Source organism: Schistocerca serialis, chromosome 8 (assembly GCF_023864345.2).
Source record: "Schistocerca serialis cubense isolate TAMUIC-IGC-003099 chromosome 8, iqSchSeri2.2, whole genome shotgun sequence".
NCBI classification, from domain to species: Eukaryota; Metazoa; Arthropoda; class Insecta; order Orthoptera; family Acrididae; genus Schistocerca; species Schistocerca serialis.
Genome location: NC_064645.1, coordinates 472,025,783 through 472,602,498, shown reverse-complemented (window position 1 = coordinate 472,602,498; position 576,716 = coordinate 472,025,783). Strand labels below are relative to the sequence as shown.

Genomic DNA, 576,716 nt, shown 5'->3' with positions numbered 1-576,716 from the left:
GAAGCGACTCTCATCGCTGAAGACGACACGTCTCCATTCGTCCCTCCATTCACGCCTGTCGCGACACCACTGGAGGCGGGCTGCACGATGTTGGGGCGTGAGCGGAAGACGGCCTAACGGTGTGCGGGACCGTAGCCCAACTTCATGGAGACGGTTGCGAATGGTCCTCGCCGATACCCCAGGAGCAACAGTGTCCCTAATTTGCTGGGAAGTGGCGGTGCGGTCCCCTACGGCACTGCGTAGGATCCTACGGTCTTGGCGTGCATCCGTGCGTCGCTGCGGTCCGGTCCCAGGTCGACGGGCACGTGCACCTTCCGCCGACCACTGGCGACAACATCGATGTACTGTGGAGACCTCACGCCCCACGTGTTGAGCAATTCGGCGGTACGTCCACCCGGCCTCCCGCATGCCCACTATACGCCCTCGCTCAAAGTCCGTCAACTGCACATACGGTTCACGTCCACGCTGTCGCGGCATGCTACCAGTGTTAGAGACTGCGATGGAGCTCCGTATGCCACGGCAAACTGGCTGACACTGACGGCGGCGGTGCACAAATGCTGAGCAGCTAGCGCCATTCGACGGCCAACACCGCGGTTCCTGGTGTGTCCGCTGTGCCGTGCGTGTGATCATTGCTTGTACAGCCCTCTCGCAGTGTCCGGAGCAAGTATGGTGGGTCTGACACACCGGTGTCAATGTGTTCTTTTTTCCATTTCCAGGAGTGTATTTGAAAATAAACGTTCCAGTTACATTGTTACCATCGTCTACGTTCGACGTCAGCGTGCAATAACCAGCCACAGATGGCATGTGGCAGTACTAGCAATGGAAGATGTATAAAGTATGTCGGGAGGACGCAGTCTTTGTCGTATTCCAGAAATGGAACGATTTATCTGACGTCCAAAAAGACATAATCATTGGATTTCGGGCCAAGGGTGGAATCATTTCCGAAATGGCTAAGTTTGTAAACAGTTCGCGTGCTGCAGTAGTTAAAGTATACCGTGTATGACAAAATGGCGCTATCCAAACCTCCAAACCGACGCCAACACAACTCAGGTGCACTAAGGGCCATTGTTGACAGGGTGGAGATGTTCAAAATGGTTCAAATGACTCTGAGCACTATGGGACTTAACTTCTGAGGTCATCAGTCCCCTAGCACTTAGAACTACTTAAACGTAACTAACCTTAGGATATCACACACATCCATGTCCGAGGCAGGATTCGAACCTGCGACTGTAGCTGTCGCGCGGTTCCAGACTGTAGTGCCTAGAACCGCTCTGCCACCCCGGCCGGCGGGTAGAGTTGTATACGGGGCAGCAGATGTGCGACTGTTGAGCAACTGACCATCCAGATGAACCAAGATGCTGCCAACAGTGGCTCCGTTTAGCCACCGTTGCTACTTATGGGCCTCTGCAGCAGGTGTCTGGTTCATGCAACCATGCTAACTGCTGTTCATCGTCGACGATGGCTGCTATTTGGACGCCAATATCGCAACTGGACGTCTACTGATTGGCGACTGGTGGCCTTTTCCGATGAATCACGTTTTATGCTCTATCGGACAGACGGCCGTTGGTACGTACTGCGTGAAACGTCTGAAAGCAAAGGGGTCCAGGCCGGAGGAGGGAGCGTCGTGGTCAGGCGAATATTTTCGTGGCGTTCTCTAGGTGAGCTCTTCATTCTGGAAGGCACAGTGGCTCATCACAAATATGCATCTATCGTCGGGGACCATGTCCACGCCCATATACAGTCTGCTTGTCCTCGGCACGATGGCATCTACCAGCAGGACATTGCAAGCTGTCACAAAGCTCGCAATGTAAGTGTGTGGTTTTAAGAGCATCAGGATGCGTTTGCTGTACTCGGTTGGTCAACAAACTCTTCGGATTTAAACCCAGTCGAGAATCTATATTACCATTTCGATCGGACTGTTCCCGACGTGGATCCTTAAACGAGAAACCTAGGACAACTGGCCACGGCGCTGGAGTTGGAGTGGCTGCACATCGTCTCGCACCGTCTCGCATCGGTCCGTACTGCGAAAGGTGGTTGTGAGGTTTTTGACGGGTGATCATAGTTATGTGATTGGACAGTGAAATTACTTAAGAGAAAATTGTAGTTACGATTATTACAACTAGCAGACATGCTTAACTGTCTCAGCGGTTACACGACGTGTGTGACTTCAGTCCAGTGATACTAATCAGACAGTAGCTCATAACAACTGGGATCCACTTAGCCTTTTAACTGCTTGTGAAACGTACATACAACACTAACTACGCGCTCTTGAGCTAACGTCGTATATGCGCGACACAAATTAGTAGCGTGAGTAGCACGTGTGGCGGGTATATATGTATCGATTTTTTTTCGCAACAGGAATGTACGCCGTAGAGAGCCTTCCAGGCTCTATAGCACGGAGTGAACTGTAGCTCTTCAAGCGCTTGTTAGTTGTTTTAATAATTTTATTCATATCGATCGCATATGGCAGAAGTAGTTTTATTATTTTGCCATTCGCTCCTCTTGGAGGGATTACAATGCAGGAGCGAGTTATAAAGCAGTCCAAAGATGTGGCTGCGCGGTTCGCGAAACGCAGAAGTAGAAATGTTGCTTGCAAGTAGTTATAGAGAGGATGAATTTAACCCTCTTTCATCTTCGGGTGAGGATACTGTAGCTACATTCGATCCTGGCCCTTTAGCATCTCGGGGCCGACAAAAATTGTTCACGTTTCCCTAGCTCATTTTTCGGGAGTGAAAATGTTCAATATAAGGTCTGCTGACGGTTTTTTATTTGCTCCCACTCCATTTCAAAACGTATGTACAGGCGAAAGCCTTCTCTTGGTCAAATTGTGCCTAGCTTTCAAGCCGTATGTTATTTAGAAAATAAGTTATTTTGGAATAAAAATGTTGTTCTCTGTGAGTCTGAAACAGTATTTGTTCGCGATATTTAAGATTACACCGGTGCAACGACCGACATAGTAACCACTGAAGGTTACTTAAAAAAATAGACAATATAGCAACAACATTTCTGGGATCTTACGTAGGAAGAGGACACACTCTGTACGTTGACAACTGGTACACGAGTCCAGATATGCTAAAGTGCTTGTGTAATTGAGAAATTAATGCAGTAGGGACACATTCCGTCAGTAAAGAATCTCAAACGCAAGTTGCAAAATGGCTCTGAGCACTATGGGACTCAACTGCTGAGGTCATTAGTCCCCTAGAACTTAGAACTAGTTAAACCTAACTAACCTAAGGACATCACAAACATCCATGCCCGAGGCAGGATTCGAACCTGCGACCGTAGCGGTCTTGCGGTTCCAGACTGCAGCGCCTTTAACCGCACGGCCACTTCGGCCGGCTCGCAAGTTGCAGGTGAGAGATCTGGAAACTGGCCAAACGAGGAAGGTATTGGTATTGAAGTGGCGCGACTGGAGGGACGTATATATAGTTTTCATATGTCGTGCTGGTGAAACGGTAGCAACAGGAGTAAATAAATTTTGAAAAACTGAAACCGAAATGGGTGTTGGACTGCCAGTCAATGGGAGCCGTAGACAGATGTGACAAGACACTAGGCGTAAGTGAGTGTATTGCAAAAAACATGAAATGATATAAAAATTCCTTTTTAGCTCATGCTGTAATTAGTGACTCAGGTAGACAGACTCTTTACTGGCTCCCACAATCGGCGGTGCCACATACAGGAGATATGCAAAATCATGTGAACAGCGGTAGTAACGGGATGGTTGTGTTTGACGGTCAACAACGCAGGTAAGGCACGTGTCGCGCTGGACTGTGCGTGATCAGTATGGACTAGGCATCAGTGCAGGTTGTTTACGATTAGCGCACACTTCGTATTTGCAAAAAAAATGGTTCAAACGGCTCTGGGAACTATGGGAATTAACATCCGAGGTCATCAGTCCCCTGGAACTTAGAACTACTTAAACCTAACTAACCTTAAGACATCACACACATCCATGCCCGAGGCAGGATTCGAACCTGCGACCGTAGCGGTCACGCGGTTCCAGACTGAAGCGCCTAGAACAGCTCGCCCACCACGGCCAGCTTCGTATTTGAATTCAGAGGCCGAAGTCGACGCGCAATGAAAGATCTAAGAGAGTTCCAAACGGGGCAGATTGTGGGGGCCCGATTAGCTTCTTCTTCTTCCGTATCCGGATGCACCAATTATATCTTCCCTTCCCAGTAATTAGCAACGTAGTTTGCTTTGTCATTGACTTTCAAAATATCATCTTTAGTGCATGTTATAGACATATCTGGGCGAATCAGTAGGTGGCTCAAGTCCTGTATTGCTCCACATTCACACCTATCGCTATCACTGTAACCCCATTTAAATAGGTTTGATTTGCACCCGGTTACTCCAGTGCGCAGCCGGTTTAGTGACCTCCAAGTTGTAAAAGGTAGTTGAAATCCTGCAGATCCCTCCTCAAGTAGTTCCATTGTGGAGTGTGGCACCATTTCTTCCCAAAGAGATAGCCGCCTTGCACCGGGCTTGGTGGCGAGCTCTTCAGTAGTTTCAGTGAAACTCCCGCGGGATTTCAGCCGGACACGTGGTTTTCGATGCATATGCATCGGGTGTCGAGGATCATTCTTTTGTTTTGATCTTTCGATCTCGGCGGCTACTTGTCTGCGGATAGTGGGTGGTGCTATGCCTATGATGGGATAAATGATGTCTGTGGGAGTTGGTTTGAGCCATCCTGTGGCAATACGTACAGTTTCATTTACGGCGACGTCAACTTGCTTAGTGTGAGCAGAGTTCCTCCAAACTGGCGTCGCATATTCCGCTGCTGAGATACTCAGCACCAGACTCGTGGTGCGCAAAACATGTGGTTGAGCTCCCCACGATGAACCTGTTAGCTTCCACAGTATGTTGTTCTTGGCACAGACCTTTTTTTTAGTGTTGCGACAGTGCTGCTTAAAAGTAAGTGCTCTGTCCAATGTTACTCACAGGTATTTTGGGCTGTTTGTATGTTTCAGCTCTTCCCCTTGCCACATGACTCGGAGTTTCCGTTTGGCTTGTTTGTTCCTAAGATGGAAGGCGGATACTTGAGATTTACTAGGGTTTGGTTTGAGATTATTGCCGTCGTAACAGGTAGCAAGTTCTGTTAAGGCTCCTGTGAGATTCTCCTCCACTTGTTCAAAGGTTTTATCCCGTGTGGCCACTGCTGCATCATAAGCATATATGAACACTCGTGTCTGGTGGCTGATGAGAAGATCATTGGTATAGATGTTAAATAATATTGGAGCCAAGACACTACCCTGTGCAAGACCATTTTTCTGTGTCCTCCATCGGCTGTTTTTAGATTGTAAGGTTACATAGTAGCGTCTGTTCTGTAGCATGCATTGCACGAACATAGAAAGGGTGTAGTCCTTAGTGACATTATACAATTTCTGGGTAAGCAACTTATGGTTAACTGTGTCATATGCAGCACTGAGATCCAGGAATGCGACCCCAGTTACTTCTCCTCTCTGATAGCCGTCTTCGATGTACTGTGTGAGATTAAGGATTTGGCCACAGCATGATTTTCCTGGTCGAAATCCAGCTTGTTCGTTAATGAGGGCTTTGTCCACATAATCAGCTATGCGTTTGAGGATCATTCGTCCAGCACTTTAAATAAATGACAAAGCAGTGAGACAGGCCGGAAATTTTTAGCTTCAGCTGGGTCTTTCTCTGGTTTTAGTAACGCAATAACCCGAGCTTTCCTCCACAGTTTAGGAATTTGCATTGTTGTAATACAGTTATTCATTAGCTCTAGGATCCATGCTTGTACTCCCGGTCCAAAATGTTTAATTTGCTCAGATCTCAGATCGTCGAGGCCAGCGGCCTTATTGTTTTTCAAATCGTTGATGGCATCTTGTAGCTCCTGAATGAAGAACGGGCGAGCTAGGAAGCTAATCTGCTCATTCAATTTTCTTTTAACTTTGCCATTTATGATCTTCCTTTTAGTTTTTCCGTTCATGAGTAGTTGGTGGGCTATCTGATCAGGTGTAACTTCGCTGTAATTTGGTTGTGGTTCTGTTGGGTCGTTGTTGAGACTTTTGACCAGTTTCCATGCCTTCCTACTGCTGTGCTTCATGTCCGTCTCTTGTAGGAGGTTACACCACTTTTCCTTTCTCGCTTCGGAGATACCAGACATCAGTACCTCACCTGCCTGGATCGTTTCCTCTGAGAAGGAGTCCTTATTGTACAGTTCTTCATACTTTTTCAGAGCTTCCTTGCTGCTACCATTGAGTCCAGTGATATACTGTGTGCGGCACCCTCTAGGTATGCGCCGTCGAGAGATTTTCTTGACAAGGTCTATAAAAGTTTCATATGATTGTGTCTCTGGTTTAATTTCCAAGATCTCCTTATCAAGGTCCTCTGTGAAAAGTTCCCAATGAGCTTTTTTGAAATTGAAGCGTCTCTTGAAGGGCATTACATCTGAGTTGATTACTGCAGTAATGCAGCAAGTTATTGTTCTGTGTTGCGATCTTGGAATTGGGTCCTCGATTTGCTTTACAGTTTGCAGGGATACCTTTTCGGAGACAAAGATGTTATCTGGATTATATCCTCGTTTCCATCTTCCGCTGTTAAATGATGCAGGCAACTTTGGGTCATGTATCAATTTCAGTTTAGCCTGCCCAGATCTCCAGCATTTCGCCATCGTCATTTGTCTCTTTATAACCCCATGCGAGACCGTGACAGTTAAAATCTCCTAGTACAGCTTTAATGTTTTTTGAATGGAAATTTCCAGGCTCCGTAAATGTGAACCTCGCACTGGGTGGTTTGTACACGGATGTTACAGTACATGAATGTAGCTCAATAGTTAGAATTTCTGTATTTTCTTCGCAGGTCAGAGCACAGGAGCATACGTCTAAGTTCGGTTTCACAAATATAGCACTTCCGTACCTTTCGCGTGGTCTCTCAAGAACTAATTTCATGCCCTGTATTTTTGGTCTATGGCTAGTTGGTGCTCTGTGTGTATCTTGTATCGCTAAAACATCACAGTTGTTTCGTTTGCACATGTCAGATAATAAAATTTCTTTATTTACAGATAAGCTTTCAATATTGCAGGAAGTTGTCACTAGTGATGGTCTTGATAAAGGCCTTTTTTGAGTCTCTTCGGAGAGTTGTTTTGTCATCTTTGGTTTTGGTGCTCCGGAGTTTGCAGGATTGGCCGACTAAGTCGTTTTCAGGGGACGCCCGATTGCTTGTTGTTCGAGTGGTGAACGCAATCTTCGTGGAGGCTCCTGCAGTATCCCCCCCCCCCCCCCCCCCCCCCCCCCCCCGATTACCTAGAGCACCAGTAACCAAGACAGTCACCTTATCGACTGTTTCAAGAGCAACTATTTCAACAGTCATGGCAGCATACACAAAACACTGAAAGACGTCATCGTGGCCGGCCGAAGTGGCCGTGCGGATAAAGGCGCTGCAGTCTGGAACCGCAAGACCGCTACGGTCGCAGGTTCGAATCCTGCCTCGGGCATGGATGTTTGTGATGTCCTTAGGTTAGTTAGGTTTAACTAGTTCTAAGTTCTAGGGGACTAATGACCTCAGCAGTTGAGTCCCATAGTGCTCAGAGCCATTTTTGAACGTCATCGTGTAAACGAAATAGTGGTCGAAAATCAAAACTAAATGACAGAGATTGTCGTACGCTAACAAGAATTGTGTGAAAACAACACAAAAGTACGACGGCTAAGTGAGTGCAGAGCTCAATAGCATCTTCGAGACCCCGTATCTATCCGCCGAGAACTCCATAGATGGAATAATCGTGGACGAGCTGCTATACCGAAACCATTAGTGACGATAACCAAAGCAAATAAGCGCAAAACATGGTGTCTGGAGCATAAATGCTGGACGGCTGATCAGTGGAAACACGTCATATGGTCCGACGAGTCAACGTTTTCGTTATTTCCAACATCGGGCCGGGTTTACGTCTGGAGAACGCCAAGACAAGCCTACAATGGATGGTTGCTTGATTCCAACGGTTAAGCATGGAGGTGGAAGTGTGATGGTGTGGGCAGCCATAGCATGGTATTCTGCTGGTCCCATCATTATACTCAAAGGCCGTGTTACAGCCAACCATTATGTGAACATTTTAGGTGGTCAGGTGCATCCCATGATTCAAACGTTGTTCCCCAACAGTGATGCCACATTTAAGGACGATAATGCACCCATTCACACAGGCAGGACAGTACAATGGCGGTATGAGGAGCATACAAATGAACTGCAGCATCTTCCCTGGCCAGCAAAGTCCCCGAACTTGAACATTATCGAACGCTGTCGGCGAAATTGGAGCGCAGACCCCGGAGGAGATTTCCGCCTCCCTCGTCACTACAGGAGTTAGAAGAGGTTCTGATCGAAGAGTGGCATAACATTCCGTGGAGACTTCACAGTCATTATATGCCAGTATTCTAAGAAGAATCGCAGCTGTATTACGGGCAAATGGGGAGCCAACCCCTTATTAATAAACCATTCTCAAGTAAGTAAAGATGTTCACATTATTTTGCCTATCACTGTACGTGCAGGAGGCAGTGAGCACACAGCAACAGGCCAGAGACACTCCCTCCTCCGGCGTGTCACGTGATTTCGCGTGATCTCGTGGTGTCTGGAGCACCAAAAAGCTGCCCTGCAGTGACAAGAAATCAGTGTCGTATTCAGACAACATTCTTAGAACTTCGAAGCAGTTTGTTGATAACCTGTGCTGCGAGCTTGTGCTGTGTTTCATGTTTGAATAGGTTTCTCATAGCAGTACGACGAATTTTAGCAGCACGGCGAATTTGGGCTTTATCCACAGACTTGCAGCATTTCACAGACTTAATTATTTGTGTAATAGAAGCCAAGCAGAAATCTGTGTTGTGAGCCGAACTCTTAACCTGTACTGACCATCTTTATGTTATTTAACTAGTCCTTACGAGAAAAAACCTGTCAGTGACTGAGTTATATACAATTATTATTCATGAAATTCTAGAGAAACAGCACAGAAAAGAACAAATTTAAGAAGTCGGCCTTCGAGAGAGGAAGACGTCTTCCAAATGTGAGAACTTGCCTAGTGTTGTTGAATCATCTCGATCAGAAAGGCACTCTTTGAGAAGATGCGTCGTTTGCAACAAGAACAAATAGCGGAACCAAAGTGGAAACTGTTATAAACAATGTGATGTGGAAAACGTTTTGTTCCATGTTTATAATTTAAGAAATGCAGTACTGTCCTTCATTATAAAGGTTTGTGAATGTCAATATGGAAAGAAATACAGCAGCGACGATAATCTCTAGTATGACAGAAATGGTCACCTTAGGGGGTCTGACAAGGGGTGGGCAATGTTCAGCACAGTAAATCTAATGCTGGTGTACACTTTGCAGCGAAAGGCTCAATACACAACGATAATCTACAATGTTTCTGTTTTCCAACAATATGGACTGGGTAGTAGATCTCACCTTCTCCGGGGACACGGTGCCCGCGATGCTGGTGGTGATGTAGTTGAGCTCGTGGGGCGCGATGCGCGGGTGTCTGGAGGGAGAGTCGTACACCGTCGCGAACCACAGGATGCTCCAAGCGCCCGCGATGCCGCCGAGGATGTAGAAGCTCGCCTTCCACCCCAGGGCCTCGATAATGGCCGAGCAGATGGGCCACGTCACCACCGTGCCGAAGGTCCCTCCTGAGAACCGTTGGAGCGTCTAGCACACAATTAGTCAGATCTGGTGTTGAACGTGTACTTGCATCGTTTACTAAAGAATTAACGGGCCTGTTGTGGTATAAGTGCTGACAACAGTAGCATTAAGTTATTGTACAGGGTATCATAATTAACAGTTTAAACTGACACAGGTGACAGTATACAATAATAGAAGGAAAACTGTTTTATTGAATATACTTCCGTGTACGTGCCGTTTGTTAGATAACCGAAAATGTATGGTTACGAGCTGCCATTAGTACGAGACATTATCTTAGTACATATATATATCTGAATTGTAAACTCTCCATTCTAATTTAACCAGGCTTAAATTTCACCCACAGACTCGCTTAGCAAGAAACACGGTAATACTTCAGTACATTACATGTTAGAATTACTGTACACTTGTTTTAAGGTTACCTATTTACTGTTTTCGTCTGTTGGGTGGCTTTGAAAGTATAGTAAATCATATCTTTACGATGTACTGTGAAAGCAGAACTCTGGCGATCAATGAAGTTCAAAGCTATTAGATCTGAGTTCGCTTGACCAATGCGGAGGAGAAGTCATCCACTTCTTTTTGATAAATATAATTTTTAGGTATTGGGCCATGTCATTGAAAACTAATAAAATGATTACATTGCCGATGTTTCAGTTGAATTTCTGAGGTCCTCTTCGGGGCGGTTCGCTGTTGTTTACTCTCAATATTTTACCCAAATGAACCGGCCACGGAAGACAACAAGCTTACATCATTCACTACTTCTTCGCCAGACTTCCTCGCTGCTTTCTATGGTCGATGTCTGACTACTCCACACGTAAACTTTGCAACAAAAGAGATCCTATCCCAGAAGTCCAACATAACCTCCAATCCCTGTTTAAAGTTTTTAGCTCTTGCCAGCACCTCTCCCTTTCATTCATTTCCAGCCTCACCCCTATGACACACTGCACACCCACCTTCTACATTCTCCCTAAACTCCACAAACCCAACAATCCTGGCAACCCATTATAGCTAGTTATTGTGCTCCCACTGAAAGAATTTCAGCTCTCACTGACCAACACCTCCAACCGATTGCCCAAAATATAGTCTCACACGTCAAAGATACCATCCACTTCCTTCACCAAATCCCCACCATCCCCACCCATTTATCTCCTGGATCTCTATTTGTCACTGTTGATGCCACTTCCTTAATGCCCATGGTCTTGTCCCTGTTGATACTACTTCTCCCAGTGACCTTCAGACTCCAGATACGTTACCTCATTACTCATACACCTTACTGACATTATCGTATCACACAACCACTCCGTCTTTAGAGGAAAGGTATACAAAGAAACTGGCGGCACAGCACAGCACCTGTGTGGCACCATCCTATGCCAACCCACTTATGGGCCATCTAGAACAAACCCTCCTAGCCTCGCAAAACCCCTAACCCCTGGTCCAGTTTAGGTTCATTGATGATATCCTCATGATTTGGACTTGGGACCAAGACTCCCTATCCTCATTCCTTCGCAGTTTCAACACTTCCTACCATCCACTTCACCTTGTCCTCCTCAACCCAGTGTGCCGCCTCCCTGATTATTGATCTTCTCCTCTCTGATGGCGCCATCCACACTTCTGATCACATTAAACCATCATATGTGATGTGCTATGCCAGTGAAAGGAACCTGTGACCACTGAAGACAGTGCCACAAGTTCCTGCAAAAAATAGTAACACAACACACAAACACATGTCATACTAACAAATGTAAATCCACCTGATGATGGAGGTTTAAACTTTTGAAACGCGTCTTGGAGATAAATAAACAGTGACTGGTAACACTTTTAGCTATTTATGTACACCTGGAAACTGTGTACTGTACATGAGACATGTCTTGAGACATGTCTTGTAGAGCGACTTTTTGTGGGGATGACGTACATAAATTTTATTATGTGTGTGAAAAATTTCCCTGCTCTCTTGATGTTGAATTTAATAATGTAGGAACCCTTTTGGAATCAAACTCTCACAATTACCATTGTGCAGCCACAACAAAGATCGGGGCGTTCTATAACTGAGCCAGGATTCCAATTGCAAAATGTGGTAATACGTATTATAAGATGTTGTATTCACCTCACTGTTTGGCAAAATTACCATCTTTGTTACATGAAATAGCTAAATCCCATTATTTAAGCAGTTTTGTGGTAGCTCTTGTTCAATATTTGTTATAAAATTCTTGTCATTTTTTGAGAATGCCTCACAGTTACATGTATAGTATTCTGTAAACTTAACGGAACATAAAATTAGCGTTAACTCACCAAGCAGACTCCAGACGAACTTGGCCTTCTCCTCTGGCGGCCCCCACTGCGCCACCAGAGCATGCAGGGAGGGGTACAACGGACCCTGTCAACAGTACAGGACTGTCTAAAGAGCCAGTCAGTGCAAACACACCTAGAACTACATCTCGGGGTTATACAATGTTAGCATACACGATTTACTGCAAAAACATTGTTCTATATGAATTGGATGTTGCTTATTTGCACTGAAATGTGCCCTTTTTGAAGTATGTCTGCCATTTGGCACTATTGCAGAGTCTACCTTTCAGACGACCTGCTATGAAGTTGTGGCAAATGCTAGCAGGAATGAAGATAGATAGATGAGTACACCCAACATTTTTGTTGCCACATTAAAATGGTTAGGATAGTAAAAAGTAAAGTCGTATGCCACTGTTGTCTGGGAGACCTCAAGGAGTAGTTTAGCTGCAGAGCTGGAAAGGGGTTTCTTTTACCACACACAGTGCCTCTCGCCTCGCAGATATGTGGCAATTATGTCTTTTGTGTATTTGTAGAGTGTAGGTGAGCGTAATGAATGCATGTATAGTCTGGCGTTATGTTTATGTTGAGTGATGATGATGCTGATGAAACTGTGTGGGTTCTGTGAATGTTGATACAGTAGTGGTTCTCGGGTACATAATGATTGGCTGTTTCGTTTTAGTGGCTGGTAAAATATTGGTCTGTGATTGTCAGAGAAGGTAGAGGAGGGGGAGGGTAGAGCATGAATTAGGAGAGGAGATGGGCAGAGGGACAGGGGGGGGGTGAAGGAAGGGGAAGGGGAGAGTAGAGAGTGGATGAGATTTAGGAAAGAGGTGGGACATGATGGATTCATGCATTTCCTCCAGTCCTGTATCTAGACAACCCAAAGCTCAAAGATGAACTGGCATCTCCCTTGCCATGTATGTAGACAACTTAAAATTCAAAGGGCAGTTTGTACTTATAGCTCGAAACCCCATTGCTTTCCTGCCTCCCATTGTTCCCTGTCACCACAGACATGCAGCACCCCTTCCACATCTCCTCCCTCCTTCCTTGGCACGTGTGTGTGATCTCAGGGGGACTATGCTGAGATGCGTGTGTTTGCTCAGTCAGAAAGCTCTCAGATGAGTCAAGACTTCTTCTAAATTTAGGAGTTGTAACTGGAAGTTGCATTATTGTTATTTAATGGGTACTGTGATACGATGTGTACATATGCTTAGTCAGCATGGACCCTGACAAATGGAGAGTTACTGATGCATTCAGACTTGCTTGTGTCATATTTTGCATTATAGAGACAAGGGCTGCGCGTGTATCAGGTTGCTGCAGAGGGGAGGAGCTGTGTGCTGGTGTACTGCTAAGAACAATTGGAGAAGGTACAGCCTGCAGTGTTAAAGCACGAAATGTGTGACGTATTTAACAGTAACCTACTTGGTAAGTTCTTCAGCGTGAGCTGTTTGAGATATTTCAGCAACTTTGTGTAGATGACAGTTATCTTATGGATGGTGATTAACGCTGGGATTTTTTTATCAAAACTGAGGTGTGTGATTACGTAATATGAAACCGTGACTTCTGTGTACAAGAAAACAATCAAGAAAACATATTGTGATTGTAAAAAAAGATAAGAATATTGGCATAGACATTTTAAGCGGAAGAGCTCCAATTATAGAATGAAGGCATGTAACAAATTCATATGACAGATCACAAGCAAAGGAATGAGTAATGATATCGGTAACAATATTATCAGTTTTATAAAGTCTCTCTGATGTAAATCTTCCTTGGCTAATGAACCGCCTACAGGAAAACTAAAGAGTTCTTTGAAGACAAGAGGAGCAGCTGTATCAGCACTTCAGATGGAAAACCAAAAGCAATGAAGGAAAATGTTGAAAGGAACACGTGGAAGGGACATACAACGGCATTGAGCTTGAAGGCAATATTATAGAAGGGAACAGGAAGTGGATGAGGAGGAGGTGGGACACATGATAATGAGAAAATAATTTGATAAACACTGGAAGACCTATGGTGAAACAGTGCCCCTAGAGTAGACGACTTTGCCTCAGAACTACTGATGTCTTTGGGACAGACGGTCATGGCTCAAGTAATCCAACGGGCCTGCGAGGTACATGAGACAGGGGAAACACCCTCAGGTTTCAACAATAATGTAATAATTCCAATTCCAAAGAAAGCAAGTGAATATTACCGCACTATCAGTTTAATAAGACATGGCTGCAAAATAATGACACCCATTATTTACAGAATGGAGAAACTGCTAGAGGCCGACTTCAGTGATGATCAGTTCGAGTTCCAGAGAGATGCAGGAATGAGCAAGGGAATACTGAATACTGATGATACGACTTTCTTAGAAGGTAGGTTAAGGCAAAATAACTCGGCGCTTATAGAATTTGTAGAGTGTAAGCTTTTGACAATGTTGACTGGCATACATTCTTTAAATTCGGGAGGTGGCAGGAATAAAATACAGGGAGCGAAAGGTCGTTTACGACTTTTACAGAAACCAGATGACAGTTATAAGAATCAAAGTCCATGAAGGGAAGCAGTGGGTGAGAAGTAAGTGAGATAGGGTTGTGGCCTACCCCAACTGTTATTCAATCTTTACCCGGAGAAATCTGTGAAGGAAAGCAAGAAGAAATTTATAAGGGGAATTAAAGTTCATGAAGAAGAAACAACTTTTCGGTCTGGACAAATAGGGAGTATCATGACGATTACAGGGATTAGCGACCACAAGGAAGCTTCTGTTAAGCTGAAAGCCCACTACCAAGAAAAAGAAACGCAAAGTACATATATTTAAAAAAATCTGATAAAAATGCTCTAAACGCCTTTTTCACAGACAGTCTCCACTCCTTCTGATCCTATGACGTAAGCGTAGAAAAGATGTGGAATTATCCCAGAGAGATAGTATTGACGGCAATTGAGAGATATATAGCAAATACACTCCTGGAAATGGAAAAAAGAACACATTGACACCGGTGTGTCAGACCCACCATACTTGCTCCGGACACTGCGAGAGGGCTGTACAAGCAATGATCACACGCACGGCACAGCGGACACACCAGGAACCGCGGTGTTGGCCGTCGAATGGCGCTAGCTGCGCAGCATTTGTGCACCGCCGCCGTCAGTGTCAGCCAGTTTGCCGTGGCATACGGAGCTCCATCGCAGTCTTTAACACTGGTAGCATGCCGCGACAGCGTGGACGTGAACCGTATGTGCAGTTGACGGACTTTGAGCGAGGGCGTATAGTGGGCATGCGGGAGGCCGGGTGGACGTACCGCCGAATAGCTCAACACGTGGGGCGTGAGGTCTCCACAGTACATCGATGTTGTCGCCAGTGGTCGGCGGAAGGTGCACGTGCCCGTCGACCTGGGACCGGACCGCAGCGACGCACGGATGCACGCCAAGACCGTAGGATCCTACGCAGTGCCGTAGGGGACCGCACCGCCACTTCCCAGCAAATTAGGGACACTGTTGCTCCTGGGGTATCGGCGAGGACCATTCGCAACCGTCTCCATGAAGCTGGGCTACGGTCCCGCACACCGTTAGGCCGTCTTCCGCTCACGCCTCAACATCGTGCAGCCCGCCTCCAGCGGTGTCGCGACAGGCGTGAATGGAAGGACGAATGGAGACGTGTCGTCTTCAGCGATGAGAGTCGCATCTGCCTTGGTGCCAATGATGGTCGTATGCGTGTTTGGCGCCGTGCAGGTAAGCGCCACAATCAGGACTGCATACGACCGAGGCACACAGGGCCAACACCCGGCATCATGGTGTGGGGAGCGATCTCCTACACTGGCCGTACACCACTGGTGATCGTCGAGGGGACACTGAAGAGTGCACGGTACATCCAAACCGTCATCGAACCCATCGTTCTACCATTCCTAGACCGGCAAGGGAACTTGCTGTTCCAACAGGACAATGCACGTCCGCATGTATCCCGTGCCACCCAACGTGCTCTAGAAGGTGTAAGTCAACTACCCTGGCCAGCAAGATCTCCGGATCTGTCCCCCATTGAGCATGTTTGGGACTGGATGAAGCGTCGTCTCACGCGGTCTGCACGTCCAGCACGAACGCTGGTCCAACTGAGGCGCCAGGTGGAAATGGCATGGCAAGCAGTTCCACAGGACTACATCCAGCATCTCTACGATCGTCTCCATGGGAGAATAGCAGCCTGCATTGCTGCGAAAGGTGGATATACACTGTACTAGTGCCGACATTGTGCATGCTCTGTTGCCTGTGTCTATGTGCCTGTGGTTCTGTCAGTGTGATCATGTGATGTATCTGATCCCAGGAATGTGTCAATAAAGTTTCCCCTTCCTGGGACAATGAATTCACGGTGTTCTTATTTCAATTTCCAAGAGTGTAAATTAATAAGTGATGGTACTGATCCCCCATGGTACACAAAACGGGTCAGATCGCTATTGCAGAAGCAACAAAAAAAGCATGCCAAATTTAGAAGACCACAAATTCCCCAAGATTGACAAAGTTTTGCAGAAGTTCGAAATACAGCATGTACTTCAATGAAAGATGCTTTTAATAATTTCCACAACGAAAATCTGTCTCGGAATCTGGCAGAGAACCCAAAGAGATTCTGGTCATACGTAAAGTACACCAGTGGCAAGACGCAATCTATACCTTCACTGCGCGATAAAAACGGTGAAGTCACTGATGACAGTGCCACTAAAGCAGGGTTATTAAACACCGTTTTTCGAAACTCCTTCGCCAAAGAAGACGAAGTAAATATTCCTGGATTCCAATCAAGAACAACTGCCAAGATGAGAAACACAAAAGTAGATATCCTCGGTGTAGCAAAGTAGCTTAAATCACTTGATAAAGGCAGGGCCTCCGGTCCAGATTGCATACCAGTCAGGTTCCTTTCAGAGTATGGTGATCCAATAGTTCCATATTCGGCAGATATATACAACCGCTCGCTCACAGAAAGATCCGTACCTAAAGATTGGAAAATTGCTCGAGTTACACCAATACCTAAAAAGGGAAATAGGAGTGATCGGCTGAATTACAGGCCCATATTACTAACGTCGATTTGCAGTAGGGTTTTGGAACATATACTGTGTTCGAACATTATGAATTACCTCGAAGAAAACGATTTATTGACACGTAGTCAACACGGATTCAGAAAACATCGTTCTTGTGAAACACTGCTAGCTCTTTATACTGATGAAGTAATGAGTGCTATCAACAGGGGATGTCAAATTGATTGCATATCTTTTAGATTTCGAGAAGGCTTTCGACACCGTTCCTCACAAGCGTCTTCTAACCAAACTGCGTGCCTATGGAGTATCGCCTCAGTTGTGCGATTGCATTCGTGATCTCCTGTCTGAAAGGTCACAGTTCGTAGTAATAGACGGAAAGTCATCGAGTAAAACAGAAGTAATATCCGGCGTTTCCCAAGGACGTGTTATAGGCCCTCTATTGCTCCTGATCTATATAAGGACATAGGAGACAATCTGAGTAGCCATCTTAGGTTGGTTGCAGATGATGCTGTCATTAACCGCCTTGTAAAGTCGTCAGATGACCAAAACGAATTTCAGAAAGATTTAGATAAGATATCTGTATGGTGCGAAAAGTGGCAGTTGATCCTGAATAAAGAAAAGTATGTGAAGTTATTCATATGGGTACTGAAAGAAATCCGCTAAATTTTGATTAAGCGATAAGTCAGAGAAACCTGAAGGCTGTTAATTCAACTAATTACTTATGGATTACAATTACAAATAACCTAAATTGGAACTATCACATAGATAATGTTGTGGGTAGAGCAAACAAAAGACTGCGATTCATTGGCAAAACACTTAGAAGGCGCAACAGGTCTACTAAAGAGAGTGCTTACACTACGCTTGTCCGCCTTGTTCTGGAGTATTGCTGATTGGTGTGGGATCCGCATGAGGTGAGACTGACGGATGACATTGGAATAGTTCAGAGAAGGGCGGCTCGTTTTGTATGATCGCGAAATAGGGGAGATAGTGCCACAGACATGATACATGGATTGGAGTGGCAGTCATTAAAACGAAGGCGTTTTTCTTTGCGACGGGATCTTCTCATGAAATTTCAGTTTTTCGTTGCGACGGGATCTTCTCATGAAATTCAATCATCAGTTTTCTCCCCCGATTGCGAAAACATTCTGTTGGCACCTACCTACATAGGGAGAAATGATCATCACGATAAAATAAGAGAAATCAGGGTGCGCACAGAAAAATTTAAATGTTCATTTTCCCGCGCGTCATTTGAGAGTGGAATGGTAGAGAGACAGATTGAAGGTGGTTCATTGAACCCTCTGCCAGGCACTTTATTGTGAATAGCAAAGAAATCACGTAGATGTAGATGAATTCTGTCAGAGATAGGAAAGGATCTGGAAGTACAGTTGAATGGATGGACAGTGTCTTTAAAGGAGGATGTAAGGTGAACATAAACAAAAGCAAAACTAGGATAATTGAATGAAGTCGAGTTAAATCAGATGATGCTATGGGAATTTGGTTATGCAATGAGACACTAAAAGTAGTAGACGAGTTTTGCTATTTGGCCAGTAATGTAACTGACGATTGCCGAGGTATAGAGGATATAAAATTAGAATGGCATGACAAGCAAAGCGTTTCTGTAAAAGAGAAATTTGTTAATATAGAATATATATTTAAATGTTTGCAAGTCTTCTAAGAAAGCATTTGTCTGTACTGTAACTTGTATGGAAGTGATTCATAGACCATAAGCAATTAAGAGAGAATAACAACTTTCGAAATGTGGTGCTACAGAAGAATGCTGAACATTAGATGTGTAGATTGCTTAACTCATGAGAAAGTACTGAATCTGAATGGGGAAAATAGGAATTGTGGCACAACCTGACTAAAAGAAGTGGTCGGCTAATGCGAGAAATCCTGAGTTGACGAGGAATTGTCAGCGCTGAACTTCGGTGATCTGACGGAAACGGGTGTTCCCACTGCGGCAAGACCGTTGGCGCTTTTTCACCAAGTGTGGGTGCAATGGTCGGACTATAATCGTCGACAAGTTTATCTTAATTTGAAAGTTACTCATTAACGGCACTCTTGCAGCGGATGACAACCACTGTCAGTCTATGGCGCACGCACTCTCTCTCTCTCTTCTCTCTCTCTCTCTCTCTCTCTCTCACACACACAGACACACACACACACACACACACACACTCACGCACACACACACACACACACACACACACACACACACACACACACACACACACACATGCTGTCAGCTTATGGTGTTAGAATGCTATTGAAATTCTGAATACATATTTACTTTGAATTGTCAACTATCACTGGCTAGTTTGCTTACCATTTCAATTAAATTAAACACGCATTTTGTACCCTCACAGAAAGATAATAGTAACAATTTAGATACGGTAATTACATTGTGACACTTAATTTGAGGGTCCGTTGTGCCTTGAACTAAGTAGGGTAAAGATGGCAACACTGGGGTACACGCTGATGGCTGTTTCGTTATAATGGTCAGTAAAATATTGAGCCGCAATTGGTTGTTTCCTTTTAATGGACAGTGAAATAATGGATCATGCTGATTAGTTCTAAATGTGTGTGTGTGTTCTATTGACTAAGCTACTTGCTGTGAAGTCAGCAAGGTCTCACAGAAGTCGAAACTTGACGACACTAGGTGTGATTGTTGGTGGTTAAAATTAGTTAGTAGTATTCAGAAAATGTAGATTTATCAATATTTGTTTCATGGCAGACTACATCTTAGCTAATGTTTCAGACAGGGAGATCGAGATTAGATGAATCAGTTGCATCATAAATTTATGGTCGAAATGAAGTCCCACTGCGGAGGAATTTCTTGTAACTCATGGCGTATATACTATTTGAACGAAAGTACCTGGGCAACGATTACTGGATATTAAAATGGGGCGTGTGTCACACTTCGCCCTTATGACGGTTTGAACGCTGCTGGGGACACTTTCAATGAGGTGTCTGAATGTGTGTGTGGGAATGACAGCCAATTCTTCCTCAAGAACCCAAAGAAGAGAAGGGAGTGATATGAGACACTAGGTTCTCTAGCGAAGATCACTTTCTAAATAATCCCAGAGGCGTTCCACTGGGTTTAGGTTAGGACTTTTGGCAGGCCAGTCCATTTCAGGAATGTCCTTGACCACTAATCATTGCATCACCTAAGTCGCTTCATGCAAATTCCGGATGTCCTCTGAAAGGGCATGGCCGACTTCCCTCTCCATCGTACCCTAATCCGATGGGACCGATAACCTCACTGTTTGGTCGCGTCCTGCAAAACAAGCAATTAGCCGATCAAGCACTGCCTCACAGATGCCGCTTCATGATTGTTTGTTGTTGTTATCCTCAGTCCTGAGACTGGTTTGATGCAGCTCTCCATGCTACTCTATCCTGTGCAAGCTTCTTCATCTCCCAGTACTTAGTGCAACATACATCCTTCTGAATCTGCTTAGTGTATTGATCTCTTGGTCTCCCTCTACGATTTTTACCCTCCACGCTGCCCTCCAGTACCAAATTTGAGATCCCTTGATGCCTCAGAACATGTCCTACCAACCGGGCCCTTCTTCTAGTCAAGTTGTGCCACAAACTCCTCTTCTCCCCAATTCTATTCAATACCTCCTCATTAGTTATGTGATCTACCCATCTAATCTTCAGCATTCTTCTGTAGCACCACATTTCGAAAGCTTCTATTCTCTTCTTGTTCAAACTATTTATCGTCCATGTTTCACTTGCATACATGGCTACACTCCATACAAATACTTTCAGAAACGACTTCCTGACACTTAAATCTATACTCGATGTTAACAAATTTATCTTCTTCAGAATCGCTTTCCTTGCTATCGCCAGTCTACATTTTATATGCTCTCTACTTGAACCATCATCAGTTATTTTGCTCCCAAAATAGCAAAACTCCTTTACTACTTTAAGTGCCTCATTTCCTAATCTAATTCCCTCAGCATCACCCGACTTAATTCGACTACATTCCATTATCCTCGTTTTGCTTTTGTTGATGTTCATTTTATATCCTCCTTTTAAGACACTGTCCATTCCGTTCAACTGCTCTTCCAAGTCCTTTGCTGTCTCTGACAGAATTACAATGTCATCGGCGAACCTCAAAGTTTTTATTTCTTCTCCATGGACTTTAATACCTACTCCGAATTTTTCTTTTGTTTCCTTTACTGCTTGCTCAATATGCAGATTGAATAACATCGGGGACAGGCTACAACCCTGTCTCACTCCCTTCCCAACCGCTGCTTCCCTTTCATGTCCCTCGACTCTTCTAACTGCCATCTGGTTTCTGTACAAATTGTAAATAGCCTTTCGCTCCCTGTAGTTTACCCCTGCCACCTTTAAAATTTGAAAGAGAGTAGTCCAGTCAACATTGTCAAAAGCTTTCTCTAAGTCCACAAATGCTAGAAACGTAGGTTTGCCTTTCCTTAATCTATTTTCTAAGATAAGTCGTAGGGTCAGTATTGCCTCACGTGTTCCAACATTTCTGCGGAATCCAAACTGATCTTCGCCGAGGTTAGGGTGCGTTATGATGCTTTCATCGTATCCCAACTGTGCCTCTGCTGCACGCAGTACCCGGTGCTGTTGTTACGATGAGGCAGACACTCACCCCGCAGATGCCGATGAGCACGCGGGCGGCAATGAGCCATCCGACGCCGGCGTCGGCCGCGAGCGGGCAGAGGAGGGTCAGCACAGCGCCGACCAGCGTCGTGACGCCGACCACGAGCCGCGCGCCCACCACCTCGGCCAGCATCCCTCCAGGGATGTGCGACGCCACCGAGCCGTAGAAGTAGGCCGACAGCAGGTGGCCCTGCACCGACTGCGACCAGTTGTAGCGCGGCCCGTACTGCAACACGGGGCGGCCGAGGGTACAGGACTTACATCTGCTAATGATATTTTCGTGGATATTAATAAATAGTTTAAAGCCAACTCACTTACATCAAACTTCGAAAAGACTCACTATATGCAATTCAGAACCTGTAAGAGGTTTCCACCCAGCATATGCATAATATATGAAGAACAGCAGATAGAAGAGGTTGACAGTCTTAAATTCCTGGGATTACAACTTGAGAATAAATGCAGTTGGGATGAGAACACCACAGAACTTCAGAAAAGCTCTAACAAATCTGTATTTGCAATTCGAGTGCTAGCAGACATAGGCGACATAAAAATGAAAAAGCTTGCTTACTTTGCCTACTTTCATTCCATAATGTAATATGGTATAATATTTTGGGATAACTCTTGAAGTCAAACAAAAGTTTTCAGAGTCCAAAAACGTGTAATACGTATTATTTGTGGAGTAAATTCACGGACGTCCTGTAGAAACCTCTTCAAAGAACTGGGTATACTAAATACTGCCTCTCAGTATATTTACTCCTTAATGAAATTTGTCCTAAATAATATATCTCTTTTTCCAACAAACAGCTCAGTTCATACATAACAATACCAGGTACAAAAATGATCTGCACAAGGACTTAAAAGCACTTACTTTAGTTCAAAAAGGGGTCCACTACTCAAGAACACTCATCTTCAATAATTTACCAGCAAACACAAAAATTTAGTTACAAATAAAGATCAGTTTAAAAGGAGCCTGAAAGACTTACTAGTGGCCAACTCATTCTACTCCATTGACGAATTTTTTAATAGAAACAAATGATGTGTTGTATATAGTCATACTATTAGTATTGTTATTTCAGCTTAAAAAAATTGACATGTTCCACATCCACGAGGATCTCCTCAGCACGGATCTATGGAACGAAAAACTAATCTAATGTAATCTAAGCGTCTGTTGTCGACAGGCACTCTAGCAGCAGTACGAGACACTGCTCGTCAGAACATCAATGGCAAGGAACAGTTAAAAGAACGGATGCTTTCCAAACGGCAAAGTCACTGAAACATGGGAAATGTAGTTCAGCAAGTGTATGGGTTTTTCCCTGTCAGCCATGAAAGATTTCAAATAAACTAAGCGTCTGAATTAAAAACAGTCTTACTTGCAACCACCCCAGCATTTGGCTTGGCCAATTTAGGAAGCCCACGGAAAACCTAAATCTCGATTGGCGGAAGAGGGTATGAACTGTGGTCCATGACACTGAATTTAGACTGGCAGTGTATGCAAGATGTGACAGTGTACATGGCATAGCCACCAAGAAGGAAAAGTGGCAGCTCCTTGATACCCCGGCGAAAAATATATCCGTAGCCAAACTAGTTAAATGAAGACACAAGGCGACACCAGCAAAAAAGTGAAGTCAGCATCTGTCAAGGCAGTTTATTAAGAATTAGACTATCAGGTTTCAATGACCTCTGCAGCTGTAGTGATGTCCCAAGGAGTTAGGTCAAAATCAAGATCAAGAAGTGGTCCCTCCAGCGATTTGTGTATCACCCCTTTAGAGGTACATCTGTAATTTATCGTTAAATTTCCTCCACTCAGTCAGGTCTTCTGGTACAGCACCCGTATGTAGAATATTTAAATTAAAATCAGTTTGGGCTGCAATTCATTGTTTTATTAACAACGTGTTTCTTCGTTGTGCATCTTCAGACTTTCTTAAAATTTTCGTTTTACAACATTTTAAAAACAACGAAACTGCTTTTTGCTAGATCGAAGCAGACGTCGAGTCATATAAACCTTCAGAGACCTTAATAAAGTGGTACCAGCGGGGCAGAATGGTAGGATGATGGGACCACACTCACCAACAAGTTTACACTTTTAAACATAACACCCACTGCTGGCGCCGTAACTTCACGGCAGGAGCGCCGAGAGGGAACACACAGACGAGCAATGGAATGAGGCTCGCAAACAATGTCTGCAGACGACGCACACAGTGCCGCTTTAAGTAGTTATGTGACGATCAGCTTATTTAATGCTTACAAAAATATCTAAATGGTTGATTCACTATGATGAAATGAAGCGGTTAAAATTAATCAGTACACAGTCGCCCGTAAAGGAACCCTTAAATTACTCCTCTACAGGCATTGTATGCAAGTCTCATTCCACTGCTCGAGCGTGTGTCAGCTTGGCTCTCCTGCCGTGAAGGTAAACGGCGCCAGCACTGTGTGTTACGTTTAAAAGTTTACAATTGTTCGTGAGCGTGGAGCTATCAGTGCACCGTTCTGTCCTCCTGGTATCACTTTATTAAGGTCTCTGCATGCTCATCTGATCCGATGCTTGCTGTAGTCTAGCACGGAACCGTTTCATCGTCTTTAAAACATTGTAAACTGAAAATTATAAGATAATCTGAAGATGCCCGACGAAAGCGAAACGCGTTGTTAATAAAAGAATAAATTGCAACCAAGATTGTTTTTAATTCAAGTATTCTAGATACGGTTGCTGTACCAGAAGGCCTAATTGACTGGAGGAAATTTTACGATAAACTAAATATGTTCCGCAGTGAACACATGGTGTGTCGTTGGGCGATCACTCTGTTTTTAAAGTAATTGAAAAGCCACGATGGCTTCAATATAATTTACTAGATGGCCGGTTTCAGCACTCTGAAGGTGCCATCATCGTATCTGAAACGTGGATTAACATTTATCATGGCTTTTCAATTATTTTATTAATATGTTCCTGTAAAGCGGTGATACGCAAATCGTTGGAGGGACCAGTTCTTGATCGTGGTCTTGTCGTAACTCTTTGTGATATTTGTCCAGCTGCAGCGGTCACTGAAATCTGATGGCCTCTGATTTCTAATAAACTGTCTTGTTAGATGCTGACTTCACTATCTTGCTGGAGTCACCTCGTATCGTCATATTCAACTACAGTAGTGTCCAAAATTAAAGAAACAAACCATTATTTCCCCCTCCTGCGTCTAATTCACGATATAATCCCACAAACTGTCAACCAGATGTCCGCACGGTCTTGTTCTGCGCGGAAGATGGCATTCCGGTCAACCGATAACCATGACAACGACGAGGTCAGGGCTCCTATGAAATGAGATAGTATTTGTCTAGTAGACTCACATCCACAGTCGCTGAGTCGCTGTGCACACAGCCACAGACGGTGCAGTATGTCACAGAGAAAATGCCTGCCAGACTCTCCGCAGTGGAGGGCCGTAAGAAGATTGGAAGCAGGACAGTCGCAAACTGATGTGGCCCGATGGCTTAGTGTGAATCGTTCTGTTGTTTCTCGGATGTGGCGAAGGCTTATAGAGAGCGAAATTGTATCCTGAAGACCAGGGCGGGACATACCACGTATGAATTCAGAAGAGAAGACCGTCATTTGGCAGTGAGGGCACGACGGTACCCTCTTAGTACTGCATGGTAACTGGTATGTGAGCTCGGAGCATCCACTCGACGTGTTCTGTCGAACAAAACGGTGTACAGAAGGCTTCGGCAGAGTGGCCTTTATTGTCGGAGACATGCTGTATGTCTACCTCTGACGCGTCTTCACAGAAAGGAAACGTCTAGAGTGGAGCCATCAACATGCCACCTGGGCAGTCGACCAGTGAGCCAATGTTCTTTTCACAGATGAGTCCCGATTTAGTCTGGAGAATGAATGATTCTCGATGAATTCGCATTTGAATCGAACATGGAACACGATTTCGGGACCCGAACATTGTGGGGAGAGACCAATATCGATGAGGAACCCTGATGGGCAGGGATTGTCTTTACCACTGGAATCCCTGTTCATGGAATTGTATGACCTCGTTTCCGCGATGCGATGTGCTGTGGGCCCAGACTTCGTATTGACGGACGATAATGCTCGACCTTATAGAGCACAGGTGGTTGATGTTTTCTTGGAAATGGAGGATATAGCATGCACGGCGTGGCCTGCCCGCTCTCCCTATTCGAACCCCTTAGAGCATGTCTGAGAGGCACTAGGGAGAAGGTTTGCATCATGTCAGCATCCACCAACCATTCTCCAAGATTGCGAGCAGCTGTCAGGAAGACTGGGTGTTAATGCCTCATCATGAGACTGATGACATCATTGACAGCACACCTGAACGTTGACAGGCCTATATTGCTGCCAGAGAAGGTCACACCACATACTGAAAACATTAACCAGTTGTCGGAATGTGTGTGCAAATCCGTTAACTTGCAAAAAACCCGAAGACCATTTTTGTCTACCGTTACGCATGTTGCAGTTGTTTACGTTCTGAATTCTTCACAGTGTTTCTATTTTACTGTTGTTTTGAGGTCTTCCGTCAAGAGAATGGTTTGATGCAACTCTCCATGCTACTCTATCCTGTGCAAGCTTCTTCACCTCCAAGTAACTACTGTGCCTTACATCCTTCTTAATCTGCTTAGTGTATTCATCTTTTGGTCTCCCTCTACGATTCTTACCCTTCACGCTGCCCTCCAGTAATAAATTGGTGATCCCTTGATGCCTCAGAACATGTCCTAGCAACCGATTCCTTCTTCTAGTCAAGTTGTGCCACAAATTCATCTTCTCCCCAATCCTATTCAATACCTCCTCATTAGTTACATGATCTACCCATCTAATCTTCAGCATTCTTCTCTAGCACCACATTTCGGAAGCTTCTATTCTCTTCTTGTCTAAACTATTTATCGTCCATGATTCACTTCCATACATGGCTACAGTCCATACAAATAATTTTAGAAAAGACTTCCTGACACTTAAATCTATACTCGATGTTAACAAATTTCTCTTCTTCAGAAACGCTTTTCTTGTCATTGAAAGTCTACATTTTATATCCTCTCTCCTTCGACCACCATCATTTATTTTGCTCCTCAAATAGCAAAACTCATCTACTACTTGACTGGAATACTCTTTTTCAAATTCTGAAGGTGGCAGGGGTAAAATACAGGGAGCGAAAGGCTATTTACAATTTGTCCAGAAACCCGATGGCAGTTATAAGAGTCGAGGGACACGAAAGGGAAGCAGTGGTTGGGAAGGGAGTGAGACAGGGTTGCAGCCTCTTCCTGATGTTATTCAATCTGTATACTGAGGAAGCAGTGAAGGAAACAAAAGAAAAATTCGGAGTAGGTATTAAAATTCATGGAGAAGAAATAAAAACTTTGAGGTTCGCCGATGACATTGTAATTCTGTCAGAGACAGCAAAGGACTTGGAAGAGCAGTTGAACGGAATGGACAGTGTCTTGAAAGGAGGGTGTAAGATGAACATCAACAAAAGCAAAACGAGGATAATGGAATGTAGTCGAATTAAGTCGGGTGATGTTGAGGGAATTAGACTAGGAAATGAGACACTTAAAGTAGTAAAGGAGTTTTGCTATTTGGGGAGCAAAATAACTGATGATGGTCGAAGTAGAGAGGATATAAAATGTAGACTGGCAATAGCAAGGAAAGCGTTTCTGAAGAAGAGAAATTTGTTAACATCGAGTATAGATTTAAGTGTCAGGAAGTTATTTCTGAAAGTATTCGTATGGAGTGTAGCCATGTATGGAAGTGAAACATGGTCGATAAATAGTTTGGACAAGAAGAGAATAGAAGCTTTCAAAATGTGGTGCTACAGAAGAATGCTGAAGATTAGATGGGTAGATCATATAACTAATGAGGAGGTATTGAACAGAAATGGGGAGAAGAGGAGTTTGTGGCACAACTTGACTAGAAGAAGGGATCGGTTGGTAGGACATATTCTGAGGCATCAAGGGATCACCAATTTGGTACTGGAGGGCAGCATGGAGGATAAAAATCGTACAGGGAGACCAAGAGATGAATACACTAAGCAGATTCAGAAGGATGTAGGCTGCAGTATGTACTGGGAGATGAAGAATATTGCACAGGATAGAGTAGCATGGAGAGCTGCATCAAACCAGTCTCAGGACTGAAGACCACAACAACAACAACATCTACTACTTTAAGTGTCTCATTTCCTAATCTAATTCCATCAGCATCACTTGATTTAATTAGACTACATTCCAATATCCTCGTTTCGCTTTTGTCTCCTTTTAAGACACTGTCCATTCCGTTCAACTGCTGTTCCAGATCCTTTGCTGTCACTGACAGAAGTACGATATCATCGGCAAACTTCACAGTTTTTATTTCTTCTCCATGGATTTTAATTCGTACTCCAAATTTTTTCTTTTGTTTCCTTAACTGTTTGCGCAATATACAGATTGAATACAATCGTGGATATTCTACAAACTTGTCTCACTCCCTCCCCAATCAGTGCTTCTCTTTCATGCCCCTTGACTCTTATAACTACCGACTGGTTTCTGTACAAATTGTAAACAGCGTTTTGCCCCCTGTATTTGACCCCTGCCACCTTCAGAATTTAGAAGAGGGTGTTCCAGTCAACATTGTCAAAACGCTTTCTCTACGTTTATACATGCCAGTAACGTAGGTTTGCCTTTCGTTAATTTATCTTCTAAGATAAGTCGTTTGGTCAGTATTGCCTAACCTGTTCTAGCATTTCTACGGAATCCAAACTGATCCTCCCAGAGGTCGTCTTCTACCAGCTTTTCCATTCGTCTGTAAAGAATTCGTGTCAGTATTTGGCAGCCGTGACGTATTAAACTGATAGTTCTGCAATTTTCACAACTGTCAACACCTGCTTTCTTTGGGATTGAAATTATTATATTCTTCTTGAAGTCTGAGGATATTTCGCCTGTCTCATACAACTTGCTCACCAGATGGTAGGGTTTTGTCAGAGCTGACTCTCCCAAGGCTATCAGTAGTTCTAATAGAATGTTGTCTACTCCCGGGGCCTTGCTTCGATTTAGGTCTTTCAGTACACTGTCAAATTCTTCACGCAGTATCAAGTCTCCCATTTCATCTTCACCTACGTCCTCTTCCATTTCCATAATATTGTCCTCGAGCACATCGCCCTTGTACAGACCCTCTATGTACTCCTTCTTCCTGCTTTCCCTTTTTTGCTTAGAACTGGGTTTCCATTTGAACTCTTGATATTCACACAAGTGTTTTTTTTCTCCAAAGGTCTCTCTAATTTTCCTGTAGGCTGTGTTTATCTTACCCTTAAAGATATATGCCTCAACATCCTTACATTTACCCTCTAGCCATCTCTTCTTAGCCATTTTGCACTTCCTGTCGATCTCATTTTTGACAATTTTGTATTTTTTTTTGCCTGCTTCTTTTACTGCATTTTTGCATTTTCTCCTTTCAATTAAATTCAATATCTCTTCCGTTACCCAAGGATTTGTACTAGTCCTCGTCTTTTTACCTACTCGATCCTCTGCTGCATTCACTATTTCATCTCTCAAAGACACCCATACTTCTTCTACTGTATTTCTTTCCCCTGTTCTTGTCAATCTTTCCCTAATGCTCGTTGTGAAACTCACTACGATCTCTGGTTCTTTCAGTTTATCTAGGTCCCATCTCCTTAAACTCCCAGCTTTTTACAGTTTCTTCAGTTTTATTCTACAGTTCATAACCAATAGATTTTGGTCAGAGTCCACATCTACCCCTGGAAATGACCTACAATTTAAAACCTGGTTCCTAAATCTCTGTCTTACCATTATATAATCTATCTGAAACCTTCCAGTGTCGCCAGGCTTCTTCCACGTATTCAAACGTCTTCATGATTCTTAAAGTAAGTGTTAGCTATGATTAAGTTATGCTCTGTGCAAAATTATACCAGGTGACTTCCTCTTTCATTCGTTACCCTCATTCCATATTCACCTACTACCTTCCCTTCTCTTCCTTTTCTTACTATCGAATTCCAGTCCCTCATGACTATTAAATTTTCATCTCCTTTCACTATCTGAAAAATTTCTTTTATCTCATCATGCATTTCTTCAATCTCTTCGCCATCTGCGGAGCTAGTTGGCATATACACTTCTACTACTGTGGTAGGCGTGGGCTTCGTGTCTATCTTGGCTACAATAATGCGTTCACTATGCTGTTCGTAATAGTTTATCCGCGATCCTATTCTTTTATTCATTATTAAACCTACTCCTGCATTATCCCTATTTGATTTAGTATTTATAACCCTGTATTCACCCGACCAGAAGTCTTGTTCCTCCTGCCACCGAGCTTCAATAATTTACATTATATCTAATTTTAGCCTATCCATTTCCCTTTTTAAATTTTCTAACCTACCTGCCCGATTAAGGTATCTGACATTACACGCTCCGATCCGTAGAACGCCAGTTTTGTTTCTTCTGATAACAAGTACTTCACCTAAGACAATATATAGAAGACGGCTATGAAAACAACAAAGTCACTGGTGTAGCTTGTATTGACTTAACATCAGCCTACGATACTGTTAACCACCGTATATTGCTAAATAAAGTGCTTAACATAACCGAGGATTACAAACTCACCCAAATGATTGAGTGCTTTCTTCAGAACAGAAGGTTTTTTCGTTGAATTTCAAGGTCAGCGGAGCAGATGGAGGAATGTAAAGAACGGCCTTCCACAAGGGAGTGTGCTAGCTGCTATACTTTTTAACATCTACAAAAATGATCAGCCCTGCCCGCAAGGGACAAAGAGATTTATTTATGCTGATGATGTCGCTCTAGCAGTTCAAGGAACATGTTTTGAACATGTTGAAGAGAAGCTCTCCCATGCTGTAGAAATTCTAAGTGGCTATTGCCAAGACAACCAGCTGAAGCTAAATCCAGCAAAAACACAGATTTGTGCGTTCCATCTTAGAAACAGACATGCAGCAAGGAAATTGCAAGTGTTCTGGGGAGGTAAGCAATTAGAACAGCGATTCACCCCCAAATATCTTGGAGTACCTCTTGATCGATTACCTACCTAGAGAATACATTGCTTGAACACCAAATGGAAGGTATCTGCAAGGAACAACATCCTCCGGAAATTACCGGATACAGCCTGGGGTACACATCCTCGCATCTTAAGAACTTCTGCTGTAGCTCTTTGTTATTCAGCTGCAGAATATGCTTGCCCTGCCTGTTGCAGATCTAGTCCTGCTTAACAAGTGGATATCGCCTTGAATGAAACCTGCAGACTCATTACTGGATGTTTGAGATCTACACCACTTGATAAAGTTTGTCTAACGGGCATCCCACCTCCAGATATCCGTCTTGAATGTGCATCCTGACTGGAAAAGTCTAAGGCATTGAATCTGAAGATCCACGCACTACACGGGTATCAGCCAGCAGTACCAAGGATAAAGTCAAGGAAATGCTTACTCCATTCAACTGAAAGCCTCGCTGAAACATCTTCGAATTTCAGAGTCAACTCATGGCGTTCCAGATCCAGCCACCTTGCACGGTGGATGATCCCGACCGAAAGCCTCCCATCAGGTCACAAAGAAAGCTGGTCAGTATAGAAGACCCTCAACAGGCTGCGTTCTGGAGTTGGAAGAAGGAAGACCAACTTGAAAAGTGGGGATTTGTGTGCGACTCCACAGCATGTGAATGATGTGAAGAACAGACAATGAGTCATCTTCTTGTCTGCAGCCTATGCCCAACGTCATGCACGTTACAGAATGTCATCGATGCCACCAAGGAAGCATGCGAAGTTGGTCACGCAGCATTTAATTGTAATTTTAATGCTTATAGTACCATGTTTTGGAACATTTTGTATAACTTGTAAGCTATAGTGTGTGTTTCTGACACGATTAAATAAACAAACGACGTCCTCCTGAATAGTCCCCGCCCAGAGATGCGAATGGGGGAATATTTTACCTTCGGAATATTTTCCCAAGAGGACGCCATCATCATTTAACCATACAGTAAAGCTGCATGCCTTTGGGAAAAATTACGGCTGTAGTTCCCCCTTGCTTTCAGTCGTTCGCAGTACCAGCACAGCAACGGCGTTTTGATTAATGTTTCAAGGCCAGATCAGTCAGTCATCGAGACTGTTGCCCCTGCAGCTACTGAAAAGGCTGCTACCCCTCTTTAGGAACCACACGTTTGTCTGGCCTCTCAACAGATGCCCCTCAATTGTGGTTGCACCTACAGCACGGCTATCTGTATCGCTGAGGCACGCAAACCTCCCCACCAACGGCAAGGTCCATGGTTCATCACCTGTTTATATCGTTTTATAGTGAAATAAAAGCGACATTACTAAATTTCCGTTTGTTGATTTAATTTTGGACGCCAGTGTAGTTTGGATTTGGATACATCTTTCACCGAGGTATCAAGCAGCTGCGACTATTCCTTCTCGGTGACTACTCCATGTACACTGTCATATCTTACGTACTCTACAGTACCATGGATGACAACTCATATCCCCTTCTGGCAATCCAAATTTAGGTTCCCCACTGGTTTCCTAAATTGATCAAGACAAATGTTGGGATGGTTCCTCTAAAAAGGACATGTTAAACTTCCTTCGCTACCCTTCTCCCAATCTGTGCTTGTGCTCCGCCTATAATGACGTCGTCGTCGATGGGACACGAAGACCTAATCGGCCTTCTCAGGTGCCGAACATAACACACTGACGTGTAAAACTGAAGAACGGAAGTAATTTTCACATGATGTGGCACTCGACGAAACTTGGACTGTACATAAGATATTTCAAGACCCTTCGAGCAATGGTCACTATGAAGTAAACAAATAATTTCTTCAGGACCTGGTTTGAACCAGCAACCAACAGCACACCAAGCATCGACGCTAACCACCATACAACACTGATGGCACAACAACTAGGGGCACAATAAACTTGTTCTGTTGGATCCCAAACAACGAATTAAGTTAACTGATTCTTCAGCGCCGGCCGGTGTGGCCGGGCGGTTCTAGGCGCTTCAGTCTGGAACTGCGTGACCGCTACGGTCGCAGGTTCGAATCCTGCCTCGGGCATGGATGTGTGTGATGTCCTTAGGTTAGTTAGGTTTAAGTAGTTCTAAGTTCTAGGGGACTGATGACCACAGATGTTAAGTCCCATAGTGCCCAGAGCCATTGGAAACATCTTTTTTATTCTTCCGTTGGTTCTTAGTAGAACAACATTACAGTAAATTAACAGCACTGAACTGCTTATGTTCTGCAGGAATATAAGCAATGTAGTGCTTTTCATTTATTCAACCAATGAATGTTCCTAACTATGCCTTCCACATCCATACTTCTGCATTGTACACCGACGTAGCCGGGCAAGAGGACGTAGCGCACGTAATGCGAAGTCCAAAGCGCACACACGTGAATTTTAAGCACTTAAACCATACCAAAAATATCTCAAATCATTATTTTTTTGAAAACTTGCAGTTCAATTTGACAGCTAAATTGTTGTCGATGCAGTTGTTCGACCAGTGACTAACAGAGGAAAGAAAGTCAAGCCAGTGGTTCAAATGGCTCTGAGCACTATGGGACTTAACTTATTTGGTCATCAGTCCCCTAGGACTTAGAACTACTTAAACCTAACTAACCTAAGGACATCACACACATCCATGCCCAAGGCAAGATTCGAACCTGCGACCGTAGCGGTCGCGCGGTTCCAAACTGTAGCGCCTAGAACCGCTCGGCCACTCCGGCCGGCGTCAAGCCAGTGTTTGATGTTACATTACAGACTTCTTCCATCAGTCGGGAGTCTTCATTTCTTGACATCAAATATATAACATTTTCTGTAGCACTGTTCTTGTGATAACTTTTGAATAATGTATGTTTTCCTAACAATGAAACAGTTCCGCGTTATTTCCCTGTAGTCATCACAAAACTGCGAAGGGGCTACTGCCTGACGAAAACAAATATTTCACTTACACCAGAAACACCCGAGAAAATAAAAATTGATGCTTTCAGGCGCTACACAATAATTACTAGTTTTATTTAGACAGAACTTGAGTGGACTAAGAAATGGTTGTGGTCGTTGCCCTGTATATTGTGTTGTGTACCAGGCATAGTTGCTCAAATTCGTAAACCGAAGTGATGCAAACAGACAATGCACAGATGACTGAAGTTTAACAATACTGTTTCGCTGATAAACCTGAAATGACCGAATTCCTGCGCTGACAAAATCAGGGAATCCGGTCTGCAGTCTTTCGCAAACGATTTCACGGAAACTTTTGGGTAAAAAATGATTTTTTTTTCATTATTTATAGCTTTGTATGTAAGCTACAAAGTGAAGCGCCCATAATTTTGTTAACAGTCACAGTTATTGTGATATTTCGCATTACACATTACATTAAATTAGAAAAGTTTGCATGCAAATAGGGGTCCCTATAATTCTGCACGTGGTGCATATTGGATTATGCAGTACTGCATGTGAGATTTGGCAAACATATTGAATTTTCCTTTAAACTTGAGAAGAGATTTGTATGTACCTCCAGTATTGAGAAAATTGATTTCACGTAGTGGGTACACTTGCGCTCGCACGTGATAACGATGGAGCGGGAATGAAATGTTCATAACATGCACTGTATCTCCTAGAATGGTTCGATATATCGAAACGAGTGAAAACAGCATTTGGTAGTATGAAAATGAACACGAAGTTTCTTTATTTATGTTATTGCAAACCAACACCATGAGGCTTTCCAGAAGCTTTTCACCTCTCCGGTCGCCAGTTGCTTGTTTAATAAATGTTTCACGATTTTGTTGCGGTAGCTGCTGTGTGGGTTTGAGCGAACTACACTGCGTTCGGCAGAAGAAGGAAAATTAAACTTTCCAACTCATAACTAATGATGCTTCTTCAGAGGAGAAAGTGTTAACAATTCATATAAACATAAATCAGCAGTTCTGTTGCTGTTTTGACAGAATCCCGTAACCCACTGTATTTTTAATAGTGAACGACTGGAAAGGAAATACAGGGTGCGACAGAGCCGACTAAGCAGTTTTAAGGAGCAATAAAAAGTAAATCTGGATGTACAGAGAAAAAAATGTTTTTAATTTTTTACATTAATAGAATATACCATTTTACATTCATTTAGTTTTGAAAATAATGTCCTACACATAGCGGCCGTTAGCATCAATACATTGCTGTAGACGATCTCTGAAGTTTCGAGCAGCTCTTGCACACATGTCTCGGGGTATGGCATTCACTTCTTCAATAATCTGCACTTTTAACTCTGGTAGGGTGTGAGGGCGGCTTTTGAAAACCTTTTTCTTCAGATATCCCCAAAGAAAGTAGTCACAAATGCTGAAATCTGGTGACTGCGCAGGCCTCCACACATCAACCGGAAACATTTCTCTCAAAACATCCAGTGAAATTCGAGCTGTGTGAGCAGTAGCTTCATCCTGTTGGAACCACAACTCCACCGGTCCATGTTCTTCAACAGTCTCGTCCATTCTGCGTTGCAGAAAATTTTGCAACATTGAAACATATGGTGTGGAATTCACTGTCAAGGTCACTCCTTCCTCCTCAAAAGAGTAAGGGCCTACCACGCCAAGTTGTGATATGGCACACCACACTGTCACTTTAGGAGAAAGTTGCGGTCTTTCATGAACAATTCGGGGATTATTTTCAGCCCAGTAGCGAAAGTTTTGCTTACACACGCACCCACTAAGACGAAAATGTGCCTCGTTACTACTGAAGAAAGCTGCATTTGGAGGGATCTGAGTAAGCATTTGCTCACACAGTTTTTGACAGTTGGCGTAGTCTGCTGGGCGTAATTCTTGTGCAGTCATTATTTTGAAAGGATGGAACTTCAAAACACATTGCAGAATCCTTCTCAAGCTGCGGTCTGCAATCCCCAACGCAACGGCATGTTGTCGAGCAGAACGTTGCGGCGATTGTTGAACTGCTGTTCTCACCCGCTGCACATGTTCTGGCGTTCTGATGGATCTGCGTCGGCCATGTGTATCAATTGTTATTGTGCTACCAGTTTCCTCCAACTGCGGAACCCAGGACCGAATTTTGTTTGCATTAGGAACGGCACTCTAGCGTGGAATGTTGAACTGTCACCGAAAAGCTCGTTGTGTAGCGATCACAGATCTGTTGTTTTCATAATAAGCGCAAACGGCAAAACCACGACGGGCATCGGTCCAGACCATGTTGGCTACTGAAATTGGGTCAACGACTGAACAAAGGCAGACCACATGCAACTGCCTACCCCCACCACAGCCCCTGCGGTAATCGATAGAAACTGCTTAGTCGGTTCTGCCGCACCCTTTATAAAAAAGGTTTTTCTTCTCACACTTCAGCGATCTGACAAATATGAAAATAATTCACAGCAAATAGCGTACCATCTTTTTCTATCCACGTTCAGAGTGAAGTCGTGAATTTAATCACCTTAAATACCTTTTGATCTATGAAAGATTCACTGAGGAGCTAAAACGTATGACCACCTGCAACGTTTACGCAAATGTCACCTCAATAACATACTACTGCAGTTGCAATTGCGACAGAATCCTGAAACAGTGGTTTTCTACTTTAAGAAAATGAGGATAAATGAGGCTATTTGCTAATGAAGAAGTACATTCTCGGTATAAAAATAAAGGTGTAATTTCTTCATCGGTGCTGCAAAGCCACATTAATGATCATTTAACAAAATATCGCTGACCTTTAAAAGATTACGTTATTCCATTGATAGTGTCTGTAGTTACCTTATGCCGTGGAAAACAGAAAAATTCCACGTGTTACAATGTGGAAAAGTATTGTCGTCTTTGCGTGCTATCATTTACCAAAAACTTATTTCGATATCTCAAGCGTTGGTTAGCACGCTGAACTCGCATTCTGGAGGACTAGGGTTCAAACCCGCGTCCGGCCAGCCAGATTTAGGTTTTCCGTGATTTTCCTGAATCACCTAAGGCTGATGCCAGGATTGTTCCTTCGTAAGGGTACGCCCGCTTTCCTTCTTCAACCTTCCCGAATGCGAGCTTGTGATCCCTCTCTAATGACCTTGTTGTCGACGGGGACGTTAAAAACACTAATCTCCTCTTCCTTCTCGATATTTCCAACTATTTACAGGATACAATGGATTTTATGAATATTTCATTCCCGCTGTATCATCAGCACAGCCAAGCACAAGTGAACCCACTATATAAAATTCATTTTATCAGAATTAGAGGTAAATATACACTACTGGCCATTAAAATTGCTACACCATGAAGAAGACGTGCTACAGACGCGAAATTTAACCGACAGGAAGAAGATGCTCTGATATGCAAATGATTCGTTTTTCAGAGCATTAACACAAGATTGGCGCCGGTGGCGACACCTACAACGTGCTGACATGAGGACCGTTTCCAACAGATTTTTCAAAATGGTTCAAATGGCTCTGAACACTATGGGACTCAACTTCTGAGGTCATCAGTCCCCTAGAACTTAGAACTACTTAAACCTAACTAACCTAGGGACATCACATACATCCATGCCCGAGACAGGATTCGAACCTGCGACCGTAGCGGTCTCGTGGCTCCAGACTGTAGCGCCTAGAACCGCACGGCCACTCCGGCCGGCTCCGATTTCTCATACACAAACAGCAGTTGATCAGCGTTGCCCGGTGAAACGTTGTTGTGATGCCTCGCGTAAGGAGGAGAATGCGTACCATCACGTTTCCAACTTTGACAAAGGTCGGATTGTAGGCTATCGCGATTGCGGTTTATCCGCGACATTGCTGCTCGCGTTGGTCGAGATCCAATGACTGTTAGCAGACTGTGGAATCGGTGGGTTCAGGAGAGTAATACGGTTTATCAGCGAAACAGCCACGTCTCGATCCCTGAGTCAACAGATGGGGACGTTTGCAAGACAACAACCATCTGCACGAACAGTTCGACGACGTTTGCAGCAGCATGGACTATCGGCTCGGAGACCATGGCTGCGGTTACCCTTGACGCTGCATCACAGACACGAGCGCCTGCGATGGTGTACTCAGTGACGAACTTGGGTGCACGAATGGCAAAACGTCATTTTTTCAGATGAATCCAGGTTCTGTTTACAGCATCGTGATGGTCGCATCCGTGTTTGGCGACATCGCGGTGAACGCACATTGGAAGCGTGTATTCGTGATCGCCATACTGGCGTATCACTCGGCGTGATGGTATGGGGTGCTATTAGTTACACGTCTCGGTCACCTCTTGTTCGCATTGACGACACTTTGAACAGTGGACGTTACATTTCAGATGTGTTACGACCCGTGGCTCTACCCTTCATTCGATCCCTTCGAAACCCTACATTTCAGCAGGATAATGCACGACCGCATGTTGCAGGTCCTGTACGGGCCTTTCTGGATACAGAAAATGTTCGACTGTTGCCCTGGTCAGCACATTCTCTAGATCTCTCACCAATTGAAAATGTCTGGGAATGGTGGCCGAGCAACTGGCTTGTCACAATACGCCAGTCACTACTCTTGATGAACTGTGGTATCGTGTTGAAGCTGCATGGGCAGCAGTATCTGTACACACCATCCAAGCTCTGTTTGACTCAGTGCTCAGGCATATCAAGGCCGTTATTACGGCCAGACGTGATTGTTCTGCGTACTGACTTCTCAGGGTCTATGCACCCAAATGCGTGAAAATGTAATCACATGTCAGTTCTAGTATAATATATTTGTCCAATGAATACCCGTTTATAATCTGCATTTCTTCTTGGTGTAGCAGTTTTAATGGCCAGTAGTGTAGATAGCCTCCCAAGGTTAAAACAATTCAATACAGCAGCTAAATTTAATGTGCAGCAATGTATAATATAATATGCTCCAAACACAAAATCGTAGCATCCACTATTTATCATTGCAGACTATTGGAATTTCGTGCAGTGTGTTACGTAAATGCGAAATATCTCAATAGATATGACCATTAATGTGACGATAAACTCTTCACTATGAAGTTGACGTATAAAGCTACAAGTTGCGAATTTTTTTTTACGGAATACTTTGCTTAAAATTGTGTGAGAAAGACTGCACCGGTAACAATGAGTGCGATGTTCTTCTCGTAGTGGCACTGCTGCATACTGACTAGGTATAAATGCTGTAGGTACATATACAATGAGGTGACGGCAGTCATGGGGTAGCAATATGCACATATACACATAAAAGGGCTGTGTATTTGCGGAACTATCATTTGTACTCAGCTAATTCATGTAAGAAGGTTTCCGACGTGATTATGGCCGTACGACGGGAATTAACAGATTTTGAACCCGGAATTGTAGCTGGAGGTAGACAGAGATTCCAAACCTGCGGGTAATAATTCCTTTAGGTGTAAAATGTAATTTTCTGAGGGGTAATGATAAAGGGTTTCAGCTGTGTTTCTGTTTAAGAGCTCGTTACTATTAGTGGCATTTCTTGACACTGTGATACTGATTATATAAGTTTCCAATAATTACATCTTTTTTTTTTCAAATACTAGCAGTAACACGTGACACTGTCGTAGAGGTTACAGCTTGTGAAGCGACACGTATAAACAGCATCTTCCTTATCTGTCCTCCAAATTCAGCCGTACTTTGTACTATGACAGTAAAGTTGCGACGTATACATCACATATGAAAATGCCTTCTCAGAGCTGTAGTTAGTTCCGGCAATAGACCAGAAACTGCTTCACTAATGCTTCTACACAGCCGTAGGTACTACATTGTACTATTATTATTATCTTACGTTTTATTAGTGCCAGTAGTCAGACACGAAACACTGGCAGCTTGAAGACTTTGAATTTCCGCCCTTTTCAGAAGTGGGGAGCCCAGCAATTAAGTATTTTATAGACACTAGGCCTACGATTAGAGCAAACATTTTAGTTTGGTTTAGGGTGTGGGTGAAGGAAGTGTCGATACTGAGAGGAATGGTCCAGAGGAATCATGTTTTGTAACAACCATCTATCCTCGCTGATTAATGTCAGCTTTCTTTTCGGAGGAGGAGATGTAGGTAGCACTCGCGACGCACTGAGAATTACCTAATTGTTTTTAGAGATAAGCGTTACCAACTGTGGCACTGACCACACAAAATAAATACTGTATCATTTATGTTTTGTCATGTTAAAAATGAGTGTTCAGAGAAAGTTTAGTCGGGTGCTTATGTAGATGGTGGTGGTGGTGGTGGTAGTGGTGTGTGCATGTTTGTGTGTGTGTGAGGGGGGGGGAGGGGAAGGGTTGGGGGGCTGACTATGTAATACATGATTGCACTCAAGGGTAATGGTCTTAGAAAGCACTGAACTAGACGCATGGGACATAGCATTTTGACAATCGTTCGGGAATTCAATATTCCTTTATCCACAGTATCAAGTGTGGGCCGAGAATAGCATTACCTCTCACCACGGACAACACAGTGGCCGACAGCCTTCACTTAAAGATCGAGAGTACCGGCGTTTGCGTAGAGTTGTCAGTGCTAACAAACAACCACAAAAATCTATGTGGGATGTACGACGAAAGAATCAGTTAGGGCAGTGCGGCGACATTTTGCGCTGCTGGGCTGTGGCAGCAGACGACTGACGCGAGTGCCTTTGCTAACAGCGCCTCTCCTGCGATTGTGACCATATCAGTTGGACCCTGACGACTGGAAAACAGTGGTCCAATTTCATTTGGTAAGAGCTGATGGAAGGATAGGAGTGCGGCGCAGACTCCATAAAGCCATGGACCCAAGTTGTCAACAAGGTTCTACGTGGTGTCTGTTCTTTCAGACATGTATGACAGAACAGACACCATTTTTGAACCAGCAGACATTATGAATTAACGCAGAAAGGAATTACATTCCTTGGCTTCTAGTGAGCATTGAGTGAAGTCAATGGAGAAAGCAGAAAATTTTTGCCGAACTGAGATTCGAACCCATGTCTCCTGCTTACTAGGTATATATACACTCCTGGAAATGGAAAAAAGAACACATTGACACCGGTGTGTCAGACCCACCATACTTACTCCGGACACTGCGAGAGGGCTGTACAAGCAATGATCACACGCACGGCACAGCGGACACACCAGGAACCGCGGTGTTGGCCGTCGAATGGCGCTAGCTGCGCAGCATTTGTGCACCGCCGCCGTCAGTGTCAGCCAGTTTGCCGTGGCATACGGAGCTCCATCGCAGTCTTTAACACTGGTAGCATGCCGCGACAGCGTGGACGTGAACCGTATGTGCAGTTGACGGACTTTGAGCGAGGGCGTATAGTGGGCATGCGGGAGGCCGGGTGGACGTACCGCCGAATTGCTCAACACGTGGGGCGTGAGGTCTCCACAGTACATCGATGTTGTCGCCAGTGGTCGGCGGAAGGTGCACGTGCCCGTCGACCTGGGACCGGACCGCAGCGACGCACGGATGCACGCCAAGACCGTAGGATCCTACGCAGTTCCGTAGGGGACCGCACCGCCACTTCCCAGCAAATTAGGGACACTGTTGCTCCTGGGGTATCGGCGAGGACCATTCGCAACCGTCTCCATGAAGCTGGGCTACGGTCCCGCACACCGTTAGGCCGTCTTCCGCTCACGCCCCAACATCGTGCAGCCCGCCTCCAGTGGTGTCGCGACAGGCGTGAATGGAGGGACGAATGGAGACGTGTCGTCTTCAGCGATGAGAGTCGCTTCTGCCTTGGTGCCAATGATGGTCGTATGCGTGTTTGGCGCCGTGCAGGTGAGCGCCACAATCAGGACTGCATACGACCGAGGCACACAGGGCCAACACCCGGCATCATGGTGTGGGGAGCGATCTCCTACACTGGCCGTACACCACTGGTGATCGTCGAGGGGACACTGAATAGTGCACGGTACATCCAAACCGTCATCGAACCCATCGTTCTACCATTCCTAGACCGGCAAGGGAACTTGCTGTTCCAACAGGACAATGCACGTCCGCATGTATCCCGTGCCACCCAACGTGCTCTAGAAGGTGTAAGTCAACTACCCTGGCCAGCAAGATCTCCGGATCTGTCCCCCATTGAGCATGTTTGGGACTGGATGAAGCGTCGTCTCACGCGGTCTGCACGTCCAGCACGAACGCTGGTCCAACTGAGGCGCCAGGTGGAAATGGCATGGCAAGCCGTTCCACAGGACTACATCCAGCATCTCTACGATCGTCTCCATGGGAGAATAGCAGCCTGCATTGCTGCGAAAGGTGGATATACACTGTACTAGTGCCGACATTGTGCATGCTCTGTTGCCTGTGTCTATGTGCCTGTGGTTCTGTCAGTGTGATCATGTGATGTATCTGACCCCAGGAATGTGTCAATAAAGTTTCCCCTTCCTGGGACAATGAATTCACGGTGTTCTTATTTCAATTTCCAGGAGCGTATATTGCAACATTGACAACTATTTATTTACAGCTAGTACAAAATAGATACGTGCTTCAAAGTTTTACTGATCTTCAAAGTAGTCACCAGCATTGTGTAAGCCGGCCGTTGTGGCCGAGCGCTTCTAGCGCTTCAGTCTGGAACCGCGCTGCTGCTACGTTCGCAGGTTCGAATCCTGCCTCAGGCATGGATGTGTGTGATGTCCTCAGGTTATTTAGGTTTAAGTAGTTCTACGTCTAGGGGACTGATGACCTCACATGTTAAATCCCATAGTGCCTAGAGCCATTTCAACCATTTTTAAAGAATTGTGTATAACTCGTTGCCAGCGATGTGGAAGTCGTAGGATACACTTAGCAGTGCCAATTCTGTTGACAGTTCGTGCGGCGCGGTCTATTGCCCGACGAATTTGTAGCAGTTCTGAAGCGAATGCCGTGAAGTGTTTCCTTCAGTTTAGAAATCGAGTTGAACTTACGAGGGCTTCAGTCAGGGGAGTGCAGTAGGTGGTATAGCGCTTAGCAGCCCCGTCAGTCAAACAAATCAGTAACAGCTTGCACTGTACTTTCTTGAGCATTGTCCTGCAAAATGATGGTCATGCCGTGCAGAAAGTGTAATCACTTCTGTCTCTATGCTAATCATTTTTGGAACACAAACTTCGAGCAGCTTAGAGACATAAGTGATGACACTTTCTGCAGGACCTGACCATCATTTTGCAGGACAGTGCTCAAGCACGTACAGTGGAAGCTGTTGGGTTGCTTGGTTGTTTGGGGGAAGAGACGAAACAGTGAGGTCATCCGTCTCATCAGAATAGGGAAGCCAGCCGGTGTGGCCGAGCGGTTCTAGGCTCTTCAGTCTGGAACCGCGCGACCGCTACGGTCGCAGGTTCGAATCCTGCCTCGGGCATGGATGTGTGTGATGTCCTTAGGTTAGTTAGGTTTAAGTAGTTCTAAGTTCTAGGGGACTCATGACCACAGCAGTTAGGTCCCATAGTGCTCAGAGCCATTTGATTTAGATTAGGGAAGGATAAGGATGCGGAAGGAAGTCGGCCGTGCCCTTTCAAAGGAACCATCCCGGAATTTGCCTGGAGGGATTTAGGGAAATCACGGAAAACCTAACTCAGGATGGCCAGACGCGGGATTGAACCGTTGTCTTCCTCAATGCGAGTCCAGTGTGCTAAGTGCAAGCTGTTACTGATTTGTTTGACTAATGGGGCTGCTAAGCGCTATACCACCTACTGCACTCCCCTGACTTAAGCCCTCGTAAGTTCAACGCGATTTCTAAACTGAAGGAAATACTACACGGTGTTCGCTTCAGAACTGCTAAAAATTCGTCGGGCCATAGACCGCACCGCTCGAACTGTCAACATAACTGCCACGGCTAAGAGTATCCTACGACTTCCACATCGCTGGCAACGGGTTACACACAATACTGGTGCCTACTTTGAAGGTCAGTAAAACTTTGAAACACGTATCTGTTTTGTACGAGCTGTAAATAAATGTTGCCACTATTAAACGGTCAATGATCTCTTTAGTACAGATGCATCAAACTCTAACGGGACTAGGCGAAACGTCGCGAGTAATGAGGAGAATGGGCAAGGGGCACCTCATTTGTAGTGTGTGGACAAGCTGAGAATTTGAGTCTCACGGGAGGTGTGCTAGGGTAGTCAATGCAGTTGCAACGACCAGTTTGTCCAGATGGCTCAGGGATCAGAGCATCTACCGAGTAAGCAGGAGACGCAGGTTCGAATCGTGGTCTGGTACAAATTTTTCACTTTCTCTATTGATTTCAATCAGTACCCACTTGCAGCTAAGGTCAGTAATTCCTTTGTGTATTGTCAACAAGGATCTGTGCAAGCTGGCGGTGGCTCCATGATGGTGTGAGCTGTGTTTACATGGAACGGACTGGATCCTCTGGTCCAACTGAACTGATCGTTGACTGGAAATGGTTATGTTCGGCTACCTGGAGACTATTCGTGGAGTTCATGTTCCCAAACAACGAAGGAAATTTTATGGATGACAATGCGTCGTGTCACTGGGCCACAATTTTTCGTGATTGGTTGGAAGAATATTCTGAACAGTTCAAGCGAATGATCTGGCGACTCATCGAACATTTATTGGACATAATCGGGAGGTTACTTCATGAACAAAATCCTGCACTGGCAACACTTTCGCAATTATGGACGGTTATAGAACTAGAATGGCTCAAAATGTTTGCAGGGGTCTTCCAACTACTTGTTGAGTCCATGCCAAGTCGTGTTACTGCACTAAATCGGAAAAGGAGGTCCGACGCGGTATTAGGAGCTTTCCCATAGCTTTTGTCACCCTAGTGTTGTACGGTACGACTATTGGGCACGCAGAATACCAGTTTTCTTTGTGTTCCCACACTTACGCATCGAAACAATACCTGAGCAATTGTACAGTGCTTTCGACACCAGAAATAAGATGCATAGTGTAACGAAAGTTCCAGACTGTCAGACTCACCAGCTAGCGCATGCTAAGCAAAGAGAAGACAACTGTCTGTAAGCGTAGTACAGACAATAGTCTTACACTGTGTTTAAGTCGCAGTGTATTGAGACTGTAGTGCAAGCTGGAGGGAGTTCTCTGATGTTTAATGGGTGTTTTTCGTACCATGACATTGGACCACACATTCAGGTTACTACAAACCTGAAGCACTACGATTATTTCAGCGTTCTTGGTGAACACTTGTTGCCGATTGTTTTGCATTTTCATGATGAATATCTCACTCCCATCTTAACAAACTACAATAGCCATATTCACTGGGGTGCTTAGGTACATTGTTGCTTTGATGAACACCTGAAAACGTGTCGGAGGGGGCCACTAACGTTAAAAGAAATATGTGTAATAGGCACAGAAGTAGCTTGGGGAGTGAAGCTGAGTGTATGTGGACATGTGTCACAGGTCTGAGTGGGTGAGCAACTGCCTACTTGAGGCTGTTGGCACAGTCTTTGCTGAACAGGGGCATACTAATTGCTAAACGCAACAACCAGGAGTATGAGCTATGCAAAGAAAAACTCTTCACCTCCTATTTTTACCTATCAACTATCAACTGGTTTGTCAAAATTACACAGCACCATGGATGAAGACTGTACTTCACCCCACTGGCCTACTTACGTCTGGCAGAGGGGGTTCCAGGTAAGATGTGGTCACATTGTCTTCAGAGAGAGGCGCTAAGACCTCCTCGGCCTCCTCGGTTCTGGAGGGATAGACCATGGCGAGCAGCACCAGGCTGAGGTTGATGCGCAGCATGTAGCTGCACCAGCTCGCCGCGAAGCACTGGATGGCGACGATCAGCCGCGACGGCACCGCGTCTGCACACACACAGAATACAACTGGACAACATGGAATGAAACGTACAACAATTTCCAGCCACACAACTGAAGTGATTAGGTGTTAAAGAGTGTACTTCATGCCAGAAACAATCCAAAGATTACCACAGCAGCACTACGTGAGAAATTGTTAGCTACCCAGGAATATATAATCGAAGATCATCGCACTGATGGCCGAGGGCACCCTCAACAGTTTCTTGCAAAAATGTTAAATGGCTTGTTTTTGCAAGTTTTCAGCGATTGTTACGACACTGAAACCCAGGTGTGGATCCAAGGGGTTTGGGGTACAGGGGAAGGGCTGTCGAGCAGATCGTGAACTGCCCTACAAACATTTTAGTAAGAGCGTTTATACGCTGCCGAAAAAAAAAAAAAAAATTAGTCAACATGGAAAGACGACGTCGATTTTAATCCAATAACGGTATATGCCACCTGGTGGTTAGTAGATGTACTGATAATGGTTTCAACAGCGTCTGCCAACAGATAGCGTTGTGGCACAGCTATCAGAGAGCCAGTGATGGTGCTGATGGTGGTGTATGTACAGCTCGCTCAACAGCGAGGTCATCAGCGCCTGCACTCAACTAAAAGAGAATCGTGCAAAAATGGAATACACAGCCTTCCTGGGACTCTCCAACTCACACTGTCACAAAAACAGCAAAAGACGGATGCCTCAGGGCAGTGTGTGCGTAAAAGACATTAACTATAACCACGCAACATCTAAAATAGTGGAACAAGAAACTGTGCCTACATGCTCAGTTCAAAAATAAACGATGAAACGACCACTCTAAGACACATTAAAACCTTCTGCCTAAGACACTACTGAGAAGTCGGACGTCAAACAGAATTTTAAAACACGAACCACATTCGATTCACCATCACCTAAAGTAAAGGGCCGGTCAACTGGTATGTGGGTTGCGGCCCTCATGGTTTCGTATAAAACACATTCAGTTAAACAGTGGCCTACAGAAACCTGTGCACCACAAGCACTGCAAACCGCTGGGTCTTTCTGCAGAAGGAGAACTCCATGTGTCAGACGACAATGCCATGTCTGGAGGTGCGTTAAGAGCACTTGCTCCTACAACAGTGGCAGGAAGAAGGAACGGCAATGTCGTGTTGTGGCTTCCATGGGCCTCAGTTTGTTGTTCTTCAATCGTGACTACTCCTCCTACCGCAGATGCATGACTTTTTGTCTCATTAGCGAGATAACTGCATGGACAGAGATAGCACATACAGAAACTGCAAGTCCTAAACAGGCATCTTTAGCTGCTGCATCAGATTACTCTGAAGGCCCACGTGCCCTGTTACCAAGCTGAATGATGCATCTTTTCGCTGCCTCAGTAAGTGGGAAATGGTGTCATGAATCAGCTGAAGATACTTTCGTGTTGTATGCTTGTGATCGATAGCCTAAAGGGCATTGCAGATGAGGAATTTGATGGCAGGAAGGCACAGCATCTTACAAAGTGCCCTCAGGATCGCATAGAATTGCATCCAGGTCAAGGTACTGTAACATGTTGTATATGATTTGATCCTTTCCTGGGGCAGTCTCCTTGACCAGTGATAGGGCACACTCAAGTTCCCACATGTAAAACAAGCATTTCTATTTCTTGGTGTTGGTACAGTTAAAATTCCGACCACCCCTCCCCATCAATGTCCGAAGGTGGCGCAAAGCAGGATCTTGGTTTGCAGTGGCAGGGATCGAACCAAAGTAATCCTCCACGGCATTCACCATGACCACAGGTGTAGACTGTAGACACCCTTTCCGCAGTACAGCAGTGTCAGGCCATCTGGCACATTTAACAGGTATCCTCCGTGTGGCTTTCCATGCCTTCGAAGAGCTAGTGGAACGATTGATCGAGTCCAGAAACACCACTTGCCAAGACCTCTTCTTGTTCTCCCTGACTGTCCGTCGTGCCTTTGCCCTTGCGATTCGGAAGTCTGCGAGGTTCATAACCGAAGGTTGACATTTAAACCGTCGCAAGGCCTTGCATCTCTTCCTGATGGCGGGGCGACGCTCATCGTTGGGGACATGTTACCTCCAAGGTTTGTCTGAAGACTTGGGTATAGACGCATCAGCGACATGGTGGATCACATTAGTAAAATGGTCCACCCAGTCCTCTGAACTATCTCGATGTTAAAAAACAGCTAATTGAATGTCCTGTGTCTAGCTTGTTCTGCTATGTCTCCAATGTAGCGGTTTCCTTTCAGGGACAGCTCTATCTGAAAGCTGGATCCCGATAGGGAAGTGGTCACTGGAATGTAAGTCAGTTACCACTTCCTAGAGTGCAGCATCGACAAGAGCAGGAGAACAGAAAGAAAGGTCAATGGCTGAGAATGACGCAGTGCTACAATGTGTGCTACCACCAGCGTTAAGAAGGCATAACCTCTCTGCAAAATAAGGATTCCGACAACCTGAAACCTGGGGTACCTTGATGGAGATCCGCAAAGTACATTTTGTGCATTAAAATCTCCTACAAGAAGCAAGGGTGGAAGGAGTTGTGAAATCAGGTCAGAAAGATTCGCTCTATCAAACTTTCGTTGAGCGGCAGACACACACTACAGATGGTAGAAGCAAATGGAATGTGCTCCATGACAGCAACTCTCTAAAGAGCTGCTCTGAGAGAGACAAAACCGGAGTGGCAGATGTCATTCATAAAGATAGCCACTCCACCCTTAGCCCTGTCTCCACTGAGGTCACCTTTCCAATGAGGACTGCGTCTTGTGATCATAGGGGCATCACTACGCGCTTCCTGTAGACACAGACATAGAGGTCGCTCCTGTGCCTACAGTTTTAGCTCCTCCATATGTGTTCTGTACCCATTCATGTTCTGTTGAAGCACAGGAGCCATTTATCTGGGAGGTTTATGTTTTCCACTTGCCCCTCTGCTTGTAGGAGATCCCACTGCAGAAGGAGGAGAAATAAGTGCATTCAATCGAAACAGAGTTCTGAGTGCATGGCCGATTCATCATCCTCTGGCTGTTCCTGGACCTGTCAAGCCACCTGCCTCGATTTCGCCTTCTTGACAGTACACTTTATCTTCTCCTTCAGGTTCCATGATATCGTGTTAGGCTGTGCCAACTCAGTGTACAGCGTTTGCATCAGTAGGAGCAGGAGCAATGGTCACCATTGGAGTTTGCATGGAGACAGCAGTAGTTCCATCTGAACTGTCGCTGCCACCGTGAACTGCCAAGAGTATTTGTTGGTGACGTCTGGGTGGAAACACTCAGTCGCGAGTACTGCAGTAAACGAAGTGGAGAACGTTGAGGTTGAAGGGATTTGTACATCTTTGGTTGAGCATAAGATACACACTTCGCCATCTATAACTCCAGGATTTTCTTTTCTTCCTTATACGCCATACACTCTCCTTTCCAAGCTTGATGTGGACCTGAACAGTTGACACAAAGGTCAGGAAAGGTACATGTAGTTCCATAAGTACCACACTTACACCCAAGAGTGAGATGGGCCTGAATTTGTGGCACTTGAAACACCTCATAGGATTGGGGAAGTATGGTCTGACTTTGTCTTAAAAATCCAGCTTTAATATAATGTGGCAAAGCTGGTGAATCAAACGTCAGTGCAAGAGTCTGATTTTTTCAGTTAAAAAAGTAGTTCAAATGGCTCTAAGCACTATGGGACTTATCATCTAAGGTCATCAGTCCCCTAGACTTAGAACTACTTAAACCTAACTAACCTAAGGACATCACACACATCCATGCCCGAGGCAGGATTCGAACCTGCGACCGTAGCAGCAGCGCGGTTCCGGGCTGAAGCCTAGAACCGCTCGGCCACTGCGGCCGGCTTTTCAGTTTTCCCTCTAGATGACACACTACTTGTTTCACCTCAATCACCCCTTCGTCAGCCCATTCCTCCTGTAGCTCTGATGTGTCCATATGCATGACATCACTACATGTGACCACTCCTTGACTGTAGTTAAGGGTACAGAGCTGTTCAACTGCAATACGATAGTCACTCAAAAATTTTGACTTCAAAAGGTTGTTAACTTGCTGTGATATCGCTGTTTCGACCAGCAGTGTGACATTATGCAACTGTTTAGCATATTTGTAGGTTCCAGCCACAACATCAAAGCCTTCCTGGACACAGGAGGGCGTTACCTTCTCAAACGTACTACCTTCTAACCACAAGAAACTCATTTTGAGACACTAGGCGCGTTCTGTTGTGATACAGTGCCTAAAATTTAGAGGAACATTGTTCAGGAGGGCTATCCTTTCACGCTCGCTTTGAAGGATGGATGGAGTACTACCAAACGGACCACCTAAACCGTCGGGAGTAACTGCATGAGAAATCGTGGATGCCATAGCGGTCCCACGAGCAGCTAGGGAAAAAAACCAGTCTGCCCTGAGCGTCGCTTGCCTGCGTAAGCCTTACACAACTAAGGCGCAACAGGTTCCCCAGAAGTTGCCTGCTAATGACTGTTCCACTTGAACAGCCATGCATCTCATCGGCGCGCAGTACACCTTAGGATTGAGATTTTTTTTAAATAGAGGTTCTTACCATCCTCACGATCCGAGCAGTCAAGCCAAGGTCCACATTCCCTGTGATACACAACTTTTAACCGCCGCACCATACTGTGGTCGCTGAAGCATGCCCAGAGTTTATGATGGCAGTGGGCTGGCGGTGTTTACCAGTCCCCAGCTCAGGAATCCCAGAGAGCCATTTGTGCCTACCCTACAATAGGGCATGCTCATAGCCAGAGGGCTCAGTGTGGTGCAAAAGTATGAAGCAAGCAGGCAACCATGGTACAAAGACGCACTCATGCTTCGTACAGCTAACTGAGCGAGTTTGAGAGGTGTCAAATTGTGGCCTTTCGAGTGGGGGGATGGTCCTTTCAAAGAATTTGCACGCACGTTGGACGTGCTCCGTCAGCTGTGCAACGATGCTGGCGTAAGTGGTCACGTGAACATTCTCACACATATAGATGAGGCTCTAGACGTATACACAATACAGACGCCACCAGGATCGTCGTATAGTAAGGGCAGCAGTGACAGATCGTACAGCTACCACAGCACGGATAAGAGGGCTTATGAGCCCAGACGTGTCATCATGAACTGTTGCAAACTTGTTATTAGCAGTGGGACTACAGGCACATACACCTCTGGCCTGTCTCCGTCTTACGCCACAGCATCGGCGTGCGTGGCTCAACTGGTGCCGTCAGAGGATCACTTGGAAGATGGAACGGCGCGCCTTGGTCTTCAGCTATGAAAGCAGGTTCTGCCTGCAAGCAAGTGATGACTGTTTGCTTAGACGACGTACACCTAGTGAGCGCTGTCTCGTATTCGTCTGGGGCACACTGGCCCACCCTATGGCTTATGGTCTAGGGTACGATAAGTACAACCCTCGTTCACCTTTGGTAATCTTGATGGGCTCGGTACGTACAGAATATTATTAGACCCGTTCGTTTGCCGTCCTTGTGACAGGAAGGTGATGTGCTGTTCCAACACGACAATGCTCGCCTGTACACTGCGAGTGATACTCAATGTGCTCTGCAAGACGTCAGAAACTTCTCTGGCCAGCACAATCTCCAGACTTGTATCGCAGGGATACAATGGGACGAGAAGCGACTCGTCCTCCAACAAATCTCACACACCTACGTGAAAAGGTCTATCAGGCGTATTCACCATGTGTACGACGGCTGGATGCCAGAGTCGGCGTCGTCATTGCCGCGCATTGAGGGGATACCACATACTAATAAGGGTGTTTCAGCATGGGTCGATACCTGGTACCTCAGAACCGCCTTTGCTGTTGATCTTTAAATGTAATCGTTTCATGTACTCCATAAGCACTGTTACAACAATAAATCTTCAGTGAATTGCTAACCTCTAATAGGGTGTATATTTTTTTCCCGGTAGTGTGTTTTTGCATATGTAGACTTCTAAATTTCTCAGGTGAGGATGAATTAGCATGAAGCCGAGGGTCTCGAAAACGGCAAAGAATTATGGAAAATTACCGGTTTTCTAATTTCCACTTGGAATAGATTCGCATCTGATCGTCTGCGAAAACATTTCGTGTATGTAAAGGCATCTCTTCATTTTTCCTCGGACAACAAATCCGACACGGTTCGAGGGTCCACACGAAGAACTCGTAAATAACAGGTAGTTGAAGTCAAAAGAGAAAGGGAAAGTACCGCTTCCAAATAAAAAAGGGGAAGGCCTCAGACACGGCAGATGATTCGGTTAGCAATAGGCGGGTCTCTTATGTACCTACAACCTATAATGAAAGATTCTTAAGACATTTTGACTCAATACTTCCCCCCCCCCTCCCCCCTTTCCCCGTTTTAGTGAGAACCACTTTTGAAGTTGGTGCCATGCAATCGACATTTTCCTAGGAATCAAGAGAAGAAACTTTTGGGGCTGCTGCTAATATACTCATAAGGTAAACGCTGTTCAAAGAAAGCACTGACCACTTGGATGGGGAGCAGAGAACGCATGTTGGATTCTCAAATGTTTTCTGTGAATTTTTTTTTTTCATTTTAATTTTCTTCGGTGTTGAGATTGGTAGAAATAGGAGAAACTTATTTCCCTACATTGCTATTATCCCTATTAATTTAAGTACCGTATGAACCCTCCTATTCCTATATATTTCGATACGAAAAATAATACAAATGAAAAAAAGTCCTGCAGAATCCATTTGTTAATTGAACGTAAGTTCTCTGCTCCCCAGCCAGATGCCTTGCTCGCTATGCCAGATGCGTTTTCATTGAACTACGTTGTTTATGGGTACATATGAGACTACCGTAAATGTTTCTTCCCTCGATTTCTGGTAAAATATGTGTTTACGTACTCCATATATGATTATGAAAAATGCTCAGTAGCTCAGTTATCTATCGATTCCGTTAATTTTGAGTGGTTTTCGCGTCATGAACTTCATGGATGGTTCTCTCAAACATGGAGGCGGGCGATGGTATTGAGCCAAAATCTCTTAGTCTTTCATTTTAGGTTGTACACAAGTGATTTGCCAAATAGGAGCTGAATCGGATGGCCGTGTCTGAGGTATTCCCCTTGTATGAAATAAATTACACAAAGAGCGGCGTCTGGAACGTAGGCGGAAATGGCGAAGAAATAACATTCCCCTTGTCAACACGCTCGCATAGTCGTGTTCCTAATCGGAGCTATAAGTTGAGTATTGATAATGACGTACGCACACTTTAATTTTATATTGTGAAAATTTTTATGTTGTGGAAACTGAGAGAATTTGTTGTTACTAATGTTCTAATATCAATTTAAATCAACTGCGTGACTCACGTCCTTCTCAAAGTTTTGTGAAGAATGGTTTTCTAATGGTGTAATTCTCCGAAATGGAATTTCTTGGAAGTTAACCTAAAACGTTGTACTCACTGAAGTAAACAAATTACTGTCTTATCACAATATTTTATTACAGTATGACATGAATTCCGGAACATTCTCGTTATTCAGATATTCGTGTTGGGAACAATCCGAAATGGTGTTGTACGGCCAAGTAGACGGAAACGGTCGATAGGCAGCAGGGCTATACCAAAACAAGTATCCTCACAGGCACCAACCACATCACACAATATTTTAAGCACTTTTTGGGCGTTTGTGTGATCATGGGTCCCTTCAGAGAGACGAAATGAAAGAGGTGAAGGACTGTGCGTAAACCAGATTGGAGAACCGGGTTCAGCCTCTCAACCGTTTCCATCTGCTTGGCCGTTCACAAACACCATCTCGGCTTGTTCCAGACATGAATACCGGACCGTTCTGCTACTTACAGTATGTGTTCATAGGACCTTTTTTCCTCGATTTCCAGTTGGAATCCTTCCGTGCAGTTTATTGGTTTCGTTTATGTTCGCCCTGTATATAAGTTTAATTAAAATACAAACTTTTCAGTCTTGTGCAAAAATTAGCTTTCCGATAACGGTATACTAATACGAATTTTATTATCAAATCGTCATAAAACGGTTTTTAAACGACAAAATTACGCCTTATGCTAACGTGAATCTTTTGGACCAATCATTATTGTTTCAAGCCGTTTTTAGTTAAATGGTTCAAATGGGTCTGAGCACTATGGGACTCAACTTCTGAGGTCATTAGTCCCCTAGAACTTAGAACTAGTTAAACCTAACTAACCTAAGGACATCACATACATCCATGCCCGAGGCAGGATTCGAACCTGCGACCGTAGCGGTCTCACGGTTTCAGACTGCAGCGCCTAGAACCGCACGGCCACTTCGGCCGGCGTTTTTAGTTAATTACATACAATTGTTATGCTACCGGATTGTAAGGAGGGGTCGAATTAAGGATGTACCTGAATAATGAATCTTAACGTTGAAGGTAATTACAGTGTGTATGAGCGGGTGTATTATGTTGTGTAATCGGGTGTTGAATCAGTTATACTGTGCGGAAGGCCTTTTGTAAAACAGTTGCAATTTGTGTCGAGGAAGTAATATACTTACATGAGTTCTTCAGGGTCATAAATACACTGATGGAAACACCAAAAATAGTTAATATTAGTTGTTTTTTAAGTAAGGGCCGTTCGCGCGTATAGCCCCATGTTCGCGCGGATGCAGCAACAGGCCACGGCGCCCCTTGCCGGCATCCTTCCCGTTTGCACTGATGGAAGTTGCAGCTCTGCAGCTGACGTGTCTGCATCGCTGTGCTACTTTATAATGTTTACGATTATTGAATCGCCCGCCGCGTGTGAGATACGGTCAGTGATACGTTTTTTGACCGCGAGAAGCCTATCAGCCGCAGAAATTCATCGCCAGTTACCAGAAGTTTATGGCTTGAATGCAATGAGTGAAGGTAAAGTGCGTCAATGGGTTAGAGAGTTTAAAAATGGCCGTCAAAACGTCCATGACGAAGAACGCTCAGGCCGGCCCTCTGTAATCACTGATGATTTGGTGGTTGCAGTCGAAACAAAGATTCGTGAGGACAGAAGATTCACAATTTCCACTCTTTCTTTGGAATTTCCACAAGTTTCAAGATCGGTTTTGTACAAAATTGTGTCTGAAAACCTAAACTTTATGAAACTGTGTTCTCGGTGGGTACCCAGATTCCTCACAGAGGACCACAAAGGGAAGAGATTTGCCACTTCATTGGACTTTTTGATTCGTTACGAGGAAGAAGGGGATGACATGTTGAGTCAAATTGTCACTGTAGATGAAACATGGGTATCCCATATCACTCCCGAAAGCAAGCGACAATCGATGGAATGGCGACACACAACCTCACCGGTCAAGGTCAAAGCCAAACAGACGCTGTCAAAGATTATGGCAACTGTGTTCTGGGACCGTCGCGGTGTTGTGCTAGTGGACTTTATGCCACGAGGAACGACAATCAACCCAGATGCCTACTGTGCAACTCTAAAGAAGCTCCGCAGAGCAATTCAAAACAAAAAGCGCGGCATGCTGACAAAAGGAGTTTTGCTCCTGCACGATAACGCTAGGCCTCACACCTCTCAAAAGACTCGGGATTTGATTGATTCTTTTGGCTGGGAAGTTTTGGACCATGCACCGTACAGCCCCGACCTTGCTCCTAGCGATTTTCACCTTTTCCGGTACCTGAAACACCATCTTGGTGGGCAGCGCTTCAATGACGACGATGAAGTGAAAGCGGCCGTGAACTCTTGGCTGTCGGAGCAGGCGGCCGAATTCTTTGAAGAGGGAATTAAAAACTTAAATGTACGGTATGACAAGTGCTTAAATGAACAAGGCAACTATGTAGAAAAATAGGTAAAAGTGTGTAGAATCAGAAAATAAAAGTTTTTTTACAAAATTAATTGTATCTTTTTTAAAAAATAAAAACGGCCCTTACTTAAAAAACAACCCTCGTAGAGTAGTGAAATTTCGGGAACGAATTTGTCTACGTAACATATTTCAGCGATTAACGTTGCAAGATCACAAAGTAATATAAATATAGGTAGGACATTGCAAATGTGAAATGGTGGTACATTAACAGACGTCCAACCGCCAGAATGTTGAATGCAGACATACAAACGTGCATGCACTGTGTTGTACAGGTGCTGGATGTCAGTTTGTGAGATGAAGTTCCATGGCTTTGCTCTTGTTTCGTCAATACAGTGACAGTTAGTGCTTTTTGTGGGCGACGCTGGAGTTGTCGTCCAATGATGTCCCATATGTGCTCGACTGGAGACAGATCTGGCGATCGAGCAGGCCAAGGCAACATGTCGACTCTCTGTAGAGCATATATGAAGATGGTTCAAATGGCTCTGAGCACTATGGGACTTAACTGCTGAGGTCATTAGTCCCCTAGAACTTAGAACTACTTAAACCTAACTAACCTAAGGACAATACACACATCCATGCCAGAGGCAGGATTCGAACCTGCGACTGCAGCGGTCGCGCGGTTCCAGACTGCAGCGCCTAGAACCGCTCGGCCACCTCGGCCGGCATATATGAAGATGGTATCTGTTCTTTCGGCCATGTCCGAAAGAACAGATATCATCTTCATATAGATAAGGCTTACCGGCCAATGATCTTCTTCAGTACGGATGCACTCACATTGCTCAAACTCTTGCAGTAATCGGTAGATTGACTGCCGTAAGTAATGAGTATAGTGGGCAGGGCACTACAAATGTAGTGTGTGGACAGTAAGTTGGAAATGTTGGTCACACGGGGAGCGTGCCAGAGATAAGTCCATGCAGTCGCACTGTCCTCTGTGTTCTCGATGGCTCAGTCGGATAGAGCGTGTGCCATGTATGCAGAAGATCCCGGGTTCAAGTCCCGGTCGAGACGCGCATTCTCAACTGTCCCCGTTGATATTTATCAACGCCTGTAAGCAGCTAATGGTCTAAATTTCACTCTGTAGAGCATGTTGGGTTACAACAGCGGTATACGGACGAGCGTTATCCTATAGTAAAATGCCCTCTGGAATGCCATTAATGAATGGCAGCATAACAACTCGAATCGCAAGATTGACGAACAAATTTGAAGTCAGGGTGCGTGTGATGATAACCACGAGAATGTTCCTTCTGTAATAAGAAATAGCGCCCGAGACCATAACTGCATGTGTAGTTCCGGTGTACCTAGTACATAGACAGGTTGGTTGCAGATCCTCAACTGGCCACCTTCTAGCCAACACACTGCCATCACTGGCATCGAGGCAGAACACGCCTTCATCAGAAAACAACAGACCTCCACCCTGCCTCCAATGAGCTCTCACTTGACACCTCTGAAGTCGCAAACGGCGGTGGTTGGTGGTCAGTGGAATGCACGTTACAGGGCGTCTGGCTCGGAGCTATCCTTGATGTAACCGATTTGTAAAGTTCGTTGCTTCACTGTGGTGTCAACTACTACTCAGACTACTGCTGCAGATGCAGTGCGATGCGCGAGAGCCATACGCCAAACACGATGGCCTTCCCTTTCGGTACTCCAACGTGGCCATCCGGAGCCCGGTCTTCTTGCGAATGTACATTCTCGTGAGCAGTCATGTGCAATGGCTACATCCCTGCCAAGTCTTTTTGCAGTATCGCAGAAGGCACATTAGGCTTCTCGTAGCCTTACTACACGACCTCGTTCAAAATCAGTGAGGTGTTGATAATGGTGTTCGTCGCTGTAAAGGCATTCTTGGCTATCATCAACCCACTATGTCCAATCTCAAAGACAACTAACGATCACCATCTGATTACGTAGGCTTTCCCGGCGTAATAAGTCTTGAAAGTCTCTTCGGGTTTGCTGCCGGGTCCTAAAATCAACTTGACTCGATATTTCGGCGATCCAACTGTTCGCCATCTTCAGGAAATGCTTTGTCGTCATGTGCTGACCTCCACGTATTTTTTATTTAACGGTAACAATTTTGAACAGAATGACGGAGTGGCTATGGGTAGTCCTTTGTCACCCATAGTCGCCAATTTATTTATGGAGGACTTCGAGGCCATGGCACTGAAGACTTCAGCTTTGCAACCAACGTGCTTCTGGAGATACGTGGACGATACCTTCTTTGTCTGGCCGCATGGACGTGATGCTCTTAATAGATTTTTGGACCACTTCAACTGTCTTCATCCCCGTATCAAATTTACTATGGAGGTTGAAAATGATGAAATGCTTCCATTTTTAGATGTAATGGTTTATAAAAAACCAGATGGAACTTTGGGACACAGTGTTCACCGAAAGCCGATACACACAGATTGGTATCTGCACCCTAAGAGTTGTCATCCACCACACCAACGTAAGGCGTCCTTAGGACTTTGGTACGGAGAGCATATGCCATTTCCGACGCAGACAGCTTAGCCCAGGAACTTGAGCATTTGATGACTTTTTTTAAGGAAAATGAATACACCGAGAAACAGATTCGTCGGGCTATGGAGTTTGGACCATCTCCGGAGGTGTACGAAGAGGAACATAGATCTGTGGCCTTTCTTCCTTATGCTGGAGGCTTATCGTTTAAGATTGGACGAATTTTAACATTAAGAGTGTGTTCCGTCCACCTTCGAAGATTAGGGCTCTGCTCGTCTCTGTGAAGGATGAATTGGGACTTAGGAAACCCGGGGTGTACGAATTCCCGTGTCAATGTGGGAAAGCTTACGTTGGCCATTCTATTCGTACAGTACATGACAGGTGTGTGGAACATCGCCGTCACACGAGGCTACAACAGTCGGAAAAATCGGCGGTAGTAGAACACTGCCTAAATGAGGCACACAAAATGAAATTTGAGGAAACTGTTGGGGTTGCCAACATTTCCGGTTTTTGGAACAGTGTCTATAAAAAGGCGATTGAAATTAGGTTGGCTGATAATTTAATCAACAGAGACAATGGGTTTCCTCTTAGCAAAACGTGGAATCCTGTATTATCTCGCATCAAAACTGAACGTTCTTCGGTGCGGCCTTGATTGCGATATATCGTTGCCAGCAGTGTTTCACTAAGGGCGGCGCCACCTCCCTGTTTTGGAAGGCAGAGACCGTGATGGGCGGCGCATGCGCCGTGTACTGAACGGTGGCCTATATAGGACGTCGATTTGCAACCTGGCGTCAGTTCTCAGCGGGACTCATCAGCAGAAGCAGCATTTCCTGAAGATGGCGAACAGTTGGATCGCCAAAATATCGAGTCAAGTTGATTTTAGGATCCGGCAGCAAACCCGAAGAGACTTTCAAAACGAATACGATCGTTACAGCATGTGTTTAATGCAAAGCTGATTTTCATTCTGATAGTGTCGCTACTAGTACCGCCCTTATGCGACTGGCGCAACATGTGAATAGATATCTGCATCTACATCACACTCCGCAAGCTATCTAATGGTGTGTGGCGGAGAGTACTTTCGGTACCGCTATCTGATCCCTCCAACCCTGTTCCACTCGCGAATAGTGCGTGGGAAGAATATTGTCGGTAAGCCTCTGTATTGGCTCTAATTTCTCGAATTTTCTCCTCATGGTCAGTACGCGAGATGTATGTGGGGGGAAGTAATATGTTTTTTGACTCCTCCTGAAAAGTGCTGTCCCGAAATTTCAATAGTAAATCTCTCCGTGATGCACAACGTCTTTCTTGTAACGTCTGTCAGTAGAGTGTATGTAGCACCTCCGTAATGCTCTCTCTCGAGGTAAACGATCCCGTGACGAAATGCGTCGCTCTTCGTTGGGTCTTCTGTATCTCCTCTGTCAGTCCTACCTGGTAGGGATCGCAGATAGATGAACAAGACTCAAGAATCGGGCGAACAAGCGCCTTATAAGCCACTTCTTTCGTGGATGAGTTACATTTCCTTAAGATTCTTCGGATGAATCTGAGTCTTGTGTCTGCTTTTCCCACTATCTGTTTTATATGGTCATTCCACTTAAGATCGCTCTGGATAGTTACGCCTAGATACTTTACGCCAGACACTGTCTCCAGCTGTTTGTCATCAATAGTGTAGCTGCACGGTAGTGGATTTCTTTTCCTATGTATGCGCAATATGCTACATTTATTTTCGTCCAGGGTCAACTGCCAGAGTCTGCACCATTAATCAGTTCTCTGCAGGTCGTTCTGCAAATTCTTACTATCTTCTGGCGTTGCTACTTTGGTATAAACAACTGCATCATCTGCGAATGGCCTTAAAGAGCATCCGACGCTTTCAACTAGATCATTTATATGTATTGTAAATAGCAACGGTCCTATCACATTCCCTGTGGTACTTCGGGTATTACCTTTCCCTCTGTCGATTTAGTTCTGTTAAGAGCGACGTGTTGAGTTCTATCTGCAAGGAAGTCTTGAATCCAATCGCAGATATGCTCCGATACTCTGTAAGCTCGTATTTTTTTCATTAAACGGCAATGCAGGACGCTGTCAAATGCGTTACTGAAGTCAAGGAACACGGCTTCATCGTTCAGATGTAGAAACACGCCTACGAACCTTCAACTCCTTCTTCATGTTGTGAATTTTTTCCGTCAAGGTATATGAGTACTTAAATTTTGTCTGGCTTTCTCCGTTTCCTCAGTTGGCAGACTGTTAAAATTAATTAAAACTGATCATTAGTTAGTAATAGGGAAAGTATCGAATTATATGAGGTCGGCAACACTGCTCTTGACCGAAGTTTGTCTTAGTTTATCAGAAAAGTGCGCGGTTCCTCATTCTAGAGACGGTGTATCTTGAATGATGATTATTATTGATTGACAACTGATTTCGTTGCTCTGTATTGCACCAGAAAATCATCGACCCCCTAAAATACACAGTAAAAATTAGCTGTATGCGACAATGTATTTGCAGCAGTAAAAATACTCAAAAATAATTCTAAGGAATAATGTTATCAAATGACAGGTTACCTAAAGACTCAATATAGGTTCGATATTGAAACATATCAAGTATTCTGATATTATAAGGACGTACTTACCATATAATCTACTTAAACAAGATCGCGGTTTGTTGGCTGGAGGTTCCGTTTTCTGCAAAGAAAGAAAGAAATGTAGGCAGTGTAGCGATAACAACTACATAATCTTATTTTAATATTATTACGGATCAAAAGATAATATTTCCAAAACTCAGATGTTAAGACTGTTCATATCGTAATCAATTGTGTGTATGTGACACACGTTTTCAGTATAAAGAGATATTCCAAACAAAATCCAGTCAATCTTAATAGTTACCAGCCGAATGATGCAAAGAACAAATGCAACGTATTTCAAGTGTTTCCAGTTCAGATCCTTAGTCACATTTATAAAGCCTCAAACATAACATCTCTACTTCTTTATGAAAATGTTTAAATTGACATCCGTTTTACAGCTTCCATCTTATCTATAACTGGAGCACCATTCTATAAGCTTATATACATTTTATATCAGTTACGAACTGCATTAAATCATCATTTCTTTTGTGCCACCTATATAAGTACATATTACTTTTCCACAAAAGGAAATTACCTGGAGCAATTTTTCCAGTCACAGCATTCTGTTTCATTGCAAACAGTATACTGAGGTACTAAACGGTGACTCCAGTGTTTCAGCGGCGATAAACACATTAAACTCGGTGTCCTCTTTCGAGATAGTAGGTCGTAGTGAACTGCGTGGCTGTCGCCCCGCCGTGTTCCAGTGGAAGTGTAACTGCGGTGTTCAGACAGCCTACGACCCCACATTTAACATTTTTCTCGCCTGTTTTGCAAAAAATATGACTGAAAACTTTAACAAGTTTTATCTGACTACGTGTGACCATAGTGGTCTAGTGGGCAGAGCACTAGACTCCAGCTCTGGAGGTACCAGTTCCAAGACCTCATAGGAGTGAGGGCTTTTTCTAATTCCAGTCCCTCCAGGACGGCCACAGGTCCACTTAGACTGCTATCAAATGAATACTGGACATCTTTCCCGGGGTTAAAAGGTGACAGGGGCTGTTGGTCCACCATTCTCCCACTACTAGTGCCGCAGTGAAGAAAGGCGGCACTCTACGCGCATCCGGCTGACAGCACTGATGCGGGCGCGTGCCAGAGACTTCAACATTATATGGCTGTGCAGCCACATATCTGAAAGGACAGGATATTTCTTACGCTGACATAATTATTAATCTTAATCTATCAAACACTTTGACAGCTAGGAAACACTACATACAGATTATTGACATTTTTTAAGCTTAGTAGCACCGTCCAAGAAAATAGCGAGATTTCTATCTTGCTTTGGTAATTTCAATAGTGAGTGGATAGCGTATGTGGCCCCATAAGACATATTTGGGAAACAGAATTTTCTCTCTCTGGAACAAAAATGACCATGATGTAAAAGAAAAATTAATATTTGTTATGAGGTAACCTAATGTAAGTTTCAACGTGATCTTGCAGCATAAGCAGGTCTGAACTTTCTAACTGAGCATTTTCCTTTATCTGACAAGTCTTGTCTTGCTGACCTCCAATACTTGTAACTCTCGGCTTGGCATAACAAGTTACATATCCTGGATCCTTTGGCCATGCATCGACAAGCCAGAACTCACTGACTATACGTTTTGCATGTTGTATCAACCAACAGCTTCTTGTGGTTTATCAAGTCAGCAAAATATAACATGCAGGAAATAATGTCAACGAACATTCATGTCATTAACTGATAGATATACGGGTGAAATATATGTACAAATATATGTGAAATAGTTCAAATATATGTGAGACGTATTTGACATGATCATAGGTGGGCAAAAGCACAGGTAAACAGCTCATCCTAAACCCCTGGATAATTTAAGCTAAACATGGTTGACGCATTATGTAGTTACGATCTGGAAAGAAATATTGTGGGGTAAGAACAACCAGCCCCTGTTGGGGTCGGGGTGATAAGGCAGGGATGGAAGGAGGTAGGAAGAAATGGACACACAGAGAGAGGGAAGGAGGAAATAAACACAGACAGGGGTGAGGAGGATGTGGACAGAGAGAGGAGAGGGAGAAAGTGACAGAGAGAGGGCAGATGAGGAGATGGACAGAGAAACGAAAGAGGAGGATAAGGACAGAGAGAGAGAGTGCAGAAAGAGATCGCCAGTCAGAGGAGAGGAGGAAATGGACAGAGAAAGGCATGAGAAGGAATAGAGGGAATGGAGGAGGACAGAGAAAGGGAAGAGGAGAAGATGGACAGGCAAAGAAGGCAGGAGGAGATGAACAGCAAGACGGGGAACGAGATTCACAGGGAGAAGAGGAGGAAATGCACAGAGAGAGAGAGAGAGAGAGGATGGAATTAGAATAACAAGGTGGAGATGGACAGAGGGGCAAGGAGGAATCAGAAGGGGAAGGAGCAAATGGACAGACGTGGGAGGAGCAGATGGGTAGACAGCGGGGATGAGGAAATGGAAAGAGATAGGAAAGAGGAGGAATGGACGGAGAGAGGTGACAGGAGTAGATGGATAGTGAAAGGAAAGAGGGTGAGATGGACAGAGAAGGGAGGGGGATCTGAACAGCTAGATGGCAGAGGAGATGGACATGGAGATGGGGGATGAAGAGATGGACAAAGAGTGTGGTGAGGAGGAGATGGACAAGGGAGGGGAGGGAGATGGAACTAGAGGGGTAAGTAGGAGAAGGATAGAGGGGAAGGAGGAGACAGACACAGCAGGTAAGAGTAGATGGACAGATGGGGCAGGAACAGAGGGATAGAGTGAGAGGTGGGAGGAAACTGACACAGAAAGGGGAAAGGAGGAGAGGGAGAGAGAGAGGGTAAATGATGAAATGGAATAATAGGGGATTGGAATAAATACATACCTTAACAACAGTGGGTCTCAACTCTGCATTTCTGGCAAATGATAGCAGGCAGGTGGGAAACCAATAGTGCAGCGCCGTGGGCAGCCCCTTGTCCCCCCTTGAGGCTAACTTTTTTGTGAAGGATGTTGAGGAAAGAGTACTTCCGTCAGCGGCTCTTAAACCAACTGTTCTTTGGAGGTATGTGAATGACACTTTCATAGTTGGCCCCACGGAGAATGGGGTTTTTACATCATTTTAACTCCATTTATGAGAACATTCCATTTACTTTGGAACTAGAGAAAGATGGTTGTTTCTCATTCCTGGATGTTTTGGTTAGACAGAAGAATGATTGCTCTCTGGGACATTCTATTTATTGTAAGCCTGCTCACACTGATTCATGCCTACACTCTTAAGTTGCCATCACCCATCCAAGACCATGAGTGTGCTTATGACCCTTATACATGAGCCCGTACAGTGCCAGTTGCAAGTAGTTTGCCTAAAGAGCTTGTACATTTGAAGACAGTGTTCAGAGAAGATGGATAGTCAACCCAACAAATTAAGAGGGCATTCTCAGCTAAGACCAAGAACAGGGAAGTAGATAAAGAGGAGAAGACGCCAGCAAAGTCCCTAGCTTTTCTTCCCATCGTTGGGAATATTTTCTTCGAAATAGCAATAATGCTTAGTAATTCTCAGGCGAAAGTGATTTTACGCCCAAAATGTAAGATTTCGGACCTGCTGCGACCAGTGACGCACAATTTCTTATTGCAGAATACAAAATACCTTGCCAGTCTAGTATGGCCTATATAGGACAAACAACACATGCAGTGAAAGACTGCTACACAGAACATAACAAAACATTAATTTTGGCCACAGAAACATCTTTTTCAGTTACAAAATAATCCATTGAAATACGAATCCATTAAAATACGCATCATGGAAAATCTAATGAACTGAGACAGTGGCTACCAGCTGCATAATGTGTGGAATCCCGTCACCTCCGAGATTTTCTCCAGACAAAGTCACAAGAATACTTCGATGACTTGCGGCGACCGGCACTGCCGAAGACAGCTGATCTTCGCAGTTCCACCAGCGAGGGCACTGCCACTGGGCGGTGTGGCCCTTCTGTCACTGTGACTGTGACGCATGCACAGCAATACTGTCAGCACACTATAAAGGGCGGAGCAGAGAACATCTTTGTTAGGAGGTCTTCTTCGTCCCTGTTGATCCCTACTTTGATTATTCTCTTTTCCTCACCATCATGGAATGCGCCGATACCTTACCTCAGTCGCTCCACTTGCTCCTAGTCTCCAGTTTTTGGGCAGTTGCCCCCCCCCCCCCCCCTCCTCCGACATCAGCATCAATCACAGCACAAGACATTAAACTTATCCTCTGGTCAAAACGCAACACAGCCTCCGGTCACGACTGTGTCACCTACCACCACCTTAGAGAAATCCCCTTCTGCTTCCTGACTGTCCTTGCTAATCTCTACAACATCATCCTCTCTACTGGCATCTACCCCGACCTGCGGAAGACTTCCTGTGTCCTCTTATTCCTCAAACCTGACAAACCCCCTTCTGCTGCCTCTTCCTATCGTCCCATCTGCCTCACCTCCATCTTCAGTAAGGTCTTCTAGTCCACCCTCTCCCATCATATCCATCAGCACCTTAATCAACACCACCTCCTCCCCCGTACCCAGTGTGGCTTCCAACCCTCCTTCTCTGCTGAAGACCAACTCCTTAACTTCATCCACCTTGTCTCCCTCCAGCTTAACTCCTGTCGCTCTGCCATTTTTGTTTCCCTCGACTTCCAAAATGCCTAAGACCATGTATGACATCCCAGTCTCCTCTTTAAACTCCAAACCTACGCCCTGCCAATCAATTTAGTCCGTCTGGTCGCTTCCTTCCTCTCACACAGTCCTTCCTATGTCACCCTCCACAACACCAACTCCTGTATCTTTTATCCCACTGCTGGCGTCCCCCAGGGCTCCATCCTCTCCCCTCTCCTCTATCTTCTGTACACCGCCCATATGCCCAAGCCACCCCTCCTGTCCACCTCCTGCAATATGCTGATGACACTGCCTTCCTGGATATCTATCCTACCCTTCAACGGTCCCAACACACCTTCCAAACCCACTTTGACTGGTTCACCACTTGGTGTAACCAGTGGTTCCTTCATATCAACCCCTCCAAAACCCAGGCAGTCATCTTAGGTCGCACCACCCGCTCCTTCCGTTTGCACGATTTCTACCTCACCATTTATGGTCATCCCATCCAGCTCATCCCCACTGTGAGATACCTTGGCCTCATCCTCGATCGCCACCTCACCCAGATGCCTCATCTCCGGACCATCCAGCAGAAAGCCCATTCCTGATTCCACCTCCTGAAAATCCTGTCTGGCCAGACATGGGGATTGCATCTTTCCATCATCCTCCACACCTACAAATCCCTCATCCGTCCTATCCTTTGTTATGCCAGTGTTGCCTGGATCTCCCCCCCCCCCCCCGCGCTTTTACAAGGCCCTCCATGACCTCATCCCCTTCCCCCACCTCCTCCTTTTCCTCCAACATCTCCACATCCTTTACACTGTCTGTGGGCTTGTTTCCCTCCAGCCCCTGGTTTATACCTTCCTCTCCACCCCCACCTGTTGCCGCATCTCTATCGCTGTATCCCTCTCTCTCTCTCCACCTCCACACCCTCCATCTCCTTCATCAGGGCTATTTCCAGCAACTCCCCCTCCTGGATATTGAACTTCGTTGTGACATCTATCCATTGTTCCAACTGTAACCTGGCCTTCTTCCCCCCTTTAGTCCGATCCGATATTCTGAACGTCCTAAATTTCACTGACCCACGACTATTTACGAGTTAAGACATTCAGTCGTTCACTAGACTTCTTGTAAAGAAGTGCTCGCCATAATCTCGCGTAATCTGCACGAAACACGCCATGTGGAGTTTATGTACAACATGAAATATTCACATGCAAATGTCTCCTAAAATAAACTACCCACAAAGCTCAAACTTTCACAAAATACTCAATACTGTAGTCGCGTTTGTCAACGACACGACAGCCGATCAAACTCGCGAATTTCTTCGTTTTGGTACAAATTTGATCAGCGCGGTTTAACGTAGGTATTTACCAGAAGACGGCTCTCAAGCGACTATCTCGACTCATAGAAAATGATTCAAATGGCTCTAAGCGCTATGGGACTTAACATCTGAGGTCATCAGTCCCCTAGACTTAGAACTACTTAAACCTAAGTAACCTAAAGACATTACACACGCGTGAGGCAGGATTCTAACCTGCGACCGTAGCAGCAGCGCGGTTCCGGACTGATGCTCCTAGAACCGCTCGGCCACAGCGGCCTGCTGCGACTCATAGATCTGAGGCATAAAGCTCTAGTCAAACTTGTGGAAAATACTGAATTCCTATTGGCTCGTATGTTAAGCAGCCAATCAGATCGTCTCGAGCACTTCTATATTCGCGGTATTTCTAATGTCAGCCAGTCAGATTACCACGGGTAATGTAGACCAGAAATCTCGTAATCCCGAAACTAAAGAAAATTTAATAAAACCAAAATACGACTCCTATCCACAAAATTAATCTCTAATAAATTTAACACTCAACTCCCCTTCCGGCTGCCTTTTACAAAATCAAGCTCACTCAGACATACATCATAAATTCCCCTGTTGTACAACTTTTTCACGGAAACATTTACATAGTTTTAATAAAATATCACATTCTCACTTTACTTATGTCCTCCATTCACTCTCTCAGTTTCTTCAAAACGGCTTACAGAACCGAAACATGACGAAATAATAATTTTCCAAAGTACATTTAATTACGTCAGAAATCTGTGGTAATGAAACTAAAGAAAATTCCAGAAAATTGGATTACATGAACCTATCCTCTTGGCTGTAGTTTCAGTTGACACTACAGACGAAAACATTACAGTCTTTGACTCAGTTTCATATTGCCAGCACGGTTATTATGTGTTCAGGTAAAAATTTATGTCTCCGAAAGTATGGAAGTTATTGATTTGAAAAATTATCACACTGGTTGTGTTATTCATAAAATTCGTTGTAGTAAGTATGAAATAGATATATTGATTTTTAATAGTATTTCATCAGATTCATAGAGAGTATGTGTAACATACTGCACGCAGCGTGCGGCAATCACACGGCTCGCTCGGCCAAGTAGCCAGCGTCAGCTGTAGCAGCGTGAGAACAAAAATCTCCTCTCATCTCGTCTCCACGGCAAGCTTGGCTTTCAATGCAAGATGACAACTCGTAATAATTTGCTACGTTAGGAACTATGGACCACAAACAGAGCCCTGCAGCTTTTGGTGATGTCTTTCACAATTTTCTTTCCAGGAAATTCTTATGCACCTGCCTGTCTGAGCAATAATCGTAGACTGTTATGGAGATATAGAGACACCCTGGACAATCCATCTGTTTCAGTCTTAACAGGGCAACCCACCACAAAATATCAAACACTCCAGTAATATCGATCATTACGCCTGTAACATACTAGTCGTCTGAGATGTTCACAATATTAATTGTGTGATTTGTCGCATTCTCGGTGGATTTCCTTTTCCTGAAGTCGTACTGCAGGAAGCTCCTGCCTACTGGCGGTCTGTGGTCCCTCAGGCGGCGGCACAGAAGCTTTTCCTGTAGTTTGGCTAGAGAATTTACGATGCAAATCGGCCTGTAAAATTCTGGGTTCTCTTGGATCTTTGTCTTCCCTTTTTTTTAGTATAATTGTATTCGAGATTTTCCAGATTCTGAGCATCCTACCCTGCAAAAGACATTCGTTTAACAAGACTGTTATATACGGCAGTTGATCATATTCAGATCAGTGTCAACAACTTGCCTACAAATACGAAGGAATTGCAGACTCTACTTGAAGTCGTCTTTAAGAGAAGATAGTAACCATTTGATATTGAGCATCTGCACAGACGATCAGTGATGACACAGGGCCGAATTGTATATGATGACAGGTTACACTGACTCCATAGCTATGACGCTGACTAGGTTCCCGTAGCATTCACTTACAATAAAACCACACCCCAACGCCAATGGAACAGAGAAAAGTGATTAAAATCGGCCAGATAAATGAGATGTGCAGTGCCATGGTGATGCAAGAACTTGGGAAAGCGTTAGAGGAGTTGGAGCTACAAACACTATGTGTACAGGTCCACATCCAATGGACGCGATTGTGGTGCCAGAGAAATAATGACAGCCTTAGGAAAATTTTACATAACTAATCAATGTTTTCAATACAGTCAGGACATTCAACCAGACATATAAAACTTAAAAACAACAGCAATACTGGGTCAACACGACAAGACACATTTTCGTTATGGATGCAAACGCGAAATCAACATTGTGGCATAGCAGAGTAACGGACAACTTGACCTTCATGTCATGAATAGGCCACTCAACGCACCTACTTTCCAAAAGCGCGCAGCTGCACACTAACATCCAACCTGGGTGACTACAGAATCTACGCAGAGCGAATTGGGAACTTTTAAAGGCATAATTCAAGATACAAGGAAGCAGATTTGATGTTGATGCCTAAGCAGACTAATTTCTGCAAGCGCTGCAGGTGTTGCAAGTCAAGGCGATCTCAATATTTGTTAGGAAGTCAAAATAGTTTAAAATTGTCTTCCTACAGTCGTTAAGACTTAGAGTAAAGCAGGCGAGGAGATACTACCAAAGATCTTTAGGAAACAGAACGACAAATAAGGATGATTTTCTATTGAACACTCAAACGACAATATAAAGAACTACCACACCAAACAAGGGTAGAAAAATGGGAGGCTTACATTAAGGACCAAATGGTAATATGTTTGTGGTTTTCCATAAAAACTTGCCACAAGGAGGTTCGATCACCCAGTGTGTATTATCAACCCAGAGAAGATCCAACTGCACGATGGCGACAGTCTGGGAAACACCAGTGCAGTACCTACTCGGAACTTTGTTGCCGAGCGATATAACGATGGAAGACACAGAGTTGCGTCAGTGCCTTCGCTCTGAATTACTAGAGCAGCATGTGAGTAACAGTGTTGTGATTCCATTCGCCCAGGAGGAAGTGAGACCGCCTATAATGAAGTTAAAGAAGAAGAAAGCACCAGGATCTGATAGAATACTGGCAGAAATGTAGCATTAGCTGTTGGACCAATTTGTGCCGTATGTTCCGAGTCTTGACAACAGTAACTAGATTACAACAGGTTTACGTTGCAGCAGTTATTAAAAAAATGAAATGAAATGATCGTATGGCATTGTTGGCCGGGAGGCCCCATGCGGGGAAGTTCGGCCGCCGTATTGCAAGTCCTTTATAGTTGACGACGCTTCGGCGACTTGCGAGTCAATGATGATGAAAAACAAACAACACCCAGTCATCACGAGCCAGAGAAAAATCCCTGACCCCGCCGGGAATTGAACCCGGGACACCGTGCGCGGGAAGCGAGAACGCTACCGCAAAACCACGAGCTGCGGACGGTTCACCAAAAATGAAGTGGCTTGCGTAGAATACACTAGCGCGGAGAGCCTTACCAAACCACAATAACAATATGGGCGGCCACCGACCGTATTTGTAGAGAAATCGAAGAGAAACTTGATTAAAAGAAGGAACAGGTTGATGGGACACATCTTGAAGCGTCAAGGTACAGTTAATTTAGTGATGAAGAAAAGTGTATGTGGAGGGATGGGGGTGTGGGAGGAGGAAATAAGTCTCATTTACCAATTACTCTCCACTGTTAAACAACAAGAACAGTCTCGGATAGGGGTAATGAGAATAAGATAAGAGGTATCAGTGAATGTACAGAGGCAGTATTTTTTCCTCGCTCAGTACACCAGTAGCATAGCACAGAAAATGGAAGAAAGATGATGGCTGCTCATGTACTGGGATGTCGCATGAAATAACCCAACATCTATTGCGAAGTAAGCAGTGATAAAAATTACAGCTCTGTATTTAGTTTCCAGGATCATCAGAAAATTTTGAAATTTTTAATCCATGTTAGTTTGAAAGCTGACTGTTGAGTAGCCACTTTCCTTATTTCACTTTATTATTTTCACGAGGGTGTGCTGAAAAATAAAGCCTCCTAATATTTTACAGGAAAACTCTTAATGCTTTTTACATAAACCAAACTTCCGTAACAGTCTACATCTTTATTCTTCATGTCTATATATTTATTTCTCAACACAGTCACCCTGGCGAATTTCTCCCAACGGGAGGCCAGTTTGTTGATATCCATGACTGTAGAATGTTTGACTTTGTTGGCGGAGCCACAATCTCACCTCTGCTTACACTGCTTCATTACTATCAAAGGAAAGTCCCCGAAGTTTTGGAAACAGATGGAAACTAGATTGCGCCAAGTCGGGTCTGTGTGGAGGATGATCGATGGCAGTGAACACAAGGCAGTGGATGTTGCAGCGCTCGTGTGTGATCTGGTGTTGTCATACTGAAAGAGAGACTGCACCATGTGTAGAAGAACTCTTCGAATTCGTGCTTTCAGTTTTTTGAATGTTTCACAGTACCTTACTGATTTCACAGTGGAACCTTTGGGCACGAATTCCAAATCACCACACGTCGAACATCTCAGGAGACTGTGAGGGTGACTTTGCTGCTGATAACATGATCTTGAACTTTTTTGGCGTTGGTGATCCTTTGTGGCGGAGCTCCATTGATGCTTTCTTGTTTTCGGGACTCAGCATGCTGAAACCACCTTCCATCACCTGTGACAACGTTGTTAGTGAGCCAATAACCCTCACGCTCAACGTAAAAAAAAAGCTGAGAACTGTCCAATCTCCTGTGTTTTGTGTCAGGAGTGAGGATTCAAGGCTCAACCGTGCACACCATTCTCTGTACCGCAGCTGTGCAGCGATGGCCTGTGAACACTATCATGATACCCCAGAGTTACCTGAGAACTGTGTCTGTGTCGACTGATGATGTCTCTGATGGATCATCATCCCGATTCCGAAGAGTCTCGTCAGTTGTCGTACACGGCCGTGTGCTCACAACTCTGTCGCACGCATTCAGGTTAGCACAACGGTTTCCTTCATTACGAACATGGCTAACGCAACGTCGCACATTACTCATGTCGATACAATCACCACTGTACACAGCTTTGATTGTTCTTTGGATTTCAGTAGGAGGCACATTTTTTGCGGTTAGATTGAAAGGGTACAGTACCGCCCGACATTGAAAATGGGTACAACATTCTTCGTTATTCTTGTCAGAACAACATATTTTTTGTAATAATAACTCAATTTCACTTAATACACCGAAGCCGGATACCAGTGTAGGAAAGAATGACAATTTATTTATTTAATTGATCACATGTGCACTCCCACAAAATAAATCCCTACATTCAATTTGGTGAGATCTGCGAAATGAATGAATGTATGGTCGTCTGCTAACCGCAGATAGTGAATGTGCAATATATGATCATCTTTGAGACGGTCGAGATGAAATTTACCTGAGCTTTGAGCGCCTGAAATGTGGCTGACCAATACGGTAGGAAGGTGCTCCCCCACTTCGCAAAGGTGCGAGCTGACCTGAAGAACGGCCATGTTTCAGCACCCTGGTGTTGGATCTTGTGTTGGTAAGACCTGTCTTAGGTGTGCTCTATAAAGACAAAAGAGTGGAGAGAATGATATGCATGTGGAATACTTAAGAGTAGTTTGTAATAATAATTTCTCTATTTCAGGAACTATTGTGGGGAGAATTAAATGTCAGGCAGGTAATATTAAGGGGATCGTAGTAATCTTCGGAAGTGATCAACGGTCACAATGAAACCACGTGTAGCAATAAGTTGAAATACTTCCGAGTGCTAAAGTTAAGCTGAACTACTGGCGTGTGTACTATAAGTTGGAAATATTTAAGAAATGGCGTGTGCAGGACTTAAAATTAGAGACGAGTACTTCCACGTGGTGAGTACTGTGTGAGTCTCAATCTGTGTATGAGACAAAGGATAAAGAGAAGTACTCGTCCATGGTATCAGTTGAGGACTCGCGTGTGTGATGAATATGTTCTTAATATTACTTTGCGTGTTATGTTTCCGTGTGACGCTTGATTCAAACTATAATACTCTGAGAGTGAAGCAAGGTGAGTCAGCCGTCTATCCAGCAACGCCACTTGGCTTGCATTGCACAGGAAGACGTGCATATATCCTCCAGAATTCATAGTAGGAAACAAAAGTTACGAAGTGGGGCAGTGTCGTGTGAAACTGGGATGTTGCCAGTGTGGTGTATTTCATGTAATTTAAGTATGTGTGGTTTGCACGGGAGAGTAGTAAGATAAGTTCAGAGGCAGTGGGTTATGCAAGTTCCTTTTTGTGCTGCTCGGTCTGGAGGAAATTTTCGTGATGATGGGTGTGAGAGTCGAAGTGTGAGATGTAGCAAAAGATCCACCATCCTATCCAGAAAGTGCACTGTAGTGTTAGATAAATACGAGACCATAAGATAGAGAATCACCAATGTAAATCCATGCCCACTGGGCGGAGTTTCTCATGTGCAGTTGTTGCAGAAATGTAATGGTGTGTTTAGGTTATAGAATTTATCGGAATAAAAAAGATAGTGAAAAGAAAAAGATTGGTGGCCTTTTCCTTCGAATAGTATGTTGTCATGATATCCGGAATGTGTGCGCCATTCATATTCAGTGCGGTGGCCACATGTTGATCAAAGCCGTTGGGTAAGAAAGAAAATGTGGTATTGCCAGTGCGTAGTGAACAGTCAGAGTTGTGTAAATTACTAATAGTCAGATGTGCGTTATCCGTTGCCGTTGCTTGATATTCAAACAGGAGAATAATTTGTAACTTAATTGTTGGTACTAGAGCTCATGTTACTCGATAAATAAGAATCAATCCACTCGCTTGGCAGACCACTCATCTTGCAGGCCTGACTGCTTGATGCCACAGTATGAGCAAGGCATGTGGGTGCCTCTCAAGATACTCGATTACTGCATTCTGTATCTCACGAAGCGACATAATTACGTTACACACCGCCATGTTAAACGCTTCCATTCGGAGCCGTCTAGCGGCAGAGGGTTGCAACTTGCGTCAGAGAAGCGGGAAAGTCGATCGAATAACATGCGTGACATGTAGTGCCTCAACCGATAATGAAAATAGAATGAAAAATTCGAAGGTATTACTTTTCATCATCTCCTCGTATATTCATTTACTGACGAAATAGTTACCACGTCATTACTGTAAAGACAATTTTGTAACCTGCATCGGCTACAAACACGAATATCTTTGGAGGTTTACTCTGCGAGAGTTGTAGGAAGCAAGCTTTGGGGCGCTTCCGCTGGTACGGACCAGTCAAAAGGCTGACTACTCTGAGAGCACTCGGTGTATTGTTTTCAAGTACATTCTGCATTCTGTCCTGTCCGGTGGTGGGCTGGTTGCGTCTGGTGAGGACGGCAGCGGGGCTGTGATGATTGGTGCCCAGGGCGACATGTCACAGTGGCAGAGTTGCTGTCTGCTGAGGTAGTGTAAGCTCTTGACGTTATGCTAAGCACTGCCTCTCTGCAAAGTTATTTCGTTAATAATTCGTTAGGTGCTTGCATTCCAAGATTAAACTGTCACTGATACGCGTTACGAAATTTCTATGAACACTGCGAGTGGAATTTCATTACAAGTACTGTCGCTAATCCACTGTGTATTTTTGACGTCGGAAATCTGGAGTGTATTACTATCAGTTGAATCACTCTTCCCTTCAGTTTAGTTTATTACAGGCTTTCAATCGTGTATGAAATGTTTGTTCATACAATGAGTATGCACTTACGTTTACATAACACATATTGTTTGTGGACTCGGAGGGCGTGTATTAGACACTTCATTTGGTTTAACAGTTCAGTTATAAGCAGTCACACATAGACATTCTCTCTTTACTTTGCTTTGGCTCGTCATTTAGTTATTACTTAACTACATTAACGAGACTGATACTTTGCAGCCATCATACGATCGTACAATGCAATATACGAGGGTAATCCCAAAAGTGAGGTCTCCTATTTTTTTATAAGTACATAGACCTGATTATTTCTACAATGGTTTACATCAGTTTACAGCTTGAACATTTAGCTGTTTTTCGACATAATCACCATTTCTGTAAATGATTTTTTGTAGACGCTGTGGCAGTTTTTGTATGCCCATGCTCACCACCATGCTGTTCAGAAAGCTATGAACCTCTTCTTTCACCTCGTCGTCGAAGCTGAATCGCTTTCCGGCCAAATGTTCTTTTAACCTAGGGTACAGGTGATAGTCACTGGGTGCCAAGTCACGACTATAGGGTAGGTGGGTTTTGTGGTGTCACCACCAGACACCACACTTGCTAGGTGGTAGCCTTTAAATAGGCCGCGGTCCGCTAGTATACGTCGGACCCGCGTGTCGCCACTGTCAGTGATTGCAGACCGAGCGCCACCACATGGCAGGTCTAGAGAGACGTCCTAGCACTCGCCTCAGTTGTACAGCAGACTTTGCTAGCGATGTTACACTGACAAAAACGCTCTCATTTGCCGAGACGATAGTTAGCATAGCCTTCAGCTACGTCATTTGCTACGACCTAGCAAGGTGCCATTACCAGTTATATTGAGCTTATATTAATGTATCAACAAGAGCGATGTTCTACAATTATGGATTAAAGTTAAGTGTTACAGCAACTGCGTCCGTTTTTCTAAGTTCTCATTTCCTTGTAATGTTCCAGACCTCACGCCAGTCCGCGTGAGCTAAAAGCGTGCATTTCGGCCTCCTCTAGCAACACGGTGTTGGCTCTTCTGCCAACACTTCAGGTTTCAATGAAACTGTTGCAGGAGAGCAACGGTTTGCCGAGCGACGTGTGGGCGAGCGTTGTCATGGAGAATGTGTACGCCCTTGCTCAACATTCCTCTTCTCCTGTTCTGAATTGCCCGTTTGAGTTTTTTCAGAGGCTCACAGTATCTGTCAGCGTTAATTTTGGTCCCAGCAATTTAGCTCCGACGACGAAGTGAAAGAAGAGGTTCATAACTTTCTGAACAGCATGGTGGCGAGCTGGTATCATATGGGCATACAAAAACTGCCAAAGCGTCTACAAAAATGCATCGACAGAAATGGTGATTATTTCGAAAAATAGCTGAATGTTCAAGCTGTAAACTGATGTGAGACATTGTAGAAATAAACAGGTCTAAGTACTTATAAAAATATAGGAGACTTTACTTTTGGGATGCCCTCGTATAATAACCTTTGGGTAGACTGAGTGACTCAGTTTACGACTGTCGCGTAGTACTTTCACATCATAGACAGCATCCACTACGTTGAACATTAGGAATCCCATTCCTTGTATGCTTTTACAAAAAAAATGAGCGTGGCGATGGTACAACCTGCAAAATGCCAAACGTGCTACTACAGAAGTGTATGTATTCAGTGTTTAATATTTGGCTGTCATAATCAAAAATTGTGGTTGCGTTCCCATTGCATTGCATTGCATTGTGGCGCAAGTCGAGCTGCTAAACAACTTTCATTACTGCAGCAATATTACTTTTTCGTGATGACTTGTGTGTAACTCTAACATTCTGCGTGGTGTCTGTTTGTTCTATATCGTGTTTCCCTACCACTTTCGCGATACGACGCTCTGAGCGTGTTTTTTAGGGAATTGACTAGTTTGAACCTGGGACCTGTTGCTGGTAAGGAGACGCCAGACCACAAATGACATGTAGAGTTCAGAAGAGTTGAGTGAGACTAGCGATGATATAACCAAATACTTAATGATTTCAGCGTCAGTTCCACTGCACTCCCTGTAAAAGAATCTTAATACTAACTAAATTTAGTGGAAGGGGTTCAAGGCTTTCCTATTTTTAGTTAGCTGGTAAAATAACGTCGAAAAAGCAGTTACGTTTACCATTGGAAATTTTATTCTACTCACAAAACATTGTTTATAAATTGCACTATTGATAAAAGGAAGTGTTTTAATACAGGATGGTAAAAACCAACTGCATTCAACAAAAATGTGAACGAATATTCCCTGAATGGGTTTCCAAGTACTACAATGGATCGAAGGATGACCTATGCCATATCACATCTATAATCTAGGTTTAAATTAAGTTTCACAAAAGAGAAAACTATCAAAATGGTCTACAGTGACCCTCAATTATCTTTAATTACTTATCTAACTTGTCGCAAATTACAGTGGCTGATGTGGCTTCTCAATAACTATATAACAGAAAAATCATCGCGTTTCAGATTTTTACTTCAAGGGGCAAATGTGAACACCACGAGCTTTAATTGACGATCGACACTAGTATTACGCAAAAAGGGGGTGTAACAGATGAGACTTCTGCAGTTCTGAGTGAAGCTTTATGCGCTGTTATGCAGCATCGCATGCGTTCATTACCTTGTCAGTGTTCGTCAGGGGGCGGCGGGCAGCACAGCTCCGCTCACCTCGCTGTCTCGGAAGCAACTTTCTCCTAACTTCTTACTACAATTTACCGAAGTCGGTTAAAAAAAAAAAACTATCTGGCTGTGTTTTCATCTGACCAATCAGGGTCTCAACGTTAACCTTAAGCTCCGCCTACAAAAATTCTGTCTATCCAATGAGAAACGTTATACTTTTCATGGTGGGTCAATGTTTTTAAAGTTTGCAACGTAACAGAAACGCGAAAAAGTCTCACGCTAAAACTTGCAGCTGGTGTGATCCTTTTAGTGTCATCGTAAGATCTATACTGTTCTTCTGGAGGGCTCTATCTTTTAACATGGGCTGGTGGGTGGTCCTGACGTAACAGAGACACGAGAAAGTCTCACGCTAAAACTTGCGGCTGGGGTAGCCCTTTTTGTGTTATGGTAAGATCTATACTGTTTTTCTGGAGGGCTCTAGTTTTTAACATGGGCTGGGTGGTGGTCCTAGCGGTTAGCTGGAGACGTGGGTGTCCGTCCCTTATCGTAGGGCCTTCTAGCTTAACACGGTTCTGCTCTCGGCTTCTGTTCTCGTTTCTCCCCTCGGAACTGCGTCTGTCTCACGGTGGGAAGGTATGACATGCATTTAGGCAGTCTTGTGTTAGTCTGTGGTATTCCATTTGCTCACTCGTTGCTCGTATTACTTTGGTTAATTTAATGTCACGATTTATTCGGAGATATGTGACATACTACTGGATTTGCTTATCGTGTCAGGGTTTTCATGGAAGGTGTTGGATTTGCCTGACACCTTACATAACTTAGTGCTACTATGCATGCCAATAAACGTTGCGCTGTTGATGTAAGTGTGAAGCGCTCAGATTACTTTCATTTTTCATGCTCTATTCAGACTGCGTTCGTTAATTAATTGTATGTCTCATAATTTTATCTATGACAGTGCACAGATTTCAGAAACTAGGGAACGTTAGGAGTTGTTCGCAAATGTAATAAACGTAAGCAGAGGCGTCAGCTTACTACCTACATACTAACCTTTTCTGATGTTTCATCTTCATTCGTAACACGGGAGGATTTCGAAGTTGGCTCCTCATACTTGCTGATTTCGTCCTCGACCGTCCACACATCAGCATCCTTGTCGTCTGGCATCTTTGGCTGTGTTATAAGCCACCACAGCCTACCCTTCCCTGGCCGAGAGATCGCAGATGGGGCTCCCTCCGCCGGCTACCAGGTAGTCGGAACTGCAGCTGCCGCTTAAGCGGCAGTGGTAACCCACTATCTCGTTTATCTGAGTCTCATAACGCAGCGCCCGCAACCTTGGTGACGTTCTGCGTTTGGCACCGTAAATCATGTCGCTGCAGAGTATAATAGGATTCTTCTTAATCCGGGGTGTTGTTGAGAGCTTCTGGCTGAACACGGATTACAGTTCATAATATCTACGTTGTTTTCGACACCCACTTTGAAATGGAATGCTAGCTCGGAAACAAACTAAACCACAAGATGACTTTCAATACCAAGTGTGTTAGTTGTCCTCTGGGAGGTTTGAACGTTCACAACAGATGCCAGTTGCAATGACAGACCGAATGGCTTGACTATCGGCGCTTTCAAAACTGCTCCTTTCTGCTTTTATCGACTTCGCTGTTGTCAGCGAAATTTCTGTCCTTCATCTGTCGGTTGGATCCTTCAACTCCCGGTGGAACATTGGCCCTTCAGAAAGAGTCGATTCCTTCTGTTCGCTGTTCTTTATGCCTTACCATTAGTTTTTCACCTTTGCCATTTTAATGGTTTACAGATCTTCTTCATGCAATTAGATGCTTGGCTTCCGTTCTGTAGCTTTACCTGTTCCAATCACGAGTATTTATCCATTATTTTGGTAGTAGTGCAGTGTACAGACTCCTTTTCACAGCAGCAAGCCCCTTGAAAAACGGACTATGTTTCGTCTTCTAAGGAAAAGTTACAATTTGTTGTATGTGATTTTAAGGGGAAGAGAAAAAGTTGAGTTGATTGTTTTATGTTTGGAAAGCGTGGTCTGCTGCTGATAATTTTCTGTGACACATGTGATTGTTACTATCATATGAACTCCGTTTATTACATTTCTTCTTCTTTGTGATAGGGCATCGACTTAACAGCTCATGCCAGATGTATCAATTTTTCTATAATAAAGAGGCTGATATGACCATTTTTGATAAACTAGAGAAAATTCTAAGTTGTTCACGTAGCCCTGTTGACAGTCTACATGTCGCACTAGTATGAAATTACGCTGATTTCAACAATAATTCCATTAATAAAAGAAAGCAATACGATTATCTTCGAACGAATTTTATCGTAGGTCGCAGAAGCATCCTAGAGTGTCAGGCGATTGCAAAAAGCCGCAGCTCGTTCCCAGTGTCAACGAGGGTCACAGGAAAGATGGCCAGAAACTACAGACCTATATCACCGACTTCTATGTGCTGTACAGTGACGTAGATGGAAAGTGTTACGTCATGAACACCTGGATGCCTGTGGGATATGTCGATTTCTGTAGATGATTAATACGTGGTGGCTGTTAGGTGTGTCTGACTTTACTAGAAGCTTTCAGGAGGAGATCGTTACATAGCTTGCTCAGAGCACTTGCACACAGCAGCATATCAGCATCTGTCAGCTTTGGGAGAGGTCGAGTCATTGGCATGAAGGATACACACAGGAGCGCCATACCTACAGATCGCACCGTCAGATGGGAGCGCTGAGATGACAGAACGAATGCTGACGAGACGAACTCGGGGCAACAGTGTACGTAGTGAAGAAAGCGACCACGGGTCCTTGTAGGAGGTCCACTCTAGGAGGACATCGGAAGATTTTTCGGCTGGCTTTCATGAATAGACGGATGACGATAGCTGAAACAGCCTACCGGAAGGTGGATCGACGTGTCGAGTTGCCGTGCGTAGTTTACCGCTGGCCACTGACCTGTACCACAAACAAAAGAGACTGTCATGGTGGACACCAAGTGTCATCTAGGACATTGAGTGACACATACGTAATCTACAAATTGCTGAATAGGTCGCTGAGAGAAAAATCACTGACTGAATGCAAAGTAACTTTATTAATCCAGCATTAGCGTTTCGGCACTTGCTATCATCAGATATCTATTAAAATAAATCACTTAACTGGGCATGAAATTATAATGGGTCACAACATAAACAAACAGTGAAACCATGGCAATCGTAAGAAGATACGAACCCTGGAACTGTAACTAACCAGTAGACGTAGTAGTTGCATGCACCAGTGGACATAATCGTTACTTGTTGTAACGATAACAGACATTAGCAGAATGATACAACATTACTGGTCATAATAACAGGATATAACGCATGTAGCTATTATAACGTTGAAATATGCAGTTTCTAATTCAGCACGGACAGAGAATTGAACTGTTTCATGTGCTAATATGTCGGTTCTAAATGTGTAGTTCTATATAACCATCTAAACCACACAGTGCATGTAGGTGTTTTAGCTGTTATATTCTTGTACTTTTCATTTTGAACACCCACGGAAGTAAAGTGTTCAGGTTACTTGTTTTGCGCTTGGCACCTACAACCCAGCATATTTTTATTGCGACCGTTATCGGTCTTCTAGTTACTTTTCTTGTTGTCGTTTCTTTAGTCCAGCGACTGTTTTGATGCAGCTCTCCACGTTACTCTATCCTATGCAAGCTTCTTCATCTCCCAGTACCTACTGGAACCTACATCCCTCTGAATCCGCTTAGTGTATTCATCTCGTGGTCTCTCTCTACGGTTTTTACCCTCCACACTGCCCTCCAATACTAAATTGGTGATCCCTTGATGCCTCAGAACATGTCCTACCAACCGATCCTTTCTTATAGTCTAGTTGTTCAAATTTATCTTCTCCCAACTTCTATTCAATATCTCCTCTCCTCATTAGTTATGTGATCTACCCATCTAATCTTCAGCATTCTTCTAAAGCGCCACATTTCGCAAGCTTCTATTCTCTTCTTGGTTGGTTGGTTGTTTGGGGAAGGAGACCAGACAGCGTGGTCATCGGTATCATCGAATTAGGGAAGGATGGGGAAGGAAGTCGGCCGTGCCCTTTCAGAGGAACCATCCCGGCATTTGCCTGGAGTGATTTAGGGAAATCACGGAAAACCTAAATCAGGATGGCCGGACGCGGGATTGAACCGTCGTCCTCCCGAATGCGAGTCCAGTGTCTAACCACTGCGCCACCTCGCTCGGTTCTCTTCTTGTCTAAACTATTTATCGTGCACGTTTCACTTCCCTACATGACTACACTCCATACAAATACTTTCAGAAACGACTTCCTGACACTTAAATCTTTACCCGATGTTAACAAATTTATGCCCGCATCTCGTGGTCGTACGGTAGCGTTCTCGCTTCCCACGCCCGGGTTCCCGGGTTCGATTCCCGGCGGGGTCAGGGATTTTCTCTGCCTCGTGATGGCTGGGTGTTGTGTGCTGTCCTTAGGTTAGTTAGGTTTAAGTAGTTCTAAGTTCTAGGGGACTGATGACCATAGATGTTAAGTCCCATAGTGCTCACAGCCATTTTTTGAACAAATTTATCTTCCCCAGAAACACTTTCCTTGCCATTGCCAGTCTACATTTTATATCCTCTCTACTTCGACCATCATCAGTTATTTTGCTCCCCAAATAGTAAAACTCATTTACTACTTTAAGTGTCACATTTCCTAATCTAATTCCCTCAGCATCACCCTATTTAATTCGACTACATTCCATTATCCCCGTTTTGCTTTTGTTGATGTTCATCTTATATCCTCCTTTGAAGACACTGTCCATTCCGGTCAACTGCTCTTCCAGGTCCTTTGCTGTCACTGACAGAATTACAATGTCATCGGCGAACCTCAAAGTTTTTATTTCTTCTCCACAGATTTTAATTCCTACTCCGAATTTTTCATTTTTTTTCCTTTACTGCTTGCTCAGTATACAGATTGAATAACATTATGGCACTTAATTTGGTGTCTTGTACAAAGAGGGATGAAAACATTGAATCACAGCCTTGCCAAATGTATCTTAAACTGTAAATTAGGCCAGTAGTGTCAAAACATGAGCCACATTGTTTCTTTATTGTTATTGGACAATAGTTAGATGGAAAAATAACATTGTGGAGCGTAAACTGAAGATCCATTTTGCCTTGCACCAAAGTGGGTGCAAAGTCAAAGTACAGTGGAGTTCAGGCACCAAGTTGGCGGGGGGGGGGGGGGGGGGGTACAGAAAGAAGATGGTAGACTCGAGGGGGTACATATTTTAATAATTTTAATAGCCTGTAAAATGCTAGGCTGTGTGTGTGTGTGTGTGTGTGTGTGTGTGTGTGTGCACATGCAAGCTATCTCCCTCTTCCATGCATTTCCCCTCGCCTCTCAACCTGCCGCGGCATGTAGGCAACTGGGGCATGTGACCTCACAAATACGTACGGCATGGGCCAGAAGCCGCATTAATATGCCACTCAAGCTTATGTCTACAGGACGTTTTCTCCTTCAGATAGTTATACTATCACCTCCATGTATAGCATCACTTCACAACAGGACATCCTCCAGATGTCACCTTATTTTCCATGTGCATGGCGACGCCACCTGTACACATCCCATATCATGTGGCCTCTCTGTATGTTCGAGGACTGCCATACTGACAGCGTCGAGGTGATTATAATTTCTGCGTGATCATTAGATATCACATAGTGGCTGGTTGTCTTTTGATACGCTGCCAGGAAGCGCTTCTCAATTCTTACCTTACTGTCCAACTGAATAATAATGGGTTCCATAGTCAATAATTGGTAAAATAAATTGCGTTACGTCAGTAATACAAACATGCGTGTACTGTGAAAATTTTATTTATAAAAAAAACGTCTGTGTACTTGGACTGCATCCAACAGAAGGAGTGCAGTGTTTGGTGCCCGTATCAAGAAGCTGTCTGTGCCTCCTTCACGTTCCAAGGCTGCATCTTAGCGGAGCCAAAGATGATAAACACGAGGCCGCTCACGAAGTACAGCCCAAACCCAATGAAGAAGATGATTCGCCACTGCTTTACGGTATTCTGCAACAAAATAAGACATACATGTGACTACATAAAATACCGAGCGAGACAGCATCAGTTTATAGACTCGCTATACAGAATTTGATTCAACAAAAGTGGGATGCAGTTTGATATCTTCAGAGTTATGTTTCCTTAGAATGGATACAGTTACTGGTTGATTCAGTCGTGACGGACAAAGATGATTTCCCAGTCACACTTTCACATCTACATTCATACTTCGCAAGCCACAAGTACGTGGCGGAAGGTACTTCCGGTACCATTGTATCATCCCTCATTCCTGTTCCATGGAAAGAATGATAATGAATGTCAATATACCTCCTACTGAGCTCTAGTTCGTCTGATATTGTTATCGAGATAGCGTTGCGATATGTATGAGGGAGGAAGTGTCACGATTCCCGGCTCTTCCTGAAAGTGCCGGCCGTTGTGGCCGAGCGGTTCTAGACGTTTCAGTCCAGAACCGCGCTGCTGCTACGGTCGCAGGTTCGAATCCTGCCTCGTGTATGGATGTGTGCGGTGTCTTTACGTTATTTAAGTTTAAGTAGTTCTAAGTCTAGGGGACAGATGACTTCAGGTGTTACGTCCCATAGTGCTCAGAGCTATTAGAACCATTTTTTTCTTGTTTCTGAAACTTGCGCTGTTGGTATTTCAACAGTAAACTTCTCTTTGATGTACAATGCCTCTCCTGTAGCGTCTGCGACTAGAACTTGCTGAGTACCTCAGTAACGCTCTCGCTCCGACTGAACGATTCCAAGTGCGCTGCTCTTCGTTGGGTGTTCTGTACTTCTTCCCTAACCTAACCCAATGAAGGTCGCAGGCTCACAAGAATAACCAAGAACCGGTCGAACAAGTGTTTTGTAAGCAGTTCCTTCGCTTGTAAATTGCATTTCCTTAAGATTCTTCCAATGAACTTCAGCTTTTCATTTGCGTTTCCTGCAGTTTATGTCAATTCTGGACGACTGTGGGGTATGAGCTGTGCTGTTTGGCACATCACTAGATGCCGTATCCTGATCTCTTGCGACCCTCAGGAAAGGGAAGCACCCCATACGACCATGCAAATTAATGTGAAGGAAATAATAATGTCACGCAAACGGAAACGCCTTACTGAAACCATAATTAACTGGGGTGGTCGAATCAAGCACAAAAATATGGGAACCACACCATGCATGTAGATGTACTGAAGCGGGGAGGGAGCATCTACCTGTAACAGAAACCAGAGCTCGCTATAACTGTTACTGCCTAAAGTCAAGCACCGGTATGCCAGTCGGTAACGAGAGAGCAGCGAGGGCTGTCGTCAGCCAATAGCATGCTGACCGACCCCTCTCCAGGACGACAATGCGACCGCAGCGATCTTTATGCGAAGAGAACGTAAGCGCCACTCCTGACTGGCTGTGGCCCCAGTTCTACAGCAGCTTGAAGACTAGCACCTGGATAGATGCGTCAAAGCTTATTACTCTCCTTGTACATTCTATGTAGCTCAAACTTGGAATTGTTATTCTTATTTTGTCTGTCGCCTTTTCTTGCGATACATCTCTGTAAATACAAAGTTAAGTATTGTAATCATTTACTTTTGTAATAAAATTCATTAATGCGATTTGTCTGAATGTTGTCTAGCGAGCTGACAAAGCAGGTTTCCTAGACACCTCATATTTTGATGACTAGGCAGGATTCACCATTTGACGACTAGACAGGGGTCAACATTTGGCGACGAGTATTAAGAAGAACCCAGTGCTTGGATACCACAGATTTTCTTTAGTGTTTTGCTGGCGCCTTGATTCTATTTTGTGTCTTTCTTTGCTGGGGTGTGTTTACTTGCTTTCACAGTATCTCTTACAGTGTTTTTTCTATTCAGGGTTTTCAGGTGGGCGCTGCACAAATTTTCTTTGCTTCTGTTGAAACATCCCCTTAGAAAAATTTGTAAATGACAGTGCTGGAAAACCTCTACGTTATTTGGTTTTCAAACGGCTGAGCAAAACTGAACGTACTCAAACATTTCTCTCTTTACTTGTTCTGATCAACACCAAACTGACACACAATATTTTTTTTAGCGCAACGCAATCTGACTTTCAATAATCCCTACAAAAGAATGGCCCCGACTAACAATAACCTATACCTTTCATGAACCACTTACCTCACAGAAATCTTCGTTACTCAAACTACTGCAATACAGCGAGCGCCAATACTGCCAGATAAATAAAAGATTCTAACTACTGAAGGCACTAACTACTGACAGGCATAGTTAGCAAATGAAAGAATTTGATGGAGAGCAAGCAATGTATTTACCTTAATAGTGTTCAACCAATCTTACAAATTTCCTTTTTCTGACGGACACACGTCCAGATCGTCCGCTCTCAAAACTCTGCCATCTGTCTCCGCACATCCACCACCGCTGGCGGCTCACCTCCAACTGCACAGCGCTACGCGCTTTTCACATCCAACTGCTCAACACTACACAAGCGAATATTCCAACAGTGAGTCCAACCAGCCACAGACTGCGCACAGCACAGTCAGTGATTTTCATACAGAGCGCTACGTGGCGTTACCAACATAAAAACCTGAACAGCCTACTTACTGTGCTTATTTTTATAGTTTGCCTTGTCTGTTCTGCTCAGGCGCCTCAGCTGCAAGCTATAGATGCAGTGCAGCTAACACAGATGTTTCAGTTTCGGACACAGCAAATTACCTCACTGATAAACACGGTACAGTAGCTACTGACAACTCAAGCTACCACTTGAACAACACGCAACACCTGTAGCTCCAAGTCCTATACTGTCTTTTCGCCAGTTTCATGAACAAGAATGGGAATGGCTCGAATGGTTACAACAGTTTGAAGCGCACGTAATTGCTCACCATATACCAGGTACTGTGAAACTTCATTAGTTTTAGTCAACGGCAGGAAGTGCTGTGTTTCCCCCCATTCAGAAATTGTTCCCTAAAGCCACTCCGAGTGAGCTTCCCTATGATCAGGTTGTAGATTTGCTAACTATTGTCGTGAGTGGGTAACAGATTTGCAGTGTATGATGATGAAGAAATGCAAATTAAAATGTGTTTGTGGTGTTTTATATTCAGATGTTATGTTGCATGATGTGATCATGTACAATGTACCTGATGTCAAACTTGTTGTTTTTGTTGTGGTCTTCAGTCCTGAGACTCGTTTGATGCCGGCCGCGGTGGCCGTGCGGTTCTGGCGCTGCAGTCCGGAACCGCGGGACTGCTACGGTCGCAGGTTCGAATCCTGCCTCGGGCATGGGTGTATGTGAAGTCCTTAGGTTCGTTAGGTTTAAGTAGCTCTAAGTTCTAGGGGACTTATGACCTCAGATGTTGAGTCCCATAGTGCTCAGAGCCATTTGAACTCGTTTGATGCAGCTCTCCATGCTACTCTATCCTGTGCAAGCTTCTTCATCTCCCAGTACTTACTACAACCTACATCCTTCTGAATCTGCTTAGTGTATTCATCTCTTGGTCTCCCTCTACGACCGAGCGAGGTGGCGCAGTGGTTAGCACACTGGACTCGCATTCGGGAGGACGACGGTTCAATCCCGTCTCCGGCCATTCTGATTTAGGTTTTCCGTGATTTCCCTAAATCGTTTCAGGCAAATGCCGGGATGGTTCCTTTGAAAGGGCACGGCCGATTTCCTTCCCAATCCTTCCCTAACCCGAGCTTGCGCTCCGTCTCTAATGACCTCGTTGTCGACGGGACTTTAAACAGTAACCACCACCACCACTCTCCCTCTACGATTTTTACCTTCCACGCTGCCCTCCAATGTTAAATTTGTGATCCCTTGATGCCTCAGAACATGTCCTACCAACCGGTCCCTTCTTCTTGTCAAGTTGTGCCACAAACTCCTCTTCTCCCCAGTTCTGTTCAATACCTCCTCATTAGTTATGTGATCTAGCTATCTAATCTTCAGCATTCTTCTGTAGCACCAAGTAGAGAAACCTCCACCATTTTGATATCTCGCAATTCTCCTGTGACATGGGTTCATGTTGCTGCTCGTAGTGTCGCCGAGGCGAAGAGCAGCGAGTGGAGTGCTTGGGGAAGGAGGATCTGATTAGCTTTCCTCGACTTCTTATTACTGTTTACTGCGTTCAACTTGGATGTCAAACTTAAAGACCAAATTTTGAAACAGTCAGATCCATCATTTCAGCACATAGTTCAAACACTAAATCAGTATGATTCAGGTGCCATGACGGCTGATAAATTTGAGCAGCTGATTTGTCAGATCGAGTAATCCCTTGGTTACAACCAGCCCAGTAGGGAGCGACAAGCCGGCCGGTGTGGCCGTGCGGTTAAAGGCGCTTCAGTCTGGAACCGCGTGACCGCTACGGTCGCAGGTTCGAATCCTGCCTCGGGCATGGATGTGTGTGATGTCCTTAGGTTAGTTAGGTTTAATTAGTTCTAAGTTCTAGGCGACTGATGACCTCAGAAGTTAAGTCGCATAGTGCTCAGAGCCATTTTTGAGGGAGCGACAGCATGCGCGCGCCATGCTGCATAAACAGTTCTCCACGCCGCATAAACAGCTCTCGACACAGGCGAATGGAATTAATTCATGCCCTCGGTGCTATTCACAGCACAAATGCCAAGACTGCCCTTCAAGACAAGCACAGTGTTAACGCTTGTGATTGGAAAGGACATTTACAACCTATATGTTTGCAACGGAGCAAACATAAGGATTCTGCCCACTCATCTAAATCTAGTCACAAGGCCCAAGTAATCCATGCAGTGAATTCAAAGCGTGCTGCAGGCATTAGCAAAACTAGCAAACAGTTTCTTCAGTACTATGTCAGTCCAACAAACGTTTTGTTCATTTGCATATTAGTGACAAACGTGTGATATTTCAGTTGCACACGTGTGCCTCTGTTACATTGTTGAATCGTAACACATATGACCTGTTAGACTCCCCTTGCCCGTCTAAAACTAGCACTCACCTGACGGCTTATAATGGACAAGACATTCCATTTCTCGGAAAATGTACTTTGCCTGCCATGTATCGCTTTGCTACAATGATGCGATTGCTAAAGAATTCCCTGAACTCTTTTCTGAACGTTTACGGAAGGCTAACAGTTCTGTTGCACATATTACTATGACAGCCAATGCTCAGCCGAAATTTTGCCGTGTCACAACTGTTCCCATTGCCTTACGGCACAAAGTGGTGGCTGAAGTTAAAGAATTGCAAGATAGCAGAGCTATTGCGCCCATGTAAGCTAGACAGTGGGCAAGTCCACTGGTTTTGCTCCCCAAACCTTCAGGTCACATTCGCCTCTGTGTTGACATTAAGCCTACAGTCAACCAACAAACTGTGATTGAGACTTATCCACTGCCACGCCCAGAGGATCTCATGGACAGATTAGGCGCTGGTCGCTACTTTTCAGAAATTGATTTGCGCCACGCAGATCTTCTAATACCACTAGATGAAGAACCTCAAAAAATATGTGTTGTGAACACTCATTTGGGTTTGTTTAAATATTTGCGTTTGCCTTTTTGGCAGTGCTTCCACACCCGCCCTTTTACAACGGTATTTTGAACAGCTGACTGCCCAAGTACCGAACTGTTCAAATTATTTGGACGATATTGTCGTAGCAGGTCGTACATAATGAAAAACACATTGCAAATTTGCGTGCTTTGTTTTGTGTGTTATATGATGCAGGACTAAAGTGTAGACTGGAGAAGTGTGATTTTTTTAAAAACTTGAGTTGTAGTATCTTGGTAATGTCACACACAGTCAAGGTGTACATCCTCTTCAGTCACATCTGTTAGCCATCCGTGGCCTGCCTGTTCCTCGCAATGTCAGTTTTAGGGACAATGAATTATTGTATTCGGTTCAAACCGAATGCTGCACAAATAGCAGCTCCACTGTATCGTTTGAGTCGCAAGAACGTCCCCTTTGTTTGGACAGATGAGTGTCAAGAAGCTCTTCAAAAACTTAAATATGCATTGCTCAGTCATGGATGCTTGGTTCACTTTGATCCTACCAAACCGGTTGTGTTGCAGGTTGACGCTTCCTCTTACGGAATCGGTGCAGTGCTTTCATACAGATTTGGTTATAAAGACAGACCTACTGCTTTCGCATCAAAAGTGTTGTCCAAAGCTGAGTGTAACTATTCACAAGTAGAGAAAGACCATTGGCTATTGTGCATGGTGTCACCAAATTCCACCATTATTTCTATGGCAGAAAATTCTCCTTCCTAACTGATTACATCACAAGCCATTGCAATCCCTGTTTCAAAAATGGTTCAAATGGCTCTGAGCACTATGGGACTCAACTGCTGAGGTCATTAGTCTCCTAGAACTTAGAACTAGTTAAACCTAACTAACCTAAGGACATCACAAACATCCATGCCCGAGGCAGGATTCGAACCTGCGACCGTAGCGGTCTTGCGGTTCCAGACTGCAGCGCCTTTAACCGCACGGCCACTTCGGCCGGCAATCCTTGTTTCATCCGACGAAGCCGGTTCCTTTACAAACTGCCCAAAAATTGCAATGATGGGCTTTGTTGTTGTCTTAATACCAGTACGAGATTGTGTTTCGCCCGACAGCTCAACATGGTAATGCGGACACACTTTCATGTCTTCCGATTGGCCCTGATACAGACTTTTACGCTTCTGCTGCATCTTGTCACATCGATATTCATGATTCTGAATTGCTTCAATCCTTTCCTCTGAACTACAGGAAAATTTCACACACCACGGAAGCTGATTAAGATTTGAACAGTTTGCTAAAATACATTCGCCCATTTTGGCCTCGCTCAGTGCATAGCATAAAGAACTCTTTAGTGCGCCGATACTTCGCACGTCCGCATAGCCTCGCAATACAGCAAGGTGTGATTCTTGTTCAAAATGACAGTGCACAGTCACGTGTGTTGATAACCAAAGGTTTACAAAATGAAGTGTTGCAGTTACTTCACCAAGGACACTGGGGGATTGTTCATACGAAACATCTAGCATGTCGACACTGTACTTGGCGGGGTATGGACAACCAAATACAACAGATGACGTCACAGTGTCACGCACGTGCCGAAAATCACTCTGCTCTGCCACAAAAAGTCTCTGCTTGGCATAAATCGCAATCAAAAATGGTTCAAATGGCTCTGAGCACTATGGGACTCAACTGCTGAGGTCATAAGTCCCCTAGAACTTAGAACTACTTAAACCTAACTAACCTAAGGACATCACACACATCCATGCCCGAGGCAGGATTCGAACCTGCGACCGTAGCGGTCGCGCGGTTCCAGACTGTAGCGCCTAGAACCGCTCGGCCACTCCGGCCGGCAAATCGCAATCACCATGGCAACGTGTGGACATAAACTTTGCGGGATCTTTTTGGAACACTCGTTGGTTGGCTGTGGTAGACGCTTATAGCAAGTTTCCTTTTGCTGTGCCAATGAACTCGAGAACGTCATGTAGCACAGTTCAGGTGCTGTCCTCTATTTTTTGCCTCGGAGGTTTGCCTGAAGTCATAGTGTCGGATAATGGCCCTCAATTCACGTCAAATGAATTTGAAACATTCTGTGAATGCAATGGCATACAGCATCTAACTAGAGCATCGTTCCATCCAGAGTCAAACGGCGAAGCGGAATGTTTTGTCCGAGCCTTCAAGCAGCAGATGGCCAAACTTCGCACTGCACGCATCAGGGATCAAGCATTGGATCTGTTTCTCGCCTCTTGTCGATCGCATGCGCGAGATGGACCATCGCTGGCGGAATTGCTTCACGACCACCCTGTAGGGTCGCAAGTTGTTGCGAGAAAACGTTTGTTTTTGGATAGCTTGCTGCATGTAACTTCAGGGGCTGACATCTAGCGGCCTACCCGGGAGACACACGTGCACCTGGCAGTGCCTGCCGTGGGAAAGCTATTCAATCTCTCTTACTGAACGCTTACATTCACTACCTATAAGAACCTAAATAAATGATATTAAATATTATTCAATCATTTTCCAAATCGGTACACTACCTTTTGTTATTCAGGAGAAAATGGTATAAAAATTTCAGCATTGTAACTATCATAGTTCCGGAGACACTTAGAAAATTAAATTTAGTTAGGACCTATAGTAGTTTATCTTTTGGTATCATTTAAAAAACATAAACAGAACTCTCAGTGTGCATAATTAATTAATTGAGATTTTAATATTAAAATTTTGATTATTTATCGTTTTCATAATATAAAAATCAGACAAAATTATTATTTGTGTCTAATATTGTTGTGGAAGTAAATGTGAGTAAATAAGATTGTGTACGTGGGAAAAATGAGATTGTGTACGTGGGACATTCGTCAAATTTTAATGTTGCATTATATACCTTCTTAAGTAACTTGCAAGAGTTACACAATCCTGTCGCGGGAAAATGATCCTAGGGGATTTACCCACTTTGCTGATGACGTAAGTCTAGGTGTGATTGCTATTGTAACAGAGCAGCCAGAAAGCCAGTTGGAGGAAAATTTGTACCTAAAGAATATTTCCATAATTATTGTCTTTTCGTTTTCGTTTATTAAACATTACTTTAATATTTGTATGTCAGATTGACGCAAATGCATCTGTGTGTAAGGATTGGTGCAGGCCAGTTTTGGTGCGAATATGATCATGAGCGAGCATTCTGAATGGCAGCGAGTATGGTCAGCCAATCAGAATTGAGACATTTCCTGTTCGTTACCTGATAGCTATACTGGGAGTGAGGCTGGAAGAAGGGAGTCGCTCGCTAGCTTTGAATGTGGACGGCCATGTTACTACTGCCAGTGTGTAAGATGAAGAATTAGTTGGTGTTTGAGTTATTGGTGAGCTAAGTCGATAGCAGTTGTTGTTCAGGACTGCTCGGCAAAATTTAAGAGAATTTGACTAAATCTGTTGGACGGATATTTGCGTGTGAAATGTTGGCCTTCATAGTATCCGTGTGGCATGTTTCAGTATTCAACTACTGAGCATTTTTTGGCGAGCAGTTTCTTTTTTACAAATCCACAAGAAGGACCAAATTTAATAATTCATATTAGTGATGATATTAATGCCTGTGAAAACGTTGTTTAATTGGGATTGGCTTTGGACAGATTTCTGGCTGCTGTGCGTGTGAAATGTGTGTATGAGTTGTGAACTGGAAAGAAATAGCCAATAGTTTAAATGTGGACTGAATAATTCGTTTTCTTTGGCTGTCAAGGACAAAATAAACATTTTTGTGTGGAAATTTCAGACATTATTTTACAGAAGTGAATCCATTATCTTACTGCCCGATAAAATTTTTAATACTGTATTTCTACAGAAATTTCTTTCATAACTAGAGTTGCACAGCCTCAGTAATTGTAGATATTAGGTGGTGTTTTTCATCAATGCTGCTTTCACATCATCTCGTAAGTATCTACATTGTCGAGGGAAGGGACATTGAGCAGACGCCGTTCTGAGGTACGTGAATTTTAATTTGCAAAAAATGGTTCAAATGGCTCTGAGCACTATGGGACTCAACTGCTGAGGTCATTAGTCCCCTAGAACTTAGAACTAGTTAAACCTAACTCACCTAAGGACATCACAAACATCCATGCCCGAGGCAGGATTCGAACCTGCGACCGTAGCTGTCTTGCGGTTCCAGACTGCAGCGCCTTTAACCGCACGGCCACTTCGGCCGGCTTTAATTTGCAGCTTGCTTCACTCAGTGCTAGCGAACTTTTTAAAACCCCGCCAAGCCGCAACCCCATTGGACACTGCTCCACCTGCTCCACCCTCCTCAGCATCCGGCGCTGAAGGAAGGTCGCAAATATCGCTTCGCGCCGCATGATATTGTGTTTCACACGGTGGTCGCCAGGCGAGATCCTTCGTCGGCTTGGAGCATGCAGGTATCTCATTTCAGGCCCAGACAGATTGCAGCGCCGACATCACAATCAAATTCGCCACTGTCATGTACACGGTGATTTTTCTGTATCTCTTCCCCCAAATTCACGGATCACGAGGACAGCGCGGCCACAGCTGCCTCCAGAGGGTGTCATCACGACACCGCGGGACGACCCCATGGAGACGGAGCCTTCACCTCCTCCACCTCCTCTCGTCCTATCAATGGAGCTGGACCCGCCCACGCTGCAGAAGCCAACGTGTTCTACATCTGGTTATGGGCCTCAGGAGGTGGACGCGTACCCTTCTGGTCGTTTTCAGGCGGGACGTTTCCGCCAGAGCGAAGGCTGGTTGGTGGGGTACGAGTGGAGGTCTGCCGTCCCTTGCAGCCCCAGCTTCGAGTCCGTCGCAGCATCCACGCTCCTGCCCCCACTGCTGTTTTTGTGTTGCCTTTACGACGACGGTCCGTCGCTTTTTTTGGAGGGGGGGGGGAGGGAGGGGGGGTAATATTACGCCAATTGCACGCTGATCGACCGCTTTCCAGATCGACAACGTGACAGCAGCGGCCTCTATGTAAAAAGAAGATAAGCGCTGTGCCCGACTGGCTGCGGCCCCAGTTCTACAGCAGCTTGAACAATAGCAACTAGATAGAAGCGTCAAAGCTCATTACTTTCCTTGTACATCCTACGTAGCTCAAACTTGGATTTGTTACACTGAAGAGATTCCTTATTTTGTCTGTCGCTCTTTTCTTTCGACACATCTGTGTAAATACAAAGTTAAGTATTGTAATCATTTACTTTTGTAATAAAATTCTTTAATACGATTTGTCTGAATGTTGTCTAGCGATCTGAGAAAGCAGGTTTCCTAAACACCCCATATTTTGACGACTAGGCAGGATTCACCAATAACAGTCACAAAAACTAGTGGTCACTGTAACAGTCAGGTGTCAGTGGATGAATTACATGCTGATAAAACTGAATGAACATTTAATAGCTGGACAATGACTGTAAGTGTAAAATGTAACCTTGCCATCGGTGGGTGGGCACGTTAAAAGCATAGTTTTGAGAATATTTCGCAGTTACGACCAATGACTGGAAGAACAGTTAGTTGCTTACAGAAAGAACAGGGAAAAGTAATTACTAGCAACAGAAAGGTCACCAGACTACAGAATGAGACCAACTAGCTGGCTGCCTTAAAACAGTACAGCTGGCTCCTGAAAGGGGTGAACTAACGTCTGCCGATATTTTTGCTTTATATTATATTTTTTTCGCAAGTTCTGGTAAATATTAGGATTTGTTCATTTCAAATTGTAGTAGAACGTACTTTTACTTTTACTGTGTGAAGGAGTCTTACTACTTTTTGAGCTCGCATCACGTCCACCCATTCTCTTTGACTGTGTCAAGGAAGTATATGTGGCACAAACGAGAAGTCTGATTTCACTGGGGAGTGGCGGTGTGAATGGAATAACAAGATTCCCGATGTGAAGAAACAGCACACCAGTTGTGTTAAAAAACAATTTTTAATGCAACTAGTGTGCTATTTCTACAAATCGGTATTCTTTAAAAAGAGTTCCTGAACATAATGAACAAACATCTATGTGAGAAGACTGGTCCTTGCGGCCGGCAGAGTTGTGTGAGTGGAAATGCTGACGTAGTCGGCGAACAGCGCTACCAACGCAAACTGCAACGTTTAACTTCACCACGCAATCTTGACACTATAAAAGCTACGTAGGTGGCGTTTGGAGAAGTGAAAAAACAGACAAGTCGACATGAAGCATTCCGAACAAATCCGATGTGTGACGAAACAGACCGTCGGACGCATCACACACATTTTATTGCGCCACTTACATGCAGGTACCATTGTCAGCAAAGTGGTTATCACCAAGCACGAACGTGAATCGTTTCCCTTTCAGTTGTTGCTCTTAGGGAGATAAGCAGGCTGCTAGCTTGTTGTCGTACAGAATATCAAATAATAAATCAGTACTTAAATATACAGCTCTAAATCCGGCCGCATATTTACACTGTGCAGCCAATATTTTTATTGGCTGTTACGTCGATTTTTTTTCCGTCAATATATAGATACAAGGTTATTACAAATGATTGAAGCGATTTCACAGCTCTACAATAACTTTATTATTTGAGATATTTTCACAATGCTTTGCACACACATACAAAAACTCAAAAAGTTTTTTTAGGCATTCACAAATGTTCGATATATGCCCCTTTAGTGATGTCCCCATCAATGAGTTCGAAAGCATCGTTGATGCGAGCTCGCAGTTCTGGCACGTTTCTTGGTAGAGGAGGTTTAAACACTGAATCTTTCACATAACCCCACAGAAAGAAATCGCATGGCGTTAAGTCGGGAGAGCGTGGAGACCATGACATGAATTGTTGATCATGATCTCCACCACGACCGATCCATCGGTTTTCCAATCTCCTGTTTAAGAAATGCTTCTGCTTTAGCCTTTTCCGTAAGATTTTCCAAACCGTCGGCTGTGGTACGTTTAGCTCCCTGCTTGCTTTATTCGTCGACTTCCGCGGCTACGCGTGAAACTTGCCCGCACGCGTTCAACCGTTTCTTCGCTCACTGCAGGCCGACCCGTTGATTTCCCCTTACAGAGGCGTCCACAAGCTTTAAACTGCGCATACCATCGCCGAATGGAGTTAGCAGTTGGTGGATCTTTGTTGAACTTCGTCCTGAAGTGTCGTTGCACTGTTATGACTGACTGATGTGAGTGCATTTCAAGCACGACATACGCTTTCTCGGCTCCTGTCGCCATTTTGTCTCACTGCGCTCTCGAGCGCTCTGGCGGCAGAAACCTGAAGTGCGGCTTCAGCCGAACAAAACTTTATGAGTTTTTCTACGTATCTGTAGTGTGTCGTGACCATATGTCAATGAATGGAGCTACAGTGAATTTATGAAATCGCTTCAATCATTTGTAATAGCCCTGTACATTGATATATCGAGGACCGGTAAATGATATTCGTTTAAATATCGATGTATTCGACTACCGATATTTTGTAAAATATCAACAGTCCTAGTTGCTTCCGTGTCAGTCTTTGCAACGTTGGGCCAGCTTATCAAACTCACGTGACGTGAGTGCAGGAGGCAGCGGTGGCTCTGGCTGGCCACTCAGCCATCTGTACTCACAACGGAAACTCCCCATCGCACTCGCCTTAGATTAAGTGGTAAAATGGCCAAGCGAATAGCCTGTCAGAAACTGAACGCAGATGAAGCAGGAAAACAAGAAGAAGCTGTACTGAACTGTGAAAAAACAAGCAAAATAGAAACAGTGAAAGGTCCAAGCTGAAGATGTTCAACATTGAGCGAATTGCAAGAACCATGCCGTCGTGGGTATGTGGTCACGGTATTGGACGGCAAAGCGGAGATCCGTGTCCAAATCTCTGTTGTGCCTTTTTTTCACAAATTTATGCACTGTCCCTTCCGGTCACTGACGTGTCTGTTCTCCTTCTGTAGTCTTGGCAATTCTCATAATACACAGTGGTTACAGAATATGAGTCATATGGCAAGAATATATTTGAGACCTGGTAGTCAGGGAAGGCAGGATTCGGTTACGATTGTGGACGGGGCCGTAAGCGGTTACTATTGGTTGCATTTTACAGCTACCCACAATTTATTTTAAACCAGTAATTCCAGACTTAACAATAAATTAAAAATACCACACGTTATTAATGAAGGAATAAACAACTGTGTAAATAACAGTAATTTCAGTGAGTTACAATTTAGCAAATCACCATTAAATACAGATACAGCAGGTAATGTTTTAAAAGCAAGTCACTGTAATCTGGCCAGAAGGCCTTGCACGCCAGGAACTGCAATAGATTAAGAATTGCTCAAAACTCGCTGTAACTTACAAATTACAGGTGTTGAAATATTAAAGGCAAGTGGGCACGAACACAGCAGAAGGCGTGAGACGCCAGGAATAGCAGTAAATAAGGTTTTAAGACTTACTGCTAAAATACAAATACCAAATTAGAATTTTAAGGAAAATGACCACAATCTCGGCTGAAGGCCTTACACGCCAGGAACGGCAATAACACAAAAAATTTAGAAACCTGCTGTAAAACAGCAAATACAATAGCAAAGGTTAATTAAAAAACAAGCAAGTGGTCACCAAACGGGTGAAATAAGACCTCCTTTTTAGCATACACACGTCTTACAAGAACCAAGGGTCCGGCAACAAACACTTTCGCGAGGGATGAGATAGGCAGCCAAGCGTTGTATTCACTTCACAAGGTGGTAACTCAGACTAGTGGCAGTCAAACGAATGACTAATGATTATCATGCTGAAGCTACTTGACATCCGATAAACCAAATGCAACGATGCAAGAATACGCCAAAGCCGGAACCGGCGGTCTGCACACCGTCCCCAGAATACGGTGTTTAGAGCGCCCGGAACGAGAAGGGAACCACTACCACCGGAGTAGAAGAACCACCAACCGGCCTTCAATCAAGAAAACTGTCAAAACTACACGTCTTACCGGACAGCAAGACGAGGGAACGTACACTGCCATTACATACACTAACCCCCAGGGCAGGTAAATGCGGCGTTGGCGGCCACCAAGCAAGAAAAATTACCGCTGGTTGAACTTAACAAATTGTAACAAGTTGAACGCAGTAAATAGTAATAGGAAGTCAAGGAAAGCTAATGAGATCCGCCTTCCCCAAGCACTCCACTCGCTACTCTTCGCCTTGGCAACACTTCGAGCAGCAACACGAACCCAAGTCACTGGAGAATCGCGAGATATCACAATTTTGGAAGTTTCTCTTCTTGCATTGAAATGCACTCATTTTAAAGCTTGCTGGTTCCGGTTTACGACGAGGTCGTGCACCCTCATGACCACAGGCCTTCCATCCGGCAGTCCATGCGTGCCGCCAGCGGCCCTGGCGTGTTCTGGCACTGTGCGGACCTGGCTCCTCATGAGTCCCCAACCGAACTGGCCCACTCACACCGCCCGGAGAAACGACGACGTCGCCCCAATGATAGGGCAACTGTTGCTACATATCGATAACCGGCGCTGCTGCCACTAGCGGACAGGCAACGCTTGAGAAACCGAATGGCGCCAGTCAACACCAGAAGAAGACAAAAAACCGCAACCATGCCAACTAAACGATACCGTCTGGCCTCCAACAGAGAGCGGAAACCGACGAACAGCACCAACGCGAGCCGCAGCACGGCTCAATATTACCGTTGCAAGTAAATGTCATGAACAGTGAGAGCAGGCGAAATGTCTCATAGACCTCTCACAGAAACGAAAACAACAAACAAACTGGTGCGAAGTATATTACAGAGAAGGAGTTCAAGAGTCAAAACTTCCAAAACGGAGCGCAAGAGGCATGACATGTGGCACTTGTGCAGAACAAATGCGAGGTACGTACGTCTGGAGGTCCCTTCGCTACGCGCCATTGTTGCTAACGAATGTTACACCACGATACAGACACAGACCTGAATACAGCGAACAGACGCGTTAATGATCGGACGGACAGTTCATAATGTTGTGGAAAAAAAGTGGTGCATGAGGAAGATTGGAACCCACATCTCTGCCTCCGCAGTCCAACAATGTGACCACATGACCAGGGCGCCACGGTTTTTCTACGCCGCTCGATATTGCACATATTGATCTTGGGCTGTTCACTATTTCTATTTTGCTTCTTTTTCCCAAAGTTCAGTATAGCTTCTTCCTGTTTTCATGCTTGATCTGTATTCAGTTTTTGATGGGCTATCCACTGTGCCATCTTACCACTAAACCTAAGAGGAGGCGATAGGGAATTTCGCTTGTCAGTAGTCAAATGAAGACATCATTCTGTATGACAGCAAAGCTCGACTGATCAGTCGCCCTATTACAAGTCCTTTCTCCATGACCTCCCGGTGTAAGAATTCACTCCTCCATGTCCTATGCAAATGTACTCTATCTTAATCCTCTGAGAATTGGCTGTTTCTGTCAAAGCAGCAATGTAACCAGACACCGGAAGCAGATATTGCGAGTTCTGTCAAGTAACATTTTGGTAATATAGTTAAATAAATTTCTACTCCTCCAGATTTAGGTATTATTAACCAACGGCGTTGTTGCGTGAGGAAGAATCCAGGAGGCTTCTGCTACTCTACAATACGACTCTGAAGCTGACAAATAAGGGAGCTCCCTCGTAGGCACGCATGCAGAGGCGCGACCCCTATGGAAAATAATGCAATGAACCAATCGAAACGCATGTTTTAGAAATTTAAACAGAATGTTATTCCGTAGCTTGGCCGCTGAAGCAACGAAACTTCTCACACTGCCCTGTAAAGAGCGAAGCCTGACTAGCTTTTGTATCATTCTAACGGGATTCTTCGAACAACGCTGTATTTTTCTCTGGCAGATACAGTAGCTGTTCCCAAGAGGCACCTTGAGTGCGTAGGATGGAGGGACACGAGTGCTGTGTCGGCTACCTGAGGCTGAAACTCAGCTCTGAACTAACGAGTTTACGTCCCTCTTAAGAAAACTCTTATCTTTTGACAGCCAGCTCGTAGACTCCCAATTATGAAGTCCCGTAAGTATTAAAAGAGGAGTGAAATGAAGGCAATAAACAGGACAGTCACTGTGGGTACTGTATATGGTCTGCAATTAGGAAGCAGCGCAAAAGAATGACTACATTGATCGTGGAGCTGAGCATATAATATTCTAAAATACGTGCTGCGTGACAGTTTAAGACAGAACCTGTCACGTAACGTGATCCATATTACGGATCCAAGGCATTTTACGGCAGTTACCCTGTGCAGTGATTTGTCACCAGTAGCATGATCGAACAATCCTATTTATGCGTAATAGGTTACACATGTTTACGTTCAGTAAAATTACCGCCCCCTGCACCAGCTGTCGATCCCTTACGGGTCTTCCCGCATTTCGCTACAATATTCTTGCGCTGCAACCTGTCTAAAAACAACTGTATCGTCCACGAATAGCTTACAACGTTATCCTCTAGGTAATTAGTACGTATTGTAAAGGGAAACGATCCTTTCAAGCGTTTTGTGGGTGCTCTTTCAGTCGCTTTTGCATCTGTCGATTTTGACTCCTTAAGAGCGACATGTTGGGTTCTGTCTGCAAGGAAGCCGTGAATTCAATCACAAGTCTCGTCCCATACCTACTACGGTCGTAGTTTGTTCGCCAAACCACGCTGCGAAACTGTACCGAATGTCTGTATCGAATGATTTGCGGAAGTCAGTGAACGAGGCATCAACATGGACGCTCTGGATGTCATGGACGAACAGGTCGAGCTGAATTTCGCAAGATCTCGGTTTGAAGAATTCGTATTTTTCTTTACAGAGAGGATTTTATACCTGACACCTGTGTCAATGGAATTCAGGACTAACAGACACGGCATAGCACCCTGCAAGATTTCATCAGTATCACTACTGAGCGGCCATTAATTCAGAGAACAATATTTTGATCAGGCGTCGACACGGTTCATGATAGAACAGAACACACCTCTGTAGCCCAAACTAATGACAACACTGCTGCGGTGCAGCTCGACTCCAAGGAATTAGTTAGGCTGAAGGCACAGTGGTAAGTCACTGGATTCGCATTGGACAGGGCACCCACTGAAATTCCCGTCCGACCATCCAGATATAAGGTTACTGTGGTTCTCTAAATCGCTAAAGGCAAATAAAGAGATGAGTTCTTTGGAAAGATCACATCTGATTTCCTTCTCAAACCCGATTTTGTGCTCCTTCTTTAATGACGTATACCATTCGTTCAATGTTTCTTATTTTATCTAAATATTTATAAAAGTGGTCGTATATATAGGCAGAACCTAAATCACTGGGTCGCTTTGAACCAAACTTGATATATAATTACTATCTGTAATAACCGCTCTAAGGGCAACAAACACCTACCACCCATGGAAGTGTGGTGGGGATGAAAAGGGATAGAGAAACATGTCTCAGAAACGCCTGGAGGAATCTCAACCAAATTTCCTATGTACATTACTCGTTACTTGTATAAAAATACTGAGGTTGTAATGTATCCCTACCTACAATATGCCAGTGCCATGTAAAAATATTCGATAACGACTGAAATTAATACTGTAGCCGTAGTTTTCCCCATACACGGTGCAAATGTTTCTGGTTGCCTCTGCTGCTGCCACCCTTCTATTGAACTCAAACAGAAGAATATGTCCGAAATGTTCCGATTTTTCCGCTTGTCACTTTATTTTCTAGCGTCCACAGCTCCACTAGCTACCTTCAAATGACGCAACGACAGTACGTGAACTGAAATAGCAATACCGAACTACAAATAAAAATGGCAATCGATAAAGAAACTCATAGCAAGAAGAATACCAACAAGCAAAATAAAAACACTATGAACTTATGCAAGAATCTAATATATTGTGAATAGTAGTGGTACTCTGCACTCCATTACGGGACTGCCATAGATACCTTTTTGTCGGAAGATTTCCCGCGGTTGAGAGAGACATGCTGTTTGCTGGAAGCTCTCCAAAATCTAATCACGCTATTATTTTGTTCATCAGGTGGCAGTGTGGATCTGCGTCAAACGCCTAGCAGAAGTCAGGGAATGTGGCAGCCACCTGGGGCTCCAGTGTGTACTGCCTTCTGGGTCTCGTAGACGATCGCAGCAAGTTTTGTTTCACATGATGACAAAGTGTGCAATACGTGGTGATTCCTGCAGATGACATACACTCTCTCTCCAAAATGGTCGCAATACGAGAGTATAAAACGTGTTCCAGAATTCTACAACAGAATGACGCAAGCGATAGAAGCCTGTAGCTGTGCCCATCTGTTGGACGCCGCTTCTTGCGAACGGGATCGGCCTGCGTTGTTGTTTCGTAGACAGCTGCTGTGCTAAGGGCCCTGTACACCGTTCGAGCAGACAGTGTTTGTAACGGCCGCCTCCACATCTGGGGCCCTATTCCCTATCGTTCACACCGATCGGTGTAGTAGGTTTGTCTCGGTAGTGACGTTCTTTATCGAAATATCCTATTCAGTAAGCTTCTGAGACTTGTTACCGAACGGTCCTCCCACCGATTTTACGACAATTGTACCGAGAGGGTTTGGATTTCGGTGTGGCCCTGTCGATCGGTGAGCTGTGGTTTATGTACACCTATAATTTGTTATTTTAAACATTGAAAGGTGGCTACACTGAGTCACAGCGCCAGAGATTGCGCCAAAGAGTATTATTCAGCCGCCTCCACTGGCTGTGCTTGTCGAGAAGTCGTCGTGGAGAGTGCTTATTGAGAAGTGGGCAGTAGGAGTTCTGAAGTAGCCGTGACGAGTTGTGAGCACGTTGTATGCAGTTGTTCTGATGGGCTAGACAGCCGATGCTGTTCGATTGCGGATGTTGTAATGATCAGAGTGTATTTTTCGTCAATATATATGATTTGGGTACTCTACGGCGTCGTAAAATTAAACCAATTTTCATTTCACTTTTTCACCCTCTATCTAACGCTTCAGAGAGATGGATGAAGGAAATCAATTAGCCGTGTCGTCTTTATTGTCATCAGAATCATAGAACGTGGGATCAGTATCTTCATATTTTTCAAAACATTCTGAATGAACTCCCAAATGAATCAACTTCTTTACCGCCTGTACTGATATTAAAAAATAGAGCACCGACAAATCGCATTTCTGAAATAGTTCCTGTTCCGCCTACACGGAAACTGCGGCATTCTGAAGTTGTCAACCTGGCTCTACAAAATATTGCATCTGCGGCTGCTAGAAGAGAGAAATCAGCTAAACGTCCTGGTCGTTTAAAAACTTTGTCAGTTGGTCAAAAGGTGTTAATTAAGTCTCACCGTTTGTCTCACAAAGGAAAAGGCTTGTGTCGCAAATTTTTTCTGCTTTATAACGGTCCATATAGAGTTCGCAAAATTATTCATGATAACGCTGTTGAAGTAGAAACTCTTAAATCTCGACGCTCTAAGGGAATACATCATACACTCCTGGAAATTGAAATAAGAACACCGTGAATTCATTGTCCCAGGAAGGGGAAACTTTATTGACACATTCCTGGGGTCAGATACATCACATGATCACACTGACAGAACCACAGGCACATAGACACAGGCAACAGAGCATGCACAATGTCGGCACTAGTACAGTGTATATCCACCTTTCGCAGCAATGCAGGCTGCTATTCTCCCATGGAGACGATCGTAGAGATGCTGGATGTAGTCCTGTGGAACGGCTTGCCATGCCATTTCCACCTGGCGCCTCAGCTGGACCAGCGTTCGTGCTGGACGTGCAGACCGCGTGAGACGACGCTTCATCCAGTCCCAAACATGCTCAATGGGGGACAGATCCGGAGATCTTGCTGGCCAGGGTAGTTGACTTACACCTTCTAGAGCACATTGGGTGGTACGGGATACATGCGGACGTGCATTGTCCTGTTGGAACAGCAAGTTCCCTTGCCGGTCTAGGAATGGTAGAACGATGGGTTCGATGACGGTTGGGATGTACCGTGCGCTATTCAGTGTCCCCTCGACGATCACCAGTGGTGTACGGCCAGTGTAGGAGATCGCTCCCCACACCATGATGCCGGGTGTTGGCCCTGTGTGCCTCGGTCGTATGCAGTCCTGATTGTGGCGCTCACCTGCACGGCCCCAAACACGCATATGACCATCATTGGCACCAAGGCAGAAGCGACTCTCATCGCTGAAGACGACACGTCTCCATTCGTCCCTCCATTCACGCCTGTCGCGACACCACTGGAGGCGGGCTGCACGATGTTGGGGCGTGAGCGGAAGACGGCCTAACAGTGTGCGGGACCGTAGCCCAGCTTCATGGAGACGGTTGCGAATGGTCCTCGCCGATACCCCAGGAGCAACAGTGTCCTTAATTTGCTGGGAAGTGGCGGTGCGGTCCCCTACGGCACTGCGTAGGATCCTACGGTCTTGGCGTGCATCCGTGCGTCGCTGCGGTCCGGTCCCAGGTCGACGGGCACGTGCACCTTCCGCCGACCACTGGCGACAACATCGATGTACTGTGGAGACCTCACGCCCCACGTGTTGAGCAATTCGGCGGTACGTCCACCCGGCCTCCCGCATGCCCACTATACGCCCTCGCTCAAAGTCCGTCAACTGCACATACAGTTCACGTCCACGCTGTCGCGGCATGCTACCAGTGTTAAAGACTGCGATGGAGCTCCGTATGCCACGGCAAACTGGCTGACACTGACGGCGGCGGTGCACAAATGCTGCGCAGCTAGCGCCGTTCGACGGCCAACACCGCGGTTCCTGGTGTGTCCGCTGTGCCGTGCGTGTGATCATTGCTTGTACAGCCCTCTCGCAGTGTCCGGAGCAAGTATGGTGGGTCTGACACACCGGTGTCAATGTGTTCTTTTTTCCATTTCCAGGAGTGTATATCGAACGTTAAAATTTTTGTGGAATGACATACTTTCGAGAAACCAACAGTTATACTTAAACATGCAGAGAATACAAGGATACCGCGCCGTGTTCCAGTGGCGGCACATACTTAAAGCAACAGTCAAGTCTGCGCGGCGCACAAGTCGTTGACCGCAAACAATTGCTTCCTACGTCACGCGCCTACAGCTGATCGAGCGCTCAGTGCGAATGCACTGACAGCCGTAAACAAATACACAGTGTAATTTCTCCGAATAAATTCAGTATAAAGCTGTAGTGACTTGATAAATTATGTTATTAACGTCCAGTATTTTTCAGGATACGGTTGAATAAAATATTTAAGAACTTCAGGTAAATTCAGTGTGTGTCCGACGTTAAGAGGACTTGCTATCGAGAAAATTTCAGGAAGAATGTAATTTCGAAGAAGAAAGTAATAAACTAAAAAGGTAACTATTAATTGAGTTTATTTTTCAGGTAACATATTTCCACTTGGTACGTACTTTAGACGTAATTTGCTGCTCGCGATTACGTGATTCATACTTCGTGTTAACTGATATTGACAATGACTGATTAATGAACATGGTTGTTACTTGTGTATATTATGCATCGCTTGGCTGCACTGCTTTTTCACTGATTTCATACTTTTTTTATTATGTGCCTGCTGTGCTTATTTATTTAAATTATAATTGTCACCTGATTAGTTGTGCTGATATGGTTATGTATGTAAGTTACACTTTGTGATTTATCTGCTTGCGCCTTCATGTTTACTTATTAAGATTACATATGAACATTTATTTGCTTATGCTGAAATGATGCTAATGACCTGTTTGTTATGTAAGATACATATTTGCTGCTTTTCGTTGGATTGCATATTTATACATTTCTGTTTGTTGTCATAACTACTCTTTAATTTGGTATATAGAAATGCTGATATACGGTGTACGAACATGGAGTTTAGGTCACACTATGGTATTAATTATAAATTGTTCGCTTGGCAGAGCCTCGTTGTAGGGATTGTGCTGCATCGTTTTGTTGACATTGTGTTCTCTACTGGTATATTTACTCGCTATTGCATGTTTTGCTTACGCTCAGTGCCTTATATTTTTAAGATAAGAAAATGAACTGCTATAATTCGACGAACGACATTAGTACAAGAAACTTCATAGAAGTCACATGAGCTGGAGGTTTTGTGGAAGCTGTACAAATTTATGCTAATAGAAAGGAAGCTAACGACATGAAATACCAACACTAGATTTAGACCATTGACAGCTATTACACTGCATTCTTCGTGAGCAATTGAAATAGTAAGTGACACTTGACACAAGAAATACTCCACATGTTTGCTTCTGTTTTGCCATGATTCTTGAAGTGGTGTACACACTGTGAAATATTACGATGTATTCACTCAAAGTCTTATGTTATCTTTCATACTACGTACTCGTACTTATTTACTGAAAGTTATTCGAACTAAAGGCTGTTAGAGGTCATGTATGCATTTCTTTTATTTTGTGATGGACAAGGTAACCAAAATGTATTTTATAATTCATAATGAGTAGAAGATTTGGCTCAGGTGGACTACACAGAGATTGTGTGTGGACATTGTGTCTTCGGATTGTATGGGATGATGAATTGAAGTGTGCACTAGGATTTTATCTGTACTTGTTCGAGGAGACTGACTAGAGGAAAGAGTTGTTATGGAAGTGAAATGATATTGGTGATAAGGTTTATATGTATCGACGTATTGAAGAGGTATTATTGAGGTATTGAGATTGTGTAAAGTTGTTGATTACTGGAGTTTTGGTGGACAAGAGGTAAGGTAAATGATATTGATGATAAGGTTTATATGTATCAACGTAAGAGGTATTATTGAAGTATTAAGATTATGTGATGATGATGATTATTGGAGTTTTGGTGGATAAGAGGTAAAGTAAGTGAGGAGCATTTTTTTTAAATTTTTTTTTGTTGGTCTATATGGAACAAGGAGGATGAAGATAGCAGACTAGAACACTCAAGTGGAAGGAAGATTGTCTACACACACACTTTGTTAAATCACTAAGCAGTATATACTTTTTTTTGGAGAGAGAAGCATTTGCATATCTTGGCACACTGACAGTTGTTCAGCAACCGTACATTTTGATTTGGCTTGGCAAACATTGGTCTTGACATGATGACTACGACGTTGACTAACTATTATTGACTGTTATACATTGCTGCCACTACTACTTGATACACAAGTTGAACATAAAATTTTGGACAGAATTGCATTTACACAGTTAACACTATTCAATTACACAGTAGTACTTAATGTGGATGAAAGATGAGTGAGTGTGTTTTGTGTGTTTTCCTTTCCTAATCCCAAATAATTGGTACCAACTTATCTCCTAAATATTATTTTACTTGTTTGTTGTGGCTTGCACTGACACCCATAAATATTATAGGTTTACTGATATTTGTGTATTTGTAATATTTAATATGACAATTATCTGATATCATTTGTGTGTTTATTATTATTTTTGTTTAGTGTAAGAGCATTGATGATAATTTTGTAAAAGCAATTGTGTGTGCATTCAAACTGTTGTTTGTGCTTGCATCTGTTCAACATTGATGGGTGCCACTTACAAAGTTTAATTAATGCTAATGAACTCTGATGAACTGTCTAATTAGTGATAGTGAATATTATGGACTGTTACCTGCACTTGTTCAACATGATGGGTGTCACTTGGAAATGTTTAATTTGTGCTAATGAACTCTGATGAACTGTCTGATTGGTGATAGTGAATATTATGGACTGTTACCTGCACCTGTCAACGTTACTGGGTGCCACTGATGGAACTGCTTCTACTGAAATGATGTCACTTGTTGCTGTCTGCACCTGTTCAACATTGCTGGGTGCCACTGATGGAACTGCTTCTACTGAGATAATGTCACTTATTGCTGTCTGCACCTGATCAACATTACTGGGTGCCACTGATGGAACTGCTTCTACTGACATAATGTCACTTGTTGGTGTCTGCACCTGCTCAACATTACTGGGTACCACTGATGGACTGCTTCTACTGAAATGATGTCACTTGTTGATGTCTGCACCTGTTCAACATTACTGGGTGCCACTGATGGAACTGCTTCTACTGACATAATGTCACTTGTTGGTGTCTGCACCTGCTCAACATTACTGGGTGCCACTAATGGACTGCTTCTACTGAGATAATGTCACTTGTTGGTGTCTGCGCCTGCTCGCCATTTTGGGTGCCACTGTTGAAGCTGTTTAAATACTGTTGATGAAATGTTATGAGACTGCTATTTGCAGCTGTTGACCATTGCTGGGTACTACTGTTGGAACTGTCAACTACTCTGAGGAGTTCTACTTGTTTATTGAACTATTGAAAGGATTTTATGTGAATATTTGTATAAACTTATTTTTTGTGTGTTTACTGTTTATGAGATGTTACGAGACTCGTGCCTGCACCTATTCGTCATTGCTGGCGATATTGATTGAATTGTTTAACCACATGATACTTGTGTAAACTATTATGTAAAATCATATGTATGCAAGCATTTGTATTCCTTACTGTATTTTATATATTAGGTTATTGAAGGGTCAGTGCAAAGCCAAAATTTATTTAGTTATGTGATATTTACTTATTAATATTACTTTTTAATTTTTGTCTGTATTTTTTGGACGAATTTGGTGGTATTTTCACCACCAATGCTGGCAAAAATACCATCAAATTCTAGCCCGTGGAGGAGGGGCATATGAAAGGTGGCTACACTGAGTCACAGCGCCAGAGATTGCGCCAAAGAGTATTATTCAGCCGCCTCCACTGGCAGTGCTTATCGAGAAGTCGTCGTGGAGAGTGCTTATTGAGAAGTGGGCAGTAGGAGTTCTGATGTAGCCGTGACGAGTTGTGAGCACGTTGTATGCAGTTGTTCTGATGGGCTAGACAGCCGATGCTGTTCGATTGCGGATGTTGTAATGATCAGAGTGTATTTTTCGTCAATATATATGAAGGTAAAGAAAATCTTTTATTTTTTATTTCAAATGTGCTAAATAACAATGCCTCTTGGTCACAGGTTCAGTCAACAAAGCATCTGGCTTGTGTTCATGTATTAGACTGTAATTCGGGTTTCTATGTGCAAGTGTAGTATTTCAGTTTTATTTAATTAATTCAGTGTAAATGGTATTTAAAATACCTTGTCTTATTGAGGAAGAACCGTGCCAGATGTGTTCGTTGAATCACACTTCCACACACAGAACAGTTACATTTGTGTTTTGTTGTTTCGTAGGTTTTATAGTTGCTGGGGACTTAATTAATTAATTGTGTTAACGGAAGTTTTCTTTCATTTCTTGTTGTTATTCTATGCAGTCAGATTGCGTACTAATACCAGTCAGGACCAACCGGTTACGAGACTACGTAAACGGACAGACAGCGACGAAAAATTAAAATTATTTGCATTATATATAATTAAGCCCCCATGCACGTTTTTTTTTTTTTTTTTTTTTTTTTTTTTTTTTTTTTTTTTTTTTTTTACCTTCATATATATTGACGAAAAATACACTCTGATCATTACAACATCCGCAATCGAACAGCATCGGCTGTCTAGCCCATCAGAACAACTGCATACAACGTGCTCACAACTCGTCACGGCTACATCAGAACTGCTACTGCCCACTTCTCAATAAGCACTCTCCACGACGACTTCTCGACAAGCACTGCCAGTGGAGGCGGCTGAATAATACTCTTTGGCACAATCTCTGGCGCTGTGACTCAGGGTAGCCACCTTTCAACATATTTAGCGGTTTTAGCTTGGGATTTAGTGATTGTGTTACTAACAAATCACCAGACGACGCATCGGGTTAGAAAGTGAGTTGATATTTTCCTTTGTTAGAAATATGGTTAGTTTAGGTTGTTACTGTGAATGATTACATAAAAAAAAGTTTTCGGTCAATATTCTCCCAAAATACGTGTTATTTTTATGCAAAAAAGAGATCATTAAATATCAAGACATCGGCTGTGCTTACGTATATTTCATGTGGGTGAACTGACGTTACTAGTGACTTTGTTTACTTTTTCCTACAAATGGTTTAGTTAGTAATTATCGAAACATGTTTACAACTTTCAAGTAACAATGGAAAGCAATCAAGTGAAGCCTGATATTGGAAACCTTCCAAACTATCATGACTTACGCAACGCCGTTTGGCAACGAAGGCAGCCTACATTTCTCTCGACTCTAGTATAAGAATTGAGCATTACTTTCACGTTGTTTGGAGTGGCGAAGTGGAATGCCGCGCGGGATTAGCCGAGCGGTGTAAGGCGCTGCAGTCATGGACTGTGCGGCTCGTTCCGGCGGAGGTTCGAGTCCTCCCTCGGGCATGGGTGTGTGTGTTTGTCCTTAGGATGATTTAGGTTAAGTAGTGTGTAAGCTTAGCCGGCACGGTAGCTCAGCGTGTTCGGTCAGAAGGCTGCGCGCTCTCTGTAATAAAAAAACTGAGTCAAGGAACCAACGATCAATTTGAACGGATGCCTTGTGACGTCCGGCCCCACCAAGCACAACGAACTATATCGAACAAAATGAGTAAAATAAAAGAACTGGTTAGCGCGCGGGAATGTGAAATGAAAGGACACAGGCTCGTGCACGGGTGGGAGTAAAATTTTTCTTTTCTCTTCATATATGCAACACGTTCTGAGACATTGTTATTCGTGTAAGTTAAGATTTTTCTGCGATATTCGTTATTACTTATATGTAAGGGCGCACCTCCTCAGTAACGATTTCGTGATTTCTGTGTGTTTAAAAAACGAAATATGAAATTGCTGGAGGTGAAATTGCTGCGAGTGAAACAACCGACAGTGACCTTTACATTTTTTTTAGTCAGAAATAATTCACCACTTTTTCCGAATACGTAGTGATTTCCGAGTATGCGGTTAGACAGGAATCTAAGAGCACAACTTAAATTACTGGGAATGTAACTAGCAGCAGTCATCTTCACAATCTTACTGGTCACAAGTATTTGTCTGCGATCGAATCCTCAACAACAGTAGACAGAGATGAAAGATCTCCGCCGTAATATTTTTAGACTGTAGCACCATATACGAAACATTTTCATTCATGAGATGCATGTTATAAGCTTCGACGAATTGCACGAGCTCTCGAAAATGCGTTTTTTCAATTTTGTGTATAAGACCCAAATCGTTGATGTATCATATAGGGAAGTGGGCTACCTAATCATTTGGATCTCTAGGAGCGAGTTATAACCACATTCTGTTTATCTTATTCTTTGAAACTCTTAGAATAAATTTTTTGGGTGTTTTTATAGATGTATTAGTACAAATACAGTAGAAGAAGAATGGGTAGCTCTGAGGGATGAAGTACTGAAGGCAGCAGAGGATCAAGTAGGTAAAAAGACGAGGGCTAATAGAACTCCTTGGGTAACAGAAGAAATATTGAATTTAATTGATGAAAGGAGAAAATATAAAAATGCAGTAAATGAAGCAGGCAAAAAGGAATACAAACGTCTCAAAAATGAGATCGACAGGAAGTGCAAAATGGCTAAGCAGGGATGGCTAGAGGACAAATGTAAGGATGTAGAGGCTTGTCTCACTAGGGGTAAGATAGATACTGCCTACAGGAAAATTAAAGAGACCTTTGGAGAGAAGAGAATCACTTGTATGAACATCAAGAGCTCAGATGGCAACCCAGTTCTAAGCAAAGAAGGGAAGGCAGAAAGGTGGAAGGAGTATATAGAGGGTTTATACAAGGGCGATATACTTGAGGACAATATTATGGAAATGGAAGAGGATGTAGATGAAGATGAAATGGGAGATAAGATACTGAGTGAAGAGTTTGACAGAGCACTGAAAGACCTGAGTCGAAATAAGGCCCTGGGAGTAGACAACATTCCATTAGAACTACTGATGGCCTTGGGAGAGCCAGTCATGACGAAACTCTATCATCTGGTGAGCAAAATGTATGAGACAGGCGAAATACCCACAGACTTCAAGAAGAATATAATAATTCCAATCCCAAAGAAAGCAGGTGTTGACAGATGTGAAAATTACCGAACTATCAGTTTAATAAGTCACAGCTGCAAAATACTAACGCGAATTCTTTACAGATGAATGGAAAAACTGGTAGAAGCGGACCTCGGGGAAGATCAGTTTGGATTCCGTAGAAATGTTGGAACACGTGAGGCAATACTAACCTTACGACTTATCTTAGAAGAAAGATTAAGAAAAGGCAAACCTACGTTTCTAGCATTTGTAGACTTAGAGAAAGCTTTTGACAACGTTAACTGGAATACACTCTTTCAAATTCTGAAGGTGGCAGGGGTAAAATACAGGGAGCGAAAGGCTATTTACAATTTGCACAGAAACCAGATGGCAGTTATAAGAGTCGAGGGGCATGAAAGGGAAGCAGTGGTTGGGAAAGGTGTGAGACAGGGTTGTAGCCTCTCCCCGATGTTATTCAATCTGTATATTGAGCAAGCAGTAAAGGAAACAAAAGAAAAATTCGGAGTAGGTATTAAAATCCGTGGAGAAGAAATAAAAACTTGGAGGTTCGCCGATGACATTGTAATTCTGTCAGAGAGAGCAAAGGACTTGGAAGAGCAGTTGAACGGAATGGACAGTGTCTTGAAAGGAGGATATAAAATGAACATCAACAAAAGCAAAACGAGGATAATGGAATGTAGTCAAATTAAATCGGGTGATGCTGAGGGGATTAGATTAGGAAATGAGACACTTAAAGTAGTAAAGGAGTTTTGCTATTTTGGGAGCAAAATAACTGATGATGGTTCAAGTAGAGAGGATATAAAATGTAGACTGGCAATGGCAAGGAAATCGTTTCTGAAGAAGAGAAATTTGTTAACATCGAGTATAGATTTAAGTGTCAGGAAGTCGTTTCTGAAAGTATTTGTATGGAGTGTAGCCATGTATGGGGGTGAAACATGGACGATAAATAGTTTGAACAAGAAGAGAATAGAAGCTTTCGAAATGTGGTGCTACAGAAGAATGCTGAAGATAAGGTGGGTAGATCACGTAACTAATGAGGAGGTATTGAATAGGATTGGGGAGAAGAGAAGTTTGTGGCACAACTTGACTAGAAGAAGGGATCGGTTGGTAGGACATGTTTTGAGGCATCAAGGGATCACAAATTTAGCATTGGAGGGCAGCGTGGAGGGTAAAAATCGTAGAGGGAGACCAAGAGATGAATACACTAAGCAGATTCAGAAGGATGTAGGTTGCAGTAGGTACTGGGAGATGAAGAAGCTTGCACAGGATATAGTAGCATGGAGAGCTGCATCAAACCAGTCTCAGGACTGAAGACCACAACAACAACAACAGTACAATGCGGTACTACGCACTATTCCTAATTCATTTTCCGAAACGTAAAATCCAAAACACGATATCAGTGTGAATGAAAATAAGATAACATAAAGAGGCATTTACGACAATCTGCAGAATTCAGTAAAATACACTACCGTTTTTATGCATGCATGGAAACATGCCGTCAGGGAAACTGTAAAAATTTCTATGCATTTCAGGTGAGAATCATGGAAATGGATAGACTGCGCCTGATACTGTTAAGGAGGAGGCAAGAGCGATGAAGGCGGGCACTTCAGCTCGATGGAATTCGGCGTCATGCGTTGTGGCAACGTAAACGCAATTTTAGGTACTTGGAGGGATAGCGCGCCTGTGTCGTCTGTTAGCCGCTTTGCTTTCGTGGCGCTGTGCGCGCTGCAGTGCGCATGCGCGGATATGCGGCCACTTGCATTTGATTGGCTTGCTCAACGCGAACCGACAACAGCGCTTCGGTTCCCTGGACCCGAACGGTATCGCTCCCGAAATGCGTACTGAACAACGCAGGGCCTCTAATTCGAGTACTAGACCGTTCTGTGCGCTTGAGTACCGAAACGATCGGTACAGTGGCGGAAAGATACAGAATAGGCACCCTGGTCTGTAGTACTCAGTTTGTGTTTACACATTCCGACTACCGTGCAGCTTCCGCACAGTCCTGAACCGGGAGTTCGAGAGTGGAGAGTATTTCCTGGCCTTGGCCAAACTAAGTAAATTTGCTTATGAGACAATTGTTCTGTATAGTGCGATTACATTTCAAAGTTGTAGAAAGAAAAGGATCAGTATGCACAAGATGGACAAAACCATGGCTTCTAAAATGTGTAACGCTTTCGCATGCTAATCTTTAAAAGGAGCTAAAATGTAAAAAAAAAAAGTTTTAACTACCTAAGAATGAGCGAAGAGACATTCTTCGTGTTGTTAGAATAATGTACGCTGTATATAAGGACAAATAATACTGTAGTGAGCATATCGATAAGTGATTGTGAAAGACTTACAGTAACACTGAGGTACATTGCAACTGACAGAAGATACGCTGATCTGAAATCTTCTGCTGTGATATCACCTTCATTGTCAAGCCACGTCATTCCGGATAGATGTCGTTCCATGTACGTACCACTAAATTACTTCCTCTGGTCACCACATCCTGTCTGCAATAATTCAATGCCACCAGATTTGGCGCAGGCCGAACACAGAAAGTAGCACAGACAACGTTTTCAGTTCGCGATTTATTCACGTACAATGATTTGTCTGTGCAAACACTATCTGTACGGACAAGTAGGTGCAAATATCTGAGCGTGTAAAAACCCATTAGAGACAGAGCGTTCCTATCGCGAAAGCGAATGGGGCATCTCGTAGTGTCCTGGCCACTGGCTTGACAGTCAATAGCGTGGCCAGACGCACGACGTAAGAGCAATCGACTGTGGCCAGATCGGAGTACTCGGTGCGAAGCCTTTGCTACTGTCTGTGAGGTGGTACATGTACTGAGAGTCACAACTGCTGTGGTCGACAGTACATTGATAGCAGTTGGACGGGCCGCAGTGAACCAAACGTTCTGTAACCAAAAGATTAAGATAGAACCCGAAACGTGGAAGAGCTAGCCTAAGCGTACTGCTGTACCAGAGTAGACTGATCTTTGAACACTTACAGTCTGTGACCACTTAGTGACTTGCAACAAACTTTACATATACGAGGGTAATCCCAAAAGTAAGGTCTCCTATTTTTTTATAAGTATGTAGACCTGTTTGTTTTTACAATGCTTTACATCAGTTTACAACATGAACATTTAGCTACTTTTCGACACAATCACCACTTCTGTCGATGTATTTTTGTAGATGCTGTGGCAGTTTTTGTATGCCCACGTAACACCAGCTCGCCGCCATGCCGTTCAGAAAGTTATGAATCTCTTCTTTCACCTCGTCGTCGGAGCTGAATCGCTTTCCGGCCAAATGTTCTTTTAACCTAGGGAACAGGTGATAGTCACTGGGCGCCAAGTCAGGACTATAGGGTGGGTGGGTGATTATGTTCCACTGAAACTGTTGCAGGAGAGCAACGGTTTGCCGAGGGATGTGTGGGCGACGGTTGTCATGCAGAATCTGTACGTCCTTGCTCAACATTCCTCTTCTCCGGTTCTGAATTGCCCGTTTGAGTTTTTTCATAGTGTCACAGTACCTGTCAGCGTTAATTGTGGTCCCAGTGGGCATAAAGTCGCCGATAATACCCCTTTCCGATCCCAAAAAACGGTTGTCATGACTTTACCGGCAGACTGTGTTTGTTTGAATTTTCGCGGCTTTGGCGAAGAAGGATGCCGGCACTGGCGTGATTGTTGATTGGTCACAGGTATAAAGTGGTATGCCCAGGTTTCGTCACCCGTGACAATTGAGTCCAGAAAGTTGTCCTGTTCGGCTGCAAGGCGGTGAAGAAATGCGCGGGAAGCATCAACTCGTTGCCGCACGTGGCCCTCAGTCAGCATGCGTGGCACCCATCTTGCGCACACCTTCCGGTAGTTCAATGTTTCCGATAAATTGTGTTAGCTGTGTTCGGGAAACCTCAGGAACCGACGTGCAGAGATCATCCAGGTTCATCCGCCGATCTTCACGCATGCTTAGCTCAACCTTCAACACTGTCTCTGCAGAAATTGACGGTCTACCGCTCCTCTGTTGGTCGTGAATTTCGGTCCGACCAGCTGCAAACTCTCTACACCACTTACGAACATTTTTGACACCCATTAACGACTCACCATACACTTCCGTCAATTGGCGATGGATTTCAATCGGCGCAGTGCCCTTTGCGTTCAAAAACCAAATAACTTCGCGCAATGCGCACTTGGCGTTAACATCCAACGGGAGCTCCCTTCTCAACGGCTTCCAGCGCGGCGTGCCCAATGTTTACCCACAGCGCGGGAAACACTCTTCATAACAGTGTGACCAACTGCCACACAAACAGAGTTCTGTACTTATAAAAAAAATAGAAGACCTTACTTTTGGGATTACCCTCGTAATTTCAAAATTTACGAACTTTTTCTCGATCACACTCCCACAAAAAGATGAAAGGAAAAAAGTTTAACGCTTACTATACTTTCTCTGTTCATGCAGTTACTTCTTTACCAATAATACTATTCCCAACACACTTTGCAGACATTGTTAACCTGTACCACTCAACGTACCTGCAGAAATACGGGGTGAATCACCTAAAACTTGCACCGTAAATGCTGCGGAAACGGAAAGCGTTATCGATGTCCGGTTTTCACAGAATGGATTGGTAGTCCGGGGCTCGTATTGTCAGCCAATCAACAATTGTAATAACAGTTAGAAAGTGTACGTTTTGTGCAAACATACACTTTTTTAAACGGAACAATGCCTCTTGACATTAAAAAACTAATAGTGGGATAATTTAAAATGTCATTGATGTGATACTAGTGCGAGTCGTTTACGGGATATCGTGTTCTGAGAAGTTCACCCACCGACACTCGTACAGTACCTTCGGTAGCACACAATGAAGAACGACGCAAGTGCATACACTAGTTATGTGAATTCTGACTAACAACGAGAAAACTGGTCATCGTAGGTTGTGTTCAAAATGTCCATTGTCAGCGGCAATACACGCTACCAGTCTGGTATGGAACGACTGCTGTACACGTGCTAGCCTTTCAGCGGAGATGTATAAGCAGACTGCAGTAATACGTCGTTGCATATCAGCGAGTCTAGTCGGTACGTTCTTGAAGACAGCGTCCTTCAGTTTTCCCCACAGAAAAAAGTCTACAGACGTCAGAACCGGGGAACGGGCCGACCAAGATACGGGTCCCCTGTGTCCAGTCCAACGAACTTGGAACAATTCATGAAGACATGCTGCAGTACTTCGTTCACTATGGGATGCACGGCTGCCATGTAGGTGGTGGTGGTGGTGGTTAGTGTTTAACGTCCCGTCGACAACGAGGTCATTAGAGACGAAGCGCAAGCTCGGGTTCGGGAAGGATTGGGAAGGAAATCGGCCGTGCCTTGTCTTGTGACAGCCAGAGCGAGAGCACCAGCAGCAGCGAGTACTGTTTGTATAAAGCGTTTATTTTGCATTTTGTTTACGACCTTCCACTAAGGAAGGGATTCTATTTGTGTTTATCTGCTCTGCATAGTAACTAACAGTTCTTGATAAAACTTTACGTAGTTTTCGTGTTAGATTTCTTAGTGTTTTCTTGATCGTTTAGAACAGAAAGCGCCCTAAAACCGTCTTTTGTTTGTTTCGCGGCCGTTAGCCACTAGTCACTTGAATCAGCAGTTGTCTTGTGACAGCCAGAGCGAGAGCACCAGCAGCAGCGAGTACTGTTTGTATAAAGCGTTTATTTTGCATTTTGTTTACGACCTTCCACTAAGGAAGGGATTCTATTTGTGTTTATCTGCTCTGCATAGTAACTAACAGTTCTTGATAAAACTTTACGTAGTTTTCGTGTTAGATTTCTTAGTGTTTTCTTGATCGTTTAGAACAGAAAGCGCCCTAAAACCGTCTTTTGTTTGTTTCGCGGCCGTTAGCCACTAGTCACTTGAATCAGCAGTTGTCTTGTGACAGCCAGAGCGAGAGCACCAGCAGCAGCGAGTACTGTTTGTATAAAGCGTTTTTGTACTTATTTGCTGCGCTTAGCTTTTAAATAGTTTTTCTGGGAAAACCTAGCGTAGTTTTCGCGTCTCGTATTTCAGTGAGTGTTTCTTGATTATCAGAGTAGCTCATCAGAAGATTATCTTGGGAATTTGTCACCGTATAGAGTAGGGTAAACATAGTCATGTGTAGGGACTGTGGTTGTTGTGAGCGGACGCAAGGAGAATTGGCCACTCTTCGGGGGCAGGTGGAGGCTTTGTCTGTTAGGCTCATCGAGCTCGAGGCGCAGGCGTCGGCTCGTAGTGGCGTTGGGGCAACTGTGGTGAGACCTATGCCTACTTCGGTGGCCTTGGAATCACATGGAACCCCTGATGTCGCTGCGTCTTCCGGCAGTGAGCATCTTACCGGTCAGCCATCACTCCAGGGTGAATGGCGGACAGTGGTGGGCTCGCGCGTGCCTGGCCGAAAGGCGAAGGTGGGATCTGGCCGCGTGGCAGCTGCCTTACCCCTTTCCAACAGGTACGGGGTGCTTCCTAGTGGTGATGACGTCGTTTCCGAGCCACCACAGGATGCCTCGCCTGTTGGGCCAGTGGCCGATTCTCCGGCAAGGTCCCGACAGTCACAGAGGGCGGGCCTATTAGTTATAGGGAGCTCCAACGTTAGGCGGGTTATGGAGCCCCTCAGGAAAATAGCGGGTAGGTCGGGGAAGAATGCCAGTGTGCACTCGGTGTGCTTGCCGGGGGGTCTCGTCCGTAATGTGGAGGAGGCCCTTCCGGCAGCTATTGAACGCACTGGGTGTGACCGGCTGCAGATAGTAGCACATGTCGGAACGAATGACGCCTGCCGCTTGGGTTCTGAGGCCATCCTTGGTTCCTTCCGGCGGCTGGCTGATTTGGTGAAGACAACCAGCATCGCACGCGGAGTGCAAGCTGAGCTTAATATCTGCAGCATAGTGCCCAGAGTCGATCGCGGTCCTCTGGTTTGAAGCCGTGTGGAGGGTCTAAACCAGAGGCTCAGACGACTCTGCGACTATAATGGTTGCAAATTCATCGACCTCCGTTATTGGGTGGAGAACTGTAGGGCCCCCCTAGACAGGTCAGGCGTGCACTACACACCGGAAGCAGCTACTTGGGTAGCAGAGTACGTGTGGCGTGCACACGGGGGTTTTTTAGGTTAGAGGGACCCCCCCCCCCTTGGGCGAAACGATAAAATACCTGACGGCTTACCAGAGAGGACATTATCATCGTTGATAAAGAACGTCCGTCCTCAGAGACCAAAAACAGGAAAAGTTAACGTAATATTGGTAAACTGCAGGAGTATCCAGGGCAAGGTTCCTGAATTAGTATCTCTTATTGAAGGAAATAGTGCGCATATAGTATTAGGAACGGAAGGTTGGTTAAAACCGGAAGTGAACAGTAACGAAATCCTAGACACAGAATGGAATATATACCGCAAGGATAGGATAAACGCCAATGGTGGAGGAGTATTTATAGCAGTAAAGAATTCAATAATATCCAGTGAAGTTATTAGCGAATGCGAATGTGAAATAATCTGGGTTAAGTTAAGTATCAAAGGTGGGTCAGATATGATAGTCGGATGCTTCTATAGACCACCTGCATCAGCAACCGTAGTAGTTGAGCGCCTCAGAGAGAACCTGCAGAACGTCGTGAAGAAGTTTCGTGATCATACTATTGTAATAGGGGGAGACTTCAATCTACCAGGTATATAATGGGATAGTCACACAATCAGAACTGGAGCCAGGGACAGAGACTCTTGTGACATTATCCTGACTGCCTTGTCCGAGAATTACTTCGAGCAGATAGTTACAGAACCAACTCGTGAAGCTAACGTTTTAGACCTCATAGCAACAAATAGACCGGAACTTTTCGACTCCGTGAATGTAGAAGAGGGTATCAGTGATCATAAGTCAGTGGTTGCATCAATGACTACAAGTGTAATAAGAAATGCCAAGAAAGGAAGGAAAATATATTTGCTTAACAAGAGTGATAGGGCACAAATCGCAGAATATCTGAGTGACCACCATCAAACGTTCATTTCTGAGGAAGAGGATGTGGAACAAAAATGGAAAAAATTCAGAAACATCGTCCAGTACGCCTTAGATAAGTTCGTACCGACTAAGGTCCAAAGCGAGGGGAAAGGTCCACCGTGGTATAACAATCATGTACGAAAGGTACTACGGAAACAAAGAAAGCTTCATCATAGGTTTAAGAGTAGTCGAATCATAGCTGATAAGGAAAAGCTGAACGAAGCGAAAAAGAGCGTAAAGAGAGCAATGAGAGAAGCATTCAACGAATTCGAACATAAAACATTGGCAAACAATCTAAACAAGAACCCTAAAAAGTTTTGGTCATATGTAAAATCGGTAAGCGGATCTAAATCCCCTATTCAGTCACTCGTTGACCACGATGGCACCGAAACAGAGGACGACCGAAGAAAGGCAGAAATACTGAATTCAGTGTTCCGAAACTGTTTCACTGCGGAAAATCGTAACACGGTCCCTGACTTCAGCCGTCGCACGGACGCCAAAATGGAAAATATTGAAATAAACGAAATCGGAATTGAAAAACAACTGCTATCACTTAGTAGCGGAAAATCATCCGGACCAGACGAGATACCCTTAAGATTCTACAGTGATTATGCTAAAGAACTTGCCCCCTGTCTATCAGCAATTTATCGTAGATCGCTGGAAGAACGTAAAGTACCTAGCGACTGGAAGAAAGCGCAGGTCGTTCCCATTTTCAAGAAGGGTCATAAATCAGATGCGAATAATTATAGGCCTATTTCGCTTACGTCAATCTGTTGTAGAATAATGGAACATGTTTTGTGTTCTCGTATTATGACGTTCTTAGATAATACAAATCTCCTTCATCATAACCAACATGGATTCCGCAAACAGAGATCATGTGAAACTCAGCTCGCCCTATTTGCCCAAGAAATTCACAGTGCCGTAGACACTGGCGAGCAGATTGATGCCGTATTCCTGGACTTCAGGAAGGCATTTGATACGGTTCCGCACTTACGTTTAGTGAAAAAAATACGAGCTTACGGAATATCGGACCAGGTTTGTGATTGGATTCAGGATTTCCTAGAAGAAAGAACACAACATGTCATTCTTAACGGTTCAAAATCTGCAGATGTAGAGGTAATTTCGGGAGTACCGCAGGGAAGCGTGATAGGACCTTTATTGTTTACAATATACATAAATGACTTAGTTGACAACATCGGTAGCTCCGTGAGGCTATTTGCAGATGACACGGTTGTCTACAAGAAAGTAGCAACATCAGAAGACTCGTACGTACTCCAGGAGGACCTGCAGAGGATTAATGCATGGTGCGACAGCTGGCAGCTTTCCCTAAACGTAGATAAATGTAATATAATGCGCATACATAGGGGCAGAAATCCATTCCAGTACGATTATGCCATAGGTGGTAAACCATTGGAAGCGGTAACGACCGTAAAATACTTAGGAGTTACTATCCGGAGCGATCTGAAGTGGAATGATCACATAAAACAAATAGTGGGAAAAGCAGGCGCCAGGTTGAGATTCATAGGAAGAATTCTAAGAAAATGTGACTCATCGACGAAAGAAGTAGCTTACAAAACGCTTGTTCGTCCGATTCTTGAGTATTGCTCATCAGTATGGGACCCTTACCAGGTTGGATTAATAGAAGAGATAGACATGATCCACCGAAAAGCAGCGCGATTCGTCATGGGGACATTTAGTCAGCGCGAGAGCGTTACGGAGATGCTGAACAAGCTCCAGTGGCGGACACTTCGAGAAAGGCGTTACGCAATACGGAGAGGTTTATTATCGAAATTACGAGAGAGCGCATTCCGGGAAGAGATGGGCAACATATTACTACCGCCCACATATATCTCGCGTAATGATCACAACGAAAAGATCCGAGAAATTAGAGCAAATACGGAGACTTACAAGCAGTCGTTCTTCCCACGCACAATTCGTGAATGGAACAGGGAAGGGGGGATCAGATAGTGGTACAATAAGTACCCTCCGCCACACACCGTAAGGTGGCTCGCGGAGTATAGATGTAGATGTAGATGTAGAAGGAACCATCCCGCCATTTGCCTGAAACGATTTAGGGAAATCACGGAAAACCTAAATCAGGATGGCCGGAGACGGGATTGAACCGTCGTCCTCCCGAATGCGAGTCCAGTGTGCTAACCACTGCGCCACCTCGCTCGGTGCCATGTAGGTACCACAGGTTCCTTCTACTCTGCAGCAAAACGTCTTCTAGCACCCGTGAAAGATGGTCTGTTAGGAGTCTGCGATACTTTTGTGCTTTCCGTGTTCCGTCTATGAAAAGCGGGCCTATGAGCTCATGGTTGACTATCCCAAACCACACATTTACACTCCACGGACGCTGACTTTCCATCTGACGAAGCCAACGGGTATTCTAAACAGACCAATAGTGCATGTTTCGGCGGTTTACCTTGTAATGGTTTGTAAATATGGCTTCATCACTAAACAAGATATGTGATAGATGTGCAATATCTTATCTAAATGCCCACGTGCAGAACTTAACACGATTCTCATAACCGTTTCCATGCAACTCTTAGTGGAGAAAGATGTGGTGCGGATGGAATCTGTGTCGATGGACAACGCGTAGGACACCTGGCTGACTCTTGCCACCTCCTCGTGCAACTGCGCGGAGCTAACGTGTGGATCACTAGCAGCGAGGACATTAATTTTCCCCTCTTCTCTCGTCATTTGTTTCCTTCTGTTGCGTTGTCTAGGTGTTGCACTACCACTTTCACGTAACTGGCTGAAGAGGTTGATAAGTAACTGCCGAGATGTTTGACGTCTATAGGGATATCTTGCCGCGTACACCGTACAAGAACGAACTGCATTCTTCTCACACTCTTCATACACCATCAGCATGCCGGCTTTATGTGCAATTGTAACTCCCATCGTCCACTCACGACATACTGCTTGGACTGCCACATACTAACTGACTATCAATTCGCAGTGCTCTCAGGAACGCACAAGCACATTGTAAGCAAAGGTGACAACAGCGTACCTAGCAACTACGAAGGTTGAATGAGACAAACAAGTATCGGTCTAAAAACTTTGCATAATACAATACCTCGCAAACGACTTGCACTAGAATTCTCGAACAAACACCACTGAAATTCTAGTTCATCCTACTTTTAGTTTTTTAATGTCAATAGGCATTGTTACAGTTAAAAAAAGTGCATGTTTGCACAAAAAATACACTTTATAAGTATTATTACAATCTGTTTACTGGCTAACAATACGAACCCCTAACTACAAGTCCATCATGTGAAAACCGCTCATCAATAGCACTTTGCATTTCTGCTATATTTGCGGTGCAAGTTTTAGGTGATATACCCAGTATATCATTGCGTGGCACACAGTTCAGAAGATATGATGTCATAAGCACGCAGCTGTGAGAAAAGGAAACTGCAGGCGACATTAGCTAGAGATACAAATATGTGTTGTGAAATATGTTAAACATACCGTTCAAAAGAATTAAGGGAACACATGTATTAACATTCGGCACGTTAAATCTATTTTGATACGGGGGGGGGGGGGGGGCTGGTCTTATTGCACGGCTTGAGATCTTCGCTTTCAATGCAGGCAACAATCTTTCACCGTCTATTGGCCGTGTTATGCATTACAGAGTCAAATGACCCCTCAGAAGGAGGTGGGCCTCGGAGTCCCAGTGTTCTCTAGTGAGGTGTACAGATGACTGGGTCTTTGTGCCCATATTTGTCGTTTTAGGAAACATGCCATCCCAAAAGTAATCACACACAAAATTCTCTGTGCATTTCTGGAGGACAATTTCGTGGGCAGTGGTTATGTACGTTACTGTACTTACATTTTCTGTCCTGTTGCATATCTTTGGTGGATATCTCTTTCTACTGCTACTGAGTACACCGTCTCCACACTGTTACACAAAAAATTCGCTTACAAATTTACTACACACGTATTTTTCACAAAACATGATTTGGCAGACACTTCTGTTTTCATACTTATTGAGAGGTACTATTCAGTAGTCTTTGCTCACTTGTTCATCGTTTGCCCTATGTTTAATGCGGCGATAATTTCGAAGGTTTCGTGAGCACTAATGTGGTGTGTCTGCAAGTGGGGGGGGGGGGGGGGTAAGAATCTACGTGATTGTGCGTCTGTGTGTATGTGTGTTTTTGTGTGTGTGAAATCAGAGAGAGAGAGAGAGAGGGAGAAAGAGAGAGAGAGAGAGAGAGAGGGAGAGAGAGATAACGAGCTGGAAAGAAGGGGAGGGGACTGAGGAAACAGGTTTGAGAATATTTATATTTGATTATTATATTTCGTGTGGGGAGGTTGCTTTGTATAGTTCACTGAGTGTTCCAAACAGTGTGTATTTTCATTCAAGACTTTCTACCCTTGTATAACTGCTTTTTGTATGTGGCAGTTCTCCTCTATTGTGAGTTTCTGGCTGAGACTATAGCTTTCTCTCAGGATTTTAAGAACAGTCTCATTGTTGGTTCGGTGGTGGTGTCCTTGTGCGAGATGATCTGCATGGACATGTTTAGCGAATGGAGGAGAAGAGGACAACCAGAAAACTACACGAAATCAAAGGGAAAGGAAGAAGTCTAAGAGCCAGACCAAGAGATAGGTGGCTGGGAGCAGTGAAGGACTGCGTGTGAAAGAGACGAGAAGGCTGGATCAAGGTGAAGACAGAGAACTGGTGGGAAGACAGAAGGCGATAGAAGGGCCTGTGTTCCAGACAGACCAGATCGGTGACTGGAAACCTTTCAAAATGAAGAAGAAGATCCATAGCAAGGAGATCCTCAAAGATGTAGAACGTGTCAGAAAACAAATATACATAAATGTATTCACAAACTAAATAAATAAATGAGTTGCTACTCTCTCTTCCACAGATACCTAGTGAAATGTCCTTCATGGATGTGAAATAAGTAAAAAAAATTTTAAAAATGTGTTTATTTAAGAAGCAGTAACAACCCAGTCACAAAGTATGTAAATGAAAAACTCACAGAGTTACTTATAATGATCCTTAGGCTACTGTGATCAAGCATCACCAAACAGAAAATCAGTTTAGAACATTTATTTATAGTGATCACCCTATTGGACTGAAGGTAAGCGGAAGTCAGATTTTCCGTATCACCCACGTTATTTGATATTATTAATAATATATACGTCAGGCGGTTACACTACGAAATTCGACAACGTACTAGAAGGAATTGGTCACCAATGAACTGATTAGGCTCCTCTTCAACTGAAATTTTAATACACAAACTTATTACGGCTGTCGGAAAGCTATTGCAACTTGCCGACCCAAAATAGTGGAGACCTTCCTCAGCCAAAGCATGTGACTTTACATCTTGATGAACATTGTTCTTATTTGTAGCACAGATTCCATGAAAATCCAGATTGGTTTGAAAACGAGTGATTAATGACAAATGCCATGAAGGAATAACTGCACTGGGCAGCAATAGTTAGTTTCCCCAGTTCCACGAACAGGTTTCTGCAGGGCATTCTTGAGTTCACAATACAAATAAATCGCATTAAATGTTTGATGAATCAAAGAAACGCACTTTTCTCACACTTTCCTCGTGAGAACCGTGGACGTATATTTGAAGTAGTAACGATTCCCTAAATAAATATATTTTCCTGTGGTGCTGTCGGGTTTGTTTGTGTGATTAATGGTCCTCGTGTTGGTACTAACGCTGTAAGCAGACTTAGGCGTTTTATTAATACTCACACTTTGTTCTAAGATGTACCCAACCACGGCTGGGAAGACGAAGCCAGTGCAGCTACCGATTGTGTTCATTATACCGTACAGAGATCCTGGAAGAAAACATACAAGTTGCTGTTAATTTCGGGAGTCTTGCGCTCAGTCTGAAATAAAATAGTTGTAAATGCGAAGGGCGTTCAGTAAGTAATGCAACACATACAAAAGCAGGTTGGTTTTATTCAGGATTCCAATACACCGTATTCTTCCCCACTATTTCGGCTACACAACCCTATTTTTCAACTTAATCTCTGTTCAATGCAACGGCCTTATGCCACCTTACTGGGAGCGCCAGTATGCTCGTGTGGTCGACGTTGAAGCCAACATCTTGTGCGTCAATAACCTCCCCTTCGTCGACGTACTGCTTGTCGCGGAGTGCACCCTCATTGGTGCAAACAGATGGTCCTTCGTTGCTCTTTATCGCCTTCTGTTAGGTGGCGAAGAACCCGTCGGACAGACAGTTTTGAGTACCCCAACTGATGGACGAGTGTGTCAGCACTACTCCCAACAGTGACGTCGAGTTGTGCAACGAGGTGTTTGAGTGTGATCCATCGATCACTTCGAATGAGAGTGTCCACACGTTCCAACTTTGCTTGTGTCAGCTTTGTGCGGCCGGAAACACGCGGGAGACCAGAGAGGTTTGTGTGACCTTGTTGCGATGATGACAGACGCCACGCCCAACGACTGACAGTACTTTTATTCAATACCAGGTCTCTGTAGATAGTCCGACCAGTGTGGCCGAGCGCTTCTAGGAGCTTCAGTCTGGAACCGCGCGACCGCCACGGTCGCATGTTCGAATCCAGCCTCGGGCATGGATGTGTGTAATGTCCTTAGGTTAGTTAAGTTTAAGTAGTTCTAAGTTCTAGGGGACTGATGACCTGAGATGTTAAGTCCCATAGTGCTCAGAGCCATTTTAACCATCTATGTAGATATTCTGCAAGTGCCTAGAAATATCTGCGATGCTCTGGTTTTCCCCAAAAGAAACTCAATAACAGCTCTCTTTTTCGAATATACCTCCGTTACAGACGCCATTTCGGAGGCTACGTAAAGCTCTGTCACCTATCGGAGCTACATGAAACTACACTCCTGGAAATGGAAAATAGAACACATTGACACCGGTGTGTCAGACCCACCATACTTGCTCCGGACACTGCGAGAGGGCTGTACAAGCAATGATCACACGCACGGCACAGCGGACACACCAGGAACCGCGGTGTTGGCCGTCGAATGGCGCTAGCTGCGCAGCATTTGTGCACCGCCGCCGTCAGTGTCAGCCAGTTTGCCGTGGCATACGGAGCTCCATCGCAGTCTTTAACACTGGTAGCATGCCGCGACAGCGTGGACGTGAACCGTATGTGCAGTTGACGGACTTTGAGCGAGGGCGTATAGTGGGCATGCGGGAAGCCGGGTGGACGTACCGCCGAATTGCTCAACACGTGGGGCGTGAGGTCTCCACACAGTACATCGATGTTGTCGCCAGTGGTCGGCGGAAGGTGCACGTGCCCGTCGACCTGGGACCGGACCGCAGCGACGCACGGATGCACGCCAAGACCGTAGGATCCTACGCAGTGCCTAGGGGACCGCACTGCCACTTCCCAGCAAATTAGGGACACTGTTGCTCCTGGGGTATCGGCGAGGACCATTCGCAACCGTCTCCATAAAGCTGGGCTACGGTCCCGCACACCGTTAGGCCGTCTTCCGCTCACGCCCCAACATCGTGCAGCCCGCCTCCAGTGGTGTCGCGACAGGCGTGAATGGAGGGACGAATGGAGACGTGTCGTCTTCAGCGATGAGAGTCACTTCGACCTTGGTGCCAATGATGGTCGTATGCGTGTTTGGCGCCGTGCAGGTGAACGCCACAATCAGGACTGCATACGACTGAGGCACACAGGGCCAACACCCGGCATCATGGTGTGGGGAGCGATCTCCTACACTGGCCGTACACCACTGGTGCTCGTCGAGGGGACACTGAATAGTGCACGGTACATCCAAACCGTCATCGAACCCATCGTTCTACCATTCCTAGACCGGCAAGGGAACTTGCTGTTCCAACAGGACAATGCACGTCCGCATGTATCCCGTGCCACCCAACGTGCTCTAGAAGGTGTAAGTCAACTACCCTGACCAGCAAGATCTCCGGATCTGTCCCCCATTGAGCATGTTTGGGACTGGATGAAGCGTCGTCTCACGCGGTCTGCACGTCCAGCACGAACGCTGGTACAACTGAGGCGCCAGGTGGAAATGGCATGGCAAGCCGTTCCACAGGACTACATCCAGCATCTCTACGATCGTCTCCATGGGAGAATAGCAGCCTGCATTGCTGCGAAAGGTGGATATACACTGTACTAGTGCCGACATTGTGCATGCTCTGTTGCCTGTGTCTATGTGCCTGTGGTTCTGTAGTGTGATCATGTGATGTATCTGACCCCAGGAATGTGTCAATAAAGTTTCCCCTTCCTGGGACAATGAATTCACGGTGTTCTTATTTCAATTTCCAGGAGTGTATAAAAGCTGAAGCTGGAATATTCCACGATATCCCACAAAAATTACGCATTTTTTCAACCGAAACTGGCCGAGGAAAAGGTGTTGCATTACTTCCTGAACACCCCTCGTACAAAGGAAGTGTTGAGATACACTACACTGTTTCATACACTGTCATAAACACATGCAGTTGCGCTGTAAATACAAAGGGAATGTTTGGTTACACCACAGTATTTCATTCACCATCATGAACCACATGTTGCGGGAGCCAAGACAAGGAGTGAGATATGCGCCCATGTTTATAGAAAAGAGGAGTGATAAAGGTTGAGAAAAATTTCGAAAGAAATCCGAAGAAGAAAGACATTTAGGGAAACCAAGATCAAGACTGAGAAACAAGGTGGCCACGGATATTCAGATACAAGGAGCAAGAGAAGAAGATGCAAAGGACAGAACGCTTTGGAGCAGACTACTTGACGAAGCCAGGAGAGTAAGAGCAAGTAAGTATCCTAGACCTCTATATAGTTAAAATGATACAAGAACAGTTAGTCAAAAATAGTCTCAGGTTGGAATCCGTTTTTCAGGGAAACTGTGCTGTCAGAGAGATATGCTCTTTATTTTTCACAGTAGCCATGGGTGATGTGAAGATATTGCTGACCGCGAATGGTAATTTTCTCCTTCTTTCTTTCTTGTTCCTAGACTTTGATGGTGTATAATCTATTTTATTTTGTTCTACAGTATGACGTATAATTGTGCTTTACCATATCTATATTTCTACAATAATCTCTTACTAATTGAGTATGAAATATTATCAACTTCTTTTTGATCTTCTTTGTAATGCTTTCCTTAAGTATGCCATGTAAAACTAAATGCCATATGTGGAATTGTTAGATGAAATTTGATGCGAGAGCGATATCGACAGCTGCGGTCCGACAGGGTGTCAGTAAGACTGCAGTGGTGTATATACGCGCTGGTATTCAAGCAACGTGCTACTATAATGCATTGGACAGAAACACACTGGAACTTGTGGTCGAGTTGTTACATTTTGGACACAGTTTGGTCTAGGTATTAACGTGAACATTATGAAACAAAAGGTTAGGTTCTTTGAATACTGCCAGTTCAGTGGAGGGTTATAAACAGCAATGTGAATACACACGTTAGTGGACAGTGATTGTCGTTAATAGAGCCAAATTGTTTGCATGTAACAGAGTTGCAAATCTAATGTACTTTAAGATTCTTATTTTATTTGCAATTTAAGGAACCGCCGCGTGCGTAAAATATTAGCCGTCATTGTGGAAACGTTTAAATTGTTTAATGTATTACAAACTTGCTCGCCAAATTGTAAATTTGTGAAACTGGTAAGCAGGCTGAAAACGAACGGACTGTAGTTTCGTGATAGCCGAGTTAATGTGAATTTTATATTGTCATAAAACTATGTATTTGGTATTAATAACAGCAGCGAGTGTGTATGGGCAGCGCAAATGCAGAGTGACAATTATTGAACAACATGAAAAAAAACGTAAATTAGTTTCAAACTACGGCGTGCACACACTTTATTCAACATGTAAACGTCACTACAGGTACTCGGTTTTAGGTTATAACATATTCGATGTGCCTGCCATCATTGACGATGACGAATAGCCAAATTTTGCTTGACCCGCTGAAGCGTCGGACATCGGTGCTGTCGATGACCTCCTGAATGGCTGTTTTCAGCTCAGCGATGGGCTTTGGGGTTATTTCTGTACACCTTGTCTTTAATATAGCCCTACAAAAAGGAGTCGCATGTGTTCAGATCCTGAGAATATGGGGGCCAATCGAGGCCCATGCCAGTGGCCTCTGGGTACCCCAGAGCCAGAATGCGGTCCCTAAAGCGCTCCTCCAGGGCATCAGACACTCTCCTGTCTCGACAGGGTCGAGCTCCGTCGTGCATGAACCACATATTGTTGAAACCAAGGCCACTTTGGATAATGGGTATGAAATCGTGTTCTAAAACCTTAACGTACCGTCCGGTAGTCAGTGTGCCACCGCACCGATTATTCCGTGACTGGACATTGCACACCACACCGTCACCCATTGAGGGTGAAGAGACTTCTCGATCGCGAAATGCGGATTGTCAGTCCCCAAAATGTGCCAGTTTTAGTTGTTGACAAACCCATTCAAATGAAAGTGGACTTCATCGCTAAACCAAACAACAATGCACATACAAATTGAATCAGTTATATTGAAAAGGGCACGAGTCACATTTTTTTACCATATTGAGTTATGCTTGGATTCGGTATCTATAGAGATAGATACATCGTTTTGTATGAAAACGGCATCAGTCCAATGCATAACATAGGCAGGGGAAGGCAATGAGTATGTTGAATGGTTTGAAAAGGGCAACAGATACATCGTTTTGTATGAAAACGGCATCAGTCCAATGTATAACATAGGCAGGGGAAGGCAATGAGTTTGTTGAATGTTTTGAAAAGGGCAATAGTCCTGGACCCATGCACCTTTCAAAACAACTACGCTGCTGCTATATGGTGACCATTTTAGTAATCACTTCAAGCAGTTGGATGAGTGTAGTTTTATAGTTGATTTGCGTGCAAACACGGACGCTGATACTAATGAATCACCTCGAGAATGCAAAAATGGCCAACGAAACCCAAAAGAATATAAACAGAATAAGACTAAAAGATATAAAGTAAAGGGAAATGAACAAGTCAGCTATTCTCGGAAAGTCATTGGAACCAGATCTACAGGACCCGATTGCAGATATGTTTCTAAACTAACTTTTATGTAGGTTACATCTTATTAAAATTATATTCTAATACAAAAAAAGCTTTCAACATATTGGTCAGCAGAACAATAAAAGTCACATTTGCAAGGGGCAAACATTCACTTCACCTTCAGTAAGTAAAACTTATAAAATAAATATACAAAATTTTAATGTAGGCTAATTCTGTTTACTGGGATCAATCAATGAATTTTATTGCAATTATTAATCTTCAACCACATAGTATAAATACAGTCTCACCTGTATTTAAGCTCAAATAAACTGAAAATCTACAGTATTAAATTTATATTTCCACGGATTTTTTCAGATAACAGAGTTTGCCTAAATACCCATTACAAAACACTAAAGCCAAAACTAGTAGCTTTGTTTGATTTCAGATGCAGTATGAAGTGTTTTACAGTATTCAGTGACCTAGACAAGATAACAATGTTGAAAAATTTCCATGAATTTGAAACCAAAAACGGAGCAAGATATTTTCCTACAAGGCCCACTGACTTTATCTGATGTTCATCCCCGTAGACCACGGAAGGATACTCCAAAAACCAGACTCCACAATGTTTTGTACAGCATTTCTCTTGTAGGTAACAGACATTTCATTTTCAAAAAAGCGTTCATCAGTTTGCATGGAGAATCCGAAAAGAGAGTGAGAAGACTTGTTGACTTGCTGGCTGCAGGGGAATCTCCAAAAGAAAATCGAGAAAAATCAGAAAACTCTAGCAAAAAATATGTAGCAGGAGCAGTTTGTGAAAAAATAAATGAACATATCTCCTCTTTCCCAGTAAAGGAAACACATTTTGCAAATCGAAATATCAAGTATTTGAATGTCGAGCTAACAGTAAAGATCATGCATGCACTCTTTTGCAAAAAGTATCCTGACATTAAAGTTACTTACTCATTTTATTTGAAACAAGGAGACCTTCAGCTACGCAGTTAGAAGGCCACAAAAAATGTGTGCGCTACTTGTGAGGAGCTCAGTTAAAAACTTAAAAGTAATTTTCTAGATGATAACGCTAAGCCTGTTGCAGCCGCAGAGCTGTTGATACATAAGGGTAGATCACGAAAGTTCTACAAGAAAAGGAAGGAAGTAACAGCAAATTGTGTTGAACGAGATGACATCGCATGTATTTGTTTTGATTACATGCAGAATTCGCTCTTGCCCCACATTCCAGTGCAAGAGGTATTTTACATGAGACAACTAAGGGTGTACTTGTTTTGCATCCATGATATGAAAAAGGAAACCTCAGTACATCATTTCTATCATGAAGGCTTGCGCAGAAAAGGATCCAATGATGTGTGCACACTTCTTAATCATTACATATGTAATAACGTATCTGACAGCACCGAGGAGCTTCACTAATTTTCATATTCCTGTGGTCGTCAAAACTGAAACCACACAGTCACATGCTTTATCATGAGTCTGGTTGCAACAGGAAGATTCGACAAAATTTTACAGTATTATCCTACACGGGGGCATTCTTTCCTCCCCTCTGACCGTGACTTTGGGGTAATTAAAAGATATATAAAGTGGAGTGATCGTGTGTACTCGCCTATAGAGTACGCAATAAAAGTAGCTGAATAAAGTTCAGCATATAAATTTACTAGTGTACTGCTTGAAAAATCGTTCAGTATTGATTATAAAGGTTGGCGGGCAAAATTTTACAAAAAGACAACCAAGTCGACTGGCTCTTTGCGAAATAGGGTGTCAAATAAGGACAAAATTGCTTTTAATATATCAAAGTATTTCATGTTGCAGTATGAAAAATATAATCCTGATGTGTTAAAAGCTTACGAACATATTGATGGGTTAAAAGTACACCACTTTACTCTGACTAAGGCAAGAAACATTTCCCTACCAACATAGGAGGTTTACCATAACAATTGGCCAATCAACCATAAGAAATTTGAAGATATTAAAAAGTTGGTGAAGTACATTCCACAGGAGCATCTCCCCTTTAATGAAGAAATATGTGAATGGCCGACACAAGACGAAGAACTCAATGATGACTGAATATAAAATGTAACCTTAAAATGCACATATTTTGTTTATTTTTTATTGATAATCCAAATAAGTAACGATTTTTTGATACAATGTTAACATATGAAAATTCAACATTAAATAAAAACACATTTTCTTAGAAAGTGCTATTATTCAAATTTCCTTTTTTTTGAAAAGGGCATAAGGCCACTTAGTTTAAACTTTTTTTGCGAAAACAAAAAAAAAGATAATCACTTGCAATTTAGGTACATGAGAGATGTTAAATATATACATTAATGAAAATTTTTTTTAAAACATATAAATCAAAATTAAAAAAAAAACAGTTTTCATCGATTTCCCGAAGATTGCTTCTAGTGGACTCGTGCCCTTTTCAGAACCACTGATTCAGTTGCCATCATGCGCCGCGGCCAACCGTGCAGTTTGAACGTCCAAACGCAAACCGTTGAGAAGTTATGACGATTTGATTTCTCATAGTTCAATAATTGTCACCCTGCAGATGTTTACAGCAACAATTACTTTCGGCAATTTTAACGAATGCCACGAAGGATAATATTACCTCCTGCCGAATCGTATACCAAGCCATAGGGTATATCCATTGCAATTTCAAGACTGATGGAGCAACTTTGATTTCGCCGCCACCACTGATGAACCGCCACTGACGTCACAACGCACCGATTAGAACAGACAAGCTGCAGCGCTAAGCGCTCGCTCTCTCTAGCTCAGATCAAGACCTTGAATGTAGGTTAACAGTTTCCATTGTAAATTTCTTATCTTTGTAGTGAGCTTTTGACCACCATTGCTGTTTCTATAAATACATGTAGTTTCAGGATAGAGCGTTCGCAGTCAGTGTTGAGATTGTTCATCCCACCATTAAGAGTGCCCATTGCTATTTATCACCTCCGTCTTTCTCTTTCATTTTACTGTAGTTCTCATTGCGTGTGTTTTTACATATCTTTTGGAGGTATGTGTTTCTATATGTCTGTGTAGTGTTTTCGTCAGTCACGTTTACATGTTTTTCTATGCTACGCAGTAGACTGCGAGATCTGTGGTGTCCACTATTAGTTTCCGACTGGCGATTCCGAACGGCTACTGATGATACCATCGCTGTTCACTAGATAATAGTCCGAGGCACGATCGGTAGAAACTTCAAATTTGAGAGTACCCTCTAATTGTGAGAGCTGTGTTTAAATGCTATAGATCATCCGAAAGCGTGTTTTCTTCTTTTATAAAGGAACAGTTGAACGGTATAACAGCCTGTTCCGCTAATGTTTACAAAGTACTACATCATATGCCTTTGAGTTTGCTAAACAAATTCGGATACAGTTCATTTCAGTAGCTTCGGTAGGGAAACGGTTTCTTTTGAACTAAGGCAAGATTTATATGGTCCGCCGCGCGGGATTAGCCGAGCGGTCTCAGGCGCTGCACTCATGGACTGTGCGGATGGTCCTGCCGGAGGTTCGAGTCCTCCCTCGGGCATTGGTGTGTATGTTTGTCCTTAGGATAATTTAGGTTAAGTAGTGTGTAAGCTTAGGGGCTGATGACCTTAGCAGCTAAGTCCCATAAGATTTCACACACATTTGAACATTTATATGGTCCAGTCACATTAATGTGGCCATTGCAGATGGCAGCACTAGCAATGTAGGATATATACAGCGTGACGGGGCGACGCAAATGACAGTGCAGTCGACGTCGTAATATGGAAACGAAGCGATTTATGTGACATCTGGAAGGGCATGAGCATTGGCTTTGGGGCCAGGGGTGGAAGCATTTCCGTTGAAAGTTTTCCCGTCTAACCTCCTCGCCTAGGGACGCCAGATGAATGTTGATGTCGTCAAGCCCTGAATGAAAATTGCGCAACGGATAACTGGGGAGGGGAGCTTGAGAGCGCTACCTAGAGAGCGTGCCCTTTCTGTACGATACTAGACAAGGGGCTGGAGGGCTCACACGCTGATGTGTGGGTCCATGCGTTCTATAGCTTTTATTTTAAATAAATTCCTTTAACTTGACTTCTTTGTGATTTTTAAGGTATGTTAAAGATTGATGACAGTTGATTACCTATTTATTTTAAACATTATCACTCGACTTTACAGCGATTGCAGCAATTGTTTCAGTTTATAGATATTTCAATTTTAAACTTATATCTCGGGTATATTATGTACTAATCTGCACGCACATTTCTACGGGTAAGACGGAATTGCGTTGGCCGAATGTATACCACCAAAGTCTCCCAATATTTTACATAGGACATTCACTATGTGGGGAGGATAACGGGCAAACTGGGGACCAGATACTTTAACACAGGGGGTCAAATTTCCGGAATTAAACGAGCACATTCATTTCCTTACACAATCCGAAGCTGGAACTAAAAGAATTAGTACTAATATACAAATACCTCTCTTCCATGCGTGAACATTGAGACAGACGCACTGAGGGCACGTCTGCTCACTTACCCGTCTTCTGTAATACTTCTCTGAATATGGCGGGCACCCGGAGGTCTTCCTGGGCCCCGGTGGAAGGGGTGGTCGAACCACTTGGCCGTGACCAACCTCCTCACCCCAAATCTTGTGACACTGGAAAGTCTTTGACTTTTACGAGCCTGTGCTGTCTCTCTGATCCCCTACCCAGGAGTAAGGTTGACACTACTATACTACAGAACTACTTCCCAACAAAGATTTGGCCACGCTTACGGAATGGTGTGAGGAGGATTAGGAAAGTTCATGTGCAGATTCACATTCACGTACAAGAAATCCATAATACACGACACGTATAAATACGTATTATGAAGCCTGACACATTTCTTTCCACGCGTCCACATGGGTTCTGTTGCACCCGCGGCCGGCCGCGTCGTGTAATAAAATTGGCTGCGGAGCCGCCTCTGTTTCTATTTCCCGGTGCGAGCGAGCAGCGAAACCTGCTGCTTATAGAGCGGAAACTACTGTACCGTTTCACCGTGGCTATGTTTCAAAACGGTTTGCGTCACGCCCTGGTTAAAATATACACTGCATGGCAAAACGGAAGGCAGAGGTAACAGTGGTGCACCACAGGCCAAAGACGACGACTGCCGAGATGTGTACGGGCGAACAGACGTGCAACTGCCCAGATGAAGCAAGCGTTTCCTCAACAACCGTACAGCTAATGTTGCTGCGTATGGGCCTCTGCAACAGGCACCTGATTCATGCACTCACGATGACTGCTGTTCATCGCCGACAGAGGCAGGGATTCGCACGCCAATAACCCAGCTGGACGTCCACTGAGTGGTGTCAGGTGAGTTTGGCGTGTACGGCGTGAAACGTCTAAAGCAGACACACTGCAACCAGTAGGGAGTATTGTGGCCTGGGGAATATTTTCGTGGCATTCCCTGGGTGATCTCGAAGGCAAAATGGGTCAACACTTGTTTGCATCTATCGTTGGGGACTACGTGAACCCCTATCCGCAGTTAGTTTTTCCTCGGCACGATGGCATCTACCAGCAGGACACTGTAACGTGTCACGCAGCTCACAGTGCATGTGCGTCGTTCGAAGAGCACCAGGATGAGTTCTTCGAGCTCCCCTGGCGACCAAACACCCTGGATTTAAAAAGAATCGAGAATCGTGGAATCATCTCGATCGGGCTATCGGCGACATGCATCCTCAACCGAGAAACCTAGGCAGCTGGCGACGGCACTGGAGTCAGACTGGCTCCACATCCATGTCGGTACGTTCCAGAACCTCGCTGACTCTCTACCTGCTCGTCTCGCAGCGGTCCTCGCTGCGAAAGGTGATTATTAAGGCTTGTGATGGGTGGTCATATTAATGTGAATGGATTGGTTGGTTGGTTTGGGGGAGGGGACCAGACAGTGAGGTCGTAAGTCCCGTCGGATTAGGGAGGGATGGGAAAGGAATTCGGCCATGTCCTTTCAAAGGCACCATCCCGGCATTTGCCTGAAGCGGTTTAGGGAAATCACGGAAAACCAAAATCAGGATGGCCGGAGGCTGGTATGAGCCGTCGTCCTCCCGAATGCGAGTCCAGGGTGCTAACCACAGCACCTCTCGCTCGGTGTGATTGGAACAGTGTACTTCATTACGTTTTTTCCAAGTTAAATTTTGGTATAAATTGACTGTCAAGACAGAGATCTCTTAAACCGGTTTCTTCACAAAGAGTATGGTTCTTTAAGCTACACTATTAACCATTAAAATTGCTACACCACGAACATGAAATGCTACAGACGCGAAATGTAACCAACACGAAGAAGATGCTGTGATATGCAAATGATTAGCTTTTCAGAGCATTCACACAAGGTTGGCGCCGGTGGCGACACCTACAACGTGCTGACATGAGGGAAGTTTTCAACCGATTTCTCATACACAAACACCAGTTAACCAGCGTGGAACGCTGTTGTGATGCCTCGTGCAGCAAGGAGAAATGCGTACCATCACGTTTCCAACTTTGATAAAGGTCGGATTGTTGCCTATCGCGATTGCGGTTTGTCGTATCGCGACATTGCTGCTCGCGTTGGTCGAGATCCAATGACTGTTAGGAGAATATGGAATCGGTGGGTTTCGGAGGGTAATACGGAACGTGGTGCTGGATCCCAACGGCCTCGTATCACTAGCAGTCGAGATGACAGGCATCTTATCCGCATGGCTGTAACATATCGTGCAGCTACGTCTCGATCCCTGAGTCAACAGATGGGGACGTTTGCAAGACAACAACCATCTGCACGAACAGTTCGATGACGTTTGCAGCAGCATGGAATATCAGCTCGGAGACCATGGCTGCTGTTACCCTTGACCCTGCATCACAGACAGGAGCGCCTGCGATGGTGTACTCAACGACGAACCTGGATGCACGAATGGCAAAACGTCATTTTTTCGGATGAATCCAGGTTCTGTTTACAGTATCATGATGGTCGCATCCGTATTTGGAGACATCGCGGTGAACACATATTGGAAGCGTGTATTCGTCATCGCCATACTGGCGTATCACCCGGCGTGATGGTATGGGGTGCCTTTAGTTACACGTCTCGGTCACCTCTTGTTCCCATTGACGGCACTTTGAACAGTGAACGTTACATTTTAGATGTGTTACGACCCATGGCTCTACCCTTAATTCGATCCCTGCGAAACCCTACATTTCAGCAGGATAATGAACGACCGCATGTTGCAGGTCCTGTACTGGCTTTCTGGATACAGAAAATGTTCTACTGCTGCCCTGGCCAGTACATTCTCCAGATCTCTCACCAATTGTAAACGTCTGGTCAATGGTGGCCAAGTAACTGGCTGGTCACAATTCTTGATGAACTGTGGTATCGTGTTAATGCTGCATGGGCGGCTGGACCTGACACGCCATCCAAGCTCTGTTTGACTCAATGACCAGGCGTGTCAAGGCCGTTATTACGGCCAGGGATGGTTGTTCTGGGTACTGGTTTCTCAGGATCTGTGCACCCAAACTGCGTGAAAATGTAATCACATATCAGTTCTCGTATAATATATTTGTTCAATGAATATCCATTTATCATCTGCATTTGTTCTTGGAGTATCAATTTTAATGGCCAGTAGTGTAGTTATTCACAAATATTGTTCAGTGGCGACTACGGCTCATTCATGAGGCATGCGTATTGCAAGAACAATGAACACTCACCGGAAAAAATTAATTAGCCTTTCAAAAATTGCACACTGTGAGCGCTGTTGGTGGTGTAGAACTGGTAAGCCACGGGAGCCTTGTGGTGTGTGCATGCGTGTGTGTGTGTGTGTGTGTGTGTGTGTGTGTGTGTGTGTGTGCCAGTCGAGTGTACGGAATTAACGCAGTAAGATGACTTGATGAAGACACGTGACAGAATCACAGTAAGGATTTATAGTGTTTGGACGTGCCTCTGCCACACTGTGAATCAAGCTGCCCAGTAGGTTGGTGTATCAACGCGGACTATCCAACGTGTCTACAAGGAATGGTCTGCTATTTGCAGCACGAGAAAAGTGGTCGTTGGAGATTCCCCAACCGAAAGGCACTAGAGACATGTGTCACACCTTGTCAGTAACTGTCGGCTTCAAAACCGATGGCTATTTCTGCTAACAACGAACGCAGGTCCATTACAGTTTCCGAGAGAACACTGCAAAGGGAATTGCGCTCCATGGACATTTGGTTGTGATTTTACTTCTTTTCAGATGAAGCAAGGCGTTGATGGTGCCAACGGCCCAATAACGTTTAACCTACAGCGTGCGGAGCGTTTAGTTCAGACCTGTACTGGTGAAGACGAACCAAGATGTTTATTTCAGCATCCTTAGCGACCAAGTATTATCTCCCCTTACGTCCTTACTTAGACGAACACTCTGGTACACTATCACATCTCGACTGACCCGCTAAATTATCCGATCTTAGTCCTATGTGTCATACCCCCATCTGGTTGCTGTAAGGGATGTAACAATCAGTGAGTGGCTTCAGTGGAGTAGAAACACCTAAAAAACGAAAGTGGACTCTGTCTCTTGTCCAGATTAAGCTATTATCAGGTTTAAATGTGGTATCACCATTACGTAGTCCGCTGTGCTTAATTTAAAACTAACTTCGAGATTGCGATATCGACTCTTTGAGTAGTGTAGTGTAGGTAGTCTCTGAAGTATGTAGATCTGTCGCATCTTCTAAGTGTTCTGCCAACAAAACGCAGTATTTCGTTCGCCTTCCCCACAAGGTTTCCTAAGCGGTCTTTCCAAACCAGTTGTTCGTAATTGTAATTTCTAGGTATTTGGTTGAATTTACGGCCTTAAAATTTGATTGATTTATGTGTAGCCGAAGTATAAAGGATTCTATTTAGCAGTCTTGTGGATGACTTCATATTTTTCATTATTTAGGGTCAATTGCCAATTTTCGCACCATACACATATATTTTCTAAGTTGTTTTGCAATTTGTTTTGATTTTCTGACAACTTTACTAGACAATAAACGACAGCATCATATGCAAACAATCTAAGACGGCTGCTCAGATTGTTTTATAAATCGTCTATATAGATAAGGATCAGCAGAGGGCCTATAACACTACCTTGGAGAACGCCAGAAATCACTACTGTGTTAGTCGATGACTTTCCGTCAGTTACTACGAATTGTGACCTCTCTGGCAAGAAATCACGAATCCAGTCGTATAACTGAGACGATACTCCATAAGCGCGCAATTTCTCTAGAAGCTGTTTGTGTGGTACAGTGTCAAATGCCTTCCGGAAATCCAGAAACACGGAATCAATCTGAAATCCCTTGTTAATAGCACTCAACACTACATTCGAGTAAAGAGCTAGTTGTGTTTGAGAATAACGATGTTTTCTAAATCCGTGTTGACTGTGTACCAATAGACCGGAGGACTTGCTTTTATTAAGTGATTTAACTTGCTTCACTACTCCGCAGATATCTACTTCTAAGTTACTCATGTTTGCAGCTGTTCTTGATTCGAATACTGGAATATTTATTTCGTGTTCTTTGGTCAAGGAATTTCGGAAGGCTGTGTTTAGTAACTCTGCTTTAGCAGCACTCTCATCGATAGTATTTACATTTCTAACGCATTGAGAAGGCATTGATCATGTCTTACCGTTAGCTTACTTCAGATACGACCTGAATCTCTTTGGATTTTCTGCCAGGTTTCCATACAAAGTTTCTTTGTGGAAACTATTATACGCATTTCGTAATGAAGTCTGTGCAAAATTTCTGTAAAAGATCAACAATCTTGGAAATTTGTGTTCGTTTGAATTTGGCATGCTATTTTTCGTTTTTTGGCGCGATTGCCCGTCAGTATCTGCTTGGAGCAGTTCCCAAATCACCAGTTAATTTGAACTTCCGAGTCCTGTTCTTGAACACAAGTGCGGACGGAGAACCTCTCTGTATTGTTTTAACCATGGAGGTAAGAATAGAGGGAGACGCCGTGACGTCACAGCTGCGAAGCTATGTGAGGCCGAGGGTAGCCATCTCAATCCGACCAAAACATTGCTGCTGTAAGCTTGTGTGCATAGGCTTGTCGCTCGCTTTTGGAAGGATTTTGCACTATTATGGTGACTTGTGTGGTGTTCGGATGTACGAATCGTTCTGATTGTGATGCGAAATCGAAGGGAATAACATTTCATATGTAAGTTGTCTCGTTAAGTGTGATTTTACAACTTCATTGTGAACGAACGTGTGCTACATCTGTACTTGTACTATAGCGTATTTTTCTCCTGTATGATTTTAGATTTCCTAAAAATTAAAGTCGGAAAGCTCTGTGGGAGAATGCCGTGAGGAGGAAGAATTGTCGTGCGTCTAAAGGGAGCACTATATGTTCTCAGCATTTCCGAGAAGAGGACATAGACCGAACTTCCCTTTCAACAGTAAAGCTCCGAGAAAATGCTGTACCATCAGTTTTCCCTACACACCCAAAACATTTGCAAAATGTATGTTAATTCAAAGAATTAAATGCTTAGTTTTCAAGTTCACGTTTCAGTATAATACGTACGTATCGTCGATAATCGAAGTGTTGAGTAACTCACTTTGTCTTCATCATGTACCAAATCAAAAGCTAACACTACATTAACTGGCGTAAAGTATAGGCCTAAACAGGACACTGTGTAGATTTGCCATTCTGTGTACCGTATTTCAGTAAATATTGGTGGTAATGAACAGTGTTTCCCAGTAGTGTAACGTAACTGAAATGTCCCAGTACGTATTACAAACAAGATGTATTTATGGGGCTTTGGAGGGAGGGTATAGCTAACTTAGTTTTCAGTTTCTATTATTTAGTTTGTGATACACGTTTATTACTGAATTAACAAAATTGTATCGTTTACATTGAAGACTAGCTATTCGTAATGTTACATTAAAAACTATTTTTAATCAGAAGAAACGCGGAATTTCCCCTTTAAGAGATTTTATTTTAAACAAAAACTTTGAAACAACCAATCTGATGACGTTACATGCGTATATGGTGCAATTAGGGACTGTAATACACGCAGCGCTATAGCACACTGGCAATGCTTTGGTCAGAGTGTCATGGCAGCGAGCCACGCCCCCATGGCTTCAAAACGTAGTACGGCTGGGATACGTAGCGCCATCTCCCCTTATTCTTACCTCCATGGTTTTAACGCATCGATATTCTCGAAGAGCAGCAGCAATATTGCTATTGTTTTGACAAAACAGCTTTACGAGTAAAGCCGTGCTAATCTTGTCCAGGCACGTGTAAGCTGTCTGCAAATGTTTAACGCACATTGATGCTTGTGTTTCAACCTCACGTCGCCGTACCAGTACCGGCGCCTAACGGCAGTTTATGGCATCAACACTACTAACAACGCAAATCCTGCTGCGCACAGTCTGAATATCATTCTTATAATGATGGGAGACCGGTAAATATTTTTCCGTTTACGCTGAATGAAGCAGCGGAATAAAGCAGGAGGGGAGGGGGTAGGGGGAGGGGGAGTTCTGTTGGTGTCGATTCGAGTTCTGTGTGGCGCAAGTTTATACAATTGTCAGTTCACAAATAGTTCGGTAACGATGCCCTTCCAGATGAGGAAAGCAACATTCACGCGTGGATACTTTCAACTTCAGGAATTATTTGAAATGTGATGAACTCCTAAACAGTTGGTAGTTGGTAACCGTGGCGCTCGGACGTGGAGTATTTTCTGAATACAGTTCTGAATACAGTGCAATGTTCTCCATTATTTCCAGATTGTGTATTTCAAATACCATTGCTACAAATATCGTATTTTTTATAGTTTTCAATCGTTTCATGTTTTCAGTGATTTAAAACAAACCTTAAGCGAAAATTATTGGTTTGTTCAGAAGTTAGTGTTAACTTCTACTTGCTGTATAATCGTTACATGCTGTCTTGGATCCATTACAGTGCTTTAAGAGGACGTTGTATGTGAAATTCGTTGAAATTTGACATTTTCTGGTTTCTACTCCATAACGAACTTTTGGACTTTCCTGAACATTTCGGTGTATAATACATTAAAATCAGACAATTGTGAGACCTTCAAATAATATTTTGACTGTTAGGGTGTGACTGTCAAATTTCGCAGCTACGCATATACTGCCAAATCTGAGCAGTCATATCTTGGGAACTACACAGTCTAGAATGCTGTGAATTGCTTTGTTTTGTGCCTACTGCTACATGTCTGAAGTTAGCATTACGAATAAACAAATCAGTCCTTTGTTTCTGATACTAGTTTTCGTTGAAAGTAGAGTGATTGTCGGCTATTTTTGTAGTAAGTTAACTTCTATTGCTTTTTATACACAAATAAAATGACCAAGCGTAACAGTAACTTCAAGAAACGCAAATTTGCGAGTAACAGATATGTGAGACCTGCATTTTTCTTCTGAAGTGCTCGAAAATATCTGTGCTAGCAGTGAAGGAAACCACGATAATGTTTCTGAAGTGACCAACTTTAGAAATGGGTGGCAGTCGTAAAAGTAGTGATATTATGGAAGCGTCATTACTGATCTGCAGATCCTTGCACAAGTTCTTCTGAAATTGCCTCTTGCTGTCTTTGTGGTGGTGAAGCTGTTTATGAGGATATTGGAACTAGAATAGGTGTTGTGTCTAAATTAATTATTAAACGTCAGAAGTGCAAAAACGAAAAAGCATTTCATACTTCATCAAAGTGTTCAGGTAATGAATTGTATGAAACTAATGTGAGACTGTTCTATGGCCTTAGATGCATTGGTAGAGATGCAAGGGCTGATAATGTTCTCTCCACTGTGTTGAATTTGCCAAAACCACCTTCTAGGTATACGAAATATGTAACAGCAATTGGGGGCCTCTGTAAATGCTGTCACTAAAGATTCAATGGTTTTTGCTATATCAGAAGCTGTTGAACAAAATGAGGGTGACACAGACATCAGCATTGCTGTGGATGGATCCTGGCAAAAGCGTGGCTTTAGTTCTAATAATGGTTTTACATCTGCAATAAGTATTGACACTGGGAAAGTTTTGGATTTTGAAGTTCTCAGTAAGTACTACCAAGGTTGTACAGTGAACCAGAAGAACAGACGAAAGTAAATCTAATCTAATTTAATATAAGATTACTTCATAAGCAACAGTGTATAAAAAATTATGATGGCGCAAGTTGAGGACTGGAGATAAAAGGAGCAGTTAGCATTTTCCAGCGTTTGCAGAAGGAGAGAGATGTCAGATATGTGAATTACTTAGGTGATGGAGACAGCAAGGCTTTCACTGCAGTACAAAACAGTAAACCATATGATGTTCCTACACAAAAACTTGAGTGTGTGGGACATGTCAAGAAAAGGATGGGAACTGTAATCTAAAAACCAAGCTGGGCAACACAAAACTGTCTGATGGGAAGACAATAAAATGTGCTGGAAGACTAACAGATGAAGTAATTGATGAATTACAGGAATATTATGTTAAGGCCATTAGAGATAACTGTGAAAATTTAGAGATGGTGAAAAGAGCTGTGTGGAGCACTTTCTTTCATCGAATATCAACCGATGAAAAGCCATGTCATGCTTTGTGTCCCCTCCACCAAACACTTGGTGTAAATATAGGCAAGCTGAATTTTCTGGCACCCTGCATGACTTTACACATAAACATTGTCTTCCTTTGACAGTAATGGGGGCAATCAAACCTATTTACAGAGATTTGGCAAATCCTGAGCTACTAAAGAAGTGTCTGATGCTGTAATAACTTTTAATGGTGGGAACTATGAAAGACTTAAGGTTCTGTGGAAGTAAGGGTATAAGAGATTTGGACAGAACACAGCTAAAGAACTGCAGGCATTGGATGAGTTTCATGTACATGAAGCAGAGTTAGCTGCTCAGCAAATGACAAAAGAAGCAAGAAAGAAAAGGAGGAGGCAAGCACTGGGCTGTTGTGACTCTGAAGAAGACACAGACTATGGGCCAGGGCAATTCTAGTGCATAAAAGACGCGGAAATGTAAGTCTGTATATGAATTTGTAATAAAAAAGTTTTAAACTTCAATATCTCTGAACTACATTTTTTGCAATAAATGACCCGTTTTCTAAAAACGTACTGATGGTAGAGATACGAAATTTTCACATCATGCCAAGTGTGAAACTCAACGCATATGGAAGTAGAATAATTAAAATATCCAGAGTAGTTTTGTTTCTATGTTCATTTATCTACAACACCGAGTGTTTGAAGAAAAAGATAACATGCCCCACAATACAATATTAGTAACAATTCTAGTTCAGTGTATCTAGAAACGTGCATTCAATAGTTATGGAAAATTGTAAGTTGGTGTGTTAAAAATTTTCCAAGATAATGGGTCACAAAATTCGATAATTTAACATTAGCAGCATAGGACATACAATGTCCGCTTAAATGATTTTCTGATAGCGTCTGTTTACGACTGTTGTTAGAAAATATAGTGTCTTTATAGTTTTTATTCATTTCACATCTGGTACTACTTATGTTCAAGGAACTACGATTGTGTTATTCTACATCTGCCTGACGCCTGTAAGTTAGCTGCACAATTTACCTAAAGGTAAGTTTTACTGATTATCACTTTATTGCTGTTTAAGTGTGCTGTATTGCTTTCTAGTTTACTGTAAGATTACCGCCATGTGTGACAAACGTGAATGTTGCTGTAGGTTACTTGCTATGGAAGAAACATGTCAGGACTGTGGGTTGGTGTTTCAGTGAGGAGAGTGAAACGGGGAAATCAGGAAGTTGGAGTTGTAAATTGTGCAGTCGAGACAAGAAAATCGTGGAACAGGGGAGAAAGACTTATGCCCTCCAGCCAGCATTAGAAATCAGTACAACGAAAAACCAGTCACAAGTTGAAAATTTAATTTTTTTTTATTCGCTCGATGATTAGTTTCGGGCCGGAACCCATTTCCAAATCATCGTAACGTAGTAAAAAATGTTATTCCCAAAAATGCAAAAACTGTCAAAAATTTGCAAACAAATGCTGGACGTTCGCACAATTATAAATTGCATATTCTGAATTACATTTGTAGAAGGGGGATAGAGACAATGCGATCTGGAAGAAGATGACAAACAATAGGCAAAAGGAAAAAACCTCAGAAATGACATTTCATATTCCGGCTATCAATCAGCTTGACTTGTTACCCGAATTAGGGAAAGAGCGTCAACCAGCTTTTGGCCTTAACTGCGAGCAGAGATTCATAGCAACAATTTTAAGGCTAGGTCGGTAGAAAAGTCACATAGAAAGAAAAGATCTTGCTACTAGGCACCAGTCATCGTAAAGATGTAGTCCAGTTGCCGCAGGAAAAGCTAGGCATAGAATACCAGGTCACATGCATCGTGAAACCTAGCGCCGAAGTTTAGCCAAGTGACAGAGAAAATAGCGGCCTTGTGTAGAGAATTCGATGGCGAGGATAAGGTACTTAGAGTAACAGCGTTAAAAGTGACCTGGAGGAAACAGGAGCAGCAACAGCACACACTTGTGTGAGGTATGTCGAGGTTTTGCAGCGACATGGCCAGCCGTAAGTTAGCGCAGCTGTCAACCATGTGAAAAATGAGCTGAGCGAATTGCTTTTGACTGGAAGAAAGTTACTGCGATTGGGAGATGGGGTTACACTAATCGCGGCCTGCACCTGAACAGGAGTGGGGAGGAAAGATTAGCTGAGCTGCTTGCAGAAAGTGTGAGGGAACCCACAAGCAGACAGCACAAAATTCCTCCGGTAACTGGAATGAAAGCGGTACATTTTTAGGTTAGAGTCACTTTACAGACAAGACTACTGAATGAAATAAGAGCAGTACAAGACCATCACACTTGCAACAGTACCCAGAAAAATAACATTAATTTGTTTCATCAGAACATTATAGGATTGAAAAACAAGATAGATCAGCTTCTTGTGTGCCTAGAAGGTATGGACAATTCGGAAGTTAACAGATGTTCTGTACCTCTCTGACCAATATGTAACCAGATTGAAGGAGAAGTTAAATATCAGGGATTATAGACTTGCATCATTTTCGTGTAGAGTTAACATAGAAAAGTTACATCATACGTAAAAGTTGGACACAAAGCAAAAAATATTAAAACAAATAGTTTTCTTGTTGAATAGAACCTAGAAGTGCGTTGGTGTATAACAGTTGGTGAATGACACGACCAGCCACAAACACTTTTTAAATGTTATATTTTAGTGCCATAACTGGTTTCGGGCTACCATGCTGATCTTCACTTGGCTAATATTTTTCGTTAAGTAGATGTTTTGATCAACAGCACGTCGTTGCTCCACACCGGAAAAGAATATTTGAGTATTTAGTGGCATTTTATCAGTTGTTTCATTAATAAAAATACGCTAAAGTGTTTGTATTTTTGTGTTCACTTACATATGTTCCAGAGGATGCCGATCTGTTTTGTTGTGGTCCAACATGGATGAAATAAAACTATAAGTACATGCTTGTAGGTTGCTACTGCAGAATACTTCTCTGATAATTGTAAGAGACTACAGATCCCCTGTAGGAAACTTTCAGCTATTTATGAGAAATGTAGATGCGTTATTGAGGTGCCTGTTACAAAGAAAAAACAGTTAGGAACTTGTGGAGATTTCAGTGTAGATTTCTTTAGGAGATATGGGCAGGAAACATGAACTACATTTATTCTTTTGGCGTTTCAATCTAATCTCAATAATCGATTTCCCAACTAGCGTGCAGTAAAATACTAGGAGACTGATGGATGACATTTTTATAGACAATGCTCAGGCTGAAACAATTAATGTGTACCGAATTGCTAACGGACTACTGATTATGATCTAAAGATAATGGAAATCAACACTACGACACCTTACCGTTCTGAGACCGGTTCATACAAAGTAGTGAGACTTGTTAATGAGAACAGGATACATTGTTTTAAGACTAAGATAAAGGGGTGATATGGGATGAGGTATATGTAGAAAGAGCTGCGGAGTAAATCAAACTCTGATGTTACTTGCATACTACAACTAGAGGGAGAAATGACCTTGATTACCCATTGCTAAAGCTGTCAGTGGCTCAGAAAAGAATTCAATCTGCAGCAACAAAAATTTGTATTCATTTGCCCAACAACATAAAATGTCTGAAGGTAGCAAAGCAAGTTTTAAATCTAATTTAAAATCATATCTCCTGGACAATTCCTTCCATTCCACTACCAAATTTGTACTTAAAAACTGGTAGCCAGTAGGACTAAAAATAATGTGTTGATTAATGTAACAATAATCATGTACTCATATCCTGTAAACTGACTCGTTCTACATCATTTCGATAAGAGAATCATTCAAACGATCTATGAAACATGTAGCTAACTAACCTGTCGGACAGTAGAAAGAAACAAAGTTTTTATGGTTTTCCCGCTACAGCAGGCAAAGGCCGTAATACATGGAGAAATGAGGGGAGGTCTTATTGAACAATGGAAGACGAATAGTTGATGGTGATGTTGATTATGAGCTTCATGATCGGCATTTATATTCATACAACGATTACGATAACGATCGGACCAATGACCAACTATGTACTCTGTTAATACATTGCAAACATAACCTAAAGCTGTGTTGATTTCTATTGCTTATATCACACCTCAAGTTTCTGTCCTTCTGTACGATCGCTGGTCCTCACAAACATAAAACTAGGGGTACTGTCCGTGCTACATTATAAGCTTACGTTATTTAGATCACGATATGAACGAAGAAGTTTCTTTCTCCATTTTCTTGCGTTCAGCGAAACTCATGTACAGGTCACTGATGCTGAGCCATCCAGTGGCCAGTGTTGCTAACCTGCGCTTTACGACTATTTATGAACTGACCCTCGTGTAATAGAAATATGGGGATGAAGGACTCACCTGCAAAGTTGGGAGCGAGGTCGTGGTGGTTGGCGAGATTGGTGACGGCGGCAGCTCCGTTGAAACCCAGCGAGAGACTCAGGAGCGCCACGGCGAAAGCCTCGTTTGTGCCCACGTAGCCTAGCGCAGCCATTAGCACAGCCGGTATGAGGTGTGCTGCGGTGAAAAGAGGCGACGTTTGACAAACCTTACTTCTACTATCGAGACCGTATACGCGGGTCTCTGGCTAGCAACCATTGCCGTACTTCTACACTGAAGTGCCAAATAAACTGGTACAGGCATCGTATTCAAATACAGAGATATGGAAACAGGCAAAATGCGGCGCTGCGGTCGCCAACGCCTTTAAAAGACAGCAGGCGATGGCGCAGTTAGATCGGTTACGTTTGCTACAGTGGCAGGTTATCAAGATTTAAGTGAGTTTGACCGTAGCGTTATAACCGGTACACGAGCGATGGAACACAGCATCTCTGTGTTAGCGATTTTTCCGTACGACCATTTCACGGGTGTACCATGAATATCAAGAATCCGGTAAAACACCAAATCCCCGACATCGCTGCAGCCGGAAAAAGATGCTCCACGAACGGGACCAATGAAGAGAATCGTTCAGAGTGACAGAAGTGCAACCCTTTCGCAAATTGCTGCAAATTTCAATGCTGGGCCATCAACAAGTGTCAGCGTGCGAAGCATTCAACGAAACATCATCGGTATGGGCTTTCGGTGCCGAAAGCCAACTCATGTACCCTTGCTGACTGCACGATACAAAGCTTTACGCCTCGCCTGGGCCCGTCAACACCGACATTGGAGTGTTGATGACTGGAAACATGTTGCCTGGTCGAACGAGTCTCGTTTCAAATTGCATCGAGTGGGTGGACGTTTACGAGTATGGAGACAGCCTCATGAATCCGTGGACCCTGCATGTCAGCAGGGGACTGCTCAAGCTAGTGGAGGCTCTGTAATAGTGTGGAACGTGTGCAGTTGGAATGACATGGGACTCCTGATACGTCTAGATACGATTGTGACAGGTGACACATACGTAAGCACCCTGTCTGATGACCTGCATCCATTCCATGTGCATTGTGCATTCCGACGGACATGGGCAATTCCAGGTGGACAATGCGACATCCTACACGTCCAGAACTGCTACAGAGTGGCTCCAGGAACACTCTTCTTAGTTTAAACACTTCCGCTGGTCACCAAACTCCCCGGATATAAACATTATTGAGCATATCTGAGATGCCTTGCAACGTGCTGCTCCGATGAGATCTCAACCCCTCGCCCTCTTACGGGTTTATGGACAGCCCTGCAGGATTCATGGCGTCAGTTCCCTCCAGCACTACTTCAGACATTAGTCGAGTCCATGCCACTAGTGTTGCGATACTTCTGCGTGCTCGCGGGGGCCCTACACGATATTAGGCAGGCGTACCAGTTTCTTCGGCTCTTCAGTGTATATCTACACCGGTGCAATATGTGTCGCTATAAATTGTCTGGCGGAGGATACTTTCTCTTCTTCTTTCTTTCCACCCGACTTTGAAATACGTAATTCTTGTTACTTGCTGCAGATATTACACACTGGAGATATTACTCACTCTCTCTGTCTCTCTCTCTCTGTCTCTCTCTCTCTCTCTCTCCATCCCCCCCCCCCCTCTCTCTCTCTCTCTCTCTCTCTCTCTCTCTCTCTCTCTCTCTCTCTCTCTCTCACACACACACACACACACTGCAGTGCATCAGTCTCCCTAAAGAAAGATCAGGAATTTACATATAGATCTGATTACTATCATGTTTTTTATTAAGTAACTACTTGAAAGCATATCAAGGGCCCACGTTTTGTTGACTAGATCAGCATTTGGAACTCATTTTGCGGTACACAAACAGTTACTAATTTTTAAGGGTACAGTACAAACAACCACATTCTGGCCCACTAATATTTGTTTATTATTGACCGGTTTTTGCCACGATTGGGCATAACCAGTATGAATCGTTACCTGACGACAGGTCTAATAAACTAAAAAATCGGTAGGTACTAATTAAATTTTAGTGGATTACAACTCATTTGCTCGATTAACACCTTACCTGAACTAATCGAGAATGAACAGAAAGAGTTATTCAACGTATCCTTCCTGAAAAACTTACAAAAGGTTTTCTCATCATTCAAATGAACATATTGTTGTCGTAGTCCCATGTCTGTAGCTGCATTATTAAATATGTATCTACTCTTTTCATAATCATACAACAGACCTAGGAATTTTTCTGACACATAGATTTTTTTTCTCACTTCAGGTAGTGACTTGTTAATGTGAAAACTGTCAAGTTGTGCCAAGATCTGGATTTCGTGTTGATCTGTGCGTCCCCATATAACTAGTTGCGTAAGTAAGTTAAAAAGTCAAAGGAAGAAAACGGCTTACCACCCACTAAAGTCATACCTAGTAAAGATCTGAGGAATTCAGATCAACTTTTGGGGTGACGATGTGTTAAGGCTTTTTATTTGTTTCAGAATGAGAATCAGTCCTCAGTTGCACAATTAGGAAATTCATTTCGCTTTACCATTTTCAACAGATTAAATGGTCGTCTTCAGAATCCTAAAAAATTAAGGATGTTCTAAACAATTAGAACCTGGCCATACATGTATGTAAATTGAAAATGGTGCATTACAGAAGCTTACTTACTATTGGTTTACAAGATGTGAGTATCTTCTTCACAGAAGCATAATGCCACGATGTGTCCATAAATGTACATATTATATGTGATAATTATACACACAGACTGATAATTTACAGTAAACTAATCACATTGATGTACATAGTCAAGTTGTTATTACCAACAAGGAACATATGAAGTGTTAGTGGTATAGGTACATCTATTGTGATAAATGGTACCTTAACATGTACCCACTTCAGTGTGTTAGTGGTTTTGTTCTGCATCTAATACTTTTCCCACAAACATATCATATTAATTATGACCTGATGTTTTCTGCACGGTTGTAACTATGCTGTGACACGGAGTACGCTTGTCAGTATAGACTATCCATTTAGGATCCACGCACCAACCCCACTTCAATACCTTTCCTGCTGCCCAGGGGAAAATAAACTTTAATGCCTGTGCCACTCGTACATGAAGGTACTAACCAACCAAAAAACACATTACTCATAACAGGTACAATTATTAGTCTGAAAATGAGGTAAATACTGATGTAATCTCATTCAGTACATCGTCCTCAGTCATCTGTAGAAATATCTGCACTTGCACCCCTAACACCTTGTATCACATAAAAGCATGTGAGTAATATAAATAAGGTATATAAGGGAAAATATATATAATAAGTATGAAACACATCGCACGTAAGCTACTGCTGACACTAATCTGTAAGAAACATTTTATAAGAGATGCACTGCAATCGAAATAGTGTCCCAGTTTCAATGTAATCGCATCATTCAACAAATCTTAGTACTCCACCTAGGCATGTTTCTATGTTCGAACTCTTCTAAGAGGTTTATTTCGTAGTCCTTGTAAATTATATGCAAAATTCGAGATACTAAGCAAAGATGGAGGAGGAAGAATGTGTTTCTCGACTTTGAGATTTATTTCTAATGACAGTACGTTGATGATGCTATCGTTGTACTGGAAAGCGTGAGTGATGTCATATTATTTAGTGAGTTCCTGATTTGGTTCCATTCTAAAATTAAATTTATATATGAAATACAAAATCAACCTACCAAACTTAGCTTCCTGGACCTGACAATGCGTTTAACGTATAATAAAACTAACTTTGACATTTACAGGAAACCTACAACCACAACAGATAACATTATTCATGCTTCTTCTTCCCGCACCTTAACGCACAAATCGGCATGCTGTGAGTTCCTCCTACCTCTTCTGTAATTGCTAGTGAACTTAGTAACTTAAACCATATAGCGCTCAAAAACGGTCACTACGCAAACGTGTACAGAGATGGTACAAAAATAAAATCAATAAGAATATAAATCCCTCTGCACTCAATAAAAATGACGTTACTGTTAAGAAGCACAGTATTACTCTATTTCTAGGTGACATTGCACATTGTATAGCTAATTTCTTAAAAATGGTGGTTGTAATTGTGTTCTTTACTGCCAAGTTGCTCTTTATACACAATGAGAAGCCTATAAAATATAATACATTTCTCAGATCTGGGATACATACAATTCAGTGAAATATAGCCCCATCCAAGTTTTTATGTGGGACAGGCAGGGAGTGCATTTGAGGTCTGCTTTCATGAGCTCTTGCTCAACAAAGATGGTGAAAATCATACAATTCAACTTTCATAGAACATCTCAAAATCAAGTAACACACTCTTCCTCCTCCATCTCGCATATATTTGACAATGGCTACAAAATGTACCTCTTAGAAGCGTTTAAAATATATAAAAGTTCTTACCTAAATTTCAAAGTCTTGCTGAACGATTAACTTGCATTAAAAAATATATACTATTTCGATTGTATTGTATCTCTCATAAAGTGTTAAAGTTTGCCTATTTTTAAGATTTTAATGTCAGTAACAGCTTATGTGGAAATATGTGCCACGTTTTTTTTATGTATCATATATAACTTCTTTTATTTACCTTAATTGTACTTTTTATACAGTTTCGTGTATGTTCTTTGCTGCTAGCACAACAATTTGACTATGTACATAATATGATTAAATTAGTATAAATTATGAATCTATTTTATAATTATCAAATGCAATATGTATATTATAGGACATGTCATGGTATATGCTTATGTGAAGAAGATATTGACATCTGCTAATCAATATTATGTAAGTTTTTGTAATACTCTTCTTATACTTTACATAACTGTATGGCCAAGCTGTTCTTGTAACTTAAAATATCCGAAATATTGTAGGTTTCTGATGATGACAGATTACTCTGTTGAACAGTAAAGTGAAATAAATTTAATAATTGTGCAGATGAAGACTGAATTTTATTCTGAAATATATACCACAGTTGTTGAGAAAAAACCTCTGTCCGAATAGGTCTCGGAAGACCCTAACGGTACTGACCGACCCCCATGTCATCCTGTGCCTATAGGGGTCGCTGGATGCTGATATGGAGGGGCATGTGGTCAGCACACCGCTCTCCCAGCCGTTGTCAGTTTTTGTGACCAGAGCCGCTACTTCTCAGTCAAGTAGCTCCTCAGTTTCCCTCACAAGGCCTCAGTGCACCTCACTTGCCAACAGCACTTGTGATCGGAAGGTCATTGATCCAAGTGCTAGCCAGGCACGACATCACTTAACTTTGGTGATCTGGCCATTGGCGTTGAGAAAATAACAGCTATGAATAAAATCATTTTTCTTTGTACTGTAACTTGGTTCATCTTTACACTGGACATTTAAACCATTCCCCAGACGAATACGTGCGGAAATTTCACATTTCACATATAACATAGTTATTATTTCCTAGTAGTAAGCGACGTTTTAAATTTTCTTATTTCATGTTGAAAATCGCTTGTTAGACCGTGAACTTTCAAAATTACTCTTTCTCCCACCAATTCTGAAAAACAAACATATTGCAAAGATATTATATAGCAAGCGCTCAATTTTCTGAAGATATAAGAGTCTTTGACCAACTGAGTAGAGGAATGTCTGCCAAGAGGTACTTTGGAGGGTAGAGGTGATCCAGTGGCGGGCCTTAGCAGCCGCGTTGTGTCTGCGTGACCCCCTGCTTCTGTCCGTGTTTCTGGCAGGGTTCCACACTTTTTTTATGGACGACTGGTGTAGTAACTCGCTGCCAAGTTGATTTCTGGTGACTGGTGTCATCCAGCGAGTTACAAACGTATGGTGAAGATGCAGCATGCATTTTGGGGCTTACCTAAATATGTTCTTGCAGCATTTTCAGATCCTTAATTGCACGTGTTCAAACTTAACGTCCATTGTTGAGTGAGGTAGCTGACTTTCAATACACGAGCTACAGCATTATGTTTTCATTAAGCCATCTGGACAGTATGCGAGCTGAGTACATCGTATTCTCGTTCATCTAAATGTTTCCACGACTTTCGAATTCTTTTTTCTTCATTGCTTTCTCATGTGGTGTTCATGTATATTGTGCGATCTGTGCATTGTCAGTTGCACTGTTTCTTGTAGTAATAATTGTGGATTGAGTCGTAATAAACATACATTTAACTGAAGCTTCTACGAATTATTTCCATTCCCACATCAGTGATGAATTTATGTTTAAAGTCGCGACTACTTATGTGGTATACATTTTGCTGTCGGCACTTAATTTCAAGTACGATCTCTGTTCTGGTGTAAAGTGAAGCCCCAGCACGCCTGTCGAGAACGTTAGAGCAGAGAGGGCTGTGAAGAAGACGTCAGCCAATTACACGCAGACTGTCCCCTCTCTAGGACGACAATGCGACGGCAGTGCCCTCTATGTGAAGAAAACGTAAGCGCTGCACCAGACTGGCCACAGCCCAGTTCTGCCAGTTCTACAGCAGCCACACTCTGCCTTCAGCTGACTGTTAGTAAGTGCAAAGGAAAGATACAGTCAGTATAAGTCTGTTTCAGAACTGCCGTCAGCAGAAATCTTTTTCTATTCTTTGCATGACTGACAGCTTGGAATATAAGTGACAGTAGTTGTTGCTTATCATACTTCACGTCGAGGCTGTGCATCTTCATATCACAGGTACGGTGTGAAAAGGTTTTAGGTTATCAGATGGAGCCACGCATGCTCACTGCACTTGATGTACCTACACGGTACACTTTAATGAAATTTCTGGGAGTAATTGCAATCTTTATATTCATTCAGGTATTAATTTACACCCTTCCCATTGTGCAAAGTGAAACCTACAAAGACTTAATATGTTTTTGAGATATTCTCAGATAGCGTGTAAGTTACATCTTGAATCAAAACTTCATACAGAAAGGGCTGCTTGTTCAGGGCATTTTTCTGAAGATATACTTTCATGCAGTCAGAACCTTACAAGAGAGTGTGAGTGGCTGCTTGCAACCTGCATCTCATATGTACTTATCGAGGCATCTCTTGGTATATGGGGGAGTGTACTTCTGGTACTACTGCAATTTATGCCTTGTCATGTTCCAGTCTCGTGTGGTTTGGAGAGGAACAGTTGTCAGTAAGGCCCGTTATGAGCTTCTGTGTGCCTTTTGTGTATTGTTTTTCCATCATTGTCAATTGGTGAGATGCACTTAGGAGGAAGTAATACTTTGCCTTATTCTTATTAGTAGCACACTTTAAAAATTTTGGCAGTAAACTTCTCTGTGACGCACCATCCCTCTCTTGTAGTGTCTGGTACTGGACTTTTATGAGCATTCTCATTACGTTGTTCCACTTTCTAGACAAAACAGTAATGAAACGAGTCAGTGTATTTTATTTCTACCCTATTCTTTTAATCGCAACTGGTCCGAGTGCTAGACTGAAAAGTAACACCCAGAAACTGGTCGAACAAGAGTTTCAAAGACTGCCCCATTCATAAGTGAATTACATTCCTATACAGTTCTTCCAATGATTCTCACGTCTGCTTTTATTAAGACCTGATTTACATACTCGCTCCATTTGAGATCGCTCTGGACCATTACATGCACCTCTTTTATGGTTAGTTAGTGTTTTCAGTGGTTTGACGCCAATAACTTAATTAAACAGTTATTTATTTATTACCGCCCATTTAGCCTCACCAGAATAGGGCTGCTTGCGTCGTTGCACTTCGGCAAACTGTTGATAATCAAAGTGTAATGACATGGTGTTGATGTGTGAGAACTAATCTGTCACGAGGTTTTCTGCATTTTCCAGATGGTGGGCGCATATGGTAAACTGTGAAACGTAATCTAAGTGCTGAAACTGTCGGGAGCAAGGGTCCATTGGTGAATTTTGGATCGAGTCGTACGATGGTCACTGTATATAATGAGAGGGCGTCCTTTGATGTCTCACTGGAAGTATCCTATTGCTCCACAAACTGCCAGCAACTCTCTGTCGTCTGCTGCCCTGCACTGCGAAGGCGAGATCTGGCGCCTCAAAGAAACGGAGTGGCTATTGGATACTTCACATCTCTTGTAGCACGAAAGCACCAACAGCAGAGTCCCTCCCATTTGCGATTATGGTTGGCTGGTCGATTTGAAGGAGGGGCAAAACAGCAAGGTCATCGGTCCCATCAGATGAGGGAAGGATGAGGAAGGAAATCGGCCGTGCCCTTCCAAAGGAACCATCCTGTTATTTGTCTTAAGTGATTTAGGGAAATCACGGAAAATGGCCGGAGGCGGGTTTGAAGTGTCGTCCTCCCGAATGCGATTCCTGTGTGCTAACTTCTGCGCCACCTCGCTTTGTGTCTGCTATTATGATGAGCTGGGAATCGGAGAGTGGGTGCACCAAAGTAATGTCTCGGAAATGGCAGTCCTTAATGCTTTCGAAAGTGGACTACAGTTCTTACGTCCACGTGGATTTACATTTGCCGGTAGTGTGCTTGCCAGTGAGGGCTTGAGTGAGTGGTATCTGAAGGCAATAGAAGCTACCTGTAATAGGTGCCCCCGATAAAAATTTACCATACCTAAAAGTTAACATAGTTCCTGTCAGTCTTGCGTTGGCGGTAGTTGTTGAATGGTCTCTAATCCATGGTGCAGGGTGACTGCCTGTGACGTTTACTGCATGGCTGAGGAAAACAACTTCCTTCTGAAAGAGTTGGCATTTCTCCTCGTTGATCACAACTCTGCTGTCAGAGAGTGCTTCGAAAACTTGTTAGGGCTGCATATTATTAAAGTCTTCGTTTAGTGAGAAAATTAGAACATTGTCGGGGTAGCCATAACAGAAAAGGAACTTGAATAATATGGCTCAATAAAGTGCTGCCATGCCTGAGCAGCGTTCCTAAGTCCGTTAGACATAAACATAAATGCTTACAGACCAAAAGGCGTGATAATAGCCTCTTTGCGATTATCGTCTGGGCACGTAGGTAGGATCTGCAGGTGTGCTACCTTGCAGTCAGTGACACTAAACACAGAGGCATTGGTCAAATAATGAGTGAAGTCATGGATGTTTGGAATTGGGTAGCTGTCCATTATAGTATGAGTATCGAGAATTCTGCAGTCACGACGCAACGTGACAGATACGTGTTTTTAAGGAAGCAATTTGGTGGGTGAAACCCAGGAACTGTTGGAGGGACGTATGATGCCACCTCGCAACAGTTTGTTTACTTCTGCCTTAGAGACCCGAAATAAATCCAGTGGTATTCTACGCTGTCTGTGTCGCACTGGGGGGCTGGGCATTGTGATAATTTTGTGAAATGCTCCATTTTTTATGACTCAATGTACAAACCGGTCTTGTGGGTAAGAGAAGAGAGACCCATTAGAGTTGTAGGTTCTTCAAATGGCCCACACATATGAATAAATACTTTTAATGATCTTTATTCGCGCCGTCCCTGTAGAGCAAAAATATCGCAAGGAGGTATGATACAGATCTGAGTAAGCTGACAGAAAATTGAAAGCTATAGTATCAATTTTTTGATGTAACTCAATTTTTTTTTCATGGATCTCGGTGTTTGTCGGTCTTTTGAGCTGGTGTGATAAAGAAATATGTACTTGCACTCTCCCTGTACGTGTTAATTAACAGTTATGATACGCGAAAGTCACATGTTTTCATTCTCCTACTAAGCTACGTCCTAATCTCCAAATATCGATGCGTTGAGGGCTTACATTTTTAAACTGACCTCGTCAGAGGAGAAGTCAGCACAAAGAGGAAATAGCCAATGCAGCCACGCCGGCCTTGTTGTACTTCATTGGGGAGAAGAGATAAATATCAAGCCACACACTAAAACTTATTAACCTTCCAGCAATGTTCCAGAACTGCCACAGCGTTTCTTAACACGAAAGCATCCATACCTGCGTGCGCTTATGAACTTACAATTTCTGGTGCGGCTAAACATGCAGTAGTAAAAATACGTCAGCTGTGAACAATTCACATCATCTCACTCTCTAACCACTAAAAGTGGCGATGTGAGTGGAAAGCACAGCACTGCCCTCTGTGTCATAAGATGAGGACAGAGCTGTGCCAAAAGAGCCTGGCGGTCCTTATTGGTGAAGACAGCCTGATGGGACGTCGGAATCTGGTGGAGGCAGACGATGTAGCTGGTCAAACTGCAGCAGTGGCATGTGAAGTTCTTGCTCGACGGTATCAATTCTGCACTGAATAGCATCATTGCCATGTTGTAGGTGGATGTTTGTCATGTACATGTCAAAATAATGCTGCTGTACTCGCTGTATATGGTATGAATATGAAATATCATCGGACGACAACTCCAGCGTCATCCACAAACAGCATTAACCATCCCTGTGTTGATCGACCAAGTGCAACAGGCATGGAACTCCATCCCACAAACTGACACCCGGCTCCTGTACAACATAATGCATGCACTTTTGCATGCTAGCTTTCAACATTCTGGTGGTTACATTAGATATTAATCTACCAGAATTTCACATTTGCAATGGCTCATCTCGCACTTAGATTAATCCCTGTGCTCTTGCAATGTTAATCGCTAAAATACGTTACCTAGACAAAAGTATTCCTGAAATTTCGTTATTCTACATGAATCAAGTTTTGGTATTGCGATGTTTTTCCCATCAGTGTATTTTAACTGATAAATATTGATAAAGGAAATGAAAATAAATGAAATTCGGAAATTGCATAATGGCTATTTAGCACCAGTACTTATAGTGAACATATATTGATAGCTTTGAAGGCTTGAGTTTTCATTATTTTCCGTTTACCATGCAGGAGTATCATGGGAAACGTGTCCTAGTGTTATAAACACATCCACGAAATCATAGTAAACGGAGGTTACCATTAGCATACATTTCACATGTTTTACGTGTACTGATAGCTCACGAAGATGCTGTGAAGCAAAGACATACATTGATGTATTGTATACATTATCCATCAGACATAAGTTGAGAGATATAACTTTAATATCGATCCATTTTCGACAATAACAGATAAATCGATATGTAGCAGAAAATAACGAAACATAATTATTCTTTATGTGAGTAACAATTACAACCACCAGTTTGTCAAATTCAGGAAATCAACTACCATTGATGTATCAACAGGAATTCTCATCATTCAGATTAACATATAACAGCACATTTCACAGCAATGCTGAATCAGACGCATAAAGATCCCACTTGACAAACCAGGGAAACAAAAAGATTATATTATTAAAACAATTATCAAAAATAATTGTTAGAATCCTTCCGCTGATGACATAATTTCAGATAAAATAAAAGCTAAATATAAACATCTATCTCCTCATTCTTGCCAATACAAGCTTCTAAAACCACCACCAAATATGCTGTCATGCCCTTTCTAGGAAACCTGCCCTATAAGACAGCTAATCTTTCCAAAAATACAAATGTCGGAATGAGTTTCTTCCCAAACAACAAGTCACAACATCAAGCTACTTACAATATAGGTACTTCCACCACACCCTTAGGAAATCTGGTATATGCAAACTACATGTACATCTACATCTACATCCATTCTCCGCAAGCCACCCGACGGTGCGTGGCAGAGGGTACTTTGAGTACCTCTATCGGTTCTCCCTTCTATTCCAGTCTCGTAATGTTCGTGGAAAGAAAGATTGTCGGTATGCCTCCGTGTGGGCTCTAATCTCTCTGATTGTATTCTCATGGTCTCTTCGCAAGATTTACGTAGGAGGGAGCAATATACTGCTTGACTCCTCGGTGAAGGTATGTTCTCGAAACTTCAACAAAAGCCCGTACCGAGCGTCTCTCCTGCAAAGTCTTCAATTGGAGTTTATCTATCATCTGCGTAACGCTTTCGCGATTACTAAATGATCCTGTAACGAAGCGCGCTGCTCTCCATTGGATCTTTTCTATCTCTTCTATCAACCCTATCTGGTACGGATCCCACACTGCTGAGCAATATTCAAGATCACTCCATTTTAAATCACTCCTAATGCCTTCTCCCAGATAATTTATGGAATGAACTGCTTCCAGTTGCTGACCTGCTATATTGTAGCTAAATGATAAAGGATCTTTCTTTCTATGTATTCGCAGCGCATTACACTTGTCTACATTGAGATTCAATTGCCATTCCGTGCACCATGCGTCATTCGTTCCGGATCCCCCTGCATTTCAGTACAATTTTCCATTGTTACAACCTCTCGATGTACTAAGCATCATCCGCAAAAAGCTTCAGCGAACTTCCGATGTTATCCACAAGGTCATTTATGTATATTGTGAATAGCAACGGTCCTATGAAACTCCCCTGCGGCACACCCGCAATCACTCTTACTTCGGAAAACTTCTCTCCATTGAGAATGACATGCTGCATTCTTTTATCTAGGAACTCTTCAATCCAATCACACAATTGGTCTGATAGTCCATATGTGTCTAAATCCTGGCCATAAGACAACATTGGCTAGACAGATAAGCTTCGATACAAAATTCAAGGAGTACCTGATTGCAATACGCTAAACACCTTAACCACCGTTGCTTCTCACGTTGTTATATTATGTAAAAGGCATTGAAAGCAACCTACAGATCCTTCTCTACACAAGCAAGGGCAATATTACGAAAATCCTTGAAGAAACAGAAATATTTACGTATACAGTGATGTCACCACACAACGTCCTCAACGAACAAACAGAACTAACTTCCAAAAGCTGCTCTCACGTAGGACACAAATATAAATTCCGCCAGCGCCTAACACCAGTATAATTATGCCTCACTGTTTCTAATAAGTAACGTGTGTATTATATGTGAAGTATAAGAGGTATTTTTATTAACAACATTATTTCATATGATTTTTAAAAATAACTATATTTAATTACTTTCTGGCACCTACCGATTATTTATCTGTTATTGCAGAAAAAGCATCGTTGTTTAAGTTTTATCTTTTTCGTCAACTCTGGCATATAATATAAACAATATATATTCTTGCTTCATAGCGTCTTTGTAATCTACAATTGTTTGTAAAACACGTGACGTGTATGTGAAACCAGATTGTCAGAATATAAAAGTGTTCATGGTAAGCACCGTCCACTCTGTGATTTCGTAAATGTGGTTAGAGCACAGGGACATGTTTCCCATGATACTACTGCATGGTACACGGTAACAGAAACTCAGGTCTTGAAAGCTATTAATACACGTTTCTGTAAGTACGAGTACACAGTCATTATGCAATTTCCAATTTTCGTATATTTTGCTTTAAAAATCGAAACAAACAGTATCGACTGCAAACATATTTATTTTGATGGTAACCGATTTCTGTCAGGTTTTGACTATCCTCAGACCCTCATACTATGATGGTAGGCGGAGGCGGTGAGTGGAGCAAGTGTTGTAACATGACGAACGTGAGCTGCTCAAAGCAGTTACAACACCTGCTTCATTCGCCGCCACCACTACCACCATGGCATGAGGGTAAGAGGATGGTCAAATCTGTTACCATCAAAACAAATGTTTTTGCGGTTGAGACCGTTTGTGTCGATTTTTAAAGCACTTTTCGCCAGACCGCTGTTCTCCACGAGTAATGTTCTCAAATTACTCTTTACTACTAATTTCCTTTATCAATATTTTAGCGGCAAGACACCACGATAAGCAAACGACCAACTACTGATAAACAGTTCATCCTGTAATTCTGCCATCTGATGATGAACAAGAGTTCGAAATCAGTAATGGCATGGAACAATAAAATGTGTTGAACAAAAACGTCTTTGAATTAGCGGTTGATAGCTGTTTTTATAAAACGTCTTATAATACAATCACAGAACTCTCACAAAAAAAAATCAATGACTGACAAATTATCTTTACACCATCTTTCCCGCCAAGCTGTTTACAATTAACGTGTCATTGTTTTTTGAGTAAACGAATGACACTCGCATTTTTATTACACGTGACTTTCGTAAGTGAAAAGTAAAAGTATCAAAAGTCTTGTTCAGTATTTGCATGGCGGATTATGAGATTATGTAAACTTAACTCAATGCTTTTTGTTTACAGGAAATTTTCAGCCGGTTTTACAAACCGAAAAGCAAAGGATTTTTATAATGGGATAGTTCAGCAGCTCACTAACGGGCATGGGTAATTCTATTACGACTGAAACTCATATACTTGACGGAAGCGAGGACAATCATGTGTGTCTAACTGAGGAACTAAGCGTGAACATTAGATCAGTCATTCTTCCCCATACTCAGACGCAAGAAGAAAATCTTTACGTATTATTGCATTACGGCCAAAGAATCGTGCTAGCCTAATGTGCTTGTTCCCTAAACGGCGATTTTTCTCGAATAGTGACCGTGTTGGAGTGGGACGTGGTTAGCTATTACTTAAATTATGAAATTCATGTTCCACAGTTCATAAACTTGATTCTTATCAAAATGATGTTGAACCGGTCGGTTTACCGATTACGTACCGTTATATGTGATATGTTTGTGGGCACGGCTTCGTGCTGGCCATTTACAGAATAATCAGCAGAATTGTGATTTAAATTTAATGAAAATGAACTTGTTAGTCTTCATCATTAGCCGTGTTCCAAATGAAACAAAGATTTACTACAAATTAAACATACTTTTTTCTACACTACCTATCTCACCACTTTTTAATTAAATAATCGCCAGCAGAGTACAGAAGAAATGATTTCAGTTTTTATTTAATATTGATAATACAGGATACTGGATATTTAGCAAGACTTCAAATATCTACACAAAAATGGAATGTTTTAAGGATAAATGCCATTTGTTGCTATTAGAATAGAATTACAATGGCCACATCTCCGTATTAAAATCATTTTTCTTATTAAAATAATTTTTCTTCGGTTTTAAACGTTAGTTCTGGGGAATGTCCCTTGTTATTAGTGTCAAGATTACAACTCTTCCGACGGGCGTTTACCACTGATTACCAGTGTTGGTTGAGGGTGCTGGTGCTTGTTAACAAAAAATGGGAATGATTTTCTGAGGCGACCGGGGGGGGGGGGGGGGGAAGTTTGAAAACATTGTTGTTGACGGCTGTAGTTACGTTTGCTTTATAACTCCGAGCAAAAGAAATATTACTTACCAACTTACCAAAAATCCTTTTGACTGACCACTGTACTTGTATGAAAGTTTACACTGTGCAGTAAGCAGAAATATGGAAATTAGTAATAATTCCTACCAATGCCAGCTACATCTGTTATCCATGGTACATGCCAACATCCGCTCCTGACACATTCACACTTCATGCAGTTAATTAGTAATTAACAATAGCTAAAGATATTTCCTCTTACGAACAGTGCTTACCTTCGTGTTGAGAAATCTAGCGCCCACGTTCTCCTAGATTCGCTTACCATACGCAAGAGTTGAGAAGAAGACAATGGATACATCGGTTAGATGGCTAAACATGGAATTTGAATACTTTCGTAAACAGGAGTAACAAATGCACGCTAAGGTTCACTTACATGGAATGACGAACAACTTCCGGACCAGGGTCTTGTTTCTGAGTGGATCGGCAAGAATCCAGTCGCCCACAGTGCTGAAGACTATTCCAAACAGCAGCCTCATCAGGTGCGGCAGACTTGCAAAACCTCCCGACTGCAACAGAAGAGCACCGATAACAACCAAGCCCACTAGCACACGTACGCTGTTGGACAATAAAATTACAACACCCCGGAGGCGACACTCAACAAACGTCAAATCTGCGTGAAGTGTAGCACATGTTTGGATACGCAAATGATAAACACTTCAGCGCAATCGCACAATTCCAGAGTAAGCAGACACAATAGCGCCTTTCTTAGCAATCATATACAACCGCTCACTTGACGAATGGTCTGTTCCTAAAGACTGGAAAGTAGCACAGGTCACACCAATATTCAAGAAAGGAGTAACCCATTGAATTACAGATCCATATCACTGACCTCAACTTGCAGTAGGATTTTGGAGCATGTACTGTACTCGAACCGGGCGCGGTGGCCGTCGGTTCTAGGCGCTACAGTCTGGAACCGCACGACCGCTACGGTCGCAGGTTCGAATCCTGCCTCGGGTATGGATGTGTGTGATGTCCTTAGGTTAGTTAGGTTTAAGTAGTTCTAAGTTCTAGGGGACTGATGACCTCAGATGTTAAGTCCTATAGTGCTCAGAGCCATTTGAACCATTACTGTACTCGAACATTATGAATCACCTTGGAAAAAATGAGTTATTGATACATAACCAACATGGATTCAGAAAATATCGTTCTTGTGCAACACAGCTAGCTCTTCCCATGGAGTAATGAGTGCTGTCGACAAGGGATCTCAGATCGATTCCATATTCCTAGATTTCCAGAAGGCTTTTGATACCGTCCCTCACAAGCGACTATTAATCAAATTGCGTGCATATGGAGTATCGTCTCAGTTGTGTGACTGGATTCGTGATTTCCTCTCAGAGAGGTCATAGTTAGTAGTGATAGACGGTAAATCATCGATCAGAACAGAAGTGTTATCAGTCGTTCCACAAGGTAGTGTCATAGGCCCTCTGCTGTTCCTGATTTATATACATGATCTAGGTGACAATCTGAGCAGCCCCCTTAGATTGTTTGCAGATGACGCTGTAAAGTAAAATCATCAGACGATCAATTCGAATTACCAAATGATCTAGAGAGAATTTCTGTATGTAGCGAAAAGTGCAGTTGGCACTAGACAAAGAAAAGTGCGAGCTCATCCACATGGGTACTAAAAGAAATCCAATAAATTTTGGGTATACGATAAATCGCAACAAATCTAAGGGCTGTCAATTCGACTAAATACCTAGGAATTACAATTACGAGCGACTTACATTGGAAAGACCACTTAGATAATATTGTGGGGAAGGCGAAACAAAGACTGCACTTTGTTGGCAGAACACTTAGAAGATGCGACAAACCCACTAAAGAGACAGCCTACATTACACTTGTCCATCCTCTGCTGGAATATTGTTGCGCGGTATGGGATCCTTACCAGGTAGGATTGACGGAGGACATCGAAAAAGTGCAAAGAAGGGCAGCTCGTTTCGTGTTATCGCGCAATAGGGGTGAGAGTGTCAATGATATGATATGCGAGTTGGGGTGGCAGTCACTGAAACAAAGGCGGTTTTCTTTGCGGCGAGATCTATTCACGCAATTTCAATCACCAACTTTCTCATCCGAATGCGAAAATATTTTGTTGACACCCACCTACGTAGGGAGAAATGATAATCATAATAAAATAAGAGAAATCAGAGCTAGAACGGAAAGATTTAGGTGTTCCTTTTTCCCACGCACCATTCGAGAGTGCAATGGTAGAGAAGTAATATGAAAATGGTTCGATGAACCCTCTGCCAGGCACTTAAGTGTGAATTGCAGAGTAATATGTAGATGTAGATGTAGGCAGCAGTGTTGCCACAACATACTGTCCGTAAGGAGAGATTAGCCAGCGAGTTTCTGATCCAGAACGCATTTCAGTATTGGTTGTTTGTGATGTGACCATGAAACAAGCACGGACAGCTGACGGTTTCTTTCGTGAATACGTTCATTGAATAAGCAAACTTTTTGGCAGTTATGTGAGCTCTGCAGCTTCTTGTCATCGTCAGCTTTTCAAAGATTAGCCTATTACGCAGATGACCTATTGACAGACGCGAAGGTCTGTGGGATATAACGGCATATCAAGCCGTTAAACACGGAAAGCTTTAGCGAAAGCCGCCAAGTAAATAAAGGATCATAGACCTTCCATTATAACGATTAGCATAGAATTACAGCCATCCAACTGCACTGATGTAGTCATATTGTCTCTCGCTTGAATAGACCACAAAGCTGTACGAAGCCAAGGAACAATAAAGTAGAAAATACGATTCCTGATATCACAAAGATAATTGCATATTTTTGCCTGGTCAGGGTTTCAGTCACTTGCCACAAAGATTTCCACGTAATTTTATTTTTTGAATCAGTTGTTTCGTCATATAACTGCGCCGACGATACGAAGACTCAAACCTATACGGTGGAATAGATGACCCCATCAAATACTGCAGTAATTCACACAATGATAATTTTCTGTTATTCACTACTTCATGACTTTTCCAGCTAGCAAGCATAATCAGCAAAATACAAACAGCAAAACCAAATTCTACACGTATTGCTTCACAGCCTCCGCAACAACTCTCCGGTATTACATCTACGTCCACACGACTACTCTGCAATTAGCAATTAAATGCCAGGCAGATGGTTTATGCAACCACTTTCACACTATTCCTCTATCATTCCACTGCCGAAAAGCGCATGGCAAAGACGAACTCTTTAAATCTTTCTTTGTGAACTCTCAGTTGTCTTATTTTATTACAGTGATAATTTCGCCTATATAGGTGGGCGTTAACAACATACTATCGCATTATGAGGAGAAAAATTATTACTGAGATTTCGTGAAAAGATCTCTCCGCAACGACAAACACTTTTGTTTTTCTGACTGCCATCCCCAATTCATGTATCATATCCGTTACGCTCTCTCCCCTAATTTGTGGTGATATAAAATAGCTGCCCTTCTTTGAACTTTTTTCTATGTTCTCAGTCAATCCTAGCTGGTAAGGATCACACAATGTTCAGCAGTACTCAAGCAGAAGACGAAAAAGCACGTATTGCTTCATAGCCTCCACAACCAAATCTCAGATGTTTCGTTTACATCTACAGCCTCTGTCGTGAATTTGTTACATCTTCCAAGTCTCCAGGCAATAAAACACACGGTTTGATTCGCCTTCCCCTCAACAGTATCTATCTGATCATTCCAATTTAAGATGTTCAGAATTGTTTCCCCAGGTATGTAGTTGAATTGACAGCCTCATGTTGTTCTATTCTGGCTAACATGGGATGAGATGGAGTCACACGATTTGGAAAGTACCTGTGGTACAGATTTTGACTTCTCTTCATTACAGCTTCACTGTAAATTAACAGCATATTGGTGTACTCTGTAGACGTGTACTCAGGCATCCTGTTACTACAGTGCTATTCACCATAATATCAACTGACGCGTCACCAGGAAGCATGAAAAGAGGACAGAGGACATCACGTGACATTGCGGCATCATACCTTTTGTATGAATATCAAGAGCTCAGATGGAAACCCAGTTCTAAGCAAACAAGGGAAAGCAGAAAGGTGGAAGGAGTATATAGAGGGTCTATACAAGGGCGATGTACTTGAGGACAGCATTATAGAAATGCAAGAGGATGTAGATAAAGATGAAATGGGAGATACGATACTGCCTGAAGAGTTTGACAGAACACTGAAAGACCTGAGTCGAAACAAGGCCCCGGGAGTACACAACATTCCATTAGAACTACTGACGGCCTTGGGAGAGACAGTCATGACAAAACTCTACCATCTGGTGAGCAAGATGTATGAGACAGGCGAAATACCTTCAGACTTCAAGAAGAATATAATAATTCCAATCCCAAAGAAAGCAGGTGTTGACAGATGTGCAAATTACCGAACTATCAGTTTAATAAGTCACCGCTGCAAAATACTAACGCGAATTATTTACAGACGAATGCAAAAACTGGTAGAAGCGGACCTCGGGGAAGATCAGCTTGGATTCCGTAGAAATGTTGGAACACGTGAGGCAATACTGACCTTACGCCTTATCTTAGAAGAAAGATTCAGGAAAGACAAACCTACTTTTCTAGCATTTGTAGACTTAGGAAAGCTTTTGACAATGTTGACTGGAATACTCTCTTTCAAATTGTAAAGGTGGCAGGGATAAAACACAAAGCGAAAGGCTATTTACAATTTTTACAGGAACCAGATGGCAGTTATAAGAGTCGAGGGGCATGAAAGGGAAGCAGTGGTTTGGAAGGAAGTGAGACAGGGTTGTAGCCTCTCCCCGATGCTATTCAATCTGTATATTGAGCAAGCAGTAAAGGAAACGAAAGAAAAGTTCGGAGTAGGAATTAAAATTCATGGAGAAGAAGTAAAAACTTTGAGGTTCGCCGATGACATTGTAATTCTGTCAGAGACAGCAAAGGACTTGGAAGAGCAGTTGAACGGAATGGACAGTGTCTTGAAGGGAGGATATAAGATGAACATCAACAAAAGCAAAACGAGGATCATGGAAGGTAGTCGAATTAAGTCGGGTGATGCTGAGGGTATTCTATTAGGAAATGAGACGCTTAAAGTAGTAAATGAGTTTTGCTATTTGGGGAGCAAAATAACTGATGTTGGTCGAAGTAGAGAGGATATAAAATGTAGACTGGCAATGGCAAGGAAAGCGTTTCTGATGAAGAGGAATTTGTTAACATCAAGTATAGATTTAAGTGTCAGGAAGTCGTTTCTGAAAGTATTTTTATGGAGTGTAGCGATGTATGGAAGTGAAACATGGACGATAAATAGTTTGGACAGGAAAAGAATAGACGCTTTTGAAATGTGGTGCTACAGAAGAATGCTGAAGATTAAATGGGTAGATCACGTAACTAATGAGGAGGTATTGAATATAATAGGGGAGGAGTTTGTGGCACAACTTGACAAGAAGAAGGGACCGGCTGGTAGGGCATGTTCTGAGGCATCAAGGGATCACAAATTTAGCATTGGAGGGCAGCAGGGAGGGTAAAAATTGTAGAGGGAGACCAAGAGATGAATACATTAAGCAAATTCAGAAGAATATAGGTTGCAGTAAGTACTGGGAGATGAAGAAGCTTGCACAGGATAGAGTAGCATGGAGAGCTGCGTCAAACCAGTCTCAGGACTGAAGACCAGAACAACAACAACCATTCATGAATGTGGCTAGCATAGCATAACAGGCGAACTGCATAAGAAACATCTAGCTTGCGACTGAGTAGCTCTAGTTTGCCTTGTGACGTGGAAATGAACAGTTTGCGGGCATGGATTCCTGCAAGTTCTAGAAGTGTGTAACATGAACTGTGAAACATACCCACATTCAGACATACATATACACTGCCTGGACGGATTCCTGGCCGGAAATGGAGGAAAAAGACCATATGAACATGTGTCTGGAAATGCATGACTGTCACATTAGGTGGCGCTGACAAATGGAAGTGCCTCTGACCACGTGCCATGTGCTCCTTGTGTGTTGCAGGCTGTGTGATTGACGCAGCGTGCTGTAACCTGCAGAATGGTCCGATATTCGTGTCGGGAACAAGCCGAGATGGTGTTTGTGTACTGCCAAGCAGATGGAAACGGTCGAGAGGCAGCACGGCTCTACCAAAACAAGTACCCCCACAGAGACCAGCCGAATCACACAACATTTAAAGCCTTTTTTGGGCATCTGTGTGATCACGGGTCCTTTCAGACAGAAAAACATGCAGAGTAGCGGCGGACTGGGCGTCCACCACAATTGGAGGTCCGGGTTCGACAAGTTATTGAGACGAACCCTAGTACAAGCAGCTCCAGGCAAGTGGCCTGTCAACATAGTACGAACCAGTGTACGATAATGTGTAACCTGCATGACTACAACTACTATCCCTATCACCTGCTTCGAGGGCAAGGATGATCAGCAGCGGATTTCCTTCTTTGGGATGGATTTTATCGATGGTTTTTGCATCAGATCATGATAACATCCTTACCGATGAATCAACTTTTACGAGGACTAGCATTATCAGCCTGCATCTGGGGGCACCTGAGGAGCGTTGTGTATGCTGAACCAGTTCGTTATGTATAGACCCTTCAACAGTGTGTTCACGATGCCTGTGATGGTATTCAGAGAGACGCCGGAACGTGCGAAAGAGTGTGGCAGTCCATGATGCGACGTGTGAACACATGCATTACATCCTGTTGAGGCCACTTTGAACATCTGTCGTGATGTGGAGGCAATGCTGCTCTGTACTGTGTTCCTCGACGATATATTCTTTTTACAACAACACCATCCATTTCTGGACACATGTTCACAGGATCTCTTTCCTTCATTTCCAGTCAGGAAACTTTCCCTTTAGTTTGTCAATTTTTTTTCATGTTCACCCTGTATGCACATATATCTACATACACACATAAAAACATATTATATTTACATATACATTCACACCTCTATAAATGTATGCACAAAAACGACAGTATTACCAGCAGATGGGTCTGAGTGAGATTGACATTAGATTTGTGTATCACTTCCTGCAGACGAGTGTGTGTGACCTGTGCTTTTTTCGAATCACATATCATAGTTTTTAGTTCAAGGAATCTATTGTCTATTATGGTTAAAATGGATACTGCCTCAGCTGAATCTGACAACGTTCTAATCTGACCCTAGAGCCTTGTTTAGTTTTAGCGATTTAAGCCGTTACTCAACGACACTGACACCACCACCTATATCGATCATTTCTGAGGTGGTGCAAAAGTAAATTGCGATGAGAAAGTAATATGTTTCTTTACAGACCCTGCAATGGAGGGCACTGTGATGTAGACAGTATAGCCCTCAGTGCCTTTATTGTACTGCGTCGAAATTATGCTTTACTGAACATTTCTGAGATGCTGTCGTGCTGACAAAACTAAACTATGACGAATAGTTGAGCTGAGGTTTCAAATGGCTCTGAGAACTATGGGACTTAACATCTATGGTCATCAGTCCCCTAGAACTTAGAACTACTTAAACCTAACTAACCTAAGGACAGCACACAACACCCAGTCATCACGAGGCAGAGAAAATCCCTGACCCCGCCGGGAATCGAACCTGGGAACCCTGGCGCGGGAAGCGAGAACGCTACCGCACGACCACGAGCTGCGGACTGAGCTGAGGTTTTGTGAGCGTCCTCCTATTAGAGTAAAATACTCATACTTAGGATCCTTCCAATAATCATCAGTCAGGTACTTGTCTTCCTGTCGGACAGATTTAAGTGTTTGTTCTACAACAAACCGTTCCAGCTATACAGAGTGAGTCACTAACTATTGCCGCCAAGAATAACTCTGGAAGTATGATAGGAGTTGAAAATTTAGTGGGACAAAACTTGCATGGGACAACGGGGGCCCTAATACACTCCTGGAAATGGAAAAAAGAACACATTGACATCGGTGTGTCAGACCCACCATACTTGCTCCGGACACTGCGAGAGGGCTGTACAAGCAATGATCACACGCACGGCACAGCAGACACACCAGGAACCTCGGTGTTGGCCGTCGAATGGCGCTAGCTGCGCAACATTTGTGCACCGCCGCCGTCAGTGTCAGCCAGTTTGCCGTGGCATACGGAGCTCCATCGCAATCTTTAACACTGGTAGCATGCCGCGACAGCGTGGACGTGAACCGTATGTGCAGTTGACGGACTTTGAGCGAGGGCGTATAGTGGGCATGCGGGAGGCCGGGTGGACGTACCGCCGAATTGCTCAACACGTGGGGCGTGAGGTCTCCACAGTACATCGATGTTGTCGCCAGCGGTCGGCGGAAGGTGCACGTGCCCGTCGACCTGGGACCGGACCGCAGCGACGCACGGATGCACGCCAAGACCGTAGGATCCTACGCAGTGCCGTAGGGGACCGCACCGCCACTTCCCAGCAAATTAGGGACACTGTTGCTCCTGGGGTATCGGCGAGGACCATTCGCAACCGTCTCCATGAAGCTGGGCTACGGTCCCGCACAGCGTTAGGCCGTCTTCCGCTCACGCCCCAACATCGTGCAGCCCGCCTCCAGTGGTGTCGCGACAGGCGTGAATGGAGGGACGAATGGAGACGTGTCGTCTTCAGCGATGAGAGTCGCTTCTGCCTTGGTGCCAATGATGGTCGTATGCGTGTTTGGCGCCGTGCAGGTGAGCGCCACAATCAGGACTGCATACGACCGAGGCACACAGGGCCAACACCCGGCATCATGGTGTGGGGAGCGATCTCTCACACTGGCCGTACACCACTGGTGATCGTCGAGGGGACACTGAATAGTGCACGGTACATCCAAACCGTCATCGAACCCATCGTTCTACCATTCCTAGACCGGCAAGGGAACTTGCTGTTCCAACAGGACAATGCACGTCCGCATGTATCCCGTGCCACCCAACGTGCTCTAGAAGGTGTAAGTCAACTACCCTGGCCAGCAAGATCTCCGGATCTGTCCCCCATTGAGCATGTTTGGGACTGGATGAAGCGTCGTCTCACGCGGTCTGCACGTCCAGCACGAACGCTGGTCCAGCTGAGGCGCCAGGTGGAAATGGCATGGCAAGCCGTTCCACAGGACTACATCCAGCATCTCTACGATCGTCTCCATGGGAGAATAGCAGCCTGCATTGCTGCGAAAGGTGGATATACACTGTACTAGTGCCGACATTGTGCATGCTCTGTTGCCTGTGTCTATGTGCCTGTGGTTCTGTCAGTGTGATCATGTGATGTATCTGACCCCAGGAATGTGTCAATAAAGTTTCCCCTTCCTGGGACAATGAATTCACGGCGTTCTTATTTCAATTTCCAGGAGTGTATGACGTTGGTTTGGTACTTATTTTCTGATAGCGTCTATCGGAACGAATCCAATGATATGTAACAGTAAGCTCTTTGAAGGTCAACGAATGTCACAAAGGTGGCATGAATGGCCATTTACAGAAGGTGTTCGAAGCGATGACCGTTGGTATCATCGCAGAGCTGCAATCTTCTTATCATGGGTTGAATGGTATTGCTTATCACATCTGCACTTATTGATGCACATGCTCTGACCTTTCTCTCTCGCATATCTTCAGTTGTAGTTGTTACGTCTTTTAAAACAATGTCTTTTACGAATCCCCACAAGAAAAAATTCAGAAGCGTCAAGTCTGGTGAACGAGCCGGCCACGACACGTCTCCTCCGCGTCCAGTCCAACGATTTGGGAATTGTCTCTGCAAGTCATTTCCAGCTATCACAGAAAAATGTATCGGACATCCATCGTGTTGATACCACATTCTGTTCCTTGTTCCTAAAGGTATTTCTTCCAGTAACAGACCTTATGTTTCTTGCAGGAATGTCGTGTACTTCCTACATTAAGATTTTCTTCAATGAAATATGGGCCTATAATTCTGTCCTCCAGAATCCCATACCATACATTCACCGACCACGGGTTTTGGTGTGCAACTTGCCGCAGCCAACATGGATTTACAGTTGCCCAATACTACAAGTTATGCAGATTAACATTTCCTTGGTTCGTGAACGTAGCCTCGTCAGTAAACAAGAACAAATTAATAAATGTGGCATCCCTCTGAATCTGAAGTTGAGCCCATCGGCAGAATTCAATGCAACGCATACAATCCGTACCAGTTAATTCTTGGTGGAGGCTGATATGGCAAGGATGATGTTTATGGCGGTGCAGAACACGAACAACACTACTCAGGCTCATGCCAGATTCCCTTGCGATTTGACGCGAACTTCAAATGGCTCTAAGCTCTATGGGACTTATCATCTGAGGTCATCAGTCCCCTAGACTTAGAACTACTTAAACCTAACTAACCTAAGGACATCACACAAATCCAAGTCCGAGGCAGGATTCGAACCTGCGACCGCAGCAGCAGGGCGGTTCCGGACGAAGCTCCTAGAACCGCTTGGTCACAGCGGCCGGCTCTGACGCGAACTAACTCAAGGATCTCGACCCACAGTGACAAAGAGTTCCAATTTCTGTTTCCTCGTTAGTAACTTTCCTTTGCCAGATATGTTTCCGATACGTTAAAGATGCGGTTGTTCTGAATTTACCACACACGTATTTAAATGTACGACGTGTGGGATGTGTACGTTGAGGATATCTTTCAGCGTATTCTCAAGCCCTCACTGAATTTCGTTGGCATTCCCCGTGAATGAAAAACATTATCGACTTGTTCTTCGAAGGAATACATCATTCACATTCGCCAATACTAGTCTTACCGTTGCTATTAGTGTTGTATTGCGAAACCGTCGAATGGTGTTTACATGTCAATGGCACGTTAGATGGATACGCCGTATTCGGCTAAAATTTCCATATTGTACGATATACGAGAGAGAATTGTCAAAGCGTGTGCTTCGATAAGTGCCGATGTGATAAGGAATACCACTCAATCCATGATAAGAAGATAGCAGCACCGCATTGGAACCAATGATCATTACTTCGAACACCTTCTGTAAATGGACGATCATGTCACCTTTGTGACCTTCGTTGACCTTCAAAGACCTTACTGTTACACGTTATTGGATTCGTCTCGATAGCCGCTATCAGAAAATAAGTATCAAACTATAGCACCCCATTAAAAAGAAAAAAACGAAGTTGACCTTCATATCTCTGAAGCGACCGCACCTAGCAACAAAAAATCAACGTCATATTATGGCCCCCGTTGTCCCATGCAACATTTGTCCCACAAACTTTTCAGCTGCTGCGTACTTTCGGAGTTATTCTAGGTGGCAATAGTTAGTGACTCACCCTGTATATTATTAGGTACTTCACTCCTGCAAGTGATCCATTGATATCACCTATCGCACCGTCACACGATTTTTTTTCCTGTGGTGTGAACTGATATCATCTGTCATGACATGAACAACTCAGACCATGCAAACATTATCTTATAAAGGCGTTTGCCTACATAGTCCAATTACAGCTCCCAAAACAGTACACTGAGGAAATTATCTAGCCATGAATGGTGCAACGATGCCTGTAAAACAGCAAAGTTCCAAAATATTTTGCACGGTTTGGGTACACCATGTTGTAATGTGCTATATTATGAACTGAAAGCGCATTAATTTTCTGGTAGTCTCGCAAATTTTAAGTGGACAAACAACATAGGAATTGGATGTCATTATAATCTTATAGACGGACTAAGGTAGATAGAACACTTACTTTTTTGAGGTCGAAGCCAAGAACTTCAGACATGTACTTTGGGGTTTCAGTCAACTGAAAGAAGAGTCCTCCCAGGTTACCAAAGTGCAGTGCCACCAGCGCCATGAATGGACAGGAAGTCATCACCGGCCAGAATGGCAGCATCCTCTGAAACAGGATGGCTCTGTTGGGACTCTAGAGTCACTTGGCGTTCACACAAGCTCTAGACACTGGATTTAATGTTTGCCCATGTAACAACAACATTAGTAAAAATCCATGGGAGATTTCACATTATGCCTGTCCATCAAATGCATATGAATTTCATTAAATTACATGTAGGGACCACGTCCACAACTTTGATCCAAAATTATGTTCTAATGCCCAGCTGCTCTATCTTATCCACCTCCAACCCAATCAACCAAATAACCCTATATTCGCGATATGTGCATCGTATGATCTTGAAAACTCCATAGCGCAGATACAGTATTTCAGCTTCCTTTACAAACTCCAGACATTGTAAGAAACTGGTTCGTGAGTGGCGGGTAAATACCAATTGTTAATTACTATTTCATTTAATAACATGATGTTCATCTGGAGAAAATAACTCTTACACATGTAGCCAAGCCAGAAATTGGTTATTACTTACAAGTTATTCTTCATCACACAAATAAACACGAATATATATTTTTGCTTCTAAACTGCACTTGGGCTACTTTCATACTCTTCTAACAATAAAATTAATTATTTGGACTCTAGCCTCGATTACAACCTCTCTTCATATTTTGAACATCAAGTTACCTATACATACTTATGATTTCTATGTTTCCTTGTTATCTGTTCAACATACTTTAACTATTGGCGCTCTCAGCCTACTCTTATACTGTTTTTAATTGTACTACATCACTCGGCACACAGCCTTGAAAAGCACTTGGCCACTTGACTACTCCTCACCACAGATCACTAATTATTTTTAAAATTTGACAAAAAAATTGGAAAACAACAAGTAATAACAAAGAAAACCCTTTAAGTCATGAAGCTGAAACTACATACTAGCACAATATACTAAGTTACCCCACAAGCATTTAATGTTATTTCAAGGTTATTTATAACATATTAATCATACAACACTTCAAGGAAGCAGTACACAGACACATACACACATTTTATATGTAACAAATAATCTTCATCGTGTACTGTACTCACTGACCTCAGGTTTCAACATACATTTAATGAACCGAAAAATAAAACAAAATTTACTATTGAGTAAACATAAACTGACACAGGACATTATTCTACTAGAAATTCAGTTAAGCATTTCAGTCCAGTAAAGGATGAACCGAGTTGTCTGCTGAAACGCAGTAGTATATTACTAACAAAAAGTAAATAAATGAAATCCACTTTTGACCCACTGCTAGTTATACTCATCGACAGTCTCTCACTTGCAGGTGTAACGTTTTATCACTAGTAGATGCTTCTGGCGTTCTATAACAGGGGTAGTCAAGAATTCAGCATGCAAGCCGTGTCGTGTACCAAGTGCCAAAATTCTCAGTCTCGCTTCACGCTTATCCAACCATCACACCACAATGTCTGAGGGCAACAAGGCAAAGAGGGGAAACTCTGAATGCGCTGCAATTAAATGGCAGTGTAGTCGCACTGCATACGACTTCGATTTATATTTCGCATTTCGCAACATCATAGATAACAAAGAAGACAAATATTTAGTATCATTTAATTATTTTTGGTACAGTTAAGACATAATTTTTGTCTGGTACTAACTATTCGCATACAGACAAATTGAGACAGTTTGGCAGATTTTCACACTTAGGTTGCCCCATACTCTTGATTTATTTAGTTTCATAATCCAAAAAAGGTCTCTCACACAAATATGCCCATAGAAATATTGCAGCAATTACGGAAACTCATTATGGAGATGGAAATTCTACCTGAGAAAAGCAATGTTGATGTTCTGAACAGTTTTAACGTAAAAGGATCTGTCTCTAAAATGGGGATTACACAGCGCATCAATCAGTTACATTTGCGTATGCATGGGGGCGCTTTCAATTATAAAGGCAAATGTCTCAAAATTAGCTTGAAAAGAGATGTAAGATCGTCAGTATTTAAAAAACAGTCTCTGTAATTAATTCCTCAGACTTAACGTTTTCCCTAATGTCAGTGAGCTTGGATCGTGTTTGCCAGAATTTGTGCCTTCTACAATGCGATTTTCTCTTTAACCGCATCCCCATCAAATCAGAAATGAGTTGTGTGTCACCTTGCATCGTCTCACTGTGGGCTGTGTGCAGTCAGGTCCACTCACAAATGTAAGGTCTGTAATCCATTGCAGATGTTCTAATATTCGATCCTGAAACTCTTTTTTTCTTCATAAATTGAACAATAGCGAATTTTAAATCGAAAATCGTTCTAAGTTTGCCCTGTGACTGAACCAATGTACTCTGCAGTAATATATAAAATCTTGATGTTCTTCGTTCAGTTCTAGTAAAAATTGTTGTATATGACAGTTCAGTAATGTGTGTGACTTCAGAAATTTTACTGTTCGTTCCACCAATTTCTTTGCATGCTCTTTGCCTACAAATTTAGCACAAAGTGTGTCTAGGTGTACAGAACAGTGAATCCTGTCAGCCAGTCGACGTAACGTTTTGTTCTTCCATTGTCAACTGAAACTTTAAATTATTTTTGCGCGGTACTGTGATATCGTTTCATTACAAATTTGCAGCACTCATCACTTTTGCACATGTATAATATATACTGAGAATTCTCATCCCTCTCTTCTGTCATTGCCATTTATTTTTAAAGGTTTCTTACAATATATTGCTAGACTGCCTCTTTTTGCGCAAACAGCGTCTGGACCCATGAGCATCATTTATACTTCAAACAAATAGGAAAGTTAAATAGCACTGACACCATAATTCTGCTTAACCACAACGCAGTACTGAATGAAGTGTTGTGCTGTCCTGAGTACTTACGGGAGGGAACAAGCAAATCCAAGACAGGCTGAGTCTTCGGTCACATGTTGTCTATAGACTCAGCCTCTGTTACTCTCTTTCATCCTCCCTAACATTCACGGCATTTATGCCAAAATTAACCTCTACTTCAATCTACATCATCCAGTCTGTCCCCAATAAGCAATCCACACACAAATTTGGTAGCACCAAAGCCTCCATTGTACATATTTCTCCCTCTGTTTGAATTACATTATTCTCTACTGTCTGTATATTGCTCTTTTCTTTATAACAGTATATATGACTTAAATCTGTGCTAGCATGAATTTCTTCACTTGTGACTGTTTTAGTTCAGTTTTGTTTTAGTAGCACTGCATCCAGTTTGAAAGTTCTTCCCCATAATCAATTTCTAAATCCTCATAGATGGCTGTGTCTTTCCTGGCTTACTAGACGATGACAACAAAATTTTGTAAGTTCTCTTATTTGTCCTTTTCTTTCTGCTGTTCTTAACATAATTCTCTACGTGCTTCTTTCCATTCTTCCTCCTCCTTTTCCTATGGTGTCTCCCATTCTTCCTCTTCTTTCTTTAGGAATTCAAGGAAGCATTAAGTTGGCTTCATATTCCCACTTCATTGACATCTCCTCCTTCATTCACCCTTCTTATGACCCCAAATAAGGCATGTTGCTGTACATAATATTAATTCTCATTTCAACCATGGTGAATAATTTCAGTAGTTCAGCTTTAACAATATGAATAAACATGTAAAATACTACTGTAACACAGTTCATTGCAGACCATGACACATTATTCGCAACTCCAAAATTACAATTATTTTAATCAGTTGCTTTACATCAGCACTGCTAGTGAAAACTATGATTTTTATTTCTTTCAAACTTACATTTTGTCTTCTTCAACTATTGCTTTTGCATTTTACTGCACTCTCTTCGTTGTTGAAGGCTGCTTCCTGCTGTTCTTGTAATTTATTCTGTTTTCTAATATGAAAAAATACTCTCTTCATACAATTCCAAAGTGTGTCAAACACTCCATTCTGGTTGTGGGATCCGCTGTGCTACCCCTCTGTTTAACAATGGATAATGTCACTCCTACTGTCAACACAAGCCATTGTTTCTTTTGTGATCACTTTTTCATTTTAATTTGGTTCCCTAAGATTATCGTCTCCTGCATACATCTTCACCAAAGATTGTCCTGTCGCTGCCTCCATTTGTCAGGTTATTGGTGTGGTATGTGTAGGTACCAAACAGTTAATTACCATCCCACCCAATAACATGCTCGTCGTTCAGAGACAAATAACTCTCCAGAAAAAAGGTGAACCGAAAACAATCTATTAGTTGGAACTTATACTTCATGTCATAAATAAACAAAGACATGTACTTTAACTTCTTAACTGCACTCAGGTGACTTTCATACTCTTCTGACAACAATGCAGCTGTTCCAGTAAACTATGATCACATTACTGTTTCCTCTCTACCCAGGTTCCCACTCTGCATAATTTGATTTTTTAAAAATAACACCAATTCCATACTTTCCATTCAAGCATAAGCATTACGAAAAGCACTGTCCTCACTTGTCTCTTTGGTTAGCGCTGTACCTTTGTAAAATCCATCAATGCCCTGTAATGTTGTACATTACCATTACCTCTCTTATATAAAATATAGTGCTTTACTTTCTATATTCTGCTTTGTACTTAACTATAGGATAATTTACTAAGTTTTTCTGTCTCTTAAATCAAAATTCATGTTTCTTTAAATGTCTCGAAATGTGCTGAAGATAATTTTACCGAATCTTCTGTATCCTACTTTTATAGAAAAAGAACATGTTTATTTCTGCTGGATGTAAAATTACAAAAAATAGCGATTTTTGTGGAAACCACTAACTGAATTCTCCTTAAAGCAACTATTTCTTACATCTGGCTAATTCTACATCTTTCTATGAATAAATTACTAAATTTAAAAATATATAATTTTTGTATTACACAGGAGCGTAACTCTTCGTCTGTCATGAGTACACAGAGAATGCATGCTCTGCTTGACCTTGGGTTGGGTAGAAAGAGGAGGGGGAAGTCGCCCTCTTCCACCAACTCGTCCTTGTTACTATGTAGCAAAATCTCATATTACCCCACATCAGCTGCTTAATTTGGCAGAGTACAGTGGGGAGGGGAAGATCATGGATAACTAAAACATGTACAACATACACCAACGATGTTAAGTACTAAGCTTATGGATGTAATGATATGTATATAAGTTTGATATTTGCAAAATTTTGACTTGTGCTAAAGCACATGATTTTCACTATGTTCAACTTGAAAGCTGCTAAAGGCCAAATACGCTGCAGTTCACTTTATAAATAAATTATTTCACAAATGAAAGAACTTTTTAAAAGTTCTTCACAACTCTGAACCCTAGACAAGAAAAATTAGTCTACTTTAGTGTCTTGGGTGCTCAGGTAGAGTAGTTGTAATGTGTGAGGTTGAAATCATGGCACTGGAATCTACAGATGGTTCATCTTTTAATTTATGCCTGGATCTTGGAAGGGATAGTTCTTAAGAGTTACTTATTGCACCAAGAGGTGAACTGGTTAACCGTGAGCTAGGAAGGATCACTGGAATATCTGGAAGGTGAGGGACAGGTACAGGAAGGTGATGTGACCAATTTACTGGAGAAATTGGACAGAAGGAAGGGATTGAGACATACTGGCAGTGTCGAGAGTGTACAGAAGACAAGTGAGGACCTTTACAAAGGTACAGCGCTAACCAAAGAGACAGTTCAGAGGGTAGAGCCCCATTCAAAGTTCCGTCCGAAAAATCGTGACAGTTTTAATTAACAGGATATGAAACTATTATTGAAGTGAAATGTTCTTTAGGTATCTGTAAACAATAGGAAAAATTACAGAGGTGATACGATCTCATTTGAAGAACGTATTAATAATTTAGTATGCAGAGGGGGAGATTTTTGAGGAGAGATGAAGAGGTAGTGGCATTTTAGTAGCGACTGTTCCGTTTCGCAGTCTGCTCCGGACAGAGCCGAGGCTACATATGCAACACTGACGTTGTCTCATGGGTCATTTTGTCAAAGTATTTTGGGAAGAGTGTGTGTCGCCACCAAACAGCTGACTGATGAGCTCCAAGATATAGTATGTTGTGATTTAATCTTTAACCGGAAATGGGAGCTATTAGAAGGCTGGCAGAGGCACACTCCGCCACTCTTTACCCAAGAGACTGTATAAAATATCACAGGAGAAATGTCAAATACATAAAATATGGGGATAAAAGATGAAGTCGTCACAAGAGAATGGAAAAAGTGGGAGTTAAAAGATACAAAAAAGGAGTAGTTTGACGAGGCACATTTACATGAAATCCATGTATAGTTAATTTGACACTTGATGAGGACATTGCACATAAACACTGGAGGGACAGACAGCACGATTAAAATGGTGTTCACAGTATAAAAGCCACATGGGATGACGACACTTAATACACACTGAACTTATGTAACACACACAGCGAGCACCAAAACACGATGGAGAGTAGCTGGATTAAAACTGAAAGGACCTGCCAAGAGAGGGGAGGTCAGAGAGGAGGGAAAGAGGAGGGAGAGGAGGGAGTCAGTGGAAGAGGGGGAGCTGGAAGGGAGGGGGAGACGGTAACAGACCAAGGGACAGGGGATGTGGAGGGTGGGAAAGTGAGCAACCCAGGAAGGAGCACAAGGACTGCAAAAGAAGAAGCGAGTAGGATAAGGGCATAGGAGGGGGGACAGCAGAGAGGAAGAGAAAGGAGAGGGGGCCCTAGGGAGGAGGGGAGAGGTAGAGGAGTGTCAGTGTTATAAGGAGGGATAAATATTGGGAGAAGCACATCTTACAGGAGGGGGAAACGCCGAAAGTTTCTCTGGGAGAGGAGATGGAGGGTGTGGAGCTGCAGAGAGGGTGGGACACATGGGTAGAATTGCGGCAGCAGGTGGGAAGAGGATAGGAAAGGAGACACTAGGGGTGATTGGAATTACCAGTAAACTTTTAAGATCGTCCATTTATAGATTTGGTAAAAGTGAAGTTTAGCGTGAATTGTTACAGATAATAAGCGTCTATCGTTTCGGTCTAACGAGGTTTGTACACTGCCCGACATACTGTAAATCTGCATGTCAAATGGAGTAAAAAATTTACCAATTTTAGGCAAGAAAGATACAGTTTTTTGAGTTATCAGAACGGTCCATCTGGTGTCAGAGTCCGGTGCCTTTGAAGACTCCCCAGGACACAATGGAAATCGATGACGGCCGCTAGGTGGCGTGACTGTATTCGCGGGCACTACAGTCGCCGAAAAGAGCAAGCCACAGCTGTCCTGCTGGCCTACCAGGGCTTGCGGCCGTTCTACTCGTATGATGCCAGCTGCTCGGCCAATCAGTCTGTCAGCTGTGATTTCTCCTCGAGATCTCACTGCGCATCACTGTCTTGGTTCGGAATTGACTACATCTTAGTTTTAGATCTTGATTTGCCCTTAAATAGCTGTCGTATAACTAGACCGTTCACCGGATGCAGGTCTTTCGATTTGACGCCACTTCGGCGACTTGCGCGTCGACGGGGATGAAATGTTGATGAGTAGGACAACACAACACTCAGTCCCTGAGCGGAGAAAATTTCCGACACAGCCGGGAATCGAACTTGGGCCTTTAGGACTGACATTCTATCGTGCTGACCACTCAGCTACCAGGGGTGGACGGTTTGCTCCTAGGACTCGTTATTCTGTCGTACCGTCCTCGTTGTCTGTTGTCCTCCTGTGTCGTCCAGTTGTTCTCTGGAGACTGTCTGGTGGCGCTATCTGCCGATTTACGATATCCACATTCTGTTCAAATGGATCATTGAGTTGGTTTTCATGCGTGTTAACCAATTTTCTTTTCTTTTGGCACATTTGTTTCACTCTCCTCGATAGATAAGTAATTTCACTTTGTATGTTCCCTTAGTCAGTGTCGCCCATCATCAGACCCCATCCCAACGTGTTACGACCCCCATCAGTCCCCTGTATTGCACTGGTTTTCCTTGTGATATGGCGTGCACTGTTTTTCACTGGCGTCGCGTAAGTTTTCGATAGGTATGCGTTGACATAACTGCTTCAGCATGGATGGAGAAAACAGTCATCAAAACTGCATCTTCAACCGATCTACTCCCTTTTTGACCACAGAATCTGTCAGATGGAAAGAAAGTTCACTTGCGTTCTCATTACATTCAAATTTAAGCAGATCTCCGTGAATTTTTAGCTGAATTGGAGCTTTGTGAACCTTTTTGCCTTGAAGAACTGCTGTTTACGTGAAACGTAACAATCCTCATTTTGCATTTCCTTTTTAATTATCTGAACACCATTACTGTTAGTTAAATTAACATTACAAACTTGGGAAACAATCACCTGAATTCATTTCTACTATTATTGCTTTATTATTAGATACTGATGTTATCTCCATGACAACCAATGACAAGAAGCTAATTTGCTTCATTTATTTCATTCTCACCAGATACTGACACATTATCTTCGGGAGTCCGCAGCTCGTGGTCTCGCGGTCACTTTCTTGCTTCCTGAGCATGGGGTCCCAGGTTCGATTCCCGGCGGGGTCAGGGATTTTCACCTGCCTCGAGATGACTGGGTGTTTGTGTTGTCCTCATCATTTCATCGTCATTGATGAAAGTGCCGAGATTGGGCTGAGAAAAGGTTGAGAATTTGTACGGGCGCTGATAACCACGCAGTTGAGCGCCCAACAAACCAGACATCATCATCATCATTATCATCAGGAGAAACTAAGGTTTCTAAATGGTTTTCTTTCCCCAATCACATCACACTGGAATCCAAACGAGCCAGTGTAAGCTCACGTCCTACAAATAATTCCTTACTCTTACACATTTCTCCTATTAAACAACTAGTCACTGAATTATGCCTTTTTCAAGGCTCTTAAATACTTATGAAAGGACATATTCTAAAAACCATGACTTTCACTTGAAATTTATACTTTCCAAACTGATATTCGGGCATATAAGTCATCGTCAGTGTTATTGGATACAGAGGAACAAACAAATGTATGTAAATCAATTTGTACAACATGACAACTGTATATGTAATAGCAAAACATAAGTTTACTTGCATTGTGTATCTCTAAAGCAAGGGCATCTGTGTCAGTTAGAAATACTTTATGCAGCTTCACGTTCGTCTAGAAAACAAACGTGTGGATACCTGGAACCCAATTAAACTATGTCTATGTTAACATTGTAGGATATGAAGTCCAACCTGTCTCGTAGCACACAGACTGTGGTGCATGTTATTGCTATCAAATATTAGGCAGTGACAATTCTTCATCATGTCTGACAGTACTGTCATTAGCGTTTCTAAGTGAACCTCATCTTTCGTTTCGTTAATTTCATTAGTTGATAATTAAAATGCTTATTTATTCTCGTTAAGAGAATTTCTGACTGCTTGAGTGTCCACTTTTTGACCCAATTCCCTGAGAAATCTCACTTAATCATCTTTATTTTTAGTAACATTTACTCTCGTGCTTGAACTGGACAATTCGTCACGTAATTCTAATACATTTGAGTGTGACAATTCTGAAACATATGACACTGACCTACTATAGTCATGTAATTATGATGCGTTTAATTTAGACATTTTTTTCCTGTGGATCTGACGAAATTTCGTCCTCATCATATATCCCAGTAGCAAAATCACATACTTCCCCATTCCATGAGTTGACAAGGTTTTTCGTGTCACCCATGTTTTAAACTTTACTGATTTCTTATAGCTAAACACAGGGGCGGCTCCTGTGTAGGTTTGCAGGTTTGCGCTACCCCGATGGAATAATTTTTTTCAACTGTGTTTGCCTTCGGAGCGTTCTGTATTAGTGGAGAAGTAGCGCGCCATTTATCTCTTTTGAAATGCCCGGGCTCCAAACGCCGAACACAGCGGAGTCGGAAGGAATGTGCCGACGGCGACATCAGCTTGCACTATGGCTGCAGACGCGGACTTCGGTGTCTCAGAGGGGGTGCGGGTTGCGGGGGCAACGCTTGGCAACACTGTACTCGTATGCGGGCCTTGTGTGTATAAACACCTCACCCGGGCCACCCTGCCAGCCGCAGGAAGAGGACCCGAACTCTTCCGAAGGGAAACGGAACTATCGGATCTTCGAACAAAGCGGGATTCTATCGCCACCTTACCAGTTCAGGTGTAGCTGCGAGCGAACTAGCTATTTCCTGTGTGTTGTGTTAGTTATTTTAGCGTCTGCTACAGTGAATTTTGAGACTAAAGTGACAAGTGAATACGTGAAACAATGAATCAGGTAATTTCATTGCTCTCTGAACCCTTCAGTTCACGGAAGTTTGAAGAAAAATTAGAAATCAAGACGCTAGGTAGGCCAACTCCTGCTTTAACAATTTCGCAGACGGTTAAAACGGAAAGTCGCCAATTCAATAGGAAATTTAACTCTGAATTGTACAACAAGCATGAATGGCCGTGTGGTTGTGACATGAAAAATGCCTTATTTTGTTTCCCTTGTTTATTATTTGGAGGAGATCTTTCATGGTCTAAACACCGAGTCTGACATTCAACACCTCCATGTTAAAATTAGAAAACATGAACTTTCTTCAGTCCATATAAATAACGTTCTGAATATGGCAAGTTCAAATGGTTCAAATGGCTCTGAGCACTATGGGACTCAACTGCTGAGGTCATTAGTCCCCTAGAACTTAGAACTAGTTAATCCTAACTAACCTAAGGATATCACAAACATCCATGCCCGAGGCAGGATTCGAACCTGCGACCGTAGCGGTCTGGCGGTTCCAGACTGCAGCGCCTTTAACCGCACGGCCACTTCGGCCGGCAATATGGCAAGTCTAGGCAATGTAAATATAGCTACCCAATTAGACAGTGGGTACAGAAGGTCCGTGGCATTACACAACCAAAAAGTTACCGGTAATAGGTACATACTGAATCTAATTATTTACTGTATTCGTTTCTGTGGTGCGTTGGAACTTGCCCTTAGAGGACATGATGAGACTGAATCATCTTACAATCCTGGTGTTTTTCGTTCCTTGATTAATTTTAGTGCAGAATTAGACTCTGTATTAAAATCGCGTTTAGAGAAAGCTACAGTATTCAAAGGAGCCTCAAAAACCATCAACAATGAATCCCTCCAGTGCATGCTTCAGGTCTGCCAAGAGAAAATTAGAAAGTAAATTAAGGGTGCTGAGTTTTTGACCGTAACAGCTGACGAAAGCCGTGACGTAGCCTGTGTTTTCCAGATGGTTATAGTATATAGGTTCATCATTAACGGAAAACCAGTTGAAAGATTTTGGGACTTCATAGCACCAGAAAAGCATGTTGCCCAGTCTTTGCCAACGTCCGTCATCGAACAAATTAATAATCATTTGGGGAATTGTACACATAAGCTCATAGCGCAAACATATGATGGTGCAGCAGTCATGAGTGGTTCGTCACAAGGGGTGCATGCTCTTGTTAAGGAAAAGTTTCTCAATGCTTCATACATTCATTGTTATACCCACCAGTTGAATCTCATAATGCTTAAAGCCGCTTCCATTAATAAAAATGTGCGAATATTCTTCACTAAACTTCAGGGAGTTTGCAGCTTCTTTTCAGCATCTCCTCAAAGAACAGCAGTTCTCGACGAAATAGTACCAAAACGACTGCCACGTTCAGTGCCTACTCGTTGGAATTTTCAGTCAAGGAGCGTCAATACTGTTTTCGAATATAAGGAAGATATTATCACGTGCATGAATAATATGAGCCAGGGGGGAAAACTGTGTAATGAGAACACGATCTTGCAAGCCTGTGGCTTAGTAAAAATTTTGAAGAATGAAAAGTTCGTTTTTTGGTTTCCATTTTTTCATAAAATCATGATCCATGTGGATATTTTGTATAACCAGCTACAAAAAAGGGATATTGACGCAACTTACGCACAAAATTAGCTGACAGCTTTTGAGCGTAAAATTGCGAACATTAGGGAACGAGAGAGTGATAATTCAACAGGTTAACAAGAGTACCATAAAAGAGGGACAACTGAAGATGGCGCAGCGATGTGTAATCTACCGCGGGAGGGAAAATAAGCATGTGATGTCATAAGTTACCGACGCAAAACAAAGATTCAAGTTTACTGCACTCCTAGTTGCAGCCTCTGTCTTTCTACCAGAGAAATTAGCTACTTACTCTTCCAGTTTCCCAGAAACTTCTTTCAGAGCTGCTACTGAATGTTACTCTTTTTTGGAAGCAAAGAAACTTCGAACAGAAGCTCTGTTATTTATGGAAGAGAGGAGTTCAAAAACATGTGTGGGGCTTTGAGCTTAGATAATAATCTTTGTGATACACTGAGCCAATCTGTGAAGCTCTTGGAAGCGATAATTACAATTCCAATGACCACTCAGAAGCAGAACATTGTTTTTCTTCGCTGAAACGCATCAAAACCTTCTTGCGGAATACTATGGACCAAGAAAGACTATTAGCACTCGCGATGTTCTCTATTTAACGAGACCTCGTTTTAGGAATTGCAGACTTCAATAAAAGAGTGCTTGAAAGATTTGCAAATATGAAGGAAAGAAGAATAGAGTTCCTGTACAAGTGATCACCACCACATCCAAATTCAGAGATAAAATCGAACGGCGTTAACATCAGTCCTGCAGAAAAAGGTTAGTAAGGCATGCCTACCACTTTTTGGGTTCATAGAGCTGCAGTTGATTTTAATTCCTTTTATTCTGCAAAAGTAATACTTTTTCTGTGTACACCTTTTGGTTTTATTATGAGTAGATGCAGGAGTGACACGAGCGAGCGGTCTGTTTATATCAGGCATTACAAAAACATTAAGCAATGTACTGATTTTCTCTCATTTGTTGATGTTTTCCTTCGTGAGCAAAGTCCACCACCATCTTCTTTGCTCACAAGCCGCCACTGACTAAACACTAAAATTAATGTAGTAACCGGCTGCTACATTACTGGCCATTAAAATTGCTACACCACGAAGATGACGTGCTACAGACGCGAAATGTAACCAACAGGAAGAAGATGCTGTGATACGCAAATGATTAGATTTTCAGAGCATTCACACAAGGTTGGCGCCAGTGGCGACACCTACAACGTCCTGACATGAGGAAAGTTTCCAACCGATTTGTCATACACAAACAGCAGTTGACCGGCGTTGCCTAGTGAAACGTTGTTGTCATGCCTCGTGTAAAGAGGAGAAATGCGTACCATCACGTTTCCGACTTTGATAAGAGTCGGATTGTAGCCTATCGCAATTGCGATTTATCGTATCGCGACATTGCTGCTCGCGTTGGTCGAGATCAAATGACTGTTAGCAGAATATGGAATCGGTAGGTTCAGAAAGGTAATACGGAACGCCGTGCTGGATCCCAATGGCCCCGTATCACTAGCAGTCGAGATGACAGGCATCTTGTCCGCATGGCTGAAACGGATCGTGCAGCCACGTCTCGATCCCTGAGTCAACAGATGGGGACGTTTGTAAGACAACAGCCATCTGCACGAACAGTTCGACGACGTTTGCAGCAGCATGGACAATCAGCTCGGAGACCATGGCTGTGGCTACCCTTGATGCTGCATCACAGACAGGAGCGCCTGCGATGGTGTACTCAACGACGAACCTGGGTGCACGAATGGCAAAACGTCATTTTTTTGGATGAATCCAGGTTCTGTTTACAGCATCATGATAGTCGCATCCGTGTTTGGCAACATCACGGTGAATGCACATTGGAAGCGTGTATTCGTCATCGCCATACTGGCGAATCACCTGGCGTGATGGTATGAGGTGGCATTGGTTACATGTCTCGGTCACCTCTTGTTCACATTGACGGCACTTTGAACAGTGGACGTTACATTTCAGATGTGTTGCGATCCATGGCTCTACCCTTCATTCGATCCTTGAGAAACCCTACATTTCAGCAGGATAATGCACGACCGCATGTTGCAGGTCCTGTACGGGCCTTTCTGGATACAGAAAATGTTCGACTGCTGCCCTGGCCAGCACATTCTCCAGATCTCTCACTAACTGAAAACGTCTGGTCAATGGTGGCCGAGCAACTGGCTCGTCACAATACGCCAGATACTACTCTTGATGAACTGTGGTATCATGTTGAAGCTCCATGGGCAGCTGTACCTGTATACGCCATCCAAGCTCTGTTTGACTCAATGCCCAGGCGTATCAAGGCCGTTATTACGGCCAGAGATGGTTGTTCTGGGTACTGATTTCTCAGGATCTATACACCCAAATTGCGTGAAAATGTAATGACATGTCAGTTCTAGTATAATATATTTGTCCATTTAATACCCGTTTATCATCTGCATTTCTTCTTGGTGTAGCAATTTTAATGACCAGTAGTGTATATGCTGGCGTCTACACAGACGTTGCTGTGAGTTCTGCTCTGCTGTGTGCTATGCTGCCGGCTGTCTGTGCCTTGCTATCCGGCTGAGCCCAGGGAGGTAAGGCGTGACAGCCCTAGCATGTTCTGTGACGCAGAGCTGTCTGCGAAGGCTGTGTGTGCTGGCTGCCCAGGTGGCCTATAATTTTCTAGTGGCCGCCTCCCGCTGTGAAAAAAATGGCTCTGAGCACTATGGGACTTAACATCTGAGGTCATGAGTCCCCCAGAACTTAGAACTACTTAAACCTAACTAACCTAAGGACACCACACACATCCGTGCCCGAGGCAGGATTCGAACTTGCGACTGTAGCCGTCGCGCGGTTCCTGACTGAAGCGCCTAGAACCACTCGGCCACACCGGCTGACTTCCCGCTGTGAAAAGGATTGTTCACCTCGGTGGTGTGATGTCTGCTCGGGCCACGCAGCTGTGGTCCGCCAATACTGCTGTCCCAAGTTCCCCTGTTACCGGCAGCTGCTTCGTCCCTGGCTGCGACATTCTACAGAGCGAAGCATCTTAACGAAGTTTTACAGCCTTCTGCTCTTAATGTCGATCTCTCATTCGACATCTCACATCACAGTCCTTTGCATTACATACGCCTTATCTGCCATTATGACAACATAGGCTGTCACTCATTGCCACGCAATGTTCCATAATTTTTTCCTAAAGTCACTGTCACAGTTTTTCTTCTCTAACATTCACCGTTATAATTGTCCTACGCAATACTCTTCACTACCACTAGTAACTGTGTATGTACATCCTATCCATGACACTGTTCTACAGATTGTTACTGTTATCTAAACTACACTGTGCTCTTTCCGACTACGAATAATTGTCGTTTTGCATCCGCTACTCGACACTATTCTACGGATTGTTACTGTCTTTTTTCACTATTCAGTTATTCACTGCTGCAGCCTAAATCCACTCATACTTATCCCCGAAAGGGATGTCATATACAGCACTCTTCTTTCATTGGCAAGATGTGCCACTGGCATCTCGTTGTAATAGCGTAACCGTGCATGTAAAGTTGTCGTTTGAGATGAGCAAACCCATCACATCTGATGGTTTTGCTGAAATCCACTAACCTTGCGTCTTACGAGATGCTCATTCGCTGCTGTGAAAGTGCTTGGTCGTGGGCCCGTACAATTGTGGCGATGTGGCGCTGTAACGGGGAAAATGCTAAACTACTTGGCTTGCGTGAAAGAGCACCCAGTTCAACTTTTTTAGGAGATGTCATTTAATTATTCCTGTATCCTTAATCACGTCAGACTTCACTGTTCTCTTAATATGTTGCACATGATATTTGCTATCAGTACAGATATGCAGTAGCTGGGCGGATGACACTTTACTTCCTTCCAAGGTACGTGTATGACCGCACTATAGAGCGCCCCATTGCTGTTCAACCACTCTGCTTTTATGATGGAATAATTAACATAACTGGCGAGAGCCACCATCGATACGACTGTTCACTGTTGCCCCCGCTACCAGACTCATGCTACAAGCCCCGACCTTTGATTCCCAGCCGACACGAATGAGCTTCTATATTGCTTATTTCAGCCAATACCTACCAAAAAAATTTATGTTACTGTGTAGTCTGGAGCACTGCTCAGGTAGAGGAAGCTTCTGACATGGGTGAAGTTGTGACCTTGAAACCTTGTCACCAAGTTGCCACGCTGTAACTTTCGTTTCATTCTGACGCATATTGTCCTTCTATACAGACAGTCGTCTTTGTGCACTGCTGCACAATTTTATGATGTTTTAGACAGCTGTTATACAACATAAATGTTATAAGATCACCGGAATTACCTTAAGTGAAAAAGAAACGTCTTTTTTTATACACTGGTGTCTCGAATTAAAGTAACAAACCGCTGCTTCTTCGTCCTGCCGTATTCTTTACATTGTTTCTACTGTACTATCACTTGTTTATTCCGTTTCGCCGCAAAATAAAGTTAACCTTGGAAAATTTTCGTTTGTTGCTTTAATTTTTGGCACCAGTGTATTTAGCACTTCAACAAGAGTCAGAAATTCATTTGTACAAAATTGTTAAAGCTTTCGTGGCCACTTGTTTATTTGTGTTAATGAGGAATGTCTGCGTAGTATTTATTTTGAAAGAAAATGCCACCCATTCACACGATCATTAAATTTACATTTAATTTGAAAGATCTTGCCCAAAAGTCTATGGAATGGCAGCTGATCTCTGAACAAAGGGGGTGGGGGATGGGGCACCAATTGATATTCTGCTTGCGAGGACAAATTTTCTCAAACTGGCCCTGCCTGCACTTAAATTTGCCATTGAATGTTGCAATTTGTCAACAACTAACCTTCTCCTTGGAGACGCTGTCGCCAATACTGGTGGTGATGTAGTTCAGCTCGTCAGGTGTAATGCGCGGGTGTATGGAGGGGGAATCGTACACCGTCACGAACCATAGAATGCTCCACAAGCCCACGATGCCGCCGAGGATGTAGAAGCACGCCTTCCACCCCAGGGCCTCGATAATGGCCGAGCACATGGGCCACGTCACCACTGAACCGAAAGTTCCTCCTGAGAACAGAATGAGAAGCCAGAACACCGATGAATTGCATTCAGTTCTATTTTATTTTAATTTCTTGCTACTTGTGCAGGAGTCCTCACAGTCTGCCTATTTGCTTGTTGACAGCAGCATCTTACAAATTATCATTATTGTATTTAAAATAAGCTACATTAACTTTTTTAAGAACACGTTCTCAGAACAAACATCTTCCAGTGAACCAACTAAAGTGGTCAACAGGCATTAATGTATGTTAAAATGCAGATCATGTGAAACACACATTAAAACAGTACATAATATCAGCTCCCATGGTGTTATAATAATAAATTAAAATACTCTGAAAGACAAAAAATAAATTATTGAACCGTTTTACTGATTTAAAACATAGTCAGTGATTACATTTTTTGTGTGATGTCCACTTACATCTAGTAAGCGTCGTCCACTTGCACGTTTTCCAGGTGTCCCAGGGTTTGTCACTGATGTTCCTAGCTTAAATCCATCAGTGTTAAACGCAGGAACATCTCAAAATGTGCAGGCAGACGACACTTCCAGATGTAAGCGGCACTCAGATGAAAATGCTACGACTGACGCCGTTTTAAATCAATAGAAGGAAATATGTACTATAATTAAATATGAATTTCATAGGAATGACAAGGACAGATTTTAAATAACCTTAATAACTTTAATGGAACTACAATAACTATGGCCGCACGAATAAAGCATTAAGGAGAGTTTTCAAACATCCTGTAAGAACTTGCATGTTGTTCTCACTGAATACCGAAATGATGTTCTGTGGCAGCTCGACATTTGATGAACAAAACATCAATGTCCAAATCACATCTTGCAAGTCGTGGCGACGAAAACTGCAATTTCTAAACCATGTCTTCGTTGGGATGGTGGGCTGTGCCTCTACAAGCCCACCACCCCACATCGAATGAGGTCCGAGTATCACACCGTTCTTGCCACTCAGTCGCTATTCTTAATACCACGCAGATACCAACATTCTTTATAAAAATGGTTCAAATGGCTCTGAGCACTATGCGACTTAACTTCTGAGGTCATCAGTCGTCTAGAACTTAGAACTAATTAAACCTAACTAACCTAAGGACATCACACACATCCATGCCCGAGGCAGGATTCGAACCTGCGACCGTAGTGGTCGCTCGGCTCCAGACTGTAGCGCCCAGAACCGCACGGCCACTCCGGCCGGCCAACATTCTTTATATGGAAGCTTAATATCAATATGTAATCTGAAATTTCTTGGTTTTCCAGCTGGTCTCCGTTCTCTGCATCTACATCTATACTATAAGATGCAATGTGAAAATCATGGCAGAGATTACGTTTCACTGTACCAGTTACTAAGGCTTTTTCTCGTACCATTCACGCATGGATCGCGGGAAAATGCTTGTTTAAATGCCTAGTGCTGTAATTAATCTAATCTTATACCCACTATCCCTACGGGAGAAATGTGCAGGGGGTTGTAGATATTCCCAGAGTCATAATTTAAAGCCGGTTATTGAAACTTCGTCGGTAGACTTTCTCGCGATAATTACCGTCCATCTTCAAGAGTGTGCCGGTTCAGTGCTTTCAACATCTCATTGTGCGTTATATCATGATTTCTTGTAAGAATTGGTTTCATAAACTTGAATATCTGAAAAGGGGCTTATCTGCTGCCAAAACAGTATGAGAACTGTGAAAGAAGTTACCCGATGACACAAAAAGGTATGCACATATAACAAAGTCATTTTCTGTTTTCCAAGAAAACGAAGGGAACTGGTGCGATAATTGTGACACATGAGAGTACTGCAATCTAAAAGGGACACAGAAAGACAACATAATCAATTTTAGAATCAGTATGATGCAGGGGCACTGAAGAGGAAACTATTTCTGCCATGGTGATGGCGGTTTCGGCAGCTGCAGAGGGCACGCGAATGAGAAAAACTGGGGGCTGCGCAAGGTGTGGGCGTACCGACTGTGGTAAAACGGCATGGGTCGAGAAATATGGAAAATATGAGGACTCATAAAAAAGGGGCAAGAGAGCAAAGTAGGAGCTGTGTTACAAATTCAAATGTAGCTGCTAAATGAAAGTTGAGGTTGAGGGGACCAGCTGAGCAGAAAAACGTACATGATAGTTTAAAATGCGGCAAAAGTGGTGAAGTACTGAACAATAATAAGGAAAAGGAACAGTTGGTGGTGGGGGGGGGGGGGGGGGGGGGAGCAGTGTGAGGTCAAAATCTCCAGGGCCCCAAGTCTCATAGGGGGCCCAAGTCGCTCCACGGTTCGGATCTCCTCCCAGTGTGCTAAGCTGGCAAAATTCATCCTGCTATTGTAAAATAATTTTGCATCATATTATAAATAAAAGAACATTGCCCCAACACCAATGTAACCAACCTAGCTCTTCCTTTTCAGTTCTGTTTTATGAGTCATAGAGACCAATTACATACAATTCTACTTCATGTTCAGTCCTGAATGCAGAATATTTTCTTTAGACTTTGTGCGTCAAAACTACTATGTGGTGGATTCGAAAATACGCGTTCTTTAAATGTTGTTGAAAATTCTACCAAAAACATTCCTCAAGAAATATACACGGAAACAGCTGTGAAACGTCATTATAATTAAGTAAGTTTACCAACAACATTCATTGATAAGGCACTTCAGATTCCATCACAAGGTGATTTTACACGAAAAACGAGTACACAGAAAATATTTTGCATTCAAGAGTAAACACAGCATGAAACATTTAGTTCTCCTGGAAGAATCATGAAGCTGAAGAAATGAAATAATGTGAAAGAAGTACATTGGCCATGCTTACAGCCAACTTACGTAGGTATTCTCATGTGACTTGATGTGACACTATTTCTAGGTTAAAGAGGCTTGACCTTCGGAGGTTCAGTTCAGAAAATTGGAGATCCAAATAATAAAAATTTCCTTGGGATATTTGAGCTCTTGACTTACTATGGTCCAGTTCTTGCAAAATAATTAGAAATGTCAGAAACCGACAACATGTGGAAAGCGTTTACAACTGCATTATCTGTCAACTGATACTCAGAATGAATTTATTTCTAGTGGTGTCCATAGTGTCATGGGTGCCATCTTGAAACCGAGAGAAAATGAGAAGTATATTTCAATTATTGATGGTATGGGACAAATAAAAATGGTCGAGACAAAAATGGCCCATAAAAAAATAAAATAGAAACAAGTGGATACGATTCAACGTGAATATATGCATATAACCTCGCCCCGTGATGCGCACAACATGTGTACGCCCGCCACGTGATACAGCCAGCCGGACCTTGGAGCACTTTTACACAGTCTTCACGTCTGACAGAGTTGTTAGAAGAGGTCAGTTTTGTCGCGGCCCTAGCTGGCCGCCCAGGTCACCTGATCTGTCATTGTGCGATTACTTTGTATGGGGAGCCTTCAAATATAAGGTGTATCGCAGAACCCTTATAGTCTTCAAGAACTGCAGCAGAACATTTCGGATGAGACTGCAGCAATTCCAGCAGTCCAGCTTCGACTGCCTTCAGCAACTTGCTGAAAACTGCCAAAAAGTGCCAACCGATAAGTGGTGGTACTGTATTTCCTTTCTTCTGTTCCTTGGAAGAGTTCCAAGCTACAAAGAAACACAACAGAGGAAAGGAAATACAGTACCACCACTTATCGGTTGGCACTTTTTGGCCGTATTTACGTTAAGACGGAAATTGATAAACATGAAGTAAACGAACGGGTTTTGGAATTCGTAGATTGTAATCAGAAAATAAGAGTTGCTATTGGCTGTTTAGTTCGATCAACACTTGTGAAACACTGAGTTCTAATCAGTGAATGCCGTGGACAAGTTTATGATAACCGAAGCAATATTAGACGATCCTATCAAGGAGCTCAGACATATTTTCTTCAGTGAAATCCCGTTGCAAAATTTTCTCTGTGTGCATGTGATAGCATATATCCCATTTCTGACATCTGTTGGAGTGCTCTGGTTGACGCTGCAACACCAATTACATCTCACCTGGATAGGATTGCCATTGCTGTTGGAACTCTCAGTAAGTTAAATTTGTCAGCTGAAACACGTTCTGTGGTAGGAGGTTTTTTTGGATCATGTGAAATCTTTCAAGTGTTTAATCATGACATCAATTTGGCTAAAGCTGTAGTTACCAATTGACAACAGAAACATATTATAAGTTCGAAATACTACCACTGATGTTGAGGTAAGATACTTTCAGAGATTATTAAATGACTTAAAATATCTTCGCGAAAACTGGGACGCCATTCTTCCTGATCTTAAGTTACCAGTGCAATTAATATTGGTCCTGAATTTCCGGAGGTGCGCAATAAGAAGAGTAAAAAGTTTTATATTGAAGCCAGGAATGAAGTGGCAGATGTGAATTCAGTAGATTTATTCAAGATAAATGCATGTAAGTCATTGTTGACAATCCAGTATCTAACTTGAAAATCAGATTAGAAACAGTGAAGATTTTAGATGAAACATTTGGTTTTTATGGATATAGTTAAAGATGACTGGTGATTAGGTCGCTGAAGGACGCAAGTTATTTATCAGTGAATGCCATTATGGTGTCACGAGAGATTTAGAACAAGAAATTAAATATTTGAAAGCAACTCATACTTCAGACTCTGAATACATTACCTTGGAACCATTAGAACTCTTGAATAAGATGCACAAACTTAAAACTTTAAGTTTGCTTTGCGAATGTATGGGTATACATGCGATTCTTTTATACACTTCTAGTGACTGTATCTGAAGCAGAAAGGTCTTTCAGCAGTCTGACTGGTGTTAAAAGTTGTCACAGATCAACTATGTATCAACAATATCTCACAGATTTGGGAACCATGGAAACTGAATACAATCTGGCAAGGCAACTATACTTTGATGCTACGATTCAAACATTTTCTGAACGAGAGGCTCTCAAAGCGGCGTTGACAGTGTTATAGGCAAGTAGGTTATAATATGCTCCCCGTTGCACGAGTCATGGCGGACTGTATGCGAGTGCGCTGACATCTATTTAAGTAAATGTATGGGCAAGCCATGGAAAGCTCCATATGGCAGCGTTATTTGCACCAGATCTCTCGTGAATGCACGATTCGGAATAATATTTAGCCGTTTGTTTTAAAGTGAAGTGAAACCAATTTAAAAATTAAAATTAAATGGAGCATACATACATTTTACAGAAATTCATTATTGAGTAGTGCCTGAAGCCGAACTTCTTAAGTTTGCAAGTCTCATCAGTTTACTGCCTTGCCACTGCCATTGTCTCCTCTCTTACTTAGAGTGTCTCTTTTTGTCTTTCTTTGCCACTACCACTGTCTCCGCCATACCTTGTGCAGTCCAACTTATATTTTTCCTTATACCCTCATGGTTAAAATTTCGATCCAAAACGCACACTCCCTTATACATACGTGTTGAAGTTCGCCAGTCTGGAGGGGCCCAGATGGTGTCAGCTCATCTCTCTTTTTCGTTTCCATGTCCCCTCTCTCTTTTCCTCCCACTCCTTCTATCTCCATGCAGATGTCTACCTTTTACTGCCCCTGTCTCTCAATGACCATCAATGTCTCCTCTCTCTTTGGTTGCCACTGCTACTGTCTTCAACCATCTCTCTTTCTCTTTCACTGACACTTCCTCTTTCCCCATCACCGCTGTCTCCCCTCTCTTTCTCTCACTCTGGCACTATCTCCTCTCCCTTCCACCGTCACTGTCTCTCTGCTATTCTCTTTCAGCATAAAAAGGAGCGAATATGTTCTTATGCCGAAATTTTCACTGAGGTAAGTAGAATCAGGACAGAGGCGGCAAGTTCCCAAATTATCTGTCAGATTCTCTTCAACAGAAATATATTCGCCCTTTTGTGCTCCAGCAGGAGAATTTTTCCGCTGCTTCCCCTCTTTTTCCCTGCTACAGGCGCGTATGCAGCTTATATAAAAGGAACTCTTTAGTACGGTGAAATTTTGACAGTTTATTTATATACTTCGACCCACTTTATATACGTTGACATATATTATAAATAAAAAATAAGTGCATGTAATGTAAGGTTAAGACAAAATCATTTGCTTGCGTTTTTCTCACTACTTTGTTCATCGATCGCAATTCATCGAAAACGTCCTGTTTATTACTTGTATCATAAACGAGTGGAAAGTTACAATCAGACAATGGAAAATCCAGGATGGAATATAGCAGTATTATAAAAGGAATAGTTGCTGCTCACCATATAGCGGAGATACTGAGTCGCATAGAGGCACAACAAAAAGTCTGTCAGAAAGTGAACTTTCGGCCAACAAGGCCTTCGTCAAAAATAGACAACACACATACACTCAATCTCATGCAAATGCAACTCACATACACAATAATACAGTTATGTATTGGTATATTATTTTTTAAAAGCAACTTTCAAAAAGAAAATTTAGCCTGTATCGCTTGTCATTCAATTTTTCTGGTGAACCAGTAACCAAAAATCATTGCATATGGTTATAAATTCATTGAATGTCATATCAAACAGGGGAATCTGGTAACAATGCAGGTTGTCCTGATTCCTTCAAAACTGGCCTGTGATGTTTACTCACGAGTTTCTATTGATACCGGAACTAAGTGCTGAAACAGACTTAGACCGTAAAAGAAAACTGATTAAGAGCAAAAAGGAAGATTGAGTTTTGCAAATAGGTTTTGATGGGATGGACACTGAATATCTAGATTAGACGGAAACATGAAAGGTAATTTTATCTTAGCAAATAACTATGTTATGAATGGTTCAGAGGCTTATCGTGTAATAAATGTAAAAGTAAAATATGGTGAAGATTATTCCAGAGGCATTGTCTATAAACACCGGAATTTTAATATGAGCAGAAATCTGAACTGTATAGTGTGTTGTGGGCAAATAAAAGGATGTTTCCAGGTGAACCAGCTTCTGTAAAAAGTTATGAACACAACCCTTGGATGGTGTAGTGCGTAAACCAACTTTTGGTTATCCACATCCTGAACTTGTGTCAAAAGAGTGGAAGTACATAAAGAAATTAACAGAATAATGGCTTAAGAAATTGTCAATACAAGTAACAGTTCATATAACAATCCTTTGATGGTACTTGAAAGACAGACGATGGGGTAAGAACTGTTACAGATTCCTGTACTTTGAACAAAATACCTAAAAGTGATACTGATATACTGGAAAATGTAGTTGAAACCCTTCAGACGTTTTTTGATACAAAATTTGCAGCAAGTCTTGACCGGACTGCAGGATACTGGTAGATGCTTCTAGCTCCAGGATTTAGAAAATTTATTCTCAGGAAAAAGTTATCATTGTAAAGTCCTGCCCTTTGGAGTGAATACTTCAGTTTCAGTGTTTATTTAAGCACTAGATAAAGTGCCAGGGAAAGAACTATGTTCATGCATTATCATGTACATGGATGATTTACTGATTGCCATAAAATTCTGGAGTGAACATTTGGAGATTGATAACAAAGTATTTTAAGTCTTAATACTGGACAAATGTCTTTGAAACCAAAAAAGGAAGAATTTGTAAAGAAAAAAATTAATTTTGAGGCCACATTGTTTCAGCTACAGGAAATAGAAAAGCTCAAAACAAAATGTCAACCATTAGAAATTTTTCTGTTCCGTAGTCAAACAATAAACTGAAGGAATTTGTGGGGCTATCCAGATTTTGTAGGAACAGGTATTTAATGATTCTATTCCAAATAACCTGTGGTACAAGAATAGTTCATTCATCTACACAGAAGCATACCAATGCACCTTTGAGCAACTTAATGAGTGCCTACTGAAATAGAAGACATTGTACCATCCAAATTTAAACAAACATTTTCATATGGAATGTGACAGTTGCAACTACAGAGTAGGTATTCTTCTCTTTCTGGTAGAACTGCAGGGAGGCTCTGTTAAAGAGCAGTCAGTTGCCTTTGCAAGTAGAACTTCAGCGAAATAATATATATATATATATATATATATATATATATATTAGTTCAGAGAATGAAGCTTTGCCCATAGTGTGAGGGGTTCAACAAGTTTACGAATTTTTTCAGTGGCATATACTGACCATCATACATCAATATTTTTTATAGACTGTAAATTTCTCCAGGGGTGTTTAACAAGATGGGCATTAAGGAAACTGGATAATTTTTTTTTATTTTGTTCATCTCAGTTGCATTAATACACAATTTTTGCTGCGGTGGTTCCTTGTTTAGGGCTGACGCAACCAGTCTCAAATTACGAAGTCAACTGATCAGCTGACTTCGTAGCAGCTGAGGAGAGCTCCGCCTACCATCCTCCAAGGAAGCCATGGGTCTGAAGATGGTTATATAAATATAAGCGAAACCGGTCATCTATGTTATTGAGACATAAGTGTTGTGATCAAGACTGAACTTTAGTTAAAATAGAAAAACTGCATACTTTTTCGTTCATGAATAAATAGGAATAGGTAAGAGACTTTCACTAGAATGCAAACAGTGATTAGAATTATATAGGTATTCTTGAATGTAAATTTGTTTATGGTTGGTGAACTACTTGCATTCATTTCTCTATGAACTTGTTATATTATTAAATGTGTGTGAATACATAGCATGCTAATAGTCGTTTTGAAGCTTCGCGTTCGTTAAATGAAGGAATTTGTGAAAATAAGGCCATTGCGAGAATAACTGAATACTGTGAGATTAATGAACAATTTAAACAACTGAGATTCGCCAGTGTGAAACAAACAGGAAGAACACGATATGGTTACAAGGAATAAATATGTAATACAAGAAATTTGTTCTTGCCCAGTGAAAGACGAGACACGTTAAACAGACTGCTGTTTGCCTAAGAAAGCAACTTGGGTCTATTAAACAGATAAATCCTTTTTTATTAATTTAGTGGTAAGCTGTTGATCAATATTTGTTATAAATTTGTACTCATTACTGCTCAGAGTACTATGTAAACTGAAGTTGGATGAGGGGAGGAAGGAACAGGAAAGAAATGATGATATCAGCTGCATCAGAGCTTAATGTGGAATCAGTAGCGATGAATGAAGATGTGCGCCAGACCAGGACTCGAACACGGGGTCTCTTGCCTATTAGGTAAGTGCATTAACCACTGCGCCACCTGGACACAGTGTTAACTGCAAATATTCAGACTGTTTCGGCATGTTCTTCGACTGACTCGGATTCCCACCAGGTGACGCCACTTACCTGCCATTCCCGGCCGTGTCTTCTGAGCTCGCTAATTTTAGATTCGTGTTGGAGGTCGAATGTAGATGTGCATCCCCACTGATGGCTGTGGACCACACGTTCACATAACTGATACACCTCTACGGGCTATAAAGAAGACTCGGGAAAAATGGTGGCACCAGTTGGGAGTGTGAGTTGACTGAGGTGCATGCTGAAATAATCGGCACATTTACGATTAACAGTGTGTCTGGGTGACGCAGTGGTTAACACAGTTGCCTAATAATCAGGAGATCCTAGGTTCAGGGCCCAGTCTGGTACACATTTTCACTCGTCGACGCTAACAGTGCATAAAGCTGATATCATCAGTTCCTTTCCTTTTCTTTTGCCCCTGTACTTCCCAGTTTTATTATATGTATCGCAGCTGTAGATTCTGTGTGGTGTCTGCTCTTTCGTAATGTCCTAAATAAATGTCTGTAATCCAAGCGAAACATAAAGTTAGTTTTCATTTTCTTTCAGAGTCACCTAAGGATTAGAACTTCCACCGGCTGTGTTAACTCACCGAACAGAGTCCAGACGAACCTGCCCTTCTCTTGTGGCGGAGACCACTGAGCCACCAGGGCATGCAGCGACGGATACAGCGCCCCCTGTCAACAACATAGACATTCTCAGCGTTACCTAAACTACATTCCACCACGCCACTGCAACACGATATACTACGATAATTGGTCAAATAAGAGTTCGATGGTGCTTATTTGAGCAATTACAGAGTCATTTTGAGTTACATCCGCTATTAGTCACTATTGCAGCGAATACCTACCACAACACTTTTTACAAAGTTGTGGAAGAAATTGACAGAAACGACAGTGGACTCATGAGCATGTACAATTTTTTTGGTGCCCTGTTAATGAGGTTGGGATGAAAGTTTTAACAGAAAAGTTGTCCTGATGTTACACATCAGATGACATGAGTAAGAGAGGACAGCGCTCTGGCACCAGAAGGCTCAGGCAATGAGCAAGAAAGGGGCGTGTGACACGATCGTCCATGTGTAGCGAGCAACTGGTTGTAATGTGGTTTTATTTTAGGTGCTTGTGGAAGACTTCAGGGATCGGAGCAGCATCTCCTGTTGGTGCACATACTTTACTGTGAAAAATGTAGACACTTTAAAGAGCCTAGTAGGTCCGACAACACTGGACGTTCGAGGCATGGAGGGAACATATTACAATTTATGAGCCTGAGAACATTCATACAGAGAAGATTCAAAGCAAGCCTCTACAGCGTGCAAGAAACACTGTGCACTACCAGCGAAGAAATTCAAAATGGTACAAACCGCGAAGAAGATTCTCATGACTATGTTCTGGCAACTGCGTGTTTGTGGGGCTTTGGGCAATTAGGAAGTCTATCAGAGGTAAGATACATGTTGATGACGGACGTCCAAACACTCAAGTAACATTAATGTTTAGCTTCCCGTCGACGACAAAGTCATTACATACGATGCACAAGCTTCCATAGCACGCAGCTAGCGAAAGTAATTGTCAATTTCCTTTCCAAAGGAACTGCCGTTTTATTTGTCTTTAAATGTTTTGTAAAGCCAGAGAAATCTTCAATCTAAAAGACTTTATGGACATTTGAACCCCACCACTTCCACCCGACTGCGACTTCAGAATCTTCGACATTGTGTCACTTCACACAGTACTGCCCAGACAAGGAGGATACAATTGTCTGACTGCCAAATAACACTGTCTGGCTCTATTTCGCGGTCCCAGTTACCGTCATGAAAAAACAGTTTCACCAGGAAGTGTTACGGCACTGATCACATATTCCCAACGTGATTTACCATTGTTGTCCACCTGAAGAAACCGTTGGGCAATCCAAACCAGAGGACACTTCAGTCGTGCACAGATGCCTAAACAGCCAGCAGAATTTTAATAAACGGGAATTTTAAAACTCTTGTCTTAATAGAAAAATGTATTCAGAAACTTGGTCCATGCATTGAAAAATAACAAAAGCACTGTAAATTAAGTGCACATTTTTGGCCAATAGGTTAAAAACCTTGGTAAGAAATTTCTGTGATTACTCCTATACTATCACAAGACCAGTCACATGCAACGAAGTCGTTGTGTCGAGACTGCCTCACCCGCCCTTCCATGATACCGACTACATCGAGTTTTGGCGCGCAATGGGATTTTACAGAAAAAAGCAAATAATAATATATGTAGCCACTGTACTGCAGTCACTTTACCAACTGAGCTACAATGATTAAATGAGTATATATACCTATGAGAGATTCATCTATCATTCAATTTGACGTTGAGTGAAGACATTGGCTGTCGTGTGGAGGACATGTTTCAAGCAGTGTGGTGCTGTTGTGGCATTGTAGACATAGATTTATTATTTGTGGTATTCTAGACACCGTACTGAAAATACCTACATTATTGTGAGAGTATGAAAAAATAAAAACACACAAGTTTTTCGATAATATACATTTTTTAAATTTAGCATGTACATTGGATGCACTACAACAAAAAATCCGCTGGTTCTTTATGGTCTTTACACCTATACAATATTTATCAAATAAAGTTTTCTTTTATGCAGAAAATTGAGCACATATTTCCCTGAAACTGGTGGGTGCATCGTAAAACTCAGGTATTCCATGGACAAATTTAACACAGATGGCTTCTATGTCTACTGCGGTAGACTTTGGCACTGCATTGAGACATGAACTGTCCTAAATCATCCATATGTACACTACGCATACCAATATAGTTCACAACGTCATTGTACACAGCTTGAGTACTCGCCAGCCAGCGGTTCAGTCTCTTCAACACAAAAGATAACACCATACTTCATCTGCCATAACGTAGCTGTGCTGTATATAAATAGACAGGTCCCTTTATTTCGCCCAGAGTGTTGTAATGGATAACGTCATACCAGTCCAATAAATGTCTGTGGGAGAACGAGATGAATGATACTCAGCAGTCATCTGTGCATTGATGTTGGATATAGCACAACATAATTCATTCCATCCCAACCTCGTAAACTGCACTTAAAAGTTCTTGGGCACATTTCTGATCTCCACCACAACACACCAATCACTCCCTGCTGGTGCTTCTATACCACTATTTAGAATCTTTGAGCCACTAGCAGTTAAATTATGCTTTGAAATGAAAAGCATTAGCACACTGGGAGCAACGGCACCTTCTTATCCACAGGATCTGCACTCTGCCCCTGCACTACCATCAGAATGTTCTGGGCCGGTGCATATGTCAGATCCCAGTACCAACCTGAAACTTGCTGTTTAGGACCACCAGCACACTTCTCCGTGTTGACGGTGGGCTGGGTGTTTTCATCACACAAAAAGATGTACAGAACATGTGTCAGAGTCCAGCACTGACCTGCATCTTGCTGTGAAGAGCTGCCAGCAGTACACTCGTGCGAGTCGGGGGTTGGCCCGGTGTCTTCATCACACAAATTGCTGAGCAGAAAAGATGTTAGCAACTCCTTGTCCTGCTCCAGCATGCTTACAAGGTGGGCTACAGAATCCCACGTGGTCGCTGCAGGTCCACAGGCGTCGACCACTGCAGGTGCTGACTCGTTGGAGCTCAGTGTTGGTCCCGGAAGGCCTCAACAGGTCGAAGGGTGCTGATCAAGGTGGAAGTACCGTCACATGCAGGACCAAAATCCGAACAAGCAATAATAATAGCAACTACGGAAAAAGATTTAATATTTGATACTTACTTTTCTGCTTCTTTCTATTCTGTAGGGTGGCACTGATGGACCTTGGCTGCTGGTGCTGACACTTCATAGTTTTTCTTCTTCTTCCACTGTCTGACTAAAAGTGTAAGTGAGGAGCTACTGCATCCACGTTATATCCCCTCAAGTTACTAAAATGTAGACTTTCACGGCCGGAAATATCATGCCCATTATAATTATCCGGGCTGTTATGCCGTGGTCGGTTGATGAATTCTGTGTCGATTCCCAACGTTTCGTCTCCGACTGCGGGAGACATCTTCAAGGGGGTCCGTAGCTCAATGGAAGGTCCAACACACCCACTGGCTCGCTACTGACTGCCGCTAAATTCCATGTCCGCGCGCTCTCACGCCGCGGCGTGACGTCACGTGTTTTGAAAACGTCAGTGCAATTGGCCGCTGTCCGTCGCCGTCGATCGCCGTTGCCATCACCCAGTAGTGGGCGGGTGGTACACATCTTCTTTAACACCGGCATCCATATGCCGTTTAATTTCACACACTCCTCCTTACGGTTGAAATTATTTGGATGTTTAGCGATTTCGATTGCCTCCCTGTAGAGCCTTTCGTAATATCCACTTGTGGCCGCTAGTACTTGCGTCTCCTCGAAACGAATATTGTGGTTCCCCGGCTGGAAAGCATGCTTCGCAACAGCTGATCGTTCCGTTTCTCCTCTTCTACAATTTCCCTTATGCTCTTCCAAACGTTTAGAAACGGTTCTTTTAGTGGTACCCACATAAACATCACCACAGCTGCATGGGATCCTATACACTCCAGCTTTTTCCAGTGGTTTGCGAGCGTCCTTGGCAGGCTTAAGGTATTCCTGTATCTTCCTGGTGGGCTTGTAAATTACGGTAATATTCCGCTTCGTCAAGATCCTCCCTATTCTTTCCGTTACATTTTTAACAAACGGCAGGAAAACCTTAGATTTTGCAGTAGACTGTACGTCAGTATGATTTCTGCGTGGCTGCCTCAACGCACGTTGGGAATCGACACAGAATTCATCAACCGACCACGTCATAACAGCCCGGATAATTATAATGGACATCCCCTCAAGTTGTGACGACATGGCAGGGTGCAGCATCACTGTCAATTTCTAGGAGAACACAGTATTCCTATTGGCTCCTGGCATCTTTTTTTTTCATCCATAACATGACTATTTCGAGCGGCCTTTGGTAGTGGTTTCACGAAGTAGCTACCCAATGTGGAGCTGAAGAAGAGGACCTGTACACTTTTCCCACCGTTTTTCAAGGGGGAGGGGAGAAGAAGGGGGAAAGTAGAGAGGGGAGGAGGAAATGGGGTAAGGGGTGACATCATCAGGTTATATCAGTGCCACATTGCAACATCTACCCCCTAGGGATAGGAGGTGGGGGAGTGCCGCCATCTTGAATAAAGTTGGCAAAATGCAGACTGTCCGAGTATCGGCTTACTCCCCAGTCACACTTGTAAATGATGAGCGTGTCGTGTAATAATGGCTTTACATTTTCCACACAACACACTTGTTTTACCGTCAGTGCTTTCTGGATACAGCTTACAGCATAAACGTTCAGTAGGTTTTCATGTTGTCACTGACACTGACACATTTTCCATACCTTCAGGGTTTTGGACGCTCCTGACTATTCTCAGAGAATCTTCTGTTCTTGGAAAATACTGCCTTGATGCAATTTCTCCTCCTACCAGTGACTTTCCAAGTTCGTCGGAGAACATCCAGCTCTTATTATTTGACAATTCTGTTATTTTATTTTGAAGCATTGTTCAAACGACTGCTTCAGATGAACTATTTATGTAACTTTTTCTTCTAGTTGAGTACGTGGTAATGCCTGGGATACACTATTTTGTACAGAGCGTGGACTGTAGTCATGTGCATCAGAACACTTGCTTTCAGATGCATTACTTCCACGATCTTCGAACTTGGAATGTGTTCTTTCATATGTTTTATTTATTTATTTTTTTAATTTACTAATTCTCTGAAGTCAACATCAGTCAATGATATGCCACTATGTCACAACTCAAACTGAACAGAAACAATAAAGACTCAAACAATTGAAAAGTGTTAAACAGTTTCTTGGAAACAGTAAAGCACATTGTTCATTATTATGATAAAATACAACAAAAAACCAAAAAATCTTTGAATTAGAGTAATAATATTTGTGTCGGATTGTTACAATCCGAACATTATGTACGTAACAACTAAGGCTTATGACCAAATTACTTAAAATGTTTTTGCACACCTATTAATTATGAATTTTCAGACAAAGTCACCAAATTTCATAAAGTTACCTTGGTATTAAAAAAAAATGAAAACTGTTATTTATAAATATTTAGGGTTACGTAGACCCGAATCGAACAGCAGGGGTATACAAGTGCACTCTGCTGGTAATCCGTAAGTTTCAGCCATTTGTCAGTTAGATGCGCTCGGTGGGAGGACGGCGAGCTGTGGGTGCGTCCAACTTCACTACGGAGGCAGGGGAAGAGTAACAGCGAGGTGTAGTGCGGTTTTTGACTGCGGAAGGAGTGTCAGGAAGTGAAAATCTTGCTCAAATGTCTTCTGTGTATAGTGAACACATACAGAAGGTTGGGTTTCAACGAAAGACAGAGGCTTTTCAGGATAGGACCACTGTGTTCTTACCCTTCTGTCGTTGCTGCGGTGGAAGCTGCCATCAGAAATGGCAGGCGGCTGTCTCATGTGGGGCATAATCACTGCGCTGCTCAGACCATCACGACAGAGCAGCTCATGCTCTCAAAAAACTGTGCGAAAGTGGGTTCCAAACAGCCTGAGGGGGAGCAGAAGTTGAACAGAATGTCGAAACACTGCAGCACCCGGAACGGTATCATGATGAGCAACATCGTTTCCTCTCCCGTATCGTTGCGGGAGATGGCACAGGGTGTAATCATTTTGTGCCAGATAGCAAGCAAGCATCAGAGCCAACAATGGAAGCACATAGATGAAGCATATAGATTCATGCGCATAGAAAAAATCAAAGTCGTGCGCGTCAGCTCCGTGGAAGTCATGATCACCTCCTTCTTTGAGTGTGTAAGGGATCCGTGATCCCATGAACATAGATGCTAATATCCGACGCCCAGGTCGATAGCAGACAGGAGTCAATTGTCGAGCGCTGCAGTAGGCAGTGAGACTAGTGTTGAGTGCGAAGTAGTACTGGAGAGTGTCTAGCAAGAGGTAGTGCGGGAGAGACGGGCAAGAATGGTGCGGGAGAGACGGGCAAGAATGGTGGTCGAGTGAGTTGTAAACGGTAAAATTCACCGGAGTATGACGAGTGAGCACGTCCCCCTGATCGTCGTGGGGTTGACCCTCACTAATACCGATTCGCGAGTGATATGAAAGAGAAAGTGACAAGTGCCGAATTACGTGTTTCGTGTCAACCGCGTCGGCCAGCAACAACCATGGATTGTTGTGAATGTTAACCATCAGCATTGCGTGTGACGAAGTACTGAAAATCAGCAATCAATAAAAAGAGATAACCACAATTAGACGTGTAAGGCGAAGGTAGCAACTGCCTCAGAATTTGTGTGTTAGTAGGAAATTATATCAGTTTTGTACATCGCAACCTTTGTGGTCCTTAATAATAGACAAACTTTCAATCATTGGCTATTCCGTCTCAGAACAGCCGCACTAGGTTGAAATACCCCCGAAACCACAGCAGAAAACCCGATAGCCTTTCATCCATTAAGCACACGGTCATATAATTATAATAATTAACTGTTTGGCGGCTACGATAATTTACACAAAACCCAATAAGAAGTTTTAAACAGTGGTGTTTCATCTTGGCTCCCGTGAAAAGGACAGTTGCAATCTTCGGATCCGAACAATGATTTATTAAGCACCAGTTTTCATTTCAGTGGAATGACCTTTGCAATTATCGGACAATTTTACTGCAAGAGCAATCCGGTATTGTTGTTACCGTGACTAAAATTACAGTATTCCAACTAGAAACAGTGTAATATAACATTTATGGTGAAATTAGAAATCGCGGGAAGGAAGCACATTGTTTAGACAATGCAGTGAAAAGTGACTGAGAAACAGTAGACAATTTGTTTTTACGGGTTTAAATGACAAGAGCAGTGTTAATAAACAGTGTATTGAAGTATGGACACGAGAACCTGCGTGAATGGCTGTTAAATTTATACTCTAAGAAAAAGAGCGTTTGTGCGTAACCGCGAGTGAACTAGCCAAAAATTCCGCTACGAAAGTATCAGGAGTATGTTTTCAAGTGACTTTCTATCCGAAATTATCTTTTGAACGGTGTAAATCGCTCAATTTGATGTGAACCCATAAACTGTTACTGCAGTTGCGAGTGTTGACTGTGACGTAATTGTTGGATGACGTCACACAGACTGTGAGCGGCTAGCCACGGAATCTGAGGCAGTGAAGAAGTTGCACACGCCGCGACAGCAAGGATTTGGATAGCGGAGATGTATCACACTGACCAGTGATTGCAGCGGAGCCAAGTGGCTGAAGTTGAAACAACGACGACGCGGAGTCCGACATCTAGTGGCGAACCCCCGAAGTATACGATGCCTGCGCCACCTACCCGCTGATCAGCGAAGTACGTGAGAGCAGCTCCATCCCGTCGCCAACCACCGAACTACGAGGCTGCGTCAGCGCGATTCGCCGCGGACGTAAACAGTTGCACACGGCACCACACGAGCTACAACGACGCTTCGCTTGACAGCTGCCGATCCGGAGGAGCCAACGCCAACACGACTAGTAGCGCGACTTCAAACGTCAAAACATCGCGACTTCGACGAGCGTCGACGGGTGAGTGAGGACGAGGTGCTGGCGCGAGACTAATTAATATTGCCCTATCTTCAGAGCGCGGAAGGAACTTCATATTAAATTTGTCAATTGCAGAAAATATAAGAATAGCATTTTTTAACATTTTTTTTTTTTGCGAATTTTCTCTGAAGCATGGTATGCTAATATGCGCTTGTGTTTATGCTGTACAGCACAGAATAGTGCCTCATTTGCATTATTTATTGTAAACTACATATTTATATGTCTTCTAAGTTGTGTGTATGTTACTTCGAGATTTTGTGTATAAATGCCGTCATTGATGTTTGATGTAGATAGGCTTCTGTAATTTATGGTGTTCAATGGAGAGGTCTATTTTGCCAGTCGGGGTTAACCGAATACAGTGAAGGATTATTTCTTTATTAGCTAATTAGTGAGTGTTTGGGTTACTAGGAGGTTATTTTTAATTTATTTTATTTTTTTCTTATCTGTGCATAGTGAATAGATGAGAATGGATCCTGAATTGAAAGAGAAGGTTGTGGAGGAGGTAGTTGGAAAAATGGAGATAGGGCAGGAGGACAAGGATGAGTCAGGAATTGGTAGTAGTGGAATGTCAATGAACAGCCCATTGGGTCATTCAAGCGGTTACCCTGAGACACCAGTAAAACCAATTAGAAAGGAACTGAGTCTTGAGGATGGAGAATCGCAGTCAGTAATACTTAATGTGCTCCAAGGAATCAACAAGCATATGGGAGAGATGCTCCAAGAAATCAACAAGCGAATAGAAGGGGGAAATAACGAAATCAAGAAAGAAAACAAAGAAAACCAAGAAAATTTAAGGAAAGGGCTGCAGGAATTCCAGGAACAGATGAGAATAACTCTTCAGGAGAGAGATGACAAGCTACAGGTGAAGCTATATCAACTGCGAGAAGAGATGAACGATATGAGAGTAGAGATAATCGGAAAAGCTGAGAGGGATTTCAAGGAAGTCAAGACTGAGTTGGAGGGGAGAATGCGAGAAATGGAAGCACACCAGAACCAACGGATTGAAGACGTGGTGCAAGTGCAGCAGCTGTGCCAGGTTAATGTTGGTAAATTGGGAAATAGGCAAATGAAATTGGAGGAGGCTGTGGAACATATAGTCACAAATGAGATCAAACAGCTATAGGAGGGAGTCCAACAGCTAGAAACTAAAACCGAAGAGATTGATAGGAAGATAAATAGTGCCACCTTAACCGTAGGGATGGGCAAGCTCGTTACATTAGTAAATGCTGATAATATGTATACCCAGGCCCACATGGGGCAAAAATATAAACCCAAAGGGGCATTGCATCCAATGATATTTACTAAGTGGTTACGAGGTGTTTTCCCAGCACACTTACGAGATTCAGGTAAAATTCAGTTCGCAATAGACAGAATGGAAGGTGAAGTTTTCACCTGGGGAGTTAGGAAGAAAGAAGAAGTTACCAGCTACAGTCAATTTGAGGAAGAATTTTTAAAGAAATACTGGTCCAAATGTCACCAATGTGCAACACTTGAAGATTTACTGCATCGCAAGTCTCTTAATATCTGGAGAGGTACCTTGAGAGAATTTGCTGAGCATCTATGGGAGTTGAATGAAACATTGGAGCAGCCGTTGAATGACGACATAATGATATCAGCAATTAAAAGGAGGTTAAGTCGTAGGATGCAAGAAAACTTATCTGGAAGCCTGATTAAAGATAAAGATACTTTAATGGAAGTATTGCAGCAATTAGAAACTGTTTGTGCACAGGAAAATGACCGGATGCATGATCAGAGCCAAGGTGGAAATAATTACCGTCAAAGTCAGTTTAATGGCCCACCGAATTACAGAGGTAGAGGTGGGGGTAATGGACATAGGAACCGTGGCAATGGTCGACAGTTTTACCACAATCATAGGAGAGATGATGATGATGATGACAGGAATTATGAGAGGGGAGAAGATAGACGAAGGGATCATGAGGTACAAATTGAAGAAAGAAAGGTGTAGGGAGCTAGCAACTCTTTTGCTGGTATACCAAGTGGCGACTGGTACACTCCCAGCTGGGTGAGACTTTATTTCTTATTTCAAGTTTCACTCCTCTGCCATCTTTCTCTATCCTTAGGTTAAGAAAGTTAGTGTGTAGTAGTTGGGATTGGTAGTGGTCATCCAAGTAATTCAGTCAGGAACCATGTAGCAGATTTATAGTTGACTTAAAATAAGGATAAGTAGTTACTCTTGATGTAGAGTATGAGATGTCAAAGAAACAATAAGTTAAAAATCAGCTTAGTGTCAGTACATTGCAAAATTATTAGTGCCAGACGTAATAAAATGAGAACCAGATCAGAAAGCTAATGTTTATAAAATGTGATGGGAAGCTAATTGGTCGAACAAGAGTTTGTGTAATCTTATAGAGTTGTTTTGTGAGGCATGAAAATATCAAACTGTTGTAAGAAAGTTGAAGTAATGTATCAGCTTGTAATTAGGATGGCATATAAAGAAACAAATACATGAGGAGATAGTTGTTCAAATAAATGATGTGAAATATGATGAACGGAGAGGCCAAGGTGCCTGGAGTAGTATTTTTATGTAGTTATTGATGCGAATATGGAGGGTTGATGTAGGTTGAAGATATATATCAGTTGAAGTTGCTATTAAGTTGAGGGAGTTATGTGTAATGAAATGTATTGAGTATGAGATGTTTGAAGTATCGAAGTATATGGGGGATTGATGTAGGTTGAAGATATATATTTATTTGCAGTTGAAGTTGCTGTTAAGTTGAGGGAGTTATTTGTAATGAAGTGAATGGAGTATGAGATGTTTGAAGTATTGAAATATGTCATTTAGCACATGAGCAATATCTGTTTGCAAGTTATTTGTAGGTATACATGTTGATCTGAGGTATGCTGATAAAACAGGAAGTGTAACTTATGAGTAATGCAATTAGCTATCAGAGTCAGTTATGGTTATACTTAGGTCGAGATTTAGAAGCAGAATCCTGGCAGTGTGTAATGAATAATAAATATCCATATAGCAGATTTGAATTAATGTCAATATAACGGGAAATATTGTACCCCTCATCTGAGCATTAGTGATAACAATTCACAAAGGTCAATATAAAGGTTTGGCAGAATGAAATGATCAGTAATTTAAAATTTTCATTGGATGACCACATTAGTCATAGTGATACAAATAGTTACGTAAGACATATTTAGTGGCATAATGGAGCATTTAATATTATTGAATCTGTAGAGGTATCAGGGATTGTAAAATAATTGCATAAGTCAAGGTGAAAATGCTATATTTTGTTTTGATATTCAATTTCGCTTGTGTTAAGGACTCAAATGAATAAGTTGTGAATTTCTTCCTCAACTTTTGTGTGTGTTGGCCAAGTGAGTTATAAGTTAGTGTGATAGTAGTATGGACGGCAGGAACCCCGCTGAAAGGACAGCATACCAAAGGGGTGGCTGGCATTCAATTAGTTGTTTTCTTGTCTTTGCTGTAGCTAGTTATAAAAGATTAATCAGTAACAAATATGTAGTTAATGGCCCAGACAAACCTCTGAGAGTGAAGATTTTTGGTAATTGAATGTAAGATAAGTTTGTAAAAATATTTACCATGCTATGTTAATTAAGATAAATTGATACTGTATGATATTTCTGTAGGGGCAGTTTGCTACCGGAGTCAATAGGGTATTATTGGTGATACAATGTAATTTTCAGTATTTGAACCAGAACTTATGTTCCTCATTTTCATTTGTATACTATGTGAAAATTTTTTCCTATTATTCTTTTTCGCCTATGACTACAAAGAAGGTTTTTAGGGCGGGGATGTAAGGGATCCGTGATCCCATGAACATAGATGCTAGTATCCGACGCCCAGGTCGATAGCAGACAGGAGTCGATTGTCAGGCGCTGCAGTAGGCAGTGAGACTAGTGTTGAGTGCGAAGTAGTACTGGAGAGTGTCTAGCGAGAGGTAGTGCGGGAGAGATGGGCAAGAATGGTGGTCGAGTGAGTTGTAAACGGTAAAATTCACCGGAGTATGACGAGTGAGCACGTCCCCCTGATCGTCGTGGGGTTGACCCTCACTAATACCGATTCGCGAGTGATATGAAACAGAAAGTGACAAGTGCCGAATTACGTGTTTCGCGTCAACCACGTCGGCCAGCAACAACCATGGATTGCAGTGAGGATTGTTGTGAATGTTAACCATCAGCATTGTGTGTGATGAAGTACTGAAAATCAGCAATCAATAAGAAGAGATAACCACAATTAGACGTGTAAGGCGAAGGTAGCAACTGCCTCAGAATTTGTGTGTTAGTAGGAAATATATATCAGTTTTGTACATCACAACCTTTTTGGTCCTTAATAATAGACAAACTTTCAATCATTAGCTATTCCGTCTCAGAACAGCCGCACTAGGTTGAAATACCCCCGAAACCACAGCAGAAAACCCGATAGCCTTTCATCCATTAAGCACACGGTCACATAATTATAATAATTAACTGTTTGGCGGCTACGATAATTTACGCAAAACCCGATAAGGAGTTTTAAACGGGGGTGTTTCAAGTGCTCATTGACTTTCCGGAACACGGTGCCTCAATTATGCACAGCCGTACGTGCACACTCTGCAAAAATTGAAGTGCGCCATCAATTTCTGCGTGTTACGCAGATACGCAATAGACCCAGTCCCCGCGTTTTCGTTTGTGTCGAAAAGTAAACCGATTTTGTGTTTTATTAGACGTTTCGTATCAGCAGCTAAATATTTAGTCTCACCTGAATGCTTTGGTAACTAAGTTTTTGAATCTTTGAGTATTAATCTAATTTATTAGACACAGTTGTTGCGTTTTCCTCAGTGTCTACAGTACAGTTCCGTAGCACGTCTCGATAGTCCTTTGTTTGTCTGTGTAATGTATTTTCCGTCGTCTGTAGTACGGATAGGGATTGTGATTGCTGTGTGTGAATGCGAGCCGAGTTGGTAACACTTTTCTCTCATCCTCAGGTTGTGATGGCTTCAGTTACACAGCTTGAACCTGCCGTAGATAGTCATCACAGTTTTGGGCCGGCAGAGGGAATCCAACGGACGACCAGCACGTCCGAGTCCGCCAAACTGTCCACACTGGTGGCCAGCCCAGTTACTGCTCGCATTCGGGTTGACCACTTGCTCGTGGTCGAGTGGGAAGTCGCCTCGAGGTGTGACAGGCGGCGAAAGACTTCCCAGGGGGCTGCATATAAGGTCTCCCCAGTTAGTCTGACAACGAGGTTGCAGATGCTGTCTGTGGCTGACACTGTCCCTCAACCAGATGCAGTCGCTTGTCCTGTTTCAGAGAAAACCTCTCAGCCTGCAAGATCCTGGCAATCACAGAGGGTGGGGTTATCGGTAGTTGGGAGCTCGAATTTTAGTCGTGTTATGCGGTCCCTTAGCGACATGGCTGCCAAGGGAGGGAAGAAAGCCAACTTCGTGTGCCTACCAGGTGAAGTCATTCCAGATGTGGAATGGATCCTTCCGGATGTCATGAACAGCACACGGTGAGGCCAACTGCCGGTGGTGGCTCATGTCAATACCAATGATGCATGTTGCTTTGGATCAGAACAGATTCTCTCTGGTTTTGAGTGGCTGTCACAAGTGGTTAAAGCCTGCCAGCCTTGTTTGCGAGATGAAAGCACAGCCCACCGTTTGCAGCATACTTGACAGGACCGACTGAAGACCTCTGGCACAGAACTGAGTGGAGGGTCTGAACCACAGGCTCAGAAGGTTCTGCATTTGTGTAGGCTGCAGATTCCTCGACTTGCGCCATGGGGTGGATCGGCTTCGGCTTCCGCTAAAAATTCAGGCGTCCACTACACGCAGGAGGTGGCTACATGGGTAGCTGGGTCTGTGTGGCGTGGACTGGGGCGGTTTTTTAGGTTAAAGGGTCTCGGGAAAACACAAAAAGGGCCTCAGTCTCAAAGGATGCAGGCCGAACACAGGAAGAACGTAGACACAGGAACCACTGGTGTAACAGTTGTAAATTGTCGTAGCTGTGTTGGGAAACTATCAGAGGTCCAAGCGGGGTAGCCGCGCAGTCTAGGGCAACTTGTCACGGTCCGTGCGGCTCCCCCCGTCAGTGGTTCGAGTCCTCCCTTGGGCATAGGAGTGTGAGTTGTTCATAGCGTAAGTTAGATTAAGTAGTGTGCAGGCTGAGGCACCGATGACCTCAGCAGTTTGGTCCCATAATACCTTACCATAAATTTCCAAATTTTTCCAAGCACTGATGCTCAAAGTGTTATAGGCACTGAATGCTGGCTAAAGCCTGAGATGAGTCCAGCTGAAATTATTGCAAAGGACTTAACGGTGTTCATAAAGTATAGACCAAACACAGTTGTCGGTAGCGTGTTTGTTGCTGTTTAGAAGCAGGTTATTTTGTACCAAATTTGAAGTAGATAGTTTCTGTGAGTTAGTATTCGTAGAAGTCATCCTTGGCAACAGGAATAAAATAATAATTGGATCCTTTTATCCACTTCCCAACTCAGATGATACCTGAAAGGTTCAAAGAATACGTGAGTATAATTTCAAATATGTACCTGACTCATACAATTATATTTCGTGGTGACTTTAATTTACCCTCTATATATTGGCGCAAATGCATGTTTAAATCCGGAGATAAGCACATAATATCGTCCGAAATTGTGCTAAACGCAATCATTGAAAATTATTCCGAGGAGTTAGTTCTTGAGCCCAGTCGTTTAGTAAGCGATTGTGAAACCACACTTGACCTCTTAGCAACAAATAATCCTGAGCTAATAACGAGCATCAAAACGGATACAGCGATTAGTGAACACAGGGTTGTCATAACGGTACTGAATACTGTAACTTCCAAATCCTCCAATAATAAACGAAATACATACCTATTCAAAAAAGCAGATAAAAATTCACTTTACCTATTTCTGAGAGACAATCTCCATTCCTTCCAAGTTAACAACGTACTAGTACCTATAGACCAGATGTGGCTTGAATTCAGAAAAATACTATCGACAGCAATTGAGAGATTTATAAGAAATAAATTAACAAACGACGGAGTTGATCCCCCTAGGTACACAAAATGGGCCAGAACACTGTAGCAGAAATAACGAAAAAAGCATGAGAAATTTAAATGAACGCAAAATCTTCACGACTGGTGATCGTTTGCAGCAACTCGATATTTAGCGCGGACTTAAATACGACATGCTTATAGTACACAAATAAAAAATAAAAAAAAACTTTTGCATCACCCCGGATCCCAGAACTCCTGAAGACAGACGTCGACTGTGGATATTGTATCACAGACACAGTCCCTTTGAGTGTTCAGAGATGTCACTAAACCCGCCCAAAGATGTAAACAACCATGTATGACCAGCGCCTATTAGATGGAGGGGGTTCAACAACCTATCAGTTCCAGTCATTCAGCCAAGAAGGAGGTACAAGGCTCACGTTGTCTATAGTTCAACCACGCCTAGACGGTCAGTACTGCAGTTCAATCGCGTCCGCATTGTTACTTTGTGCCAGGAAGGGCTCTCAACAAACGATGAGTCCAGGCGTCTCGGAGTGAACCAAAGCGATGATGTTCTGGCATGGAGGAGATACAGAGAGACAGGAACTGTTGATGACATGCCTCGTTCAGGCCGCCCAAGGGCTACTACTGCAGTGGATGACCGCTACCTACGGATTATGGCTTGGAGGAACCCTGACACCATCGCCACCATGTTGAATAATGCTTTTCGTGCAGCCACAGGACGTCGTGTCATGACTCAAACTGTGCGCAATAGGCTGCATGATATGCAACTTCACTACTGACATCCATGGCGTTACAGTTGGGCCTAACAACATGCCAAATGGACCGCTCAGAATTGGCATCACGTTGTCTTCACCTATGGGTGTCACATATGCCTTCAACCAGACAATTGTCAGAGATGTGCTTGGAGGCAACCCCGTCAGGCTGAACGCCTTAGACACACTGTCCAGCGAGTGCAACAAGGTGGAGGTTCCCTGCTCTTTTGGGGTGGTATTATGTGGGGCCTACGTTCGCCGCTGGTGGTCATGGAAGGCGTCGTAACAGCTGTAAAATACGTGAATGCCATCCTCCAACCGATAGTGCAACCCGCACCCCCATCGTGCACATCTTGTGAATGACGTCCTCCAGGATAACGACATCGCTCGACTAGAGTGGCCAGCATGTTCTCCAGAAATGACCTTTGATAGATTGAAAGGGCTGTTTATGGACGACGTGACCCACCAACCACTCTGAGGGATCATCGCCGTTGAGGAGTGGGACAATATGAACCAACAGTGTCTTAGCCGGCCGAAGTGGCCGTGCGGTTAAAGGCGCTGCAGTCTGGAACCGCAAGACCGCTACGGTCGCAGGTTCGAATCCTGCCTCGGGCATGGATGTTTGTGATGTCCTTAGGTTAGTTAGGTTTAACTAGTTCTAAGTTCTAGGGGACTAATGACCTCAGCAGTTGAGTCCCATAGTGCTCAGAGCCAACAGTGTCTTGATGAACTTGTGGGTAGTATGTCACGACGAATACAGTCATGCATCTATGCAAGAAGACGTGCTACTGGGTATTAGAGATATCGGTGTGTACAGCAATCTCGACCATCACCTCTGAAGGTCTCGCTGTATGATGGTAAACAAGCAGTGTATGGTTTCATGAGCAATAAACGGGGCGGAAATGATGTTTATGTTGGTGTCTATTCCAGTTTTCTGTACGGGTTCCGGAACTCTCGGAACCGAGGTGATGCAAAACTTTTTTTGATGTGTGTACAATAGTGGTAAAAGGAATCCGTTAAACTTCGGTTACACGATAAATCTGTCAGATCTAAAGCCCTCACATTTAACTAAATACCCAGGAGTTACAATCACAAACAACTTAAATTGGAAAGAATATATTGAAAATGTTGTGGGGAAGACTAACCAAAGACTGTGTTTAATGCTGAAAAACTTAGAAGATGCAACAGATCTGCTAAAGAGACTGCCTACACTACCATTGGCCGTCCTGTTTTGGAGTACTGCTGCGCGGTGTGAGACCCTTACCAGATAGGATTAACGCGGTACCTCGAGAAATTTCAAAGAAGATAAGTACGTTTTGTATTATCACCAAACAGGGTAGAGAGTGTCACTGACGTTATACAGGATTTGAGGTGGATATCATTAAAACAAAAGCGATTTTCACTGTTGCGGAATCTCCTCACGAAATTTCAATCACAAAGTTTTCCTTCGTATGCGAAGATATTTTGTTGACACCGACCTACATAGAAAGAAACGATCACCATGATAAAATAAGTGAAATCAGAGCTCGCACGGAAAGATATATGTGTCCGTTTCTTGCACTCGCTGTTCTAGATTGGAATAATAGATAATTATTGTGAAGGTGATTCGATGAACCCTCTACCAGGCACTTAAATGTGATTTGCGAAGTATTCATATAAAGGGTGATTCAGGAAGGTTGGTTCAAATGGCTCTGAGCACTATGGGACTTAACATCTATGGTCATCAGTCCCCTAGAACTTAGAACTACTTAAACCTAACTAACCTAAGGACAGCACACAACACCCAGCCATCACGAGGCAGAGAAAATCCCTGACCGCGCCGGGAATCGAACCCAGGAACCCGGGCGTGGGAAGCGAGAGCGCTACCGCACGACCACGAGATGCGGGCCATTCAGGAAGGTATGCAGATATTTTAATATGTTATTCTAAAGGTAATACTAAAGAAAAAATTTCATATAAACATAGGTCCGCAAATGTTTAGTTACAGAGTTACGGCTAATAAAAGATTTTGCCTGAAATTCAGCAACTTCCCTAATATGAAACCATCGCAAAACTACGAGGTTAAAGTAAAGCACGATTTCCGTTTAATTTGATGTTATTGGTCTTGTGAATCTAATAAAACATGTCCCAGACGTGTATCTGCAGTAGTTTTCCAGAACATCCAGAGAAGCAAAGATTATTATGCATATAAATTTGTTTACTTTCCATTAAGAGTTTAGAAAACTTCATGTTATTGTTGGCGACCGTTAGAGTGTTGTTCCAGTGGCTTCCTAACCTTGAAACGAGTTAGTTTTCTGTAACGTTCAGTGAAAGAACATAATAACAACTGTGTATTTAAGTGGGACCACATAGTAACTGTTGTAGTTTGTAGATTATTTATGAAATAGGGATGTAAAGGCAGATTATCTGACACATTCATACAGTTTCAGCTAATATTATGATTATCACTATTTCAAAATTAAATTCTCTAAAACTTCTGCTGAACACTTTGTGCAATTGTCTGGAATTTAAAAAACAAATTGGGCCAAGTAGTTAATAAATTAAACATTTTACGAAATTACTTCCTTGCTTCGCTGGATTCTCTGAAAAACTACTGCAGATGCACGTCTGGGACATGTTTTATTAGATTCCCTAGATTAATAACAACAAAATAAATGGAAATCGTGCTTTACTATAACTTCTTACAGTTCTGCGATGGCTTCATAGTAGCGATGTTGCTAAATTACAGGCAAAATCTTTTACTAGGCATAACTCCATAACTAAACAATTGCGGAACTATGTTTAGATGAACTTTTTTCTTTAGTTCTACTTGTAGAATAACATATTAAAATATTTGCATATCTTCGTGAATCACCCTGCAGATGTAGAAGTGTTCCACTCTACATTCTGCCTACCTGCACCACTGGCTCATGAGACTTACAGCAGACTACTTGAAAACCCACACGTACTCGAACCATAGAAGTCGCATTGTCAGCACAAGAATGCTAAACGAATATCTGTCTCCGAAAAAGTACCTGACCCCACTATGTGTAGGACGCTTACAATAAAGCATCTTGGGACACTAGTAGCAGAAGTTGTCATTTCAAAGGGTCAGCACAGACTCTCCAGGGCCTTAGTTTCAGTTACATTATACACTACGTGATGAAAAGTATCTGGACGCCCGTATGCAATGCGGAATCGCTAATTATGTTGCGAGAGGCAGATCCGCCTGTACAAACAGAGCCAGGGAACGTCTTGTTGTCAATAGAAAGGAGGTAATAGCAGAGTGGATTGGTCAAGAGAGCTCGGTGATTTCGAACGTGGACGTTCAAACCATTCTAATGCTGCCGAAGTCGACAGTCGGTGGCGTGACAGCGGTGGAAGAGAGAAGGAACGACCACGCCTAAACAAAGACCAGATATTTTTGAGAGCATTTCTCGTGGAGAGCAGAGGCCTGGCAGGAGAGTGCGTGGGTGCCGTTCATGTATAGATCAGGTACTATGAATTTAGAAGTGTCAAGTACTCAGCAGGTTGGGTATGGCCAGCCTAAACTTATTTAGCATACGTAGTAACGTAGTAATACGGACTGCAAGAGAACTACTTAACTGTTTTACACTGAAGAGCCAAAAACACTGGTACGTCTGCCTAACATCGCGTAGGGCACCCGCGAGCCTCTTCTGAATAGCACGTTGGAAGATATCCCAGTTATGCTCAATATCGTTCACGTCTGGGGAGTTTCGTGGCCAGTAGAAGTGTTTAAACTCAGAAGAGCGTTCCAGGAGACACCCTGTAGCAATCTTGGACGTGTGGGGTGTCGCATTGTCCTGCTGGAATTGCTAAATTCCGTTGGAATGCACAATGGCCATCAGTGGATGCAGATGATCAGACAGGATGATTACGTACGTATCACCTGTCGGAGTCATATCTAGACCTATCAGGGGTCCCATATCATTCCAACTGCACACGCCCCACACCGTTACAGAACCTCCACCAGCTTGAACAGTCCCCTGTTGACATACAGGGTAATGAATGCATGAGGTCGTCTCCATACCCGTACACGTCCATCTGCTCGATACAATTTGAAACGAGACTCGTCCGACCAGGCAACGTGTTTCCAGTCATCAACAGTCCAATGCCGGTGCAGAGGGGTCCAAGTGAGGCGAAAAGCTTTGTGTCATGTAATCAGTCATCAAGGGTACACGAGTGGCCCTTCGACTCCGAAAGTCCATATCGATGATGTTTCGTTGAATGGTTTTTACACTAACAGTTGTTGAAGGCCCAGGATTGAAATCTACAGCAATTTACGGAAGGGTTGTACTTCTGTCATGTTGAAATATTCTCTTCAGTCGTCGTTGGTCCCGTTCTTGCAGGATATTTATCCTGCCGCAGCGATGTCGGAGATTTGGTATTTTACCGGTTTCGTGATATTCACTGTACACTCGTGAAATGGTCGTACGGGAAAATCCCCACTTCATCACTATCTCGGAGATGCTGCGCCCCATCGCTCGTACGCCGACTATAACACCACATTGAAACTCACTTAAAACTTGATAACCTCCCATTGCAGCAGCAGTAACCGATCTAACAACTACGCCAGACACTTGTTGTCTTATATAGTCGTTGCCGGCTGCAGCGCCGTATTATGCCTGTTTACAAATCTTTGTATTTCAATACGCATGTCTATATCAGTTTCTTTGGTGCTTCATTGTATTAGTTAATGTTTTCATTTACGTTATACAGCAAAACTCTTTAGTGTTCACAAAATCATTATAAGTGCCTACGTTAGAACGGGACAAGTCTCAAGTCGGGCTTTAAGTCAAAATTCAATAGGAAGATGTTGAGAAATTGTACTGCTAAGCTTCTCTGTTACTCTCAAAATGAAACAGCTTAATTTAAACCTTTGCAGGTCGTACGTTTTTTCCATGGTTGGTTTAAATTCTTGTTTGCCGGGTATTGTCGGCGGCTGAAGCCGGTCAGCGATGATGCTCGAACAGCTAAATATGCTAAATGCTGAAAAATCTTAATGAATTTGGCATGGAAGGGTGTTTACAGTACTTAAATGACTCCAACAAATGCTGTATAACCATATACTGAAATATTTAACAGATTTACACACACACACACACACACACACGATTACTCTAACACATACAGTTCGACTTTTAACATCTAAAGAAAATTGAAGAGAGAGTGAAATCTGTAATGGCGCTCTTATTTTAATAGTGAAAAATTAACATAGCTTCATATATTATTATAATGCAACTGTAAGATACACTGTGTGACGAAAAGTATTGGAAACTCCCATAAACATACGTTTTTCATGTTAGGTGCATTGGACTGCCACCTACTGCCAAGTACTGCATATCAGCGACCTCAATAGTCATTAGACATCGCCAGATAGAAGAATGGAGCGCTCCGCGGAACTCACGGACTTCAAACGTCGTCAGGTGGTTGGGGGTCACTTGTGTCATACGTCTGTACGCGACATTTCCACGTACCTAAACATCCCTAGGTCCACTATTTTCGATGTGATAGTGAAGTGGAAACGTGAAGGGACACGTACAGCACAAAAGAGTACAGGCCGACCTCGTCTGTTGACTGACAGAGTACGCCGACAGTTGAAGAGGGTCGTAATGTGTAGTAGGCAGACATATATCCAGACCATCACATAGGAATTCCAAACTGCATCAGGTGAGAAAAGTTGGATTTCATGGTCGAACAGCTGCTGATAAGCCACACATCACAATGATAAACGCCAAACGCTTGGTGTAAGGAGCGTAAACATTGGGCGATTGAACAATGGAAAAACGTTATGTGGAGTGACGAATCACGGTACACAATGTGGCGATCCGGAGGGTGTGGGTATGGCGAATGCCCAGTGAACGTCATTTGCGAGCGTGTGCAGTGCCACCAGAAAAATTCGGAGGCGGTGGTGTTAAGGTGTGGTCGTGTTTTTCATGGAGGTGGCTCGCACCCCTTGTTGTTTTGCGTGGCACTATCACAGCACAGTCCTACACTGAGGTTTTAAAAATGTTCTTGCATTTCATTGCTAAAGAGCAATTCGGGGATGGTGACTGCATCTTTCAACACGATCGAGTACCTATTCATAATGCATGGCTTGTGGCGGAGTGGTTACACGACAATAACATCCCTGTAATGGACTGGCTTGGACAGAGTCCTGACCTGAATCCTATAGAACACCTATGGGATGTTTTCGAACGCCGACTTCGTGCCAAGCCTCACTGACCGACATCGATACCTCTCCTCTGTGCAGCATTCGGTGAAAAATGCGCTGCCATTTCCCAAAAAACCTTCCAGGACCTCATTGAACATCTGCCTGCGAGAGTGGAAGATAACATCAAGGCTAAGGGTAGGCCAACACCATATTGAATTCCAGCATTACCGACGGAGGGCGCCACGAACTTGTCGGTTATTTTCAGCCAGATGTCCGGATACTTTGGCGACGTAGTGTACATCTGTTTTAACGTATAGTTATTCTTTGATGATTACATTAATTACAAAAAATATTTTTATAAATAAAATACATATTAGATATTACGTTTTGTGATGTTTGTTAGACAAAGGTTTACATTTTTGCTTATTATTCATAATTTGTAAGGGCGTGTTATACCGGTTACCACAAAATAAAGTTGTTTGGAGTCGAGACTCCTTGTGCTCATTTTAAGTGAAGACCAGATACAGCTCAGGTACTAACGGGCAGAGACGGTTGAGCATTGTGGAGGGTCGTTGTAGAAAATCGTATGAAATCAGCGAAAGGAACCATTTGTAATTTCCAAGGTTCTACCGACAATCCAGCTGGCACAATGACTGTCCGTAGGGAGTTAAAAAGAATGGGGCAGAATGGTCGGGCAGCTCCTCATAAGACACACATTTCCGAAGCCAAAGCTAAGCGACGCTCGAGATGGTGCGAAGGGCGACGCCATTGGAGAGTGGATGACTGCAAACGAGTGATATCCGTAGTGACGAATCACGCTATACCATTACGGCAATCCTATGAAATGGTTTGGGTTTGGAGAATGCCTGGGGCACGTTATCTGTCATCATACAGGGTGACAATTATTGTAAAATATGAAAAAAACTTAAATTAGGTACTAACAACGGCGTGCACACACTTTATTCAACATGTAAACGTCACTAGAGATACTCGAATTTAGGTTACGACATGATCGATACGCCTGCCATCATTGGCGATGATGTGGCACAGATAAGTAGCGAAATTCTTCATGACCTGCAGAAGTGTCAGAACATCGATGCTGTCGATGACCTCCTGAATGGGTGTTTTCAGCTCAGCAATGGTTTTGGGGTTATTACTGTACACCTTGTCTTTAATATACCTCACAAAAAGGAATCGCATGTGCTCAGATCCGAAAAATGTGGCGGCCAATCGAGGCCCATGCCAGCGGTCCCTGGGTACCCCAGAGCCAAAATGCGGTCCCCAAAGTGCTCCTCGAGGACATCACACACTTTCTCGCTTCCATGGGGTCGAGCCCCGTCTTGCATGAACCACATATTGTCGAAATCAGTGTCACTTTGGATAATGAAGATGAAAACACCTTCGAAAACATTCACGCACCGTTCGATAGTCACCGTGCCATCAAGCAATATCGGACCGTTTATTCCGTGACTGGAGATCGCACACCACACAGTCTCCCGTTGAGGGCGGAGAGACTTCTCGATCGCGAAATGCGTATTCTCAGTCCCCCAAATACAGCAATTTTGTTTACTGACGAACCCACGAAAGTGGGCTTCGTCGCTAAGCTAATGGGCATTTGAACATTTGTCTGTATGTGTAGACGCACTTTATTATAGTTCATTGTATTGTAATTTATAATTAAAAATATATAATGTGAATAGTTTCGATGTGAAACGTCTCAATATATTGTCATGTAGAAGATGTAAATAGATGAATGACGAACGCTAACTTCACTTAACGAAGATTTTATTCAGCACTTCCACATACAAGAGTGCGGAGCGAACTCGGGTTTCTCGCCACGTAAACGGCGGCTCTGTCGTGGCCTGATGGGAGCCACAATGTCCTCGATAATGTGCGCCTGGTATTGTACCTTGTGACAGTGCAAATTATCGACGACACAGTGGCTCCCATCAGGCCAAGACAGAGCTGCCGTTTACGTGGCGAGAAACTCTAGTTCGCTGCGCGCTCTTGTATGTGCAAGTGCTGAATAAATATTCGTTAAGTGAAGTTAGTGTTCGTCGTTCATCTAATTACATCTTCTGCGTGACATTCTTTTTTGGATACTTCTAGAATGTACTCGAACCGACTATAGAAATTAAAATGGTACGGTCTACGGGAATTTTTAACTCACGACCCTCCATTCAACAGTTTAGTATCATAACCACTACACCACGGCATTACTCAGCTTCTTGTACGACAATATTAAGAAGTACGACATTTAAAAAAAGCAATGGATATTTGCCTGTTTCTGAGGAATTGTAATTATTAGCACAAAACCTGGTTTATGTGGCGTTGTCAGCCACGGTAATGTGTGAAAAAATGTTTAAAGTAAGTTTCTCTTTAGCTTATTAAAAGCTAGCTGACCCGGCGAACTCTGTTCCGCCTTAAAGCCAATAAATAATCAAATTTTGGATGTTAATTTCAATTTTTTATTAGGAAATACAAGTAAAAAATTAAATATTTTAATGATTCTTTATTCTTTATGTTTTTTGGTGGATAGCTTCCACTCTTCAATTAAGTACCTTGTGATACACGACATTTTTTGTTTTATTATCAGGCGCAAGAACAAACAACGCAGATGGTCTTCCGACCCGTGAACATGCCACATATAAATGACCGTGTGAAAAACATGGATATTCCAGATTTAAATCACAAACTTTCAAGGATTGGCCTTGTGATTTGTTAATGGTCATGGTGAATGCAAGACGGATAGGAAATTGAAGTCTTTTGAACTCAAACGGCATATCGGTTGGTATCATCGGAATCCTCGGAATGAGAACTTCCTCACCTTCGAATTTTCCTTTGAGTATCGTCGCGTAGATTATTGCATATGGATCACGATATCGCAACCGCGCTAGCGATCTATCGATGAAACAACATACAATTTAGGAAGAGTGGTCCAATTTTTGGACTTTAATGACTAATAGATCTATTACCTGCTACCTAACAGTTCAAGGTCGATTCTACTGCTAAACAGCAAAGTGGTCATTTAGCCAAAAATAGCATAACTAAAGCTAATGGTTCATTGTTCCAAACCAGTTCTTTAAGGCTAATTCAACTGCTAGAAAGCGAGAAATATAATATTCGCTGTAATTTCAGAAATCTGCTCTTGTGAGTGAGAAGCATGAAGTCGAGCCATACTAACGCGGCGCTCTTCACGGGCAATTTGTTGTTCTTCTTCAGTCCTTTCATTCGCAATGTTTTGTATCCTTCTTGCATTACGGCTTTGTCGAGAAATATTCGATCGTATTGGTCGCGGCATTGTTAATGATGATTCAAAGAAAATACAAATTATTCCTTTAAATTTTTAATTAATGATATATACTGATACTGAACCATAGACGTTTAGCTGTCATTTGCGTTTTGTTATTCCACGTCAGATGCGTTTTTGTTATACCACGTTTTATAGTGACGTTTAGCTGACATTTGCGTTTTGTTATTCCATGCCAGATGCGTTATTGTTATACCACGTTTTATAACTGTCGAACGGGATAAAAAGTATCTTATTTCCGTCTCCTGGTTCTAAGCTACCTCTTCACCAATTTTCAGCCAAATCGGTCCAGCCGTTCTTGAGTTATAAATAGTGTAACTAACACGACTTTCTTTTATATATATAGATTAATTCTAAACTGAATGCAGTTATTTGACTTGTTATTTAAATAGCAATCACCAGTCAATTTTTCATGTCCTATGTTCATAAATGATTGTCATTTTAGCACGAATGTTCACAGAAATCATCGACGGTTCCGCGGAACGAAGGAACCTGAAAGAAGTTGTCGTAATGAGCAAACTACTATTTGTCACTGAACGGTAATTCGCTGTACTTTATTTCCAAACGTTGGTCCCTTCGGTAATCTTGTTGAAATCCGGGGATCAGAAGCTATCCGGCGAAAATTTGACTACAATCTCCATTTTTGTTTCCCAGAAAAGTGTATCAAAATTATTGATCGCTTGTTTCAAGTATCCGACACTTCATTGTACGGAACAAGGTGCGCTTATGTCGAAATCCAGCGTACTCGCACAATGCTAAATAAACGACGTCTTCTATAACATCAGGCACCATAGTTAACAGCAAAAAACTCTCTCCATTTCCCCCCATTGAAAACATTTATAACAATACATTATATTGTTCTTGCCAGTCTCTAGTTTATAATCTCCGTATTTCACTCATCATCAGCTATTTCAAATAAGGAAACTCATCTACTACTTTTAGCGTTTCATTTTCGAATCTAATTTCCTCAGCATCGCCCTGTTTAATTCCGCTACATACCATTGCACTTGTTTTACTTTTGTTGATACTAACTTTGTAACCTCTATTCAAGACACTATTGATTCCTTTCTAATCTGATCTTCTAATTCCTTTACCTTTTCTGGCAAAATTGCAGATCTCTATGTTTTTATTTCTCCTTGCTGAACTTCGATTCCCTTTTCCAAATATCTCCTTGGTTTCCTTTACTGTTTACTCAAGGTACAGACTTAATAATATTGGGGATAGGCTATAACCCTGTCTAACTACCTTTGTAATTACGTTTTCTCTTTCACTTTCTTCGACCCGTATAACTGCAGCCTGTTTTTTGTACTTTTTGAACTCCCTATTTTATCCCTCCTTCCATCAGAATTTCAAATAATGTAATCCAGTCAATAACGTCAAGATATTTCTCTAAGTCTACAGGTGATGTAAACGTAGGTTTGCCTCGCTTCATACTGGATGACGTGACAAAAGTCATGGGATAGCGATATGGAGATGTACAGATGGAGGTGGTGTAGCGTACAGAAGCTGTAAAACGGCAGTGCATCGGCAGAGCTCTGCTTTCTCCTCAGGTGATTCATGTGAAAAGGTTTCAGACGTGATTGTGGCACACGATGGGAATCAACAGACTCTGAATACGGAATGGTAGTTAGAGCTAGATGCATGCGACATTCTTCTTGCGAAATCGTTTGGAAATTCAGTATTCCGAGATCTACACTGTCAAGGATGTGCAGGGGATAATAAATTTGAGGCATTACGTCTCACCATGAACAATGCAGTGGCCGACAGCTTTCACTTGACGACCGAGAGCAGAGACGCTTGCGTAGAGTTGTCTATGCTAACAGACAAATAACATTCCATGAAATAACCGCAGAAATTCATGAGGGACCTACGACTAAGGTATCCCTTAGGACAGTTCGGGGAAGTCTAGTGCTAATGGGCCATGGCAGGAGGAGACCGACACGAGTGCCTTTGCTAACAGCACGACGTCGCCTGCAGCACCTCTCCAGGGCTAGTCACCGTATCAGTTGGACCCTAGACAACTGGAAAACCCTGGCCTGGTCAGATGAGTCCCGATTTCAGTTGGTAAGAACTGATGGCAGGGTTCGAGTGTGGAGCAGACCCCACGAGGCCATGGACACAACTTGTCAACAAGGGACTGTGCAACATGTTGTGGGCTGTGATTACATGGAATGGATGGGTCCTCAGATTCATGCGAACCGATCACTGACAGGAAATGCTTGTATTCGGCTACTTGGAGAACATTTGCAGCCATTAATGGACTTCATGTTTTCAAAAAAACAACGCCACCGAGCCACAAATGTTCGTGATTGGTCTTAAGAACATTCTGGACAGTTCGAGCGACTGATTTGGCCAACATTAATCTCATGGAACATTTACAGGACACAATCGAGAGGTCAGTTTGTGCAAAAATCCTGCACCAGCAACACTTTCGTGATTCTGGATGACTACTGAGGCAGCATGGCTCAGCATTCCTGTAGGGGACTTCCACCGACTTGTTGAGTCCATGCCACGCCAGCTGCTGCATTATTCCGGGAGAAAGGCGGTCCGACACGATATTAGGAGGTATCCCATGGCTTTTGTCGCCTTGACGTAACCGTACATCTGCCGTTCTGTGTCGTATGTTTTAAGATCGTGTTAGGGTCAGTAGTGATTTCGAAATGCCTACATTTCTGAACAACCAAAACTGATCTTTCCCGAGGTCAACTTCTACTAAATTTTCCATTTGGCTCTACATGATTCTTCTTCTTCAGTAGCGCTACAGCCCTTGGTGAGCCTTGACTTCTTCAACAATCTTTCCTCCACACTTCTCGGTTATGTGCTGCTCTTTTCCACCCCGGACTCCCGTATTGGAGATATCCCTTATTACCTCGTCGATCAATTTTCTTCAAGGTCTCCCTTTTCCCCTAACTGAATGGATCATACCTTTCATCATTTTCTTTGGAATTCTATCCTCTGCCATTCTCTCCAAGTGTCCTAGCCATCGTATTCGCTGTGATTTCACAAATTTTACCATGTCCCTGCCTTGTATTAACTCTTGTAATTCGTCATTGTGGCGTATTCTCCAGCCATCTTCCTCCTTTATTGGCCCATAGATTTTGCGTAGTATTTTTCGCTCAATGCTTCTTAGTGCATTTTTATCGTGTTCTGTCAACGTCCATACCTCTGAGCCGTATGTGATAACTTGGCGGACTAGGGAATTATATATTAGCAGTTCGGTTTTTCTTGTAACAAGGCTGTTTTTGAAAAGCTGCATATTTGCAAAGTAAGCTCTGTTTCCTGCTTGTATTCTTTCCCTTAGAGTCTTTCCAATACTGTTGTCATTTGTTATTAGGGCTCCCAAGTAGTTGAAAGAGGACACTCCATTGAAGGATTTCCCATTGATGTCCAGGTTTTTAGGGGTTCTTCTGACCTCAGATTGTGACATTACCATATATTTTGTTTTGTTTTCATTTACTATGAGGCCAATTTTTATGGCTTCTGTTTCCATTGTCCGGTATGTTTCTAGGAGTGTATTGGTGTTTCTTCCTACTTTAGCAATGTCAACGGCGTATGCACATATCTGGCTAGTTTTCATAAATATGGTGCCTCTTTTGTTGATTTTATTTACTACACTATGCAGGGTTATATTGAATAGGACAGTGGAGAGACTATCCCCTTGCTTCACACCTTTATTAAAGTCAAAGCTTTCACTTGTTCTGCTAAGGACCTGTTGTGTACACAGTTCCGCGTAGTCAGCGCGTACATAATTTTCCCAATACAGCGCGCCCCGCTAAGCACAACAGCGCAGGCGCAGCGCTCGTCCATCTCCGCACTACGAGATGGCGCTGTCATAAAGACGGACCAAATTCTGCTTCCGCCGATCCGCGTATTAATATGTCACGCAGCCAATGAGATTGCTGCTAACGTAGAACCTTTTCTCCTCGCGAATCACACTCGCGCAGTGATACATGAACGCGCGAGGTATTATAACGAGTGTACAGACCTCCGATTAGTCAGTCTGCAATAGTCTGCATTAGTCTGTACCAGTCTACATTTGCCTGTACCAGTCTATAGTCAAGTTTCATTCTGCGCCTAATAAGATTATCATATTCCTGTACATAGCCATGAAGATAAATGTATAGACACTTTGTCAAGTATCAGAGATATGTGAGAATAACATTAACGTACCAAGACCAAAGCAACTTCAGATTGTCAATTGTAAACAGCATCCAGAATCAAGTTACGTATATCTATAATTTTCATTATTTTAATAAATGTGTGTGAAAATTAATCAAGTTCTGTTTAAAGTTGGTCACCGTCAATCTGCTACTCTAAGCGTGCAAGTGGCATTTCTATCGTCTGACCTAACGGCAGAAGATAAACACACCACGAGACATATTGCTGACACTCGCCTACTTCGTTAGAGCGACAAGTCAAATAATCTGATGGTGTGTGTACCGAAGGTCTTACAGTACGCACACCACAGGACCTTTACTTTTGCTTTTGTCTCGGTCATTGTCATTCTGATTAGTCTTATTAATTTAGCACGTATACCAACTTCTTTGAGTACTCTGTATAGTTCTTGCCGATTTATGCTGTCAAAGGCTTGTTTGAAATCGATGAATAGGAAATACAGATCTATATCATATTCATAGAACTTTTTCATCATTTGTCTTATCACAAATATTTGATCAGTTGTTCCTCTGCCTGGTCGAAAGCCACACTGATATTCCCCTAGTATGCCTTCTGCACACTTCTGTATCCTTTCGTTTAATATACTTGTCAAGTGGTTGGGAAGGGAGTGAGACAGGGTTGTAGCCTGTCCCCGATGTTGTTCAATCTGTATATTGAGCAAGCAGTAAAGGAAACAAAAGAAAAATTTGGAGTAGGTATTAAAGTCCATGGAGAAGAAATAAAAACGTTGAGGTTTGCCGATGACATTGTAATTCTCTCAGAGACAGCAAAGGACTTGGAAGAGCAGTTGAACGGAATGGACAATGTCTTGAAAGGAGGATATAAGATGAACATCAACAAAAGCAAAACGAGGATAATGGAATGTACTCGAATTAAATCATGTGATGCTCCGGGAATTAGATTAGGAAATGAGACACTTAAAGTAGTAAAGGAGTTTTGCTATTTGGGGAGCAAAATAACTGATGATGGTCGAAGTAGAGAGGATATAAAATGTAGACTGGCAATGGCAAGGAAAGCGTTTCTGAAGAAGAGAAATTTGTTAACATCGAGTATAGATTTAAGTGTCAGGAAGTCGTTTCTGAAAGTATTTGTTTGGAGTCTAGCCATGTATGGAAGTAAAACATGGACGATAAATAGTCTGGACAAGAAGAGAATAGAAGCTTTCGAAATGTGGTGCTACAGAAGAATGCTGAAGATTAGATGGTTAGATCACATAACTGATGAGGTGGTACTGAATAGAATTGGGGAGAAGAGGAGTTTGTGGCACAACTTGACAAGGAGAAGGGACTGGTTGGTAGGACATGTTCTGAGGCATCAAGGGATCACAAATTTAGCATTGGAGGGTAAAAATTGTAGAGGGAGACCAAGAGATGAATACACTAAACAGATTCAGAAGGATGTAGGTTGCTGTAAGTACTGGGAGATGAAGAAGCTTGCACAGGATAGAACAGCATGGAGAGCTGCATCAAACCAGTCTCAGGACTGAAGACAAGAACAACAACAACTTGTGAAGATCTTATGAGCTGTACTTAGGAGTGTTACACCTCTATAGTTTTCACATGCTGTTCTGTCCCCTTTCTTATAAATGGGGACTATTATTCCAGTTTTCCAATGAATTTTCCAATCTACATGATTGGTGACAGGATTTAGCAACCAAGAATTATGAAACTGATAGTACGCTAACTTTCACATCTGTTCAAAGTGCAACTCGTGGTGTACTGAGTACCAAACGCCAGAAGGCAGTGGTAGGTAGAGAGAGAGACGGATACTCGCCCCCAGGACGCCGGTGAGCACGCGTGCGGCGATGAGCCAGCCGACGCCTGCCTCGGCCGCGAGCGGGCAGAGGGCGGTGAAGACGGCCGCGCCCAGTGACGTCACGCCCACCACGAGGCGAGCGCCCATGAACTCGGACAGCATGCCGCCGGGGAAGGGCCCCACCACCGCGCCGTAGAAGTACGCCGCCAGGACGTGGCCCTGTATCGCCTGCGACCAATTGTACCGCGGCCCGTACTGCAACACGGAGCGGGAGGCGCTCTGCTTCACGTCGTGCTCACAGCGATAAAAGCATGCCATTTAGGGGTTTACCATCTGTGCGTAGAGGCTATCTGGCAAGTGTACTGACAATACACGAAGTGACTGAGACGTGAGAAGCACAGCACTGCGAGTCTACATCTACATCTACATCCATACCCCGCAAGCCACCTGACGGTGTGTGGCGGAGGGTACCTTGAGCACCTCTATCGGTTCTCCCTTCTATTCCAGTCTCGTATTGTTCGTGGAAAGAAAAAATTGTCGGTATGCCTCTGTGTGGGCTCTAATCTCTCTGATTTTATCCTCATGGTCTCTTCGCGAGATATACGTAGGAGGGAGCAATATACTGCTTGACTCAAATGGTTCAAATGGCTCTGAGCACTATGGGACTCAACTTCTGAGGTCATTAGTCCCCTAGAACTTAGAACTAATTAAACCTAACTAACCTAAGGACATCACAAACATCCGTGCCCGAGGCAGGATTCGAACCTGCGACCGTAGCGGTCTTGCGCTTCCAGACTGCAGTGCCTTTAACCGCACGGCCACTTCTGCCGGCATACTGCTTGACTCCTCGGTGAAGGTATGTTCTCGAAACTTCAACAAAAGCCCGTACCGAGCTACTGAGCGTCTCTCCTCCAGAGTCTTCCACTGCAGTTTATCTATCACCTCCGTAACGCTTCCGCGATTACTAAATGATCCTGTAACGAAGCGCGCTGCTCTCCGTTGGATCTTCTCTGTCTCTTCTATCAACCCTATCTGGTACGGATCCCACACTGCTGACAAGGGAACCTCCCCATCGCACCCCCTCAGATTTAGTTATAAGTAGGCACAGTGGATAGGCCTTGAAAACTGAACACAGATCAATCGAGAAAACAGGAAAAAGTTGTGTGGAACTACGAAAAAAATAAGCAAAATATACAGACTAAGTAGTTCACGTGCAGGATAGGCAACATCAAGGTTAGTATGAGCTCAGGGGCGCCGTGGTCCCGTGGTTAGCGTGAGCAGCTGCTGAACAAGAGGTCCTTGGTTCAAGTCTTCCCTCGAGTGAAAGGTTTACTTTCTTTATTTTCGCAAAGTTATGATCTGTCCGTTCGTTCATTGACGTCTCTGTTCACTGTAATTAGTTTAGTGTTTGTGTATTGCGACCGCACCGCAAAACCGTGCCGTTAGTAGACGAAAGGACGTGCCTCTCCAATGGGAACCGAAAACATTTGATCGCAAGGCCATAGGTCAACCGATTACTCCACAGGAAAACACGTTTTATATACTCTATACGACACTGGTGACGGCATGTGCGTCACATGACAGGAATATGTTGTCGACCCACCTAACTTGTACACTTGGCGAATGGGTAAAAAGATTCTTCTACCTTGCCCGATTTAGGTTTCCTTGTGAATGTGATATTCACTCCCAAAAAATTGATGAAAACGTACGAGTTTGTCACATAAACTGCAACAAATGAATGGAACAGTTTCACAGTTGCACAGTTTTCCCTGTGCTCTGTAAAAACATGTTTTTAACGTTTTCAAATTTTTCCGTGTGTAGACTGTCGAATTTTGCATATGTCCAAGCAAATCTGAACATGTCCTGGAATTTTGGAGAGCGAATTTGATTATGTGTGAGCGCCTGAACTTTGATAATTGTTTGAAAATAAAAAAATTAAACTTTCCACTCGAGGGAAGACTTGAACCAAGGACCTCTCGTTACGCAACTGCTCACGCTAACCACGGGACCACGACGCTCCTGAGCTCACACTCTCCTTGATGTTGCCTATCTTACGCATAGACTACTCAGACTGTATATTTTGCTTATTTTTTCATAGTTCCACACAACTTCTTCCTGTTTTCTCGATTGATCTGTGTTCAGTTTTTCAAGGCTTATCCACTGTGCACTCTTATAACTAAATCTGAGGGGGGTGCGATGGGGAAGTTCCCTTGTGAGCAGTATTCAAGCAGTGGGCGAACAAGCGTACTGTAACCTACTTCCTTTGTTTTCGGATTGCATTTCCTTACCATTCTTCCAATGAATCTCAGTCTGGCATCTGCTTTACCGACGATTAATTTTATATGGTCATCCCATTTTAGATCACTCCTAACGCGTACTCCCATATAATTTATGGAATGAACTGCTTCCAGTTGCTGACCTGCTATATTGTAGCTAAATGATAAAGGATCTTTCTTTCTATGTATTCGCAGCACATTACACTTGTCTACATTGAGATTCAGTTGCCATTCCCTGCACCACGCGTCATTCGTTGCAGATCCTCCTGCATTTCAGTACAATTTTCCATTGTTACAACCTCTCGAAGTACTAAGCATCATCCGCAAAAAGCTTAGTGAACTTCCGATGTTCTGCGGCACACCTGAAATCACTCTTACTTCGGAAGACTTCTCTCCATTGAGAATGACATGCTGCGTTCTGTTATCTAGGAACTCTTCAATCTAATCACACAATTGGTCTGATAGTCCGTGGGATTTTACCGAGCACCCGTGAGAGACTTCACCTAAATTATGTATCGGGTGATCAAAAAGTCAGTATAAATTTGAAAACTTAATAAACCACGGAATAATGTAGACAGAGAGGTAAAAATTTACACACACGCTTGGAATGACATGGGGTTTTATTAAAACCAAAATGCAGGATGGCGTTCCACCCCATATTGCTAGACGCCTGAAAGATCTCTTGCCCGCAGGGTTTGGTGATGAGCGTATGCTCAGCCACCACTTTCGTCATGCTTGGTCTCCCGGGTCCCCAGACCTCAGTCTGTGCGATTACTGGCTTTGGGGTTACCTGAAGTCGCATGTGTATCGTGATCGACCGACATCTCTACGGATGCTGAAAGACAACATCCGACGCCAGTGCCTCACCGTAACTCCGGACGTGCTTTACATTGCTGTTCACAACATTATTCCTCGATTACAGCTATTGTTGAGGAATGATGGTGGACATGTTGAGCATTTCCTGTAAAGAACATCATCTTTGCTTTGTCTTACTTTGTTATGCTAATTATTGCTATTCTGATCAGATGAAGCGCCATCTGTCGGACATTTTTTGAACTTTTGTATTTTTTTGGTTCTAATAAAACCTCATGTCATTCCAAGCATGTGTGTCAATTTGTACCTCTCTATCTACATTATTCCGTGATTTATTCAGTTTTCAAATTTATACTGGCTTTTTGATCACCCGGTACTTACACTAACGTGATAAAGGTCATGTTACACCTCCTAACATCGTGTCGGGCCTTCTTTTTCCGAGACAGTGTAGCAACTCGACATAGCATGGACTCAACAAGTCGCTAAAGGTCCTCGCAGAAATATTCAACCATGCTGCCTCTATAGCCGTACACAATTGCGAAAATGTTGCCAGTGCAGGATATTGTCCACGAACTGACCTCCCAATTACGTACCCCTGTAACAGGACACCCTCATCTAGCATTACTTTTCCTCAACAGTAGGTGTCGATACCAGTATTATTATTCGAGTTTTGGACAGGTCAGTATTATCTCAGTTGCTTTTCTGAAAACCTTCATATAATTTTATAAACAATACATTATATTTGAAGCTAAAATTTATGAAAAGGAATTACTTTGTAAAATATTTTAGTGTGAATCTTATAATCGATAAGTACTAGTTCTGAATGTACAGTTAAAATTGTATTTTTTAGAATCATTTGAAATTACGAAATATTTGCACACTTTAAAATTTCTATTATTAATTTCGCAATCCTGTACTGTTTACTACGTTTATTTCTGGATTCATTTATGAAATAATAATCGAAGTTAATAATGTAACGAAAGCTCGCAGAAATTTGTTTGGTAACAAAAACTGAGGCGCGCCGAGTGGCCGCGCAGTTTGAGGCGTCATGCACGGACTGCGCGGCCCCTCCCGCCGGAGGTTCGAGTCCTCCTTCGGACACGCGTGTATGTGTTGTTCTTAGCATAAGTTAATTTAACTTAGTTTAAGTAGTGTGTGAGTCTAGGGACCGATGACCTCAGCAGTTTGGTACCTTAGAAATTCACACATATTTGAAACAAAAATTGTAAATCCTTTGGGATATTGTTATTTCCGCAGAGTGTGAGAGTCGTGAGCATGCCTCTGAAGTGATCGGATGTAATTTTGTATAAGAGGTGCGAACAATGTAATTTCGGCTTTGTTAATGTGGAAAATCAAAACACTTATGATATACTAAAATGTGAGAAAATAGTTTTATGTAAAAACAAAAATTCTGCAAAAAATCGTCAAATTTATTTAGGTCAATTCAGCGATGTGGACATTGTTTTCTGGAAACATGAATTCCATTAATGGGTGCAAATGTATTCCAAGTAGCCAAACACAACCATTTCCAGTCAACGACCGATTCATTTGTTGCAGAGGACCCAGTCCATGCCATGTAAATACAGCCCACACCATTATGGAGCCACTAAAGTGCGCGTCATGTATCTTGGCGGCCGAGTTTAGGTTCGTTCTGCGCATCTGACGTCACAAAACACAGTCAGCCAATGAACAGAGAACGACGTTGCCAGATTTCGACAGCAGTGCAGAGCACGGATGAGTGTCTTCAGTTTTAGAAACGTTCAGTCATAAATAAAGTAATAGAACAAAAGCAATGTCTTGATAGCAGGCTTTCTTTTACAGAAAGTTTGGAAAAAGCATTCTTTATACCAACTGCTTCATATTCTATTAATTAATTAAACCAAACAAGCAATAAGACTCCTAATTCAGGCGATAACAAGGAAAGGTGTTTGTTTCAATCTCACGAACTGCTTTTTCGCAATAAAGAACAGCGGTAATTGTTTATTTCCTATTGTACTTCGACGAAGCGTGAGTAATTCATACTCATACCAACAGTGTTTATAAGTAGTTGCGTGAGGTCTTAGAGTCCTTATGGAGTTACACTGTTCGATGAGCTGAGGTAGCGGAACGGTTAAGGTGTTGGGCTGCCAAGTGAAAGATTATGAGTACAAACCTTGTGCAGTGCTTAACATTTTCTTTTTTTAAAAACAATATTGGAGTGCCTTACTTCACGAATTTTATTCGTTTGAATGAAATTTCTAGTGCTTTGCCTCTTCATTAACTTTTTCGCTGCTGCAGACACGTGCTCCCCGCATTCCGCGCTGTGCGCGATTTTGTCATCACTGCACTTCTCGCCTGTGCAGACACATGGTGTTCCCACTGCTTTGACACACTTATCATTCGATTTCACAAAAACTATTTGGCCAAAAAATTTAATTTTTACACGTCTTCTTGCCTGATACCTTCCCCCCATAAATGACTTAATTTTGTTTTGATGTGCAGCATTAAATGTAGTAAACCATTGCACGAAATTTTGAAGAGTTTGCAGAGGTAAAAGTCCATAGCGTATACTTTCCGTATGGTCGATTTTAGTTGCCACAATGTTGAGAAAGAAATGTGGACAAGATACCTAAATTTCATATAATATTTACTGTATAACAATATCTCATTCAATTTAAGTACCACATAGGTGTCGTATGTAATATTGAGAAATATTCCGTCTTTCGCGACTGTAATAAAAGTTTTATATACACACGGCGCGTTTGGCTTTATTTTAAAGCACTTCCATCGGTGAAAGGTATGGCACATACACAATGGTATTCGTGTTCTATTTCTTGTTTTTGTTCCACAGTCGCAGTTTTACCAATGGTATTGAAATATATCCCTCTTCTGCAACTGTAATAAGCGACTTATTTAGACCAGACGCGTTTCTCTCTTTTGAAGCATCATAAGAGGACTGTATTTTGTGTCCTCCATTGCCAAGTCACCTTTCGTAGTTTTGTGCTGCGGTAGCACAATATTCAACGTTTGTGTTGGCTCATCAGTGTTTTAGCAAATAAATGCTGTTTGTGTGTGCCACACACAAAATTATATTTGACATAGCTCTGAGCACTTCACTGACAGACGGTATATTCAAGTCCTAATGTTTTTGTAAGTCCACAGTTTTGTTTAATGTATTTTGTATACTTCCTTTTTCATTGATTGAAGTGCTTTAAAATAAAGCCAAACGTGCCCAGTGTAAGTAAAACTTTTGTTACAGTCGCGAAAGGTGGAATATTTCTCAATATTACATACGACACTTATGTGGTACTTAAATTAAATGAAATCTATAGGTATCTTGTCCACTTTTCATTCTCAACATTGTGGCAACTAAAATCGACCATACGGAAAGTATACTCTATGGACTTTTACCTCTGCAAACTCTTCAAAATTTCGTGCAAAGGTTTACTATATTTAATGCTGCATAATAACTGCGTTGAACATCGAAACAAAATTAAGTCATTTATGGGGGGAAGGTATCAGTCAAGAAGATAGGTAAAAATCTAAATTTTGAGCCAAATAGTTTTTGTGGAATCGAATGATAAAGAGTGTCAAAGCAGTTGGAACACAATGTGTCTGCACAGGCGAGCAGTGCAGTGACAAAATCGCCCACAGCGCGGAATGCAGGGAGCACGTCTTTGTAGCAGCGAAAGGGTTAATGCGGGCGTGGTGGCTTTACTTCATGAATTGCGCGCTCCCCCCCTACACGTAAGCTTGCGAACTATGCTATACTATGGCGCTGCTTCTATTGGCGCGTGCGTCGTGTGCGACTGGCAACGCAGCAATCTCCAGCGTCTGGGCGAGCATGCGCGAGCCGCCAAGATAAAAGAACTGAACTATAACTGCCGGTGGTTGCTCACGTCGGTACCAATGATGTGTGTCACTTTGGATCGGAAGAGATTCATTCTGGTTTCGAGCCGCTAACAGAAGTGGTAAACGCTGCCAGTCTTGCTTGGGAGATGAAAGTCGACAGGACTGATTGGTACAGAGCCGAGTGAAGGCTCTGATCAGAGGCTCAGACGGTTCTGCGACCGTGTAGGCTGCAGACTCCTCGACTTGCGCCATGGGGTGGTTGGGTTTCGGGTTCTGCTGAATAGGTCAGGTGTCCACTATACACAGGAGGCGGCTACACGGGTAACAGGGGCTGCGTGGCGTGGACTGGGCGGTTTTTTTAAGTTAGAGGGTCTCGGGGAAACACAAAAAAGGGCCTCAGTCTCAATGGGTGCAAGTCGAACACAGGATGAACGTACATCCAGGAACTGTAAATGTAACAGTTGTAAACTGTCGTAGCTGTGTTGGGAAACTACCAAAGGTCCAAGCGCTAATAGAAAGGACCGATGCAGCTGCCTAAAGCCGGAGGTAAGTTCAGCCGAAATTTTTGCGAAAGACGTAACGGTGTTCAGAAAGGATAGGCTAAACACAGTAGACGGTGGCAAATTTGTTGCTGTTAGAAGTAGTTTATCTTGTAGCGAATTTGAAGTACACAGTTCCTCTGAGTTAGTATGGGTAGCGGTCGTCCTTGGCAACCGGAATAAAATAATAATTCGGTCCTTTCACCGACTTCTCGATTCAGATGATACAACTGCTGACACGTACAAAGAAAACTTGAGTCTAATTCCAAACACGTACCCAACTCATACAATTACAGTTGGTGGTCACTTCAATTTACCCTCGGTATGTTGACAAAAATATCTGTTCAAATTCGGAGGTACGCATAAAACAACACCCGAACTTGTGCTAAAAGCATTTCCAGAAAATTATTTCGAGCAGTTAGTTTTTGAGTCCACTCGAAAAGTAAACGGTTGTAAAAACACACTTGACCTCTTAGCAATGAATCATCCTGAGCTAATAACGAGCATCAAAACGGATACAGGGATTAGTGAAAACAGGGTTGTCATAGCGAGATGGAGTGTTGTAACTCTCATATCATCCAAAACTAAACGAAAAATATACCTATTCAAAAGAGCAAATAAAATTCACTTGACACATCTCTTCGAGTCAATCTTCATTTCTCCCAAATTACCAACATACCGGTAAGTGTAGACCAGATGTGGCTTGAATTCAAAGAAATGGTATCGACAGCAATTAAGAGCTTTATACCAAATAAATTAACAAACGACGGAGTTGATCCGCCCTTGGTACACAAAACAGGTTAGAACACTGTTGCAGAAACAACGAAAAAGGCATGCCAAAATTAACCAAACACAAAATCTTCAAGATTGGCGATCTTTTACAGAAGCTCGAAATTTAGCGCGGTCTTCAATACGAGATGCTTATAATAGCTTCCACAACGAAACTTTGTCTCGAAACCTGACAGAAAATCCAAAGAGAGTCTAGTCGTATGTAAAGTATGCTAGGTGCAAGACACAATTAATGCCTTCTCTGCGCAATAAGCAATGGAAATACTATCGATGACGGTGTTGCTGAAGCAGAGTTACTAAACACAGCCTTCCAAAATTCCTTCACCAAAGAAGACGAAGTAAGTATCCCAGATTTAGAATCAAGAACAGTTGCAAACACGAGTAAGGTAGAAGTAAATATCCTCAGAGTAGTGAAACAACTTAATAAAAGCAAGTCTTCTGGTCCAGACTGTATACCAATTAGGTTCTATTCAGAGTATTCTGATGCAATAGCTCCATACTTAATCATATACAACCGTTCGCTCGACGAAAGATCCGTACCCAAAGACAGGAAAGTTGCACAGGTCACACCCATATTAAAAAAAGATAGTAGGAGTAATCCACTAAATTACAGGCCCATATCATCTAAGGTCGATATGCAACAGGATTTTAGAACATGTATTGTGTTAGAACATTACGAATTACCTCGAAGAGAACGGTCAATTGACTCACACTAAATACGGATTTAGAAAACATTGTTCTTGTGAAACACGACTAGCTCCTTACTCACACGAAGTTTTGTGTGTTACTGACAAGGGATTTCAAATTGATCCCGTATTTCTAGATTTTCAGAAGGCTTTTGACACTGTAGTAACTGAAGGAAAGTCATCGAGTAAAACAAAAGTGATTTCTGACGTTCCCTAAGGTAGAGTTATAGGCGCTCTGTTGTTCTTTATCTACGAGGGTTGTCCAGAAACTAAGTTCCGATCGGTCGCGAAATGGAAACCACAGTGAAAACCAGAAACGTATTATTTGCATCAGTTAGGTACACATTCCACCTACTTCTCTACATAATCGCCGCTCCAACTTCGAGTGTTGTCGTAGTGTTGTATCAACTTTCCAATATCCTCGTCATAGAAAGCAGCCGCCTGTACTTTCGGCCAGTTGCAGCTCGTTGTCTGTGGAAAAATTTTGTCTTCATAACCAGCGGTTCTTGTGAGCAGAGACGAGACTCAGGGGGTGCCAATCACGGACTGCAATGGGGGTGATCAAGCACTTCTCATCAGAAACGCTGCAGGAGCATCTTCATTGCCCCTGCAATGGGCGGCCGAGAATTGGCATGAAGAAGGAACTGCTCGACAGTTGTGTTATGTGGGCTGCATGACACAGGCGAAATCTCTAACCAGGCCCTCATACTTGGCGGAAGACTTTACGTGCTCACTGTTCACTCAAAACTGAAAACAGTCACGCGACACGATCGACCGGCATACTAGATACACTGTCCAACACATCTGTGCAAAGGTTTACCGGATTTTCCCGATTTTACCGATCGGAACTTACTTTCTGGACAACCCTCGTATATAAACGGTTTAGGGGACAATCTGAGCAACGATCTTAGGTTGTTTGGAGATGGTAAACGCATTACAAGATGAAAACAAATTGCAAAACGATTAGAAAAGCTATCTGTATGCCGCGAAAATTGGCGACTGACACCATATAACGAAATGTGTGAGGTCATCCACATGAGTGCTAAAAGTAATTCGTTGAACTTCGGTTACACAATAAATCAGTCAAATCTAAAGGCTGTAAATTTTGAGTGAATTCCGCGCGAACCCCGATGGTAGAAGGGGGTTTCGCCATCCTCGTCTCGTGGTGTGTTCAGTCTTCATGTGCGTGTTGGTCGGACACTGCCTGGGTGAAACTTCGTCACAGCCAGAGCTGGAGCACACGACTAATTTTACGCTTGCGTGAGAGAGCGAGAATTAACTTTACGCTTACCTATACACCTCTTTTAAAATTTATCACTACATTAAAGTTTGCAAATTAATTCAAAGTTGATAATTAAAAATTTTGAAGTCAGAGAGTCCAAAGTGTCCTGTTCATTTGGTAGCTCTTCATGAGGGTAAAACTGATAACACTCTTAGGAGATATGAATGCTGTTTTATCTGGATCGTAAGTTACAGCTATTTAAATAAACTCTGAGATATTTGTATTTTTATTTTAATTGTAGCAGACCAAGGCCATCGTGACAACTGCGTACAGAGTAAGAACTTCTATGGTCATATTATTGTATTGTCTATATATTGTGCACCTAGAAATTCCTGTTATTTCGCTCCTTTTTGAATACACAACATATATGAAAATAATGTTTAGTAATTTTAGTTAATGATTTGAATTATTCCTGATGAACTTCTTCCATCTCAAGATGCACACTCATTAAGATGAGATGTTTATATATTATTAAACTGTTTTGTATGCTTTGGGTAAAGATTTTGTAAACTTGTTACATGTAACATGGTTAATCCTTTTCAGGGTGTTGTCTTCTAATGCCTGGTTTTCATTACAACACAGTTGTTTATTATACTGTGCTATCCATTTATCTTCTGATACTATATTTAGGTCAGTTCTCTCTTTTTCAGTTTTATTTACATGGTTTCTCATCCTGTGAGCTATATATTGTCTTCTGTGTGAATCGCATTAAATTCTACATTTGTTTTCCTGATCATGTTCTTGATTTCTTTTCTCTTTATATTCTTGTTTCGCAGATTCTGTTTTCACCAGCAAATACATCTGTTCTGCTCGTTCGTTTCCTCAACTGCTTTTATTTATCTTCTTTCCACGCTCTTAATCCATTTTTATTTCTTCCTTCATCCTTTTTTTAGTTATTCATTTGCAACCTGTTCAATGCATAGTTTTACATTTAGCATTTGGTTTCTAAATTATCATTTGTACCCATCTGGCTTGGCAAAGATTAAATCTACACTCATGCTCATAAATTAAGGATAATTGCAGAATGTGGTGCCACACAACGTGGCATTACACAAACCTGGCGCTAATAGCATAGGCACATAGGGAATATACACGACACCGATCTGTAAGTCCACGGTATTGGTGATAAGTTGATAAAACAGTCCCGAAACACATGTGCTACAAAACGCCATTGTTTGCTGCGCATGCACCCCGACATCAATATGGAATATGATCACAATGCACACGTACACAGGCCGCACAACGGGCTGGCATACCCTGGATCAGGTGATCGAGCAGCTGCAGGGGTACAGCCTCCCATTCTTGCATCAGTGCCTGTCGGAGCTCCTGCAGTGTCGTAGGGGTTTGAAGACGTGCAGCGACACGTCGACCTAGAGCATCCCAGATGTGCTCGATGGGGTTTAGGTCTGGAGAACAGGCAGGCCACTCCATTCGCCTGATATCTTCTGTATCAAGGTACTCCTCCATGATGGCAGTTCGGTGGGTCCGTGCGTTATCATCCATCAGGAGGAAGGTGGGGCCCACTGCACCCCTGTAAAGATGGACATACTGGTGCAAAATGACGTCCCGATACACCTGGTCTGTTAATGTTCCTCTGTCAAAGACATGCAGGGGTTTACGTGCACCAATCATAATCCCACCCCACACCATCAAACCACGATCTCCATACAGGTCCCTTTCAAGGACACTAAAGGGTTGGTATCTGGTTCCTGGTTCACGCCAGATGAAAACCCACCGAGAATCACTGTTCAGACTATACCTGAACTCGTCCGTGAACATAACCTGGGACCACTGTTCCAATGACCATGTACTGTGTTCTTGACACCAGGCATTACAGACACTCCTGTGACCATGGGTCAGTGGAATGCACCTTGCAGATCTCTGGGCGAATAGACCATGTCTTTTCAGTCGTCTGTAGACTGTGTGTTTGGAGACAACTGTTCCAGTGACTGCAGTAAGGTCCCTAGCAAGGCTACCTGCAGTACTCCGTGGCCGTCTGCGGACACTGATGGTGAGATATCGGTCTTCTTGTGGTGTTGTACACTATGTAAGTCCCGTACTGTAACGCCTGATCATGTTTCCTGTCTGCTGGAATCGTTGCCATAATCTTGAGATCACACTTGTGGCACACGGAGGGCCCGTGCTACGACCTGCTGTGTTTGACCAGCCTCCAGTCGCCCAAGTATTCTACCCCTCATAACGTCATTAATATGTGTTCTTTGAGCCATTTTCAACACACAGTCACCATTAGCACGTCTGAAAATGTCTGCACACTTACTCGCTGCACCATACCCCGACATGCACCAACACACCTCTGCGTATGTGGACTGCTGCCAGCGCCACCGTGCGACGACCGCAGGTCAAATGCACAGCATGGTCATACCCCGAGGTGATTTAAATCCGCAAGCCGCCCACATTATCCTTAATTTATGAGCATGAGTGTATTTTGGTACAGATGTTAAGAAAAAAAAATTTCAGAAAGAAACTTTTCGCCACCTACTTTTTCGCAATAAAGTACCACCTGATCTGTCAGACGTACACGGCACCTTGGATGAAGAACGTCCCGCGCCTCAGTGGCCTACTTACATCTGGCAGAGGCTCATCCGCGGAGAGCGTGGTCAGGTTGTTCTTCGCGCTGACGGGCACTAGGAAGATACTGCGGTCCTCGGCCACCTCGGCCTTGGAGGGGTACACCATGGCGAGCAGCAGCAGGCTGAGGCAGATGCGCACCACGAAGCCGCACCACGTGGCCAAGAAGCACTGGACGCCGATGACGAGCCGCGACGGAAGCGCGTCTGCACGAACAAAACGCAACACGACAGACAGGTTCCAGCCACACAGCCCAAGTTGCTTGGTGTTACAACGTGTCTTTCATGCCGGAAGACCGGGGCAGCACCGAGTCAGAAATTCTCAACCACCCACAAATCAGAGATCAACAACACAACAACTGCTATTCTAATGTAGTAGTCTAATGTTGAGGGTTGCACAGTCCGGTATTACACTTGAAACGTCCCCTTTGAAAAATTTTTGATTGACTGTGCTGATAAACATCTTACGTTATTTGATTGTCAAACAGCTGAGCAGAACTGAACGTACTCAGACATTTCGCTCTTTACCTATTCTGATCAACACTAAACTGACACACAATATTTTTAGCGCAACGCAATCTGACTTTCAAAAATCCCTACAAAAGAATGGCCCTGACTAACATTAACCTGTCCGCAGCTCGTGGTCGTGCGGTAGCGTTCTCGCTTCCCACGCCAGGGTTCCCGCGTTCGATTCCCGGCGGGGTCAGGGATTTTCTCTGCCTCGTGATGACTGGGTATTGTGTGATGTCCTTAGGTTAGTTAGGTTTAAGTAGTTCTACGTTCAAGGGGACTGATGACCATAGATGTTAAGCCCCATAGTGCTCAGAGCCATTTTTAACATTAACCTATACCTTTCACAAATCACTTACCTCACAAAAATCTCCGTTACTCGAATTACTGCAATACAGCGAACACCAATACTGGCAGCTAAATAAAAGATTCTAACTACTGAAGGCACAAACTACTGATAGGCATAGTTAGCAAATGAAAGATTTTGATAGAGAACAAACAATGTATTTACCTTAATAGTGTTCAAAAGTCATAATATATATAGCAGTTCATGACATCCAGTCTTACAAATTTACTGTCTCTGATGGACACACGTCCAGATCATCCGCTCTCAAAACTCCATTTCTCTCCCCACATCCACCACTGCTGGCGGCTCACCTCCAACTGCGCAACGCTACGCGCTGTTAACAGCCAACTGCCCTACACTACAATAGCCAACAGCAATGCAAACCAGCCACAGACTGCACACAGCACAGCCAGTGATTTTCATACAGAGCGCTACGTGGCGTTACCCATATAAAAACCTAAACAGCCTACTTACATAAGAAAACCTGAACAGCCTACTTACACACTATCATATTTCTTTGACAAAGAAATATAATCAAATATTCGTCAGATTTCAATAAAAAAAAAAGGCTCTGAGCTCTATGAGACTCGACATATGAGGTCATCAGTTCCCTAGAACTTAGAACTACTTAAACCTAACTAACCTAAGGACATCACACACATCCACGCCGGAGGCAGGATTCGAACCTGTGACCGTAGCGGTCGCGCGGTTCCTAACTGAAGCGCCTAGAACCGCTCGGCCACACTGGCCGGCCGTCAAATTTCCTTGATAAAGATCTTTGACGTGGCGCTAAAAAAGGGGTGTTACACTATCGTCATAGTTTTCGTCAAATTTCAATATGTCGGATAACGACTTGTTGTTACGCGCTGCTGAAGCCACATGTATTACTTCGAGATAATAAAAGCATTCAGAAAAAATTGATACGAGAGCTGCAAGTGGAGGGTGTCAACTCTTAGGTATAAATCACATACGATTTAATGAGAGTGTATTTCAATATTTCGTCAGTAAAGTGGCTTGTCATATTACAAAGCAAAATACTCACTTGAGAAACGCAATACCTGCAGAAGACAGCAAACTGTGACACTGGGATTTCTTGATACATGATAGGGCTACTCTTGTTTGCAGCACAGCACTCGAATATGACATTGCACATTAACCAAAGTAATTCCAGAAACATGTGAATCGATTTATAAAGCAGTGAAGGGGGAATACGTAAAGGTAAATAAATGTTTAGTACACTACGTGGACAATGAGAACTATTTTTATTTTTGAATAATTTAATTAATGGAATTAGTGTCCCAACAACTAAACAATTAATAAAAAGTACGAAACAGATGAAGCGCTTTTTAACTTGTGGCTTCCAGAGTTCAAAAATAGTCAAAGTAGAATGGAAAGCTAAGAACTCTATTCTGGCTTGCTGAAAAGCTGCCTCGATGTTTCCAGATGTAGAGAGGGATGGCTTCAGCTGTGATTGTTTACACATGTCCCCTGCAGCATATTCAACCTGCCCATCAGCACACATTTAATAGCCTTTGGTCACCCCGCTCATCCTAATCGAAGCAAGTTTATTGGGAAAAAAAACGAGTCGAAGGAAAACACCAATTTTGAAGCCATGTTTACAAATAGACTACAGCAACGTCAAATAGCTGTAGCGACGCCAGCGCTCCAAGTGGTTACGTTTGATATTGCAGTAAACACAAGACGAGCGACTTTTATGATCAAATCTACGGCAAGGCCCTAGATTGATGATGTTTGTATTCGCCAACAGGCGAGATCTGACAAAGTTTCTTATTATACCATCAAATTTCTTTGACATAAATATTTGATATATCAACTTTGACAAAGAAATATGATAGTGAAATACTGTCCATGTGAGGTCTGGTCAAAAAATTCTGGAACTTTGTTCACAGAATTTTTCTACGTTTAACTTATTGAACACGGTCTCCTTCGAAAAACTCTCTTCCACAACTGATGCACCGTTCCCAACGCCGTTTCCAATTCCGCAAGCAGTCTTCCCGGATCGCTCGTAGAAACGTCTGCGAATTTTCTTTAATCTCGTCTATCGTTGCAAATCTTCGTCCTTTCAACGGGATTTTCGACTACATAAGAAATAAAAGTAGTCCATAGGGACCATCTCATTTATTAGTGAGATCCAAAAGCTCTTTAGAGATTGCGAGGCGAAGGTCTATCTGATCTTTACTCATGAGCCGTTGGACAAACTTGGTGGCAACACGATGCATTCCAGGATGCTGTGTCAGGATTTCATGACATGATCCAACTGAAATGTTACATACTTCTGCCACTTCTCGGACAGTCAGTCTTTGTTTGTTACGCACAATTTCGTTGACGTTCCTGACGTGAGCATCTTCGGTAGACGTCGAGGGGCGTCCTGAACGTGGGTCATTTTTAACTTACGTCCGGCCATTTCTAAACCGTGTGAACCATCCATAACACCGAGTACGGCTTAAGCACTCATCACCGTGGGCTTCCTCCATCATTTGGCGTGTCCCTGTAAGGATTTTCTTTAGTTTCACGCAGAATTTAATGCAAACGCGCTACTCCTCTAACTCTGCCACCTCAAAATTCGCAAAGTCTGCGACACTACTCAATACAGCACTGAATAACAACTAACAGTCAATCAACAATGAAACTTCTGGTAGTTATACATGAAAAACAGCCGTGTGCAAGGATGCCAACCGCATTTTGCTCCAACACATCATTGGCGCGAAAGTACGAATGTTCATAAATTTTTTTAACAGACATCGTACATTGAAAATCAAGGTGCGACTGTTCCGTCACCGCTGTTCCCGGACAACGGAGGGGTATCTGGTGAGAGGCCAGACAAACTTGTGGTTCCTGAAGAGGGGCAGCAGTGTTTCTAACAGTTGCAGGGGCAACAATGTGGATGACTGACTGAACTGGCCTTGTAACATCAACCAAAATACCATTGCTGTGCTGGTACGGCGAACAGGTGAAAGCAAGGAGAAACTACAGCCGTAATTTTTCCCGAAGGCATGCAGCTTTACTATATGGTTAATGATGATGGCGACCTCTTGAATAAAATATTCCGGAGGTAAAATAGCCACACATTCCGATCTCTGGGCGGGGACTACTCAGGAGGACGTCGTTATCAAGAGAAATAAAACTGTCGTTCTACAGATCGGAGCGTGGAGCGTCAGATCCGTTAATCGGGCAGGTAGGATAGAAAATTTAAAAAGGGAAATGCTTAGGTTAAGGTTAGATATAGCGGGAATTAGTGAAGTTCGGTGGCGGGAGGAACAGGACTCCTGGTCAGGTGAATACAGGGTTATAAATACAAAATAAAATACGGGTAATGCAAGAGTAGGTTTAATAATCAATAAAAAATAGGATTGCGGATAAGCTACTACGAATAGCACAGTGAACTCATTATCGTAGCCAAGATAGACGTGAAGCCCACACCTTCCACTGTAGTACAAATTTATGTGCCAACTAGTTCCACAGACGACGAAGATATTGAATAAATGCATGATGAGTTGAAAGAAATTATTCAGATAATTAACGGAGACGAAAATTTAGTAGTCATGGGGGAATTCGATGGTAGACAAAGGAATAGAAGTAGTAGGTGAATATGGACTGGGGGTAAGGAACGCAAGAGGAAGCCTCCTGGTAGAATTTTGCAGAGAACATGATTCAATAATAGCTAACACTTGGTTTAAGAATCATGAAAGAAGGTTGTATACGTTTAAGAGACCTGGAGACACCGGAAAGTTCAAATGGTTCAAATGGCTGTGAGCACTATGGGACTTAACATCTTAGGTCATCAGTCCCCTAGAACTTAGAACTACTTAAACCTAACTAACCTAAGGACATCACACACATCCATGCCGGAGGCAGGATTCGAACCTGCGACCGTAGTAGCCGCGTGGTTACGGACTGAAGCGCCTAGAACGGCTCGGCCACCGCGGCTGGCCAATATGTGGTACTCATACATCCAATTTTTGAATCTTCCCCCCCGCATGCAAATGTCGCACGATGGTGGAATGATCACAGTTCATCACATATGCCAGTTCTCGAGGACACTGACGTGAATCATTGAGGATTAAAGCGTTTAAATCATCTTCATCAAACCCCGAAGATCTTCCTGAACGTGTAGGTCACTAATGTCAAAACGATCCTCCATAAAATGAGAAAGCCATTTTCTTGCCGTGCTCTGTCCAATGCCACTATCCCCACACACAGCGCAAATGTTCCTGGCTGCCTCCCGCCGCTGCCATACCTCTACTGAACGTAAACACAAGAATATGTCGGAAATGTTTCGATTTCTCCACTTCGCGCTCCATTTTCTAGCGTCCATAGCACCACTACCGACCTCCTTATGACAAGACGAACTCAAATAGCGGCAGTGCATTACAAATAAAAAATTTGTTTATTTCTGTAGCAGGGGTCCAAAGATTTTTCTAATCATGCTTTTTACGTTCTTGTGGATATATTTCCATAGAAACTTTCACCCACTAACAGATATTTCTTTATATCTAACCGAGAAGTGAAATACCAGTTTTCATAAATTTAGCTTTAAAATTTTTAATGTAACGAAACGTTTTCTTAAAAATTTTCATGCTCAATTCTATTCCCTTAGGGAGTGAGTTTCCAGAAACACTGAAAAACGTATTTTTTTATATCTAACTGAGAAGCCAAATACCAATTGTCATAAATGTAGCCTTAAAAATCCTTTAGCAATTCTTTAGTAACTACTTATTTTCAAAAAAAGATTTTCACCGAGTATTTTACTATTTTTCCCCCTTAGTGATTAAATTTCCAAAAATGCTGAAACATGTATTTTTATTTTCTTACTGAGAAACCAAATACAAGTTTTCGTAGTTCTAGCTTGAAAATTCCCTTAATGGCGACATAATTTCAAAAATCCTTTCATTCCGTATTTCACTCCATTAGGAGTGGAATTTCACACAGTCCCTTCTTAAATGATGACTTCAATATAAGATCTTCACCCTTCCTAAACTTCAAGTTTCTGTCCTTAGCGGTTTGGGCTGGGTGATGATGAGTAGATACCGGATATTATGCATTTGCATGTTCCATATGCATTTGCATATTTGGCTCCTTTTCACCGGTTATTCCATATTTTAACTAAAAACTAGTGACGATGCATATTTTCGCTCTATGTTCATAATATTTTAAAAATTTTGACGGGCGGTCTCTAGCTCGATCTAGTTTTGATGTCTCACAGATCGACCGCGACCTAGAATTGCGTGCAATCGCTAACCGAGAGGCCACTGCCTGGCGAAATCACTACAGAAGAGGAACAGGAACAGACAGACCGAGTCAATGCTCCTACGCCCGCACACCCGCTTAATCTCTCCCCCCTTCCAGCTGTCATACCATACGCATCGGCAACAATTAAATTAAACTACGCAAACTTTTAGTCGCAAGTCCATTGCTTCAGTTTACCTTTCTATTTACTTGTACACAGATGAACGCGTTTACGGCGTACAGCGTGTAACGTTCTGTGCGCCATGCTTCCTGCAAAAAGAAACGTCGTTTCGTGGATAGCTGACCATCCTGGAACATTTACATGTGATGGAACTGTTTTATATTGTCGAGTTTGCGAGAAAAACGTTTCGTGCAAAAAAAAGTTTCAATTAGACGAGCATATCAAGACAAGTCTTCACATCTCAGGAATGCAGAAGAAAGGACTGCGAGAATAACTTCTGACAACAGCAAGTTGTAGTAGCTGTGATTCGTCCAAAGGTAACCAAAAAGGTCGGTTTAACATGGATCAATATGAAGCATTCATTGCAAGCAATATTCCCCTTCACAGACTTACAAACCCAATCCTCAAAGGCTTCCTGCGCAAATATTGCTTAAATCAAAATACACCAGATGAATGAACATGGCGTAAAAATTACATAACGACAATTTACGTAAAAATTCTGGAACAAATACGCAATGAACTCAAGGACAGCATTGTCTGGATTTCAGTTGACGAAACTACAGACGCTTGAGGCCGTTACATTGCAAATTTAATTGTTGGTGCTTTAAAAGAAAGCCTTCTTCTTCCTATTAGTGCTACTCCCTCTGGTGTTAGTTGGCTTCAATCTTTAGATATCGAACTACGATTAAATGCATCTGCCTTTTCTAACTTGCAATTATACCAGTCAAAGTAGTCAGTAATATTAAGTTAGTAATTTTCACAATTTAAAAATGTATATACAATTTGTGCCAAAAAGTAAAACTAAAATATATGTAAATACTTGACTAGATATACATGTAAAATTAAACTTTATGTACTTGTCAATGTTTGCTGTTATTGCCATACGATAAATAAATAAATAAAATTCTACGATCACCAGATTTGTGAATGAGGGTATTAGAAATATATTTCCAGAATCTTCTGCAGATGAAAGGGTGTTTGTGTTTATTTTAGGTGCTGCAACCTATATGATCAAAGCAGGAAAAGCCCTCCGAGCATTTTATCCCAATGTGACTCTTGTGACGTGCTTTGTTCATGGAGTACATCGCCTTGCTGAAGAAGTACGTTCCACGTTTGTGAATGAAAATAAACTGATTTCATCCTCAAAGAAAGTGTTTCTAAAAGCTCCTGCTAGCATCAAAACCTACAAAGAAAAACTACCAAATGTATCTTTACCACCCAAACCAGTGGTAACTCGTTGGGGTACGTGGGTCGAAGCTGTGTTGTTTTACAATGAACATTTCGAGGCCATTAGAGGGCTAGAAAACGACTTCGATAGTGCAGAGGCTTCGGTAGTTTGCCAGTGCAAGGAAGCTTTTAATAATTACGGTATTTAAAAAGAGTTTGCTGTGATTAGCACTCATTTTTCCCATATACCCGCAATTATTAAAAAGCTTGAAACTCAGTTAATAAATAAAATTATTCTAGTTAACTTCTCATTGCCTGAGGTATTCCCAAGAAAACTTAAACAAAAGTTTGAAAACACTTTAAACAATAACCCAGGCTTTGAACTCTTGTGCCAAACTCATAGTTTTATTAATGGGACGGGTGAGCTTTTACCAGAAGCAACAAGTGCCAAAATAGCATGCAAATTCGACATCAGTTAATGTAGAACAGTCCTTTTCTGTTTATAAAAATGTTTTGAGTGATCGGAGACACAATCTTACTACGGAACATTTGGAACAGTACTTGGTCGTTTATGTTTACAACAATAGAAAAACGTAAAATAAATTGTAAGTGATGCTTTGGTCCAATAGTATCAGTTAAAAGTTAATGCTGTTCAAAAAAATTCATGATTGTTTGTTGCTTTTTAAACAAAATATTACGGAGTTTTTGAGCGTGGCCCTCTGCGTGCGATATATCTCGAAGTTGGTCCTGTACATATCGATTGTTTCATCGCGACTCACCCATATCGCATCCGCTTGTTACTGACAACAATAGCAAACAAGGAGCAATTCTTGAAACTCGGTATTGATACATACAGGTTAGACTTTGAGATATGAAGCACGCAGTAACTACTATGTTTTTTTTATTATTATTTGATTTTGCATATTTCCACACTTTTCATGCATTTTAAGCATTTTTCATGCATATTTGCATGCATTTTTTTATGATGCATACAATCCGGTCTCTAATGACGGGTCATTGAATCAGTCACTCAGTTCTCGGTTGAATTTCTAAAAACAGAACATGAGTACGTTTTATTTCTAAGCCAAATACAAATTTTCATAGATTTTGTTTCATAAATGCTTGCATAATGAAATAATTCCATAAAAACTTTCATCCTTGTTTCACCCCCATAGGGGACGAATTTCCAAAAACATTGAAACATGTATTTTTTTACTTCTAATTTTCATAGATGCAGCTTAAAATGCTTTCACAAAAAACTATTTTCATAAAAACTTTCATTTCCTATTTCGCCTTCTTAGAAGTTCAATTCGCAAAAATTTTATTTGTAACCGGAAGCCAAACACCGATGGTGTTATATATCGCTTTAATATACTTTAGTAGTTCTTTAACAATGATATATTCTCAAAAAAAATCTTTCACGCGCTGTTTCACTCACCCAAGGCTAAATTTCCAAAACTGCTCAAACACATACAGGGTTATTACAAATGATTGAAGCGATTTCACAGCTCTACAATAACTTTATTATTTGAGATATTTTCACAATGCTTTGCACACATGTACAAAAACTCAAACAGTGTTTTTAGGCATTCACAAATGTTCGATATGTGCCCCTTTAGTGATTCGGCAGACATCAAGCCGATAATCAAGTTCCTCCCACACTCGGCGCAGCATGTCCCCTTCAACGAGTTCGAAAGCATCGTTGATGCGAGCTCGCAGTTCTGGCACGTTTCTTGGTAGAGGAGGTTTAAACACTGAATCTTTCACATAACCTCACAGAAAGAAATCGCATGGGGTTAAGTCGGGAGAACGTGGAGGCCATGACATGAATTGCTGATCATGATCTCCACCGCGACCGATCCATCGGTTTTCCGATCTCCTGTTTAAGAAATGCCGAACATCATGATGGAAGTGCGGTGGAGCACCATCCTGTTGAAAGATGAAGTCGGCGCTGTCGGTCTCCAGTTGTGGTATGAGCCAATTTTCGAGCATGTCCTGTAACGTTTTTTCGCAGAAGAAAAAGGGGCCGTAAACTTTAAACCGCGAGATTGCACAAAACACGTTAACTTTTGGTGAATTACGAATTTGCTGCACGAATGCGTGAGGATTCTCTACCGCCCAGATTCGCTCATTGTGTCTGTTCACTTCACCATTAAGAAAAAATGTTGCTCCATCACTGAAAACAAGTTTCGCACTGAACGCATCCTCTTCCATGAGCTGTTGCAACCGCGCCCAAAATTCAAAGCGTTTGACTTTGTCATCGGGTGTCAGGGCTTGTAGTAATTGTAAACGGTAAGGCTTCTGCTTTAGCCTTTTCCGTAAGATTTTCCAAACCGTCGGCTGTGGTACGTTTAGCTCCCTGCTTGCTTTATTCGTCGACTTCCGCGGGCTACGCGTGAAACTTGCCCGCACGCGTTCAGCCGTTTCTTCGCTCACTGCAGGCCGACCCGTTGGTTTCCCCTTACAGAGGCATCCAGAAGCTTTAAACTGCGCATACCATCGCCGAATGGAGTTAGTAGTTGGTGGATCTTTGTTGAACTTCGTCCTGAAGTGTCGTTGCACTGTTATGATTGACTGATGTGAGTGCATTTCAAGCACGACATACGCTTTCTCGGCTCCTGTCGCCATTTTGTCTCACTTAGTGATGGGGAGGTCGTGAATGAGTCGTTCAAATGAACGCTTCACTCCAGTGAAGTGTGAACTAACCAATCAATTTCAATGAACTGGTACTTCAAACTCTTCGCAGATAGCACACTCCACACTTTTTTCTAGGTCACTAACTCTCTTCCCCTCTCCCTCCCCCAGTACATCGGCGCTACGTCACTCATTCTCCCTTCACTTCAGTCCTCCCTCTACTGCCTGTCGACGAATCGCGCGGTGTTTCTGGGGAACGATAGGGTTAGGAGGGGTACAGTCGATGAGGGGCGAGGGGAAGGTAGCGTCAGCTGCTTCCTGCAGTGCTGACATCATTACCAGCGGCTATTTGTGGAGTTATACTTCGCGTCTACGGGTAAGCTACCGTTGGCAGCGCTTGCAGACAAATGAATATTAAAATACAAAAGAAGAGGCTGGCTGTGTGAGCACGCACAGTCAACATGAAAATAAAATGCTTACCTTGTCAGTCTGGAACTGAAGCATGCGTGGAATCCACGCTTGAAAGATAATAGCTCATGTAGGAATGTTTATCTCGTACACATTATTGAAATAATTACACTAAATGTCAATTTGAGGATTGTCCTAATTAAATTCAAAAAAAATACACATATATATTTATGAATAAACATCAACGGATTTGGTGAATCTTCAGAGATTTCCGTTTAAAAACATGATTTGTTCCACTTTTTTTCCCTGTCAGGCGATTTCTTCTGTCAGTTATAAGGTGTCCTGCCTTCGAGAACACTCTTTCACACGGCGTGGAGGTTGCGACAATACATAGTCGTATTTTTGCAAGTTCAAAGAGCGAGGGGTATACTGACAGCTGTTCAGACCACCACTGAAGTGGATTGCCTAGTCTCTGTAGCAGGGGCTCTTGTAAATACACTCCTGGAAATGGAAAAAAGGACACATTGACACCGGTGTGTCAGACCCACCATACTTGCTCCGGACACTGCGAGAGGGCTGTACAAGCAATGATCACACGCACGGCACAGCGGACACACCAGGAACCGCGGTGTTGGCCGTCGAATGGCGCTAGCTGCGCAGCATTTGTGCACCGCCGCCGTCAGTGTCAGCCAGTTTGCCGTGGCATACGGAGCTCCATCGCAGTCTTTAACACTGGTAGCACGCCGCGACAGCGTGGACGTGAATCGTATGTGCAGTTGACGGACTTTGACCGAGGGCGTACAGTGGGCATGCGGGAGGCCGGGTGGACGTACCGCCGAATTGCTCAACACGTGGGGCGTGAGGTCTCCACAGTACATCGATGTTGTCGCCAGTGGTCGGCGGAAGGTGCACGTGCCCGTCGACCTGGGACCGGACCGCAGCGACGCACGGATGCACGCCAAGACCGTAGGATCCTACGCAGTGCCGTAGGGGACCGCACCGCCACTTCCCAGCAAATTAGGGACACTGCTGCTCCTGGGGTATCGGCGAGGACCATTCGCAACCGTCTCCATGAAGCTGGGCTACGGTCCCGCACACCGTTATAGGCCGTCTTCCGCTCACGCCCCAACATCGTGCAGCCCGCCTCCAATGGTGTCGCGACAGGCGTGAATGGAGGGACGAATGGAGACGTGTCGTCTTCAGCGACGAGAGTCACTTCTGCCTTGGTGCCAATGATGGTCGTATGCGTGTTTGGCGCCGTGCAGGTGAGCGCCACAATCAGGACTGCATACGACCGAGGCACACAGGGCCAACACCCGGCATCATGGTGTGGGGAGCGATCTCCTACACTGGCCGTACACCACTGGTGATCGTCGAGGGGACACTGAATAGTGCACGGTACATCCAAACCGTCATCGAACCCATCGTTCTACCATTCCTAGACCGGCAAGGGAACTTGCTGTTCCAACAGGACAATGCACGTCCGCATGTATCCCGTGCCACCCAACGTGCTCTAGAAGGTGTAAGTCAACTACCCTGACCAGCAAGATCTCCGGATCTGTCCCCCATTGAGCATGTTTGGGACTGGATGAAGCGGCGTCTCACGCGGTCTGCACGTCCAGCACGAACGCTGGTCCAACTGAGGCGCCAGGTGGAAATGGCATGGCAAGCCGTTCCACAGGACTACATCCAGCATCTCTACGATCGTCTCCATGGGAGAATAGCAGCCTGCATTGCTGCGAAAGGTGGATATACACTGTACTAGTGCCGACATTGTGCATGCTCTGTTGCCTGTGTCTATGTGCCTGTGGTTCTGTCAGTGTGATCATGTGATGTATCTGACCCCAGGAATGTGTCAATAAAGTTTCCCCTTCCTGGGACAATGAATTCACGGTGTTCTTATTTCAATTTCCAGGAGTGTATTTGTCCACTTCCACTATTGCAGCAGCTCTCGGGTGTGGATTACTCTGCAGCCTGGAAAACACTTCATCAAATTCGAGCCAGAGACTGGAAGTTGATCCAGTGGTTGGAACGGAGATTGTTGCAGTAGCAGTGGATGTGTTCGTCACAAATTTCTCACAGTGCCTGATCAGGTTTAATTTCACCTTCTCAGCAGAATTTTTATCAGAAAGACCATGTAATTTGAACCGGGGATCCAATGCAGTTGCTTCCGCGAAAATGGAATTTTCCTCTGTATTTCTAAATCGTCGTTTTAGGTCTTCAGCTAACTTTTCGGCCATCTGTTGCACGTCTACATGAATTTCAGTGTTATTAACAAACCTGCAACACCATTTTTTCAACGAGCGACTAAGTAGTATAACTTTAGAAGCAGTGACAACATTTTCACTTGACATTTCCTCAGTGCAGTCTTTGAAAACTTTCAACAGGTCCCAGGCTTGTGTTACACTTGCAATGTCCTCTGCAGTCAGATTTGGAAGATCTGGATAATTCAGAGTGATAACTGTCATTAGGGAATTCTTAACCTCGATTATTCTTCGCAGCATATCATAGGTTGAATTCCATCTTGTAACAGTGTCCTGTTTTAGTGTCAGAACTGGTTCTTTTAACCGTTCCTGCATCTTTTTCAGTTTCGTGCAGGCCTGCGAACTTCTTTTAAAAAATTCAACAATTTTTTTTACTTTATTCAGAATGGGTTGAATGTGCGGAAGCCCATTCTGAACAATTAAATTGAGTGTGTGCGCAAAGCAGGGGATGTGTTTCCAGGCTGTGAGTCTTATAGCTGCCACAATGTTAGCAGCATTGTCGCTGATAACACAGACGACTTTTTCTTGAATGCCCCATTCCCTTGTGACACGTAGCAGTTCTTCCGAGATTTTTTCTGACGTGTGCCTTTCGTCATATTTAAAGCACTCTAGGAGGGAAGACGCCAGCTCCAGGTCTTTAACGTAGTGCGCTGTCACCGACAAATAACTCTCATTTGTAGTTGAGGTCCACTCATCCATTGTCAGCACAACCGCTTCCGCAGAATTAATTTTGGCTCTCACAATTTCTTTCATCATGGCGTACTGTTGCTGTAGCAGCGTACTGGAAATGGTCTTCCGAGATGGCATTCTGTAAGCACCATTCAGTTTGCCTACAAAACTTTGGAAATGTTTGCTTTCCACTATGTTGAAGGGCAAATAATCCTTTACAACAGTCTGCAGAAGTGCGAAATCTATCCCCTGATTTCTTTTGTTAGAACGAGGTTTCGGAAAATACATGGGTAATGTTCCGTGATATGGAGGTCTGCTTTCTGATACTGAAGTGGTACTGTTATTTTCTGGCACCAACTGCTGTTCGCTTCTGGCATTAGCTGATGTTAGTTCCGGATTGTGCGGGTTTTTTATCCAAGAAATATCGGAAGATGCAGGAGCAGGGGGCGCTAAGCGTCTGACTGACAATGACACTGTTGGATGCAGCACTCGAACATGACGCGCTAGATTAAATGTATTTCCTCCTTTATATGAAATACACTTAGAACAATAATTGTACTTTGCTTTCCCATCACCTAAATCGGCGAAGAAACCCCAAATTTCACTACTTTTACGCGATCGCGAGTTGCTAGCCATTGTATAAGAGTGAACAGACACAAAAACTGCTTTCCAAAGAAAATAAAGAGGGATTTTACCTGAAATCGTGACAGTTTACGTTTTGAATTTGGAGGGTTATTATTCTCAACAAAAATAAAATCTACAGGAAAACTTCTGAATAATTACTTAACGTAGGTATATAGACTTTGTAACAGTGGTAAACATACTCATTCTATTTTGGTTTAAATTTTAAAAGGAACAAAATTGGACTGCATTTCGTTGGTAGCCCTAGTTTTCAGTCCATGAATACAACAAATAAGGTTTCACTTGGCGGATAAAGACTGTAAGAGCGTAACACGTTGCGTTCACGTTACTGCATAGTTCGGCCATCTGTTGGTAAAATTATGAAGTATTACGAAGCGAGCGTAGCCGCGGCTGAGCGGCGAACTGGGCAACTTCGCCAGCCTTCCGTACTTCATGAATGAACTACTTCATTTGAACGCTTCACGGCAAAGAGTGAAATGAATGAAGTAGTTCACGGGAATGAACGAGCTCGACCCATCTCTAGTCTCACTGCGCTCTCGAGCGCTCTGGCCGCAGAAATCAGAAGTGCGGCTCCAGCCGAACAAAACTTTATGAGTTTTTCTACATATCTGTAGTGTGTCGTGACCATATGTCAAGGAATGGAGCTACAGTGAATTTATGAAATCGCTTCAATCATTTGTAATAGCCCTGTATTTATTTATTTCTGACTGAGAAGCCAAATATCAATTTTCGTAGTTCTAGCTTCAAAACTGTCTTGATAGCGACATTTTTTAAAAACCCTTCATCCCCTGCTTCAACCCATTAGGGTTGTAATTTCGAAAAATCCCTTCTTAAACGACGCCTACGGTATAAGAGGTATAAGATCCACACATTCTCCAAGTTTCAAACTTCTATCCAACTTATTTTCGAGGAAAGTGAAGCTTAAAGTTCAAGTTATTAAAATTTGTGCTGGTGTTTGAAGGGTCACCTTTAACATGCATAGAATGGGAGGGGGTGGGGGGGTGCCACTGATCTGCTGCATGAACTACCGACTACATGTCCAGCTGGATAACTGCACAGGAATACTCGATGCATCCTCGAAGTTCATTCAATATGCGTGGTTTTTGTCGATAAATGACCTCCATTACGGTTCCCCAAGGTAAAAGCCCAGGGGCATTAAAAGCTGGAGAATGTGGAGGATATTGGGCATTACCTCTTCAGCCTATCCATGCAGCAGGTACAGTTTTATTGAGGTGCTCCCAGACACGATTGTGATAGTGAGGTAGGGCACCATCCTGAGCGAAGTGAAGCCTTTCGTCGGCACATAACTCACATATGGCAGGTAAAACGGATGTCTCGAACTTTCCTAGGTACTAGGTACACGTCATCGGTAACTGTACCGTCAAAGAAAAACAGCTCAATTTTACCCGGATACGACAACCCGCCCCCAAACATTCACTTGCGGTAAATTGACAGGTCTGTCCACACTGATGTGCAGTGGCCCCGGCTGTGGCATTTTGCTGTTCCACTGAGTGTAAATCGCGCCTGACCAGACCACACAGCCATCACTGCAAACACTTGATTGTTGCTCATAGTGTCATGAAATCACTCGCAGCACTAATTTATCACCAAGCTCCGGTAAGTAGGGACCAATTTTTCGCCATTTTTTCGTATGATGGGTGCAGCAGCGGTTTTTCATGTTTGTTGTCTGCGATCTTTCCCATTAGGAGCCTGATAGGTTCTGTGTGATGAGCATTCTTGTCTGACGTTTATTTTCATGGAGCAGATGAACGCTGAGCAATGTATCCAAGTGATAAAAAATTGTTACAAAAACAGTGAAAGTCCTACGGCAACCGTTCGTGAATTGCGTGTGACACTCGGACGTAATGCTGCTCCAGATGATTCGTCAGTTCGGAAGTTGATCTGGAAGCTTGAGACGACGGATCCTGTCTCAAACGTTAAGAAAAGAGGACGACCGCATTCTGTTCGAATACAAGAAAACGTTGCTGTGGTGCCTGACAATGAGACCGTAAGCCCAGAAAATCGGTTCACCTGCGAGCTCAACAATTGAATTTATCACCAAGTTCATTGCATGAAATCCTTTCAAAAGATCCGTAAATACATGCATACAAGATCACAGAATGAAATCCTTTCAAAAGATCTGGAAATGTATCCGTACAAGATTCACCTTACACAAGAGTTGAAGCCTGCAGATCATGGAAAGACATCGATTTGCTCAGAGGGTCTTGGCTCGACAAGCGGAGAGCGACACCTTCACAAAAAGAATAATTTTCTCAGATGTGGTGCACTTCCAAATGGCTCTGAGCACTATGCGACTCAACTGCTGAGGTCATCAGTCGCCTAGAACTTAGAACTAATTAAACCTAACTAACCTAAGGACAGCACACAACACCCAGCCATCACGAGGCAGAGAAAATCCCTGACCCCGCCGGGAATCGAACCCGGGAACCCGGGCGTGGGAAGCGAGAACGCTACCGCACGACCACGAGATGCGGGCGGTGCACTTCCACCTCAGTGGGTACGTCAATAAGCAGAAACGAAGAATTTCGGGTAACGAAAATCCGCGAGTGACTGTGGGAGATGAGATGCATCCACAACGCACGACTGTGTGGTGTGGGTTCTGGGCAGGGGGAGTCACCAGCCTGTACGTTTTTGAAAATGGTTTGGAAGCTGCCGTCACTGTGAACGGCGACCGTTACCGAATCACGATTTCTGATTGGTCTTTCCCTATTATTGATGAAAATGACGATTTTTGTTTTCAACAAGATGGTGTGACATGTCACACATCTCATGAAACGATTCCTCTGCTGAATGAAAAGTTTCGTCAAAGAATTATCTTTTTGCGTGGCAACGAGGAATGTCCTTCCAGATCACGCGGTCTTACACCTTGTGACTTTTTTGTGGGAATCACAAACAATACACCAACTGAAGGATGAAATTAAAAGGATTATTAACGGCATCCCATCAGATGTTTGTGAACGCGTCTTCAAGAACTTCAATGAAAGCATATATATTACATTTCCAATAAATTCTGTATGTTCTGTAGCACTTTAATAATCGTACCTACTTCCCGGACACCCTCTACATCACACGATCTGGGTGGGCCTCGTTCATTGCGTGTAGTAATCTTTGAACGCAGATATTAAACTTCACTGTCTTCGAAATGGACTGAATACTTCCGTGATTCGACCGGGTTTCAAGGTAGCACCGTCTCAGGCTTCTTGCGGTGAGCGAGCAAAACCATTGCAATGCAGCGTAGGAGTTAGCTGGACTTGTTGCTGTTACAGGTTGTCCAGATCATTATTTGTGTATGTCTTTAAATCGCCCTTCGACTTCAAAATCGTCTTGAAGGCGCGCAGTTGTTAAACGCGTCAGTGGCTCCGTTTGAAACTCATTTCGTCATTCTCATGATATTTTTCTGGAATAAACCACTTCATTCAGATGTAATGCCGTACTTAGATTTATAAAGCCAGTATAGCTTTTAACATGGATACCTGTATACACGTGTAGAACCAAGACCGCTTGTGATAGTAATCTGGTTGTAGTTTTTAGCGTCTGGCGGTTTGTGAGAGGATTACGCCTCTCCTTCTAAGACACAGTGATACCACTCGCAAGAAAACTTATGAGACATGTCCACCCATCGCTGATTTTCGCTCAGTATTATTTCGTATCGCCGGCAATCAGTTATTGGCGATGTATTATACTTAGTAGTAGGGGGTGCTTGATAGGTTCGCCATGAGCATCAGGCATATAAACTATGTGTTCGTATTCTGACATGTGCAAAGGAAATGACTGTGGAATACTGTGATAGCAAAGGGGAGAGTATGTCAAGTCATAAGAATGGTACAGATATTACTATTTCTAGAGCCACCGCTGCCAACAGGGTGTTTTCCAATACAACACTCATTGTCGAATGTCGTTCAATTGAGACTGCAATCGTAACATTTAATTTTAAGTATAGCGATCAAATATATATGAGGCTGGTTTTTTTCCTAGGACGATTCTGTCTATGCGTACGTGGCATGTAGCGCCGGTGACCTGTGGCGGGAATGATTCACATTTCCCGTTAACGGCAGGAGCTGTCTGAATGGAGAGGTCTGTTAGGAGTGTAGGAATGTAGCTGACTTAATCGTATCGTCCTCTAGACGGCCGAATAGCGAACTAATACTTAGTATGTGTTGGGTAGCTTTAGTGATCGTGTGCAAATTTGACAAGATTCAAATGGACATGTGTTTGCACTGGGCCATTATTCCTGCCCATGTAAATTGTTTGGTTGACTGCTTCTTCACATTTCGCGTCTTTATTTAGTTGAGAGAACATCGATTGTGGTGTGCGCATCTAGCAGGTGGAAGACATGTTTGCTGGTTCTCTAGACATGAGAAACACCTTAGTTGACTTTGTAAATTATAGGGGTGATTTGGAATCTGTTACATCACCGACATCGGTATTCACGAGTGGAGATATCAGTTTCTTCTTTTTTTTTTTTAGTTTTTTCACATAAAGGTCTTTGCAGACGGGATAAGTTTATAGTTACTCCGTGGTTTATAGCACGCTCCACCTCACTAAAGTTTCGGGTTTCTAGAGAAGTAATTTCCAACGTATATCTTCGGAATTATGTCGCACGAGTGATACTGATATGCAAGCGATATTGCTATGCGCTTGATATCGAGAAGTACTGCGAAAATGGTATGATATTCCAGCAAATCATGCGAAATTACATATGTTCTTGTAGTCCCAGAGTCTGGAGATGTGTGTAGAAAAGCAAGCAAGCAAGCAGGTCTGGACCAGAAACAGTAACGCGTTTGTGGCGAGGGGGAAACGAGCCAGTCTTTGCACAACAGTTCTGAGAGTGACTTCAATCCACTGAGGGTGCTCTGGTTACACTTTGGGAGTGGATGACTGCCTGACCTCGCAGGGAAATATTTAGTGCTGCGAATATATCTAAGGTGCATGTGCTTATGCTGTCTGTCTTTGGGGTATATGTACGAATGATGTAAAAGGGGTGATTTTTTATGGCGCAGGATACCAATTGTATGGTTACTACATCGAAATGGTATGCTGTGATATATTTCTGGATTGGAGATCAGATTCAAGCTCTATTATCGAAGCTCCTGTCCTCAGTGGGAAAGCAGTGTAATTGAGTAAGCGTCTTTCCATATTTGACGATATATAGGGCCCTGATCAAGATTTAATTGTCAGAACAATATGGCGATCTGTGTAAAATAGTTTTTTGCCACTGGAAGTCTCGTCTGCAGAAAGAAAAAAAAGGGGCAGCGTCAGTGATTTGGCGGGTAAATTCGATAAGAGCCAACGATAAAGCCCCATTCATTCATAAGACATCCTTTGAGCTGGGATGTAAGAGTCTCTAAATAGCGGTGAGAACGTTTGCGTATGTTGAAAACAGGAAGGGTAACACATGATGGGTGGGGTGCCACATTAGGACCGCGAGGAAGAATGCATTCGACGTTATTCTGTGCTATTTTCGTAAACAGGTTCTGTTAGGGCAAGTATTTCCATTCACACAGGCTGAGTCTTCACGAAAGCTCCTGCAAAAGTGAGCGTTAACTATTTCTGGGACACTATGCGATTTCCGAGAGGTCGACTTGGTTTTTATTTTACATAGTCATGTGACATCAGTGTAACATAGAGAACCTTTTTAGATGCGCTTGCGATGGCTTGTAGCTACGAGCGCGCATTTCGCGGCTATGCGTCGGTCATGCTGGGCACGTAAGCACAGCTAAACGCAGCTCGAATGTCCCATTAAGATCGCGAGGAAGAGAAAGCAGCCTGTGCTATTCTGGGAAGCAATGGAACGGATTTCTGCAGCGTCTGTAAGGCTGAATCACTGTGCAAATAGGTCTTCACTCCTGTCCGGTCTTCGCTCCCATCCTCAGTGGCAGAGCAGTGTAATTAAGTAAGAGCCTTTTGGAGTGGTATTGTGTAGCTTTTTTTCCAAGCAGGATCTTCATCATCATTTCAAGACCAGTCACCCCAACAAAGTGCTTGTGATGAGTGTGCTTCACCCAGCCTGTCATGATACCTTCTGTGTTAGGTACTGACGTGCAATAGGCTGTTATGTAGGATCATTTTGTCACAAAATGCGAGTGTAAACGTGTGTAAACGTGCATGTATTTGCGTAAACGTGCATTTATGTGTGTAAACGAGCATGACATTTCTGGGTAGGATCATTTTGTCTAGATAAATAACACAAGCACAAATTTGAGTTTATGAATATATTTGTTTATTCACGATCTACAGTTATACACGCCAATATCATCAACTTCGAAAAAATCACTTGCTTCTTTTTTAATCGGTGCAACGGCAGTACAGTATTTCAAAAATAACTGATTCTTATTTTCCGCAAATTCTGCACATATATTTCGCAATGTTATCGGCACATTGCAATAGTCTAGTACTCCTTCAGTAAATTTGAGTTCAACATATTCCACACCTACTTGGCGAATAGCACAAGACTTGGCGCTGCACTTATACAGGTACTAAAACAATTATCTATATCTTCTATGTGAATGCTGCATGTGTGAAGCCAGTTAATGGTATCACTATATACGGCTTGAACATATGGGAGCCATCTATTTAGTCCCCCATCGTAGTAGTTATCTCCAAGTCTAGATTGAAAAAGTTATCAAAAAAATGGTTCAAATGGCTCTGGGCACCATGGGACTTAACTTCTATGGTCATCAGTCCCCTAGAACTTAGAACTACTTAAACCTAACTAACCTAAGGACATCACACAACACCTAGCCATCACGAGGCAGAGAAAATCCCTGACCCCGCCGGGAATCGAACCCGGGAAAAAGTTATCAACAGTCGAGTGTTGTATGTAAATACCCTGACCCTCAGCGCCTTTAACTCATAGTGTAGCATCGTCATACATTGATAATATAATCACTGTTAGACCACCGCAGTAAGATGTCCTGATAGGAGTGGGATGGAACATATTTTGTAGTCAAATGCGTCTTGTGTATGTTTTTGCGTGACAGAGTTCATCCTACTCGTAGTCTGAAAGCAGCACTTTAATATTTTTCGGCACATTTTCGGGTACTACCACAGTTGACAAGATACCGTCTTGTGAAACTTCAATTCCTACATGAAGACATTTTGAATTGCTAACCGTTAACACAGCATGAGGCGAATAGTGAAGGTGGCGGTGCACTGGAGGTTGGTGTCTTCTCATCCACAACATCCACACCAGCGTGATTAGCCACGTGTTCTTGCACTGATGCTGGAATGTCTCTTGCGGGTTGCTCAATGGAAGGTGCATATGATGGAGACCAGTAAGATGTAGGACACTTTAGCGCAGCTTCTCAGCATGCTGGATTGGAGGCAGTTGTTTCTTGTGGGACAGGAACTGTAACATATGTTTCCAATGGTTGTGCGAGGCATTTATTTGCAGGACTGTACTCTTCCTCTTCATATGTTCAAGCATTAATGTTCACTTACATTCCTCAGCCGCATGAGTGCATGTAATACAGCTATTCAAACCCTCCCTGTCCAGCATCATGCTCGTTCCACAACGACAACTGATATCTCAGCTTCTTGTGGCGGTAACACGACACTAATGCTGTAGGTAGATAGTAAATTTAAACAAATTTCATGAAATTTAAACAAATTTATACAAATTTAAACAAATTTAAAGAAATTATATTCGAACTGAATGACATCATGAGCAGCCTCTAGTGGGGGCAACACCATACTAACTCTCCTCAGCTGCAGGAGTAAGCTCTTGGAGTAAAATTCGAAATTCCCGCCCATTTTCCTAGAGGATGACATGCCAGGATCCCATGGCTAACACACCTGATGGTGGTAATGCCTCTAACTGCTTAAATAAAGACTGAGAATAAAGACTCATGTCCAGCACAGTCTGTGTCCTTTTCCCCTCCAGTTCCTAGGAAGAGATGACGATTGGGTGACTTAGGTTAGTGGAGGTAGCCCAAGTGCCCTTTCTTTCCCGCCATGTTCTTAGGTTAGTAGAGGTAGCCCAAGTGACCTATGTTCCCTCCAAAATCCAAGCTTCCCGCCAAAAGCCGCCATCTTGGATAACGGTATTCGCGTCATCAACTCAAGCCACGGCCACCATCTTGGATAACGGTACGCGTGTCATCAGCTGACGTCACTTCCAATTAAGGGTAGGCAACCCGCACACTGCCCCTGAAGGGGCGGCAACCCGCACGTTTGGTTTGACACTCTCGTCTTTCCCCTACTGGTGTGGAGTATACTGCTGCATCCATTTTCAATAAGCTACCACTCGAATTCAAAAATCTTAGCAGTAATCCACGAGCTTTGAAATCGAAACTGATTAGTTTCCTCATGGGCCACTCCTTCTATTCTGTCGAGGAGTTCCTTGAAAAAGAAACTGATTCTTGTTGTATTGTTGATTGCTTTTACTTAAACTTATGGATTGACTTTTTTTGGTTCATAGACATTTTATTTTTATCTGCTATTACTTTTATGTTGTAATTTCATGTACTGACACTTCTATGACCTTGGAGATTTGCTCCTCAATTTGGTCCTACGGAACTTAACGCGTAAATAAGTAAATAAAAACCACTTTCTTCATGTGTTGCCTATTGCCTCTAGATCGTCGCTTTTAGAAGTGTGATTTAAGACTGTTCGAGCCACAGATTACGTTATATGTTTTGATCAATGGCACACTTCTTGCAGAAATGCTAAAAATAAAACGTGTATTTACTGGCGAAACTGAAGCTGTTCAAATGTTCAAATGTGTGTGGACTCCTAAGGGACCAAACTGCTGAGGTCATCGGTCCCTAGACTTACACACTACTTAAACTAACTTACGCTAAGAACAACACACACACCCATGCCCGAGGGAGGACTCGAACCTCCGGCGGGAGGGGCCGCGCAATCCGTGACTTTGCGCCCTTAGACCGTGCTGCCGCTCAGCGTGGCTAACTGAAGTTGAGTTTCCACATGCGGAAATTGTAGAGGAAAGCAAGAAATGAACTTGCGAAAGGTACAAAAATACTTTTCAATCGACCATGCAGGTGGATCTGATGATGTGCAACACATTAATCTGAAGAAACACAAGCTGGCTCTTTCAAGCAAAACGTCTTCACAAAGTGTCATGACTTTTGTTATAAAATATGAGAGTAGAACCATTACAAATGATGAAAAAGAGCGGGTTACTGTTGAGGAAGATTTGCTAGCTTTTCATGCAATGAAACATAACCTTTCCTTCAGGTCAGTGTACTTCGCTGAACAAAACCTCGTTAAAAATCTATGTGAAGCGAAAAGCTGCGAATTGACAACTGTTAAATGTGTAAGTGAAAAATGGTCTCTTACTTTTAACTTCCTTGCGTCTCAAGATACCTGCTTCAAAAATGTACATCTTATTATGTTATGTTAACCGGGGTCCTAGAAACGATGGAGAGGCTCCGACCCCGCCGCAGGCGAGGTGGTCCATAACCCCACGACACCCCTCCGCCGCCCCACACCGAACCCAGGGTTATTGTGCGGTTCGGCCCCCGGTGGACCCCCCCAGGGAACGTCTCACACCAGACGAGTGTATCCCCCATGTTTGCATGGTAGAGTTAAGGTGGTGTACACGCACGTGGAGAACTTGTTAGCGCAGCAATCCCCGACATAGTGTAACTGAGGCGGAATAAGGGGAACCAGGCCGCATTCGCAGAGGCAGATGGAAAACCGCCTAAAAACCATCCACAGACTGGCCAGCTCATCGGACCTCGACACAAATTCGCCTGGCGGATTCGTGCCGGGGACCAGGCGCTCCTTCCCGCCCGGAAAGCCGTGCGTTAGACCGCACGGTCACCTGGGCGGACTACGGCTTATTACTGCATTTGTGCTAGCTCTACCTCGCACTGACGCTGGTCCGGGAAGAGAGTTCTCTGCCGTAAATGCTTTATGGACGGATGGAAAGAATAGGTTTAGCGTGGGAGCTGTTAAGGAAATAATTATAACTAACACACATTTCCACGTTTCTTCATGTGTTGATTTTTGTAAAATTCTATTTGGAAATATCAAACTCCTGAAAGACAAACATTCTTCTGCAAAATATAACTGAGACTGAGAAATAACTGACCTGTTTAAGCAATAATCATTGTGTACCTCAGTTAAACATCTCGTTATATTAAAATGATATAGTGTTATTTCATATGACAACAATAAAACAATAAAATATTTACTGGAATGGTTGTACGTTGTACACTCATGCTCATAAATTAAGGATAATTGCAGAATGTGGTGCCACACAACGTGGCACTACATAAAACTGGCGCTAATAGCATAGGCACATAGGGAACACACACGACACAAGTCCACGGTATTGATGATAAGTTGAGAAAACCGTCCCGAAACACATGTGCTACAAAACGCCACTGTTTTCTGAGCATGTAGCCCGACATTAGTATGGGATATCATCACCATGCACACGTGCACAGGCCGCACAACGTGTTGGCGTTCTCTGGATCTGGTGGTCGAGCAGCTGCTGGGGTAAAGCCTCCCATTCTTGCACCCCTGCCTGTCGGAGCTCCTGAATTATCGTAGGGGTTTGAAGACGTGCAGCGACACGTCGACCGAGAGCATCCCAGACGTGTTCGATGGGGTTTAGGTCTGGAGAACAGGCAGGCCACTCCATTCGCCTGACACCTTCTGTTTCAAGGTACTCCTCAACGATGCCAACACAGTTGGGCCCTGCGTTATCATCCATCAGGAGGAAGGTGGGATCCACTGCAACCTTGAAATTGCGGACATACGGGTGCAAAATGACTTTCCGATACACCTGACTTGTTACAGTTCCTCTGTCAAAGATATGCAGGGGTGTACGTGCACCAATCATAATCCCACCCCACACAATCAAACCACGACCTCCATACAGGTCCCTTTCAAGGACATTAAGGGGTTGGTATCTGGTTCCTGGTTCACGCCAGATGAAAACCCAGCGAGAATCACTGTTCAGACTATACCTGGAATCGTCCGTGAACATAACGTGGTACCACTGTTCCAATGACCATATACTGTGTTCTTGACACCAGGCTTTACGGGACTTCCTGTAACCAGGGATCAGTGGAATGCACCTTGAAGGTCTCTGGGCCAATAAAACACGTCTGTTGAGTCGTCTGTAGACTGGGTGACTGGAGACAACTGTTCCAGTGGCTGCAGTAAGGTCCGGAGCAAGGCTACCTGCAGTACTCCGTGGCCGTCTGCGGGAACTGATGGTGAGATATCGGTCTTCTTGTGGTGTTGTACATTGTGGACGTCCCGTACTGGAGCGCCTGGACACGTTTCCTGTCTGCTGGAATCGTTGCATAATCTTGCGATCACACTTTGTGGCACACGGAAGGCCCGTGCTACGACCTGCTGAGTTTGATCAGCCTCCAGTCGCTCTAGAATTCTAAATCTCAAAACGTCATCAATATGTGTTCTTTGAGCCATTTTCAACACACAGTCACCATTAGCACGTCTGAAAACGTCTGCACACTTACTCGCTACACTGTACTCTGACATACACTAACACACCTCTGCATATGTGGACTGCGCTCAGCGCCACCGTGCGACGACCGCAGGTCAAATGCACAGCACGGTCATACCCCGATGTGATTTAAACCCGCAAACCGCCCACCGGAACGTTGTTTCACCATGTATCAGCATTATCCTTAATTTATCAGCCTGAGTGTATGTTTACCGGGGACCTAGAAAAGTCGGAGAGGCTCCATCCCCGCCGCAGACTTAGTGGTCCACAACCCCACGAGGACTATACCGCAGTCACTTCACCCCTTTTCCGTCCCACACCGAACCCAGGGTTATAGTGCGGTTTGGCCCCAGTGGCTCTCCAGGGAACGTCTCGCACTAGACGAGTGTAACGCCTATGTTTGCATGGTAAAGTAATGGTGATGTACGCGTATGTGGAGATCTTGTTTGCGAAGCAATCGCTGACATAGTGTAGCTAGTGTAGCTGAGGCGGAATAATGGGAACCAGCCCACATTCGCAGAGGCAGATGGAAAACCGCTTAAAAACCTTCCACAGACTGGCCGGCTCACCAGACCTCGACACAAGTCCACCGGGTGGATTCGTGCTTGGGACCAGGCGCTCCTTCCCACTCCAGAAAGCCGTGTGTTAGACTGCTCGGCTAACCGGACGGGCCTACTAGAATGGTACTGCAGGGTATTGATGCAGCAAGACGTTGGCACTGACGTTGAGTAGTAGAGTGGTATCATGCGGCCTTACAGGTCCTCCCTCACTGGAAGTACGGCCATCACATTGAATGGAGATTATGTTGAAAAATTCGGTTTTGTGGCCAAAAGAGTGGGGAATAATGTGGTGTAATGCAATCCTGAATAAAAGCAACCTCCTTTCCGAAAAAAGTGTGGCATTACGTTTTGAACGTTCCTCGTACATCACATAGTTTGATATTTATTATAGAGATGTACTTACCATACATTCTGCGAAACCACGATCCTGTCTTATTGCCTGGAGGTTCCATTTTCTGCAAACAAAGAAATTTAAGAGATACTTTTTTTTTTTAGAACTAGCGACTAGGCAAATCGTATTTCAGTTTCATTACAGAACAAAAGATAGTCTTTCCAAAAACTCTGTTGTTTTTTAAATTAATTTTGTAGTAAATGTATGTAAAATGGTTCAAATGGCTCTGAGGACTATGCGACTTAACTTCAGAGGTCATCGGTTGCCTATAACTTAGAACTACTTAAACCTAACTAACCTAAGGACATCACACACATTCATGCCCAAGGCAGGATTCGAACCTGCGACCGTAGCGGTCGCTCGGTTCCAGACCAAATGTATGTAAATTAATGGCAATTATTTTCAGCATAAGGTGACGTTATGAACAAAATTCAGTCAGTCTTAATCACTACCAGCAGAAAGGTGTAAAAATGAATACAATATATTTCTAGTGGCCCCACTTTAGGCCCTTTGTTACGCTTTCAAGGTCTTAAACAATACCCAACTGCAACATCTATGATTCTCTACAAAAATGTTCAGATCTGCTTTTCTTCTGTGTTAGAGGTCCGACCTTATCCGTACTTAGCACACTAGTCAGAATGCTGACACTGGCCTACATTTTATACCAATTAGGAACGGCGCTAAGTCACCATGCTTTTGCCCAAGGTATATCAGTACATATTACTTTCCCACGAATCAGACTGCCCACTACAATTTCTCCAGAGTAATAACATCTTGTACTACTGTAAACGTTCTAAATGGTATCTCGAGTGGTTTATTGGTGATGGACACTTTAAACTCGGTGTCGTGTTTGGAGATATTCGGTCGTAGTGGGATGTGTGGTTCTCGTCCTGCCATCGTCCGCCCTTGCTACAATGGAAGTATAACTATGGCGGTCACAGAATCTGGACCATCGCGTTTAGCATTTTTACTATCTGTTTTACTAAAAATATTACTACAAACTTTAAGAAGCATCATATATCTGTGCAACAAAATATATCATTGGATATGTCTTACAAGTACACCTTATTGATTTAATTATTAGTATAATATCAAACACTTTAGAGAGTCAAGAAACACTGGACCCACCTCACTGACGTTATTTAAGCGCAGTTGTACCACCAAAGATAATAGCGAAATTTCTAAAAACATACATGCTTTGGAAATTTCAAAACGTGTGGATAACAAACAGAATCTGACAGTGCGCGTTAGAGAAAGAGGATTTTCTCTGCCTGAAACAGAAATGAGAACGATGTTAACGAAATTTTATGTCTTTTATTTTGGTTTGTTTTTTTCTAGTAACCTAATTCAAGTTTCCACTTGTTTTATACCTATAGTTTTTTTAAGTAGCCGTGATGTATGTGATTCGTGCAGATGGATGTTAAACTACAATACAGTAACTTTCTTGTTGGGTACTTTGTCGAAAATGGACATTCTTGAGCTTCCGAAGTTTATAAAAAGAACCCAGGCCTTGAAGTACCAAGCAATGGACAACTGAATTCTAAAGTAGACCTAATTTTCTCATGTTTATGTTCCACATGGATGTCGTTTTAAAACAGCAGTCATAGACGAAGTCATCGAGGAAGACCACTGGCGTGGTATTGGACTATCGGAGTAAAGCCATAGCCAATGAAACAAGAGCACGAGACAACTGAAATAAAGAATTCACAATAAGAAATCTTTGTACAAGGTCGCTGTAACATATATCCAATACCGTTCAAAAGCAAATTGTAATTCATCCACTCATACATTCATTCATACAGTATATTAGGTAGTAGTCCAGTCAACGAAGGAAAATTATGGTAAAAAACTTACTGGAGTCGCAAATTTTTGTACAGTGTTTGGAAACAGCTCCTGACGAGTGAGGTCTGAGCGTGGAGGAGGGGCGCAGCGGGGCGGTAAGAAGCTACCTTTTTATGTTTTCCTTGAACAACCCGAGAGCTCTTCTGGATTGAAACAGCATAAATTTTGTACAAAAAGGGGCTATTCATTTTTCCTCTGGGACCAATAGTTTCCACTTTGCAGGGGATAAAAAAATCACAAATGATTAAAAATGGTGTTTCAGTGGAATAAAATTAAAGTTTATTTTGGAATGCAGTGAGCTAATAACAAATATTAAATGTACATATCGCATCCAAGTGCATCGGAACCGTATTTATGGATAAATTGTGTTGCGTAGGTGTGACACGGGCTAGAGTGGGTTGGGAACTGAGGGGAGATGCGTAGGGAAGGTAGGTGGTCGGACTGGGGTCGTACATTTCTCTCCTTCCTCGGGCTGTAAATTGAAGAGCCAGGAGGCGAGTCCCCACTCTTTTCTACTCCACTACTCCTCAAGAAGCAACTACAGGGTGTTTCAAAAAGTTACACTGACCCTACCACAGGTCGGCTTATGAATCACTGGCGAAGCAGTGCTCTGACATAACAAAAGGCATTAATACTATATGGAATACAGAAATACTAATAATACTATAGCACGAGGGGCATATCGACAGAACCTATACAAATCTCTGCGCACTGTTCTACACTATTAGAGGAGAAATAAATTCTTAGTCATCCTGCACGGTAGTTGCAGCGTTCACCCAGGGTAGTTCCAGCGTTCACCCAGGAAAGGCAACTTCCCCCACCACAAGTGCTTGCACTTCAGTTTACAGATAAACTATACCTCCCATGCGTTTCTTGTCCATTTCTCTTACGTCAGTATACAAAACATTTTCACTGAGATCGATTTAATACTGTGAAGCTATTTTCAGTTTGTTAAGTAAGTACTTATTTGCAGCTGTCAAATGAGCTCTTACTCAAGAAAGCTAAAGAGCTAGAGGTATCAACTGTCTGTCACACCGAGTTGCCTGCCCCAAGTGTGACAAGCTGTCAGTACGTATTTGAGTATGTACATCTACATCTACATCTATACTCCGCGAGCCACCTTACGGTGTGTGGCGGAGGGTACTTAATGTACCACTATCTGATCCCCCCTTCCCTGTTCCATTCACGAATTGTGCGTGGGAAGAACGACTGCTTGTAAGTCTCCGTATTTGCTCTAATTTCTCGGATCTTTTCGTTGTGATCATTACGCGAGATATATGTGGGCGGTAGTAATATGTTGCCCATCTCTTCCCGGAATGTGCTCTCTCGTAATTTCGATAATAAACCTCTCCGTATTGCGTAACGCCTTTCTTGAAGTGTCCGCCACTGGAGCTTGTTCAGCATCTCCGTAACGCTCTCGCGCTGACTAAATGTCCCCATGACGAATCGCGCTGCTTTTCGCTGGATCATGTCTATCTCTTCTATTAATCCAACCTGGTAAGGGTCCCATACTGATGAGCAATACTCAAGAATCGGACGAACAAGCGTTTTGTAAGCTACTTCTTTCGTCGATGAGTCACATTTTCTTAGAATTCTTCCAATGAATCTCAACCTGGCACCTGCTTTTCCCACTATTTGTTTTATGTGATCATTCCACTTCAGATCGCTCCGGATAGTAACTCCTAAGTATTTTACGGTCGTTACCGCTTCCAATGATTTACCACCTATGGCATAATCGTACTGGAATGGATTTCTGCCCCTATGTATGCGCATTATATTACATTTATCTACGTTTAGGGAAAGCTGCCAGCTGTCGCACCATGCATTAATCCTCTGCAGGTCCTCCTGGAGTACGTACGAGTCTTCTGATGTTGCTACTTTCTTGTAGACAACCGTGTCATCTGCAAATAGCCTCACGGAGCTACCGATGTGGTCAACTAAGTCATTTATGTATATTGTAAGCAATAAAGGTCCTATCACACTTCCCTGCGGTACTCCCGAAATTACCTCTACATCTGCAGATTTTGAACCGTTAAGAATGACATGTTGTGTTCTTTCTTCTAGGAAATCCTGAATCCAATCACAAACCTGGTCCGATATTCCGTAAGCTCGTATTTTTTTCACTAAACGTAAGTGCGGAACCGTATCAAATGCCTTCCTGAAGTCCAGGAATACGGCATCAATCTGGTCGCCAGTGTCTACGGCACTGTGAATTTCTTGGGCAAATAGGGCGAGCTGAGTTTCACATGATCTCTGTTTGCGGAATCCATGTTGGTTATGATGAAGGAGATTTGTATTATCTAAGAACGTCATAATACGAGAACACAAAACATGTTCCATTATTCTACAACAGATTGACGTAAGCGAAATAGGCCTATAATTATTCGCATCTGATTTATGACCCTTCTTGAAAATGGGAACGACCTGCGCTTTCTTCCAGTCGCTAGGTACTTTACGTTCTTCCAGCGATCTACGATAAATTGCTGATAGAAAGGGGGCAAGTTCTTTAGCATAATCACTGTAGAATCTTAAGTGATTTCATTGTCTCCATTGCCATGGCTGGAATACAAGTGCCAGCAATTTAGGCAGTGGACGGTAAATAGTTTAGACAAGAAGAGAATAGAAGCTTTTGAAATGTGGTGCTACAGAAGAATGCTGAAGATTAAATGGGTAGATCGCATAACTAATGAGGAGGTACTGAATAGAATTGGAGAGAAGAGAAATTTGTGGCACAACTTGACTAGGAGAAGGGATCGGTTGGTGGGGCATATTCTGAGACATCAAAGGATCACCAATTTAGTATTGGAGGGCAGCGTGGAGGGTAAAAATCGTAGAGGGAGACCAGGAGATGAATACACTAAACAGATTCAGAAGGATGTAGGCTGCAGTAGGTAATGGGAGATGAAGAAGCTTGCACAGGATAGAGTAGCATGGAGAGCCGCATCAAACCAGTCTCAGGACTGAAGACCACAACAACAACGACCAGTAACACAATGAATGGTAAGGGAAGTGCAGTAACTTTCTGGTCATTCGTTAATTCACCACCAAGAGAGTACAACGCAGTTACACACCTTTACAGTATGCTGCCAACGATAGGCACCACAAGCCTCCACATTTACCTACCCTATCCCTTTTCCATCAGAACTACATAGGTCACTGACGTCACACTTACAAATTATACATTTCTCAGACACTTTTAATAGCAATTTATTTCATGTGAAAACTAACTTAACAACTTCGAATAAGTACTGACTTAATAAACTGAAAACAGCTCCATTTTACTAAGTCGAGCTCAGTGGATTGCTTGCTTACAAACGTAAGAGAAATGAACAAGAAATGCTGGAGAGGCATAGGCTGTCCATACACTGAAAAGTAAGCGGAACTTGTCGTTGGGGAAGTTGCCTTTCCTGAAAGAAGGCTACAACTTCCGCACGGGATGACTAAGAATGGATCTCCCTTCTAGCAGTGCCTTGACGGATCGAGAGAGAGTGAGAGCTTTGCGTTGCAGCTGTCTGTTCATAGCCAGTACGTTGTGACGTCGTCGGCGGCTCACCTTTCATGGCCGTGTATTTAAAGTCGCTCCATCAGTTGTGTACTGCGACGATTCCACATTCTTACTTAGTATATAATTCTCCTCGCTGTGATTTTATCCTCTATGGGTTTCCTTTTGTCACAAGCTAGTCGAATATAAATGTTGCTATGTACAGGGCGATTTTTTCCAACGTATACAGTCTCTACGGATTGAGGGTACGGAACAAAAAATATCTAATGAACTTACATCCGGAACTGCATGGTTTCCATGCTAGAACCCATTTATTCAGTCATACTTTGTTACAGAGACTGTGGTCTAATTCGCGCTGTACCACGCAGCCACAGTTGCAGTATGTATGATTTCCTCCTAGAGGGTGGTATTGCTCCTCATATGTCATGCCCTAGCCCCCTCTCCTGCCATAGTCATTGGAAGTGTTGTGTTCGATTCAGTTCTCTTGCTGACTCACCTTGTAGTGGATATGATGTTGCATTGTACACAATGGTTCCGTATTCGAATCGAGAGCATGCCGATGTTGTGTTTACTTACGAAAAGGCAAATGATAACAGGCGACGGGCAGCAAGGCTGTATCAGGAGATCTATCCCCACCGACAACAACTATAGAATTCAATGTTTGCAACAGTTTTTCGCCATTTGTCTGAGACAGGGTCGTCATAGGAAGCAAAAAATCATGAAGGACGTATCCGAAATGTTCGGACACCAGATGTGGAGGAAAATGTGATTAACACTGTGAAAGGCGACAGCCGTGTCAGTACCAGGCAGTTGGCCCACCGGTACAGGGTAAGCCAGACGACCGTGTGGAACTTTCTACATGACAATTGTTAGTACCCTTATCACTTAGAGAGTGTGCAGGGCTTACTAGCGACAGACTTTCCACATCGAGAGCAGGTTTGTTACTAGTTTCTTCACCAGGCAACCACGATTCCGAGATTGGAGTCTCCATCGTATTCACAGATGAGGCAACCTTTACACGGAGTGATATCTTCAACATTCATAACTGTCGTCTGTGCGATAGTATGAAGAACCCACGAACCCACATGGTATGGTGAAAGCGAATTATCAGCATATGCTCACCCGAAATGTGTGGGCCGGCATAATTAGTGAGCGTATTTTGCGACCAGTCTTCCTTTCACGTCGCCTAACAGGCCAGAACTATAGCTTTTCTTGCAGGTAAGTTCGCCTACCCTACTGGAAGAAGTGCCGTTGATGATTCGAAGGGTTATGTGGCTGCTACATGATGGTGCTCCAGCTCGCTTCGTCTTCCCTGGTTGATGAATCGGACGAGGAGGTCCAGTTGTGGGGCCTGCTCGTTCACCGGATCTCAACCCCTTGCGATTCCTGGTTATGGGGCCATCTCAAAAGTGGCGTGTATGCATAGCCCATTCCAGATGTGGAGACACTGGAGCAAAGTATTCCTGCTGCCTTTGATACTCTTCGGATGCAGCCTGGCCGATTTGAACGTGTGAGACAGAACATGCTACGTCACGCACATTCATACATTGAGGCACATGGAAACCAATTTCAGCACATACTGTTGAAAGATATGTGCTGAGATTCGATCAGGATAGAGCCAGTGAAAAATGTCGATAGTTCCCAATCGCAAGGTTGGACGAGTAGTACATCTTCGAGTAGTAAGATCTTTGATAGCTAACAGAGCTAGGTGCACGCGGTAAAAGTTTGAGTAGTGGTGAGGAGATGCGCAGAGACAGCAGACGTGTTTCGAGTCGGAGCTAGATGCCTGCAGGAGGCTGCGGGTCGTGACAGCATCAATGTAAGAATTGGCGCTACGCACATAATAAGCTATATATTGAGCGAAACACGGCACATACCTGGGGAAACTAGAAAGAATAATTAATAAAATAGGTTTTCTTTGGTTAAATAATGTCTAAAAGCTACATAGAAATCCCATTGTTGATGCAATAAGCGCTTTGTGAAACTTTCTCGTAAATCCATGCTATAGAAGTTTTTTTTAGTTTTTCACATGTGCCTTAAAAGTTTGAACAATAAATATTTTTTAGATAAAATTAGAGTTTCATCTCACAACTTATGTCGTTCTCCGCATCCTGTGCTTGCATTGAACCAAAAGGTACATTAAAGTAAAGTTCCCATGAGCAAAGCTTATAATTTCATTTATCAGAGTAAAATAATCTATATGCCATTGCACAGTTGGCAAATTATTCAGATCATGACAGAATTTTTATTAAGTAACAAACAGGGCCAAAATGAGTAAAGTTATCTATAATGACAATTTTATGCCACTGCACTACGGCTGAGTTGAATATATGTTTTACTATCGGCTAAACGGGAAGGAGTGCACGAGCTAAGCCCACAGACGCAGTCAGATGCAGGTTGGTGACTTTCATTTATTTTTTACCACTAAACTTTCATGCAGTCAGATGTGTATTTTGAGTATTAATTTTCCAACAATATTTTCATGCAGTCAGATAAAGTTCAGTTCGGTTAAATACAGTCAGATGCAAGTTTTATTAAAGACTAGTCACATGCAGTTCAGTCTAGTTTAAATAGAGAATTTTTACTAACAACACTTTCACTGTAAGTGTGGCTGCATGGTACAGCGCGTTTTAGACCGCAGTGTCTGTACCAATGTATGATTGAATGAATGGTTTCTAGCATGGAAACTACGCATTTCCGGACATAAGTTCATTAGACCTTTTTTGTTCTGTAACCTCTCATAGTTTATACACGGTGAAAAAATTACCCTGTGTGTCGATGACCGCATACTCATGACTGTAACATCTTTCACACACAGCATTGGTATTTATGTCTAGTACAAGGTTTGAAACGGTGTAAAATTCGCTGTAACTCCCCAAGTTTAGCATGCATATCACGCTCGCGGATACAGTTCTGGCGTACCAGTTTTGCATGTAGTAAACAGTTTAAATACTTCCACACAGATAATTAAATCTAATGAGCACCAGTTCATTGAATTGCAAATATAATAAAAACCTTAAAGTACATTAGTTTGTGCAACTGAGATACCTGCAAACAGTTTGGTTCCAATAACGGCAATCATTTTCCTTTCACATGTACATTGACATTGCTGTTTGTAGCATTCCCGAAGCTTATTTTCATGTTACTTATAGCTTTATATGTCGGTTTCATGGTGAAGTGCTCACCTAACGTGTTATTCATATTTAAGTACGACATTAAAGGGATTTATAGAAGTTCCCAATGAAAAATAGAGGTTCGCCGTGATTTTGCAAAAATGGCTCTGAGCACTATGGGACTCAACTGCTGAGGTCATTAGTCCCCTAGAACTCAGAACTAGTTAAACCTAACTAACCTAAGGACATCACAAACATCCATGCCCGAGGCAGGATTCGAACCTGCGACCGTAGCGGTCTTGCGGTTCCAGACTGCAGCGCCTTTAACCGCACGGCCACTTCGGCCGGCACCGTGATTTTGCGTTTGGTGCACATTACAACACATGTTACTGCCTATGAAATTCAGCTAAGATGAACTTTTCTGTAGATTTGGGAGGAGGTCTCTGTTTCCTGTCTCGAGAAAACGGAATTTATGTAGCACGTTAATTTCCGACCGCATGCACGCGAAAATGAAATATTCGTATCATCCTTCATTCTTTCCCTGCTTTCGTAAACCGTTCGAGATATCTGTACGATATTTTGACAAGGGATAGCCGGCAAAGAGGAGAGCATTAAGTTTTATGGTTAACACACGGAACTTCTACCTACAGCAAAATAACTGAGACCATATTTTATTTTATTGTTTCAAAGCAGTACTGTAATTTTTAAGATTCTTCGTGAGCTATTTAAAAGTCAATTTGCTACTATGAAAATAGACATGGATCTTTTTCTCTTGTACCACTGCAAACCGAAACAATGAGCTTTTCCGTAAGCTGTTGACCTCTCTGATGCCAACTGTTTGTTTAATATGACAATGCTGCAATAGCTACTGAAAGGTGAGTTCGTCCAAAGTATACTGTTTTGGCAAAACAAGCAAAATCAAACGTGTCAGAAAGAAATGTAGCAGTTACTCATAACTGATGATGCTTCTTCAAAGAAGGAACGGTTTAAAATTCATGCAAAAATTACTCGCCAATTTTGTTGCAATCTTGGCAGTATCTCCAAAACCTATCGTATTTTTAATAGTGAATGACTGGAATGAGAACTTACCAAAGCATTTTCTCCCTGTTATATGAAATATGAAAATAATTCTCAGTAAACAGTGTAACATCTTTTTGTTTCTATCCCAGTCAGAGTTTAAAAGTGATTTCTTCACCTTAATTGTCTTTTGATGTGTTAAAGATAGATTAAATATGTTTATAATCTATTTTAATCTTAATGCATAGCATCAATTGTACCATAGAGTAAGGAGTATCACGTTTTTGTAACCTAGTTATCCACAGATACTCGGCCACAAAATTTGTTATTTTTAATAGAACAATGGTGTATTTTTGTGGAGAGTAGAACTGACCCATAAAACACTTTCGTAACTCTGTAGCTTTGAACACACTGACATGTAGAACCTTGGCAACTATTCATCAAAGTCAACATCACTGATGAATTAGAACACATTTGTAGTAAGAAGATTCACTCCCTCATTCTGTAAAGGGATAGGAATGGAAATATGGTACGCTATTTGTTGTTGTTTTTTATAAGCCAAATATAACTGAGGTGTAAAATAAAAATCCTTTGCTAAGCTCCAGTCCCAGCTGTTCAATGGTTCAAATGGCTCTGAGCACTATGGGACTTAACATCTGAGGTCATCAGTCCCCTAGAACTTAGAACTACTGAAACCTAACTAACCTAAGGACATCACACACATCCATGCCCGAGGCAGGATTCGAACCAGAGACCGTAGCGATCGCGCGGTTCCAGACTGTAGCGCCTAGAACCGCTCGGCCACTCTGACCGGCAGTCCCAGCTGTTCATTATTAAAAATACACTGGGTTGCAGGATTCCCCAGAAATTGCAACAGAATTGGCAGCTTATGTTCACCTGAGTTATTAAACTTTTTTTCTTCAGAGAAGTGCCAGCATTGAAGACATATGAGTCACACATAGAATTATCTGTCACATCAAATTTTGCTTTCTCTCCAAAGCAACAAGCAATAGGCGATCAGGGAGGCCAATGCCTTGCGAGAAAACCTCATTGTGTCAGTTTTCTGTAAAATAAGAGAAGAAAGTTTAAGTTTATTTTCATACTGGCAAATTCTCTTTTTCGTAGCTATCAATGCTTTTTTAAAAACCACAGTATTGAAATGAAAAAAAATTTAAAAAAATTGTAACTTCAGCTGAGTTGGTGAAGATAAGAAAGTTTCATATGTTGACCACATGGAAAAATACTCTTGATTTTATGTGCAAAAATGTCGTTTCGATATCTCAAACGGATTGGGAGACATAGGTTATGTTATGAATATTTTACTCTTGCGCTCATGCGGTCAGAAGTGAACGTCTACATGAAGCCCATTTTCTGAAGACTGGAGACAGATAGAGACCTCTTCCCAAGTCTACAGAAAATTTAAATATCTTAGCTCTTTTCTATTTGCAGCACCATTTTGTGTAATATGCGTCAAACTAAAAATCATAACAACCAATATTTTTCATTACGAATTTTGCACAGCGTCTTACTTAAATGCAAATGCCACAATAAATATGGCCATTGGTGAGATGACGATTACTTCACGATGAAAGTAACATATAAAGCTATAAGTAATGTAAAAATCGATTTTTTTATGAATAGCTGCTGTAAAATAGCGTGAGAAAGACGATACTGCGAACATGTCGTTCTACCCATAATGGCACTGCCGCACCCTCGCTAGCAGGCTAACAGCGTTGTCTGTGTGCACCTGTGGGCGCATACAGCTGTGCTGGACAGTGTGGCGAGTCGTCATGCAGACTATGGGCTTTCTTTCTGAGACTGTGGGCTTTCTTTCTGTTCTTACACTTTAACACTTAAACAGAACACATGCGTGTGTACACCACTGCACCGTGGTCTGACAGTCCTGAAAATCCAGTAGTTTTGCTGCTGCAGTGCTACCAAACAGCTGGGATGTATAAACACACCGCAAAATGCGACTCTTCGAGCTGCCCGGCGGAAAACGCGTGTGGTATCTGATCCTGAAAGGCTATCGAGTGAAATACAACGTTGGGAAGAGTGTTCCGACAAAACGGTTATTGTGAGAGACAGCTACACAATGCATTCAAGCCCAAGCGAGTACAATCTGAGGCAGAATGATGGTACGAAGACACCCACCATTTTGGCCTTTTTGCGGTATTTGGTGCCTTGTCGTCAAGAATCGGGCGGGTCCTCGAAAGATACGACATTAAGTGTAATTTTCGACCATCTGCACAACTGAGAAATCTGTTGGGTTCGGTTATGGATAATTTTGGCCTGAGGAAATATGGTGTGTATAAGATTCCTCGTCAATGTTGGGCAGCATATATAGGCCAGACACGTCGCACAGTGCTAGGACACTGCGATGAACATCAGCGTCATACACGCCTACGTGAACCGGAAAAGTCGGCAATTGCGGAACAGTGTCTGAACACAGGATGTCACATGATTTATGAAAATGGCATATGGCGTTTTAGTATGACAAAATCTATCTGCAAATCACTGCGCACTCGTGATTTCCACGCCGGATCATTCTTCACGCGCGTGTTCTACATAGGGCGTCGACATGCGGATACCGCCAGTCGTAACTAGCTACCAGCAAGGCTCAGCCACCGTAAGATTTTGGACAGTTGCTCCGAGGAAATATTGTGGAATTTGCACAACCTCATCGGGCAGCAAACCTACGAAGACTATTTACACTGTACAATTATTGTGCATTGCACGTTTGGAGCGTTGAAGTATGTTCAGAACGCAAATGAGGTTGCGTTGCAGAGCCATTTGTGCTACTACAAATTGTAGCAGCAATGAAAAAATAGCTCCACAACTGTGAAAAACATGTCTAATTTAGAACGTACTAAAATGAGTCCGAAATCCACAAAGAAATTTGTGAAAAGATATACTATTGGTGCAAATCACCACCATTCAAAAGATATGTGCCAAGCACATGGATACACTGTCATTTCCTTCTGAAATTAAACACATCAGGTCTCAATTCATTTTCCGTCTTAAACGATTATTGATGATACGATTACGTCTCTGCTACTGCTGTGAACCATATTTATTACATTGCTCTGAGATTTCATTATTATGTATTGACATTATCAGGAAACAGGATATTACTGTAATTACATTTCCCATATATATTGGAAAGGTCACTGCCAAGTTCAATGAGTGGGAAATATGGAAGTAATACCATTAAAAAAGCAAGTTCTATATTTTTACTGTTCCATTCTTCTGTTGTTAGACACTAGTTACTTGCAGCGTCAAAAGTTGAGACAGCTGAAGCGATGCTAGCGTTCCAAGTGGCTGGCGTGTAGAACTTGACTCAAAATGTTGCCCTATAGAGTTTTGCAACTGTTGTTCATAGACCGTGACTGCACTCACACTGACTGTTTAACAGCAACTATCGATATTGGCCTTGCATCATGCTTCATCCAATACTACCCACAGATGGCACAATGTTTCCGGTCAGCGCAATACACTTCCAAGGTTTCTTAAAATGAAACTATATGGATGCAAAGAACTTTTCAAGTCTCAAATCTCTATGATGTATATACAGGGTGTTATAAAAAGGTACGGCCAAACTTTCAGGAAACATTCCTCACACACAAATAACGAAAAGATGGTATGTGGACATGTGTCCGGAAACGCTTAATTTCGATGTTGAGCTCATTTTAGTTTCGTCAGTATGTACTGTACTTCCTCGATTCACCGCCAGTTGGCCCATTTGAAGGAAGGTAATGTTGACTTCGGTGCTTGTGTTGACATGCGACTCATTGCTCTACAGTACTAGCATCAAGCACATCAGTACGTAGCATCAACAGGTTAGTGTTCATCGCGAACGTGGTTTTGCAGTCAGTGCAATGTTTACAAATGCGGAGTTGGCAGATGCCCATTTGATCTATGGATTAGCACGGGGCAATAGCCGTGGCGCGGTACGTTTGTATCGAGACAGATTTCCAGAACGAAGGTGTCCCGACAGGAAGACGTTCGAAGCAATTGATCGGCGTCTTAGGGAGCACGGAACATTCCAGCCTATGACTCGCGATTGGGGAATACCTAGAACGACGAAGACACCTGCAATGGACGAGGCAAATCTTCGTGCAGTTGACGATAACCCTAATGCCAGCGTCAGAGAAGTTGCTGCTGTACAAGGTAACGTTGACCACGTCACTGTATGGAGAGTGCTACGGGAGAACCAGTTGTTTCTGTACCTTGTACAGCGTGTGCAGGCACTATCAGCAGCTGATTGGCCTCCACGGGTACACTTCTGCGAATGGTTCATCCAACAATGTGTCAATCCTCATTTCAGTGCAAATGTTCTCTTTACGGATGAGGCTTCATTCCAACGTGATCAAATTGTAAATTAACATGTGTGGGCTGACGAGAATCCGCACACAATAGTGCAATCACGTCATCAACACAGATTTTCTGTGAACGTTTGGACAGGCATTGTCGGTGATGTCTCGATTGGGCCCCATGTTCTTGATTTCATAAGGGATACTCTACCTGTGCTGCTAGAACATGTGCCTTTACAAGTACGACACAACATGTGGTTCATTCACGATGCAGCTCCTGCACATTTCAGTCGAAGTGTTCGTATGCTTCTCAACAACAGATTTGGTGACCGATGGATTGGTAGAGGCGGACCAATTCCATGGCCTCCACGCTCTCCTGACCTCAACCCGCTTCACTTTCATTTATGGGGGCATTTGAAAGCTCTTGTCTACGCAACCCCGGTACCAAATGTAGAGACTCTTCGTGCTCGTATTGTGGACGGCTGTGATACAATACGCCATTCTCCAGGGCTGCATCAGCGCATCAGGGATTCCATGCGACGGAGGGTGGATGCATGTATCCTCGCTAACGGAGGACATTTTGAACATTTCCTGTGTTTGAAGTCACGCTGTTACGTTCTGTTGCTGTGTGTTTCCATTCCATGATTAATGTGATTTGAAGAGAAGTAATAAAGTTAGCTCTAACATGGAAAGTAAGCGTTTCCGGACACATGTCCACACAACATATTTTCTTTCTCTGTGTGTGAGGAATGTTTCCTGAAAGTTTGGCCGTACCTTTTTTGTAACACCCTGTATGCAGACTAAAGCAACGAATGAAAATTTGTACCCAGGCTAAGGTGCAAACCCGGGTCTCCTGCTCATCTGCATCTACATCATCCTCCGCAAGATACCTAATGGTGTGTGGCTGAGGGTACTTTCGGTACCACTATCTGATCCCTCCAGCCCTGTCCACCCGCGAATAGTGTGTGGGAAGAATGATTGTCGGTAAGCCTCTGTATTGGCTCTAATTTATCGAATTTTCTCCTCGTGGTCAATACGTGTATGTGGGGGGAGGAGGGAAGTAATATGTTGTCAGACTCCTCTTGAAAAGTGCTGTCCCGAAATTTCAATACTAACTCTGTCCGTGATGCACAACGCCTCTCTTGTAACGTCTGCCTATGGATTTTGTTTAGCATCTCCGTAAAGCTCTATCACAAATGGTTCAAATGGCTCTAAGCACTATGAGACTTAACATCTGAGGCCATCAGTGCCCTAGAATTAGAACTACTTAAACCTAACTAATCTAAGGATATCACACACATCCATACCCGAGGCAGGATTCGAACCTGCGACCGTAGCAGCAGCGCGGTTCCGGACTGAAGCGCCTAGAACCGCTCGGCCACTGCAGCCGGCAACGCTCTATCGCCTTCTAAACGATCCCGTGACGAAACGCGCCACTCTTTGTTCGATCTTCTCTATCTCTTCTATCAGTCCTACCTGATAGGGATCCCAGATAGATGGACAATACTCAAGAATCGGGCGAACAAGCTCCTTATAAACCACTTCTTTCGTGAATGAGTTATATTGCCTTAAGATTCTTAAGATCAATCTGAGTCTGGTATCTGCTTTTCCCAATATCTATTTTGTGTGGTCATTCCACTTAAGGTCGCTCTGGATAGTTACGCCTAGAAATTTTACGGCAGACGCTGTCTCCAGCTGCTTGTCATCAATAGTGTAGCTGTATAGTAGTGGGTTTCTTTTCCTATGTATGCGCGATATGTTACATTTATTCACGTTCAGGGTAAGCAGACGCGCTAATCACTACACCACCCTGGCACACGGGCCTCGCACAACTGCAGGGACTATCCTAGCATGCCTCTCTCCTCAACCCAAATTCCCATTCTCGCTCCAACTTACTTTGTATTCCCCACAACTCAAACGGCGTTGCAAAAGATCTCCAACTCTGTAGGGGTAGTTCCTCAGCATCAAACAAAAAGGGGAACCTGCCTGAAACCCAGGCATGGTGCTTTAAACCAATCACCTCAGCAACGAACAAAATGGGAGATGGTGCCTGAAACCCAGACATAGCGTTTTAATCAAATGAAATCAAATTTAAGTAAAGCACCTTTGGTTGAGTTTCAGGCGGGCTCCAGGTATTTTGTTCGATGCTGAGGTGATATTCTAATACAGTTGAAGAGCCTCTACAATGCTGTTAGGGTTTAGGGGGAATACCAAGTGGGCTGAGGAGTGAATGAGAAATTTGATTGAGGAGGGAGATGTGGTAGGCTAGTATGTGCAGTCGTGCACAGCCACTGTACCAGAGTGGCGTAGTGGTTAGCGAATCTGCCCAGCGAGCAGGAGATCTGGGTTCGAACCCACCTTGGTAAAAATTTTCATTCGTCGCTTCAGTCTCCTTATATAGATCAAAGGTTCCTGATGTTCTCAATATTACTGCGCAACCTCTCAACCTCGCACCTACACGTTCAATATTACTGCGCGTCAGGAAATATTGCACAATTTATTGATTTTTTAGGGGAGCCTTAACAGTGCTGTATACTAAATTTTGTTTAACATGGTTTATTTAACAAAACCATTAGAGAGAAGATCAAAAAGAAACAGAGAATTCTGCATACTCAAAAATAAGAATTAACATATTCGTGTTTCAACATAGAGAAAGTAAAACATAATTAAATTTCTTACCATTGAGCGAACCAAAACAATGTTCTAAACCATCAAAGATATATATATGAAGTGGAAAGAAGCGAGAGAAAGAAGAACAAATATCACTCGCTACCAGACTGAGGTCCATTGGAAAAATTCTCAGGATATTTAGTCTATCCACAAAGGAGATAGCTTACAAAACTCTCTTTCGACCAATACTTCAATATTTCTCGTCAGTTTGGGGTCCGTAAAGTTAAAAGTTTGAGGTCGTACGTTCCTAAAAGAGTGAAACAATTTTTTGCTCCCTGCTACGTAAATCTCGTGAAAAGACCGTGATGGTAAACCTAGAGATACTTGAGTTTGCATGGAGGCTTACCATCAATGGTTCTTCCAGCGAGCCATTCGTGACTGGAACAGCGGAAAGGGCAAGCAACAGCTGTACAAAACGTACCATCTGCCACACATTGTAAAGCTGCTTGCGGCGCATAAACGTAGTACACGTAATAGTACTAGTTTAAATGACAATATTAATAGTAGCCTCAGACGATCTGGACGTGCTGCAGATATGTTACTAAGTAACGTATGAAAAATGCACAAATATTCGTTCCAGTCCTGATAAGGTTTCAAAGTGGTACAGAGATCGTCAACTTGCTTTAAATGTGCAGAAATGTAAAATTGTACTCTCCAGAAAACGGAAAACTGCAGTAGACTACGGCTACAGTATCAACGAGTCACAGTTAGAATTGATCAATTCATATAAATATCCAGGTGTAACACTTCAGTGGATCATGAAACGGGACGATCACGTACGCTCAGCCGTAGATAAAACAAATGGCAGACTTGACTTCATTTGTACAATGCAATCTACTAAGGAGATTGCTTACAAATCACTCACGCGACCCATCCTAGAATATTGCTCAATTTTGTGTGACATGTACCAAACGGGACTAGAAGCGAATATTGAGCGTACACAGGGAAGGGCAGTACAAATGATCATAGGTTTTTTTGAGCTGCGGGGGAGTGTCACAGAGAACGTGAACAAAACGAACTGGCAGGCATTTGAAGATGGACACGAACTATCCCGAGAAACGGTACTTAACAAAGTTTCAAGAGCCGTCATTAAATATTACAATCCCCTACGCAGGATCTTGAGGACGAAATTAGTTTAGATTAGATTCAGTTTTTGTACCGTAGACCCAAAAATGAGATAATGCTCGTGCGTTTGCATCTATAGAGGCATTTATATAGTCATTCCTCCTGCGTTACTTGTGTCAATGAAACGAGAAAAAGCCGTAACAACTAGGGTTGTCAGTGTTTGATATAAGAAACAAGAGACCTTTACCTAAAAATATTGTATTTTTCACAAAAATATGGGGCAGTTCATAAAGACTTGGAAATCAAACGTTATGTACCAGTATCAATTGTATTTAAATTAGTCTTTACCAGGATAAGATAATTATTGAAATACGCAAAAGAAACTATCTTACACCCTCTTTACAATACATACACTACAATGCATGAGATGTGATAAAACATAGAAAAAAAACATTAATAGAACTACGATATTTTCTCAACCTGTACTTCACATTTCACCTAGCAGACTAAAAGTGCACTGTCTAACTTTATCATGCAGTGGGAACTTTCTAAACGGCACATTCATGTGTACAATGATTAGTAGTTCACTTTTCATCAGATCAGACCACGGGTTAGACATTGCATTCAACAATTGCACTTGACCCAGGAACGTTCATTACAAAAGATTCACGTTTTTCTAATTCTATTTATTTCTGTTGTCCTTTACGATATGTAAGCACTGCCACCCACTTATTTGAGTTATTTTACGCACTCTCAAAAATACTGGCAGGAATATTCCCAGAAAGACGAAATCCTTCTTACAGTTCCTCCACCTCAATTATTGCAGTTAATTGGAGGGATTTCACTGCAGATTCCAGGGAAGAAAAATCTATGCTTCTGTTTAAACCAAAAAATTGTAGCTTCGCTGCAACAAACTCCTCCAAGAAATCGTGCGATATCTGAAGGTAGTTTAAGGCCTCTTGATAGAACTGTTAAAACTTCTCTCCAGTTTAGTTGATTCTAAAGAAGAATGAGCGTCCATGGCATTCTTCACTGCAGTTTCGAAGAACTCTTCCTTTCGTTTCCTCGAGTTTTCTTTTCAGTAAGCACATTCCGTCGTAAGCTTCATTTACACAGTGTCTCATTCTAAGACCTTGATGCAGTGAACAAAAATTTTAGCCATGTTACTGAAGAATAGTAAATGGATTTTACGTTCATCTTATTAATCAAAATGCTTCTTCAGAAATTGGGAACAATCCTCTACCAGTAGTTTGAAGTAACTTTTGATGGCGACCAGTCGTGGATTAATCTTTCTACTACACGATCTAGAAAAGGGGAGCAGTTGCAACGTGTCCAAATGTCTTCATCCACTGAACATTTACAACCTCAAAATATTTCTTGCGGCGCTTCGCAGACATGGAAAAATGACAATGTATTATCGGAAAAACATTTTCTATGTCTGTATCAAATGGATCAAATGGCTCTGAGCACTATGGGACTTAACTGCTGTGATCATCAGTCCCCTAGAACTAAGAACTACTGAAACCTAACTAACCTTAGGACATCACACACATCCATGCCCGGGGCAGGATTCGAACCTGCGACCGTAGCGGTCGCGCGGTTCCAGACTGTAGCGCCTAGAACCACTCGGCCGCTCCGGCCACCAGGCGGCTATGTCTGTATCAAAGCAGTCAGTTACATGCCTCATTATACACACATCAAAAAAAGTTTTGCATCAACACGATTCCCAGAACTCCTGATAGACGTTGACTGTGGATACTGTATCACAGACACAGTCCCTTTGACTGTTTAAGAGATGTCACTAAATCCGCCCAAAGATGTAAAGAACGATGCATGAGCAGCGCCTATTTGACGGAGGGGGTCCGACAGCCGATCAGTTCCAGTCTTCCATCAGGAAAGAGGTACACGGCTCGTGTTATCTGTAGTTCAACCATGCCTAGACGATCAATACCGCGGTTCGATCGCGTCCGGATTGTCACTTTGTGCCAGGAAGGGCGCTCAACAAGGTAAATGTCCAGGCGTATGGTGTGCACCAAAGCGATGTTGTTTGGACATGGAGGAGATACAGAGAGACAGGAACTGTCGGTGACATGCCTCGCCTCAGACCGCCCAAGGGCTACTACTGCAGTGGATGACTGCTACCTACGGATTATGACTCGGAGGAACCCTGACAGCAACGCCACCATGTTGAATAATGCTTTTCGTGCAGCCACAGGACGTCGTGCTACGACTCAAACTGTGCGCTATAGGCTGCATGATGCGCAACTTCACTCCCGATGTCCATGGCGAGGTCCATCTTTCCAACCACGACACCACGCAGCGCGGTACAGATGGGCCCCGGCAACATACCGAATGGACCGCTCAGGATTGGCATCATGTTCTCTTCACCGATGAGTGTCGCATATGCCTTCAACCAGACAATCGTCGGAGACGTGTTTGAAGGCAACACGTCAGGCTGAACGCCTTAGACACACCGTCCAGCGAGTGTAGCAAAGTTGAGGTTCCCAGCTGTTTTGGAGTGCCGTTATGTGCGGCCGACGTACGCCGCTGGTGGTCACGGAAGGCGCCGTAACGACTGTACGATACGTGAATGCCGTCCTCCGACCGATAGTGCAACCACGTCGGCAGCATATTGGCGAGGCATTCGTCTTCATGGATGACAATTCGCGCCCACATCGTGCACATCTTGTGAATGACTTCCTTCATGATAACTACGTCGCTCTACTTGAGTGGCCAGAATGTTCTCCAGACATGAACCCTATCGAACATGCCTGGGATAGATTGAAAAGGGCTGTTTATGGACGACGTGATCTACCAACCACTCTGAGCGATATACACCCAATCCCCGTTGAGAAGTGGGGCAATCTGGACCAACAGTGCCACAGTGCCTTGTGGATAGTATGTCACGACGAATATAGGTATGCATCAATGCAAGAGGACTTGCTACTGGGTATTAGAGGTACCGGTGTGTACAGCAGTCTGGATCACCACCTCTGAAGGTCTCGCTGTTTGGTGGTACAACATTCAGTGTGTGGTTTTTGAGCAATAAAAAGGGCGGAAATGATGTTTATGTTGATCTCTATTCCAATTTTTTGTACAGGTTCCGGGAGTCTCGGAACCGAGGTGATACAAAACTTTTTTTTTATTTTTGTATTAAGGATAATATGAGCTGAGCAATTTGACTTCAGAATTCTGCCATGTACATCATGAAGTAGCTTATAAACAGAATTGTGCTTACCGTTACTGACTTAGTGTTGTCTGCAGTATAGGAAATAATCTTGTCTAAAGACAGGCCCCTTTCATTAACTACCGTAATGATACACTCATCAAATGAACCTGAGATTTCACTGGCACTTTCACAAAAGTGCAGCAACTTGTTCTGTACACCACTTTCAACTGTGCGGTGTTTTACACAGACAGGAAACATTTTACGACTACCTTTATTGCTTGTATCTGTTGCAACTGAAAAGAAACAACTTTTAGCGACAAGTTCGGTGACAACATTTTTTAGAGACCTTGGACCCAATATATTCTGTATCAAATTTGCTCCGTTCGTTCTTCCACACGAAACACCGTTAACAACAATGGAATCCCCAAAAATATGAGCTATCACTTTATTTGATCAATCGGTGCTGGCGTAATTGTGTTTATGTTTACAGTGTGAAACACAATAGTTAACTCTGCTGCAATCACTTTATCTCACTGTGTTTGAGAATCACTTGATTGGAAAAGTACGAATCCAGATGTTTAGTTTTATTTTATGACCTTGTATTTCGTTTATGGGTTTCGCTTGTGGCCTGTTGTTTAATATCCGACTCATCACCATGCTATATAGAGAGTTCACGCGCCCGGCTGGAACATCGGGTTTGTAGCACTGTCCAATAACAGATTTCATCTAGGTGTATGACGATTCCCAGTTGTTTTGATATGACGTTACTCGTTTAACTTCCTTCGCAGGAGTTGTATTGACTGAATTTTCATCAGAATCGGGCATCTTAATACCGACGTCTTCAATTACGCTTGATAACTGCATATTTATGTAAATTTAGTCTCAAACCATGTGAACAACCACGTTGGAAATTGGAAGACCTAGGAAAGTACGCGACGGAAGACAAGGTAAATAACGCAGAATGCTCAGATTTACCAGCGAACGGCGAGAAAGAGGCTCGAAAAAAAAAATTGGAGATGCTTTGAACTTCAACGCAAATCAAATAAGGATTTTGAAATATTTAGAGACAAAAATGACAAACAGTTAACACGGGACGCTAAATTTTCACTTCAAATACGGGATGTCCCTTGCAATAAGGGGCAGGTGACAACCCTAGTAAGAGCCGATATAACGGGAAGTAACCTTTGTCACACACTCCACAAGGATTTGCAGCGTGTGGATGTAGGCGTAGATTTAGACGCACATGTTTTTGTTCAGCACTGAGTTCGGTAGCGATCTATTAAACTACTGCTGTTGTATCCACTGTTTTAATCATTCACAAGTAGGCCACAAGTAGCACAGTAGGCAGCAGTTTCAACACATTTAGTTACTTGCGGCTAAACACTGTAGCAGGTTAAAAATTCAGTGACAGCAAGATTTCAGTGATACAGGGTCCCGCATCTCTGGACCAATGATCTGACCGTTATCAGATATGACGTCCACCATTCGGCTGCAATACAACTTTCGACGGGTTACATTTTACTTTCGACAGCGGCGGAATAGTGTGCTGCTGTTGGCAACGAGCGTTGAATGCAGGGAATTATGTAACGTTCATACTAACGCAAACGTTTTATTATGAAATGTTCGCTTTACGAGGATAGTTAGTTTAGTGAGCGGATAAGGGTACGTACAAAAATCTGTCAACCATAGAGCAGAAACAGCCTTAAATACTTACTTCATGCCTCGTCGTTACCGACTTCAGCACACTACGTCGCCGCTGCCATAAGTAAAAGTTTACCCTTTCGACGACATGAACATAAACGTAATGTGACTACAAAAAACACTGCATTCGCTCACACAAGAGAAGCTATAGCTCTTCATTATAGCAGCAACCTCTTTGTAATTGCGTATAGTGACGAAAAAATTTGTCTTGTAATACTTACAAAGCGAAGTAAGAGTTGTTCAGCGCACGGTCATATGATTATATACATCGAACAACCACCAACATAAACAGTTCAGAGACATACGAACAATATCAGATGAACTCTAGTCAGAGATTGTGTGCTGTTGACTCCAACTACCATGGTAACTAAGCGAACTTGTTCGTTAGGCGCCTCTTAAAGCTACAGCGAAGTTCTTGTAGACTCTGGCTCACTATACCGTCGCGGAGAGTTTTTTAAATAATTTATTTACGTTATTGACTGTAACTACCATGGCAACTACACGACCTTGTTCGTTAGGCGTCTCTTAAAAGCTATAATGAATTTCTTGTAGACTCTGACTATTTTTAACAGTTTATTTACGTGCACACTTAAGAAGTAAAATAATAACATTTCCTTTAAACTCTTAAGGCATTTATTACAACTTAATCAGCAATATTTTCATCTGTCGGTTCTTTGTGTTTTCTGTGAAAGATATAGTTGTTTATTTAAAGTGAAAGTTATTCAGCGGAGGAGCTGGATCTTATGTAGTCTGAACATACTGAGTTAGTAGCTTCTGAAAAAGATTTGCTTTGTTTTAATACGTTCTGGCACTTGTTTACAGACATATGCAAGAATGAATTGTCCTTCAAATTCTTTTATATTTTACCACCAACATGAGTAAACCAACAACAGCTTGCATCTGTATACAATAATCATTAATATAATATATATATACATAATATACAATAATCATTTATATATATAAAATGAACCTTGCTGAGGAATGATCGCATCTTATTCTGGGTAAAATACTTACGTCAAAGTGTCAAGGAATGTCATGCGTAATGGTGGTCGCCACGAATTATAAAATTCAAATTCTCTCGAATGAGTTCTGCCTTTTTCCCGTGACGGTTAACTTGATAGCTATGCTCTCAACACTATTGTTTATGGTACACAATGTCCGACAGCAAAACTAGCAGCTGCGAGAAATTGAGAAATCTGTTAACTCTAACCTCTGTTACTTTACTTCCTTTTTGTCTGACTTTGTGAAACATTTAACTACGCACATAGAGGCTGTAACATATTAGTTTTCATCGATTCAGTTATGAAACACCTGTGATACAGAAGTAGTGATCTCAGTATCCTATATTCATTTGTCTTTTTTACAAAATAAATGACACATTTTCGAATATTTCAGCCTCACCCTTCTTAAAAGGAAAGACGTCTATTTTGTTACTCTTAAGTTATGTCAATAATCATAATTTTGACACATTACGAGTTACTATTCATTAGACATACCTGTGCTGTATCCATAATCATTTGCATAATCGCATTATGTGTTTCAGCTATTCATTTCCGCTGTGAAGCATAAATTCAGTGATATAATTACTTCCCATCCGCGCACTATTACATGATTAATTACTTCATTTATTTTACAATTAGCAGTCTGATTTGTTTTCAATAGAAAGTCTGATTTTTCTTGCTGTGCACTGCGACGAATTTCATCGCATTGTTCTGCAGTTTCACGCGGTCGCACATCAACCAACGTATTGCTATCCAACAGCGAATTCTGCGCCATTTCTGAATGCAACGTTTTCCGTTACCTGTAGTGCACAGTAAGACTCAGCAGTGTTTCTCGTTATGGTTAATTACGATTATCGATGCTTCTTGATTATCGTAACACACAAAGGGACAGTAGTACGCGCAGAATCAGCTATGGTAGAAGTCTTTTTCAGAATATATCTCATTTTAAAATTATTCAGAGTCATTTTCTGTTCCGCATCGGCTCTTGAAATATATCCCGTCATAGAACAGCTAATATTCTATCTTGATTCCACAATTCATCTTACTACAGGATATATTGCAGAGGAACACTAGATTTTAGGCTACATCATTGTTAAAATCACCTAACCAGGAAAGTACTTGGGCTCGAACAAACACAAATACACCAAAATCGTGTGAGAAATAATGTAAAGGTCTCTTATCGCACTAGTGATACTCCCACATGTTCAAAACTCTGCAGTCGTCCGTTAGAGGCCTCTGCGTATGCCATGCCGCATTGCACACTGACCTGCCGGTACGCCAGTCGGGACCAGTAGGGACGGTGCAGTGTGCCTCTGAAGTTGCGTTTTGTGACAGTATTTGTGTATTGAAGCGTCAGATGGCTCGGCGATTGGTAATCAATCCTGCTAATGTATTGCGATTGGTTGAGATGAAGTTACGAAGAACCCTTCTTCGTGAAGATGGTATTGGTGTAGAAGACGAATCATTCGCATGTTTTCTGGTATCTATTATAGTGCAGAAATATGAGCATAAGTTAGAAACAGATACTGTTGTAACACTAACACATGATGATGATAGGGATGATAATGACGAACAACTCATTGCAAACGGTAGTGCAACGGCACGTACGGGAAGAGGCGATGGAAGCAGTGACAGTGAATACCAACCGACTCTCAAGAAGAAGGTTAAAGTTGCAAGTATCATCACGGCGTTTGATGACAACACACTGGAGAACATGTACGGTGATTATTACGTAAGAGGTTTCGACACATACGACAAGCTTCTTAAAAGATACCCTAAACTGAAGTCTAAAAGCAATATTAAAAACATACTGGATTACGTGGCAAAGAAAAGAGAAGGAAACACAGTTTTCAAAGAAAATCGTACACTGCTGTTCAAGACCATCAAGGAGCATGTAATGGCGAAATTCGATGAAGCGCGAGAATGCGGTTCCGCCGTTCATTATTGGCATTTACAACATTGGGCAATGGACGTAGCCAGAAATCTCGGGTGTACAAACTTTACAGTTTCACTAGGACTTATTACTAATTTGAAAAAGGAGTTTAGGATAACATCACGCCATATCACTACGCTTCAAGCACTAAATGATAAGGATGACAAAGAAGAGCTGATTGAAAGAGCTCAAACGTTTGTTGCTGACGTCAATGAGCATATCACGAGAGAAAACATCGGTATTAGTTCTGTATGGAACTGTGATCAGAGTCAGTTAAAGTATGAACTTTCTTATGACAGAACACCATCCATGAAAAGGGAGAGAAACACTGTCGCGATGTTGCAATCAGTTAACTGTGCAACACATAGTTACACGATCGATGTTGCTATATTAATGGACCGATGATTGGCAGACAAACTCTATATTTGCTTCCAAGAATCCAGTGGAAAGTTTGTACCCCGCGTGTCAAGGGAAATAGAAAGGCGGTGCCCTCCAAATGTCGTCGTCGATGCAAGTGTGAGTGGGAAGATGACGAAACAACATCTGAAGACATTTTTTCTGTCAGTTTTGAATCCACATTTGTCGAGAAAGTCATTAGTACTTTGTGACTCCTGGTCTAAACATAAGGATGAACGAGTACTACTGGAAGCATCTGGCGGAAAACATGTAGATTTAAAAATCATTCCGCCTACAACTACAAAATATGCACAACCTCTGGATGTGTATTTCTTCAGGCAATATAAAATATGTGCCAAGAGACTAACAGACTTCATTAAACTACGTTCCAGTAATATGCAGCCGAAATTGCACGACAGATTCTTTAACATGAATATGCATTCTGTCATTTACAATCAGTTATCTGCGGGAGTATACAGACCAATGCTTCGTTACGCGTGGCAGAACGCTGGCTACGATATTGGAGAACCAGTGAACAACTTCAAAAGTGTCATTGACGTGGCGTTCAACACTGATATTATACAATGTGCAAATACGCCATTCGATCAACTTGCATTTCTTCATTGTGCGTTTTGCAGTCATTCGTATTGCTCGGAGCATTTTATTGACATTCCGCATTTACATTTATAGTTAAGATTGCTGCATTGCGTATGGCGTCTACAATTACATCTACAGTGATATCTAGAGCATGACTGCAGAGTTTTGCAGAAAAATGACACCCACCAGCACATTCAGAGGTACATAATGGTCCTGTAACCAAACGTTCATAGATCTGTTTGTTCGATCCCAAGTACTTTCCTGGTTAGATAAAAGCGACATTTCTGAATGCAACGTTTTTCGTTGTATGAAGAGCACAGTAAGGCTCAGTAGGCTTTCTCGTTATGGTTAGTTACGATTATCGATGCTTCTTGATTATCTCGAATGCTTACTTAATTCGGAATGACACGCTTTCTCCAAGTGGCCTTACATAAAGCGTATGCGCTCCACTTCTGCAAAGGCCGTGGGTGTTCTGGGTACAAGAACGAGTAGACATACAGTAGCTGCAGTTGTTGTGGGGTCTAGAGAATGCTGGAAAGAGATGATGAGGAATGAACTGTTTTAACTGTGTCGATAAAGTCTGGTAGTTTCTTGTGGAGAGGATTAGCAGGAAAGCTAAGACGGATTTGGTTTCCGAATGTACGAATGAGTAGAAATTTTAAGACATGAGGAATCTTCAGGGTTCAAAATCCGATACGGAAAGCGTTGGGAAGAAGTAACTGTCCTTCCAATACTAGAAGAGCATAGACAGAGGTGTTTAACCTCTGAAAACACCGATATGGTACTCATCTTTAAGAAAAAGTGCCTTCAGCGCTAAGAATGTGCTGTGAGAGAAATATGTGGTGCTCAGGCTCGATCATCTTGTAGACACGTGTTTAAGGAGTTGGATAATTTGTTTATTGCTTCACAATAGGTTTATTACATTATGAACATTATGAACTACATTTCACTTCAAAAGGAACAATGAAGTACGTAATTGCAATACCAGAAGAAAAAATGACTTCATTACTCCACATTAAGGCTGTCTTTAACACAAAAAGATGTTTCAAATGGCTGCAACTAAAATTTTTGATCACTTACCCAACGCTATAAAATGTCTGAAAGACAGCGGAGTAAAATTTAAAAGCAAACAGAAAAAGTTTTTTCTTGACAGCTGCTTTATTTTCTGTCGAATAATTTCTGTTATTGTAATGTATAAAAGGTGGTGCGTAGAAATTACTAACGCACCTCAGTACATCTAAAAAAAGATTTGCGAATGATCAGTATATAGCCATATTTACAAATCAATTTGTCATATGAAGGCAAAATGACTCGCTCCACATTATTACGATCCATGAAAAAAAAAAAAAACTAACTGTCCTCTAAGTAGTTCTTTCAAATTTCTACTATAATCGTTTTAGTTGAATACCTGAACATAAGTTATGGGTTATCGCAAAAAAAAAGAACGATTCAAACATTGCATAGATGTTACCGGTTTCAAATAAGTGCAAGACATACTTTGCTTACAAAAAAGTTGCACTAGATATGATCTAGACTTTGAGTTCACTGGACGTATAGAAGTTACTAAAAGTACTTACAAAAGCAGAGCGGAGCAGACTGGCCATGTACAAAGATGTGCCACTATTTAAGTGGGTCACTGTGTCTCATCGCTGTGTTCGAGTTAATTTATTTCGTTTATATTTATCGCCGTATACAGTGTGAAAATAATCTTTATATGGGCTTGTACCTGTTTATTTAGTGAGGGCGTTGTCTTGGGGTACACCACAAAATATCCTGAACAAGGAAAATTTACTTCCACTAACAAGAAAACATAAAATGCGTGCCCTTCCTCGCTCGACATTCTAACTGCACTGACGCGTTTGTGTGCAGACAATGATACTATTGCCACTAACGTCCTTGGTCGGTCTTGTATTCTAAAGCCAATTTAAAGAAATAACACCAATTGGTCATTGTATCCGTATGGGCAATGTGCCTCGGTGTCCCCTATATTTCCAGCTTACCTTCTGTGCGTAGAACTGAGGCAGTTTCAAATAATCGAGTTTTGCAATGAAGCACAAGACATGAATCATGTAATACTTTTGTGTGCCAGATACTAGACGCTACTAAAATATTTTATTCAAAATTTAATCACTGCAGATGTTTCTCTTTCAGCATCAGTTGCAGTTTTGCAGGCGTGACCTTACGTTATATGTTGAGCTTATTCACTTAAAGACGTTCTATGTGATTATACGGAAGCAGTGTTTAAGATACGTAGATGTATTGTATCTGTAGATGTTTATGGATACTTTCACATACTTAATTTTACACGTGTGTTTGAATTCCTGTTTTCTGTAGATAATATACAAATATTGTTGATAATTGCAGACGTTCTTCCTCAATTCTTCTATCAGGGCTGATTATACTGTAGATAAGAATTTCAATTACACTCTTTTCCAAGTAAGTTTTATTTTCATTTTTAATCACACATTTTCACCTAACTGTCTCATGCATTTTCAGTGGTCTACAACGGAAGTGAGTATTAGAATAGTTATTAAAATAGTTCGTTTCGACTTGCATGGATTTACACATGTTGTGCTGCGATGAAACAAACGACTCAAAGTAAGAGGGGTATTTATATGAACCAAAAACCTCACTGCAATTATTTCTTCGTAGACCACTCATGACACCCTTTTAAAACAAAAATAAAATTCAGTTGCGTAAGATTGGTAACAATTATTTTTGTCTGCAGTATTGATAATTATTATCCCAGACACATTTCACTATTGGTATAAAAAACATTTTCAATGGATGTTAAACGCCAATTAAAAAATAGTTACCTGAACTATGGTAGTACACAGTACTTCTCACTTAATTTCCAGTCTGTCATTGAAGTGTTTACATCACATACCGGACACACAAGAATTTTTTAAAAACCAAGAAAACGAACAATTTCGACATGAATGTGAAGAAAATTTTTGTGAGTGAAATTCAGATGGGGAATACACAGACTTCGTCAGAACATAGAAACATTAAGTAGCATTAATTGTCGATGCCTTTCTCGTAAAACGCTGAATGTGTCTGCGGATATAAATATAAATATTGCAGCAGCAGAAAAGCTTTTTGGGATACGTTTCGTTTTCTGTTGGTGTCAGAAGTTAACAATTAGTTTATATTTACATGTGTATCTATCGTAAGACTAGTGAAATATGTGTTAATGAATATTAATGTGTTATAATGGATAGTTATTTGGCGACAGCCAAAAGATAACAAAAAAATGTCGAATTCAAATAATTTTGTCTGCAGGGATTGAGCGAGTGGATAAATATGAGTAACTCCTTCCGCTCCACTTTAAACAACGAGGAGGACGGTACAAATCATCACAATAGTTTGACTTCGGACTTTTACCTATGGTAGACGATCGTGTGTATTATCTTTCGGCAGAATGATTCGGAAACACTCTGGGCGAATTACAGACTTAATTTGAGGTAGCAGAAGTGTGCATTTGCTATACAATAAACACTAGATAGTTTCTCTGTGTACTAATATTATGTGGCCAAGTCGTAGGGCTGCAGCAGATATGTCAGTGAATGTCATTAGATTGTGCAGTAATTCTGTGAAATCAATGAATTGTTTATCTATAAAGAGAAGGCAAAATATTGTCAGCATATTGGATGTCGGGTAAGTGACAGTAACTAACCTTAGGCGTTTGTTTCTGAGACCAAGACTAGAAGATAGTTCTTTATAAATATATAATAAGAAATCCATTTATTTCGAGATAATAATCCTTGATATGTTAGAAAGATGCTATTTCAATATATTTCCCTTATTTACAGTTTTGAAATGTTCGTTGGAAATGGATCTAACGCCCTTCAATACAAAATTCACAACCCCGATGGCGTGACTACCATATTTGTAGTGCAACATGGAAGAAGCATTGCACACAAAAAACTACTTTTGTATTATATGCAAAATGTTACTTTTGAACAAAACTGTAGTTGCCCTCTCAACAGAACAATGGATTAAACATCAGCTGTAATTTTTCATCCTAAACTTAGATGTAAATATTCCATTTTCTCTCTTTCTCTCTCATCACTCTGGGACCTAAATCAGGTAAGAAAATAGAAGAGATAGGGAAGATCCAATAAAGAGCGATGCATTTCGTCCCAGGATATTTAGTTGTTACGAGAGTTTATAGAGATGCTGAACAGACTCCAGTGGCAGGCGATACAAGAGAGGTGCTGTGAATGACAGAGAGTTCTTCTACTGAAATTACGAAAGCGTAAGCTCCGGAAGGCGTCGAACATGTTACTTCCTCGCACATACGTCTCGCTAAGTGATCACAACTAGAAAATTCCAGAAATTAGATCTAATGCAGAGGTTTACCGACAGTATTGTAAATACGCACCATTCCCGAATGGAACAGGAAGAGGGAATCATTTAGCGCTACCAGAAGTACCCTCGACCATAGACCGTGTGAGGTCTCTCATATTTTGGACAGCATTTTATTTTGCAAGTTTTACATTTAGTTGGGACGCCACAGCTAGCAGAAGTAATTAGCTTGCTTATGCGACACTGCAGCATGCAGCAGAAGGTAGTGGGAAGCCGTTTCCTGGGACCGCTGAAGGAGAAGTCTTATGTTGTAGTAGTGAGTCACAGGAGTGAGCACATGTTCGCGAGCCATGAGAGGGAATCTTGCTTGGCGAACCATACTCGGGGGAACCACATACATTCAGGTACGAAACTCAGAACGTTCTTTATTAAATACTAATTATCAAAGTCCACTTTTGTCATATCAGATACCAGGAAAAGCATACGTGTCATCAGAGCTTTAATAAGACAATACCACTATGCGTGGCCGGCCGGTGTGGCCGAGTGGTTCTAGGCGCTTCTCCCTAAAAAGGGGGCAGGCCACCAATCTGTTTGAGACGTCAAAGTGAACAAGCTACGGCAGGCGCTTGCAAGAAGTCCGACAAAATCAGAGCGTACGATGGCCAGAGAGTTTGAAATGATGTGATCAACAGTGCTCAATGTCTTGCATAAGATGTTTCGGCTGTATCCCTGCCAGATTCAGCTGCTTCAGGCATTAATGCCTACGGGCAAACGTCAGCGCAAACAGTTTAAGGTGTATATGTTAGGCAAGATTGATGCAAACAATGACTTTTTGGAAAAGATTTGTCTCCATTGAGTCAACGTTTCGTGTACTGGGCAAATCGAATCGTCATAACGTTTGTGTATGGGGTTCACAGCTTCCTCATGTTACACGAGAAATGAAAATGGACATTCCCCAAGGTCAATGTTGGCTGCGGACTGATGCACAACGGCACTATTTGCCCCATTAGTCCATTCTTTTTCATTGAGTCTACCATCAACGGGGATGTGTACCTGGGCATGCTAAAAGAGTTTGCTGTGCCACAATTGGAACACCTGCAACCTGATGTCACATTCCAGCAGTATGGCGCACCAACTCACTGGTTCCTAAACGTCCATCAATTTCCCGACACGTGGATTGGACAAGATGGTCCAAGATGGCCGCCACCATTCCCTGACCTCACACCACTAGACTTATTCCTGTGTGGTTTTGTAACGAATCTGGTGTACCGAACCAAGGTTAGAGACCTGGAGGACTTGAAGGCATGCATTCTCAATGCGTTCGAACATGTCAACATGGAGATTTGTGCCACTAAGGGCGCACACACTTATGTGTACGAATAAGAAAACAATACTTTGAGTTATCCTATCACACTTGAAAACCATTTGTTAATATCTAATGTAGTTTTAAGTCGTAAAGATAATTTATGGACGCCCTTTACTATGTATGCAGGGTGATTCAAACTGAATGTGCCAAAAGGAAGTATTGCTGTAACTACAGTAGTGGCTTTATTTCAGAAATACACGTAAAACTGAAACGTTACCTTTCACAATTTAGGCTGGCAACAATGAGACAATGGAAAGTCGCCGTTGTTGATCATCGCTGGTTAGTTTTAAAAATGATGGCATCTGCTATAGAAAAGGCGTATTGTCACAGAGTTCGCAAAATCATCGCCAATAACCTTTGTTCAAAGACATTTTTCTGACCATATTTGGCAAAGTGGTTCCACCCTCTCACAACACTGCTAGATAGGCAAAGCAATTCGAGGAGACAAGATGCATATGCAAGAAAAGAATGAAGTGGTGGAAAACATTGGTACGATCTACGAAAGAAGGCCCACAAAATCGAGACGTCGTGCCAGCGGAGAAGTGAATGTGTCGCAGTCAGCAGCGTGGCGTGTGTTGCTCAGTCGTCTACAGTTCAAGGCTTACAGAATACAAACCAGCCGATGAACCAAATTATTATGCATTGATTTTCAAGCACGCACAGAGGTGGATGTTTTCGAAGGCAGATTTGTGTCTCCTGACGAAGGCACATTCCACTTAATTTGCAAACTGAATAAGCATAATAAATATCGGGTACACAAAACCCACATGCCTCTCTGGAACCTGAATGTGATTCTCTGAAACTTAATGTTTATTACGACGTAGCCAACCGCAGAGTCTTTGCTTCTTCCTTCTTTTATAGCCTACCGTTACAGGCATAACCTGCATCAATATGCGTTCTCTCTAGTTGTTGTCTTAGCTGTCAGAAGAGGTAGCTGACTTCATTTTACAGCAGGACGGCAGGACGGAGACAACCCCCACCCCCCACCTGCACGAAATTGTCACAACTTCGTACGTAGTCACCTCAACGAACATTTTCCACATCACTGGACTGATGGTGCTGGATCAAATTAAGCGCCGTCCATGTTATGCTCCCCAGGTCGCCTTTTGCTTTGGGGATGTGTGAACGGCATGGTTTACGTACCGCCATTTCCTCACGACTTACAACAGCTAAGGTACCGGGTAGTCGGCACGGTTAACTCCACTGATCGGGCTATGCTGGAAAGGATCTGGCAGGAAATACAGAACCGGATAGACATCTCCCGTGTTACAAGTGGAGCTAACACTGAACATCTGTGAATGACTGTAGGAAAAGTGAGATTTAACCTTTTACTCTCTATATGTATTTCTGAAATAAAGTGGTTACTGTAGTCGGAGGAATAGTTTATGTTTGTCCTATTCATTTTTAATCACCCTTTATATCATCAACGTGACCTGTCTTTGGAAAATTTCCGGGTACAGGATTCGGGTTTCGTTCCTGAGATTACAGGAAGCTTAACATCAATCACAGTTCTGCATTTACAATCACTCATGCTTCTCTACACTATCGCACAGCTTTTACTCGCTGTGTACCACGTCAGCTGACAGACAAACACAAACAGGGACGTACGTAAATGTCAAAATGACGCTTATGAAGAGAGAGAGAATGCTTTCTCAGTCGCATAGTAACCGTTGATGAGATTTCGTCCATCACTACGAAGTACTGATCAAGCGGAAGTGTATGCTTTGGAAACATCCATCTTCGCTTAAACTAAGAAGTTCAATAGCCAAGCTTCTGCAGAAATGTTGATGATAACGTTTTCGTATATGAAAGATCCACTGCTAGGTCACTACACAGCTACAGGTCAATCAATGAATAGTGACTGTTACAGTAAGCTACTGAGAGAACTGAAATCTGAAATGAAAACGACGAGGAGAGGGAAGCTTCTAAAACGTGAGAATTTACATCAGGATAATGCCCGCCCTCATACAGTTGGGACAATCATCTACTGCATTTAAAATCTTGGTTTCGAGCAGTTGTCGTACAGCATTGACCTAGTTCTAAGAGTTTCACCTATTAATTCCGGTGAAGGAGTACCTGCATGAATCCAATATTTCATCGGATGACGTGGTTGTGAAGGCGATGCGAGACTGAGCTTGCTGAAGGACGGATTTAGCAAGCTTTTCAACAGATGGACCAAGCGCGTAGACTATGAGGGAAATTGTTTACAGACATAACGTTATTTGCAATGCCTTTTCGTAGTGAGAAGTTTCTTTTTTAAAAATGGTCTTATTAATGAGGAGAGTTGCCCTAGTACGATGGAAGCAAATTTCCATGTGCATTTGTCCCTCGATGTGTTGTAGAGCATGATCAGTAATAAGTTCATCGTCCTCTTATTTTGTAGGAGGCAGTGATAGAACAGAGGTACCTGTATTCTTTTTGGAGATCAAGAGATTAGCTTAACAACTTGAGGCCGTGCTAATGGCTACAATGCTATGAATGCTATGTTCTTACAGCATGCTGAAACCAATCCTTATTCTGCCATTCACACGAGGCAACATTCAGTCGCGCTTTCCCTAATCGGCTGCATTAGTTGATATACCATGACTGTTACTACATCTCCAGAAGCTAAACATTTAAATTTTTGTTCACAGGTTCGGGCGAAGACGCATGTGTACAAACAAAGAGAGCACCGGGAGATGAACTGCCATCTGATTGACTGTTCCCGTCATAAAAAAATAAAATTAAATAAAAAAAAAAATTTTGTTGTTGTGGTCCCGAGTGCGAAGATTGGTTTGATGCAGCTCCAATTATCTACACCAACCTCACCCATTTGAAACTGCTTACTGTTTTCGTCTCTTGGTGTCTCCCTACAATTTTTAGCCCCCACGCCCCCCCCCCCCCCCCCCCCACACGTCCATCCAGTATTAAACTGGTGATTCATTGATGTCTCAGAATGCGTCCTATCAACAGATCCCTTCTTTTAATGAAGTTGCGCAACAAGTTTCTGTCCCCCCCCCCCCCCCCCACTTTTATTCAATACCTCTTCAATTATTATTCGATCTAGCGATCTAATCTTAGGCACTCTTCTGTAGCACCATATTTCAAAAGCTTCCATTTTCTTCTTGTCTGAAACGCTTATCACCCAAGTTTCATTCCGTACAAGGCTACACGCCAGGCAGGTATCTTCAGAAAAAGCCGGCCGCAGTGGCCGAGCGGATCTAGGCACTTCAGTCTGGAACCGCGCGACCGCTACGGTCGCAGGTTAGAATCCTACGTCGTGCATGGACGTGTGTGATGTCCTTAGGTTAACTGGGTTTAAGTAGTTCTAAATTCTAGGGGACTGATGACCTCACATGTTAAGTCCCATAGTGCTCAGGGCCATTTGACCCATTTGAACCTTCAGAAAAGATTTCCTAACACTTCGATTTACACTGAAGTGACAAGTCATGGGAGACCTCTTAATATCTTGTCGAAACTCCTTTTGCCCGATGTAGTGCAGTAACTCGACGCGGCACGGACTCAACAAGTCGTTGAAAGTCCCCTGCAGCGATACTGGGCCGTGCTGCCCCTATAGCCGTCCGTAAGTGGGAAAGTGTTGCCGGTACAAGATTTTTGAGCACGATCTGAGCGCTCGATTATGTCCTACAAATATTCGATGACCTCCATGAATGGCTGCAATTGATCTCCTCCAAGTAGTCGAACACAATAATTTCCAGTCAATGACCGGTTCAGTTGGACCAGAAGATCCTGTCCATTCCATGTAAACGCAGCCCACAAGTTTATGGAGCCGTGTTGACAAGTTGGATCTGCGCCACAATCGAACCCTGCCATCAGCTCGGGTCTCATCTGACCAGTCCACGGTTTCTAGAGTCCAGCCGATATGGTCACGAGCCCAGGAGAGGCGCTGCAGGCTGTGTTGCGTTGTTAGCAAAGGCACTCGTGTCGGTCGTCTGCTGCCATAGCCCAGTAACGTCAAATTTCGTCCCACTGTCCTGACGGATACGTTTGTCCCACACTCATTCTTAGGGTGTTTTACGCAGTGTTGCTTGTCTGTTAGCACTGAAAACTCCATGCAAACGCCGTTAGTCTCGGTCGTTAAGTGAAGGCCGTCGCCGGTCGGGGTGGCCTAGCGGTTCTAGGCGCTACAGTCTGGAACCGCGCATTCGCTACGGTCGCAGGTTCGAATCCTGCATTGGGAATGGATGTGTGTGATGTCCTTAGGTTAATTAGGTTTAAGTAGTTCTAAATTCTAGGGGACTGATGACCTCAGATGTTAAGTCCCATAGTGCTCAGAGCCATTTGAACCATTTGAACTTTCCGGTGTCTCCAGGTCTCTTAAACGTATACAACCTTCTTTCATGATTCTTAAACCAACTGCGTTAACTTTGATGAGAGGTAATGCTTGAAATTTGGTGTTCTCGGTACACTCTTGACACCGTGGATCTGGGAATACTGAATTCCCTAACGATTTCCGTAATGGAATGTCCCGTGAATCTAGCTCCAACAGCCATTCCGCATTCAGAGTATGTTAATTCCCGTTGTGTGGCCATAATCATATCGAAAACTTTCCACATGAATCGCCTGAGTACAAATGGCAGCTCCGCCAATGCATTGCCCTTGTATACCCTGTGTACGCGATACTACCGCTATCTGTACATGTGCATATCGATGTCGCATGATTTTGTCACCTTAGCGTATATTCGACGTTAGAAAATTTCTCTTCTTCAGAAACGCTTGCCAGTCTACATTTTATATCCTCTCTACTTTGGCCCTTATCAATTTCTTCATTGTTGAGAGTGATATTTTTTTGCTTTATTTTCCTTTTTTCCACTCAATGCTTACACTTAGATGATTAAGAATAGTTTTTGTTTTGGCCTATGTACCTACACTGAAGAGCCAAAAAAACTGGTAAACCTGCCTAATATCGTGCAAGGCCCCCGCGACACGCAGAAGCATCACGACTTGGCATGGACTCGACTGATGTCTGAAGTAGTGCTGGAGGGAGCTCTCACCATGAATCCTAGAGGGCTGTCCATAAATCCGTAAGAGCACGAGGAGGTAGATATCTCTTCTGAACAGCATGTTGCAAGGCATCCCAGATGTGCTCAATAATGTTCATGTCTAGTGAGTTTGGTGGCCAGCGGAACTGTTTAAACTCAGAATAGTGTTCCTGTAGCCACTCTGTAGCAATTATGGACATGTGAGGTGTCGCATTGTCCTGCTGGAATTGCCCAAGTCCGTCTGAATGCACAATGGACATGAATGGATGCAGGTGATCAGACAGGATGCTTACGTACGTATCACCTATCAGAGTCGTATCTAGTCGTATCAGGGGTCCGATACCACTCCAACTGCACGCGCCCCACACCATTACAGGGCCTCCACCCGCTTGAACAGTCCCCTGCTGACATGCAGGGTCCGCGGATTCATGAGGTTGTCTCCATACCCGTACACGCCTCTCCGCTCGATACAATTTGAAACGAGACTCGTCCGACCAGGCAACAGTCATCAACAGTCCAATGTCGCTGTTGACAGGCCCAGTCATCGAGGGTACACGAATGGGCCTTCGGCTCCCAAAGCCCATGTCGGTGATGTTTCGTTGAATGGTTCGCAGGCTCACAAAATGTTGATGATCCACCATTGAAATTTGCAGCAATTTGCGGAAGGGTTGCACTTCTGTCACGTTGAATGATTCTCTTCAGTCGTCGTAGATCCCGTTCTTACAGGATCTTTTTCCGGCCACAGCGATATCGGAGATTTGATGTTTTGCCCGTTTCCTGATATTCACTGTACACTCGTGAAATGGTCGCGCTGGAAAATCCCCACTTCATCGCTACCTCGGAGATACTGTGTCCCATAGTTCGTGCGTCGACTATAAAACCACGTTCAAACACACTTAAGTACTGATAACCTGACATTGTAGCAGCTGTAACCGATCTAACAACTGCGCCAGACACTCGTTGCCCTTTATAGGCGTTGCCGACCGCGGCGCCGTATTCTGTCTGTTTACATACCTCTGTATTTGAATACGCATGCCTATATCAGTTTTTTGTCGCTTTAGTGTATGTTTTATTGTATTTATGTTGCTACACGAATCTCTTATTGAGTGTGCCAAAAATTTCAACTTCTTCCTTATCTTCTTTGTAAAGCTTTTCTCAAAGTACCCTGTCAAACTCATGTAAAACAAAATGTAATATGCAGAGCTGTCACATGAACTGTGATGAAAAGAACGATGTCGATGGTTTGTCGAACACAGAGACTCAATGTGTGTGCTGTGGCGGCTGAGCGCTGCTATGCGCTATGTTATGTGTCAGTACCGCATCGGATAATAACACACGAAAACTCACTGTCGGACTGGAATGTTTTATACTTGCTTCGGACTAAATATTAATGCGAACGTTATAAAAAAAAAATTAGTCTGCTTAAATAATGCTAGCTTCGTGGAGTGATATAACCTACGAATGGTATAGCTCTGGAAAAATGTATTATATGTATGGGGTCTTTTTTTACAGCAAAATGTTTCTAGCAACTATATTACGACAAAATATAAAATATTTCCACAGAAATAATAATGAACTATCGTGAGACCCATGCACGTTGTTGAAATTACAACTCCATTTTTGCATGCTATAATTAAGTTGCAAACATTTAAAAAGTTATCAGTGGAAATAATCCTGCCACTTTTCCTTAGGTGATCAGCTAAATCATGTACCACTCGTTTGCCTTGAATTATTTCCCTTCATTCAGCAGATTTTCCTCTACACAATAGTGCATTTACGAGACAACTGATCTCAGAATCTACAGCAGCGCACACTTCTATCCTGTACTGTCCAGGTTTTGAAGGAGTGAACGCTTTGAAGGGACACCGTCCTCTGAAAGTACGTAGGTGCTCATCAACTGCAATATAAGACCCAAGGATGTAAAACGAAACACGCATCAATGAACATTTCAAACACAGCAGTATAGGTTCAGCTTTTGATCCAGAGACTGCTTTATCATCGCACTGGAGGCGCATCAGAATGTCATGAAATCTTGAAAAGCTCGTTGTGGTTCGAAAAATGGATAATCCATATTCATATTATCAAAATTCACTCAAAGGTGTCCCACGTGCCTTGTGTAAACCAACTATTACTAGCAGAGAAATGAGTACTTTTAGTTCTGTAGAGTCAAGTTCAAACCGGCGTTAAAGACATAGGTGTAGAATTTTTCTGTCTTTTGAATGATTACTGGTATGCGTTACTGTTGCGCTATGCATTTACACTCCTGGAAATTGAAATAAGAACACCGTGAATTCATTGTCCCAGGAAGGGGAAACTTTATTGACACATTCCTGGGGTCAGATACATCACGTGATCACACTGACAGAACCACAGGCACATAGACACAGGCAACAGACCATGCACAATGTCGGCACTAGTACAGTGTATATCCACCTTTCGCAGCAATGCAGGCTGCTATTCTCCCATGGAGACGATCGTAGAGATGCTGGATGTAGTCCTGTGGAACGGCTTGCCATGCCATTTCCACCTGGCGCCTCAGTTGGACCAGCGTTCGTGCTGGACGTGCAGACCGCGTGAGACGCTACTTCATCCAGTCCCAAACATGTTCAATGGGGGACAGATCCGGAGATCTTGCTGGCCAGGGTAGTTGACTTACACCTTCTAGAGCACGTTGGGTGGCACGGGATACATGCGGACGTGCATTGTCCTGTTGGAACAGCAAGTTCCCTTGCCGGTCTAGGAATGGTAGAACGATGGGCTCGATGACGGTTTGAATGTACCGTGCACTATTCAGTGTCCCCTCCACGATCACCAGTGGTGTACGGCCAGTGTAGGAGATCGCTCCCCACACCATGATGCCGGGTGTTGGCCCTGTGTGCCTCGGTCGTATGCAGTCCTGATTGTGGCGCTCACCTGCACGGCGCCAAACACGCATACGACCATCATTGGCACCAAGGCCGAAGCGACTCTCATCGCTGAAGACGACACGTCTCCATTCGTCCCTCCATTCACGCCTGTCGCGACACCACTGGAGGCGGGCTGCACGATGTTGGGGCGTGAGCGGAAGACGGCCTAACGGTGTGCGGGACCGTAGCCCAGCTTCATGGAGACGGTTGCGAATGGTCCTCGCCGATACCCCAGGAGCAACAGTGTCCCAAATTTGCTGGGAAGTGGCGGTGCGGTCCCCTACGGCACTGCGTAGGATCCTACGGTCTTGGCGTGCATCCGTGCGTCGCTGCGGTCCGGTCCCAGGTCGACGGGCACGTGCACCTTCCGCCGACCACTGGCGACAACATCGATGTACTGTGGAGACCTCACGCCCCACGTGTTGAGCAATTCGGCGGTACGTCCACCCGGCCTCCCGCATGCCCACTATACGCCCTCGCTCAAAGTCCGTCAACTGCACATACGGTTCACGTCCACGCTGTCGCGGCATGCTACCACTGTTAAAGACTGCGATGGAGCTCCGTATGCCACGGCAAACTGGCTGACACTGACGGCGGCGGTGCACAAATGCTGCGCAGCTAGCGCCATTCGACGGCCAACACCGCGGTTCCTGGTGTGTCCGCTGTGCCGTGCGTGTGATCATTGCTTGTACAGCCCTCTCGCAGTGTCCGGAGCAAGTATGGTGGGTCTGACACACCGGTGTCAATGTGTTCTTTTTTCCATTTCCAGGAGTGTAGTTAAAGATAAAGAGTCTGAGACAATGTTCCCTTGTCTTCATTTGTGGTCTAAGGTGACGTGGAATTTGTTTAGTTCCAGGTGTTATATTCCTGGAAGCCTGCTTGCCCACATCAGGCGGTACTATATCATATGTTATCTGTCCACTTCTAGATAGAAGAATAGATGTACTAGCTTCCTGAATACCATTATCATCTTCTTAGGATTCATTTACATCATTTACATCCACCTCCGACCTGTATTTTTCTCCTGTCGCATCTGCATCATCATCACTCTCATTGTAATTTTCAAAAATCGGTTATCATTGCTATCACTCTTATGTATATCTGCTAAAACCTGCTTGAGGTCGTAGCCCCTTTCAAAGAGCACATCATGATCCGTTACGAATAAAATATATAACCACGCCTTCCTTCAACAAAATGCAATTCCTAAGAATGAATTGGTTCCAACCACGCAGCTGTATGTATTTTCTACGAATTGGTTACAATAATGGACACACAAATGTTGATTGAAGAGGTGCATTGTTCCCAAGTTTGTATTTCTATAATAAAGTTGAATTACAACATTGAAAATCATGTATTATATCTTGAGTATATACCTGCGTGCTCTCTGACCCCACTGGAAAAATTTTAAATTGTTACGTTACTAATCGTGATATTAATAAAATGTAAAGAGACTATAAGACAAGAAGTGCTGTGTGCTCTTCTGAGAACAGTAGCGTCCATCTAAATTGGTGGCGATGTTCATGATTTCCTTTGTGAATTACTGAGAACTGATTGTAAACTGTTCTAATTATATTGTGTACTGCTCGAAATCTAGTGGTGAACTGTAATAGGATGTATTGTGAACTGCTGGAAATGTATTATGAGGTTTCAGGTCTTTTCCATGTGTCCGCAGAATGCCATACCGATGGCGGAGAGATGATTGTAATATTCTTGTAGATGATTGTACTTCACACAGTACTGGGACGTTTTTGGTGCTGTCATGAACCTGCTCTAATTTTTTTTGTCTATGGTCCAACTAACTAATAATAGTTTCCCGGGACAGTAATTAGTAAACTAAATTGTAATGTGATAGTAATACCAACAAAGTGTACTTCAAAAACTTTATTGGTACAGCAGCATCTTTGTACTGGCACTGCGTCCAGCAAAGAGTGTGCAGTGTTTGGTGCAGGTATCAAGAGGGTGTCGCTTCCTCCTTTTTCTTGAGGTTCCAGGGCTGCGTCTCAGCAGAGCCAAAGAAGATAAACACGAGACCGCTCACGAGGTACAGCCCAGACCCGATGAAGAAGATGATTTGCCACTGCTGTAAGGTATTCTGCAACAAAATAAAACGTACATGTGGTTACATCAAACACTCAGTGTTACAGGATAAAATTCTAGAATCGTTATGCAGAATTTGGTACAGCGGAAGTGGGAATCAGTTTGTCGTCCTCGGTGTGCTGTTGCCCCAGAACTGTTCTGGATTCTGGTCAAGTCAACTGTGACAAAGAACGACGACTTCACAGTCACAATTTCACAACTATATTTACACTCCGAAAGCCATCTTAAAGTGTGTGGTAAAATATTCTGCTAGTACCACCACCCTTTCCTAGGGAGGGTAGTGTGTGCAAAGAGTGGCTGTTGGTAAAGCTCCGTACGAACTCTTATTTCCATGATTACCTTGTTGTGGTCATTTTGTGAGATGTGTGTGAAAGGATGTAATATAATACGTTGTGCAACTGTTCCTGAAATGTGCACTGCACGTACACTCACTGACGAAAGAACCGACAAGACATGGTCAGATGCCAAAATAATTCATACACATAGGCGCCATTAGTGGGTATGTAAATGATAAGAGTTGCAATTCTCGGAAGCTGGTAGGCCGGCTGGCAAATTGTATTAGCGTTATTCTAGTTTAGTGTTGTTACCAGGGCCGAGCGGTTCTAGGCGCTTCAGTCTGGAACCGCGCGACCGCCACGGTCGCAGGTTCGAATCCTGCCTCGGGCATGGATGTGTGTGGTGTCCTTAGGTTAGTTAGGTTTAAGTAGTTCTAAGTTCTAGGGGACAGATGACCTCAGATGTTAAGTCCCATAGTGCTCAGAGCCATTGGTTGTTGCCAGGCTTGATGTGATATATAAGGGCCGTAAACCATGTCATATATTTAGTGAGAGCAGTAAAGGACACAGAAATGCTACGTACTCGTGTAAGACAACATCATCAGCACCTGACATAGTTTGAAAGCGGCCTCACGTCGAATCGTGAAGTATCTAAACGTATGGGGTATTCAGATGTGGCAGCTGCCTGACACTGGACTTCATGGGAAGGTGAGGGCACGAATACGTGTCATCAAGGTTCCTATCGATCTCGACTGACAATCATAACGGAGGAACGCCATAGTCTGCACCAAGCACATCGTACCCAACCACATCAGTCCTGCCGTCTGAGAACAATTAACGGACTATCAATAAAATGTTGCGGGTTGTTATGCTGTGACCGAATGAATTTCACATTAAAACCCAACATTTCGTCCTCACCCGTCTAGGATATTTCGTCCCCCTTGAGAATGCATTCCGCAGGTGGAGACGAAACGTTGGGTTTTAATGTAAAATCCATTCGATCATGGGATAATAGCCCAGAACATTTTATTAACTGTAACATTTCCGGCAGTAAAGTTAACATTTTACTATCAGTAACCAACTGCCTGTAACATTCTGTGTTATCCAATCTATTGGTCAGAGAACGGCAGCAGACCAACTTGAAAATTACTGTGCCCTTCATAGGCTGCCATTAACACCGCAACACAATCGGCTGCGTTTACTGTTGTACCATCACTGGCAGCCATGGACTGCTGAAGAATAGCTCCACACTGTGCTGAGCGATGAATCGCGGATCCACACTACCCCGGATGACAATCGTTGGTGGCTATGGTAGAGACTTTGAGAGAGGTCTCGTTCTTCCATTGTTCTGGAGAGGCACAGCTGTGCTACCGCTGGTGTCATGGTGTGGGAAGCAATCAGTATGATTGCAGGTCACAGCTGGTAGTGACTGACAATGTGGTACGTGACAGACATCCTGCGTTCTCATGTGTTACCTCTATGAAGGTGGCATTTCTCAGCAGGACAATGCTTGCTCAGACATGACAAGTGCCTCTATGACAACTCCGCATGTTTCTGAGGTACTTCCACGGCCGAAAAGACGCCAAACCTGTTCCCACCAGAACATTTGTGGGACCGGCTAGGACGTCCAGGACATTAAGGATCATTTACAACAGTTTACGGCCAGCTTGCCTGGGGAGATGATACAATGGTTCAAATGGCTCTGAGCGCTATGGGACTTAACATCTGAGGTCATCAGTCCCCTTGACTTAGAACTACTTACACCTAACTAACCTAAGGACATCACACACATCCATGCCCGAGGCAGGATTCGAACCTGCGACCGTAGCGGTCGCACAGTTCCAAACTGAAGCGCCTAGAACCGCTCGGCCACATCGGCCGGCGAGATGATACAATGGCTTTATGGTATGCTTCCCAGCCAAATCAGTGAATGCTTCCAGACCTAAAATGGTTCACCGTCACACTTATAAGTGGGTCTATACTGCCAAGTTCCTGTAAATTGGACTCGATGTTGTAATCAATGAAAATAGCATCACTTACCGTCTCAACCCGTGAAGCTTCATTTTGTTTTCTCCTCCCCTTCTGAGTACTTTAATCTTTTAGTCAGGCAGTGTATTTCAGTAGTAACCTGCTCTGTGAATCACAATGCCTATCGTGTAGCGTCTTGCCATTGGAGCATCTCCATAACGCTCTCGCTCCGACTAAACGGTCCTGTGACGAAACGCGCCGTTTTTCGTTGGACCTTCTCTATTTCTTGCTTAACGCAACCTTATAGATGTCAGAATGTGACGAGAATGCTCTAGAATTGGTCGAACATGTGGTTTGTAAGCCACATCTTCTGTGGATGATCTACATCATTTTTTAACATTCTTCCAGTGAATCCCAGCCTGCACTCTGCTTTTCCTGCTATACATATTACGTGGTCATTCCAACTCAGTAAGATCGAGATGCCTACCTCTAGGTATTTTACGATAGTTACTGTTTCCCGTGATTTGTCGTCAGCAGAGTAATCGAAAAATAGACGGTTTCTTTACGTACGCGCAACGTATTACATATACAAGGGGTACTCCGAAAGTAAGGTCGCGAAATGGAAACCACAGTGAAAATCAAAAGTGTTTTATTTGAAATAGTTAGCTACATCCTCCAGCAACATCTCTACATAGTCGCCGCTCCGTCTGAGACATTTGTCTTAGTGTTTACCAATTTTCCAATACCCTCGTCATAGAAGGCAACCGCCTGCACTTTTCGCCGATTCTCTACGCTGATCTGTAGTTCGTTGTCTGTACCAAAACGTCGATATCATAGCCAGCTGTTCATGTCAGCGGAGATGAAAACCAGAAGGAGCAAAGTCCGGGCTATATGCAGGGCGATCGTACACTTCCCATCGGGAACGCTGCAGGGGTGACCTCATTACCCCTGCAGAGTGCGGCCGAGAACTGTTATGAAGAAGGAAATGCATGACTGTTATGTTGTGTGGGCTGCACCAAATCAGGCAAAATGTCTCTCAGATACTCATACTTGGCGGGAGACGCTGATTTCTAGGCATCTTTACGTGCTCACTGTACGCTCGTAACTGAAAAGACAGGCGTGAAGCGATCGATGGGCATACTAGAGACACCCCTATGCAAAGCTTTATCGATTTTTCATTGTGGTTTCCATTCCGCAACCGAACGGACCATAGTTTCGGAATACGCCTCGTATTTAAACTCTGGTTCAGCCGTCAGTCGCTGCACCAATCTTTGCGCTTTGCAGGTCTTCCTGTACTCCGTTAGTCTCCTTGCGTTGCAACCGTTCTGTAGGCAATAGTATCGTCTGCTAGTTATCTTACAGTGTTATCCACGAAATCATTAAGATGTATTTACAAATAATAATGGTCCTATCTCAATTTCCTGGGGTAGTCCCAGAACAACTTTTATCTCTGTCGATTTTGCTCCGCTAAAAGTGATGTATCGAGTTCTACCTGCAAGAAGCCGTGAATCCGATCACAAATTTGGACTCACCTACCCGGTATTTTGTTCACTAAACGATTCTGCGAAACAGTGTCGATTGCCCTCCTGAAGTCAAAGAATACAGCATGAAGATTGGCACTCCGGATCACATGGACGAAGAGACTGAACTGAGTATCGCATGATCTCTGTCTGCAGATTCCACGGTTCTGTACGCGGGGGATTTTATCCATGACGGCCATACCAGTCGAATTCATTGGGAGCTCAGCACTAGCAGACACAACGCAGTAACCAAGAAGACTTCATGAGTATCCACTATTGAGCTTGAAAGGCGCCTGTTTACTTAGCACTGTCCGTCCCCTTTGCTTAGTGGGCAGCGCGTCTGACCCAGTTGGTCCGGGTTCGATCTCCGGGCTGTTCGGAGATTTTCTTCTCTCGGGGAGTTGGTGCTGTGTTGTCCTCATCATCATCTCATCATCATCGACACGCTAGTGGCACAGTGTGGCGTCAGCTGAAAAGACTTGCAACTCGGCGGCCGAACTTCCGGCTATCAATACCATATGATAATTTCATTTCACTTAGGAGTTTCATTTACTCACAGTATATTTTGCCTGTTTGTGGATGGTGACGCTTATGTTTGCATTACTGAATGACAATTCGCTCTAACTGGTTTCATCGAGCGAGGTAGCACAGTGGTCTGCACAACGGACTCGCATTCTGGAATCAACGGTTCATATCAGTGTCTGACTATCCAAGATTAAGATTTTCCCTCATTTCCGTAAATCACTCCAGGCAATTTCCGAGATGGTTCCTTTGAAAAGAGCTTGGTCGATTTCTTTCCCCATTCTTTCGTTACTGAGCTTGTGCTTCATCTCTAATGACTGCGCTGTTGTTGAGACTTTAACTGTAATCTCCCTTCCTTCTTTGTTTTTTTAGCTAGTTTAGATCCATCGGAGTACAAGCTCTTCAGTAACCTCTTTGTTTGACCACTGTGACAAATTTCGGTCTTTCACGAGTCCGTTTGCTCTCGGCCAATATTTCCAGTTCGCGGGTGTTGGTATATGTGGTCTCTCTTGTTTGAAAGTAGTATGCCACTATTCTTGATAACTTGCTATTTGGACTTAGTACCGGAAGAAGAAGAGTCACTTTGTACTGTGTTTCTGATGTTGAGAAGGAAGCTGCGTTCGTGTGGTTGAGTAGACATTACAATGCATAAAGATTCGGGTGTGACCGACTCACCATATTTACTGTGACGAAGATTAGTTTGCGTAGCGAGGCTAGTTAGAGAATGTCCACTTGTCTTAATCCGCGAGTAGATATCAGATAGCGTGCCTCCGCGAAGTAATGGGCGCTCATATGTTGCTATAGTGAACTGTTTGGAAGCTGGTTATTGCATCATACACTGCTTTATTTCACTTAGAGCTACTAGAGATTCCAAGATGTTCACCTGCCTTGAACTTTAGAGATTAGTTTTGCAACGAATCAGCATCACGTGTTTCAGACAATGTTGCTTCGCTTTGTAAAATTAAATCTTTAAGTTTTGGGATGAAATATTCCCACGGAAGCATAAAGTTTATTTTTGTGTTCATTCATAGTTAATTGTTTGTTAAATTAACTTCTCAAGATTTTATTCCACCGAGAACGGCACCACTCCTTATCTTTAATCTACTTAAAAGTGCCATGCTGCCTGGCCGCTATTGTGTTGTCTTATGCAAATGAACGACCTGTGTCAAAGTCAATTAGATAAGCAGACATTAGGCTATGAGCCGCAGCTGAGAAATAAGAATTATCTCCGTGCAAATATTGTTTCAGGTGCTAAGAAAAGGGAAGCCGTTATGTACTGGATTGCTGAAGACTGCTAAGGGCCATTATCCTGCGTTGCCTAGTACAATGTTATGTACGAAGGCAGTCAAGATTTATACATGATTTTTCTACTAATTGTTTTCAGCGTTGTGAATTTATGTGCGTACGAACAAGGAAACTGTCTCATTGCACAACTGGGCTCTACAAGCAGAAGGCCAACACATGTTTAAAGTAACCTGTTGCACTGTCGAACCAGTACCCTCATATGCTGCCTACAGGTATTACAGATGTAGACCTCCATTTCTCTTCGTTGAGAGTAATTTATGTGTGTGATGAGTGACTATTTTCTAAGTTGAAACTTCCTGACAGATGCACTCTGTGTGCCGTACTGGGACTCGAACTCAAGACCTTTGCCTTTCGTGGGTAAATGCTCTATCGACTTAGACTGAGTGAAGTTTGGAACGTAGGAGATGAGGAAACGGCGAGAGTAAAGCTGCGCTGACGGGTCGTGAGTCATGCTTGGGCAGTTTTAGATGTTCTGCAGTCCATATTTTATTATGACAGCATAAGGATGCCACATTGTTTAAACGTAATTACAGATAATGGCAAGGACATTCCAAGAATTAAGATATGCCTTCAGTTAGTTTTCTTAAAACATATTTATTAGTTTCATGACCAAACTGATATTTTGTGCAGGGCCTGAATATTTGATAATAGACCTTGTGGTACATCTTTTGAGGTCCTGATTATACTAAAAGCATATGGGTGCACGGTTTTATTTTGTCTGTAAAAGTTCTATGACCCACTAGCTGTATCTCTATCCTAAAATATAATTAAATGTTTTAAATAACTAAACAAGAAAGTTAACTCATTCGGTAAAGCACTTTCCAGCGAAGGCAAAGGTCGCGAGTTCGAGTCTCGGTCCAGCACGCAGTTTTAATCTGCCAGAAAGTTTCACTCCGCTGCAGAGTGAAAAATTAATCGTATTTTCTATTTAACTCGCGAGTCAGTTTCTTCTCTTGGGCGTTATAAATGTACATTCAACATGTCATTAAACTATTAGGGCTTATTTGTCACTTGCTTTGAGAGTAGTCTACGCTTCTTTATACGCCCATCCACACACACCTACCCACCTACAACACGCATTTGGGGAGGATGCCATTTCAATTCTCATTCAGACGTGGGGTTTCCGTAGGTTCCCAAAATCGCTAAACGTGAATGCAGGGATGGTTTCTTTGAGTATGTCGCTTATCATTCTCTTCCCCAACCAGTTGTAGCGCTTCGTCTCTAACGACCACATATCGACGAGACGTTAAACCCTAATCTTTCTTCATTCCTTCAGAGCTAATTCTAATCTTTGTGGTGACAGAACTGTTCATAACTTCTATATGACCGAGAAAGGAAGGAGAGAGTCCCGATTTCCACACTGCGCGCAACTGCCTCGTGAAATCTCTGCGTACCGTGTATTTATGTAAGAGGGTTGAATGAAAAGTAATGCCTCCACCTTCGTTAATTGGGTTTGGATGGGAATATTTTAATAAATCAAACGCTCATCTTCAATTACCAATATTCACTTCTCCACATAACCACAAGGCAGTTGGATACATTTCTGCCGACGATGAACTAGTTTTCTGAAGCCGACACTCTGTTTCCGCAACCACAGTCTCACAGTCCTCTCAACGTCTTCATCAGAAAGATAATGATGTCCCCGCAGATCGTCTTTCACTATCGGGAACAGATGGAAGTCAGATGGTGTTAAATTTGGACTGCATGGAGGATGCCGTGCTTGTTGTCACAGGACGTCCAACTCTTTCTTTGTCACGCAGGTCAGATGTTCCTGCCTCAACGTCTTTAAACTTACTCGCCCAACAACGCACAGTACTCACAGCACCACAATCACCATAAAATGATTTCATTCTCTGATGAATCTCCTTTGGGGTGACACCTTCTGCTGTCAAGAATTCAATGACTGCACATTGCTTAAATCGCATTGACCGACCGTCTGCGCAGGGTTCCATACTTTACACTGTAACAACACAACCGTTCAATGCTAAGGCTTCCCGCCAACTGGAGCTGTAGAGAAGAGGCTACGGAACAAGCCAGTACCTGCCGCATACCAGTGCTGCCAACTGTTGAAGAGTTACGAAGGTAGAAGCATTACTTTTCAGTTATCCATCTTGTTTCATGTTTACTAAATTGGCGCTAGAGGCATTCAACATGGTATTGGCACCTTGTACTCTGCACACCCTGGAAAAATAGCGGAACCTATACACAGATGCTAAGAGATGCTCACGATGAACTTGCTTTAATACCACAAATTGATAAGAGATGCATTGATAACACTGGACATTTAATACGTTAATCATGTTGGTGCACGGCTCTAAACGCAGGGGAACTACAGGAACCACCCAAACGAGGTGGGAAAACAGGAAAATTCTTCTCAGATGACATAGAGGATGCCATCCGTTATTTCCAATAAAATTACCGGCGTAGTGGAAGTGGCTTTTAGAACACCATTATGTCGACCAATCACAGGGCTGAGGAGGAGGAAGAGGAGGAGAACTAGGGAGAGGAAGAGGAGGAGAACTAGGGAGAGGAGGAGGAGGACAAGAAGGGCAAGAGGAAGAAGTTATCTCCCAGGGTTAGACGTTAATTGACGAGCCTGGCGAGAGGGTACGTAGATGTGGCAGTAAATTATGATGCATGGTAAATTACGGTACACTTGACGTGAGAGTTAAGTCAGAAAATCATTTGAAAATACACTACTCAATTACGATATAATGTCCAGCGGAATTTTCACAAGTCAAAGGTAGGCACAAAATGAAACAAAGACAAAGCAAAAATGGAACAAATACGATAACAACAAAGAGCATAAAATTGTCAAAGATCTGTGAAAGAAGGAGTGACAAGTTAGTAAATGCGTTGAGACAGACGCAAACTACATTTAACATTCGATAAATAAGAGCAGATATATAACTGACTACTTCTCAGAAATCCACAAAAAGTACGATCCTGGCCGGCTGTCGCCAAGTGTAACCTCCCAACACATAAATTCCGTAACCTTCCAATAAAAAAATTACTAACCTCCCAACAAAAGTGTGACTCATATATAACCTTTCAAAATAAATCTCGTAATGTAACCTTTTAATGATTAACTGACTGTGAATCTAAACTGGTAAATCTGGACGTCAGCAGTGCTGCGTCATGTCCCTGAGAAATCGTTCTGAATAAACTGAAAATTCTTACCTCAATGATGTCGCCGGATAACGCGTATATATCTGTCCCTATAAGAAATTTTTCTGGCACAGTCTAGTGCAATGCTGGCCAGTAGATTTTGTTATGTATGAAAAATAACTGGTTTTCTTTACGATAATCGGCATGACTATGGATAGGAGAAATTAGTAACAAACTTTAAATTCAGGTGAATAGCTGTCAAAAGTTATCTTTATAAGAATGATTTTTGAAAACATTTGCATGGGACTTTGATATAACAATAGTACGAAAATCGGTTGTAGCAATTAACAGATGAGCGCAGCAATAAAGAACAATAATTTTTGCTTTTATCTTATACTACATCGCTCGGGCACCGCCATCGTTCTCCACGATCGGCCTTGGTAATTCCATAACTCTGCTGCTCTTCTCGAGCTACAAAACACCACTACTGGACTGCAAACATGGTCAGCGATCGACATAACCTTATGCATCAGAATGAGAATTATAGAGGATACAAACGACTGATGTTTACTACAAGGTACCACAACAGTGTAGCGGCGACGGATTGGAGCGTATGGTTGGTGCCTTAGGACCCGGCCACACGCCACACAGTACCGTGCTGCGGGTTGCCGTCCCGCCAGACGCCTGCAGCCGACGCAGCTCGACTTCCCCGTGACATCCGCTGCAGTAACGAGGGCCCCGCCCCACGATCACCAGTCACAGCCGGCACTAGCCCGCCTCCGCGCGCCACGTGAGTCCGACCAAACTTCATGGTATCTCTACCCCGGCAGCCTTTATACGACCGCAGCCTGCTGCCTTCCACCAGCCGGATGCCGACCGCGAAACTGAGTGCAAATCCGAATGCCATAGGGCGAGTCTCCAGTACCGCGCATCAGGACCTAGACTGCGCTAGCGCAACCACCGACGGCGACCCGCAGCAGTGAAAACTATTGCGGGGGATTGTTTGCCTTCTCTCTCAACTTTCTGGAACTGTGTGTAATCCGTTACATTCCTTTAACTGAGAGATCTGTTTTCTGTTCATGTTTTCATGTCTGTTTTCTTATAGAAATAAACTTCTGTTGTTCATTGATACCTGGGCACCTTCTTGCGTTTTGCATGAACCATGCCATAACAGGTTAGTTTAAGAATAATATAAGACACGTCTGGTCTGTCAAGCCAGGAAACGTCAGACTGGCTTCCAGAAACCACCTGACCTACAGCGCATGTGGGACGCACGATATGTAGTGCCCTCTTCCCCTCATATGCTATACGCTTTCCTCAATCATCAGTAAGTTAAACTTTCCTGTGAGTGTAATAAAATGACTTTTGAATGCGTTATCCAAAAACTTCGCTTCCTGTTCGATCTAAACTGAGCCCTTACAAGCATAGTGGCCTCGTAGGAAGAACGCCAGAAAAACAAAAAGACAGAACTGTTAATTTCACGCTGTTAAAATTCACAAAACTGTGAGGTAATGTTTACAGAAACGGCTAAGTTGGTAGTGTAAAACAGTGACAGGATATTCTACACCTTGTATAAATTAGTGGTTACAATGCAAGTTTGTAACAGTGGACTATTGCAGCTTGTTGAATAAACGATTACCTTTCCCATGTTCTATACAAATACGAGGGTTGGAACTTTAATAGTGGCAACTATTTATTTAAAGCTTTTACAAAATAGATACGTGTTTCAAAGTATTATTGACCTTCAAAGTAGTCACCAGCATTGTGTATAACCCACTGCCAGCGATGTGGATGTCGTAGGATACTCTTAGCAGTGCCAGTTGTGTTGACAGTTCGAGCGGCGCGGTCTATTGCCCGACGAATTTGTAGCAGTTCTGATTCGAATGCCGTGAAGTGCTTCGTTCAGTTTAGAAATAGAGTTGAATTCACGAGGGCTTAAGTCAGGGGAGTGCAGTAGCTGGTATAGCACTTAGCAGCCCCAAACATATCAGTAACAGCTAACACTGTACGTGCTTGAGCATTGTCCTGCAAAATGATGGTCAGGTCCTACAGAAAGTGTCATCGCCTGTGCCTCTACGTTGCTCATTTTTGGAACACAACCTACGACCAGCTTAGAGACAGAAGTGATGACTCTTTCTGTAGGACCTGACCATCATTTTGCTGGACTATGCTCAAGCACGTACAGTGCAAGCTGTTACAGATTTGTTTGACTGATGGGGCTGCTAAGTGCTATACCACTTACTGCAGTCCCCTGACTTAAGCCCTCGTGAGTTCAACTCGATTTCCAAACTGAAGGAAACACTTCATGCCATTCGCTTCAGAACTGCTACAAATTCGTCGGGCAATAGACCACGCCGCTCGCACTGTCAACACAATTGCCGGCCGCGGTGGCCGTGCGGTTCTGGCGCTGCAGTCCGGAACCGCGGGGCTGCTACGGTTCGAATCCTGCCTCGGGCATGGGTGTGTGTGATGTCCTTAGGTTAGTTAGGTTTGAGTGGTTCTAAGTTCTAGGGGACTTATGACCTAAGATGTTGAGTCCCATAGTGCTCAGAGCCATTTGAACCATTTTTTGTCAACACAATTGGCATTGCTAAGAGTATCCTACGACTTCCACATCGCTGGCAATGGGTTATACTCAATGCTGGTGACTACTTTGAAGGTCAATAATACTTTAAAACACGCATCTATTTTGTACGAGCTGTAAAGAATTGCCACTATTAAAGTTCCAACCCTCGTATAATAATCTTGAATAACGTCAAATATACCTGAGCGGGATTGGATGCAGCCGAGAACAGGCGAACTGCAACGCACTACCAGCTCAGTGTGTATACCGCGGCCTGAGCCAAGGAGGCCCAAGACACGACGATCACTTCCTCCAGATGCGAGCTGAGTAGGGGAAGAACGACTCGGTGGAAGCCTGCTTGCAAACTGCAATCTCTCTAAGCTTACCTTCGTGGTCTTCCCGCAAAATGTGTAGCAGAAAGCGTTAGGTCGATCGACTCTTCTACAAATTACCGCTCCCGGAATTTTACTAGTGAGCCACACAGTGATCCACAGGACAAGGTGTGGATAAAAATATCGAAACACCAGAAACACAATACGTTGCCGTGCCTAATAAGGCGTAGGAAAGCCGTCGGTATTCTAAAAAGCTTACGCTTTTCTCGGAATGGATATACAGAGGTCCTGTATGGTTTTCAGAGGAGCCTTATACCATTATTCTGCAAAATAGTGTATTTCTGGATTTCCGGAAGGCTTTGGACACTGTACCACACAAGCGGCTTGTAGTGAAATTGCGTGCTTATAGAATATCGTCTCGGTTATGTGACTGGATTTGTGATTTCCTGTCAGAGAGGTCACAGTTCGTAGTAATTGACGAAAAGTCATCGAGTAAAACAGAAGTGAATTCTGACGTTCCCCAAGGTAGTGTTATAGGCCCTTAGCTGTTCCTCATCTATATAAACTATTTGGGAGACAATCTGAGCAGCCGTCTTAGGTTGTTTGCAGATGACGCTGTCGTTTATCGACTAATAAAGTCATTAGAAGACAAAAAAAATTTAGAAAAAATATGTGAATGGTGCGAAAATTGGCAATTGACCCTAAGTAACGAAAAATGTGAGATCATCCACATGAGTGCTAAAAGGAGTTCGTTAAACTTTGGTTACACGATAAATCAGTCTAATCTAAAAGCCGTAAATTCAACTAAATACCTAGGGATTACAATTACGAACAACTTAAATTGAAAGAAACACACAGAGAATGTTGTGGGGAAGGCTAACCAAAGACTGCGTTTTATTCGGAGGACACTTAGAAAATGTAACAGATCTACTAAGGAGACTGCCTACACTACGCTTGTCCGTGTTCCTTTAGAATACTGCTGCGGGATATGGGATCCTTACCGGACAGGACTGACGGAGTACATCGAAAAAGGTCAAAGAAGGGCAGCACGTTTTGTATTATCGCGAAATATGGGAAAGAGTGTCACGGAAATGATACAGGATTAGGACTGGACAGCATTAAAAGAAAGGCGTTTTTCATTGCGACGGTATCTTCTCACGAAATTCCAATCATCAACTTTCTCCTCAGAATGCGAAAATCTTTTGTTGCCACCGACCTACATAGGGAGAAACGATCACCACGATGAAATAAGGGAAATCAGAGCTCGTACGGAAAGATATAGGTGTTCGTCTTTTTTGCGCTTGCTATACGTTATTGGAATAATAGAGAATTGTGAAGGTGGTTCTATGAACCCTCTGCCAGGCACTTAAATGTGATTTGCAGAGTATCCATGTAGATGTGGATTTAGATGTAAATGTAAATGTAGAAGTAGAAATAACAATGAAGGAGGTGGATAGCGGTCACACACCCTTCCATCCGAAGTCGACCACAAGGGCTGAATGTTACTGAAATCTGGTGATTGTGGGGGGCAGGGGACATACGATAATTCCTCCTTCTGCTCACAAAACCAGTTCTGAACTATGCGAACTGTGAGAAGAGGGGTCCTGCCGTCTTGGAACATAGCACCACCATTGATGAACAAACATTCTATCACGGGATGAACCTGACCAGCCAGAATGGTCACACAATCCTTGGCAGTAAAGCATCCTTGAAGAGTAACCAAGGAGCCTGTGGTATACCACGACATGCCTGCAAAAATAATCAACAAATCTCCACCATGCGTCACTCTTCACAGTAAGCAGCCTGCATCGTAGCCTGGGATGGCATATGCCAGACGTAAACTCAGACACAAGCTGAAAACAGTGTGAAACAAGACTCATTCGACCAAGTAACTTTCTTCCATTGCTCCATAATCCAGCTTTTATGGCTTCGGCAACATGTTTTCCTGTATCAGGCGTTTGCACCACTGTTTACTAGTTTTTCAATTCCAGCTCGCTGTTCATTCCCTGCTTATGAAGCTTCCATCGTGTTGTTTTTGTGCTGAAAGGTTTCGCGAGTGCGACATTCACTTCTGCAGTGACTTTTGTAGCTGTCGTCCTCTTATGTTTTGTCAGTACACTCTTGAATAACCGTCCGTCACGATCAATCAACACACATTTTCTTCCAACTTGTGATTTACCGGATGATGTATTTCTGTTTACCCTGCATACGGTGTACATCTTCGATAGGGTGCCTCTCGAAACACCAAATACTTTGACTCCCTTGTTTACTCAACCACCCATAATGCGAGCACCTACGATTTGTGCATGTTAGAATTCATTGAGATCCGACATAACGCACTCATAACTACACAGAACACTAGTCTCACCACGACTGCCACTTATACACATACCAGACTTCGTACAGGTGCCGCTCGTGGTCAAATACAAGTGGTAAAATACAAGTCAGACTTTACGTAACACTCACGTTACTTGATGACATTGTTAATAATATATGGTGTCTGATGAAAAGAGAGAATCACCCAGAAGACGTCGTCGGATGTCAGTGTAACGTACGCACCATTGGCTGGTATGTAAATGATTAGAAACGCAGTTCTCTGAGACAAGTTCATTAGTGATGTTAGTGATTGGTGTTGTTACCAGGCCTGGTAGGGTATATGAAGGGCGTGAACAACAAAAGATGAGTGATCACTGTGCAGTATATGGGGATGCTGCATACTCGTCTGAGTCAGCGTCATCAGCACCTGACAGAGAGTGAAACGGACCTCATTGTGGGTCTCCGTTTGGCCGTCTGGTCGAAGTGTGTACTGTCCAGATTTGTGGGGCCATTAGATGTGGACTGGCCCGACGTTTCACTGCACGCGGTCATGAGGACAAGAGTACTCGTTCTCAAGATTCTTGTTGACGACGTCTGACCACTAAAAGGAAGGATCGCCAAACTGTATACCAGGCACATCGTGACCCCTTCATATCTGCATCTGCCATTCGATAACAAGTGTAACGGACTCCCTATGGCATTCTGCGCCATTCCACAACATCTGTTAGAGACTAGCAGCACCTGGACTAGAGAATCATCGTCCCACGTGTAGTCTGCTGATAACACCACAACACAAACGATTGCAACTGTAGTGGTATCGTGGAAGGACGCCGAGGACTGACTGCTGATAGATGGCATCACACAGTGGTCAGCGATGGATCTGGTTCTGCACGATGGATGACCATCGTCAGCAATTATGACGGTGACCTAGGCAGAGGTCACATACTCCAATGTATGGAAAGACACATCCGTGTTAATTCTGGCATCGTGGTGTGCAGAGCCATCAGCTGTGACTTCACGTCAGGGCTGGCAGTGATTGAGAGTACTCTGACTGCACAACGCTACCTCGTGGACATCCTTCATGCCCATGTGTAACCTCTGATGCAGAAGTACCATGGTGCCACTTTTCAACAACACAATGCTCGTCCACATATCTGTGTGATGCTGAGGTACTCAGGCGGCCAGCAAGATCCCCAGATCTTTCTCTAACAGAACATGTGTGGGAATAGCTCCAACTTGATTTCTGTCTCAGTTCGAGTATCCAAGATATCAAGGACCAGTTACAACAGTCGTGGACCTCTTTGACACAGGAGTGGATGCAAGAGCTTTATGACTTCCTTCCCAGCCGAGCAGTGCGTGCATCCAAGCCAGAGTGGGTGCAACGTCATACTGATTAAGTGGGCTTATACTGCCAAGTTCTTTGGAAATCTGAATCAATTTTGTAATCTCATATCCTGTCAACTTGTGAAGATTAGTTTATTCCTTTAATTTTATAGCTGAATGCACATCATTGAAAATGTCTGATCATGCATTATGTTTCTTTCTGTACTAAAGTAAGTGACTTTAAATCTTTATGAGGTTTTGCTCTCATTTCTAGTAGTGATTCCATGAAGTGAGCTGTTGGTTTCATTTGTGGCAAATTTCGTTAAGGAATAAATATATTGGTAAGTAGAAGTCAGCATCCGCAATTCCGTGAACAGGCCTGTGTAAGACGTTCTTGAGTTCACAACACAAATAATCCGCTTTGTATATTCGATGAATGAAAGAAAAGTTTGAGAGTGAACCTCGCACTTTCCCTGTCAGGGATGTGGACGTATACCCGAAGTAGTGACGACTGCCTGATGAAGACTGGTGCGCTGTTTGCAATTGGAGATGCATGTGAGAGTTAATAGTGTGTGTGTGTGGGCAACAGTAATACCAAAAGAAACCTCCAGCAGACTATTTTTTTTATTAATACTTACACCTCCTTCTAAGATGTACCCGACCATGGCCGGCATGATGAAACCCGTGCATGTGCCGACTGCGTTCATTATACCGTACAGAGATCCTGGAAGAAAAGATACAAGATATGTTAATATAGAGAAAACGGAGCTCTAGGTGTAACGGCAGTAAATAAAAAGGAAAATGTTCGAATACACAATAGTATTTCATAGAACATGTTAGACTTCTATATAAGTAAAGTGATACAAAAAAGGGCTGAAGACCTGCCTCAGAAAACGTTGTATATCACATTCACTCCTCAGTCCATCTAGATTTTCCCCTCCTTAAATCGTCAATATCGCTCAGGCTCTCTGGTACTGAAATAGCACTGCAGCATTATGTACAAAGCTGGGGTGCTATTCCAGTATCAGAGAGCTTCAGCAATACCGACGGTTAAATAAGGGGAAAATCAAGATGGACTGAGTGGAGACCTGAAGTTTGTGTTAGGGAAGGCATTGGGCTAGACTAATCCGTGCAGTCCTGTTAGCCCCAATACCAGGGTGGTGTAGTGCATAACACATCTGCATAGTAAGTAGGAGTCCCGGGTTCAAGTTCCAGACTAGGCACAAATTTTAATTCATTACTTCATTTCAGTATGTCAGATAACGTATTCTGTCAATGCAGTCCATTATTTTTGTCACTGTAACAGAAAATTAATATTTTATCGAAGATAAAGCTGAGACTCAGTATGTTTCCAGGAAAACCTAATTCCGCCAGATTAGTTTTTTTTTGTTATTCTTTCTCGTGCTATATGGAATTAATTTTTTTTTTTTTAGTTTGGAGGTTAATTAAATAGACATGTTGTATTATTGCAATATGTCAGATAATATGTTCTGTCAATACAGTCCATTATTTCTGCCTCTGTAACAGGAAATTAATATTTTTTTATGTGCAGCGTTATTTCACAATGTATTCTTACAAGATATGCAACATTCTTTCATGGAAAGCTACGTAAAAATTAAGACACCTTCCTACTGTTGTAAAATATGCTAAATACTTGTTGCTATTCTATAATACATACTGACTGTATAACTTCATCTTACCTAATAAAACGTATAAATAAATAGTACCAAATGAAAATAATTATTTTTACTTACTGAAAAATTATGAAGTTATGTATACAACCTTCATTGATGGAAGTATTCAGTTGAGCGGGAAGATAATCTCTTTTTAACGCCAAGTCAAGTTACATTTGTTTAACACTGAATCAAAGTAACGACTGTGTGAGAGCTCAAGATAAAAGGAAACCAGAGCAATGTCTCACATTAGCCCATTAACTGCCAATTTTTTTCTTCAAGTTACATTTATTTTTGGGTTGCCTGATTAACGTACATACTGGGAAAAGGAATTTAAAATTAGAAAATGAAATAACCTTGAAATAAAAATTATATTGTAGTCGATCCCCAAATGGGGATCCTGGCACAAGCCACTCGCTTTTTACATTTTCTTTTGCCTTTGTGCCAGACAACAAAACATTCGATGTGGAGTCCCACATTGTACACAGATTACTGCTTTCTTGCAATTTTCCTGCAAATTCCACATTTTATTTCTTTCCCAAATGTAGTGCGTTCAGTCACGTGTCCAGTTCCAGAAGTCGCTAGCTCAAATGGGTGCACTTCATGTGAATGCTTTCGGGTATGATGGATGTCCTGCTCTTTATGGATCACCAGCAACGGATGATTGACCACGATATGCCCTTGCCACCATGCTTCTGAATTGGAGCAGTGGAATATTTTCATTCGTGGGGCAGTAGGTGACGGGAGCAGTAGACAACCCACTGTTAAAATCCGAATCTCACCGATTTACCACGAATGAAGTGGTTTAGATAATGGTGGCTGTAATACCGAACCATTTGCTCATGAACACTCAGGCTGTCAGAAAAAAACTTGAAAGTACATGCAATTCTTATTCATCAAGTTCATCATGGAAACAGTTTTCGAAAGTTTGTCACTTTCGTCAGCTAGTATTCTGTTCAGATGCGTGTTATCGTCGAAGTGCAGGTGGCGCTTGATTCCCAGATATCTGTTGCTGCTCATACACTGGCGTACGCTCCTTATAACAGTGTCTTAATCTCCATTCCAATGTAACTGCTCCAGTGGGAGAACACGCTAACCAGTTCGGAGCGGTACACCTAAGAACATTTTTATGCATTCATCGGATCAGCGCTGTATTATTGTTTAGTGTAGCGTACTGGACACTTCCACTGGCAGTCAAGTTCAGTACATGTTCACCAAAAAATTCTTCAAAGCAATCAATTGCAGACTTTCCTTTGAGTGCTGCTACCAAATGGCATTAGCACTTTTCAAATTCAACTCGATGTGATAGGTTTCACCTTAAGTTGCATCCTCAATTGTTCAAAAAAAATGGTTCAAATGGCTCTGAGCAGTATGCGATTTAACTTCTGAGGTCATCAGTAGCATAGAACTTAGAACTAATTAAACCTAACTAACCTAAGGACATCACACACATCCATGCCCGAGGCAGGATTCGAACCTGCGACCGTAGCGGTCGCGCTGTTCCCGACTGAAGCGCCTAGAACCGCTCGGCCACACCGGCCGGCCTCGATTTTTCAATTTGAAGTGATATTAGCTTCCATTTCTTCGTGCAATGATCTGCACTTTCTTGATCCTCTATTTTTTCATTAGCATGATCCTCCAGAGTACCTGAGGCATCAGCTGGAAGAATATCTTACAGCGTATTTTCGTCGTTACCATCGCAGTCAGACGTTTCATCTACGCAGTCTGGAGGCAGTCTGACAATTTCACTGGTTTCATTCACCTCACCATCGTCATCAGAAAAAGACATTAAATTGGGGTCATTTACAATGTCTTCAATTTCCCTTATAGAAAGTGGTTTATAGCGACATACTGCGCCTGGAGAGAGAAGATAAACAAAATGTTGCTTTCGGCTGAATCTGTCATGAGCCCCAAACGAGGGTCGAAAATCAGAGAGAGACGTCACGGGAAAATAAAATAAGCCTTCGAAATAAACAATCGATAAACATCTAAAACCATTGGAGAACATGCCAGTGCTGGGAGTTAGTTACATAATAACATAACCCATGGTGTTTTAAAAATGTCCAGCTCTTGTAACTCTGAAAACCTCTAGCTCTTCACACAAATAATCCTGTGCAGTCCACTCGTTTAACAACAGCTAACTAACAGTCAATTCTCAAGCGTGACGAAGGTCTGGACAACAATACAAAATAGTAACAACTGTTGGCAATATAATTACAAATACAAAATTTATGTTACAAAGACTAGTCCACAAACTGGAAGCATGACAATTCGAGTAAAATCTCAGAAATACAATAGTTCAAATTTCTTTCAGTATATGTTTTAAATGACAGTTCTACGTTGAGGAAACAGTTAAATACACAAGGTCCAAAAGTTCAAAACCGCATCTTCAGCTGGTAAAGTCATAGCGAATGTCTTCTGACACTCTGAAGGGGTTATTCTCTTTGATATCCTCCCGCATGGTGTAACGATCAACTGCGAAGTGTACTGTTCTACCCACACGAAATTGAAGAAACAACTTCAGCGTGCTTTTCGCCACAAAAATGCAAACGTACCTCTTCTTCTCATGACAACACAAGGCCTCAGACAGGTCTGTGCACCTGAGAGGAGCTCACGAAACTTCACTGGACCATTCTTCCTCATCCGCCCTACAGACGAGATCTCGCGCCTTCCGACTTCCATCTCTTTGGCTCAATGAAGAATTCATTCCGCGGAAAGCAGTACGCATTTGATGGGGAGTTTATTGATGGAGCGAAACGTTGGCTCCGACGTCGACCAGTAGACTGGTACCATATGGGCAAATACTCCCTGTCAGTAAGGCCGTCGCATTGGTAAGAGATTATATTGAGAAACAGGTTTTCGCAGGCAAAAGAGTGGGGAATAATATGGTGTACCAGAATCCTGAAATAAACGAACCTGTTCTGAGAAAAAAATGTGTTGCATTACTTATTTAATGCCCCTCTTATAAACTGTAGACATACAACCCCTTCTTTCCCAGTCTTGTACACTAAATGTTCCGTTTGTCGGCAAAGAAAAATCACATCAGAACTGAAAGAGTCGATACTGAGGTTCGGTTTATGGCAAACGATAAATTAATATTGCAATCTCACTATCAGCGTCAGATTAAGAATGCAGAGTAAAAAAAACTGTTAATCCTCCCCCTCCCTCCCCAACACCGAGAGGAGATCATGCTAATTGCGTGTAACACCGTCTCTGGCCCTGATAATGACGACGATTCAACGAGGAAGAGTGTCCGCGTGTGCTTTTCGCCCGTAGAACCTCCAAATTAGGCAGTATTTTCTGTGGATCTAAGATTGAGTAATTTACCAGTAAATTTAAATTAATGCCAGAATATGCATTCTGTACGTTAAACGTGAATTTTCCGTAAAATGATTGATCAAACAATGAAAGTAGCGGCACCATAACAGATTAGCCTTAGATCTGTATGGAAATATATATTTAGTTTATTTGTTTTTGTTTATTAACAAAAAATCCGCTTGAAATAGCGATTACGCCAACAAAATACTAGTTGCTGAACAAACTAATGGTCTTAGCAGAAAACCATGGACAGCAGTGGGATGCTGAATAAATTTTTATGCAAACTGATTTATCGTGGACGTGTGTAGCATAAAAATAAGAGTTTATATGTACTAGAAGATGGAAGGGTTTTGATCTGACTAGTGACAATGCGGTGCTTAGATAATGGCGCCGCGCGGTCTAAGGCGCTTTACCACGGTTCGCGATGCTGTCCCCGTCGGTGGCTCGAGTCCTCCCTCGGGCATGGGTATGTCTGTGTTGACCTTCGCGAAAGTTAGTTCACGTTAGATTAAGTAGTGTGTAGGCCTAGGGACCGTTGATCTCAGCAGTTTGGTCCCATGGGAACCAATTGTTGTTGTGGTCTTGAGTCCAGAGACTGGTTTGATGCAGCTCTCCTTGCTACTCTATCCTGTGCAAGTTCCTTCATCTCCAAGTAACTACTGCAACCTACATCCTTCTAAATCTGCTTGGTGTATTCATCATAGGCCTTATCACCACCAAATAACTGGCGGGCGCTTTGATCTTGGTCATTCGTCATTCGGCAGCCTTAGGTGATGGTGTGCCCAGGTGAACTGGAGCACTAACGTACATATGATCGCAGATTAGATCGCGTTTCGGTAGTGTCTGAAAAATTTACAAGTCCTAACAAGTGGACTTGTGTTTTTCTTCGGCGTCAGCAGCGAATAACGTTGAAATATTTCAGCGAGTAAGCTAGCCTCTAAACTCAGAATGATTCACATTAGGCGAACTCTGAAACATTTTCGCAATTATTTGCTAGCGATTTCAACTTGTGACCACTCCATGGATTGCTATTTTGTTCCAGGTTCGAAGTGATGAACCCATGTTTCATCTCTTGTGATGAGTTTCGTCAAAAGCCGACCGAGCGGTTCTAGGCGCTACAGTCTGGAACCGCGCGACCGCTACGGCCGCGGGTTCGAATTCTGCCTCGGGCAAGGATGTGTGTGATGTCCTTAGGTTAGTTAGCTTTAAGTAGTTCTAAATTCTAGGGGACTGATGACCTCTCATAGTGGTCAGAGCCATTTGAACCATTTTTTCGACAAAAAAATTGTCGCTATCTGTATCGTAACGCATAAGCAATTCCGTGCAGATCGTCCTTCGCTGCCCTTATCGTCTTCCGTCATACAACGAGGAACCCAGCGGGTACACGTCTTCGACTACCCCAAACGGTGGACGAGTGTGTCAGCACTACCCACAGAGACGTCCAGTTGAGCAGCGAGGTGTTTGCTGTGATCCGTCGATCATCTCGAATGAGAGTGTCCGTACTTTCCAGCACTGCAGGAGTCGCAGTTGTGTCCGACCGGTCGGTACGCGAGAGATCGTACTGGTTTTCACGCCCTTGTTGCGATGATGACAGACGCCTCACTCAATGATTCACAGCGTTTTTGTTCACTGCCAGGTCTCCGCAGACATTCGGCAAGCGATTATGAACATCTGCGATGCTTCGGTTTCCCGCCAAAAGAAACTCAATGAGAGCTTCTGCTTGCAATGCACCCCCGTTACAGACGCGATTTTGAAGCCCACATATAGCGCCGCCACGTGTCTGAACTTATGAAACTGAAGCGGGTTTATTCCACGATGTCCCACAACAAATCCGGAAAACTGGCTGAGAAAAAAATTGTGTTGCACAATTTATTCAATGCCCCTCGTACATGATTCCAGATCTGTGTCGCTCATTTTCATGTCGTCTTCGCGTAAAATGTCCCACTTCGTTCTGCTGCAACTAAATCCACCTATGAATTACGTAAATAGACATCATTTCACCTGTAGCGCCTCAGACATGTAATTAGATACTTGTGAACGATGTCGCAGAGAAAATGACACGGCTTCGGAACGGAATTCTGAAAATTCATTGAGGCAACAAAAGTCATGGGATATCTCTTTGTATCGTGTCGGACCTCATTTTGTCCCGCATAGTGTAGCAACTGGACGTAGTATGGACTCAACAGTCGCTGGAAACACCGAGCCATGCTGCCTCTATAGCTTCCACAATTCGTATTTCTTGCCGGTGCATGATTCGGATTTATGTCGGCCGATGTGCCTGGCCGAATCATTCGCTCGAGCTTTCCAGAGTGTTTTTCAAACCAACGGCGAACAATCGTGGGCCGGTCACATGGGGCATTGTCATCCATAAAAATTCCTTCATTGTTTGGGAACATAAAGTCCATGAATTGCTGCATATGGTCTCCAAGAAATCGAACATAGCCGCTTCCCGTCAATGATCGGTTCAGTTGGACCAGAGAACCCAGTCCATTCCATGTAAACACAGCCCACTCCATTACGCAGCCACCACCAGCTCGCACAGTGCTTTGTTGACGACTTGTGCCAATGGCTTCGTGGGGTCTGCGCCACACTCGAACCCTATCTGATCAGTCACGCTTTTGCAGTCGTCTAGGGCCCAACAGATATGGTCACGAGCCCAAGAGAGGCACTGCAGCCGATGTCGTGCTGTTAATAAAGGCACTCTAGTCGGTCGTCTGCTGCCACAGCCCTTTAAAGCCAAATTTCGCTGCACTGTCCCAACGGAGACATTCGTGGTACGTCTCACGTTTATTTCTGCCTTTATTTCACACAATGTTGCTTGTCTGTTAGTACTGACAACTCTACGCAAACGCCGCTGGTCTCGGTCGTTAAGTGAAGCCATCGGCCAGTGCGTTGTCCGCGATGAGAGGTAATGCCCGAAATTTGGTGTTCTCAGCACACTCTTGACACTGTGGATGTCGGGATATTGAATTCCTTAACGATTTCCGAAATTGAAGGTCCAGGCATCTAGCTGCAACTACCATTTCTCGTTCAAAGTCTGTTAATTCCCGTCGCGCAGCCATAACCACTTAGAAACATTTTCATATGAATCAGCTGAATACAAATGACAGTGCCGCCAATGCGCTGCCCTTCTATATCTTATGCTTGCGACACTATCGCCATGTGTATATGCGCAAATCGCTATCCAAAGACTTTTGTCAGCTCAGTTTACTAATCTTTTGTCAGCTCAGTTTATTAATCTTTTGTTTGTCTGAACCGAAGCTCGATATTGACTCAGTCCTGATGTCATCTTTCTTATGCTAAAAGCTTTGGAGGCAAACGTAACATTTAATGTACTAGACGGGAATAGAAGCAGCTGGATGTGTAGGGCTTATCCATGAATGCGGAACTGTGTCGCTCACGTTCACGGAATATTCGCGGAAAATGACTCACTTTGTTGCGTTGGAATTACATCCGCAAATGAAATAAATAAAGCGACTTTATTTCACCTGAAGCATCTCAGACATGTTATCAGATGCTTGTGAACGATGACTCAGGACCATTTTCACGGCTTGTGGTGTCTATTCAGAAAACATGATACGCCTTCGGAGTTTCAAACGTGGAATCCAAAACTGATACAACAATATCATCGCCGGAATGAAGTTCAGTAAGGTGGAGACATTAGCGGTATCGCATTGAAGATGTACACCATTGTCGTCACATGAGACATTCTCATGAAAAATCAACGCTGATAAACAATCATTGAGGAAGTTTCAGTCCAAAGAATTCAAAAAGAGTATTTGCATTTAATACTATTTATAAATTTACCTCTCGGCTTGAATTATTTATTTCGGGTCACGGTGATACACGGTACATTTAAATGAAATTAGAAAAAAATTATTTTTGCACTGAACTGTGGTAGCAGATACTTTGGAGGACAAGGAAGGAGCCTCCGCGAGAGCATGCTATAGCAACATCATCAGATCATAGCATGCCAGCGTGGCCTGGAAACGTTATCAATAACGATAACGGCCAATCCTTCCACCACCGGAAACCTTGGAAGAACGCCGCAAATAGGCACATCTCAGAGCCAGTCCTGACAATTGTTAGCCTAAACGTCGAGGGAATTACAAGGAACCAACAACGCATCTTATCGGAACTCTGCCAGACTCATGAATGGGATGTGTTATGCATCCAAGAAACCCACATAGCCGCAGAAGCAAAAACACCTGAAATACACTACTGGCTAGGCTTTGGGATATTTTATGACATAATGGGAGTGACTCATCTCCATCTGAAGACAAATATTAGATAAATAAGAAAAGCTTTGCGTTAGAAAAGGGGAAGAAACAAACGTCTAGTTTCAATGACATGTAATGAACAAATACTCTACTGGCCATTAAAACTGCTACATCAAGAAGAAATGCAGATGATAAACGGGTATTCATTGGACAAATATATTTATTATACTAGAACTGACATGTGATTACATTTTCACGCAACTTGGGTGCACAGATCCTGAGAAATCAGTACCCAGAACAACCTCCTCTGGCCGTAATAACAGCCTTGATACGCCTGGGCGTTGAGTCAAACAGAGCTTGGATGGCGTGTACAGGTACAGCTGCCCATGCAGCTTCAACACGATACCACAGTTCATCAAGAGTAGTGACTGGCGTATTGTGATGAGCCAGTTGCTCAGCCACCATTGACAAGACGTTTTCAATTGGTGGGAGATCTGGAGAATGTGCTGGCCAGGGCAGCAGTCGAACATTTTCTGTATCCAGAAAGGCCCGTACAGTACCTGCAACATGCGGTCGTGCATTATCCTGCTGAAATGTAGGGTTTCGCAGGGATGGAATGAAGGGTGGAGCCACGGGTCGTAACACATCTGAAATGTAACGTCCACTGTTCAAAGTGCCGTCAATGCGAACAAGAGGTGACCGAGACGTGTAACCAGTGGCACCCCATACCATCACGCCGGGTGACACGCCAGTATGGCGATAACGAATACACGCTTCTAATGTGCGTTCATCGCGATGTCGCCAAACACGGATGCGACCATCAGGATGCTGTAAACAGAACCTGAATTCATCCGAAAAAATGACGTTTTGCCATTCGAGCACCCAGGTTCGTCGTTGAGTACACCACCGCAGGCGCTCCTGTGTGTTCAAATGGTTCAAATGGCTCTGAGCACTATGGGACTTAATTTCTGAGGTCATCAGTCCCCTAGAACTTAGAACTACTTAAACCCAACTAACCTAAGGACATCAGACACATCCATGACCGAGGCAGGATTCGAACCTGCGACCGTAGCGGTCGCGCGGTTCCAGACTGAAGCGCCTAGAACCGCTCGGCCACTCCGGCCGGCCTCCTGTCTGTGATGCAGCGTCAAGGTTAACCGCAGCCATGGTCTCCGAGCTGATAGTCGATGCTGCTGCAAACGTCGTCGAACTGTTCGTGCAGATGGTTGTTGTCTTGCAAACGTCCCCATCTGTTGACTCAGGGATCGAGACGTGGCTGCACGATTCGTTACAGCCATGCGGATAAGATGTCTGTCATCTCGACTGCTAGTGATACGAGGCCGTTGGGATCCAGCACGGCGTTGCATATTACTCTCCTGAACCCACCGATTCCATATTCTGCTAACAATCATTGGATCTCGACCAACGCGAGCAGCAATGTCGCGATACGATAAACCGCAATCGCGATAGGCTACAATCCTACCTTTATCAAAGTCGGAAACGTGATGATACGGATTCCTCCTCCTTACACGAGGCATCACAACAACGTTTCACCAGGCAACGCCGGTCAACTGCTGTTTGTGTATGAGAAATCGGTTGGAAACTTTCTTCATGTCAGCACATTGTAGGTGTCGCCACCGGCGCCAACCTTGTGTGAATGCTCTGAATAGCTAATCATTTACATATCACAGAATCTTCGTCCTGTCGGTTAAAATTCGCGTCTGTAGCACGTCATCTTCGTGGTGTACCAATTTTAATGGCCAATAGTGCAGAAGGAATGCGACTAGCTGTGGGAGCACCATATCCTAAACACAGCAGTGCCATATTCGTAAGAGCTGACATGACGGTGACTTCTGTCGGAAAATCTACAGCCAATGATATTGAAATACTAACAGCTGAAATTGGAAACTTTGCAGTAACATCCGTGTATAAACCTCCAGGAAAAAAATTTGCTTTCACCCCGCCAAAAAACTTCACAAACAAAAACACCAAATTCATTGTAGGAGATGTTAACTGCCACAGCAACACTTGAGGATATAGTGAAACAGACGAGAATGGACACCTGTTGGAGGAATGGATAGAAACAAGAAACCTATCAATCCTCCATGATCTAAAACTTCCCCGTCCTTCACAGGTAAAAAAAAGGAAACGTGGATGTACCTCGAACACAGCATAGACCAGTGGGGATACAAGTGTATAGAGCATTCAAGACCACTACAGTAGCGTTTCGCAGAAGATTTAATTTTAAAAAGGTCAGCTACGGTCGCAGGTTCGAATCCTGCCTCGGGCATGGATGTGTGTGATGTCCTTAGGTTAGTTAGGTTTAAGTAGTTCTAAGTTCTAGGGGACTGATGACCACAGATGTTAAGTCCCATAGTGCTCAGAGCCATTTGAACCATTTTTTAAAAAGGTCAATTGGGAAACTTCCGCAGAGGAACTGGATAAAGCCGTAGTAAACCTCGCCCTAACCCCAGAGTACTACGAGGAATTTGTGCGAATGCTACAGAGAATCTCCAGGCAACATATACCACGAGGCTGCCGATAGCATTACATCCCAGGTCTCTCACATGACTCCTGGCATCTCCTAGCCAAGTACGAGGAATTATACCAAAAGGACCCCTTTCATCAAGAAACTACGGTATGTGGCACGGCTCTGATGGAAATGCTAAGTGAAGCTCGGCAAAACTGATGGGTGGAGACCCTGGAGAGGTTGGATATGACAATAGCAGCAAAATAGCCTGGAATCTGATTAAAAATCTTGACGGAGACCCAAATGGTCCCAAACAGTCTGCCGCGGTAACACCTAATCGAGGGGCTCATCAACTGCTCCTGAATGGAAAGACTAATACAAAACAACAGAAAGTAAAAATTAACAGTACTTTACAATGAGAAATTACAATGAAGGAATTCAACAAGGGTGTCAGCAATATGAAAAGCGGCAAAGCAGCTGGGGTGGATGACACGTGCACGGAGCAGATCAAACGCTTTGGACTCTGCACAAAGAACTGGATCCTGCCAGTCTTGAGTCAATGTCGCGAAACGTGTAAAATCCCCAAGATGTGGAGGAAGGTAAGGATAATGGCACTCTTGAAAACCGAGAAGGCACCTCATTCACCAAAGAGCTATCGTCCAATATCTTTCCTGTGTCATCTTCATACAAACTATATGAGAGATTTATTCTAAATCGTATGACAGACTATTGAGATGCAACTTATTCCTCGACAAGCTGGTTTTAGACCTGGAAAATCATGCACTAGCCAAATTATGTACGTAGCAGAACATATAGAGGAAGGACACGAAAACAAAAAGATCGACTTTAGCTCTGCGTATGACACAATTAACCACAGGCTGCTGCACCAGAAGCTCTATAAGGAACTAAGAGACTATCAGTTTGTTAAGATTATCGAGTCCCTATTACAAAATAGACAATTTTATCTCGTCCTCAATGGAAAAAAGAGCAGATGGAGAAACCAGAAAAATGGTCTGGCTCAAGGAAGAGTTTTGGCGCCCTCCCTACTTAATCTGTACACCAACGACCAAGCGATGCCTAAGTACACACAACATTTTCTGTATGCGGATGACATGGAAATTACAGCACAGAGGAGGACCTTTAAGGATGTAGAACAGAAGCTGGAGAAAACTTTTAAAGAAATGTCAGAATATTATAAAAACAACTTTCTTAAGCTAAACCCGTCCAAAACACAAGTCAGCTCCTTCCAACTTCGATCCTGGCAAGATAAGCGTAAACTTAACGTCTCTTGGAATAATATGTCACTGGAGCATACAGACAAACCAACTTACCTGGACGTGGTGCTCGATAGATCTCTGACATAAAGGTACGCTTGCGAAAACATGCGACAAAGGGTAACTGCCAGAAATAATATTCTGCGGAAACTAGTTAACAGCAAATGGAATGCTAAACCTTCCATATTAAGAACCACCGCACAAGCCTTATTATTCTCTACAGCCGAATATGCCTGCCCCATATGGTCCAGTGTATGTCGACATGAGTCTTAATGAAACATGGCGATTAACAACTGGATGCATGAAACCTACTTCCCTATCAAAAGTATATAGAGCTGCCGGGTTTGCGAATCACAACTCTCGGAGAACATCACATGAATTCACAGAGAGGCTAAGACAAACTATTGACGATCGGCATCCCCTTTTTGGCAGTGAGTGTATTATTTTTTATTCACACGTCAAGTTCTGTAGGATCAAATTGAATATCAAATCTCCAAGGTCATGGAACGTGACAGTACATGACATTACAACATAAAAGTAATAACAGATAAAAATAAATGTTTATGAACACAAAAAATTCAGTCTATAAGTTTAAGTAAACGCAATCAACAATATAATAAGAATCAGCTTAATTTTTCAAGGAACGTGGTCGACTGAAATCCCGTAAAAGGTTCTTAGCCACGATAATAGAGGAACCGCCAGCTGATTACCCACCTGCATAGGAAACGGCCAGTGGATTCAGCACAAACTGGAAGACATGTAGGACACTGAATCGAATAAGGACGGAGGTGGCCCCAGTGAAGAGAAATATGATTAGGTGGGGTCTTGGAACCACGGATAAGTGTGACTGGCGCTGTGCAGGGTATGGAGCATCTGCTCGCCTGCCCGAACTGGCATTATAGGTGCAACCCCGACGATTTATGAATGGACAAGAAAGACGCCTTGGACGTGACCCCATACTGAGGTGAAAGATTGTGACCGGGTTTTCGGACACGAAAAAGTAAAAGAAAGTAAGCAGATACTTTGTGAACTTTTACAAATAGGCAGTTACAATGTTGACTGGGAAACACTGTTTGGAATTATGAGGGGAGCTGGAGTAAGGTTCAGGTAGCAAAAGGTTATCTATTACTTTTACAGAAACCAGACTGCAGTCATAGGAATCGAAAGACATAAAACGGAAGCAGTTGTTGACAAGGGGGTGTACCACGGCTATAGCTTACTCTCGATGTCATTCAATCTGTACAATGAGCAAGCACTAAAGGAAACTGTGGTGTCACCGCCAGACACCACACTTGCTAGGTGGTAGCCTTTAAATCGGCCGCGGTCCGTTAGTATACGTCGGACCCGTGTGTCGCCACTATCAGTGATTGCAGACCGAGCGCCGCCACACGGCTGGTCTAGTCTAGAGACTCCCTAGCACTAGCCCCAGTTGTACAGCCAACTTTGCTAGCGATGGTTCACTGTCTGCATACGCTCTCATTTGCAGAGACGACAGTTTAGCATAGCCTTCAGCTACGTCATTTGCTACGACCTATCAAGACGCCATATTCAGTTACTATAAGTACTATCTTCAAGAATGTATTCTGAACAGATAATATTGTGACTCATGTACCGTCAAGAGCGACGTTCATCATTAATGGATTAAAGTTAAGTATCAAACTAATTATGTCCGCCTTCTGAATTCTCATTCCTTGTCATGTTCCAGACCTCACGTCAGTATAGTTCTTCCCTCCTCATGCCAACCTGCGTGAGCTAAAACGCGTGCATTTCGGCCTCCACTCGTAACACGGTGAGGCTCTTCTGCTAACACAAAAGAAACCAAGGAGAAATTTGGATAAGTTCACGGGGAAGACATAAAAATATTGAGGTTCCCCGGTGACACAGTAATTGTGTCAGACACGGCGAAGGAATTGGGAGAGCAGTTGAACGGAAAGGATTTCATGATTATCACGTCACAGTCACCCTCGAATAACTATGAGGGAACTGATTGCACCACTTAACTCTGTCAACCCACTGGAAATTTCAGCTGCAACTTTGTGGATTTCTGTCACCTTTTCCATACTTAAAGTTCATATCTTAGCGTATGATCGATTCTTGGTCTTCAAAAATCACAATACTCTAGATAAGTGATAATCAAACACGCTTGCTCAAAAGCCAATTCTGACATTGGGAAACGGCACCTCGGACCACATATCTTATTATTAAGTGGTAACCTACTTAAATGACACACATCAAAAAGAGATTTGCATCACCTCTGTTCCGAGAATTCCGGAACCTGTACAGAAAATTGGAATAGAGATCAATATAAACATCATTTCCGCCCTTTTTATTGCTCATGAAAACCACTCTTGCATATTGTACCACCATACAGCGAGACCTTCAACGGTGGTGGTCCAGACTACTGTACACACCAGTACCTCTAATACCTAGTAGCACGTCCTCTTGCATTGCTTCGCATGCTACATTTCAATGTTACATTGTTTAGAGCACCGAGTGGACGAAAACATTTCTTATTCCATTTTCAAGCCTACAGTGAAACTTAACATACTGATCACTGTTGTTGAGGCATCCAGCTCCCGGTGTTGCTAACCTACGCATTGCGCCTGTTTATAAACTGAGCCTCGTAGAGTGGCAACTTGCGAATGAAGGACTCACCTGCGTAATTGGGGGCGAGGTCGTGGTGGTTGGCAAGACTGGTGACGGTGGCAGCTCCGTTCAGACCCAGCGACAGACTCAGGATCGCCACGGCGAGTGCCTCGTTCTTCCCCACGTAGCCCATCCCAGCCATCATCACAGCCGGTAAGAAGTGCGCTGCGGCAAACAGAGGCGAGAATAGACAAAACTTACTTCTGCTAGAGTGACTTTATAAGCGGGTTTCTGGTTAACAACCACTGTCACATTTATATATCGACATCTATACAATGCCTGTCATTCTAAATTGTTTGGCGGAGGGCATTTGGAACGATTTTGCTGACATTAAACATACAGTTACTCCAGAATGAGACTTTCACTCTGCAGCGGAGTGTGCGCTGATATGAAACTTCCTGGCAGATTAAAACTGTGTGCCGGACCGAGACTCGAACTCGGGACCTTTGCCTTTCGCGGACAAGTGTTCTACTAACTGAGCTACCCAAGCACGACTCTCGCCCCGTCCTCACAGCTTCACTTCTGCCAGTACCTCGTCTCGTACCTTCCAAACTTTACAGAAGCTCTCCTGCGAACCTTGCAGAACTAGCACTCCTGAAAGAAAGGATATTGCGGAGACATGGCTTAGCCACAGCCTGGGGTATGTTTCCAGAATGAGATTTTCACTCTGCAGCGGAGTGTGCGCTGATATGAAACATCCTGGCAGATTAAAACTGTGTGCTGGACCGAGACTCGAACTCGGGACCTTTGCCTTTCGCGGGCAAGTGCTCTACCAACTGAGTTACCCAAGTACGACTCACGCTCCGTCCTCTCAGCTTTACTTCTGCCAGTATCTGCAGGAGAGCTTTTGTAAAGTTTGGAAGGTAGGAGACGAGATACTGTCAGAAGTAAAGCTTTGAGGACGGGCGTGAGTCGTGCTTGGGTAGCTCAGCTGGTAGAGGAAATGCCCGCGAAAGGCAAAGGTCCCGAGTTCGAGTCTCGGTCCGGCACACAGTTTCAATCTGCCAGGAAGTTTCATACAGTTACTGTTCGCTTCCATAGCGTAGCGGTAGCGTTACCGCCTGCCACAAAAGGGGCCCGGGTGCGATTCCCGGCAGGGGATTGGGTTTTGTGTGTCCTTCATCATAATTGACTCCTAAGTCACCGATGTGGCGTCACCTAAAATGGACTTACAATAAGGCGGCCGAACTCCCCCGAATGGGGCCTCCCGGCCAACAATGCCATACGATCGTTTACATTTCCATACGGTTACTACTCGTAATTTTGAAAGCTATACAAACAAGTGTGTTTGTCCCACTACCATTTGCTTATTATTAAACAGTTTCTACCTCATTAGGACACTGCCTGTCTGACGTTAGCCAAATTATCCAATAATCAGTTCTTAATAAACAAATATTAATGGAACAGAGCGCATTTGCTCGATTTTTACTCTTTAATAACAATTTTTTGTGCCAAAACGCAAAGGAAGGGTCCAGTTTTTTATTAGTTACCTGTTCCATAGATCAAATTCACGATGAACCTTATGATGTGGAATGTGTCAACAGAACAAACATGCGACGCTTACATGCAACAAGATAAAAAATAAAACTTGCATAACTACATGCTGACCATATACAGTTTTTTAAAATATATTATTAATCATATCTACTCAAGAAGTCCTCTATGGTGTAGCTGTAATTGTTAAGGGAAAACCCCTGTAATCTACATTTTAAAACAGCTCTGCTATCAATCAGACATTTTATTTCCTTGAGTAGACAGTCAAAGAGTTCATTCTCGTGGAAAAAGTGGATGAATCTAAACTTTTTAGCAAGTCTACGATATAGTTTTTCAGATTTAAGTTTTATCAATATGGCCTGCCTAAGAACTAACAATATTCTACACTATTATTTCTCATTGGTATACTAGGTTAATTGGGGGCGCGATATTTTTGGGCAGTACAAAAGCTAGCTCATTTGTGCGAAACCATTCAGTAACTTTCACAAAAACGTCATTTACTATTTTCTCTATTGATGCCTCTTTTTTTCAGCTTCACAGCAACGCTTTCATCATTTGCAAACATGGCTAATTCTGCCCCCTGATTTAAATAAAATGGTAGCCCACTAACGTAAAGCGAGAACAGTAGTGTGACAACGACGGAACCCTGTGGGGCTCCTGCTTTAATTTCTCCCCACGCATATCATCTAACTTCTCTCATTCTATTACTCGAACAGCCTGTGGCAACACTCTGCTTTCTCTTCCTTAAATAAGGTGCAAACCAGACATTCGCTGGACTACTCTTCCATATAAACTTAACTTCTCTAACAGAATATTATGCTCGACCTAATGAAATGCCTTCGATAAGTCCTTTTCGATATCGTTTGGTGACCCCTATGAACTTTCTTTTTAGAGTCATGATAATCTTTCTTATTACAGATGGGGATGTGAGATTAATTTTTAATTCACTAAATGACCTCCGTTTGCTCCTTCAGTATAGTGTTTTGCTTTCACTTTTGAACTATTTGTAGCAGTTTTCCCACCGATTTCCAAGAAGTAGTTATTAAAAATACTTACTACGCATGATATCTCTTTTACACTGCACCCATTCTTTTTAACAGAAATAATGTCATCTTATAGGTCTTCTTTTTCTGTCTGTGTTTTAACAATATCCATATTGGTTTAATTTTATTATCTGATCTGTCAATTGCATACAAGATGTTCGTTGATTCTCCTGAGCTTTTTTCAACTTCTCTTAATATCTTACAGTACTAATGACTTTCCATTACTACATTTAATTATCTTTCTACGAAAACTACTTCCAAAACTCATGAAATAAGTTGAATTCAGAGTTAGCATTTGGCTCATTGTAAACTTCACCCCAGTCAACACTTTTTAAGTTTCCTTTACAATCTTCAGTAGTTCTGTCATTCACCAGTCTGTCTTTTCTTAAAGTGTTTCTCTACTGTACATGAAGGCAAGTTATATAATGTGACTAACTGTGCATCGTGATGTGACAGTCTGTTTACCACTGTATAGGCTTGTGTCTCCTTGACTTCTCCTTGTTGAATGAATGCGTTATCTACAGGGTGAAAAGTATTTAAACCGACAAACTCTGGGAGGTTGTAAGGGACAAATATTTTTCCCTAATGTCATTTTTTCCTTTGAGGATTACTTAAACCGGTGGAGGCCGTATTACGTTCTTCAGTAGTTATAGGGCGTATTACGCTCTTCAGTTGTAGGCAACTGGTGTCCACCAGTGTAGTAGTAGCGCATTGTCTCTGTTTACTAATGGAGCGATACACCTGGAGTGAGTACGCTGATATGATTGGTGCGTACTACGTAGCGCACCACAACGGACGAGCTGCACAGCGGGTTTACCAACAGCAATATCGTAATCGCCATATCCAGCATCATACGACCTTTGCTGCTGTGTACCAACGTCTGCGTGAGACCGGGTCATTTAGCAGATTACCTGGACAGGGACGCCGTCGCACGGTAAGAACGCTGCGATTTGAGGAAGATGTCTTGCAGCATGTGGAGCGGGATCCTTCAATCAGCACTCGTGCAATTGCACGTAACATGGGGACGAATCAGACGAATGTAAGAACAGTCGTTCGAGAGCAATTTTTACGTCCATTTCACTTACAGCGTGTCCACAACCTGGAACCAGTTGATTATCCAACCAGAGCACAGTTCTCGCAGTGGTAGGTGGAAGAGTGTGAAATGCATCCTACATTTCCATCCTCTGTGTTGTTTACCGATGAAGCAACGTTCGGGTGTGATGGAGTCTTCGACATGCACAATCCTCACGTTTGGAGTGAGGATAACCCACATGCCACACTTAATAGCGCTCATCATCCATAACAATTCGTTATTTTATTGGCTCTGTGCACTATCACTCTTGGTATTATTTTGTTTAAAAATTCTTATTATGCTTCTGCTGCAGATTCTGCAATAAACTTGGGCCAGTTTAGACCGACATATTATTTCAGTAGATTAATGAATGCCGTTTTATTTAGATTATTAATGGGTTTTGAAAGAACAAACAACCCTTTTCATGTCGTTATTTCGTCGCACGAGATTTTTCGATACCTCACCTGGAGATGACACAGATCATTGTGACAGAATTAAGCATGCACACCTCGGCTGGCGCCTTTCAAGTTTCGTTTAACTTGAAAGACTTATTGTACATACATTGATAATGACAGATAATGACTTTTATATGTGGTAGGGGAGACACGTATTTTTTAAATAATTGTTATTCGGTTCATGTAAACTGAAGGAGGAGGTGGAGGAGAAAGGAAAAGCAAGGGATAGGGTTATTGATATCAGCTGCAACAGGACTTTGTCTGGCATCAGTGGCCAAGAGTGAAAATGTGGGGCAGATGGGAGATTTGAGCCCAGGAGCTTCTGCTTACTATGCAGTTGCGTTAACCATTGCACTACTTGACAAAGTGTTCATCCCAACTACGTGGAGAATCTCTGCCGACTCACATTCCCACGTAGCGCCATCTGTGTCGATGTCCTCCATGGTCGGTACTTAGAGATTCCCGCAGGAGGTCGGACATAACTGCGCATCCGCACTGAATGTGGTGGATACACTGCACATCAAGGCGAGTCAGTTCTATGATTGCGTGGTGTCTGCTCTTTCGTACATATTAGCTACTTAGAGATTTCTGCAAGAGGTCGGACGTTATTGTGCATCCGCTCTGAATGTGGTGTCTCCATCGCCAATCAATGCGAATCAGTTATATGACTGTGTGGTGCCTGTTCTTTTGGACAACAGGCAATGGATCCACCACATTCAGTGCATATGCACAATTATGTCTGATTCCTGCGGGAATCTATATTACCCAGACACTCAGACCAGTACCAAACGTTGTGTGTCAATACAGTATCAACGAAAACAGCGATTTAGTTCGTGCTATGTGCTGTCGCCCACTAGAACACGTGTACACGACAATTAAAAGTAACACCAGAACTACGGAGTATAGGCAAACCGTATCTGTGAATTCGAAACATGAAGATCTCTGGTAGGTGAGTTGGTAAAGTGTAAGGTCGCTGTACTAAAACTCACTGTTGGCAATTTTTTTACAGTTTACGCGTGAAATTGTTATAAGAGGGAACATTTTTCTGACATGTAAAAGGACGTTTTGAAGTCTGTAGCACTGTTCTTTTGGCAGTCTGCTTTCATTTCGTTAGTTGAAAGTAGCAGACCTATAGCGTACATTATCGATAACACCACACCTATCTGTCCACATGTACTCTATAGATTTGTTTCACGTGTAAACTGGGAAAAAACACTGCAAAGATAGAGTTCCAAACTGGGTGCCTTTAGTACGATGGTCTATTGCTGTACCAACTCACGTACCAGAGATCGTAACGTCTGCGGCTCACAGATACGCATTTCCTATATTTCGTAGTTCTGGTGTTACTTTTAAATACCGTTTACGCATCTTCTACTGGGCGATGAAATAAAACAACACTTTTGTTTTACATTCCTGTTTTGAAAGTTCCGTAATTCCAGTGGTATCTAATAAGCGATTTCGCGTAATACATTAAAGCTCATAAAATTTATTATTCTATTTGTTTACTAGTAGGTCATGCTTGTACAATATATGTTCGCAATATTGTGCTTTTACAAATGAAGCCATAATTAAGAAAATTTAGGTTAGCATTGTTATCTTTCAGTATTTTATATAATATGATGTATATCCTGTGTAAAAGTATTTTTTATGCGCCAGTTTCAGCATAAAATAAGTAAGGTTTTGTGGAGTTACTCATAAAAATGTTAAACTTTTAATTGTTGATTTAATAAATTTGTACTGTAGTTTTGTTGACTTAATTGTTAAAAAACGTATAAATAGGAGGAGCACAAGGCTCAAGAATGGACAGTTGGAGACAGTCTTAAGACGCAACCACTGTCTCTCACGTGTGTGCAATAATCTAATTGTTGTAATACAGTATAGTGACTATGTAGCCTGTTACGTGGAGTGGGCTCCCACTAAGAAGAAATGGTGCAGCTTGTCATAAATAAACCACTATAAAACGATTTGGTATCTGGATTATTTCATACAATTTACGTAACTTGATTCAGTTTGCAGATGAAATGGACCGAGGCAACGACTACTTCAGCAGAAGCAGCAGCAGGAAGCAGATTACTTCGAGTTACACCGAACTAAGATACGTATAAGAAATCAACTGAACTACGTATGTGTCACTGCAAAAAATGGTTCAAATGGCTCTGAGCACTATGAGCACTATGCGACTTAACTTCTGAGGTCATCAGTTGCCTAGAACTTAGAACTAATTAAACATCCATGCCCGAGGCAGGATTCGACCCTGCGATCGTAGCGGTCGCTCGGCTCCAGACTGTAGCGCCTAGAACCGCACGGCCACTGCGGCCGGCTGTGTCACTGCAGAACTAATTACTAAAGTGTAACGTTTTGGAAACTGTTCTAGCAGTAAACATTTGCATTTGTCTCAAAGTGATTCTTTGAGTGGTGGAGGCCAATGTGATCAGTAAGAAACATCCCCATGATCACAAGTTTCTTGATGTCTACGGAACACAAGGATAACAACAAATTTTTGAGTTTTTTTTTTGTTTAAATGAAATAATCTCTTTTGGATGTTGAAAATTTACGCCCCAGCAAAATTTCACTGTCTCCCCACGTAACAGTTTCGTTACAACGACAGCACACAGCAGGAACTAAAGAGCTGTTTTCGTTGATACTGTATTGACACACAACGTTTGGTACTGATCTAAGTGTCTGGCATCTGGAACTTTGGGTTTAAGTATCGAGCAAAGAGGGCATGGAACAGAGACTGCGTGTAGGTGGCGCTAGATGGGAATGTGGGTCGCTTGGAGAGATGTGCCGAGATAGTCCGCCCAGTTACGATATACAGTGTACAGGTAGCACAGTGGTTAACGCAATTGCTTACTAGGCGGAGATCACGAGTTCGGATCTCATTCAAGCACACATTTTTTACTCGTTGTTGTTGACGCAGCGCAAAGTCTTGATGCAGCTGCTATCAGTATTACCTTCCATTACCCCCCCCCCCCCCCTCATCCTTTAATCTCCGTAATATGTTCCACGGCTGCAGATTCTGCATGGTGTCTGTTGTTTCGGAGATGTCCGAAAGAACAGACACCATACAATCATATTACTATATTCGGTTTTAACCGTCAGATCTTGGCTACGTCCCTAGTTAGTATAGAGAATAAAACTCCGCTGATGAGCCTCTATAGCCCGCATCTCGTGGTCGTGCGGTAGCGTTCTCGCTTCCCACGCCCGGGTTCCCGGGTTCGATTCCCGGCGGGGTCAGGGATTTTCTCTGCCTCGTGATGGCTGGGTGTTGTGTGCTGTCGTTAGGTTTAAGTAGTTCTAAGTTCTAGGGGACTTATGACCACAGCAGTTGAGTCCCATAGTGCTCAGAGCCATTTGATGAGCCTCTATAACTGATTGTCAGTAGAGAGTATATTAACAAAAACAAAAAGGAATTTTTCCACTTGAATGTGAGGGGCTGAAGGTAAAGTTCGAAAATATTGTTCACCAGTCTAAATGTGTTTCCTTAAAATATCTAGCAGCAAAATATAGCTTATAGGTAATTCTTCTGACTGAATTCCTTGGTTGTACATAGCCTTAGATTGTACAGAAAATATTAATGCAGTAATTAGCACTAACTTTTATCCCTACCAGGTGTATCCTTACCATGGAATGTGTCTTACACCTCTCCACCCTTCTATTCGCCATTCATGCAATTACTTCATAACAACAGCATAAGTAATATTCACTGACAAATTATACTTGCCATCTGTTTGAGAAATCTAGCGTTCACGTTCTTTCAGATTCTCTTATTGTGCACGAGCGTCAGGAAAAAAACAATGGATGAATCGTTTAGAAAGGTACACATATATTGTAACTAGTTTCTGAGACGTGATTAACGATACTAATTAAGCACCACTTCCCGCCCGGTTAGCCGAGCGCTCTAACGCACGGCTTTCCGGAGTGGGAAGGAGTGCCTAGTCCCCGACACGAATCTGCCCGACGGAACTGTGTCGAGGTCCGGTGAACCGGCCAGTCTGTGGATGGATTTTAGGCGGTTTCCATCTGCCTCGGCGAATGCGGGCTGGTTCCCCTTATTCCGCCTCAGCTACACTACGTCAGCGATTGCTGCGCAAACAAGTTCTCCACGTACGCGTACACCACCATTACTCTCCTACGCAAACATAGGGCCCCCCAGGGGGTCCACAGCTCTTTAGTGGATACGTGCGTAGCGAGCATGGGCCCCTGAGCTAATGTGGGCCCTCCTTCCTTTCCGGGCTGCATACCTTCCTTTTCCGCATCCTTCCCTATCCCCCATTTTCGCCCCCCCTCCCCTCACCTCTGGCTCTTTCCTTCCCTTTCACTCCCTCTGTGAGTATGGTTTGTGCCGGAAGGCTTTATTCTGCACTCTTTTCAGTGTCCGCAGATGGGTTTCTGCAGCGTTTCTCCACACCAAGGCCGCGTACCCAAGCACCGGCCTGTTGAGTGCTAAGTACAGAGAGATCCAGAGTGTGTGGGCAGAGTAGTCGTGGGGTTAAGTAGAGGATACAGCAAGCGCATCCTTCCGAGAGCCCGGTCTCTCAGCTCCCGGATGTGTGGTCCCCATGCAGGGCACCGGTCCAAGGTGACGCCGAGGTATTTTCCAGTGTGACACCACGGAATGGGGCCTCCCATGATCCGCACTTGCTGCAGCGCATCGGGAATGCGCCTGCGCGTAAACACCACAGCCTGGCTCTTCCCAGGATTGAACTTGAGCCACCACTTGGTAGCCAAAGCTCTGATCTCGCTGCAGGCAGCTGCGCTTCATCCGCGCGCTCTAACTGCGCGTGTAGAGCGCGGTGTCATCGTTGTAGAGCGCATTCTTCGCCTTCTCTGCTTGTATGTCTTCATCCTTCCTTTGACCTTCTCTTTTCCTTACCTCTTCTCTTTACCCTTTTCTCCACTGCGGCGTTTGAGACCTCTTTCCTTTCCTTCCCCTTTCTTTGTTTTTCCCTTTCTCTTTCTTCCTCCCTGTGCGTGTCTGAAGGCCGACCCACGCATTTTCGTGCGTAGCCGGTGACGGGGTAACGCGTAATTCCCCGCCCCGGGTAGACAGGTAGGACACGTACGTACCCCCTGGTAACGGCCAGGCCCAGGGAGGGGTGATTACCCGAGCTGATACCTTCCGAAAGTGCCGATTGGTCCCTCCATCCGTTTCTCGGGAGGTGTGACCTGAGTTGTGAACAATCACCTAAGGCAGGAGTGCCCTCAGAGACGGCCCCCACAAGGGAGAAGCGCGCCATCGGAGACGCCGGTAATCATGGGGGATTCTTCCGCAATGGTTTCCTCATCTTCCACTATGTCTGCTCACAAGTGTAAGTTCACTGAGTCTCAGCCACAGACAGTTCTTCCATCGTTGCCACAGTTCCTTGTTGTTTCTCGGTCTGACGAAGGTCACGACTTTTCCACGGTCAACCCTTTCATTATTCAGAAAGGTGTCGACGCAATTGCAGGTCCTGTAAAGTCTTGTTCCAGATTACGGAATGGCACCTTGTTGTTAGACACAGTCAGTGCCCTCCAGGCACAAAAATTGCTGCGTACTTGACTTCTCCACACCTTCCCTGTCCGGGTGGAACCGCACCGTACTTTAAATTCCTCGCATGGAGTCGTTTATACACACTCCCTCGATGGATTGTCTGACGACGAAATTCAGCACTACCTGTCTGACCAGGGCGTAACGGCTGTTCATAGAGTTATGCAAAGGGTTGACATGAACATCATTCCAACCCGCACTGTCTTCTTGACATTTGACAAAGTTCAACTCCCATCCAAAATCAAAGCAAGATATGAGATAATTTCCGTTCGCCCTTATGTCCCAAACCCTACACGTTGCTATCGGTGTCAGCGGTTCAATCACACCAGCAATTCCTTTTCCAATCCGGCCAAATGTGTTACGTGTGGCAAGGATGCCCATAAGGGTGCTTGTCCACCTCCATCCCCTCGCTGCATCAACTGTATGGGCGACCACGCTGCTTCCTCTCGAGATTGCCCCATTTTTAAAGACGAAAAGCTCATCCAGGAAATCAGAGTGAAGGAAAAGGTGTCGACCTTTGCTGCTCGAAAATTATTCGCCAGTCGACAGCCCACCGTGCCTCAGACAGGAAAATACAGCACTGTCCTTGCTTATCCTCGGCCAACAAAGGAGGCGGCCACGCAGACTTGCGACCTCACCTTTAGTGCCACGGTCGTCAGATCGGTCAGCGCAAAGATCGCCCGTTCAACCTCACCAATTTCGCCTGCCCACTCTACGGCTCACCCTTCGTCGAGTTCTGCTAAATCTCGAGCCCAAAAGTCAGACACCAAGACTTCGAAAAAAGAGGATACTCGTGAAGATTTTTTACGTACCCCAGCTTCACAACCATCGGTTCCTCTTTCATCTAAACATCATATTTCCAAGAAGGCTAATAAGAAACCCAGTTCATCTCCTTCTACGCCAAGGCGTGTCTCATCTACAGCACCGCCTGGCGGAAATCGCCCTCGGCCGTCTTCTGTATCGCCGAGGCGCACTGCTGGCGGCCGATCAACCGGCCGATCGCTGGTGGCAGGAGCTGCTCCTGAACAACCTATGGATCAGGATCTTCTGCCTTCGGCTGAATGCCATTCCATGCTGTCGGTCGCAAGCTCTGAGCAGTCGTTGAGTTGATGGCAACCTTGGTCACATTCCTCCATTTTCTGTTCACCCTATGTCCATTATCCACTGGAATATCCGCGGCATTCGAGCCAATCGGGATGAATTGTCGATCCTCTTACGATCCTACTCGCCGGTCATCTTCTGTCTTCAGGAAACAAAGCTGCGTCCCCATGACCGCTTTGTTCTCCCCCATTTTCAGTCCGTCTGATTTGATCTCCCCTCTGTTGAAGGCACTCAAGCCCATGGAGGACTCATGATTCTTCTCCATGATACTCTCCATTATCACCCAATCCACGTAAACACTTCCTTCCAAGCTGTCGCTGTCCGTCTTTCCCTTTCTGGATACACATTCTCTCTTTGTGCTGTATACATTCCATCGTCCACATCAATGGCACAAGCTGATCTCCTTCATCTTCTTGGTCAGCTTCCACCCCCCTATTTGCTGGTTGGGGACTTCAATGCCCACCACCCGCTTTGGGGATCTCCACATCCTTGTCCACGTGGCTCACTATTGCTAGACGTCTTCCACCAAGCGGATCTAGTTTGCCTCAACACTGGGGTCCCTACATTTTTGTCTGCCTCCGACAAATTTCTCTCATTTGGACCTTTCGGTCGGTACTGTTCCGCTAGCTCGGCGCTTCGAATGGTTCGCCCTTGATGATACACACTCGAGTGATCACTTTCCATGTGTCCTTAGACTGCAACCTCAACTGCCCTATATGCGCCCGCAACGCTGGAAGTTTGTCCAAGCCGATTGGACACTTTTTTCGTCTCTAGCGACACTCGATGACCGTCACTTTCCTAGCGTCGACGATGAGGTCACACATATTACCGACGTTATTCTTACAGCTGCGGAACGTTCAATACCACGCACCTCCGAATTGCCCCAGCGCCCCCCAGTTCCGTGGTGGAACGAGGCATGCCGTGACGCAATACGTGAGCGGCGACGTGCTCTTCGCGTTTTCCGCCACCATCCTACTTTAGCCAACTGTATCCGCTATAAGCAGTTCCGTGCGCGATGCCGTCGCGTCATCCGCCATAGCAAGAAGGCAAGCTGGAAATTCTTTATTAGCTCATTTAACAGCTTCATTCCCTCCTCGGAAGTTTGGAGTCGGATTCGACGGTTATCAGGCGCGCCTAGTTTCTCCCCGGTCTCTGGGCTCACTGTCGCGCGTGATACGTTAGTGGACCCCGTCGCAATTTCTAACTCCTTGGGTAAACACTTTGCTGAGATTTCGAGCTCTTCAAATTACCCGCCAGCGTTTCTCCCGAAGAAACGTGCAGCGGAAGTGCAACCTCTTGCTTTCTTCTCTCAAAATCGCGAAAGCTATAATACTGTTTTCTCCATGCGGGAACTCCAACATGCACTCTATTCTTCTCGCTCCTCCGCCCCAGGACCGGATGGTATCCATATCCAAATGTTGCTGCATTTATCAGCCCATAGTCTGCGTTACCTCCTTCGCATTTATAATCGAATTTGGACCGACAGTACTTTTCCCAGACGATGGCGGGAAGCTATCGGCGTTCCTGTTCCGAAACCTGGAAAGGACAAACATCTCCCCTCTAGCTATCGCCCCATTTCTCTCACGAGTAGTGTATGTAAGGTTTTGGAGCGTATGGTGAATTGCCGTTTAGCTTGGTGGCTGGAGTCCCGCAGTCTTTTAACACCTGCCCAATGCGGTTTCCGAAAGCATCGTTCTGCAGTTGACCATCTTGTTTCTCTCTCCACTTATATCATGAACAATTTTCTCCGGAAACGCCAAACAGTAGCAATATTTTTTGATCTGGAGAGAGCATACGATACCTGTTGGAGGAGAAAACGGGGTACCCCAGGGCTCCGTGCTTAGTGTTGTACTGTTTGCTATTGCCATAAATCCAATTATGGATTGTCTCCTTCCTGATGTCTCGGGCTCCCTCTTTGTGGACGATTTTGCGATCTACTACAGCTATTAACGGACCAGCCTTCTTGAACGACGTCTTCAAGGATGTCTCGATAGCCTCTACTCTTGGAGCACCGAAACCGGCATCCGTTTTTCTCCCAGTAAGACCGTTTGTGTTAATTTTTGGCGACGTAAAGAGTTTCTTCCACCCTCCTTACATCTAGGACCTGTCAACCTTCCGTTTTCGGACGTCGCTAAATTCTTGGGTCTTACGTTTGACAGAAAACTGTGCTGGTCCTCTCACGTTTCCTTTCTTTCGGCTCGCTGTCTGCGATCCCTCAACACCCTCCGTGTCCTGAATGGTACCTCCTGGGGAGTGGACCGAGTGGTCCTTCTCCGCCTCTATCGCGCCTTAGTGCGCTCGAAATTGGACTATGGAAGCATAGTTTACTCGTCTGCTCGGCCGTCTATTCTTCGTCGTCTCGACTCTGTCCACCACCGTGGATTACGTTTAGTGTCTGGAGCTTTTTACACCAGCCCTGTGGAAAGCCTTTATGCTAAGACTGCTGAACCTCCGCTGTCCAATCGGCGAGCAGTCCTTCTGAGTCGTTATGCTAGCCATTTGTCTTCCATGCCTGCTAATACAGCCCATGACATTTTTTTTTCGATGCCTCCTTTGATGTAGGGTATGCAGGCCGCCCATCCTCCCTACTACCACCGGGAGTCCGCTTCCGTCAACTGCTCCATTCTCTTTCCTTCCGCTTTCCTAAAACCTTCTTGACAACTTGGGGTACAGCACCGCCTTGGCTCCGTCCCCGGATCTGCCTGCTCCGTGACCTTTGTCAATTTCCCAAAGATGGTACCCCTTCACTTGTTTATCGTCAGGCATTTGCTGCTCTATGTGCACAAATGAAGGAAGCCAAATTTATTCACACTGATGGCTCGAAAACATCGTTAGGTGTAGGGAGTGCCTATATTGTTGGCGACACCCCAAATCAATTTCGGCTTCCCGACCAGTGTTCGGTTTATACTGCGGAGCTTTACGCTGTTCTCCAGGCTGTCCACTACATCCGCCGCCATCAGCGGATGCAGTATGTTATCTGCTCAGATTCTCTCAGCTCTCTCCTCAGTCTCCAAGCTCCTTACCCTGTGCACCCTCTGGTCCACCGGATTCAGGACTGTCTGCGCTTGCTCCACCTGGGGGGCGTCTCGGTGGCGTTCCTCTGGCTCCCGGGACACGTTGGTATCAGTGGAAATGAGGCGGCCGATATTGCGGCCAAGGCTGCAGTCTCTCTTCTTCGGCCAGCTATTCAATCGATTCCCTTCGCCGATCTACGGAGCGTTTTATGTCGTCGTGTTGTTCTTTTATGGCACGCACATTGGTCGACACTTCCCCATAATAAATTGCGGGACGTGAAAGCTCTTCCTTGTGCTTGGATCTCTTCCTCCCGAACGCGTCGTCGGGAGGAGGTAATTTTAACTAGACTCCGGATAGGGCACCGTCTTTTTAGCCATCGACATCTTTTAAGCGGCGATCCTCCCACACTCTGTCCCCACTGCTCTCAGCTGTGGACGGTAAGACACCTTTTAACTGAGTGCCCCTATTTTACTCCGTTACGCGCCCGTCTACAGCTGTCGCCTGATATATCGTCAATTTTAGTAGATGACACGCGCTCGGCCGATCGCGTTCTCGAGTTCATTAGTGCCGGTGAAATGACGTCAGTCATTTGAAGCTTTTTTTTGGGGACAACCAACCCCTTTCTGTAGTGGATTTTTAAGCCTTCCTTCTGCTTTTAGTTTCTCCAGTTTTTTGAGTTTCGTTCCCATTGCTGCTGGTTTCCATTTTCGGTTTTTACTGTTTCCTAAGTCACGGACTGGGCGCTAATGACCATAGCAGTTTTGCGCCCTAAAAAAAACAAAAAAACGAAAACAAAAAAAACATAGGGGTTACACTCGTCTGGTATGAGTCGTTATCTGGGGGGGGGGGGGGGGTCCACCGGGGGCCGAACCGCACAGTAACCCTGAAAGAGTGGTTCGGTGTGGGGCGGCGGAGGAGTGAAGTGGACTGCGGTAGTCGTCGTGGGGTTGTGGACCACTGCGGCTGCGGCGGGGACGGAGCATCTCCGTCGTTTCCAGGCCCCAGTTAACATACAATACACTACAATACAATACATAGAAGCTCCACTTACATGGGATGACGAACAGCTTTCGGACCACGGTCTTGTTTCTGTATGGGTCGGACAGAATCCAGTCGCCCACAGAACTGAAAACTACTCCAAAGAGCAGCCTCATCAGGTACGGCAGACTTGCGAAACCTCCCGACTGCAACAGAAGAGCACTCACAGTACTAGCCAAAGTCTCTAGCACACATATACACTGCTGGACATTAGAATTATATCATAATGCAGGCGGCACACAGCAAACGTCAGACAAGTTTGGATACGCAAATGGTTAACATTTCAGCCCGCAGTAACTCCATTCACATTCTGCTTTGAGGAGAGAATAGGCGCAAGCTTCCTCAGTCAGAAATAGGGATGGTGGTTATCGCTGAGACAACCGGTTTTCGGTTATATCTGTTTTTTCAACGCCAGTTTAACCTGACTGTTAAAATCGACTTTCGGTTTTTGTTCCCATTACTTCCTATAATAAATGTGAAAATTTTGACTTCCTAAGTTTCAAGATACTGTGAGGTGTCCACTTGTATTTGGAGCCCGATTTTGTAATATGATTCATGAAAAATGACCTGAAACGGTTCTCATACGTAGAAGAGATTGTATCGTTGATACCACTGAGCCAAAGATGTTGCATGAGTGGCGGAATCGATTGTAAGTAGGAGCATGCGGAACGCAGTAGCAGTTACCGTTACACTCTGTTATAGGTAGGATATAATACTTAAAGCTAGTGGCAAGCTGTGAGAATTTAGTTGTTGGTCTGTGGACGTAAAATAACACAGCTTTTATAAGATGAAGTTCGTGCTCACACAGAGCCTGTAAATATTAGGTCGTAGTTATTTATATAAAAGTATAAAGTGTGTATTATTATTCTGTGAGGCTACAAGACTATCAAGAATTGAAGTGATAATGATCGTTAACAAGTACTGATCATTGTCCATGGCTGTTGTAGAAGAGTATTGAATTTATACTGCAACTCAAGGGAAAGCAACGCGACCAAATTTGTAAGGTAATGAAATTTTGTATATTTACTTTTAAGTATGCAGCAATGCGATTTGTGGATTTGGCTGAATTTTACAATACTGACCCTTCAAGGTAGAACCAAGTATTTTCCATCAGATTTAATGTACAGGTTGATTAGGTGTATCCGATTTGTAATATTTTGTGTGTTTTGTAATCCTGATACAGAGAAGTTAAATTTTGGAGTCTATTTTGTCAACCGATGTCAAACATTTTGTCATGTTTTTAATTGCGACAGTAAGTGAAAATTATAGAACAGTTGGGAAGTTCACTGATTTTGAAGTTAATGTAAAATGTTTCATATCAGTTTTTGTGAAGGTGAAACTTTACTTTGAATACAATTTTCAAACTGAAGCTTCGGTCTTAGCCTACCCCGTTATCAGTACCTCGTCCACTTCCATGTCGTGTTTATTTAAATCCAAGGATATTTTTTCTAAAATTAATCAGTTTTAAATCAAAATCAGAAAAATATTAATGTGCTAGAATCAGAAAAGTATTAATGTTTGTAACAGTTTCAATGTGGGCAGCACTGCACAGTGCTGAGCCAATATCCAGTATTTTCACTGAACATCTGCAAAGTTATTCTTTTATCAGCCAATCTACTGATATTATTTGTATGAAGCTATTTTACGGCTGGCTTTGTACTTCGCTGTGCCAAGACTGCATACATTCTACGCCTAGTGTGGAGAGTACAGAATACAAAGATTACATCCGTTGCGACTCTAGAGCCAAGGAAAATTTATTTTACTGTTAATTTCCACAGGGGGTTTTGTCAGTTTATTGTACAGGGCCATAGAACTCGGTGCTCACGGGACAAGGCAAATTTCAGAGGGATTGATTTCATTATGGGCATTGCGTATTCATTTTCCAGATTAAGTTGTTTAATTTTGTTGGATTACAGTGAAACTGATTAAGCTCATCATTTGCTCAACAACACATCTCACAGTAAATTTACACAACACAAACATTACGCATTTCATTTTCATTGGCAAACAAACACTTAAATTTTTAAAGAATGTTACAATTTTTTAAAGAACGTGGCACTTTTATAAAGAACGTGGCACTTTTATAAAGAACGTGGCACTTTTATAAAGAACGTGGCACTTTTATAAAGAACGTTACATAGAACCAAAATACACACATCAAAAAAAAGTTTTACATCACCTCGGTTCCGAGAGTTCCGGAACCTGTACAGGAAATTAGAATAGAGATCAACATAAACATCATTTCCGTCCTTTTCATTGTTCATGAAAATCATACATTGCATGTTGTACCATCATACAGCGAGACCTTCAGAGATCGTAGTCCTGATTTCTGTACACACTGGTACCTCTTATACCCAATAGCACATCCTCTTCCATTGATGCATGCCTGTATTCGTCGTGGCATACTATACCCAAGTTCATCAATGCGCTGCTGGTCCAGATTGTCCCACTCCTCAACGGCGAGTCGGCGTAGATACCCCACAGTGGTTGGTGGGTCATGTCTCCGTAAACAGCCCCATTTAATCCATCCCAAGTATGTTCAACAGGGTTCATGTCTGCAGAAAAAGCTGGCCACTGTCATCGAGCGATGTTATCCTGGAGGAAGTCATTCACACGATGTGCATGATGGGTGCGCGAATTGTCGTCCATGAAAACGAGTGCCTCGCTAATATGCCGCAGGTATGGTTGCACTATTGGTCGGAGTAGGGCATTCGCGTATCGTACAGCGGTTGCGGCGCCTTCCACGACCGCCAGCGGCGTACGTCGGTCCCACATAATACCACCCCAAAACAGCAGGGAAGCTCCACTTTGCTGCACTCGCTGTACAGTGTGTCTAGGGCATTCAGCCTGACCAGGTTGCCTCCAAACACGTCTCCGACGATTGTCTGTTTGAAGGCATATGCGACACTCATCGATGAAGAGAACGTGATGCGAATCCTGAGCGGTCTATTCGGCATGTTGTTGGGACCATCTCCACCGCGCTGCATGGTGTCGTGGTTGCAAAGATGGACCTCGCCATGGACGCCAGGAGTGAAGTTGCGCATCATGCAGCCTATTGCGCACAGTTTGAGTCGTAACACGACGTCCTGTGGCTGCACTAAGAGCATTATTGAACAGTGTGGCATTGCTGTCAGGGTTCCTCCGAGCCATAATCCATAGATAGCGGTCATCCACTGGGCGGCCTGAGTGAGGCATGTCATCGACTGTTCCTGTCTCCCTGTATCTCCTCCATGGCCGAACAACATCGCTTTGGTTCACTCCGAGACGTCTGGACACTTCCCTTGTTGAGAGCCCTTCTTGGCACAAAGTAACAAGGCGGACGCGATTGAACCGCGGTATTGGCCGTTTAGGCATGCTTGAACTACAGGCAACACGACCTGTGTACCTTCTTCCTGGTGTAATGACTGTAACTGTTCGGCTGTCGGACCCCCTCCATCTAATAGGCGCTGCTCATGCACGGTTGTTTACATCTATGGGCGGGTTTAGTAACACCTCTGAGCAGTCAAAGGGACTGTGTTTGTGATACATTATCCCCAGTCAATGTTTATCTTTAGGAGTTCTGGGAACTGGGGTGATGCAAAACTTTGTTTGATGTGTGTATTAAGTTAAACAGGGAAGTAAAAGAAAAATTAGTCTGCCCACCGTTAATTGCTTTGCTCAGAAAGTGGTAATTGGCTGAATAGTACATAAAATTACCAGTATTCTCGGGCTAATTTTAGTTTTTAGAAACTCTGCTCGGAAATCATGTTCTAATCGAAGATCATCCCACTATGTGGACATTAAGAATAATAAGTGCTAAAGGGTGAACTCTGATTTTGAAGAACTGTATTTCTTGAGTTAGTTTAACCGTTTTCAAGGGCTACAAGCAGGAAAAAGCATATTATGTAGATACAGGCAGCAGGTCAGCTACTTTCTATTTTTTTATTCTAAACTATGAATGAACTGCTAAGTTTCAGTTTTGTTCCTATATGATGTCGCAAGCCCCTTGTGGCTCCTCCCTTTTTAAATCTGTTACAGCAAATGGAGCACTGCACAGCACTGATAGCGCACTTTGTAAAATACTTCCAGTCTAGGGATGGTGAAATTACCGTACAGAACAGACAGGACAAGTCATGCGCAGTGCATGTACACACATACTGTCTACCAGGCCATGTAACATTTTAACAGACGCATTATTGTCTCAGAATGCTGTACGCATTCTTATGGCACATGTTTTTACTCGTTTCTGACGGCATCGTTATTAAAATAGCACTGATCGCTCTTCACATTTTCGATAATAACGCAATGGAAATATAACGAATAATAATTACTCGTTTAAAAAAAAAAACATTTTATTCAAACTCAACAAATTTTAGCGCTGCTACTATGACTAATTCATACTTCGGTATTTTTACTCGGTTATCACACTGAAGAACCAAAGAAACTGGTACACCTGCCTAATATCGTGTAGGGCCTCTACGAGCACGCAAAAGTGCCGCAACACGACGTGGCATAGACTCGACTAATGTCTGAAGTAGTGCTGGAGAGAATTAACACCATCAATCCTGCAGGGCTGTCCATAAATCAGTAAGAGTACGAGGGGGTGGAGAATTTTACTGAACAGCACGTTCCAACACATCCCAGATAGCCTCAATAATGTCCATGTCTGGGGAGTTTGGTGGCCAGCGGAATTGTTTAAACTCAGAAGCGTGTTTCTGGAGCCACTTTGTAGCAATTTTGGACATGTGTGTGTCACACTGTCCTGCTGGAATTGCCCTAGTCCGTCGAAATGCACGATGGACATGAATGGATGCAGGTGATCAGACAGGATGCCTTCGTACATGTCACCTGTCAGAGTTGTATCTAGACATATCAGGGGTGCCATATTACACCGGCTGAACACCCCCCACACCATTATAGAGCCTCCACCAGCTTGAACAGTCACCTGCTAACATGCAGGGTCCATGGATTCGTGAGGCTGTCTCCATATCTGTATACGTCCATCCGCTCGATGCAATTTCACACGAGACACATCCGACCAGGCAACATGTTTCCAGTCATCAACAGTTCAGTGCCGGTGCAGAGGGGTCCAGGTGAGGCGAAAAGCTTTGTGTTGTGTAGTCAGTCATCAAGGGTACACGAGTGGCCCTTCGATTCCGAAAGCCCATATCGATGATGTTTCGTTGATTGGTTCTGTTGAGGCCACATGTAGTAAGCGTTGCTTCATGCAGTGGAGAATGGCAAAACAGGGGCAGCCGGCGATCGCGGCATTACGAAGTAGGCGCGGCACAGATAGCCTTGCTGACAGTTGCTGTCTATCAGCCGGCTGACGCAAGGACGCACGCAGGCCGAGCGCCGAGCGAAGCCTGGAGAGTGCTGAGTAAGGGAAGTGAGGCCAGTACGCTAAGCTACGCTGCAATATACTGCGGGAGTAATAACAAGAAGCTGAAAGGTAAAAAACGTCCTCCCACCGGATTTAAATACTGGAGCGCAGGCAGCAACGGGGAGAAGCCATTAGGAAGCAGTTCGGATCTGAAGACGGACGTGGTCCGTATCCGAACGTTCAGTCTTCGTAGGTGACGATTCCGGAAGTCTGTTCAAGCTCGCAGGAGTCATCCGTTCGCCACCAGATGTCAACTTCAGCTCTGGATGTCTGCCCGAGTCCGGTCGGCACCATGGCTGACTAACTACAGCAAGAACTTCCAGCAGGACTGGCCGAAGCGCGGTCTTGGTCACAGGCACTGACGGGTACTGACGCCCGGACTTCACGGCAACTGGGAGCCACGGCGCGTGGTCCATTCACGACAGGACCTCGCGGACATCGCGACTGACGGCTTCCCAGCCGCCAGTGTAGCAGGCGTCGGCAGCTGACCTCATGGGGACGCGGCTCCGTGGGCGTGCCCGTACTGGGGGCGCCGAGTGGCGACGAGTTCATCTCAACCGCAGGGCATCCTGGCTTCAGCGGAGCCCTGCTGGCGCGCGTTGCGCTCATTGTCGGAGAATCTACACAGCAGCAGCCAGGCGGAAGGACCCGGAGGGCTGGGCAGCGACGACGAGGGAGAAATTGTAAAGAAAGCTCAATAAATAATTGTAAAACTCAACGCCGTCTCAGTCTTTGGGGCAGCCACTGTGTCTGCTGCTTATACCAGTTTCTTTGCCGCTTCAGTGTAGTAAAAAACAAAAAACACCTATTATAATCGACACAAAATAATTACCTAAAAATACCGATTATTCAGAACTAAAATACTGGTATAGGTTTTAGCCGGTCGGTTTTTCCCGTCCCTATTTTATTGCCTGCCAGATCCTTAATGTACCAAAACAAGGGCCCCAACAAAATTGCCTGGGGCACCCCGGAAGTTACTTCCACTTATGTCGATGAGGCTCTTCAGTACCTAACAATGACAGTGGCCTTGCTCATCCTGCGTGTCGATATGGAGGAAGGTCGGAGATACCGGGTTCATAGTGGCTGCTGTATCAAAATGGTGTCTGTTCTTTCGGAGATACACGAAAGAAGAGATACCACATACAAACTCTGGACTTTGTTTTTGCCTAGCTGTACATTCACCTGATTACCTTGCTCCGAGGGTTGCAGGATGCCACGCGAGGAAAGCGGAAATGGTGTTTTGCATCATCGACGTTTTCGTAATTCACGTGGGCTGGCATGGAAGAGCTCATTCTATTCTAAAACCTGCATTATGTTTGAGATCTGAATATTTTCTAAGATTCTACAGCGGATGGATGTCGATGAGACTGGACCGTAGTTTAGTGGATCACTTCTGCGCCATTCTTGTACGTCGACCTGACCTGGGCGTACTTTTAATGATTGGGCATAGTTTTCCGTTCAAGGGATGTCCGATACGTTGTAGCTGAAAATGGGAACATCAGATCCAAATTCTGTACAGAATCTGACAGGGAAGCCATCTGGTCCTTGAGTTTTGTTTAGGTTTAGGGATTTAAGCTGTTTTTCGACAACACTGATACAATACCTGTATCAATCATTTCTAAGGTGGCGTGGGACGTCAGTGAGCACAAGAAAGTAATGTTGCTTTGTGTGGGCTCTTGGAATCTAATGACTTTCTTATACTCCGTCCCATTGTGGTTTGCTGAGCATTACTAAGATGCTATCGTGCTGAATAAACTAATCTGTGACGAACTGATAATCGATCGAGCAGATGTTTTGTAGATGTCCTCCTACGTCATTAAAATACCCGTACTAAGGATCCTTCCAATAACGATCAATCACGTATTAGCACTCTCCTAGGATAAGTTTTAATACCTGTTCTACATTAGATTGTTTCACGTAGATGGCCCTTTACACGTAGATGTTATTAGGTACTTGACACCTGTAAGTGATCCACTGATATAGCCAATCAGGAGGCACACGATAGCGATTTTTTTGGCTGAGACGCTTACAGGTTATCGGCTATAAGGTCATCATAACTCAGAGTATGCAGGTAATAAAAAGTCACTTATCTACGTAGCCAAATTCAAATTTACTAAACAGTTCTTGGAGGAAACGCCCTTGTTGTGCAAGGTATAATTATGCCAATAAAACAACGAAATTCCAAAATAGTATCGCATCTCTTTGGTATACCACAGTGCAATGCGCAGTATTATGAACTGAAAACACACAAGTTATATGACACATTTAAATCTGGCGAAAAGCATAGAAATTGGATCTCATTAAAGCTCATACAGCGGCTAAGGTGGAAAGAACTCTTACCTGTTTGATGTCGAAGCCGAGAACTTCAGACATGTACTTGGGTCCTTCAGTCATCAGGAAGAAGAGTCCTCCCAGATTGCCGAAGTGCAGTGCCACCAGCGCCAGGAACGGACAGGAAGTTATCACCGACAAGAACGGCAGCACCCTCTGAAACAGGATCACTGTGTTGGGACTCTAGATTCACTTGGTACCAGATACTGGATTTCATGCTTGCCCATGTAACAACACTGGTAAAAATCCGTGGTACATTTAGGATTATGCTTGTCCGGCGTATGCACATAAATTCTACTAATTACCTGTACGGATTGCGCCCACAATTTCGATCTCAAATTCTGTTGCAGCGCCCAACACCTCTGCCTTACCCACCTTCAACCCTGCCAACAGAATACTTGTAAATTCACCATTTTGCATATCCCTCGATCTTATAAAATCCAATGTCCAGAACCAAGCACATCAGTAAATTATGTCCGCATTATTGTATTTGTGCACCCAAGTTGCCATCCTACGGAATCATTTATTTAAAATAGCACAAAAGCCATATCTTTCACTCCGCTGTAGGTACAATCAAATATGCTGTACCCTCTGACCTTCTGTACATCCTCTACACTCCCACTGTCTCTCGGTCCCTTCTTCTTGTCCTCTGGTGACATCAACTTCCGTGACCCTCATCCCACCCTCCCAGTTCAGTGTCAACCAGTTCACCTCTTGGTACAACGACTGGCTCCTAAGGAGAAATCCTTCCAAGACACATACAGTAATTATAGGATGAACTATCTGCAGCTTCCAGTCCAATGATATCTGTCTTACCAGGTACAACTGTTCCATACAAGTAACCAACACAATGAAATAGACTTTCTCGATTGAAGTTCTCAGTCACATAAAATCTTTTAAAAGACTTAACCGTCTCCTTTAATTATCATATTTGTTTTATTCATAAAATCACCTATAGCAGTTTGGATCTTTAAACATTTCCAAGCGTAACGTAGTGAAAATTTCGTGTAAAGGCATAAGCCAAAATTTTAAAAATCATCATATCCTCAGACTTATTACTGAACGTTTTGACATCATTTTCGTGATTTTTTAATGAATTCCGTTTCCTTTTTCTCTCTGAAGTTAAACGTCTACGAATCTCAATTGAGCCTAGATCCTACTACAGTGCCACACTTCACAGAGCACACTCTCAACCTCGCACCTAAGTACTGCGATTACCGCCTCTTTGGAACACTATTTCCATTTCTGGTATCTCGCGACCGAGGTCATTTACCTAGTGACGTCATCACTCTTATCAGTGACGTATCACTCTTCTCAGTCACGTCATGGTCCTCCATCAAGCCACGCATTCCTAATCCCCTCTGCTCCACTCTCCTATCCTACCGCCAGCCAAACAAATATCCAGAAGCCCAGTTGTGCTTTATGCCCCACCCACCTCCATCTGTTTCCAATCAATCACAGCAAAGCATTAAAAGGAGGCAGCCAGTCAAAATGTACTTTCAGTAAATAAATAAAATAAATTTTTTAAAAAATTAAAAATTCAACTAGGCCAGTTGCGCTTCCCACCAGCCAGTCAGAGTGTACTATCAAAATTACGTGTAAAAATGGCGCCAAGCTGCATTACTTCCCTAACATTTGTGTACACTTACATAATGCTCGCGTAATAGTATAGCAATGTGTAAAAATGACTACAAGTCAAAGATCACCCATCGAAGTGCCGGCCACGCCCGACAGCGCTTAACTTCGGTGATCTGACGGGAACCGGGGTATCCACACTGCGGCAAGGCCATTGTCTGTGTTGTGGTGTGTAACAGGGTAGAAAAGGGGGGGGGGGGCATGGAGGTTAAAAGTGTGACGGAAGGTAGGTCGCTCGCATCTGGACTGTGGTCATGGACTTCCCTCCTTCATAAATCTACTAAATGAAGAGTGAACAGACAATTCCAGATTCTCTCTATCGCACTACGTCACAAAAAGCGCCTACAAGATATTTCACAAAGGTATACCGACCTGTCCGCATCTCGCCTTATGCATCCCGGTGACGCAGTGCAGGTGGGGAGTTATTTTCCACAAAGTATGTTAATTCTATATAGTATACATAATTATATGAGTTGCTGCTAACATAAACGCAAGAAAAGCCTAAAGTACAGATCCTACGCTAATCTCAGCACACTGTTCTACACTGCTACAATAAAATTGTTTCTTAGTCATCCCGCAAAGCAGCTGTTATGTTCTTTCGGGAAAGGGAACTTCCTCAGCATAAGCGCTGCTCACTTTTTAGTTTACAGACGGACATTATGTGCGGGTCTCTCACGTAAGTAGGCAAAATAACTTCAATAAGCTCGTGTTTATCTAGCGGAGCTACTTTCAATTTTTTGAGTACTTATCTGCAGTTGTTGAATGAGCCACTATGTAAATAAGCTCAACAGCTGGAACTGTCAACTGAGGAGCCTGCCGCAACTGTAACGCGCTATCAGTATGTTGTCGACAATGTCGATTTCACTGCCTGCACTGGGATACTGCAGTATGTATCGTGGATGTTCGGTAGTGCGTGCACTAAGTGGACCGCACTCTACAAGAGCCAGCAGTTTCTGAATGGAGGAGGTTTGCGATTACAACATAGTCACATGGCTTCACAACATGCTGTCAACGAGAGACAGCAGCAAGGTATCACATTTATCAATACAATCCCTTTCCCATCAACACCGTAGGCCAATGACAATGTCACACTTACAAACTAAGCGTTTCTCAGCCGCTGATTGTAGGAATGTTCAGATGGTTCAAATGGCTTTGAGCACTATGGGACTTAACATCTGAGGTCATCAGTTCCCTAGACTTAGAACTACTTGGACCTAACTAACCTAAGGACATCACATACTCCATGCCCAAAGCAGGATTCGAAATTGCGACCGTAGCAGTCGCGCGGTGCCGGACTGAAACACCTAGAACCGCTCCGCCACCTCGGCCGGCTATAGGAATGTATTCCACACAAAAGCTCTTCATAGCTGGAAACAAGTACCTACTTAATAAACTGACAATAGCTCCACTATATAAACACGATATAACTAAAGTTATTTTTTCTATCTACGTAAGAGAACTGGACAGAAAATGCATCTGTATTCTTAGCAGCTCATACATGTATTCAGTGTGGTGTTAAGTAACGACCTCCCCCTCCCCCCCCAAACCCCCCTTCAGTTTGTTGTCTGCACAACGCGTCCCCAGTGATTCATAAGGCGAAATAGGGGAGGGTCGGTATAACATTGTGAGACACCCTGTAGTCGCTTTTTCTAACGTAGTGCAGTAGACAGAATGGGTAATTGCCTGCTCGCTCTTCATTTTGCAAACCTCTGAAGGAGGATAGTCGATCACCGCAATCCAGCAACCTAACCTACGTCACACTTCTAATCTCCAACCCCCCTCTCCGCATTTCCACCCTGATACACACCCAGAATACAGTTTATCCCTTAATATGGTTGTACTGCAGAAAGATGAGGCACACACATATAATATTTGTTCTTGACCCACTTCATTTAACAATAAACATCAGTTTTATAACATTAAAACCCTACTTTTAACAAACTGCGATTTTGCCACCCCCTGCAACATGGAAATTATTAATGCTAGAGAAAAAAAATTCATAGAACCTGACTGTAGGAAATTTAATGTAGTTTAATTTTGCACAGGATAACATTTTCGTTGGATGTCGCAGTTTTCGAGGTATTCGAGAAAAACCTAAACAAATGACCTTTACATTCTCCTCCATCCCCATGCTCATACCACACTGGTCAGGATTTTTAGTATGTTTCTCATGAACTCTTTCCTACCACTGTACATAAACTTTCGACTATACGAATTTTCCCTCCCGCAGTCGATATTTGCTGGCCTTTGAATAAAATTTTCTCAGTTTTCAAGGTTAGCATTGGGGGGAGGAGTAGATGTCATAGCGAAGCTCCTCAAGTTGCGTTAGGGAAAGAGGTGGAGGATGTGGAGAGGGTGAGTGACAACGGTAAAGGCGCGGCAACAGGCTGGTGACAGAGAGGAAGGGAGCCTGGGGATAGAAGGCGGATATAGAGGGTGAGTCGACCAATGTCTACATAAATACTCCGCAAGCCACTGCATCGTGTATGGCAAAGGATACCATGTACCAATACTAGTCATTTCTCCTCCTATCCCACTCGAAAATGGACGTTTGGGTGATGGCCGAAGCCAATTACAGTCGCAAGTGTAAAGTTTCCTTAATACTATGAGTGGTAGTGTGCATAACTTAGTTCAGTGCTCAAAATATTTACGATAAAGAGCACACGTGAGACAGATTATGTATTCATTTGTTGTAATCATCTGGTGGTAATGATGCTGTGGCAAGACTTACAGCTCTTTACTGAGAAGTAGAGCCTCATTTACGGATAATCATAACCGTTACAGCACCATTTCATAAACGAAGCCACGGCATATCTTTTCCAGCTAAGGTGTCATCATGATCTTCAGAATACACCAGATGAGACATAGAAACATTTTGAGGTGTACGTGATGCTGTACTTCTCCCACTAAAGTCCCCACGTGTAGAGCTAGCCTGTTACAACCAGGTGCCCAGGTGCCTGGGCACGTCTTTCAAAGAAGTGGTAGGTGTTGTACAGTGTCCGGCTATTATTTGTGAAATTGTAGAAACATATCATAAAAAAGAACAAATTCAAGAGGTCGGCTGTCAGAAAAGGAGAACTTGTGACGAAGCAAGCTGGGACCTCTTCACTTCCTCTCTTGTTTTGCCATCTGCCTCCTTAATGTAATTTTATATTCATTTTTGCCTAATTACCATTAACATGCATGAGTATAATCTGCATCTTCATAAAAGAGAAAGAGAAGAGTCTTAAGGAATATAGCATCAGGTCTAATTTTGTGCTTAGTTTTGTGTATGTTATTAATTTCCTAATTTATTTTGAGCATTCCTAGTTAATACTTTTGTTATATGATGAAATCAGTAATCGTTTCGTGACTTAGATTCTGTTGTTGACTTAGATATAAATTCTGTACTACTTATAAACGTTTGAAAGAACTACTAGGATTCTTAAAGTACTTATTGTGCTCTATTCGAAAACATATTAGCAAAGCCAGCAATTAATTAATTCCAAATTAATAACCAGGTTTCCCAAAAGTATTGTTTGTATATCTACATTTGTTAATTTCATTATTGATACTAATAATTCGCCCTCTGCTTTGATGAGGAAAAAATGTTAAAAATAAGGAGTTTTCGATGAAATCAGTTAATTGAATGAGTTTTGTTTTAATTGTAATTTCTGTAACTTGAACATTGAACAATGTATAGTTTCAGTGCCTATTATAGTGAGGATATATTAAGGACCGATTTTTGTCCCGAGACAGTCAGTCCACGGCCGATTTTCAGACGGGAATTATGTACTTGTTAAATTAACAACAATGCATCAACTTACCTGTGGAATAATTGTAACACAAATAGGCCGTGTGTTAAAACAATTAATGACAATGTCTGTTCAATTTATTTGAGAAACAGTGTCATACATACCGTATTATTCTGCAAGAACTGTGAACTGTGTGGTTAAGTTTTTACTGCTCATAGATGTTGAACAGCAAACTATTGTAGCAGTATGCTGATGTTGCCTACAACCTGTTAATGAGACTTATCAACATTTACCTATAGTGAACTGGCCATATAATTGTGTAATATTGGAGGGTTGTGAGCAGTGAAAGTAAAGAACTGTGAAATGCAATTGTGCAAGTGTCGGCTACATCTTTTACAGTATTCAGTGTAAAACTTCTTCCACCGCCCCCCCCCCCTCCCACCCATTTTTCAGCCAACATAACAATGCAGTACGTCGACACCGAGCACTATCGACGAAGAAGTAAAGCAGGCGAAAGTCGCAAACTCCTTGGACTATGTGGGAGAAACTTGCCATGCATTCTTGAGTCAACTCGGTAAAAAAGGCACACTGTGAGAAGATTTGTCGTTTGCAGCAAGAAAAACTAGCAGAAGAAATGTGGTACTGTTGTAAACTACTTGAACATATCTTTTGTTCGATGTTTCGAACTGAACGATACACGAAATAATTTAAGACATGCAGAGCTTTCCTTCATTGGAAAGTTTTTTTGATGTCAGTAAAGAAATAAATGCAGCAGCAAACATAATTTCTAGAACAACAGAAATGATCAGCATAGGCGGGACTGGCATGAGATAGGTGTCATTGTGTACAGTTCTGCAGTGCTGGGGCCAATCCAACAGCAAAGGGTCAGCACACAATGGCAGCCTCGATTATCTCTGTCAGCAACTCCTGGACGAGTAGTAGATCTCACCTTCTCCGTGGAGACGGTATCCGCGATGCTGGTGGTGATGTAGGTCAACTCGTCGGGCGAGATGCGCGGGTGTCTGGCGGGAGAGTCGTACACCGTCACGAACCACAGGATGGTCCAGACGCCCACGATGCCGCCGAGGATGTAGAAGCTCGCCTTCCATCCCAGGGCCTCGATAATGGCCGAGCAGATGGGCCACGTCACCACCGTGCCGAAGGTCCCTCCTGGGAACCGCATGCCAGTAAAGTTCCCCTGTTCTATGCAGGTCAAGTTATTATTATTTCAACCTCCTCATCCCATACTGGCAAGGGGTGGGCTGCCAGCGGTACAATAACACAGTCTTCAGCCAAAAGCCCGCACAATTTAAATAAGAGACATGACAACAAGAAATTAAATACGCAAAGTTAAAAAAATCTTTAAAATCTATGAGAAGATGCTTGCATGATGGTATTTACGTAGAAAAAATACAAAGTTGTTTCCATTCATTACATTAAAATCAGCAAAGGCTAATAGGTTAAGACAAAATGAAAAAATAGACATTTCAAACACTGTAAAAAATGACAGTGATGTGCATTAAAAATGAGCACTACATTTTCACCAAAACACTGAAGGACCTGCACAGCTGGAGAAAGTTGAGGAGGGAAAATTGCGTTCTAGAGGATGGAAGTGGTTGGTTAAAAATGTAAGGGTCTATTAGGGAGGAAACAAAAGGAGATTAAGTTAGGCGTTGGGGTGGTTAGTGGAAAGAGAGAAAGTGAAGAGGAGTCGGGTCAGTGGGCAGTGCCATTGAATCAAGAGTGGACAGGACTTGGAGAAATGATTAGGGAAGAGGGAGAGGGGAGCCCTGGTCTGCAGTGAGATAGCTGGGGAATTACAGTATGTATATCAGATAAATGTTGGAGTGGATTTCATTATCTTGGAGAGGGAATCGGTTGAAAATGTGTTGTGGTAAGAAATGGACGTTTGTAGGTGTAGCGACTGTGGGATGTCTTTGTAACGGCGCGGCAGCCAGGGGAAGACACAGATTATTGGAATGTGGTTTGCAGAGAGCGAAGGACATGCAGAAACATTCAGTGTGGGTGAGGAGGGTTTGATGAGATACTAGAGCAGCCACGTCGGGGTAGTAAACGTATGTGGAAAGCATGCTGCATTGCTTCACGTTCAAGGTTTTTGGGAGGACAGATAAAACTTAGGTCGAACGAATATTCAGGCAACAATTGCATAGGAAAGGATGGGTAAGGCAAAGGTGTTTTCCAGGGTGAATACGATTGGACATGAAATTGTGGTAGCGTTAACGAAGGAGGGAAAGATCTAAAGTTACTTCCAACAGGATGGAGCAACTGTCCATTCACCCAACGGAATGTTGGAACACATTTACACAATCTTCACATGTGACAGAGTTGTTAGGAGAGGTCAGTCTGGTCGTAGCCCTAGCTGGCCTCCCAGGTCACTGATCTGTCAGTGTGCGATTACTCAGTATGGGGAGCCATCAAGTCTAAGGTGTACTGTAACAACCATCATAGTCTTCAAGAACAGCAGCAGAAAATTGCGGAAGAGACTACAGCAATTCCAGCAGTCCAGCTTCGATCCGCCTTCAACAACTTGCTGACCTGGCCAAAAAGTGACAAGAGATGAATGTTGGTCACTTTCAACATCTGCTATAGTCAGCTTAATACTGTATTTCCTTTCCTCTGCTGTGTTTCTGTCTACCTTCTTGGAACGCTGTTCTCCAGACCAATATTATTTGCCCGCCCTGTAGCGGTCGAGGATAGTGGAGGGTTGTAAACCCCAACTTCAGTCAGTTAGTTGTTTTAGTCTCTTGTGGCCTTTCTGTTGAATAGCTAGTATATGAGTTTTCCATGTTCGTTGGCTATCAGTTGTTAATATGAGTTATTTCAATGAGTTAGTTAATCAGGCAAGATACTTGTGGATGGCGAAGTAGAAGGTATGAAGAGTGGTTCATCCTATTAATTCTGAAGGACCGTTTTGGGAAGTAAACTGACTAAGGTTGATTTAGAGAGATCGTTGGTATTTCTGGAGCTAGGGCGAGGAAAGAAGTGTTAATCAGCATACCAAACGAGGTGGATTGGCAGAGGTGGTTTGGAGGAAGAGAGGACAGAGCCTTGGGACACACCTATAGAATGATGGAAGGTATGGAAGTTGGTGTTGCTAATGGTGGCAAAGGATGGCGATTAGGTAGGAAGGCAGCAATAAGGCACATGTAGTTAAATGGAAGTGAATAAGTCTTGAGTTTGGAAAGGAAACGGGAATGCCATACATGGTCATAGGCTTTCTCTACGTCGAGGGGGACAAAAATGGCGGAATTTTAGGTGTTGTGCTGGTGAGATAAGAGATGAGTGACATACAGACGACGGTCATCAGAGGAGATACTGGGATGGAAGCCACAGTGGTTAACAGGAAGGAGGTGGTGTTGCTACATGTGTTGATGGATATGTTTGGAGATGGTGGATTCAAAGATCATACTGAATACTGATGTTAAGCTGGTGGGGTGGTAAGAGGAGGTATCGGTAGTGGGTTCGTGAGAGTTGAGAAAAGTAGGGTTGTGGAGGTTTTCTGCAGTTCAGTATAGTACCTGAGGATAGGATAGTGTTATAAAACGTTGAAAGTATGGCGAGGAAGGAGAAGGATCGTTCTTTTAGGCGATGCAGTTGTGCCCAGCGGAAGTCTTGCGTCTTTTCAACTACTTGTTTTATGCCATGTGCTGTGATAAGTGTTTGTGGCATGTTGTCCAAGAAGTGGAAGTTCCAGTAGGGTGACCAGGGGGTGTAACAGTGGTATTTGTGCGTTCTAAGATTGTAGGTAATAGGAAGTGGTCAAAATGAGGATCATCAGGGATGGAGAAGATGTCCAAGAGACAGGATGAAAAATTTTCAGATTTGCTCAGGTTGACAGGTAGGAGATGGAATCACTGCCAGATCGATGGTATGCTTTCCAATACTTGGATGAGTTGCGGGTCAAGTGTAGTGCCGAACGCATCGTTTACTAAAGAAGTAACAGGCCTTTTGGGTTACATGAACTGAAATAGCATCTAGTTATTATACAATGTGTATCATGATCAGTGTCTCACACCGAGACACATGAAAGTATATAAAGACAGAAACAAAAAAGTTTAATAAGCATGAGCCCTTGGATGAGCCGTCTCCTTCGGGTAGAAATTCATGATGGATCGAGCCCTTACTGAACATCGATTTTAATCTTCGATTTTGTCAGCCGATCAAACTACTGCGCTCTAAGCGAATCCACAAGAAGCCCTTGCTGACAATGTCCAACAGCTTTACAACCGATGTCAGAATTGTGTTGTATCTGATGGTCATTACTCTGAAGGCCGGTAAAGGCATTTAGTTCGTAACTCTTGTTTCCTTTTTTTGGACACCATTCACCGAACTTTTCAGGCGCTCCTTGTAGTTAATGCACATACACATATTGTGTATAAACATGCTGAAATTAATGTCTGACACAGTGCACACAGAAAAGCATGGACAGGAACACCCATCTACGCATCATGCTACTGAAGTAATGTGGAAGTACGGATTAAATACATTGAAGATGGTATACACATCGCATTCATTACTTTGAATCATATCACGTATCACATATCAACCAAAAAATGCGTTTTCACATATATTCAGTTCAAAAGCCAACCAGTAAACATTTTTCCCTAACCCACGTAATATTATTCAAACCGGTAAGTATCATAGACTACACACTTTCTTAAGGAGCCCGTGTTCTTCCCCAGAGTTCAAGTTATCTCGTTACCAAATTTTATCGAAAACGTCATCCAAGATGCCACAGTGTGCCCAGTGTTCTTGATGCCATATACAGAGGACAGGCAAAATAACGTGAACAGTGGTAGTAATGGGATGCTTGTTCAAATGGCTCTAAGCACTATGGGACTTAACATCAGGTCATCAGAGGTCATCAGTCCTCTAGAACTTAGAAGTACTTAAACCTAACTAACCTAAGGACATCACATACATCCATGCCCAAGGCATGATTCGAACCTGCGACCGAAGCAGCAACGCGGTTTCGGACTGAAGCCTCAAGAACCGCTCGGCCACAGCGGCCGGCCCATATCTATCCACGTTGTCCGTCGAGAACTCCGAAACCATTAGTGATGACAACCAACGCAAAGAATCGTGATACATGGTGTCAGGAGCATAAATCCTGGATGGCTGCTCAGCGGAAACACGTCATATGGTCCGTCGAGTAAACGTTTTCGTTATTTCCAACATCGGGCCGGGATTACGTCTGGAGAACGCCAAGAGAAGGCTACAATCCTAATTGCATGATTCCAACGGCTAAGCATGCAGATGGAAGTGTGATGGTGTGGGCAGCCATGTTACTACTCTCAGAGGCCGTGTTACAGCCAAAGATTATGCGAACATTTTAGGTGATCAGGTGCACCCAATGATTCAAATGTAGTTGCCAACAACGATACCGTATTTCAGGACGACAATGCACCCATTCACACAGCCAGAACACAACAATCGTCGTATGAGGCGCATGCAACGGAGCTGCAGCGTCTTCCCTGGCCAGCACAGTATCCAGACTTGATCATTATCGGACCCTTATGGGTGGTATTGGAGTGCAGACTCCAGAGCAGATTTTCGTTTCCAAGTGGCCCAACATAACCAATTCCAGTGAATGATCTGTTCAGTTGGACCAGGGGATCCATTCCAAGTAAACATAGCCCACACCATTATGCAGCCACCACCAGCTTGCACAGTGCCTTGTCGACAACTTGGGCCCACAGCTTCGTGGGGTCTGCGCCACAATCGAACACAGCGATCAACTCTTATCAACTGACATCTAGACTCATCTGACCAGACCACCGTTTTCCAGCCGTCTAGAGTCCAACCCATGTGGTCACGAGCCCTTGGAAGGCGGTGCAGGCCATGTCGTGCTGTCAGCAAAGGCACTCGCATCGGCCGTATGCTGCCAATAGCCCATTAGCGCCACATTTCCAGCAATGTCGTAACGGAAACGTTCCTCGTACGCCCCACACTGATTTCTGCGGTTATTTCGTGCAGTGTTATTTGTCTGTTATCACTGACACCTCTACGTACACGTCGCTGCTCCCGTTCGGTAAGTAAAGGCCATAGGCCGCTGCGTTGACCGTGGTGAGAGGTAAAGCCGGAAATTTGTTATTCTCGGCGCACTCTTGACACTGTGGACCTCGGAATATTCATTTCCCTAACGATTTCCGAAATGGAACGTCTCGTGTATGTAGCTAGCTCCAGCGACCATGCCGCGTTCAAAGTCTGTTAATTCCCGTCTTGCGCCCATAATCACGACGGAAACCTTTCCACATGAACCAACTGACTACAAACGACAGCTCTGCCAATGCACTGCCCTTTTAGGCCTTGAGTACGGCATATTACCGCCATCTGTTTATGTCCACACGGCTATCTTATGACTTTTATCACCTCAGTGTACATTATGCAACGTTTACTTTATGTAAGAAATAGTGTGAAAGTATGCAGTATATGTGCATATGGCTGTCCCATGATTTTTATCGCGTCAGTGTACATTGAGCAACGTTTACGTTATGCCACAAATAGTGTGGAAGTATGGATTAATGACTCTGAAGATGGCGCCACGTGTTAGATACACTGAAGCGGCAAAAAAGCTGGTATAGGCATGTATACTCAAATACAGAGATATGTAAACAGGTGGAATACGGCGATGCGGTCGGCAACGTCTATATAAGACAACGAGTCCTGACGCGGTTGTTAGATCGGCTACTTCTCCTACAATGGCAGATTATCAAGATTTAAGTGTGTTTCAATGTGGTGTTATAGTCGACGCATGAGCGATGAGACACAGCATCTCCGAGGTAGCGATGAAGTGGCGATTTTCTCGTACAACCATTTCACGAGTGTACCCTGAATGTCAGGCATCCGGTAAGACATCAGATCTGTGACATCACTGCGGCCAGAAAAAGATCCTGCAAGAACGGTACCAATGACGACTGAAGAGAATCGTTCAACGTGACAGAAGTGCAACCCTCCCTCAAATGGCTGCAGATTTCAATGCTGCACCATCAACAAGTGTCAGCGTGCGAACCATTTAACGAAACATTATCGATACGGGCTTTCGGAGCAGAAGGCCCACTCGTCTACCCTTGATGACCGCACGACACAAAGCTTTACACCTCGCCTGGGCCCTTCAACACCGATTATGGACTGTTGATGACTGGAAACATGTTGCCTGGTCGGACGATTCTCGTTTTCGATGGTATCAAGCGGATGGACGTGTACGGGTATGGAGACAACCTTATGAATCAATGGACCCTGCATGTCAGCAGGGGACTGTTTAAGCCGGTGGAGGCTCTGTAATGGCGTGGGGTGTTCCGGAGTAAAGTCAAGCGCCGGCACGCGGTCGAAACGACGGAGCGGAGGTGGTTGTGAAAAAGACGTCAGCCAATAGCACGCTGAACGACCCCTCTCTAGGACAACAACGCGACTGCTGAGGCCTCTAGGCCAAGAGAACATAAGCGCCGCTCCCGACTGATCGCGACCCAGGTAATCCACAAACTCACCACAAGACTATACAGAAACTCTAGACATTCGCAGAACCCGTTTATTCTGAATCTGAGGAACTACGACCACAACCATAGATGGAAACATAAAAGACTAAAAGACATACTTGTAAGGACCTAACATCTATGGCCAAGCACACGCCAACACAACGGTACAGGTGAGTCCCTGTTAATCAGACGCCATTACTGGATATCCAGCTGGAATACACTGCCGAATAACTGGCACAACGCAGGGAAGCCGTACCGTACACTGCATGCAGACAAGCTCCACACATCCCCCACACAGTGAGATGATCTATGGCCGATCTCCCACTACTATATAACGATCTTGATTGTTTCAGGAATGTAGCGGCTGCAGCAACTGGGATACATCGCCATTGCTTACCACGGTAATGATGCATGATATCCATACTAACAAATCCAACCTTGCATGAACTATCGCAGCTAGTAAGCCACCACTGCTCTTATTACCCATCCCACTGTCGCAGAGGTTTTTTCCCACGGCACGAGCCTTGGCACTCTTTTCCCTCTGCTCTTCAAATCGCTACCCTCACTCGCGTTTCGTCCACTATCTATCACCTGATGGGTCGTGTTAATGTGTAGTCTTACCCAGACGCACGGATAACATCACAGCCCAGCATCCTGTGATCCACTTACTAGATAACTAACATGTTGACGGAGGTGACAGCAGAACTTTTGATTTGGTCACCACGTTGGTGCGGGCGTGGAGGGGCCCCATCTCTAACCCATTTCTATGCAGATCTACAGAAGCGTCAAGACCAGTGACCTGAATAAGAGCATTCACTGTATTACTTCACTTGTATTGGAATCGTTATACTGAAGGACATTGATTCTATTCCATGTCACCCTTTGCTTGCAACACATCTGTGTATTGCTCAAAGTTAAGTATCCAGTGACCTGAATAAGAGCATTCACTGTATTACTTCACTTGTATTGGAGTCGTTATACTGAAGGACATTGATTCTATTCTATGTCACCCTTTGCTTGCAACACATCTATGTATTGCTCAAAGATAAGTATTGTCATTGATTCATTTCATAACAAAACTGTTTAATACGTTTTGCTTGAACCTTTGTCTAGCTATCCGAGAAGCAAGTTTCCTAGACACCCCTTCCTTGACAACTAGGCAGGATACAACATGGGGCGTGTGCTGTTGGAGTGATGTGGGACCCCTAATACGCCTAGATACGACTCTGACAGGTACCTGCACGTAAGCATCCAGCCCGATCACCTGCATCCATTCATGTCCATCCTACATTCCGACGGACTTGGGCAATTCCCGAAGGACAATGTGACACCCCACACGTCCAGAATTGCTACAGAGTGGCTCCAGGAACACTCTTCTGAGGTTAAACACTTCCGATGGCCACCAAACTCCCCAGACATGAACATTATTGAGCGTATCTGGGATGCCTTGCAACGCGCTGTTCAGAAGAGGTCTCCACCCCATGGTGCTCTTACGGATTTATGGACAGCCCTGCAGGATTCATGGTGTCAGTTCCCTCCAGCGCTACTTCATTCATTAGTCGAGTCCATGCCACGTCGTGTTGCGGCAGTTCCTCGTGCTAGCGGGGGCCCGACACGATATTAGGCAAGTGTATCAGTTTCTTTGGCTCTGCAGTGTATTCCTTACTTAAATGTCTACTTTACTTCTATCACCTGTTTTAAATTCATTTTTCATTTAATTAATTCCTTTAATTACCACTACATATTTTTTCTTTATTCGTCAGGCATGTATATCCGAACATGTAAACGCTGCATAGCTAAGATTCCCTCCATTGCGTCGGCAGCGTCCTGCTTGCCGGTTTGAAGTAGCGGGCGCACATGCGGCCAAGTATTCTAGGCCACTACGATTTATATTCCAATATTTATGTTTCAAGATTACAAGTGTGGCACAGTCTAGCTGCTTCCTTTCGTCCGAAGTAAGAATGGTCGTCTCTTCATGGTTCCACTACGTGCTTGGCTTTTCGTCGCTGGACTGTGCAAAGTTTTTTTCAAATTCTTTTATTTTTGTCTTCTAGTGCATATCACAATCTTGACTATTGGTAACTAATGTCCTCCTTCACTCTGGTTCTTATACAAGGCGTTTCAGAAGCGATGGACAATAATTAACACATGGAAAGTACAGGCCAAAAATAGCTAAAAAGCTCCAATAAACATGGGTGCACAAATGAACCCCTGTTTCCTGTTGCGGTTCATCAGTGTCTAGGAACACATGGCATCTCTGAACGTTAAAGTAGGTGTTTGAAATGTTGTCCATGCGTCTGAATCCAACATGCAACTTATACATGAAATGAGTTGCGAATCCTATCAGCCAGTCCAGGGGAATTCTGTAAATGCTGGAAAGCTGCTTCAATCCGCAAGCGTAATTCCTCAACAGAGTTGACCTCGCTAGCTTAACCAGGCTTTTGACATGACCCCGCACACAGAAATGCATGGGAATTAAATCCGGAGACGTTGGAGGCCATGGCACAGGCCCTCCTCTATCTATCCAATGTTGACCATCCGTCCGAGTTAGAGGCCGGCACATTCGTAAATGAAAATGTGCTGGAGCACCGTCATGCGTGAACCACATGTTCAGGGGTTAGTTCAGTGGGATATCATGATATACTTTTGGAAGTACAGTTTGCAGAAACCGCATGTGCTGCTGCCTGGTTAGTCTGTATGGTAGGAAGTGTGGCCCAATTATGAGGTCTCAGAGAAGTTCTGCCCAGAAGTTCAACGAATGACGCTGCTGATGTCGTGATACGGTGTGCTGCGTTAGGATTGACATCGGCACAAACGTCACAGTTACGGTAGTTAAAAGTACGAGTAAATCCAGCCTCATCTGCGAACAGAATACTGCTTACAAACAGGGGATTCAGGGTACACTATTGTTCCACCCATTGGCATAAATTTTCTCTAGGAGGGAACTCTGCGTGTTGAGGGCTGCACTCGCTGGATATGATGTGGACAGAGTACTTGCCGATGTAAAATCTGACGGGCTGCCTGCGGAGCTTCTTTGTACAATTGAGCAGCCTCAGGGGCACTGTCATTCGCTTTGCCACACATGAAGCGTACTCTTCAGCTGTGGCACCTCTGTCCATGGTGCCTTCACGATCGTAACTGATTGTACGGCCGGTACGGCACAGAGCACGGAGGTGGAAAGGGAAGTAGTTGGGAATGCGTAAACAAACAGATAGTTGATCTCTGTTGGTCCATCACGGCCAAGGGACATCAGCTGGTAAGTACTGGCTCTGAACACTACGGGACTCAACTTCTGAGGTCATCAGTCCCCTAGAACTTAGAACTACTTAAACCTAACTAACCGAAGGACATCACACACATCCATGCCCGAAGCAGGATTCGAACCTGCGACCGTAGCGGTCGCGCGGTTCCAGATTGAAGCGCCTAGAACCACTCGGCCACTCTGGCCGGCAGGTAAGTACTTTTCAATGTCAATTAACTTCACCAACAGCCGTATATTTTAAGATATTTAATTTTATTCTGAAAGCAACCAGTTTCGGCAATTCATTTTGCCATCTTCAGGCATATCTTAAAATATACGGCTGTTGGTGAAGTTTATTGACATTGAAAAAAAAGCTGTCGATTCCAAACCTTAAGATACCAAAGTAAATACAACGGTATCCAGGGGCGTTTACAGCTGGTCCCCAACTCGAATTAATGCGATACCTCGGCAACGGTCGATTTGCGGACCCATGTTTATTGGAGCTTTTTAGCTACTTTTGACCTGTAATTTTCATGTCTGAATTACTGACCATCACTTCTGACAAACTCTGTATAAAATTTTTAAAAAGTTAACACTTTTCTCATGATACACAGGACACCTGTAATCTCGTTTATGTACTTTTCCCACGTAGAAATCCTGAAGATGCCTCAAAAAGAGGAAACGCGCCAAAAAAGCTTCTGCTATCATTACAACCTAGACAGTTATCATTGCAGAAAATATATCACTAAGGTTGCTGCTCCACAGCCATAGACTGGGAGGATTTATATAACACTGAAGATTGCATAAGCATTGTGTTCATTACTTTGAATCGTATCACGTTGCACATACCAAACAATGAATGCATTTTCACAAATACGATGAAGTTCAAAATCAAACAGTACACGGCTTTTCCAAAGAGTAAATATTTTCACTAATTTGCGTAGTATTCTTCAAATCAATAACTATTTGTACCACACGATTCATAAAGCAGCCTATGTTCTTCTATCTCAGTTCAGCAGGTTAGTAATAATAAATTTAAACGTAATGCACGATGCGCCAATTTTTCACGCATTTCAGTGTTTCTAACGTCATAGATCCTCAACTATGTATCGTACAATGATTTAATTTTGGAATTATGTTCAGCAGTACATGTGAACACTGTCTGAAAAATGTGTCCCGAACACCGTTAGTGGTAAAAAAGTAATAAATTAAAACATCATGTCTGACGTAATAGTGAACAGCGAAAATGTAGTAAGTGATAAACGTTTCTCCTTTCATCATATTGCGGGTGGTGTCAAATAGAAAAGTTTCATAAATGTTTGAAATTATGTGTAAAGTTTGTTGCAGGTCTCTAAGTGCTCCCATTCTCAAATACTGAATGACTATATTCAGTCAGACCTTGACAAGATTTCAAAGTGTTGCAAAAATTGGCAACTTGCTTTAAATGTTCAACACTATGAAACTGTACACTTCACAGTGCTGTATCCTATGATCACAGTATCAACGAATTACAGTTGGATTCGGACAACTCATACAGATACCTGGGTGTAACACTTTATACGGATATGAAACGGAACGATCACATAGGCTGAGTCGTACCTAAAGCGGATAGCAGACTTCGGTTTATTTGTGCAATACTAGAAGAAAGTACTGTCTACAAAGCACATTGCTTAGTAAACACCCTTGCGACGCATCGTAGAATATTTCCCATACATGTGGGACCTGTACCAATTTGGACTAACAGGGGATGTTGAATGAATACAGAGAAGGGCAGGACGAAAAGTTACAGGTTTTTTGAACCGTGGGAAAATGTCACAGTGATAGTGAAGAAACTGGACTGGCAGACACGTTAAGATAGGCGCAAACTATCTCGATAAAGCCGACTTACAAAGTTTGAAGAATCGGCTTTACATGGTGGCTCTGGGAACACATTCCAGCCTCCTACACACCGCTCCCGGGCAAGATTAATTACAGCGCGAACAGAGGTAAACAATCACTCTTCCCACACTCCATACGTGAATGAAACGAGACGCAGCCCTAACAACTGATACGCTGGGACTTACCACCCTCTGCCATGCACTTCACAGATGTTTGCAGCGTATGGCTGTAGATGTAGATGAAACTCACCGAGCATACTCCAGACGAACTTGCCCTTCTCCTGTGGCGGTCCCCACTGCGCCACCAGAGCGTGCAGTGACGGGTACAAAGGGCCCTGTCAACAACACAGTTAGTTAGTTAGCTGCATCCTGCATAGATCATTTGAACGAATCTTTTATGGCAATGAATTGGAACGAGTCAGTTTACAGGATATGTATACGTGTTTACTGTTAACATTAATGACCATATTGTTGTTTAGTTTAACCTCAGTAAATGGTTCTTCCAGTTCAAGTTTTCATCAAAATGTACACCCAAAAATTTAGAGCATTCTATCCTATTTACTCACTCCTGCTCATGTGCTATGTCAGTTGTTCGTATAACTACACCGAAGAGCCAATGAAACTGGTACACCTACCGAACATCGTGTAGGGCCCCCGGGAGCACGCAGTAGTACCACAGCACGACTTGGCATGTCTGAAATAGTGCTGGAGGGAATTTACGGCATAAATCCTCCAGGCCTATCCATAAATCCGTAAGAGTACACGAGGGTGCAGATCTCTTATGAACAGCACGTTGCAAGGCATCCTAGGTGTGCTCAATAATGCTTATGCCTGGGGAATTTGGTGGCCAGCGAAATTGTTTGCACTCAGAAAGGCCACTCTGCAGCAATTCTGGACGTGTGGGGAGTCACATTGCCCTGCTGGAATTTACCAAGTCCGTCGGAATGCACAATGGACATCAATGGATGCAGGTGATCAGACAGGATGCTTAAGTACGTGTCACCTGTCAGGGTCGTATCTAGACGTATCAGGAGTCCCATTTCACTCCACCTGCACACACCCCACACCACCAGAGCCTCCACCAGCTTGAAAACTCCCCTGCTGACATGCAGGATCCATGCATTCATGAGGTTGGCTCCATACCCGTAAACGTCCATCCGCTCGATAAAATTTGAAACGAGACTCTTCAGACAAGACAACATGTTGCCAGTCATCAGTAGTCCAGATGACTGGCCCAGGAGAGGCAGTCATCAAGGGTAGGCGAGTAGGCCTTCGGCTCCGAAAGCACATATCAATGACTTTTCGTTGAATGGTTCGCAAACTGACACTAGCTGATGGCCCAGCACTGACATCTGCAGCAATATGCGGAAGGATTTCACTTGTGTCACGTTGAACGATCGTCTTCAGTCGTCGTTGGTCCTTGGAGGATCTTTTTCCGGCTGGCTTGGTGCAAATGGCTCTGAGCACTATGGGACTTAACTGCTGTGGTCATCAGTCCCCTAGAACTTAGAACTACTTAAACCTAACTATCCTAAGGACATCACACACATCCATGCCCGAAGCAGGATTCGAACCTGCGACCGTAGCGGTCGCGCGGGTCTAGACTATAGCGCCTAGAACCGCTCGGCCACGCGGCCGGCTTTTCCGGCTGCAGCGATGTCGGAAATTTGATGTTTTATCGGATTCATGATATTCATGGTACACTCCTGAAATAGTCATAAGGGAAAATCCTCACTTCATCGCTACCTCGGAGATGCTGTGTCCCATCGCTCGTGCGCCGACTATAACATCACGTTCAAACTCACTCAAATCTTAATAACCTGCCATTATAGCAGCAGTAACCGATCTAACAACTGCGCCAGACACTTGTCGTCTTATATGGGTGTTGCCAACCGTAGCCCCGTATTCTGCCTGTTTACATATCTCTGGGTTTGAATACGCAAGCCTATACCGTATTCTTCGGCGCTTCAGTGCATTTGTCGTATAGAACGGAATATAGTATATGTTTTTTCTTTAATTTATAGAGAGTCCATTTTCTGACAACCACTTAATAATTCTTCGAAAAACATCATTTACAGTCTCTTCTGTAGCTTTCTCTCTAACGAGATTTATTGCAATATCGTCTGCAAAAAGTACTAATTCGGCTTGTTGACTGCCAAGTGGAGGGTCATTCGCATACGGTGATCAGCCGGAACATTATGACAACCACCCTACCGTCGATATGAGCCCGTCCAGGCGACAGGGGTGTCTCCTGGCGAGGTGGTCCGACTGTTAGTCGGACACATGCAGTGTGCATATAGTATCAGTGAGCGTGCTGTCCGTCTGTAGAATGGGGAAGGCGCGCGATGTGTCTGAATTTAGCCGAGCGCAGACTGCGATGGCCCGGAGGCTCGCGCACGAGCCTTTCGGAAACTGCACGACTTGTCGGGTTTTTGAGGAGTCCTATGTCGAGTGTCTTCAACACTGCCGAAAGCACGTCCAGATGTCGTAGGGTTGAGCGGCCACTTCTCATTACAAATATCGCACATCATAGGCTGGACAGACTGTAAAACACGACAGGCAGCGAACTGTGGCGGAACTGACATCAGACTTTAACGCTGGGCAGAGGACAAGTGTGCCTGAACACGCAGTGCACCGAACACTCCTAACGATGGGTCTCCACAGCCGACGACCCATGCATGTGCCAGTGGTAACACCACGACGTCGGCAACTACGACTGAAATGGACACGTGACCATCTTCACTGGACGTTGGTGCAGTAGCAGAGCGTTGCATGGTCTGATGAATCCCGAAACCTTCTTTATCATGCCGATTGGAGGACGTGAATCTGTCGTTTTCCAGGGAAACAGCTCCTTAACACCTGTACTGCGGGATGGAAACAAGCTGGCGACGGCTCTGTTATGCTCTGGAGGATATTACGTGGGCATCCATGGGTCCAATGCACCTCGTGCAGGATACCATGATGGCCAAGGAGTATCGTACACTGGTTGTAGACCACGTGCACCCCCTCATGACGATCATGTTTCCCGAAGGCAGTGGCAATTTCCAGCTAGATAACGTGCCATGTCACAAGGACAAGAGTGAGATGGAGTTGTTCGAGGAACACTGCGGCGATTTCCAATTTATGCCCCCACAACACGGCAGATCTGAATCTGATTGAACACATCTTGGATGTGATTGCATATGGCGTGAGAGCTCATTGTCCCCCCCCCCCCCCCCCCCCCGGGGAATTTACCAGAATTAGGTGACTCTTGTGTGTGCAGATGTGGCGTCAACTCCCTCCAGCGACCTAGGCAGGCCTCAATGTTTCCATGCCACAATGTGTCGCTACTGCTATAGACACGTCGCCACTATTATCCGTACCAAAGGTGGGCATACCAGCTGTTAGGTAGATGGTCATAATGTCCTGGCTGACCAATGTATGTATCTATTTTCTTTTACGTTTAGTAAATTGTGTGTGTGATGTTTGCAGTGCCGGACGAAGTGGCCGTGCGGTTCTAGGCGCTACAGTCTGGAGCCGAGGGACCGCAACGGTCGCAGGTTCGAATCCTGCCTCGGGCATGGATGTGTGTGATGTCCTTAGGTTAGTTAGGTTTAATTAGTTCTAAGTTCTAGGCGACTGATGACCTCAGAAGTTAAGTCGCATAGTGCTCAGAGCCATTTGAAGCATTTGAACCATTTGATGTTTGCAGGAACGGTCCTGTGACTAATCTGTAAACATCAGTAAAGAGATTCCGTATTCCGCATTATGCTGCAGTGTATGGGAAATGCAGTTTGTAAAATTAATGCTTTCAACGTGCCAAAGAGTACCAATGTCTAGAGTATAGTGGTGTGCATTGAACATGCTCATGTTACGTAGGAGATGGCTATGACTTTTTGGAAGGAACAGTGCCTAAGGTACGAAATTAATGAGAAGGAATGAGATTAATTGACAGAACAAGAGTTTTTTCATGGTTTCAGAAGAAGCATTAGGCGATGTTCAACTGCAATGCAAGGGGGGGAAAATGCAATAAAACACGAATTGGCAGCTTTGAGAGACGAAATATGGATGACAGTACAGGATCAAATAAGTAAAAAGACAGAGTCTACTATAATTCCTCGAATAACATCGGGGCTATTGAAATTTATTGATGAAAGGAGAAAATATAAACATGCAATGAATGAAGACGGCGAAAGGGATTACAGACTTGTAAAATATGAGATGACAGAAAGTGTAAAAAGGCTAATCGGGTATGGCTGCAGGACAAATGCAAAGCTAAAGAAACATACCTGACTAGCAGAAAGATAGATGTCGCCTATGGCAAAATTATAGAGACCTGCCGGCCGGGGTGGCCGCGCGGTTCTAGTCGCTACAGTCTGGAACCGCGCGACCGCTACGGTCGCAGGTTCCAATCCTGCCTCGGGCATGGATGTGTGTGATGTCCTTAGGTTAGTTAGGTTTGAGTAGTTCTAAGTTCTAGGGGACTGATTACCTCAGCAGTTAAGTCCCATAGTGCGCAGAGCCATTTTTAAAGAGACCTTTGGAGAAAAGACAAGAAGCCGTATGAATATAAAGAGCTCACATTTAAGCTAATACTGAGCAGACAAGAGAATGGGAGCACGTTGAACTAGTATGTAGAGGGGCTGTATAGGAAAATGAACATGAAGACAGTATTATGGAAAGGGAACAGTAAGTAGATGAAGATGAGCTGTGGCACATGATACTATCAAAAGAATATGGCAAAGCACTGAAAAACTTCAGGCAAAACAAGGTCGCTGAAGTAAAACACTTTCACTGAGAATTATACAGAACTTTTGGAGAGAAAGCCGTGACAAAACTATTCCATCTCGTGTGCAAGGTACTAGATGAGCGAAATACTCTCAGACGTTAAGAAAAATGTAATAATATCAGATACAAATAAGTCAGGTGCTGACAGGTGTTATTATTACTGAACTATCAGTTTAATAAGTCATGGTTGCTAAATGCTGACACGAATTATCTACAGAAGAATGAAGACAGTGGTACGTGTTGCACTCGGTGAAGATCAGTTTCGGTTCTGGAGATAAGTAGGAACGCTCGAGGCAGAACTGACACTATGACTTAACTCAGAAGATACGTCACAGAAGGTCAAACATATGTTTACAATATTCGTAGTATTTGGAGAAAGCTTTTGAAATATGTTGAATGGTCTAACACTCTCTGATATTCTGCAGGCAGCAGGGATACAATACAGTCAGCAAAAGATTGTTTACAACTTGTACAGGAAACGAGACAACACTTACAAGAGCTGAAGGACATGAAAGGGAAGTAATGGCTGAGAAAGAAGAGAAATAGGATTGTAGCCTTTCCCCGATATTATTGAGTCTTAATGAATTACACAAGGTCTGTGTTCATACAGTGTCTGTCTGTATGCATCCATGTTTGAAGGAATGGACACTGTTGTAAGTATTAACACATCGATTCGCAAGCTGTGAATACGATTTGAGGTCTGCTGCACATTTTGTTAGTGACAAATGAAAATTCTGTGCCGGAACGGAACTTGAACCTGGATTTCCTGCTTATCGCGAGTGTTTGCCTTAACCACTTCCGCTACTCGTACACGCGTCCTAGAGCCATCCTAACTTCCGTATGTCATGTGTCAACAATAATATGTACAGCTAACGTCAACCTGTATTCCCAAGTCGCGAATCCATTTCGTTATCCAGTCTTTCAAGTGAGCAGTCAATGATGAATAACGAGGAGTAGTTTGAAAAGGATATTAAAGTTCAGGGACGACAAATAAGTACTCTGAGGTTGTTTGGTGACATTGCAACTAAGCCAGAGACGTAAAAGTATTTGGGATAGCAGTTGAACGGAATGGGCAGTGTCTTGAACAAAAGTTGCAAGATGACATCACCATAAGTAAGTCAAGGATAATCGAATGTAATCTAACTAAATTAGGCGATGCTTGAACAATTAGATTAGGAAATGAGAGACTAAAGGCTACAGGTAAGGGTAGCTGTTTGGGCAGCGAAACAATCGACAATGGCTACATTAGAGAAGACATAAATTGCAGACGGACAATAGCAAGAAAAATGTTTTTGAATTAAAAAATTGTTAACATTTTAAATGTTAGGAATTTTTTCTGAGTGTCTTTGTCAGGAGTGTAGCCTCGTATAGAAGCGGAATTTTGACTATAAACAGTTCAGAGAAGAAGAGAATAGAAGCTTTGAAGGCTTGGTGCTACAGAAGAACGCTCAAGAATAGATGTGTATGTGCTTGTGTCGCGGATGGCTCCCAGACACACAGAAAACAGAGCAAACGTGCTGCAACTGTAGAATATGCCGTTGGAGGTGACTGGTTGCATTCGAGTACAGTGCTATACTATGCCGCCCGACCAGAAGAATAGTGCGTTTGCGCTAGATATTGGCAGTTGTACTACATTTATAAGCAATTTTAGAATACGGAACAAGAGGTTATGTCATGATCGCATGGGTAGAAGTGACATAAAAAATCGATAGAATTGCGAAAAATACATATAAACTGAGAGACAATACGCCGAAATGATGGGGAAATTGAGGGAGTAATTGCACGTCTTCTGATTTGTTCAGAACAATTCTTGTGCATGAGACCGAGTATACGACAACAAGAGGAACGAGAGAAAACGGCGAGATGGAAGCACCGGGAACTGGGGATACAATCTTTTATTTTTCGTCGAAGCAGCATTCTACTGTATGCCTATTGAGGTAATAGTGATACGCGCGAGTTCACTGCTGTCTTCGATGCTTTTCTGGAAAAAAGAGGACCATCTGCCTCTAAACTTACTTGCATATGCGTTAAAGGATGACAGAGAGTGGATGGAGTGACAGGTTGAGATGGAGCTGTAACGAGGTAGGATTTAATGGTAGACTGATGATGCATTCTAGAGAGAAAGGGACATGTTGCATGTCATTTGACCATTTTTTCCGTTCCTCTGTCGGTATACATCAGTTGTGTAACATAACCTGCGCTCGACTCGCATACAACTGCGTGTTGTCTGTGTGCCCAGAGCACTGTTTACTTGCTATCGTTAACAGCAAACCTCTCGGTCATCAGAGGACTTTCATCCTGTTTCGACACATTCCTCTAGATGAACAAAGATTTATGCGATGTACTCCATTTCCCTGCCACACGTTGAGCATAAAATCAAGTCTTCAGTTTCATAACTACTGTAATTCTAAGTTAGCGACAGGTGTTTGTGAGGTACTACAATCTCCGTGTATACAACATCTTGACAGATGTCGTGTTTACGGAATTAGTGGCGGAATGACGTGTAATTTCACACGTCAAACACCGCTACTATGCGTTTGTCCCTTTCTTTGTAAGAAGCATTCCCCGTTACTAATGATATTTTATACAGGACTGATGCGAGCATGGTTTAATTTCTGAACCGTGACCAGATGTGGATAGTGGGGCTATACACCTCTGGAAAGCTATATTGTACGTGTATCACAAGGACTCGATGTTTTAAGGAAGTAGTTTTTCATTTTACAGTTTATAATCATAGTTTATCGTAGAGCAACCTGCAAGGAGAATGTATGTCATCCTCTGGAAATATATTTCTCACATTGGGATAGTAATAACGTTGCATTCCATACGACTAATAAGTTGGAAACCACAACGATCTAAGATTATAGCGTGTTTTAAGTACAGAACATTGTAGCCTTAGATGTACATGTGTTTATTTTCTCTCTTGCCAATACCTTCTTAGTAATGGCCCCAGACACTAGAACAATACTTTAGAATTGCTAGCGCAGTTGATTTACGTAAAACGAAACAAATTCCGTCCATCTGGAGCTCCATCATGCTTAAAAACCACCCGTTTCTGTTCTTAACCGTCTGTTACATCACCACAACAGTTTCATATCTATTGTACACCGATAATGGGTGCTACCCTCCTCGACATTCGCGCATCTGGAGAAATCTTGTGCTCTTGGATTGGTGCGGGACGGCAATTACAGCCTCGGTTCACACTGTTCCTACACGTAACGTGGAACGTAGCTGTCTACTTCTGGTCAGCTGCAGGGAGCATTGGTCAAAGACAATGTGAGGAGATCTTTCGGTCTCTAACTTTATCCTAAGAATACGAGAATGCCCTGTGACTCCCATTCACATAGAGAAAGATCGTAAGTTGCGCACTATGATCGAAGTGCTAGAGACATGTAGGTCGCTGTCTGGTATACTTTGGTGTATATGTTTGTGAATTAACAATGAATAAACACACTGCACAGTCATCTATTTACATTCGCGACGGTACTCGCCAAGTAGTGGGGGGCACTGTTTAGCGATGAGACAGAAATTGGTGAGCATGCTCCCAAATCATTGGCCGGTGTTGAAATAACGCTAAAGTTGCTAAAACGAGGATAATGGAATGTAGTCGAATTGAGTCGGGTGATGCTGACGGAATTAGATTAGGAAATGAGACACTTAAAGTAGTAAAAGAGTTTTGCTATTTGGGAAGCAAAATAACTGATGATGGTCGAGGTAGAGAGGATATAAAATGTAGACTGGCAATGGCAAGGAAAGCGTTTCTGAAGAAGAGAAATTTGTTAACATCGAGTATAGATTTAAATGTCAGGAAGTCGTTTCTGAAAATATTTATATGGAGCAGTGAAACGTGGACGATAAATGGTTTGGGCAAGAAGAGAATAGAAGCTTTCGAAATGTGGTGCTACAGAAGAGTGCTGAAGATTAGATGGGTAGATCACATAACTAACGAGGAGGTATTGAATAGAATTGGGGAGAAGAGGAGTTTGTGGCACAACTTGACAAGAAGAAGGGACCGGCTGGTAGGACATGTTCTGAGGCATCAAGGGATCACAAATTTAGCATTGGAGGGCAGCGTGGAGGGTAAAAATCGTAGAGGGAGACCAAGAGATGAAAACACTAAGCAGATTCAGAAGGATGTAGGTTGCAGTAAGTACTGGGAGATGAAGAAGCTTGCACAGGATAGAGTAGCATGGAGAGGTGCATCAAACCAGTCTCCGGACTGAAGACCACAACAACAACAATCAACTATGATGCTTATTATTACAGTTCATCGACAGTGTCTTTTCCATCCCAACAATTTAGGTACACTGTTGATTACCACATAATGTGATTTACACTGTGCAATGTCCAGTTTCCTGGGGGAGTCCATGGACCAGACGTGTTAATTTCAGTTTAGAATCTGACACAGACGCCGAAGTCGTGCGGGAAAAACTGTATGGCAGTGTTCAAAGCGTGTTAGAGCAGAAAAAGCTGTGTATCAAACAACGAAGCAGCGTCCCTCCCCTGCGACTGCTAACATGTGGGAGAAAATTCTCGTACAGTAAAGGCGATGAAACTTTACATCTGTCTGTGCAAGCGACACTGATCACTGGCCACCTGCTCCAATGGATAAATACCTGTACATTTAATAGGATCGCCGCATATGGTCGATGCCGGCATGTAGATGGTATTCGTTTTAGACGTATCGGAAGAGAGAGATGCGGTAAAAATCTATCAGATGAAATTAACTGAGCTTTTATAGTTCGTAATTTTTCTCTGCTCGATGTTACAGAATAATGATGACAGAATGTTTAGGTGTGTGGTGTCACCGCCAGACACCACACTTGCTAGGTGGTAGCTTAAATCGGCCGCGGTCCATTTAGTACATGTCGGACCCGCGTGTCGCCACTGTGTGATCGCAGACCTAGCGCCACCACAAGGCAGGTCTCGATATACGATAGAGCACTCGCCCCAGTTGTACGGACGACATTGGTAGCGACAATACGGACGAAGCCTTCCTCTCATTTGCCGAGAGACAGTTAGAATAGCCTTCTGCTAAGTCCATGGCTACGACCTAGCAAGGCGCCAATTGTAACAGTGCATGTATCTTACGAGTCTCATTTGTATAGTCAAGAGAGATGTATCACAAGGAATAAATAAAGTTAAGTATATTCCAAAGCTACGTATTTTCTTGATAGCAGTCATAACGTATCTTGTTCCAGACTTGACGCCAGTCGGCGTGTGTGTACGCGTGCCTTTCTTTCGGCTACTTCAGTGTGGCGTAACAGTCTTGTTACGTCACAACAAGGTGATAGACATGAACGGATCCTGAGGGATGCGGATCTGCTTCGATGTTGAGTCTTCCTAATTTTCCCAGCAAGAAACACCACCGTAACTGTTCATACTGTCGTCGTGTTGCAGGTGCAGGCTTCATTTGACGCTGACCTCACACACTGTAGAAGGGTGACAGAGCTACGAAAACATGTTCCCACTTCCACCAATTGGTCAAAACACGCTCCTATAGCATTAACTCAGCTCACTTTGTTTCTAAACAGGTTGCAGAATGTGCTGGATATTGCTCTCTGACTTCTGGGTAAAACTGCTAAAATTGATCTCACTATCAACTGCGGTGTGTATTACAGTACATCGCTCCGTATCAATGGCGTCTTTCCAATCCAGACCGTCCGCTGGGTATGCTGTTGATTACCGCATAATGACAGACTGACACCACTCCGTTGAGATGGAGGAAACTTCGACGGAACACTGGATATCTGCTACTTGTTGCTGTGGAACATGGGATTAAATGTAGAGATCATCACCTTAATACAGTTGTTGGTAAGCATTCCTCATTGCTACAAACTCGTCCTACTTACATATGCTTCGATGACCTACACATGTCTTTATTTTTAATTTTTTTTATTTTTTTTCCACCAATAACATAACAGTACCTCTTTTTATTTGTGCTACCTCAGGCGTGTTGTGAACAGCACCTTCTGCCGATGGTCAACACTGGAACAGTAATCATGTACATGACTTCAAAATGAAGGAACAATGCTTTTCGAAACTGAGCACTGAGACATCCGCTGTCCATTCGATGGGAAGATGATGTTAACTGTACAAGTAATCACCTTCGAATAGTTGTTGGATGCGTTCTACGATACCGCAAACTCTTCCAGTTTCCATATGTTGCGATGTCTTCCACATTTTTGTCAATAAGAAACATCGCATCTGTGTTTTATTTCTACCAGTCTGTGGTGTGGTAGTTATATAGTTTATGCCATGCGATGTTCAGTTTTCTGTGAGAGCCAGAGTATTGAAACGCGTTAATGCCAGTTTAGCAGCAGCTGACATGGATCTCTAAAACATGGTAGAAAAAACAAAGTGTATGGCGGTGTACGCTGATTGGGTGTGTTACAGCCGATAAAACTATGTATTAAACTAAAACTTCCGGCAGATTAAAACTGTGTGCCGGACCGAGACTCGAACTCGGGACCTTTGCCTTTCGCGGGCAAGTGCTCTACCAACTGAGCTACCCAAGCACGACTTACGCCCCGTCCTCACAGCTTTACTTCTACCAGTACCTCGTCTCCTACCTTCCAAACTTTACAGAAGCTCTCATGCGAACCTTGCAGAACTAGCACTCCTGAAAGAAAGGATATTGCGGAGACACGGCTTAGCCACAGCGTGGGGGAATTTTCCAGAATGAAATTGGGTAGCTCAGTTGGTAGAGCACTTGCCCGCGAAAGGCAAAGGTCCCGAGTTCGAGTCTCGGTCCGGTACACAGTTTTAATCTGCCAGGAAGTTTCATATCAGTTCACACTCCGCTACAGAGTGAAAATCTCATTCTTATGTATTAATCTGCTTATGAAGGAGCAATACAGGAACCCTCTCATGTGACATAGTCTGTTGGATATGGCCATCCTACTGTACAGGTGATGAAACTTTACACCAGTCTGTGGAAGCGACTTCGATCATGAACCAACTGCTCCAGTGAATCAATACCTGTATATTTAATAGGATCGCCAGATATGTTCGAGTGATAGACATGAATGCACCCTGAGAGACACAGATCTCCTTCGGACTACCTGTATGTAGTTTGGAGACGTGTCTCAAAACCTTCGTCCTTCCTCCATGCCATGTATGATGTGTAGTCTTCCTAATTTTCCCAACAAGAAACACCACCGTAACTGCTCATACTATCTCTTCTACTACCACATGTTGCTGGGGAAAGTTTCGTTTGGCGCTGGCCTTACACACTGTACACGGTTGGCAGAGCTATGACACCATGTTCCCATTTCAACTGCGTGACCGAAACGCGCTCCTGTCTTCTGTACAGGTCAGACTAAAACTGAGACGATCGCATGCACTGAGCTACAGGGAGGGCGGGGCAGAGACTTAGGAGCAGTTAAAAGATCCAGAGGGACTGTCTAAAATCAGCACTGGAGTTCTTGGTTATGGGATCCATAGCAGACAGGTTCGAAAAAAAATGGTGACTCGTTCCGAGATACGAGTGTGGCACGAATATGATTCACCAGTGGCTGTAATCATTAAAAGACGTCTCTAAAGGATCCAACGCAAATATGTGGTTGAATGGATAGACTTGATTCCAAATGTGGACAGCATTGCGGACAGCATTTCTGCCTGAAAGGGTAACACTATCAGTGACAGTGTGTTCCTGTAGACTCAAGACCGCTTTTTGTGCAGGGTGATGATAACATTGGCGTTACGCAGCTGAGAAAACATGTGACATCTGGCGACAGGGGTGAGCGTGGTCGGGGTTTGGGGTGGGTGGGAGTGGGCGGGGTTTGTCGGGGGAGAGTTGATTAATTGATCAGTATCATTACCTGTGTAAGTAATAAAGTTCTCGGTTTCCTGAACATCTCTCTTCCTATAGCGTGCATCAGCCACATCACGTGAGGCAAAAAAAAAGAACAAAAAAAAAAGATTTTGGGATTAAGCAATTTTAAGACGAAACGTGAATAAAGGAAGGAATCAGTTAACAGCACTTATTCTTAGGCGTTAAGAAACCGTCAGTTTGGCAATGGAGGGAGGTGTAGAGGGTAAAGATTGTTGAGGGGAACCAAGTCACGCCTACAGTAAGCAGGCTCAAATGGATGTAGGTTTCAGTAGTCATGCAGAGACGAAGGGAGTCACACAGGATAAACCAACGGGGAGACCCGCTTCAGACCAGCCTTTAGACTGAAGACTATGGCAGTATTGGTGCGTAACTGACTTAGAGAAAGCGTCTGCATTGGGCAAGAAATCCTCTGCTTTACCAGCCAAAAAGTTTTCATCACTGTGTTCCAGCAGATGCACGAAGTTCTATTAGTACACCTTCGTCCAAGTGGGACGTCTATCAGTAGCAAAACATTTGTCGATTACAGCCATCCAAATAAAGAAGGAAGATCAGTGATTAGCTCCCCGTTGACGAAAAGGATGTTAAACACAGAGTACATAGCGAGAGAAAGTTACTGTAAAAAGTCCTGTTCAATGGACTACCAAGTTTTTGCGTTTCATGACTTGCTGAAACCACAGAAATCCTAAATTGAATGACCATATGGGCGTTTTAGTCCCACTCTTTTTGCACTAGTGTGACAGCTGTGCCTTAAACACTGCATTGCTTCACACGGTGATGCAATATTCGACTGCTAAACGACAATACAGGCCCTCTATTTCGCAGCTTCAATTCCCATCAAAATCGGACAGTCTGATTGGGTAGTGTTCAACAGTAACCATATAGTCTTGAACTGCTATTCGGTTGTATTTCAGCTTGAGAAAACGTTGGGCAATCCGAATCAGAAGACACACGAAATGTCTACACATTCAACCAGCGGAGTTTTTTAAAAAAAGAATTGTGAAACCACTGACCTACAGGAAAATAATACATTGAGAGATTTGATGCAGTCGTTGCAACAACTAAGGTACTGTATTATAATCAACATTTTTTGTTTTGTCCAGAACATTAGAGGCAATGTTCACGAATACCTGTGCGTTAATTTTTGATCATTTCTCTCTCTTTCTCTCTCTCTCTCTCTCTCTCTCTCTCTCTCTCTCTCTCTCTCTCTCTTTTCCACTCCTCTAATGCTGACTGCACACATGGACTGTCCTTGGTAGCTTGACTTCCAAGCTGATGCTATGGACTGTCGAAACAGTGATATGTTATTCTATGTACACCGCTGTTTTTTGAGGTGTGTGATCGAGATTAAGGGATTCCTGTAGTTACGATTTTATTAGTATGTAATGTTGTGCGGTAGAACCATAACGAAACGTCAAACCAGATGTTTACGTTAAAACATTTAGCGCTTTCTGTAGTGTCTTGCTCGTGAAAGAATATTAGATCTGTACAGAAATTCGTAATACATTAAATATTATAATTAGCAACGAAGTGCACATTAAGAATACAGGATTCTGTACACAAATAAGGTTGTAAATGGACAGCCTGGAATTCTGACTGCGATGCAGATGACTCACGTTTGATCTTCTTTGTGGAAAGACTAGAATAGGTGGACTCAGTGTCATAAAGTGAACTGAGCATCTGCTTAAATACGAAGCATCGGCACCAAGATTCGCAGAACTTACAGCGGGTTAGAGAGCAGTGTGCTAACCATATGCCCCTTGGAAGGTTTCCATAACTCTTGTACTGCCATAATCCGCTTTTATTAACACATGGTTCTGTTCAGTTTTGAATGAATCATATTTAAAATTAGGCAGCCATGGCAAAGAAGAGCTGGAAATCAAAGTTAGACTGCTACACTGCAGTAACATGATAAATCGTAGCCAAACTGCAAGTTCATGCGTTATCACTGATTTTGAAGTTGCGTGGCAAAGTGCCAGCCTATGTTGCCCTTCTACACAGCTAAACTAAATGTCGAATGCTGTGCTATTGGTTATCAGTTATCTCAGTGAAATTTCGTGGCAAATTGGGACTACTTTTTCCTTGTGCTTGTAGCAGACCAAACATCACGAATAAATATCAGTTGTTTATGTACACTATATGATCAAGAGTTTCCGGCCGCCTATTAACGGACCTTAATGTCAGGCTTGAACGCTACACTGGACACTTACAGTGAGGCGTCTGAATATCTGTGGAGGAATGGAACCCCAATCTTCCTCAAGAGACGAAATGAAAGAATTTGGGCTCCGGGGTCGGCGTTCTAACTCATCCCAAAGGCGTTCGATTGGGTTCAGGTCCGGACTCTGGTACGGTCAGTCCCTTTGAGGAGTGTTATTGTCCACAAACCATTGTCTCACAGGTGCTGCTTTGTTACAGGGAGCATTGCAATCCAAATACAAACAGTTATCGTCTCTGAAATTTTCATCTACTGTACACAGTACACAAGGCTGTAATATGTGTCCGTATCCGAATTCAGCGTTTTCTTAAGCGCTATAAGAGGATCACATCGTAACTACGAAAAACACACCCATAGCATAATGACACCCACCTCCTCCATACTCCACTGTCGGCGATACGCACAGTGGCAGGGAACGCTCTTCAGGCAATCGCCAAACCCAAACCCTGCCATCGAATTGCCGTAGGGTATAACGTGATTCATCGATCCAAACCACTCGTTTCCTGTTACTCATTGTCCCGCGGTGTCACTGTTTACACTACCTCGAGCGTCGCTTAGCACGGAGTGTGTTGAAATGTTTGGCCTGTGAGAAGCTGGTCGACCGTTGTAATTCGTTCTTTACGATATTTTTAAGTGCCTTTGCACAGTCATTATGCTGGCTGGACTATTGGTAACACTTTGGGATTCGCGAGTGATTCCTTCCGCAGATTTTTTTTATTTTTTCCTTCCATACACTGCAGTGCTCGTTGGTCCATGTCCCACAGTACATAAGATCTGCCTGGTCGTGGTTTGCCGTGATTATTTCTTTGCGTTTGCACTTCATAATCACACTACTAACAGTCGACGTGGGCAGCTTCAGAAGTGTTGAAATGTCGCTGATGGACCTGTTACTCAAGTCATCGAACGACAATTCTACGTTGGAATTCACTGAGCTCTTTCGACGATCTATTCTGCTGGACTGCCTCTCTATCCACAACACAACACTCCCCGTCTACTTTTACACTGGTGGGTCGTTCCCTCTAGTGGTCAATTACACATTACAAAGGGATGTCCAGATACTTTCGATCAGACGTGTCGTTTCTCGACTTCGTAATCGCAAAATGTAGTAACCTAGCCTCTATAGAGTTGATTAATTTATCCCTACCCCATGACTCACACAACAGTTGTAGACAGCGTCGTCACATCCCAGCATCCATGCTGCATCCAGAGAAGTCAGCGGCAGGGGATGGCGTATCAAGGTAGCACCGTCTCCAATACCATACTTTTCGTTAGATTGTCTAAAAATGTAAAGCAGTCCTCAACCACAAGGTTGGTTTGAGCAGCACAGTGCTTTAGTAGTCAGAGGCACGCTGAAAATTGTGTTTCCCTTCCTTCCTGTCAGCCTGACTTACCCAGTCAGCCCGTGACGTCGCTATTGACGACAGCTCATCTGAACATGTACGAAGTCCTGTGCTGTTTGATATTTAATTGGGGGTGTTCCCCATTTATCACTCATGAAACTACAACTCAACTGATGTAATTATATCCTGTCGATTAGACATTATCAGCTCTTGCATCTCCAGTGAATAATTAGATTTTGAAGGAGCATGTTCTTCAGACTTGCTCCCATTTTGTTTACATTTGCAACCCGAATTTTTGCTTGCCTTAAGCAAAGCATCAGGTGGAACTAGTAACCAATTTCGCAGTGACCTATTCTGTAGCCTACTATTCGCTTGCTCCTTGGAGTGGCATTCGCACTGCTCCAGAGTCTGAAATATGTGTAGTCACTTTCTGTTGTGAAAAACCTGTGAGTAATGAAACTATGGACACACTGGTACACTCCACATTGTTGTCAGATCTCCCCCTAAGTTCAAGGTCAAGGTCATCCCTTTCTTCACTCCCTCCCCCACCCCTCACCAGTCTTTCAGGCCAGTTGGATAACGTACAAATGGTTGTTGTTGTGGTCTTCAGTCCTGAGACTGGTTTGATGCAGCTCTCCATGCTACTCTGTCCCGCGCAAGCTTCTTCATCTCCCAGTACCTACTGCAACCTACATCCTTCTGAATCTGCTTAGCGTATTCATCTCTTGGTCTCCCTCTACGATTTTTACCCTCCACGCTGCCCTCCAATGCTAAATTTGTGATCCCTTGATGCCTCAAAACATGTCCTACCAACCGATCCCTTCTTCTAGTCAAGTTGTGCCACAAACTTCTCTTCTCCCCAATCCTATTCAATACCTCCTCATTAGTTACGTGATCTACCCACCTTATCTTCAGCATTCTTCTGTAGCACCACATTTCGAAAGCTTCTATTCTCTTCTTGTCCAAACTATTTATCGTCCATGTTTCACTTCCATACATGGCTACACTCCATACAAATATTTTCAGAAACGACTTCCTGACACTTAAATCTATACTTGATGTTAACAAATTTCTCTTCATCAGAAACGATTTCCTTGCCATTGCCAGTCTACATTTTATATCCTCTCTACTTCGACCATCATCAGTTATTTTACTCCCTAAATAGCAAAACTCCTTTACTACTTTAAGTGTCTCATTTCCTAATCTAATCCCCTGAGCATCACCCGACTTAATTCGATTCCATTCCATTATCCTCGTTTTGCTTTTGCTGATGTTCATCTTATATCCTCCTTTCAAGACACTATCCATTCCGTTCAACTGCTCTTCCAAGTCCTTTGCTGTCTCTGACAGAATTACAATGTCATCGGCAAACCTCAAAGTTTTTATTTCTTCTCCATGAATTTTAATACCTACTCCGAATTTTTCTTTTGTTTCCTTTACTGCTTGCTCAATATACAGATTGAATAACATCGGGGACAGGCTACAACCCTGTCTCACTCCTTTCCCAACCACTGCTTCCCTTTCATGCCCCTCGACTTTTATAACTGCCATCTGGTTTCTGTACAAATTGTAAATAGCCTTTCTCTCCCTGTATTTTACCCCTGCCACCTTCAGAATGTGAAAGAGAGTATTCCAGTTAACATTGTCAAAAGCTTTCTCTAAGTCTACAAATGCTAGAAACGTAGGTTTGCCTTTTCTTAATCTTTCTTCTAAGATAAGTCGTAAGGTTAGTATTGCCTCACGTGTTCCAACATTTCTACGGAATCCAAACTGATCTTCCCCGAGGTCCGCTTCTACCAGTTTTTCATTCGTCTGTAAAGAATTCGCGTTAGTATTTTGCAGCTGTGACTTATTAAACTGATAGTTCGGTAATTTTCACATCTGTCAACACCTGCTTTCTTTGGGATTGGAATTATTATATTCTTCTTGAAGTCTGAGGGTATTTCGCCTGTCTCATACATCTTACTCACCAGATGGTAGAGTTTTGTCATGACTGGCTCTCCCAAGGCCATCAGTAGTTCTAATGGAATGTTGTGTATTCCCGGGGCCTTGTTTCGACTCAGGTACAAATGGTAGAAAATACAAAAATCAGAGATGGGGCTTAGTTGTACTATCTGGGAGCAGTGGTGCAGCCCACATGGTTGCAATTTTTAGCTAGTGCCCTATAATTTATTACTTTATTAGTATAATTTATGACACAAAAATAGCTGCCAAATTTTTCCGAAAACCCTTTTTCTTAATACCCTAATGTATTACGAAATTGATTACCCTGGTAGTCGCCATGTCCTAATATGGAATAAGTATCTCATTATGATGAGAAATTCAAAGTTAAACACAGTTCACTGGTTTTATGATTTAAAACACTGGTGTACCATGTTTTCCCATCACTGCCATCAGACATGAAGCAGGAACTTTTATGTTGTTGTGGTCTTCAGTCCTGATACTGCTTTGATGCAGCTCTCCATGCTACTCTATCCTGTGCAAGCTTTTTCATCTCCCAGTACCTACTGCAACCTACATCCTTCTGAATCTGCTTAGTGTATTCATCTCTTGGTCTCCCTCTACGATTTTTACCCTCCACGCTGCCCTCCAATACTAAATTGTTGATCCCTTGATGCCTCAGAACATGTCCTACCAACCGATCCCTTCTTCTGGTCAAGTTGTGCCACAAACTTCTCTTCTCCCCAATCCTATTCAATACTTCCTCATTAGTTATGTGATCTACCCATCTAATCTTCAGCATTCTTCTGTAGCAGCACATTTCGAAAGCTTCTATTCTCTTCTTGTCCAAACTATTTATCGTCCATGTTTTATATACATCGAAAAAGTGTCAGCGGTTGCAGCCACATTAAAAGTGTTTGTTTAAACCTAACACGGGTCAGACGTGGTTTATTTAATGTTATGGCCATTACACAATCATTTTACACACTCCAGAACACATTGGTAACACATCTCACACCGATGGATAGACCATACCAGCAGCAGCAGCAGTTGACTGTGACATGTGGCAATGACACGTAAGAGACCGTATGCTGCTCTGCAGGTGTGCGGAGCGAGGAAGGAGGCTGACAGCTGCGCCGACTTACTATCTGCAATAGTGGCCCAAACAACACGACTCTAGCCCATCCACTAACAGCCTGACACTTCCTGTTAAGAAGATAGCTGCATATACAACGATCGCTAAATACTGTAACCAGTGATAAACTCTACAGTGGACACATCACAGTCGCTTTACAATACAGGTCTCTCTTCCTTTATTTTGCCATTCATTTAATCCATAAGACATTTGGATCATACGCTGTCTCTCGTTTTTATCCCTTGCAAGGCAGTCACTAATAAAAACCCAGTTAGCATCACAGACAAAACAAATCTTCATTCCCGACAGACGAATTCGCTTTTGCCTTTTGTTGCTTAGAGATACAGGATATCTATCAACGAGTTAAATCATTATTGTTTGATTTTTCATTTCGAAGTAAAAAAAAAATATCAAGGGAATGAGAGTGATTTATAAACGATAAGCTCTTTCGTGTATTCTTTTGTCCCATTGGACACACTCCAAAGCACTTTGACATAAAACATTCATTCTACACTACTGGCCATTAAAATAGCTACACCAAGAAGAAATGCAGATGATAAACGGGTATTCATTGGACAAATATATTATACTAGAACTGACATGTGATTACATTTTCTGGCAATCTGGGTGCATAGATCCTCAGAAATCAGTACCCAGGACAACCACCTCTGGCCATAATAACGGCGTTGATACGCCTGGGCATTGAGTCAAACAGAGCTTGGATGGCGTTTACAGTTACAGCTGCCCATGCAGCTTCAACACGATACCACAGTTCATCAAGAATAGTGACTGGCGTATTGTGACGAGCCAGTTGCTCGGTCACCATTGACCAGACGTTTTCAATTGGTGAGAGATCTGGAGAATGTGCTGGGCAGGGCAGCAGTCGAACATTTTCTGTATCCACAAAGGCCCGTACAGGACCTGCAACATGCGATCGTGCATTATCCTGCTGAAATATATGGTTTCACAGGGATCGAATGATGGGTAGAGGCACGTGTCGTAATACATCTGAAATGTAACGTCCACTGTTCAAAGTGCCGTCAATGCGAACAAGAGGTGACCGAGACGTGTAACCAATGGCACCCCATACCATCACGCCGGGTGATACGCCAGCATGGCGATGATGAATACACGCTTCCAATGTGCGTTCACCGCGATGTCGCCAAACACGGATGCGACCATCATGATGCTGTAAACAGAACCTGGATTCATCTGAAAAAATGATGTTTTGCCATTCGTGCACCCAGGTTCGTGGTTGAGTACACCATCGCAGGCGCTCCTGTCTGTGATGCAGCGTCAATGGTAACCGCAGTCATGGTTTCCGAGCTGATAGTCCATGTCGCTGCAAAGGACGTCGAACTGTTCGTGCAGACAGTTGTTGTCTTGCAAACTTCCCCATCTGTTTACTCAGGGATAGAGACGTGCTTGCACGATCCGTTACAGCCATGCGGATTAGATGCCTGTCATCTCCACTGCTAGTGATACGAGGCCGTTGGGATCGAGCACGGCGTTCCGTATTACCCTCCTGAACCCACCGATTCCATATTCTGCTAACAGTCATTGGATCTCGACCAACACGAGCAGCAATGTCGCGATACGATAAACCGCAATCGCGATAGGCTACAATCCGATCTTTATCAAAGTCGGAAACGTGATGGTACACATTTCTCCTCCTTACACGAGGCATCACAACAACGTTTCACCAGGCAACGACGGTCAACTGCTGTTTGTGTATGAAAAATGGTTTGGAAACTCTCCTCATGTCAGCACGTTGTAGGTGTCGCCACTGGTGACAGCCTTGTGTGAATGCTCTGAAAAGCTAATCATTTGCATATCACAGCATCTTCTTCCTGTCGGTTAAATTTCGCGCCTGTAGCACGTCATCTTCGTGGTGAAGCAATTTTAATGGCCAGTAGTGTAATACTACTCCTACTGCACGATATTGACATACATGTGGCAATAGGTCGGAGTCGTATTTATTTAAACAATCACATTGCAGGTAGTGGGCCATGAAAGGCGATGCTGACTGCACGAGGCAGTCCGCGCCACAGGGGTCAGCTATACACAACTCACTCCCAGTGCTAATACATGTTTGTGGGCCAGAGGAAAGGTATCGTGGCTGCGTCATCGCATTTCCCCAACTCCGGCCTCACGGAGACTGTGATTTCCGAAACCACCCCTACCCCAACCAATCACTGAGAACAGAGTCTCTTTTTTGCCGCCATACATGAAAGCATCATCTCAGTGGCCATTATCCAGCGCAGAATATTACACAAAAATCTATACTACAGTACAAGCGATCGCCTACATTAAAACTGTCTGTCCTCTTTTTACAGTGTCGCTGTGTGGCATGACGGCCCTTTAGAGAAGTGGAGTTTTGGGTAACAGATCCATCCCCTGGGCTATGTAACACATTAAAAAAAACATATACTTTACGATGCCGTATCTTACAAGAATTGAAGTAAACCATGCGCACTTTATTATTTACTGAGTCACCCTCTAAATGTTCCCCTTGCTTACAAAAACATTAATAATTCCATTCCTTAAAGGAACTCGATGATGCCAGCCTTTTTTTAAAATAGTGCGTTTCGCATTGTTATGTAGTTTTCATGCAATATACAGCAACGAATTTGTAATCTACAGAAGTTATAATAATCTATTATAAAATGCTAAGCTGTTCAAACCAAAATTATAGTCCCCAAAAAAAAGAGAATTATAGAATTATGAGACAGGTGATGGCAAGTGTGAGCAGATGTGCTGGCTATCGAACTGTGTGGAGTTCTGGGTCACAGATCAGTGTTGTAGACTATGTAGTACATTTAAAACGTAGTTACAAGAACTGCAATAAAACAATCCTATTTCATTTTATAAGGTGCATTTTTAAAAAAAACTTGCATTTTTCATGTTATGTAGTTTCCATACAACAGACAATAATGTAGTAGCAATTTACGACAGTTTTAATATTCTACTACATAAGTAAATTGTCTACTGCATGAATAAGTTGTCAACGTTCTGTTTCCTAATCTGTAATAGAGAATACTATTGGAAAGCCTGAAAGAGTCTCTTATATGAATCGATTCTTACACAATAATCCTCGCTCTGAGCAGACAGTCTTTGATTTGGCGTCTGACTCAATGAGAATGGTTTTTTCCATATTTCTGACATGTTAATCGTCGCTGTTGTCACGTTCTGTCCTTTAGTTTTGTATTATGCGGAGAAAATATTTAGAATTCTATATTTATCAAAGTATGGATATGTGGATGTCATCTCCTTCTTATATCTATTGTTTAAGTTAAAGCTCCACAGCTTCTGTTCCAAATACCGATTACTTGATTGTCAAGTACAGAATCGGATATTTTCAGTTCTAACCTGCTGCAGCCTCGAGTTGATCTATGTTAGCGGAATGTACAAGCTGCCTCTGGAATGTTTTTTCCACTTCAAAAAGCACCTGTTAACAGATAATATGTAACGGTGTGGTGCAAGTTTAAATGTCTCAACAGTTGTACTTTGCAGCGAATAAAATGATGTTTTAATCTTTGGAAGTCTGTCTACATCTACAAATGATGATACTGCGCAGGCTACTAATACTATGCTTTCTAATTAGGAGATTTTATAAATTAGTAGGATATCTACTAAATCATAAATACTGTTGCACCAGCAGATAACATATTAGTGCGGTGAAGTAAAAATTAAGAAGTCTTCCTTGGTAACGAAAAAGCCACAGAATGGAGTAGTGTTGAACAATGTATGTGGCCCACACCGAATTGTCTCGCACCAATGCAGCAAAGGGAGATAGCTTCCCTCATTTTGGTGGTCCTGCAAAACTTAGCAAGAAAGTGTAAGTCAGTTGCATGGGTAACTATCCAGTACAAGTTGCAAAATACGCAAGCAAGAGTGACTGAAGTGTAAAGTTAGGACATCACAGAGTGGTCAGGACAGCTGACTATCCAAGAAAAGTTGGCTGACGATGCCACCGTTGCCTTATGGTGGCATAACGAATGCCAGCCTGTCTCACATAAATATTTCTCATTTGTGTTGATAGTATGTCAGTCTGCAGCCGACGAGCCAGGAGGAGGTACCTACGTCATTCTACCATCTGCTTGTCTAGCTGTCTGTGCGCTTCTGTGGAACAGCAGATCTCACACCTGGGACTTATAGGCTGGTAGCCACAGCACAGTCATCCAACCCAAGGCGAAAGAGAAGAACATAGGCACCTTCAACAAGTGGGCCACTTTAGAGTCATATCATGACTGCTGCTGCCTTCGAACTTGGAGTCTCTGGTTCCCATCCAGGGATGTGAAACTGCTCTTTGCTCACTGGAATGGCGCACAGTCTTGGATGTCCACCTCCTGCCCTTGACGGAAGACTCCACTGCCGGTGACCACCCTTTTCGAGTGCAGAATGCAGTGGGATTGTGCTCACTCAGGCCACCCACTTCCAAAGCTGCTAGCCACCTTGTGCAGTGTGGAAGCCATGTGCTAATTCACGGAGCCAATGGCTATGTGACAACAGTAATGCTTATGTCAACATCTAAGCCACCATCACCCTTGTCAGCACGTACCATGGCAGGTGACTGCTTTTGGTAAACATTCCAGTGCTATCTGTCTAGCTGTCAATACATCATCTGTTGCCTTTTATGAACAAGAAATGCTTAGTTGCTTAACACTGCTTTACTGATGCCCTCTGGCATCCACACACCAAGCCCCTACCCACTACCCACCAATGTCTGGTTGGTGGTCAGACCCATGCCTGGGGTGGTGATCAGACAGACCTCTGTCCTTGGCCTGCCCTAAATCTCTGGCCAGTGTAGCATCTGACCTTACCGGTGTTACAGTAGGGTTTTAGTCTATGTAATAGTCTCCCACATTAAATAATTAAAATTATGGGCAATCAGAACACACGTTTTTTTGGGTATAGGTTATCGAATCTTAACCCCATGTTCTGCTGTACAGTACTAAAGGGAGTTACCACCATTTTATCGAACGAATAGCTATTAAATGTAGTACATTACAGAACGCTGTTCGGCAGTTTATGTCAAAATAGAAGCATCTGGCACTGTAAAAAATGCTGTTTGTTAAAGTGAAAAATGCTGAGCGGAACTGACGTGTTATAAATAGCAGCTTATTTCCATTTCTTCAGTCACGAGGATGTATAACAGGGCATTATATATGATCAGTAGGACAAGCAACATGCATCAATACAGACCAAAAACATCTGCTTAGGGAAGAAATTTAGTGGTACATATTAATTAAAGCATCAAACCTCTTTTGCTTTTACTGTGGGATGTAGCTCCTAAGCAAGCATTACAGCCCATCCCGGCAAATGTGTAGAACAACTAAAATAAGAAATAAAAAAACAGGGTAAACCGACTAACCTTCAATATAAAAAGTTACTCTAGCATTTGGTTCACTATAGTGCATGGATGATTCTGATAACATATTTAGCAGATTTAAGAGCTTTTTGACAAAATAATACAGACAATTTAGTGTGGAAATAACATTGTTGACTTGGGTATGGAGATCAAACTAATTTTTTCGTTCCCAATGAGATATATGTAATCATACCTGCATATTACGATAAGCAACCTACTCATGTATAAATAACATCTGTACATACAGGGGAGAGAGTGTCATGGGATGAAAATCAGTAAAACAATGTGAAAATATGTTGGTGACCACCTCCAACATAGAGGAAAATGGCCAGAGTAACGGAATAAGAGAAAACAGAGCTCATAGGGAAAGATTTAGGTGTTCATTTTTCCCCCTGGAAGAGGAAATTTGCAGTGTAACACATATATATTAAAGTATAGATATGTGGTGTCATCATCCTCGTATATCGCAGCACAATCTTATTTGACAGCTGATGTTTATTGCGTTTATTTACTCCATGCACTATGTAATGTGATATATAACTTAGAATGTTTCATCTATTAAAGTACACTTACGTACTGTCATCGCCCTCCTATATGTAGTGTTCACACGTTAAAGAATTCTGACACATAGGTGTAGGCACCAAAGGATGTAATTGTTATGATATGGAGGGCTTGTGAGGTAACAGAATCGGATGTTTTCCATTCTAAATATCCTGTTGTTGTATCGAATCATTACTGTGCTGGTTCTTTCTGATATGATTTAAATGGATTCGAATAATGTACTTTTCTCACATCATAATTAGGCTAGGTGTTTACAGCTGAATAAGTTACTTTCTCAAACATTATTTCCAGCTGTGACATACATTTTGAACCTTCAGAGGCGAAAGAGATCGAAATAAAAACTGAAGCTGGGATATTTGGCGAAATCACTTCCATGAAGGAAAACTATAATCTGCTACTCGAAAAGCAGGTCGTTGACAATGAGTAAGCACGGTTTACGAGTACTTCATACACAGTGTATGGAAAAACTCTGGATAAGAATGACGAATACAGGATATCTGCTTTTACTGTAAATATTAGGATTGGAACTTTTATAGTGGCAACTATTTATTTAGAGGTCGTACAAAATAGATATGGGTTTCAAAGTTTTACTGACCTTAAAAGTAATCTGCATCATTGTGTATAACCCGTTGCCAGGGATGTGGAAGTCGTAGAATACCCTTAGCAGTGCCAGTTGTATTGGCAGTTCGAGCGACTCGGTCTATTGCCTGGCGAATTTGTAGCGGTTCTGAAGCGAATGCCGTGAAGTATTTCTTTCAGTTTAGAAATCGAGTTGAACTTACGAGGGCTTACGTCAGGGGAGTGCAGTAGGTGGTATAGCACTTAGCAGCCCCATCAGTCAAATAAATCTGTAACCGCTTGCACTGTACGTGCTTGAGCATTGTCCTGCAAAATGATGGTCAGGTCCTGCAGAAAGTGTCATCACTTCTGTCTCTAAGCTGGTCGTAGGTTGTGTTACTATTAAAATTACAACCCTCGTATTAAGAGAAATTGATCACACATTGGTGTACTTGTTACAAATTATGGGTTTGAAGGTGTTAAATGCATTAGGGGATATGCGAAAAAATCTGTTTATAAACCTCCATTTCAGGGTAGATCTGCTTAAAAATTCAGGAATTAAAAGGAAAAATTAAAATTTTGAATGTTCTTGGCTACTGGCAGTCTTAGAATATGCAGTCTCTTAGGTAGACTTGTTACATATCCTTAGTGTCTCGGTAATAGAATGTGGTTCTATTGTGACATGTAGTATTGCTCATTACATTAATTTCCATGACACTTAAATCAGAGACATAGAAGATAAACAGATGTTTTGGATATTATGCATAGTATACATTGTATTGGAGATCTACCGTCACAGATCCTATGGTAGGGTTACCAAAATGTTGTATAATTATACAGTGTGTTCAGAAACAGTCTGAAAAGTTGTAAGGGTGTTGTAGGTTAGGCTGTGCTGAGAAATAATTGTTAAGAAAAGTGATGTAACCAAGCATGTTCTTCGTTTGGTCTGCTAAAACCGAACAAGAGAGCGAGAGAAAGTTTGGACAAGCGACAATAATAAGACTCAGACCTGAGCCAAAGGCTGAGCAGTCTTATGCGCTATCGTCTATGCTATGAGAGCAACTGGCACTAATTGTATCTAGTGGGCTGTTTAAATTTGTGTGTGCAACGGTCTGGCTGGCTAAATTCAATCGTATCGAATTTTTTTCTTAATAATTTTTTCTCAGCGGAACTTACCTTGCAACACCCTTACATATTTTTCGTACTGTTTCTGACATCCCCGTATATGCCCAAAGAAAATGGATGATTTTTGTGTTAAAGTGTTATTCTGCACATTAGCATTCCATTTCAAGACAGATAATACCTAGATAAATCAACTCTTAATATTATGAATATATATACACCATGACCTTCCTTTGAAAAAAAAAAAGAAACTTACCAACACTGACACTAAAGAATCATGATTTTAGTATCACCACATAGAACTCTCAGATAATAGTCTCCACAATAGCCCCAGTTGTTGATGTAGGCAGTCTTTCACAAGGTTAAGAAACACCATTTTGTCCCCTGCAGAGTATTGTTATTATGACATTTAAGTCTGTAATACACTACTCTGCATCATCTGTTAACAAGTTAATTGAGATGTCAGAACAGTGCGCTATTCGAACTGAGTTAAAGCACGTTGTAATGAGCAAGCCCAGTAATGACTCGAGAAAGCAGCGAGATGAATAGCACGGAAACTATCCAATTCAGTCATCACACAAAGCCTCATAACATAATAGTGACATAATTTACTGTCTACCGTCACATATCAAAATCCTTTACAATCCCGACTTTAATAATATTATTTATACATATTCTTCGAATAAGCAGTATACAGAGGAAATAATTGGAATTAGCAACAGAAACTGTTGGGCTAGACACATGAGGCAGATGACACCACATATGTATACTTTAACAGATGAATCATTCTAAGTTATACATCATATTACATAGTGCATGGGTCAAATTAACAATGTAAACATCATCAGTCAAATACAATTACACAGCAATATAGGAGAGTGACACCACATGTCCGTACTTTAATAAATATTGACAGTAAAAATTTCCACCTTGGAGAGGGATGGGGAGACGAACACCTACATCTTTCCATGTGAGCTCTATTTTCTCTTATTCTATTGCTGTGGCAACTTCTCCCTATGTAGAAGAGGATCACCATAATTTTTCGCAATTTTTTTACTGGTAGTTATTTCGTGACACTCTCTCGCCTGTATGTACAGATGTTATTTATACACTAGTACACCAGCAGTTTGCTTATCGTAATACACAAACGTGATTATAGATCCCTGGCTGGGAACAAAATCTTAATTTAATCTTTTTTTCAAAGTAAACTATGTCTTTTCCACTTCTAAATTATTTGTATTATTTTGTCAAAAACTCGTCTTATATTTGCTAAAACTGATATCAAAATCATCCACACAAATCATAGTGACTGATGTACCAGGATAAATTCCAGTGTTCAGAGGTGGCTGGCATTGTCTTGGTTTCACTTCAGTTGTTCTATATACTTACCTGAGAGGAATTTGAAGTTCACTTGGGATTGCTATCTTGCATTAAAACGACACAGAGGCAGATATTTTATTAAATACACATCGCTACATGTCCCTCCTAAGTAAATGTTTTCGGTTTGTGGAGTAACACCATGAGTACGAAAAACACATGCATGTACTTGTCCTACCGACTAAAGAAAATGGTATTAAGTTGCTCTTCATAATTCCACGATGGTGCTCGGCAGTTTTTCTTTCTAACAGTCAGTATTCCTTACATTTTATTCCTTGCCAATGATTCTGTTGTGGCATAAACTGCCAAACTGTGTTCTGCAGTGTACTGCAAGTAATAGTTATTCGTTTACTAAAGTGGTGGCTATTTTAGTACCATAAATGACGGTAAGAGCTGATAACATGTACCCAAGAAAAATCTGTGTTTTCACTGCCTATAATTTTAATTCTTTAATGTTGAAGCCTGTTACACAGACTAGATCATTGTTTAATATTTGGCAGACATCTTACTAATTTTATAAAATACCGTGACTAAAGGACATGTTGTTATCAATATCACAATTTGTGGACACAGACAATCTACTAAAGGATTAAAAACACTATTTCATTCCCTGTAGAGTACTATTGTTAAGACATTTAGACCACTGATGCGCATTTCCGTAGTACAGTTGAACAAGTGCTTTGCAATGTGGAAATAAAACGCCAGAGCCAGCTTTTACGCTCTCCTAACCTAGTAACAATTCGAAGGAGTCCAGTGCGATGTATAGAATGGAAAATATCCGATTCCGTAACGTAACATGACAGAATCCTTGACAGTTGAGTAATCGGTATTTTCAGCAGAAGCTGAAGCTTTAACGTAAACAGTAGATATAACATGGAGATGACGTCACATATACATACATTAATAAATGTATGATGCTAAATATTTCGCACATATAATGAAAAAATACAGGACAGAACTTCGTAGTAGCAACTTTTCACACGTCAGAATTATGCATAAAAGAATTCTCATTGGGTCATACTAGAAATCAATGACTATGTGCTGAAGCAACAAATACTGTGTCAGAACGATTCTTAAAAGAGATTCTTTTAGAATTTCCAGTAGTGTTCTCAATTACAGATTAGCAAACAGAGCTGCAACAATTTACTCCATACATCACTATGTTACAGCGTAACACTGTAGCAGACTACTCTGCTGGCATTTTATAACTTGGTTTGAACCGTTTTGGGTTATGTAGTAGAACATTAAACCTGTTGAAAATTGCAATTGTGTTGTCGTATGTTGTGTGGAAACTGTATGGTAACGGTAAATGCAAGATTTTTTAAACATGCACTTCATGTAACGAAGCAGGATTTCTTTATCTCAGGTTTTGTAACTATGATTTAAAGATGCTACAGAGTCTAGAACACTGATCTGTGATCCAGGACTCCACACAGTTAGATAGCTGGCACATCTACTGACATTTCTCATCACCTGTCTGACAATTCTATAATTCTCATTCGTCTTGGCAGTAAAATCTTGGTTTGAAAAACTTAGGATTTTCTAACAGATTATTATAAAGTTTGTAAATTACAAATTCGTTGCTGTATATTGCATGGGAACTACACACAGAAATGGAAAATGCACGACTACAAAAAAAAAAGAAGAAGAAGCTGGCGTCACCCTCTTTCTTTAACAATGGAATCATTATTGTTTTTGTAAGCAAGGGCACAGTGGGGGAGTAGCTCCATTAATAATAAAATGAGTATAGTTTACTTCAATTCTTGTAAGGATAGGGCATCGTGAAGTGTATGTTTTCTTTCAAATGTGTAACCTATTTCAGAAGATGGATCTGTGACCCAAAACTCCACTTCTCTAAAGGACCATAATACCACACAGCAATACTACAGAAAGGGAACACACAGGTGTATTGTATAGGATCTCTTTCCCTGTAGTATAGATTTGTGTGTAATATTCTTCAGTGGATCATGGCCACTGACATAATACTTTTTAGTACGGAGGCAAAAAGACATTCGGTCCTCAGTACATGGTTGGGGAGTCACAGCCTCCCTGAGGGCTGAGTTGGGGAAGTGCGATGTTGCAGCCAGGACAGCTTTCCTCTGGCCCTCAGACGTGTATTAGCTGTTGAAGTGGCATTGCCTTTCACGGCCGAACCCACTACCTGCAAGACGATTGTTTAAATAAATATGATTTTGGCATACTGCCACACATGTGTCAATATCGTGAAATTGGAGCAGTGGAGCAGTATTAAAATGAATGTTTAATCTAAAAGCGCTTTGCAGTGTGTCCACTGGGACAACAGAATACACAAAAGCCCTTACATCTTGTATAAACCACTTTCATTACAATAGTACCTTTATATCCGTTTATAATGTTTATTTCAAAATGAAAAAATCAAACAATGATCATTTAAATCATTGATAGATATCCAGTATCTCTAAACAAAAGAAGGCAAAATCGAATTCATCTGTTTGGAATGAAGATTTGTTTTATCTGTGATGCACACTGTTTTTTTTCTTCGTGATTGTTTTGCTAGGGATCGAAACGAGAAACGGAGTATGATGCAAAAGTCTTGTGGATTAAATACATGGCAAAATAAAAGAAAAAATGACTTGTATTATAAAGATGACTGTGATGTGTCCACTGTAGAGTTTATCACTGGTTACAGTATTTACCCATCATTGTATATGTAGCTATCTTCTTAACAGGAACTGTCAGGGTGTTGGTGAATGGGCCAGAGTCCTGTCGTGTGGGCCACTCTTGCAGGTAATATATCAGCGCACTTGTCAGACTCCTTCCTCGCTTGGCACTCCTACCTTCCAAACTTCACAGAAGCTCTCCTGCTGGAGCATCTGTGGAGGTAGGAGACGAGGTACTGGGGAAGTAGAACTGTGAGGACAGGCCACGACTCGTGCTTGGGTAGAGAACATACCCACGAAAGGTAAAGATCCCGAGTTCGAGTGCCAGTCAGGCAGACAGTTTTAATCTGCCAGGAAGTTTCATATCTGTGCACACTCCGCTGCAGAGTGAAAATCTCATTCTGTGTTTGAATTCCCCACCATAGTGAGATGTTTATGCCATCTTAGGAGAGGGGGAGTACGAGAGTAATAAATATAATAATAAATTATACAATTAAGGAAAATATCTTGGAAAAAATTTGGTAGCAATTTTATATCAAAAATTATAATAATTGAATAATAAATTTTACTGGTAAGTGTCCTATGGATGTCTGGCATCAATGCAGGCCATGCCAGTACTACAATCCAGTAGGGATATGTCCCACCTCTGATTTCTTTAATTTCCCGTGATTTATACGTTACCCAATTCGCCCAGAGAGGAGGGGTTGTGGGGAGGCAAGGGAAGGAGTGGACGTGTGTGGAGGAGATGACTATTTTGACCTAGACCTGGTGGGAGGTCTGGCAACAATGCAGGTTATGCCGGTACACAAATAGGTCCAATGCTCCCATTTTCTGGTGTTGTGTAATGTTATTTTCGTTCTAGACTCCATTATTACACGATCTCAAGAGATAATATAGTATGACCCAAGATGCCAAATCGGTAGTAGAACACAATAAAATGTTGTTAACAGAAAACTCACTACATTTTATGAGGTAGCACAGTGCCTTCTATTTTAAATAACTTTCCTTTTCAATGTACTCACTTTGCCTCTGAATAATTCAAACCAAATAACTTAAGACACTTGACAGTACATCACACAATGACATTAAATATTAGAGTCAATCTTTTGTTTAATAACACAGTACAAATATTACACATCTAATGGACAATGTCCTTTACACTTCACACTATTTGAATTTAGATTTAACAAAATAGCTTTCAATATGATTATAATTTCATTCACCTGCAATTATGATTGCCTAGTGCCCTGTATGGTTTCTGCTTAACCATAAGTTAAACATTCTACAATTATGCCATACTCATTGAACGGTACTTTGCCAAAGAAATTCTGATAACAATACTGGTATACTTTGGAGGTAAAACGGAAAAGTTCCATTAAAAAATAAAAGGAATAAAACAGCAAAGGAGGAGCTAGTTTGCACAGTTACATCTTCTTATTCTGTTAAAATCGCCATCGTTTCAGTCATGAGGAAGAAAACCTTCAAAATTACGGAAAACACTTCAAGGAGTTTCAATATTCTCCCCTTGGCTTGGGCTAACGTTGGGCAAATATCCTGGTACGAAATGGTGCTTTTTTTCAACCAAGTTTAAAATATTATAATGTTGCCAGGTCAGGTTATATAACTCGACGTTAAGCCTGAATTCCTTGCAAAATTCATGAGCTTTTTTTTTTTATCTGACATAGTGGAAACCATTCACCGCTGTAAATACATATAGCCTCAACTATTCACTTTCCATTTATAATTACCAAAATGTCTTTCAGATATTAAATTACTTGGTACTGAGAACATACTTTCACAAACTGTCGTCAAAATTCTCGTCTGCTGATTTAGGTTACAATGCCTCACAGTTCTGAGCGTAGTGCTCTCACATATATAATGTTTCAAATATACCTAAACTCTTTAACCCTTCACTCCACGGCTCCACAAATGCCCAATTACCCCCTCCTGCACGAGCATTCTTTTCCTCAGTTGGGAGCACTCATCGATTACTTCTGTGCCAGCCCAGGGAGAGCCTGGACGACGTTTCCTCATAGTACTGGATACTTTTAAATCAGTTTTGAATCCGTACATTGGTCATAATGTTTTCTATGTAAAGACAGCTATTCATAAATATTTAACACACATAGTGCAATATGTTTTGTGCTGGCGTAAGCTGTCGGCAGCACACCGGTCGGCAAAGATGTAGCAAGAAGATGGACGGTAGGCACTGGATCAAGCTCGCCTATCAGGAGAGACGCCAAAGACTCACACTGCCAACGCCCTCTTGACCACAAGTATGCAGATCGCCACCGCTGAGGGCCTCAGTCTAAGTCTCTGTCACTAGCTGAATCTCAGTCATTAGCTCAACTGCTCAGTACATTGGGACCAGATTAGTGTACATAGCGGGACCTGTACTTTACCCATAGCGATACTAAAGTCTGTAACAGCTAGAATACCGATATTGTCTGCAAGAGGACTGAAGAGCACTCTCTTAAAGATAAGTAGCTTCCCATTTATGTAAATAAAGAACCCTGTTAATACATGTGTGGAGTTGGTTTGTAGAAAGTGGACACTAGCCACCAAAAAACATCCTCTTCCTTGATTGCTACAGTACAAGACTCTACATGTTCCTTTATGTTGTATTGTATACTATCGCTTTGCCTGTTACATTATTTTCAACTCCCCACTTTCTAGACTTTAACTACACCTTCCCCACGTTTCAGACTCCTTACCACACAAGGAAATTCTGAGAATTGTGTGTCCTTAAATGTCAAAGAAATTTACTACTTTTTGCAGTTTTTGTTAATTCTTTCACGTAGCACCAGTAGGATTTTTATCTGTCACTTAGCAATTATTTTATCACTGGCAATATTCTTTCAATATTACAGCGGCAGAATCTGGCCGTAGTTTGAAGATCCGTCTATAACTGGCAGGGTACGCCTGTTCATGTTTTATTGTAGTTTTTTTTTTTGCACTGTGCGCGAGAGTTGTGAGTAGCTGTTGACTGAAGTCACAGCAGCACCGACTTTTGGGGCTTTCCAACGACGACCAAGATCATTCATCCAGTTCACATTTTTAATCTTCCAGGAATTTTCAATACAGTGATCTGTAGACCAGGTACATAAGTGTTATCCTTTTAGAACTTCCTACACGCAGAAAGCAGCGGAATCTGTCACTATTTTGAATCCTGAAAATATTCGCTATGACATGGCACCACAATTTTCGTCTTTGCACTATAAATAGCTTCAAATTCATCCACGAATCCACGGTATAAATTCATAAAATGTGTGTCATAATCTTTTTGGCTGTACGTTTATACAAATTGAAGTTATCAATTTATTTCTCAGATTACATTTTTTAAATCTATAAAAGAGAGAGATACTTTTCGAGTATGTAACCCCTTCGTTACGGAAAGAACGATTACGACACCACTTAGCAGAACGTGTACCAAAAAGATGTGCCTGAAGGCAGCACACATGAGCTTAAAGCAGTTGAACTCTTGAAAATGAAAGTTAGTCTTCGATGACATTGTGAATAATTAAGTTTCAAGACTGTCTCTGGTTTTCTCATATGAAACCATGGATGCACTTCAGTATACAGGCATCCTAGCTCCCAGCTGCTGTGATGGCTCCAGCTTGAAAGCAGATGCTAAACACTGTCCGGCAATCGCTTCTGGTTAACTGTTTATCAGTGGGTGCCCAATATGATTATTAATGAAAATGTACTATGTTGTTGTTGTTGTTGCGAAGGCTTTCAGTCTGAAGACCGGGTTGGGGCAGCTGTCCACGCTACTCTATCCTGTGCAAGCCTGCAAGTTTCTGAATTGTTACTGCAACGTCATATCCACTTGAATCTGTTTACTGTATTCGCCCCCTTGTGTCTCTCCACAGTTTAACCCCCCCCCCCCCCCCCCCATACTTCCCTCCAATACTACATTGATTAAATTGATAAATTCTTGATGCCTCAAAATGCGCCCTGTCAACCTATCCCTTCTTTTAGAAACGTTATGCCACAAATTTCTTTTCTTCCAAATTCTATTCAGTACCTTCTTATTAGTTAAGCGATCTACCCATCTACTCTTCAGCATTCTTCTGTAGCAACGCACTTCGAAAGCTTCTAGTCTCTTAAATTGTTTATTGTTCATATGTCACTTCCATATATGGCTACACGCGATATAAATACTTTCAGAAAAGACTCATTAACATTTAAATCTATATTCAATGCTATCAAAACTTCTCTTCAGAAACGCTTTTCTTGCCATTGCTAGTTTACCTTTTATATCCTCTCTACTTCTGTCATTATCACTTATTTAACTTCCCAAATGAAACACATTTGCTACTTGTTTCCTAATCTAATTCCTTCAGCATCGCCTGACTCAACTCGACTACATTTCATTACCCTTGTTTTGCTTTTGGTAATCTTCATCTTACATCTTTCTTCCAAAACACTGCCCATTCCTTTCAACTGTTCTTCCAAATCCTCTGCTGTCTCTGACAGAATTACAATATCAATGGCAAAGTTAAAAGTTTTTATATCTTCTTCCAGTCCTTCCCTGTCATGCCTTGTAATTGCTTTCCGGTTTCTGTAGAAGTTGTAAACAGCATTTCGGTCCCTGTATTTTACCGCCGCTATCTTCACAAATTTAAGGTTGTATTCCAGTCAACATTGTCAAAAGCTTTCTCCAAATGTATACTGCTACACGGTCCTGTCTCAATAAGTTGACAACCACCTATGTACAACATTAATGCGAAATAACCACTTGCAGACAGCAGGTGGCAACATTAGCATTACTTGCGGAGTGCTTGTTATATACTCATTCCAATATTTCAATTATGACTTCAAACGAAATTTACTGTATACTGTATACTGCTACATGGTCCAGTCTCATTAATGTGACAACCACCTATATACAACATCAACGCGAAATAACCACTTGCAGACAGCAGGTGGCAACATTAGCATTGCTTACGGAATGTTTGTTATATACTCATTCCAATATTTAGATTATGGCTTCAAACGAAATTTACTGATTTGATTGCTGAGCCAGTCCATAAACGATTTTTTTGAAGTCAGTAATGAACTCATAGTTCATAATTATTTTACACAGTTCAGATAATTTGATGAATTATTTATAAATATTTCAGATACTTTTGAGGACAGCCCAGATGGGGTTAAATCGTAATAGTAATACTAGCCCCTGACTGGAGAAGAGGAGGGAGAGGCGTGTGGATTCAGATCGTTCAGGTGCTACTGAGCACAGCCCACATGGGACTGCACTGTATTCAGCTCTTTCTTTTTAATACTGCACTATGATTGGCTGGAAATAAGGAGGAGGAAGGAGTGTGACGTGTTGTGTGCAACAGAAATGATGCAGCTTGACATCATTTTATGTGTCATTTTAATACTATGCTCTGACTGGATGGAGATAGAGAGGAGGGTCATAGGGTATGAGGCACAATTGGTATATCTCCATCAACTTGGATTTTTAATACTGCACTATGATTAGTGAGATAAAAGAAATTATTCAGATATTGAAGGGAGACGAAAATTTAATAGTCATGGTGGTTTGCAATTCCATAGTAGGAAAAGAAAGAGAACGAAAAGTAGTAGGTGAGTATGGAATGGGGGTATGAAATGAAAGGGGAGGCCGCCTGGTGGAATTTTGCACAGAGAATAACTTATCATAGCTAACACTTGGTTTAAGAATCATGAAAGAAGTTTGTATACGTGGAAGATGCCTGGAGACACTGGAATGTTTCAGATAGATTATATAATATTCAGACAGAGATTTAGGAATTAGGTTTCAAATTGCAAGACATTTCCAGGGGCAGATGTAGACTCTGATCACAATGTATTGGTTATGAACTGTAGATTAAAACTGAAAAAATTGCAAAAAGGTGAGAATTTAAGGAGATGGGACCTGGATAAACTGAAGGAACCAGAGGTTACAGGGAGTTTCAGGGCGAGCTTTAGGGGACGATTGACAAGATCAGTGGAAAGAAATACAGTAGAAGAAGAATGAATAACTTCGAGAGATGAAATAGTGAAGGCAGTAGAGGATCAAATAGGTAAAAAGAAGAGGGCTAGTAGAAATCCTTGGGTAACAGAAGAGATATTGAATTTAATTGATGATAGGAGAAAATATAAAACTGCAGTAACTGAAGGAATACAAACGTCCCAAAAACGAGATCAATAGGAAGTGCAAAATGGCTAACCAGGGTTGGCTAGAGGAGAAATGTAAGGATGTAGAGAGGTATATCTGTCTACAGGAAAATTAAAGAGATCTTTGGAGAAGACAGAACCACTTGTATGAATATCAAGAGCTCAGATGGAAAAACAGTTCTAAGCAAAGAAGGGAAAACAGAAAGGTGGAAGGAGTATATAGAGGGTCTATACAAGGCCGATGTACTTTGAGGGCAATATTATGGAAATGGAAGAGGACGTAGATGAAGATGAAATGGGAGACATGATACTGCATGAAGAATTTGACAGAGTACTGAAAGACCTAATTTCGAAACAAAGACCTGGGAGTAGGCAAAATTCCATTAGAACTACTGGTAGGCTTGGGAGAGCCAACACTGACAAGACTCTACCATCTGGTGAGCAAGATGTATTAGACAGGTGAAATACCGTCAAACTCCAAGAAGAATATAATAATTCCAATCCCAAAGAAAGCAGGTGTCGACTGGTGTGAAAACTGCTGAACTATCAGTTTCATAAGTCAGAGCTGCAAAATACTAACACTAATTATTTACAGATGAATGGAAAAACTGGTAGAAGCCAACCTCGGGTAAGAACAGTTTGGAGTCTGTAGAAATATTGGAACACGTGAGGCAGTACTGACCCTATGCATTGTCGTAGAAGATAGATTAAGGAAAGGCAAACCTACGTTTCGAGCCTTTGTAGACTCAGAAGGAGAAGACAGGGTTTTACTGTTGACTGGAATACTCTTTTTCAAATTCTGAAGTTGCTAGGGGTGAAATACAGGGAGCAAAAGACCATTTACAATTTGTGCAGAAACCAGATGGCAGTTACAAAAGCCGAGGGGTATGAAGGGGTAGCAGTGGTTGGGAAGGGTGTGAGACAGGGTTGTAGCCTCTCCCCGACGTTGTTCAATTTGTATATTGAGCAAACAGTAAAAGAAACAAAAGAAAAAATCGAAGTAGGTATTAAAATCCATGGAGAAGAAATAAAAACTTTGAGGTTCGGCGATGGCATTGTAATTCTGTCAGAGACAGCAAAGAACTTGGAAGAGCAGTTGAACGGAATGAACAGTGTCTTGAAAGGAAGATATAAGATGAAAATTAACAAAAGCAAAACGAGGATAATGGAATGTAGTCGAACTAAGTCGGGTGATGCTGAGGGAATCAGATTAGGAAATGAGACACTTAAAGTATTTTGCTATTTCGGGAGGAAAAGTAACTGATCGTTGAAGAAGGGAGGATATAAAATGTAGACTGGCAATGGCAAGGAAAGCGTTTCTGAAGAAGAGAAATTTGTTAACATCGAGTACAGATTTAAATCTCAGGAAGTCGTTTCTGAAAGTATTTGTATGGAGTGTAGCCATGTGTGGAACTGAAACATGGACGATAAATAGTTTGGACAAGAAGAGAATAGAAGCTTTTGAAGTGTAGTGTTACAGAAGAATGCTCAAGATTAGATGTGTAGATCATGTAACTAATGCGGAGGTACTAAACAGAATTGGGGAGTAGAGGAATTTATGGCACTACTTGAATAGAAGAAGGGACTGGTTGGTAGGACACATTCTGCGACATCAAGGGATCACCAATTTAGTATTGTAGGGTAGCGTGGCGGGCAAAAATCGTAGAGGGAGACCAAGAGATGGATACACTAAGTGGATTCAGATGGATGTAGGTGGGAGTAGTTACTTGGAGATGAAGAAGCTTGCACAGGATAGAGTAACAGGGAGAGCTGCGTCAAACCAGTCTCTGGACTGATGATAACAACAACATAACTGGTGGCAGGTAACAGGAAGGGAATGCGCGTGGGGAGATGACTTTTTAATTTCCCATTAACACAACTAGGCTATTTCTGCCATACTGGATTTTTAGCGTTTAATACTGTCCTATGGTTGGCTGGAGATAAGAAATGGGTGGTAGGAAGGGGTCCATGGCTTCGCACAGATAAGGGTGATGACTTCACTGATGATACCTCTGATGACATCACTGATGATGTCACTGATAAGGAGTAGTCGGTCAATAATTATTCCAGCTACTACAGGGTCTTTTTGGTCCTGAATCGGAACTGACAACCTGCTTGTAACAACTGATGTGATATACAAAATAGTTTGTTACCCACAATTGAGTATTGTAATTTGCAGCATTCACTGTCTGCATCATAGTTTATTCCTAAATACAATTCCCATGGTACTAGTGAAACTAAAGCAATACAGTAAACAAAAGACTTGTAACTCATGCCTTGGGAAAGGATAAAATACGGTTGGAATAGGAGAAGAGAAGAGTATTCATGTGACATTGTCATCTCAGTGGGAGTGTTAGTGTTGTGGCAGAGGGGAATTTTGCACTGTGTTAGTGGGTGGGACAGATAATGGAACAATTGTATCATCAGGCTCTTCCCTACGTTCAGCTCACAGAAGCTCTAAGAACATTACAAGTCGTAATTATACTATCACTATCACTGAGCTTTCCACCCATGTTAACAGACTGTGGAAAACTAGAAGTCTATTGCACATTCTTCAGAATATTTGGAAATACACAGTGCACTTTTAATAGAGCAGACCAAATTATTGAGCACCTTCTTTTACCCTGCAATAATTTATTGAAAGGAGAACAATGACCCTTCCATAAATCAGACTTAGTTCATAAATTCACAGCAGCTTTTCACGACTTTTGTAATTGTATGAGATTTTCATTTATATGACAGTACGTTTGTGTCAACTAGAAGTTCACACAAAACCTGCAAAGACTGGATATATGTCCGAGGGGAAGTGCTCAATAGGAGGAACAGTAAAGACATTTTTATTCAGAGACGATAATAACATTGAAGTTACCGTGATTCATGATGGTCTCCCAAACACTACAAACAGTGGAACATGGTTATGTGATCACCACAGATGGCAATACATGTTCTGCAACGTTTTCACATACTGACTAAAAGATTGGTAAGGTGTTCCTTTTCTCCATCAGCATGGCTGATAAATTGCTGGATGGTGGTTGGGGCTTGTGGACACGCTGCAATACATCTTCCTGACGCATCCTACACATGCTCCATGGGATTAAAGTTGGGGAATGGCAGGCCAGTCCATTCGCTGAATAACCTCTCGTTCCAATAGCTCCTGTACGTGCACTGTTCTGTATTGCATATAGTGCACCGTCATCCATAGAAGTTAAGTCAAGGCCAAATTTACCTCTTACAATACACACATGGGGAACGGGTACATGTCGCAACAACATTGACCAGCGAGCGTACCATGATCCAAGATCTGGAGGTCAGAGTACCAAAGGAACATGATGCCCACCCAAACCATAACACATGGACCACTAAAATTATCATGTTAGACATTAAGTGTTCCCATCTCTCATCGTATAAGGGTATATCCAGCATTGCTGAGAATGATCATTTGGTGGTCCACGTAATATGGTGCAGGTAAGCATCATGTTGCTTGGGTGTACCGACCTCCAAATCTTTGAATATGGTACACTGGCTGGTCAATGTTATTGTGACATTGTACTCCTTCCCCATGTGCATAATTTCAGGGGTGCATTTGATCCTGACTTCATTTTTGTGAATGACAATGCGTGACCAGATTCAACAGACAGTTGGAGGAGCTCATGGAGCGAGAGGATATTTGGTGAATGAACTAGGCTGCCCATTCTCCTGACTACATTCCTCCGAAGCAAGTGTGGGGTGCTTTGAGGAGATGCACTGCAGGATGTCCACATGTATCAATGACCATCCAGCAGCTAGTAACCACGCTGGTAGAGGAGTGGAACGCGCTACCACAAGAACTCTCTACCAGTTCTTGTGGTCAGCATGGGAGCACGTTGTAAAGGATGCAGTGCCATTTGCGGTGATCACACATGATATGAAGAAGCATGTCCCATCAGTCGTAATGTCCAGGGGACCAACATGAATCATGGTGACTTCAGTGTAATTATTGTCTTTGAATAAAAGGTCATTTCTGCTCGTTTCGTTGTGTATTTCTTTCAGTTACCTTCTGTACTACACTGTAGCAGTTCTTTCTATGCATGGTGCAAGTTACATCGACTTTTGGTACTTGGCAGCAGTGACATTCATCCTTAGTATTTGCACACCAATGTAGTTGGTGGGTCGCAAATTGTGGACACTAAAAACTCGACATGTACTAGGTACAAAACATCCAAATTAGAAAAGGAAGGGTTGAGACTAAAAGAAATGTGCATGCAGCTAGGGTCTCACGTTGGGTTGACCAGTTTCCTGGTGCAAGTTTTTTCAGTTGATGCCACTTCCTACTGTGGCGACTTGCATGTCGATGAAGATGAAATTGTGATGAGTACAACACAACAGCCAGTCACTGAGTGGAGAAAGTCTATGACCTAGATGTGAATCGAGCCCGGGAGCCTCAAATGGCATTCTGCCGTGCTGACCACTCGGCTACAGCGATGGGCAGGGTTAAGATAAAGCAGAGGTAGAGACAGATACTCACTCCACAGACGCCAATGAACAGGCGGGCGGCAAAGAGCCAGCCGACCCCAGCATCAGCCGCGAGCGGGCAGAGGATGGTGAGGACAGCACCAGCCAGCGACGTGACGCCCACCACGAGCCGTGGGCCCAGCAGCTCGGCCAACATCCCACCAGGGATGTGCGCCACCACCGAGCCGTAGAAGTAGGCTGACAGCACGTGGCCCTGTGCCGTCTGCGACCAGCTGTACCGTGGCCCATACTGCAACACAGTGTGGGTGAAACACTGCTACATGTCATGCTTTCAATTTGCCTCATAGATATAAAAATACCACTACCTGACAAAAAAAAGATGAAGTACTCAGATCACATTCTCGAATGTCTATGTAACTTTGCGCACATACAGACCATCACTGGGTAGTTTCTGTCCTCTGTGATAGGTACAGTGTCTAGCAGACTGGAAATTGCTGTCCATGTTTAATGTTTTTATCACACTTTGTACGGTATATAAGACACTGAACAGTGTCAGCTGTTGAGCGGTCACTATGACGGATACAGAGATGCCATGCAGTCATGTGAGATGGCAAATTTACAATCAGGCCTTAATGTGGGTCTTTATTTGGCCAGCTGGTCGAATTGTGTAATATGGGGGTATGTGGGACATTCTGATGTGACAGTGGCCTGATACTGGATTCCATGGGAACGTGAAAGCAGGCATACTCATCATTAAGATTCTGCTCGACAATGTTTGACCAACACAAGGAGGGTTGACGTATTGTGCATCAATCAGATTGTAACTGCACATCTGTGCTTGCCTTCTGAGAACAAGTAATGGACTCGCTGAAACATTCTGCGGTCATCCTGCTCCATTCGCCAGAGACAAGCAGCCGCCATCTCATTTATAGGGTGCCTTGACACCACAATGGCTTTGCTGTTATTGGACAATATAGCTCTTAAGTACAGTATCACGAATCACCTTTTACGGCTCACCTCTTGGTAGTTGCATCAAAGGAGCTACTAACATTTCGAGATTGGATCTTTTGAACAAATTAGCCGGCCGAAGTGGCCGTGCGGTTAAAGGCGCTGCAGTCTGGAACCGCAAGACCGCTACGGTCGCAGGTTCGAATCCTGCCTCGGGCATGGATGTTTGTGATGTCCTTAGGTTAGTTGGGCTTAACTAGTTCTAAGTTCTAGGGGACTAATGACCTCAGCAGTTGAGTCCCATAGTGCTCAGAGCCATTTGAAGCCATTTTTGAACAAATCAGGTTTGGAAATGCACAATTATACTCATCAGATTCAGCCCTCCTTACCCAGTACGCACCTGCAAGAACTACTGTCGAAATATGGTTCCATATTCACTGGGCAGGCAACTTGTATTATTAATTAAGAGGCCCACATTACATTGAGGCCTTCGATAGTCCTCAAATTCTGTAAAGCACGGAATGTACCTTTTGCTTTGTTGGACAAGCTGAGGGTGGTATCCAGTGGTTATGGGATGACGAGATCCTTACACCAGTTGCTAACAGTTTGTGGATAGCCCCAATTGTTTTGGTGGAAGAAAAAACAAGACCTACCTTACGGATTTATGGAGACTTTACGGCCATGTGAATGCCAGACAATAATTGACAAATATCCTGTTCTAGAGGTAGAGGAGATGATGTATAGTTTGTCAGGTAGTACAGTCTTCATGAAGATCGACCTCTGGGACACTTACCTCCGCCTACTCGTCGATCAGGATTCTAGACGCATCCTATTGATAAACATGTCTTTTGGGCTGTTTCAGTAAAATCGCCAGCTATTCAGCGTATCCAGTTCACTATTTTTCTATAGCTCATGGAATGACTGATACAGGAGGTTCCTGCACCTCAATTTACTTGGATGATATTATCATCAGGGTAAAAATGCCATGGATCTCTCCACAAATTTTGTAGCCCTCTTCTGAGTCTTGGAGACACACAATGTAAAATGGAACAATGGCAAGTTTGCCATTTTTGTCCAACAATTGGAATACTTTGGTTACATCTTTAGTATTTCATGGATCTACCCTACACCACAGCATATGAAAGCTATCCGAAAGTTACCAGGGCCACAGGATGCTAAACCATTAAAATCAGTCCTCAGGCCACTTAATTATTGTTGCATGTTCATCCCTTATGCTGCAGCTATATCATGGAATCTCTTCACGATTTGCAGAACAAGGGTATTTGGTGGAACTGGTTCGACACTTGTTAAAAGACTTCCCAAGACCTTAAGTGTGCTCCTCTCCTACCAACGTGTCTGATAACGTATGACCCAAACAAATTGCTTATTGTGGAAGCAGAAACGTCGAATTATGGGCTCAGGGCAGGTGTTTCCCGCAAGGTACATGGAGTAGAGCGCCCTACTTCTTTCGCATCCAAAACCCTGGTGCCAGCACAGCGAAATTGTCACACAGTTTCTGATCCACGCCAAGTCAATAGCCAAGCTGCTGCCAGAGGACACTACCCTACAAGATGTGATGCTGTATGTTCAACACAGGTGGCTGACAGATAGGAAACTCCTTCAAAACCGAGATGGGACTGCATAATGGTACTACTGGCACAAACTTTGAATATTGAAAGGGATCCTGCTAATCCAAGACAAAAGCATGACCATACTAATCATTCTAAAAAATTTTCAGCACCACGTTTTGTACCTGCTCGATCAAGGTATTGACAAAATGTATAGGTCTGCAAATGTGTTTTTTGGAGAGGTATAGATAAATACAAAGACAGTACACTTGCCAACTGCTGCCAGCGAAATCAAGCAGCCCCAGCGCGAAAATATTTACCACGCCCTCATGAAATTCACCTGTGATGCAGACTTTATGTAGACTTTGTGAACCCATCCATTGGGCACACTGACTTGTATTAGTGGATACTTGTAGTAAATTCCCTTATATTTCTTGCGTGCAGTCATCTACAATGGCCAAACCTATTCAAGCATTGGCTATAAATTTTGCCATTGATGGCCTTCTGGAAACGATAGTTGCTGACAGTGGACCATAGTTTACATATACAAAATTCCAACACTTTGGTGAGTCCAAGAGTATTCATCACGAGGAAACAGCCCCATTTCACCCAGCTTCCAATGGGGTGGTGGGATACTTGATAATAATTTTCAAGTCTCAAATAGCAAAGCTGCAGCAAGAGTGCAACATCGATAATGCACTCACTCTGTTCCTGGCATCAAATCGTTCAGTTCCACGAGATGAAGCGAGTTCAGCAGAAAGATTACTGACCACACATAGTGCACCAAGCTCTCTATAATGAAACCAGTGGCCCATGACAACTCTCTCTAGCGGCTGCATCATTGTCACTGTCACCGCGCGGGATTAACCGAGCGGTCTCAGGCGCTGCAGTCATGGACTGTGCGGCTGGTCCCGGTAGAGGTTCGAGTCCTCCCTCGGGCATGGGTGTGTGTGTGTTTGTCCTTAGGATAATTTAGGTTAAGTAGTGTGTAACCTTAGGGACTGACGACCTTAGCAGTTAAGTCCCATAAGATTTCACACACACACACACACACACACACACACACACACACACACACACACACACACATTGTTGTCACTGTCGACTTCACAATGGGGTGTGGGTGACAGACTTTATGCAGTGCAAGTACCGATAGGCCCTGGCGTGGATCATCCAGCTCCTGAACAGAGCCATGGTCGACGTTCAGCTGGAAGACCAGATATGGTCCAACAACAGAATAATATGCTGCACCTCTGCATGGCCCAGGGTCTTCTGCCAGCCATTCCATAAACCTGTCTGTTGCAAATAGCTCACCCCCAGTTTCCGAGTTCGACCATCCATGCCTGCAGTAGCAACGTCTTCCACAGTAGGAAGCTGATAGCCAGCCTGACACCAATATCAACGACAGTGTTGCTGCCGAAATGGACACCCCCATCCCAACTGGTATTGGCAGCAAGGATTTGGGGACATCGCCCCCTATGCCTGCCGTCGACTTACCTGGACTTCAGGATGTCGAGATGGTTCACCATCTTTTCTTCTAGGGTGGACGGGGTAGGGGAGGCGCACTGTTTTATCACACCCAGTCCATTAACATAGCATGCAAGTCTAGCAGGTAGGAGAAGTGCAGACCTGCAGGGAAAGTACGTTTGGGAATCACACACAAACATTTCTGGGTCACAACAGCACCATGTTGTTTTCATGAGTGTCTCCAGTAGCTGCCACAACGACAAGTGTTGCTCAGTTTTCCTACAGGCGGCGGCTGTATCATCACTAGGAGGCATGTCGGACACAGCACTACTATGCTCCACTGTGTCACGTGCCAGCAAGTAGGCCATGCCATATCCATACACCCGAGTAGTATTTAGGCAGCTGCACGGCCCTGGCAAACCAGTCCAGCCACTGCACCAGCCTGGAATCACGCCTTCGAGACCACAACGAGCACCCAGCCGTCAGCAACATTGTCGCCCATGGACTCTGGCACCAGGACTTAGTATCTGCCGGTTTATTGGCTTTAGTGATCGTGAGTGCAGGCAACCATCCTCTGGTTGCCCACTAGATATAGAATTATACTATCCACAGTTAACAGTGAATGTGAATCGCACCAGATAGTAGTTGCAGATTTGACATTTTGTCACAAATTCAAGATATAATTATTTAGAATTCGGGTCCAATCAGGAAGATCTTTCTGTTCTATTATGAGCCAATTAGCGCCATCCGTGCATTTTATGTGGTTCAGTACATTTATGTTTGTTAAAATAAAGTGGTGTTTTTTGTTTGTTTTGTTTTTGTCCACCTGGGAGTTTTGTCTTGCTTGTGGAGCCCACATAAGGTCGGAACAGAGAGGACGACTGCAGTGCGAGTTTATTATTAATTGTCATGTGGAGAGCCATATCGAGGGACGGTGCGTTCTTCAAGGTGGGACGGGATCTCAGTAACTTCACACGATGAAATACCTGCACATTTCAAAGTCCTCGGAGATCACTTGTTGCCATTTCTTTTGAATTTTCATGATGAGTATGCTGTGGACACACCCATCTTCAAAAATAAGGATAGCCACATTCACTGGGATGCATACAAGTTTTCCTGCTTCGATGAAAACTTAAAAATCGGCCGGAACTGGCCACTAACGATGAAAGATCTATAAGTAAAGGCAACAAAAAAAAATGGCTCTAAGCACTATGGGACTTAACATCTATGGTCATCAGTCCCCTAGAACTTAGAACTACTTAAACCTAACTAACCTAAGGACATCACACAACACCCAGTCATCACGAGGCAGAGAAAATCCCTGACCCCGCAGGGAATCGAACCCGGGAACCCGGGCGCGGGAAGCGAGAACGCTACCGCGCGGCTAACGGCAACAGAAAAAGGCTGAAGAGATAATCTAAGAATAGATGGATGTATCTCAAAGGTATGACATGATGGTCTACTGCTTACCAGACACAGAAAATGCAGACAAAATACCTTCTGCGCGAACCAAAAGCTTTCCTCGTTTAATATCCGTTGTTGACTTGATTCTGGAGCTGTAAGCTGTATCACAGAAACTATATTGAATAAATAATCGATGTAATAGTGTATTTATTTCTGACGTTATATAACTGATTGAAATTTTAATGAAAATATTGTAAATTGTGAAGTTTGGAAGCATCCCGATGTGGCCGAGCGGTTCTAAGCGCTACAGTCTGGAACCGGGCGACCGCTACGGTCGCAAGTTCGACTCCTGCCTCGGGCATGGATGTGTGTGATGTCTTAGGTTAGTTAGCTTTAAGTAGTTCTAAGTTCTAGGGGCCTGATGACCTCAGATTTCAAGTCCCATACTGCTCAAAGCCATTTGAATCATTTGAAGTTTGGAAGGTAGGAGACGAGGTACTGGCAAAATTGAAACTGTGAGGATAGGTCGTGAGTCGTGCTTGTGCAACTCAGGTGGAGAGCACTTGCCCGCAAAAGGCAAAAGACTCCGAGTTCGAGTCTCGATCCGGCACACAGTTTTAATCTGCCGCAGCACACTCCGCTGCAGAGTGAAAATCTCATATTATAAATTGTTGGATCATAGCTAAGGGAACTTTATTTAAATGTATCAATGTTGCTGTTCTGGTCTTCAGTCCTGAGACTGCTTTAATGCAGCTCCCCATGCTACTCTATCCTGTGCAAGCTTCTTCATCTCCCAGTACCTACTGCAACCTACATCCTTCTGAATCTGCTTAGTGTATTCATCTGTTGGTCTCCCTCTACGATTTTTACCCTCCACGCTGCCCTCCAGTACTAAATTGGTGATCCCTTGATGCCTCAGAACATGTCCTACCAACAGACCCCTTCTTCTAGCCAAGTTGTGCCACAAACTCCTCTTCTCCCCAGTTCTATTCAATACCTCCTAATTAGTTATGTGATCTACCCATCTAATCTAGAGCATCCTTAAGTAGCACCACATTTCGAAAGCTTCTATTCTCTTCTTGTCCAAACTAGTTATCGTCCATTTTTCACTTCCATACATAGCTACACTCCATACAAATACGTTCAGAAACAACTTCCTGACGCTTAAATCTGTACTCGATGTTAACAAATTTCTCTTCTTCAGAAACGCTTTCCTTGCCATTGCCAGTCTACATTTTATATCCTCTCTACTTCGACCATCATCAATTATTTTGCTCCCCAAATAGCAAAACTCCTTAACTACTTTAAGTGTCTCATTTCCTAATCTAATTCCCTCAGCATCACCCGACTTAATTCGACTACATTCCATTATCCTCGTTTTGCTTGTGTTGATGTTCATCTTATATCCTCCTTTCAAGACACTGTCCATTCCGTTCAACTGCTCTTCCAAGTCCTTTGCTGTCTCTGACAGAATTACAATGTCATCGGTGAACCTCAAAGTTTTTATTTCTTCTCCATGGATTTTAATTCCTATTTCAAATTTTTCTTTTGTTTCCTTTACTGTTTGCTCAATATACAGATTGAGTAACATCGGGGATAGGCTGCAACCCTGTCTCACTCCCTTCCCAGCCACTGCTTCCCTTTCATGCCCCTCAACTCTTATAACTGCTTTCTGGTTTCTGTACAAATTTTAAATGGCCTTTGCTCCCTGTATTTTACCACTACCATCTTCAGAATTTGAAAGAGAGTATTCCAGTCAACATTGTCAAAAGCTTTCTCTAAATCTACAAATGCGAGAAACGTAGGTTTGCCTTTCCTTAATCTATTTTCTAAGATAAGTCGTAGGGTCAGTATTGCCTCACGTGATACAACAATTCTATGGAATCCTAACTGATCTTCCCCGAGGTCGGCTTCTACCAGTTTTTCCATTCGTCTGTAAAGAATTCGTGTTAGTATTTTGTAGCCATGACTTATTAAACTGATAGTTCGGTAATTTTCACATCTGTCAACACCTGCTTTCTTTGGGATTGAAATTATTATATTCTTCTTGACGTCTGAGGGTATTTCGCCTGTCTCATACATCTTGCTCACCAGATGGTAGAGTTTTGCCAGGACTGGCTCTCCCAAGGCCATCAGTAGTTCTAATGGAATGTTGTCTACTCCCGGGGCCTTGTTTCGACTCAGGTCTTTCAGTGCTCTGTCAAACTCTTCACGCAGTTCCATATCTCCCATTTCATCTTCATCTACATCCTCTTCCATTTCCATAATATTATCCTCAAGTACATCACCCTTGTAAAGACCCTCTATATACTCCTTCCACCTTTCTGCTTTCCCTTCTTTGCTTAGAACTGGGTTTCCATCAAAGCTCTTGATATTCATGCAAGTGGTTCTCCTTTCTCCAAAGGTCTCTTTAATTTTTCTGTAGGCAGTATCTATCTTACCCCTAGTGATGTAAGCCTCTACATCCTTACATTTGTCTTCTAGCCATGCCTGCTTAGCCATTTTGCACTTCCTGTCGATCTCATTTTTGAGAGGTTTATATTCCTGTTTGCCTGCTTCATTTACTGCATTTTTATATTTTCTCCTTTCATCAATTAAATTCAATATTCCTTCTGTTACCCAAGGACTTCTACTAGCCCTCGTCTTTTTACCTATTTGATCCTCTGCTGCCTTCACTACTTCATCCCTCAGAGCTACCCATTCGTCTTCTACTGTATTTCTTTCCCCCATTCCTGTTAATTGTTCCCTTATGCTCTCCCTGAAACTCTCTGCAACCTATGGTTTAGTAAGTTTATCCAGGTCCCATCTTAAATTCCCACCTTTTTGCAGTTTCTTCAGTTTTAATCTACAGTTCATAACCAATAGATTGTGGTCAGAGTCCACATCTGCCCCTGGAAATGTCTTACAATTTATAACCTGGTTCCTAAATCTCTGTCTTTCCATTATATAATCTATCTGATACCTTTTAGTATCTTATTTCATCATAGCCTTACTCATTGTAAAATCTCATTACGTACATGCGATCACAGTTATATCGCAATCCAGTAGGCCGATTAGGATAGGGGAGGTTACACGGTTGGCACGGTAGTCGCTGAAAGGACGACTACTAAATGCTAAACGCAACAACCACATTCACGAAGAATGCAAGAATAAACTCCTCGGTGCCTGTTTTTACCAATAAACTACCACCTCGCTTGTCGAGATTACACTGCAGCTTGGGTGAAGCACTTTCTTCACCTCACTCGCCTACTTACGCCTGGCAGGGGGGCCTCCGAGTAGGCTGTGGTCAGGTTGTCCGCGGAGGCCGGCAGCAGGAAGATGTCGCGGGGCTCCACGGGCTCCTCTGTCCTGGAGGGGTGCACCATGGCGAGCAGCACCAGGCTCAGGTTGACCCGCAGCATGTAGGTGCACCACGTGCCGAGGAAGCACTGGATGGCGACGACCAACCGCGCCGGCACCGCCTCTGCACACACGCACACAGTGGGACGCAATGAAATCAAACGTACGGAAAGTTCCAGCCACGTAACCCAAATGTGCTAAAATGTCTTTCATGCCAAATTTTGAAGGTGGCAGGTGTAAAATACAGGGAGCGAAAGGCTATGTACAATTTGTACAGAAACCAGATGGCAGTTATAAGAGTCGAGGGGCATGAAAGGGAAGCAGTGGTTGGGAAGGGAGTAAGACAGGGTTGTAGCCTCTCCCCGATGTTGTTCAATCTGTATATTGAGCAAGCAGTAGAAGAAACAAAAGAAAAAATCGGAGTAGGTATTAAAATCCATGGAGAAGAAATAAAAACTTTGAAGTTCGCCGATGACATTGTAATTCTGTCAGAGACAGCAAAGGACTTGGAAGAGCAGTTGAACGGAATGGACAGTGTCTTGAAAGGAGGATATAAGATGAACATCAACAAAGGCAAAATGAGGATAATAGAATGTAGCCAAATTAAATCAGCTGATGCTGAAGGAGTTAGATTTGGAAATGAGATACTTAAAGTTGTAAATGAGTTTTCCTATTTGGGAAGCAAAATAACTGATAATGGTCGAAGTGGAGAAGATATAAAATGTAGACTGGCAATGGCAAAGAAAGCCTGTCTGAAGAAGAGAAATTTGTTAACATCGGGTACAGATTTAAGTGTCAGGAAGTCGTTTCTGAAAGTATTTGTATGGAGTGTAGCCATGTATGGAAGTGAAACATGGACGATAAATAGTGTGGACAAGAAGAGAATAGAAGCTCTCGATATGTGGTGCTACAGAAGAATGCTGAAGATTATATGGGTAGATCACATAACTAATGAGGAGGTACTGAATAGGATTGGGGAGAAGAGGAGTTTGTGGCACAACTTGACTAGAAGAAGGGATCGGTAGATAGGACATGTTCAGAGGCATCAAGGGATCACCAATTTAGTATTGGAGGGCAGAGTGGAGGGTAAAAATTATAGAGGAAGACCAACAGATGGATACACTAAGCAGATTCAGAAGGATGTAGGTTGCAGTAGGTACTGGGAGATGAAGAAGCTTGCACAGGATATAGTAGCATGGAGAGCTGCACCACACCAGTCTCAGGACTGAACACCACAACAACAACCATTCAGCCATTACTGGAGCTGCCACCCAGAAATGTCAAGTCGAAATCTGTCAGTGCTGATGACCGCAAGCGCACTGATCAATTTGCAAAGTTTGCTACAATGGGGATTTTACTGCCTACTAGTTTCCTTGTCACTTAGGATGCTACACTCACCTGCTGATCTTCAGCCCCTGAACTGTGAATGCGCCCGGGTTCTTCCATTTGCAGGTGTTTCTTCGTCTAATTGATAGTTTAATTAAGTATAGAATATCTGATCAAGCGAACATGCGTAACTGAGGAACATATTAATAGACTAAAAAATCCGCTTCCGTTGCCAGTAATTACTTATCCATTGCACGACCGGTTTCGAAGTCTTAAGCTTCGTCTTCAAATGCCACCAAATAATTATGGTGACAAAAAAGTGTGGCTGTCGGGCCAGACAGTCTTTGGGGGAAGGGGGTGGACAGGGCACGCCCACACCAGAAAAATGCATGGCGGCGAAGGACGAGCAACTGTGGCGCCCACCTCCACAGCAGTACGTGTCCATAATTATAATGAAGCGCCGAAGAGACTGGTACACCGGCCTAATATCGTGTAGGGGCTCCGTGAGCACGCAGAAATACCATAAAACGACGTGGTATGGACTCGACTAATGTCTAATCTAGTACTCGAGGGAACTGATACCATGTATCCGGCAGCGCAGTCCATAAACCCTTAAGAGTACGAGGGAGTGGAGATCTCTTCTGAACAACACTTTGCAAGGTATGTCAGATATGCTCAATAATGTTCGTGTCTGGGGAGTTTGGTGGCCATCGGAAGTATTTAAACTCAAAAGAGTGTGCCAGGAGACACTTAGTAGCAATTCTGGACGTTTGGGGTGTCACATAGTCCTGCTGAAGTTGCCCAAGTCCGTCGGAATGCACAGAGGACATGAATGGATGCAGGTGATCAGACAGGATGTTTACGTACGCGTTACCTGTCAGAGTCGTATCTAGACGTATCGGGGGTCCCATATCACTCCAACTGCACACGCCCCACACAATTTCAGAGCCTCCACCAGCTTGAACAGTCCCATGCTGACATGCAGGGTCCATGGATTCATGAGGTTGTCTCCATACTCGTACACATCCATCCGCTCGATACAATTTGATACGAGATTCGTCCGACCAGGCAACATGTTTCCAGTCATCAACACCCCAAGGTCGGTGTTGACGGGACCAAGTGAGGCGTAGAGCTTTGTGTCATGCAGTCATAAAGCGTACACGAGTAGGCCTTCGATTCCGAAAGCCCATATCGATGATGTTTCGTCGAATGACTAATGGCCCAGCATTGAAATCTGCAGAAATTTGCGAAAGAGCTGCACTTCTGTCGCACTGAACGATTCTCTTCAGTCGTCTTTGGCCCCGTTATTGCAGGATCTTTTTCTGGTCGCAGCGATGTCGGAGATTTGATGTTTTATCGGATTCCTGATAGTCACGGTACACACATGAAATGATCGTGCGGGAAAATCCCCACTTCATCGCTACCTCGGAGAAGATGTATCCCACCGCTCGTGCGCCGACTACAACACCACGTTCAAACTCACTTAAATCTTGATAACCTGCGATTGTAGCAGCAGTAACAGATCTAACAACTGCGTCCGACACTTGTTCTCTAATATAGGCGTTGCAGACAGCAGTAAGTATTCTGCCTATTTAGATATCTGTGTATTTGAAAACGCATGCCTATACCACTTTCTTTGGCGCTTCAGTGTATTTTCTGGCATCTAAAGATGAAGCTTTGGCCTCCGAAACCGATCGTGCAATAGATAAACAATTACTAGCAACTGAAGCCGATTTTTTATTCTATTAATAGTTTAATTAAGAGATAAGGGGCAGTGAGAAAGCTACAGATGAGTAATAGCTCGTAAATGTGGTTGAGCATCATGCAGCCTATTGCGCACAGTTTGAGTCTAACACGACGTCCTGTGGCTGCACGAAAAGCATTATTCAACATGGTGACGTTGCTGTCAGGGTTCCTCCGAGCCATAATCCGTAGGTAGCGGTCATCCACTGCAGTAGTAGCCCTTGGGCGGCCTCAGCCAGGCATGTCATCGACAGTTTCTGTCTCTATGTATCTCCTCCATGTCAAACAACATCGCTTTGTTTCACTCCGATATGCCTGGACACTTTCCTTGTTGAGAGCCCTTTCTGGCACAAAGTAACAATGGGGACGCGATCAAACGTCGGTATTGACCGTCTAGGCATGGTTGAACTACAGACAACACGAGCCGTATATCTCCTTCCTGGTGGAATGGCTGGAATTGATCGGCTGTCGGACCCTCTCCGTCTAATAGGCGCTGCTCATGCATGGTTGTTTACATCTTTGGGTGGGTTTAGTGACATCTTTGAACAGTCAAAGGGACTGTGTCTGTGATACAATATACACAGCCAACGTCTATCATCAGGAGTTCTGGGAACCAGGGTAATGCAAAACTTTTTTTGATTTGTGTATATTGCGACATGAATCTCTTATTAATTGAGTATGTAAAATTTCACTGTAGGTTTGATTATCTTGTAATGCTATCGTGAAATGCGCTGTGCAAAACCAAATGCAGTATGCAGCGCTGGTGTATGAATTGTGATACTAGAGCGACATGGATAACGGTAGTCGAACAGTGACTGTCAGTGGGTGTGCAGTGTAGCGGCGTGGATGCGCGTGTGTGGTGTATAATTGTGGTAGACGGAAACACAGGAAAATTTATGGCCGCGTTCTTATTTTTTGGGCACGGTTTAAATTTAATTTTGACATGGACGTTATGAAACAAAGTGGCAGACAGCGAATACTGCGAGCTTCTTTGTGTACTATAGACAGCAGGACAATGTACACGTGAATGACCAGTGATTGTCATTGTGAGATACAAGCGGATGGCCTGTAGTTTCGCAGTCGCCGAGTCAAAATGAATTTTATATTATTTTAAAACAATGTACGGGGCACTGATAACATAATCGCGTGTGTTATTGCTCGAAACTGAATTCATGTAGTAACGATTACGTGCTACCACCTCGCGACAAGAGGAATGCGACGAAGGACAATATCATTGCCTGTAGAATCATACTCTGAGCAAGAGAATGTACCCAGTGCAATTTCACAACTGATCGAATGACAATAATCACGCCGCTAGCGCCGATGAGTCGCCGTCGACATCACAACGCACAGAACACTCAAAGATAAGCTGTAGTGCATAGCGCTCTTCGTTTATTAAGGCTAAAAGCATTGGTAAGCATATACAAATGTAATTTCTTTTTCTGTTGTGACATTCTTTTCTTACTATTCGCTTACTGTAAAACAAAAGTAATATCAGTGAAGTGTTCAAATGTGTGTGAATTCGTAAGGGACCAAACGGCTTAGGCCATCGGTCCCTAGACTTACACACTGCTTAAACTAAATTATGCTAAGAACAACACACACACCCATGCCCAAGGGAGGACTCAAACCTACGGCGGGAGTGGCCGCGCAGTCCGGGACATGACGCCTCAAACCGCGCACCCGCTCCGCGCGGCTCAGTGAAGTGTATTACGATCTATGTTGACATTGTTGATTCCACCACTAACACTAGTCAATATTATCTGCTACTTCCATCTTTTCTCTTTTGTTTTACTGTAGCTGTTATTGCATGTGTTTTAGTGTACCTTCTGTAGGGCTGTGCCTTTACTTACGTGGGCAGTGTATTGGTCAGTTGCATTTATGTATTTTGTTGTGATATGTGGTGTTTCGCGTAAGTTGTGGCCATGGATTTATAATAAGGGGAGCTGTCGTAACGTTACAAACTTGAAGCCAACTTCCGCCATGTTAGTGGCGTCAAACATTAGCTTCAGGTTGTACTATAGTTGGAGTCACGAACGATGGCGCTCGAGTTTAGGCTCGCTCTGCGCACGTACGTCACGCAATCTCCGAAAGCCAGTGAGCCTTCATTAAGATTGTGAGTGCTCTTTTGTTGACGCTGCAGCTAACGCGAGCATTAAACGTAGCGAGTTGTTTAGTGAATTTGTATTCCATTTGCTGCGACTTGTCGTCGCTGATGGTCGTGGTAAGTGATAAATTCTGCAGAAGCAGGCGAGTGACGTAATTTGGAGGATATACGCTGCTTTCTTAAACTGGAAAGCACGTGCATGCACGTACCGCAACTGTCGTTTGGAATCGTCGTGGGTGGACTCGTTCAAGGGGTATTTTCTTTCACATACATGAATTTTAGTTGCGCTGGGTACTTTAACTGCAGTGTTTTATTTACGTAATTAGACTTTAGATTTCCCATCAATACACCTCGAAGAGCGCTCTGGTTGAACACTGAGAAGGAGGTATTGCAAACCGTGCAAACATAACAAAATAATTTCTCAGAATTTCCAGGAAGAGGATATAGACGGAACATCACTTTCATCACTCCATTTTGCGGGAAAACGCTGGATTACGAAAGCACCCTTTTCACATAATTTACTTCCCTTTTCTGTTATTCAAAACGTGTAGAAAAAAGACATTTACATTAAAGAGGCCAAATGCATCTTATTATTGAACCAAATGTGGCTTTACGCCCACGAAAGCGTCTGAAAACGCTTTCCCCAATCTGTGTTATTCAAGAACGCAATATAACTGTTGTCTGGGCACGACAGAAATTAAGAACAAGAGCCAATTGTACACAGTGGTCTACTAATGTTTAGGGGCTACTAAAATGCCGGCGCTGGCTTCAAACTAACGAACAGCATAAGTCTGTAGCGCCACCTCCCCTCGTTATACCTATTATATCTCCATGTTCTTTTATTATTATTTGGTATGCGCATTCCATGGCTCCGTACATGCAATGCCGACCGTGTCAATTCAATTGTACAAATACAGTTAATATTACAGAATAATAATAACATAGTACGATAACATAACTAATATAAGTATCAAATTTTCTTATTTACTAGCTAACATTTATCTAACACTGTAAGTCACAGCCTAACATTGTATCTTTCATCTAGTAACTGAATAACAAGCTACATCTGTTAATTCAAGAAGTGCATTAAAAGTGTATATGATAATATTTAATCATTTCCGGAAAAGAATTCATCTGAGGAGTACAGTGGATGGTCAGGCAGGTATTTCTTTAACGTACATCTGAATGGCATTTCGTTTTCTCTTGTATATTTAACATACCGGGATATCAAAAAGTCAGTATAAATTTGAAAACTTAATAAACACCGGAATAATGTAGATAGAGAGGTAAAAATTGACACACATGCTTGGAATGACATGGGGTTTTATTAGAACAAAAAAAAGTTCACAAAATGTCCGACAGATGGCAATGGACAGCAATTGTCAGTGACTCCGCATGACAATCGTGTATAAAAGGAGCTGTAATGTGAGAGAGAATCAGATGGCTCAAAATGGCTCTGAGCACTATGGGACTTAACTTCTGAGGTCATTAGTCCCCTAGAACTTAGAACTACTTAAACGTAACTAACCTAAGGACATCACACACATCCATGCCCGAGGCAGGATTCGAACCTGCGACCGTAGCGGTCGCGCGGTTCCAGACTGTAGCGCCTAGAACCGCTCGGCCACTCCGGCCGGCAAGAATCAGATGCGCCAGCAGGTGCAGCATGTTGACGTTACCTGAAAAGGCGCTTTTAGTGAAGCTGTATTATCAGAATGGGGAATGTGCTAGTTCAGCGTTACAGTCCTATCGCCATATGAAGGGGATTCGAACGGGTAAAGCTCCGTTGACAAATGCAGCTTTGGCGAGAATGATTTCGATGTTCGAAGCCACGGGTTGTTTGGACGATGGACCCCGTAGTGGCCGACCGAGCACAAGGCGTAACGCTGCTGAGACAGTTCAGGAAGAAATGGAGACTGTAGCGGGTTCGTCTATGCACTGGGAAGTCAGCGCTCGTGCAATCGCACGTTGCACCGACATTCCATACACTACTGTTTGGTAGGCACTTAGGCGTACCCTCCGATGCTATCCGTACAAAATCCATCGGCATCATGAACTGTTACCTAGCGATTTAGTGAAGCGGAGGGCATTTACGGTGTGCGCGTTTCAAAAGATGGCGGAAGATGACGATTGGTTGAGTAACGTGTTGTGGACCGACGAAGCTCATTTCACGCTCCGAGGGTCTGTCAACGCCCACAACTGCAGAATCTGGGCTACCGAAAATCCTGGAACTGTCGTGGAAACTCCATTGCACGACGATAAAGTCAGGATATGGGTTGGATTTACCACATCTACCGTTATCGGGCCTTTTTTCTTCGAGGAAATGCGTGCTTCTGGTTTTGTAACTGCTACCGTGACGGGTGAGAGGTACGCCGATATGTTACAGAATCGCATCATCCCCAGCCTGGCTGATGAACACCCGCTGGAACGTACGATGTTTATGCAGGATGGCGCTCCACCCCATATTGCTAGACGCGCGAAAGATCTCTTGCGCGCATCGTTTGGTGATGATCGTGTGCTCAGCCGCCACTTTCGTCATGCTCGGCCTCCCAGGTCCCCAGACATCAGTCCGTGCGATTATTGACTTTGGGGTTACCTGAAGTAGTACGTGTATCGTGATCGACCGACATCTCTAGGGATGCTGAAAGACAACATCCGACGCCAATGCCTCACCGTAACTCCGAACATGCTTTACAGTGCTGTTCACAACATTATTCCTCGACTACAGCTATTGTTGAGGAATGATGGTGGGCATATTGAGCATTTCCTGTAAAGAATATCATCTTTGCTTTGTCTTACTTTGTTATGCTAATTATTGCTATTCTGTTCAGATGAAGCGCCATCTGTCGGACATTTTTTGAACTTTTGTATTTTTTTGGTTCTAATAAAACCCCATGTCATTCCAAGCATGTGTGTCAATTTGTACCTCTCTATCTACATTATTCCGTGATTTATTCAGTTTTCAAATTTATACTGACTTTTTGATCACCCGGTAATTAGGCAGTGCATTGAAAGTCGTAATACCAGCAGACTTTACTCCTCTCTGTACAAGTGAAAATTTTTTAAATTCTAAATAGAGATCACCTTTACCTCTAGTGTTATAGATGTGGTATGAACAATTTGTTTTGTGGCGTCCACCACCTGATTCCGAGAGCTGATCAATCATAGAAAAGCTGCTCGTTCGCTACTGGTGCAAGGCACGCTACCGGGCGGAAATTTAAATTTGGCAGGTGTCAGCTACGTAAACTGCGTTTACATTCAGTAGAATGTCATATTACGGCATACTCATGAACAAACGAGGGTTTGTTTGGTCGTTCATTTATAACTCAACCAAATTTCGGCGTGTTTCATCATCGTTTACGAAATTATTTGCGGATGTTTCTGTTTCGTTTTCTTTTTGGAGTTCGTTACCAAGCTCTGAAGAGCTTCGAGTTAACTTCGGAACTAAAACTGGTTCTTTAGAGTTCGAATAATCAAAATTCACGGTCAAATTTACGCGAAGTAGAGCTCTGAGAACCATTTTCTTCTCGTATGGTTCACTTCGTAACAGAAAGAGTAACATAGCAGGTTATGGCCGTTACGGCTAAATTCGTGTCATCACTGAGCTAAATTCGTGTCTTCACTGATCCGTTTTGTTCACGTACTGCAAGTTTCCTATCGCAGATCATTCTGACCTGACCGGACGGTCGTAACATAAGGCTGCTCTCAAGGAGATGGAAGCCCAACACTTGTGCATGAAAATGGCGGTAACACCCGCTATACTACCAGCTGCAATGTGGAAACGTCCAGGACCAGCAATGAAATGGGATAGGTGAGGGGAACTCTCCATACTATTTGTAAAAACTGGCGTCGCACCATAGTGTGTGTGTCCGCAATTAATAAGTAGGTTCCCATAGCCAACATGAATGGGGGAGACGGTGGGGGAGGGAGAGGGGCCGTCGTCACTGCAGCCTCGGCTTGATGGGGCAGTTCAGTCTCTCGGCACTCAAGTTGGGACACCTGTATGGGCGCCAGCTCTCCCAACAAGGGGAAAATTCAAATGGTTCAAATGGCTCTGAGCACTATGCGACTCAACTGCTGAGGTCATCAGTCGCCTAGAACTTAGAACTAATTAAACCTAACTAACCTAAGGACAGCACACAACACCCAGCCATCACGAGGCAGAGAAAATCCCTGACCCCGCCGGGAATCGAACCCGGGAACCCGGGCGTGGGAAGCGAGAACGCTACCGCACGACCACGAGATGCGGGCAAGGGGGGGGGGGGGGGGGGGGGGGGGAAATTGATGTGGCTCTGTAACGCGTGGCTTTAACTTAAATTCAAACGTAATGGCCCGGAAATTTATAGATTTTCGCCATCTCGTGTGCTTCCTAAATTGATTGAATTATGAATTAGAAATTACTTCGCCCCTTCCAATCGATGGTCCTCCGCAGAGACGAGGCATCGGTAGTATCCGCTGACGAGGGAAAAATTAATGTAATTACATAAAATACTCAAGCGTGGCAATGCAGTAGCCGACAACAGAAAGAGACTAGCTGTCCTGTCAAAAAATCTGCGTGTTCTTGATACAGGTAAAGTAAAAACTGCAGCTGATCCCATCATCCCAACTGATGAACTGAATCGGTACTTAACGTTACCTACAACCACAATTGACCCACAAACGAAACAGAGACTCATTGATTAGTTCATGGGAGTTAATGACTTGAGCCACGAAAAAAACTTTCTAAACGATTATGCTTTCAATACCGTCACAAGAGCCACCATGCATTTCAGGTAATTCTCTACTGGACCTGATCAGGTTTCCTTAAACACTGCAAAACAATATCTGCCTCATAAAGGTAACAGATCACCAGAAGCTTGCCATGGATCCACAAGAGACGATCAGCAGGTGCTTCTTAGACTTCAGCAAAGCCTTTGACACTATCGGCGTCAACATTTTACTTGCCAAACTTAACAGCCTAAATTTCTCGCCGAATGCAGTGCAATGGTTTCGTTCGAGAATCTCAATACCGACCTGTGCGCACTGTCAAAACGGTGGTAGAATATAGGACTAAACCTCAACCCACCCAAAACCCAAGCGGTGCTGGTTAGTCACTCAAGATTCATTAACCCGAAATATAGGCAATTCTTACCATATGTAAATTCAAATGGAATAAATATCAACTTCTCTCCCTCAGCAAGTAGTCTAGGAGTAACAACAGGCGAAAATCTGAAATGAACTGAGCACGTAACTGCATGTGCCGAAAACCATCAGCATCTCTCAATGCCCTACAAAAATATAAAAAGCTGTTCCCTTTTGACATGAAAAAGAAACTCCCACAAGCGCTTATGCTTCCTATTATTCATTACAATGATGTCATCCCACAAGGCCTTTCTCAGGAAAGGTCACGGCACCTGGAACTAGTTATGAATGCCTGTGTTAGTTATGTATGTGATGTTCTACTGTCTGATTACCTTTCACTATCGTATGCACAGCTATCTGGCTGCGTGCAGACAAGCGCAGAGATTTCCACACTCTTTGTATCTGTACTGTCTTACCAGCAAATATTGTCCCCCATATCTATCCTTGACGTTAATGCTCTTATTTGAACAACATCTGATTCTGAAATAACCTCCCCCATTACATTAGACAACTAAATAAAACTCTAGCTTCAGAAGACAATTAATTACATGCTTACTGAAGCAACAATAAAGACTAACATTGTCCCAGTAGCACTCGTTACCCCTATACAACCTTCTTTCCAACTAGTTCTTTCTTATTTTCCAGTATCCTTAGCTGGTGCAGCCTCTTACATTCTTTCCCCAGAAGTCGCTATATCAGATAACACCTATTTTGGACACATACAGATGCTTTTTATAGCTGCCGCTATCATTATTGTCGTTACGATTATTATTATTATTATTTCTTTCTTTTCTCAGACGTTATGTCTGGTAAAATGGAAATGTCGTGTGGCTAGGGCCTCCCGTCGGGTAGACCGTTCGCCTGGTGCAGGTCTTTCGATTTGACGCCACTTCGGCGACCTGCGCGTCGATGGGGATGATCAAAAATGGAAAGTGACGCGGACCTTGATCAAGCGTGACTTCCTTTTAACTATACGGTATATGTTATATTGCATTTAGGAACTTTCGGGTAATTGAACATGTATCAATAATTACGGATTTCTGTAGTTGTATATATAAGTTTGGATGTAGCTGTATTGCATTGATGTACTGGGGGATATTGTGTGGTATGACTCCTGTAGTTGATAGTATAATTGGTATAATGTCAACTTTATCCTGATGCCACATGTCCTTGACTTCCTCAGCCAGTTGGATGTATTTTTCAATTTTTTCTCCGGTTTTCTTTTGTATTTTTGTTGTATTGGCATGGATATTTCGATTAGTTGTGTTAATTTCTTCTTTTTATTCTTTTTATGTTATTATTATTATTATATTATTATTATTATTATTATTATTATCATTACTACTACTGCTAATGTCATTATTATTGGCGGAAGTAGCAGCAGCAGTACAAATACTGCCAGTATTCAGTTTATTAGTTCATAGTCAGTATTATTTACTCACATTGCCACTTAAGATACTCAAATAATTTTAATACTATTTGTCATATTAAAATCAGAGTCAGCTTAAATAAATAAATAAATTTATTTGTTAAGTTTTATAACTTCTTAATTAATGATTCGTCTGGTCTGGTAATACCGTCAATGAACTCAGAAGTTTGCAAAGTACCGGAATCTGTGATTGAAATTAATTTTACTCAACTCTCATTCTTTGCGATACGGGCTGGTCTGAATAGCCGCGTGGCCGCGCAACGCGCTGTAGGCCTCCGAAAAGGCTTCACATTGTAAGTTTCTTAGAAACATATAAAACAGTATGTTTTTTTGTAAATTTCGAGCATTTCTTTCAACATTAAAGAGCAGGTGCGGATTCAAGGCGTTGCAGCGGGGCTGGGGATGGGGGAGTCAACGGGTCGTGAACCCTCAGAAAGTGTTTTAGTAGAAGCATATATATTTTGCATACAAAGTTTTCTAAATTTCTCAGCTACCTTTCGGGGAATAAAGTATCATAAAAGATTAATTATTATAAGCAGCTATTCTGATACATCTGTCTAATAATCATGTCACCATCTGACGTATATTATGCTGCCAGCCCTAAAAAGTTTATCGAATTTGTGAGGATTTGTTGCGGTTGTATACCTTAAATCAGTACTTCTCAAATTTTTAGACGAACTCTTCTAAAATGTACTTTCTTGGAAGTTATGTTAAAAGGGTGTACTCCGTGATGTAAATAAATTATTATTGCATTACAGTATTTCATTGTTGCACCACACTGCTCGCACAGATTCATTGGAAGCCTATGACAGTGATCTGTATCATTTACTACTCAATGGTTAAAATGTCCCGCGTGTATTCTCCGTCTCGCCTATCCAACAGTTTTCCCCAGAGACACGTGGTGCGGCAAGGTTCAGCATTGTTACTACTATTATTCATCTGAAGTCTAGGATCTGTATGGCTGGCTTAGCCAATCTTAATTATATTTGAACATCGTAAAAACAGAGTACTTGCAAGTAGATTTTTACTCTCGAACACTCCAAATAAAAGGACAAATTCTAATGAAGGTGGTCATGTTCCAGCACCTTGGATACTATCTCCAGTGATTACTGCGTCAGTAATAATGAAAGAACTACAATGAAGTGCCAGAGAAACTGGTATAGGCATACATATTCAGATACAGAGATACGTAAACAGGCAGAATACGGCATGCAGCCGGCAACGCCTATATACGACAACAAGTGACTGGCACAGTTGTCAGAGCGGTTATTTCTGCTAAAATGGCAGGTTATTAAGATTTAAGTGAGTTTGACGTGGTGTTATAGTCGGCGCATGAGCGATGGACACAGCATCTCCGAGGTAGCGACGAAGTGGGGATTTTCCCGTACGAGCACATCACGAGTGTACCATGAATATCAGGAATCCGGTAAAACATCAAATCTCCGACATCGCTGCTGCCGGAAAAAATCCTGCAAGAACGGGACCAACGACGACCGAAGAGAATCGTTCAACGTGACAGAAGTGCAATGCTTCGGCAAACTGCTGCAGATTTCAGTGTTGGGCCACCAACAAGTGACGTGCGAACCTTTCAACGAAACATCATCGATATAGATTTTCGGAGCCGAATCCCCTCACGTGTGTGTTCCCTTGATGACTGCACGACACAAAGCTTTATTCATCGCCTGAGCCCATCAACAGCGGCATTGGACTGTTGATGACCGGAAACACGATGCCTGGTCGGACGAGTCTCGTTTCAAGTTGTATCGGGTGTATGGACGTGTACAGGTATGGAGACAACTTCATGAATCTATGGAGCCTGCATGTTAGCAGTGGACTGTTGAAGCTGTGGAGGCTGGTTCAAATGGTTCAAATGGCTCTGAGCACTATGGGACTCAACTGCTGAGGTCATTAGTCCCCTAGAACTTAGAACTAGTTAAACCTAACTAACCTAAGGACATCACAAACATCCATGCCCGAGGCAGGATTCGAACCTGCGACCGTAGCGGTCTTGCGGTTCCAGACTGCAGCGCCTTTAACCGCACGGCCACTTCGGCCGGCTCTGTGGAGGCTCTGTAATGGTGTGAAGCGTGTGCAGATGGAGTGATATGAGACCCCTGATACGTCTAGATACGACTGTGACAAGTGACACATACGTAAGCAACCTGTCTGATCACCTGCATCCATTCATGTCTCTTGTGCATTCCGACGGACTTGAACAATTCCAGCAGGACAATGGGACACCCGACACGTGCAGAATTGCTACAAAGTGGCTCCAGGAACACTCTTTTGAGTTTAAACACTTCCCCTGGCCACCAAACTTCCCAGACATGAACATTATTGAGCATATCTGGGATGCCTTGCAACGTGGTGTTGAAAGAGATTTCGACCCCGTCGCACTCTTACGGATTTATGGACAGCCCTGCAGGATTCATGGTGTCAGTTCCCTCCAGCACTACTTCAGATATTAGTCGAGTCCATGCCGCGTTTTGTTGCGGCACTTCTGCGTGCTCGTGGGTTCCCTAAACGATATTAGGCAGGTGTACCGGTTTCTTTGGCACTTCAGTGTATAATCGAAGTAGCTTGAATGCCACTTGAAAAACACATCGTGGTACTGCGTCATAAGCAAACATCAGTATATGAGGTGCTATCAAATCAAAAATGAAATGATCTTCCGACAAAATGGAAGATGGAATGGTTCCATTCAAAAGCAATCACCACGTGTGTTAAAACATTTATCCCATTGGGGGACGAGACTATCAGTTTCTGTTTCGTAGAACGCTGTCGGCCACTGACTGAACCATAACCACACCCATTCTCGCATTTCTTCATCCGACTGAAACCGACGTCTACCCATGTCTTCATTCAGGTCACCAAAGATGTCTAAATCACACGGTGAGAGATCTCGGCTGTACGGATCGCGTACAGGGAATGTTGCACTATTTCCCAAAAAAATCGCCGAACCGTATCTTTCGTCACTGAGGGAGCGGGCGTTATCGTGCTACAGGATGATTCCGTCCGACAGCATTCCGACAGCCGGAGGGCAAACTTCGACTGTAGGGGCCCTGTGTTCGTTGAGTTCTTCGAGCGTGAAACCACAACCAGTACGCAGCGCTATGAACACACTTTGCAGAAACTGTAATGCGCTATAAAGTCAATACGCCCAGAAATGCTGCTGCATGAGAACGCCCGCTCCCACACTGCCAGTCGGACGAAGGCAACACTTCAGCAGTTTGTTTGGGAAACAGATATTGCAACATCCTCCGTACATCGCAGATCTTTTACCGTCTAATTTTCACGTATTTGGCGACCTGGAGAAAAACATGCGAGGACGTCAGTTTCAGTGGAACGAGGAAATGCAAGAGTAAGCGCGTTTGTGGAGCCGCCAGCGGCCGACCGCGTTCTACGACACAGGAACTGTTCGTCTCGTTTCCCAGTGGGATAAATGTCTTAACGCGTGTGGTGATTACTTTTGAACGGAGCCATTCCATGATTCCGCGGTGGCGGCTGTTCGGTTTTCATTTGACGGCCCTTGTACCAGAAGATGAAGATGCAAAAGTCTTCCATTCTATAGAGCCGCAAGGACTGTGTGCTGGGAAATTACAGTGGCCACTGAAAAGTATCTGTTTTATGAATGGCTGACAACCTGGAGACGTGTGGCAGGCGATCGTGTGGACAACCTAAGTAGAGATAGCAGGACGTTCTAAACATATGAAGATCGTTGGTCTCCGTCTAGAATACACAATAGATCGAAATATGTTGCGTCTATAGATTCCAAGAAGCGAAACCCTTGCAAGCGATAAAAGGCTAGCATGATGCAGAAGTAGTACGGTTTTGAACAAATAAAAGTTCTTTTATATATTGTCTAGGCTTTTAGTCGTTTACGGAACTTCGTGAGTATGAATACACAGCTGAACTTAATATTTATTTTAACAATCGATATCGGTCTTTTTTAAGAGTATCTTCAGTTTATACAAGATGTTGTTTACTTGAGCGTCAGGTACGTCAAATTTTTATACATAACGTGAATCATTCAAGAGTTCCATAGCTGCATGCATATCGATACAGATTATGTTGGTAGTATTAAGATCCGCGAATTCTAGAGTATATATGTCATTATGCCAGCTGCTGTCTTTATACTACGCTTTGTAAAAGAAATTTTGTGTATGTGACGATCAGCGAGTAACTTCTTATATAATCTGAAGAATTTCTTAAAACTGACCTTCAAATGGCTCTAAGCACTATGGGACTCAACATCTCAGGTCATCAGCCCCCAAACTTAGAACTACTTAAACCTAACTAACCTAAGGACATCACACACATCCATGCCCGAGGCAGGATTCGAACCTGCGACCGTAGCAGCAGCACCGTTTCGGACTGTAGCGCCTAGAACCGCTCGGCCACCCCAGTCGGCACCCCTCGATTACGTCCCATAAATGTTCGATGTGATTCAAGGCGGACGATCTGGGTGGCCAAACCATTCGCTCTAATTGTTCAGAATATTCTTCAAACCAATCGCGAACAATAATTATGGCCCAGTGATTTGCCACATCTTTGTTTGGGAGCATGAAGTCCATGAGTGACTGCAAATGGTGTCCAACTAGCCAAACATAACCAACTGCAGTGAATGATCAGTTCAATTGGTCCAGGGGACCCAGTCCATTCCAGGTAAACACAGTCCACACCATTATGCAGTCACCACCAGCTTGCACATTACTTTGCTGACAACTTGGGCCGTAGCTTCGTGCGGTCTGTGCCACACTCGAACCCTAGTGCTCTTAACAACAGCCACCGTATCTAGTCGTTTAGGATCCAACCGATAGGGTCACGAGCCCAAGAAAGGTGCTGCAGGCTATATCGTGCTGTCAGCAAAGACACTCGCGTAAGTCGACCGGTGCCATAGCCCATTAACACCAGATTTCGCCGCACTGTCCGAACGGATACGTTCGTCGTGCTCCCCACATTGATTCCTACGGGTGCTTGTCTGTTTGCACTTACATTCTACACGCTGCCCACTGTCGTTAAGTGAAGGCTGTTCGCCACAGCGTTGTCCGTGGTGGGAGGTTACGCCTTAAATTTGGTATTCTCAGCACACTCTTGACACTGTGGATCTTGAAATGCTGAATTTCCTAACGAATTCTGAAATGGAATGTCCCATGCGTCTAGCTCCAGCTACAATTCAGTTTTCAAAGCCTGTTAATTCCAATCATGGGGCCATAAGCACGTCGGTAGCCTTTTAACGTGACTTACCCGACTACAAATGACAGCTCCACCAATGTACTGCCGTTTTTTTCTTGCTTACAAGTATATGCATATAGTACTTATCCCATGACTTTTGTCACTGGGTGTATGCCTCTGGAGTGTGAGGATAGATCCATGTTTCGCTAAGGTTCCATAACAGGGTTATAACTCCTTCGGAATATTCTGTACCGACAAATGTGGATGTGCTTAACACAGGACAACATCAGGTTTCTATTCGATTTGACTTTGCAGTATTTTTGCGTGTATGTCTGCATGTGGTAGTGGAACACATATCTAAGATAAATGGATTGCTCGAGCATATTCAAATTATTCTGTGGTGTAACATGTTTCCACGAAGCGAGCCCCCCAAAAATAGTGTAGAACGGAAGGTCATGAGCATCCTTAGGAGTTCTAAGGCAGTTTCGGGAGGGATTTTGGGTTTGCTATACATCAGGTGACAGAGTGCACAATGGACGAGCCAGGGATATATCCAGATAGCAGAAAACTCTATGGTCCTATCAGGGAAGGAGATTCTGGGAGAGATATTGGCTTATTAAGTTCCACTCTGTAACGATATTAGAGCGGACTTTTATGGTAAAGACGTATCGTTAGAGCACGAAAAGAAGTGCATATGTAATAGAAACAAAACTGACTAACAGACAATATACTCGGTGAGCCACAAAATCAAAAAGTAAGGCTACACCCACACCAGTTATTGCAGAACGACGGGACAGAAAGCATCCTAGACTCACACACCTACCATAGTAGGATCCCTTCTCTACTGTTCCTGATGTGAGAAACGTCAGTTAATCAGCGGAAGTACCTAATAATATGAGGGCGTCAACATACCTCATTCGTGGTAGTTTGTCATAGATAGCCAGAAAAGAGCACAGCCCTGCATTCTGGAGACGGTAGATCTTGAACAGTGGATATTACGTACTGATGACTGGTTTTGTTTCTCTGTATTGAACCCAAAAATCATCAAACCACAAAAAAGAGGTAGTAAAAATTACCTAAATGAGAAAGTGTATTTTTAGGCAGTAAAATTTTTAAAGGTAATTCTCAGGAAAAATATACAAACACAGTCGTACTAAAGAGTCAGTATCGGTACGATGTAGAAACACATCATGCATAATCTGGATGTACTTACCATTTATTCTACGTAACCAGGACCCTGATTTATCGGCTGGAGGTTCCATTTTCTGCAAAGAAAGAAAGAAGTGTTACGATACTTTTTAATCATAGCAGCTATACTATTTTAGTTCAATTTCATTACAGAACAAAAGATGTTGTTGTTGTTGTGGTCTTCAGTCCTGAGACTGGTTTGATGCAGCTCTCCATGCTACCCTATCCTGTGCAAGCTTCTTCATCTCCCAGTACTTACTGCAACCCACTTCCTTCTGAATCCGCTTATTGTATTCATCTCTTGGTCTCCCTCTACGATTTTAACCCTCCACGCTGCCCTCCAATGCTAAATTTGTGATCCCTTGATACCTCAGAACATGTCCTACTAACCGATCCCTTCTTTTTGTCAAGTTGTGCCACATACTCCCGTTCTCCCCAATTCTATTCAATACTTCATCATTAGTTACGTGATCTACCCATCTAATCTTCAGCATCCTTCTGTAGCACCACATTTAGAAATCTTCTATTCTCTTCTTGTCTAAACTATTTATCGTCCATGTTTCACTTCCATACATGACTAGATTCCATGCAAATACTTTCAGAAACGACGTCCTGACACTTAAATCTATACTCGATGTTAACAAATTTCTCTTCTTCAGAAACGCTTTCCTTGCCATTGCCAGTCTACATTTTATATCTTCTCTACTTCGACCATCATCAGTTATTTTGCTCCCCAAATAGCAAAACTCCTTTACTACTTTAAGTGTCTCATTTCCTAATCTAATTCCCTCAGCATCACCCGACTTAATTCGACTACATTCCATTATCCTCGTTTTGCTTTTGTTGATGTTCATCTTATATACTTTCAAGACACTGTCCATTCCGTTCAACTGCTCTTCCAAGTCCTTTGCTGTCTCTGATAGAATTACAATGTCATCGGCGAACCTCAAAGTTTTTATTTCTTCTCCATGGATTTTAATACCTGCTCCGAATTTTTCTTTTGTTTCCTTTACTACTTGCTCAATACACAGATTGAGTAACATCGGGGAGACTCTACAACCCTCTCTCACTCCCTTCCCAACCACTGCTTCCCTTTCATGCCCCTCGACTCTTATAACTGCCATCTGGTTTCTGTACAAATTGTAAATAGCCTTTCGCCCCCTGTATTTTACCCCTGCCACCTTCAGAATTTGAAAGAGAGTATTCCAGTCAACATTGTCAAAAGCTTTCTCTAAGTCTACAAATGCGAGAAACGCAGGTTTGCCTTTCCTTAATCTTTCTTCTAAGATAAGTCGTAGGGTCAGTATTGCCTCACGTGTTCCAATATTTCTATGGAATCCAAAGTGATCTTCCCCGAGGTCGGTTTCTACTAGTTTTTCCATTCGTCTGTAAAGAATTCGCATTAGTATTTTGCAGCTGTGACTTATTAAACTGATAGTTTGGTAATTTTCACATCTGTCAACACCTGCTTTCTTTGGGATTGAAATTATTATATTCTTCTTGACGTCTGAGGGTATTTCGCCTGTCTCATACATCTTGCTCACCAGATGGTAGAGTTTTGCCAGGACTGGCTCTCCCAAGGCCATCAGTAGTTCTAATGGAATGTTGTCTACTCCCGGGGCCTTGTTTCGACTCAGGTCTTTCAGTGCTCTGTCAAACTCTTCACGCAGTATCGTATCTCCCATTTCATCTTCATCTACATCCTCTTCCATTTCCATAATATTGTCCTCAAGTACATCGCCCTTGTATAGACCCTCTATATACTCCTTCCACCTTTCTGCTTTCCCCTCTTTGCTTAGAACTGGGTTTCCATCTGAGCTCTTGATATTCATACAAGTGGTTCTCTTTTCTCCAAAGGTCTCTTTAATTTTCCTGTAGGCAGTATCTATCTTACCCCTAGTGAGGTAAGCCTCTACATCCTTACATTTGTTCTCTAGCCATCCCTGCTTAGCCATTTTGCTCTTCCTGTCGATCTCATTTTTGAGAGGTTTATATTCCTTTTTGCCTGCTTCATTTACTCCATTTTAATATTTTCTCCTTTCATCAATTAAGTTCAATATTTCTTCTGTTACCCAAGGAGTTCTACTAGCCCTCGTCTTTTTACCTACTTGATCCTCTGCTGCCTTCACTACTTCATCCCTCAGAGCTACCCATTCTTCTTCTACTGTACTTCTTTCCCCCATTCCTGTCAATTGTTCCCTTATGCTCTCCCTGAAACTCTGTACAACCTCTGGTTCTTTCAGTTTATCCAGGTCCCATCTCCTTAAATTCCCACCTTTTTGCAGTTTCTTCAGTTTTAATCTACAGTTCATAACCAATAGATTGTGGTCAGAGTCCACATCTGCCCCTGGAAATGTCTTACAATTTAAAACCTGGTTCCTAAATCTCTGTCTTACCATTATATAATCTATGTGATACCTTCTAGTGTCTCCAAGATTCTTCCATGCATACAACCTTCTTTCATGATTCTTGAACCAAGTATTAGCTATGATTAAGTTATGCTCTGTGCAAAACTCTACCAGGCGGCTTCCTCTTTCATTTCTTAGCCCCAATCCATATTCACCTACTATGTTTCCTTCTCTCCCTTTTCCTACTCTTCAATTCCAGTCACCCATGACTATTAAATTTTCGTCTCCCTTCACTACCTGAATAATTTCTTTTATCTCATCATACATTTCTTCAATTTCTTCATCATCTGCAGAGCTACTTGGCGTATAAACTTGTACTACTCTAGTAGGCGTGGGCTTCGTGTCTATCTTGACCACAATAATGCGTTCACTATGCTGTTTGTAGTAGAAAGATAATGTTTCCAAAAACTCAGTTGTCGATACAGTGAATTTCGTAAGCAGTTGCGTATATATGGCCCCTTTTTTACCATAAACGGGTGTTGCAAAGAAAATCCAGCTGAATATTGTAACAGTAAATGCAATATATTTCTAGTGTCGCGACTTAAGACCGTTTGTTGCGTTTATGACGCCGTAACAATACCCAAATGTAACATCTTTTCTATTCTATACGAAAGTATTAAGATCTGCTGCGTTCGAGGGTCGGCCTTATTCGTACACGATGTACCATTCGAAATACCTAAGTACATTTTACATCGGTTGCTACTTTATGACTGAATGCATTGTCATCCTGGAACGATCAGTCATCGTCTCAGAATTGTTCCTCTACCGTACGTAGTATGTACACTATGCTCTAAAATGTGTTCGTGCAGTTCTGCATTTCACGTTTTCTTAAGCGCAATAAGGGGACCACGTCCTAACGAGAAAGACAAGCCCATGGCGTAACGTTACCATCTCTGTACCTCTACATCTACATCTACATGTACATGGTTACTCTGCGAATCACATTTATGTGCCTGGCAGGGCTTCATCGAACCACCTTCACAATTCTCTATTATTCCATTCTCGTACAGCGCGCGGAAAGAACGAACACCTATATCTTTCTGTACGAGCTTTGATTTCCCTTATTTTATCATGGTGATCGTTTCTCCCTATGTAGGTCGGCGTCAACAAAATATTTTTGCATTCGGAGAAGAAAGTTGGTGACTGGAACTTCGTGAGAAGATTCCTCCGCAACGAAAAACGCCTTTGTTTTAACCATGTCCACCCCAAATCCTGTATCATTGCAGTGACACTCTTTCCCCTATTTCGCGACGATACAAAACGTGCTGCCCTTCTTTGAACTTCCTCGATGTACTCCACTAATCCTACCTGGTAAGGATCCCTCACCGCGTAGCAAACAGTATTCCAAAAGGGGACGGACAAGCGTAGTGTAGGCAGTCTCTTTAGTAGATTTGTTACATTTTGTAAGTGTTCTGCCAATAAGACGATGTCTTTGGCTTGCCTTCCACATAACATTTTCTGTGTGCATTTTTTCCAGTTTAAACTGTTCGTAATTGTAATTCCTTGGTATTTAGTCGAATTTATGGCCTTTAGAGTAGACTGATTTATCGCGTAAATGAATTTTTACGGATTCCTTTTAGCACTCATGTGGATGACCTTACACTTTTCATTATTTATGGTCAATTGCCAATTTTCGCACCATTCAGATATCTTTTCTAAATCGTTTTTCAATTTATTTGGATCTTCTGATGGGTTTACTAGACGATAAACGACAGCATAATCTGCAAACAACCTAAAGGCTGCTCACATTGTGTCCTAAATCTTTTATATAGATAATGAACAGCAGGGAGCTCTAACACTACCTTGGGGAACACGAGAAACGACTTCTGTTTTACCAGATAATTTTCCGTCAGTTACTACGAACTGTCACCTTTCTGACAGGAAATCACTAATCCAGTCACAGAACAGAGAGGATATTTCAAAAGCACGCAATTTCACTACAAGCCACTTGTGTTGTACAGTGTGAAAAGCCTTCCGGAAGTCTAGAAATACGGAATCAATTTGAAATCCCTTGTCAATACCACCCAACACTTCGAGCGAGTAAAGACGTAGTTGTGCTTCACAAGAACGATGTTTTCTAAATCTGTATTGACTGTGTGTCAATAGACCGTTCTCCTCGAGGTAATTCATAATGTTCGAACACAATATACGTTCCAAAATCCTGCTGCATATCGACATTAATGATGTGGGCCTGTAATTCAGTGGATTACTCCTACTACCTTTCTTGAATACTGGTGTGATCTGTGTAACTTTCCAGTCTTTCAAAACGGATCTTTCGTCGAGCCAACTGTTGGTACCACGCGTGACAGCAGGTGAAGTTCTCCAGCCATCCCAAACCCTGCCATTGGATTGCCACAAGGTACGAGTGTAGCGTGATTCATCTCTCCACCACTCGTTTCCAGTCATCCACCTTCCCGTGCCGCCGCTGTTTGTGCCTCTACAAGCGTCCACTTTTTAACTCTCTACCCATAGGCTTTGCTGCTAGTTGGACTGATGGCAGCACTTTGAGACTCAAGAGTTGTGCCTTCCACTGATTTCATGCGATTCTTACAACCACCTTTCGCAGTGCCCAGAGATTCCCGTTAGTGAGTACAAGAAGTCTACCTGATATCGGTTTAGCTGCGGTTATTCCTTCGCGTTTCTATCGCACAGTCACATCACCAACAGTCGACTTGCACAGCTTTAGAAGGGTCAAAAAGTCCCAGGCAGGTTTGTAGCTCAGGTCACATCCAATGATCAGCCCACATTCCAAGTCATTGAGCTGCTGTGACCGACCGATTCTGCTTTTGCTGCTTCTCGACACACAACACAGTACCCCTGTGTCTTTTTATTTATGGGTACGCCCCTCTGGTGACACCTAGTTTATATATATGATGGTTTGCAAAACTAAAGAACGAAAGTAATTTTCGCATGATGTGTCACTACCAAGAAATAGCTTGATGAAAGTTGGATCTGCCGCAGTACAGTATGAAAGGTAACGGAAAGAAATACGCCGTGAGGCGAACAGTAATGACACTTCAATTAAAAGACAATAGTTACACAGAAGTCTTCGCAATTTATGATGGTTCCCCGTGTGCCAGCGTAAGCTATTGCCAGCACATTGGGCGGCAAAGAGGTTGCGAGCAGATCGATAGTACGCGCAAGCAACGAGCCTATCAGCACAGAAGCCAAGGATGAACTCGCAAGAAACGCGCCGCCAACGCCCTCTCGACCGCCAGTAATTAGATCGCCGTCGCGGACCGGATGGTCCAGTCTGTCACATGGCCAGTCAGTCATCCAGTGAGTCATCCAGTCAATCAACAATTCAAGTCACCAGTCACAGCTCAGTGGGAGTCACAGTTGCAATTAGCTTAGCCTCTAGCTCAGAGTCAGGCAGTGCCTGGCGACCAGAGTAGTGTACATAATGGGACTTATACTTTACCAGCAGTGAGGCTAATGTGGACTATATGGAAGAGCTTGTACCGCAACACCTGGGCTATCGTAAGTAACTTCTTGTTCTTATGAATAAAGAACCCTGTTAATACATGCATGCAGTTTATGTTATAGAACAGGATACTGGCCACCAAACAACATCCTCTCCTTGCTTCCCATTGTACAAGCCTACAGTGACAACTAGACGACAAAAACCCTGGAAATTACAAAGGGGGTTGGGGGGGGAAATGGTTCTTAACAGGGTGTGTGATCACCACAGGTGTCACGGCATGCTCTGCAATGTACTCTTCGTCCTAGCCACAAAGTTGTTATGGGGTTCTTGTGGTAAGCCGTTCCATTCCTCCACCAGCGCCGTTGACAAATGCTGGATGGTCGTCAGTGCAAGCGAACGTGCTTCCTTACGACTCTCTACACATTCCAAACTTGATCAATGGGATTCAAGCCAGGGTAATGTGCAGGCCAGTCCATTCGCCGAATATCCTCTCGTTCAAAGGAGCTCATCCACTTACACTGTCCGATGCGGTCGTGCATTGTCTCCATAAAAATTGTTTTTGTTATAAGAATATATGTTTTAAAAACTCGGATTTCAGAACAGTATTTTGTAGAAAATCATATTTCATCATATGTTGTACGATAAGTTTTCAAAAACCAAAACCTGGGATGTTTGGGGCTGCGGATGGGAGGTGTCGGGGTACGGTTGAAGAGCTACGCTCTGGCACTTAAAACGTTGGAAATTAAGCACTGCTGCACTGCGTAAGAATATTTGAGCAGTTGGCCCCACTTTCTATGCTGTGTGGATGACTTGAATAACACAAAAAGTACACAATAAGCTACAGATAGTAACATACACTGGTGTCCAAAATTAAAGCACCAAACGGAAATGTTGCAAAGCTGCGTACATTTTGCCACAAAATAGCATAAACAGGTGATAGTAAAGTAGAAACAATGTAAAGAATACAGAACGTAATCAACTGCAACACGCATAACGGTAGACAGAAATGTTCTTCGTTTTTTTCCAACCTAACGGATTTGCACACACATTCTGACAATTGATTAACGTGCTGAGCATGGAGTGTGACTACCCGTGGCAACAGTACAGCCCTTACAACGACTGGAAATGCTGTGAATGATGTCATCAGTCTCATGATGAGGCAATAACGCCAATTCTTCCTGTAGAGGTGCTCACAAGTCTTGGAGAGTGGTTGGTGGATGCTGACGTGATGCAACCCCTCTCCCTAGTGCATCCCAGACATGCTTTGTGGGATTCATATCGGGAGAGCGAGCAGGCCACACCATGTGTCCAATACCTCCCATTTTCACAATAACATCAACTACCCATGCTCTATGAGGTCGAACATTATCATCCATCAATATGAAGTCTGGGCCGAGTGCACCTCGCAACAACCGTAAATGACGCCCCAATATCTCGTCACGATACATAACAGCAGTTAAATCTTGCCGATTCACCTGTATATTTCCATGAAAGGAGTTCGCGTGGTCAACACAATCCCTCCCCACACCATTATGGACCCTCCCCAATATTGGGTTTTGGTCCTGAAATCGTGTTCCACATACCCTCCAGATGCGAATCCGTCGAGAATCACCCTCCAGACTAAATCAGGACTCACCTGTGAAAAGAAAATTAGCCCACTGTTCGACCCTCCAGGTGGCATGTTGACGAGTCCATTCTTGACGTTCCCTTCTGTGAAGACGCGTCAGAGGTACACATACAGCACGTGTCCGACAGTAAAAGCCACACTGCCGAAGCCTTCTGTACACCGTTTGCGTCGCTGCAAGATGTCCAGTAGATGTGAGGTCAGGTGCCAATTTCCATGCAATACTAAGGCGGTAGCGTCGTGTCCTTACAGCCAAATAACGATCCTCTCTTCTGAAGGCGCACGTGGTCGGCCCTGTCCTGGTCTCCGGGATACAGTTTTGGTCTCTATAAACTGTCGCCACATCCGAGAAATAACAGAACGATTCACATTAAGCCATCGGGCGACACCAGCTTGCGACTGTCCTGCTTCCATGCTTCCTATGGCCCTCCACAGCAGAGTCTGTAGGCGTCTTCTCTGTCACACACTGCACTGATGTCAATGTGTACACAGCGCTTGTGGATGTGGGACTACCCAGCAAACCTACCCCTCTTCATAGGTGCCCTGTCGTCATTGCTGGTGTGGTTGTCCGTTGATAGGAAAGCCATCTTCCGTGCAGAACAAGATCGTAACGACATCTGTTGACAGTTTGTGTGATTATACCGTGTATTAGACTCAGGACGGGGAAGTTGCGGTTTGTTCCTTTAATTTTGGACACCAGTGTATAAAGTGAATGAAGTAGCGTAACTACATTTGTTCTAGTGAGATTCGTTTCGTCTCTTTTTCTTCCTTATCCACAACTGAGAAGGTGCACACAAACAGCTGTGGCACATAACATTTCCAAAAATCCTTAATGTCAGTTACAGCTTTGACTCGTGCTTTACAAGGATAAAAGAACATAGAATCATAATGAGTTAAAATAGTTTATTATTAGTAAAGTGTAGCCTCAAGACCTTCGTAACTCAAACAGTCTTGGATCTGAGAACCAGCATAAAATCTAAGTTTTCATGTCGAGTAACACTTGGAAAATTCGTTCTTTACCACTACTACGATTTTCTAACCATGGAAGGAAAAAAATAATGAAAACCGAAAGCACTACCGTTCTGGTCACGGAGGGACCAATCGGTATCTGTCGACCGCCGTGTCATCCTCAGCAGGTGACATCATGTGGATGTCGTATGGAGGGTTTGGAGCCAGCACGCCGCTACCCAGACCGCAGACCTTGGCGTCGCTTCTTCTCATTCAGATAGATCAGTTCCTCAGCTGACATCACGTGGTTCAGTGAGTGCTCTCACCAAGGAAAAAGAACCTGACAGTATCGGGAATTGAAGTCGGGTCCTCCGAGATGAGAGAGAGAGAGAGAGAGAGAGAGAGAGAGAGAGAGAGAGAGAGAACGTACTTAATATCTTTTTAAGTGTCAGCATGTACTGTCGTGAAACAGGTGTATGATGACCTCTATTCACAAATTCGTATCATACATTAGATAACCTCTCACATGTACTCGGTTATGACGTCATTCTTAGCTTAAGACTACAATTCGACGACTTGAGCTCAAAAAACAAATGGGCTAGCAAAATTTTAGTATTACACTGTTGTTCAAAATAAAAGAAACAAACGTAAATTATGTTTGGTTGTGCTCCTTTTGCCACAAAACACTATACACAGGTGATAGTAAACTAGAAACAATGTAAAGAATACAGAAATGTAAACAACAGCAACATGCATAACGATAGACAGAAATGTTCTTCGTGTTTTCCAACTTAACAGATTTGCACACACATTCTGACAACTGGTTAATGTGCTCAGTGTGGGGTGTGACCACCTCTGGCAGCAATACAGGCCTGACAACGACGGGACATGCAGTGAATGGTGTCATCAGTCTCCCCGTTCCTCCTCCATTACCACTCGCAAGTCGTGGAGAGTGGTTGGTGGATGCTGACGTGATGAAAACCATCTCCCTAGTGCATCCCAGGCATGCTCTATGGGATTCAAATCGGAAGAGCGAGCAAGCCCCGCCATGGGTGCAATATCTTCCGTCTCCAAGAAAACATCAATCATCCGTGCTGTATGAGGTCGAGCGTTGCCGTCCATCAATACGAAGTCTGGGCTCACAGCACAACGCAACAACCGCACATTAAGGTCCCAAGATCTCGTCACGATACCTGACAGCAGTTAAACATTGCCGATCCACCCGCACAATTTCGTGAAGAGGTGTTCGTGTGGTTACTATAATCCGTGCCCACACCATTAGGGATCCTCATCGATATCGGTCTCTTTCCACAGTGTTTGGGTCCCGAAATAGACTTCCACGTTCTCTCTAGGCGCGAATCCGTCGAGAATCACACTCCAGACTAAATCTGGACTCATTTGTGAAAAGAACATTGGTTCACTGTTCGAATGTCCAGGTGACATGCTGATGACTCCGCACTGCACGTTCCCTTCTGCGAAGAAGCGTCAGAGGTACACATAAACCAGGTCTCCGACAATAAAGGCCACTCTGCCGAAGCCTTCTGTACACCGTTTGTCTCGATACAATACGTCCAGTGGACTCTACGGTATCACTTGCCAATAGCCGTGCAGTACTAAGTCGATACCGTCTTGGCATTACAGCCAAATATAACGGTTCTTTCTTCCTGATGTCACAAATGGTCTCCGGGATACAGTTTCGGTCTCTATAAACTGTCGCCACATCCGAGATAGAACAGAACGATTCAGATTAATGTATCTAGACGTTTGCGACTGTCCTGCTTCCACTTTTCCTATGCCCCATCATCACAGAGAGTATGGTAGGTGTCTTTGTGCCATACAGCAACGTCTGTGGCTGTGTACACAGTGATTGTGAATGTGGGGCTACGCGGCAAACACCACCTCGTTTCGTAGGTGCTCTGACGTCATCGCTGGCGTGGTTGTCCGTTGACCGGAATGCCACCTTCCGTGCAGAACACGATCGTACGGACATCTGTTGACATTCTGTATGATTATATCGTGAATTACACAGAACGGGGAAATGGCGGTTTGTTGCTTTAATTCTGGACACCAGCGTATTACAACATGGCCCTTGGAATGAAACATTAATTCCTTTCATATATTATTCAGAGCAATCATGACCTGCCCGAGAGTTCACCAATGTAATCAAAAAACCGTAACTGATACAAGTAAAGTAAAGAAAACATAACCTGTCATCCATAAGCCGTCTGCGATCAGTACCCAATCGTCAGTTCACTGAGACGTTGGTTTCCATATTAAGCGTTAATCGTTGTCTGTCTCTCCGTAGTCTAAGCCTCATGCAGATGGAGTAGCAAAACATTGACGCAAGGATGACGTAATTCACCACAGTCATTATCCCACGCCGCAGACGCCCATATCCTGGTAATGGAATTTTACACTCCATCAGTGTCACGACAGTGCCGTAACCGTGATTCACAAAACACCGTGCAAAGGCGAAGCACTGTGCTGGTTTTGAGGTGCAGCCGGGTGGGAAAGAAGCCGGAATAGACAAAGATTATGAAGACGAACAAAAGGAAGGCAGCTACAAAACAACTGCGCAGTTATAACATTGATTCCCGGAATGATGACTGAGAAGATACACCGTGTCCACTGTTACATCGGGCACTCACTTTTTCTACAAAGAGACTTCCGCAGTTTCCTTACTGAAAGAAGTAACAAAATCTGAGCGTCATCAGAATCTGATTTATGAAAAGGGGAAAGTATGAATTCACTATGACGCTCGATTTATTCAGGGCGAAACGAGTCCATGACTTTACCGGATTTAATTTCAGGTGAAGGTAACAGCTCTTCCGTCAGAACTACTGATAGCCTTGGGAGAGCCAGCCATGATAAACTATTCCATCTCGTGCGCAAGATGTATGAGACGCGCGAAATATCCTCAGACTTCAAGAAGAATGTAATAATTCCAATTTCTAAGAAAGCAGGTGCTGACATGTGTGGGTATTACCGAATTGTCAGTTTCATAAGTCATGCCTGCAAAATACAAACACGAATTCGTTACAGAAGAATGGAAAAACTGGTACAAGCTCATCTTGGGAAGATCACTTTGGATTCCGGAGAAATTAGAAACATGCGAGGCAATACCGACTCTCCGACTTCTCTTAGAAGATAGATTAAGGAAGGACAAACCTACGTTTATAGCATTTGTCGACTTAGGAAAAGCTTTCAACAATATTCACTGGAATACTCTCTTCCAAATTTTGAAGGTGGCAGGTGTAAAATACAGGAACTCGAAGGTTATTTAGATTGATTAGTTATAAGAATATATGGCTATGAAAGGGAAGGAGTGGTGGAGAAGGAAGTGAGGCAGGGTTGTAGCCTATCCCTGGTGTTATTCAATCTGTATACTGAGCAAGCAGTAGAGGAAACCAAAGAAAAATTCGGAGAAGGAATTAAAGTACAGATCGAAGAAATTAATCTTCGGGATTTGCCAATGACATTATAATTCTGTCAGTGATAGCAAAGCACTTGGAAGAGCAACTGAACGGAATGGACACCACCTTGAAAGGAGGATATAAGATGTACATCAACAGAAGCAAGACAAGGATAATAGAACGTAGTAAAATTAAATCAGTTGTTGATGAGGGAATTAGATTAGGAAACGAGACACTTAAAGTAGTAGATAGGATGGTTGTTTCGAAAGTAAAATAACTGATGATGGTCAAAGCAGGGAGGATATAAAATGTAGACTGGCAATGGCACGAAAAGCGTTTCTGAAGAAGAGAAATTTGTTGACACAGAACAGGGACTTAACTTCTCTGGAAGTAGTTTTATGGCGTGTTATGGAAGTTAAATATTGAGAATAAACAGTTCAGACAAGAAGAAAAAGATGCTCTTGAAATGTGGCATATAGAAGAATGCCAACGGCCTTGCCGCAGTGGTAACACCGGTTCCCGTTAGATCACCGAAGTTAAGCGCTGTCGGGCTGGGCTAGCACTTGGACGGGTGACTGACCGTTCGATCTGCTGAGCGCTGTTGGCAAGCGGGGTGCACTCGGCAGTTGTGAGGCAAACTGAGGAGCTAAGTGATTGTGAAGTAGCGGCTCCGGCCTCGGAAACTGACATACGGCCGGGAGGGCGTTGTGCTAACCACATGCCCATCCATATCCGCATTCAGTGACGCCTATGAACTGAGGATGACATGGCGGCCGGTCGACACCTTTGGGCCATTATGGACTGTTCGGGAGGAGTATACAGAAGAACGCTGAAGATTAAGTGGATAGATCACGTAACTAATGAGGAGGTACTGAACAGAATTGGGGAGACACGAAACTTGTGGCACAACTTGACTAAAAGAAGGATCACCAATTTAGTATTAGATTGAGGTGTGGGGTTAAAAATGGTAGAGGAAGACAAAGAAATAAACAGAGTAGGCAGATTCAGAAGGAAGGAAGTTGCAGCAGTTATTCAGAGATGAAGAGCTTTGCACACGATGGAGTAGCAGGACAGCTGCACCAAACCAGTCTTTGGACTAAAGAAAATAGCAGCAGCAGCAACAACAACAACAACAGCTTGTTCTGCATTACTAAGTCTTTACTCAAATGGTTTGATACAGCTCTCCTCGCTAGTTTTCAAACGTTCAAATGTGTGTGAAATTTTATGGGACCTAACTGCTAAGGTCATCAGTCCCTAAGCTTACACACTACTTAACCTAAATTATCCTAAGGACAAACACACACACCCATGCCCGAGGAAGGACTCGAACCTCCGCCGGGTCCAGCCGCACAGTCCATCACTGCAGCGCCTAGACCGCTCGGCTAATCCCGCGCGGCTCGCTAGTTTTCCTCTGTGCAAGTCCCTTCTTCTTTATGTAACTACTGGAACCAGCTATTGTATTCATTCCTTTGTCTTCCTCTACAACTTTTATCCCTCAGACTTCTCTCCATTTCCAAACTCACTCAGGATTTGGCCGGTCAACGGATCTTTAATTTTAGTCAAGTTGTGACATGAATTTCTTGTCTCCCCAATTCCAGTCAGTACCTCCTCATCAGTTACTCGATCGAACCCATCAACTCTTCAGTGTTTTTCTGTAGCTGCACTTTTCAAAAGCTTGCATAGTCTTCCCGAACTGATTATATTCCAGTTTTCACTTTCGTGAAAGGCTATACTCCAGGCAAACACCATCAGGAATTTCTTCCTATCATCTAAATTTGTATTCGATATCAACGTATCCCTCTTCTTCAGAAGTGCTTTTCTTACTGTAGCCACTCTGAATTTATATCTTCACTAATTCTACCACCATCAGTGTTTTTCCTAGTTTTAATATATTACTTCCTAATTTAATGCCCTCACAATCATCTCATTTTGTTCGACTACGTTCCATTACCTTTGTTTTACTTTTGTTGTTGTTCATCTTATACTCTTTCCGTTCAACCGCTCTTCCAAATTCTTTGCTGTCTGTGACAGAATGACGTACTTTAACTCCCTTTCCAGATTTCTCCTTGTTTCCTATCCTGCCATTTTGTTCGACTACATTCCATTACCATTGTTTTACTTTTGTTGTTGTTCATCTTATACTCTTTCCATTCAACTGCTCTTCCAAATGCTTTGCTGTCTGTGACAGAATGACGTACTTTAATTCTCTTTCCAGATTTCTCCTTGTTTCCTATCCTGCCTGCTCCATGTACAGGTTGAAAAATATCGGAGATGCGCTATTGACTTCTCAATCACTGCTTCGGATTGACTCCTTTCGTTCTGAATAGATTCTTTGGCTGAGTGACAGAGAACTGATGTCAAAGAGAAACCAGCCGCGGGCTCACACCTGTCTTATGTGGCATGGAAGGACGTAAGGGACTCAGTACTGTCACAATGCAACGTCAGCCTAAGGAAATGGGGCTTCAGCAGTGATTATGATGGTAACCTACACGACCAACACATCTTCTAGTCTGCGGGAACGTGCTGGGTATGTTTTACCTGTGATCTTGCTGCAGCTAACAAAATAGCACTCAAAACTCTCGACAGAATATAAGACAATTATCTTGCTGTTTGTTTCATCAGTTCTTGCCGTACATACTAATCCCGTTATTTTTATTGTTATTACTTTCTATTTGTACTGTACTGAATTGCCTCTACAACTGGTTACTTGTCTGCAATTGATCTCTGTGTGTCGTCATTAACGCTCTGCCAATAGTGTAATAATTTCAGGTCTTGTACACGTGAAATGAATAAATAAATGCCTTTCTATCTGAAAACTGCAGTTTTGTTTCTGTAAAATTTTAAATAACCTTTCGCTCCCTGTATTTCATTCCTGCTATCTTCATAATTTCTAAGAATGTATTCCAATCAACACTGTCGCAACCTTTCACTAAATCTACAAATTCTGTCGACTAAGTCGTTGACTCACTAATGCGTCCCGTGTCCCCACATTTCTCCGGAACACAAACCGATCTTCTCCAAGGACGGTTTTTATTAGCTTTTCCATGCTTCTGTAAGTAATTCGCGTCAACATTTTTGAACCATGAGTTATGAAACTGTCAGTTCGATTAAAAGTCAGCCGGTCAAAGTGGCCGAGCGGTTTTAGGCACTTCAGTCTGGAACCGCGCGACCGCTACGGTCGCAGGTTCGAATCCTGCCTCGGGCATGGATGTGTGTGATGTCCTTAGGTCAGTTAGGTTTAAGTAGTTCTAAGTTCTAGGGGACTGATGACCACAGATGTTAAGTCCCATAGTGCTGAGAGCCATTTGAACCATTAAAAGTCCCACCTGTCAGCACCAACTATCTTCGGAATTAGAATTATTACGTCTGGAGAAAAAAAGCGTGAAACTGGCCAGTATGGGGGGAAATTTACCTACGTATTTTACTTACACATTTCATTCGTGTAGTTCGCAAGCCCCAATAAATAGCGCCAAGAAACGTACACTGCCTGATCAAAAGTAACTGAACACCCCTATGTAATACGGAACTGGCTACTAGACGTCACGAGAGGCTGACCCGCCAGTATAAAAGAGAGCACTGTGTTGTCAGTAGATAACAAGCATAATGGGTCGGTCAGAAAGACTGACTGATTTCGAACGTGGGCTATGCACTGGATGACACCTGAGTAACAAATCCGTAAGGTGTCTTTCAGCCATTTTGAAGCTGTCCATGTCGACTGTTAGTGATGTCATGCTGAGGTGGAAAGGCGAAGGGAAAGCCACAACTAAACCAGCGCCAGGCAGACCACATGTACTAATCCACAAGGAGTGTCGAGGGTTGCGGAGGGTGGCTGTAAGAAATCGCATGAAATCAGCTGAAGAAATAATTTGTTTGATCCAAAGTGTTACCAGTAGTACAGCCAGCACAATGACTGTGCGCAGGGAGTTGAAAAGAATGGGATACAGTGGTTGAGCAACTCCTCGTAAGCCAAACATTTCTCTAATGAACGTTAGGTGGCGCTTAAGAAGGTGTAAACATCGGCGCTACTGGTCAACTAACGACTGGAAACGAATGACGTTATACCCGGCGTCAGTCTGGTGGTAGGCTCTGAGCGTGGCAACGCCTGGACAACGATACCTGCCATCACTGGTAGTGCCAACAGAGAAGTACAGAGGGTGGGTAATGTTACGATAGGGGAGTGTGTTTTGTTTTTAGCCTATGGTCCTCGTATTCTCTACTGCGGTTAAGAAAATGCTAAATACAAACGTGCATAAACACATTTTTGAGCATAGTGTACTGCGTACGGTAGGGGAACACTTCGGAGACGGTGACTGATTGTATCAGCATGAAAATGCACTCTGTCATGTAGTAGCATCAATGAAGGAATGGGTTGTTAGCAGGAACATTCCTGAAACAGGCTGGCCTACCCAGAGTCCCAATGTGAACCCAATGGAACACGTCTTGGATGAGTTAGAAAGTCGACTTCGCTTCAGACCCCATTGTGCAACACAGCACAACCTTCTCTGGTTTCGGCACTCCACATACTTTCACGCATCTCATTGAAGCTGCTTCCAGCATATTTCAAGCCGTCGTAAAGACCAGGGGTGGACATACCCTATGTTAGGGTCCATTAATGGGTGTCCGGGTACATTTAATCTGATAGTGAAAGTGTTGTGTCTAGACAAGACAGCCTAGACGCAATGAGAGGAAGCCGAAAGGCACGCGCTTAAACTCACGCAGGCTGGCGTGAGGTCTGAAACAGGATAAGTAATGAATGCTATAAAGAAAAGTACGTAGCTTCTGGAATACTTAACTTTAATCCACAATTGTAGAACATCGCTCTTGATGATACATTAATAGAATCTCAATATCAATTGAATTCGGCGCCTTGCTAGGTCGTAGCAAATGTAGCTGAAGGCTATGCTAACTATCGTCTCGGCAAATGAGAGTGTATTTGTCAGTGAACCGTTCCTTGCAAAGTCGGCTGTACAACTGGGGCGAGTGCCAGGACGTCTCTCTAGACCTGCCATGTGGTGGCGCTCGGTCTGCAATTACTGACAGTGGCGACACGCGGGTCCGACGTATACTAGCGGACCGCGGCCGATTTAAAAGCTACCACCTAGCAAGTGTGGTGTCTGGCGGTGACACCACAGAAAGTAAGAGTCGGATTTGCACAAGATGTATGTCGAAGGAAGCGACATGTTTTTGTGTCGTTTTGGAAGATGAGCTTCCCAAATTTTGTTGTGAGCCCCCCCTGGGACATACTCACTGCAGCCCGTTGAGTATCTCGGTCACGCTGACTAAACGAAACGGTGACGAATCTTTCGTCTCTTCTTTTAATCTTCTCTGTATCTTCCGTCATTTCCACTTCGTAAGAATCCGAGACCGATGAACACCACTCAGGAGAACTTCTAACAAGAATTTTATAAGCGACCTCTGTCATTTCCCGACTATCATTTTCTTAGGATTCAAGGTTTTCAGTGATGACTGCAACCAGTCGCCTCTTGTGATGGTAGAATTATTTTCCCATTACCGGTTTCAAGTCGCCTAGCGACTCATCATCTGATGGTACAGTTTCAGTGTTCGTTCATAGGACTGTGAGGGTCGTTGTGAAGCTTGGCACTTAGTAATTTTTCTCTCAGAATAATAGAACATAATGCACAATATGCTTTGAACAGGATCTTTGATACGTCATTGATAAGTTAGACTACTTAACTATCAGTCGAGAATATTTCTATCAAAAAGACGCACTGCTTAAGACAATGGACTCACATTCGAGATGTCACCCAATTTCGGTTTTCCATGACTTAGAAAATCGCTTGAAGTGAATGTTGGTGCGGTTCCTCTGACAAAGACGTGGCAGAATTCCTTCCCTGTCATGCTCGAACCGTTGCCCACGCTCACTGTGTGACGGTCGTTGGAGTGACAAGCACATGCTTCGACCGACTGCTCTGCTAAACGGTCTTTCAGTGCTCTGTAGGTCGACGACGCCGTTATTTGGAGCAGTCTAGCAGGGATTAAGCAGTCTCTGTTGTGATCTGCAGCTTGCCGGAAGCAGAGACCACAGCCTTATTCGTTCCCCTGCTACGATAGTGCTACTTTTATAATGACCTAATTTTCAAAACTTCAATCTTCTTTTTATTTTTACAGCTATTACATCAGAGCAGCAACCTACAAACCAAACATTTACGATCTTTGTCAACCCATCGGTGGACTTGACGTGTCACAGGAGGGAAATTTATTGTCGAAGTACCAAGCCACAACTAATTTCCGTTACGCACTTTTTTTTTTTTTTTTTTTTTTTTTTTGAGAAATGCTAAATTTATCACCTCCGCACTTTCATCAAGCTTAATACTTATTGTATACAATAATAATAGCATTATGGCCGTGCGGGGTAGCCGTGCGGTCTGAGGCGCCTTGCCACGGTGTGCGCGACTCCCCCCGCCGGAGCTTCGAGTCCTACCTTGGGCACGGGTGTGTGTATTGTCCTCATCGTATGTTAAAGTTAGATTAAGTAGTGTGTAAGCCGAGGGACCGATGACCTCAGCAGTTTGGTCTCGTAGAACTTTCCACTAATTTCCAAAAAATTTATCATTATTAAGTCATTTAGAGAAATCACGTTAACCCTTTAAATGGCAATGATAAATATAGATACCATTATTTCCTTAGTACGAACAGAGGTAAAATAGTCCCCCATTTGGACCTCCGGGCGGGGACTACTCATGAGGACGTCGTTATCACGAGAAAGAAAACTGGCATTCTACGGATCGGAGAATGGAATGTCAGATCCCTTAATCGGGCAGGTAGGTTAGAAAATTTAAAAAGGGAAATGGATAGGTTAAAGTTGGACATAGTGGGAATTAGTGAAGTTCGGCGGCAGGAGGAACAAGACTTCTGGTCAGGTGAATACAGGGTTATAAATACAAAATCAAATAGGGGTAATGCAAGAGTAGGTTTAATAATGAAGAAAAAAATATGAGTGCGGGTAAGCTACTACAAACAGCATAGTGAACGTATTATAGTGGCCAAGATAGATACGAAGCCCATGCCTACTACAGTAGTACAAGTTTATATGCCAACTAGCTCTGCAGATGTCGAAGAAATTGAAGAAATGTATGATGAGATAAAAGAAATTATTCAGGTTGTGCAGGGAGACGAAAATTTAATAGTCATGGGTGACTGGAATTCGACAGTAGGAAAAGGGAGAGAAGGAAACATAGTAGGTGAATATGGATTGGGGCTAAGAAATGAAAGAGGAAACCGCGTGGTAGAATTTTGTACAGAGCATAACTTAATCATAGCTAACACTTGGTTCAAGAAACATAAAAGAAGATTGTATACATGGAAGAATCCTGGAGATACTAAAAGGTATCAGATAGATTATGTAATGGTAAGACAGAGATTTAGGAACTAGGTTTTAAATTGTAGGACATTTCCAGGGGCAGATGTGGACTCTGACCACAATCTATTGATTATGAACTGTAGATTAAAACTGAAGAAACTGCAAAAAGGTGGGAATTTAAGGAGATGGGACCTGGATAAACTGAAAGAACCAGAGGTTGTACAGAGTTTCAAGGAGAGCGTAAGGGAACAATTGACAGGAATGGGGGAAAGAAATACAGTAGAAGAAGAATGGGTAGCTCTGAGGGATGAAGTAGTGAAGGCAGCAGAGAATCAAGTAGGTAAAAAGACGAGGGCTAGTAGAACTCCTTGGGTAACAGAAGAAATATTTAATTGATGAAAGGAGAAAATATAAAAATGCAGTAACTGAAGCAGGCAAAAAGGAATACAAACGTCTCAAAAATGAGATCGACAGGAAGTGCAAAATGGCTAAGCAGGCATGGCTAGAGGACAAATGTATGGATGTAGAGGCTTATCTCACTAGGGGTAAGACAGATACAGCCTACAGGAAAATTAAAGAGACCTTTGGAGAAAAGAGAGCCACTTGCATGAATAGCAAGAGCTCAGATGCTAACCCAGTTCTAAGCAAAGAGGGGAAAGCAGAAAGGTGGAAGGAGTATATAGAGGGTCTATACAAGGGCGATGCACTTGAGGACAATATTATGGAAATGGAAGAGGATGTAGATGAAGATGAAATTGGAGATACGATACTGCGTGAAGAGTTTGACAGAGCACTGAAAGACCTGAGTCGAAACAAGGCCCCCGGAGTAGACAACATTCCATTAGAACTACTGACGGCCTTGGGAGAGCCAGTCCTGACAAAACTCTACCATCTGGTGAGCAAGATGTACGAGACAGGCGAAATTACCGCAGACTTCAAGAAGAATATAATAATTCCAATCCCAAAGAAAGCAGGTGTTGACAGATGTGAAAGTTACCGAACTATCAGTTTAATAAGTCACAGCTGCAAAATACTAACGCGAATTATTTACAGACGAATGGAAAAACTGGTAGAAGCCGACCTCGGGGAAGATCAGTTTGGATTCCGTAGAAATGTTGGAACACGTGAGGCAATACTGACCTTACGACTTATCTTAGAAGAAAGATTAAGGAAAGGCAAACCTACGTTTCTTCCATTTGTAGACTTAGAGAAAGCTTTTGACAATGTTGACTGGAATAATCTCTTTCAAATTCTAAAGGTGGCAGGGGTAAAATACAGGGAGCGAAAGGCTATTTACAATTTGTACAGAAACCAGATAGTAGTTATAAGAGATAAGAGTCGAGGGGCATGAAAGGGAAGCAGTGGTTGGGAAGGGAGTGAGACAGGGTTGTAGCCTCTCCCCGATGTTATTCAATCTGTATATTGAGCAAGCAGTAAAGGAAACAAAAGAAAAATTTGGAGTAGGTATTAAAATCCAGGGAGAAGAAATAAAAACTTTGAGGTTCGCCGATGACATTGTAATTCTGTCAGAGACAGCAAAGGACTTGGAAGAGCAGTTGAAAGGAATGGACAATGTCTTGAAAGGAGGATATAAGATGAACATCAACAAAAGCAAAACGAGGATGATGGAATGTAGTCGAATTAAGTCGGGTGAGGCTGAGGGAATTAGATTAGGAAATGAGACACTTAAAGTAGTAAAAGAGTTTCGCTATTTGGGGAGCAAAATAACTGATGATGGTCGAAGTAGAGAGGATATAAAATGTAGACTGGCAATGGCAAGAAAAGCGTTTCTGAAGAAGAGAAATTTGTTAACATCGAGTATTGATTTAAGTGTCAGGAAGTCGTTTCTGAAAGTATTTGTATGGAGTGTAGCCATGTATGGAAATGAAACATGGCCAATAAATAGTTTGAACAAGAAGAGAATAGAAGCTTTTGAAATGTGGTGCTACAGAAGAATGTTGAAGATTAGGTGGGTACATCACGTAACTAATGAGGAGGTATTGAATAGGATTGGGGAGAAGAGAAGTTTGTGGCACAACTTGACTAGAAGAAGGGATCGGTTAGTAGGACATGTCCTGAGGCATCAAGGGATCACAGATTTAGCATTGTAGGGCAGTGTGGAGGGTAAAAATCGTAGAGGGAGACCAAGAAATGAATACACTAAGCAGATTCAGAAGGATGTAGGTTGCAGTAGGTACTGGGAGATGAAGGAACTTGCACAGGATAGATTAGCATGGAGAGCTGCATCAAGCCAGTCTCAGGACTGAAGACCACAACAACAACAACGAACAGTCTATTATATCGGTATTAATATATTGCAATAGTTTCTCTCATGCGTGTGAATACCGTTTTTATATTTCTAAACTTGTAGGCTTGAGATACCAGCGAACAAATGAGTAATTGTAAAAATGTTTACGATGCCATTTGAGGGACTCGTCTTCAGATCTAGTTCTGTGTTCAGCAACTATTTGTCACCTTTGGATTCCCTCTTCTGTAATAGACGACGGTAAGTTCAATTCACACCAACAATTGCTACATTATAAAGTATAAATTCAATACAAGAATCGTTTGCAAGCGTAGTTATGAGGGTCATTCAATAATTAAAGAGACAAATTGGTCTGGAGAAAAAAGCGTTTATTTTTACAAAACAAAACTTTTTTTCTATTTTTCACCATAATCCCCCTGAACATTTACGCACTTGTTCCAACGGGCTACAAGGTTTTTCATTCCGGTTGCAAAGAACTCTTTATTTTGTTGTTTGAACCAATTTCCCACAAACTTTTCTACGTCCTCGTTGTCCTAGAACCTCTTCCCACGAAATGCCTCCTTCAGTGCACCAAACAAATGGAAATCACTTGGTGCTAAATCAGGACTGTAAGGGGGATGAGGCAGTACTTCCCAGCCCATTTTGGCGATCGTTTCACGGGTTAGTTGAGCAATATGAGGACGTGAGTTGTCTTGCTGGAGAATCACACCTCTCTTTTAAGATCCACGACGTCTCTCTCTCATGGCTGGCTTCACCTTGTTTAAAAGCAAATCCGAGTAGTATTGGCTGTTCATTGTACGCTGCTCTTCGAGATAATCACAAAAAACTGGACCTTCAGCATCCGAAAACACCATCAAGATGACTTTTCCTGCTGATGCTTGGGTTTTGAATTTTTCCTTGACAGGTGAGTTGGTGTGCTTCCACTCCATGCTTTGTCTTTTTTATTCTGGCTCATCATAATGAACCCAAGTTTCATCACAAGTTAAAATTTTGTTGAGGAAATGCTTACCTTCTCTTTCATAACGTTCCTTTAGCTCTGTGCCTACTCTCAACCTTGTTTCCTTGTGTAGCCGCGTCAACTGCTTTGGGACCTATCTTGCACATGTTTTGCGGTACTTCATCCTGTTACAGGTAATGTTATGAACTGTACCAATAGTAACTTGAACCTTATCAACTATCATTTCCTTTCAAGTGAGGGAGTTGAAACTGCAACTCGTCGGCCAGAACGGTGTTCGTCAGTCACTGAGTCGCGACCATTTTTGAACTGCTCTACCCACTTGTAAAAATTTGCACGACTCATACAACCTGCACAATAAACTTTAGACATTCTAGAGTATATATTCACTGGTTTCTCGCCTTCAGCAAGTAAAAAACGAATAACAGAACGTTGTTCAATTAATGTGGCCGTTTAAAGCGGAATCGCCATCTTGAAATGTATTTTTGGGATTATAAAGAAAACAATGTTGGTACATCAGCTGATCAGGGCTCATCCGAGTGATGCCAACTTAAAGCCATAAAAGTACCAAATTTGTCCTACTAACAGTTTTTTCCCCAGTCCAATTTGTCTCCTTAATTATTGAATGACCCTCGTACATCTAATTTTCTTCCGCGCCGTACATGTAAACAAATAGACTGTCATGAATGAAGTTCCTAGTTACATCCTATTTCTCTTATTATAAACCGTATTACAGGGGCGCCCATGCCCGGGAGCAAGGATGGGCCGAAGCCCCCCGCTCTCTTCTGGGAGAGGCCGACGATCAATTGCGACAGTTGGAGGTGTGGGGGCAAATTGGGCAGGGGTCGCGCGCAACCCGAGGTCTGGCACCACGTCCCGTTCCCACCCTCTGGAACCAAGGAAAGCGTAGGGAACGTGGAGTAGAGATACAATGAACATCGTTTATTTATTTTTCTTTTCGATCTTTTGTATTTTTATTTATTTTTGTGATTAATACCACCGAGAATATCAGGAAACCAGCGTCACGCGAGGAGGAGGGGCAGGAAGAAGTCAGACTAATAAGAACATTCTGATTACCAGTGAATATATCGGTTCTAAATGTGGAAGAAGCGAGGATCAACTCTTCATGACAGAAACACCCCAGCTAAGGGGTGGGTTAAGGAAAAAACTTCAGAGGAAATTGGAGAAAAATTGTCTGTACTTAGGACTGCGAATAACTGCACAGTGGCATTCATTAAGGAACTGCCAAAATTCAAGGATACTTTTCTCGCCATCAGTAAATAAGTGGCACCCTCAAATCCACCTCACAGAGCTCGTCTTTGCTTGCGGGAAGTATCCATCGTCCGGAAAGAGGAGCAGTTGAGTAGGTATCTGATGAGGAGTCGTACGGGTGTTAGGGACATCATCTGTCGCACCAAGAACCAGACACCTATCACCGATCTGCACACCAAGCGGTGCTCGTCTGTGTCCATGACGTCACAGTCGACGCACAACGGCGTGTCTGCGAGGTGAATCCTGTGTACGCGTGACCGGCATACTTGCTCCCCTTGACAGTAAGGTACCAAGTAGACTGGACGTCAGTGCCAAGATAAGGAGCGCACACCGTTCGCCAAACGGCACGCCAGCAGACGTGGGGAAGCTTCCCCTCAACCACGTTCGGTGACCTGTGCTGCTGAAGGAAACTATAGAGCGCCTTCGTGGATGTCAACCGCGCCACCAGTATCACAGTACGGACGTAGCTCAGTTCAAGGAAAAAGTGGCGGAAGTAAAAGAAGGGCGGCGCAAAAATTGGAAATTGGAAGGACTGTGGCACCAAATTGCTGAGGTATCGGTCCCTAGGCTTACGCACTACTTGATCTAAATTAAACCAGCTTACGCTAAGGACAACACACACACGCATGCTCGAGGGAGGACTCTAACCTCCGACGGCGGGAGCCGCACGAACCGTGACAAGACGACCTAGATCGCACGGCTACCCCGCGCGGCAAGGGCGGCAGGACTTCCGAAAGTTGGATAGGTGCTGCGAGAGATTGTGGCGTAAGGGCCTCCGGCAATAGGCTGGTAAGGCACGTAGGACTACGGCGCCACAATGTCATGTGAGAACCAATGAAAAGGGCTACCGCGTAATAGACGCGTAAAACTTCTCTCGCAATTTTCTCGGAATTTCCAGAGTAGTGCACCTTACTGCTTGCGCATTACGTTGTTTTAATGGCCTACTAAAGGTGTACAAAGTTTTAAGTAAATCCATGACCCCCATGTCGTGGCCTCCCCTTGTGAGTTTCTCAAAATCTCTGTTTGCGGAATCGATGCTGATTTTTATAGAGGAGATTATCATTCTCCAAGTCCCAGTCCTCAAGAAGGGTCGTGGAGCAGATCCGCAAAACTATAGACCTATATCTCTGACGTCGATCTCTTTTAGAATTTTGGAACATGTTTTTTGCTCGCGTATCATGTCGTTTCTGGAAACCCAGAATCTACTCTGTAGGAATCAACATGGATTCCGGAAACAGCGATCGTGTAAGACCCAAGTCGCTTTATTTGTTCATGAGACCCAGGAAATATTAGATACAGGCTCCCATGTAGATGCTATTTTTCTTGACTTCAGGAAGGCGTTCGATACAGTTCCGCACTGTCGCCTGATGAACAAAGTAAGAGCCTACGGAATATCAGACCAGCTGTGTGGCTGGATTGAAGAGCTTTTAGCAAACAGAACACAGCATGTTGTTATTAATGGAGAGACGTCTACAGACGTTATAGTAACCTCTGGCGTGCCACAGGGAAGTGTTATGGGACCATTGCTTTTCACAATATATATAAATGACCTAGTAGATAGTGTCGCAAGTTCCATGCGGCTTTTCGCGGATGATGCTGTAGTATACAGAGGAGTTGCAGCATTAGAAAATTGCAGCGAAATGCAGGAAGACCTGCAGCGGATAGGCACTTGGTGCAGGGAGTGGCAACTGACCCTTAACATAGACAAATGTAATGTATTGCGAATACATAGAAAGAAGGAACCTTTATTGTATGATTATATGATAGCGGAACAAACGCTGGTAGCAGTTACTTCCGTAAAATATCTGGGAGTATGCGTGCGGAAAGATTTGAAGTAGAATGATCATATAAAATTAATTGTTGGTAAGGCGGGTACCAGGTTGAGATTCATTGGGAGAGTCCTTAGAAAATGTAGTCCATCAACAAAGGAGGTGGCTTACGAAACACTCGTTCGACCTATACTTGAGTATTGCTCATCAGTGTGAGATCCGTACCAGATCGGGTTGGCGGAGGAGATAGAGGAGATCCAAAGAAGAGAGGCGCGTTTCGTCACGGGGTTATTTGGTAAGCGTGATAGCGTTACGGAGATGTTTAGCAAACTCAAGTGGCAGACTCTGCAAGAGAGGCGCTCTGCATCGCGGTGTAGCTTGCTGTCCAGGTTTCGAGAGGGTGCGTTTCTGGATGAGGTATCGAATATATTGCTTCCTCCTACTTATACCTCCCGAGGAGATCACGAATGTACAATTAGAGAGATTCGAGGGCGCACGGAGGCTTTCCGGCAGACGTTCTTCCCGCGAAGCATACGCGACTGGAACAGGAAAGGCAGGTAATGACAGTGGCACGTAAAGTGCCCTCCGCCACACACCGTTGGGTGGCTTGCGGAGTATAAATGTAGATGTAGAACGTCATAATTCTTGAGGATAAAACACGTTGCATAGTTCTACTACAGATTGATGTCAACGATATAGGTCTATAATTGTGTTCATCTGTGCTGCGGCCCTTTTTGAAAACGAGGAAAAAAATGGTTCAAATGGTTCTGAGCCCTATGGGACTTAACATCTGTGGTCATCAGTCCCCTAGAACTTAGAACTACTTAAACCTAACTAACCTAAGGACATCACACACATCCGTGCCCGAGGCAGGATTCGAACCTGCGACCGTAGCGGTCACGCGGTTCCAGACTGAAGCGCCTAGAGCCGCACGGCCACACCGGCCGGCGAAAACGAGGAAGATCTGAGCTTTTTTCCAGTAGCTAGGTGCCATTTGTTGATACAACGATCTACGATAAACTGCTGTTAGAGGGGTGTGGCGTGCGGACGTGTTGAGCGAGCGCTCTGCTTATTTTCGCGTTTGTTGTGGGAAGTTGAGGTTGGAGTGCAGTGCAGATTTCTGCGCGGATACTTAAACGTGTAAGCTGTCACGTTACACAGTAAAGACTGCTTCGGGATCGTAGTTTTGCCGTGAGAGGTTTCTCTGCGACTGTGAACGTATTCGTGCGAGCTGTGTGGCAAGTTCCGTCGGCGGAGCGGGAGGCCTTTGTCCTCTACCGGCGGCCTTCTGCTGACGGCGCGGCTGCGGTGACGTCGGACCCGGACAGTGCTGACAGCGCGGTTTGCGGCGGGTTGACTGCGCGAGTCGCACCTGTTCGTTGCGTCAGGCGTCGCAGACAGCAGCGGCCGACTCAGCGGGCGCCGTCAACGGAAAGCCGGCTGCAGGTATTGCCAATCGGCGCGTGGCTCTTATTTCCTCGCACTTCTTTGGCACTGGCATACTAGCACACTGCCTGAAACCGAAGGCCGAGTTAACAGTGTTTACTACGACTTAAACCTGTTTTTCACTTACATCAGACCCAGATATGGAGAGCTGGCTGTCGATTACCAAGTACAAGGCGGTGCGGGCTCCCCCTACCTCACTTTGTGAAAAATTGTCAGCACGTGCATCTACATCTACACCTACATCCATTCTCCACAAGCCACCTGACGGTGTGTGGCGGAGGGTACCTTGAGTACCTCTATCGGTTCTCCCTTCTATTCCAGTTTCGTATTGTTCGTAGAAAGAAGGATTGTCGGTATGCCTCTGTGTGGGCTCTAATCTCTCTGATTTTATCCTCATAGTCTCTTCGCGAGATATACGTAGGAGGGAGCAATATACCGCTTGACTCTTCGGTCAAGGTATGTTCTCGAAACTTCAACAAAAGCCCATACCGAGCTACTGAGCGTCTCTCCTGCAGAGTCTTCCACTGGAGTTTTATCTATCAACTCCGTAACGCTTTCGCGATTACTAAATGATCCTGTAACGAAGCGCGCTGCTCTCCGTTGGATCTTCTCTATCTCTTCTATCTCTGGTACGGATCCCACACTGGTGAGCAATATTCAAGCAGTGGGCGAACAAGTGTACTGCAACCTACTTCCTTTGTTTTTGGATTGCATTTCCGTAGGATTCTTCCAATAAATCTCAGTCTGGCATCTGCTTTACCGACGATCAACTTTATATGATCATTCCATTTTAAATCACTCCTAATGCCCACTCCCAAATAAGTTATGGAATTAACTGCTTCCAGTTGCTGACCTGCTATATTGTAGCTAAATGATAAAGGATCTTTCTTTCTATGTATTCGCAGCACATTACACTTGTCTACATTGAGATTCAATTGCCATTCCCTGCACCATGGGTAAATTCGCCGCAGATCCTCCTGCATTTCAGTACAATTTTCCATTCTTACAACCTCTCGATATACCACAGCATCATCCGCAAAAAGCCTCAGTGAACTTCCGGTGTCATCCACAAGGTCATTTATGTATATTGTGAATAGCAACGGTCCTACGACACTCCCCTGCGGCACACCTAAAATCGCTCTTACTTCGGAAGACTTCTCTTCATCGAGAATGACATGCTGCGTTCTGTTATCTAGGAACTCTTCAATCCAATCATCCAATTGGCCTGATAGTCCATATGTTCTTACTTTGTTCATTAAACGACTGTGGGGAACTGTATCGAACGCCTTGCGGAAGTCAAGAAACACGGCATCTACCTGGGATCCCGTGTCTATGGCCCTCTGAGTCTCGTGGACGAATAGCGCGAGCTGGGTTTCACACGACCGTCTTTTTCGAAACCCATGCTGATTCCTACAGAGTAGATTTCTAGTCTCCAGAAAAGTGATTATACTCGAACATAATACGTGTTCCAAAATTCTACAACTGATCGACGTTAGAGATATAGGTCTATAGTTCTGCACATCTGTTCGACGTCCCTTCTTGAAAACGGGGATGACCTGTGCCCTTTTCCAATCGTTTGGAACGCTACGCTCTTCTAGAGACTTACGGTACACCGCTGCAAGAAGGGGGGCAAGTTCCTTCGCGTACTCTGTGTAAAATCGAACTGGTATCCCATCAGGTCCAGCAGCCTTTCCTCTTTCGAGCGATTTTAATTGTTTCTCTATCCCTCTGTCGTCTATTTCGATATCTACCTATTTGTCATCTGTGCGATAATCTAGAGAAGGAACTACACTGCAGTCTTCCTCTGTGAAACAGCTTTGGAAAAAGACATTTAGTATTTCGGCCATTAGTCTGTTCATATTGGGCTCTCCACTAGCTTAAGCTCCAAGTTCGCGCAAACACGCGGACACTAGCGCAAACATCGTGGGCAAAGCTGGCCGCATCAAACACCGAAGGCGGCCAGGAGCCGAAATTGAACTTTACAGTAACATCGGTAGGAAACGGGAATGACAACTGGCCAACACGGGAGCAAGGAGCGACCAGACGAACAAACTCATCAGCGGATGTAACACCCAGGCGCACAAACATGGAATCAAGTGTAGACCAAATTCTGGCGGATTTTCAAGAACTATAGCAGAAAGGGCGTCCACCACAATTACTTCAACAGTTAGGATCAAAATCTGGGCATTAGCACTCGGCAAAACAAGACTCCGTGGACAAAATGATGAACTAAGAACTGAAAACGAAAGATTGCGTAGGGAATTAGCGGCGAAATATGCCCCTGACGCAATAGACAGAATTCAACATTTGGAAATGGAGATCGCAGCCCTAAAGGAAGAAAAACAAACATTACGCTCTAAAACGAGGCTAACACCACTAACTTCCGCTGCAGTCGCTGCAGTAGCGTCCTGTCACCAGGCCGAAAAACAGGGTCGAAGAACAAATTCAAATATTAAGAAATGAACAGTCCTCTTTTTTAAACCAGATAACAAGAAGGATACTAAAACCATGATGGAAGCATTAACAAAAGCAATAAACCCTTGAACGGATAAAATAAAAGTTACAGCAATAAGGAATAGATCAAAAACAGTAATGCTTGGAACGGAGACACAAAGAGACAAAAAGAAGATTGTTGAAAAAACATCAAACTTAAAGGACATTCGATGCGAAGAACCCAGAAAACTAAGACCACTACTGGCGGTACACAGCCTTCCAACAACACTCACACATCAAGGGCTTCTAGAAGGACTGTTTGAAATAAATCTCAGCGACCACATCACCAGAAAGGAATTTCAAGAAGAATTCCAAATACGATTCAAAACAGGTCCGAAAGGGAAAAGAACGGTAAATAATATTCTAGAGATGACGCCAAGGTTCAGATTACTGTTATTAGAGAGGGATAGAGAATACATACAGTTTGAATCTTTAAGCATTAGGGACCATGTGTCAGTGCAAAAGTGCCTCAACTGTTGGAATTTTGGCTATTCGTCGATAAGATGTGCCAAAGAAACTATTTGGGGGAAATGTGCGGAACCTAGTCATAAAATATTCGAATGTCATGAAAAAAGAACTGTTGGCTGTATTCTCTCAAGAACAGGAAAAGAATGTGGAACAAAATTGGGCGATTACAATTCCATACTTACAAAGAACTCTACAAAAGACAAATAGAAAAAACGAAGTATGATATTACCAACAATGTCATCTAGCACACTCCAAAACAATAGCAGTGAGACAACACTCTTTGGACATCTAGGTAGGGATATGAATACAAACATCAACAATGTACAGACGTCCTCTCAACAAAACACAGATACAAACACCAGGATCCCACCCTGCAGAAGCAAACACAAATCACCAGCAACAAAAACATGAGCGTGGTGACTTGCAGTAGCCTAGAGGCAACAACTTGAGCTGATACTGACCACAGACTTTCCAACGACCATGAATCCCCTCATTTAGTTGCAACACTGTGCAAGAAAAATATTTGAGCCTAACAGATTACATTGACGATGCGTGTTTCTACGGCGCCATGGACTGCAATGTGGCGAGGCACATCAAACATGAACTTTTTCAGTGGGAAAAACTCCAAAGAGTAGAATAACTGGAAGAGAAAGCCTTTAGTAAAGAAGACCTTAAGAACAACATACTACACACTTAACAGAAGTACACAACCATGACAACAGACATCCGAGACACGGTCAAGCCCAATCAGAACAGGGTAATGACACTGGCATAACACCAGTACATCTGGACACACCGGGACAACATAAACGTAAATTAATTCTTTCCTCCCCAGAGGATAGGTCACCGTATAATGAAAAACAACATCAGAAAAATATGAATATGACACATCAAAATGTAAACCATACATGCAAACTGTACGTTTTATCTACGGTGACAATACGCACTAAAAGACAACTCAAGGGCAAGACGCATGAAAAGACAACTCAGGTGCAACAAACAAATGCAAACAGAAAACTTCAGACAATAAAAAGAGGCCACACGCCATATAGATTCTAAAAACAACATGAACACACAAAAAGCTCACACTGAAAATTCACAAAAATTTTCAAACGGTGAGATACCACATCACCCAAAACCGAAAATTGCATCAAGAGATAAACACCATGGCTCACTATATGAGGATTACAAAGTTATGATGTAAGAAACTAAACAGACTGCGATAACATCGAAGACAACTTGCGCCTAAGTCGACTTGAAAAGAAAGGAATTTTTGAAATTGCGCTAAGAATGGTAACAAGACTAAAGCACCCACTGGGCGACACTACATGCTACCCCACGACTGAACAAACAGGCAGAATGATTCTACATACCAGCCTATAAACTCGAACTCTGTAATCTTTTAAGCAAATTATGTGCACGAAGAAATGAAGACCTTAACCTTGACAATGTCTGCAAGGACCTGCTAAGGGCGCACGGACGCATGTACCTCGATTACACGTAGATCGAATCGAAGTTATTTGTTTTTACTAAATTTCCATAGTGAAAGTCTTGCAAGTAAACTGTATGGGTGCACGGCGGTGGACGCAGAGCTTGGCAGACAGGTGAACGAGGTATACGCGGATATACGCTTAAGCGCCAAAGAAACTGGGATACGCATGCATATTCAAATACAGAGATATGGAAACAGACAGAATACAGCGCTGCGGTCGACAACGCCTCTATAAGGCAACAAGTGTCTGGCGCAGTTGTTAGACCGGTTACTGCCGCTGTAATGGCAGCTTATCAGGATTTAAGTGAGTTTGAACGTCGTGTGATAGTCGGCGTACGCGCGATGGGACACAGCATCTCCGAGGTAGCGATGGAGTGGGGATTTTCCCGTACGACCCTTTCATGAATGTAGCATAAATACACTACTGTGCAGATGATAAACAGGTATTCATTGACACATATATTATACTAGAACTGACATGTGATTACATTTTCACGCAATTTCGATGCATAGATCCTGAGAAATCAGTACCCAGAACAACCACCTCTGGCCGTAATAACGGCCTTAATGCGCCTAGGGATTGAGTCAATTAGAACTTGGATGGCGTGTACGGGTACAGCTGCCCATGCAGCTTCAACACGATACCACAGTTCATCAAGAGTAGTGACTGGCGTATTGTGACGAGCCAGTTGCTCGGCCACCATTGACCAGGCGTTTTCAACTGGTGAGAGATCTGGAGAATGTGCTGGCCAGGGCAGCAGTCGAACATTTTGTGCATCGAGAAAGGCCCGTACAGGACCTACAACATGCGGCCATGAATTATCCTGCTGAAATGTAGGGTTTCACAGGGATCGAATGAAGGGTAGAGCCACGGGCCGTAACACATCTGAAATGTAACGTCCACTGTTCAATGTGCCGTCAATGTGAACAAGACGTCACCGAGACGTGTAACCAATGGCACCCCATACCATCACGCCGGGTGATACGCCAGTATGGCGATGACGAATACACGCTTCCAATGTGCGTTCACCGTGATGTCGCCAAACACGGATGCGACCTTCATGATGCTGTAAACAGAACCTGGATTCATCCGAAAAAATTACGTTTTGCCATTCGTGCTCCCAGGTTCGTCGTTGAGTACACCATCGCAGGCGCTCCCGTCTGTGATGCAGCGTCAAGGGTAACCGTATCCATGGTCTCCGAGCTGATAGTCCATGCTGCTGCAAACATCGTCGAACTGTTCGTGCAGATGGTTGTCGTCCCCATCTGTTGACTCAGGGATCGAGACGTGGCTGCACGATCCGTTACAGCCATGCGGATAAGATGCCTATCATCTCGACTGCTAGTGATACGAGGCCGTTGGGATCCAGCACGACGTTCCGGTTTACCCTCCTGAACCCACCAATTCCATATTCTGGTAACAGTCACTGAATCGCGACCAACGCGAGCAGCAATGTCGCGATAGGATAAGCCGCAATCGCGATAGGCTACAATCCGACCTTTATCAAAGTCGGAAACGTGATGGTACGAATTTTCCTCCTTACACGAGGCATCACAACAACGTTTCACCAGGCAACGCCGATTAACTGCTGTTTGTGTATGAGAAATCGGTTAGAAATTTTCCTCATGTCAGCACGTTGTAGGTGACGCCACCGGTGCCAACCTTGTGTGAATGCTCTGAAAAGCTAATCATTTGCATATCACAGCATCTTCTTCCTGTCGGTTAAATTTCGCGTCTGTAGCACGTCATCTTCTTGGTGTAGCAGTAGTGTATCAGTAATATGCTAAACCATCAAATCTGCGACATCGCTGCGTCCGGAAAAAGAACCTGCAAGAACGGAACCAACGACGACCGACTCATCGCCACCGATTACGTGTAAAGTCCCACTGAAGCTGACAGCAGTGATCCCTCCGGTTTCCTTTCATTCCTTCCCCTCTCCAACTTCAATTTATAAAGTCGTAAAGTCACTGCGGAATTGCATGTCTCGCTCGCGAACCCTGTCAGCCTCAAACCAACACGAAGGGAGCACCATAAACAGGAAACTGTAGGGCGAGCTGCATTTACAAAAACACATATCAGTGAGGCAAATCCCCTTTACAGGAAAAGGTGTTGCCGATGCCATAAAACGTGGCGTATTTTGCAATGGAAGAATGTCATTTGGTCGGACGAGTCTTGTTTCACACTGTTTCCAATTTCTGGCCTAGTTTACGTCCCAAGAGCGAAACATGGTGGATGGTTCAAATGGCTCTGAGCACTATGCGACGTAACTTCTGAGGTCATCAGTCGCCTAGAACTTAGAACTAATTAAACCTAACTAACCTAAGGACATCACACACATCCATGCCCGAGGCAGGATTCGAACCTTCGACCGTAGCGGTCGCTCGGCTCCAGACTGTAGCGCCTAGAACCGCACGGCCACTCCGGCCGGCCATGGCGGATGTCCGGTGATGATTTCGGTAGCGAAATCCATGTATTCCATGGGCCCTATGCTAGTCTGCAAGCTAGCATTTCTTCCAAGGGTTATGTGACCACTATGACTTATCAGGTCCATCCCATGGTACAATGGCTTTTTTCCGCAACGGTGATGCTGTGTTCCTTAACGACAATCTGTCCACGCGGACGCATCGTCCAGAACTGGTTTTTCGAGCACGAGAATAAACTGTCGCATCTTGCCCTGGCCAGTGCAGTCTCCTTATCTCAATCTGCCGCCATCAAAGTTATCCAGACTTGTCGTTACTTTGCAGGAAGAATGGTGTAACATTCCCTTTAAAACCCTACATGAGCCGTATTTCTACATTCCGAGACAACCGGAAGCTCTTTTGAACGCCAGCGGTTTTACGCACTAGGCATGGCAATGTGTTGTGGTTTCGGCGTTTCGCCCACCACCTATACCTTTACTGAGAACAGCAACTTGAGTCGAGTTTGTCACTGACAAGGCGTGACACTCGTTACTTAGAATCTTTTTATGGCCAGTGTTATATCTACATCCACATTCATAAGGCTAATCCGAAAAGTAAGGATACAAGAATTTTTTGAAGTTCAAAAACTGAATTTATTTCAATAAAATTTTCATGCATCGTAGTATAAGTGCTGCATTATTTTTCCTCATAATCCCCATTTACCTCAATACATTTTGTCATCCGTAGGACAAGTTTTTTTATTCCTGTGTCATAGACGTCTCCTCCCCGCCTTTTTCAGCCAGATCTTCACTTCGATTTTCACCTCGTCATCGGTCGGAAAAGTGTTTCCCACGAAGGTGTTCCTTCAATGTAGTGAACAGATGATGGTCACTAGGTGCGAGATCGGAGCTGTGTGAGGGGTGGCTTAAGACATCCCACCCAAACCAAGTCAACAACTCTTGTCTTGCATGAGCGGTGTGCGGACACGCGTTGTCATGAAAGATACAGACACCCGTTGACAGCATCCCGCGAGGTTTGTTTTGTGTGGCTCTACGAAGTTTCTTCGTGATCTCACAATATCTTGCAACATTTATTGTTTCACCTCTTTCCAAAAAAATCAACGAGCAGAACCCCTTTTCTTTCCCGAAATACTGACACCATGGTTTTCCTCGCTATCTGCTGAGTTTTGAATTTTTTGCTGAAGGAGAATGAGTATGGCGCCACTGCATTGATTGTCGTTTGCTCAGTGGAGTATGATGATAAGCCCAAATTTCATCTCCTGTCACTACAGAGTTGAGAAAAGCCCCGCCTTCAGTCTCAAAACGGTCAATAAATTCGCGAGCGACACTGACTCTGTTCATTTTGTACGCTTCAGTAAGCATCTTGGTCACCCATCGCCCATATAAGTTGCTGTAATTTAGTCGACCGGTTACGGTTTCATGACCAGCAGTTCGTGAAATGTTTTGACAGACTGGATGCAGGTCGTCAATTGTCGAACGGCGATAAGAGAGAAGATGTTCTCCAATTTTCTGGACCACATCATCAGTCACAACAGACGGTCTTCCGCTTCTGCCTTCCAAAATTGAAATTCCGTGTCCATTTCGTCACATGCTGCCTTGACATAGCGTCCTCTCTCTAAACTGAAACAATTATGTGACGAATCGCAGCGGCGTTCATGCCCTTAGCATTTAGTAGCGAATTACAGCGTGCACTTCGCACTTGGCGGGCGCCGGAATGAGAACGCTCATTTAAACAGTCACCACAGCACTAATCGACGAGCTACTGATTGTTGGGAATGCTCCTTCCTTCCACTGGCTTCCTGCTATACGACAGTGGAACCAACTTCCTCCACAACATTCCACGCTAAAGCTATATGCCTTGCAACCTTAATTTCCGGATAACACTCGTACATCTATGCTCTGGAAACCACCGTGAAGTGCATGGCACAGGGTACGTTCCATTGTACCAATGATTAGGTTTTCTTCCCGTTCCATTCACGAATGGAGCGCAGGAAGAATGATTGAATGACTATGTGTGCTGTAATTAGTCTAATCTTGGCCTGGCGATCCCTATGTGAGCGATACGTAGAGCTTTGTTGTGTGTTCCTAGAATCATCATTTAAAGTCCGTTCTTGAAACTTTATGAGTAGGCTTTCTCGGTATAGTTTACGTCTATCTTCAAGAGTCTGCCAGTTCAGTTTCTGCAGTATCTCTGTATACTCTCCCAAACAAACCTGTGACAATTCGCGCTGCCCTTCTCTGTATACGTTCAATACCCACAATACTCATTTGGTATGGATCCCACACACTTGAGGAATATTCTAGGAGGGGTCGCTTGAGTGATGTGTAAGCAATCTCCTTTGTAGACTGATTGCAGTTCCCAAGTATTCTAGTAATAAACTGAAGTCTACCACCTGCTTTACCCGCGACTCAGCCTATGCGACCATTCCATTTCATATCCCTTCGAAGTGTTACAATACCGCGATATTTGTATGAGTTGGCCGATTACAGCACTGAATCATTGATGTTACAGTCATAGAATACCATGTTTTTTCCGTTTTGTGAAGGAAGATTAGGGTTTAGCGTCCCGTCAACACCAAGGTTATTAGAGACGGAGCAGAAGCTCGAATAGTTTCAAGGATGGGGAAGGAAATCAGCCGTACCCTTTCAAAGGAACCGTCCCAGCAATTGGCTGGAGCGATTTAGGGAAATCACGGGAAACCTAAATCTGGGTGGCCGGACGCGGGTTTGAACCGTCGTCCTCCCGAATGCAAATCGATTGTGCTAACCACTGCGCCATCTCGCTCGGTGGATCCCACAAACTTGAGGAAAATTCTAGGATGGGTCGCTTGAGTGATGTGTAAGCAACCTCCGTTGTAGACTGATTTCAGGTTTGAACCGTCGTCCTCCCGAATGCAAATCGATTGTGCTAACCACTGCGCCATCTCGCTCGGTGGATCCCACAAACTTGAGGAAAATTCTAGGATGGGTCGCTTGAGTGATGTGTAAGCAACCTCCGTTGTAGACTGATTTCAGGTTTGAACCGTCGTCCTCCCGAATGCAAATCGATTGTGCTAACCACTGCGCCATCTCGCTCGGCTTCGTTTTATGAAGTGCACAACTTTACATTTTTTGAACATTTAAAGCAACTTGCTAATATTTTCACCACTCTGAAATCTTATTATGGCTACGAGTAGCACATACGTTCCTTGCGGACACACTGGATAGTCCGCGTGGATACATCAATAAATCTGGCAACTTCTTTCACGGTGTTGCCATGTGCTCATCCACATACAATAGCTCCTTTCTACAATTCTGTCGCTTCGCCAAACCGACCCACGTTAGTGCATTATTTCTATACAACTAACTGGCACATAGACAACACTTCACTGCCGGGATTGACTTCAGCGTTGCAAGGTCACATAACAACCAAGTTCTGGTTCTACATAACCTACAGCAGTCCTCAACGTACAATGAGCTCTTCTAACGGCATGAATTACTAGTATTTCGTCTGGTGAGATGGCGATGATACGAGGTATCACACGAGACGCTTGACTTGACTGAGGATTTCGTGGTAAACTGGACGTAGCATGTGGCTTTGGATGAAGAGTCATCGACAGAGGAAGAAGTAGCTTCAGGCATGCGCAAGACAGTATGTTGGGTCCCTTGCTGTTAATGTCCTATATTAACGACCACGCTGACAACATTAGTAGTAACGTCAGACTTTATGCAATACTATATGAATAAATGCATGAATATCCAGTTAGGTCATCATTTTTTTTTCCTTTTTCTGTCGTTCCGTATGTGCTTTTATATTTATGGATGTACGTTCCGACTTTGGAGCTAAATGAAAGGTAATAGATGTTTATTTTATGAATATAATAAATGAGTTATACAGCAGCCACAAGTAGGTTCCTACATTACGTTTTCTCTTGTCATTCTTGTGGTATCACGTATCGATATCACCCTACCAGCGTATCACAGTTGGCAACAGAATCGTAGGTCTCCATTAGGCGCCAATAAGTAGACAGAAAACGGCGCTGCGATCGGAAACGCCTATATAGGACAGCAAGAGCCCGGTGTAGTTGTTAGATCGGTTACTGCTGCTACAATGGCAGGTTATCAAGATTAAAGAGAGTTTGAATGTGGTGTTACAGTCGGCGCGCGAGCGATGGGACATAGTATCTCCGAGATAGCGATGAAGTGGGGATTTTCCCGTACGACCATTTCACGACTGTACCGTGAATATCAAGAAACCGGTAAAACATCAAATGTCCGACATCGCTGATGCTGGAAAAAGATCCTGCAAGAACGGGACCAATGACGACTGAAGAGACTCGTTCAACATGGCAGAAGTGCAACCCTTCCGCAAATTCCTGCAGATTTCAATGCTGGGCCACCATCATCGATTTGGGCTTTCAAAGCCAAAGGTCCACTCGTGTACCCTTGATGACTGCACGACACAAAGCTTTACTCCTCGCCTGGACCCATCATCACCAACATTGGACTGTTGTTGACTTGAAACATGTTGCCTGGCTGGACGAGTCTCGTTTCAAATTGCATCGAGCGGATGGACGTGTACGGCTATGGAGACAACCTCATGAATCCATGGACCCTGCAAGATAGCAGGGGAATGTTCAAGCTGGTGGAGGCTCTGTAATGGTGCCAGGGGTGCGAAGTTGGAATTATATGGGACCCTTGATACGTCTAGATACGACTCTGACAGGTGACACGTACATATGAATCCTATCTGACCACCTGCATCCATTCATGTCCATTGTGGATTCCGTCGGACATGGGCAATTCCAGCAGGACAATGCGACACCCCACACCCCAGGAACACTCTTCTGAGTTTAAACACTTCCACAGGCTACCAAACTCTCCAGATATGAACATTATTGACCATATCTGAGATGCCTTGCAACCCGTTTTTCAGAAGAGATCTCTAGCCCCTCGTACTCTTAGGGATTTATGGACAGCCCTGCAGGGTTCATGGTGTCAATTCCCTCCAGCACTACTTCAGACATTAGTCGAGTCAATGCCACGTTGTGTTGCGGCACCTCTGTGTGCTCGCAGGGGCCCTACACGATATTTGGCAGGTGTATCAGTCTCTTTGGCTCATGAGTGTAGAACGGCCAGTGGCAGTCACTCAACCCACTTTCACTTTGAGCATCATCACTGCGACACCATCGTTTATGCTTAGTACAGCGAGCTTCACCCTAGATGGCATTGTATGGGCTGGATTTTACTTGTTGCTGCATTATTTACAATGAGTCTTCAATCCCTTGGAGAAATACAAGCCATGTAAATCTTCTGTTTGCTGTGTTCACTTGTTTGCTAATGATTTCTGCTCGTGTTCAGATTTCCCGGGATGACAGTTGCTGCACCACTCTGTAGCGCACCATTCCTTACTGTTGTGCTCAACGTCGTATACAACAATTCTCTTGTACAATTTTCAGCGCTTTTTCGACCACATTTGTTTCAACACTTCAGTTACACTTTTCACTGTCTATTGAACGTTTGTGTTTACAGTGTTCATTGTTGCCAACTATCGCTCTGTGTTTACTCTTCGTCTTTTGTTTGTGTTATGATCTGTATCTGTGGTTTGATATTTACTGTGTGTGTGTGTGTGTGTGTGTGTGTGTGTGTGTGTGTGTGTGTGTGTGTGTGCGTGAGAAAGAGAGAGAGAGAGAGAGAGAGAGAGAGCGTACGGATGGGCACGTGAAAGGGAAAGACAGAAAGAGAGAGAGATATTAATTTTTTGATACACTTTAACATACAAACACAAATCAACACACATATAACAAGTATACTAACGAAACAAGGATTACACATCGCTTACAGAACAAGAAACACACGCCAGTCATATTTACAAACATCAATAGACAAACCAAATAACCACCAAGGAGCAGGTATAATACCAGTTAGAATGTCAAGAATGTGAATCAGTGTATCTGGGAATGACTGGCAGGAATCTCAAAAGTAGATGCAAAGAACATATAGAAAGCTGGAGGTATGAAAATAGCCATTCTACCTTCACCAGACTTCTAATAAAACATCGACGTGAACCATCCAACATAGAACAGTACTTGAAAATTATTAGAGTGAACAATTACAGCAAAAAACTCGTGACATTACAGAAAAATTTTCATCCACAAAGAGCCTTTGCAATTAACCAGAAAGTTATTAATGGCCAAGTCAATACAAATAATAAACCAGTGATCATGTCAGCCACTAAAACAATGATAAACAGAGATGTATAACGTAACCAGACGAAACATCAAATTAACCTAGCTCTCTCCACCTCATGAAATTTGTGCTGCATAGCTTCTTTCTAACCTGAAAAATAAGAGAATAATAAGTGAAAACGTAACGGGTTAACATAATTGTAAATACTATATAACTCATTTATTATATTCATGAAACAAACATGCACTACAGGCTACTGCAGATGCTTCTCAAATAAACGAAGCGAAACAACTATGCCAAAAAACTAATTGCCTTCCATATAGCTCCATGAATCCAGTTAGGTGCTTGATAAGATTTCAAGTAGTACAAAGACTGCCAACTTGCTTTAAACAGTTAAAGGTAAAACGAAGAGTTAAGCATCCTAGATGCTTAAATGTCGTGACTGGATTGAGGACGTTTGGTAGGGAGGACACAGCATGTTAACTACGGGTCTGCCCCACGGAGGTTAGTTGGGACCCTTGCTGTTCACGTTGGGTATTAATGACCTGACAGACAGATTTAACAGCACTCTCAGACTTTCCGCAGATTATGCAGTTGTTAATAATGAAGCACTGTCAGAAACAAGCTGCGTAAATATTCTGTCAGATCATGACGATATTTCAAAGTGGTGCAAAGACTAGCAACTTGCTTTAATTGTTTAGAAATGTAAGATTATGCACTTCATAAAACTAAAAAACGTTGTATCCTGTGACTGCAATGTCAGCGAGTCAAAAAATCATATTTGGAGTCGGTATATTCATACAAATACATGAGTGTAACAGTTCGCACGGATAAGAAATGGAGCGACCACAGAACCTCAGTTGTGGGTGAAGCAGGTGGCAGACTTCGGTTCTGTTGAAATGAAATGTTTATCCTAATCTCTATGCAGTGTATCATACATGTCTCTTTCGCTGCTTTCCTAAAATACACTGATGAGCCAAAACATTATGACCACCTGCTTTATAGCTTGTTTGTCCATATTTGAAACAAAATACATCGCTGATTCTGCGTATCGGGGATACGACAGTTTCTTGGTAGGTTTGTGGTGATATGTAGCATTATATGTCCACACACGGGTCACGTAATTCGCTTAAATACCGGGTCGCTGATTTGCGTACTCGGTAATGGCTATAAAATAACGACAAAAGAACTATACATGCGTAATGTTGGGTGAACTTTAAAGCCTAATTGTATACGGACAAAGTGACGAAATAACTTTAAAGACAGTTTATCGATTCTGATAATAGAAAAAAGACATTATTCTCCATGATATAAGATCATATGCGTAAACTAAAGAACTGAACACTGTAATCTTTGTTATATTATAATAGGACTGGAAGACAATGAACTTAGTCGCCTTCTGATGTTTTCTTGTGTCTTAGGTATTGTCTGAGTGCAGAAGGTACGATTGTATTGCGATAGCTTTTGTCTTGCTCTCGTTTAGTTACTAGAACATAATTGATGTGTAAAAGAGTTATGAAAATATAATAAGCTAATCTGGAGTGCAGAGTATACATTTAAGGAACCCACGCCACATTTGTTATAACGCAAAGTTTGTGTAGTATTTTTTGCAGCTGCTGCGGAGCTAGCTGCGATCATCTTTGACTGAGAAAGTTGGCCGCCATTACGCTGCGCATTTAAACTTTTTATTTCCACAGGAAATACGACGAAGCCGGAGAAGAAGAAGTTATTTAAAAATACTATCAAAATTAATTAGCATCAAATCACAAGATTTATTTTATCATAAAGTGGCTATTTTCAGTGATACAATTTGTTATAGGTCAGGTGCCTCTTTGCATAAATTTTATTACGCTAACGCATCTGATATTAAACTTCCCGGCAGATTAAAACTGTTCGAGTCTCGGTCGGGCACACAGTTTTAATCTGTCAGGAAGTTTCATATCAGCGCACACTCCGCTGCAGAGTGAAAATCTCATTCTGGAAACATCCCCCAGGCTGTGGCTAAGCCATGTCTCCGCAGTATCCTTTCTTTCAGGAGTGCTAGTTCTGCAAGGTTCGCAGGAGAGCTTCTGTAAAGTTTGGAAGGTAGGAGACGAGATACTGGCAGAAGTAAAGCTTTGAGTACCGGGAGTGAGTCGTGCTTCGGTAGCTCAGATGGTAGAGCACTTGCCCGCGAAAGGCAAAGGTCCCGAGTTCGAGTCTCGGTCGGGCACACAGTTATAATCTGCCAGGAAGTTTCATATCAGCGCACACTCCGCTGCAGAGTGAAAATCTCATTCTGGCATCTGATATTGTTTGTAGGGATCCTGGGGCCCGTTTTCAATCAGAATTTAAAGTTTAAATTGGCAACCTGCAAATATAATATTACTTATTTGTAATTGTTGCTTACGAGATTTTGTGAAAGATAGCTTTACGAAATTTAACTTCACGAACTTAATAGAATCTTCATATAACTTATAGCAGAAAGAAACATTGCATGGCGCCCGATAGTGAGCCAGATGGGTTTCACTGGATTTACATTAGACGAATCTGGTCGCCAGACATCAACGTGAGTTCACAATAATGCTGCTGGAACCACTGTAGTATGGTTCTGGCTCACAGACACGGACAGTTATATTGCTGAAAGATCGCCGTCGGGGAAGACATCAGGTTCGAAGGCATGCATGTGGTTCGCATCTGTCAGCGTGTCTTCGGTTACTACCACAGGTCCCATGCAAGCTCAGGAGAATGTCTCCCGTACCATAATACCGCTCCCACCAGCCTGCATCTGTGGCGCCCTGCCCATTTCGAGCCACCGTCCACCTCGATAACGGCGTTTGTGAAGACGATCATCGACCTAGTGGAGCAAAAATGTGATTCACCCGAAGAGCCGACATGTCTCCATTGATCAACGGTCGAATCTCAATGATCTCGTGCCCATTGCAATCGTAACTCACGATGTCGTTGGGCCGACATGTGACACGTAGGGGTGGTCTGGTGCGGAGCTCCACGTTCAACAACGTAGGATGAACGGTGTGCTCCGCAACATTTCTGCGTACACCAGCATTGTGCCCTTTCGGCAGAGATGCCACCGATCACCAACTATTCTACTTTACAAAGCAGACAACTCTCCGAACCCCACGTTCTGTGAAGAGTAGTGGAGGTCCAACCATTTACCGCCTAGTGGTAGTTTAACTGTCCTACCTCTTTCCGTAGATGCTGACAGCAGCAGCACGTGAACATTCGACCAGCTTCGCCGTTTTCGAGGTACTCATTCACAAGTTCTGAGTAATGATAATCTGCCCTTAGTCAAAGTTGCTTTACCGAGCGAGATGGCGTAGTGGTTAGCACACTGGACTCACATTCGGGAGGACGACGGTTCAATCCCACGTCCGGCCATCCTGATTTAGATTTTCCGTGATTGCCCTAAATCGCTCCCGATAAATGCCGGGATGGTACCTTTGAAAGGGCACGACCGACTTCCTTCCCCGTCCTTCGTTAATCCGCTGAGACTGACAACCTCCGCTCGGGGACTCGGTGTTGTGTTGTCTTTATCATTTCATCCTCATCATCGCCGCGCACGTTGCCCAATGTTTCGTCGATTGAAATAAGACTTCCACTTGGCAGCCCCGAACGGGCCAACTATTCCAGACGCTCCTTTCCATTTTTCCACTTAAAATCATTAATCGAAATTTTTTAAGTACTGTATTTAGCGATATAAGCATTTCAGGGAAATGGTGAAGTGAAAATTTTAGATTAATCTCTACGTAATTTAAAATGTCTCTCTCATTTGTTGCTGTCCCAAAATATATGTACCTTTCTGTGGGTGTGCTTTATATTGTGCCCTTTTTCTTGACGTTTCTGTAATAGCTTCATTAGTAGAAAAATAGGGAAATGCAATCAGTCCACAAAGGAGATTACTTGCAAATTACTCGTGCGACTAATTTTAGAATATTACTCAAATGTGCGAGACCCGTTCCAAATAAGACTAACAGGGGGATATTCAATGTATAGAGGGGATACTGAATGAACATATACACTCCTGGAAATGGAAAAAAGAACACATTGACACCGGTGTGTCAGACCCACCATACTTGCTCCGGACACTGCGAGAGGGCTGTACAAGCAATGATCACACGCACGCCACAGCGGACACACCAGGAACCGCGGTGTTGGCCGTCGAATGGCGCTAGCTGCGCAGCATTTGTGCACCGCCGCCGTCAGTGTCAGCCAGTTTGCCGTGGCATACGGAGCTCCATCGCAGTCTTTAACACTGGTAGCATGCCGCGACAGCGTGGACGTGAACCGTATGTGCAGTTGACGGACTTTGAGCGAGGGCGTATAGTGGGCATGCGGGAGGCCGGGTGGACGTACCGCCGAATTGCTCAACACGTGGGGCGTGAGGTCTCCACAGTACATCGATGTTGTCGCCAGTGGTCGGCGGAAGGTGCACGTGCCCGTCGACCTGGGACCGGACCGCAGCGACGCACGGATGCACGCCAAGACCGTAGGATCCTACGCAGTGCCGTAGGGGACCGCACCGCCACTTCCCAGCAAATTAGGGACACTGTTGCTCCTGGGGTATCGGCGAGGACCATTCGCAACCGTCTCCATGAAGCTGGGCTACGGTCCCGCACACCGTTAGGCCGTCTTCCGCTCACGCCCCAACATCGTGCAGCCCGCCTCCAGTGGTGTCGCGACAGGCGTGAATGGAGGGACGAATGGAGACGTGTCGTCTTCAGCGATGAGAGTCGCTTCTGCCTTGGTGCCAATGATGGTCGTATGCGTGTTTGGCGCCGTGCAGGTGAGCGCCACAATCAGGACTGCATACGACCGAGGCACACAGGGCCAACACCCGGCATCATGGTGTGGGGAGCGATCTCCTACACTGGCCGTACACCACTGGTGATCGTCGAGGGGACACTGAATAGTGCACGGTACATCCAAACCGTCATCGAACCCATCGTTCTACCATTCCTAGACCGGCAAGGGAACTTGCTGTTCCAACAGGACAGTGCACGTCCGCATGTATCCCGTGCCACCCAACGTGCTCTAGAAGGTGTAAGTCAACTACCCTGGCCAGCAAGATCTCCGGATCTGTCCCCCATTGAGCATGTTTGGGACTGGATGAAGCGTCGTCTCACGCGGTCTGCACGTCCAGCACGAACGCTGGTCCAACTGAGGCGCCAGGTGGAAATGGCATGGCAAGCCGTTCCACAGGACTACATCCAGCATCTCTACGATCGTCTCCATGGGAGAATAGCAGCCTGCATTGCTGCGAAAGGTGGATATACACTGTACTAGTGCCGACATTGTGCATGCTCTGTTGCCTGTGTCTATGTGCCTGTGGTTCTGTCAGTGTGATCATGTGATGTATCTGACCCCAGGAATGTGTCAATAAAGTTTCCCCTTCCTGGGACAATGAATTCACGGTGTTCTTATTTCAATTTCCAGGAGTGTAGAAGGGCAGCACGAATGGTCACAAGTTAGTTCGAGAGAGAGTGTCACAGAGATGCTGAACAAAATGAACTGGCAGACACTTGAAGACAGACGCAAGTTTTCCGGAAAAAGCCTATTATCAGAGTTTCAAGACCCGTCATTAGATGATAACTCTAGCTGTACACTACAACATATCGCAACCTCCCCTTATGGATCGTGGGGTCAAGGTCAAATTAACTAAAGCGCCGATGATATCATTTAACAGTAATTCTTCTTGCGTTCCTTACGTGAATGGAATGAGGAAAAAACCCTAACAACCGGTACAATGGAAAGTGTCCTTTTCCACACACGTCACACTGATCTGCAGAGTGTGGCTGTAAATGTAGATGTTATTGTCAAGCACTGAATTCGGGAGTGATCTGCTACACTGTTGCTGTTTTATCCCCAGTGTCTGTCAGAACCAGACGCCGTTCACTACTGTCATTCACAATATAGTACATTGGCCATGGCAGTTGGCAACAATTTCAGCTACATTTAGTCACTAACGATTTAACACTGTACCCGGTTGAAAGTTCAGCAATTGCAAGATTTCAGTGATGCAGTGCAACGTCACATAACGTAACGCGTCTAGAAAAATATCAGAATCGCTCTCACAAAGAGAGCAATATCTCTCCATTAGAGCAGCTTTCTCTATTCAGTTGTTTATCGTGTTCAAAAGAAGTAGGTTTCTAATACTTACGTAGTGACGTAACAGGTGTTCGAGGAAATGTCACAGTATTATGGACATCGAAGTCACCAAAATAAACCATTCAGAGACATACGAACAACATTAGATGATCTCTGGTCAGAGATTGTATGGTGTTGACCGTAACTACACGAGTTTGTACATTGTGTGGCTGTTAAAGCCACAATGATGTTTTCTTGTAGAAGCAAGTTAACTGTACCTTTGCAGAGAGGTTTTCTTACAATTTAGTTACGCGCATGCTTATGTAGTAAAATGATTGGATTTGTTAAATCTTTATGGCATGTACTACAATTTAATGAGTAAAAGTTTAATATATTGGGTGTTTAGGTTTTCGGTGTCAGATACTGTTTTTATTATTAAGTTATTCGTTGTTTATGACACTTTTATGAAAATTCGACGGTTTTAAATCCATATTGCAGTGGTCAACTACTTCCGAAATTACAAATATTAGGTACAATATTCATAATTTGTAGTGACTGTTCTGTAGATCACGCTAAATGGAGAATGTGAGCCTGAGGTAGTTTGATCATATTGTGTTAGCATCTTCTTCAAAAGAGTTGCTTTGTTGTAATATTTTCTGGCACTGATTCACGAAGATATTCAAGAACTATCCTTCAAATAACTATATTTTACCACGAACGTACGTACAAAGCCTCGACTGCTAGCATACATATGATTCTATCTTTTGTTGCTAAATTTTAGTCTTTAAACAACATGGAAGGTTTACAGTTTCCCGTTAACTCCTCTTGTAAAATTCTGTGGTGATAGGTAAAATTATTCTTGGTAAGAAGAGATCATATCTTATTCTGGGCAAAACACTTGCTTTAAAGTGTTAAAGAATGTCGTAAAACTGTTGCCGCCACCAGTTAGAAAACTCATATCCTCTGCAATGTCTTTTTCTGCTTTTTTCTCATGACAATGAATGTGACAGCCACGCTCTCACCATTATTGCGTCAAGGTTATTAAAAATTATTTGTGGTACACAGTATCCGACAGCGAAACTAGCAGCTGTCAGAAATTAAGAAATCTGTTTACTTCTATTCCTTCTACCACGTAAAACATTTAACTACGGACGTAAAGGATATACCGTACTAAATTAGAGCCTGCATTGGTGTTAAAATGACCTTACATGAAAGTGATATTTCTAAGGACATCGTTATTCAGTGCCTGCAGAGAACAGAGAGAACGGAGATCATGTAGCCAAAAGAATGGAGAATAATGTGGTGTATTGGAATGCTGAATAAAACCAACATGGTTTCGCAAAAAAAATGCATTCCGTTAATTACTGAATCCCCTCATACGTGCTTTCTCTTGAAAATCATTAGAAGGGCTAAGCAACTAGACGATATTCGAGAATGAACAACAGGAGTAACGTGCGGTGTGTAGACCAATGTCTAGAAAGATATTCAAGACATTTAAAAGCATTTATACTTTTGTGGGGTTCTAAAGCAGCAACGGTCAGAGCAATAAAACTTTGAGTAACGTGTCCGTGATTGTCTAGTATGTTGGTAAATCTCAGTGCCACGCCCTTGAAGCCAGAAGCCGCTTTTATCCCGCTAATGCTGCTCGCCACATGGACGTTGGCCAAAGGGCACTTTAAAGTTAGTATAGTCTAGTACCGCTAATGTATGGTAACCCTAACTGAAGGGTCCTCAACATCCACGTTAGGCCGTGTGTGTGTGGAGCTACACACCCACGCTGTAAAAATACACTCCGTGACAAAAAGAAATGTGAAGCACCCAGAAGACATGTTCCGGTATCAATGTAACTTCATAAACGTAAACACCACTGTCAGGTGTAAATGCTTATAGATGGAATTCTCTGTGACAGATTAGCTCTAATGTAAGTACTAGCACCTTAAAAGTTGTGGTAAGTAGCGTCAATAGGCTCATGGCCATATATCTTTCCTCTTTTACGAAGATCTTCTTCGTTTGACGCATGGGATTCCTGTATTAAAACCACGTCAATATTATCACTTAAAAGAAATTTTGACAAAGTCATCACTTTTAACTCGGCTAATTCCTTGTACACTGAAGAGCCAAAGAAACTGGTACACCTGCCTAAAATTGTGTAGGGACCTCACGAGCAAGCAGAAGTACCGCAACACGACATCGCATGGATCCACTAATGTCTAAAGTAGTGCTGGCGGGAATTGACACCATCTATCCTGCAGGGCTGTCCATAAATCCGTAAGAACACGAGGGGCTGAAGATCTCTTCTGAACAGCACGTTGCAAGGCATCCCAGATATACTCAATAATGTTCATGTCTGGGGAGTTTGGTGACCAGCGGAAGTGTTTAAACTCAGAAGAATGTTTCTGGAGCAACTCTGTAGCAATTCTGGATGTGTGGCGCGTCGCATTGTCCTGCTGGAATTGCCCAAGTCCGTCGAAATGCACAATGGAAATGAATGGATGTAGGTGATCAGACAGGATGCTTACATACGTGTCACCTGTCAGAGTCTTATCTAGGTGTAGCAGGGGTCCCATTCACTCCAACTACACACGCCCCGCACCATTACTGAGTCCCCACCAGCTTGAACAGTCCCTTGCTGTCCTGCAGGGTCCTTGGATTCATGAGGTGGTCTCCATACCCGTACACGTCCATCCGCTCGAAATAATTTGAAACGAGATTCATCCGACCAGGAAACATGTTTCGAGTCATCAACAGTCCAATGTCAGTGTTGACGGGCCGAGGGGAGGCGTAAAGCTTTGGTTCAAATGGCTCTGAGCACTATGGGACTTAACATCTATGGTCATCAGTCCCCTAGAACTCAGAACTACTTAAACCTAACTAACCTAAGGACATCACACAACACCCAGTCATCACGAGGCAGAGAAAATTCCTGACCCCGCCGGGAATCGAACCCGGGAACCCGGGCGTGGGAAGCGAGAACGCTACCGCACGACCACGAGCTGCAGACACGTAAAGCTTTGCGTCGTGCTGTCATCAAGCGTACGCGAGTGGGTCATCGGCTCTGAAAGCCCATATCCATGATGTTTCGTTGAATGTTTCACTCGCTGACACTTTCCCATGGCCCTGCCATGAAATCTGCAGCAGTTTGCGGAAGGGTTGCACTTCTGTCACGTTGAACGATTATCTTCCGTCGTCGATGGTCCTGTTCTTGCAGGATCCTTTTCCGGCCGCATCGATGTCGATGGTGATATTCACGGTATACTCGTGAAATAGTCGTACGGGAAAATCCCCACTCCACCGTTACCTCGGAGATGCTGTGTCCCATAGCTCGTGCGCCGACTGTCACACCACATTCCAACTGACTTAAATCTTGATAACCTGCCATTGTAGCAATAGTAACCGATCTAACAACTGCGCCAGACGCTTGTCTTGCATAGGCGTTGCCGCCCACAGTGCTTTATTCTGCCTGTTTACATATCTCTGTATTTGAATATGCATGCCTCTACCAGTTTCTCTGGCGCTTTATTGTATTTTTATTTCAAGCGGTCATATTCTTTACGTATTGTAAATGTATGGCCATGATCTCTGACAGATATCGCGGCTACCAGAGTGCATTAGTGTTGTTCATGTTGAGTGTTGTTACCAGGCCTGGTAGGGTACATAAGGGGCGTGAACAACGCAGGGTGTTGAGTGATCACTGTGCTTTGGCGTGCGGAATCCGGACCTGAGGGTGGTCCGATGTTGAGAGTGCGTGGGAATGTGGAGGCAGACGTACTCACAGTCAAGGTTCCAGCTGAGCACGTCTGACCACCACAAGAGGAGATCGCCGCGTTGTGCACCAAACACTTGGTAACACCTTCACGTCTGCGTCTTCCATTCAAGAATAACTAATAAGTAAATAATTCACTTGGAAATATGCCTTTATTATTTAGGTACTTGCAGTGTGCGTAGCGATGGCAACAAATTCTAAACGATTTATTCAGTTGTATTATATTATTTGTTCACATTATAATACGAGGGTCGTTCAATAAGTAATGCCCCACATTTTTTTCTCAAACTATATTTATTGTTAAGAGTCAGAATTTGGTGACAATATACATCAACATGTCTTATCCATATCCTATTTTTCTACATAGCCTCCATCACGTTCTGTGGCTGTACGCCAACGTTGTGAAAGGGCACGTATTCCCTGCTGGTAAAAGTTCTTGTCCTGTAGGCGTAGCCATGTTTTCACTGCATGACTGACAGTCTCGTTATCTTCAAATTGTGTTCCCTGTACAGAATCTTTAAGCGGCCCAAGGAGATGGAAAGCCGAGGTTGCCAGGTCTGGACTGTAGAGTGGATTAGGCAATGATGTCCAACCCAATTTGGCAATGTGTTCCGAAGGTTCTCAGACTTGTGTGTGGGCGTGCGTTATCGCGTTGGAGCAAGATTTCTGCTGGATTCTTGTTCGATCGGACACATCATTTAGAGTCTTCACTTAAGCCTCTGAATTGATGGTTGACCCTATTGGCATCACATCCACGAAAATGATGCCATCACAATCCCAGAAGACTGTCACCATATATTTTCTGGCAGAGAAGGTTGTCTTGAATTTCTTCTTTTATGGTGAATGAGGATGATGCCACTCCATGGACTGCCTTTTTGTTCCCGGCCCAAAGTGATGTACCCAGCTTTCGTTCCCCGAACGATCCGCGACAGAAAGTCCTCTCCGTCGGTCTCAAAACGCTCCAACAATTCAGATGAAATGGCCTTTCTTTGAATCTTGTAGTCTGTTGTGAGCATTCGTGGAACCCATCGTGAACACCTCTTTGAATATACGAGAGTCTCGATCACTGCAGACGCACTTCCAATGCCGGCTGACAACTGTAGAGCCAATTGTCGAGTTGTTATGCGCCGGTCGGCACGAATAAAGGTATCCGCACGATTCAGCATGTCTGGAGCAGTGGCTGTGACAGGACGTCCAGAGCGTGGCAGATCAAGGAGCTCTGTTTCTGCATTTCCTGAGGCTGTAACTTTCTTTACCCATCTCCCAACTGTACTCCTATGAACTGCAGCATCGCCATACACTGTACACAAACGTTTATGGATGTTCACCACGATTTCTTTTTCTGCACACAAGAATTCAATAACGGCTCGCTGCTTGTAACGTGAATCGTATGTAGATACCATTTTCACACTGTGTCTACGGCTCTGCCAGAACGGTTCGGAACTTCACCGGCGCACAGAACAAACATCAAACGTAAAATACCGACAAGGACGTTTGTCTGTGTATATTAATGGCTTTTTTTTAAAAAATGTGGGTATTACTTATTGAACGACACTGGTAGTTCTGGCTTTAACAGGCTTTCCTATATCTCAATTAGCAATTACAGTGTGTAATTGGTTGGTTTGTCTGGGGAAGAGGAACAAACAGCGAGGTCACCGGTCCCATCGGATTAAGGAAGGATGAGGAAGGAAGTCGGCCGTGCCCTTTCAAAGGAATCAAAAATGGTTCAAATGGCTCTGAGCACTATGGGACTCAACTGCTGAGGTCATTAGTCCCCTAGAACTTAGAACTAGTTAAACCTAACTAACCTAAGGACATCACAAACATCCATGCCCGAGGCAGGATTCGAACCTGCGACCGTAGCGGTCTTGCGGTTCCAGACTGCAGCGCCTTTAACCGCACGGCCACTTCGGCCGGCTCAAAGGAATCACCCTGGCATTTACCTGAAGCGATTTAGGGAAATCACGGAAAAACCTAAATCAGGATGGCCGGTCGCGGGTTTACAGTGTGTAGTATTTTTTCTCTTATGAGCAACTGAGATGAGACATAAGGTATTTTTTTAATCTAACTGCGTGTATTAGTCGTAAGCTTAATATTAATTGAAAAATTACTTAATAAACAGTGAGACAATACACATACACGTGTTAAAACTTATGTTAGCAACATAAACAAGGAAAGGCAGGTGAAACTGATTTTCCAACAGTAAATTGCCGGTTACTGTCTTTGTGGCGTACGCGACCTGCTATAGGTTACAGGAATCGGCTCACCAAAATAATTACAGAACTTATACACGTGAAAAACATGCAGCAACTCTGAAAGGAAACTCTACACTGAGAGTGTTTACGACGCTGCAGAAGTGACGAACTGGCATCTAGAAGCTGGAGAAACTTCTTGCAGCGAAGAGTGATAATTAGCTTGTAATGAGATTTTACGGTTACCTGGGAATTACTTTGCATTCAGTTATCGGCAAACTTGAGGGTTGTCTCTTCACTAAGCATGGGTTGTTATTCATGCTCCCAATGACAGACTTCGTATTCCGAGGCTCTTCAACATAGTTGGCGGTCATAGTCGTAAAAGCGACATTTGCGGAAAAGAAGGAAGGAAGATTGCAGATTAACGTTCCGTCGACCACGAGGTCATTAGAGACGGAGTACAAGCTCAGTTTAAGAAAATATGCGGAAGGAAATCGGCCGTACCTCTTGAAAGAGACTATCCCTGTATTTGTCTGGAGTGATAAAGGGAAATCACGGAGAACATAAATCTGGATGGTCGAACGGGGATTTGAACTGTCGTCCTCCCGAATCCGAATCCAGCATGCTGACGACTGCTTCACCAACATGAACCTGCATGATCTACAAAACATAAAAATTATGCTCTTCTCAGTACCGTTTCGGCATGACCTTCCATTCTGATTACACGTGAATTTAGAAGTGGGACGAGTGAATGAAGGGACTTCGTAAATGTCTCTTTTGTAAATGTCTCTTTTGTAAATGTCTCTTTTTAAATGTCTCTTTTGTAAATGTCTCTTTTGTAAATGTCTCTTTTGTAAATAAAACTGACTTGGGTAAAGATTTCACATAACTCATGGCTTCCATGTGAATAAACTTGGAAAAAATATGTGAGTGATGAAATCATCACTCTAGTTAGTAAGTTAGCCTTAGCACAAATTGAAGGGTTCGAGTCAATACCACCACACAAAGCTTTACGCCTCGCCTGGGCCCGTCAACACAGACATTGGACTGTTGATGACTGAAACATGTTGCCTGGTCGGACGAGCCTCGTTTCAAATTGTATCGAGCGAATGGACGTGGCCGGCCGGCGTGGCCGTGCGGTTCTAGGCGCTACAGTTTTGAGCCGGGCAGGTTCGAATCGTGCCTCGGGCATGGATGTTAGTTATGTTTAATTAGTTCTAAGTTCTAGGCGACTGATGACCTCAGAAGTTAAGTCGCAAAGTGCTCAGAGCCATTTGAACCGTTTTTGGATGGACGTATACGGGTATGGAGACAACCTCATGAATCCATGGACCCTGCATGTGACCAAGGGACTGTTCCAGCTGGTGGAGGCTCTGTAACGCTGTGGGGAGTGTGTAGTTGGAGTAATATGGGACCCCTGATGCGTCTAGATACGACTCTGACAAGTGACACGTACGTAAGCATCCTGTCTCATCACATGCATCCATTCACGTCTGTTATGCATTCCGACGGAGTTGGGCAATTCCAGCAGGACAATGCGATACCCCACACATCCACAATTGCTACGGAGTTGTACCAGGAACATTCTTCTGAGTTTAAACACTTCCGCTGGCCCATACATGAACATTAGAAGAGATCTCCACCCCCTCGTACTCTTACGGATTTATGGACAGCCCTACAGGATTTATAGTATCAATTCCCACCAGCACTACTTCAGACATCAGGCGAGCCCATGCCACGTTGCGTTGTGGCACTTCGGCGTGTTCGGAGGGCCCTACACGATATTAGCAGGTGTACCAGTTTCTATGGCTCTTCAGCGTATAGCGGTAGGTATTCCATAGTCGGATCCCTATTACTGGGAAAGACTTAGAGACGTGGCTAAATAGAGTGGGACAGCAAGGATTTTGCTGTGATGAGAACGGATGTTTCTGCCATGTTGTTCAGAAAAGAGCGTTGCGGTCGAGGGGAGACATGAGGGACAGTGTTCACTGATAAGACAGTAGAGAACGCAGGGTCTTGGAAAACTCTGCGCTTGTCTGCACGCAGCCGGGTTAACTGTGCATATGGTGGTGAAATATGATCAAACATTCGAACATCACAGGTATAACAAACACAGACATTCGTAACCATTTCCAGGCCCCACGAGCTTCCTCGAGAAAGTCCTTTCAGGATAACATTGCTGCAATGAATAATTGTGAATAATTGGAAGTATAAATGTTTGTACGAGTTTCTTTTTCCGGTTAAGAAGGAAGAGCTTTTTATATTTTTGTAGGAAATTGAGAGATGTTGATGACTTCCTGCACACTGTAGTTTCGTGCTCAGTCCAATTTAGATTTTCGTCCGTTATTACTCCTAGACTCATTGCTAAACGAGAGAAATTGAAATTTGTCCCGTTTAGGGACTCAACTGATATTTTAGGCTAATCAGCCTAGAATGACCAACCAGTACCGCTTGGTGATTGGCTGATTTTAGCTTTAACCCTACATCTTGTGTCAGTTTTGATAGTGCACACAGATCGATATTGAGATTCTCAACAGCTGTCTTCAGGTTTATTAGTCTTGCGCTTAAGATACAACTGTAGATCATGAGCGTACATGTAGTGTTTGCAGTAGGACAAAACTGATGACACATTGTCGACATACATCAAAAAGAATATAGGACCTATTACCGAACCCCGAGGGACTCCTAATACCGTCTGCCTCCACTGTGACGTTGTGGTGCCAGATATGACGCATTGTTGGGGAGACGTAAGGTACGAGCAAAACCATTACACTGCACTTGGCGAACAATTTAGTCTGCTACGTTTGGAAAGTAAAATATCGAAGTCGATAATATCAAAGACTTTGCTGAAGTCTAAGAAGCCTGCCAGGAAGTTTCAAATTGGCATACTTCCGCTGCTGAGTAAAAATCTTGTCCATGTCTCATGTTTATTCTTCGTATCGTACCTAGGGCATCCTTTGAGCTTTCTTAGAAATGCGCCTCTCACTGAAGTACAATAGCAGCTTGTCAACAATGAACAGAGGCAGAGTTGTGCCGTCAGTGTTCTTCCACCACATGTATGCAGAGGCAGTCTCCACCAACAGTGTAATATCTCGTCCCTGTTCCCCTGCTGTCAACCTACAGTCAGTACTATACTCCATCTGCCCCAAGGCCTACAACAGCAGTGGTAAATTATCCGCGGTTCCCTGCGGCAAAAGTGATCTCGGGAATAACGTGACAACCTTATGCGTTTGATATATCGTCTGCTCTGTTCTGTACCGAGCGAGGTAAGAAAATAAATAAAATAAAAATATTGTCGTTCATCTGTTACAGCAATAGATAACATCAGTTTAAAAGCGTACGTAAATATACAGCATATACACAAAAAGATTAGTTCATAAAAGCGAAAACGACATTAAATTACAATAAATTTCCAATAAAGTGCTATATTTAAACTAAAGCAATTTGAACAAAGTGTGTTGCATTAACAATGTAAAAGAAATTGTGGTACACTCTGCAAAGAATTACCACTATGCTGTCACATTTTCTCATTTATAAAATTCATTAACTGAGTGAAAAGGGTTAATGGGTAACCAACTGTACAGTTTGTGATTAAATAAGTCGAATGGAGCTTCTACCCATTCCAGAGGTAGTTTGTTGAACATTTTCATACCCACTGCTTCATAGCTGTTCAATGAGTTAGTTATCACGTAAGGTAAGTCAATATGCCTATCATTTCTAATGCCATGAGGGTGCAAATCCTGTCTAAGCTGATATACTGATAAGTTATTCTTTGTATAAAAGAGAAAACTGTAAATGTACAAGTTTATTACAGTTAATTTTTTAAGTCAATAAACAATAGTCTGCAGTGGGCAAGATTTTCTGAGTTTGTAATAATCCTGATGATTTTTTTTGTAGTCCCAAAATATCCTGAACATCTACGCTATTGCCCCAGAACAAAAGCTCATAGGAAATAATATTGTGAAAAGGCAAAGTACACTGATAATATACAGGGTTATTCAAAAAGAATAGCACAACTTTAAAAATGTGTATTAAATGAAAGAAACATAATATAACCTTCTGTTATACATCATTACAAAGAGTATTTAAAAAGGTTTTTTTTTCACTCAAAAACAAGTTCAGAGATGTTCAATATGGCCCCCTCCAGACACTCGAGCAATATCAACCCGATACTCCAACTCGTTCCACTCTCTCTGTAGCATATCAGGCGTAACAGTTTGGATAGCTGCTGTTATTTCTCGTTTCAAATCATCAATGGTGGCTGGGAGAGGTGGCCGAAACACCATATCCTTAACATACCCCCATAAGAAAAAATCGCAGGGGGTAAGATCAGGGCTTCTTGGAGGCCAGTGATGAAGTGCTCTGTCACGGGCTGCCTGGCGGCCGATCCATCGCCTCGGGTAGTTGACGTTTCATAACTAACCTTTTTCGTAGAACTCTCCATACAGTTGATTGTGGAATTTGCAGCTCTCTGCTAGCTCTGCGAGTCGATTTTCCTGGGCTGCGAACAAATGCTTGCTGGATGCGTGCTACATTTTCATCACTCGTTCTCGGCCGTCCAGAACTTTTCCCTTTGCACAAACACCCATTCTCTGTAAACTGTTTATATCAACGTTTAATACACCACCTATCAGGAGGTTTAACACCATACTTTGTTCGAAATGCACGCCGAACAACTGTCGTCGATTCACATCTGCCGTACTCAATAACACAAAGAGCTTTCTGTTGAGCGGTCGCCATCTTAGCACCAACTGACGCTGACGCCTAGTCAACAGCGCCTCAAGCAAACAAATGTACAACTAAATGAAACTTTATAGCTCCCTTAATTCGCCGACAGATAGTGCTTAGCTCTGCCTTTTGTCGTTGCAGAGTTTTAAATTCCTAAAGTTGTGGTATTCTTTTTGAATCACCCTGTATAAGCCAAAGGTACATAATTTTTTATATTTCTTAACAAGTACACAAGTCTAAACAACTTTGCTCTAACATACTTAATGTATGGATCCCAAGACAATTACTATGAAAGACAATACCTAAAAACTTAACACTACCTACGGTTTGTTGAATTTTACTCTCATTGAGCAAGAATCCATTAGGATTATGCGAAACAACTTGCTCCCCTTCTAGCAGTAATTTATCGTAGATCGCTTGAGCAACTAAAGGTACCTAACGACTGGAAAAAAGGGCAGGCCGTAAGATAGATCCACACAATTATAGACTTATATCGTAGACATCAATCTGTTGTAGAATTATGGAACATGTTTTATGATCAAGAATTATGACGTTCTTGGAAAATGAACACCTCCTCTATAAAAATCAACATGGATTCCGCAAACAGAGATCCTGTGAAACTCAGCTGGCTCTGTTCCTCCATAAGATCCACAGCGCAGTGGACAACGGCGCTCAGGTTGATGCTGTGTTCCTTTATTTCAGTAAGGCATTTAACACCGTCCCGCATTGTAGATTAATGAAAAAAATACGAGCTTACGGTGTATCGGAGCAGACTTGCGACTGGATTCAAGACTTTCTTGCAAATAGAACTCAACATGTCGCTCTTAACGGAACTAAATCGACAGATGTAAAGGTAATATCCGGAGTGCCACAGGGAAGTGTGATAGAACCGTTGCTGTTTACAATATATATAAATGATCTAGTAGAAAGCGTCCGATGCTGTTTAAGGCTATTCGCAGATGATGCAGTTGTCTATACCAAAGTCGCAACGCCAAAAGATAGAAAGAATTTGCAGAAGGACCTGCAGAAAATTGATGAATAGTGCAGGCTCTGGCAGTTGACACTGCACATAAATAAATGTAACATATTGCGCATACATAGGAAAAGAAATTCACTACTGTATTGCTACACTACTGATGACAAACAGCTGGAGACAGCGTATGCCGAAAAATATCTAGGCGAAATTATCCAGAGCGACCTTAAGGGGAATGACCATATAAAGCAGACAGTGGGAAAAGCAGACACCAGACTCAGATTCATTGGAAGAATTATAAGGAAATATAACTCATGCGCGAAAGAAGTGGCTTATAAGGCGCTTGTTCGCCCGATTCTTGAGTATTGTTCATCTATCTGCGATCCCTATCAGGTAGGACTCATAGACGAGATAGAGGAGATCCAATGAAGATCTGCGCGTTTCGTTATGGGATCGTTTATCTGGCGAAAGAGCATTACGGAGATGCTAAACAAACTCCACTGGCAGACGTTAGAAGAGAGGCCTTGTGTGCCGGCCGAAGTGGCCGTGCGGTTAAAGGCGCTGCAGTCTGGAACCGCAAGACCGCTACGGTCGCAGGTTCGAATCCTGCCTTGGGCATGGATGTTTGTGATGTCCTTAGGTTAGTTAGGTTTAACTAGTTCTAAGTTCTAGGGGACTAATGACCTCAGAAGTTGAGTCCCATAGTGCTCAGAGCCATTTGAACCAGAGGCCTTGTGCATCACCGAGATATTTATTACTGAAATTTCGGGACAGCACTCTTCAAGAGGAGTCGGACAAAATATTACTTCGCCCCATATACATCTCGCGTATTGACCACGAGGAGAAAATTCGAGAAATTAGAGGCAATACAGAGGCTTACCGACAATCATTCTTCCCATGCATTATTCGCGAGTGGAACAGGTTTGGAGGGATAAGACAGTGGTACCGAAAGAACCCCCCGCCACACACACTATTATATGGCTTGCGGAGTATGATGTAGATGTAGGTGTAAAACTCCAAATCAGATTGATAATTGTGATAGGGTGTATTTACTCATGGTTTGAAGGGTATCAGAATATGAACTGACATTGAAGTAAGTGGTATCATCAATGTAGAGAATGGAGTGATTATATGAAATGGCAAATTATCTATCATTAGAATAAATCACAAGGGTCCCAAAACTGAACCGTGTGGCACCCACACTTAACTGTAGCTATCTCCAATCTTTCCTTCTCAGTACACACAATTACGGCTATTATGAAATGATTCAAAAATATTACGAACTTTGTTGTTAATGGTTCCATAAAAAAACTAATTTGTTGAGATGCAAATCATGCTCTACACCTTCAAAAGCCTTGCTAAGATCGCAAAAAGTAGCCTGTGAAAAGTTTTTCTCGTCATGATCACTAAGCAAATTTATCTTACATAAACTAAGTACACCGAAAAACATGATTACATACTCAGTCATTCACATAAAAAGAACTGAAATCTCCGACAGGTGCCGAAAACAAAGTGGAAACAATCATCATTCATCCTGGCATCCTGGGTGCTTTTCATTGTACTTCGAGAGCTTCAGTAATGTGGATGCCCTCCGTGAGCGTCAATCACTGCCTGACTCCTACGTTGCATGCTCCATATAAGTCTACGGAGGACATCCTGTGGTATCCGTCCGCACCCTTCAGTGAGAGCACTTGAAATTTTTTGGAAAGTCTGTGTTGGAAGAAGACGAACATGTCTGTCAAGTACGTCCCACATATGCACGATGGGGTTTAGGTTGGGACTCACAGCCGGCTATTCCATTACTTCAATGTCCAGGTTTCAGGCTTCGCAACACATGTCTGCTGACGATAGCCACATCGGCCCTGGCGTTAGAAAGAATTCAGGGCTACCACCGCATGCAACAGCCACGAAATGGTCCCTAAGGATATGTCAGATATACTTCCTGGTAATAACGTGACATGGTCAACGACAGGGTCCGTATGGCTGTCAACACTGAAGCCTCCCCACAACATCACAGAACCTTGGAAGTCTATCGGTTTCCTAGACAACATTTGGGAGGTACCGTTCGCAAAGGATCTCCACAGACGAACACGGCCATCGCCTTGCGTCAGAGGATATCTGGACTCGTCTGTGGACAACACGTTTCGGCAGTGACGAAGTTGCCAGTTGACAAGGGAACGGCAGAACCAAAGGCGAGGTGCTCAGCTGCAAGATGTTATCGTATCAGGCGGGCTACTCGAACAGGACGTTTGAGTCATAGGGTCGTCTCTCGTACCCTGATTCGAACAGCGGCTCCAGTGGCCCTTCTGAGATCGTCTTGCAGTGCATTGGCGGTATCCGTAGGACGCCACAACGCAGAGATGGCCACTATCGGTCTTCACGTGGGGCTGTAATGCGTCGGCGACGTTGTCTAACTCGCCTTGTGCACTGACGTGTCTCTCAGTAACGTGTCCACAACCTGTGGATGACACATGGAGAGGCATTGGCACCTGCAGCAATCGACCGAAAGCCCATCTTTTCTGGATAAAACGGACCGCCCTTTCAACATGTGCTGCATGAAGGTTTCACATTGCATGTGTCTGGTTGAATACCACGTGCATCAACGGCAACTGCCACCTGTGTACTTCTCTACAGAACACTGGAACACCGGTACTCACTTCCTTCTGAGGGGGCCACCTCACATTGTAGTGCATAACACAGTCAATAGGTAGTGAATGATTTTAATTGTTGGCTACACTGAAAGCGAAGATCTCAAGGCGTGCAACAAGACCACAGGTACAGCCTGCATCAAAATAGATTTAACGGAGTGAATCTTGATACACGTGTTCCTCTAATTCTTTTAAACAGTGTATATCGACGAAGATTACTTTCAACACTTCAAGAATCAGGTTTCAGTGACGAATCTAGGAATATACTACAAAGCACTACGTATAGCTCCCGAATGGAGCGGAAAGACAAGATCAGACCAATTACAGCGCACATACGTGAATGGAACAGAAGTAAGTCCTAATAAATGGACCAGTGGGAGGTACCCTCCGCCACGCACTTCAAAATTATTTGCAGAACATGGCTGTAGTAGTAGTAGTACTGTGTCGAGAAATTCTGTTCTTGCTTCGTTCTGAATGGAACACAGATCGTTCGCCAGCTGAATAATTTGAAGGTATTTTTTCCAGTCGCTCTTATTCGCACATTTCCGAGTGTAAGTTATTAAACGTATGTGTTTAGTAAAGAAGGCTGCCATGGATAAGCACCGAATGCTACGTTATGTTTATTTCGCAGATAATATGAGAGGAGCTCAGTGCTGGTAATGAAACTTTCTTTTACCGCCAGCAAAGCAATCACCGGCTTCTAGGTCAAATACCACAGCATCAGCTACCTTGCGCTCACATCAGAAGCAGGTGCACACGCATCAGCGAGGTTACACTTGTTACCTTAACGACGTACATCTACACTACTGGCCATTAAAATTGCTACACCAAGAAGAAATGCAGATGATAAACGGGTATTCATTGGACGAATATATTATACTAGAACTGACATGTGATTACATTATCACGCTATTTGGGTGCATAGATCCCGAGAAATCAATACCCAGAACAACCACCTCTGGCCGTAATAACGGCCTTGATAAGCCTGGGACGGCCGGGGTGGCCGAGCGGTTCTAGGCGCTACAGTCTGGAACCGCGCGACCGCTATGGTCACAGGTCCGAATCCTGTCTCGGGCATGGATGGGTGTCATGTCCTTAGGTTAGTTAGGTTTAAGTAGTTCTAAGTTCTAGGGGACTGACGATCTCAGAAGTTACGTCCCATAGTGCTCAGAGCCATTATTTTGGAGAATGTGCTGGCAAGGGCAGCAGTCGAACGTTTTCTGTATCCAGAAAGGCCCGTACAAGACCTGCAACATGGGGTCGTGCATTATCCTGCTGAAATGAAGGGTTTCGCAGGGATCGAATGAAAGGTAGAGCCACTGGTCGTAACACATCTGAAATATAACGTCCACTGTTCAAAGTGCCGTCAATGCGAACAAGAGGTGACCGAGACGTGTAACCAATGGCACCCCATACCATCACGCCGGGTGATACGCCAGTACGGCGATGATGAATACACGCTTCCAATGTATGTTCACCGCGATGTCGCCAAACACGGATACGACCATCATGATGCTGTAAACAGAACCTGGATTCATCCGAAAAAATGTCGTTTTGCCATTCGTGCACCCAGGTTCGTCGTTGAGTACACTATAGCAGGCGCTCCTGTCTGTGATGCAACGTCAAGGGTAACCGCAGCCATGGTCTCCGAGCTGACAGTCCATGCTTCTGCAAACGTCGTCGAACTGTTCGTGCAGATGGTTGTTGTTTTGCAAACGGCCCCATCTGTTGATTCAGGGATCGAGACGTGGCTGCACCATCTATTACAGCCATGCGGATAAGATGCCTGTCATCTCGACTGCTAGTGATACGAAGCCGTTGGGATCCAGCACGGCGTTCCGTATTGGCCTCCTGAACCTACCGATTCCATATTCTGCTAACAGTCATTGGATCTCGACCAACGCGAGCAGCAATGTCGCGATACGATAAACCGCAATCGCGATAGGCTACAATCCGACATTTTTCAAAGTCGGAAACGTGATGGTACGCATTTCTCCTCCTTACACGAGGCATCACAACAACGTTTCACCAGGTAACGCCGGTTAACCGCTGTTTGTTTATGAGAAATCGGTTGGAAACTTTCCTCATGTCAGCACGCTGTTCGGTTAAATTTCGCGTCTGTAGCACGTCATCTTCGTGGTGTAGCAATTTTAATGGCCAGTAGTGTACTTTCATTAACTCAGAAACAGAGTTAAAAGTGTGTGTCAAGCTTTAAGGTTTTCGTGAAAGTAGGACATTATAGGCCTGTATATAATGCAACTGACGACGTTCATCGCTATGTTAGCAGTTGGCAGTGTTTTTCGTTGCAAGTTCGCCACAACAGTGCAGTCGCCGGCTGCGCAGCTAGAGGACGGAAGCAGGAGAAAGACTGTTACACCGTGCCACGTTGCTCAATCACTGTCCTTCGCTGGTCTGAAGGCTACGAAAGAAGTTCCAGGTAGCGCGGGTCTCCAGCTGTGGTACGAAGAACGGTGACCGCGTGAAACGACGGCCGCTGGAGAGCGACAGCCTGCGCATGACTGCTCAAATGAACTGCCGCGTAAAATCATTCAGTTTGAAATTTTTACATTTTTGTAATATGCATAGGGACTGAAAGTGTTAACACGTGCAAGGAATCTACTGTAGTCAATGTAAACACCATTATGCAATGTTATTATATTACGCTGTAGTCACCGCAAAATCGGTTATACAATATAATTATCTTACGCCTTCCATCTTAGTGGAAAAAATTGCAGAGAATAATGAACTATTTACTCTCCTTGTTGCCAACCGCTGTGACCGAGCGGTTCTAGGCGCTTCAGTCCGAAACCGCGCTGCTGCTACGGTTGCAGGTTCGAATCCTGCCTCGAGCATGGATGTGTGTGATGTCCTTAGGTTAAGCTACGTTTAATTAGTTCTAAGTCTAGGGGACTGATGACCTCAGATATTAAGTCCCACAGTGCTTAGAGCCATTTGAAACATTTGAACTCTCCTTGTTGTGATACCCACAACAGAAAAATTTCTATCGGTTTCGAAGCGGTCAGGGCTTCATAATGAGGTACTACCGATGTACTGTGCAACCACAAAATATTTTTTCACAATCATGGACCTTTATCAAATAACTAACCTAAGGACATCACACACATCCAAGCCCGAGGCAGGATTCGTACATGCGACCTCCATAAAAGAGGTGGCTTACAGAAGTCTCGTTGGACGAATACTTACGAGAGGCGTTCCATAAATAAGTAGATTGGTTTTATTCAAGATTCCAGTAGCCCATATTATTCCCCACGCATTTGTCTGCGAAACCCTATTTTTAACATCATCTACGTACAATGAAGCGGCCTTATGGCATTTTACTGGGAGGAACAGTACGACCGCGTGGTAACACTTTACTGATGACATTGGAGCCAACGTCTTGCTACATCAATAACCTTCCCAACATCTGCGTTGTGCTTGTGGTGGAGTGCATCCTTCATTGAGCGGAACAAATGGAAGCTCTATATGGTATTCTACACTCATGCTCATAAATTAAGGTTGATGCCGATACATGGTTAAACAACGGTCTGATGGGCGGTTTGCGGGTTTAGATCACCTCAGGATATGACCATGTGGTGCATCTGACCTGCGGTAGTCGCACGGTGGCGCTAGCAGCAGTCCACATACGCAGAGTTCTGTTGGTGCATGTCAGAGTACGGTGCAGCGAGGAAGTTTGTAGACGTTTTCAGATGTACTAATGGTGACTGTGTGTTGAAAATGGCTCAAAGAACACATATTGATGACGTTATGAGGGGTAGAATACTAGGATGACTGGAGGCTGGTCAAACACAGCAGGTTGTAGCACCTGACCTCCATGTGCCACAAAGTGTGATCTCATGATTATGGAAACGCTTCCAGCAGACAGGAAACGTGTCCATGCGCTACATTACGGGACGTCAACAGTGTACAACACCACAAGAAGACCGATATTTCACCATCAGTGCCCGCAGACGGCCACGGAGTACTGCAGGTAGCCTTGCTGAGGACCTTACCGCAGCGACTGGAACAGTTGTCTCCAGACACACAGTCTACAGATGACTGAACAGACATGGTTTATTCGCCCAGAGACCTGCAAGGTGCATTCCACTGACCCCTGGTCACAGGAGAGCCTGTGAAGCCTGGTGCCAAGAACACAGTACATGGTCATTGGAACAGTGGTCCCAGGTTATTTTCACGGACGAGTCCAGGTATAGTCTGAACAGTGCTTCTCGCCGGGTTTTCATCTGGCGTGAACCAGGAACCAGATACCAACCCCTTAATGTCCTTGAAAGAGGTCGTGTTTTGATGGTATGGGGTGGGATTATGATTGGTGCACGTACACACCTGCATGTCTTTGACAGAGGAACTGTAACATTTCAGGTGTATCGGGACATCTTTTTGCACCAGTATGTCCGCCTTCTCAGGGGTGCAGTGGGTCCCACCTTCCTCCTGATGGGTGATAACGCACGGCCCCACCGAGCTGCCATCGTGGAGGAGTACCTTGAAGGAGAAGATATCAGGCGAATGGAGCGGCCTGCCTGTTCTCCAAACCTAAACCCCATCGAGCACGTCTGGGATGCTCTCGGTCGACGTATCGCTGCACGTCTTCAAACCGCTATGACACTTCAGGAACTTCGACAGGCACTGGTGCACGAATTGGAGGCTATACCCCAGCAGCTGCTCGACAACCTGATCCAGAGTATGCCAACCCGTTGTGCGGCCTGTGTACGTGTGCATGGTGATCATATCCTATATTGATATCGGGGTACATGCGCAGGAAACAGTGGTGTTTTGTAGCACACGTGTTTCGGGACAGTTTTCTCAACTTATTACCAATACCGTGGACTTACAGATCTGTGTCGTGTGTGTTCCCTATGTGTCTATGCTATTAGCGCCAGTTTTGTGTAGTGCCACGTTGTGAGGCACCACATTCTGCAATTATCCTTAATTTGTGAGCATGAGTGTATTACGTGGCGAGGAACCCAGGGGTTTGAATACCGCAGCTGGTGGACGAGTGTGTCAGCGCTACGAACGCAGACGTCAACTTGAGCAGAGAAGTGTTTGACTGTGATCCGTCGATCACCTTGAAGAGAGTGTCCGCACGTTCTAACATTTCAGGAGTCACAGATGTGTGCGACCGGCCGGTAAGCGTGAGATCAGACAGGTTTGCGCGACCTTGTTTCGACTATGACACACGCCTCGCCCAATGACTCATCGTGCTTTTGTTGACTGGCAGAGCCTATGGTTTTCCGCCGAAAAAAACTCAATGACATATTTCCATCTGGAACGCACCTCCGTTACAGACGCCATTTTGGAGGCTACTAATAGTGCCTCCACCCGTCGGAACTTAATGAAACTACAGGGGTTGAAGCGGGGATATTTCACGACGTCCCACTATAAATTACTCACTTTTCCAATCGAAACTGGCCGAAAAAACAAGTGTGTTGCATTATTTGTGAACGCCCATAATAGATATTACTCCTCAGTCTGAGATATGTACTAGATGAGATTCAAAGAAGAAGTAGAGATGATCCATAGAGGAGCTGCGTGTTTCGTTACAGGTTCATTTTGGGACGTGCGTATGTGTCAGGGACATGCTGAGGCAACTCCAGTGGTAGACGCTGCAACAGACGTTCTGCCTCGAGGTATGGCCTGTTGTTAAAGTTCAGAGAGCGTACGTTCCTAGAAGAGTCAACCAGTATATTGCTTCCTTTTGCGTATATCTCGAGAAAAGTCCACGAAGGGAAAGTAAGAGACATCCAAGCTCAGACGGAGGCTTACAAGAAATCATTCGTCCAGCGAACCAATCACGACTGGAACAGAAACGGGGGACGTGACATTGGTGCAGAAAGTATCCTCCACCGCACACCGAAAAATGGCTTGCGGAGTATAAATGTCTTCGAAATAGATAGGGATCAATGGCTAAGAATAAATGAAGGCGTGCGAAGCACATACAACAATAACAAGAATAATTCATTATTCTCAGCAAAAAATGCAATTATCTGTGCCTCAGATGTGTAGGCCTACAACTACTAGTATGAGGGGCATTCAGTAAGTGATCGAACATACTTCTTTTTCTTCACAAATTTCGGTTGATAAAATGCTGACTTTGGAACATTCCCGCTTCAGCCCCCATAATTTCTTGAAGTTCGGAGAGGTGGCGACGCTATACGTAGCCTTCAAAATGGCGTCTGTAACGGAAGTGCATTCCAAGTGGAGAGCTGCCATTGAGTTTCTTTTGGTGAAAAACCACAGCATCGCAGATCTTCCTTAGCGCTTGCAGAGTGTCTATGGAGATCTGGCAGTTAACAAAAGCACGATGAGTCGTAGGGCGAGACATCTGTTTGATGATGATGTTCGGTTTGTGGGGCGGTCAACTGCACGGTCCTCAGCGCCCTTACAAAGTCCCAATTTTTACACAATCCAATATGTAACTCAGTTCAATCTAGCAACTGTCACGAATGATGATGATGAAATTATGAGGACAACACAAACATCCAGTCCCCGGGCAGAGAAAATCCCCAACCTGGCCGGGAGTCGAACCTGGGACTCCGTGATCCAGAGGCAGCAACGCTAGCCGCTAGACCACGAGATGCGGACCGAGACATCTGTCATCATCACAATAATGTCTTGTATATATGCCTGATCTTCCGCGTGCCGGCCGACCACACACAGCTGCGACTTCTGCAGTGTTGAAATGTGCTGGCACATTCATTCGAGATGATAGACGGATCACAATCAAACACCTCGCTGATCAAGTGTACGTCTCTATTCGAAGTGCTGAATACTCGTCCACCTCTTGGGATACTCATAGCATGCCCGTCGGATTCCTCACCACCTAAAGGAAAAAGACAAAGAGCAACGAAGGACCATCTGTGCGGAATTGCTTGAGAGTTACGAGGCTGATGGTGACAATTTTTTGTCGAACATTGTCGCAGGCGATGATGACACATGGGGTCATCACTTCTAGCCGGAAAGAAAACGTCAACGTTTGGAGTGGCGCCACACCGCCTCTCCTTCGAAGAAGTTCAAAGCCGTCCCCTCAACCGGTAAACACATGGCGACGGATTTCTGTATCTCTGAAGGGGTTATTTTGGTTGATGTTCTCCCTCATTGCGCAACGATCAACTCTCAAGCGTATTGTGCAGGACTGCTCAAATGAATTGCTGCGTAAAATCATTCAGTTTGAAATTTTTTTATTTTTGTAATATGGATAGGGACTGAAAGTGTTAACATGTGTAATAAAACTAGTGTAGTGAACGTAAATTCCGTTAACAATGTGATTATTTTACACTGTAAGGTAACTGAAGAAACGACTTCAGCGTGTTCGTCGCCACAAAAATCCAAACCAACTTCTCCTTCTGCGTGACAACGCAAGGCCTCACACAAGTATAAGCACCCGAAAGGAACTCACAAAACTTCACTGAACTGCTCTTCCTCATCCACCTTACAGCCCGGATCTCGCACCTTCCGACTTCCCTCTGCCTGGTTCAATGAAGGATGCACTTCTTGGGAAGCAGTGCGTGAATGATGAGAAGGTTATTGATGCAGCAAGACGTTGGATCTGAGGTCGACCAGTAGAGTGGTACCATGCGGACATACAGGCCCTCCCAGTAAGGTGGTGTAAGGCCGTCGCATTGAACGGAGAGTATGTTGAAAAATAGCGTTTTGTAGCCAAAAGGGGAATAAGTGTGGGGAATAATATGCTGTATTGGAACCCTGAATAAAATCAACCTGCTTTCAGAGAAAATAGTGTTGCATCACTTATTGAACGCCCCTCATAGAACCAGTAATCAGATATTTTTATTAGTTTTTTCAGAGAGAACTATATTACTGTAGATAACTTTAATTTCTGAAACAAAGGCAGGAAGATTAGGATTTAACGTTAGGTCGAAGCGAAATCTTTAGAGACTGGCACGCAAGTTCCGGCTGGGAAGAGACGAGGAAGGACACAAGCCGTGTGCTTTTCAGAGAAAACAACCTGACATCTGCCCTGTGCAGCCCTAAAGCATCAACTGCACACGGACGGCATCAAGAAGGCGCCGACCCGCACGCCAATGGAAAGAGGGGGCAGGAAGGCGTAGTTCAGCGCTTAACCAGCCGCCCATGGCTGGTCAGAACCAGTTCTGTCACAGACTTCGAGAGCATCAGTACTGAGTAATAGGAAGACGATACTTAGCCTGCATTCTACGAGTAGTAGTATATTATTTCAGCAGTGGTGCATAGGAGGCAAAGGAAGCACAGACATCAAGAGAACTTTTTCTTTATTTTAGAAATAAGGTATTGTAATAAATTGAAAGTTTAAGGTAGAGATCTTTTTAGGATTCCTGCCGCCAGCCATCGCAACTTCTCTCTTTCCTTGCTTTTGTCCGTGCTGGCTCCCACAGTAGCTGACACAACATGACCTAAGTGACTTATGAAGACTACAGAAGACTACAGCAAACCCAGATCTATATGGTCGGAGGGGACTTTGAGCCGAGTTCTCCAGAATGCCATTCCAGTATGTGTGCTACCGCATCACCTCGCTAGGTCCGTATGTGTACGAAAATTGCTACGTACAAACAATGTCGTAACACTGAGGTCCAGCACCTTAATTTCAGCCTCCGTGGCTCAAAAAATGCGTCGCGCAATTCCGTGGACCAGAGTCTGACTCGCTCGTATAGCGTAGTAAAGCACAATGCGCTATCTTGGGAGACCTGGATGGAATCCGCGCAGCGGATTAACCACCGTGGGCAGGTATACAGGCCATCCTGAGTGAGGTTCATAGGCCATTTCTCAAACTCGTTTACACAAACTCTGGGCTGATCCCCAAAATCTGCCTCGGCGAGTACGGTACGTAAACAGGAAAGATACGATAACACAAAGAGTAAAGTTTGCACGATTCACGGACAGGTGGCAAACACGACTCCCATGCCTTAGGCTACACTGAACACTGTGGGATCAGGAAGGGCAACTGGCCATAAAGTTAAATAACAAAAATGAAAACTTTTCAAATCCGAAAAAAGCGGACCCCTTACCAGGTGGCAGAGGGAGAAAAGTATCTAGAATTTACTGTGAAACCTCTACTGTTGTAAAATCGTCATCGCTTGGGAAAACTGCCATGGTACACAACGAGCGGGTGTCAGACTGCCACCCCCCCCCCCCAGTCAATACAGTGTCCACGATGGACAGCAACATGCGATGAACCATACCTTTCAGAAAAAGTATTCTCAACATGTTCTAGAGAGAATATTGTTGCACATAAGCACTTTTCTTCAGACGCTAACATTGGAAACACGATAAAGGCTGCTTTAGCAGAAAAGTATATTTACACATTGGGTACGTGCATAGCACATAATCCGCGATGCAGCCAGAATGGTGAACATATTCTCAAAAATGGAAACTAATAAAAATGTGGCATTTGCTCCATTTCAAATCAGATGACAATAGAAGAACCTTGTGAGGGAACATGGACAGGTATCGATTCGTCTATTAAATTCTCTTAAAAATTAAAACCAGAAAACTTCGGGATCAGGGCTAGAGCACCATACGTTGCTGATCAGCCCCCGTCTGATCCCCAACCAAATGGCGTCCTTTGGAGGGTCATCACACTGTTGTCCCAGCCATTGTCAGCCGCTCCCAGCGATTGGAACCGTTTTTTCTGATACGAGTAGTTCCTCAGATGGCCTCACGTGGCCGAGGCCACCCCGTTCTAATCCTCCCACCAAGGAAAGCTACCTGGCATTACTGGGGAGTGAGTTTGGGTCCTCAGTATGGCAGGCAGACTCATCGACCACTCCGCTACGGAGACTAACACTACATGCTGATGGAATCGCAGATGAATGAACTACCCCATCATCTGTCATTTGTAGCCGAATCGATTTACATTTCGACGCTCACAGCGCCATCTAGTGGGAAAATTACGGTTAAATTTGTTTTGTTTCCATAAGTTTCCCCTTTTTTCTATAATATGCAGTTCAAATCTGACGTCATTCTGAGCTGCGATTCTTTCTTCTACAGCATTTTGAAACTCTAACTTTAATTATAATCGCCCTGTATATAAAATCATGCATCACCTAATCAGGGAAAGGAAGAAACGACTATAATTATTGCATGATTGAACAGTAAATAATAGTGATAAAAATGAAACGATGGAAAGGCTCCAGCGAGATCCATTTCGAGGTTCAGTGAAATTGAAGAGGTTTCCTATACAGGCGCGCATTGCCAGCAGGTGTTGTATAGTTATGTAGTCTTCAGTCCGAAAACTGGTCTGGTGTAACTCTTGACACTAGTTATCAATTGCAAGTCTTTTCATCTCTACAAAGCAAGTACAGTCTAAATCCATCTGAACATGCATATTGGATTCAAGCATTGATCTCCCTCCACAATTATCATCGAACTCTTGGAGGCAGGTAGTTCTAATGCTGATGCTGGGAGCACATATTTCCAAGAAAGCAATAGACGGAGGTGGCGGCGTTCAGCCCCTGATCCTGTCCCTATCCTGAATCAAACCCAGGAACTCGCTATGTGTCTTATGGAGTGAGGCTTACGTCACTGCAAGTGAATCGAGTCCAGTATTTGATACCGCCGCACCGAGCTTCGCTCTTGTCGTCGGTGGAGAGAACGTAGTTGTTAAGGAGTTGGACGGCGATCAGAACTCCGACCATACACTAAGATTTAGATTTTCTGTTGTTACCCTGAGTCAGTGTTGGCTGCTTCAACGTCACGCAAGATTTTCAGCCCCATTGCCGTCTAGTTCAGCTCGTGTATCATCGTCTAGAATCACGTCAACGCAGACGAAATGAACTCTAATCTTCTTTCTGTCATCAACACCAACAGTGAGCGAGATGGCGCAGAAGTTAAGACGCTGGCCTTGTAGTCCCAACGTCCGCAGCTCAGATCCTCTCCGAGCCACCCACATTCAGCTTTACGGTGGTTTCCCTGAACAGATTCAGGCAAATATCGGAATGGTTCATTTGGAAATGACACTGCCGACTTCCTTCTTCACCTTTTTCCTACCCAGAATCACACTCTGGCTGCAGTAACCTCATCGTTCAGATGATGTCAACACATGATCTTCCTTCTCAAGTATCAACGACAAATACCCTATTGCACATTCGCCAGTGTCATCACTGCCATCTAAACCCTCTTAAAAACGCATCACTTGCATTAGACGAGGGTGCAGTTGAACTAACAGAAAGATATCATGAATAAATAGCTACACCACCGCGCAGTGCGGTCTAGGGCGCCTTGCCACGGTTCGCGCGGCTCTACCCGTCGAAGATTCGAGTCCTCCCTCAGGCGTGGGTGTGTGTTGTCCTTAGTGTATGTTAGTTTAAGTTAAATTAAGTAGTGTGTAAGCCTAGGGACCGATGACCTCAGAAGTTTGGTCCCATAGGAAGTTACCACAAATTTCAAATAGCTACACCGATACCGGGAGAAATGTGATGGGAGATGGGTTCGATGATAATTGTGGAGGGAGAGCAATGCTTGAATCCAATATGCATGTTCAGATGGATTTAGACTGTACTTGCTTTGTAGAGATGAAAAGACTTGCAATTGATAACTAGTGTCAAGAGTTACACCAGACCAGTTTTCGGACTGAAGACTACATAACTATACAACACCTGCTGGCAATGCGCGCCTGTACAGGAAACCTCTTCAATTTCACTGAACCTCGAAATGGATCTCGCTGGAGCCTTTCCATCGTTTCATTTTTATCACTATTATTTACTGTTCAATCATGCATTAATTATAGTCGTTTCTTCCTTTCCCTGATAAAGTGATGCAAGATTTTATATACAGGGTGATTATAATTTAAAGTTAAGAGTTTCAAAATGCTGTAGAAGAAAGAATCGCAGCTCAGAATGACGTCAGATTTGAAGTGCATATTATTGAAAAAAGGGGAAACTTATGGAAACAAAACAAATTTAACCGTAATTTTCCCATTAGATGGCGCTGTGAGCGTCGAAATGTAAATCGATTCTGCTACAAATGACAGATGAATCGCAATACGGCGGCATATGGTGTGAGCTACTCATTAAACCAACCATGCTGTGGAATGTGCGTGACGGCACAAGCTGTGGCACTGTTATTTGGGTATGCCTGTACACCACGGGAGGTCGTACCACAGCAGATGGGAAAAATCGGTATCTTAATTGTCGTGTGTCCAAACATCGTACAAAATGCAACTTGTTTAATTGTCTTGAGGCCAAAAATCGCATAAAAAGCAAGGATGAAATGGATTTTTAACTGTCGTGAGACTTGTTCAAGACATGTTCAGTACGCTATCCATGGTTTTCCACAACACATCGGAGTGTCTCAGGGGTCACGTTCAGAATACATTGTGCACTTCAGCTACGGAGCACCGAACTAACCACCTTTCAGATAATGCCACAGCCAGAAGTCAAACGGATTAAAATTGGGTGATGTGGACGTCCAGGCTGTAGGCAAATGGCGGCTGATAACTCTATCATTTCCAAAATGCCTCTGCAGCAGCTGATTCACTGGCTGTTATGCGTGAAGGAGTACTATCTTGAATAAAAATTATCCTACTCAAACATCCACGCTGTTGAAGGGTTGGAATGACGTTGGTGCGCAAAAGGTTCTCACAGCGTTTACCAGTGGCAGTACAGGTAACAGGACTCGCAGGACCCATCCCCTCGAAAAAAATGTTGCCCTGCGATAAACGATGCCGTCAACCCGCACCACACAGTCACCTTTGTCCATATTCTGACGCTCTATATACTGGAAATAGGCTTCGTCTGTCCGCAGAATGTTCCATAGCCATTCGTTGTCGTCTTCCATGAGAGCAAGAAATTCTACAACGAACATCTATCTTACTGCCATGTCAGCATGAAGCAGCTCCTGAGCATGGATAATTCTGTATGGCCAGTAATGCTGGATGTGTCGTAGAATTTTATGTGCCGTGCTTACAGGCACGTCCAAAGTTCGGAGAATTGCCTGTGCACTGTATGTTTGCACACCACCGTTCTATCCCTCTTGCACTGCTATTGCCGTCTTCTACCCAGGTTGCATCAATTTTTTCCCTTCATCTGCCACACTGCACTTCAAAAGAATCCGTCTCTTTGGATTTCGTAATCATTTTCTTCAGGTCCTTAGCAGACATCATTCGAACGCCTTTTTTCATACCCTTGAGTGTCCGGGACTTCTGCAGAACTACTGGCGTACAGTCACCGTTCTTGTAAAAGAGCTATACTCTCAGCACGGGATCGTGCATTGAGACAGTCGTGCCTAGCGCCTCCTACGCAAACTGGGGAACAACCGTGTATTCCGCGTCTTTTACACTGAAGAGCCAAAGAAACTGGCACACCTGCCTAGTATCGTGTAGGATGCCCGCGAGCACGCAGAAGTGCAGCATCACGACGTGACATGGACTCTACTAATTTATGAAGTAGTGCTGGAGGGAACCGATACCATTAAGTCCTGCAGGGCTGTCCATACATCCGTAAGAGTACGAGGGAGTGGAGATCTCTTTTAAACAGCACGTTCCAAGGCATGCCAGATATGCTCAATAACGTTCATGTCTGGGGAGTTTGATGGCGAGCGGAAGTGTTTAAACTCAGAAGGCTGTTGCTGGAGCTACTCTGTAGCAATTCAGGACGTGTGGAATGTCACACTGTCCTGCTGAAATTGCCCAATTGACATGAATGGACGCAGGCGATCACACAGGATGCTTTCGTACATGTTATCTGTCAGAGTCGTATCTAGACTTATCAGGAGTCCCATATCACTCCAACTGCGCAAGCCCCACACCATAAAAAGCCTCCACCAGCTTGAACAGTCCCCTGCTCACATGCAGGGTCCATGGATTCATGAGGTTGTCTCTACACCCGTACACGTCCATCGGCTCGATACAATTTGAAACGAGACTCGTCCGACCAGGCAACATGTTTCCAGTCATCAACAGGTGGGTCCAGGCGAGGCGTAAAACTTTGTGTCGTGCAGTCATCAAGAGTACACGAGTGTGCCTTCGTCTCCGAAAGTCCATGTCGATGGTGTTTCGTTGAATGGTTCTCACGCTGACACTTATTGATGGCCCAGCATTGAAATCTGCCGCAATTTGCGGAAGGATTGCACTTCTATCACATTGAACGATTCTCTCCAGTTGTCATCGGTTCCGTTCTTGCAGTGTCTTTTTCCGGCTGCAGCGATGTCGAAGATTTGATGTTTTTATACTCATACCGGCCGTTGTGGCCGAGCGGTTCTAGGCGCATCAGTCTGGAACCGCGCGACCGCTACGGTAGCAGGTTCGAATCCTGCCTCGGGTATGGATGTGTGTGATGTCCTTAGGTTGGTTAGGTTTAAGTGGTTCTAAGTCTAGGGGACTGATGACCTCAGATGTTAAGTCCCATAGTGCTCAGAGCCATTTTTCTGATATTCACGGTACACTCATGAAATGGTCGTCGGGAAAATCCCACCCTTCATCGCTACCTTGGAGGTGCTGCGTCCCATCACTCGTGCGCCAACTGTAACTCCACGTTTAAACTCACTTAAATCTTGATAACCTGCCATTGTAGCAGCAGTAACCGATCTAACAACTGCAGCAGGCACTTGTCTTACATAGGCGTTGCCGGCAATAGTGCCGTATTCTGGCTGTTTTCATATCTCTGTATTGGAATACGCATGCCTTTATCAGTTTCTTTGACGCTTCCGTGCATTTTACATATTCCATCGCTTACAGCGCTATATACAGGTCAAATTTTCGTTAAATGTCTTTTGTTCCCATAATGTTTCCCCCTTCTCCCATTGTACTCCCATTGATGTCATTTAAGCAGTGGTTATTTTTTTAGTGCGTTTTGATTCTGGAAGTACCCTGTACAAATAGCAAAAAGTTAAGATATTTTGATTAATTTGTTTGCATGTTGCACTAGGCTGGCGGATGATGGTTGAAGTGATCACCGTAGCAGAAATCTACTAATACCAGTATTGCTGGCCCCTGTTTTGATCACAACCGAGATAGAATCTTCCTACACGTCGGTCAGGGGCCTGAAGATGACGCAGTAAAACGCTGAAACTGGTTGCCAAATAAAATAAGGTTGGAAACTAGAGAGCTGAAAGGTGTTTCATTTGACATCCTGAACATTTATGTCTCTGTCAGCTTACATTGAACTGTTTACGCTAATAAGATGAGTGACAGCCTGACGGTTCCAAAGACCAAGTTCGTCAGCTTAGAAATAGGTCGATGTAAAGTACTCATTACATACAAAGTAGCGGTAGTAATTATGTGAACTAATAAACCACAAGGAATCGTGTGTGTGTGTGTGAAACGGGGGACGGGGAGGGGGATGTGCGTGCACGCATGCCCGTGGCTTATCTCGAAAGATACACCATGTTACCGTCTTCAAACTAAATTCCAGCGCATCACTGCCGGCTATACAGGAACATGATGGAAGACCCCCCAGCATCCCACTAACTTAATATTTGTTTCAGAATAAAGCAAAAATGAAACACCGATCGAACGGACGCATTAGCAAAGACATTAATTATGAATGTGCGGTAAGGCGCAGACAAAAGAAAACATTTTATCATTCAATTTTTTGTACAGTTTTTTGTTTTAAGAGAGAGTCAGACTTTCGAGTATGTAGCAGGACTACGTACAGTGATAGCAACGTATTGTATGAGAGAATAATAGAAGGTTAAAGAACGTATCAAGCATTTTTATTTATTGAGATAAAGGGAAGAAAAAAAACGAAGAACGTGGATTTTTCTGTGATTACGACAAGTACCGATATCCCGGGAGTCCTCTGCTGCCTGCAGCTTCAACAACGAGTGAAGTCCGATATTCAAGAAGAAATTAAGATAAGCACAAACATTTGAAAAGTTTGTTTGTGCTTATCTTAATTTCTTCTTGAATATCGGACTTCACTCGTTGTTGAAGAGGGAAACCAGATGGCGCTATGGTTGGCCCGCTAGATGGCGCTGCCAAAGGTCAAACGGATGTCAACTGCGTTTTTTTTAAATAGGGACCCTCATTTTCTATTACATATTCGTGTAGTACGTAAGGAAATATGAATGTTTTAGTTGGACCACTTTTTCCGCTTTGTGATAGATGGCGCTGTAATAGTCGAAAACGTATAAGTACGTGATATCACGTATTTGCTTCGTGATACACTACCCGTGTTAAAATGGACCGTTTACCAATTGCGGAAAAGGTCGATATCGTGTTGATGTATGACTATTGTAATCAAAATGCCCAAGGGGCGTATGCTACATATGCTGCTCGGTATCCTGAACGACATCATCCAAGTGTCCGGACCATTCGCCGGATAGTTACGCTATTTAAGGAAACAGGAAGTGTTCAGCCACGTGTCAAACGTAAACCACGACCTGTAACAAATGATGATGCCCAAATAGGTGTTTTAGCTGCTGTCGCGGCTAATCCGCACATCAGTAGCAGACAAATTGCGCGAGAATCGGGAATCTCAAAAACTTCGGTGTTGAGTATGATACGTCAACATCGATTGGACCCGTACCATATTTCTATGCACCAGGAATTGCATAGCGACGACTTTGAACGTAGAGTACAGTTCTGCCACTGGGCACAAGAGAAATTACGGGACGATGACAGATTTTTTGTACGCATTCTGTTTAGCGACGAAGTGTCATTCAGCAAGAGCGGTAACGTAAACCGGCATAATAAGCACTATTGGGCAACGGAATATCCACGATGGCAGCGACAAGTGGAACATCAGCGACCTTGGCGGGTTAATGTATGGTGCGACATTATGGGAGGAAGGATAATTGGCCCCCATTTTATCGATGGCAATCTAAATGGTGCAATGCATGCTGATTTCCGTAATGTTCTATCGATGTTACTACAAGATGTTTCACTGCATGACAGCATGGCGATGTACTTCCAAGATGATGGATGTCCGGCACATAGCTCGCGTGCAGTTGAAGCGGTATTGAATAGCATATTTCATGACAGGTGGATTGGTCATACCATGGCCCGCACTTTCACGGAAGGCGAACTATTCGCTGTTGAGAGGAATGTCGTTACACGTATTGCCAAATGCATTGACGTTGACGGACATCATTTTGAGCATTTATAGCATTAATGTGGTATTTACAGGTAATCACGCTGTAACAGCATGCGTTCTCAGAAATGGTAAGTTCACAAAGGTACATGTATCACATTGGATCAACCGAAATAAAATGTTCAAACGTACCTACGTTCTGTATTTTAATTTAAAAAACCTACCTGTTACAAACTGTTCGTCTGAAATTGTGAGCCATATGTTTGTGACTATTACAGCGCCATCTATCACAAAGAGAAAAAAGTGGTCCAAGTAAAACATTCATATTTCTTTACGTACTACACGAATATGTAATAAAAAATGGGGTTTCTATTTTAAAAGACGCAGATGATATCCGTTTGACCTATGGCAGAACCATCTAGCGGGCCAACCATAGCGCCATCTGGCTTCGCCCTTCAAACTAGACAAGTTTCGTTCTTTGTAGTTTTTTCGTTTGACTTATTTCGTGAGATATTTGGCCCGGTCACGATCAATGGATCACCCTGTATAATATAATTATTTTTTGTTTACATATATTACATGGCGAGGACCGTATTTTTTGTTATGATGGCGATAAACTTTTACTTTGGAGCGCCAGCCCTACACGGAGATACAACGCTTACCTAGTTTCAAGAGATGGAGCAGGCAAACTGATTTCCTTTGCTACATAAGGAAAGTCCAATGCAGGAAGTGCTATTTTTTCGTTTTCATGCACCACCGTTGAGTTGACCAGGAAAATACGTTTTCTTGTGATAGTTTTGTGTTTTTAGTCTGCGGAAAGGCGTATAAGATACCCACGACTTTGCTTCACTCTCTCTGTAAACTTGTATATGAAGGATCGCCACATGCCTGTTGCACCATGCGATATGAATTTTCGATAACAGCCATGTTGCACCACAACGGTCATCGCGAGTTAAAGTATCCAACAACATTAGTCAGACGGGACTCAAATGCCCCTGACATGTAGTCTGCTCGTTTTGCTTCTTATTTCGCGTTTCCACTTACAGTTTTAAAAGCACAGGAAGACACGACACGCTTTCGCAGTCGGATAAAGGAACGATTTTCAAAAATGTGACTCGGTAAAATACTGGAAAGCGTTTTGCATCAGCCGAATTTACTTCTCACTGATGCTCATCTCCTTTCTCACCTCGATTATTTAATATTATGAAAAGTAACACTTCAGACCCCTACTCGCTGTACGAGAAGAAGGTTAAGCCATAGTATAGCAGTTGCGTCTTCTCGTGCATTACTTTTCTGAAACGAGAGATTCAACAGCATTGTGGGATTAATTTAGTATCACCCTTCGCTGTCATTTGAAATGATCGCTTAATTTCTGTTGTGAAGATTTAAATACGTTTGTGCTGAAAATAACAACCAGATTGAGTGTTACATGTGATCTAAGAGTTTTACGGCGTATATGCTTTCGTGCTTCTCCAGTGTACTGCCGGATCCAGTCATCGAAAGTCCCCGACATTTCGCCGGACAAACGTTCTACGATCAGGTTGTGATGATGGAAATTGGTGTGCCGAACTTATTTCCGATTGAAGTTTCATGGTATCTACCTCTCATAGGCTTACTACGTATAAGAAATGATTGAATTTAATGAAGGGCAAGAATCAGTTCTGCTAGTAAGTGTTGAAATACAATGCTTACACCTCTAACTGTATTCCGCAGGACTCCACACGGTTTGTGGCATAGGGTATCTAATCCATTCACAGATGCTATACGGGAAGAAACACCACTCCGATGATCCAAAATTTCTCTAATTTCAGCAACGTGGTCATTATGCAAGATGTATTTTAAATCAAGTATTTCTCGAACAAAATAAACTCATACTGACAGTTGAGCATGAGAGGGGCTGGCTGGTGACGGTTCACGTTTGTCAGTGCGCACAGTATGACTCGAGCAGCAACACATGGGCGTTCCCGTTTTATAAGATACATTCATACGCTGTTTGTTAAGGAACATTATTGGGCTTCGTCAACTGTCTGATAAAAATCTTATCACTTTTCTGCGAACTTTCGTGACGAGGTTTGGACATGCTCAAGCGTAAGATAAAGACACCGCAGAGAGAAAGAATGCAAACAACGGAAACGAGGCACAACTGTTTCGTTACCGGTTGCGAGCCGCGTCCGCAACTGACCGACAACAGGCGTCTGACGGAGCAGAAGGCAAGGCCACGCCCAGTCTCTGGTTGGTTGTTGCTATGGCAGCCGTCCGGTAAACAACAAGCTGTCATCTCTTTGTCACTGCGATCCAGGTATAGCGTGTTCCTTGCCTCGCTTTGAAGCATGAGCTTTCGTAATTTTGCGTGTAGACCGATGCACGATGTCTTCCATGCAGTGTTTATCACTGCAATTTATTGACCAACGCTAAGATACACTAACACTTACTAAACTAGCCTGTGACGAATCACACAATTCTTCTGTGAATCATTTCTATCTTCTCCGCTAATCCCACTTGTCAAGCGTCCCCTATCGACGACCAGTACTCGAGAATTGGCCACAGGACGGTCTGCTAAACGTCTTCTTTCTTGCGTGAAGCACGGTAACATAGCATTCTTCCAATAAGTAAAGTGTGATTTTTTTTCCACCGTGTACAAACTCTTGGGACTGATCGGTGAGAGGATGCGGGACAAAAAAGGTCTAATTATCTTGTCCGAAAATCCATGGTTTCCATGCTAGAGACTATTTATTCAATTATACACCGTTACAGAGACTGCGGTCTAATACGCGCTGTACCATGCAGCCACAGATACAGTAAGCGCCTCAGCGCATGCATGTACTCGCCTTAGCGTGTTCTGTCTCTCACGTTCACATCGGCCAGGCTGCATCCGAACAGGGCCAAAGACAGTATGAATACGCTGCTCCAGTGTCTCCACACCTGGAATGCGCTCTGCATACATAATACTTTTCAGATGGCCCCATAAACAAAAACAGCACGGGTTGAGATCCGGTGAAAGGGCAGGCCACGCAACTGGAGCCCCTCGTGCGATCCACTGACCAGGGAAACACGATTGAGCTTCGTCCTGACTTTAACGGCGAAGAGGGCAGGAGCACCATCATGTAGCAGCCACATGACCCTTCGAATTGTCAATGGTACTTCTTCCAGCAGGGGCGGCAAAGTCACCCGCAAGAAACGCCGACAGTCCCGGCCTGTTAGGCGACGTGGAAGGAAGACTGGTCACAAAATACGATCGCCCCTTATCCTGGCCCATATATTCCGGCTGCACCGATGATGATGATTCTCCGTCAAGACGCTATGGGGGTTCTACATACCATTCCACAGATGACTGTTATGAAAGTTGAAGATACCACTCCACGTGAAGGTGGCCTCATCTGTGAATAGGGTGGATTACAGAAATCCCAGAATCGTGGTAGCCTGGTGAAGAAACCAGTGACAAAACTACTCCCGATATTGAAGGTCTGTCGCTAGTAAGCCCTGCACACGCTGTAAGTGATAAGGGTAGTAAAAACTGTCATGGAGAATGTTCTACACGGTCGTCTGGCTTACGCTGTACTGGCGGGCCAACTGCCTGGTACCGACTGTGCCTTCCACAGTGTTAGTCATATTTTCCTCCAAGTCCATGTCCAAACATTTCGAGTACGTACTTCATGATTTCCTGCTTCCTGAAACGACTCTGTCTCAGACAAACGGCGAGACACTGTTGCAAACGAATGCTGTGGTTTTTGTCGGCGGGGATAGGTCTCCTGATACAACCTTGGAGCCCGGCGCCCGTTGCCATTTGCCTTTCCGTAAGTGAACACCATGTCGACAAGCTCTCGATTCGAATACAGAACCATTGCGTAGAACGCTGTATCACACCCACTACAAGGTGAGCCAGCAAGAGAAGTGAATAGGAATCAACATTGTCAATGACTATGGCAGGAGAGGGCGCTAGGCCTTGACGTATGAGGAACAGTACCACCCTCTATGAAGCCCTGCGTACTGTAACTGTGGCTACATGGTACACCGCGTATTAGACCGCAGTCTCTGTAACAAATAATGTTGAATAAATGGTATCTATCACAGATTTCCGGACTTAAGTTCATAGACCCTTCTTGTTCCATATCCTCTCATCGATTAATCCCTAGAGTTTGTACACGGTGGAAAAAATCACCCTGTATATCTTCCAGCGGGACTTCCTCGGGCTAGATTTCTGTGGTCGTTCCATCTTAAATTGTTCCGAATAGATAATCATGAATACTTGAAATTTGTGACCTATTCCATTAACAGTTCGTCGGTCACGCAGTCAAACGCAATCAACTTGTTAGGTTACATTGCCAGACAGAAAAAAATGAAGTACTTAGAAGACGTGATCGGACGTCAGTGTAGCTTCGTAGAGACACACACCATCGGTGGGTACGTAAACAGTTAGTTGCAACTCTGCATGACAGGTTGGACAGCCACCAGAGAGCATTACTGTAGTTCGTGTGTAGTGTTGTTTCTAGGCATGGTAGGTTATATAAGGGCGTTAACAGCGTCAGATTTTAGGGAATTATTGTGAAGCACACGGAGATTCGCTGTACTCGTGTGAGGCAGTGTTATCAGCATCCGACAGAGTCTGAAAGCGGCCTCATTGTGGGTCTCTATAGGCCTGGTTGGTCGAATCGAGCAATATGTAGAGGAAGTGGTACAAATATGGAATACAGTTTTGTTTTTCGTTCATAAATTTCTCAGTTTTTCTCATTAAGCAAATAATATATCTGTAGCACATACATTGGGATATATTTTAATGCTCCCTATATTTTCGAACACATACTACATTAGGAACATTTCTAAATTAGACTTAACACAAAGTTTGACGTTTTTGGCGCTTCAGATTATGGGGTACAAATATGGATTACTCCATTCGTTTCACGTTTGTTAAAGTTAAAACAAGTAATGGAAAATCTAATAATTCATTCTCAAAGAAAACACTATAAAACATAATAATACAGTAGAAAATATACCATTTTCGCTTATTAAATTCCATACTGTAAGTAATTTGACTTGCAGAAGTGACACACATATCGTCCTTTACCATAATGTGCACATTCAGTGTGCGTCAACATTTCGCACATTCCCCTGCCTCATTCTGCTAAAAATTACCTGAGCAGAAGAGACAATTGCCGTCTTCATTAGTGGGGACACTGTTGTTCACAACACTAAAAGCATCATCCTTAGAATCAGATGATTCTTGGCTCCTAGGCATTGGTGGCCTATGCTTCTTTGTCTCCGGTTTATTTGTTGCTGTCGCCTATACTTCAAGAGATCCCATGTATGGAGACTATGTTAGGAGTGCTGTAGGACCTGCTTTTCTTCCCTTCATTGCTGGACTCTTCTTTATTTGCGCAATGGGTGCGATTTGTCAAGGTGTAATTTCAGATGTGGCAGCAGATGTTCCTCCCTCGACTTTAACATTAGCCTTTCCACTTTTAGAAATCACAGCTCCCGCAGGTGGTTCATCGAGCGGATCATTAGGTAAATACTTAATTATTCCTTCGTTGAAATCTGCCTCTGTGAAAGTATGAGGGTTAAACGGATGCATTTCCGTCACCCTAAACCCATTGACTCCTGTCACCCCTGCCTGGCACTTGAGACAGACCTTCCCATTCAGTTCGTCGATGTACATGTTTGTTACTGGACCTGCATTTTCCCCCATCCATGCACGTACCAGCTCAGAATTATAGGGTTTCAAAGTTGTGTCCAGCGGTTGGATCTTGTGAGAGGCATGAGGAAGCAGACACGAGATTTCCACATGGTTTCGCGTGATAGATTTATAACATCCAGATTTCTAGAGTGGGCCCATTTCCTTTTTTCTGACATTTGTAATTTACATAGCAAACTCATCCCACTGCTCGTAAAGTCATTTCTGGAGCAATTGCTATAAGTAAAACAGATTGTGAAAGTACGGTACAAATGTGGAATTCTAGGGTAAAACTATGGACACAGCTATCTTGAAATTCAGAAACACAAATAAAATCGAAAATTAAATTTAAATGGGCAGCAAACACTCCATTTTTCAGCTTAATGAATTAGCTAAACGTCTGTTTAGAAAATATATTAACAATTTATGTGTTATGACAATAATGAAACTGAAAACTAGCAGCCTGCAACAATTATGCCTCCCAGTGAATCCGTTAAAACGAATTCAGTCATTCGCAGTGATAGCATTCATATTAGAATGCATCCCAAAGCAGTCTACAATTGCTGAACGTAGTTTTTGGGCAGCTAATCAAAGTACAGCACTTAGAAGGAGAGAAATCATAATATACCATATTACTACCCTTATTCCACATTTGTACCTCTTCCTCTACGTACAGGATGCGGCGCAGGAACTTCCTTATTTGAAACGCGCGGCAGACAGGACCTGTTACTCATTGTTACATGGGTTTCAGTGCAATCAAAAGTGCGAGACTTAACTTTCTTAAGGTTAGTTTAGCAGCTGTCATACAGCGGGCAAGAGAGGAGCGAGCGTTCGCCGTTGCGGCCTACTCAGCGTGCATTCAGGAAAGAGTTCAACATCGCGCCTTCAGGTCGTTTTCCAGATGGGAAATCAGTTGTTATGTGGGTAGGCACCTCTATGGATACTGGAGGTTTGCAGAAAAAGAAACCAGGACCTTCAAGAACCACCAGAACGCCTGAAAACATCGAGAGGGTAAGGATGTCGATTTTGAGTTCCCCCAAGCGATCAGCACGCAAACATGCTGCTGCTCTCGCAGTTTCTGAACGCACAGTGAGACGAATTCTTCATGAAGAGTTGAAATTTCATCCCTATAAACTGTCGCTGACGCACACAATTCATTGACGTGATTTTGTTTCACGAAAAAATGCGTGTGAAGCCTTGATCGATGAGCTGCCTCACGATTCCTTAGTGTTCTTCAGCGACGAGGCACATTTTCATTTGTCTGGCTGCGTGAATAGACAAAATATGCGGTATTGGAGTGGCACGAACCTCCGAGAATGTCATGAGCAGCCCCTGTATACAGAACGTGTGACTGTTTGGTGTGCACTACCTAAAGCTGGCATTACTGGCCCACGGTTTTTCGAAGAGAACTCTAAGGCAATGACGGTCACTCCTGAGCGTTATGTTCAGATGATTGAACAGCTTTTTTCTTCCAGAACTTGAAAAAATGGATGTGCGTGATGTCTGGTTCCAACAAGATGGCGCCACAGCTCAGACGACACGAACATCGATGACCATGTTGCGTGAACACTTCCCCGATCGTGTCATCTCCAGTGGCCAGCACTCTCGCCACGTTTAGCGCCATGCGACTTTTTTTTATGGAGCTATCTCAAATGCTTGGTGTACACCAATCGCACACAGACCCTGGCTGAGCCACAGAACAATAGTCGTGTTGCTATTGCCAACGTCGACAGAGACATGTTGGAAAAAGTGGACTGAAACTTCCGATTTCGACACTCTAAATTCATTGAGCAGAACAGAGGGCACCTTCAAGATATTTTCAAAAGTTAATGGAACAAAACTTTAGATGTTACTCTTTGTAAAGAAAAAAGAATTAAATTGATGTCTCTAATACTTTCTGATTTGTGATTTTTTTTAAATAAGGAGTTCCCGCGCCGCACTCTGTATTTAGGGACTCGGATGTGACCGTGGCCCAATGTTGGACTGCAGGTGAACGTGAGGGGAGGCATACCCGTCATCAAGATTCTGGTCGACCACGTCTGACCACCACAAGGGAGGGTCGCCGTATTGTGCACCGAGAATATAGTGACTGCGACTGCGCCTGCCGTCCGATAAAGCCGGCGAGACGTTAAATCGTAATCTTCCTACCTTGCAAGAACAAGTTATTGACTGCCTGCAACATTCTGTCATCCCGCACCACTGATCGAAATATAGCAACAGCCAGACAAGGGTAGTACCATCCCATACGTAGGCTCGGGAGAGGTCCAATTCTCTCAAGGTTTTGGAGACTCACAGCGGTGTTACTCCTGCAGCCGTTGTGAGAGAGTCATCAGGTGTGACCTCAAGTCACGAGTGGTGGTAATTGAGGGAACTCGGGCCGCACAACAGTGGGTCACGGACATCCTGCGTCTTCGTATGTTGCCTGTTTCGTAGGTACTGGCAAAGCCTTGTCAAATTTGGCTGCCTTCAAGCCGGCAACACTGCCCCCCACCCCCCGCACTGTAATCTGCCAGTCACAAAGTTAAATGGATCAAATGGCTCTGAGCACGATGGGACTTAACTGCTGAGGTCATCAGTCCCCTAGAACTTAGAACTACTTAAACCTAACTAACCTAAGGACATCACACACATTCATGCCCGAGGCAGGATTCGAACCTGCGACCGTAGCGGTCGCGCGGTTCCAGACTGTAGCGCCTAGAACCGCTCGGCTCACAAAGTTATCACAAAGCTATTTTGTTCGAGATATAAGCAGTATCACTGGCAGTAACAATACCATCTCAATCACAGCTGTGTACTCTGGCATTGCAGTGATCGCAAAGAGGCGTCTACCACCGAATTAAGTTAAATACAGTGCGACCAAAAATGTGTAAAAAACAGTTGTGTCGTTCCTCAATTTTCATCCGTGGCGTAGCAGGTGTAATACGCTGTATTAGAGCCGTTTTTCCGGTTTCAAGCAGACGTGTTGTTTCCTCAAGGGCAGCATGTTTTTATTGTTATGACGGTTTCGCCACTGTTGACATGCCAGAACGTAAGAACACGCTGTGGGAACCTGATTCTTACGGCGAAATTTGTCTCCAGTTATGTCACAATGACGAGTTAATCATGTTTCAGAATGCTATTTACCAGGGACGTTTGAAAAGTCCATGCAAAAATAAAAACTACTTACGTGTTTGGGGTAAACCTTTTTTTATTTTTCGACATAGTCTCCTTTTAGACTTTTACACTACGTCCAATGCTGTTCTAATTTGTTGATCCCTTCCAAATAATAGGAAATGTCCAAGTCTGCAAAATAGCTATTATTTGCTGCAATCACCTTCTCGTTTGAATAAAATCTTTGTCCCACTAGCCATTTCTTCAAATTGGGGAACAAATAGTAGCCCGACGGAGCCAAGTCTTGAGAATAGGGGGGGATGTGAGACGAGTTGGAATCCTATTTCAATTAATTTTGCGACCAGAACTGTTGAGGTGTGTGCTGGTGCATTGTCGTGATGGAAAAGGACTTTTTTACCGTCCAAACGCTGGCGTTTTTCTTGCAACTCGGTCTTCAAACGGTCCAGTGACGATGAATAATGTGCCCCTATAATAGTTTTATCCTTTTCCAGATAGTCGATGAGGATTATTCCTTGCGAATCCCGAAAGACAGTCGCCATAATCTTTCCGGCCGAAGGAATGGTCTTCGTCCTTTTTGGTGCAGATTCTCTTGTGGTAACACATTGTTCAGATTGTTGTTTCGTCTCAGAAGTGTAGTAATGTATCCATGTTTCATCCACAGTGACGAAACGACACTTTAAGTCCTGCGGATTCTTCCTGAACAGCTGCAAATCATCCTTGCAACACTTCACACGATTCCGTTTTTGGTCAAGCGTGAGGAATCGCGGAACCCATCTTGCGAATAGCTTTCTCATGTCAAAATGTTTATGCAAAATATTATGTACCCGTTCATTCGAGATGTCCACAGCACTACCAATCCCACGCACCTTAACTCTTCTGTCATCCATCACCATATCATGGACTTTATCAATGATTTCTGGAGTCGTAACCTCCACAGGGCGTCCAGAACGTTTAGCATCACTTGTGCCCATATGGCCACTCCGAAAATTTTGAAACCACTTCTAAACTGTTCTAATCGAAGGTCCAGAGTCACCGTAATGTTTACTAAGCTTCTCGTTTGTCTCCTGAGGCGTTTTGCCTTTCATAAAGTAATGTTCGATCACCACACGAAATTCATTTTAGTCCATTTTTTGACAATCACTCGACTTCCTTGATTCACACGAATGCCAGACGCAAAGAAATAGACCAGTATGGCTGAAACTTGGTGTGCGTTCTTTCCAAAGATGCTGCTAACTAAACATGACCTCGATTCGCGACGGTGATGCCATTTCTCGGACTTTGCACGGACTTTTCAAACGCCCCTCGTAGTTTCAGGCAAAAAGAAACCTTCCTGAGTCAATTTTATGACTGGGCGTAACTCGTGCTGAGTTGTGACTTCGCTGCTGAAGTCGCCTTCGAAAAGTACAAAATGAGTCACAAGTTAATCAAGAATGCCCCAAGTGTTCAGAAAGTTTCAAGACCTATTATTAAGGAAGTACTCCAGGAATCCGCTAACACACCCTACATATCACTCCCGCAGAAAAGAAGACGAGATTAAACTAATTACCACGCACTCAGATGCATTTAATCGGTTATTCTTCATCCATGCGTGAATGGAAATGGCAGAAACGCTAATACGTGGTATCCTCTGCCACAGGATTTCCCAAACGTTTTCTGTGACAGAACACTTTGAGAAAGTTGGTGCTCTGATGGAAGACCTTATTTACTTTTAGGGTTAATCATTTTTAATGAGAAAATCTTGTTGTTTTTAGTGATTACTTCAATTTTAAGTCGCAACTAATAACACAAAAATTATAATAAAACTTTCAAAAAATAATTAGTATCCTCAAAATGTCGCAATAAAGTACAATTTTATTAATAGCTTTTCGCGGAGCACTTATTTACTTCCCATGGAACACCATTTTCCGCGGAACACAGTCAGGGAAACCCTGCTCTACCATACACTTCCCAGTCGTTTGCAGACTATAGATGAAGGTGATAATATGTTCCGTGACGCAGGTGAAGGGAACAGGCATAGAGATGCTCAGTGTACCGGGTGTGCTTCCAGTAAAATAAAAATGACCTGGTGCAAACGTTTCCTTATTGGACGCTATTTCGGTGACTTACGTGTCCTTGAACCAAGGGCACTCGATTTTCCCGAATGGTCACCTATCCAAGTACTAACTCAGCCCATTGTTGCTAAATTTCCGTGATCGAACGCGCACCGGTGTTACTAATGTGACAAGGTCGTTCTCGTGTTTTCATTCATTTGTTGACAACCGTGGAACTGCAGGGCTCCGACGGGTTTTCTGCCGTGACAAAGCGACTTTCTATCTAGGACAAAGAAAGCTCAAGGGTTAACATCCAGTCAATATCTAGATCAATAGAGAAGAACAACTGTCACACGCAAAGAGGGATGGAATATGGAATCGTTCGCGACTTTTTTTAAAGAAACCAAAGCAGAAGTATACTATAGTGATTTGAGGTATCGGTTGAAACTGTGAATAATGAGGATGAGAGTGAGATTCGAACCGTGCTGCCCCTAAACAAGTGTCGAGTGTCTTTCCCGCCATATTCAATACACAAACAGCCAAAATTGTAGTGTATGGCCAATCAAAACTCCAAGCGCGTCACAGCAATACTGAAGGGTTGTTTCCGAGTCACATCGCCAAATAAAGGGCACCGTTTTCTTTCAACTAAAAAATACTGGGATGTCATTACACACGCTACTGATCTCGGAATCGAGCAACGTGGGTACTGGTTACAGCAAGGTGATGTCAGCTGTATCATGTCCCATTAAGTGCTGGTACGAACCGCTCAGCAACTATTATCATTTCAATTCGATTATTGATCCCGCATATACACTATTTTTCGCACATTGTCTTTTTTCTCGCTGAGGGTCTTCAGAAGTACACACAAACCACCCGCAGACACTGGACGACCTGAAAAAGCACGTGAGGACTTGCTGTAAAGATCTCAAGTTGCATCGACACATTATCTGCGAGTAGGTAGTTCATATGTGAAACAGTTACCTTCCCTTTATCTGACACGTGCGTATATTTTCAGCCGCACTTATTTCCGCCCTGCCTTGCGTTACTTAATTTCTGTTCAATGTTTCAAGGTGAAATAACGAGTAAACTGTTTTGATCTACTGATTTTTGTTTATTTATAACTAGATGTGGACTTATTGGACCATCTTCAGAAGACAACTGACTAACGTCCACAAGGCACACCAGTTCTTAGGTACCAAACATTATAAGCAAAAATACCACCCACTTGCACAGAATGTGTTCAATGCATTTTGGACTGGAAGAAGAAGCTTATGAAGAAAATAAACAGCTGTGTCTATAGCTCTTGTATAATAGTTTCATAAAATACCGGATGGTTGTAATTAAACTTTCCCTATTTTTAACAGGTTGTAACGCGGAAACTAATTACCGTACGAGGACCAAGCTTGGTAGCAGTAATATCAAGAACGTGGGGAAGAGAAATTATGCAGAATCAGTTCAGTTGAAATACTTTTAATGTGCTGCTACGGTTCATCATACAGTTACATACAGGTACAATTACTGCTACAAAAGGGGCTTTTATACGGCGCCCATTAGTGTCCAGAAGAGTCTGAAAGCGCAGAATTGCAGTCTGCACAGCAAAACGAAGCATGTCCGTAGGTATGCTAGCTACCTCTCTTGAGTGAGATCAGGTTATTCTAAGCACTTGAAACGATGAGCTGGTAATCTGATCGTTTCCAAATGTGTTTCGGAGAAGCAGGTGAACTTTATGAGCAATGTGCGGTAGGTCCCATCTTGCATGAAAACTGTTGAGTTCAATGCGTCTCTCTCTTGTAGGGCAGGTATGACATGCTGACGAAGCATACCGCAGTAACGCTGTCCAGTCACATCGCACGTCTTTGGTCCTTGAGCGCCAATCTGCTCAAAAAAGAATGGGCCAATGATGAACGTGGCATTGAAGCCACACTGTACGGTGACACGATCACCATGGAGACGAACAAGTTTATATCCAGATAGAGTAATGAGTACATTTCACTCATCAGTATTGTTGCTTGCACGATTTAACATCAGACAGACGTACAGAAACAATGTCTCCCATTAAAAGAAGCCTTCCAAGTACCCTGTCCGGACGTTCGTTGTAATTGCGACAAAGTCACGCAGGAAGAATGCGACCATATTACAGATCAATAGCACCGCACAACTGCTGTATTGGGCACTAAATAAGAAGACACCAGCTGATAAACCAATTATTTTATTTGACGCGTTTCATAAAGAATCCATCCTCAGACTGTCATGAACATCTTAGGTGATCAGATACACAGGGTGTTACAAAAAGGTACGGCCAAACTTTCGGGAAACATTCCTCACACACAAAGAAAGAAAATATGTTATGTGGACATGTGTCCGGAAACGCTTACTTTCCATGTTAGAGCTCATTTTATTACTTATCTTCAAATCACATTCATCATGGAATGGAAACACACAGCAACAGAACGTACCAGCGTGACTTCAAACACTTTGTTACAGGAAATGTTCAAAATGTCTTCCGTTAGCGAGGATACATCCATCCACCCTCCGTCGCATGGAATCCCTGATGCGCTGATGCAGCCCTGGAGAATGGCGTATTGTATCACAACCGTCCACAATACGAGTACGAAGAGTCTCTACATTTGGTACCGGGGTTGCGTAGACAAGAGCTTTCAAATGCCCCCACAAATGAAAGTCAAGAGGGTTGAGGTCAGGAGAGCGTGGGGGCCATGGAATTGGTCCGCCTCTACCATTCCATCGGTCACCGAATCTGTTGTTGATGAGCAGCGTACGAACACTTCGACTGAAATGTGCAGGAGCTCCATCGTGCATGAACCACATGTCGTGTCGTACTTGTAAAGGCACATGTTCTAGCAGCACAGGTAGAGTATCCCGTATGAAATCATAATAACGTGCTCCGTTGAGCGTAGGTGGACGAAACTAAAATGAGCTCTAACATGGAGATCAAGCGTTTCCGGACACATGTCCACATAACATCTTTTCTTTATTTGTGTGTGAGGAATGTTTCCTGAAAGTTTGGCCGTACCTTTTTGTAACACCCCGTGTAGAGACAGTAAGTAATAAACAAAGCAGCCATTACATTCTACACAAAGTTCGTCAAATAGAGTTTTGGTTTATCAGCTGGTGGCTTCTTATTTAATGACCAATACAGCAATTGAGCAATACTCCTACCGATCGATGAAGTAAGACTAGTGAAAGCAGTTTTATGAAATAGTCATTTCCACGTGCTAATCGCATCCTGCTCGTCTAAATTCTGGCGCAGATAACAGGAATTTATTACAAATGAGTTATAGAAAGCAACCACGCAAAATAAGTTTCTGGGAGATATTTCGCAAATCAGTCAGCAGCCCTCCGAAGAAAAGGCTAATCTGCAAACAACTAAAATATGTGCTGCAACAAACTGCATGCACCTAAGAAGATATCAAAACAACCGGCTATGACACAGATTAGTTGATGATCGTGAAGCAAATCTAAAAGTATGAAATTTCAGGTGACTTGCAATATAACAAAACATTTAATATTAAATAGTCTGTCGCGATTCGGATGGTGGATTATTATTCAACCACTATGCATTACTGCAGGAAGATCCACACCTGTTTGGGTGTTACAATGGTTTTCAAAAGCTTTAACATGAAAATTATACATTGGTAGAGGACTACAAATCAAATACTGTGAGATGGGCAACTGTGAAACGGAAATTAAAATTTAGTTTTACCTTACCAGCAATAACTTAATCTCGTAGCAACGGTTCATAGTGATGATCACCAGTCCCAGCACATGCTGCCGCCAGTCCCAATACAAGCATCGCAACAAAACCCATTGATAAAGCTGAACTCTGGATTCAAAAACATTTGCCCCTTTTTTTGCAGACGTAACTTATGACTGGAGTGTAACTGCTGTGCCATCAGCGGTTACCCATGTTGTGTTCTCCGGAGAGTGAGTTTCTACATCTACGCCTACATCTACATCTATACTCTGCAAACCACCGTGACATACATGGTACACGGTACACTATGTGATCAAAAGTATCCGGACACCTGGCTTAAAATGACTTATAAGTCCATGGCGCTATCCATCGGTAATACTGGAACTCAATATGGTGTTGGCCCACCCTTAACTTGATGACAGCTTTCACTCTCGCTCGCATACGTTCAATCGGGTTCTGGAAGGTGTCTTGAGGAATGGCATCCCATTCTTTACGGAGTGCTGCACTGAGAAGAGGTATCGATGTCGGTCGGTGATGCTTGGCACGAAGTTGGCGATCCAAAACATCCTAAAGGTTTTCAACAGTATTCAGGTCAGGACTCTGTGCAGGGTATTGCATTACAGGGATGTTCTTGTCATGTAAACACTCCGCCACTGGCCGTGCATTATGAGCAGGTGCTCGATCGTGTTGAAAGATGCAATCGTTATTCCTGAATTGCTCTTCAACAGTGGGAAGCAAGAAGGTGCTTGAAACATCGATGTAGGCCTATGCTGTGATAGTGCCACGCTAAACAACATGGAGCGCGAGCCCCCTCCATGAAAAACACAACCACACCATAACACCACTGCCTCCGAATTTTGCTGTTGACATTACACTCACTGGCAGATGACGTACACCGAGCATTCGCCATACCCTCACCCTGCCATCGGATCGCCACATTGTGTACCGTGATTCGTCACTCCACACAACGTTTTTCCACTGTTCAATTGTCCAATGTTTACGCTCCTTATACCAAGCGAGGCGTTTGGCATTTAACGGTTTGTGAGCCGCTCAACCATGAAATCCAAGTTTTCTCAACTAACGCCTAACTGTGATAGTACTTGCAGTGGACCCTGATGTAGTTTGGAATTCCTGTGTGATGATCTGGATAGATGTCTGCCTACTACACATTAAGACCCTCTTCAACTGTCTAGGGATGTTTACAGTCGTATGACACAAGTGACCCTAATCATCAGACCACGTTCGAAGTCCGTGAGTTCCGCGGTGCGCCTCATTTGGTTCTCTCACGATGTGTAATGACTGCTGAGGTCGCTGATATGGAGTACCTGGCAGTAGGTGGCAGCTCAATGCACCTAATGTGATAAACGTATGTTTTTGGGCGCGTCCGAATACTTTCCAGTCATTAGGGTTTTTTCCCGTTCCCTTCACGTATGTAGCGCGGGAAGAATGATGGTTTGAACGTATCTGCGCTTGCAGTAGTTACTGTAATCTTAAACTCGCGACCCCTATGTGAGCAATACTTAGAGGATTGTAGTATATTCCTAGAGCCATCAGTTATAGCTGGTTCTTGAAACTTTCTTAATAGATTTCCTCGGGATAGTTTACGTCTATCTTTAAGAGTATTCCAGCGTAGTTCCTTCAGTAACTCTACGACACTCTCCCATGGATTAAACAGACCTATGACCATTCGTGCTGTCCTTCTCTGTATACGTTCAGCATCCCCTGTTAGTCCTATTTCGTACGAGTCCTACATCATTGAGTAAAATTCAGGAACCGGTCACACGAGTGATTTGTAAGCAACCTCCTTTGTAGACTGACTGTACTTTCCCAATATTCTACCAATAAACCAAAGTCTACCACCTCCTTTACCCACGACTGATCCTATGTGATCATTCCATTTCGTATCCCTATAAAGTGTTACATCCAGGTATTTGTACGAGTTTGCCAATTATAGTGATAGGATACGACGTTTTTTCGTTTTGTAAAGTGCAAAACTTTACATTTTTGAACATTTAAAACAAGTTGCCAATCTCTGCACTATAATGAAATCTTGTCAAGATCTGACTGTTTATTTACGCAGCTTCTCACAGATAGTACTACATTATAGATAACTGCATGATCTGCAAAAATTCTGAGGTTATTATTAATATATCCTACAAGGTCATTAATACAGAACATATATAGCAGGCGCCCCAGTACATTTCCCTGGGGCTTACCCGAAGTTACTTCTACATCTGACGGTGGCTCTCCATCCAGATGATATGCTGCATCCTCCCTACCAAAACGTCCTCAATCCAGTCACAAATTTCACTTGCTGCCCCATATGATTGGACTTTTGACAAAAAGTCTTGCGCAAACAATTTCCCATGCATCTTAAATTTCTATCTCGGTGGATTTGAGTTTGTTGTCTGCTGCGACAAATGCACCAGCCCCGTTTCGCATTTGCCTATCCTTTCGATGTACACTTAAATTTTCCGAAAAACCTCACTGCTATCAGTTTCAGGTTCCAACCAGCTTTCCGTACCTAGTATTATGTGAGGTTCACTGCTTTTCATGGAAGCTTCAAACTCTGGCACTTCGTTTCGTGAAGAATTTGACGGTTGCGCTTTGCTGAATCTCCCCCCGCAAGTGAACACCATATTTTCAAATGTTACTATGCGAATAATTATCTATAGAGACAGTTCTTTCAATTAAGATGACGCCTACCAAAACTCTTCTCTCTTCAGCTTTCTAAGCATTAAACCCTGCTCCGCCACACATTAAATGTTTATCTGTAAGTCCCCGTAACGAATAATGCTCTATCTTCAGACACTAGTCGTTAACGATAAAAAAAATGGTAATCTACAGCGCGGACACTTCACAGAAGATGGCTTATTGTTTAGTACCCCTTTTCCACATAGTCCCACCAACGTCCATACGGTATGCAGTCATTGGTTACGAAACATTAGCAGTTCAATAAACACGTGGCGCCCTTGCATTGCTCCTACAACACGTCGTAACATTTGAAATATTCGCTTCTGACCGTTCGTTCTTATCTCAGAGTTCTCACTTTAAGATCTGTTAGTGTCTCCATAACTTGGCCGTAAATGTTTGGGACATCCTGCGTGTTTTCGTGCAACTTACGAGGTACTTCCTAAAAGTATGCCGTATACATCTACAATACAGTATGACACATGATGTTGCGTAGTTTCCTTAAAAGGCCCTGGTGCATGTAGAGGGTACTGTTTAGATAGTTGTTCGATGAGTTACCCACATACGGAAACGAAAACGCTTCTTTGCTGCATAAACAAACTTATAAAACAACATGTAGAAGTAACTCTGCATCGCGGTGTAGCTTGCTCGCCAGGTTTCGAGAGGGTGCGTTTCTGGATGAGGTATCGAATATATTGCTTCCCCCTACTTATACCTCCCGAGGAGATCACGAATGTAAAATTAGAGAGATTAGAGCGCGCGCGGAGGCTTTCAGACAGTCGTTCTTCCCGCGAACCATACGCGACTGGAACAGGAAAGGGAGGTAATGACAGTGGCACGTAAAGTGCCCTCCGCCACACACCGTTGGGTGGCTTCCGGAGTATAAATGTAGATGTAGATGTAGATGTTTCCCTCTTTCCCACCTACAGGTTGAATAGTAACCTTATGACGACTTTGGCGTTTATCAGTTTTATAATCAATGCTAAACACTATTGTGGTGGAACAGAGTGCGGGCCATCAACTGAAGAAGATTCGCCGATTATGTAACATGACACGTGAAATCCACACGTTTGTTGTGCACTTGAGCACATCAACTAATTTCAGAAATTTATGATGAACTTCAGAGCACCTAATGTTCGTCGGCGGGACTAAAAAAAAAACACTTTTTGTTCATATACTTCACGCGTTTCGTTCCTTTTATTCTTAGGCATCGTCAGTGGGTTGCAATACATATTTTGTTTCTCACTAAACATATACAACCACGGTCGAGCAAGCTACTACGGAACGACAGAAGCTGCCTAGAATGATCTTAGTAAACTTCAGCAATTTTCTGACAACATTACTATTCTGTCTGAACGCAATAGCACGGTCGTCTAGTTTTCATTCCCTTTTGAGGTTATTCCATTACAAAATCATTAGCGTTACAATATATTAATAGTTTTTGCAGGTTCTTTGGAAGCATGTATCTAATCCGCTCTCATTATCAGAAGCAAAACCATATAAAGCGCTGGAACCATGGAGAACAAAGACGAACCGAAGCATCTCCGTGACAGTATTTGAAAACCACTTCATAAACCCACTCCAGAAATAAAGCTCATACTGTCACATTGAGCGAAATTAAAAACGATGTAGAAACCTCGTAAGGCAGCCTGCGCAGACACTATCTCATATGAGCTAATGAAAGGAGCAGTGTTACACAGAGAAACTCTGGACAGCACTATTCTATAACAGCCTAGAGGTCATGGACATCCCCAAAATATGGATGGAATCAACAGTTAAAGTGATCTACAAAAGGAAAGGATCGAAGAACTCACCAGACTGAGTCAGCGCGGTTTCAGAAAGCGTCGCTGGTGAGACGCAGCTTACTCTTTTCTCACGTGATATACTGCGAACTGTGGATGAAGGGCAACAGGCAGATCCATATTTCTAGACTTGCGAAAAGCATTCGACATGGTACCACCTGTAGACTTTTAACGAAGGTACGTGCATACGGAGCAGGCTCCGAAATATGTGACTGGCTCGAAGACTCGTTAAGTAATAGGACCCAGTATTTCGCCTCGACGGCGAGCGTTCATCGGGGACAGGGGTAACATCAGCAGTGCCCCATGGAAGTATGATAGAACCGTTGCCACTTTCTATATGCATAAACTATCTGTCAGGCAGGGTGGTCAGTAATCTGCCGTTGTTCGCTGATGATGCCGCGGTGCACTGGAAGTTGTCGAAGATAAAGCGGCTGTAGGTTGGTACAAGATGACCTAGACAATATTTCTAGTTGGTGTGATGAATGGCAACTGGCTCGTAATGTACAAAAATGTAAGTTAATGCGGATGAGTAGGAAAAACAAACCCGTAACGTCCCGATACAGCATCAGTAATGTCCTGCTTGACACAGTCACATCGTTTAAATGTCTCGACGTAAAGATGCAGTGAAATGGAACGAGCATGTGAAGATTATGGTAGGGAAAGCAAATGGTCGACGTCGGTTTATTGGGAGAATACTAGGAAAGTGTAGTTCATCTGTAAAAGAGACGGCACGTACGACGGTAGTGTGACCTATTCTTAAGTACTGCTCGAGTGTTTGGGATTCGCACCAGATAGGATTGAAAAGAAGACATCGCAGAAATTCAGAGACGGGCTGCTAGATTTGTTACCGGTAGGGTCGATCAGCATGCAGGAGGGAAGAAGATATTCGTTTCGAAGAACACTATTGAGAAAGTTTAGAGAACCGGTGTTTGACGCTTGCTGCAGAACGATCCGACTACCGGCAACATACGCTTCGTGTAGGGCTCATACGGAGACATATAGACAGTGGTTTTTCCTTCGCGCTTTCTGCAAGTGGAATAGGAAAGGAAACGACTAGTTTTGGTACAGAGCACCCTCCGCCACGCACCGTAGTGTGGCTTGCGGAGTATGTATGTAGAAACCGCCCAAGCTAATAACAGCGTCATACTTAAAAGATCCACGACTACATAATGACGGTAATACCCTGGAAACAGAACAGCTTCATTCCCGGAACGTCAACCACCCAAACAGTGGGACACGTTCTCCAATTTGTAAGCGAAACCCTGTTCGAAACTAAAGCCCTTGCATATGCAGTCTTTGTTAACTACAAACAAGCTATCGAAGGGGTAAAAAGGAGTTGAGTATTGGAAAAACTACATCCAACATTAAGCGCAGAAAGACAGATCCTGAAGTTCTACGAGAGAACACAATCAGAACTCATGATGGATTACGCAGTCGCAAGGAATCCAGCAAATAAATCGAGTACTTCAGGGATCTCCTGTAAGTCCAACCACATTCAATGCACTCACTCATGACGTGATGCAAAAGATACAGTCAGAAGACGTGGGAATGTGACTGTGTGCCGATGACGTCCTACTACCAGAAAGTAGTGTGTCCTTGCAAGAAGCCATTAACAAACTCGAAAAAAGGTCCAGCAAAATGACCTGGTCATAAAGAAGGGTAAGACAAAAGCAATAAAATTCAGGAAAGGACGAACCTTGACAAACAATGGCAAATTCACCTGCGAGGAACAAGAACTGGAAATAGTCAAATGCCACAAATAACTTGGAATAACACTGCAGGTAATAGGTCGTACCTTTTCCAGGCACATTGAAGACAGAATACTAACAGCGATGAAGACAACATTCGAGATACAGAAACTGAGTTCACTATGTGTAAGCACAAATGGCTCTGAGCGCTATGGAACTTAACATCTGAGGTCATCAGTCCCCTAGAACTTAGAACTACTTAAACCTAACTAACCTAAGGACATCACACACATCCATGCCCGAGGCAGGATTCGAACCTGCGACCGTAGCAGTCGCGCGGTTCCGGACTGAAGCGCCTAGAACAGCTGTGAGACTGATTGCAAGGTACGGCATATAGCTTACATGGAAGTACTGTACCTCACATACTCGAATGTCAAATTACTAGGGGGAGTGAAGTCAGTATACTTGAAAAGAGTACTATGCATCTCAAAATACTCTCAAAACAGAATAATCTACATCTTGGTAGACACAACCAACCCCATCGAAAACCCGAAAACCCGTGGTGGAACAGTAGTTGGCAACGAACCTGATATCAATCCTACAAAACACCAGGCACCTGAGCAAGAGGCACAGATCGCGGTCAGAGCATGTGGACTTTCACGGGCGGCCTCTTCCTTAATTAAAACGGGCTAAGAGGCCGTGGTGGAACAGTAGAAATTCTTCCTCCTCAAGTTTCGTTGCCAACTACTGTTCCACCACGACCTCTTAGTTCGAAAGTTCTAATTAACGACAGATCGTGGTGTCGAAAAACGGATGATCTTGATAATTATTATACTATGTGACCAAAAGTATCCGGACACCTGGCTGAAAATGACTTACAAGTTCGTGGCGCCCGCCATCGGTAATGCTGGAATCCAATATGGTGTTAGCCCACCCTTACTTAGCCTTGATGACAGCTTACACTCCTGCAGGCATAGGTTGAATCAGGTGCTGGAAGGTTTCTTGGGGAATGGCAGCCCATTTTTCACGGAGTGCTGCACAGAGGACAGGTATCGATGTCGGTCGGTGAGGTCTGGCACAAAGTCGGCGCTCCAAAACATCCCAAAGGTTTTCTATAGTATTCAGGTTAGGACTCTGTACAGGGCATTCCATTACAGGGATGTTATTGTGGTGCACCCACTCCGCCACAGGCCGTGCATTATGAACAGGTACTCGATCATATTGAAAGATGCAATCGTTATTCCTAAATTGCTCTTCAACAGTGGGAAGCAAGAAGATTCTTAAAACATCAGTGTAGGCCTGTGCTGTGATAGTGCCACGCAATACAACAAGGGGTGCAAGCCCCCTCCATGAAAAACACGACCACACTATAACACCACCGCCTCCGAATTTTTCTGTTGGCACTACACACGCTGGCAGATGACGTACACCGGGCATTCGCCATACTCACACACTGCCATCGGATCGCCACATTGTTTACCGTGATTCGTCACTCCACACAATGTTTTCCCACTGTTCAATCGTCCAATGTTTACGCTCCTTACACCAAGCGAGGCGTCGTTTGTCATTTACCGGCGTGATGTGTGGCTTATAAGCAGCCCCTCGACTATGAAATCCAAGTTTTCTCATCTCCCGCCTAATTGCCATAGTACTTGCAGTGGATCTTGATGGAGTTTGGAATCTCAGTGTGATGGACTGGATGATGTCTGCCTATTACACATTACGACCGTCTTCACCTGCCGGCTATCTCTGTCAGTCAACAGATGAGGTCGGCCTGTACGCTTTTGTGCTGTGCGTGTCCCATCACGTTTCCACTTCACTATCACAACGGAAACAGTGGACCTAGGGATGTTTACGAGTGTGGAAATCTCGCGTATAGACGTAATGACACAAGTGACACCCAACCACCTTACCACGTCCGAAGTCCGTGAGTTTCGCGGAGCGCCCCATTCTGCTTTCTCACAATGTCTAATGACAACTGAGGTCGCTGATATGGAGTGCCTGGCAGTAGGTGACAGCACAATGCACAAACGTATGTTTTTGTGGGTGTCCGGATACTTTTGATCACATAGTGAATGTACTTTCTAGAAAGCCTGATGTTTCTCGCAATTCAAAACTGTTCATTGGTTTTGCTGTAGCACACAATATGCCGTAAATGAAGTTGTACAATTTAGTATTAAGCCGGCATCCATGAGCCATCAGTAGATGTCAGCAGCAGTAACCATACAGTTATCAGCAGTTGTTGTGAATCCGGCTGTAGAATTATTCTCCGAGTAAAATACACCGAACTGTGGAAAATAATAATTTGTAGATGTGAAAACGATTTTAAATACAGGTAGATCTTTTCACGAAAATATTAAAGTAACGATTCCTCACGTGACTGGGTGAGTGGTCAAGGATTTTTATGGCTGAATAGGCGTCCGCAAGCGGGGCAAAAGCGGCACATCGCACTTCCTGTCGTAATCTGGATATATAAGTTGTATTGATTACAGTATTTCTGGCAGTAGTTACCTCTGTCTCAACAAAAGTGCAGATTTAACATGGCATTGCGGGATGGGAAGTACTGTGCCTTGCGCAGTTACTACATACGGGGTGGTCAGAAACAATCTGTCTGACATGCTTATGAGGGTGTTGCAGGATACGTTGTGCTGAGAAATAATTGTTAAGGCAAAATTTCGTAACGTTGCACCGTTTCCGAGTTAAATTGATTCAAATGGCTCTGAGCACTATGGGACTTAACATCTATGGTCATCAGTCCCCTAGAACTTAGAACTACTTAAACCGAACTAACCTAAGGACAGCACACAACACCCAGTCATCACGAGGCAGAGAAAATCCCTGACCCCGCCGGGAATCGAATCCGGGAAGCCGAGCGCGGGAAGCGAGAACGCTACCGCACGACCACGAGCTGCGGACAGTTAAATTGAAGTTAACCAATCAGGATGTTCCATGCAAATGAAAGAGGCCTGCCAGAGACGGTGTCGCGAAACATGTTCTTCGTTTGGTTTCCTAAAATCGAACAAGAAAGAGAACGATACAAAAATTTGACCTGGAGCGGTAGTAAGGCCAAAGGCTGAGCAGTCTTGTGCGCTGACGTCTACGCTATGAGAACAGCCGACACCAACTACACCTGGTGGGCCGCTTGAATTTGCCTGCTCAACCACCTGACTGGCTAACTTCAATGCCAATAATTTGGAAACGGTGCAACGTATCGAATTTTTTTTTTCTTAACAGTTATTTTTCTTAATAAGTATTTCTCAGCACAACCTACCTTGCAACATCCTTAGGCGCTTTTCAGACTGTTTCTGAGTACCCATTGTATAAATAAAAGTGTAGTACACTGTTCGTGGGAAATTGTGCCGATTTCTTGGTGCAGCGGCAGTTTCAGCGGCAGCTTGCAGTCAAGATGGATGAGAATCTTTGCAGAATAGTGCCGAAACAGAACCCTCAATCTTTCTTCTCTCGCTTCCTCGTACAGCTGTTACCGAGCTGCACAAAGGAACCGATCCAGCACTGTCACCCGACGATTCACAGCTCAACATATACATGGCAGCAGTGAGCGGGCCCGTCACGCGTACCCAATTCCCTCAAGGCTGCTGAACAGCGGAATCCCAAGAGCGCTCCGTTAGTTTTCTGTGGACTAAGAAGGCCCATCATGGCTTGCTAATTCTACGTTCAGTTTAACACGTCGGAGCTATCGCAGTAGACTTTCTAGACCACGGACATTTAGATGTGCACATTTATACTTAATCATTGGGTAGGTTTACCATACATCTGAGAACAGATGGAAAGTCCTGGCTTCTTCCTGCTGTCCGAGGTAGCGTCCAGGGTTGCAAGAATGTCTGGGGATTGACGATTTTATGCCTGGTGAGGATTTCTTTTTTTTTTTTAATTTTAACCCTTATGTTCGATATCGCGTTTTTAAACATTCTCTCAGCTGACTTTGGAGGAAACAATGACGTCAATGGGGACTGTAGCTACAATTTCAATGACCACTTTTCACTTGCTATTAGTGATCTGCCAACACAACAGAGGCAAGGTGTATAACCTCTTCGTTCCCTCGGTCCACGCATGGGGATCTTCGTTCATTATTTTTTTCTCCGTAAACAGGCGTATTTTTTCGCTTCGGGGTCGACGTTCCGTGAGAGTGGACCCTCTAGATTACAGTTTTAAAACCAGGGCGCAGCACGTTATATGGAACAATTCTTTTGTGAATTTACAGCTGTTCGTACGCAGGAAATTCTTACTTCTGGAAATCGAAACATTTGTAAATAATTATTGTGTCTAAGTAGTAGGCAGAAATGGTTACTTCTCCTGAATAGAGTATACTGGGGCACATTTGTATGTGGCACCCGAATATGATTTTATAATCGATGTATGTCTTTGATAGGTTTTATATCGCAGACCCGGAGATACTGCTAGTGTTGGAGTAAGAGAGTGCTTGGCGTTCAGTTGTAGGTAGCTGTCTGTGAGGGAAAGACGATGCAGCAGGCAGTTTTTGTGGTGTGCTGTGTGAAGCCACCAAATGCTGGATGAATGAACGTATGTCAATACTGTTGAACATGGAAGTAGAAGTCTTCATGCAACCAATGTGAAGATGTTAAATAATTATGATTTCTCTTTCTTCCAGCGCGTTAGTATAGATGAACTGGCTCATAATTTTTAATTGTTGAGTAACGTACGGAACGTACGTAAACCGTTTTGATAGAAAGGCTAGTTAGATATTTCACTTTGTAATGTTTCTAAGATATGCTAACAGACCTATATATAATTTGATGATTCACATTTATGTTGGATTAGTGAAGGTAGATAATACTTGCTGTTTAAATCTCATTGTTTGTGAATCAATTGTGGGTAATGTAACTTCAATTGTGAAATATTTTTGAAAAGCTAAACTTAACTTGCAATATAATTTTGCTAAAAAAAATGAGGGTTAGTAATTCACTATAACCATTACCACCTCCCCGTCCAGGTCATATTTTTTAAAGAAGTTGGATTTTCTTAAATGTTCTCGTTTATTAGCCAAATTAATTTCATGTGTATTTCAAATATTGTGGCCAGCATTGCACATTGCTGAGCCTGTAGCTAGCGTTCATAGTCCGCAGCTTGTGGTCGTGCGGTAGCGTTCTCGCTTCCCACGCCCGGGTTCGATTCCCGGAGGGTTTAGGGATTTTCTCTGCCTCGTGATGACTGGGTGTTGTGTGCTGTCCTTAGGTAAGTTAGGTTTAAGTAGTTCTAAGTTCTAGGGGACTGACGACCATAGATGTTGTAAGTCCCATAGTGCTCAGAGCCATTTGAACCACAGAATTCATATTTTTTGTGGGAGACCAGAACATATCACATTTCACCGTTGCTGCTTTTGAGGTAAGAAAATTTAATTTATTTTCTAGTGCACAAGGACCAAAGTTATTAGTTCTGAACAGGGCCATAGGATTCAGTGACTAAGGTGCTGAATGTATTTGCAGTGACTGTATTTCTTTATTGGTATTGGGAGTTGCACTGCCCAGTCAATTCGTGTAAAGTTTTGCTAACAATAACACAGACTGAGCACACCACTTGCACTTACAACACGCAACACGACAATTCGAGTTCAGTACTCATTCCACGCTTCAGACATTCAACTAATGTACACTTAAAAAAGTTTATTTTTCAAGAAAAGAACGTTACACTTAATATTATTATCCTATTCGGGTGCCACATGCAAAAGTGCCCCAGGATACTCCTTTCATAGAAATTGCAAAGGTATGTAAATAATTATTGTGCCTAAGTATTAGAATGAGAACCTGTGTTTTTACGTGAAGTTCGCCAACTATTCTAGATGTTGAAAATTAATCCAGACTTGTATAAATTTTGTTCGTTACTATGAAATAACCCATTTTCTGAATGTCCTAGTAGATGGACCTCATGTCATAATGCATATTTGCTAATTTCAATTTGGTCTACGATAATGGAAAGCTGAAATAACCGTTATCTCTACACAACACAGAATACGATGAAATATTAACTGATGGGCAATTAGAACCTCTTCGTAATAACTGCAGCGTGGAATTATACAATTGGGAAGATGACGAATTCTCGTTTGTGACTGAAGATCGTCCTGCTGAGCTTGACGAAACTGACTGGTAAACAATAACAACGTCAGGGTGCGTACCAGTAACAAGCAGAAGAGGACGTCCTTGTCTAGTTAATGAAAACGTAGATGATGTAGAAATTGTGAACAAAAAGCCGAGAAGAGCTGTGGTGCAACCGGTTTCAGAAGCTAGGTTTTACAATGCTGACTAAATACTAAAATCTGTTGAAGCAAGAATACCTTAATATGAGGAAAACATGGCTGGAATTCCAATGTAAGAGACATGTGCGTCAAATGTGGACTGTATCTGTCTCCTGTGAAAAATAACTGTCTTGAAGCTTATCATGAAACTTACCGCAAATTTTTTTTTTTTACTGGCAGTAGCAAATTATTACTGGGCAGAAATTATTGTATGATTACTATTTTCTTGCAGTTACGACGTTGTTTTAGAGCACCAACGAAAACTTGTATTGGAAATCATATAATTCTAAAATATTAACATTAAGAAATCTATTAACAAATACAGTTTTCTATTTCAAATAAAATATGTATATTGCTAAATAAAATGTTCTTAGTGAAGAAAAGGGTAAGAAAACACAAAACGAAGACTAGTGCATTTTCACGATAAGTGAGACCTGAGGTCCATATATTTATGTCTTATGAATCATCAAAAAAATTTCATTTGCATTTATGTCGTACTTCTTTATTAGTTTCCTGAAAAACATGAAAATAAAAATTTCCTGGGTTTTTTTATCTCAAGAGCAAAAAGATTATTTTGTTTTCGTGTTTTAAGTAACTCCTCTACACATTTCTGATCATTTTCTCTCTATTCGTTTTTTGCCTGATCATTTAGCCACGGCCGGCCGAAGTGGCCGTGCGGTTAAAGGCGCTGCAGTCTGGAACCGCAAGACCGCGACGGTCGCAGGTTCGAATCCTGCCTCGGGCATGGATGTTTGTGATGTCCTTAGGTTAGTTAGGTTTAACTAGTTCTAAGTTCTAGGGGACTAATGACCTCAGCAGTTGAGTCCCATAGTGCTCAGAGCCATTTGCACCAAGCCATTTAGCCACGATGTGGTTAATTTAACCTGCAACACTGCATAATGACAAGAATAATGAGCATATTTGTTGCACACTATGTACTAGAGAGTTTTCTGTTCGACGTAAAGGAAAGGGTAGTATTAATGACCTGCGAAAACAGGTTAACATGGGAATGCTAACAGTGATTTTACTTCAACAAACATATGAGGTTTTGTAAAAGCTAAGGACGGGAGTTACGAAATGGTGAGTGCTGCTAAAGAGGCTGCATTTTCGTAGCACAGGGCTATACATGAACTCGGTTCTAAACTGGTTAAAAGGTGGTATGTCTCGAAATTTTCATCAACTAGAACCAAAACAGAGGCAATTTTTGTTAACATTATTTCGTCACTTAATGTGTGGCGTTATTTGGAAAACATTATTTAAGGAACATTAACGATGACACAGAAGTAAAGTAAAAATTATTTCACTTGCAACATTTTTCAGTCTGAAGGAGGGAATTCAAGTTAAAATTTTAAATTTCGATGGAGGGTAATGTGAATCTGCTCAAATTTTAACTCAGTATCCTTTGCAGTGTTGTGTGGAAAAATACAAACTTGAAGAACAGTTAGTTTGTTATACAGTGATGCCACTAATTTTGGTGGTGTCAAGAGATGAGAATGAAAATGTTGTCAGAAAAGTTCAAAATAATTTCGACAGACCTATTTTAGGAACTGGTTGTTAAGCTCACAGTATACTCAAAGCAGTTCTGAAGAAAGTCGTGTCGATTCAAAAATAGGAGAAGCGTTCAGTAAGTACTGTAATCCTTTTTTTCTCGACCAATTCCGGTTGAAAAAATGCGGAATTTTTTGTGGGACATCGTGGAATATTTCCGCTTCCGCTTCAAAGTTTCATGCAGTTGCGATAGACAGCGGTGCTATACATAGCCTTCAAAATGGCGCCTGTAACGGTGGTGCATTCCAAGTAGAGACCGGTCAATGATTTTTTTTTTTTTTTTTTTTTTTTGTGGCGGAAGACCAGAGAATAGCAAAAAAATGGCTCTGAGCACCATCGGACTTAACATCTGAGGTCATCAGTTCCCTAGAACTTAGAACTACTTAAACCTAACTAATCTAAGGACATCACACACATCCATGCCCGAGGCAGGATTCGAACCCGTGACTATAGCGGTCGCGCGGTTCCAGACTGAAGCGCCTAGAACCGCTCGGCCACGCCGGCCGACCCAGAGAACAGCAGATATTCATAGGCGCTATCAGAAAATCTATGGAAACTTGACAGTGAACAAAAGCACGGTGTCTCGTTGAGCGAGGCGTTTGTCATCATAGCAACGAGGCCGTCAAACCTGTTCGATTTCCCGGGTGCCGGTCGGCCGTGCACGGCCATCAGTCTTGAAATGCGTTCGTCGCCATCAAAGTGCAAACGAACTTCTTCTACATGACAACCAAAAGGCCTCACACAAGTCCTCGCACGCAAGTGTAGCTCACAAAACTTCTTTCTACTGTTCTTCCTCATCCACTCTACAGCCCGGTTCCCACACCTTGTGACTTCCATCTGTTTGGTCCAATGAAAGATGCACTCGGCAAGAAGCAATTCGTGGATGATGGGGAGGTTACTGATACAGCAAGACGTTGGCTCCGATGTCTATCAGTAGACTTGTATCATGCTGGCTGGCACGCAGGCCCTCCAAGTAAGGTGGTGTAAGGCCGACACATTTGACGGAGATTACGTTGACAAATGGGGTTTTGAAGCTAAAAGTGTGGGGAATAATAAGGGGTATTGGAACCCTGAATAAGACCAACCTGCTTATAGGAAAAAAATATTTTGCATTACTTGTTGAACGCCCTTGTAAGACTGAATACATAAATATATATGTGGTGTCTGTTCTTTCGCACATGAAAGGACACAGTTTTAATCCAGCAGCCACTATGAATTAAGACACAAAGGAATTGGCTGTGAGTGGACATTGATTTAAATCAATGGGAAAAGTTGAAATTATGTGGTTGTCGCGGATTCGAACCCAGCTCTCCTGCTTACAAGGCAGATGCTCTGACCACTAAGCCATCTGGACACATCGGTCATTGCAACTTCACGGACTACCCTAGCACGCCATCAATCAGTCCCAAATTCTGAACTTCTCTACACAATACTAATGTAGTGCCGCCTCGCCTTAATTATATGTGTGTGGAATGTATGCATATATCTACGTGGAATTTAGGTATATATGTATACGGAAAACAAACGCCTCAAAAAATGAGATCCACAGGAAGTGCAAAATGACTAAGCAGGAATTGCTCGAGGACAAATATAAGGTTGTAGAGGGGTATATCGCAAGAGCTAAGATAGATGCAGCCTACCGGAAAATTAAAGAAACGTTTAGAGAAAAGAGAAACACCTGTATGAATATCAAGAGCTCAGATGGAAAACCAGTCCTAAGCCAAGAAGGAAGGCGATGTACTTGAGGGCAATATTATGTAAACGGAAGAGGATGTAGATGAAGATGAGATGAGAGATATGATACTGTGTGAAGAATTTGACAGAGAACTGAAACACCTAAGTCGAAACAAGGCTCCGAGAGTAGACAACATTCCGTTAGAACTTCTGGTAGCCTCGGCAGAGCAACTCATGAGAAAACTCGAACCTCCGACGGGTGCAGCCGCCCGAACCGTGGCAAGATGCCCTATACCGCGTGGCTACCCCGTGCGGCCAATGACAAAACTCTTGCATCTGGTGAGCAAGATGTATGACATAGGCGAAATGCTCTCAGACTTCAAGAAGAATATGATATTTCCAATCCAAAAGAAAGAAGGTGGTGACAGGTGTGAAAATTACCGAACTATCAGTTTAATAAGTCACGGTAGCTAAACACCAAAATAATTCTTTGCAGACGAATATAAAAACTGGGAGAAGCCAACCTTGGGGAAGATCAGTTTGGATTCAGGAGAAATGTAGCAACACGCATGGCAGTTGTGACCCTACGAATTATCTTAGAACATAGGTTAAGGAAAGACAAACTTACGTTTATAGCATTTTTTTCATACATTTATAGACTCAGCGAAAGCTTTGGATAAAATAAAGGCAGCGAAAGGCTATTTACAATTTGTACAGAAACCAAATGGCAGTTATAAGAGTCGAGGGGCACGAAGTGGAGGCAGTGGTTGAGAAAGGAGTGAGACAGGGTTTAAGCCTATCGCCGATGTTATTCAATCTGTATATTGATCAAGTAATAAAGGAAACAAAAGGAAAATATGGAGTAGGAATTACAGTCCGGGGAGAAGAAATAAAAACCTTGAGGTATGCCGATTACATTGTAATTCTGTCAGAGACAGCAAAGGACTTGGAAAAACAGTTGAACGGAGCGGACAACATCTTAAAAGGAGGTTATAACATGATCATCAACAAAAGCAAAACTAGAATAATGGTATATAGTGGAATTAAATCAGGTAATACTGAGGGAATTGCTTTAGTAAACGATACACTTAAAATAATAGATAAGTTTTGCTATTTGGGCAGCAAAATAACTGATGACGGTCGAAGCAGAGAAGATTTAAACGTAGACTGGCAATGGTATAGAAAGGCGTTTCTAAAGAAGAGAAATTTGTTAAAATCGAGTATAGATTTAAGTGTCAGGAAGTCCTTTTTGAAAGCATTTGTATGGAGCGTAGCCATGTATGGAAGTGAAACACGGACGATAAACAGTTTAGACAAGAAGAGAATAGAAGCTTTTAAAATGTGGTACTAGAGAAGAATGCTGAATATTAGATGGGTAGATCACGTAACTAATGAGAAGGTACTGAATAGAATTGCGGAGAAGAGGAATTCGTGTCACAATCTTACCAGAAGAAGGGATGGGTTGGTAGGACACGTTCTGAGGCATCAAGGGATCACCAATTTAGTACTGGAGGGCAGCGTGGAGAGTAAAAATCGTAAGGGAGACCAAGAGATGAATACACTAAGCACATCCAAAAGGATGCAGTAGTTACTCGGAGATGAGGCTCGTACAGGATAGAGTAGCATGGAGGGCTCCATCAAACCGATCTTTGTCCGAAAGAACAGATGCCATTTCGATCCAGTAGCCACTATGAATTAAGACACAAAGGAATTATAGACATTGTCTGTGATTGGGGGTTGATTTGAATCGGTAGGGAAAGTTGAAAATATGTGCCTGACGGTGATTCGAATCCGAGTCGAGTCTCCTGGTGATTAGGCAGATGTTCTGACCACTGAGCCATACGGAAGCTTTGGTCATTGCAAATGCACGGACTTTCCGGGTTCTAATCCCGGCTCAGCACAAATTTTCGACTTTCCCCATTGATTTAAATCAATGCTTACTCACGGACAATGTCTGGAATTTCATAGTGGCTGCTGGATCAAAATGGTATCTGTTCTTTCGAAAATGTCCGAATTTCTGAAAGAATAGGCACCACAAATGTATATTTAAGGCGAGGAAGGCCAATGATCTCTTCAGTGGGGATTCACTCCAGGTTCGAACTCTCACGGGAATTTCCGAAATGTCGCAAGTAATAAGTGCGTTATAGCACTTAACTTTCCACGCATGATGCACAAGCGTATCGTGAAACAATAATGTTGCCCTCTGAGAGGATTTTGAATTTTGACTGCGCGTGTGTCTAATGGGTAAAGGTATCGGACTGTAAATTTTCAATACGGTGAAATCAACAGTAAAACTAAACGGACTTTGACCTTGGTAGTTAATGAAAGTGGTAAAAATCATGTGCGGATGAAAACTAAACCTTCGCCAGCCCAATTAGGCACATTAATTTGGATATATATGTTTAAGAAAATTGAATATTGGTTGTTGAAGTTACTTTGGTTGATATTTTCCTTTGAATAGCGCACAGGATACAAACTGACACAGGGCACTCTGAGCTGTGTGTAGCAGCAGTTACCAATAATGCACACACATTTGTACCAAGCTCCTACTAATAACAGCTACACTCAAGGTAATTTCTTAAACCAATACTGAAATCCAGAATGAGATTTTCACTCTGCAGCGAAGTGTGCGCTGATATGAAACTGTTTCTGAAATGTTTCTGCAAGATGTCCAGAACTAAACTTGGACATGAGGGGCTTCTATCTTATCTTACATGTAAAAACACAAATAAAGATAAATAATATCATAAATACACTGTTTATACTCTTCTACATATATCAGTTTTCCTTAGTGGCATTAATAGTCCAATTATCTTTCTAATATGTGGAGAATATAATGGGGACCCATAAACTAGTATAGTGTCACTAGTCAAACTCTATGGTTATTTCAGTAAAAAAGACTAATTCAAACAAAGCTAATCCTTCACTTCACTTGGAGTAGTTCATAATTTACTTTGCAAGACAAAAAATTCAACGCTCAGGTTAATTAACTTCGAAAAAGGAACCATTCATGATAGAAATGAAAACCACACTATTTTTAAAATAAGCTTAACTTATTTGTCTTTTTATCGCCTGTGAAGCAGATATTTTAGGCAATAACATTTACAAAATCTGACACTGTGTTCCTGAAAAACTATGCTTTGCAACAAACTGAACGTACTTTAGCAAAATCCTATCTAACTTCACTTTTGTGGTTTTAACTTTAACTTTCGCTCCTCCATTTACATTTGACAAACAAAAAAACATTTTGAAACACTTGAATGCAAGAGCTGTTAATTTAAAACAAGATGCTCGGTTTTAGTAGCACTAAGGAGAGGACCCTGCATAGGTTCGTGATGAGGATAGAAGATATGATTCCGGACACAGATTTATAGCGTCTGGATTATTGTTAAAACGACTCACACACACACACATTAACTGGTCCAATGCCCATATATGTATGAAGTTTTGGTGACAAGCGACATGGCGGCTAACTGTACTCACGGCTCTTGATGTTCGAATGCTCTCTAAAAATTGTTCTTTGCGTCGGATTTTCAACGTATTAGAGCCATTCCTTTTTGCCGAGGATACCAAATAATAGCCAGATCCACATCCGAGACAAAAATACTTTGCAAAGTAGCTTCCAATTGCCTCTCTTGGCACCATCGAAGTGTACCGTGCTGCCGGCCGGAGTGGCCGTGCGGTTCTGGGCGCTACAGTCTGGAGCCGAGCGACCGCTACGGTCGCAGGTTCGAATCCTGCCTCGGGCATGGATGTGTGTGATGTCCTTAGGTTACTTAGGTTTAAGTAGTTCTAAGTTCTAGGGGACTGATGACCTCAGCAGTTAAGTCCCATACTGCTCAGAGCCATTTGAACCATTTTGTACCGTGCTACGGCTAGCCACATACTGCGTACCGTTCACAGAAAGGAACCGCCCAGTTCGACCGCCAAAACCACCTTTTACATCGCGCCATGCCACTTCCGTTGCGGAAAGACCCCCTACGTCTTTTATATATTACAAATGCGAGTGCCCTAAGCATGAACCAGCTCTCAATACATATTGTCTTTCTTATAAACATGTTTGTTGTTGTTGTGGTCTTCAGTCCTGAGACTGGTTTGATGCAGCTCTCCATGTTAATCTATCCTGTGCAAGCTCCTTCATCTCCCAGTACCTACTGCAACCTGCATCCTTTTGAATCTGTTTAGTGTATTCAGACCTTGGTCTCCCTCTGCGTTTTTTACCCTCCACGCTGTCCTCCAATACTAAATTGGTGATCCCTTGATGCCTCAGGACATGTCCTACCAACCGGTCCCTTCTTCTAGTCAAGTTGTGCCACAAACTCCTCTTCTTCCCAATCCTATTCAATACCTCCTCATTAGTTACGTGATCTACTCACCTAATCTTTAACATTCTTCTGTAGCACCACATTTCGAAAGCTTCTATTCTCTTCTTGTCCAAACTGTTTATCGTCCATGTTTCACTTCCATATGTGGCTACACTCCATTAACGACTTCCTGACACTTAAATCTATACTCGATGTTAACAAATTTCTCTTCTTCAGAAACGCTTTCCTTGCCATTGCCAGTCTACATTTTATATCCTCTCTACTTCGACCATCATCAGTTATTTCGCTCCCCAAATAGAAAAACTCATTTACTACTTTAAGTGTCTCATTTCCTAATCTAATTCCCTCAGCATCACCCGACTTAATTCGACTACATTCCATTATCCTCGTTTTGCTTTTGTTGATGTTCATCTTATATCCTCCTTTCAAGACACTGTCCATTCCGTTCAACTGCTCTTCCAAGTCCTTTGCTGTCTCTGACAGAATTACAATGTCATCGGCGAACCTCAAAGTTTTTATTTCTTCTCCCTGGATTTTAATTCCTACTCCAAATTTTTCTGTTGTTTCCTTTACTGCTTGCTCAATATACAGATTGAATAACATCGGGGAGAGGCTACAACGCTGTCTCACTCCCTTCCCAACCACTGCTTCCCTTTCATGCCCCTCGACTCTTATAACTGCCATCTGGTTTCTGTCTTATAAACATACACGTATTATAATTATTTATTATTTTAACAAATCATTTTGCTTTTTCCATACATATATTACAAAACTCTAATTTCCTTGTCACAAATCAATGACTTTAAATAACAAAGAATATACACTTCATAATTGCGGATACACACTTACGTAATATAAAACTATTTCTAATCGATATGTTACAGCATGGATAAGTTGAGAATTTGGGTCTGACGGGGGCATAATAGGATAGTCCTTGCACTTATGATGATCATTGTGTTCTGATGACATAGTAGTAAGAGCACCTGCCTAGTAAGCAGGAAACCCTGGTTTGTATCGCATTCTGGCACAACTTTTCAACTTTCTCCATTGACTCAAATCAATGCACACTGGCAATTAATGTCTATAATCCCTTTGTAACTAAATAAATAAAACTTAACGTTTCAGTAAACAGTCAAGAGTTTAAAGTAACTACAAAAATATGACCTCGGTTGGAGACCAAGAAACATGGTAGGCATATCTGCGGGAGCACAGGAAAGAAAATACCATTTTTCCATCAGAAGAGAAAGAGAAAAGAGTGAGGAAATTCTCAGCACAATGGGAGAGTAAATCAGCGCGAACATGCAGTCATAGAACTGCGAATTGTGCTGTTCAACCGAGTTGGTTGCACAATAATGTGACAAACTGGAGAGACGGAAGCTGCTTACGTCCAGTCCCAGGTTCTTAAAAGTCGACTCTACCAGAAAATTCCAGAGCAGTTTTGGGAGATTTCCCACATTCATCTAACAGTGCACTGGCGTTCGGCTGCAATTTGTCTAAAGAGCTAAAAGAAGTAGCTGCCAAAACTCGTTGTGTTCAACTTTAGTTCCGCCGATTAATACTGAAAATACTGCAGGACCGTGGACGCTAGTAAGCATACTCCTTCCGAGTAGGCCTCGGGGGTCCAGTGGTACCGGCCGACCGCCGTGTCATCGTCAGACGACTGACGTCATCGGAAGCGGTTACTGAGGCGCGTGGCGTCAGCAGACGGCTGTCCCGGCCGTTGTCAGTTTTCGTGCCATGGAGCCGCTTCCATTCGGTCAAGTAGCTCCTCAGTACCCCTTTCGGAGCTGAGTGCACCCCGGTAGTTTTAACAGCGCATGGCGACCCGGATGGTCACCCATCCAAATGCCAACCACGCCCGATGGTGCTTAACTTCGGTGATCTCGCGGGAGCTGGTGTATCCACCGCGACACGGCCGTTTACCTAGTACGCATACAGTAAACGGAAAACAAAAACATAGGAATCATGAAAGTAATGCTATACCCGTTAAGTGATCAGATGAGAATTTCTGTAAGCAAACATGTAGACGGTATGAAGTTGAATAATATTTTTTTATAAATTTTTATCTCTGTTTCTCCACTTCGATATATCCAACAGTTCTCAGTTTACTATATTTCTAGTTCAGATCTTTAATTTTCAGTTTCTGCCTAACATTATGGGGCATAAATAAATGTTTATTGTTAACATTTGCAACGTTTATTTCGTAAATCGCTGTGTATCCCGGATTTAGCCATGTGAAGTTACAATTCTTGATCCTTGAATGAAAAAGCTATCATCCATATTTACATTAATAACATAACAAATAATATATACTATTAAAATATGTTTACCGTACAGGTATCAAAGTAATCTTCCTTAAAAATACGGATACTAAGTGTAACACTATCAATCATTTCAAAATAACGAGATTTGTGTGCTCCTTGCCTAGCTTAGTTTTTGGGCCCCGTCTCGTTTTTAAAACCTGCCGAATGGGTTGCTGTAAAATAAAGTACTGGCAGTTTTTGAATCTTGCCCGCCATTGGAAAAATTTCTGCGGAATCCCATGGCTGAATACTTCACTACTTCCTGCGTCACACTGAGATGGAGCAATGAATAGTGTATTTCTCCTTTATTATATTCGTGAGTGAGCGTCATTGTCGCTTTCCAGCTGTGCATCATGGTTGACAAACTTCATTGCGAAGTATAATATACGTACCGTGATGCTGTTATCAGTATGCCCAACTCTTTATAGGAATGCCGGAGCCGGCCGGAGTGGCCGTGCGGTTCTAGGCGCTACAGTCTGGAACCGCGTGACCGCTACGGTCCCAAGTTCGAATCCTGCCTCTGGCATGGATGTTCGTGATGTCCTTGGGTTAGTTAGGTTTAAGTAGTTCTAAGTTCTAGGGGACTGATGGCCACAGCAGTTAAGTCCCTTAGTGCTCACAGCCATTTGAACCATTTTTTTGAATGCCGGAGGAACGCGGACAGCAGAGTACGCCGGCAGTTTATGAACACCAGCTTGGTCGTGTGGTATTATAACACTTACACGTTTAATTTCTGCGTGTCCGCAAATCTGTGGCGTTCGTAAGTCTCCGTGTCCAGATATTAGCTCCGCACAACATTTAAAGAGCCGTCTACAGTGACTTCTAGAGTGAACACTACATCTTACTTCTAATAAAAGCTCTTGTGAAGTGAAACGAGGCGAGGTGGCGCACCGGTAAGAGACCGCACTCAGATTCAAGAGATCTACGGTTCAAGTCCCCCTCCCGCCTTCCAAGTTTACCTTTCCAGTGGTTCCTGCGAACTACTTGATGCAAGTGTCGCAATGATTCCTTTGAAGTGGACGCGGCCGATTTCCTTCCCGTTCTTTCAAAATACAAGTTTGCCCATCGTGTTGATAAATAACCGCGTTGACGACGGGAGGTTAAACAATGATCTTCTTCCGTTACTGTGCAACGAACACTTTCTTCGTCAATAAAGGGTGGCCTCAGTATATGAAGCAGTAAGACACGTCGACATTTTGAGGGGTTGTTTTTGGGGGAAGAGACCAAACAGCGAGGACATCGGCCTCATTGGACTAGGGAAAGACGAGAAAGGAAGTCGGCCGTGCCCTTTCGAAGGAACCATCCCGGCATTTGCCTGGAACGATTTAGGGAAATTACGGAAAACGTAAATCAGGATGGCCGGACGCGGGATTGAACCGTCGTCCTCCCGAATGCGAGTCCACTGTGCTAACCACTGAGCCACCTCGCTCGGTGACATTTTGACACATTCACCTCCAATGTTTCCTATCACTAATAATACAAAAGTTGCAGAAATTAAACGTGTAAGTGTTATAATACTTCACATTCACTTACGGTCCTTATCACTGTAATTACAAAAAAATCAGAATATTCTATATGATTCACTGATCTTTCCTCATGTTTTTCCAGTGGTGTGGTCAGGCTTGTGCAGTATCGTATTGTACTGCCATGCCCAGGGTGACAATTATTGAACTATGTCAAGAAAACATAAATTAGTTACAAACTACGTCGTGCACACATTTTATTCAACATGTAAACGTCTTTAAAGATATTCGGATTTAGGTTATGACATGTTCGATATGCCTACCGTCATTGGCGATGATGTGGCGCAGACGAATAGCGAAATTTTGCATGACCCACTGAAGTGTCGGAACATCGATGCTGTTGATAACCTCCCGAATGGCTGTTCTCAGCTCAGCAATGGCTTTGGGGCTATTGCTGAACATCTCGTCTTTAGTATAGCCCCACAAATAGAGTCGCATTTGTTCAGATCCGGAGAACATGGCGACCAATGGAGGTCCTTGACAGTGCCCTCTGGGTACCCCTGGGTCAGAAGACGGTGGGGACAAAGTGCTCCTCCAGGACATCAAACACTCTCCTGCTTCGATGGGGTTGAGCTCCGTCTTGCATGAACCACATTTTGTCGAAATCAGGGTCCCTTTCGTTAATGGGGAAGCAATCATCTTCCACTACCTTCAAGTACCATTCGGTAGTCACCGTGCCATCAAGGAATATCGCATCGATTACTCTGTGACTGGGCATTGCACACCACACTGTCGCCCGTTGAGGGTGAAGAGACTTCTCCATCGCGAAATGCCGATTCTCAGTCCCCCAAATGCTCCAATTTTGGTTATTGACGAACCCACCGAAATGAAAGTGGGCTTCGTCGCTAAACAAAAATGGTTCAAATGGCTCTGAGCACTATGGGACTTAACATCTGAGGTCATCAGTCCCCTAGAACTTAGAACTACGTCAACCTAACTAACCTAAGTACACCACACACATCCATGCCCAAGGCAGGATTCGAACTTGCGACCGTAGCGGTCGCGCGGTTCCAGACTGAAGCGTCGCTAAACCAAACCATATAATTCCCATCATGCCTCAAGACTAGTCGTATATTTTGAACGTACTAACGCAAACCGTTCAGAAGTCATGACGATTTTATTTCATGTAGTTCAATAATTGTTACCCTAAATGTATAGTTGAAGATACCGTATGTATTGTATATTATAAAATTCAAGGGATTTCGATTGCGTCACAACAAACGAAAGGTGGATGTCATGCAGCGCTACAACCTCACATTCGTAAAAGGCCGTGGTTCACAACGAGTCACTGGGACATATCAACGATTTCCACCATCAATCGACTCCGCTTCAAACATTCTTCTTTTCCTCTATATCTACAGATAATAAACATTTACCGTTCTCCTGCATGTGAGTGTCACTATGACCAAGAAGCTGATGTAACCCACATCTTGTTTGCGACTGTGAAAGATACTATTTTTTTGAAGACATTGATGAATATCGGATGCCACCTCCCTCAGCCAGCTTCTTCTGTTTTGTTTATTATAGATATTCGCCTTTATATTGTGACTGTTAATCATCTTAAGAGCTTGGGGGGAAACCCCACATTTGTAAAGTGATTGTTAATTTTCTTAAGAGCGTGGGGGAAAGCCTGTAGATTTTCATGGCAATTCACATCTTCATCTCTCCGTAAGAGCTTATGTATGAATTTAAGAAATATTATAAATTGATAATAAAAAAATTGGCCAGTTCTAGTTCGACTCTAGCATAGAGGGTTGCGTAAAAGCTTACACGGTTCATTCGTTCCGAGAATCGTCGATATTGACGATTTTTGCCTGTTGTCGACATTGATACGGGCAAGACATCGGTCCCAGGGATGCCAACAGTTTCGAGAATGTTTTAATTTCAAGTCTGAAGTCGGATAACAAATGAAAAAAGAAATATTTATCCTATGATATAATTACAAATTAGCAATTTCGAATTTTTTTATTTATACTGCCAAACCTATTTTCTTACTAAATTTCCTGATTCTAGGTCTACGGGAAGTGCGCTACAGGTTTTGATAAGTTAGTTTTAGAGTATCAAAATGTGTGTCATAAATGGCCGTTCTTTTATCTTAATTAACTTAAAAGCTTCAAATTTTACACGTGCAAGGGACCATACACGTTAGTATTAGACATAAATTTTAACTTGATACACCAGATTGTTCGAGGCAAAGGGGATGTTAATAGACGGACAGACAAGGAGACAGACGGATAAAAAAAGACAATTTTTTTCATTTTATATAATTTCAAACAAACAGTTTTCAGAATTTTCCCTTTCTTGTTCTGTGAAAACTTGCTTCTTGCCAAATTTCGTGATTCTACAATCATGTTCAGAAAAACCAGAACACGTGGAACGGCTAGAGATAGGACGTTCATACTCACAGAACATGTACGTTAGAATGTTCTGCAGAAATGGTTAGCATTTGAAAAATGAGAGGTTACGTGTTCGAGGTCAACATCGATATCGCGGCGCAGACACCAAAGTAATGGTTCATTGTGACTTGAGCAGACGTGCAGGATGTTTCACAGACGTATGCGCGAACCCTACCGTGATGCAGCCAAATTGCTGCACGTGTGGGACGAAGTGCTTCGGCGGTGCAACGAGTGTGTGCAAAATGGTTCATGGAAGTCCCCGTTGAACACGACGATAAGGGTCAGGTCGCACCACCCCCCTCCCGAGAAGATCGACATCTCATCTGAATGGCAGTCCACGACAGATCTGCGCCTTCCTGGGCTCTGGTGGAACGCTGGAACAGTGCAACACATCGTACACTGTCAGGAGAGACAGTCCGTCGCTGTTTATTACGGCACGGGTTACATGCTGGTCGTCCACTTTCCTGCCTACCTTTGACGAATGTGCAGAAACATACTGGACGGCAGTGGCGTATGGAACGATATCGCTGCGGACAGGAATGGCATCACGTAGCGTTTTCCGACGGATCCAAGTTCTCTTTGTTCGGAAATAATGGACGCATTTTGGTTCGCCGCAGACAAGGGCAGCAGCATCACAGTGACTGCATTCGCACAAGGCATACAGCGTCAACTCAAGGCCTGATCAGAGATAACATTTACCCAAGAAGAGAGCTGTAGCCGCATCGAGCTGAAGATTCGCTGCGACTACAACGTAACACTGCAATGGAGATCTTAATCCAGTCTCTCTTGTAGACGTCGCAATAGTAGTAAGCCTACTGAACGCTACTAGATTGTTTCAAACCCATCTGAAATTTTAAAAGTTTTCCAGTGTCGACTTGACGTACTGGTCAGAATTTCGAACTGAAGTAAAATAACATTTACGGTTTAGCCTGAGAACGGAGCAGTTGTTATATGTGAAAGAAAAGTAAATCGTGTGATACCTGATTAGCGATGGAACTTAACTTTCGTGATTTGTGATTGTCACGAACATCAAAGGACACAACAATATACCAATCACCGACATAAACTCTATTATTACCCTTGAGTAGGAAAAGCTACGCGCGATCACGAAGAACTTACAGTTACGCAGTGTTGTCGGTAGCTGTAGTCAACGTCAGAATCGCTGATGCAAATAGATTCAAGACCCTGAATGACAGATCGGTATGTTTTCAGTGCAGGTTTAAATAATTACGAAGTTCAATAAACTCCAATATAACTTTAATGCTTAGTGTCGGCTACGTCATTTAATGGAAATTTACTGTGTAATTGTGAAATTAACTATTCTTGAGAGAACGCAGAAGTTAATGGTGATTTAGTGATTTTATAAACAGTGAACAGCAAGTTTACACCGAAATACGACGCTTTCTGTACGTTGTCAGAAGAGTATTTTATCTCTGGAATTACGTCGTATTAGTTGTTGAATTAACACCGTAGCCACGCCTTGACGATGCTATATTAATTAATAAATCAACATCCTCACAAAACTATGATTGGCATCGGTTTGAATGATGGACTTTATGATTCAAGATATCCTATTACCCGCGTTTGAACACTCATTCGCAAACCGGGCATAAGACCTACAGTTATCAAGATCGCGTGAGCTTCTCACCCTGTCGTGAACACGCGAAGCATATTTGAATAATTGTTTTAGATCAAGAGAGTTGTTGAGATACCGAGTGGTGCAGTCGCTGTGGGGTCGAAGTAAAGAAGACCGACAGACTTCGAACACCAGTGCTTCAATTTTAAACAAGGGCTGCTTACCCATTCCGGCGTGCTGCTCCATCGATACGCTGGTATCAGTCTAAGGGAGATAGTGTCTGAAACTAATCAACCAAACGAGGAGTTTCTTTTTAATAGTTACATATCAGAGTCGTCGCGATCGACGCGCGGTTCCATGTCAACCAAACTGGGTCAACCATCACCATCGAGCCGGCCCAAATGAAACGCCACAGTGTCCAGGGCACTGTGACCAGTGTGGGCTAGGTGAATAACATCCTGCGGCTCATCCTTTCTGCACGACACCCAAGACGCCATATTTCAGGACGACAATGCACGACCACATATTGCTGCACGAACACGTGCCTTCTTGATGTCACAGGACGTCAGCCTTTGGCTCTGGCCAAGTGTTGTCGCCAGTAAAAAATGTGTGGCACATGGTGAAACGACGGGTGCAGCGCTGTGACCCAATGCCAACGATAAGCAATGAACTTTGGAACCAGGTGAATGCAGCATGGACGGCTATACCGCAGGATGCCACTCGCGTCGATGCCATCACGCACGGAACGCTATCAGATCCCATGGCGGACCCTGTGCGTAACAGGCAACAGACACATGTTGAACCGAGGTGACTGAAATGCTAATCGTTTCTGCAGAGCACACTAATGTGCAGTCCCTGTGAATATGAACGCCCTGTCTCTAGGCGTGAGTCAACATGGTGTAGGTAATGTGGAAGTTTCCTACAGGTTTCATTAGCGAGCTTTCGAGTATCAAAATATGTGACATAAATGGCCGTATCTTTTGATAGAATTGACTTAAGAGCTTAAACCTTTAACACTGCCAAGGGACCACAAATTTTAATATTTCCTGAGAAATAGGGTTCTTAACAGTGGGGCAGAGACAGACAGGCAGACCAACGACGAAGCGATCCTATAAGCGTCCCGTTTTTGCATAGTGAGGCACATAGACCTAGAAAGGCCAATTTATTTAGCAAGTCACATGTTTAAAATTTACTGTGGAACAAATTGTGACAGCTTATATACTCTGTAAATATGCCTTTATATACGCTCTCTCTACAACTAAGTATAGATTTCAAACATGTATTTTGTGTGGCTAAATGGAGTACAAACTCTGGGGGCCATGTAAAACAAAAGAAATATTATCTGTCGTATGTAGTTCTAGTAGCTCTACGCCGCAGTACCCACACAACGAGCGGATTTTTGAAGGAAGTTTCACTGATTGCGCCTCGTGGCAGAATTTTGATGTCGAGGAATAAAGTCGGCTATATATCGGTACGAAAGCGCGCGTGGAAGTGTGCCCGCCAAACGGCAGAAAAGCAGAGAAAGCGGTAGCGCCGTGCCGGCTCTGGAACATTCTACTTACGTCAGCCGCTAACGGGACAGCGCGCGCGCGAGTGTCGCTCCACGGACTCCGGACTCGGCTGCAGAGGTGCGTACTCCTCTCTGCCGGCTGCTAGACTAGCAGGTGTTTTCGCCTTGCGGCTCTCGCGCTGGTGCGTGGTGTGGCCCTGTCAGTAGCCAGTTGACATTCCGCGACTCCGCCGTTGCGCCAGGTGGCGCCGGGCCTGGTGGGGGATACCCGAGGCACAGCCGTGAAAGCGGGAAGGCGGGTCCATCCGCCGCCGACCCGTGGCCCAGTGCTGGCAGTAGAGCAAAGCGCGGAGGCGCGAACAGCATCGGTTTTCGGTGTACGCTCGTCGTGAGGTTGGAAACCCACCCTTCTTTTTCGTGACCTGTGTCAACATGTTTCGAGAGTGTGACAGTGTATCACTTAATTCGGAGGACGAAGGACTATCTGCCTGCCGTCTCCGTTGTTGTTGTGTTGTCGTTGCTGTTGTTGTTGTTGCCATCGTCTCCACTGACATGAAGTACTTCAGGCCTGCAGTATTTGTTGTGGTTTTCAGTCGAAAGACTGGTTTGATGCAACTCCTGTGCAGGCCTCTACAAATTAGTGGTGAGAACAAGTGAATGAAAACAACCAATTCACTCAGTTAGTTACACGCATTGGTTGAATTAATCATTTATTCTTTTGAATGAAACCAGCCCGTAGGAGCAACAGAATGAAAATAATAGGTTCAGTAGGTTAGAGTTTCAAGTGTCCATTAGACTGTTTGTTCCTTTGAGTGAAATCGTCCCCAGCGCCTTCAGTTCTGAGCAGATACACTCGATCTTTCTGGCATTGTTATATCATCATTTTGTCTGCGTTGTTATCGCCTGTCGTCACTGTTATTGCCGTTCCGATATTTTCTTTTTATTGAGTGAGTTATTCCGTTTGTCGCCCGTGATTAAGAACAGGCGTTTCTAGACAGTGAGCTTTGTGTCCGGATCACAGTATCGAAACACTCAGTGGCGTGGGAAGGGAATAAATTATTACACGACTGGATAAAAAGTGATAATGAAGATAATTTCAATGCGACACATAGTATCTCCAAGGATGATTCATATTCTGAAACTGTATTGTATAAAGAAATTCAAAGAAAATTAACAAGTGATGCTAATATAGATAGAGAAATAAAATCGTCCGACGGATGACAATATATGTTTAAAATGCGAAGTGATTAGGTCACCAAACAATTTAATAAACTGTATTTTATATGCTTTCAGAAAGGGCTCAAACCAGCGCGAAGAGAAAGACAGAGCTTCAGAAAAATTAATAAAAAAGTAATGGTTCATTTAGCTAGACATAAATTTATATTTGTAATGTACCACCTTTATTATGAATCTTTTAAAACCAACCAAAATCTAGATTTAATGCCTGAAGTACGAAAACTTCATATTCAAGTAAGAAAATACATAAATTTCGAAAATATTTCATTTTTAGAAGTACATTTTTTGTTCATTTCCCCTTGAAATAAGACACGTTATTTATCTCTTAAAAAGTCGACAACATCCATCACGGTTCATGTATAACCGGGAAGACTCAGAACGCATGTTCCCCAAGGTAGTGTTACAGGCCCTTTGCTGTTCCTTATCTATATAAACGATTTGGAAGACAATCTGAGCAGCTGTCTTAGGTTGTTTGAAGATGACGCTGTTGTTTATCGACTAATAAAGTCATCAGAAGATCAAAACAAATTTCAAAACCGTTCATAAAAGATATCTGAATGGTGCGAAAATTGGCAGTTGACCCTAAATAACGAAAAGTGTGAGGTCATCCACATGAGTGCTAAAAGGAATTCGTTAAACTTCGATTACACGATAAATCAGTCTAATCTAAAAGCCGTAAATTCAACTAAATACCTAGGTATTACAATTACGAACAACTTAAATTGGAAGGAACACATAGAAAATGTTGTGGGGAAGGCTAACCAAAGACTGCGTTTTATTGGCAGGACACTTAGAAAATGTAACAGATTTACTAAAGAGACTGCCTACACTACGCCTGTCCGCCCTCTTTGAGAATACTGCTGCGCCCTGTGGGATCCTTACCAGATAGAACTGACGGAGTACATCAAAAAAGTTCAAAGAAGGGCAGCACGTTATGTATTATTGCGAAATATGAGAGAGAGTGTCACAGAAATGATACAGGATTTGGACTGGACATCATTAAAAGAAAGGCGTTTTTCGTTGCGGAGTAATCTTCTCACGAAATTCCAATCACCAACTTTCTCCTCAGAATACGAAAATACTTTGTTGACGCCGACCTACATAGGGAGAAACAATCACCATGATAAAGTAAGAGAAATCAGAATTCGTACGGAAATACAGGGTGTTCCAAAATAATGTATACACTTTTTGAAACTGAATATCTCTTTAATTAGAGGAGAGAGAAATACAATACAATGATTGTTGTATACCTTAAGGTCTAACTAAAGGTGTTAAATATTGAAAATGGCCTCCTTCAGCCGCAATACACCATCGACAATGACGTAGAACAGAGTTACATGCCAACTTTATTGTTCCTAATGGAATAGTATCACAGGTCTCCTCAATTTGCTCTCTTAGATAATCCAGTGTTCGTGGTCTTGCAGTGTAAAGTGTGTTCTTGAGAGTACCCCACAGACAGAAGTCTAGAGGAGTTAAATCAGGGGATCAGGCTGGTAACTCCGCACTCCCTCTTTGTCCTATCCATCTTGCAGGGCATGTAGAACTCACAAATACCCTCACATCAATGTGAAAGTAATGTGGTGCACCGCCCTGCTGAAAGCAATAATCTTCATTTTCAAAAAAAAGTCATTAAGACCGGGAGTTAACATATGCAACATTTTTGCGTAAGAGTTACCTGTGACAGTGTTTTCAAAGTAGTACAGCCCAATTAACCTTCCAGAAGACAGACTACACTACACTCATACTCCTGGTAGATTACCATGTCTTTCCTCTGTTATGTATGCGTTCTCACTTGCCCAGTACACGCAATTATTGTAGTTAATTGCTCCATTAAGTGTAAAGGTCACTTCATCTGACCCAAGAATTAGATCGTGGAAATGTTGCTCTTCTTCACATCTGTTAACGAACCACTCACAAAATTCACCTATTGGGATCATCCTCATGAAGAGCTTGGAAAATTCTTCAATTACTGAGTCCACTGAATTGTATGAACACTGCATTTGTAGGTCCGAATCTCACGAGAGCATTGCCTTGCAAATTTATTCGGAATTGTGTGTATGCCTGGATCACTGCATCAACCCTTTCATTAACTGCTGAACATCTCTTTCTTCCGCAATGTCAATT

General features: G+C 43.3%; 3 protein-coding genes across 3 annotated transcripts in view; all 3 read right to left on the bottom strand.

The window, feature by feature from the left end:
* The window catches only part of LOC126416225 (sialin-like), a 124,005-nt gene extending 78,919 nt beyond the window's left edge, over positions 1-45,086 (bottom strand). Inside the window, exons 1-4 of the mRNA XM_050083828.1 lie at positions 44,966-45,086; positions 21,541-21,777; positions 11,929-12,013; positions 9,409-9,629 (exon numbers count right to left, since the gene is read on the bottom strand). Of these exons, the coding sequence (XP_049939785.1) occupies positions 9,409-9,629; positions 11,929-12,013; positions 21,541-21,777; positions 44,966-45,064 (642 nt within the window). The 5' untranslated portion in view covers positions 45,065-45,086. The remainder of the gene's footprint in view (positions 1-9,408; positions 9,630-11,928; positions 12,014-21,540; positions 21,778-44,965) is intronic.
* Positions 45,087-82,061: 36,975 nt separating this feature from the next.
* On the bottom strand, positions 82,062-270,787 carry LOC126417076 (putative inorganic phosphate cotransporter). Its single transcript, XM_050084971.1, has 10 exons — positions 270,781-270,787; positions 244,281-244,489; positions 231,497-231,733; positions 200,363-200,447; positions 190,444-190,664; positions 173,765-173,911; positions 162,509-162,641; positions 147,094-147,249; positions 124,070-124,155; positions 82,062-82,196 (listed from the first exon to the last, which is right to left on the bottom strand). Exons 1-10 carry the CDS (start codon positions 270,785-270,787, stop codon positions 82,062-82,064), a joined length of 1,416 nt encoding a protein of 471 aa, XP_049940928.1.
* A 41,731-nt stretch (positions 270,788-312,518) lies between these two features.
* LOC126416223 (putative inorganic phosphate cotransporter) lies at positions 312,519-573,619 on the bottom strand. The gene is made up of 11 exons (XM_050083826.1): positions 573,409-573,619; positions 452,303-452,354; positions 434,104-434,312; positions 425,515-425,751; positions 384,257-384,341; positions 372,342-372,562; positions 366,033-366,179; positions 358,344-358,476; positions 343,592-343,747; positions 328,620-328,705; positions 312,519-312,744 (listed from the first exon to the last, which is right to left on the bottom strand). Exons 2-11 carry the CDS (start codon positions 452,349-452,351, stop codon positions 312,604-312,606), a joined length of 1,464 nt encoding a protein of 487 aa, XP_049939783.1. The 5' UTR covers positions 452,352-452,354; positions 573,409-573,619; the 3' UTR covers positions 312,519-312,603.
* Positions 573,620-576,716: the final 3,097 nt, after the last annotated feature.

Excerpts from the sequence above, each read along its gene's own strand:
- LOC126417076 (XM_050084971.1), bottom strand. Across the intron at positions 173,912-190,443 it reads ACAGCGTCTCCAAGGAGAAG|AGGATGCTGCCATTCTGGCC; the intron begins GTTAGTTGTTGA and ends ATCCTGTTTCAG. Across the intron at positions 82,197-124,069 it reads GGTACATCTTAGAACAAAGT|AATACCGTAAAGCAGTGGCG; the intron begins GTGAGTATTAAT and ends ATTTTGTTGCAG.
- LOC126416223 (XM_050083826.1), bottom strand. The coding sequence starts at position 452,351 with ATGGAACCTCCAGCCGATAAATCAGGGTCCTGGTTACGTAGAATAAAT. Across the intron at positions 358,477-366,032 it reads TCGGCTTCGACATCAAACAG|TCGGGAGGTTTCGCAAGTCT; the intron begins GTAAGAGTTCTT and ends CTTCTGTTGCAG. Across the intron at positions 312,745-328,619 it reads GGTACATCTTAGAAGGAGGT|AATACCTTACAGCAGTGGCA; the intron begins GTAAGTATTAAT and ends ATTTTGTTGCAG.